Below are 473,422 nucleotides of genomic sequence, written 5' to 3' on the forward strand. Positions count from 1 at the left end.
AATCAATAATTCATCGTGAATATTCAGTCAATCAAGATTCGCTGCTACATTTCAACTAAAATCAGTGCCCACAAGTCTTTTGTTCTTATACAAATTAGTTGCTTATTCTGTGAGGTAAATGGCAGATGCTTTGCAAATCAAAGAGCCTCAATACTATAGACAAGATTTGGTACTTAACGATGTGAGAGGGTTTTTGTCTTTAGTTTCTGACTGAATGGCTTCACAAAAGCTTCCATCCTTCGCTGGGTTTTAAGTTGCAATGCTCTAATTTAATTCAGCTCCTAAGAATAGCCAAAGCAATTAATGTGCTCGTCTTTTTTTCTCCTTGCACTGCACAGCCCAACACAAGACCGTGGACGCCTAAGTCAAAGACTTAGAAGTAAAGTCTTTAGAAGTAAAGACTTTAGAAGTAAAGACTTCTTAAAGACCTGCGGTCTAGTCTATATAAATTCATAACTTGCAATATTTGATCAGACCAAAAAATGTTGTCGCGTGGAGTATGCTTTGTAATAGCCCAATTATTATTTTATGAAGAACAAATAGGCCTACAGTACGTCATATTTATATAGGATTTACTTAGGATAGTATGATATTATACTTTGTGGGGAACAATTTGTTATTAAAATAATCGGTAAAAATTGATGTTGTTTGGAAAAGTTGCCTTGCTCACGTGGCAGATCACTTTCAGGACACATAAGTAAATTCTGTAAAAAAGCAATTAACACTAAAACAATATTTCAGAATACAAAAAACAAAAACAACGAATAAAGCATTTTACGATATATATTTTTTATCTCATTAAAGTATTTGAATTGTGTTGACGATTAAACTTTTTTTTTTTTTTTTTTTTTTATACTGGTTTATATTTTTGGTAACTGTCATTTCGAGCCCAAGAACATCAGCTGATTCTCTTTTACTGCCATGATTTTATATTTACATGTTAACAATGAATTGTAGCGCTTTAGAAATGGAACGTTTATTGCAGTAATTGTATAATTGCTTCACTAATTGTTGTTAACAAGCCATAGAATACTTCAGTCACTACGGGATCTCCTAACTAAGCGTGCATGATAAAAGGCAGTTAGGGTTAATCAGTTACAGATGGAGAAAAGTGAAAGCACTTCCAAGCTTTTGATAAACATGCGCTTAACCTTTGTCGCAGTCTGTTATTATGCCAAACTCGAACACAGATTGTTCCTATCTTATTGTTTCTGACAAAGTGTAGAAAACGGTGAAACCTCTAAATAGAACACTTGGCAATAAAGTGATCTTCTAAGCGTTGTGTGTGTGCTATGCAAATATTCTTTCTTTCATTTGATCTGAAATGATGGACTTTTTTGGTAGCCTACAATTGACTAAATAAGATTATTTGCTTGTTGTAAAGTAACTGTGAACTGTACCACAGTGTGAGCGTGTGACTGACGTGTAAATCAGTGTCACAAAAGAGAGCTGATTTGCTCCGATTTCATACTGATTTGCGCCATTTTACGCTGTGAAAAGAGAAACACAGCAGCGTTTTTAACCAATTCTTTGGCCATTACAAACAACTGAATCTCAAATGCTTGTATACACAAACATGCATCTGTGAACTACATATCTTTTAGTTTGTTAGCCCAACATGTTTAATGTAAAACTTAAAAAAATACGGAACCAACTGGCTTTTTTACAATATAACTAGTTTTTTGTTGCTTGCATTGTGTATTTAACATACAAATTAAAAACGTTTAACATGTGCTCTTTGCAAAGTTTTATGCAATAGTGTGTCGTATTAAAAATGGTCGGATTCTTTGAAAGAGAACTTGCACAATAGACCTAGATATACAATAGACCTGAAAGATCAATCGCTATCATATACTTAGGCCTATATAAACTGTAGTGTTTTTCATTGCCTTCTAAAGGCTCTTGACTGGAGCTGCTGAAATGGTAATGTGATTCTATCAGTGTCACGTCATTTGTTTCCTCCTAAATACACCTATTGTATGGTGAAGCCGTCTCAAGCGAAAAAAAGTCTTAAAGCTATCAATGGACATTCATTCATCCTGTCGCGTGTCATGCGTTTGGGGGCACCCCTTGTCTTTCTTACTGCGCATGTGCAACATAGTATTTTGATCAAAGAAAAATTAAGAACCAAAATTTCATTGCTCCAATAATGTTTCTACATTTTTAATAAACAAAATAACCGAAAAGGTCGATTGAATTGTGAAATTAACACCAAGCTGTGCAGGCATTAAAAACTTTTTTTCACCTAACTGTTCACTTAACCACTTTTTAAAATTTGTTTTATGTGAAACTGTAGTTTTTCACACTGTGGAAACTGAAGTGGCTTTACTTAAATAGCTTCTTCATTTCTATTAAAACCCTGTAGCCTACGACATTCCCAAGGACAGGCCCTATTGACGGGTAAGTGTGGAAAATCAGGCAGATAGAGCCCTCAGACAGGAGGCGTTCCTCTGATTCTCCTCGCTTATTTCTTTGAAATGAGCATCTGTGAGAATTCTACTTCTTTTTGAGACCAGGTATGTTCTCAAGTCAAGCTTAAAACACGAAGAGCTGTGCTTGTAGCATGACCATTTGTATTCTACTGGCCAAATAATCATAGAACTGTTGGGCAGTTTTAGAAAAAGTTGCTTTGGTTTGTAGAATCTTGACATTTTAATTCAGCAAAGGTGAAGGTTCCCCTTCCTTATTGGCAGAAAATTGTCACGTTGTGAAGACACGGAAAAGATTTCCACGGTGCTGTCTGTCCCACATGGCGTGAAACTTGAAGAGAAAAGGATGAATAGTCGGAGCTAATTCCTCTACAGCTCGTCTGGTTATTTGTAACACTTCCCATTTTACGGTGCTTCTATACAAACTCTCTAAAAGCTACATTTTCACCCCACACGATGATGTTTTGGGCCAGCGCTTAATTGTTCATTTCTATCTAAACTAAAACACATTAAATATAAGATTAATCCCTCTTAGGGATAACACAATTAAGCGTTAGTCCAAGTATTGAAAAGCAACTGATTGCCATTTCAAACTAAATTAGGCTGGCATGTAAAAAAGTCTCTTGGCTTATTACTAATTATGACGCCATACGGACAAAAACACACAAAGTAATACTCACAAAACACACACAGTATTATTTAATTATGTTTCTTCTGATTATATAAATAAAAGTCTCGTGGTTTATAAAAGAGAGTAAAACCAAAATGACTCCTAAGCTCTTTTTTGAGAACAAAAGCACAGCCAGGAAAGCAACTTCTGATTGGATGTCCAGAAGAAACTAAATAGATGCTCTTTTTCGCACGTGTGGATGCACGTCTCAATGGATGTGAGCAGTCCATTGAGATGTTAAGTGAGCCTTTCTATATAAAGCAGGACACTAGGGGGAATTCCTTCACTCCAACTCAAGGAATTCTGATAATTCATCTGGGTATCTAAGCACATTGAGCATCTGAGGACAATGTCTGCAGCATCAGATAGTGTGGTAGCGGCAAAAACTCAATGCGTTAAAAAGGTGATTATGAGTATATTTTGTGTGGCAATAAATCGAAAAAATTCTTTATCGGTGTAGGCTATATTGTATTTGAAATCAAAGAAAACGATTTTGTATTTCAGGTGTCCAAACCACTGATGGAGAAGAAAAGAAGGGCACGTATCAATAAATGTTTGAATCAATTGAAAAGCCTCCTGGAAAGCGTCTGTTCCAACAATGTAAGAAATTTAAACGGATTTAATCTTCTATTCAAATTCTAACACGAAATGTCCATGTCCAAAAATCTAACTGATCTGTTTTTAATTTAACTTATTATTGCATTATTCAGATCCGCAAGCGAAAACTAGAAAAGGCTGACATTTTGGAACTAACGGTGAAACATCTGAGGCTGCAAAATAGCGAAAGAGGTGCGTGTACCCTTTATTATTATTATTATTATTATAAAAAAAAAAAGAAAAAAAAAGAATTTATTAATTTCCCAACATAATATAATAAGTGTATTATTGGGAAATCATAACTAAATATTGTTTTCTCTAAATACAGGAATGACCGCAGTTTGTGACTCTGCTGAATATCACGCTGGCTACAGAAGTTGTCTCGCCACTGTCAGACATTATCTTAACGCGTCAGAAACAGACAGGGATTCCCGTTCCACCATGCTGACACATCTCACGAACGGTCCTCGCTACACCAGAGTTCCTGATTCCAGTACCGCGGAAAGCGACCACGCGCCGATCCTTGCACCAACAAATACACTTCGGCGATCGCATGAAGTTGCACTTAAAACAGACGCTCCTTATCCCAACGTGCAGCAAACATCAGACAGAAATGTCTGCTTTATGGCGAAGAGGATTGAGATTTGTGATATTGACAAAATATCATTCGACGCACAGGTTGGGACCACTGGATCCAAGAAGCTCAAAACCATACACTCCAGTCTTAAAAATACAAAGGTTGATGAGTGCTGCAGTTTGAAACATAATTATTGGCGGCCTTGGTAAATATTAATAATTTCAAATGTCATTGTTTTAACACTTAGACTCTAGCTCTAATTTTTGCTTCTCGTGCACTGTATGTAGGTCTTATTTTAATGAATGACAAATGCCTATTTTAGTAGCTAATAAAAGACAAAAACAATGTGCGTATTTGTGAACAACATTATTTATAACTTATTGTTATAATTGTTTAGGCTATAACAAGTTTTCTTTTAATCTGCATGCCGCCCAAGAACATTTCCAAGCCTCGGAACACTAAAACCATCCACGTGCAATTTTTTTTAATGGCGAATTTTCACTCTTGAATAACGATAGGCTACTGCTCACTACTAAAGTACCAATACCATTATACAATGCATCGGTTTATACTATGGTTAACTGATATATTACATTAGAGGGGCAAGCTGGTCTCTTCCCGAATTTGTTTTTTTATGAATGACGTTACGAAGGAGATGGCGTAATAACTGCTGCTGAGATCGAATGGATGTCAAAGTTTTTACTCAATAAGAGAATGACATATTTAAAATGCACTGTGGTCATGATCAATTTTCATGACAAGTAGACTATAGCCTTTTTTAAATAGGTCGACCTCAAATTTATTCGGTTACCGAATAATTTCTTTAAACAAAAATAAGTCTGAAATGAACTTAAACATGAATAGCCTACCTAAAATAAAACAAATCGGAAATTTCTCTATTCCCCTAAATTGAGGGCTCTTCATTCTGAGCAACATTTTGGCTGTCCGTTATCAACCACCAAATGAGAAATAGGGGTCGTTGTGGCTGCAGTGAGAGTAAAAAGAAGATAGCTGAACTCCAAAAGATGAGGGAATAATTATCCCTCAGACGGTCCTCGGTCATTTCTGACCGAAACAGTTTCTGTTTTGAATTTCTAAAAATCACAGCTTCATCGGAATGTAATGAAACTTGGTGCCTTTTATGGCATTAGGTATGTGAATACAAAAAAAAAAATGAGGTCATGATCCGAGCATGCTAAGTGGTCGTAAAAAAAAAAATAGTGACGATTTTGGTCTTTCGGTCAAAAATGACCGACCCATAAAAAAAAAAAATTCTCCGAATTTTTGTGTGTACAATCTACAAATCGGCCTCAATCCTAAAAAAAAAGTACACCGCTGTAAAGGGGTGACACTCTACAACATCAAGAGTACAAAAAAGACACACCCACCCACACACACACACACATACACACATACACACACACTTTTATACACATAAACACCAATACATTTTGATTACAAAAAATCTGTTTTGAATTTTTAAAAATCACAGCTTCATCGGAATATTACGAAACTTGGTGACTTTTATGGCATTAGGTATGTGCACACACAAAAAAATTTAGGTCATGATTCGAGCATGCTAAGTGGTCGTAAAAAAAAATAGTCACACTTGTGGTCTTCGGTCAAAAATGACCCCCATAGGAAATGAATGGGAAATTGACAAAAAAAAAAAAAAAAAAGAACAAATTAAAAAAAATATATATATATTATTTTACATAAAGTGTTGTAATTGAATGAATTGCATTTTTTGTTACAAATTCTGTAAAAAACAAAAAGTAAATGTGTCCATAAACAGCTGGGGAATTCACATGCCTCTCCATAGAGAACTGTAGATGCCATCTAGTGGTTACACCATGGTTCTACGCTTTCTCTCCATACTCTCACCAGATGGTGCTAATCTGCTTCATTTTTTTGAAGGCCTAGACTCTATATTAAACTAAAATACTGCATAAATAAAAAAATACATATATTTATATATATTTTTTAATTAATTTCAATGGCAAAAATAGACCATAAATATTGCATAAATATTAATAAATTCAATAAAATGATCTCAAAATACAAAATTAAAAAGAATAAATATTATAGAACAAAAATAAATTGCATTGGTTTTACTGGGATGGAGGAAGTTTCATTTTTAGGCCTCCGGTCACTTCTGACTGGGAAGGCCCAGGGTGTGACTCCGAAACGAAGGCCGTCTGAGGGTTAAAAGTCACAAATGTTACAGTGATGCTACAACAATGCAGTGATGGGAGGTGCAGGCTTAGTCTGGCAAACTCTGTTGAAGTTGTGTGGCATGGCATAGAAGCATAAGATTTTCAATTTGCACTTCAATGAAAGAGAAGTGTTAGATTCATTTTCAGATAGACTATCTGCAGCCTGCAGCCCCACAGTGGGCCCAATTTATTAATTTATTTAAATATTCCCGTGAGTCACGCAATGAGCTGCTATGCAAAATTCACTTTTAAACCACTTGTACTTGACCAAACAAAGAATGTGGTTTATGTGGTGTGCTTTATATTTTAAATTAAATATTAAAATATTTCAACTGTAAAGAAAATGACTTCAACTTGGAATAATGTAAATCATGCTTTTATATTGAACTTCAAGATAAAACCCTCTTGAATGTATCAAGAGGAAAATCTCTGATTCCTGGGTCAGCTTCATACAAGACCAAAGAAAGAAAAGACAGAATTACTAATATTCGACTGGTCAAATGTGCAAACAGCATAAAGCATTTATTTTAATGCAGTGGTTCTTAATCCTGGTGACCCACCGCTCTTTGCACATTTTGTACGTCTTCCCTGTATATTTAAAGTGGTCATCGGATGCAAAATTCACTCTTATATGGTCTTTTCATGTGTCTTTGCGGTGTGTGGACACAACCACCTTAGGCTACAATGAAAAAATCCATTCACTTTTTTTTTAATCCTCAAAAAGTCTAAACACTCTTAATAATCAAACCTTTTGGACTTTCTGAGCAATATGATGCCATTTTGCTCATGCTCCGCCCACGACTGTCCCATATTAGCATATTTCCGTCCTCAGCCATTTGTATACTGTCCACCAAGGCAGCACTTTATGTATCTTGTATCCTCCATGGAAGAGAGAGGTGGGGAGAGCAGTTGCTCATTTAAAGAGACATGCACTGAAAAGGGTCGCTGTGAACAGAGCTGTTTTTGAGGAGGTAAAAAGGGTGCTGTTTTACACAACCATTGAGGAATTTCAAGTATGTTACAAATTTTACATGAAGACCCTAAAGAATCAAACCAACTTGTGGAAAATGGGTAGCCTATCCGATGACCTAACACGATTAGAAGAAAGCTCCATGAAGTCAATTTAGTGTAAGATAAGAGAGACATACAAAACTTGCGTTTATCATTTTCATTCTTTACAGCTTAGCTGTGGTAGTTCAAGCTGACTTCGTTACGTTTTTTTAATTCTAATAATTAAAATTATCCAATTATATAAAAGCAACAGTAAAACTTTGTTAATATAAAATTCAAATATACTTATCTTACCTTGATAGGGAGTTTATATCCCTTGGCACACAAGTGATGGTGTTCAAGTTGATCACTCAACCTTTGGATTACCAGTCTGACTCTCTAACCATTAGGCCACGAAAAGGTGGGTTTTGCAGATACACACATTCGTGGGTACACACTCATTTTGGTTCGTGGTGAAGGTGATGCAAGTTCTTTCCTTTTGAGGAAATTTTTTTGTTGATAATAAAAGAAATATGTCAAGGATCATGGATTATTATATAGCCTATTAAATTATTATATAATCATATAAAACAAATTATTTAAAAAATGTAATTATAATACAGTCTAATATATCTTGGGATCCTCAAATAAGCAATAATGCATGGGAAACCTATCTGGGGCCCACAACTTTAACAAAGCTGGTGCCCATATTGAGCCCATTAATACTTACTTACTTTGACTCCATGCTCAGATAACACCCATTTAACCCAGCATGTGGGGCTCACATGGGCATGTTGGCTGGGTGGTCAGGCAATGCCCATTTTTACAAGTTGACCTATAGCTGCTGAATGAAATGTCCAAGCTTAATGAAATGTGACACATAAAGAGGAAATTCTGAGCATGCACACCAATTTTCTTATTGGCGGTAAAATTCCGCCAATAAGGGGCACTACAACTACAAAAACATTTTAACTCTTTAACCGTATACGATTCAAGTTGACAATTGGTAGGCCTATGCATCTTTTTTAGGGGATGTCCTAAAATGTCCAATAATATGACTCGGATCCTTAAAAAAAAAAACACGGCCAATTAAATTTCAGTGGATAATAACATAAAATCTGAATAACCTACAGTTACAATCTACAAATATAGCTTCAAGCAGTAATAATCGGGGCCAAGCGCAAAGTCAAGTCAATTCAAGTAACCTTTATTTATATAGCGCTTTTTACAATACAGATTGTATCAAAGCAGCTTCACAGTGATACCATGAAAATAATACAACAAAGTTTGTTTCTAGAAGAAAATTGCGTCATCGTTCACCTTAAGTAAGGCAGATCAATAATACTGTTGAATATTAAATGTCCCCAACTAAGCAAGCCAAAAGCCAAGGCAACAGTGGCAAGGAACCAAAACTCCATCTGGTGACAGAATGGAGAAAAAATACCTTTGGAGAAGCTAGGCTCATTCGGGGCCAGTTCTCCTTTGGCCAATGAACGAACAGTGTATGATTATGATTCAGGCAGCATTACAGGTCAGAAGTCAGATTGGATCAGAACATTCAGAATATTTATCCAGTTCCATCTGGTTGGAAGTTGGAGTCATCACGCCGATATGGAGATGAGTTTGTTGAGGATCAGTGCCGATGGCTGTCGTGTCGATGAGGCCTTCACAGGGCTGATGAGGCTGGCACTTCAGGGATGCGTTGTGGATGGGTCCAGGCACAGGTCCACCATCTGATCTGTATACCGCCCGGATCCGGCTGACTTCAGTAAACCTCGGAATAAACAGAAAGACTAACATTAGTGTAGATGCCATTCTTCTTATGATGTAACGAGTACATCAGGTGTTATAGGAAGTGTCCCGGGTTCCAGATGACCTAATCTATGCAGCCTAATAATCATTTAACTGATTTGAATAATAGAAATGTATAATGTTCTATATGAATGCCAGGTAAAACAAATGCGTTTTTAGTCTAGATTTAAACTGACAGAGTGTGTCTGCTTCCCACACAATGTTAGGAAGACTGTTCCAAAGTTTAGGTGCTAAATAAGAGAAGGGTCTACTGCCTGCAGTTGATTTTGATATTCTAGGTATTATCAACTGGCCTATAATGCGTTAAGAGCTCGCTCAAGTACTGAGGAGCTAAACCATGTAGTACTTTGTAAGTAGTCAGCAATATTTTAAAATTTATACGTTTAATAGGGAGCCAATGCAGTGTTGACAGAACATGAACTAACTGTTCCGCATTTTTCATTGAAAGCATATGTCGTAATTTAGATATATTTTTAAGATGGAAGAATGCGGTTTTACAGATGCTAGAAACGTGGCTTTCAAATTAAAGATTGGTATCAAAGAGCTCACCCAGGGCACACCCATGTTCCTAACCGACGACGAAGACTTCGTCAATTTTTAGACAGTATTCTGGGTTAATACGTGCAGAGGTTTTTCGCCCAATAATTAGAAACTCTGTTTTTTCAGAATTAAGTAGTAGGAAATTACCAGTCATCCAAATTTTTATATCAGCTATGCATTCCGTTTATTTTGTGAATTGGTGCATTTCGTCGGGGCACCTAGTACTGAGCCTTGTGGTACTCCATACTGAAATTTTGATTGATATGACATCTCTTCATTTACTGCTACAAACAGATAACAGTCGGATACGTATGATTTGAACCATGCTAGTGGAATTCCACTAATGCCAACATAATTTTCAAGTCTATGGTCGATGGTATCAAATGCAGCACTAAGATCGAGTAACACTAATAGAGAGATACAACCACGATCGGATGATAAGAGCAAATCATTTGTGACTCTAATGAGAGCTGTCTCAGTACTATGATATGGTCTAAATCCTGACTGGAAATCCTCACAGATACAATTTCTTTCTAAAAAGGAACACAGTTGTGAGGATTCTGCCTTTTCTATTAATTTTGACAGAAAAGGTAGATTCGAGATCAGCCTGTAATTGACTAATTCTCTAGGATCAAGTTGCGTTTTTTTATAAGAGGTTTAATAATAGCCTGCTTGAAAGTTTTCGATGCATATCCTTTTTACAAAGATGAAATAATGATATTAAGAAGAGGATATATGACCTCTGGAAGCATCTCTTTCAATAGCTTAGTCGGTACAGGGTCTAACATACATGTTGTTGATTTAGATGGTTTAACGAGTTTAGACAATTCTTCCTCTCCTATAGCAATGAATGAATTAAATTTTTCCTCAGGGAGACTACAATGCACTGTCTGATGCGATACTGTAGTAGACGGTTGCATAGTTATTATTTTCTCTCTAATATTATCAATTTTGTACGTAAAGAAGTTCATAAAGTCATTACTGTTTGAAAACGTCCGGTGTTGAAGCTTTGTTTTTCGTTATTTTAGCCACTGTTTCGAATAAATACCTAGGGTTGTGTTTGTTTTCTTCTAAAAGTATTGAAAAATAAGCAAATCTAGCAATTTTTAAGGCCTGTCTGTACGCAATCGTGCTCTTTCTCCACGAAATGTGAAAAACTTCTTCCAGCTACTCTCCATTTTTCTGGCTGCTCTCTTTAGGGCCATTAGACTATTTCCTTTAATCTTCTTTGAGCGCAATGGGGCAACTGTGTCTGGGATGCTGATGAGATGAAACTTATTAGGAAGATTATTTATAAAGCAATCTTTAGTGACAGAAGTGATAGTTCTACCATATAACAGAGTGGGCTTTGCAACCTTGGCTAAATTAAGTATAAAAGATTAAATAATGATCTGAGATGTCATCGCTCTGCTGCAGAATTTCAAAGGCATCAACATTGATTCCATGTGACAATATTAGATCTAAAGTATGATTACGACAATGAGTGGGTCCTGATATGTGTTGTCTAACTCCAATAGAGTTCAGAATGTCTGTAAATGCTAATCCCAATGTGTCTTTTTCATTATCTACACTACATGGATATTAAAATCACCAACAATTAGGACTTTATCTGCAGCCAGTACTAACTCTGATAGAAAATCAGCAAATTCTTTGATAATGTCAAGTCAAGTCAAGTCATCTTCATTTATATAGCGCTTTTAACAATGTAGATTGTTTCAAAGCAGCTTTACAGAGATAAACGTATAATTTAAGGTAACAGAGATTGTTTTGGCTTTATAGCGGTTCTTTAATAAAGTTATTTCCCAGCTAAAGTTAGTTTTGATTGATTCGCTTCCGTCGCAACAATCATTTGTTATTAAATTAGGGGCCGCTAAGACGACACCATTCTCTCTACACAGACTTTAAACGCGAACCTGTGAGAAATGCTGATGGCGTTCACATGCACATTAAGAATTGGTTCTATAGTTATGTGCGTTTGAATATATGTGCGCAGGTTTGGAATTCCCTACAAACCAAGCCTAAACAAAGTACTGGTGTTTCCTTATAATTTTTGATACAGAATTTTATTTTATTTTATCAATTCGGGGTAGAGTTTCCCGAATTGAGTTTCCCGACGACGCTTTATCTGTAGAGTGGTAAAGGTATCCTCCATAGGGAGAGACTAGTTGGCACTTCAGCACTGCGTTGTCATCGGGTCCAGGCACAGGTCCTTCATCAGATCTGGATATGGCCTGGATCCGGCAGGCTGCGGGAAAACCTCGGGATAAACAAAAGACACTAAAATTAGCGTAGATGCCATTCTTCTTATGATGTAACGAGTACATCAGGATTTATGGGAAGTGTTCCCGGTTCCAGCTGACCTAATCTATGCAGCCTAACACTGAATTATAGAAGTCTATAGTGTATTATGTGAATGCTAGGTCAAAGAGATGTGTCTTTAGTCTAGCTTTGAACTGACAGAATGTCGGTATGGTGCCCTGGTGGCCTGTATACAGTAGCCAGCACAAATCTCAAACGTGATTTATCATTTACACTATATATTGTTACATTAAGCACCAACAATTCAAAAGAATTATATTTGAAACTAGACTTTTTAGTAATTTTAAAAATATTACAATAAATTACAGCAACACCTCCCCCTTTGCCTTTCAGACGAGGTTCATGTTTTTAACCATAATCTTGTGGGATGGACTCATTTAAAGTAATGTAATCGTTTGGTTTTAGCAAGGTTTCTGTCAAACACAGCACATCTAGGTTATAGTCAAGTCAAGTCACCTTCATTTATATAGTGCTTTTAACAATGTAGATTGTTCCAAAGCGGCTTTACAGAGATACAAGGATAGTTTAAAGTAACAGAGATTGTTTTGGCTTTATAGCAGTTCTTGAATAAAGTTACTTTCCAGCTAAAGTTAATTTGATTGATTCACTTCCGTCGCAACGATCATTAGTTATTAACTTAGGGGCCGCTAACACGACACTGTTTTAACAGGAAACTCTACACAGACTTTAAACGCGAAACCTGTGAGAACGCTGATGGTGTGCACATGCGTATTACGAGTTCAGTCTATTGGTATGCGCGTTTGAATATATGTGTCGCAGGTTTGTAATTCCCTACAAACCAAGTCTTAAAAAACTACTTGTCTGGCCTTAACATTTTGATACAGAATTTTATCACTTCAGGGTAGATACGCGAACCGAATTTTCCCGACAAAGCTTTATCTGTAGAGTGGTAAAGGGATCCTCAATAAGGAGAAACTAGTTGGCACTTTAGCACCCCGCTATGACATTGGGTCCAGGCACAGGTCCTTCATCAGATCTGGATACAGCCTGGATCCGGCAGGCTGTGGGAAAACCTCGGGATAAACAAAAACACTAAAATTAGCGTAGATGCTATTCTTCTTATGATGTAATGAGTACATCAGGATTTATGGGAAGTGTTCCCGGTTCCGGCTGACCTGATATATGCAGCCTAACATTGAGTTATAGAAGTCTATAATGTGTTATGTGTATGCTAGGTCAAAGAGATGTGTTTTTAGTCTAGCTTTGAACTGACAGAGTGTGTCTGCTTCCCGGACAATGGTAGGAAGACTGTTCCAAAGTTTTGGTGCTAAATAGGAGAAGGATCTACCGCCAGCAGTTGATTTTGATATTCTAGGTATTATCAACTGGCCGGAATTTTGAGATCGCAATAGACGTGAAGGACTATAATGCGTTAAGAGCTCGCTCAAGCACTGCAGAGCTAAACCATTTAGTGTTTTGTAAGTAAAAGTTTAAAATTTATACGATGTTTAATAGGGAGCCAATACAGTGTTGACAGAACAGGGCTAATATGGTCATACTTACTGGTTCTGGTTAGAACTCGAGCTGCTGCGTTTTGGACCAGCTGTAGTTTGTTTATTAAGCGTGCAGGGCAACCACCCAGTAGAGCATTACAATAATCTAGCCTTGAGGTCATGAACGCATGAACTAATTGTTCCGCATTTGTCAATGAGAGCATATGGCGTAATTTAGATATATTTTTAGATGGAAAAATGCGGTTTTACAGATACTAGACACGTGACTTTCAAATTAAAGATTGGTATCAAAGAGCACACCCAGGTTCCAAACCGACGACGAAGACTTAATAGAGCAGCCATCAAGTGTTAGACAGTATTCTAGGTTATTACGTGAGGAAGTTTTTTTTGTCCAATAATTAGAATCTCTGTTTTTTCAGAATTTAGTAGTAGGAAATTACTAGTCATCCAATTTTTTATATCAGCTATGCATTCTGTTAATTTTGTGAATTGGTAGTTTTCGTTAGGTTGTGAAGAAATATAGAGCTGAGTATCATCGGCATAACAGTGAAAGCTAATTCCATGCTTCCATACATCTCCTAATGGTAGCATGTACAGAGTGAACAGCAATGGTCCTAGTACTGAGCCTTGTGGTACGCCATACTGAACTTGTGATCGATAAGACATCTCTTCAATTACTGCTACAAACTGATAACGGTCAGATAAGTATGATTTAAACCATGCTAGTGCAATTCCACTAATGCCAACATAGTTTTCTAGTCTATTTAAAAGAATGTTGTGGTCAATGGTGTCAAATGCAGCACTAAGATCAAGTAACACTAATAGAGAGATACAACCACGATCGGATGATAAGAGCAAATCATTTGTGACTCTAATGAGAGCTGTCTCGGTACTATGGTACGGTCTAAATCCTGACTGAAAATCCTCGCAGATATCATTTCTTTCTAAAAAGGAACATAGTTGTGAAGATACTGCCTTTTCTAGTATCTTTGACAGAAAGGGTAGATTCGAGATCGGCCTGTAATTGACTAATTTTGTAGGATCAAGTTGCGTTATTTTAACAAGCAGGTTTAATCATAGCCAGCTTAAAGGTTTTTGGTACGTATCCTAGAGACAAAGATGAATTGATGATAGTAAGAAGAGGATCTATGACCTCTGGAGGCATCTCTTTCAGTAGCTTAGTTGGTATAGGGTCTAACATACATGTTGTCGGTTTAGACTGTAATCATATTAACAATAAGTGCTTTTGGAGTAAGGGATCGAATATTCAGCAAGTTTTATCATTTGCTCATTTGTCTGTTTTTTATTTGTTGAACATCAATTGAATTTGAACATCAATTGAATTTTTAGGAAGTTTTTTGTATTTCCTAATTCGGGGAACAGACACAGTCTCTATATGATGATATCTAGGTGAAAGAGTCTCTATGTGATGGGATTAATCTGACCTTTGTGACGTTAGACAGCTAGCAGACGGTCGGTTTAGCCAGTCTTTCTGCTTCCTGACCTGAGCCCCAATTCATTTTTGAGCTCTAAGACTATGTGCCATATTACTAGAGAGAAGAGCAGAACCATCCCAGGAGGGATGAATACCATCTCTTTTCAACAGGTCAGGTCTGCCCCAAAAACTTCTCCAATTGTCTATGAATTCTATATTATTTTTGCGGACACCACTTAGACAGCAAGCCATTGAGCGAGGAAAAAGTGGCGAGGCATAGCGTCGCACAGTGCCATCCGCGGCCTCTTGGGGCTCGGAGGAAGGGGAGTCAGTTCTTTCTTTTACAGTTTTATGGGTCAGCTCTTTCCTCGTGCATGTCCCTGAGCACCTGTGACTGATGGACTTGTGGAACGTCTCGGTTACGTATGTAACCCTCGTTCCCTGAAGGAGGGAATGGAGACGTTACGTCAGAGACTGACGAATGGGGATATCGCTAAAGAGCCCTATTGCCTTCGAGTTATTAGAAAATGTGCCAATGGTATGAAAATTCCATGGGTCTGCGGAATTTGCATCGCGAACTCCGCCCCACCGCGTGGGTATAAAAGGAGCCGCAAGTGCAATCTCGCATTATGTTACCTGCTAAGGAGCCGAGACTGTGTGCCCCGGCCATTTCAGCGGTACAGCGGCATGGGGACATAACGTCTCCGTTCCCTCCTTCCCTCCTTCACGAAGGACGAGCGTGTTCCCTCCTTCCCTCCTTCACGAAGGATGAGCGTTCCACGGCGGCCTGCTCTGACAGGGGTCTGGCAACAGAGGGGGATGATTTGCATAGCATGATTTGCATAGTGGTGAGGCATAGCATCACACGCTGCCATCCGCAGCCTCTTGGGGCTCGGAGGAAGGGGAGTCAGTTCTTTCTTTAACAGTTTTATGGGTCAGCTCTTCCCTCGTGCATGTCCCTGAGCACCTTCGCCTGATGGACTTGAAGGATGGCCATGGCATGCAGAGCGGAGGCGGCCTGCCCCGCAGCTCTATAGGCTTTGGCCACGAGAGTGGACGAAAACCTACAGGCCATGGAGGGGTGCTTTGGGTCACCACGCCAGGTGGAGGCACTCTGGGGACACAATTGCATCGCCACTGCGCGCTCCATCGGGGGGACCCCAGGTTACCCGTTGGCCGCCGTGCCATCGAGGGAAGAGAAGACGGAGGATGCTGCCAGAAGTCAACGGGGACTTCCACGACCTGGTGACCTCCTGATGCACTTCCGGGAAGAAAGGTTCTGGGAGCGGGTGCTGGCGGGAACCAATCATCCAGCCTTAAGCGCTCGGGTGAGGGCTGCAGGTGCCACTCCAACCTGATGCTTTCAGCTGCCCGGGCAAGCATGGCCATCAGCTCTGGATCCGACTCGGGCAACGCTGGCACTCCCAAGGTAGGCAACGCAGCCGAATCCTCATCTCCAGAAGAATCCAGCCTGCCTTGTGACGCTGCGAGCGACATGGAGTCATCTACCGGAGCCCCAAATGAAACACTGGGTCCCGAGAGGAACCAGGCACATCCGAAAGCTCCACGGCTTGCGATGTGCAGGGGGTGTGGCCCGAGGAAGATTCATCGGGTTGTTCCACATCGTAACCTTCAGATCACCCTGGCCACCAGCCAAAGAATACCCTCACAAGGAGGAGATAAATTGGGGTGTAGCAGAGGGGACTCTACCTCTACGGAGGTCATTGAGTCTCGATCTTAACACACAAAGATCATGTTCCTGCAATGAGAACATGACTCATCCACGAGCACTGTCTGAGCGTGATTAAAGCCTAAACATGCTAGACAACGCTCGTGACCGTCAGGTGGATGGATCATGCGCCCACATCCAGAAACACACGGGCGAGACATCTTTAAAAAGACGTGCCCGTGCAGCTCTTTTAGAAAAGAAAAACTTTCTTTCTGCCCAGGGGAGAAACACGAGCCGTATGCAAGTCACTGCCCAGACCAGCAGCAGGATTGTGAATCCGCTGAAACACGTCGTCACACCAACACCGACTGAAGAGAGAGATGCTCATTGCTTTAATGAAGGTGAAGATGAAGGTGAAGAGAAGCACATCAACACTTCGGCTCCGAAGCAGAAAGATAATGCAAGATTGCACTCGCGGCTCCTTTTATACCCACACGGTGGGGCGGAGTTCGCGATACAAATTCCGAAGACCCATGATATTTTCATACCATTGGCTCGTTTTATAATAATTTAAAGGTGATAGGGCTCTCTAGCGAAACCCCATTTGTCAGTCTCTGACGTAACTCGTAGTGACTGACTGAAAGGGAACTACATTTTTTACAGAAACATTTAAAGTTTGTGTGTCATCGCTCGGCCTATAAAAAAAAATGAGGCATAAGCCTACTACTGTAAACATCAGAAAATGAACACCATTTGCAGACATGTGTAATGTAGCAAAGAAATGTATTTAAAAATTATAAAGTAACGCACCTTTCTTCATTGAAATTAAGTCATCTTGCATGATAACATCTTAAACTCAGCATGGAGATACTGGAGGATGATCCTGTTTTAATCATTCTTCAGTTTATAATATATTGTGAATACAGATTGTCTTTAAAAAATAAACCTAACTTAAAATATATTCACTGTAGTAAAAAATTATGAAAACTCTGGTTTTACCTATAAAGTATCTACATGCTACTTGAATTTCAATTGTATTTTGAAAATATACATTTTTACACTCGTGGAACAGTTCTTAATCATGCCAAATGTATTTGGGTCTAACAATCTCAGTATCTGGACAATTTTATCAAATCATTGTTAAAATCATAAATTAGCACTGTCTCAAATTAATTTTAAAGGGGTCATATAATGCCATTTTTGTACAAGCTAATATGATTCTTTAGGGTCTAAATTAAAAGTTTGTAATATACTCTAATTAAAAATTCTCATTAGTATTGTAAGAAAACACTCATTTTACCTGGTCAAAAAGCTCTGTTTTCAGCAAGCCGTTTAAGTGCATGTCTCTTTAAATGATAATGAGTTTTGCTCACCCCGCCCCTCTGTTCTGTGCCTACACCGTTTGTAACACAATAACACAATAACCATAATGCATTACAAAATTTTGGCCTTGATTTTTGCTAGAAGAATAAAAAAAGTATTAGATTCTATTATTGATGTAACACAATCAGGTTTTATGCCTAAGAGGCATATCTCCAACAACATTAGATTAGTATTAGATTTAATTGACTATTCATATTTAATTTCAGATGACAGCTTCATATTTTTCTTAGACTTTTTCAAAGCTTTCGATACTGTCGAACATAATTTTCTTTATCATTCACTCAAGATCTTTGGCTTTGGTGATTTCTTTTGTGATGCAATCAAAACATTGTATAGTAATGCAAATGGCTCAATTAACCCTTGTGTGGTGTTCATATTTTTGTTACTCAGCCAGTGTTCGTGGGTCTGGTGGACCCGCTGCATTTTTGGGTTTTTAATTCAACACAATCAAAAATGTTATGTTAAAATACTCAACAGATGTTTACTTTATCCCAATTACAAGCAATATAAACAGCATATATGGTTAATATTTTCTCTTTACCTTTGTTAGATCACATTTAAGAATTGCAACCTCGTGTGGGAATGGCAGGAGTAGAAACACAAAACTCACTCTTGCACTCTTTCACACTTACACACAATCTCTCTCTCACACCCACGCACACACACACTCATGCACACACATACACACACACACACACAACACACACGCCCACAACACACACATAGACACACACAAAACACACACCCACACCCACACACACACACACACATACACATGCACACACACACACACACACACACACACACACACACACACACACACACACACACACACTTGGATATGTGGTGTGCGGTCACTCTCCATAGGCATAATGGTTTTTCTAATATACAAACTGTATAATCTATCCCCCTACACTAACCCTACCCCTAAACCTACCAATCACAGACAACTTTTGGCATTTTTTGAATTTCAAAAAACACCATTTAGTATGTTTTAGTATGAGGACACAGATGTCGCCATAAACCATGTTTACGTTGTAATACCCATGTCATTATACACATTTGTGTCCTCATAAACTATATACAAGAACATACACACACTAACAGCAGGCCCTGACAGGAGGAGGAAAGAGTAAAGGTACACAGGACCTACAATTTCCACACTTTTATTAGCCTCGGGTCCAGTGGACCCGAACATCCTGTGTGTAATATAAATGTGTAGGGGGGGTGTACAGTGTGTTTTCATTGAAAATGTGTTCTGATATACAGTATATTCCTCACAGAAAATGAGCCAAGGCCAATGAGTCTCAGTTTGAAAAAATAATTAATTGTATCATTTTTCTTTTGATAAAAAATGAAAACGGGTCCAACAGACCCAAACACCATACAAGGGTTAAGCTTAAAAATGGGTCCTCACCCAGATTTGAAATCAAACGTGGAATTCGACAGGGATGCCCTATTTCTCCCTATCTTTTTTTACTTGCAGCCCAACTTTTATGTGAACATATTAAAAATAGTAATTTGCAGGGCATTTCCATTGCTGGGAGGATGGTTATTATTAGTCAGTTGGCAGATGACACAACACTGTTTTTAAAAGACAGCTCCCAGGTTCCTCTTGCTATTGACATAATATAAGTCTTCAGTAAAGCCTCTGGTCTGTGTTTAAACCTTAAAAAATGTGAATTACTGGCTCTAAAAGATTGTGATGTTGAGTTAATTGCTAATATTCCTGTGAAAAGCTCTATTAATTATTTAGGTATTGTGATTGATAAAAATGAACCCCAAAGATGCAAGAATAACCTCACTCCTATTGTTGAAAAAATTAAGAAGAAATTTAACCTGTGGCTATTACGTGATTTATCTTTGAAAGGCAGGATTTTACTTTCGAAGGCAGAAGGAATATCAAGGGTAACATACGCTGCTCTATCTTTATATATAGATCAACAAATGTGTAAAACTATAGATAAAATCCTTTATGATTTTGTATGGAAAAATCGTAATCATTATCTGAAAAAGTCTGTTTTAATGAATGAGTATGATCAGAAACTTGATCAGTTTCATCATCTCAGCATCCCGGATAGCTTAGAAGAACTCAATACTGCAACAGAAACTTTTAACTCTCTCTTTTCCAGCACTTTAGACACAGTTGCTCCGTTGCGCTTAAAGAAGATTAAAGAAAATAGTCCAACGCCGTGGTACAACGAGCACACTCGGGCCCTTAAAAGAGCAGCCAGAAAAATGGAGCGCAACTGGAAGAAAACAAAACTAGAGGTATTTCGCATTTCATGGAAAGAGAGCTCGATTACTTAGAGAGGCCTAAAAGCTGCTAGATCTGCTTATTTTACAACCCTATTAGAAGAAAATAAACATAATCCTAGGTATTTATTTGAAACGGTGGCTAAACTAACGAAAAAGAAAGCTTCAAGCACCGAAGTTTCCAAGCAGCACAGCAGTAATGACTTTATGAACTTCTTCACTTATAAGATTGATAATATCAGGGAGAAAATTATAACTATGCAACCGTCTACTACAGTATCACATCAGGCAGTGCATTGTAGTCTCCCTGAGGAAAAATTTGATTCATTCGTTGCTATAGGAGAGGAAGAATTTACTAAACTCGTTAAATCATCTAAATCTACAACATGTATGTTAGACCCTATACCGACTAAGCTACTGAAAGAAATACTTCCAGAGGTCACAGATCCTCTTCTTAATATCATTAATTCATCTTTGTCTCTAGGATACGTACCAAAAACCTTTAAGCTGGCTACACTCTTAACCCGAATTAGTTGACTTTACTCGCAAATCGCGTGGAAACCCGTTGCCTTATACCACTTTAGTTTTTACACAAGCAGAAACTAAACATGTTGAGTTGTATTAACATGGAACCCTAACCTTTTACACAAGCTGAAACTAAACATGTTGAGTTGTATTAACATATAACCCTAACCTTTTACACAAGCTGAAACTAAACATGTTATGTTGTATTTACATTGTTTAGGATAATAGGTTTACTATTGGGTACCCAGCATGCATTGCAAGTGTCACCATTGTTGAGATTCATATACAATTCTGTTGGATTTCCTGCTGTAAAATCACAGGACTTTCATTATTGAAAACACAGACATTATGATATTAAGGTAAAGATCATATGAGGTGTTACTGACTTACTGTGCTAGGTGTTACTGATAACAACATCAATAGGCAGTTATAGTCAATTGATCACTTCACTCTTGGCTTTTTGCTATAACTATTGTGCTTTTTAAACTGACAGTTAAAGCAGCCAGAGAAAATATAATGTTTAAATATCAAAGGCAAGAGCCCAACTAAAGCCAACACCTTTCACCATCATGGTGACTACAAATGAAACAATAAATAATCAACATCTAAACCTCTGTTGATTCTCAACAAGATCTTTTGTAGACGTCTGACAGAAATAAAGTCAGTCTGTTTAGTAATAAGTTAAGCTGGTAATGTTCGACTCTTCGGTTCAAACTTTAAATGGCGCACTCTGCGTCTCTGCGCGCTGTCACCTGTTTAAATAGGCCATGCCCCTCCCTTACAGAAGCTTAACATAGCGAGTTATCTCAGCTTAACATGATTAGTGCAATGAATCTTTCAGCTAAATAGTACAAACAACTAATGTTTTTTAGTAATGATAGAAGGTTTTTACTAAACATAAAAGAATAAGTAATGATTACTCGTAAGTTTAATTAGAAACAAAATCTGGGTTTACAGTGTATGATTAAACCGCTTGTTAAAAAAACGCAACTTGATCCTACAGAATTAGTCAATTACAGGCCGATCTCGAATCTACCTTATCTGTCAAAGATATTATAAAAAGCAGTGTCTTCACAACTGTGTTCGTTTCTTGAAAGAAATGATATCTGCGAGGATTTCCAGTCCGGATTTAAACCATACCATAGTACTGAGACAGCTCTCATTAGAGTCACAAATGATTTGCTCTTATCATCCGATCGTGGTTGTGTCTCTCTATTAGTGTTACTCGATCTTAGTGCTGCATTTGACACTATCGACCACAACATTCTTTTTAAATAGACTCGAAAATTATGTTGGCATTAGTGGAATTGCACTAGCATGGTTTAAATCATACTTATCTGACCGTTATCAGTTTGTAGCAGTAAATGAAGAGATGTCTCATCGATCACAAGTTCAGTATGGCGTACCACAAGGCTCAGTACTAGGACCGCTGCTGTTCACTCTGTACATGCTACCATTAGGAGATATCATTAGGAAACATGGCATTAGTTTTCACTGTTATGCCGACGATACTCAGCTGTATATTTCTTCAAAACCAAACGAAACCTACCAATTCACAAAATTAACGGAATGTATAGATGATATAAAAAATTGGATGACTCGTAATTTCCTACTTCTAAATTCTGAAAAAAACAGAGATTCTAATTATTGGACAAAAAACTTCCACACGTAATAACCTAGAATACGTCTAACACTTGATGGCTGCTCTGTTAAGTCTTCGTTGTTGGTTAGGAACCTGGGTGTGCTCTTTGTGTCATGATTCTGCACTCGTGTCCTTGATTTTCTTTAGTCTTGAGGCAGAATCATGACAGACCCGTGTTTTATGTGCGAACACATGGCCTTTTGCTGGGCCATGTGCTTGTGTTGTCTCGTTCTCTTGCCCCGCCCCCTTGTTATCCTCGTTTTGTCTTTATTATTCAATCTGTGTCACCTGTTGTGTTAATCATTTGCTCCCTATTTAATCCCCTTGTGTTTGCTGTCCTGTGCTGGTTCATTGTTATTCATTGTATGATACCTACCGTGAGTTACCTGTTGAAAGTCTTGTCTAGTAAGAAGAGTTTGATCCTGTCTTTATTGTCTAGTTTATTGTCTAAGTCTAGTGTTGTCAGTCTAAATAGTCTATTCTGTCTTGTTTTGCCCCCTCGTGGGTTTTGTTTTCTGTTTTTGTCCCAATAAACCTTTTTGTGTAGTGCATACTGTCTGCGATTGGGTTCTCTACCTCCACCCTCATAACACTTTGATACCAATCTTTCATTTGAAAGTCATGTGTCTAGTATCTGTAAAACTGCATTTTTCCATCTTAAAAATATATCTAAATTACGCCATATGCTCTCAGTGACAAATGCGGAACAGTTAGTTCATGCGTTCATGACCTCAAGGCTAGATTATTGTAATGCTCTACTGGGTGGTTGTCCTGCACGCTTAAACAAACTACAGCTAGTTCAAAACGCAGCAGCTCGAGTTCTTACCAGAACCAGGAAGTATGACCATATTAGCCCGGTTCTGTCAAAACTGCACTGGCTCCCTATTAAACATCACATCAATTTTAAAATATTGCTGATCACTTACAAAGCACTAAATGGTTTAGCTCCGCAGTACTTGAGCGAGCTCTTAAAGCATTATAGTCCTTCACGTCTATTGCGATCTCAAAATTCCGGCCAGTTGATAATACCTAGAATATCAAAATCGACTGCTGGAGGTAGATCCTTCTCCTATTTAGCACCAAAACTTTGGAACAGTCTTCCTAACATTGTCCGGGAAGCAGACACACTCTGTCAGTTCAAAGCTAGACTAAAGACACATCTCTTTGACCTAGCATTCACATAATACATTATAGACTTCTATAATTCAGTGTTAGGCTGCATAAGGTCAGCTGGAACCGGGAACACTTCCCATAAATCCTGATGTACTCGTTACATAAGAAAAATGGCATCTACGCTAATTTTAGTGTCTTTTGTTTATCCCGAGGTTTTCCCGCAGCCTACCGGATCCAGGCCATATTCAGATCTGATGAAGGACCTGCGCCTGGACCCGATGACAACGCAGTGCTGAAGTGCCAACTAGTCTCTCCCTATGGAGGATCCCTTTACCACTCTACAGATAAAGCGTTGTCGGGAAACTCAATTCGCGTATCTACCCCGAATTGATAAAATAAAATAAAATTCTGTATCAAAAATTATAAGGAAACACCAGTACTTTGTTTAGGCTTGGTTTGTAGGGAATTCCAAACCTGTGCACATATATTCAAACGCACTTAACTATAGAACCAATTCTTAATGTGATCGCCATCAGCGTTTCTCACAGGTTCACGTTTAAAGTCTGTGTAGAGAGAATGGTGTCGTCTTAGCGGCCCCTAATTTAATAACAAATGATCGTTGCGACGGAAGCGAATCAATCAAAACTAACTTTAGCTGGAAAATAACTTTATTAAAGAACCGCTATAAAGCCAAAACAATCTCTGTTACCTTAAATTATACGTTTATCTCTGTAAAGCTGCTTTGAAACAATCTACATTGTTAAAAGTGCTATATAAATGAAGATGACTTGACTTGACTTGACTTGAGTACAGTAAAGGTGGCCTTAGTTTTCTCGACTTTACCACTTTAAATTACACATTCAAGATTAATTGGATTAAGCGATATTTAAAGTGCCCAACCAATCTATGGAATTTTATTCCCCATTTTGTCTTTTCTTCAATTGGTGGGCTCCAGTTCTTGTTGGTATGCTCCTATAATATTGAAAAAAATCCTCTTAAACTCTCTTCGTTTCATAAACAAATGCTACTGGCTTGGTCCCTAATTTACAAGCACAACTTCACTCCTCATAGGTTTTATATTTGGAACAACAGATATATTTTGTACAAAAACAAATCCATTTTCTTTCAACAGTGGTATGACAATAATATTTTGCTTGTAAATCAATTGTTTAACCAACGTGGTCAACTTTATAACTACTCTGAATTTATTCATCACTTTGGTATTCCTAGTTCACCAAAGGACTTCTCTATTGTCTTTGATGCGATACCTTCAGCTGTCATCTCACTTTTTAAAGGTGTTAATGGTCTTGTTGATCCCCCTACACTGGTGGATGTGAAGGACACAGCTGTTGGAGATATCTGTTTTACGCTGCAAACTAAAAATAAGTCAAGTCAAGTCAAGTCATCTTCATTTATATAGCGCTTTTAACAATGTAGATTGTTTCAAAGCAGCTTTACAGAGATAAGCGTATAATTTAAGGTAACAGAGATTGTTTCGGCTTTACAGCAGAGTTAAGTTATTTCCATCTAAAGTTAGTTTTGATTTATTTGCTTCCGTCGCAATGATCATTTGTTATTAAATTAGGGGCCGCTAAGACGACACCATTCCCTCTACACAGACTTTAAACGCGAACCTGTGAGAAACACTGATGGCGTTCACATGCGCATTTAGAATGGGTTCTATAGTTATGTGCGTTTGAATATATGCAGGTTTGGAATTCCCTACAAGCCAAGCCTAAACAAAGTACTTGTCTTTCCCTATAAATTTTGATAAAGAATTTTATTTTATTTTGTTGCTTTGGGGTAGGAACGCGAAACGGATTTTCCCGACAACGCCTTATCTGTAGAGTGGTAGTGGGATCCTCCATAGGGAGAGACTAGTTGGCACTTCAGCACTGCGTTGTCATCGGTCCAGGCGAAGGTCCTTCGTCAGATCTGGATACGGCCTGGATCCGGCAGGCTGCAGGAAAACCTCGGGATAAACACAGACACTAAAATTAGCGTAGATGCCATTCTTCTCATGATGTAACGAGTACATCAGGATTTTTGGGAAGTGTTCCCGGTTCTGGCTGACCTAATCTATGCAGCCTAACATTAAATTATAGAAGTCTATAATGTATTATGTGAAAGCTAGGTCAAAGAGATGTGTCTTTAATCTGGCTTTGAACTGACAGAGTGTGTCTGCTTCCCGGACAATGGTAGGAAGACTGTTCCAGAGTTTTGGTGCTAAATAGGAAAAGGATCTACCGCCAGCAGTCGATTTTGATATTCTAGGTATTATCAACTGGCCGGAATTTTGAGATCGCAATAGACGTGACGGACTATAATGCGTTAAGAGCTCGCTCAAGTACTGCGGAGCTAAACCATTTAGTGCTTTGTAAGTGATCAGCAATATTTTAAAATTGATGCGATGTTTAATAGGGAGCCAATGCAGTTTTGACAGAACCGGGCTAATATGGTCATACTTCCTGGTTCTGGTAAGAACTCGAGCTGCTGCGTTTTGAACCAGCTGTAGTTTGTTTATTAAGCGTGCAGGGCAACCACCCAGTAGAGCATTACAATAATCTAGCCTTGAGGTCATGAACGCATGAACTAATTGTTCCGCATTTGTCAATGAGAGCATATGGCGTAATTTAGATATATTTTTAAGATGGAAAAATGCAGTTTTACAGATACTAGACACGTGACTTTCAAATGAAAGATTGGTATCAAAGAGCACACCCAGGTTCCTAACCGACGACGAAGACTTAACAGAGCAGCCATCGAGTGTTAGACAGTATTCTAGATTATTACGTGAGGAAGTTTTTTGTCCAATAATTAGAAACTCTGTTTTTTCAGAATTTAGAAGTAGGAAATTACAAGTCATCCAATTTTTTATATCCGCTATGCATTCCGTTAATTTTGTGAATTGATAAGTTTCGTTAGGTTTTGAAGAAATATAGAGCTGAGTATCATCGGCATAACAGTGAAAGCTAATGCCATGTTTCCTAATGATATCTCCTAAGGGTAGCATGTACAGAGTGAACAGCAACGGTCCTAGTACTGAGCCTTGTGGTACGCCATACTGAACTTGTGATCGATGAGACATCTCTTCATTTACTGCTACAAACTGATAACGGTCAGATAAGTATGATTTAAACCATGCTAGTGCAATTCCACTAATGCCAACATAATGTTCTAATCTATTTAAAAGAACGTTGTGGTCAATGGTGTCAAATGCAGCACTAAGATCGAGTAACACTAATAGAGAGATACAACCACGATCGGATGATAAGAGCAAATCATTTGTGACTCTAACGAGAGCTGTCTCGGTACTATGGTACGGTCTAAATCCTGACTGGAAATCCTCGCAGATATCATTTCTTTCAAGAAAGGAACACAGTTGTGAGGATACTGCCTTTTCTAATATCTTTGACAGAAAAGGTAGATTCGAGATCGGCCTGTAATTGACTAATTCTGTAGGATCAAGTTGCGTTTTTTTAACAAGCGGTTTAATCATAGCCAGCTTAAAGTTTTTTGGTACGTATCCTAGAGACAAAGACGAATTAATGATATTAAGAAGAGGATCTATGACCTCTGGAAGTATTTCTTTCAGTAGCTTAGTCGGTATAGGGTCTAACATACATGTTGTAGATTTAGATGATTTAATGAGTTTAGTAAATTCTTCCTCTCCTATAGCAACGAATGAATCAAATTTTTCCTCAGAGAGACTACAATGCACTGCCTGATGCGATACTGTAGTAGACGGTTGCATAGTTATAATTTTGTCCCTGATATTATCAATCTTATAATTGAAGAAGTTCATAAAGTCATTACTGCTGTGTTGCTTGGAAACTTCTGGGCTTGAAGCCTTATTTTTCGTTAGTTTAGCCACCGTTTCAAATAAATACCTAGGATTATGTTTATTTTCTTCTAATAGGGTTGAAAAATAAGCAGATCTAGCAGCGTTTAAAGCCTCCCTGTAAGCAATAGAGCTCTCCTTCCATGAAATGCGAAATACCTCTAGTTTTGTTTTCTTCCAGTTGCGCTCCATTTTTCTAGCTGCTCTCTTAAGGGCCCGAGTGTGCTCATTGTACCACGGCGTTGGACTATTTTCTTTAATCTTCTTTAAGCGCAACGGAGCAACTGTGTCTAAAGTGCTGGAAAAGAGAGAGTTAAACGTTTCTGTTGTAATATCAAGTTCTTCTAAGCTATCTGAGATGCTGAGATGATGAAACTGATTAGGAAGATTATTAATAAAGCAATCTTTAGTAGCAGAAGTGATAGGTCTAACATATTTGTAACACGGAGTCGGCTTTGCAGCTTTGGCTAAATGAAGTTTACACGAGACTAGATAATGATCTGAGATGTCATCGCTCTGCTGCAGAATTTCAACGGCATCAACATCTATTCCGTGTGATAATATTAGATCTAGAGTATGATTACGACGATGAGTAGGTCCTGACACGTGTTGTCTAACTCCAATTGAATTTACAATGTCTTTAAATGCCAATCCCAATGCATCTTTTTCATTATCGATGTGTATATTAAAATCACCAACAATTAGTACTTTATCTGCAGTCAATATTAATTCTGATAGAAAGTCCGCAAATTCTTTGATAAAGTCAGTATGGTGCCCTGGTGGCCTGTATACAGTAGCCAACACAAATCTCAAACGTGATTTATCGTTTACACTATATATTTTTACATTAAGCACCAATGCTTCAAAAGAATTATATTTAAAACTTGATTTCTTAGTGGTTTTGAAACTATTACTATAAATTACAGCAACACCACCCCCTTTGCGTTTCAGACGAGGCTCATGTTTATAACAGTAATCGTGCGGGGTTGATTCATTTAAAGTAATGTAATAAGAATAAGGCAGTTCGTCAACTTTTTCAACAGGATATAAGGAGTACACCCGCTGCTGTATGTTATTGGTCCTCATATGTTGGAGAGATTTGCTGGGAAAAAGTTTGGCTTTTGCCACACAAGTTTTTTTTTAACCAACAAAGTCAAAGAGATCTCATTCAAAATACTTCACAGGTTTTACCCAACCAACCATTACCTGAAAAAAATGAAAAAAGACTTGAATATCAGCTGTACTTTTTGTGAAGAGCTAAGCAAAACTCTGATGCATTTATTTTGGTCTTGCCCACATACCAAAAAACTTTGGAGTAAAGGGTCTCAATATATTGTTGTCCATATTTACCGCCAATTTGCTTTGCGGTGGGAAAATGTATTGTTTGGTTTCACTCAACATGATAAAAATTTAGGGTCAGAGTATTATGTGGTAAATATGATTATTATTTTAACTAAATTTTATTTGCACAAGTCCAAATTCTTAAAAAAGAAACCAAGTTTTCTGGAGCTTGATGCTAACATTAAGCACTATGTTCTCTCAATATCTGAGTGTACAAACAAAAAAGCTGTTAAATCATATGACCTCTGTAAGCTTTACAAGATAAGTTATTTATTTATTTATTTTTTGTCTCTGTTTACGTTATACTTTGTTTTTGATAACCCCTTGTCCTCCCTGGCTTGTGACTTGTCTATAGACTTTTGATGTACAGAAGATGTTGTTTTCCTGCTGTATGTCCTATCTTTGAATAAAAGTTGAAAAAAAAAAACAATAACCATAACGCGTTGTTTATTATAAACGTGGGATTATGAATTATATTAAGAACGTCATACATAGAAAACATGCCGTAATGTACCTGAGTGTAAAAATAGCCGCATTCATAGTGAAGCCTGCAAGCGATTTGCAAAGATTAATATAAATATTAATATAAAGGTTAATAAAACGTTACACTCACTTGTTCTTCTGGAGGTGCAGCAGGAACACAAATAGTTGGTACCGATCCTTTTTTCAGGAGCAGCTTCTTAGCAAAACCAGCTTTATACTGACCCTCGTTTATAAAGCAGTCTGGTGTGTGAAATGATTCGCGCAAACATGAAAGCATTGACGTTGATCGTGGGGAAAATTCCCTTCGAAAACAAAACTCAGCCACTGCGTCTTCAGCGGTTTGGATTTAGGAACATCAAAATGACTGCTGTGTTCCTTATTACACCCAAGAACAGAACACCACAATCGCTTAGACGCCATTCAGCTCATAGACCGTGCTCTTCCAGCTATCAACAATGACCGCGCCGGTCCGCGCGTACTATGTACAGCTCGCTCACGAGCAAGGGCGGGTCTGTGTTGAAACGCTCCTTGTCAATCAACAATCGTGGGAACAGCTTGATTTGAGACGGGGGAAAACATATAAGAAGATTAAAAAAAAAACACTGGATGGATTTCTATCATTTTATGATGGTTGTGTACAGGCACTGCCAACACACATTTCAGTACAATCAACTTGTAAAAGTGCATGTACCATTATATGACCCCTTTAAAGACTAGATTTAGACTAGTCTGAAGACATTTTTTTTTTTTTTTTTTTTTTGCTAACATAGATATGATTATTAATTAATTTATTTATATGTGTGTGTAATATGTTTATTACTTAAAGGCACAATATGTAAGATTTTTGGATTAAATTGGATTATTACCACTCAAACAATGTTATATTTTAATTGTGTTGACTTGTGTACTTTCATTATCCCAAATGTCTCCAACAATATTTACATTCAGATAAATCAGCTATTTTGACCAGTGTAACGTCCCGTGTCATTGCGTAGCCTTTCAATTACATCATATCCGTGTTACCCTCGAGTACCAGTTTTACTTACGTAGAAACCATGGAAAAACCCAAGACATTTTAATATATAATCCCCCGATTTCACAAACAAGGCTTAATCATAGTCCCAGACTAAAATACACGTTTGAGCTGTTTTAACATAATTTTACTGATTTTAACATCATGAAAAATGTCAGTGTCATTGTTTTCTCAAGATGCATACCTGCAATGTTTTTTTCTATGGCACGTTTATAAAAGCTACTTAAATGTCCTAATTGAACTAAAGCCTAATCCTGGCTCAATCTAAACTCTGTGAAACCAAGCCTAAGTGTTTTATTAGACAGGTGAGCCACTGTTAGGATACCTTTATTAACTGAAAAACGAATCATTTGTTAAATAGCTCAACACGGTTAGTCTTATTGTGTTCTCCTTTTCTTTGATTTACTGCGAGTAACATGTTAGTACCCAAAAAGTAAATCAGACAACACTATTTTATCAAGTGGCTAAAATAGGATAATGAAAAAGAGATTTATTTGTAGTAACAGTAATACAGCATTTTCTCCATCATACAATGTTTTGAAATGAATTGCATTTAGCAAATCAAGTCATCCAGCTTTGATTAATTTTAATATCCATCTAGCTTATTGCAGTGTGCAACAAGTGTCTCATACCAGCCACCAAGCTAACGCAGACGACACAAGATGACACATCCCATGATTCCACTCTCACTCACTGTGTCATCAAGCTACACCTTTGTAATTGTTTTGAATAAGTGACCTCTAGAGGTGAAACTTACATACTGTGCCTTTAATGCTTTGGCAACATTGTGCTATTCTACACAGTCATGTCAGTAAAGCTAAATGAATTGAATTGAATTAGAGAGAGAGAGAGAGAGAGAGAGAGAGAGAGAGAGAGAGAGATTATTTCAACAACAAAACATCAGTAATCAAAAACACTTTGCCATAGGTGGAGATACAAATGTTTAAATCTGTTCAATTAAGAGAGTTGAACACTCAATGCATGTACACAACATGAGCCTTGTAGCCTTTGAAGTAGCTTTAAAGTTTCGTTATATTATATATTTTTTATATATAACATAAGCTGGTTTGAAACTGAAGTCTATTTGCATTCATATTCAAAACTATTTAAAATACCCACTGTGCTACTACAATAGTGATCATTCTCTCCATTAATTTAGGCTCAAATCTGTGGCTTGTTTAGGTTTCAGTGCTAGATATCATTCTAGATAACTGTGAAATATATCATATGTAAGTGGTTATAAAAAACAAGTCTTGATTTTAGTCAATGTATATTTTCCACTAGCAATCCTTTAGACACAATGATTTTAAAGTCATCCCAATGATGTCGTCAAAAGCCAATGAGAATTAATTTGTACAGCCATCCAGAGTATAGGAAGAGGAAGACTCTTATTAATGCCTTTAATGTATATTGGACTTTGAGGGGCAACCTGCAGTTTCCCACATGAAATTTAAGAATGTCCTAGTAGATCCCTAGCTGCCAAGGTATCAAGCACCATTTGATATTTCAACACCAATATATGGCTGTATGAAACGTACAAAAGTGCATGCTGGCAGCAAGCAATTGATTTTTAAAATATAATTAACAAAAACAAATCATTTAAAAAGCTGAAATATTGGGATAAGTGTAGAAAATGTGGTCATATACAACATAAAATAATACAACAAATATCCAATTCTGATTCAGTGGTTATGTCTACTATAAAAAAATCAAATAACACCAGCTTTCTTTCAAAAAGTCATTTTCTCCATGTGACAAGATTGTCACTTGTTTTGTAAAAGTGCATATCGATGCATGTTGGTGCAGGTTAAGGGTGTTTTTAAATAGTGTCACTTTTCATATCATACTTTGTTATGGGCTACCAGACAAATAAGACTATAATCATGAGAATAACAATGCATCGGAAATACATTTTCAATCATCACAAAGCACTTAACACAAACTTGTTAAAACATATCTGTGAAACATTTTTAGGCTATTGGCAAGCATGTCTGGATCTACAAAGAGAACCGTGTGCTTCAAAAATATGAATTCAAATGATATAACAAAATATATTTTTTCTTTACTTAAATATTAAAAACTAAAATATTAAAAACATGCCACATCACCAGAAACAACAAAAACACAGTTAAAGAGTCAGCTAAAAGCTCTGTGAGCTAAAGTGTTGTAAAGAAACACTATATAACTTCCAACCTTTTCCACAACCAAGTTGACCTTTGAGGTTTCATAAAATGCAGGAAATAAAATCTGAAATCAGAAATCTGCAAACTGTTTACTGAAACATTAATCCCCTCAAAAGTAATACAATGCTATATCGCTACAAAATTATCTGGATTATGGTCTACTGGGCACACATCTTTGAATGCACCTCTTCCCCTATGTTATAAAAGGACAAGGGCAGTTTGGCCAAAAAAAAAAATTTAGAAAAAAAAATTATGTTTTGTTTGGCTAATATTAGATGCCTAAACTTAGTATGCATCTATGCATCTTTAGACATGAATGCAATAATTTTTTAAAGTATTAGAATAAAGCATAAACTCCCAGGCCTACCCTATCTAGGCCTACACAAAGTGATGGAACATGCCCTTATTCCTTAGTCAAGAAAGGTAGTAATTTGACCAGAACACTAAATTATCGTTGAAACGTAAAAGCTGAAACCTGTCATATAAGATAGAGGGCCACAGTAAAAAGCTCACTTGTATGAACAGAAGCCCTTGTGATCATCTCACACTTCAAGTGTTGAGCTCAGGACTCTTATCTACTGTTCAGCTTCCCTTGGCTTGGAGGCGAACTGGCCCCACAGGGCCAAGCCCAAAACCCAGCCCTGTGTCAGTTAAAAAAAGAAAAACCAATGCTGTCCCTATGCCATTTTGAATCAACCACATCTCAAAAAGCCTACTTCCTAGATTACAAAAACATTCCACTTAGTAAAAGCTTTAATACTAACATATCAGGGACTATTTTTTATAATACTCATAAAACTGTTAGTTTGTGGATCCTATGGATTCAGAGTGAAAAGTGATATAGCCTGACGATGCAGATTGTGAACTTATAAAACTATTTGTGCTTTCTTTGCTTTCACCTTTAGACAGGCGTTTCTGGTCCACCCAAGCAGATGCATCTACCTGTCCTGTCCTAATACTTGAAGACGACTGATCCCCTGTCCGTCCACCCTGGGCCAACAGAACCAGCTCTGATGCACGCCTGGCATCACAACTATGCTCAAGGCATCCCTTAATGCTTGAGCCTTCGCCGGCTGCACCCCTGCCGTCGCTACCGTTCTTCGCCTTTCTTAGTGTATCCTGAGGGATCTCAGTTAGTGTGGCTCCTTTGCCATGGCCAGAGCAGCGTCTCAACGCTTGAGGCTCGTGCTCAAATTGCGTGAGCGGAAAATGTGGCAACAAGACGATGTGCTGCTCGAACGTCTGCGGGACAAGAGAGATCACAGAGGCTTGGTGAGGGCTCCTCATTGGACTAGCCAGTGGTGTCTCGTCGATGAAATTAATCACTTCATCGCGGCTAAAGCACTTGAAATCGTCCTCATAATGCTCGACTCGTGGAATCTGCTTGAGTGAATGCATGTCCTCTGATCGCCTCCTTTTGCGGTGAGGGTGGCTCTCCTCGTGGTAGGATACCGGGCTGCTCCGACGTCTCTCGTGGCGTGTCAAGCTGCACTGCGGGATGCCAATGATGTCCTCTGTGGAGCCCCAGCGATGCAGGTAAGACGGGATCTGACCGGTGGTCCACATGTCGGTTTCGTCGTGGGAGTATCTTCTTGTAGGGGGCACCTGGAGTAACACACAGACGAATGAAGCAGTACATTTCTAAAAGGACAATCCTACACATCTCTGCTTCCGGCTCAATCTAAAGACACAAAACATGTTCTCAATGCTTTTGCATATCTTATAAAGTAAAAATCAATGGAATTTTGTGAACTACGTATAATAGCAACACAGGCCTGCTTTCACTTTAAAGTACTAATAATTCATAGATTTGTACCTTTTAATAGGGATGTCCTTTAAAAATGTTTTGAGTACAAAATGAAGTAAATATTATTTTTAGTTTATAATCACTCATTCTTCAAATAGATACTCACATTCCACATTGTTCTGAGAACTACACAGGAAAGACATAAAATTAGTTTTTAGTATTCGAAAGAACTTTTAGAACATTATCCAAAGCATACAGCACAAGCCTAGCATGGAAGCAACTGTATTGGTTAATGAAGGAATGAGACTGCAGTTTACAAAAGAAGTCCTATGGATTATGAGGTCTTTACTATACTCTGGCCAGAAGAGGGAAGCAAAGCATCAAAGCAATGCCATTCAGTCTGTTCGTTTTTAAAAAAAATGTTTTAAATGATTTTGTAATAGCTCAGCGAGTAGATTTATTTAAAAATCAATGCTGATGATCTTAACTGTTTAAATATATTATCAATTAATGCACAACCTTAATTATGTATTATATCATGATACAGGATCAGCTATTATGAACACTTCAACATGTTTACATTTTGGCATTTTACATTTTTAAACCTTGATACTCAGCTGATTAAAATGATATGTCTATTTTGTAAAAGCTTGCCATTTTGCTTTAAATATACTGCCCACTAAAACATCATTTTGTCTCATATAAAGATAAAGATGGAATTACCTCACAATTCTTTGAGAGTGTTAAATATTGTTGTCTGAAAGCATTTATTGTTCTATAAGCCTAAATAGCTTGACAGCAAAAACAATAGCAGCTTGTACTTCCCAATTATTATGACATTCTGATAGTTGATGATGATGATGCAAAACACTGGTGAAATTGAAAAAGAACATTAATTCTGTAGTCTAATAGAACTAATAATGTTCTAGCATAGGCACATGATTTTGAGTTCTTTATCAATAAGCATCAGTGTTTTTTGCTGAACATCTCTGGAGCAATTCTAACACACACAATGTTTAATAAACTTTGAAGAGAACTTCAAAAGTTGATTCGTGCAATGTATATAGCAATAAAATCAGCAATGAAAAGCAGTCAAGCACTGCACATTGTCTAACAGAGCTTTGGGTAGTGTTTGGCGTATACATTTATGGCATATTCTCCACATTTAACCTCCAAAGTCCAATTTTTCATTCCAGTCAGGCATATTTTTAATAATTGGTTAATTATTTATACAGAGAGAACAATTTATAATATGTGAAACTGATAATCCAGGCCAATGAAAGTTACATGTGGAGGTTACATGTGAGGGTTTATGGGCAGTATGTGACATAATCATTTGAATGTAAAAAAGGTTAAAAGTTTGAAGTGAAGCATTGCACACCTCTAAAACATACTGGCAGTCTATAATATGAGTCTATAAGCCTTAATAGTACTATTTCCTTGTAGTGGTTCAATCATGATGGGTCTAGTCATAGTGGGTCATAATATTTACAGCGTGGGATTTTTACAACATGACACATGAAATTCAGACTAGTATTTGAAATTTGTTTTTTTTTTACTCATTTATATTTGCAATGACTTCAAGCTTTTAACTTTATAAACTGAAAAGGCATCAGTGGCAGTCATCACATGAGCCCTGCAACAGTAGGCCTAAACCAAGATACCACTGGGTGAAGAAAACAAAGTGTTTGTTAGATCATATTTTCCAAACAGTTCTCACACAAAACAAGTCTACAATTTCTTGACGTTTGAAAAGTCTAATAGGTAAGACAACGGGAATATAGTGACTATAAAGGTTTTGCAAATACTGAGGTGGAGGGCCATTGCAACATGCACATTTTTAATTAAAAATAAAGAAAAGATCAATTTGAAAACAAAATCAATGGAAATATACCTGCAAATAGTGCATTTTATCTTCCTGAAGCTCCCTCAATGGATAACCCTGGGAGCCCCCCCTTTCTAAGGTTGAGAATTCGTATTTGGCAATACGGTCTACCGTCATGATATCACCAGCGGAGCTATAGTCAAATGGTCTGTCAAATATTAAGTCCGGATGAATGCCTCCATCCTGGCTGTTTTCTGCAAACGCAGAAAGCATATATATCAGGATTAAAAATCATTGTGCTCAATATACACAGACAGACAGACAGACAGACAGACGAATGGGTAGGAAAAAAAATTCCCTTTTATAGATTTACGTGGTCCGCATTAGAATTGGAGGTCGTAAAAATGCTTTATTTTAAATCATTAGCATCCACTAAAGTGTCTTGTACTGAAAATCATGACTGACTGTTGCCATTTACCAATTAAAATTCCCTAAAATTTGTTTTGGTGCAAAAGATTCTACAAACAATTTTTCTTTTCATAACTTTAAAAGCAGTTGTAGAGCAATGTGAAATGCTGATCTTAAGGCAAAATGGGGGCACACAGCGGGATGACAAGATGAGATCAGCTATTAGCACAGGCAGCAGAGCATAGCATGCATTTGAGTGAGACACAAGTACAAGAAGCAACCCTTATACATACAACTGAGTTGTGTTACACAAGGCAAACCGTCTGAAAAGAAGCAGAGCACTTGTAAAATTAAGATCACAAAATCCATTTCTTGCACATATTCCAAACTTAGAAATGGTGCCAAATAGCAGGAAGGGTAATGAAATACAGAAAAGTCAGACACTTAACACCTACATTCAGCAATACATAATGACAGCTTCAGTTTACTAATAGTTTGTGATTAAGAATATTAATGATATAATTATCATGTGACCTCTAGCTATTTTTGATGGGAATCCAGATAAAATCTTCTTTTTACCGTTTTGCATTTGTTTTTACGTTTTAATATTTCCGGTATACATTTTTACAAGGTTAACATAGTTGCAAACAAAATACCATTTAGTATTTTCTTGGGTACAGAAAACTATGCAAATAGTAAATTAATATAGGATCTGAAAGGGTGTAAGAAGCTTCTTTCTGTCATTTTGTTTAATTAATTATTATTAAGTTTTTTTTTTATGATAGTGGTGGCTAATACAAAGCTACACATTTTATTTTACACTGTAAGAAATGCCAGGATTTAACAGGATTGAACTGAACATATTCATATTGAAATTCCCTTTCAAGGGAACTCGAGCTGCTTCGAAACGCTGAGGGAACACCCCGCGTGATAACGTCATGAAGCACGTATGGAATCAGTCCAATGGCGAGACGGAACGTAATAGGCGGGTGACGTCATCGATCAGGAAACTATAAAGCACCCATGAATCACAACAGTGCTAGCTTCTGTGCCTTCAGCAATGTATATAAAACTATAATATGGTGAACGAACAACATTATAGGAAATGTGTACATCCCTGCACTCGATATCTCACACCAACTATGTGTTGTTTGGTTGGGAGTGCAGCATGCCCAGTCAGCTCTAGAGGGAGCTGATTATAAGCATTGTGAGCGGCTACCATTAAGAACGCTGTGCTCCCGCCGATCGCTCTTCGAGGAGGACGGTTCGGTTCGCGCTCCCCGCGGCTTGGGTCCCGCTTCTGTCGAGGCAGAGTGGCAACTTCAGATGTGGAGTTCGCAAATGGATCTGACAGAGGGGTTTGAGATGGGCCCAGCCCTATCTCAGTCTTCACCTGTCAGATCCAGTGCCTCAGTTCAGGGTTTGGAAGCACGCTCTGTGGTTACTCACGCTCTGCGGTTACCTGGTTGTGCAACTATCCACGCTTGCCGTTTCTTCCCGACCTCCACAATGAGGTGTTGAAATCTTGGAAAAGACCGGTTTTGTACCGTGTATATAGTCCCCAGCTATCTACATATTCAAATATACATGGGTCCAAACAACACGGTTATGGGGCGATGCCCAGGGCTGAAGAGACGCTTGTGAGCCATCTCTCTCGAGTCTGCATTGTCCTTTAAAGCACCGGCATTACCCTTGGTGGGTAAAGCTTATTTGGCGGCAGGTCAGGCCGCGGTATGCCTGTACACAATGTCCATTCTGCAGGCATACCAGGCTGACCTACTAAAAGATATGAGTGAGAGTGAGGAGGTCAGCACTGATGTAATTCGTGAATTACGTCAGGCTGCAGATTTGTCTCTCCGTGCCACCAAGGAGATGGCCAAGTCAGTGGGCCATTCGATGGCAGCCCTGGTGGCCATGGAGAGACACCTATGGCTGAACCTCTCAGGAATGAAGGAGAGAGAAAAAACGTTCATTCTGGACGCCCCGCTTTCCCCTGCGGGCCTCTTCGGTGACTCAGCAAACACTGTTATCAAGAGGTTCCAAGAAGAAAAAAATTCCAGAAATTCCTGCCACTCCGCACTCATGTCTCAGGGGCTGCTGGGCGGGAGCAGCCCCGGCAGTCGAGTAACTCCTCACACCGGGCGCAGCAAAAGCAGAGTGTTGCGGCGCGGCGCTCTCAGGCGAAGTCTTCTAAGGGCAAGACGGATCTGAGGACCATTATTATTTCGAAGAGGGCTTTGTCTAAAAAGAAGTCCTGACGCCATCGGCCATCTACCCTCAGTCAGGTTTCTGAGGGTAGTCCCCACCGAGAGGAAACTGAGTTCACCGCATTACACGGTGCCCGTTCTCTCTCTGCGCCCTCAGGGGACCGTTCTGCCAACCCTGTCTTTATGCCGGGGTGTAGACGGTCCCAGCTAGCGTTTTCCCGAGGGGTGCTCGCTCCCTCTGAGGAGGGGCCTAGAGCAGTCAGACCAGTTGTTCCCTGCCGGTGCGCCGTTACAGGGCACTGTGTCCTGCTCAAAATACTCCAGAGGCCAGTCTCAAGAGACTGGTACCCTTGTAGATTTTCTGGCAGAGTGGAAAAGTCTTCCAAATATATCTCAGTGGGTCCTGCAGACGATCGAAAATGGTTACGCTATTCAGTTTAGGTCTCGTCCACCAGGATTCAGAGGGGTCCTGCCCACTCTACTGTTGGTAGCCCCATTTTGGCCGGCCCGAGTATGGTTTGTGGACCTAGTGTATCTCCTCGACGGCTCTCCTCTGGAGATTCCAATCAGGAGTGACCTACTCTCTCAGGCGAGTGGGACGATCCTTCACCCCCGCCCAGAACTGTGGAAACTGTGGGCTTGGCCTCTGAGGGGGCCCAGCTCATAAATTCAGGTCTCTCAACCGAGGTTGTTGAGACCATCCTCCACTCTAGAGCTCCGTCCACGAGGAAGTTATATGCCTTGAAGTGGAGATTATTCACTTCATGGTGTGGAGAATACCAGTTGGACCCAGTTAACTGCCCAGTGGATGCAGTGCTGGAGTTCCTGCAGGAGCGCTTCTCCGCAGGGTTATCCCCCTCCACACTGAAGGTGTATGTGGCGGCACTAGCTGGGAAGCTTACGGGTAGCAAATTTTAATTTGAAATGTAATATGCAAAATCACAATGCAATATGTAAAATGGCAATGCATTTCTGCATTTAAATTTTAATTTTCCAATACATTTGTGCAACGTTTGGTGCAAAATGAAAATGAAAATTCATTTATAAAATTTACATTTGCCATTTCATACACTAGTTTTAATATGTAAATTGAATACATATTTTAACGCTTTATAAGTTGCAAAATTAAAATGAAAATTTATTACAGAAATTATTAGATATGTTTAACATGTTCAAGCAAAAACTGTAGCAAAATTGTAATTTAAATGTTATTTTTTCTTAATTGCATTTACACTTACAGTTAAGACACTTGCGATTGCATTTCCATAAGTGTCCCACAATGAATGTAGCAAAATTCAATGCGCAATTTGAAAATGTATTCTGAGCCAATCACGTGCCCACCCCGCCCTGTCAATCACTGCATGAAGTTGACCCCGCCCCCAATCCAATGAAAACGTCGGCAAAATAGGCTCAATCGTTTTTGTTTGTGTGTGCTGCTTCTGTTTTTTAGATAGTAAAAGAATATTTATAGGTCATTCTGTCACCCAGCCCGCCACATGCTCCAAATAAAATAGTCTCGTTCGGTTTGTGCCGGATTTGTTTGTGCTGCTTCAGTTTTTGAAATATTAGACCGAATTACAGACGATGACGTCACCAGCCCCCCAACCTGCTCCACATTCACCAAAAATAGTCTCATATGTTTGTGCTAATTTGCGCCAATAACCGTTTATTTTGTGCTGCTTCGGTTTCTTAAATATTAAAATAATTTTTATTGGTCATTCTGAGGTCACTCAGCCCCCCTACCTGCTCCACATTCACCCAAAATAGTCTTGTTTGTTTGTGCGATCATTTGTGCCGGTTAAAGTTTCGTGTGCTGCTTCGTTGTTTAAAATATTAGACACTGAATTATAGACGATGACGTCACCAGCCCTCGTCCTGCTCCACATTCACCCAATAAAGGCTAGGTCGATGAATTTGACCCGTCAGATTCCGCGACCATGTAGGCCTACATATGTATTAATACCTTATCAATATGCTTTATAAAATGGAAAGGGACTCGCATGTCTGCCTCATATTTTATGATTATACAGCTTCATAAACAGAGATGGTCACACATTCGTCACTGTATTGAACATTACAGTCAGTTATAAATAAATAAAGAGCGGTCACATTTTTCGGTAGCTATTAATACCGAATACTTTGAATTAATTAATTAATTAATACGGAGCTTTGTCATATTATGTGATCTCAGAGTAATAGGCCTATGCATTTGTAAGAAAAAACTATAGGATCTCCAACATTATTGGGTATTACAGTTAATAGTAGGCTAATAAGAAAAAAGATAAGCATGTATCAGACAATGATAATATTTTATACGAAACGAAACCATCAACACAGTCCAGCATCAGACTACAGCAGCGCAGCATAATGTTGACATGGGTGTCGACGCTTGATAAGGCAGAACATTCTCCTAGACACACACGGTCCAACATCGTACTGGTTCTATCACCTGTCCTGCAGGCACGTAATAATCTTCGGAAATACTACCATTTCTCTGTTCACGCTCCACTTCATCTGCTAGTGAATTTAACGCTCGTATCAGCTCTGCCGCCGCCCTGTTTCGTTCCAACAACTCAAAATACGCACCATAGCCTATGTTTACCTGTTGCCGAGCCCCGCCTTCACGCAGTGATTGACAGGGCGGGACGGCAACGTGATAGGCTCAGGATGTATTTTCAAATTGCACATTGAATTTTGCTACATTCATTGTGGGACACTTAATGGAAATGCAATCGCAAGTGTCTTATATGTGAGTGTAAATGCAATTAAGAAAAAAATTATATTTAAATTACAATTTTACTACAGTTTTTGCTTGAACATGTTAAACATATCTAATCATTTCTGTAATACATTTTAATTTTAATTTGGCAACTTATAAAGCGTTAAAATATGTATTCAATTTACATATTAAAACTAGTGTATGAAATGGCAAATGTAAATTATATAATTGAATTTTCATTTTCATTTTGCACCAAACGTATGGGATTTTGCACAAATGTATGGGAAAATTAAAATTAAAATACAGAAATGCATTGCCATTTTACATATTGCATTGTGATTTTGCATATTACATTTCAAATTGAATATTGCTACCCATAAGCTTCCATAGCCTACCACATCCCTTTGAGTACAGTTTCACTGGGGAGACACCCATTGATAACACGTTTTCTTCATGGTACTTTGAGGCTAAGGCCAGCAGTCCGCACGAGGGGGCCGACATGGGACTTGACCGCTGTATTAGAAGGCCTCGCCCTAGCTCTTGGTTTCTCCCTCGAGCCTGGAATTCTTGCCTGGCATGGTAAATGCCTGGCATGCCTTCCTCCATCCTAGGCCAGGCTATATTCCTAAGGTGCTCTGCCCGGTGAGGGCCCTAGATGCTTATGACCATAGAGCTGCCCTGTGGAGGAAATCTGAACAGCTGTTTGTTTGTTTTGGGTAACTTTGGGTAACTCAGATGGTTCTGATGATTTGAGGAATGAGGTTCACCTGTGATGTTTTTGTTAAAAAAACAATCTTTTCGGTGTTTCACAGTACACACTGATGATGGCTTAGGCCGAAACTCGTCTGTGTGGACATGGCTACAATAAATGTATGAAATTATACCTTGAGAGTGCAGTTTTTCATCTTTATTTTTGTTTTGGGTCACCCAGGAAGGGGTGTCCTGCATCTAAGCAGAGGATGAGCAAGTGGGTGGTTGAGGCTATCTCACTTGCTTATGAGTCGGCTGGTCAGCCTTCACCTTTGGCTGTACGAGCTCACTCGACTAGGAGTATGGCTGCTTCTAAAGCTTTATTGTCAGGAGTTTCCCTACATGATGTTTGTGATGCCGCAGGCTGGTCCTCACTGCACACATTCGTTAGGTTCTATGATCTTGACTTCAGCTCCACTCCAGGGGCGCAGGTGCTTTCGTCCGAATGTGCGCTTTGACTTCACACAGACGGACATTTGCTCTTATGGCGACGTGGGTATTAGCGTTCCCGCAGCATTTCGACGCAGCTGGAGTTCCCTTGAAAGGGAATGTCTTGGTTATGTATGTAACACTAGTTCCCTGAAGAGGGAACGAGACGCTGCGTCGCCCTGCCATACTCCTGGCATGCCCGTGATTGACTTGCTTCAGCCTATCAGAAGCTAGCGCTGTTGTGATTCAGGGGTGCTTTATAGTTTCCTGGTCGATGATGTCACCTGCCTATGACGTTCCGTCTCGCCATTGGACTGATTCCATACGTGCTTCATGACGCGTTCCCACAGAGTTTCGACGCATCGTCTCATTCCTTCTTCAGGGAACTAGGGTTACATACGTAACCGAGACGTTCTCATCTAGCCAAGACAGAAGAGTGACAAGTAAAAAAACATTTGTTAAAACCCAGACAAGCTAGAATGTAAATAAGCTTATTGGCTGATTTTAAGTCAGGCAAAATATTCTTAGCATGAATACAAAGATTTTATTTTAGATCTCATATTAAATTCATAACTGTTTGTAGGCGGGTCTTTTACAACTGTCAAACAACTGCTGGAGATACATCTTTGAAAGGTGTGACATCATCACTCAACATATAAAACACAACAATGAAAAAAGATAATAAAGATAAAAAATAAGCTCTGAACATTACAAACCAAACCAAAAGAAACTGCTAAAAGTCAACCAAAAATAAGCAGCACAGATAAAAACAAGTATAAAAAGTTGCATCCCAAATGCACGTATACACTATGTTCTTAAGCACCATGTACTCAACCGTGTAGTGAATGAATTTTATATGGTTATTTTGTTATTCAACATCGAAGTCTGATAACACCTCCCCCTCTGCTACGTAATTAAAGCTGCAACATTTAAGTGCATGAAGTGTTCAACATTCCACACTTAGTTTTTTTGGTTAATTAAGTGCATCATCTGGGTATTTAAAGTTTACTTTTTCTATATGGAATTTTCAATGTGAACACACTATTCACACTATGTATACAACATAATGTCATAGATTAGTGCATAAATACGTGAATTGGGACACACCTAGAAAAAACCTAGAAGTACAATTGTAAAAACTTGGCTAATAAAGTACTTTAGATTTTACAAGAAATTTCTGAGAGTGCAGTTAGATACAAGTCCTACTGTGAAATTACAATGAAAGTAATACAATTATTATTACCTGGAATATACTTTTATTTCACTCTTAAATATTTGACAGTGTAATAACAATGCCTGTAGTCCTAAGCTTGTCACTACACCTGTAGTGTTTTGGCCAGTGGTACTGCAGGGGCAGTAAGTATTGAAATCATGCAAAAAAAGGTTGTAGCGTTGGTGAAATAATTACGTTGTAATTTTGGGCAGTCTTGCTTGATCTTCTCTAAATTTCCCTTTATTTTTTATTTATTTTTGTACTCCATTGCAATTCCCATTTGAAGCGAAACACATCACTGAGTCTTGGATTGACGCAATGGGGAATGCCATCAGCGTGACCGGTGTCTGAAAGCCAATTTTTCATTGGCTGATGACAGTCCGTGACATCATTAGTGGAGGCCCGGAAGTATAAGAGACACACATCATCAGTTTTTTTGTCTTCAGGAGTTTGTGTGAATAGTATGTGATTATGCAGATTATAAAAAATACTAGCGAACGTTTAAGGAAGTGTGTGCCTCTGTGTCCCAGGATTTTAACACCTGAAGACAAACACAATCTGTGCATTCTGTGCTTGGGTGAGGAGCATGTGCGTTCAGTGCTCAAGGGCTCTGAATGCACCTATTGTGAGAAGTTCACAATGTGGAAGCTCCGCTCATGCTTGGCCTTATTCTCAAGGGATGTAAGACAAAGGTCTGCACCTGGTGGCTCAGGCCCCACTGTAGCCGCGGCACAATGGCGGCTCAAGTTGTGGAGATTGTAGGTTGAGCTCGCAGAGGAATTCAAGAAATGCAGGTAATCGTTCCTCAGTTGCAGGATTGAGCAATCTGTTGGATCAGGATGAGCTTTAGTGTCGTTAGCGTCATCTGATTCAGCAGATAGCATTTTGCTGGCACCATCCAGCCAGGAGGAGCCGGATGTGGTTGAAGAGGACGAAGATAGCATTTGTACCTAGTGTGCCACACACATCCTGAAAAGTGAAGCCAAAACATTTGGTGACTTGCTGCAGTATAGGTCATAAACCCTGCCCTTTCCCTGTAATCAAATGTGACCCCGCCTGTGAAACCCCGGCTAAAGTCGCAGAATCGAATTATGAGTTAACGAGCGTCAAAGTAGTCATAGCCATAAAAATGACAAAAATAGGCCATGTGTGTTTATTGCTGTAAATGATAGATTATACCAATGGTTTTGAGATGCAATACTTACATTTTCATTTATAACATGATAAATACTGAAATTAATGATTTTATTGACACTGCGTTATACTTTTGCGCAAAAAAAAAACAAAAAAACGGACGTGGGCTTCCTAAACATTGATTTCAATCGTCTCTGGGTTTATTTCGCGCAACAACACTGCTGATTCTTATAGCATTCGGTTCAGGAACTTCTTTTCAATGTCTTTTTTATTAGAAAGAGTAAAAACGGAATTTAATATCAATCCGCGAGCGGTAATCAGGTCACAATGAAAAAAAAGGAGATGTAAGCCACATTTAGCCGCGTCAGCCGCGTTTAGATGTCTGAGGTGATTTTTTCTTGTCATAGCCAATATTTTAATAACTGCTTATTTGTTTTGTAGCTCAGTATTCTGCCAGTAATATTAAACTTATTTTAAGGACGTTTTTGGCCTGCTACGTGTTATTTGCTGGATGGTAATGCGTTGTTTTGACATCTGATATGGCGACACCGAAGCATGAGCAGGAACGGAAAATAGCTGCTTGCTATAGGCCTAAACAGCTTGCTTGATATTAATCTCGGTGGAATTGCCCCAAATTATGATTGAACTGGTTTTGTGTGTGAGTAAATGATGACAGAATTGTAGTTTTTGGGTAAATATCCCTTGAAATTTTTTACTCCAGATTTACTCAATGTTACACCGTGGGCCAGTAAGAGAATGATAAATGTTTATGTTATTTAATTGATATATTATTGACATTTTTTTCACTGATATTACATTTTACTAATAAAGTTATACATTAAATCATTCCACTGAATTGACATGGTAATTGTTGCTACGATCAAGCTCTTGTGGCACCCCCATTCGTTTCAATGTTTTTATGCTTTTAGCTTTTAGCTTTTTGGACATGCACATCATAATAAATAGACCTGTTTTACAAAACTTTAAGAATTGTTCCACCAATGTCTCGTATATCACTAAAAAGGGGAGAATCTCAGCTTTAATGTGTTATATGGCACAAATGCAGGATAACTATGGATCAAATGTGTTGCAGTTTTAACAAATAACCTCTTTTTAAATTGGAATTTCTCAAAAATATGATTTTCTGAGCCCGAATTTTAGCAAATCTTTGACATGGCCTTACTCAGTCAATAATAAAGATATCAAGGTTATATTTCCACAGAATGTTCTTTACATTGTGTAGGATGATTTTATGTAGAAAACATTGAATCACAAAAAAATGACTTTAGCTGGGTTTTCACAGGCAGGGTCACAAATGCAACGTGAGCCAAACTAAAAAATTCCAATTCCATTTCAAAAAATTTTTTTTCCAAAGAAGATTTCTGCTATTTTTTGGCTAGTTCTTATCAAGCTGAACTATGTTGAAGTGTTTGTTTTTCTAGCAAGTTATGTTTAGTTATTTGATGCTATGTAAACGGGGTGTAACGTCATGATTGGCAGCTGTACTTGCGATTGAGTCTATGGCAGCAGGTGTATGGGCAGGACCTTGATACCGCTGCTCCACCTCAAGAACACTACTGCATAGACTCTGGCTCCAAATGACGTAATCGACAATGACAGTTTCTGGGAAATTTTGAATTAATTTTTCTATAGTGGAAGGAAGTGGAAATATTATTCAACATTTTTACAATTTATGGTCTGTACTGAATCCTCTCAGCCTGCCAGCCCCGCAAATGGGGAATTGTTGGATGTTATGGCCCACGCCATTGCTAGATTGGCCAAAATTGTCCTTTCCCCATGAGCCTTACATTTCTTTCTGATCTCCACCTGGAAGTGGAGAAGTCTTGAAAGAAACCACATTCAGCCCGCCCTTTATCAGTTTCATCATTTGAATTATGCGAATGTGGAGGGATTGAGTGAGCATGGATATTTGAGGATGACACCTGTTGAAGAGATTCTTGCGAGCATTGAAGGCTCCTGCCCTCTTTGAAGGTTCCTGCCCTGCCATCTAACACCATATCTACACCGGAAGCGAGCAGAGCGGTGTGACGCTACAAAATACAATATAACTCATTATAATCAGTGATGTGGTCTACACTGGATATGGCACTGTGCGACGTGATGAATCCCAGACAGTAAACATATGCCTCGTTCTATTTATGACATACTCCAAGCAATTGCAGTACTTCTCATAGGAAGGAGAAATGGATTTGCAATGGTCACTTTGTCTTGTCCAATGTAGACAGCTTCTAGCTGTTGTGGTTGCTAAGCTTCAACGGTCTCGACCGGTGTAAACACGGCGTAAGCCGCTACAGACCACCTCACACTTGAATGGCAGGGCGTATGTGGAAGCAGGTCAGGACAGAGGGGCCATTTACACTATGGTCGTGTTACAGGCCTACCAGGCGGATCTGCTGAGAGAACTGTATCGGGGCAGGAGTTGTCTCCTGAAGCAGTCACTGAGCTGCGCCACACCATGGACTTCCTCCGAGCCACTAAACAAACAGCCGTCATGGAATGGCAACAATGGTGGTGATGGAGAGGCACTTGTGGTTAAACCTGGTGGACATCAAGGAGAAAGAAAATAACTTCTCGCCCTCTGAGCTTTTAGGCACATCTGTAGAGCTTGGCCACTCGTGCTCCTCCTCCCTTGACGCTAGGAGGAAGAGACAAGACTTGAGAAAGGTGATAAAAAAAGCGGTTCGGTAAGAAAGACAGAACCACTGAGGAGAAGTAACATCCCTCCTCCTCCTCCTCATCCTCCTCCCCGTTCCTCTCCCCAACCCCAATCTTAGGCTCCCTTTGATAGCTGCTTAGTCTCCTCTGAGCTAGATATCTCTATCTCCCTCTACTCTACCTCTACTTCAACTACTGATGTGTTTGTAAGTAGGGGTGAATATTCCTTGGAGGGTGGGTGTAGTCAGATACCTCTAGTTGACCTCATTAGAAGCTGGAGGGCATCCCTCCTTGTTATCAGTCACTTACTATGGCTAGCGCTAGTAATGAAAAAACAACCTCTGAGTTGGCTATGGCAGATCCTAGAAGGGTAGGTTTTGAGCTGCTTCCTACGAGTAATCTGGGTTTTTAAGCATGGTTTAACTCCCCTGTGGCTCCCGTGGGTTGAGCCTTGCTAGTGGAAAGCTGAGGCTCCCTTATGGAGGGGTAGAAACAGGGTCTAAAAATGCAAGTAAAAATTGGTGTAGGCGAGCATATGAAACGGTGTCAATCGCCATTTGGCGGGTAACATTTTTATGAATTCTAACAATGCAATGTTGTGAGAACATGAACGTGAACGCATGTTAACGTATGGAAATACTGAATTAAGCTCTGTTTAACGTCTTATTGCAATTGAACGGACAAATTGGTAATCATAGTTGTTTATGTCTTAATGGAACTTAAACATTTGAGAAAGATAATGCATGTGTATCATTATATTGGATCTGTGCATTCGGTCTTAACCCTCTGAGGTCGACAAACGCGCGGGCGCGTTTTGCTGGATTTTCTCCACATTGTAGCACTATAAACTTAAATTACTCCGTCATTTATGGTCATACAGAAAAAAGAAATATAAAAAAAGAATCTGTGATATTTCTCCTTTTGTATGTGTCCACTTACAATCAAATCAAAACATTGTGCTTTTGTAAAATAAAGAAAATAAACAGGGTTCTGCCTCTCCGTCGCGGTGAACTTTTTTTTCTTGAGCACGTCTATAAACTGAAACAAAACTCAGCGAATACTTGTCACACATTTATGAGCCATATACCTTTATAAACATTTAAGTGTGTACTTTTAAATGATCGGATTCAAAACGAAAACAAATATTCTCTGTTTAAGTAATTTGTATAAAACCAACAAGATGTCCAGCTTCTCAAACGCTTGCTCATTACAGTTAATTTGGCCATGCCCACTCGCGCAAAAGATATTCACATGCAAATCTCCACATGGAACGCGAACTTGCTCATTACCTCAACAACAAAACACTTCACTTCACTTTTCGTCGAGTTTGAAAGATGTGCCTGAGCTTACATTGGATTTAGGCTACCTCAGAAGAAGAAGAACGCGATTTGAAGACAAGAAAGATGTAAGGTAAGAAATTCTTACATATTAGTTTGTTATTGTTGCATAAATGTCACGTTGCAGTTGAACTATTGCTAGATATATGGGGAATATTATAATATTTAGACCCGTGTTTACTGTTACTGTGTTTGTGGATATCTGCTCAAATGTAGATATGTATATGGTAACCATAATGTTTTATATTTGAGCGCGATCGCGTTTGAATGTATCATATTTTGCAGCGCGATCGCGTTTGAATGTATCATATTTTGCAGCGCGATCGCGTTTGAATGTACTGTATCATATTTTGGATGAAAGCAAAACGCACCAAACGGCTTCATGTTTTTATTATTATCTCATTTCAAATCATCATAATGGATGGAAACATTTGAAGTAACATGATAATCAATATATTTTTCTCTAGCTTAGTTGTTACTGAAATCTTTTGGAAGATTTATACTGCTATAGGTTATTTATTGTTATTATTATTTTATCCTGCACTGCGCATATACCTTATGCCTACAAGGCACAACAAACCTGGTGTTCATTATATTATATATTGTTGGAAACATTTGTGTGTGTGTGTGTGTGTGTGTGTGTGTATTCTGTGAATTTTAAAAAGGAATTTTAAAAAGCAATTTTAACCAGAAAAATCTAATATTTATTTCCAAAATCGTGCAGGCCTTTCTCTTGATATCAGTATGTTCACCTTTTTTTTTTCAGGGCCCAGATGCCACTGAGGACTTCAACATGTACATGAGTCTCTGTACGTGAACATGGTAAAGTGAAAATCTTGGAAATGAAAGGTATGTACAATGTTTTTAGGAATGGCACAAAGGTCTCTGTCTTTGAAGTGCTTTTTTGGCATTTGTTGTGTATCTTTGGATTATGTTGTGTTGTAAATAAATCCAAACAATTTAAAAGCCATTCTTTTTTAAATCTCCTCATTTACAGTATTGTGCAAGGTTGCTCAGAATGACAGGGCCTGATAGCTCCTAATAGGGCCATTAGGGAGTGTCTTTGTCTTTCTCAGGTGTGAAAAGCTTTTTCACACAAAACACGTCGTAAAATTTTTAAATCAATATATTGTCTTATCTGAATGAGCAGTCAGGGTGATTTTCACATAGTTTTGGAGCAAATATTCTAGGCTACGTCATACAATTTTCAAAAGTCTTGTGAAGAAATAATCAGTATGGGTTTCATGACCTTATTTCAGTGAGAATTTTTTTTTGTATTTTCACAAACCACGCATAAATGTCATTATCTCAAAACAACAAACTTTTACACACATGCTGCTGATATATTATTGTAGCAGAGTTTGTGCTGAATACAGTGTAATTAGACTTTAGCCATGAAAACGTCACCAGTAACAGAAATAAGCACAAATGTCAGAGCATGTCAGAACACCTCCAGGGCCCAGAAAACACCTCAGACCCCAGAGGGTTAAAGTTTGTAAAACAAATCTTGCTCCATCCTTTATCATTACTCAAAGTAGTAAGAACAACAGACAATCTGCATTAATGGACACAATTTTAGGTAATAATATAAACAGTATAAAACACAAAACTATGTATTTTGAACACCCGGCAGAAAATATTTACATCAATAATTATTCTTACAGTTTGTGATTCAGAGGAGCTAGTTGGTCCAAATAAAGTGGGTACTGTCCCATCTTTAATGGATAAGCATTTTGTAAATCCCATTTAGACCTCACAAAGATTTGAGAAGCAATCGTCCAAAAGTTGTACTGCTTTCAATATCGCTGTGGTAATTTTAACCACTGACTATTCACATTCTCATCATTTGAAAGACAATTTGCTTTTGCAGAGTAGAAAACAGTGTCTTCTCAACATGTACACAACACCAGATATAGAGTGTGAGGGTCGGTCAAAGAAGATGTTGTTTGCGGGCCAAATGCAGGCATTATGAAAATGTATTACCCAGGGACAAAGTGGGATTTGAATTACTGACGACTCGTTTAGGTGGTTCAAAGTCAATTTTATTTTTTTGATAGACAATGACTTTCTTTATTGTGCACTTTCGGCTTCACCACTTTGCAGATCTTTTACATCCACAGACAGCTACATTACACATTACATGAAAGGTAATATTCGAAAAAGCATAAAAAGGGGCGCTTTAAAATGTTTAGATATAACAGCCTACAGCAGGCTTACTGAAGCATTTGCCTGTGACATAAATTAGAGTGAAGGAACTTTGCAGCAAAACTTGTACAGTGGCAGTTCTACAAAGGCATCTCTTAACAGGTATTCCAGTTATAGATTTATTTTTAAGTTTATGTTAGCTAAAACATACTAATGAGAGATTAAAACAATAATTTGAAATAATAGCCATCCATCTCAAAATGTAGGTCACATGATAAATCCAATGACTGTAATCATCATTGTAGTAGAATTGATTTTTTGACCCGAACATGGCAGTAATGAATGTAAAATGAATTAATCAATTAATAAGTTAATTGATAATTAATTGGAAAGACAAAACTTATAATTTGAAGGATAAAACTATCTTTACTTCCTTTCTCCACCCCCACTCTAACATCAGAGGCTGTGTTTGAATACCACTGAATAATTACAATTATACTACACATACTACTTCCTTTAATTTTCACTTGATTTATACAAGCAGAGCTCATTTGCTTATTCCCCAAAATCCAACGCACCTTGTCTGTAATTTTTTCGTTTTAGCATTTCAAGAATCCAAGAGTAAAGTTATGTGACAAGTATGTAATTCTAGAATTTACGAGAATTGATTGTTGCTTAGTACTGTGTATTGTCTTGACTCTGACTACAAAAAAAAGCACTGGTATAGTATAATGTAGGAAGTACAATATTATGCTATTTTGAATACAGCATTGTTTTCTCCTTGGAAAATGCTAAAAGAAGCTCAGTGGTCCTTACCTTCATCCACTTCATCGTTGGACATGATGGCAACACATTTCTCCCAGACCATCTTGACGTCTGCCCTGTAGCGGTCACAAGCCCACAGGAACATGGGAAGTAGAATTGATTGTGCTATGGAGCACCAGAGCACACATAGGACCATCCAGTTGTAAGAGCGGTCAAATTTCAGGCTGGCAAAGCTCACCACCTACAATGAAGCACTGCAATTATTATATGGTAAAAAGCAAAGAAAAATGGCATACAGACACATACAGTTCACCTAATGCATAACTTAACTGTGGCAGTGATACACATCACGGTCCCAATTTATATTAGGTGTCTTTAACTACTATGTACAAACCATAGACTGTAAAAAAATATGGACGTAGTGTCCGTGACATCAGCCGTAGGTTTCTGAAGAGATTGTGTCAACTAGCCTCTACCCTGTGAAGGCCTCATCGACACAACAGCCATCAGCAATGATCCTCAACAAACCCGTCTCCATACTTAACTCCATACCAAACTATTGTGCATTATTTTCCTGTTATCTCTGTAAAGCTGATTTGAAACAATCTGTATTGTGAAAAGCGCTATATGAATAAATGTGACTTGACTTGACTTGACTTGACTTGACTTGACTTGACTGAAGAGCATTTTTGAAGCCCAAAGTGGGCAGAGCTGGCCGTCACCATTTTGGCGGCTCAATTAATGTAATTAACAGATGTAATTAAATGCAGGTATTTTTAAATACATTAAAAGTACAATGTAAAGGTGAAGGTTGCCACTTGGTACTAACATTTAAATTAATTATTTGATACAATGCACGTATTGAGTACATACATGTTTTTACATTATACTTGTAATGTATTTAAAAAATACCTGCATTTAATTACATCTTTAATTAATTTCTGTTATCACATTCTGTTTGGGGTCATCAGTTGGGCACCTTCTTTCCTTAATGATATATGCCTGTGACACCTCCAGAGGGCTCAGTGGTGACATCTGGCGTCTCATGTGCGCCCCCCTTTGCTTTTACTTCCACTCTGTGCCTATGCTGTTATGGGGCCCAACCAATATTCTTCCTTTTAATCCAGAACCATCGACTCGACAGCCAAATTCGACCGTGCAAACCATTGCTTTCCAGCCACATTGTTCCACATCAACTGCTTTCTCAGCATACTTAAGGCTCTTATGTTCATAGGTATCCTCCACAGCATCCTCCCAGGGCACAGTATGATATACACAGTGTGAAGTGAGGAGGACCAAAGCACAAGGTCTGGTTTAAGATTGGTAGCTACAATTTCGGGTGGGAAGCAAAACCTCCGATTCAGGTCAGCTAAAAGCTTCCAATCCTGAGCTCCAACCAACTGCCCAGTATCTGGGGTCTTCACTTTGATCTCGCTTATCCCTTCCTCCACAAACTCCTTTACTGGAGCATGAAGACATAATGGAGGAGGTAATGCATTGGTCTGTTGGTCCGGAGGTAATGGGGGTCCGTCTAGAATCCAATGACGCTGCAAGATACTTCAGTAACTGGTTGTGCCTCCATGTATAATGGCCTTGAGCCAACTAAGATGTGCTTCAGGTTTGCTAGAGATGAGCAGAAGGGGCACATAGGATCTTCTTCGTACCATTGGCTAAGGTTCACTGGAGATGGCAGGACATCATAGGTGGCTCCTAACGGGAAGCTTATTTGAGATGCTTCCATGCTCCACAGCTCCTCCCAAGAGAAATGTCACCTCTCAAATCCCTACCATCTCATCCACTGCGTTAACTTTGCTTGAGAGGTAGATTTGCTTGAGATTGGTAGATCTCGTGGTTAAGGAGGTGCCCCGGCAAGAGCAAGCAACAAGTTTTTGCCACTGAGATAGAGTTGCCTTGTGCCAAAATAGTCTACTATATCCAAGGCTGAGGCCACCACTCCCTTGCTGCACATATCCAACGATGTCTCAGTGCTTTAGCCTGCATGGATCAAGGGATTCCATCAGTTTAATTTCCAGCCTAACTTGGGAGCATTTATACACCGGAAGATCCAAAATTCCATTTTCATTCAGGCCTATGTTGCTCATGCACCTGGGGAGGCTTAGCCATTTTTTAACAAATGAGCTGATCACCCTTTCCAGTTTTACAACTTTTGAGACTAAGACCTCGTGGATGGTCAGAGGCCACATCAGCTGTGGTAGGAGACCGAATTGGAAACACCAGAGCTTTAACCTGCCAGGGACCAAGGTCTTGTCAATACTCTCAAGGCCACTAATGGTGTCCCGCCTGAGCTGGTCTACTTGTTCTGTGTCCTTGAGAGTCGCATTTGTAAACCCTCTGGGGTCGACAAATGTATCTACTTTTATTTGCGCCGTCTCAGTCTCTTTGAAGTTCTTTCTGAAACGTGTTTCAAAAATGAGCTCAAACTCAGCGAATACTAGCCACACAGACATGAGATATATGTCTTTAGAAAGATTGAAGTGTCCACTTTTAAATGAAGTAAATTCATTTTAGTTTGGAAGAAGATGCCTTAGGGATTTAAAGCCTTGAATGTACCTCAGAAGAAGAATGCGATGCGATGTGAGGGTTGATCCAGAGGAGGATATTGTCAGAAAGTAATTTATTCCTACTTACATTAGTTAACATGTTATTGTTACATAAGCTTGTACACATTTTACTAGTTGAACTATTGCCAGACTAAATTGTGTAAAAATCGACTGAAATATGTTAAAATATGAAATAAGCTATATAGGCAGGTAGGTAGGTAGGTAGGCAACCTTTCATTGCAAAATGTGAGTATGACACAAGGATGTTTTTATGCTCTATAATATTAAACACAATATGATATAAAAGTAATGAGTGTTTACATGGAATGGAATTTAACCATTTGGGATCTGAAGTGGATTCTTATCACAGAATGAGGCAGACAATATATTATTTTGAAGTATTCTATACAGTAATTAATGCTATGTCAATTAGCATTGCATTATAAATATTCTTTATCTTATGAAAATACCCGAAATGGCTTGAAGAACACAGATAAACCATATATTGTCACCATCTTGTCACCATATTGTGTTTAATGTCAAAGCGTTTCTATCTTCTTTTTATTCAGCTACAGCAATAGCTGTATTAGGGATTTCCTGGAATGTCATAAGTCATATTACTTCTATGAGGCATATTTGGAGTTTCTGCGTGAGGGCGCCCTCCGGGTTCCAGTATGAATGAAACATACATAACATGTTTTTAGTGCTCAATAATGCTCACACCACTCTATTTTGGGTAAATATATATATATAAAAAATTAAGTAAACATATGATGATCCATATGTTTTCTCTACTGAAGTGTTCCTTTCTAATCATTTAATTACTGTATAGGCCCCCTGCATTTATCCCATAAAATAAAAGTTTCCGTAAAGTGAAATTATTCTTTCTGTTTGTTTCCATTCATCACATGTGTTCCTTTGTTCTAGTTTCCCACCACTCATCAGTCATGGACACTAACACTAATCATCACAGCTGTTCGTCTTTTAGTTAATCATCACTGTGTATTTAAGTTCCTGTCTGTGTTCTGTTCAGTGTCTGGTATTGTTTGTGTTGTTTGTTTGCACACTGTTTCGCATGTTGGCTGTCTATTTGTATTTATCTGTTAAACCTTGTGTTATCCTATCTTCATCTTCGTCTTCATTGGATCTAAGCATTACAATTTTACAATATATTATACTATGCTTATATTTTTATGTAGTACTAATAATAATCATAATAATTATTACAGAGACATGTTTCAGACACCGTCTCACGCGGAAGCATTCCCATAGCATTAACGCCATGACGCAGTGTGGAAGATCCATTTTGAAGGGCAACCAAGAGACATTTAGATACCAAACACAAGCCTGTTGTGTTCAAAATAAATATTGTGATCTAAACACATCACAACAAACTATCAAAAAGTAAATCTAACTTCTGCTCTTGTTTATAATTTGATGTACAAAATGTGTCAATTTACCGATTCTATGTCATGACTGCAAAACCATTTGAAAACCTAATATGTGTATTTATGAAAAAGATCCATAAAATGTATACATGTAGAATATGGGGGAGAGCTTTTTTCTTCTTCAAAAATAGGCTTTTATGACAGACTTTAGATATGTGAAGCTGTGAGAATTGTTGAATGGTAACGTCTCGGTTGCGTATGTAACCCTCATTTCCCTGAAGGAGGGAACGGAGACATTATGTCAGAGACTGACGAAATGGGGGTTTCGCTTAGAAGCCTATCACCTTCGAGTTCTACAAAACGAGCCAATGGCAAAACAATGCATAGCGCAAATTTGCATAGCGCAACTATGCATGGGTATAAAAGGAGCTGCGCAGCAATCTCGCATTATGTTATGCTGAGGAGCCAAGACTGAACTCCCAGCTGTTCCAGCGGTACAGCGAATGTGGCAGGGGGACGTAACGTCTCCGTTCCCTCCTTCAGGGAACGAGGGCTACATACGTAACCGAGACGTTTCCTTTCAGTTAGTCACTCCGAGTTATGTCAGAGACTGACGAAATGGGGACCCAATTCAATCACGCCACAGCGGCTGTCTTCCAGTACCCTGTGCAAGTTTGAGCTCCCTATTGTGAGACTAGTACGGACGAAGGGCTAGGCTTAACACAAGAATACCAAGGTACACTGGGTAGCATATCCCAGGTGGAATATGTAACAGCGCCTACCCGTAGGGAGGACTTAGAATACACATATGACCCGAGTACGGGATGCATATGGAGAACTCAGAGGTATCCAGCCAACAGGGTGGAAAGTTTCAACCTCCAGATGGCAAGAGGTATTGCCCAAGCGGGGAACCATGCACATAGAAGCACCTAGCAAATCACGAGGGCTGACCAACCAGGCATGCACTCTGGTGACGGCATTGACAGTGCAGGAGAAACTCAGGGTCTAAGGAGAACTCATCTGAGTGAAATAGCACACATATCCAGTCCATGGAGTAGAATGGCGCAGCAAGCGATGACACCGAGCAGGTCCTACTTACTGGCTAGTGGAAGCGAGAACATGAGAGGACACTGGCTCTACCCGGAGATTATAGAATCTCGCGAAAGTGTTGGGTGTCGCCCAGCCTGCAGCTCTACAGATGTATGTTAGCGAGGCACCATGCGCTAAAGCCCTGGAGGAAGCCACACTCCGGGTGGAGTGTGCCTTCACCCCTAGGGGCATGGTCGACCCTGCGTCTGGTAAGCCAAAATAATGGCGTCCACTATCCAGTGAGACTACCTTTGCTTGGAGAGAGCCTTTCCCTTCAGCTTCCCACCAAAACAGACAAAGAGCTGGTCTGAGGTCCTGAAACACTGCACTCTGTCTACGTAAGCACGGAGGGCACGTACTGGACAGAGCAGTGCCAAGGCTGGGTCTGCCTCCTCTGAGGGAAGCACTTGCAGGTTCACCACCTGAGCCCTGAAAGGAGTAGTGGGAACCTCGGGCACATATCCAGGCCGGGGTCTCAAGATCTGGCCCGAATTCTAGGCACGCTTCGTCAACCGAAAATGCCTGCAGGTCCCCTACCCTCTTGATGGAAGCCAAAGTGACCAGGAGCACTGTCTTCATAGACAGGAACTTAAGCTTGACTGATCGCAATGGCTCAAAGGGAGCTCTCTGCAGGCAGATAAAATCACTGTGAGGTGATTTAGTCTCCTCACCCCCCTAAGGAACCTGACGACCAGGTCATGCTGTCCTACCGCTTTCGACTCCACAAGGTCGTGGTGCGCAGAGATCGCAGCCACGTAAACCTTCATGGTGGAAGGAGACAGCCTATGTTCCAACCCTTCTTGAAGGACGGACCCGATCTGGCATTTCCTGGGATCTTCTTGGCGAGAAGAACACCAGGTGACGAAGAGGTTCCATTTCAGAGCATAGGCGTGTTTCATGAACAAGGCCACCTGAGGTGGTAGGGTACTCAAACCTGCCGTGTCCCGTCCAGAACCCACACATGCAGGTTCCACAGATCGGGACATGGGTGCCAGAGGGTGCCCTGTCTCTGAAAAAAGGAGGTCCTTCCTCAGAGAAATTGGCCAAGGAGGGGCTGTTGTGAGGAGCACCAGTCATCCACCCTGATCTTGCACAGGACCTATGCAAGAAGGCTCACTGGGGGAAACAAATATTAAACACACAGATCTCGGTCTGGGAATAAAACCAGCGGCAGTGGGAAGTGTCTGGGGAGGCAAACAGATTTTCCAGTGCGTCGCCGAAATGTTCCCAAATCACCTGAACCGTCTGGGGATAGAGTTTCCATTTCTCGGGAAGTGGCCGAAATCATGAGAGCTTGTCGGCTGCACGATTCAGCTCTCCCGGAATGTAAATGGCTCGAAGCGACCTCAGATGCTTCTGACTCCATAAGAGGAGATGGCGGCGAGTTGCGACATACGGCGGGAGCGAAGACCACCTTGCCGGTTGATGTACGCTACTGTCGCCTTGCTGCGGATTAGTATGTGTTGGTCCTTGAGCAACGTTCAAAAACGGTGCAGAGCCAAAGGTACTGCCAGCAACTCGAGGCAATTGACATGCCAAAGGCACTGGGGTCCTGACCAGGAGCCTGCGGCAGCATGTCCATTGCACATGGCACCCCAGCCCGTGGCAGAGGCATCTGTTGAGACAACAACATGCCTGCAATCTCATTCCAAGGGCACTCCGGCCCGTAGAAAGGAGAGGTTCGACCACGGGGTGAAGGTCTGACGGCAGGCCAGACAGAATAACTGGTAGTCAGAGCGGGACTCGGGACTCGATCGCGAAGGCAGTGCTGAAGAGGTCTCATATGAAGCAGTCCGAGCTGCGTGGCTGCCGCTGCGGATGCCATATGCCCCAGGAGCATCTGAAATAACTTCAGTGGAACCGCACTCTTGCGCTCGAATTGGCAAATCAGCAGTGACTGCGCGCGCGCTCGTAAGCTGTGCGTACATGGTGACCGAGTTGATTTCTATACCGAGAAAATAGATCCTCTGCACAGAGGAGAGTTTGCTCTTTTCCCAGTTGACCTGAAGGCCCAGACAGGCGAGGTGCCTGCACCAGGTCCCTGTGTTCGCAAACCTGCTCTCGAGAGTGAGCTAGAATCAGCCAGTCGTCGAGATAGTTCAGGATGCGAACCCCGTGTTGCCGAAGTGACACAAGGGCTGCCTCGACGACTTCCGGGAAGACGTGAGGAGACAGGGCTAGCCCGAATGGAAGTACCGTGTACTGATATGCCTGCCCCTCGAAAGCAAACCGTAGAAACGGTCTGTGTCAAGGAAGAATGAGATATGAAAGTACGTGTCCTTCAGGTTGATCGCTGCAAACCAATCCAAAGGACGAACACATTCGAAAATGCGTTTGGCTGTTAACATCTTGAATGGAAGCCTGTGAAAGGCTTGGTTCAAGATGCGCAGGTCCAGGATTGGCCGTAACCCACCGCTCTTCTTGGGTACAATGAAGTAGGGGCTGTAGAAGCTGGACTTCATCTCGGCTGGAGGGACGGTCTCGATCGCACCCTTCGCCAGTAGGGTGGCAACCTCCGCACGCATGACAGATCACCCTGGCCACCAGCCAAAGTATCCCCTCCCGCGGAGGTGATAGATTGGGATGTGGCAGAGGGGACTCTACCTCTTCGGAGTCTCGATCGCAACATTGCAATGGTCATGTTCCCACGATGAGAACATGACACATCCACGAACGCTGCCTGAGCGTGATTTAAGCCCAAACACACCAGGCAGCAATTGTGCCCATCAAAAGACAATACCTGTCTATCGCACCCAGAAAGACATGGGCGAGACATCTTTAAAAAGACGTGCCACGTGCAGCTCTTTTAGAGAGGAAAAAACTCAACAGTGTGTTGAAGCGGCCAGGGAAAAACACCCACACTGTTAGCAGATCACTGCACAGACCAGCAGCAGGTAATGTGATCTCGCTGGAACACGCCGTAACACCAACAGCACTGAAGAGTCGCTCGTCTCGTAGGTGAAGAACTCAGAAAGGCTTGCAGAGGAATGAAGAATGCTCTTGGCCCCGAAGCAAAAACATAATGCGAGATTGCCGCGCAGCTCCTTTTATACCCATATGGTGGGGCGGAGTTGCACTATGCAAATTCCGCAGACCCATGGCATTGTTTTGCCATTGGCTCGTTTTGTACAACTTGAAGGTGATAGGAGAGACTGACTGAAATGGAACAACAGATTCCAGGGAGTTTTCTAACTGACACATTTGAGGATTTCATGTAGTTTGTCAATAGTCCTCAAACAAGTCAATATCATTCATAAGTCAATTTAGAGCAACTCCTCAACTCATTAACCTATGCAAAGATAAATAACACTTGTACTCCACCAAAATCCATTGAATTTCCACTAAAGCCCTTCTTGAAAAGCATGTTTTTTTTTTTTAAATGAAAACAAACACTCACCAATATGGGGAATCCAGTTAGAAAATCGTATATGAAGACTATTCCACTGATCAGATAGGTGATCTGCAGCGATGTCTTAATGGGCTCTGAGCCATCAATGGATGAACGCCTTTTGCCCTGAGCATCCTCCACTACAATGGTGGGAACGTTAAATTTGTTCTTGTCCACGTGTTGGCCCATATGGATGGAAAAGGTCTGGAAGAGGGCAATTCCAATACAGATGACGCCCATCACCACACTCCCGCTGATCAGCAACAGGAAGCAGACACCAAAGCCCAAGCCAATCTCAGTCACAATGAAGCGACAGTTGTCGTGGGTGTAAAAGCGCTCTGTGGTATCATGCCAGCCCACAGCAGGCAAGGTGGACAGAATGAATGACACCATCCAGATGCCCATGACGGTATGTACAGCCTGCTTTTTGGTGTTACTCAACCTGGTAGAAGATAAAGGAGATTAAAGATTAAAAGTCTTAATGAAAGGTTAATATATCTGCAAAAACAGAATCACACATAGGCTATCTGAGGAAATTTTATTTTTAATAATACTATAATCGTTATATAATCGATATACTAGTTATATGTATAGTTATAAGTGGCTAATACATCTGGATTGCATCATTGAGCATAATAATTTTTAACTCTGTTTTTGCAACATCGCTATTAAAATGTGTGGTCTAGTTAATTTTACTGAGTATGGTTATAAACCGGGGTGAGTTGTAAATTATAACATCATCAATTAGAATCCAAATTCCTGATTGATAGAATCAAGTTCCGCCCTACTTATTTCTTTAGTTTCACTTAGAAATATGTCACATTACACTTTAGATCACAGTATTGATTATAAATCACTCTCTCTATTTTTGATTTAATTAAATAAGACTGAAATCTTTACTGAAAAAAAAAAAAAAAAAAAAAAAGATTTAAAAGTTAAAAGTGGAACACTAGTACATTTTTCATTGTGTCCTGTCAGCAAAGATGAATAAACTATATTTCAAACTCTATGTTTAGGCCTCCAATCATCTGGACTAGGGGTGTGCAGTGGAGCCAATATCTGTATATGTATCTTTATCTGTAACAATCTCCAAATTCTTCGTATCTATGTTGGATGTACGGATAAACCAGAAGTGGGCGGGGCTTTACCAGGAAGTGCGTACAATTACTTGAGAAGACCGTTATGTCTATGGTTTTACATCTGTTTTCTTCGTAGTTATCACTAAACAAATATGCCTTGTATAACAGATAAAATAATATGTTTTATTATGATTATAAAATGATGCCTATTTAAATAACTGTCGGAGCCGTTAGCCTCGTATAGGCAATGCTTTGAGTTGTGCTTTGGATGACCCGAGTTCGAGTCCCAGCTCGGGGACCTTTCGTGATTAACCCTTAGGGGTCGACAAATGCGCCGGCGCGTTTTGCTGGATCTTCTTCACTAGTAGCACAATAGACTTAAATCACTCCGTCCTTTATGGTCATACAGAAAAAAGAAATATGAAAAAATAATCTGTAAGATGTCTACTTTTGTATGTGTCCACTTACAATAGAAACAAAACATTGTGCTTTTGTAAAATAAAGAAAATAAACAGGGTGTGCTTTCTGCCTCTCCCTTTCCATGAATTTTTTTTCTTGAGCACGTCTATAAACTGAAACAAAACTCAGCGAATACTTGTCACACATATATGAGCGAATATATCTGTATATACATTTAAGTGTGTACTTTCAAATGATCTAATTCAAAACGAAAACAAATATTCTGTTTAAGAAATTTGTATGAAACCAACAAGATGCCCAGTTTCTCAAGCTAGCACTCATTAGCTCTAATTTGACCACACCCATGCGCGCAATAGAGATTCACATGTAAATCGTCCACGTGAAGGAACACAAACCTGTAAACGCCCTCATTACCTCAAAAACAAAGCACCAAACTTCATCATTCCTCTGATTTTCGTCGAGTTTGGAGGACACGCTGTGAGCTTACATTGGATTTACCTCAGACGAAGAAGAACGCAATTTAAAGATAAGAAAGATTTTAAGGTAAGAAATGTATTCTGAATTATATTAGTTAATGTTATTGTTGCATAAACTTCACATTGCAGTTGAACTGTTGCTAGACTAAAACGTATGAAATCGACGGAAACATGTTGAAATATGAACTATAGACAGGTAGGCAACCTTTAAAGGAGACATATCATGCTTTTAAATCGTTCCTTTTTACATATAAATCATACATTTGTAGTCTATATAAAGCGGAACTGCAATGCTTGGGTCTGAATTCCTCATTATTATAGCTCCACAGGCCCCTTTTCTACCCCTTTTCTGATGTGCGTCTGAGAGCAACTCGTTTTGGTGCGGTCTCTTTAAATACAATTGAGACAGTTCATACCCCGCCCCCTCTCCAGGTTGTAGAGGTCATAGATATCATATAAAGGCTAGATGGCTCAAGGCGGAGTCACTTCCGGCATCACCGGCGGCCATCTTAGGACAGGGCTCTGTGAATTAAGGTGAGTGAGCAGCACGCACACAAATCCTCTTATCTCGCTGAAATCTGGACGGATTTACAAACGGTTTGGTTTCTTACAAACGTTATTAACGTGGCTATAATTCTGAATGCTTAAACATTTTGAACATAATTATTCATATGTATGCAGTATAATAGCTACATCTCTGACGTTTATAACAAACCAAACCGTTTGAAAATCGGTAGAAAATTGAGCAAGTTATGGTTATTTAAAAGTACATGCACCATGTTATGAGTGAGCGAGCACCCTGTCGTAAGATGGCCGCCGTGTGCGGATGTCGAGCTCCATTGGCCAGCAGCGCGGACGAGCCATCTAGCCTTTATATGATATCTATGGTAGAGGTGACACTCGGTTCAACTCCACCCCGTTCGGCCATTTTTGTAGTTTGATAGCAGAGATACGATTATCTAGCGGCACAGAAACTTTTTATTCACATATTATTAACAAAATGTCAACAACGGAAGACTTGTCCAGCCAGCCTTACATGTTCGAGCCAGAGTCGGAGCCGGAGCGAGATGAAAATGAAGACGACGAACCTGCAGAACAACGTCTTCATATGGATGTATCGCAATGGTGTGTTACTGTATTTACACATGAAACTTTGGTCTTCCAACCTTTTACCACCGTGTCGATTTATTTTGATTAATATGTGCGAGGGACAGCGTCTAGTTTGGAGACGGTGAATTCTTGTTTACACTTTCGCCTGGCTCCGAAGAGAGAGAGAGAGAGAGAGAGCGCTCTCTCTCTCTCTCTCTCTCTCTCTCTCTCGTGCGCATGCGTGGGCGTTTGAGGAGTGAGTGCGGGAGTGTGCGGTGAGTGCGTGGAGCTTTCCCTCTGTACTCTTTGTTGTTTTGAAGTCACATAGTTTTTTGGTGTCTTTTTTCTTTTTCTTTCTTTTTTTTTTTCTCTCCTCTTTTCTCTTCATTGTGGGGTTATTTTAGTGTTTGCTAATCTGTGTTGGGGGTGCGGTTTGGGCCGCGTGCTACCTGTAAGGAAACATGGCGGCCTCAGGTGCATGGGTGTTGAATACACTCACGAGGCGTCATGCAGTGAAGGTGGCGTCGGCTGTGAGTGTAGAGGACTGTTGCTTGGCCATAGGAGAAATTGTTGGGCATGAGAGCATTCTGTCGGCATCAAAAATGAATAGTGCTACTGTCATTTTTTTTAAATGCAGTAGAAAAAGCAGATGAGTTAGTTGAGCGAGGAATTGTTGTCGATGGTTTGTTTATACATGTTCTTCCTCTTGCAATGCCGTCTAAAAAAGTTACGCTGTCAAATGTGCCTCCATTTATCAGCGATGAAGTGTTAATTCAGTCTCTTTCTCGTCATGGCAAATTAGTATCCCCGATCAAAAAAATCCCAATTGGAAGCGGATCCCCATTACTAAAGCATGTTGTTTCATTTAGACGATTTGTTTATATGATTGTGAGAGACGATGTTGAGCTGGATCTTACTTTTAAATATCGGATTGATGATTTGACGACTGGTCCTCCCGAGCCAGCGGGAGCTGCGGGGGGGTATGCTGAGTCGGATGCGTTAGTGATGGAGCAAACCGAGGACAGTTTAGTTGTGGAGGAACCGCTAAACATTCAGCCAGATGTAAGCGTAGAAAGAGAATCTGTCAATGAGAAACCAAATGAATTGGAGACTATACAGTCCGTTAAAGACCAAAATGTCCCGTTGGACGGTATTGGAAGGGAACAGACTGTAATAGGTGAAACAAGCATGAATACGGGCAGTGGTGAAGAGAGTTTGATATTTAAGGTGCCGCGTAAAAGAAAGAGCAGTGTAATTACCGGGGATTTAGGATTTGGCAAGAAAATGGACAAAATCGAAAGTGAAAGTCAGGGTGAGTCAGGGAGTGACAGTGAGTCGGACTGTAGTGTTTCGCTATCGCAAATTGAAAACATGAGTCGTTGTTATGAACTAGATGACATTAAACTGTTTCTTAAGTCAACTAAAAACAGAAGAGGAGTGAGAGTGGATGAATATGTTCCTGACTTAAAACAGTTCATTGAAAAGACACGGTATTTGATGGCTGAAGGTTCATTTACCAATAAAGAAATTTACAGATTGAAAAAACTAGTGAGAAAAATTAACACTGAATTGAGTGATGGTGCTGAAAAATAAGAATTTAGTGAAGCTAGCTGCTTTTTTCTTTTTCTTTTCCTTTTTACCTTTTATGGCTGAAATCAGTGTTGCATCTGTGAATGTAAATGGTGCAAGACATATTAGGAAAAGAGCAGTGATATATGAGGTATTTAAGGAAAAAAAACTAGATATTGTTTTTCTTCAAGAAACTCATAGTGATGTACATAATGTGACTGAGTGGACAAGAGAATGGGATGGAATCTCAATTTTAAGTCATAACACTGCTGTAAGTGGAGGGGTTGCTATATTATTTTCTAAAAGTTTTAAACCAGTTACTTATGATATTGATGAAATTATAAAAGGCAGGCTTTTGAAGGTTAAAGCCTTATTTGAAAATCATGTCTTCATATTTATTTGTGTCTATGCTCCAACTTCAGGAGTTGAAAGAATGTTGTTTTTAAATCAGCTTAATACAATCTTGCAAAATTGTAATAGTGAAGAGTGGTTATTTGTAGGAGGAGATTTTAATTGCACTGAGGGAGAACTTGACAGGAATCATATCGAACCCCACGAACCCTCACGTAAGAGAATTATTCAAGTGATTAAAACACATGAGTTGAGTGACATTTGAAGACATCTCAATGGCAATCAGAGACATTATACTTGGTCCCATAATCGGGATAATGTGTTATCTCTAGCAAGATTAGACAGGTTTTACACTTTTAAACATCAATGTGGTATTTTTAGTAAATGCTTTATTGTACCTGTAAGTTTCTCCGATCATAGTATGGTGTGTTGTAACTTTTTTTTTAATTCTATCAAACCAAAGAGTGCCTACTGGCATTTAAATTCTTCCCTGTTGTATGATAAGAATTTTGTGGATTCTTTTAAATATTTTTGGGTTAATTTTAGAGCCACAAAAAGTCACTTTCAATCCTTGAAACAGTGGTGGGATTATGGTAAAGCTCAGATTAAACAATTCTGTCAACAGCACACTCGAAACATCACTGTTCAGACGTTAAGAGATATGAAAACCTTGGAGACATCCATAATAAAGCTTCAAGAATCATTTGAAGTAACGGGGGAGAATAGATGCTTGGAAGCTCTTTCAATTAAAAAGACTCTGCTTAGTGATCTTTTAAGGGCAAGAGCACAAGGAGCTCTGGTTCGGTCCCGATTTCAGCAAATTGATCAGATGGATGCGCCGACTAAATTCTTTTTTAATTTAGAGCAAAAGAATGGTCAGAAAAGGTTAATCCATGCTTTGCGTTCTGAAGCTGGCTTTTTATTAACTGATCCCACTGATATTAGGAAGAGAGCTGTTTGTTTTTATGAAAAACTGTACAAAGGTGAATGTGACTCAGAGCCTGCTGTTGGTAGTGGTTTTCTGGAAAACCTGTCAGGGGTGTCCGAAGAAGACAACCAGAAACTCAGCAAGGCTTTGTGCCTAGAGGAATTGTATGAAGCCCTGATGGGTATGGAGTCGGGAAAGGCTCCTGGCATTGACGGTCTCCCTGTCGACTTTTATAAGTCATTCTGGACAGTGTTGGGGGAGGACTTGCTCGCAGTGCTCAATGAAAGTTTGACCGAAGGGCGGCTGCCTTTGAGCTGCCGCAGAGCAGTCCTTACACTTCTCCCAAAGAAAGGAGACTTGACAGAGATCAAAAATTGGCGGCCTGTGTCCCTTTTATGTACAGATTACAAACTACTCTCTAAATTATTGGCGAAAAGATTGTCAGTGGTGATGAGACAGATCATTCACCCGGACCAGAGCTATTGTGTATCTGGCAGGTCTATTTTCGATAACATTTCTTTATTGCGGGATTTTTTAGATGTCTCCAAGATATTTGATTTAGATTGTGCTCTAGTTTCTCTAGACCAAGAGAAGGCATTTGATCGTGTCGAGCATATTTACCTGTGGAAAACATTAGAATCATTTGGTTTTTGCCAAGATTTTGTGAATATGATAAAAGTACTATACACTGATGTTGAGAGTTTGCTGAAGGTTAACGGTGGTTTATGCACTCCTTTCAAGGTTGAAAGAGGGGTAAGACAAGGATGTTCCTTGTCAGGAATGCTCTATTCAATAGCCATAGAGCCGCTACTACAACAGATAAGGAGTAATCTGAGTGGGGTACAAATAGCTGGGTCTAATTGCACTGTTCATTTATCAGCTTATGCCGATGATCTGATTGTGATGGTTAAATGCCAAAGAGATATAGATATTTTAATGAAATTACTTGATGATTTCAAAGGTTTATCTTCTGCTAAGGTGAATTGGAAAAAAAGCGAAGCTGTGGTCTGTGGAAGATGGAGGAGAGGAAGGTTAAAATTCCCTGAAGGGTTACATTTGAACACAGAAGGTTTAAAGTACTTAGGAATTTTTTTAGGTAATGAGAGAATCATACAGAAAAATTGGGATGGTGTTATTGACAAACTTAAAGGTCGGTTGGCAAAGTGGAAGTGGTTAGCCCCAAAAATGTCTTACAAGTGGCGAATTTTAATTATTAATAATTTGGTTGCTTCATCCTTATGGCATAAGTTAGCTTGTATTGATCCACCTCAAAAAATTTTATCAGATGTTCAAGCCTTATTAGTAGATTTTTTTTGGGATAAGTTACACTGGGTCTCTCAGAGTGTTTTATATTTGCCTAAAGAGGAAGGTGGTCAGGGGTTAGTGAATTTGCAGAGCAGGACAGCAGCTTTTCGTCTGCAATTTATACAGAAACTTCTGTCTGGATCAACTCGTGTCAGCTGGAGAGCTACTGCCTGTGCTATTTTACAGAGTTTGGGTGGTTTTCAGCTGGACAGAGCTCTTTTTTTTGATGGACCCTTTAAAACTGGACCTTGCCAATGTCCCAGTGTTCTATCGCAACCTTTTTCGAGTCTGGAGTCTTTTTAATCATCAGAGGACATCATCTTCGGACTCTCTTTTTTGGTTGTTAAATGAGCCTATAATCCATGGAGGCCGATTGGACATTTCTTTCAGAGACCAAAAATTTCCTGGACTAAGTCATTTACTATGTAAATCTAAGACCACAACACTAGGTCGTTTGGTGAAGGTGGCTGGTCCCAATTTCATGAACACCGAGCAAGCTGCTTTACATCTTGGTTTTTTTTCCACTCGTAAAGTTGATGAATTATTGACAAAGTTGAGGTCTGTTTTATCAGCTGAGGAAAGGGAATCTCTAACAGACTTTCATACAGGGGCAAGGATTCCTAATGCTGAGGACTCCTTTCCAGATACTATTTTATTACCTAAACTAGATGATTGTATGGGGATTTTTTTAACATTGTGTTTAAATTTTCTTTCAAATAATGGAAAAAACTTGTACAAAGCTTGTGTTCTGGTTTTTAACAAGAAATTATTGAATAACAAGGTGGATACGCCATGGCGTTCTTTTTTAAAATTAGATGAGGAGGTTAAGCCCGAATGGAGAATATTGTATAAACCACCGTTAGAAAAAAGAGTTGGAGATATGCAGTGGAGAATTCTCCACGGTGCAATTGCAGTCAATGCCTTTATCTCTGTGTTAAACCCTGAAGTGAGTTCTGAGTGTCCTTTTTGTTTTAAGAGGGTCTTTCATGCTTTTATGGAGTGTTCCAGGTTAAGTCCTTTATTCAGTGTATTAAGGAGTATTTTTGCTTGTTTGGATGAAACCTTGTCAAATGAAAGTTTCATTTTAGGTGTTAAATATGTAAGGAAGAAATGTAATAGATGTCAATTACTGAATTTTATTGTGGGTCAAGCTAAATTAGCAGTGTACATGAGCAGAAAAAATATGATTGAACGGACAGTTGGACAGAATGTTGTTGTTTTGTTTTTTGCTCTTGTGAAAGCCAGAATTTTAATTGATTTTAATTTTTACAAGTCAGTAAATGATCTTGCTTGTTTTGAGATGAAATGGTGTGACAAAGGAGCAGTGTGCTCTGTTGTTGAAGGAGAAGTGGTCTTTGCACACTTCTTTTAATCATGTTTTATTGAATCCATTGGTTTATTGTTAATCTGTTTTTGTCTTTTGTAATAAAGAGTAATTTAAATTCTAAAAAAAAATTCTCTCTCTCTCTCTCTCTCTCTCTCTCTCTCTCTCTCTCTCTCTCTCTCTCTCTCTCTCTCTCTCTCTCTCTCTCTCTCTCTCTCTCTCTCTCTCTCTCTCTCCTCGTTCTTTCAGTTAAACATGCGCCCTGTCACAAGCGCGGCAGTTCATCTACATTCAACGGTATAATGAAGCGTGTGGGTTACTACATCCAACAACCGAACATTTTAACTTAGCCTCTCGTAACTTCTGCATCCTTTAGCTTGGACTACAAAATTGTAGCGAGAAATAAAAATGGCGGATTGCTCGAAGTGTTGAGCCGGTAGTCGATGTCCTTATTTGGCAGTTCCGCTGCAAATACTGTGACGTAATAGTTCAAAAAACGTCATAGAGAACAGAAAAATCGGAACAGGTTGAAAAATATGACCAAAACAGAATATAAAGATATCAACGAAGCACCTGAAGAGAATAATTTAAACTTTTCTGTACTTCTAAACACTCCAAATATACAACAAAATGCATTTAAGGGCTAAAAAAGTGGATTTAGCATGATATGTCCCCTTTAAATGATAAATAAATATACATGTATGACATGAGAATGTTTTTATGCTCTTTGATATACAACATAGAATGATACAAAAGTAGGCTAGTATGAGTGTCTACACTAACATGTATAGCACCAGGGCCGGTCCGCGGCATAGGCGGAATAGGCAAATGCTAGGGGCGCCACTCATCCATAGGGGCGCCAAAAGGAGTGAACGAGTGATTTTTTTTTTTTTTTTTTACTTTTTTTTTTTAAGTTATTTTTTAATAATACTATTTTAAAACCATCAGTTCGAAATACTACCAAATAAAGCAAATAAAAGTCCAGCACATCAATCTTCCCCCGCCCAGCAAGTGCTTGAAGTGTGTCAGAAACAGAGCGCGCGCGATCAGTTGTTGGTAATTTGTTGTGTAGCGTGCACGACGACGCATCCAATGTAGACAGCACTGCTTTTGTTTGAGGGCCCTTAACACACTCAGGTTCTCCTGTAGAAACAAGCCTGGCAGCTCGCGCCAGGTCTAGACACGGTGAAAGTTTCCTGATTGTGTCGGATGGCCGAATTTACATGACACGTTATAAATTAGCATTATAGTCTGTGATAGATACCGTGCCAAAAAGAAGAGAAGAGGATAAAAGGGGATAAAGACAGAGGTAAAGTGATGTAGTGAATTAACAGTTTATCTAATTGCATAGGAGTAAGATACTATAATTTAATGGCAGTTATTTTTACCTTAAACTTAATGTTAGCAGTTGTTCTGAGTTCTCCAGAGGCCCCAGACTGTGTTACATTTTGTAACAGTCATGTCAGTTTTAAGACGCATTTTTTATCACTTTTTTAAATTAATGTTTTACTCTACAGTTGTGCAGTTTTGGGGGGGATATATGGCATTTTTAAAATTTATTTGCCAAAATGAATAATGATATTTATTTAGGCTACAGGTTTATTAAAAATAGCAAAGTTCACATTAAATCTGTATTGTAAAACGCGCTATAAAAGTAATGGGGACATGACTTGAATGTAATATATATACATGTGTATATATATATATATATATATATATATATATATATATATATATATATATAGGCTAAATAACCATGAACACAATGACGGGTTGAAATAGGCTGTGATGCATGGGGCACCAGGTAAAATCTTGCCTAGGGCAGCAAATTGGTCAGGGCCGGCCCTGTATAGCACTAATAATGTATAGGCCAGTGTTTACTATGAAATACTGTGTTCGTGGATATCTGCTCAAACACAGATGTTTATTATAATATGGTAACAATGTTTCGAGGATCGACTCGATCGCTTCAGTAAATGTTCTCTGCATGCGCTGTGAGTCTGAGTCACTCGCACTGTGCATTTGAAAACCCTGAATTTCTTCCCCCCAAAAAATTGTTTTCTGTAATGTAAAAATTATTATTATATGCCTACAAGGCACAACAAACATCTCGGTTACGTATGTAACCCTCGTTCCCTGAAGGAGGGAACGAAGACATAGTCGACGTAACGACTGATTGGGATTTTTTTAGGGAGCCTGTCATCTTCGAGCGTTGTTAAAATGAGCCAATGCACACATTGGCGTGCGCGAATTGCATCACGCACGCCCGCCCCGCCGCGGGTATAAACACGGAAGCGGATGCACGCACCACTTGTTTTTCGCTGAGGAGCCGAGCGGAGCCCGGAGTCAGCGGTGGTGCAGCAATAGTGACAAGGGGACTATGTCTCCGTTCCCTCCTTCAGGGAACGAGGGTTACATACGTAACTGAGACGTTCCCTTTCAGTTGCTCACGTTCGACATAGTCGACGTAACGACTGATTGGGATCCTCTATTAAAACGCCACTAGTGCTGCCACCTCCCAGTGCCTAGACAAAAGCCTCCTAATCCTCCTGCATATTGAGGCAGTGATAGGACAGGGCTTAGGCCAGGGAAGCTGCTGTTCTGCAAGACCCACTCAGTAGACTTGGATAACACTGGGAAAGCGTGCTCTATCGATGGAAGAAGGGACACTACAGAAGCCACATCCAGCCCGAAGGGGGGGGGGGGGGGGGCATGTGGAAGATACACACATGAACTGGGCGAATTATCGGGCAGTACAACATATGGAATGTCACTGAGGTGGCTCCAGCCATAACAGGGGGGAGACTCACCCGTTTCAGGGACAGCAGGGGAAGCTCTGCCAAGGGAAAGACACGGGCTCGCCTCAGGGAGCCATACCGTGGAGAATACACATATGGGATCGCCATAGGAATCACAACATATGGACCCAGCCTAGCACAAGTTCCACCAGTGCATACGAGTGGTAGGCCTAGCATCGCACGCTCCGCCACGCAACTCGAGGCAATTGATGTACCAATGCAGTTGGGGGCCCGTCTAAATCCCTGACACTGCATGTCCGTTGTACGTGGCCCCCCAGTCGGTGTTGGAAGCATCTGTGGAGACCACAGCATGCCTGGACACTCCGGCCCGGAGAAACGAATGGTCTGACCACGGACTGAGGGTTTTGCGGCAGGCTGGGTTTATTTTCACATGGTGCGTGCCGTTGTGCCACACCCACCTCGGGACTCGGTCGTGAAGCCAGTGCTGAAGCGGTCTCATATGGAGCAAGCCGAGCGGCATTACTACGGCCACGGCTGCCATATGCCCCAGGAGCCTCTGAAAAAGTTTCAGTGGGACCACTGTTCTGCTCTTGACAGTATTCAGGCATGTCAGCACCGACTGGACACATTCCTCTGTGAGGTGTGCCATCTGTTGTACCGAGTCCAGCTCCATACCAAAAAAAGAGGTCCTCTGCACGGGGGCGAGTTTGCTCTTTTCCCAGTTGACCCGAAGACCCAACTGGCTGAAATTTTGGAGCAACAAATCCCTGTGTTCGCACAACTGTTCCCGAGACTGAGCCAGTCGTCGAGATAGTTGAGGACACGAATCCCACGCTCTCTCATGGGAGCAATTGCTGCCTCCGCGACCTTCGTAAAGACGCAGGGCGACAGGGCCAGCCCGAAGGGTAGGACTTTGTACTGATATGCTCGACCCTCGAACGCGAAACGCAGGAATGGCCTGTGTCGCGGCAGGATGGAGACATGAAAGTACGTGTCCTTCAGGTCGATCGCTGCAAACCAATCTCAGAGACAGATGCACTTGAAAATAAGTTTCTGCGTTAGCATCTTGAACGGAAGCTTGTGAAGGGCCTGATTCAAGAGTCGCAGGTCCAAGATTGGCCGTAACCCACCACCTTCCTTGGGTACAATGACGTACAGGCTGCAGAAGCCGGTCTTCATATCAGGTAGAGGAACTGGCTATATCGCATCCTTCGCCAGTAGGACTGTGATCTCTGCGCGCATGACAGGGGCACGTTTGCTCAACACCGAAGTGTAACGAACGCCGCTGAACTTGGGCGGATGCCGGGTGAACTGAATCGTTCAATGCAACACTTACCTGTCTCCACAGGTCGGCAGGGGGTTTGGGAGAAGGCGTAATTGGATCCTCAAACAGCACCCGGCTGCCGGCTGGCGACACAAGAGGGGACCGAGGGGGGCAAGGCTTTGCAGGGTCGCACACCACCAGTCTGACCCCTTTTGGGACCCAGGAACGGAGGAATTCACTCTTGTGATAATTCGGGAACCACTGGACTCCGTAGAGCCAGCGGCAGAACGGTAACCATCTGAAGAGCTCGTTCCCCCATCCCTGGGAGGCCTGTGTCAGGGACGTTTGGTTTTACACTTGCCACCTGGCTTGGCAGTGTCTGACACAGGCTGGGCGGCCTGCCTGCAGCTCGCTCTCCGCTGAGGCCTGGGTGAAGGCTGCTGCGGTGGCCTAGCAGAAGCGGAAGCAGTGGCAGGGGGACGCCCTCAGCGACGAGCAGGCAGAGCGGAGCTCACTCGTGAGTGACGGTCTAGGCTACCCTCGTGTATGTCCATGAGTGGTTTGGCCCGATAGATCTGTAGCAACGCCATGGCATGCAAAGAGGAGGCGGCTTGCCGACAGGCTCTTTAAGCTCTGTCCGTAAGAACAGACGAGAGCCCACAGGCCTGAGGGGGGAGACGAGGATCCCCCGTCCAGGATGCAGCAGCCTCCGGACACAGGTGTGCCGCGACAGACCGCTCCACTGGAGGGATAGCCTTGTAACCCTTCACCGCTCCTCCGTCAAGGGTAGTGAGGGGGGAAGAGCTCTCCAGGCAATTTCTGGCAGTAAAAGGTGCCGTCCACGACCTAGTAAGCTCTCCATGCACTTCGGGAAAGAAAGGTACTAGGGTGGCGGGCTGAGAACCAGCGCGGCTCGCCCAGAGAAACCAATCATCCAACCGAAACTGAGCGGGACACGGTGGAGGATTCCACTCGAGCCCGACAGCCTCTGTGGCCCGTTTCAGCATAGCTGACAACTGTGGATCTGGCTCGGGCAACATTACACTCCCCGAAGGGGATAACGCAGCCGAACCGTCATCTCCAAAGGTCAGCTCACCCTCCGATGTTGCAATCGGCATCCTGTCCTCTGGAGGGACCCTGAATGAGACGTCTGGTCGGTCCATTACAGAGGGACCAGCACGCTCAACAGGGGGCTCCACCGGCTGTGGTGTGATGGAGGAGTGAGGCCACAGGGAATGGTTACCGGGCGGAAACTCCATCACTGTTCTCCGATCACCCATCCTACACGGCACCCTGGGGTGGGGCGTGGTAACGGGGACTCCACCTTCGCGGACGAAGGCGAGTCTCGATCTCAACACCGAGACAGTCATATTCCCACAGAGGGAAAATGAGCCATCAACAAAAGCTGCTTCAGCGTATTATAAACCCAAACACGTGAAGCAACAATTGTGACCGTAAGAGGGGGACAGGGAACGACTGCATCCAGAAACCCACGGGCGGAATGACATCTTGAAAAAGACGCAAACGCACCCGTGTTGCTCTTTCAGGAAATGAAAAACCTCTCACCAATGCCGGAGCACACAGGGGAATAATTGCGGCAACACTGACAGGGATGGTGCAGCCTGTACCAGTGAAGCACTCACTCTCTTGGCCCTCAACCGGCCGTCAGACAAACAAACACAAACAGAAATGTGATGCTGTTAAAACAGCAGTTGAGAGCTCAGAAAGCTCACAACCACCGCTGCACTCGCACTGTAGAACCACCAGCACCGGGAGAGACTTCCTGAAGAAGCACCGACACACTCGCTCGTTGTAGTATAACAACACTCTTCAGAGACATCGACATGAAGACCAATCGGTTCCGAAGCGAAAGACAAGAGGTGCGTGCATCTGTTTCCGTGTTTATAACTGCGCGGCGGGGCGGGGAACGTGATGCAATTCATGCACGCCAATGTGTGCATTGGCTCATTTTAACAATGCTCGAAGATGACAGGCTCCCTAAAGCCTCTGTTATACTCCAGTTTGGACGCGTACACGACAACTGCGCACAGCTCGGACGCGGACTACTTGTATTTATACTTTCTGCCGAGGTCCGCTCGGTGAACGCGTTCAACGCATGCACAGTAGATCGGTCGGGACAGTATAATCGATAATATTTTTTAGATTTATAGTTTATATTTGCATTTATGTCAAAACCTAGACACTTTCGAACATCAAAATGACATTTATTAATATGTATTCGTGTCAAAATGACATATAAACATCTTTTCCTATTCTATTTTGCCTGGAAACGCTTCCAACACGCTTGCGTGAAAAATAGGCATTGGTTCTATTTCAAGCATGCGTTTTCCGTTTTTTTTCAAATTCGGCGTCCATGTTATTTCCATCTCTTTCGCGGTTTTGGCGTAATGAACGCGCGCCCTTTTGACCGCGCAGTCTAAAAAAATGGGAGGCACGCGGCTGTCCGCAAGGAGCCTCTGCACGCACCCCCGATGACGATTTTTACGTCACACGGACCCTCGCGCCCTCGCGGTCGCGGAAAGTATAACAGAGGCTTAAGCGTGATCCTAATCAGTCGTTACGTCGACTATGTCTAACAAGAGTGACTGAAAGGGAACCTGGTGTTTTTTATATATATATTTTGTGAATTTTAAATTGAAATATTAACCAGAAAAATCACAATTAGATTTTCTTCCCCAAATCGTGCAGCCTTGCTCCTGATATCAGCATGTTCACAGATTTTTACAGGGACCAGATGCCACCTATGAGTCCTGCTGACTTAATCATTCACACGAGACTCCGTACACAATCATGGTAAAATAAAAAAAGCAAACTCCTTGGAAATGAATGGGTATGTTAAATGGTAACTGTTGGAGAAAAGATGTCAAATATGCCATCACTCTCTCAGCCGTTAAATTAGAAACACCCTCACAGCAGCGCTAATTTTCTGCCAAGGTAATATGACACAAAGTAGCATTATAAATTATATATTAAAAAATTCTAGGGTCCATTCATTGCCCAATCTTAAGTCTCTTTTTGATCATGTGACATGATGACAATACTCCGGCAGCTAGGTTAAATGCAAAATCTGACTCATTAGCTGAGCAGACCTAAGCTAGTAGCCATGCCATTCAAACATAAAAGTGTTTGTAAGAAGAGACAGGATAGAAAAGAACAGGAGAAGTTTGCAAAGCTCCCAAAATTACATTCTTTTGGATCTTTTACCAATATTCTTATTTACCAATACCTGCCCAAGTCCCCTCTCAGCAGCAATGTTTGTACTTTGTTATCAGTTCAGCATGCTTCACCAACTACTCCGCTGCCCTCATGTAGCAGGTAGTCTAGCCTTAGGAGCAAGCTAGCTAATGTTGGTGTAAATAATAGTCAAGTCAAGTCAAGTCAAGTTTATTTATATAGCGCTTTTCACAATACAGATTGTATCAAAGCAGCTTCACAGTATTAAATTAATATAATACATCAATGTTTGTTTCTAGTGGAAAACGTCCACATTTGGTAATGCTGATCAATAGTATTGTTGATTGATTCATTAAATTAAATATCCCCAACTGAGCAAGCCAAAGGCAACAGTGGCAAGGAACCGAAAAAACTCCATCAGGTGACCTGATGGAGAAAAAAAAAAACCTTGGGAGAACCCAGGCTCAGTCGGGGGCCAGTTCTCCTCTGGCGTCTATGAACTAGAGGTCGGATTTAACTGTAAGATTAAAAGTATTATATGAATGCCTGGCAGAAGAGATGCGTCTTTTAATCTAGTTTTAAACTGGGAGAGCGAGTCTGAGCAACGAACAGTATCAGGAAGTCTATTCCAGAGTTTTGGAGCTAAATGTGAAAATGCTCTCCCTCCTTTGGTGGACCTAGATATCCTAGGTATGACCAAAAGCCTCGAATTTAGTGATCTTAAAGAGCGTGATGGATTATAGGGCGATAGAAGGTCCGTTAAATAGACTGGAGCTAAGCCGTTTAGGGCTTTATTAGTTTGTTTGTTTTTTTTCAATTATTATGGATACCACATAAGACCTGTCCAAGTGAGACCAACTTAGTCAAGTGTGCAGATATGTCACCATAGTGAGGAACCCAGTAGACATAGCTATCGATTTCAAAGTAACTGAAGCTTTTCTCGGATTTGAGAAAACGTCACATCTTCAAGTGAACTGGAAAACAAAATCCTAAACAGCATTACGAAAAATGGCCTTGATATTTCTAAATGTCGTGGGCAGGGATACAACAGAGTGGCCAATATGAGTGGCGTCTATGTGGGAGTGCAGGCCAGGATCAGGAAAAAAGAGCCACTTGCGACGTATGTACACTGTGCGGCACATTGCCTGATATGATGTATATGCTTTTTGCCCACAGTATTAACCCTCTGGGGACCAAAAACGCGCCCGCGCGTTTTGCTCGTTTTTTTTTTTTAGCAATGAAAATAAACACTAAATGCTCTGTTAATTTTGATCTTTCATTTTCGTGTAATACATCAATCGATCCTGTTCAGTGTCTATTTTTTTTCTGTATACTCACAATAAAAATAAAGTGTTTTGCTTTTTGACAAATAAAGAAAAATTAACATGATGCGATTTCTGCCTTCTCTCTGTCAGTAAACTCCCATTTGAAACGCGTTCGAAAATGATCTATAACTCCGCGAAAATTCAGTCAAACAGGCAAACAGACCCACGGGTATAAAGCTTGAGATCGCATCTTTTAAATGAAGTCATTTATATAAAAAACAAATATTCTCAGCTTCTGTAATCTGTATAAAAAGAGAGCGACTCCAGTCGACCTCATTACGAGATGATTCACAGTAATGTGACCACGCCCCGGAGAGCGCGTGCTATTCAAACGCAAATTCTGAGAACCATTTCAGAGCTGTGAAACGCCCACATCAGCTGTAAACAAAGCGCGTCGCGACTCCTCGCGAGTGAGACATTATAGCCTACCTTATGGAGAAACGATTCCTCAGAACAGTGCTGATGAGGAGCAATATCTCCTGAAATGAGGAGCAGATTCCGCTGAGGAGTGAGGTAGGCTATTTTCTTTTCTCACGTGTGGAATAACGTTATGGAATAACGTTAGTGTAGGCCTATGTAAACCGCAAAAAGATGAATCCCATTTCTATAATATGACTCGCCTTTCTGTGAGATGAATGAAGGGGACATATTTGTAAAGACTGTTTAGCTTAAATATGAATCGCGCGTCTGTGTGTAAAATAATAAACTGCTTTGCTATAGCCTACTGAGATGAGTAAAAATCGACTGGAATATGTTGAAATAAAATGTATTTGTATAAGCAACGTATTAAACTGCAAATTAGCATTTATATGCCCTAATATTTCATAAAAACAACATTACAGTCAGGCGAAGTATGAAAGACAACATTTTGTTGACTAGACTAGGGTACAGTTTTTAGGCTACTGTAGAATATACCGCCACATCAAAAAAGCTTTTGTTTAGCAATTTCTGCTCATATCTAACGTTATATATATATAATATATAATATATATATATATATATACTATTTTTGTCAAAAATAAAGTCATAGACTAAGATGTTAGATGTTCCAATGTTGGCTATATTCAATGAATACATATGATAAAATGTAGGCCTATAATCTTTTTTTTTTTTTTTTTTTTTTACAAAGAAAGAGTACACTTGAAATATTGTTGAAATTGTAATTATTGTTGTAATTGTAACATTTTTAATAAAATAGCAAAACATATTTACAAGAGAGATGTAAGCGAAATCTTAAATGGTCAATATAAGTCTTCTTCTAAATACATCTTTTGTCCTTGCATTGTGGCTCAGTCAGTGTCACACCTGAATGAATGGGCATTAGGCAGAGTCATTATGCAGAGTGGGTGGGACAAACTACTCCTCCTCCACGCCCTCCTCGCATAATGGTTTTCCAAGCAAAACCTGTTTTACACCATTTAAATCAATGTATTTTTTTTTTGTGAACGATAAAGCAAGACTATTTTCACATAATTTTGAAGCTAGAACTCAAAGGGACAACATCCATTAGTCAAAAGTCTTGTGGACACATATTTAATATGTGTTTTGTGGTCTTAATTCAGCAACTTTCATTTTTATTTTTTCCAATAACCACGCATAAACATTATTCTCTTAAAAATACAAACATCTACATACACGTTGCTCGCATATTATGGTAGCCCTGTTTGTGCTATATAGAGTGAATTTACACCTTAGCCATTAACATGTTTATAAATAACTGAAAAAACCACAAATGTCAAGGCATGTCAGAACATCTCAAGGGCCCCAAAAACACCTTGGTCCTCAGAGGGTTAATAGGTGGGCCATGCTCACTGGCATGATCGATTCCTCAGCTCACTCGGGTGTAACACTGTAGCGACTATGTCCAACCTGCTTCTCCTCTAGATACAAATCCATTGTTGCTATAAGGTACAGATATGTGGACATAATAAAAGCACTGACAAAAATATTTCTGACAAGGGATAAGAAGCAAGAGGGTTGTGAAGCAGCAAGAATAAAGAAAAAAAATTGAGAAATTCACTTTAATTTTTCAAATGGTTCTGGAGAAAGAAACTCTGCTGCACAATGCCATTCAGAGTTTGTCTGAGTATTGTGGCGCTTTTGACCAGGCAAAGATGACAGCACAGACACTCGCAGAATTTTGGAATCTCTGACAACTTTTGAAAATGTGAGAGTCAGGAGAATGAAACATCATTATGACGAGTTGTTTGTCGATGAGCGCCTGTCCAACGTAGAATGTTATTTCAGAGTCAACATTTTTCAATAATCAACCAGCTCTCTCAAAGATTCAGCACTATGCAAGCAACCTCTGGCATGTTTGAAGCCCTAGACCCCATGTATGTCAAGGCAAAATGTCTGTATGACCACTACAACAGGGACGTTGTACGTTTTACGCTTTACGTTTCCTGCACATCTACTGTCATCCAGGGCCTGTTTTAGAGCAGAAATTGCTCAGCAGTCCTAATCTACCAACTTGCCAAGATGATGATTGTGAATCATCACTCCATAACATCCACCTAGGGTGAGGTGTGCACTGCCCTGCTACTATTTGGAGTCGTCCTGGAGTCTAGACTGGTGTATGCAGGTGGGTGCAGACTCCAGGGTGATGCCAGACTACCAGGTGACCAGGGTGGAGCCGGCAGCTCAGGCGGCCATGGCGGAGACAACCCTTCACGCAGCCATGGCAAAGACAGCAGCTCAGGGGACCAGGACAAAGCCAGCATTGAGGGTATATGCCAATCCAATGTTCTCGATGTATTCCCTCAAGGAACATGTGGTGGCAGTAGATGGGAATCACCTGAAGAGTGGATCGTCCAGCCCCATCCAAAAGATGGATTTGAGGGTTGCCTCTTTCCAGGTGGAGGTACTCCTCTATGTAAGTCTCATTCTGGTGGTGGTCCTGGGAGCTGGCAAGAAGCAGATCAGCAGGGTCTAGGGGACTGAGGAGGATGCCCATATTGTTGTCTGTCGGTATAGGTCCGTTCTTCTATTACGGAATGAGACTCAGGCGACAGAGATAAATGCAAACAGGAAGTTTATTGACAACAACAGGGCTGGTGAACGGGAAGCAGGTGAGTGGGAAGTGCAATGCTGGATTGGACAGTGGTGTGCTGGCAGTGAAAGGAATGTGTCTTCTTAAAGGGATGGTGGTGGATTGATGGAGACGTGGAGAGATGAGATACAGGATCGCTGGAGACTTGGAGAATGCTGGAGACTTGGAGAACACTGGAGACTTGGAGAATGCTAGAGACTTGGAGAACCCTGGAGACTTGGAGAACGCTGGAGAAGTCAGGTAGCTCGTAGGAGGAAAGGTGAGTAGTCCTCCTTCCAACCAACGAACGAGACCAGACAGTGAACAGTGGTGAAGTGAGTCCTTAAGTAGTTGGAGTGATGAGTGTAAAGATGAGGTGCAGGTGTGTGTGATCAGGAATGACGTGCAGGGGCAAACAGAGGAGAGTGATGGAAAATGTTGTGCAGGATCCTGGCAGATCTGTAACAATTAAGGACATTGTCAAAGATTTTGCTCAGCGAAAGGCTTGTCGGACACGACTCAAATAGGTGAGTACACATGTTTTTTCAAAGGATTGAGTGTATCTTGTGGGGTGCCATGCCCCTTTAAAAGGTTGTTATATTTCGGGGTCAGGTCACCGCCGAGCAGCTGTTTCACAAAACTTTGGAACAGTCTTCCTAACATTGTCCGGGAAGCAGACACACTCTGTCAGTTCAAATCTAGATAAAAAAAAATCTCTTTGACCTAGCATACACATAACACATTATAGACTTCTATAATTCAATGTTAGGCTGCATAGATTAGGTCAGCCGGAAACAGGAACACTTCCCATAAATCCTGATGTACTTGTTACATCATAAGACGGATGGCGTCTACGCTAATATTAGTCTCTCTGTTTATCCCGAGGTTTACCGCAGTCCACGGAAGTGATAAATAATTCTGTATTATAAATGTTTTAGGCCAGACAAGTAGTTTGTTGAGGGTTGGTTTGTAAAGAAGGACTACATGCCTGTGCACATATATATTCAAATGCGCATACCTATGGACTAAACATGTGATTCGCATGTACACACCGTCTGCGTTTTTGCCGGAGCGCGTTGAGGGTTTTCTTTTAGAACGGTGTCGTGTTAGCGGCCCCTAAGTTAATAACTAATGATCTTTGCAACGGAAATGCAGAATGTCCTATAAATCAATCAAAACTAACTTTAGCTGGATAATTCGTCATTCGTCTTGCTGTTTCCGGGTCGAGTACGCTGTGCGCGTTTGTGCTGCTGCTTCGTATCCTGGATTGTTTGTACTGTTTGTCTGGTTCGGATATTTATTTCGGATATTTATTTCTTTTTCATCGGATCTCTGTATTTCTCTGTTTCTCACTATTGCTCCCTGACCTGGACTGTTGTCACTGCACTGACTACCTCTGCTGTCTGCAAGAAGTTGAGAACTCTATGCGGCTGTTTCGCGCCTGGTTGGATTACTCCATTTTTTCACTGTTTGAACTCTGAACTGAACTGTTGATAAGTTTGCCATCGTGCTACTGCGAGCTCTCTTCCCTGTTACATCTCTACCACACTCGGCTCCTCGGATGGGTGAGTTACCGCTCTCTCTGTCAGTTGCGCTGTTTGTTTACTGCTTACTATCTGGGTGCGTTGCCTCCTATTTAGTCAGCTGTTTTGGTGAAGTGATGTTCAGGTTTGGCTAACGTGGTTTTGCTTGTGATTGGGCTCTCACTTTCTCAGTATCAACATGCCTTGTGCAAAAACATTTTTTTCTTTTTTCCTCTCCCTCATTTTTTGTCTTACATCTGTGATGGATATTGAATATTCTCCATCTCAACTGAGGGCCTTTAACTACCGCCCGCGTCTTGATCCGGTGACGTATGAATACTGTCAGAGACTAGGGATTCTCCGTCGCCCAAGATACATACACCGTTCGCGGCGCACACTCATGAGTTCCTTTTGTTCAAAGCCTGATGCTCCTCCATGCATCTGGACCAACAATACACTATCATCCATACCTAGACAACTGCCTACCGGTCCCACCATTCAGCGCTCTCTGATCTATCTCACTGATAGCGATCAGCAACATACATCTAATTTGAATCTCTTGCATCATCACTTTGCACTTCTGAACTGCCGATCAATTTCGGACAAAGCCCCTTATCTCAATGAAATGATCACTGACAATAAACTTGACATTTTTCTTCTCACTGAAACTTGGCAAGTTCCTGAAGATTTTCTACAGTTAAATCTACTTACGCCAGATGGATATAAGTATCTGTCTAGACCGCGACTCCATGGTAAAGGGGGTGGTCTCGTTATCATCCATCGTGATAACCTCTGAATCAAGCAACTTGACTTTCATGACACCAATACATTTGAGTACATGGTTTTGAAGGCTGACTCTCTCATAATTATTTTGCTCTATCGACCTCCTAAGGTCCTGTCCAACTTCTTTTCTGAACTCAGTGAACTGTTGACCCTTGCCTGCTCATTGTCATTTCCCATTCTACTGCTTGGTGACTTTAATATTCATGTTGATGCTGTTTGCTCTAACACCAACCAGTTACTTTCTATCTTTGAATGTTTTAATCTGACTCAGCATGTTAATTTTCCTACTCATTCCCGTGGTCATACCCTTGATTTGATCTGTACATCAAGGGCCAATATCTCTTCCATCACTTCTACTGACACTGGTATTTCTGATCATAAATTTCTTGATTTTAGCTTCAGCCTGCCTATGCGTAAGAAATGTTCAACAACTGTTATATCCTACCGCAATCTCAAAGCTGTTGATACTGCATTATTTTGTACCTCCATTTCCTCTTCTAATCTCTCTGATGTCTTTGATACCTCTTCTCCCTCCCTGATATTATCTAACTATCACTCCATAATCTCAGATATCTTAGATAAGCATGCTCCTGTTAAGACTAGAATTGTCCCTTCCACACATTCGTCTCCTTGGTACACTCCTGAGCTCCGTATCTTAAAGGCCACTGGTAGACGGCTTGAGCGTTACTATAGGAAAACTGGCCTGATTGTTCACCATTTGGCTTTTACTGAACATGTCAAAAAGTACAAATCGGCCCTGAACCTGGCTCGTTCCAGTTTTGTATCTGCTACAATTAATAAATCAAGTAACAGGCCAAAAGCATTATTTAACACAATAAATAAACTTACCAAACCTCCATCTCATGTCGCTCTAGCTTCTGATGAACTTTGCACTTCATTCTTGACTTACTTGCTAGAAAAGACAGATGCCGTAAACCAGTGCCTCTTTAATGATGATGCTAATATTAGATATCTGCCGAATCAACCTGGCCAATCCCTGCCTCTCTTTTCTCTGACTACTCCTTCTTCTGTCTCTGAGTTGATCTTGAAATCCAACTCTTCATCTTGTCATCTTGACCCTGCTCCTACTACTCTTCTGAAACTTTGCCATTCAGCTATTTCTGCACCTATCTCTCACTTCATCAATGCCTCTCTTACCTCTACTTCATTCCCTCTGTCACTCAAAACTGCTGCTGTTACTCCTGTTCTCAAGAAACCCAACCTTGATCCCTCAGTTTTATCTAATTATCATCCTATTTCAAATCTACCCCTCATAGCTAAATTACTAGAAAGTACTGTTGCCTCCCAGCTTCAGTCTTTTCTAGTCAAAAATAATCTTTTTGATCCTTTTCAATCTGGTTTTCGCCCTCTACATAGTACTGAAACTGCACTAGTTAAGGTACTGAATGATCTGCTTCTCTCTGGTGACTCTGGTTCTCTGTCTATGCTCCTGCTGCTCGACCTCAGCTCTGCCTTCGATACTGTCTCCCATCAACTACTCATTTCTCGCCTTTCGGATGTGGGTATTTCTGGTGCCGCTCTTTCCTGGTTTTCTTCCTATCTCTCCGACAGACTGTTCTACATTTCACTTCAGGATTTTCGCTCACCTACTGTCCCCCTGAAGCAAGGTGTCTCTCAGGGATCCGTTCTTGGGCCATTATTATTCATAATCTATATAATATCTCTTGGTCAGATCCTCCGCCGCCATGGTTTTAATTATCATTTCTACGCTGACGACATTCAATTATATACTACCTGTACATCGATTTTATCTATCACAACTGACAAAATCTCCGCTTGTGTACATGAAATAAAAGATTGGCTTCATTTAAATTTTCTAAAACTTAACATGGACAAAACTGAGATTATTTTCACTGGACCTCCGTCACTCACTAATAAAATTCCTACCAACTTCACCTGTGAGATCGCTGGCTCTCATATCAAACCATCTAGTACTGTAAAAATCTTGGTGTAATTTTTGACTCCTCTCTATCTTTCCACTCTCACATTAATTCTATCACTAAATCAGCATTCTTTCATCTACGTCGTATCGCTCAGCTCCATCCCTTTATCAGTATCTCAGACGCTGAAACTGTCATCCATGCATTTGTCACATCACGTCTTGATTACTGCAATGCACTTTTCATTGGCCTATCTGCTAGCTCCATTTCCAAATTACAATACATTCAAAACTCTGCTGCCAGAATACTCACCCACACCAAGCGCTCTGCACATATTTCCCCAATTCTGCATGATCTTCACTGGCTTCCTGTGGCTTACCGTATCAAATTCAAAATTCTCCTTCTCACTTTTAAGTCTCTGCACGGCTCTGCTCACCCCTATCTCTGTAACCTGCTCCTCCCCTACACCCCGACTCGCACTTTACGATCATCTGATTCCAGCCTTCTCGTCGTCCCTCGGCATCGCCTTGCTTCAATAGGGGGAAGATCATTCAGTGTTGTTGCACCCAAAATGTGGAACTCTCTACCCCGATCACTCTGTTCTGTTAACACTATTTCTGAATTCAAATCCATGCTCAAAACTCACCTATTTTCTGAATGTCATAATTCGTAAGGTTTTTTTTTGTCTTTTTTTTTTTTTTTTCCAAAGTTATATCTGTTTGTATTCTGCTGGTTGCAGACCCAATCTACCCATTTTTCATTTACTGTACTGACACACTCATCTACCTACTGTTGTTTTGTGTGCTGTCTTTGTCATTTGCCTTTATTGTTGTTTGTTTATTGTAAAGCGTCCTTGAACCCTGGAAAGGCGCTATATAAATAAAACTTATTATTATTATTAAAATAACTTTATTCTAGAGCTGCTGTAAAGCCAAAACAATCTATGTTACTATAATTTCCTATTATCACTGTAAAGATGCTTTGAAACAATCTATATTGTTAAAAGTGCTATATAAATGAAGGTGCTGCTTTGCTGTCTTACTGCCGTGTGGTTTGCTTCTGTAAGCTCCGAATAGCTTTCCGTTTTGAATCTCTATTTACTATCATTCCTTGTTGTTTATATCGCTAAATATATTGTACTCATCAACCAGATATCTGATATTACCTAATTTTGTCTGTCACATTGATCTGACTTCGCTAGCATTAATCTAAATCAATATCGCTCGCAAAAACGCACTAGCCTTCCGCTAGCATGTTAATCTGTCATCCGTGTTTGTTTTTCGCGCCTTTTCGAGTCCATCAAACAACTGTGGTGAGTAGGATCAGTCAACAAACACGGTGAGTCATGTCTTCTCCTATTATTGTCACTTGCACTTCATGTCACATGTATAGTATAGCCTTCTCTGGCCTGTCAGGGCTTTACATGTGATAAATGCAGGGAGATAGTCAGGCTGACGGAGAAGATTTCAGAACTAGAGACATGCATCCAACCTTTAATCGAGGATAGTAAGAATGCAAGGGCTTTAGATACTGCTTTGGATGCGACTAGCTAATTAGTTTTATTATTATTATTTACTTATTATTAACAGTTCCGGCTGTAGAGCCCGTGCAGCAGGGCAACTGGGTGACCGTGAGATGCTGTAGTCACAGGAGAAAGCACCGCTCTTCTGTTCCGATAAAATATAAGCTTAAATATTATAATATATTCTTCTGTTACAAAATATAAGCTGCGAACACCGCCAAGCGAAATGGTGTCTTGCGCACCCAACGCTCATGACCGTCCACACCGCAACGACGTCATTTTTGCTGCACACACTTTTGCGCTCGTGCGGACGTGGCGAGTATAAACCTAGCTTTATATTTTGTAACAGCACGTGTGGCTCCGCATCCGAAGATGCACGACTTTGAGCCGAATCTGGCCAAGCATGTACATCTCACAGCACCGCCAGTTTGTGCGTCTTAAATTAGTTGCTTACATTTACAAAATGAGCCTATAGCAGACAAAAGCCATTTTAATAAAAATAAAGGTCCATGTTATATAAAATGTCCACGAAACTTAATGAAATGTTTAGTGAAATTAGAAAATATATAAGAGATCGTTAGTTTAGTTGTATAGCCTACATACATGTTTTTATATCCACATATTTTGTTATAATGTCACAAGTAATAATCCCACGGTTTACTGGATTTTACACAATTCTTTTTGTAGTGTGGTATTTGTGGTGATGTACTAAAATAAACATTGTCACGTGTGGACCTTTCTTCTTCTCACCGTTGATTCCTGATGGTTAAGAGGACAATTACTTGAGTCGCCCCCTGTCGTTTCACAGAATAGTACAACGGTGAACGCGTTTGTTACTGGGATTGTTGGGATTGCTCCTGTCTGCCTCGCTGCCTACTGTGAGTGTGTTTGCTTCGGTGCTGTAAGCTCCGTCTTAGCCTCGTATTTCCTTGTTTTGAACCATCATTTACTACAATTTCTAGTTGTTTATACTACTACTAAATACAGCTTACCCAACATCTCAGATTAACCTGACATCGCTAGCTTCCGTTACTACTAGCACAACACTCTAGTAATTCGCTAGCCTGTTAACGTGCCACCCGTGCGCTCAGTTATTTTTATTTATTTATTTTTCTCTCGTGCGCCCGCGCCTTTGAGTTCAGGTGAGTAAGAATCACTAAACAAACACGATGAGTAATGTCTTGTCCTATTATTGTCACCTGCACTTCATGTCACATGTTTAGCATAGCCTTCTCTGTTGGCAATATAGGATTTATATGTGATAAATGCAAGGAGGCAGTTAGGCTAACGGAGAAGATTTCAGAACTAGAGACACGCATCCAAACTTTAATTGAGGATAGTAAGAGTGCTAGAGCTTCAGATGCTTTGGATGCACCTAGCATAGTGAACTCTTTACATGATTCGGTTCCAGCTTAATTAGTGCCTGCGCAGCCAGGCAAATGGATGACAGTGAGGGATCGCTCTAGTCGCGGATCAAAAAACCACTCTTCCGTTCCGCCCTTTAGGGAAATCATTTCAAACAGGGTCCAGGGCGCCACTCAAATGACGCGAAGTGGGACGCACTTCGTGGACGCTGCGCAGCGCCCCCTAGACGATTTTTGGGGGGCCCCGTGACGCCCCTTCCCGAAAGGGGCCGTCCCCAAGGTCCCCTGAGAGGCGGTGCCAAGACTCTAGACCCCCCAGGGGCCATATGGGAGGGGCCAGAAGTTACCTCCCCAAAACCGCAGTTCGGGCATCTGCCACCAGGTGGCTCACCGACGTCCCACCCGCAGCCTATTCGACGGGCGTCGAATAAGTTGGGGGTGGGCGTCCACGGAGTGCCTAAACGTCCCCCTTACAGCCTATTCACCCTTACAGGCTCCGCGCCATTGGCCGAAGTCACGGGGTGGGCGGGGCCGTCCACGGAGAGCCTATTTGTCCCCTTACAGCCTAAACGAAGCCAGGGGGCGGGGATCGATCCCGGAAACGCCCTCTGTCCACGGACAGCCTAAACGTCCCCCTTGCAGCCTATTCACCCTTACAGGCTCCGCGCCATTGGCCGAAGTCACGGGGTGGGCGGGGCCGTCCACGGAGAGCCTAATTGTCCCCTTACAGCCTAGATGAAGCCAGGGGGCGGGGATCGATCCCGGAAACGCCCTCTGTCCACGGACAGCCTAAACGTCCCCCTTGCAGCCTATTCCCCGCCCCCGCGCCCCACGCCATTGGCCGAAGTCGCGGGGTGGGCGGGGACGTCCACGGAGAGCCTATTTGTCCCCTTCTAGCCTAAATGAAGCCAGAGGGCGGGGATCGATCCCGGAAACGCCCCCTGTCCACGGACAGCCTAAACGTCCCCCTTACAGCCTATTTCCCGCCCCACGCCATTGGCCGAAGTCGCGGGGTGGGCGGTGCCGTCCACGGAGAGCCTATTTGTCCCCTTCCAGCCTATAATCCATTCCTTTTGTCCACGAAGTGCCTATGGTGTCCCCTGACAGCCTATTCTTCATCGGTTTGTCCACGAAGTGCCTATGGTGTCCCCTGACAGCCTATTCTTCATCGGTTTGTCCACGAAGTGCCTATGGTGTCCCCTGACAGCCTATTCTTCATCGGTTTGTCCACAAAGTGCCTATGGTGTCCCCTGACAGCCTATTCTTCATCCCTTTGTCCACGAAGTGCCTATGGTGTCCCCTGACAGCCTATTCTTCATCGGTTTGTCCACGAAGTGCCTATGGTGTCCCCTGACAGCCTATTCTTCATCGTTTTGTCCACAAAGTGCCTATGGTGTCCCCTGACAGCCTATTCTTCATCCCTTTGTCCATGAAGTGCCTATTGTGTCCCCTGACAGCCTATTCTTCATCGGTTTGTCCACAAAGTGCCTATGATGTCCCCTAACAGCCTATTCTTCATCCCGAGGTCCACAAAGTGCCTACTGTGTCCCCTGACAGCCTATTCTTCATCGGTTTGTCTACGAAGTCCCTATGGTGTCCCCTGACAGCCTATTCTTCATCCCTTTGTCCACTAAGTGCATATGGTGTCCCCTGACAGCCTATTCTTCATCCCTTTGAATATTTTTTGTGGTCAAACCTACTGTACACCACTCAGGGGACACTGTACAACACACTGATGTACATTTCACCCATTAATTGTGCAAAATTTGCATAAAATCACACTGTCCACGGACAGCTCACAGGGGCCCTGTCAAATAGGTTGCAGGTGGGATGCCGTTTTTGACTTAGACATTTTCAGCATGTGAGTTTTAAGAAAGATACGTGTGAGTTTTAGGGTGATTGGCCACCTGTAACTAACTACAGTGCTTTTATGTGGTCAAACCTACTGTACACCACTCAGGGGACACTGCACAACACACTGATGTACATTTCACCCATTTATTGTGCAAAATTTGCATAAAATCACACTGTCCACGGACAGCTCACAGGGGCCCTGTCAAATAGGTTGCAGGTGGGATGCTGTTTTTGACTTAGACATTTTCAGCATGTGAGTTTTAGGGAAGATACGTGTGAGTTTTAGGGTGATTGGCCACCTGTAACTAAATACAGTGCTTTTATGTGGTCAAACCTACTGTACACCACTCAGGGGACACAACGCAACACAATGATGTACATTTCACCCATTAATTGTGCAAAATTTGCATAAAATCACACTGTCCACGGACAGCTCACAGGGGCCCTGTCAAATAGGTTGCAGGTGGGATGCCGTTTTTGACTTAGACATTTTCAGCATGTGAGTTTTAAGAAAGATACGTGTGAGTTTTAGGGTGATTGGCCACCTGTAACTAACTACAGTGCTTTTATGTGGTCAAACCTACTGTACACCACTCAGGGGACACTGTACAACACACTGGTGTACATTTCACCCATTAATTGTGCAAAATTTGCATAAAAACACACTGTCCACGGACAGCTCACAGGGGCCCTGTCAAATAGGTTGCAGGTGGGATGCTGTTTTTGACCGGGCATAACTCCAAAACCAAGCCGACTTAGGGCTCCATACTCTGGGGTCATGGGGGGCCCAGGGGTACCTCCCCACACCCGGAGTTTGGAGCTCAAAGTCGGCGTGCTTTCCGAGATACACCCGGTCAAAGTTCCACAGGAAGTTGCCATATCTCTGGAACGGAGCCGACTTGGGGCTCCATACTCTGGGGTCATGGGGGGCCCAATGGTACCTCCCCATGCCCAGAGTGTGGAGCTCTAATTCGGCTTGGTTCCCAAGATACACCCGGTCAAAGTCCCATCTTTGACCGGGCATAACTCCAAAACCAAGCCGACTTGGGGCTCCATACTCCCGGCTTGAGGGGGGCACATGGGTACCTCCCCACACCCGGAGTTTGGAGCTCAAAGTCGGCGTGCTTTCCGAGATACACCCGGTCAAAGCTGGACAGGAAGTGGCCGTATCTCGGAACTGGAAGGTCCCAGGAGCTGGGGACGGTGGGGTCAGAAGGGGCCCTAAGGGCCCTCCTCACGCCCGGAGTTTGGAGCTCCAACTCGGCTTAAATCCCAAGATACACCCGGTTATACATAAGGGACTTTTAGACAAAATGGTAGATATCTCGAAAAGGACGTGTCCCAGCGGTTCGTCCTTTGGGGTGGTGAGGGGCCCCTAGGGGCCCTCTAAGACCCCAGAGTCCCGAGCCTCTGGGACCCTTCCTTCTGAAGTGCACCCTTTCCTGTTGGGCCCCGTATCTCGGACCGTGGGGGCGCTAGAGCCTCGGGCTAGGGCCCGTCGGAGAGGGCCCCTCGGGGACCTACTTTGACCCGAGTTTGGTGTCGCTAGGCGGCCGGGTCCCCGAGTTATGGCCGTTCAAAGTTCCGAGCCCACCTGCAACTTATTCGACGGAGCCCCTGTACGCTGTCCGTGGACATTGCATTAAAAAGGTCATATTTCATAAATAAAGTGGTTACTTGTGGTCAAATCTACTGTACACCACTCAGGGGACACTGTACAACACACTGATGTACATTTCACCCATTAATTGTGCAAAATTTGCATAAAAACACACTGTCCACGGACAGCCTAAATGGGCCCTGTCAAATAAGTTGCCGGTGGGATGTTTTGAAGTCCCATCTGTAACTTATTTGACAGGGCACCTGTAGGCTCCCCGTGGACATTGCATTAAAAGGGTCATATTTCATAAATAAAGTGGTTACTTGTGGTCAAACCTACTGTACACCACTCAGGGGACACTGTACAACACACTGATGTACATTTCACCCATTAATTGTGCAAAATTTGCATAAAATCACACTGTCCACGGACAGCTCACAGGGGCCCTGTCAAATAGGTTGCAGGTGGGATGTTTTGAAGTCCCATCTGTAACTTTTTCGACAGGGCACCTGTAGGCTCCCCGTGGACATTGCATTAAAAGGGTCATATTTCATAAATAAAGTGCTTACTTGTGGTCAAACCTACTGTACACCACTCAGGGGACACTGTACAACACACTGGTGTACATTTCACCCATTAATTGTGCAAAATTTGCATAAAAACACACTGTCCACGGACAGCTCACAGGGGCCCTGTCAAATAGGTTGCAGGTGGGATGCCGTTTTTGACTTAGACATTTTCAGCATGTGAGTTTTAAGAAAGATACGTGTGAGTTTTAGGGTGATTGGCCACCTGTAACTAACTACAGTGCTTTTATGTGGTCAAACCTACTGTACACCACTCAGGGGACACTGTACAACACACTAGTGTACATTTCACCCATTAATTGTGCAAAATTTGAATAAAATTACACTGTCCATGGACAGCTCACAGGGGCCCTGTCAAATAGGTTGCAGGTGGGATGCTGTTTTTGACCGGGTGTATCTCCAGACACAAGCCGACTTGGAGCTCCATACTCCCGGCTTGAGGGGGGCACATGGGTACCTCCCCACACCCGGAGTTTGGAGCTCAAAGTCGGCGTGCTTTCCGAGATACACCCGGTCAAAGTTCCACAGGAAGTTGCCATATCTCTGGAACGGAGCCGACTTGGGGCTCCATACTCTGGGGTTATTGGGGGCCCAATGGTACCTCCCCATGCCCAGAGTGTGGAGCTCTAATTCAGCTTGGTTTCCAAGATACACCCGGTCAAAGTCCCATCTTTGACCGGGCATAACTCCAAAACCAAGCCGACTTGGGGCTCCATACTCCCGGCTTGAGGGGGGCACATGGGTACCTCCCCACACCCGGAGTTTGGAGCTCAAAGTCGGCGTGCTTTCCGAGATACACCCGGTCAAAGCTGGACCGGAAGTGGCCGTATCTCGGAACTGGAAGGTCCCAGGAGCTGGGGACGGTGGGGTCAGAAGGGGCCCTAAGGGCCCTCCTCACGCCCGGAGTTTGGAGCTCCAACTCGGCTTAACTCCCAAGATACACCCGGTTATACATAAGGGACTTTTAGACAAAATGGTCGATATCTCAAAAAGGGCGTGTCCCAGCAGTTCGTCCTTTGGGGTGGTGAGGGGCCCCTAGGGGCCCTCTCAGACCCCAGAGTCCCGGGCCGCTGGGACTCATCCTTCTCAAGTGCACCCTTTCCTGCAGGGCCCCGTATCTCGGACCGTGGGGGCGCTAGAGCCTCGGGCTAGGGCCCGTTGGAGAGGGACCCTCGGGACCCTACTTTGACCCGAGTTTGGTGTCGCTAGGCGGCCGGGTCCCCGAGTTATGGCCGTTCAAAGTTCGGAGCCCACCTGTAACTTATTCGACGGAGGCCCTGTGCGCTGTCCGTGGACATTGCATTAAAAGGGTCATATTTCATAAATAAAGTGCTTACTTGTGGTCAAACCTACTGTACACCACTCAGGGGACACTGTACAACACACTGATGTACATTTCACCCATTAATTGTGCAAAATTTGCATAAAAACACACTGTCCACGGACAGCCTAAAGGGGCCCTGTCAAATAAGTTGCCGGTGGGATGTTTTGAAGTCCCATCTGTAACTTATTCGACAGGGCACCTGTAGGCTCCCCGTGGACATTGCATTAAAAGGGTCATATTTCATAAATAAAGTGGTTACTTGTGGTCAAACCTACTGTACACCACTCAGGGGACACTGTACAACACACTGATGTACATTTCACCCATTAATTGTGCAAAATTTGCATAAAATCACACTGTCCACGGACAGCTCACAGGGGCCCTGTCAAATAGGTTGCAGGTGGGATGTTTTGAAGTCCCATCTGTAACTTATTCGACAGGGCACCTGTAGGCTCCCCGTGGACATTGCATTAAAAGGGTCATATTTCATAAATAAAGTGATTATTTGTGGTCAAACCTACTGTACACCACTCAGGGGACACTGTACAACACACTGATGTACATTTCACCCATTAATTGTGCAAAATTTGCATAAAATCACACTGTCCACGGACAGCTCACAGGGGCCCTGTCAAATAGGTTGCAGGTGGGATGTTTTGAAGTCCCATCTGTAACTTATTCGACAGGGCACCTGTAGGCTCCCCGTGGACATTGCATTAAAAGGGTCATATTTCATAAATAAAGTGGTTACTTGTGGTCAGACCTACTGTACACCACTCAGGGGACACTGTACAACACACTGGTGTACATTTCACCCATTAATTGTGCAAAATTTGCATAAAAACACACTGTCCACGGACAGCTCACAGGGGCCCTGTCAAATAGGTTGCAGGTGGGATGCTGTTTTTGACCGGGCATAACTCCAAAACCAAGCCGACTTGGGGCTCCATACTCTGGGGTCATGGGGGGCCCAGGGGTACCTCCCCACACCGGGAGTTTGGAGCTCAAAGTCGGCGTGCTTTCCGAGATACACCCGGTCAAAGTTCCACAGGAAGTAGCCGTATCTCGGGAACGGAGCTGACTTGGGGCCCCATACTCGGGGGTCATGGGGGGCCCACTGGTACCTCCCCATGCCCAGAGTGTGGAGCTCTAATTCGGCTTGGTTCCCAAGATACACCCGGTCAAAGTCCCATCTTTGACCGGGCATAACTCCAAAACCATACACCACTCAGGGGACACTGTACAACACACTAATGTACATTTCACCCATTAATTGTGCAAAATTTGCATAAAATCACACTGTCCACGGACAGCTCTCAGGGGCCCTGTCAAATAAGTTGCCGGTGGGATGTTTTGAAGTCCCATCTGTAACTTATTCGACAGGGCACCTGTAGGCTGTCCGTGGACAATGTAATAATGGATCATAGTTCATAATTACAGTGCTTTTATGAGGTACAATTTCACGTGCTGGCCATCTGGGTTCACCACCAACTGAAATTTTTTTTGAGTCCCTGCGACCTTTTGACCCCAGTTTTCCAGACGTCCCACCTGCAACTTATTCGACATAGGCTGTTGGTGTCCAATTGGGCCAATTAAGCACGAAAATAGGTCGAAGGGACACGGAACTTCACACACCGTCCCAGGGGCCCGTGACGAGGCCCCCAAGTCAGTTTCGGGTCGATCGGACCATTCTGTCCGTTGTCCACGAATCACCTACGAAAATGAATGGTATAAGTTACACGTGTACAAAGGTCCCGTCCGGCACCCGGAGCTTCGAGGGGCCCCAAACTTCACGTGCCGGTCGTCTGGGGGCCCCACGACAGCATATCAATAGGAAGGGCGTCTAGAACACAGGGGACATATTTTTGGTGTGCTTTGTCAAAAATTCTCAATAGGCCCTCTTTCTCACATAGACCTACAGACCCTCTTGAATGGGCAAATTGAAAAATAGGGAGGAGAATGTTTTTCTGCCAAAAAATAGACATATGACTAACATAGGACCCCGGGGGCCCCCGGATTACCACCGTACAAAATTTGGAGCCCCTGCGACCTTTTGACCCCAGTTTTCCAGACGTCCCACCTGCAACTTATTCGACATAGGCTGTTGGTGTCCAATTGGGCCAATTAAGCACGAAAATAGGTCGAAGGGACACGGAACTTCACACACCGTCCCAGGGGCCCGTGACGAGGCCCCCAAGTCAGTTTCGGGACGACAGTGCCGAACCCTGACTTAACCCTAAGCCTAACTGTAGTCCCATCTGTAACTTATTTGACATAGGCTGTTGGTGTCCAATTGGGCCAATTAAGCACGAAAATAGGTCAAAGGGACACGGAACTTCACACACCGTCCCAGGGGCCGGTGACGAGACGCCCAAGTCAGTTTCGGGTCGATCGGACCATTCTGTCCGTTGTCCACGAATCACCTACGAAAATGAATGGTATAAGTTACACGTGTACACAGGTCCCGTCCGGCACCCGGAGCTTCGAGGGGCCCCAAACTTCACGTGCCGGTCGTCTGGGGGCCCCACGACAGCATATCAATAGGAAGGGCGTCTAGAACACAGGGGACATATTTTTGGTGTGCTTTGTCAAAAATTCTCAATAGGCCCTCTTTCTCACATAGACCTACAGACCCTCTTGAATGGGCAAATTGAAAAATAGGGAGGAGAATGTTTTTCTGCCAAAAAATAGACATATGACTAATATAGGACCCCGGGGGCCCCCGGATTACCACCGTACAAAATTTGGAGCCCCTGCGACCTTTTGACCCCAGTTTTCCAGATGTCCCACCTGCAACTTATTCGACATAGGCTGTTGGTGTCCAATTGGGCCAATTAAGCACGAAAACAGGTCGAAGGGACACGGAACTTCACACACCGTCCCAGGGGCCCGTGACGAGGCCCCCAAGTCAGTTTCGGGACGACAGTGCCGAACCCTGACTTAACCCTAACCCTAACTGTAGTCCCATCTGTAACTTATTTACAGGTTTGTACACGAAGTGCCTACGGTGTCCCCTGACAGCCTATTCTTCATCCCTTTGTCCACGAAGTGCCTATTGTGTCCCCTGACAGCCTATTCTTCATCCCTTTGTCCACGAAGTGCTTATGGTGTCCCCTGGCAGCCTATTCTTCATCGGTTTGTACACGAAGTGCCTACGGTGTCCCCTGACAGCCTATTATTCACCGATTTGTCCACGAAGTGCCTATGGTGTCCCCTGACAGCCTATAATTCATTCCTTTCGTCCACGAAGTGCCTATTGTGTCCCCTAACAGCCTATTCTTCATTGGTTTGTCCACGAAGTGCCTATGGTGTCCCCTAACAGCCTATTCTTCATCCCTAGGTCCACAAAGTGCCTACTGTGTCCCCTGACAGCCTATTCTTCATCGGTTTGTCCACGAAGTGCATATGGTGTCCCCTGACAGCCTATTCTTCATCCCTTTGTCCACAAAGTGCCTATAGTGTCCCCTGACAGCCTATTCTTCATCCCTTTGTCCACGAAGTGCCTATTGTGTCCCTGACAGCCTATTCTTCATCGGTTTGTCCACGAAGTGCCTATGGTGTCCCCTGGCAGCCTATTCTTCATCCCTTTGTCCACTAAGTGCCTATGGTGTCCCCTGACAGCCTATTCTTCATCCCTTTGAATATTTTTTGTGGTCAAACCTACTGTACACCAATCAGGGGACACAACGCAACACAATGATGTACATTTCACCCATTAATTGTGCAAAATTTGCATAAAATCACACTGTCCACGGACAGCTCACAGGGGCCCTGTGAGGGCGTCATCTCCTCGACGGCCCTCCCTTGGAGATCAAACTGACGTCAAACTGACGTCATCAGAAATAGAACGCCATTCCAGACCGGAAGTAACTTTTCAGATTTTGATCTTTACCATGGCAAACAATTTTTTTTCTGTGTATTAACTTGCTCGGATTAATTGTTCACCACAAGACTAGTAATATGCGCTAACAAAGTAAATAGGGTCAATTTTGATTTCATGTCGACTTTAAACAACTCTCGACAACAATTTGCTTTGACCTCCATATGAAAAACATTGCAGATAACATAATTGAAGGAAGGATTTTACTATTTCTTAACTTGCATGAATATCTAATTGTGGCAAGGGGGGCATGGTCTAGCGAAGTCTGTGTCAGGAGAGAGGATCGGGAGACAGGTGCGGCGTAAGTGGGTCAAGTGCAAATGACAAACACCTGTGTCTTGTTTCAGTGATTGGCGTGGAGAAACCGCATATAAGCGACGGGGAGATATCATTCGAGAGAGAGTCAACTGGGAGACCTATGGGTGAGCGCTCGTGAAGCAGCACGTGAAGCAGCATGGAGAAAAGACTGTGATGAGAGAGAGAGAGAGAGCGCCGAGTGAGGGAGCGCGAGACATCTTGATTAACCCTTTGTGGACTGAGTTTATGTTGCAGCGCTGTGTGCGCACCTTTTCTTTGTACTTTTATTTTGTTTTTGCAATAAAACCCACAGTCTCCCAAGCCGACCCTGTCCTCTTCCTTCCCTACATATTGAACCGTACTACACTAATTTTATTTAGATATTTACATTGGCATAATTGAATGGAATATGATTCATACTTCCGGTTTCAGGCTTAAGCCTAGTCCCAGACTATGCATGTTTGAGCCTTTTTACTGAAAGCAAATTGCTCTGACATATAATATGTTTCTGCCATTGTTTTGTCTCAAGATGCACACTTGTAAAGTTTCACACTGGACCTCCTTCAGGTAGTCTCGGGTTCGGGTCCACATGACAGCTTTCATGTTAGCAATTTTGTTTTATGTGAACTGTGCCCCGTTTTGAACTAAACTGCCAGTGTGAAAGAACCCTAAGACACATTAATAAAAGGTACTTAAATGCCCTAATTCAACTAAGGTCTAATCCTGGCTTAATCTAAACTTTGTCTGTGAAACCAGGTCAGTGTTCTATCAGTTTTATTTATCTTATAAACTCCAAGGTAATTTTAAGTTTACTTCTGGTTTCATTCAATACACATAGATTACCTACATTTTCAAAGCACAAAGAAAAAAAAAAAATAGGTAGGCATTTTCAAAATTTAAGAATTTAGCACTGTAAATGAAAATTAAAATCCAATTCTTGTGTCAACAAAGGTCAGGTCAAGTTTCTTTCACTTACCTATAATTGACAGGCCAGCGAACCATCCACATGCGGTGGTAGGACAGGGAGGTGACTGAGAAACAAGTGACAAGGGTAAGGGTGTAGAATGTGGAGACAAAGACCTTGCAGAGTCCTTCGTTCCACTCATAGTTGGAGTGTTGTCGGCGTAGCTGAATGACACAGTACATGGTGATGGGGATGCCCATGTTGAGAATATGCGTGCCAGCCAGTGTGCAGATGAGGAATTCCAGTGGCTTCCACTTCTTCTGCTTGGCGCTCACACTCAGGATTCCCCAGGCATTGGCCAGGATGGACACTCCCGAGCAGACCAGCCAGGCCAGTGCATTAGTGCTGATGACCTCATCGTTCATGATGGAGCAGCCTGCTGGTGAGAGCTGGTGGGGGGAGGAATGGTGAAAGGTATGGGAGCAGCCGCTGGCATAGGCAGGTGCCAGGCCCGAACAGGCATTCCTACAGGGACGGGCAGTCCTTCCTCTGGATGTGCTGAGAAGATAGGGCAAGGGGCATAGCAGCGTGAAGAGGCACTGGGGTCAGGCAGAGAAGGAGAACGTGCACTGAGAGCCAGTCCAGTGCTGTAACAATCCTACAAAAGAAAAGACAAGACAGGTCTTGAAAAGACAAACAAGACAAGAATGGAGGGAAAGAAGAGACAGAGAAGATGGAGGCATTCAATTGAACTAGATTTAGGCTTTCTACACCTATTGACCAATAATTTACTATGACTTTTCCAGTCATTCATGGTTTTTACAATTCTTTCATAGAGATTGCTGGGACAGATAACATTTGTATTTTAGTAACCCAGTGGTTCTCAATTCCAGTCCTGGCGACCCACCTTTATGCACATTATGAAAACTTAAAAATGCTGCTTTCAGGGGATGCATAACAAGGTAGAAATCTACCCAATCAGTATGAGCAGAGGCCTATAAATCATCTATGTTCCTCGATAGTTTTTTCTGCATCCCTCCTCCACCCCGTCTCCTCACAAGGACATACACTTGATCTAGTGTAATCGCATGGTTTTTCCCTCTGTGACCTTGAGGTGTGTGAAAATGGTTTGTCTGATCATAAGACTGTTATGTTTACTGTTCCTTGTGTATCTCATGATTCTAATCCTATTACATATGCTCGCCGGTCTCTGCTAATTGCTTATACCACCAGAAATGCCTTTTCATTAGCGTTCTGCGAAGCCACTGCTGTTTTAGTCATTTCAAACCCATTTCTGGCACTTATCTTCAAGAAATAGCTTAAGCCTTCGGGATATTCTATTTATATTATTTCTCCATTTCCTTAAACTTTTTTTTATGTAGTTGGTCCGCATCTCCTGATAAATAGCTGTTTAGAAACTGGTATTGTACCTGATTTTTTTAAAACATGCAACAGTCTACCTCTTGCTTAAAAAAACAGAACCTAGACCCCACAGTGTTAGCCAATTTTAGACCCATCTCCAATTTGTCTTTTATTACAAGTATTCTGGAGAAAACAATCCTCCAACAATTGCAAAATTTTTAGCTGATAATATGATTTTTCAGTCTGATTTTAGAAAACATCACTCTACTGAGACCATACTTTTGAAGGTTTTAAATTAATTCCTAGTTAAGTTCTGTAATGAAACTCTAGATGGCACAGGCTAATAGGTCCTTAACTCAAATGCTTGCAATCATATCATTCTCTATAGGGCAGAGCTGATTGGCTCCAGCTGTATCAGTAGCCAAGGAGCTTGCGTACTCAACCTTCACATACTTATTTAGCTTTTGCCTTAGCAGTGCAACGTGCTTTCAGAAACCCTTCACCTTCCCCAGCTCCACCTGTATATATCTGCTACGGGTAATTCATGTATGCTATATTGTGCAGCAGCAGCATGTCTTACTTGCTCACAGCAGCGTGTCATGTACGTATTGGCAGTAGGAAGTCCCGTACTTGCTCTGCAGCAGCAGTAATAACAGCAGCAGCATAGCAGATCTATTTGGCAAAGACCAAGACCACATTGTCATACCCATTACCATGCCAAATACTCTGAGAGTTGTCATGACAGAACTTGTGCTCTTAGATTTAAATGCTGTATTCGATGCAGTAGACCACACTGTTATTACCTGCCTGGAGTACTGTCCAAGCATTAAAGGTAGTTCCCTGGATCTTATTTTACAAACAGAAGTTTCTTAGTTAACATTGGAGATCACTTTACTAGTGATGCTCTTTTATCTTGTGGGGTTCCCCCGGAGATTAATTTTGGCTCCCATTCCTTTTTCTTTATACATGCTTCCACTTGGATCTATATCTATAAAATATGGGCGGTCATTGCATTGTTATGCTGTTGACACCCAAATGTATTTGCCTTTAAAACAAAATTTGGATGGTCTGGACACTCTCATGGCCTGTTAGACAGATTTAAAGGCCTGGTTGTCTCTAAACTTCTTGAATTTCAATGATAGTAAAACAGAAATGATTGTATTCGGACCTTCAGATCCACTTAATGCTCCCAAATTAAACCTTGGTGGGCTGTCTTCTTGTGTGAAACCATGGGTTAAAAATGGGTGTTGTTTTTGTTGAATCTCTGAAATTTGATAAGCAGATAAACTCGGTGGTCTTTTTCAGCTTCGAATGTTAACAAATGTAAAGTCATTTCTTTCATTTGAAAACTTCAAAAACTCCCCCTGGGGAAAAACAAGACAGACATCTGACAGGAACAGGAAACACGAGGGAACATAGACAACGAACCAGCACAGGACTGCAAACACAGGGAGACTAAATAGGGAAGCAAACAAAAGAGGGTAACGAGGAAAGCAAGATGGGAGGGGCTAGACAATTGACAGGAGAGCACATGGCACAAGGAAATACATGACAAGCCATGTGCTCACAACAAACCAGACTATACACAAACACATGACAAACCGGGAGTGTCAGAGCTCTGTCACCAAACCAAGATATAAACCAGACAGAAGTGACAAAACCCTGACAAATGTCTTACCATTTGATCATCCACCAATGGAGTAGTTTTCAAATATTGGAATGCAAAAGAGGAATAAACATTAATGATCTAATTTATTCTGTAATCATCCATCTCAAATGGCAAGACACCACACGAAATGATATTGGTGAGGATCAGATTCAATTGAACAAACTAATAATATATGTTATTCACAGCTTTTTCCTTTTCCTTGCCCTTACCAAATCTGATAAGCACCAATCCATCTGCTTTTGTTGTGTCAACACAGAAGCAGCAAGCAATAATGACAACTGAGATTTTTTTTTTTTTTTTTTTTGCTGTTTGTTTTTGCCAAAAGATGCCTGTGACAAAACCAATATCATGCCAAAGTTAATGTATTATGAAGGGTAGAGTGGATTAAACATAAGGGGCTTTCACACCTTTCACACCAGTTCTAGAAACTTAGTTATAGGAACCAGCCACCAGGGTGGTTCCCAGAGAACTTAATGTTCCCCTAGGGCCATTTTGTGAAACTCTTAAGTGACATAAGCTGCAGTTGTTGTTGTGACTTTTATTTTGACGGCGCAGTGGACCTTATTTTGACGGTGCTGTGAACGCCAGAGCACACAGCGCTCCCATTCTTCTTTAGTTTACAATCTGTTTAACAGTCCTGTCTAATACGTTATTAGATAGAACTGTTATACAAAGAAAGTAGACTGTATATGGAAAAGTATTAGCATTATATAGTATCGTGCTGTTGATGTCCAATGTCGCTAGCTGAGCAGAAATACATAATTATGTTTCGCTTGGTCCCCTCAAAGTTGCATTGGATTTTCTCTTTAGCGTAAAGGTTAAGAGGGTCCATCTATCATTGTTTTCCATGTTCGTAGAGTTTGTGAAGTATATATATAGACTATAGCCGCTTTCCGACCAAGTAGTTACAGGAACTTAGTTCTAGGAACTGTCCACTTCTAAACAGTTCTAAGAACTACTCTCCCCCAAACTCGGTTTTGCTGTTTGCGTTCGCACTGGCCAAGTGGCCATAGGAACTGGTAGGAGGGGTAAGGGAGTGACGCAAGCACGGTGACTTTTATTTTGACGGAGCGACGGACCTTTATTTTGGCAGCGCTGAGAACGCCAGAGCAAACAATGCTCGCATTCTCTGTGTTTATTAGTTAGCGATCTGTCTAACAGTACTGTTTAATATGTTATTAGATAGAACTGTTATAGAAAGTAGACAGTATATGAAAAAAAGGTTATTAGCCTATACCGTGTGATTGATGTCCAGTGTTGCTAGCTGGGCAGATAAACATAATCATGTTTGGCTTGGTCCCCTCAAAGTTGCGTTGGATTTTCTCTTCAGCATAAAGGTTTAGAGACCCATTTTTCACTGTTTTCCATGTTTGTATAGTTAGTTTATGGAGTAAATATATAGGCTATAATCTGTGTGTTTACATTCTAGCTGTTTTAAAAATGGCGTGTGCTGGTTCCGCGTGCGTTCGGTCAATCAGCGAACACTAATGTCACGGGTAGTTCCTATAGTGCTGGTTTAGACCCTACTCTGAAGTAGGACCTAAATTAGTTTCTCCAAATGGAGTTCCTAGAACTAAAATCGTTCCTAGTTCCTGCGGTGCGAACACGCCGACATCCGGGTACTTTAGCCAATAGTTCTAGGAACTGTGAAAAGGTTCCTCCGTTCGGAAATAACTGTTCCGTGATAACCCATTCAGTGAGATTTTTGGATAACACTGGGAAAGCATGTGTACCGTCCAAGGACCACACATGGAGTGTCGGACGCGGGTGCCATAGGGTGCCCTGTCTCTGAGTCAGAAGGTCCTTCCTCAGAGGAATGAGCCAGGGAGGGGCTGTCACAGGGCTATGGGATGAGTTCTGGGCCAATAGGGAGCCACCAGAAGGACCTGCTCCTCTTCCTCCCTGACTTTGCACAGGGTCTGTGCAAGTAGGCTCACTGGGGAGAACGCATATTTGCGAAGGCCCCGGGGCCAGCTGTGTGCCAGTGCGTCTGTGCCGAGTGTTCCCTCGGTCAGGGAGTAAAACAGCTGGCAATGGGAGGTCACTGAGGAGGCAAACGGGTCTTCCTGAGTCTCCCTGAACTCTCTCCAGATCAGCTGAACCACCTGGGGGTGGAGTCGCCATTCTCCCGGGAGCACAGCTTGTGATAGCTCGTCGGCCACAAGGTTGAGCACCCCGGGGACATACATGGCCCGAAGCGACCTCAGATGCTTCTGACTCCAGAGGAGGAGATGGCGGGCAAGTTGCGACATGCGACGGGAGCATAGAACACCTTGCCGGTTGATGTACGCAACGGTTGCAGTGTTGTCCGTACGGACCAGCACATCCCTGCCCAGTAGCGGCCTCTTTAAGCGGCTCAGAGCGAGATGAACTGCAAGCAACTCGAGGCAGTTGATGTGCCAATGCAGTTGGGGGACCGTCCACACCCCGAACACTGCATGCCCGTTGTACGTGGCACCCCAGCTGATGGCAGAGGCATCTGTAAATACCACAGCATGCATGGACACCTGTTCCAAGGGCACTCCTGCCCGCAGGAATGAGGGGTCTGACCAGCGGCTGAAGGTCTGGCGGCACACTGGTGTGATTGTCACCCGGTGAGTGCCGCGATGCCATGCTCATCTCGGGACTCGGTCGCTGATGCAGTCTCATATGGAGCATTCCGAGCGGAGTTACTGCTGCTGTTGCTGCCATATGCCCGAGGAGCCTCTGAAAGAACTTCAGTGGGACCGCCGTTCAGCCTTTGAACGTATTCAAGCAGTTCAGCACCGACCAAGCGTGTTCCTTTGTGAGGCGCACTGTCTGTGCGACCGAATCCAACTCCATACCAAGGGATCCTCTACACGGGGGAGAGTTTGCTCTTTTCCCAGTTGACCTGAAGACCCAACTGGCTGAGGTGCCTGAGCACGAGGTCCCTGTGTTCACATTACTGATCTCGAGAGTGTGCTAAAATGAGCCAGTCGTCGAGATAGTTGAGGATGCGAACACCCTGTTCTCTCATGGGAACAAGGGTCCCCTCTGTGACTTTCGTGAAGACACAGGGAGACAGGGACAGCCCGAAGGGCAGGACCTGTACTGATATGCTCGACCCTCGAATGCAAAGTGCAGAAATGGCCTGTGTCGAGGGAGAATCGAGACATGAAAGTATGCGTCCTTCAGGTCGATCGCTGCAAACCAATCTCGGGGACGGATGCATTCAAAAATGCGCTTTTGCGTGAGCATTTTGAACGGTAGCTTGTGAAGGCTCTGATTCAAAACTCGCAGGTCCAAGATCGGTCATAACCTACCGCTTTTCTTGGGTACAATGAAGTAGGGGCTGTAGTACCTTTACCTCATATCGGCTGGAGGGACCAGCGTCCCCGCTCACAAGACAAAGGCATCGGCTGCTCTCACTGTAGTGGAGTGGATGACACGAAACTTGGGGGGATGCCGGGCACACTGAATCACATAGCCGAGCCTGATTGTCCGAACGAGCCAGCGGGACGGCAGGGCCGTATTAAGACAGTGTGGTGCCCCACTATACCTCAAAGCCCCCCCCCCCCCCCCCCCTTTATATAACAACTGCAAAACCACTCAATTGACATCTGTCCATTTTGGATTTAGATTCATTTTCTGTAGCCGTTAAAAAAAATTACACATTTGCGCGTACTTGTTGTGGACCAACTCAACTCTGACAGATTGGGGAGGGGGGGGGGGGGAGTGATAGTGGTCATGTAATCTTTATTTATTTATAATTTATTATTATTATTATTATTGTTAAATTAGTGTTCATAAACGAGTTATGTATGGTCTTTCAAGAATTTCAAGTTAATAATATACAATTTACGAAAAATATTTTTAAAGCTTGTGTCATGTGGTGCCCCCCTAGTGGTTGTGAATGGTTGGTGCCCCTGGGCACTGGCCCAAGTGCCCTTATGGATAATCCGGCTCTGCGGGACGGACTGGGGAGCTCTAACCAGGCTCGCAAAGAACGTACAAGCGGGACCAGAGGGACCGCACTCATACCCGCAGTGGGGCAGGGACACGGCTTGGGAGGCTCTCTCTCAGAGGCAGCTCGTCGCGGGGTCTGAGTGTGCTGTGCAACACTTACCTGGCTCCACAGGGCAGGGGGCGCAGGAGAAGGCTTGGTTGCGTTCTTGAACTGCACTGCAGCCCGCTGGCGATAGAAGAGGCGGATGAGAGTGGTTGCCCTCTTCAGACCCAGAGATAGAGGAACTGCTCTTTTTTTTTTTTGGAGAATGGGAACCACTGTGATTCCAGTGACGGAACAGAATTTTGACTCAAAAGATTTGTTGCCCGGCAGCTCCAGCCATCTCCGGGTCACCCGTCTCAGGGGTGATTGTTTCACCGACCACTTATCAGCGACTGAGGTGGTGTCATCCTCCTGTGGCTGACACAGTAGAGCAGGCTGTCAGGCTTTTTTTGCAGGGATTGATACCCTTGGCGACGAGTAGACTGAGGGGCGGCCGACGTGGCACTCTGGTGGTACGTAGGGGGAAGCGATTAAGTCTGCTGCTGACTGCGGAGAACTGCTGGGCCAGTCCTCAACAGTGTCACCGAAAAGGCCACCTTGTGAGATGGGAGCATCGAGAAAGCGTAGACGACCTCTCACACCTCTTCAAGGACAGGGGTGCTTCTGGACCACCAAGGTGGACATTGTCTGACTGAAGGCCTGCGCTGTGACTTGATCATGGTCAGTCGACAAGCGCAGCTCCACCCCCGGCTCAGAACTACCCTCGTGTAATAAGAGTGCCTTGGCCTCACATGGAAAGCATGGCTATCAGCTCTGAATCTGATTCAGCATAAGTACATACACTATTACAGTGGGAACTCAGTATTGTCCTCATTTCCAGAGCGAAACAGCCCCTCTTTCCGATGCTGCAATCGACATCTGCCCTCAGCTGGAGCCCTAAATAAAACACTAGGTTCCCCAATTTACTTTATTTTTTTGAAGGACCAGCAATCCCATCCAGAAGCTGCACAGCTTGTGACGCGCTAGAGGGGGAGGGGCCCTAAGGGGCTGGTTCCCTAAACGAGAAGCCCTCAGCTCTCAGATCACCCAAGCTATTCTATTGAAGTAGACCTCTCCTGGTGGCCACCAGTGAGGGCACTACAATGGAGAATAGAAAAGGGGACCACACACCCAGAGTGCAGAGTGAGCGCTAGGTTGCCGTGACAACCCGCGCTGCAACCCGGAAGCTCGATGATACACGGCACGCTAAGGAGCGAGAGACCCGTCCGGGTTTTGCCCGGCGGAAGCTCTCGCTGATCTCCACGGTCTCCCAGAGTGTCGAACAGACCTGCAGCTGTGCTTTTACACACAAGCAGCGGCTGGCCAACAACAGAGGGGACTCAAGCTTTCCGGAGAAAAAAAGAGTCGACCAGCATGCCGACGTGCTCATGTTCCTATGCGAAAACATGAACCACCCACGAACACAGTCTCACATGTTTCCCAGGCATGCGAGACAGTGATCGTGGCCATCAGTGTGGACAGGAAACTAACGCATCCAGAAACACACAGGTGGAATGTCATCTTTAGAAAGACGCAACTCACACCCATGTAAGCTCTTTTAGGAGACTCGCTCTCTCTTGGTGCTGAAGCACACAGGGGAAAAGATCGCGGCAACACTGACAGGGAATGTGCAGCCTGTAGACAGTGTGCACTCACTCTCATTGAAGGCGCAGCTCTTACCAGCTGTAATAACAGCTTTTTAGCGCTCACTGAATGCACCGTCACACCAACTCCAATGAGGAGAAAGCGTCTTCCTTAAGAACTGGCTCTTTTAGATAATACTGCTTGCAGATTAGAGACAGAACAAACAAACTTCTCGGCTCCTCAGCGAAAAGCTGAAGATGCGATGCACCTGCTGCTCATTATATGCGCATGCCGCAATGCAGCGCAGCTGATGCAATTATCGCATGTCAATGTGCATTCGCTCGTTTTAGTTACACTGGAAGTAGATTGGCCTCTCTAGTGAGATTCCTATTCGTCGGTCCCTGACGTGGCGTCGAGAGACCGACTGAAGAGGAACTGTTCATTCTGTGTGAGTACAACAGTTGCAACAGTCCATTGTTTAGCAACAGTTAATTGCAATTAATTAGAGCAGTCAGTGTAGGTATGATGGCAATTTGTGTCATTACAATCCTGCAATGCCATCTGAGACCTGGTCAAGTGAAAGTTCATTGTTGTTGTTTTTATTGGCTGGATAACAGATAAGTGAGGGCTGAGTGTAGTTGATCGACATTGGTACCCAATAATTTATATTTGGGGCCCTATCTTGCACCCAGCGCAATTGACTTTGTACACTGACACATGTATCATTCCTATTTTGCACCCGACGCACAGCGGACTTCTCCTTCCACAGACGCACGTTGGTAAATTAGGGAATGAACTTGCGCTTCCGGGGGCGGTTCAGCGAAAAGAGGAAATGTTCTCTGGTGCTATTTGCAGTTCCAGAAAACAATTCTGCCACAGACCAGGAAAAACCTAGTCTAAAGTCAGTGGCGCGGTATTCAGATACTATTTTAAGGCCGCATGCTTGTCCAATAGTGTAGCATGTGCACAACGCGCATTCACTTTGCTTCTCTCATCTACACAGAAGCAGCAGCTGCAATTTTTGCAAACCATACATAACTACAAGGAAAAATATTCCACATGAGGGAAATCATTGTGGTGTCCATGAAGATGTGAAAAAATAGTAAAATAATAATTGCAAAAAAGTGCAATAATTGAAAGTGAATGTCTAATAAGTTAATGTCCAAAAAGAATTATAATAAATTAAATTAAAAATTTCTCTTTCCTTCTGCCCTAAATGGCTGTATAGTTCACTTATTGGCACGTGCCAGCCCTGCATATGGCTTGTGCGATTTGTCCCTGAGATGCGGGTGTAGAACCACCATGTGTATTGTCCGTCATTATCTGTCTTGTTGCCATACACTCTGAGACAGCTGGTCTTGAAAACATGGCAGACAATGGTTCCGTTGTCTCAATAGTCTTTGAGCTACCTTAACTTCTCTCTCAGCCTTAAATCTATCCTCAGCTCAGTCCCATTAAGGGTTAGTTCACAGAATAATGAAAATTATCCTAGGTGTATATGACTTTCTACTTTCAGCCAAGCACAATCGGAGTTATAATAAAAAATATCCTGGCTCTTCCAAGCTTTATAATGGGAGTGAATTGAGCCTGAGTTTTTAAAGCTCTAAAAAGCGCATCCATCCTTAAAAAAGTAATCCATATGGCTTGAAAGCAATGAGTTTCTGTAAGAAAAAAAAAAAAAATTTGTAACTTTATAAGCTATAATGCGAGTCTAATATTGTAAAATATATATTTTCGATAATATAAAAAATGTTTAGTACAGTACATTTGCTTGGGGGGGGGGGGAGTTCGGCTGTTAAGGATTTAAAATAAAGAACATTTCAAACAACTGGCAATCTATCCAGGCCCACCAAATTCTGCCCAGGAGCATAGACATAAATATGTAGTAACACAACTCTAAGAAGCCAGGACATAAACAAGACTTGCCTCAGTCAATGTCAAAGTACACGAGTCAACTATCCAAAAGAGACCGCACAGCTTTGCCCTAAATGTTAGATAATTATGGAATTATGGAATTATTATCTGCCGTCAAAGCAGAATACAATGCAGATGCAAAGATGGAGGCTATAGTGGAGCGGCTAAGTGCTTATGTTTTGCAGAATCGTTCAGTTTATGATACAAGCGTGAAAATTGGCATGAGCAGTCTCCATGGGTCACTTGACAAGAAAATTGTCCGAGCCACTTGAAATTTCAAGATGGCCACCACCTTAGTGGAGCAATTAGGCTTAAGAAATCATTTAGTTGGTGATACAAGCATGAAAATTGCCATGAGCCTAATTGCTCCACTAAGGTGGTGGCCATCTTGAAAAGTGGCCGCCATCTTGAAATTTCAAGTAGCTGTGAGTGGCTTATTGTCTAGTGACCATCAGAGACTGCTCATGCCAATTTTCATGTTTGTATCACCAAATAAACCACTATATCACTTAACTGCTCCACTAAGGTGTCGGCCATCTTGAAAAATGGCCACCATCTTGAAATTTCAAGTAGCTGTGGGTGGCTTATTTTCTAGTGACCATCAGAGACTGCTCATGCCAATTTTCATGCTTGTATCACGAAATAAACCACTATATCACTTAACTGCTCCACTACTACTAGAACAGTCTTCTATGAAGAGACTAAATAAAAGTAAAGCACTACAAGAAAGGAAAGTTTAAATAAATGTATTGTTTTGTTTTGTTTTATTTCTCTGCACTCTCACTGTACATCATTTATTTTTATGGCAAATAATTGTTGTAATTGTTTAAACTAAAGGCACTTTCTCCTGAATTGCAAAACTCTATAATTAAATAATGCAGATAATCAAGGCCGTGATCTAGTGGCTCCAACATTGCACTTATGCTAAAGTGGGTGGGAAGACATTGAAAATAATTTGTCTATCCTGCATTCCCACCTTCTCCGATTCTTTCTTGTCTTTTACTATGCCTTTAAGTTAATGTGGAAAAGGGGCCAATAAGACATTACAGAAGAAAGAAATCATTCAGTGGTACGTTTTCCAAAAGCATCTTTAGCCAACAACAGTCGCAAGTTCTGTTGAACTCTGTTGGTAATGGCGGAAATGAAAACTTTAGCGTAAGTTCTGCTGGGAAGACTCAATTGTTACGTCACTTATTACCTTCTTATCTATCCATCCAATCGTGTTCTAATATTTGTAGTATAAAAGATCGGAACTTACACAAGTCTGAGTTCGCAGATGCTGACGCTTTCATTCACCTCCATCCTCCCCACCACCACCACCAGGATGGTTCCTTCCCCTCCATCCTCCCCACCACCACCAGCATGGTCCCTTCCCCTCCATCCTCCCCACCACCACCAGGATGGTCCCTTCCCATACCTCCCAGGGGGTCGGCTGCGCCCCTGCCTTCGTCTCCAGGCAGGAAATGCAGATTCCGTACCCTCAGATTAAGAGCTACGGACGGGGCCTACGCCAAAGAACTTTATATCATAATATTTGCTTGCTGGGCTGTTAATAAATATATATTTGTTACGGTATTTTGCCACCCGAGTCTTTCTGGTAAACTGGCGACCATAGTTGCTTTTGGGAAACACACCCCAGACTGACTTGGCTACAAAATGATTTATCAAAGGTCAATGCACCTTGAACTGAAAATAGGGGCTTGACAAGTACTAGCAGTTGCAGTTATTGTCAATACTTCATGCTAGCATTTGACAGTGTCTTTAGGAAAAAGTTTGCTGATTAAGACATTAAAGTGACAGAGAATAGTGCTGCATGGCTTTCATTCCAAATGTATCTATCTGATGTTTAATAATTGACCACTATAACAAGATGAAAAGGAACATCAGCGGGCACCTGACACTGCACCCAATTTAAAACAAAGAATCCAACCATATGCACAAAACATTCTTGCGCCTCTTCTGGTCGTCGGGTTGCCAAGGTATTGTATTTGTTTTGTGTTGATTTTTGTGAATTACAAATACAAACACCAAAAATCATTGTTACAGTGTAGGATAGGATAAAAGGATAGTTCACTCAAAATTTTTAATTGTGTTGTCATTTATTCCCCCTCATGTGGTTCCAAACCTATATGACTTGAGCACAAAATAAGATATTTTGATGAATGATGGTAACCTAACAGCACTGGTTACCATCGACTTCCATTGTATGGTTATTTCTCAAAATATCTTCTTTTGTGTTCCAAAAGAATTTTAATGTTTTGTGTGAACTATCCCTTCATGTCAGTCAGGGGCGGAGCTAGACTCTCAGTACAGTGGGGGCGGAGCTTTATCACGGGGCCCTCTGCTACCAAGTCATTTTCAAATTAAAACCGTTAAAAAAAAACGTAAAATATCTGATGAATGCATATGTAATAACATGTCACTTGTTGAGCCAAGTAAGCTTATATGTTAAATAAAACACGAAGAAAAGCCACATTTTTTGACAAGTTTGTATTGACGAACAAAGAAAACAGTTTGCCAGTCAAGTAAAAATGTTTCAGCACCACGGACAGATTCTGCACATTCAGATGCTCCCAATAGCCTACTGTAACGGAGCTGCCAACATTGTAAACTCCGAACCCGTGCATGAGATAGCCTATTCAAAGCTACGGGATTTCTTCATACGTTTGCGATATAACGAAATTTTAATTTTAATTACAATGGTCATGTTTGTGCTTTTTGATTAGGCCTATTTATTATGTGCAACATTTAAATTAATATTCAGAAACGGGTAAAGTTACTTCTACCGTTTGTTTTTACCAATTCACAAAATTAACAGAATGCATAGCTGATATAAAAAATTGGATGACTCGTAATTTCCTACTTCTAAATTCGGAAAAAACAGAGATTCTAATTATTGGACAAAAAACGTCCTCACGTAATAACCTAGAATACCGTCTAACACTTGATGGCTGCTCTGTCAAGTCTTTGTCGTCGGTTAGGAACCTGGGTGTGCTCTTTGATACCAATCTTTCATTTGAAAGTCATGTGTCTAGTATCTGTAAAACTGCATTTTTCCATCTTAAAAATATATCTAAATTACTCCATATGCTCTCAGTGACAAATTCGGAACAGTTAGTTCATGCGTTCATGACCTCAAGGCTAGATTATTATAATGCTCTACTGGGTGGTTGTCCTGCACGCTTAATAAATGAACTACAGCTAGATCAAAACGCAGCAGCTCGAGTTCTTACCAGAACCTGGAAGTATGACCATATTAGCCCGGTTCTGTCAAAACTGCACTGGCTCCCTATTAAACATCGCATCAATTTTAAAATATTGCTGATCACTTACAAAGCATTAAATGGTTTAGCTCCGCAGTACTTGAGCATTATTAACAATAATAATAAGTCACCCGTTCACCGGTCATTTTCCTCAGCTGTAGGCAAAGGCAAGTTTCAAATCAGTGCTTCTCCTGGGAGACTAGCGCTAAATTAGCCTATAGTTTAGCGCCATCTACTGTTTTAGAGGAGGAAGTTGCTCAACTGCATTTGTGAGAAAATCTGCCTGGACGCATTTGTGAGAAAATCTGCCAGGACGCATTTGTGAGAAAATCTGCCAGGACGCATTTGTGAGAAAATCTGCCTGGACGCATTTGTGAGAAAATCTGCCTGCACGCATTTGTGAGAAAATCTGCCTGGACGTAGCCTATTTGTGAGAAAATCTGCCTGCACGCATTTGTGAGAAAATCTGCCTGGACGTATTTGTGAGAAAATCTGCCTGCACGCATTTGTGACCTTTTGTGCTTGCACATTGCTTTCTGTTTGTTTGCGAGTCGAGATTTCCTTTGCAAAGCGGATCGAGTTTGTTTGCGAGTCGAGTTTTCCTTTGCGAAGTAGATTGAGTTTGTTTGCAAAATGCTGGATTTGTTTGTTAAATTATGGCACATATTTCGCTCCATACGTTGTGGACTGCGAAGTAGACTTCACAGGGTATTCCGCCATCTTAAGTGAGATTCTAATCCGAAGGGTGCGAACATGTTCAGCTCGAAGGGCACTGCACACGGCATAGGGAATAAGGGAACATCGATACATCACTTCACAGGAAGTGGAGAGCGAAGATCACCCAACTGTCATTCCGCGCACCACGTCATCACCAGTCAGAACGGTCATAACTAACGATGGAGGAGTTTACGTATGTGTGTAAGTATTCATACATTTCACCATTGTTATACAAATGACAGTATTTTTAACGGTTATTGTTGCGAATATTACATATACTATTTTTGATGATTATAATTTACCTCAGTGAATGCAGCCAGCTTAGCTAGTTTGTGAAGTAAAGTGATTTTATTTTAGGTAGTTGTAAAATAGTGCAATATAATTGTAAATATGTAATAAATATGAATTTAGTCCTATATATATTTATGTTATATCATAATCTGCGCGACTCCGTCGTTGACTTTCTTTGATGACATTTGCAGGGCGTTTCAAATGAGCGGGTATTGTCAGTGAAGTCCACTTCAACTGATATACCGTGCTCAGGGAGTAGGGGAGCAGTGAACATTGCGTATGGACCCTGTCAAATGGAACGCACATTAGATGTGTAAAAACAAGTGGAAAGCGCGAGGGCGCCGCTGTCTCCTTTCCACAAACGCTTGTTCTCCTGTGGCGTCTGTCGTTGCTATGCAACCGTGAACTGCGCTCTCCATGATGACAAGAGCTGTGTCTGAAATCGCTCCCTATCCACTATATAGTGCACTATTTAGGGTGTCGGCCATTTTGTAGTGGTGTCCGAATTCTGAGTGAACGACATCATTCCCTACATTCTTCACTACTTTTACCCACAATCCTCTCTGAATTCAAGTGTACATAGGATGTAGTACACTTGCTGAGACACTATTTCCCACAATCCAACACAATAAGGCGATAGAGCGCGAATGAAAAATAAACAAAAATGTCACCATGGCAACGGTGCACGCGAGTTAGAAAACAATCATTTATAAGACCAGATGCCTGGTCATTTATTTATATATACCGTTATATCTATATTTGAATAAACAAATGTTGTGTAGTGTTTTGTTCTCTTTTATTTTCACATATAAATGTAAAAAGTAAATAAATATGACAAGCAAGTGTTTTTATTATCTTTTTTTTTTTTATCAAATAACGCAATAAACGTGAAAAATACATACATACAATTGTTACATACAATTCATACAGCCAAAAAAAGGAAATATTAAAGATGGGTAGGTAATGTTTATGACAAATTGTCTGAGCTCTCTGGCGCGTGATAATTATGTCAGCGTCCGAATTCTTTGCTGATGTAGTGCACTCAACTGCCATTCACTATACGGGATTAGTGAACGAGTGAGCGGTTTCAGACACAGCTAAGGAAGTATCAGCAAAAGATTAATAGATTTCAAGCCCTTGCATTAGCTTTACTACTAGATATATGTATGGAGATGGAAAATAATAAGGCGCCCTGTACAGCTATGATCAGCTGTTCGGCCGAGCATTCAATGTTGTTACGCTGCAAGCTGATGGTTCGTTGCTGCCGCGCTCTATCACTCACACACCATAAAGAGCAAATTGTTTTTTAATGTTTCAATTTCGTGATTAAAATGACATAATTTGGAAGCGGATCATTTCTTCACAAACAGCTCATTATGACTCAATGTTAGAATGCTGCACCTACACTCGATAGTGTGAATAAGATCAGCGCAACGCAGACCACTGCATTGACAGGGTAAAACATATGATCTGTCTACGGCCAGGGCTCAGCGGAAGACAGAAAATGCCGGTCCAGCGCTGATTGAGGAATTAAATTCAAAAATAAAAGACAGTTTTACATCTTTTTTCTCGCATTCTCGCATTTTTTCTCGCATCTCGCATCTATCCACTACCTGCTAACGTTAGTGCACTGCACCCGAGCAAGCACACTTTGCAGTTCCTCCGGAAATGCATTTTTCTAGTTATTATTATTATTATTAAATTGGATGGGCTATCTCTGCTATTCTGAATTAACAGGATAGTTAAAGGGATACTTCACCTCTGGAAAGATGAATGTGTATTTAAAATAGGTCATTCATGTAGAAGAAATGTGAAGAAATTTTTTAATTTGGAGCTTTCTAGACTGAGAAAAGACAGAAAATGTATTTTTGGCTTATGTGGATGAAAGACAACAACTCCCAGAATGCACTTGCTTCGCTGCCCTAGGAGGCCACTCCCAAGCCACGCCTACCGGTAAGAGAGCGTAGTTGAAAACAACAAGGCTAGGCTACTATTGAGTCTCCGTGACGAGTCTGCCTGGGATTTCGAGATCGCCCAAAATGTCCGGGATTCGGCTTTTGCGTTCTACAGTCGCCATTCATCATGTTTACTGTGGCGAGCAGGACGAGGCTGACGGCCGCGGGAGAACGGCGCGAGGCCGGTGGCGTCATTACTGAGACGCGCCGGTCTCGTATCTCTCACGGAGGAGCGGGAATTTTCTTAGCAATGGTAAAACGCACTTCAACCGATCACTTGTTTAGCGTTCATGGTTAAACACTACATTCAGATTCACCAATCGGAATGAATTCAGTTAGATTGAAACAAAAGGTGTGCATGTAAACAATGAATGGCGACTGCAGAAAGCAGAAAGCAAATCCCGAATCCCGGACATTTTGAACGATCTCGCCCGCCGGACAAGTCCGGGAAAAAGAGGATGGTAACCCATTCAGCTTTATCCTACTACTCAGCTTTCTCCACAGAACAAGAGCCTGCTAGCTTAGCTTCCAAAGAAAGACGGCTGACACTGTGTGTACATTCTGTGAGTGAGATCCCACCCTCTATGGGCAGGTTGAAAACATGCGCGACAGCCCCTACTACTGGCTGTAGTCTTTAGCCTCTGGCCAGAAAATCCTCCGATGACGCAATATGACGATTTTTGCGTCATCGGAGGATTTTTTCCAGACAAAAAATACATAAATCTCTTGTCTCAGGGGGATATGAGGGTGGAAAGCATGGTAATTCGAAAATACTACAGGTTTTCTACTAATACAAAGCTTAATGCTAAATCCTGAAGTATCCCTTTAATTTTTTTCTTCTGCAGAACAAATTGTATAAAAACGAATAGCATACGAATAATAATAATAATAATAATAATAAAAATCTTATAAAGATCAAGAAATCCAGAAAAAACGTCAGTAGGGGTTCAGCGAAAAAACTACTTCCTGCTGCCAGCTGCCGATGACACCCGGAAGCCCTGCCATATTAGGATGGACCTGCCATTTCGTGGCAGCCAATCAGTATCGTCCAAAGTAGTAGCAACCAATCACACACATGTAACTGGAAGTCAAGCGACAGCGGCCAATGGTCAACGGTGGCGCCGGCGATAACCATAAAACATGGTAAATCATGTTAAACCATACTAGAACATTTTAAAACTTTTTCAAACTTTCTGGCTAGGCTTTTTCAAGCCAACTTAAAGTTTGTCTACGAACTTTACCATCTAGTTCAGGATTGTGGTCTATCATTCTGCTTTCAGAACAACAAATACAAAGCCTGTTTCAACAGTTACAGCTGCTTCATTAAACAAAGACAAGCATGTATTAAACTAGTACTACAAATGTAAAACTGAACTTAAATGATAGCAAAATATGATTTTAAATAAAGGTAATCGATGAGACAAAGTTCTTTTTTATATACAATTACAAAAACAAACAAAAAAACAACTACAACAAATTATTTAGCCTTTGCTGCTTCAAAGAAAAAGAATGCCTTTTTGAATTCACCTTATAGGACTACAATAAAACGAGGTTGATGGCGAAGTAAATCGCTCTGTATCTGCTGCTCACTCGCATTCGTTTCTAGTTGGCATGAACGCGTTTCGTCAACAGTTCATGTTTAAATAAGGCCAGATTGTTGACAATAGCCGCTTTTCCACCGAAATTACCCGGAACAATTTGTCCCAGGAACTTTTTTCCCAGGAACCTTTTTTGCCCCAGACCGGTTGCTTTCTGCGTTTACACCGCGGTCTAAAGTACCGGGAAGGTAAACTGCGCGCAACTGCTCCTCCCAGTCTGCGACGGACAGTAATCAGTTTTGAGCGCCACATTTATAAGTATGGAGGAGATTCAAACTGTGCTGCAGTTATTGGTTTACTAACGAGGTAATTAACATAACAAAATAGACGAGCACTGATACTAAAGCGTGTTCAGAAAGCTCGTATGCGTATAAAATTAGACAAGGTATGTTGTGAGATGACTGGGACGAACGCGCAAAAATTTCCTTTCGCGCAAATACGCTTAAAAAAAGCCTGAACCCCGTCTATCAATCATAAATAGTGACAGTCTTGTAAATAGTTGTTTGTTACCAACCTCAAAGCGCTATTTCAATCCTGTTATAGTAAATTTGTAACATGGTTTGCCTTGCAATAGATGACAATGTGTAAACATAATGACTTAATATTAAAAGCTGTGGCAGAAAAGAGACGAGCACTGATAAAGCGTGTTCAGAGCTCGTAATGCTAACGTTAGATATAAAATTGTATGTTATCAGCTATTGCGGACATTGGCCGTGAGATGGCTGTGACGAACGCGCAGAAAGTTTCCTCTTCCACAAATACCCAAATAATAAAGCCTGAAACTCGTCGCCAGTCCCCCAGTTTTTTTTATTAAATTCCATATTTGCAGACAGACAACTTTACTGCATGAAACCACTTTTTAAAAGGGAGGTTAAAAATAAAGAAAATGCTGCGTGGAGTCATCCAACCAAAATGCGGCGTGAACACAACCAATCAGCTTGTGCAGCGCACAAGTCCCACCCCTGAAAGTTCCTGAACTTTGAAAAAGTACTACCTCGTGAGCAGGGACTATCGGAGGGGGAAATATTTACCCGGAACTTCATTTAGACCCTGGTTCCTGCGGTGTAAACACATCGAGTACCAGCCCAAAGTTCCTAGTTCCTGGGGAAAGTTCCTGCGGTGGAAACGCGGCTAATCATACACACTGCTCAAACATTCAAAAACTACAAAACCAGTTGAAACAACTGGATTGAACACTCCAATTTTTTTTTTTTTTTATGAAAAACCTTTAAATACATTAGCTATAATATTTATAATTTAATTAATATAGGGCCTATTTGGACAGAGATTTATCCTGAAAGGAATTTTGCCTTTGCCTGTTCTCATTATTTAGTTTAATAAATGGGAAAATTTAATAAATATACAATATGATTACATAGGCATTTTTTTCTGAATAGATTTCATTATTTAACAAACATGTACACTGTTACATTATATTTATACACGTACAAATTCATATTTCAAGTGTAGCTTATTGTTTTTGTTTTTTTTGTTTTTTTTGTATTAGGCTATGTCTATGATCTTCGTTACTGGATTTATATTTGATAAACCTTTTTTAATCAAATAATATAAAATAATTACTAATAGAATTATTTTATTTAAATAAGTACTAAAATTTTATATTGATATAATAACTTATTTGCCTGGCTAAAAGCGGCATCCACCTCCGACTTCCGGTTATTAGCGGCAGCTGACGTCAGCTGCCAGTGGCAACTACTTTCTGCTGCCGATTTTTCGCTGAACCCCTTCTCAAAAATGTTTAACAAAATTACGAAAATAAGGATAAATTATGTTTGACAGGGAACACATCTCAAGGTCGCATGCACAGACTCATGTTCCAGTTGGAGCAGTCATCACCGAACAACAGGCAAATAAAATATTAAGCTAATTAAAGTTAGAAAAGTTCAGTGAGTGATTTTCTTTTTCTTTTGTTCTTTGATCAGCATTAATGGTAGCAGCGAGTATATGCTGTCAGTGCACTGATTCAATAGACATAGGCTTACTGTTTTTCTTTCTCAACCATTTAAGACAAAAAAAACGACTGTTTACGGGGATATTTGAACTTGAAAAAAGGTTGAATTTCCGTGGTTGAAACAACAATTCCTCTGATGCTATAAATGAACTAGAAGGATAGGCTAATTGTGAGATATAAATGTGTATGTGTCACTATATGAGAGGTGGCTCTTTTCGTGCTTTGTGAGTGCGCAGCACAGAAAACAGCGGGCATGCAGACGTGTTCTCTCACATTTAGCGCTTAAAGAATGCTATCAAGAAGAACACCGTTCCTGTCCAGTGACGCAAGATCGGCGGCATTTCAGGGGCCCCTAATTGCCACGGGGCCCTGGGGCGGCCGCACCCAAGCACCCGCGCTATCTCCGATACTGATGTCAGTATGGTCCTGTGGAATCTGAGGAATATTTCCAGCATCTTGTTGAATCTATTACATAAAGAATTAGGGCAGTTCAGAAGGCAAAAGAAGGGGGTCCGACCCAGTAATAGCAAGGTGTACCTAATAAAGTGGCTTTTGTGTGTGTGTGTGTGTGTGTGTGTGTGTGTGTGTGTGTGTGTGTGTGTGTGTGTGTATTTAAAGCAATCAAACTCTAGTAAAACTAGTAAAAAATTTAGCAATTACCTATTATTTTCAACTTATGAAATTTGCACTATACTACTGACTATATTTGCACAATAAACTTGCACTATATTACTCTATCCTACAAAAACAATTAATATTCAAGTTACATTTATTTCACATTACCATTATTTAGTTTGTTCTCCCTGTTTCCACCATAGAATACAAATCCAGAGGTCACTAGAACCTATTCAGCTCCAAGTCTGGGTCCATCTCTATATCCCACTCCCATTTCATCTGTGTTGTTGAGCGAGAACTGCAAACTACAGCCTCAGCCAGACACTTTACTGCCCTCTAACTGCATCAACTTCAAACACTACAAACTAATCATTACAACCACAATGTAATCACTATCCAATATTTAAAAAATGAACAGAATAATTTAATTTATTCATTGAGCATACAACTTGTATTCAATTAAAACATACAAATTATGTAACAAGATAATATTGAGCATTTGTACATTCTTTGTAATGCCAGAGGAGGATGGGCTCCCCTAGATGGATCTGGAATGGATCCTCTCCAGATTTTTTTCCCCCTCCACACCCTATAAATATTAGACAAATAAATATTTTTTCTTTCTCACAGTTGCCTTTAGCTTGTTCACTGTGGGATTTCAGACATTAAAGTACATCTCTGTAAAGCCCTGAAACAAGTAGACTGAAAAGTGTAAAAAAAAAGAAAGAAAGAAAAAAAAAAAAAACTTTACACCTGTAACAATCACCAGTGAGAGTGCCCAGGATAACCATCAGAGGGCACTCCAACCCGTACAATCAACACACATCCACAAACTACATTTCCCATAATCCTTTGCCCAGACTAATCAGCCATGATCACATTCATCTGTATGTCTTTACCTTGTTTAGCTCACCCCATATAAGCCTAGTTTTCACATTCATTCCCTGCAAAGTCTTGTTTAGTGTTTCTACTGCAATTTCAATTGTGTTTGTATCCTGTTTCTCCCGTGTCCTGGTTCTCTTGATTCTCTGCCTGTTCCCTTGGATTTCCCTTTTTGCCTGTGCCCCTGTGCCCCTGTTATTGTTTGGACTGATTACCCGGTCTTGACCGGGTGTTTTTGACCTCTTGCCTGTTTCCTGGATTACGTCTTTGGATTACCCTCTGTTCAATAAAACTGCATTTGGATCCTCAACCTTCTTGTCTCAGAGCAGTACATGACAATAACAGTAATACAATCTCTTTATTATTAATAATAATAATAATTATTATTAATTATTCAATTAAACTTTATTTTAAAGTGACGTAGCTACTTACTCAAATAAGTACTGAGTAATGTTAATTAACTACATATTCTTACTATAGAGTCACGGTTAGGGTTTGTTTTTGAGTTATTTGTAATTGTGCATTATTTACTGTTATTACTATAGTATGTACACACTTAAAATAAAGTGTTATTAAGTATTATTGTCTGAATCATGAAATAACAGACGTCGAGTGTTAATAATTGTAACTCAAATAACGTTTATAAAACGAATCCTGTCTGAGTAGTGCTGTAATCTTGATCCTTACAGTGACATTTGTTGGCACGTCTATTTTACTGAAATATTTTAACATGCAGCTCACATTTACCAGTTTGGATCAAGAACCAATAACATTCCAGTCATTTTCTAAGATTCTATTCAAATAGCAGTTTCAGTGTGTTTAACAAGCAAAATTAACTGAGGTACTCTTGTTAGACAACATGAAAGCACACAGAACAACTGAAATGAAGGCTGTATGGGTGTTGTATAAGAGGGTGGAATTAGATTAGATGTCCTCCCACTCCCTATGCATGAGTAATGCACTATGTAGGAAATCAGATCTAAATTCAAAACATAATTCTTCATTCGTGCTAATCTTCACTTACATCAGCCTGTCCCTCAACCTAATCACAAACTATAACCAATAAAATTCCAACAGAACAAGTCACCTCCTTTCCCATTTTGGACAAAAACAGATAAAATAACATTTAATTCAGTTTAAACTCCCCATCTAGTCCTAAACAAAGCATAATGGAAACTGGACATCCCCCGCAGAATGACCAAACAAAAGACAGATCAACATATAACTAAAGTTCAGTTTTACAGTGTATAATTGATTGCATGCAATGAAAATATGCTGATACAAATACAAATACAGTGAGGAAAATAAGTATTTGAACACCCTGCTATTTTGCAAGTTCTCCCACTTGGAAATCATGGAGGGGTCTGAAATTGTCATCGTAGGTGCATGTCCACTGTGAGAGACATAATCTAAAAATAAAAAAAATCCAGAAATCTCAATATATGATTTTTTAACTATTTATTTGTATGATGAATGATACTCAAAATTCTGAATAAATTATTTTTTATAGTATATTCAAATAGAAAACTATTATTTTAAGTTGTAATAATATTTCACAATATTACTTTTTTTTCTGTATTTTTGATCAAATAAACACAGCCTTGATAAGCATTAGAGACTTCTTTCAAAAATATAAAAAAATCGTAATGTTTCCAAACTTTTGACCTGTACTCTATGTATGTATGTATGTATGTATGTATATGTATATGTATATATTATGTTTAACATGTGATAGTCATTTTAAAATTTATTTACTGCCAAGACTGGTCTGACCAAATCATCAAGCATAATGTGTGAGTTTATATTATCATGTGAAGAGAGACGTGATGCTGAACCACATCTACACCAAGCTAAGCAATATTACTGATTAGCAGGATGCAGAGGTGGACAGTAACGAAGTACATTTACTTGAGTACTGTACTTAAGTACACTTTTTGAGTATCTGTACTTTACTTGAGTTTTAAAGCAGGTTGGATTTTTTGCAGACCACTTGATTCAAATGTGCATGAATGGATACACACAGATGTGTACTTATTTTGTTGGGGTGGTAGGAGTGTTAAAAAAAAAGGACAATGATTATGGCTATGTTTTTTGTCAATTCAGTTGTTTAATTTCTATAGGTTTTATAACGTTCTAAAAGCTCTTCATTCCACAGATACTACTAACTGGTAGGTGTATTTAATAGATTGCTTCAGAGACATAAGGTACTGTAAGTATTAGCCTACATCCAACAATGCAACAATAATAAAACAATTCATTGTCATTTACTTTTTACTTTTGATACTTAAGTTCTTTTAAAAATTAGTACTTCTGTACATTTACTTAAGTAAAAATCGGTCTTTACAACTTTTACTTGTAACAGTAATATTTGACCAGTAGTATCTGTACTTTGACTCACCTCTGGTAGGATGTTTTTAGAATAGAAGAATAGCATTTATATAGCGCTTTCATATGTACTACTGTACACCCAAAGTGCTTTACAATCATATCAGGAGATCTCTCCTCAACCACCACCAGTGTGCAGCATCCACTTGGATGATGCGACGGCAGCCACAGTACAACAGTGCCAGTGTGCTCATCACACACCAGCTATAGGTGGAGAGGAGAGAGAGTGATAGAGTCAATTTGTAGCGGATTGACTGGGTTTTTGCTGGGGTGCCAACTTACAAGTCAACTTATAAGTAAAATTTAAATTTCAAAGTCAATCATACAAAGGATTCAACATGTTACCATTCAACCAATGAATCCTATTGAACATTAGACAATTTCCCAGATAACAATAAACAAATTTGCATTGCATGATTGTTTTATATTCATACTACTCTTCTGCTTTACACACACACACACAAAAAAAACAATTTCAATTAAACATTTGATAAGAAAATAATTCGCAACAACAAAAATATATAAAAATATATAAATTCTTGTGGTGTTAAATCAATTTCGCTAATACAATTTATCAACATGATGTAATCAAACATCGCAGAGATCGGCGACGCGGGTGCTTTCAAATGTGAGTAAACACGGTTCCTTGTGTTAAAATTGCATTGATCTACTGTAAACTGCTGAATTGTTGAAGGTGTAAAGATGTTACACAGTATAGTATAGTTGTGATTTTGCTGTAAAATCACGTTTTATTATGTATAACGTTAGCTAACAGGGGAGCTCCAGTAAGGACACGTAAGTTACGTCTCTAACGTGGATTTACATAAACCATATACATCTTAAAGACGCTTATTTTAAATGTCTATTTACATCTGACAGGAAAATCTTCAGTAAGTATTGCAGAAGAGCACATCACAACATGAAATAAACATCTGAGTGATGAATGTGTGCTATTATGTAGAACAAATCTATAAAGTAATAAACATAAGTTATCTATTTTATTTGTCCATTACTGTTGATAAATTGAGGAACATTTATGTTGGATAAAAAGTTAAAACAACCTCAACATGTAATTGTAGTGTTGAGCTCATAAATCTCAGAGGTAACGTAAATCTTGTCTGGATGTTACAGGGACAGATGAACAGATGTGTGTTTATCCGGTGGAGAGTGGCTCATGAAGGCTTTGAGTGAGTATACTACAGAAATGAATAACAACTATTTAAATCTTAAGTTGTAGTTTATTTTAATTATCGTAATTTCAAACAGAGCTATTACAGCACTTTTCTGATTCTTGATTTCTGTGCATTTGCTGCAGATCTTTTGTGGTGGAGCAGGACCTGCAAGGAAAGATGATGGCGGCATTTGTGAAAAGCGTTTTGTCTTCTAAATAATACTGAAATCAAATGACATTGTGCGGTTAAAATGACTGCTTTTGTGTTATGTTTGTGCATTTTTGTAGGATCTGAAATGTCAGCAGGCTGGTGTGAGCACTGAGGATGAGGAGCCAAGAGCTGAATCCTGGAGATGGTGCCATGGATGAGTCCCTCCATCACTCCACCGGTCCTTACGAGACCCTCCACTCCACCGGTCCTTACGAGACCCACCATCACTCCACCTGCCCTTATTGCCTCAGATTGTGAAGCACAACACATCACGCAACAACCTCAGGCACGAAGGCACGGCTCACCTCGGGCGGTCAGCTGATTCATCAGAATAAAGCCACAGAATGGGAACTGCTGTGTTGAGATGGCAGAAGGATGTGGGGTTCAGCGCCTGTAGCCTACATACATAATTGTAGTTTGAATAAAGCTTTGTTTCCTGTGTTGACTTGCATTTGTTTATTGTGCGATGGTGACTTTCATTCATTCTTTTACTAATTTATTCATATTTCTCGTTGTCAGTAAATAAAATATAATTATTTAATTCATGCTTTATTTAATTGTTTGAATGAAAATGTAGTTCACTATATACACATCTAGAGTGTATTCAATCATGCATAACTATGTCATATGACATATGTAACGATAACCAGCTGGAGTGCCCTCAAGAGCCACCAGAGGGCGCTCCACAATAGACTAGGATCACTTCCTCATAGACTACATTTCCCATAACTCACTGCCCGGACTCATCAGCACTCATCATCTCATTCACCTGTGTCTTATCATCTTGTTTCACTCACACCATAAATACCTGGTTTTCACATTCACTCAGAGCGAAGTCTTGTTTTACTGTTACTACATTTCTGAGCGTTATTTACCCGTGTGTGATTCTTGTTTTGCTGACCTTGGACTGTTTCACCATTTCCTGATCGTTTCTCTGCCTGGCCTGACTCGGATTGTTTATTGGACTCTGATTATTGCTGCCTGCCCTGACCTCTGCCTGTTATTTGGATATTCTCTGTGTTTCCTCCTTTGATCTGTTCGCTGTTGATGACCCTGCCTGTACGACTACTCCGTAAATAAACTGCATTTGGATCTTCACCTTCGAGTCTCGGAGTCGTTTCGTAACAGAAGACTTCGCCACACCCAGATCCAGCAGCTATGACCTCCAGGAATCCAGCAGTACGGATCTCGCCTGATCTTCCCAGCATGAGCCGGGAGTTCGGTGGACAGAACGCGGCCTTGGCCCTGGATAGCCTCGATCTGTTCCAGTACACCTTGGGGTTTGTTCCTCTCGCTGCCTCTTGCTCTCTGGGTGACGAGGCAATTAAGTTGTGTTACCGGCTGGGGGCTAAGGAGGTCGACCCGAGGGAGCTCCCCGATCTCTCCGGTCTGGATTGGAGAGAGGCACTCTCCAGATGTCTGGAGAGCTTCCTTCCGTGGCACACCATGTCACCGTCTGCACTTCACGCCAGTCCAGCCGAGCCTGCACTTCACGCCAGTCCAGCCGAGCCCGCACTTCACGCCAAATCTGCCGAAGCCAAGGCAGTATGCGTCATGCCCGCCGCCACTGAGACTGAGAGCGTCATGCCCGCCGCGCCTGAGACAGCAAGCGACATGCAACAACAAAAATATATAAAAATATATAAATTCTTGTGGTGTTAATTCAATTTCGCTAATACAATTTATCAACATGATGTAATCAAACATCGCAGAGATCGGCGACGCGGGTGCTTTCAAATGTGAGTAAACACGGTTCCTTGTGTTAAAATTGCATTGATCTACTGTAAACTGCTGAATTGTTGAAGGTGTAAAGATGTTACACAGTATAGTATAGTTGTGATTTTGCTGTAAAATCACGTTTTATTATGTATAACGTTAGCTAACAGGGGAGCTCCAGTAAGGACACGTAAGTTACGTCTCTAACGTGGATTTACATAAACCATATACATCTTAAAGACGCTTATTTTAAATGTCTATTTACATCTGACAGGAAAATCTTCAGTAAGTATTGCAGAAGAGCACATCACAACATGAAATAAACATCTGAGTGATGAATGTGTGCTATTATGTAGAACAAATCTATAAAGTAATAAACATAAGTTATCTATTTTATTTGTCCATTACTGTTGATAAATTGAGGAACATTTATGTTGGATAAAAAGTTAAAACAACCTCAACATGTAATTGTAGTGTTGAGCTCATAAATCTCAGAGGTAACGTAAACCTTGTCTGGATGTTACAGGGACAGATGAACAGATGTGTGTTCACGCCAAATCTGCCGAAGCCAAGGCAGTATGCGTCATGCCCGCCGCCACTGAGACTGAGAGCGTCATGCCCGCCGCGCCTGAGACAGCAAGCGACATGCCCGCCAAGCTAGAGCCTTCACCGCTGGTCTCGTCCAGCACAGAGCCCTCTTCACCGCTGGTCCTGTCCAGCCCAGAGCCCTCTTCGCCGCTGGTCCTGTCCAGCTCAGAGCCCTCTTCATCGCTGGTCCTGTCCAGCTCAGAGTCCTCTTCGCCGCTGGTCCTACCCAGCTCAAAGCCCTCGCCGCCGCTGGTCCCGTCAAGCTTAGAGCGCGCTGATCCTGATCTAGAGACTGAGCTTCACGTCACTTCTGCCAACCCAGAGACTGAGCTTCACATCACTTCTGCCGATCCAGAGACTGAGCTTCACGTCACTTCTGCCGATCCAGAGACTGAGCTTCATGTCACGTCAGCCGATCCAGAGACTGAGCTTCACGTCACGTCTGCCCGTCAAGAGTCTCGTCCCGCCGAGACTGAATCTGTTCCTGAGCCTGAATCTGATCCTGATACTGAGCCTGAATCTGTTCCTCTTCCTCTTTCTGCACCTGTGTCTTTGGACAAGATGGCCGACTCCACGCCTGTGTCTTTGGACAAGATGGCCGACTCCACGCCTGTGTCTTCGGACAAGATGGCCGACTCCACGCCTGTGTCTTCGGACAAGATGGCCGACTCCACGCCTGTGTCTTCGGACAAGATGGCCGACTCCACGCCTGTGTCTTCGGACAAGATGGCCGACTCCACGCCTGTGTCTTCGGACAAGATGGCCGACTCCACGCCTGTGTCTTCGGACAAGATGGCCGACTCCACGCCTGTGTCTTCGGACAAGATGGCCGACTCCACGCCTGTGTCTTCGGACAAGATGGCCGACTCCACGCCTGTGTCTTCGGACAAGATGGCCGACTCCACGCCTGTGTCTTCGGACAAGATGGCCGACTCCACGCCTGTGTCTTCGGACAAGATGGCCGACTCCACGCCTGTGTCTTCGGACAAGATGGCCGACTCCACGCCTGTGTCTTCGGACAAGATGGCCGACTCCACGCCTGTGTCTTCGGACAAGATGGCCGACTCCACGCCTGTGTCTTCGGACAAGATGGCCGACTCCACGCCTGTGTCTTCGGACAAGATGGCCGACTCCACGCCTGTGTCTTCGGACAAGATGGCCGACTCCACGCCTGTGTCTTCGGACAAGATGGCCGACTCCACGCCTGTGTCTTTGGACAAGATGGCCGACTCCACGCCTGTGTCTTCGGACAAGATGGCCACCGCATCCTCTGAGCCCGTTCCTGTTCCTGTCCCTGAGCCGGTGTCTGTTCCTGTGCCATGGTCGCCTCCCTGGCCGCCTGAAGGGTCGTCTCCGCCCTGGCCGCCTGCACAGCCTGCTCCGCCCTGGCCGCCTGCACAGCCTGCTCCGCCCTGGCCGCCTGCACTGCCTGCTCCGCCCTGGTCGCCTGCTCCGTCCTGGCCTCCAGTATTACCGCAGTCTCAAGGTCCTCTTCCGCTCCACGGACCTGGCCCTCCATCCCGCCCCCGGATCCGCCTCCGGGCCACCTCCCACCTGGACAGTTTTGGAGCGTCTGGAAGCCGCTCGTTGGGGAGGGGCTATGTAACGATAACCAGCTGGAGTGCCCTCGAGAGCCACCAGAGGGCGCTCCACAATAGACTAGGATCACCTCCTCAAACTACATTTCCCATAACTCACTGCCTGGACTCATCAGCACTCATCTCATTCACCTGTGTCTTATCATCTTGTTTCACTCACACCATAAATACCTGGTTTTCACATTCACTCAGAGCGAAGTCTTGTTTTACTGTTACTACATTTCTGAGCGTTATTTACCCGTGTGTGATTCTTGTTTTGCTGACCTTGGACTGTTTCACCGTTTCCTGATCGTTTCTCTGCCTGGCCTGACTCGGATTGTTTATTGGACTCTGATTATTGCTGCCTGCCTTGACCTCTGCCTGTTATTTGGATATTCTCTGTGTTTCCTCCTTTGATCTGTTCGCTGTTGATGACCCTGCCTGTACGACTACTCTGTAAATAAACTGCATTTGGATCTTCACCTTCGAGTCTCGGAGCCGTTTCGTAACAACATACATTACAATTTGTTTGTTTTATTGAATTATATCATTTTCAGTAAAAAGTAATATAATTAAGTATTGGTCAGCATTTATCATTGTTATTGTATGTTTTGGGGTGGGATAGCAATGCAATTCATTCTGGGATAATATTAATTTTTAATATTAATGATACTTACATTTTTCGAGTATAAAATCAACAGTTTTCTCCAAAGCCGAATCTTCACACAGCTGCCCTTTGTGCAGACATTACAAGCATAATATGAGATTTTTTACACAGAAAAAAACCTACAAGGTTGAATATCTTAATATACATTTTCTTAAATTCATTATAATACATTTAAAAAATGCATTTTTTGTTATTTATAGGCCTAGGCCTGAGGGATGAAACGAGAGTTAAATTCAACAAGAAAAAGAGGAAAACAAAGCAGTTAGCCACTTTTGCTTGTGGATGAAAATGTTTGGATATAAAATAAAGAAATTAACAACATATTCAAGAGATGACAATTTTGGGATTTCGTAATAAAAATAGGCTAAATAATATCGTTAAAAATAAAACAGTGGGTCACATTAGTAGGGTTAAATATAAGAACTTAAATCAACCCTAAATGTAATCACAAAATAAATGGGCAGCAGTTTCTTCAAAAAGACCACAAAATGAGCAAGTTTAATCAATATCAAGATATTTACAGATAGATATTTAAGCGTGTGTCGTTCAAATCTTTTAAGTTGTTGCGCATGTGATAACGCGTCGTACGTCACATAACGTCAACATGGCAGATGTCCGGTTCGCATTCATACTCAACGAGATCTGGCTATAAAGTACCTACTCTTTTAGCGCTCGTTAAGTACTTATTGAAATTAAGTACCTACTCATTGAGTATGCGGTTTCGGACGCAGCCAGTCTCATTTCAGCGATTCCATGACTCAGTTCAACAATTCCATGACTCAGTTCAACGATTCCATGACTCAGTTCAACGATTCATTCAACAGTTCAAAACATTCAGGATCTCTCACTGTTCAACGATTCAGTGACTCAATTCAACTTCAGTGACTCAACCCCCTACTGGCCTCATTAACACCTCCTCCAGCAGCAACCTGGTTTTTCTCATGAGGTCTCCCATCTAGGTACTAACCAGGCTCAACCCTGCTTAGCTTCAGTGGGCAACCACTCTTGGGCTATAGGGTGATATGGCTGCTGGCACATATTTATATTTCCAGAAAGCTCCCCAAGATTGTAACACATTTGTGCACATGTTAGTATTTGTGGCTATTGTTATTCCCAGTTCCAATGAAAACTTTACAAGGAATACACTCATAAATTAAAAACTGACACTCATCATTAAAACACAAAATGAGATGTTAAACAGAATGTCCAAGCTGTTTTTTTTTTTTCATACAAGTAAAGTGGATGGTTCAAACTGCCAAGCTCCAAAATGGACTAAAAAGCACCAAAGCACCATAATGACATGTACACTATATTCTAAGTTTCCTGAAACCTAATGATGTGAGGAAGAAAGCTGTTATTCATTTACCATACTGTAGCCCACAATTCTCATTTTCCAGTTGCATATACAGTACACACAAGAATGCCATTTGCCATTAACAACATTCAATCCGGCACATCAAATGCATTTGACGTAGTGGCGTATTTAAACTAAACACAAGCATGAATGAGATTGTAGAGCTGCAGCAGAAGGGAAGATTATCAGTGAATAATGTCATGGAAAAGAGTGACATCTCCTTTTGTGTAAAAATATGGGATTAGAATGACATACAGTAAGGGTGAGAAAATGGTCATTGAATTTTTATTTTGGGGTGAACCACTGAAACTGTGTCTGACTTGTAACGGTGGCACGCCCTTGCAAAAGGATTTTTAAATTAATTCGGGCGCCAGGTAGAATTAAGGTCTACCACACATAATAATTTATACCAGGATAGCTCGTAAGCCACCAGTTACACAAAAACAAATTGTATAAGCAATAACCTTCTTCACAAAACATCCCACATGAAAGATTTAGTGTAAATATTTATATTATTCTTTTACAAAAAAAAAAAAAAAAAACATTTCTCACAACAGAGGTTACAATAACGAATCACAATGTCTTTGATGTAGGTCGAGTGTTGTAGGCTCGTAGTAATCAATAGTCCATGATTTGCAAAATATAACTCAAGATATCACATTTACACTCATATGCAAAATCGTCCCGCTCAAAAATAATCATACAAAACAGGAACAAAAGAAAAGCGCTCGCTCTGAGCGTATCTTGAAAGAGTTAGAATGAGTAATTGTGAATGTTCGTTTGTGTGTGTGTGTGTGTGTGTGTGTGTGTGTGTGTGTGTGTGTGTGTGTGTGTGTGTGTGTGTGACGTTATGTGCGTTTATCACTGACGTGAATGCACAACGCCACAGAGGAGACTTTCGGGCTCGAGTGGAATGGATTTGGAGTGAGTACCTGAGGTAAGGCTTTAAAACAGGCAACGCTCGGCAGCTGGTGTCTGAAGGTTTGTTCCAAAAATGCGGCGATTAAATCCCTTTTGGCTCGTTCCCTCTGTTGACTGTAGGCTCCCAACTCGAAACAGTGTGCGTTTGGTAAAGTTCCACGTTTGGACTTGACTTGACTCATTAGCGTTACTAGTAATGTTCACTTCCACGCAGATCTTTAGTAGCAGACGAAAGATTCATGCAGTGAATGAAGAGAACCGTGAGCTATGACTGTCTGCCGTCAGTCCCCTGCTGTCTTTACGTTTACCGTCCCCCTCTCCATTTCCTTACCGCTTCCTTTTCATACCCTCTGCTCATCCTTTGTCTGTCTCCTGATTGGTCACTTCAGTTCATTCATGTGATCGTAATTAAAAGGTGTGGGTTCGACACGAAATTGTCACAGACTGTTCAAAATTCTATGCCAGTTGCCAACAATGGCAAGTCATACTGGTCTTATTGTAAAGGAGCAACAAAACATGTCTGCTGGAGTATAAAAGGTCTGCAGTGGAAACACTTCACACATAATTGCTGTGTTAAGCAAGTTTCCAAAACATAATTAAAGAGAGAATGTCTGACAATGAGCAGGCCTGTGAGCAGAGCCGAGGGTACACCAGGCATCACTTGCTTCGCTGTATAACAGAAACTTGTGGGAGATTTTTGTAAATTAATTTGCAGCATTCTAGTAAGAAACTATTCAGCACAGCCTTAAGTGTTTTTACTAGAGCCCGACCGATATGGATTTTTGGGCGCCGATGCCGATACCGATAAAAAAAAGCCAGATACCGATATATCGGCCGATATTATTTATGTGTATATTATAATACAGTAGCAATATTATTTATGTGTATTATAGTACAGTAAGTTTGGACACACTTTACAATTGGTGTGTACAAACTTTTGATGGGTACTAGAGCCCGACCGATAAAGGATTTTGAAGGCCGATACCGGTACAAATATTTGTTGGTTTTAAAATCCGATATTCCGATATATCGGACGATATTTTTTATTTTTTTTCAGAAACGCGCAACAAAACATTAACAAATTTCCCTAACATTAGTTATTTGTAGTTATTTATGAGTTTTAACTAAAATAATATAATGCATTTTAAAAAGAAACTTGTTTCTTTTGCCACAACAGAACAGAGGAACATCAAAATATATTAAAGTTCTGATAAATAAAATGTATAAAAATACAAACTTAAGATTTTTTTTTAAGACTAAACGTTTAGTCCTTTGAACAAAAACAACAATTTCACATTCAAATTGACAACAAATTCAAATTGTCATAATTTACTCTCTCAAGTTGTTTTTTTCTTCTGTTGTAAATAAGTTATTTGGATGAATGTGGGTAACCAAACAGTTGATGTACCCCAGTGACTTCCAGTATATTTTTCTCCTTTGGAAGTCAATGGGGACCAGCTACTGTTTGGTTACCCACATTCTTCAAACTATTAATATTAGAAAAATATTAGAAGGAAATTAATACAGTTGGAACAACATTAGAGTGCCTGTAAATAATGAGATCATTTTTATTATTGGGTGAACTATCCCTTTAAGGACAAGCGGCAATGCGTTTACAATTGCTACTGTCTCTTTAAGAGCTGAGCACGACACGTCTAATGTACACGCATTTGACAAGCAGATTTTCTCTCAATTTTGCCTTCACTTTAGACAACCGACTTTATGTAAATCTTGTGTGTATTTAACAGTATTAGCACAATAATACTCGAAAGATAACTTAGTCCAGTATCCAGGCGCTGGTAGAAAGGCTTTTAGTGCATGTGAGCTTCACATGTACGCGCTGAGAAACGCACACGTTAGAACAGCGCATCAGCATTTAAAATTAAATGTTTAACCGACAAAGTATTAAAGCACATGCACATTATGAACTTTTGTGAACTGCAGTGTTAACATTTTATGTGAATATAGCCTACGTAGCGTTGTTCCGCTTCACTCTCGGCTTATTTAACCGCAGCAAAACTGGACATGAGTCACGAATTTTGTCATCCTTATTTGAGTTAAGAGAACTGATAGGGATGTTCTTTTAATTGTTATTCAAGCAATGTATGTCTCGTGAGTCGTGACCAACTCACCATGAACACACTTCACCGATGATCTCACTCGCGGTTCTCTCTGCCCGACTCTGGCTGGATCAGCAGGTTGCAGAATGTGTGGCGCGTTATACACGAGTGTTGCCAACAGGGACGGTGTAGAGTGCCCTCTGGTGGACAAACTATACAACGCCAACACTCATAACATGGTTGAAGGGTGTTTCGTCCGTTTTTATTTTATTTTTGAAATATTCATTTATCGGCCGTTATAAATGCCGATACCGATAGTTTTGAAAATGCCTAATATCGGCCGATAATATCGGCCTGCCGATATATCGGTCGGGCTCTAGTTTTTACTATTGTTTGAACACTCTTTCAGTGACATTTCTATTTCATATTTTGCTATTAATTTAGAGGAACAGCATCGCACTGCTTATAATGTTATGGCAGTTGAATGTTGAATTGCATGGCAAGTAAGGGATTTAGTGAAATGCTGCTTGCTAAACTCCAAATAGCAAAGACACAAAGTGGCAAGAATATCTTTAGAAATACCATATAAAATATATGAATTTTTGCATTGCTTATTCATAAAATGTGGTCTGATCATAATTTATGTCACAATTATAGACAAAAACAATCAACTATTACACAATAAATTGCACTTTTCACATTTGATGTAATACATTGAGTAATCATTCACAGTGCAGGGTGGATAAAGTAAGTGAAACCTTTAATTTAACTTGTAGATCTTTAACAAAAGATCAAACAATTTATTAATATTTCTGGGCTGTCTTATAGCAAAGGCCTCTTTAGGTTATGGCACATCATCTCATTTGGCCTAATCAAGACTCAGGAAAACGTACTCGGTTACCTAATGTAACCTCGGTTCTCTCTAGAAGAGGGAACGAGTATTGCGTAAGTTTAGCTTACGCTACGGGAAAGTCTTCTTTCTTCGAGATCTGAAGCCAAAAATTATCCTTAATTTTGTATTCATTGTCAACGCAGTGCGGCAGCCGGCAGACCATGGCAAGCTGTATAAGCGTGCTCATTGGCTGCCCGGCGGCAACTGCTTAAGCCTACCAGTGAGCCCTGCGTGACGTATTGCGTAAGTTTAGCTTACGCTACGGGAACCCCTTGTCAACGCTGTGTGCGCCGAGCATCAGTGCATGAGCATCAGTGCATGAGTCCCAGGGGAACCGGGGAAAAACACATGCTAGAACAGGTGGCCAGTCGGAGAGACGGGCCAACACATGTAATAAGCACTTCATATAAGATAGAGCGGCACTGCCGGTCTATATGTAAATTCATGCGATGTGGCCCGCAGCGCGGGCCAGAATAATACATAAGCACATTATAGGGGAAAATAGAGCGGTCTCGCCGGTCTATGTATAGAGAGAATAATCCCCAGCACAACCGAGTGAAGAATAGGCGGCCAGCAGCGCGGGCCCGCACTAATACACGTGCGCATAAGGGGGCAAAAAAATCAGAGCGGCCCAGCCGGTCTGTGTACAAAAGGCTCTTCCCTTGGTGTCATTACCAGAAATAGGGCAGAACATACATATCACTTATACTGATAACAGTTTGGCCTGCAAAGCGGGAACTTCCAGGTTATAAAACCTCACGAATGTAGATGGGGAGGCCCAGCCCGCCGCCATGCAAATATCGTGAATAGAAATCCCACTGGACCAAGCCCACGACGAGGCCATGCCTCTAGTGGAGTGGGCTCTGATGCCCATAGGGCACTGCAGGTGTTTGGAGGCGTAAGCTGCTGCGATCGCGTCCACTATCCACCTGGACAAACTCTGTTTCGAGGCGGCGAGACCCTTGGTGTGTCCACCAAACTAAACAAAGAGCTGCTCAGAACGCCAAAAGGCGGCGGAGCGCGTGATGTAAACCCTCAGCGCCCTGACGGGGCATAGGAGGTTATCACCGTCCTCGCTATCGGGTACTGGCAGAGCCGACAGGGAGATGATTTGCGCCCTAAAGGGAGTACCAATCGCTTTTGGGAATGTAACCGTGTCTCGGTTTGAGGATGACTTTAGAGTCATTAGGTCCGAACTCAAGACACGCGGCGCTAACAGACAGCGCGTGTAGATCCCCCACGCGTTTTACTGAAGACAGAGCTATCAGAAAAACGGTTTTGAACGAGAGGTATTTCAGATCCACGGATTTGAGCGGTTCAAAGTGAAAAGCCTTCAGGGCCTCCAGAACCAAGGACAGATCCCAAATAGGAACCGAGGGGGGCCGCGGGGGATTCATCCGTCTAGCTCCTCTGAGGAAGCGGATGATAAGCTCGTCTCTTCCTATTGCACGGCCGCGCGTCGTCTCTGCGAACGCTGCGATAGCTGCAACATATACTTTGAGCGTGGAGGGGTACCTGCCCTTGTCCAACAGCTCTTGTAGGAAGGAGAGCACCCGTGGGACCCCACATGTACGTGGATCCAGGCACTTAGTAGCGCACCATTCGGAGAACACAGACCATTTAGACGCATAGAGCCTTCTTGTGGCAGGGGCTCTAGACTGCGTGATCGTGTTTATGACTCCTTCTGGCAGATCAACGGGTATCCGTTGATTAACCATGCATGCAGAGACCAGCGCTCTGGATGGGGATGCCAGATTGATCCACCGGCTTAGAGGAGATCCTTTCTCAGCGGGATCGGCCATGGGGCTAAGTGCGACAGCCTCACTAGTTCTGGGTACCAGATTTGGTTCTCCCACCGCGGGGCTATTTAGGAGCACTGGGTGGCGCGTTTCCCTGATCCTCTTGATGACCTGTGGTAACAGGGAGATCGGAGGGAAAGCATACAGCGGGAGGCTGGGCCAGGTCTGGGACAGCGCGTCCTCGCTTTTCGAGAAGAACATCGGGCAGTGGTTGTCTTTTGACGCAAAGAGGTCGACTTTCGCCCTGCCGAATATGTGCCAGAGTGACTGGACTGTCTGAGGGTGCAGAGACCATTCTCCCGGGGGAATGTTGTCTCTGGACAGTCTGTCTGGGCCGACGTTCAGGTGACCCGGCATGTGCGCAGCTCTCAGCGAGCGCAACGAGTGATGAGCCCACACGAGAAGGCGTTCTGTCAGCTTGCAGAGGTTCCTGGATCTGACACCGCCCTGTCTGTTCACATAGGACACCACGGACATGTTGTCCGAACGGACTAGCACGTGGTGATCCCGTATGAGTGGGAGGAAGCGCTTGAGCGCGTTCTCGACCGCTATCATCTCCAAACAGTTTATGTGGAGGCATTTCTCCTGGTCTGACCACAGGCCAAAGACCGGTTTGCCCTCGAAAAGAGCGCCCCAACCTAAGTTGGATGCGTCCGTCGAGATAACTTTGCGGTGCGAGACGGCTCCCATTGTCACTCCCCGCTGGTACCAGTCGGCCGCTAACCAGGGCTTCAGTGCTGAAACGCAGCTCTGAGTCACTCTGATTCGAATGCTGCCGGAGGCCCAGGCTCTGTGAGGCACTTGGGCGTTCAACCAGCGTTGCAACGGGCGCATATGCAGTAGACCCAGCTGAAGCACTGCTGCAGCTGAAGCCATACATCCCAGCATCCTCTGAAATGTCTTGAGAGGTGCAGTGCTGCCCGACTGGAAAGACGCGGCCAGGTGTCGGATACAGCGCGCGCGCTGTGTCGACAGGCGGGCCGTCATTGCCACAGAGTCCAGTTCCATACCCAGGAAGGAGGTTGACTGACTGGGCACTAATGAGCTCTTGGTCCAGTTGACCGTGAGACCCAGGCTTTCCAAGTGGCTGAGAAGCACTGTTCTGTGAGCGATAAGCTCTTCCTCTGACTGTGCTAGAATGAGCCAATCGTCCAGATAGTTCAGAATTCGCATTCCCTGACCCCTCAGGGGAGCGAGAGCCGTGTCCATGCACTTTGTGAATGTACGGGGTGCTAAAGACAGGCCGAACGGCAGGACGGTGTATTGATATACCTGACCGTCGAAGGCGAATCTCAAGAATGGCCTGTGACGGGGTTTTGTCTGGATCTGAAAGTAAGCATCCTTCAGATCGAGGGAAATAAACCAGTCTCTCGGGCGAATCTGCGCGAGGATCTGCCTGGTTGTGAGCGTTTTGAACAGTCTTCTCATAAGAGCTTTGTTCAAATGTCTCAGATCTAAAATTGGTCTGAGAGCTCCATCCTTCTTTGGAACGAGGAAATAACGGCTGTAAAAGCCTGACTCGCTCAGAGAAGGGGAAACCGGTTCTATAGCCCCTTGCACAGAAGTGTCGCTATTTCTGCTCGAAGTAGATGTGCTACTTCCCCATTCACTCTCGTCTCGGTTCGCGCTAGAAAGCGCGGGGGGGGCGGCGAGCGAACTGCAGAGTATAGCCATTTTTTACTGTGCTCAGCACCCATTCTGACGCGTCTGGAATAGCTTCCCACGCTTTCGCGTGTGCCGCCAGGGGCAGAATGGCCTCCGGGCTCTGATTGCCGCGTGCTCGAGAGCTAGATATGGAGGCGCGGGCGCAGCGCGCGCGCTCTCGGAGCTTAGATACGACGGATCGCACACAGTGATAGCTGGCCGTTTTACACACAGTGTCCCGGTGGCTTTGGACGGGGAACGTATAGTGTGAGGCGCGACGCGCAAGGGAGGCGTCAGGGGCGAAATGTTCGTTAGTATGTGTAAGCGCTCGAGGGCGGGCACATGACTTACATTTAAAACATGACCGGTCGTAAGAGGTTGTGTGACAGAGCGGGCAGTGAGTAGGTGTGGGCACGGTGAGGTGGACACGTGACCTACTTTATGAGAGTGGGCTCTGTGAGAGACACAGGATTTATAGTGCTTGTGTGCAGGGGTGAACACGGAAACGTGGGCACATTCACTGCATTTGAAACACATGCGGCGTGAGCCGTGCAACCAGACATTATGCTCATTTGAGATTTCTCTGGGTCGCCGTGAGAACGGTGGTTGCGCGCAGGCGAGCGGGTAGATATACCGGCTCGTTGGCTGCGAGGTGAACATCTGCAGTAGCCGTGGCAACGGGGACTGACAGAGCGTGAAGTTTTGACGGTGGTCCAGCCGCAGCGGGACTTAACAGTCTTTTCTTCCCTCGTGTTTAGACGCTCATTAATACTCGAGCACCATGAGTAGGAGTGGTGCGAGATGCGGGTTCGCTTTCAGTATGTAAGAAAAACTGGCCGCGAGCTCGGAGAAGCGAACAGCATAAATTTTTAACTGCCGCGAGAGCCGGGATCGAACTCGGGTCTCTAACGCGAAAGCCTATGATTCTGCCACTGGACCACGGGGAGAACACATTAGCTTTCGGTCAGCGCGAGCATATAAAAGAGAGCGTCTCTCTCTGCGATCATGTTTGTTTGCAGGCGTGCGTGTATAAAAACAGGCTCGTTTACTGCAATAGTAATGTTTCCAGCCGCCTGAACTTAAGAGGGGACTGAGAAATGTGTGAGAATTTGCGGTTTGTCCAGCCACAGCGGGACTAAAACACTCTCTCCTCTTTTCGCCGGTGAGTGAGGCGCGAGCGCTGAACGTTGCTTGTGACCGTCCGCTCTGTCATCCCTTGTGAACGGCGCAATCTGCGCGGCCCAACAAGAGGGAGAGAGAGTTCGCTTTCTGTATGTAAGAAAAGCTGGCCGCGAGCTGGAGAAGCGAACAGCATACATTTTTTTATCTGCCGCGAGAGCCTAAGATTCCGCCACTGAATGACGCGCGAGGATGGAGTAGCTTTCTTGTAACGTAAAGAGAGCTCCAAGACCGTCCGCTTCTGCCATCCCTTGTGAGCGGCGCAGTTTGCGCGGCTTGAACAGAGGGAGAGGAAGCTCGCTCCGAGACCGTCCGCTTCTGCCATCCCTTGTGAGCGGCGCAGTAGCGCGGCTCGAACAGAGGGAGGGTGTCTATCTCATTCACCTCATCCCCTGACGCGGCGGCGGCGGCGCGGGCGAGAGCCGACGGTTGAGCGGCCGGGAGGGGGGGCGGAGAGGGCGAGAGAGAAGCTCGAGGGAGAGGTTCCGGCGAGCTCCTCAGTCACATCAGTCTCCGGTGGTCTCTGCGAGCGGGGCTTCTTCTTGCGCGGCCCGGCAGGGACAGGCGGAGCGACAGCTTGGTCGAAAGCCCGCAGGGTCGACATTGAAAGTTCTTCGCACACGGGGAAGCCGCCCGTAGAGAGTGCGGTGGCGGCGTGCTCGCGGCCCAGGCAGAGAGCGCAGAAGAGGTGGCAGTCTCCGTTGCTGAGCGGGGCGCGGCACGAGCCGCAGGAAAAACGAGGCATTTTGACAAAAACGCCTCATGCTCTTTTAGAACAGTGAGAGAAAGTGTGTGTCGCAGGGCGAACACACACAGCAGTAATAAAAGGATATGTCGCCGGATAGCGTAGCAGGCACGGATGGCTGAAGGCGGCGAAGGCGGCCGGCTTCTTCAGGCGCTGTCCTAAGCTTGCTGGTCGCTGGTTTCAACGGCGGCGGCTCTCAAGATCCAGCGATCTCGCTGAAGACAAGAAAATCAGATATTCAGCCTACGAGCCCTTGCTTATATGCACACTGGCCACACCCATCTTGACGGTTAGAAGGGTGTGGAGGGCGCGAAGCAGGGCTCACTGGTAGGCTTAAGCAGTTGCCGCCGGGCAGCCAATGAGCATGCTTATACAGCTTGCCATGGTCTGCCGGCTGCCGCACTGCGTTGACAATGAATACAAAATTAAGGATAATTTTTGGCTTCAGATCTCGAAGAAAGAAGACTTTCCCGTAGCATAAGCTAAACTTACGCAATACGAGAGAACCTCTCGTAAGAGAACATGTATTTTCTTCTTTTTCAGACATTTTTAGTTGATTACCTTTTGTGCTTTGGGTCATTGTTGTATTGTTGCATATCATGAACTGCAGTCCAGACATTCTCCTTCAAAAAGTCTTGATACACTTTTGAATTCATTGTTCCATCAATGATTGCAAAGTATCTAGGCCCTGAGGCAGCAAACTAGTGGCAAATCATGATGCTTCTTTCACTATACTTCACAGCTGAGATGAGATTTTGGAGTTGGTTTGCAGTGCCCCTTTTCCTTTAAACCTGTGGTCAGGAACAAAATCATTGGAACGAAACCGTAGCCAAGGCGACATCTAGTGTATATATCTATACCCGCCCGCGCCCTCAGATCATTTGGACGCGGCTGTGTTCAAGAGATAACAACGATATAAATACTGTTTCGTTTTCTCACACAAACCGCTCGTTTCGTGTCTTAGGCCGTCAATGTGTACTTACGATGGGGAATTGTTTAATTTGGACGATGGGGAATTGTTTTAATTTGGACTTTGTGCATGCTCTTTGAGACCGTGACCATAGACCTGCATGAAATGACTAACAGACAAGAACGGTTTGACCTAAAAATATCAAAATTGAAACTACTGCGGAAAAAAAGACACCTACATCTTGGATGCCCTTCAGGTAAGCTAAAACATACCAAAATTTAATTTCAAAGTGAACTATCCCTTTAAGACTGTCCCTGTAGCTCCCAAAATGAATAGAAAATCGAATACACAAATAGCTTACATTATGCTTGACTGTATTTGTTTCAGCATCTCAGAGCAGCTTGGTTCATTTACTATGCATCAAGCCTCTCTAAGATGCTGAAACACTGTATCATGAGTTGGACACGTGTAAATACCTCGCTTCACTCTGAAACCAGCAGCACATATATTTATTTGCCGGCAAACCACCTGTAACGATGCGGTTGAAACATAGGAGGAAGCAGGATCCACATGCAGCAGTAGTCTTTTATTAAATAAACTCAAAACTTGACAAATTCAGACTCAGACTAGGGAACAGGACTCTGGAACAACCGACAACCAACAACCGACTGAACTAGACACAGGGCTTAAATACACAGGCAAACAAGCTAAACAAGATAACAAGGGGGCGTGGCTAATTAGAAACACCTGGGAAGACTAAAACAAGAAAACCTACAAAGGACAAAACATGGCACAGGAGTCAGGACAGGAAATGACAAAAGGTCCACACAAGACAAGGGGAACACAAGACAGGAATTATGACACCACCAAAATAAAAGCTGGATTTTTTAACATTTGAAAATGAAGAAATTAAGATGTAAATAGTAGTTCTGTCATGACAACTCTCAGAGAGTTTGGCATGGTAATGAATATGACAATGTTAATGTGTTTGGTCTTGGCGGAATAGATCTGCTACGCTGCTGCTGTTATTGCAGCTGCTGCAGAGCAACTACGGAACTTCCCACTGCCAAAACACACAAAATGCTGCTATGAGCAAGCAAGACATGCTGCTTTTGTACAAACATACATGAATCACCCCTGTAGCAGATCTATGCAGGTGGAGCTGGGGAAGGTGGGTTACAAACTGCAACAGCAAACAATTTGAATGTTGAGCAGCAAGCTCATTGGATACTCATCCAGCGAGAACCAATTTATATTAAGTGTCTTTTACTGTCTCTATAAAATGTGGTCTGATCTTAATTTATGTCTCTTATGTTTCTTACAAACGGTTTCCAGAAGGTCTGTTTTCACTTTTGCACAGCGGTTTCCTATCAACCTGAGTGGATTGCGTTTGTTGCTCCATATAGCTTTGTTTTTAATCTCTATTCTCTATATTTCCTTGTTTATATTGCTCAATATAATTGAATCATCACAATATATCTGACATTATCTAATATTGTCTGTCACATTAATCTGACACTGCTAGCTTTAATCTAAATCGCTACACAACGCGTTAGCATTATGCTGGCCAATTATATAAAATCGCGCATTCTTGTGCCTTTGACGAGTCCATCAAACAACCGTGGTGAGTTGGATCAGTCAACAAACATGGTGAGTCATGTCATCTTCTCTTGTTATTGTCACTTGCACTGCCTGCCACATGAATAGTGTAGCCTTCTCTGTCAGCGGTGAGGGCTTCACTTGTGATAAATGCAGGGAGATAGTCAGGCTGACGGAGAGGATTTCAGAATTAGAGACACGCATCCAAAATTCAATTGAGGATAGTAAGAAAACAAGGGCTTTAGATACTGCTTTGGATGCGACTAGCTTAGTGAACTCTGTACATTGTTCGGTTCCGGCTGTAGAGCCTGTGCAGCAGGGCAACTGGGTTACTGTGAGACGGCATAGTCGTGGGACAAAACACAGTTGTTCAGTTCAGATTAGAACATCAAACAGGTTCTCCCCACTCAGTGCTGAAAGTGCCCTAGTGATTGGCGATTCTATTACACGGAAAATGAAAATAGAGACACCAGCCACCATAGTCATATGTTTGCCGGAAGCCAGAGTGCCTGACATCAAAGCAAATTTTTGCACTTGCTAATGATAATCGGAAATTCTCTAAAATTATTATTCACATCAGCATTAATGATGTCCGACTTCGCCAGTTGAAGATCACTAAAATCAAGATTAAAGAGGTGTGTGAACTCACAAGTACGATGTCAGACACAGTAATATACTCTGGCCCCCTTCCTGTTCGCCGGAGTGATGAGATACTTCACAGACTATCCTCACTCAATGGCTGGTGTCCACAGAATAAAAGGGTTCATACAGATGAACAAATGATAAAGCTTGGGTTGCTGAATATACGATCCCTTTCTTCAAAAGCACTTATTGTAAATTATATGATTACAGATCATAACCTAGATGTGCTGTGTTTGACAGACACCTGGCTAAAATTAGACGATTACTTTAAATAAGTCCACCCCCCAAGATTACTGTTATAAACACGAGCCTCTTCTGGAAGGTAAAGGGATTTACCTGCTGTAAATTTAAAATTAAAATGACTGCTGTAATTTATAGAAATATCTTCAGTATTACTAGGTCTATGTCTAGTTTCAAATATAATTCTTTTGAAGGGATGGTGCTTTTTTGTAATGCTATCTAAGTGATAAATCCTGCTTTACATTTGTGCTGGCTACTGTATACAGGCCACCAGGGAACCATACAGATTTTCTATCAGAGTTAGTACTGGCTGCAGATAAAAATTAAAGCTGCAGATAACGTTAAAGTCCTAATTGTTGGTGATTTTAATATCCATGTTGATAATGAAAAAGATGCTTTGGGATTGGGTATTTAGACATTCTGAACTCTATTGGAGTTAGACAACACGTGTCAGGACCCACTCATTGTAGTAATCATACTTTAGATCTAATATTGTCACATGGAATCAATGTTGATGCCATTGAAATTCTGCAGCAGAGCGATGACATCTCAGATCATTATCTAGTCTTTTGTATAGTCCATTTAGCCAAGGCTGCAAAACCGACTCCCAGTTACAAATATAGAACTATCACTTCAACCACTAAAGATTGCTTTATAAATAATCTTCCTAATCAGTTTAATCTCCTCAGCATACCATATAGCTTAGAAGAACTTGATGTTGTAACAGAAACAATTGACTCTCTCTTTTTCAGCACTTTAGACACAGTTGTTTCATTGCGCTTAAAGAAGATTAAAGAAAATAATCTAATGCTGTGATACAACGAGCACATTCAAACCCTTAAGAGAGCTGCCAGAAAAATGGAGGTTTTCCGCATTTCGTGGAAAGACAGCAATATTTTATACAGAAAGGCCTTAAATACTGCTAGATCTGCTTATTTTTTGACCCTCTTATAAGTAAGCAAACACAACTCTAGGTATTTATTTGATACAGTGGCTAAATTAACAAGAAATAAAGCTTTAACCCCAAACATTTCAAAACAGCACAGCAGTAATGACTTTAACTTCTTTGCTTGCAAGATTGATAATATTAGAAAGAAAATTATAACTGTGCAACTGTCTACTCCAGTATCGCATCAGACAGTGCATTGTAGTGTCCCTGAGGAACAATTCCATTCATTCATTGCTATAGGAGAGGAAGAATTGTCTAAACTCATCTAAATCAACAACATGTATGTTAGGCCCTACTAACTAAGCTACTGAAAGTGATGCTTCCAGAGGTCATAGATCCTCTTCATCGGTATCCTCTTCTTGGGTATCGGTATCAGTTTCAAAGCCCGTTTTCAAAAATTTGCACTTTGGAACCTCAAAGTTTGCATTCTCAGGCCACCAAAACGCTGTTGTCGTCTAAATGAACAGCCAGAAGGCATAAAAAGTTTTCTGTTTCAGTTGATTACGGTGTTGTGTAAACGTACCTTAAGTTAATAACTAATGTTTTTTACAATGGAAATGAATCAATTCAAAACTTACTTAAGCTAGACAATGACTTTCTTTTAGACCTGCTGTACAGCTAAAACAATCTTTGTTGCATTTATTTCCTATTGTCACTGTAAAGCTGCTTTGAAACAATCTGCATTGTAAAAATCGCTATATAAATGACTTGACTTGACAATTATAGACAAACACAATACAATAAATACTGTAAAATACTGTAAAAATACTGTAATTAACTATTAAATACTGCAAAAAAAATTAACAATGTGTTGTTAATACTGTATGTACTAACATTTAAATGAATAATTAATTTCATACAATGCGATTATTGCATACATACATGTTTGTACCTTGTACTTATATTTAATATATATATATATATATATATATATATATATATATATATATATTTGCATGTAATTAAAGCTGCATATCTGTAATTACTGAATCCCACCTCAATAGAAGCAAGTGTTTTGCAATACAACAAGAACACAATAAGTACATTGTCTCTAACAAATACTATTTTTTTAATGTAAGTATATAGTTAAAGACACCTATATAAAGTATGACCCATTTTTTAAAGTTATGGTAGTTTTATAATTTACAGTATTTTAGAACTACACAACAGTACTTGCTAATTCATTTTGATGAACGATTATGAAAGAAGCGTGAACAGGCTCAGTTGATTTGAAATCTTCTACAAACTACAGAACTACATTTACTTGGTAGTAACAAAGCTACAATATATTAGGACATATTTTTACCTTTAGCTGTCAATGAAAGGTATGAGATGTTAATTAAACACATTTTTCTGCCTGTTAAAAGGACAGGAAGTCTTTGATCACTTTAATTAATATTACACGCATTGTGTCTGTAAACTGAGGTGAAGGTTCAAGATTCAACTGCCAGCACTACTTTCTAAATTCATCTGAGCTTGCATCCTTGGCATTACATGACAGTTTCTGGACTAGCTTGTCTCATTGTCAGACATCCTGTGCCCTATTGCCATATGGGAAAAGTAAAGAAAAATTAACAAAAGCACGCACATCAGTCTCAAAAGGGTGCTCGACTAAAAAACCAACAAGTAAATAATAAAGTATAAAGTCGGCAACACCTAAGCTCCAAAATTATCAAAAATATTTATTTTCAAGACAACTATCGCATAACGTATGACCAGTCTGATGAAGAGCCTGCGTGCTCGAAACGTAACATACGTTATGCGATAGTTGTCTTGAAAATAAATATTTTTGATAATTTTGGAGCTTAGGTGTTGCCAACTTTATACTTTATTATTTACATATGGGAAAAGTACAAATAACATTATCTTAAATTCTGTAGCCTACCCTTGTGACAAAGAAGTATGAAGGACTAAAAATGACAGAACGAAAAATAAATAAATAAATAAATAAAAGTAGAAATAAATAAATAAATGCAGAAATAATAGTAAAAATAAATACATTTTGGTAATATAAATGGCTATTTCTGTATTTTTACATGTATTTATTTATGTATTTATACATTTATTTATATATTTATGTATTTATATATTTATTTATTTATATATTTATATATGTATTTATTTATACATTTATTTATTCCTACATTTATTTATTTCTGTATTTCCACATTTCTACATTTATTTATTTCTGTATTTCCACATTTCTACATTTATTTATTTCTGTATTTCCACATTTCTACATTTATTTTTCCCTGCGCTTGTATGCTAATTGACCAATGGCTAAGCCACGCCCCCAAACGCGATGAGCCAATCACAGTACGCATAGCTAACCCACTTGGACATTCTCTGCTTCCTCGTCCATTGCAATGCATTGCGGTTATCAGTTTTCATTCGTTTTTATGTTTTTTCTTGTCATTTTAGCTTTTAAACAGCGTGTGTGTTTGATTTTGGTTGGGTGACAGTTGTAGGTTACAGTTTGACAAGAGTTTACACTTTAGCTTAAATTTTAAAAGAGCACTTATTATGGAAATAACGTTAACACTTTACAATAAGGTTCATTAGTTAACATTAGTTAATGTATTAACTAACAAGAACTAACAATGAGCAATACATTTGTTACAGTATTTATTAATCTTTGTTAGTATTAGGTAAAATAAAAAAATAAAAAATAAATACAGCTGTTCATTGTTTGTTCATGTTCATGTTCACAGTGCATTAAAGGTGCATTGTGTAAAATGTAGGAGGATCTGTTGACAGAAATGCAATATCATATACATAACTATGTTTTCAGTGGTGTATAAAGACCTTACATAATGAACCATTATGTTTTTATTATCTTAGATCATTTCTATCTACATACACCAAGGGTCCCCTTACATTGAAATAGCCATTTTGCGCCGACATGTTTCTACAGTCGCCCCAAAAATGGACAAACGCGTTTCGTCATTATGTTGTTCTTCATATAAAACACTGACACAATGATGAACAAGTAACAAAAATATTTGCAATGACATATCATTTAACTGAATAATCAAGTAAAGCTAATTTCTTAATTTATCTTTGTAAAGAAACCTAATTGCTTAAAGGAGAACTCCGGTCAATTTTAACATTGAGCTCAAAAGTAGTCGATTGCCGAGTTCACGCGCGTGATCATAGGTATTAAACCTATGCGTGTGAACTCTGCAATCGACTACTTTGGACTTCAACCGAAAAACAGGATGTAAACAAAGGTATTTGCGCTGGCTTAAATAACATCATTTTTATACATTTCTTTCACATCTACTGCAGTCAGACTCACTCGTGTTCACTCAGAAGGAATCACTCACATTTTCTGTGCACTTGTAATGACACATCAAGGATGTTAAGAGGCTAAAAGCAGGTTTAGTACTTGCCCCATTGAAGTCAACAGGGTGCAAATTTTAAAAATAGAATAACTCGGTGTAGGCAACACCGATTTTTGTCGTTGTTCTCTGTATTGACAGCACTCCAAATGTACAAAAAAATCAATGTTAAAATTGACCGGAGTTCTCCTTTAACTGGCTACCCTCTGCTGTCGTAGTACCCCAGAGTGCAGTCTGGACGATGGGGCGGGGCGACACTTTTAGTTAGGCGACACTTTTAGCCCACACCCAATTTAATTGGTTTATAATACCGCAATCTTATTGGTGTAGACGATTCAGGTCTGAGCATGCACATTCCTTTAAGTACGATTTTATGAATGATTTGGCCGTATTAAAGAAATATTAAATGCTAACTTTAATCGTAGGCTATATGTTGTCGGTTTACCATGGTAATTTTAGTTAAGATCTATTGGCTAATGTTTTATTGTACTTAAGAAACAGAATGGATGAAGTTATTGTTTAAAAACGAACGCAGGCCTACTTCAAGGAGATGTTTTACAAACTCGGGATTTTACCCAAAGGATGATAATTCACTGTAAGAATGTAAAAGCAGCTGATTTTAATTTTTAAAGCACGACCGTTTTTTGTTGTCATTTTTTTAACGAGATGTTGTCCAATACGTGCGTTAGGCTACAGTGCAAATAAAATGTTTAATGGCAAACTCACGTTTCTTTGTTAATAAAATGCGGGCCTGTTGGTTCTGTAAAATCCCTATGTTATAGTTTTAAAGATTCATGTTTTCTATAAGTGTCGACCGTAGGCTACAATTCGACTATCTGTTACTGTGACATCAGGCCATTGGGTTTTGTGCGTTGGCTACAATAGAATTAAAACCGTAGTGCTGAAATGTGAAAATAAATAAATAAATAAATATGTATTTACTAAAACAGATTTATTATATCGATCTGGGCTTGTATACTATTTGGTAGGCTATAGCCTATTATTGTCTTCTTAGGCCTATTTGTCACTGTGGTTTTGCTTTAAAATAAAATAAAACAAACTTTCGGATTTATACGATGTTTTACTGAAATACAGTGAATTATCATAATTTGTGTAAAATCCCGAGTTTGTGTTTATTTACTGATCCTAATGGAAAAACGAAGAAGCATTTACGAATGATTTGAAATTCCGAAACCCTGCATGACATGCGGAAAAATATTGTCTAGCCTATATCAGCCTATAGAAATGATCTCTCCTTTGATAGCCTATATGCCAGTAATTTCATGCTGTCATGATCATTGCTCGCTAAAAGTGGCACTGACTTATCTGCAGGGTAAATTAATAAATATAAGAGTAGGCTATCTAAATTTCAAACAGTAATTTATCAGCAACATATTTCGTGATATTGCCTAGCCCTAAAACTGCTCAATATTAGCCTAAAGCTTACAATATGATTTTTTGTAAAGCTGCTTTGAGACGATGTGAATTGAGCGCTATACGAATACATTTTGACAGTAACTTCATCTAACTTGATTCGTAAATTCAGCAAAATATTATCCAATTGATCATTAGGCTACTGAAATCGGAAATCCCCATGGTTATCATCACTTAATATTTCTGTAGTATGGCCAAACAGCGTCGTAGTCGTAGATCATTCATAAACTCCTACCATAGACTCGTACATAAAGGAATGCGCATGCTCATGCCTCAAACGGCTACGCCAATTAGATTGCTGTATTATAAACCAATAAAATCGGGTGTGGGCGGAGCGACACGTGTCGCCCCGCCTAAAAGTGTCGCCCCGCCCCATCGTCCAGACTGCACTCTGGGGTTACTCCTGCTGTCTCAGACGACATGTTTTCCTGTCGGCCACCATAACTTCTGTTGGTTGCAATTCGCAACCTCACCAATAGATGCCGCTAAAATTACACAGTACACCTTTAATTAATGTTAACAAATACAACCTTTGATTTTAATAACGTATTAGTAAATGTTGAAATTAATATTAACTAAGATTAATAAATAAGATTAATTAACTAAGATTAACCATTATGTTTTTATTATCTTAGACCATTTCTATCTACATACACCAAGGGTCCCCTTACATTGAAATAGCCATTTTGCGCCGACATGTTTCTACAGTCGCCCCAAAAAATGTTGTGTCCTATGGTCATTTCGGGTGAACGGAAGTGAACGGAGTGAACGCAGGCGCACGTTGGCTGCCGCTGCTCCAGATAGATATTGCTGTTTTACGCTTTTACTCAGCTGTAGCGGCTGTTTTATTGTTTTATTGTCAAAGTTGCAATAATAACCAGAGTTTGCCTACATCGGAAACGTTGTTTCTGGAGCTGTTTGACTGTTGGCTCGGTTTGTCGCACAGACAGATCTGTGTCGCAGAGTGGGAATATGAAGATCACTAAATTGTTTTCCTGGATCGCATTCGTCTGGTTTATCATTTCTTCTGGCTTTCGCCCTGTGATTTTAATTAATCAATACACGGCGGATGGACTGTTTCAACTGCGCTTTTGTCTCTGCGAGCCACATCCTGCTCTACACTTTCATCGGGACATTGCATATCAACCACGACGTAAATACATACTTTGGGGTTCCCGACGAGGTTACATATCTGATACTTCAAGAGCAATACCATCTCTCTGGTCTTCCAACCCTCGTCCCTCAAAGAAATATCCACGGGCCACGGACCACTGTACAGTGTGTTAGCAAAGCTACCCAGATCAGCTGACACTAAAGCCGGTAAGAATGATCTTACTTTTTGGATTATGGAATATTCGATCGCTGTCAAACAAAGGTCCTGTTGTGTATGATTTGCTCTCGGATCGTAAGTTTGACTTTCTCTGTCTGACTGAGACGTGGCAACAAAGTAATGACTTCTCCCAACTCAATCATTCTACTCCCCCGGGCTATGTTTACATCTGCAAACCCCGTGCATCGGGCCGTGGTGGGGGGTTAGCAATATTACATAATGATAAATGGAAAGTTTCAGAAATATCTATGCCAGAATACACCTCATTTGAATCTACTACATTGCAAATTACTGGGTCAATTCCTACGATTCTCACTACTGTTTATCGCCCTCCTAAGACCAACTCTGCTTTTCTACATGAACTCTCTGCGTTTTTAACCTTTCTTTCTTCATTGTCTCCTAATGTGATTCTGCTTGGGGACTTTAATATTCATATTGATAATACTGGAAGTGTATCTACAAGGGATTTTTTATCATGTCTTGATGGCTTTGGCTTACAACAATTTATTAATTCACCTACCCTTGTTAAAAGGTCATACACTGGATCTTGTGTGTTGTTCAGGTGTAACTCCTCATAATTGTACTACTTCTGATCTGTCCATTTCAGATCATATGCTGGTGTCGTTTAATGTTCAGTTACCTGTTTTTAAGCATAATCTACGTCGTTCTATCTCATTCCGGAACATAAAAAACATTGATGTTGCGTTTTTTGCTGAAGGATTTTCCAACCTTTGTAGCAATGTTCAATATTCCACCCCAGACGACCTGGTTCTACATTACAATACTGGATTGCAAACGATTTTAGATGTCTGTGCTCCATTAAAAACCAGGTCGGTTTCATTTGTCAACTCTGCTCCTTGGTTTACTCCAGAACTACGCATGTTAAACGTTAAAGGTCGACGCCTGGAGCGATTATATGTCAAGACTGGACTTGTGGTGCATAAAGAACTGTATTCTGAGCATATGAAAAACTATAAGGTTGCCCTTACTACAGCTAAAACTGATTACTTTGCCAGTGTGATTAGTTCTGGTGAAGGGAACACAAGAACCCTTTTTTCTGTGGTAAATAATATTTTAAAACCACCTGATTCTTTTCCTTCACATCTATACTCTGCTGATCTCTGTGAAAGTTTTTTGTTTTTTTCATAATGAAAATTGAAAACATTCATCAACAAATGTCTGTGACAAAGCTTGATAGCTGTCAATTTAACCCTTGTTCTGATCAACCTCTTAATTCTATGCTTTCCTCTTTTGAACTTCCAACCATCGAGGAAGTAATCAATACTATTAATAAGAGTAAATCTACCACATGTCAGTTGGACCCTATTCCAACGTACTTGGTTAAAGCCTGCTTGTCTTCTCTATCTTCTTTAATTACGGAAATCATACACTCTTCACTTACTTCTGGAACTGTTCCATCTCAATTGAAAACTGCTGTGATAATTCCTTTACTTAAAAAACCGGGAGCTGATTCAAGTAACTTTGATAATTTTCGTTCCGTCCCAACTCTTCCTTTCCTTTCTAAAATTTTGGAAAGGTGTGTTGCAGCTCAAGTCCAGAATCATCTGTCTCATAATGGTTTGTACGAGCAATTTCAATCTGGGTTTCGTCCTTACCATAGTGTTGAGACTGCACTAGTTAAGATCTCCAATGACTTATTGTTAGCTGCTGACTCTGGACTTTTATCTATACTAATTCTGCTTGATCTAAGTGCACCATTTGATACTATATCACACAGCATTATGTTGCACAGATTGGAGTCTATTGGAATTATTGGTACCCCTTTGACTTGGTTTCAATCATACTTTACGGCCCGTACTCAATTTGTACAGTTGAAGCAGTTCTGCTCAAAGACTTCATATGTCAATACAGGTGTCCCGCAGGGCTCAGTATTGGGTCCTCTTTTATTTATCATTTATCTTTTATCCCTTGGTAATATTTTTAGGAAGTTTGGCATTCAATTCCACCTATATGCTGATGACACCCAACTTTATCTGTCCTCTAAACCTTCCGCTAATTTTCCTCCATCTGTCCTCTCAGATTGTTTGGCGGAGATTAAAGAATGGTTTACTTCAAATTTTCTTAAACTTAACACCAGTAAAACAGAAATTCTTCTAGTTGGCTTAAAAAACAATTTGTCGAAATCTACATGTTCATCTGTGAAAATTGACAATTTACCAGTCTCTATATCGAAACAAGTTAAAAGTTTGGGGGTCATTTTGGACAGTACTCTCTCATTTGAAGCACATATAAACAGTGTCATTTGCTCTGCTTATTTTCATATACGCAATATCAATCGACTTCGTCCGGCTCTCTCAGTAAAGAGCACGGCAATTCTAGTCCATGCTCTAGTTACGTCCCGTATTGATTTTTGCAACAGTCTTTTATTTTTGATTGCCTTCAAAGGTACTCAACAAACTCCAACTAGTACAGAACTCGGCTGCCCGAATCATCAGCAGAACTCCCCTAGCTGAACACATTACTCCCGTACTACAACACTTGCACTGGCTCCCGGTAAAATATCGTACTAATTTTAAAATTCTTCTTCTTACTTACAAAGCACTCAATAACCTTGCCCCTTCATACTTATTAGACCTTCTTCATATCTATACTCCCTCTCGGACTTTAAGATCGTCTTCTTCACTCACACTTGTTCTCCCTAGAACTCACACTACTTCTATGGGGTCCCGAGCTTTTAGTCATGCAGCTCCTTATTTATGGAACCTGCTGCCACAGGATGTGCGAAACAGTGAAAGTCTTCATGTTTTTAAATCTCACCTTAAGACCCATCTTTTCCGGCAGGCTTTTATGTGAATATTTTTATATTTTAATACTGGTATCCAAGGTTTAATAATGAGTATTTGATTATTATTGATTGTTTTATTGTGTTTGTAAGGTGTCCTTGAGTGTCATGTAAGGCGCCTATAAATAAAATGTATTATTATTATTATTAAATGCTGAAGAAGTATTGTTAATTCATAGTTCATGTTAACAAAGGTAGTTAACTAATTTTAACTAATGAACCTTATTGTAAAGTGTTACCAAAATAACATACTTTTAAAGAATGAACTGAGTTGAAAAACAGCTTGAGAATAATATCTCACATAGTATTACATTTTCCTTAGGCATTTAGTGTCGACAACATGTTAGTTCGCTTGAGAAAAGAACTCTAGAGAGAAGCATAATGCACTATATTAGTGTCACAATTATGTTCTGTCTTGTCTCCACCTGTTCTCGTTAGTCTCTATGGTTCCCAATCAGTTAAGTCTTGTCAGCTGTTCCTTGTTTAGTCTGCTTGTGTTTTTATACTCCCTGTTCTAGTTATTGTTTGTGAACATGATGTTTCTGTTAACACGCTGTTACATTAAATCTTATTATCGTCTGAAACTTCCGTCGTAGGTCTGTTTCATCTGCCAAGCTGTAAAAATTAGCCTATTCATTATATTTACTTAATTTGTTAGTAATATCTTGATTATTTAATGTATGTTTAAAGAAATTTGACATCAAATTTATTTAAACACATACACATTTGTAAAAAAAAAAAAAAAAAAAAAACGGTTTAAAAAAGAAGCAAGAAGCAAAAAATGTTTAGTTTACTTCCCCCTGATGTACCGAACGCGTACCGAACCGTGACTTCAATACCGAGGTACATACCGAACCGTCATCTTTGTGTACCATTACATCCCTAATATATATATATATATATATATATATATATATATATATATGAAGAGTTCAAAATTAATTTTCATTGCCATTTAAGTGAAATTACTGAATTTAAATATACGAGCTTGATAAAACTGATCATTCTAGAAGAAATTTTCAGATGGCACTTAGAGGCTTTTGCATCTGAACACTTCATACATATATATATATATATATATATATATGTGCAAAAACTACCCTTGCCTATAAAGACTGATAGGCAGATGATGGCAAAACGCATCCATTTAGAATAAGCTGATGACAATATGTTTACACACGTTTATAATCTTAATGCCATTTGAGACATCTTAATTGTAAACTCTAAATTGTTACACATAACGTGTTTGTGTTTTTGTACATTGTAGAAGAAATGACAGACTGTCACCGATCGTTTCAGTGCAAATGAAGCAGATCAATAAACGACATTTGCAGTAATGAATAGTTGACTGCAGTCGTGTAGGTGTTTAGCCTATGATGCTGTCAGTAATGTGGGCGATAATATGTCACATAATGTTGAACTGTGTTAAATCAAGCCACAATATTTTCTCTCTTCAACTCACAGCAGAACCTATCCACTTCCTCTATCGAAAGAACCATTAAATGTTAAACCACGTTAAATGTTGTTGTTAAACCCATCCATTAAAAAAGCCTTGTGCATTTAATCAAACGTGCAAACATACTCCGTTCAAATATGTTCAATAATAAAATCACTGACATTTCTACAAGACTGTAGCCTAGTATAACTGGAAAGAAAACGTTACCCACCTTATATCCGTCGATATCTCCAGATTTAAATGTATCGTTGCGTCAGTGTCAACCTTTATTTCCTCAGTTGCGGTGTGCGCTATTTTATTCCATACAAGCGAACATTACGAATGGCACGTCAGAAACGGAAACATTAAGTCTAAATGTGGCGGTAACCGTTGAAGAAACACCACCATTTACACATCCAGAGGTGAACAGAAGATGAATTAATGGAGGAGAGCTATGAAACAACAATGGTTGCCCGTAATCGCGTCGTTGTCATTGAAGTCTTGCTGGAGGAGGATGAATGAGCATCAGATGATGGGAGGTTGATATCAGATCTCTCTCTCTCTCTCTCTCTCTCTCTCTCTCTCTCTCTCTCTCTCTCTCTCTCTCTCTCTCTCTCTCTCTCTCTCTCTCTCTCACCAGATGATGTTCACAAATCTGTAGGCTACTTTCAGCGCACAGCGGTTTTCTGATACAGACAACTTTTATTTAAGTTAGGTGAAATATGTCCAGGTCACATTTCATCCCTTTTTATCACATTTTTAGTCGTGAGACATGATTGTTTTATTGGCTATATATTGCCTTTTCCTTATTCTTAGCTATTTTATACGTAAAATAAAGTAAATATAAATCAAAATAAAATAACATTACGGTATTTTAATGTAGGCCTAAATATTTTTTGTGGAATGGTATTTTTCACTGGCCATTGATTTGTGTGTGTGTGTGTGTGTGTGTTTGGAAAAGGACTCAATGCCAACAAAATCACAGATGCCATGCAGGGACATAATTGAATGACAACTACTTGGTAAACAAATAAATATACATTAATTTGAGGGAAAATTATTTTATCATGTGAAAAGTATTGTCTGGTACAACTATTAATTATAGCCTACAGTTATAGCTTCATTATGCAAAAATATCTGACACTGCATCCTGGAATCCTGCCACTTACCAGTCACAAAACCAAATAGAGCTGTAAAATAATGAACGATAGTCTAATTCATGTCTCATGTGAGAACAGCGAACAGTGATCATCCTGTTGTTTTTCGAATTTCATTGACATTATCACACCGTTACATAGTATGCTTGGGGAAGATTTCCTTCTTCATGATTTGCTTAATGTACGAACAGACCTTCCCTTGAGGCTACTTTAGCGCCCAGTGATAAAAATAAGAAGTCCAATTCAATGAACCAACCAGGGACAAATAATAAAAAAATAATTTATATGCATCATCTCATAATCAACAGAAAGAACATTCATCCATTTTCCAAAATGCTTGAATGGTCGGGGGATATTGGAGCCAGCAGGGAAACACCTTGGACAGATCGCCAGTCCATCACAGTAGTACTAGTCAAAAATACTCCACGTGTCTCTGATGTTTTGAGAAATGTCAACAGTCTTTATGGATATGTGAATTTCACTATCACAAAAAAAGTGCACCTTGCCTTAAGGTGCTTTATGATTATTTCCATCTGTGGCAATTCCTGTGACACCACTCTTTCTTTCATCCATCAGATCGCTTTTATTAAGGATTTGATTAAAAAAAATGTTTGATTCCAACCTAATGTAAATATCTTTAATTATAATTAGGTGATCAGTAAAACTTACCCTTTGTGGTATAAGAAAGTTACAAAGGTTTGCAAAAAACATGAGGGTAAGTGAATGATATCAAAATTTTAATTTGTGAGTGAACAATCCCTTTAAATATTTTTGTACAGTGCTGTGAAAGATACAGTTTTCAAGATTGTTTGTGTTCAATGTGCTACAAATACATAAAATGATATTCTTTGTGTTCTTACAACTCCACATCTAATCTAAATAATAACAACAATAAAAACACTGCTGATCAAACATTGTGATTTTGAAGTAGCCTACAGTATATTGGTATGAGGGTTAAGACACATTTTTTTGTCTGACTGTTGACCTAGGCTACAATGTGAAAGAATGGGATGCTATATGGAATGTATCAGCAGAAACATCAGCATTGTATTGCATAAACATATACATATGTAATTACAATGCACATTTACATATATAGGTTTACATTGTATAAAATAGAATTTAGTATTGCTCTATTGGACATTTCAAGGTATTTTTATATGGATACATCCAAGCTGTTTACTTAAAGGGATAGTTCACCAAAAAAAAAAAAAAAAAAAAAAATTGTGTCATTTACTCACCCTCAAGTGGTTCCAAACCTGTATGGATTTCTTTCTTCTGCTGAACACAAAATATATTTTGAAGAATGTTGGTAACCAAACAGTTGATGTAGCCCATTGACTTCCATAGTACTTTTTCCCCATACTATGGAAGTCAATGGGGTACATCAACTGTTTGGTTACCCATATCTTTCAAAATATCTTGTGTGTTCAGCAGAAGAAAACAACCCATTCAGGTTTGGAACCACTTGAGGGTGAGTAAATGATGACAGAATTTACATTTTTGGGTGAACTATCCCTTTAAAGGGACACTCCACGCATTTGCATTAAGCTTTGCATTGTTAGAAACCCAGTCATACTATTGAATGGTCGTGCAACACTCTCTCATTTTCCCCTGAGACGGGAGAAATCCGTTATTTACCTCTTACACTTCCTCCTACAATGACGCAAAAATCGTCATTTTGCGTCATTGTAGGAGGAAGTGAAAGAGGGGGGGATTTCTGTTGAGACTACAAACACTCATTCCTCATCTTTCCCAGGGGGCGGGACCCGCTCACGCTACAGACCTATTACAGATCAGTGGGTGGGACTTTACTCTCTGAAACTGAAAGCAATATCCTCCATCTTGTTTGAAGCTAAGCTAACAGGCACTGTGGAGACAGATGTAAAGTTATGACAATAGCGGAGGAGAGTGCTCAATATGATATAGAAGAAGAGGATTTCGGAAGTCTGATGCTTGAATCAGGTGTTTGTGGCTACCTTTACAAGCCGCATTATAGCGAAGAGCAGCCGAGGCAGAAGACCTGCCTGTCGCGGACGAGGAGCCCGGACTGGATCGAGTTAGGGCGGACTGGTGGCGCCGGTGATCTCACTATGCAACTACGAACCGCTACGAACACAGAGAGTCCGTCTGCGGCAAAGAATTTCAACGATGACAATTTCTCCTGGACGAAATCTCTGAATCAGACGAGGACACGGATGTTTGTGTTGTGAACTATATCCTAGTTTCGCACCGCATATGTTCTGACTGAACATCCAGGTACCATGCAATAATTCACCTTTTCGAAAGAAATACAAACGAGGAGTAATGCACTAATGAGTTCGCCAATTAACTAGACATTTTGTGTGAAATGAATTTCAAGCTCTGGTGGTAGCTAGCCTTGTAGACGGAAGAGTGATTTCTCTTATAGGCAGATATGTGCTTTCTGGATTAGTGGGAGTGGCTTGCGGAGCTGTGCAATGTGGTGCATTGTGGGAGTTGTTGTCTTTCATACAAATGCGTCCTGAAGTTATTTTTTGTCTTTCCTCGGTCACGAAGGCACCAAATTCAAAATTTATTTTACATTTCGACTACATATATGACCCACTTTAAATAAAAAACAATGTTCAAATGGGTGGAATGCCCCTTTAAGTTACTCGTATTACTATTCTGTTTATGAAGTAAATGAACTAACCTTTTTTTGCTATCAAGAATAATTTTCTGTTTACTTAAGCTAGACTGACTTCTGTTTGAGCACATTAATATTTTCTACACAGCTAGCCCAGCAAAGCTTTTATATAAATAAGTTGTTTCTTACCACACATGAAATATTCATTTGATTCCAGGGAAATAAAAGGCAGGGGCCTGACATTCCACCGAATGTCAATAATGAGAGAAGCAGAGATATAAGGAATAAACAGGAAATTATTACAGTGCCTCCCGTTTTTTTTTCTGCATGGAGCCAGATGACCTGGAAGTAAAATATGACAGCAAACATTCCAGCCTACTCATTCACCCTAGCCTCAGGCACAGTCGCTCCTCTTCTGCTCGGCTTCTTGGAGCTCTGGGAATATCTCCAGAACTTCAACATCAGAGCAGACAGCAGTGCTCCTACCTGCTTATCTACTTACCAAGAAATTAAGCTGGATTCCTTGCCCTCACTGATGTTGGCACAAGCCATTAAAATGTAGTCTGTGATCAAAGAGTGTTAAATGTCTTTTTCAGACATCACATTTCATTCATCCTAAACACATCAATGTGCTAAAGTAGGCAAATACACTAGTTAAATTTAAAATACTACATAGCAACACCCTGGCATATTGCTGGAAACATTTGCAATAGAAAGTATCACTCACATTTTGTTCAGAAAATGTAAATGTATTGACTAAAGTTAAATACAATCATTTACAGAATAATTTTAATTTTGTGGATAAGAGAGGTTTACATTTGTAACAACAGCAAAACTGCAAACAGAGGGATTATCTAATCAAACAAAAAATTTAATAATATTAAAAATGTATTCAACTATACATGAATAGTAACCCCATGCCATTGTCTTAAAGTAAGACACATGATATAATATCATATTAAGAGCTATTTAATATTACAAACTAAGATAACACAATTTGTTTTTTGCTATAGAACCAAATGATATCACTCACTAACGTCACATGGTGCATTTTCCCAGCTAAAATGAATTCCTTGTTCATCCCTATGTCTTTCCATCTACTCCCATGAGAACAGTTCAACCCAGAATAAATATAGCCACTTTCCCTACTTTGGACTAAATTTGGCATGACTAGAAGAAAGAATTATGATAAGCTTAAATACATTTTTATATGAATATGTCCTAACATTAGCTGTTTACTTGGGTTCCTTGGAGAACTATGAAGTATATTCCATTAATGACTGAATAAACCCCCTCCAGATTATGCAAAACAGTAAATCATTAGCTTATGGCACAATACATGGTAATCAAATGAATCTAGATATACTGTAAACAAATATGACAACAAGCATAAATTCAGTCCACTCCCATATAAAAAAAGTAATAAATGACATACTGTATGTGTTACAATCTGCTGATCAGCAAACATGATGGAGAGTTAAATATTCAATCTTTAATAGCAAATCCAAAATAACACGCAGGAGAATACAGGAACAAGAATGATAAAGCACTAACCAAACATACGTTAACACAAAACAAAACACTGAGAATTAAGGGCTTAAAGGGCCCCCTGAAATCAAAATGATTTTTTTTTAGCTTTTAGTATATTAATATGATAGCCTAAAGGTTATGAATAAGCTGGTGTTCCAAAACAATGACAAAATTAGCATTTAGGAGATATAAGCATTCAAAACGTACAGTCTCTCACTTCCGCTAAAATGGATCACAGATTTTTATGACATCATCGCTGACTTTAGCTTCACATCACATCTTCTGTCCAATCAAATGCTCTCTAGAATCTAAAGCGTCCCGCCCCCTATGCTATAAATACCACCTGGTCAAAGCGACTGTTGGAGATGAGTGTTCGATTGCTCAAACCCTCAAGTTTTATTCCATTTTCCAACTGTACGTTGGTTAAGAATGAAATAGCTAAAATGTATTCACACCTCTACTATTAAATCCAACATATCAACAGCGTTCGGATTCGCTTCCATGGTGCTGTCAAGTACGACTTGCAGTCTGTGAGGTAAACTAAACACTATTGGCTATTTGAAAAGGGGGAGGAGCCATTCAATATGTCCTGCCTTAGCTTCCTGTTTCAGTGGAAATTGTCAACGCATCATACAAAGCTGCGCGATCCAAGGCACTTCAGTGGGCCTTTAAATACACAAGGAGAGGAAATGAGGAAACTAAATGAACAACAGGTGAACGTATTCAGTAACCAAGGGAACAAACTGGCACACACTAGGAAACTAGTGGTAATTATGCATGTTAATGCATGTTAAGATCATATATGTTAACAATATAATTATGTCTAATTTATATATGCAAGTTTATTTAAACAACATATATGCAAACATTCGGTATATGCTTGGATAGGATTTTTATTTTATTTTAGGATTTATTTTGGAAACCATACACCCATAATAAGGAGCATGGTTTTATACCATGATAGGCCTACTACAGTTAAACTCTGGATTGTACGCAATTAGGGCAATAACAAAGCATAATTTTAGCATAAAAAACAGCTATGAAGCCTGAGTCCCATGAATAAAATGTTTTATGAACTTTTTAATATATTTTAATTTAAATAAAATAAATATAATGAGATCTTGATGAAAAATAAATATCAGTGTACATAAATTAGGTGTAAACTCATTACATATGTTATTGTTAAAGGGATAGTTCACCCCAAAATGTCATCATTTACTCACCCTAATTTCATTCCAAACCTATATGACTTTTTTTCTGTGGAACATAAAAGAAAATAATTTGAGAATGTTTGTCCATGCAATAGAAGCCAAGAGTAACCAAAATGGTTTGGTTACCAACATTCTTCAAAATATCTTCTTTTGTGTTTCACAGAAGAGATACATTTATTCCAGTTTGTAAAGACACAAGGTTGAGTAAATGATGACAGAATTTAATAGCAGTAAATTTACTTTACGGCATCTAAAGCTCGGAATCAGTGCTTTACTGTCAAGTGCATTTCTATGTGACAAAAATTAAATATTACATTTTTAACCTGCATTCACAGTAAATGCAATAACATTTATCATTATTTGTTTCTGTCCTATTTAATTTAATAATTCCAATTTAAGGCCCTAACCCCAGGAAAATATTCATGGGTGAACTCATGGGCCGGGTGGGCTGGATTTGTCCCTGGATTTGTAGTGCACTACAACACTGTGGGAATAAATGTCCATAACTTGTATTAAAAGATATGTAACAGATATATGAAACAATATGTTTAATATATTTGTATAATTTAGCAATTCATATACATAATATAATATATTATGAGACAGACATTATGAACATATGTAATGTATTTTACATATAGATGTTTTCAAGATTCTGTCACTTCAGTTTTGTCCTTGGTTTGGTGACAGAGCTCTGACACTCCTATTGTCTTGTCTTCATGTGAGCATGTGGTTTCGAGTTCGCTTGGGCCATACTCCCTTCTGTCCGTGTTAGTAGCTTAGTACGGAGCCGGGGAAGTCACCTGTAGAAGAAAAAAAAAAGAAGAAGAAAAACAAAAAAAACACCGGCAAATCTTTGGCCACAGTTAGCAATTCGTCCCCTCAGTTTATAAACCGTACTCACAGATTCTTAAACTGTTCCCTCGGTTTAAGAAATCGCGCCCACAGATTTATAAACCGTACCCACGAATTTCCAACCCGCACACTCAGATTTGTAAGCCGTACCTTCGGTTTTTTAACCCGTACGTACCCACAAATTCAATAAGGACATAGTATGTACATGGGGAACAGGACTGTAAAATAAATGGTAGTCCTGTTTCGCATGAACATACTATGTACTTATTGTAGTAGTGACACTAACTAGATACTAACCCAGAACATACCCCTAACATTTTATTTTATAGTGTCCTTGTTACATGTTACATGTAGTTTCTATAGTAATTACTATAAATTATGCATTTATAATTATGCAATAACATGCTACCTAATCCTAACCCTATAGTAATTACATGTAGTTAATTAATATTACTCAGTACTTAAATGTTACACTGTAACAAGGAAACCTTAAAATAAAGTGTGACCCTCAGTACTTTTGTGGGTAAGTACACTGTAAGTACATTGAAAGTGCAAATACTGTAAAATAAAGTGCAACCAAATAAAGTGCTACCGAACTTTGTTTCTAGCCCTTACGGTTCAAAAGTTGTTAGCATAAACTTAAGTGAAACTTTGGACAGTTGGTGGCGCTAGAGGGATTGAGTTGGGCTGCCATAGACTAAAAAGAAGAATAAGAAGAAGACTATCACACCTTTAGTGCTTGGCCCCTAATAATAATAATGATGATGATCATAGGTGCCAAATTATGTTTCTGCCTGTGGGTGCCCATGTTCCATACAATTAATTCTAGGCTACTTGTTTGAGTTAATTTCTCAATGGTACTGTCTTTTTCTCCGTGTGATGGTGTGCTTGATTGATTAATTACACAAAAGTTATTTGTGTCTTGCGAAAGCAAATACATTACCAACCAAAAAAATATTTATATATTTCAGTGTTGTCGCGAGTTGCACTCTCGCTGATATACCTGATGATTTTGCAGTTAATTACTTAAAATGCAATTTATTATCGTGCAAAAAACAGAAAGCACAAGCTTTTGTCTCAGGCTGTTATGTTGTAATGTTAAACATAATGGTAAAATTGTGTGTATTATGACCTGCCGAGACCCGATGTGAGATCCACCAATCAGAGAGGCTCCCGAACCTCAATCGACTTTTTGATTAGTTGGAGAATATTTCATGTTTTTGGCCAGGATAGGTGCTAATGATTATTATTAATAATAAATCCCAAGGTGTTGAAGAATGAATGGAGTCTTATGCTCCTTGGCTGACTGAAGATTGTCATGGCTTGATGTATTTTAAATTGATGTTTGCCAAAAGTCTAGTAAAAGCACTGGGGTAAAATGCATTTTGTATTGAAAGTCCTCCAACCCCTGCTGTCTGCTCTCTAATCACTCTCGCGTTACTTTAATGTCATACACTGATCTTTCTGTGCAGCGTCGCTTCAAGTTGAACACACCTATGGCTGTGTGTTTGTGGTGAGTATTTAAACTGTCCTCCTTTGGCATTGCAATGACAGGTGTGTGTCAATTTAATTTAAGTTCCCATCATTGTGTTCAATTCATTGTTAATTGTGTTCACCTGTTTAATTTTCCAAACCTACAATAAAACTCCCGCTCCTGGGTTCAACTGCATATTTGTGACTGTGTGCTCTTGATCCGGAGAAATTAAAATAAAAATAACCCAAAAAATAGTACTTGTACTTGTACCAACTGCTGATTGTAGTCTTTTTAACAAAATGAAAGTCATGTGTGTCGTATTAAAGAATAAACAAACAGTTTCTATAATCAGCAATTTACTGATCTATCTGTCTGTCTGTCAAACTTAAAAGCAATTTTATCATACAAATCTGTCAATCCAGCATTATGGATAGATATTTCACAGCAAATCAGATGCTGCATTATTAGTCTTTTATTAGTGCATAATACACTTATGCAGGTTTCACAAATAACTCCTTACAATAAAACATATTTCAATCCACTTAAGATACACAAAGTATACACAAAGTGCTTTGGTAAACGCAGCCAATAGTTAATTAAACCTATATTTTTCTTTCTATTAGGTGAACTGCATTTGGAATAAGAGAGGTTCTTGATATAGTAAGTTGTACGTTGATGATCTATAATGCCAGAATTTTCTTCTACAACACAATATGGTGTTTGTGTTGTTAAAGTCATTGATGACACTCCTTATCTGCGAGTCTCTTTGCCTTGTTCTGCAGGTAGCGCGCTTTCCCTTCTTCAAACCGCTTCTGCTCCTCTTCACCTTCCAACTGCAAGAAAATAAATGACATATTTTACACCCAGTTGAATACTGTTTGATACTGTGATAAGCTGGAAACGCTTCAATTTTAAAGGTCATACACATATAATGGAAAACCACTAAAGTGTTGAGAACATTATCAGAATATTTTAACACAAACACACAAAGACACTTCCACATTTTTTGCTTCCCCACTTGAGCATGGAATGTCTGTCAACTGCAGTGAATGTTTGCAGATGTGAGTTATTGTAAAGTACACACACAACTACACAATTAATTACTTAAATTAAAGCACAAGACAACTTTAATGATGGAAACATGTCAAAAGATTGTCTTGGAATGTAGCATTACCTAATTGTTACTGGGTGTACGGAAACTGTAAAAAAATCAATATAAAAATCTCATGCTATATCTAGTTAGTCCCCATATCATGATTTTTTTGAATATCTATCACCACCAAATATCTGGCATAATTGTTCTAAATGTGATGAAAGTGGTTTGAAATGTAATCAGAATTTAACTAACTGTTGGTAATTATTGTCAATTGTCTTTACAATTTTTTTATATTATGATGAATCAAAATGTCTACTGTAGTAACTGTACATTAGTTAATATAAACTAGCAATGTATAAGCTAGTATAGAATTTGTTAATCTTATTGTTAATCTCAACATTTACTCATATTTTTTTAAATTAAAATTTGTATTAGTTTACTGTGAACTAACATGAACAAGCAATGCACAATAGTATTTTTATAAACAGATTAATAATGCTGAGAAAATATAATGCTTATTTTTGAGTTTATTTTGAGTGCTAGCTCCATTATTAAATGAGCGAATTCGCCAATTTCTTGGAGATCTAAAACAAGACAATGGATGTTTGTTTTTTGGACCACAGCTTCATCATGGACAAACAACAATATTGTGTGAGAGAGCAGGATGTCAGTTGACGTTAGGCTTCAACTTGCAGCTGCACACTACACCATGGCTATTCTTATCATTGGCTATAGGTCACCAGCTAGTCATGCGCGGCAGTGGCAGATGGCGGCCAACCTTAGGGAACAAACTGTGCAATGACTGAAGCAGCCTGGCTGATGAGGGCATGTGCACAAATGAGGATCAGAGATGTAGAATGCATATCCACAGCAATGTTATATAAGCACAAGCAAAGCTCATACACTATACTTCACAGGGGTACTGATGTTGAGGCTCAGAAAAGTTCATTTTATGGTGACCCAGTTTAATGGAGAACATGAATTATTGCATTTTTTTTCAAGTGGCATGCAGTTGATCGATTGAGGCTGTGCCTTTGTAACGGTCACCAGCTGGAAGTGCCCTTGAGAGCCACCAGAGGGCACTTCACATAAGACTATTATCACTCACAAACTACATTTCCCATAACTCACTGCCCGGACTCATCATCACTTATCACTGATCACATTCACCTGTACCTCATTCACTGATTGCATCCACCTGTGTCTCATCATCCTGTTAGTCTCAGTCTATTTATACCATGTTCATTCATTCACTCACGGCGAAGTCTTGTTTAAGTGTTACACTGCAATTCCGAGCGTTTTCCCTGGTTTCTTGTCTTTTGGTTTATTTGGATTTCTTGCCCCGTTCCCTGGATTACTCTTTTGCCTCTGGTCCCTGCCTGTTTTGTTTGTTTCTTTGTTGGTTTGTTTGGACTGCCTACCTGTGTTTTGACCTTTTGCCTGTACACTGGATTACGCCTCTGGATTACCCACAATAAAACTGCATTTGGATCTTAACCCTCGTGTCTCGGAGCAGTTTCGTAACAGCCTTACAGTGATTTTACCATGGCTAAAGGGTGTTATGCAGGACAGAACAGGGTAAAAAGGATGAACTATTATTAGTTCATTAATGGCAATTTGAAAAAAGACACCAATATTCAAGAAATAGTTACATTACTTAACAATAACTATTGGAATAAACAATTCTTCCACAATGTCATATTGTTAATTAGTGTAAACTGAGGATGTTTTTAGTTGCCAAGCAACGTGCATCTCACTGCATTCATACAGAATGTGTCGTCATAAAGGTGTATTTATCACCATTTTACAAAAGTTTTAAACATGGCTCATCCAACCAGTGGGAACTATCCTTTTCATAATTCCTCTTGAATCACTGTAAATTCATCAGTGAAGGTGTGAACAACAAAAACATGGAAATTCTGAGAATGGTTAAAAGGGTTAATAAATGTGACTACATTAATATAGATTTTTTGTTGTTTTTCAAATTGCTTCTCAACCAATAAGGTTCTCTATTCACAATGTAGAGTCAGAAGATGCTTATCACAATATAATCCCCAACAGGGTGATCAGGACCCCAATGCAAAGCTACTTAAAACAATTTAAGCTTACTTTTACATTATGTAGACAAATGTTATAAAGATTAGATGCCTGGGACACTGGTCAATTCATTACAGAAATATACTGTATTTGACTCTTGATTGGCTGACAAAAATGAAATATTTCATAAAGCTGTGTATATTTAATGAAATAGTATAATTCTATAATTAATGAAACTTGCCTCTTGCAACAAAAGCAAAACAAAAAAGCACTTCCTGTTATTTCTGTCTGAAAACAACATCATGTGACCTTGAAGGAAGTCCTGGCTGGGTCAGTGACTGTCCTGTTGCTCAGGGCTTGTGATGAGGCCAAGAAAAGACACGGGGCCATGGCAGCAGTGCTTGTCTTGAACAAATTAAATTAAGCTGGAGGGAAGCTCAGTGCTGCAGTCACACAGAGAGTGACTGGCAGAAGACCAGAGTGATTGCTTCAGCAGAAACCACCAGAGTGTGAAACATCATACAATTTAGTGTTAAAGAAAAAAAAAAAAAAAACAGTTGAAGTTAAATGGAAACTGCAAATGGAAATACCGGTAGCCCTATATGTGTAAGAGACTGGAATTGTTGTCAAGTATAGGCCTCTACACAAATAGATGAATGCAGATACTTCCAGATATGAAAGCTTGAGTTCACATGTCACTGCCTTCTATGTGTCAGAAAATATACAGCAACACATGTCATGTAATGTCATGGTTAATTTTATTTTTAACCCTTAAGGATGTTAATTAAACTTTTGAAATGATTACAGCTAGCTACCTAACAGAAGGTATACTACTGTAGCTACCTATTGACCTCCTTAAGAACTGCCAAAGTATCAGAAAAAAACACATTATATACAGTGCTATGCATAAGTTTAGACACCCATGCTAAAGTTGACTAAAAAGAGGAATAAAAAATCATCTTTTGGAAATTGAACTTAATGCCTTAATTAAAAAAAAAATAGGAAAAATCCAACCTTTAAGGACACCAATTTTCTTTGTGAATGAATAATGTATCGTAAATAAATAAATGTTCTTCCTTAAAATACAGGGTGCATAAGTCTGGACACCCCTATGTTAAATTCCCATAGAGGCAGGCAGATTTTTATTTTTAAAGGCCAGTTACTTCATGGATCCAGGATACTATGCATCCTGATAAAGTTCCCTTGGCCTTTGGAATTAAAATAGCCCCACATCATCACATAGCCTTCACCATACCTAGAGATTGGCATGGTTTTATTTCAGTTAGCCTAATAGCTGGTTTGATTTGCATTGAGAGATGATCTCATAGAAAGTACTCCATGCCAATCTCTAGTATGGTGAAGGCTATGTGATGATGTGGGGCTATTTTAATTCCAAAGGCCAAGGGAACTTTATCAGGATGCATAGTATCATGCATGTGGTCTGGCACAGGGTCTTTCTTGCAGCAGTCCCCGAGCTCTTTTCACTTCTTAATTACACAAATCTAAAGCATATTGGCTAAAACAACTGAAGCAAAGTGGCATCTTTATGCAATCAAGAAGGCAATTAATTGCCTGCTAATGTACCGGCTTTCTATGCAGAAGTTATGGTATCATATTTGTGCTATTATCTCAGCAAGCAATTGTGACATTTAAAAGTACATTATTGGCCATCAAGATAAGAGATAAAAAGTGAACAAATGCCTCCATCATGTGTGCTTTTATTAAATTAACAAAATAATTGAAATTAGATTATGATACAGAATCTTGGGAAATCACAGAATAAAATTAACTTTTTGTGAAGCCCTTGTGAAGCTTTTTGTTTTAGTTTCCCTATTAAAAAAATCTTCCTTCCAAAGTTTAAAGTGACTCAATTATGCTATTTTAAGGTTCCTATTTTTTTTCGGAGGTCTCCTACAACAGGTTTACATGCATAAAAGGTCAAAAAACACTTTCATATTCTCATAATATACATTGCACATCATCGCATTTTTTAATGATTCTCAAACAACTCGTCATATTCAATCTCTCTAAATCCATCAATTCCATGCGCCTACTCTGCTCTGATTGGCCAGATGCCCCAGTCTGTTGTGATTGGTCTACCGTTTACAGCGCGTCCAAAACAAAATGCTCATTACTCCGGAGGCTTCCTCAGTCCTCAGCGATTGTACACACAATCATCAAGACAGTAATGATGGCATTGATTTTACCATATCAATCCGAGCACTAGTCCGTTGATGAAACATTGGAAGAACTATTATAATTACTATTATAATTCATAAAAACACACATTAACTATCCACCTAATACCAAATAGATACAAAGATATATGATATAAATGATCCAATTTTTATATTTAAAATGATAATGATAAAATGATAGTACCAGTCTTTTCTGTTAACCTAGTGTCAAGAACTTGCTCAATAGGACAATAGTGATATCTAATGGATTGCTCCTTGTGGAGATTGAAAATTTAACCTTTCAGTTTCCAGCCATGTGATGCGCTTATAAACATTATGTTGTCTCCCATATAAAAAACAAAAAAAAAAAACTAAGCAGCTGCCATTGGAACAAACAGTATTTCAATTGTAGGCTATTATGCAATTCATAGTGCATACTGTTCCAAAGTCAATTTAAGACTAGGAAGAAAAATAGGAAGGAACAAAAAAATCAACTGGAGACATCAGCTGGTCCATAAATGGTCTGTTGAGGCTTGGGTGAATGCTGTGAGATCTTGTGTGTAGGATTTTTTTGCCACAAGCAAGCTACAGCTAGCTTCTTTTCATGAAGAGGACAGTCTTTCTCACAGTGCACTTTTCGCAAAGACAGCAACCTGGGGCTAAGGGCACAATAGTGACAGGTTCTCTCAGTAATTCTTCATTTGACAGGTTGCTGATATCTTGAATTGAACCTGTGACATTTTTAGTGCGTATTTACTGTTGGTCTATTTACATAAGTACTACCCAGGCAGCTCCAATAGACCGGGAGTACACTATCAGTTAGCGTTCAACTCAATGGCAGTTACTTGGCTAGCGCCAAGAAGTACGCAACCTGAAGACTGCTGTGTTTGCTTTTTGAGCCAATCAGCCAATAGCTCATAGCTACAAAACATTTTGGAATCACAGGAACATTATATCGTATACTAACCATACTGATGGTTAGTGGGTGAGCTGAGTGAAGAAAAAGCATTTTATGAACAAGATCTCTATCTCTAAAGAAAAAGGTCATTGGTAAAACATTTACTAATATATATTGCAATGTAATTGTTGTGATTTACAAAAAAATAAAATAATTTTGCCACAATAAATGTCATTAATTGAGAAATATGACCTTAGTCTATACAATAGTATAGCTACCACTGCCTTAAAGAAGGAGTGTAGTGTAATGTTAAGGCATTAAAATACAAAAAAGAAATGGCTATTCTGTTTAATGGGAACTAATGGGCATCATTTTCTTAAAGGGGTCATAAATTGACAAATCAAATTTTCCTTTTGACATACTGTATAAGAGGTCATTGTGCTATAAAACACTCACAACTCCAAAGTTCAAAAACATCTTTTATTGAAAGCACGCTGCAAAACAATGTGTTTTCTACTTCTGGTTTTATTATCAGTACATCAGCACAAGGCTGACTGTATAGACACAGATCAACACTTCTTTGACTCCGACTCACCCAGTAGTATTACAACTAATATTGAAATTGTGATAAATTGGTAACACTTTACAATAAGGTTTCATTTGCTAACATTAGATAACTACATTAGTTAGAAACTGATTAATTATTACTAATCAGTATGAACTAGGAATGAAAAATAAGTATAAAGCATGTATTAATCTTAGTTAATGTTATTTTTAACATCATTAAATAATTAATTAGTAATACATCATTAAAATCAAAAGTTAATATCATCTGTTAATATCATTTAATGGACCCCAGCTAACATGAAATAACAATTAACAGTTGTATTTTTTTATTAACTAACATAAACAAAGAATAATACTGTAACAAATGTTTTGCTCGTTGTTAGTTAATGATAGTTAATACATTATCTTATTGTAAAGTGTTATTAAATTATATTTTGTTAACACTAAAACAACATTAAGGATTTTGTAATATTTTTCTTTATATTTAGATCGATTTTGTTACATGTGTAATTTGTATTATATCATGTGATTTTAGCTAGTTTTTGTTTTGTAACTTGACAAAGACAAAGTAAACCTTTACACTTCAGGCTATGGTTTCATGCATCAAATCCTTTGTGCAAGGCCCCTGTGGAAATGGCAAAGAACAGAAAATGGCCTGGATCGCCAATACATATAGGGCCCTATTTTAACGATCTGAAACGCAAGTGTCAAAGCGCAAAGCGCAAGTAACTTTGTGGGCGGGTCTAGGCGCTGTTGCTATTTTCCCGGCGGGATAAACGACTCTTGCGCCAGGCGCAAATCTAAAATGGGTTGGTCTGAAGTAGCTTCATTATTCATAGGTGTGGTTTGGGCGTAACGTGAAATAAACCAATCAGAGCGTCATCTCACATTCCCTTTAAGAGCAGACGCGCTTGTTCTAAAGCGGATTCCTATTATAACGGCGGATTTGCCAGGCGCGCGCCAGGATCGGTTCACAGCCAAGGAGAGCAACGCTCCCGTCAGGGACGTTGGGGATGGAGAAACCCACCCAAATTAACTTAGGTTAAAAAGGCGTATGATAATTTGGGTAAATGTGTAAGCTAGATGTATGCTTTTATAATAAATTGTCTATCTATCTATCTATCTATCTATCTATCTATCTATCTATCTATCTTTCGTAAAAATGTATGATTTGCAAAAATGAAAACTGCTGCTTCTGTGTAGATGAGAGAATCAAAGTGTATGCGCGTTGTGCACACGCTACATTGATTATGGCCAAGCATGCGCCCTTAAAATAGCATATGAATAACATGCGCAACGCGCCACTGACTTTAAACTATTTTTTTTCTGGTTAGTGGTGCAACTGTTTTCTAAACCTGCAAAATAGCATGAAGGAACGTTTGCGCCTGAACACGCCTCCTTTTTTGCGCTGAACCGCCCAGGGAGCGCAAGTTCATTCCCTAGTTTAGCGACGTGCTTCTGGGGAGGGAAAAACGCGCTTTGCGCGGGTGCAAAATAGGAATGCTACATGCGTCGGTGTACAAAGTCAATTGCGCTGGGTGCAAGATAGGGCCCATAAAGCGATTAAAGAACACTCCCTTTATTACTGGAGCTGTCAATCACTCAGTTCTGTGCGAGTTCTGCTCTCTTGCCAAAAATGTTGTTAGAATCACTGAAACCATGTACACTGCATAATGGATCTCATGTTTACATTTTATTAGTTATAGAGCATTCACGTGGAACTGTGAACTTGTGCTGAACAAAACACTGCCAATTGTACAGTAACATAACAATTTCCATGGTTAGTTAATTGCAGCAACTGTAATCATATGGCTTTTTAACAGTTTCACATGTTAAATGCAAATATTATGCAAAGATACCCAATCATAGCAGGCATTTACATTGAAACCTTAAAGGAGATATGTGCCTTTAAATGGAGTGTTCAAACCAGAGATTCAAAAACAGCCATTTATGTCTAAATTTTGACTGCATTATATGAGGACCTCAGGGAACATTATAAAAAAATTGCAGTTCATGACCCCTTTAAAACCAATATTTCATTGAAATAAGCTATTTGGGAACAAGACCGATAAGACTTCTATTAGAAAAAAATGCATTTTGTACTTCAAAATGTCAAACTCAACAGACAATCACATAATTTTTAAAGTGCTTGCAAAGCAACAATTTATTGACTTTCCAATAAAATGTTTTTTTTTTCCTACTCAAATTTCTGTAATTAAGCCAGATATATCGACTCAATTTAAACCTTTCAGACAAATTGCAGATTGCAGTGTGCTTCCTATTTTAGATCCATTTGAAATATTCCAGATTAAATTTTAAAAAATTGTCATTCAAAATCTAAATCTCTTACATCTTTAACCAACTTAGCAGTGATTTTCATCCACAAACAATAGACAACAAGGCATCTGTTGTGTTCATAACAATGGCAAAGTGGCTCTGATTCAGCCTAGAACCAAAATGTGCCCTAAACTTTAACATTCTATTGATGCCTAATCAGGTCCTAATCAAGTCATTTCACTATAGTCTGCTGATAATTCAGCTGTAAAGAAGAGCTTTCTATAAGTAGCTCTATGATCCACAATGTCTCAATTAACCTTTTGTTCTGTGACCTTTGAAGCTACTCCCAGGATGCATTTCCATGTTAGTGTAGGAAAGCACACTATATGGACATTCTCTTTGGAAATATATCTCAGGGCTGAGACAGTTTTAAAATATCACATATTGTAAATGTACTCGGTCTGAAGTATTCATTGATTTTAAAATGGTAGGTTTTAGGGTTCAGGATATATGCCAGAACACCCAGGAAATCTTGGTCCCGCCATCTGCCAAGAATTATTCAAGGAATATGTTAGTTCACCTAAAAATGAAATTATTCTGTTGCCATTTCAAAAATGTTATGCAAAATGTTTGTGCTGCTTTTTTCCATAGCACAATAGAATATGATGACCTGAGGCTATCAAGCTTCAAAAAGAACATTGCACTATGGTCCTACTTAATATTAAGTGTCTTTAACTATGGACTAACATTTAAATTATTCATTTGATAGAATGCACTTAATCTATAAATACATTGATAATTACACTGTTGACCCTTCCCTTACAACTAAACAACCATACCACCAAACCTGTTCCTAACCTTACCTTACCATATTCTACCCCAATAGCAGCAAAAGTGTTTTGAAATACAACATTAAAACAATAAGTAATTTGTACCTAGTCTCATGTACAAACTCCATCGCAGCTTTCATTGGCCAAGAGGACGTCTGCCTAACATGTTGTCACGATGCGGTTGAGACAAGGAGGAAGCAGGATCCAAATGCAGCACACTTTATTCCATAAACTCCAGGAGGGCCAGGCCCATGGAGCGGAAGAGGACCTGGAGACTGCGGCAGACGGGAGGCCAGGGCAGAGCAGGAAGTGCAGCGACCAGGGAGGAGCAGGCAGAGCAGTTCAGTTCAGAAGATGAACTTTCAGAAGACCGTGTAAGACCATGTTCGGAAGTTCAGAAGACCATGGTGGCGCGGCCTCCATGGTCCCATCGCGGGACCTACTGCCCCCCCCCCCCCCCCCAAATTTTCTTGGGGGCAGCTACGGGGTCATAGGCTGGAACAGGCACCGGCTCAGGAACAGACACCGGCTCAGGAACAGACACCGGCTCAGGAACAGACACCGTGGCAGCGGCCATCTCTGCTGAGGGCTCAGGTTCAGGCGTGGAGGCGGCCATCTCTGCTGAGGGCTCAGGTTCAGGCGTGGCAGTGGCCATCTCTGCTGAGGGCTCAGGTTCAGGCGTGTTGGCGGCCATCTTGTCCGAAGACACTGGCTCGGCGGCGGCCATCTTGTCCAGAGACACTAGCCGTTTCTCAATGTCAAGGAAGGATCCTCGGAAGCCAGAATTTCGAGGATGCTACGTCATCGACATCCGTCAAAGGACTGTTCCAATGTCGAGGATCCTCGGAATTTCAACCAAGGACTAAGTCCTTCGTTCGAAAAATATCCCATATACAGGAAAGGATGCATATGTGTAGCCTTCGCGCTCTCAAATCACCCACAATCCTATGCGCGCAGCTTTGCTATCTTTTTCAAAAAAATTCTAAATGTCGGACGTTAACGGAGTCGGAGCGTTAACGGGGCAATATGCTTTCAAATGTAAGTATATTTTACGTTACCAAACATCTGTTTTAAAAAATAATTACATCCAATGTTATGGGTCAAATTGACCCGCACTGTTTAAACACACTTGACAGTCAAAGAATCAATATGATTAAAAAGGAGTTTATTGATTTAAAAACGATTATATTGCCTGAGTGAACAGAACTGCGTCCATAGCAACGCTCTGTTTTTCATTTTCACTGACGTAATGACGCAATGACGTGCACTTGCTAGCCTGTTCCAGAGCCGTTGAAAAACGTGTTCTCCGAATGCTAAAGAGGAGCCTCGCCTAGCCTCTGAAGGAGGTGACTTGGAAGGACCAGTCCTGCCAAGGAAGTATCCTTGACATTGAGAAACACCTACTGGCTTGGTGGCGGCCATCTTGTCCTGAGACACTGGCTCGGCGGCGGCCATCTTGTCCGGAGACACTGGCTCAGCGGCGGCCATCTTGTCCGGAGACACTGGCTCGGCGGCAGACATGGCATGAAGAGACTCAGACTTGGCAGGCTTGACGTGAAGAGACTCAGACTTGGCAGGCATGACGTGAAGAGACTCAGACTTGGCAGGCATGACGCGAAGAGACTCAGACTTGGCAAACGTGACGTGAACAGTCTCTGGATCGGCAGACGTGACGTGAACAGTCTCTGGCTCGGCAGGACTGACGTGAAGCTCTGGCTCGGCAGGACTGACGTGAAGCTCTGGCTCGGCAGGACTGACGTGGAGCTCAGGCTCGGCAGGAAGATACTCAGGAGCATAGGGGGACTATTGCTACGCAATACGAAGTGACCGTTCTCGAAAGGGAACGGAGAATCACCAAACAACTAGGCCTACACATTAAGCGTGGACGACGCCGAACAAAGAACTGAGAAAACAAAAGGTTTATATACACAGGGAAGGTAATCAATGAAACATGGAACATGTGTAAGACAGGAAAAAAACAGGACATGATTGTTACAATATATAAGAGCACTGGTGGAGGGGGAGGTTTTTAGCAAATAAACTCAATTTCGGTCTGTTCAAGGCTATAATTTAAAGCCAGGTCAAGTCACATTTATTTATAGAGCACTTTTTACAATACAGATTGTTTCAAAGCAGCTTTTACAGAGATAGCAGGAAAATAATGCAAAAAAGTTTGTTTCCAGAAGAAAATAGCATCACAGTACAGCTTAAGTAAGTTCAGTTATGTTTCATTTTTGTTTTTTAAAAAAAAAGTTATTTAGTTAATTTATATATATATATATATATTTGAGATATATATATATGAGATTTCAAAACATCTCCCTTTGTGTTCCACAGAAGAAAGAATGTCATAAAGGTTTGGAACAACATGCATGTGTCAGAATGCTCCAGCTATTTCTTTGGTACTTATTGCAAAATCAATCTATATTCAATTCAAGTGTTTTGAGTCTATCTAATAAAAAATGCATTTTTATTGGCTCCTTTCCTGCGTCTATTGCCACATACACTGTATGCAAAGCTTATGTAGACAATTTGTATTTCAGGAAATTTTATCAGTACATTTTCACCCTAATTATTAAGAAAAGATGTAAGATAGATAAGAAATTTACTCGAAGTTTAATGTAATAAGTAATCTTGTATTTCTGTTTGTATTCATGTTTGATGTGTGATATCACGCTTTTAACCTCTTATTGCACACACATCACGAGCTGTTTCTAAAAATAAACAGCTATCCCAGTGGTTGCTAGGGTAACTCAACTTGTTTTGTTTGGCATGGACCAGCTGAGTGTTTGTCAAAAGCATTAATGGGTCCAGAAAGTCTATGTGTCTATACACTGCAAAAATCATTTTTGTAATCAGTATTTTTGTCATGTTTTTGAGTAAAAAAAAAAAAAAATTAAACCAAGGCTACTTAAAACAAGATACATTTACATAGATGCAAAATTGTGTAATATGGGCTACTAAGACTTGTCTTATTAGAAAATATCTATATAATTATATTTCTCTTACATAGATTTAACAAACTTTAGTGAGGTTTATGCTAATTTCATGATATATTTTTCTTAAAGCATGTCTCATTATTTGACATATTTTGCATTTTTACATACTTCTCATGTAAATTCAACTTATTTTAAGATTATTTAGATATGGTTACTGGAAAAAAAAGCACTGTTCATGCTGTTCTTAAAAGAACATGATGTTTTCATTCATCTTGTCTCTCTCTGCAATGTTTCCTGAGAGGACCCTGTCATATTGCTGGCTCTAAAAGGGCAAACCTCTGAATGTCTGGGTGATCATTGTGTGTAGTCCCAGCATCCCATGATCCCCCACGTTTCTGTGCTTTCATTCCCAGTGCTGTTCACCCCTCCCCCAGCCCATAACTCCCCTCCACCAAGAGCTAAAACTGGAATCCTAAAAATAGTCATGAAATGTCTCTCACAGAAGGAAGAAAAAACACCTGAAGTCTGAAATAGCAGAAATAGTCTGTCAATATACTATTTATATTCTGAAACACAAGAGCGAGGAGCCACACTATGATTGATGCAGTTTTCATTTGCTTTTCTATTTATGGAATAGAAACCTAATCTAAAATGATAACTATTTATGGTTAAGTTGTTAAAGCATAAAAAAAAAAAAAAAAAACAACATTATCTAATTCTCTGCATATGAGATAATTAAACAATCACTATTTGTATATAGCCTTTTGATATATTAATGTAGAGACTAAAATTTATAAACTAATAGTTTGCAAATGATTTGCAAGGACTTTATTACTGTACAATTATTATAAAGTGTTACCGAAGCGTTTGGAATTCTATATAATATTACAAAATGTTAAACACAGGTGACCATAACATTCACACAAGTAACATAGCTGACCAAACACATTACATACTTATGAGCACTAATTGTTTTGTGAAGAATTTAATTTAATGTGAAGAATAAATATTTTTTTAGGTTGATGCCAGATGTATCCCTAAATATTAGAGGTGGGCATAGATTAATTTTTTTAATCTAGATTAATCTAGATTAATTTTGAAATTAATCTAGATTAAAATGGCTCATTTGAATTCTGACGAAGGCATTCAGAATATGTGTGCTACCCAAATAATGACTATAAAAGTAAGTCTTTGAGAACGGTTTTCTCAAGCCAGGTGGCGCATTAGACCAGGGGCTCATCTCCTGTTTCCAAAATGCATCACAAACTGCTTGAGAAAGCTGTTCTACTCATAGACTTTAAAAGGTTACTACTGTACTGTTACCGTCCGTAGGCAACATTAGGTAGGCCTATGTTATTATCAACTACTATAGGCTATCAATTAGGGATGGGCGATATGGCCTAAAATCCATATTGTGATATACATTGCAGCCTCTTGCGATAACGATATATATTATAATAAAACCATTTCAGAACAGGTTACACAGACCCTGCTAAACAACTGCTAAATGTTTTTTGTTTTTTTTAAAGGGTGTATGTAGTTTTGAGAACATATATTGTGCAAAACTGTAAGTATACAACATAATTTTGCAGATAAATAAAATGTAAGTACACTAGCTGCAGAGACTTAAGTAGGTCTAATGTTTATTATGGCTTGGAGCTTATGAAACCCCAAATTTAAAATTAGAATATTGTCTAACTGATGTCTTTTCAGTTAAAAAGAAACACAACAACGATTCTTAAAATCGGGCGCAGACAGAGATTATGTGCTACACCACTAAGATATATTGGGAATAATACGCGTGCGCTGGTATTCAGTGATATCATGTTTCGTTTTGAATTTGAGGTGGTAGATCGCGCGATAAGAGTCTCGCGTTAACGCAGCACGTTAACGCCGATAACGGCCCACCACTACTAAATATAGAAACAATCTTTATTGTATAGTTATACTTTAAACATTGCAGCTAAGTTATAAACTTAAGTAATATTTTGTAAAAGTTTGTGTGATCTGTGACTATGACCAACAGTGTTTAGCTGGCACTTGATGGGTAACATTGTTGAAATTTTAATTTATGGTAATACTACAATAAGGTTTCATTAGTTAACATAAGTTAACTACATAGGCGTCGATTTCGGGGGGGACAGGGGGGGACGTGTACCCACCAGATTTCGTCATGAGTCATTTTGTACCCACCACTTTTAACTTCCGTCCATATTAATTTGACTTTTGGTTCGATTTTTTTTTTTTACCGTTTTCAGTGGTTGTGAGGAGCAATATGAGAGAGAAATTTGGTAATCATTGTCTGACCCAACAAAAAAACATAATATTAATTTTATTTTATTTTCCATGTTGCATTTATGAGGGAAAAAACAACGTGTCAGTTTACGGTTACGGACGTGAGCGCTCTGAAAGCGGCACTAAAAGACTGCTTTAAAACTTTCACAGAGACCTCAAACAGAACAGCTGCCTTTCTTTAAAGTGAATTTCGTTTTGTATTAATTATATCTTAATTTTAATCAATGTTTCATGAACCAGTTGCCTGGATTTAATATATAGCTAAAAAGTAAATATAGCAGAATCATAGGTGACGCATTGCTGCCAAATACATATTATTTTTTCACCTCAATTATGTCTAATAACGAGATCTTATGTCGTTTTAAAATAACGATACATTTTAATTGTTTATTAATGAACTAGTCTTTTCTAAATCAGTGTAGGCTGCCTGCATGCATATCTCCACATCTCCGCTGTAATGTAGTCTAGATGCGCCTTTCATACGGACAGGATTACATAATCAGATGGTAGCTACCGTATTTGCTTTCGATTGGATTATTTTCGTTGGTGGACATTTTTTTATTAACTTTACAGTTATAGTTCTCATGTCTGTGAGGCTTGTCTATACACTGTTTGTCAGTTCATTTTTGAGGCGCGCTCCAATTCACAGAGATCATGAAAGCGCGCCCTGTTCGTTTTCTTTTATTTTACAAAGGCACACCGTTTTCTTGTTGTTGTGAGTTTACACAAATAAAAGTAGTTGCGACTGATGTATTATTATTTTCTGTATGACCAGAAATGGAGTATTTTAAGTTTATTTCCACTGTTGATAGGAAAATGCGAGTGATGGCACCGGCGCCTCCATCCATTTCATAGTGCGCGCTCCACACTCCGCACAAACACTTGGATATGCGCTTCATAATAGCAAACATTTATCTAGGTTAACGTTAGAGCGAGCGGCCATGCCAGACGAATAATCCTCTTCATGTTTAACTAATCAAATTCTGTTGCATTTTATTGCGCCAGTTTGAAAAGGGCGGCTGAAACACTTAGCCTATACAGATAAACGCCAAACGCTGGTGTTTTTCTTTAAACAAATTCGTTTAGGCTTTAAAATAAATATTGTTTATGGGCTAATTAATGGCACAATAATTTGTTTATTTTATTGGCTAATTGTATTTTTCATTTTTGTTTTGCATCGAATACCATTGAATATTTTCATTGAATGCATTGAATATTTGCTGTGCACTGCTATGCCATCCTCCCATAGAAAGACACGTTAAGAGCCACCTATTTTTTATAATAAAGGGTTTCTATGGAAGGAAAACGCTCACTGTAAAAAATTTCTAACCCTCCCAAATCAAAAATTTCAAGTGACCGATAACATCTAAATTTTTCAATTGGCCCAAGTGAAATTCTTGTTGCAATAGTCTGTTAACATTGGCTCAATGAGAAATAATACGTCAGACTAATTGTTTTTTTACAGTGCTTAATGTATAATTAAATGCATTGCGTTCATATTCTTTATCACTGAAGCTTTTTCTTTATTATAAGGGTGTATTATTACATTAAAAAAGGACTGTTTATAAGGTGACAATCCGTTATACATCTTGAAGATTTTTGTATTGTATTGTATCTTCTGTTATAAAGACGAAGATTGACATTTCGTTAATTAAACAAAATAAGAACACAATGTTGTAAAAAAAATAAACAACTTAGGCTATGTTCTGTTAGATGTGTTTTGACTACTTTTTGTTTAATTTTATCTCTAGGTAATGAAGATATAGCCTATTAACAAAAATAAATCTTATTAGGCCTATATAATATATCATATAAAAAAACTTATATATAAAATATAAAAAAGCCTATATAAAATATATTTTCAAAAAGGGCCTCATTGATTAATTTTGCTTGATTGGGGGCTGCTACTATTTGCTTAAGCTTTTTGAACGTGTGATAAAGGCGCGATAAGCTGTCAATTTCATGTGGATAAAGGCATATTTTGTACATGACTACATGTCCTTATAAGGGCAAAAAAAGATGTCGTTTTAACGACATAACATCTCGTTATTACGAGAAAAGATGTCGTTAAAACGACATAAGATCTCGTTATTATGACATAATTGGGGGGGGGGAAATAATATGTATGTGGCAGCAATGTGTCACCGTAGATTCACGACATGGAGGCGTCGGCGAGTGAACTGGAGTTCGTCTCATAAATGAACCGAAACTCGCAACTCAGCATATAATGCACATTCACATTCACATTCACAGCGTATTTAGACACATTTAGACGCATTCATAATCATAACTTTTACGAAGTGGACGAGTGGAGCGGAATATTCAGAAATGCGCTCTCCACTCACGAGCTCTGATCGGAACAAACCCGAACCTCACTGTCTGCTGAACTTGCGCAGAAAATCAAAATAAAACCAGCTTTTTAAAATGGTTTTTAAAACTAAACACTATTTTAGCACAAATTATGAGCTTATTGGCGATTTTTTTTTATAATTATTGACTAAATTAGAATATAGTAAAAGGTTTTTTTTGTTTTGTTTTTTGAAACTTTTGGGTGGGCCTGTTGAAATGTGGGGCCGTGCCTGAGCTACAGGACATCGTCTTTCAAAACAACCTGCGCGAAAGAGAAAAAAATGAATGCGTCATTGTACCCAGCACTTCTGAAAATGCACTTCCGAATGCGTCTCTGTCCCCAGCACATTTCAAACCAAACTGACGCCCATGGTTAACTACTTTTTCATTTATTAATCTAAGTTAATTTCAACATTTACTAATATATTATCAAAATGTCACAGGGTGACGATTAAGCGGAACTGTTCCTCTCCATTCTTGTTTCCGGTGGGAGCGAGTTTAATGTAACGGAGCTTGCTAATGAGGGAATGAGTGGCAGCTGGGCGATGAGCAGAGATTGAGCCATGAGGGATATGGATTTGTGAGGGGGATTATAAAAGGATCCGGTTGATGTGCAGCGGGGCGAAGAAACTTTGGAGCGAAATCTTTGGGGTCGATGCAGACTGGAGGAAATCTTTTGTTGTTGATCTGCTGATCATGTCGAGCAGTACACGAGAGGGCAGATCGTTAAAGGACGGGAAAGACTGTATGTAAAGAAGGAAGAGCTGGAGAGCAGCGGTATGATTGAACTGTGTTATTTCATCGAACAGACAAGTGTTATCTGCCAGTCCTATTAGGAAGATAATGCCTGTAGTGCCCGCTACCCGCCATGATTTGGTGAAGCCGCCCCGGCGTTCAGTGAGTTCTGTTTTGAAGCCTTTCAATGTCAGTTGTGTTTCCATAGTCAACCACCTACACAGCTTGGATGTACAGTTTGTCAGTTGAGCGGAGAGAGTCAGCTGGGACCACGAGAAGAGACCTTATTCACTGTGAGTTGATGTGAGTTGCAGTGCCTAATGTGAAGTGAACACGTGTGATCATTTGGAGTGACTGAATTGTGCACTGGTGTGGAAACTGTAATTTTATGTCTGCCCGTTCCCCAGTTGACTACTCGTGGGTTTCGAAGGTCAAACTGAAATTAATTAACTGCTGTGTGTTGAGCATATGCTGTACAGGAATGCAGCTCCATCCTGTCTGAGTTGAAGAGGATTTATGAGAGATCTATGCATCGTTGTTCTGTGGTAAGAAGACCCAGTTGTTGACTGTTGAATCCTGTACTCACCACTGTTGTTCTGTGAACATAGAGAAACTGCCCTCTGCCATTGAATGCTGTCACTACTGTCCTGTGGAAAGAAGACCCAGCTGTTGACTGTTGAAACCTGTACTCACCGCTGTGGTTCTGTGAACATAGAGAAATTGCCCTCTGCCATTGCATGCTGCCATCACTGCTCCGTGGTAAGAAGATCCAGTTGTTGATTGTCAAATCCTGTACTCACCATGGTTGTTCTGTGAACATAGAGAAACTGTCCTCTGCCATTGAATGCTGCCATCACTGCTCTGTGGTAAGAAGATCCAGTTGTTGATTGTCAAATCCTGTACTCACCATGGTTGTTCTGTGAACATAGAGAAACTGCCCTTTGCCATTGAATGCTGCCACTACTGTCCTGTGGGAAGAAGACCCAGCTGTTGACTGTTGAAACCTGTACTCACCACTGTGGTTCTGTGAACATGGAGAAACTGCCCTCTGCCATTGAATGCTGCCATCACTGCTCTGTGGTAAGAAGACTCAGTTGTTGATTGTCAAATCCTGTACTCACCACGGTTGTTCTGTGAACGTAGAGAAATCGTCCTCTGTCAGTGGAGGCGGCCATCACTGTTCTGTGGGGAAGTTACTGTCCGTCACTGTATTTCAACTGCCGCCGGCTTGTGGAAGGGGAGTGGCCCCCAGCTAGCAGGTGCGTCCCGTGGAGGGAACGAGAGAGCTCCCCGGTTGCCATCTACGACGGACTATTGTACTGCGTCAGATGATCCCCTGCCTGATCCTCCCCCATATCCTAAAAAGAGGTGACACTCAAATGATTGATGCTGTCCTGTGAGAAGAGTAACCCCTTCCCTTGTTGTCAATTTCCTACCAGTGCCTGCCGCAACACCTACCTCCGGCTGAAGAGGAATTGCTGTGCGAATCCGTACTAGTGTCCGCTCTACTATCAGGGGTGTCCCACGGAGGGAGAGCGAGAGAGCCCCCGGTTGCCATCTACGACGGACTACTACACTGCGTCGGATGATCCCCTGCCCTATCCTCCCCCCTATCCCAAAAAGAGGTGACACTCAAATGATTGATGCTGTCCTGTGAGAAGAGTAACCCCTTCCCTTGTTGTCAATTTCCTGCCAGTGCCTGTTCCATTACTTCCCTTTGGCCGAAGAGGAGTTGCTGTGTGAATCCTTACCTGTGTCTGTTCCATTACTTACTTCCGGCCGAAGAGGAACTGTTGTTTGAACCCTTACCGGTGTCTGCTCCATTGTTTGCTTCTGTCTGTCCGAAGAGGGATCGTTGTGCGAACTCCCCACGCAACCTGGTAGAAGAGAGAGGAGGATCAGTCGGTGGATTTTAGTTTGAGATTGGACTTATTTTAACTAAATAAAATACAAGTTTTTGATATTAATTATCTTGTCTGGTCTGTTAGTGTCTCTGGGTAACTCCTCGAGGTGGTACGTTGTGAAGGGGAGGGAAGGCCACCCCGGCCTGTGACAAAAATCTAAAGTTGTATTTCTAAACATTAGTTAATGCACTGCAAAATAACATGAAAAAACTATAAACGGCTGTATTTTTATTAACTAACATTAACAAAGATTAATAAATACTGTAACAAATGTATTGCTCATTGTTAGTTCATGTTAGTTAATGCGATAACTAATGTTAACAAATGAGACCTTATTGTAAAGTGTTACCTAATTTATTTTGACATGTCATTTCAGCATTAGGCATTGTATGGTCAACCATGACTTTTTAAATAATTTACATAGCCTAGTTCGATCTAAAATTTGAACCTTTCTTATTAAACTTATTTTATTAAAATTGTGTAGAACACAACCTATAGTAATTGACTTTATATTACTGTACTGCTACTGTGTGCTAATAACTATTATTTATCTTGAGATAAATGAGTGGTTGATATTTTAGTGTAGCAAAAAAAAAGTAAAAACTTGATCATTGTTATTTAGAAATTAATAAATAAATAATGCAGACGTTAACGTTTTATGGGCTTTATTAAAATTCAACAATTTGTATATTTTTCAAACATTTTGAATGATTATTTAAAGCTAATTAAGAAAAAAATAATAAAAAGAAAAGATGAACTGATTATATTTTTTGGTAATTGACATCAAATGAACACCCAAATTATAGAATCACAGTGCTGGTTCTGAGCTCAATGTGCACAAGCAACTGCACAGTGTGGCTATAATGAGTTTTCTGTAGGGAGCTGAGAATGCCAACACCTATGGAGCTTACCATCTGTCACTACCATATCGAAGGCGTCTCGGCATGCCTACTTACAGCCAAAATGATGATTGATTGGCCTTCTTTTCAAGAATAAATATCTGTCTGAGGCCAATCTTATGTAAATGCCTTATTTGTTGTATAAGCCATGTGCTCAAGAGGGTCTTGGGGCACACAATTTTGCATATCATTTGCAGTTAATTACATGACCCAAAATATTTATTAGATAGCCTAATGACTGATTTTTGTGTCAATTAAATTACACACCATGTAATGCATAAGGAAAATTCCTTATTGCTTATTTGGGTTAACCCTAAACTTCAGCAAAGTCTTTTTGGACAGTGCGGGTGCACTGTGATCAGACTTATAATCTTCACCTGACAAAAAAAAAAAAAAAAACATAAATTTGCCCTGAAGGAGGTTTGAGATTTATTGACCTCAAAACAATTGGAAACGACCTAGGCAAGGTGGGGGTTTGGACAGCATCAGCATAAATCTTTGGTAATAATTTATTGGAATAAATACATTCAAGTATCTTGTAATTATCTTTGAAGACCAGCATTTCATTATGACTCCTTACAGCCAAATACAGCATGTAGTTGTTAGGGAAAACTTTTGTCCAAAATAGGCTTAAAATGTTATTTAGAATTCTGCCAGCAAATGTCTTTTAATCTAGTGAGACAGATTCGCGACTTAACTGGCGAGATATAGAAACATCAGAGAGAATACACAGTGTGATGGTAAAGAAGAGCTGACCTGAAATCTCCCATGAGAAATATATGGCCATAGCTGGTTTGTTTTAAATGGGTATACATTTTATTTTCCCCCTGAAGTCCACCAACATATTTCACACCAAGCCCCATTGTCTCCTGTTGGCAGATATTGTAACTCATCACCTGGCTGCAAAATACACCTTTTCACCATTGCTGGCCATTAAAAATATTTTTGTATTCTGGCAAAATAATTTTGTTGCAAGCAACATTTAAATAAATAATTAATATTGTGGTGAACAGCACATTCCAGGGCCCAGTTTATGACCGGTCCCCTCTCTGTCCATAACAGTGAACAAAGGTTTGCTACATTTTGATTGGATCTTGGTGGACTAACACAAACAAACTGTCCAACGCCATCAGATAAAGCTGCTAGGATAACAGCCAGACACCTCTTAGATGGCAAGAAGACGACTTCTATCAAGCCCGAGAAGGACATGACTTCTCATTGGTCCACATGCAGTTTCTGCCCTTCAACCATCTGGAGACTAATTCCTAAGGTCTTGGTCTGTGACTGCCATAAAAATTCCTCAGGACCTCCAGATGCAGCAGTAGTGGTATTTGTTTATAATATTGACAAAGGTATTCTGGTGGTGGTTTGGAAAGTGATAAATGCATCGATAAAACTTTAAAAACTTTTAACTGTGTGCTTTATGCAAAGGAGTTCCACAGGGGAAAAAAGGGTGGGCTAAACTGTGTGTGCCCCCTCTGATGCCAGCAGCCAATCACAGCACTGGAATGGAGAAGTGCCAAATTGCAATCTCCGCCTCCTCCAAAGTTCTGGGTCTCTATCCTGTAAGGTCTCCGGAACTTCCGGTGGATGCAGATGTGGGCAATTTTGCAGATGTGGGCAAAATGACGACCGAAATTGTTCAAATGAGAGAAGAATTGAAAGGTATACGCTCCGATCTGCGCGAGGCCCAGGATAATGTTAAAGAAACTGAGCAAAGAATAAATAATCTGGAAGAATGGGAAGACGCTACCACAGTGCTGTTGAAAAAGCTGGTGAAAGAGCAAAAGGAAATGTCTGAAAAAATAGAATATTTGGAAAACAAATCAAGACAAAGTAATATCCGTATATATGGAATCCAAGAAGGACTAGAAGCAAATGATATAATTGGCTTCGTTACAATGCTACTCACAGAAAAGCTGGATATTCCACCTGACATGATCCAGATCGTTGCAGCGCACCGTTCACTGGCACAGAGACCTGCTAGGGATGCAGCGCCCAGGTCTTTGGTGGTTCGTTTCATGCAATGGAATACAAGGCAAGGTTATTATAGTTTTGCTTTTTTAAATAAGTTTTTATTTTAATATCGTTTTCAATTTTGCTTTAAATTTAAGTTTAGTTTTAGTTAGTTTCATTAATGGTTTTGTTAGTTTTAGTTTAGTTTTTATTTTGCAAACACATTTCTATTTAGTTTTTATTTTATTTAGTTTCAGTTTTAGTTTTAGTAATTATAGTTTAGAAGAGCAAACAGAACACTTCCAGGGTAGACCAAAGCGAGACGCATAATTTCAGCAAAGTTTAATGTTTGCCGAGATTACAGTTAACTCTTGTGCAGACATCTTAATAATAAAAATAAAAATAATGGTTTGAGATTGAACAAAGCACCAAATAAATGGACAAGAAAAAAACGATGAAAAATACAGACAAACTAATTCATATTAAAGATGAAATCTTGTTAAACATAGTTTACTTTTTTCAGAGTGACACTAGAACATAAAACAAAAAACAGCTAAATTAATCTGACAACCTGCTGTGAAGCCAGTGTGATTAAATAATGAAGTATCCATGCAGTGTGTGAGTGTGTGTGAGAGAGAGAGAGAGAGAGAGAGAGAGAGAGAGAGAGTGTGTGTGTGTGTGTATGTGTTTGTGTTTGTCTGCTTGTGTGTGTGTGTGTGTGTGTGTGTGTGTGTTTAGTGTCCCGAGACATGTCTCCACATGGATAACAATATTATTAGCAGAAAATCTTTTGTAAAAACAAAGATAACAACAGCACCTTTCAGCTTGTCAACCTTCATGAAAGCATGACATCACCACATTAAAGGTATTTTTGTGCTTGACGGACTAGTTTTGCTGTTGCACCCGCGTCTCGCAAATGAAAGGACATTCTAAAAAATGCTTCGCTCAAGTTAAAAGAAGTTCAACTTGTGTCTCATTACCTTGAGTTATTATTTCCCATTCCACTACCACGGACGCATCCTTTATGAACAGCCGCTTAGGACTAGCGATGTGTTCGCTGGTCCTTCATTGAGCGCGTCACAGGACAGCGGTTAATCGCCTCAGCAACTTCACGCGTGTGAAGCGCCATTTACAGGCATTTCCCTAAACAGCCACTGGTCAGACTTTCCACCAAAGTAAAGAGCTTATTAAATACGAAAACGATTATTTATTTTTGCTAATAATTATTTTATTTCAGTTAGTTTTTCAGTAACTGTTGTTAGTTTCGTTTAGTTTTAGTTTTTCATTTATTATGAATTTCTAATTTTATTTCAGTTTACGAAAATGTTTTTTGACCAATAGTTTTAGTCTTAGTTTCAGTTTTCGTTTACGAACATAACCTTGATACAAGGCAACGAGTTTTACAAGCGGCTTGGTCAAAAAAAGAGATACGGATTGGAGAGAACCGCATCTATTTCTCTCAAGACTTTCCAAGTAAGATACAAAAGGAACGAAGCCGATACTCTCAGCTGAGGAAAGTTTTGAAAGAGAAAAACGTCAAATCTCACATAACATATCCGTCAAAACTGAGAGTCTTTATTGATGGAAATGCAGTGACCTACAGCACACTTGAAGAAGCAGATTCGGATCTACGGAGTAAGGGTATACTGCAAAGTGGAGAAGAGACTGAGCCCCAGTCGCGCCGAGCCACCGTGCCACCGCGCGCAGAACATACACCGACCCGGAGTAGGTATCGTGGGAGCGCACGAGGAGCAGAAGCGGAGACAGAATAAGATACTTAAGGTATGGAGATATGAAAAACTTAAAAACTGATGGACAAAAACTCTTTTGGACAAAATTATTACAAATAGATTTCTTAGTGACAATGTACGTCGAACCCTCAATGTTATCGATTTTGCTAGAAAAACAAAACAACAAATGATAGTTCTTACATTGGATGCGGAAAAAGCATCTTGGCCTTTTCTGTTTGCAGTCTTGAACAAATTTGGCTTTCACAAGAAATTTATTAATTTAATGATGGGAATGTATAATGATTCTGCAGCCAGAGTGAAAGCCATTGGTTCGCTATCGAAACCCTTTCAAATAAAAAGAGGAGTAAAACAGGGCGATCCGCTCTCTCCACAGATTTATGCCTTATGCATTGAGCCATTGGCGGAATGCATAAGGACAAGTATGTGTATAAAGGGCATTAAGATACAAGATGAAGAACATAAATTGGCATTATATGCGGACGATGTCATTATATTTTTAACTGATATATATAAATCATTACCGGCACTTCTGGAGGAAATTGGGAAATATGGGGCTATTTCAGGTTATAAATTAAACTCAGCTAAAACTGAAGCCATGGAAATAGGATGCAATCTCCAAACAGAATTTAAGAAAAAGTTTAAGTTGAAATGGGATCAGAACAAAATAAAATATTTAGGTATTACAATTCCCAGAGAAATTGATAAACTGTACACATGTAACTATAAAGTTCTGGAGAACTCCTTAAGGCAGGATCTTGCACGTTGGAAAATCTTGCCACTCACAATTTTTGAAAAAAATAGGAATTATAAAAATGAATGTACTGCCACGCTTTCTTTTTCTTTTCCAGAATCTTTCTCTGTACTTAACAAGCTCATGCTTTAAGGAGTGGGAAAGAATGCTAGGAAAGTTTATATGGGATGAAAAGAAACCAAGGGTAAAACTTAAATTTTTACAACAAAACAGGGAACAAGGTGGGTTGGGCCTACCAAATTTGAGTCTTTATTATCATGCAGCCCAAGTCAAAAGCATTTTAGTTTTGATGAATAATAAAATGAACCCTAAATGGAAATCTATTGAGAACAAATTGGTAGACTCACCCACCTCCCTAATTTTCTCAGGGCAAACTGCAGAAAGGGTCAAACATTTGAATTACTCTATTTATAATACATGGAAAAGCTGGAAAAGATTATGTAAAATTATGAAAATAAAATCAACTGATATGGTTTGCCTGAGGGAAATTAGTCAAGACCCAGACTTCACTCCAAATCGTATGGATGAGACTTTCAGGATATGGGAAACTAAGGGACTTACAAGATTCCATAAAATGTTCAAGGATCATGCAGTTGAAACATTTGAAAATCTATCTAAGAACTATAGCCTTTCAAGTAACCATTTTTTTAGATATCTCCAAGTAAGGAGCTATATAATAACAAATATACAGTCTTTCCAAGATCTTAGTCCTATCGTGGAGCATATCTTGAAAGTCTACGAAAAGTCGAGCTTTAAAAATGTAATGGGACAAATTTATAACATTTTAAATAATAATAACGATAATCAAATTAATAACATTTTGAAATCTTGGGAGAAAGACATTGGAATAACAGTGACTGAGGAGGAGTGGAGTCAGGCATGTAAAAATGTTTTCTGCTATGTTAAGTCTCCCTATTGGCAGGAATATGCGTGGAAACTATTGGTTAGATTTTTTAGAACACCACTGAAAATTAGTAAATATACAAATCAAACACAATATTGTTGGAGAGAGTGTGGTGAATGTAATGTTGACCTGGCTCATGTCCTCTACAGATGTTCAAAAATCCAGCCATATTGGGTTAATGTGTTAGAATTAATGAAGCAACTCTGTGTGTTAATGACTTTGTTATATTGTCTGTTTTGAAAGTATGTAAATAATATAGTCCTTAAATTTAATTATTATTATTATTTTTTTTGTTTATTTTTGTATGGTATTTGATTTTCTGATATTGGGTTTTATTTGTGTTACGTAACAGAGGTCTTTTATTTTGACGTTCGCCCGCGTGAGCGGATATAATGCGCATATGGTCCAAACATTTCAGTATGGAACGAGACCCAAACGTACATGGTTGTGGTGTCAAAGGTTTACGGTTTGCAAGGAGTTTAAAAGGATTTAGCTCCTGGTTTAAATGGAGAACAAGGTACGGTTGTAGACTTCCTGTTATCTTTATCTTTTTGTTTTGTTTTGATTTATTTTCTTTGTATTAAGATTAATTGTTGGTTGTTTTGTATAATGTTTAGGCATGTTTAAGTCATTAATCTTTAATTATGTGGTTTTGATGTATGTTTATTTCAAGGTTTATTCATTTTGGTATTTTGTTTTCTTTTGTACAAGCTTTTACGTTGATTCTCAACGAGTCAATGGTGTCCAACGGTGATCGTATGTGATGACGGACATTCAAATAAAGTGTGTGAGAATCATCAGTCGAAGAGTCCAACCTTTTTTAAACCAGGCAGCTACAGTAAAAGCTTGCCATCATCAAACCGCTGTACTGCTTCAAGGAACGCCATGGTTGATGGAGGAACTTTAATGTCGGCGCGCTCGTCGTGGACTAGGTGATTGACTGTTTTCTATATGGATCAAGTTTCAAGTGAAGTTCAAGAGGACGGCTCTACAAACCTACGGGCAGCAGTTGGAACGATTTAATGAACTGATTAAAGGGAAGTGAACTGTTCCAAATTGTTTGGTGGATCGCAGTGAGTACCAAAGACAAAGATATGAAATGAACTCTGAAGAGAAATCTTTTCTCATTTATCGTGTCTGATTTAAAGGGTGAATGAACATTGCCGCGTGTAGATCGTCTATTAATGGACTAAAGGACTAAAGTGTATCAAACGAGTTTCACTTTTAAGGGTTATGTGTCAGCACATGTGGCTAAAGTGAACTTGCTGAACATATTTTAACAAATTGATTTGAATTTTATATGTGAATAATGTTATGTAATTTGGTGAACTGAAAATGTCAAAATCAGATGCAGGTGCAAAGGAGGCAGATAGGCAAACTGATAGCCATCATGTAGAAACTCAAAGTGAGAGTACACGCCATTCAAAGCGTACGCATGTCCCTACTGAAAAAATGTTAGCGTATCAGCAAGAAGAGCTATCAAAGAAGGAGAAAAAGATTGTATCTTTATATAATCAATGGAAAATAGAAGCTCGTAGTGCACGTGAGCATCTTAAATCAGACGCACTAGGGACTCAATTAGCTATTTTGATTGATACTTTGGAGGCGGCCAAAAACAAAGTTCTGAGTGCTTACAAAGACTTTAGAGAGCGTGTATTCACCTGCTATTGAAATGAGGAGAAAAATGGATGCTTGTGAAGCAGTTACAGCTGACATCATTAAAATCATTTATGAAAGAATAACAGGTTTGGATGGAGATTTTGATGGTGAAAGGGAGAGAAGTCGTCTTCGTACCTTATTAGACCATCAATATGCCCATTCAATCTTTGGTTCAACGGTTTCACGAGTTAGTCAGAAAACTAGTAATTACTCTAGTCATCGCTCTGTTGTATCAAGCTTAGAAGCCAAACGTGTAGACGCTGCGGCAGAAGTGGCAGCTAAGCAAGCTGCATATAATGTTTTGCTAGAAGAATCAAAGCAAAAAGAAAAGATAAAGCAGTTAGAAGAACAACATAAAAGGACTCTTGACGTCGAGTTGAAGGAACTAGAACAGATTCAAGCGCAAAAGGATCTGAAAGCAGCTCAAGCTAAACTAGAAGTCTATAATCAAGAGGTTGAGAAAGAAAAGACTAACTTGTCCAAAGATTGTAGCAGCATAAACGGATCAGAATCAGATTTCTCTCAAACAAATGTGAAAAGGCAAGAAACGTTTCAAAGGGTGTGTCATGAAACTAAAAGGGAGAGAGTTAAAGCATCAGCAACTGATATACCTCTTCTTGTTCAAGCATTTCAAGATGGCCTGACCATGAGTAAGTTGCCGGTGCCAGAGCCTCCTGTTTTTGTTGGTGACCCCATTCATTTCATTGAGTTTAAGCAATCCTTTACTGCACTTATTGACAAGAAAACTGTCTCTCCTGCTGATAAGATGTTTTACCTCAAGAAGTATGTGAGTGGTCCTGCTAGGAAAGCTTTGGAAGGAACATTCTTCAGAACAGATGATGAAGCCTATAAAGATGCGTGGAGCAGACTGAACGATCGTTACGGCCAACCATTTGTGATACAAAAAGCGTTCAGAGAAAAGCTGGCAAGCTGGCCTAAAATTCATCAAAAGGATGCCATTGGTCTTCAAACCTTCTCTGACTTTTTAAATACATGCCAAGGTGCCATGCCACATGTCAAAGGCCTTCAAATTTTAAATGACTACCAAGAAAATCAGAAACTTGTATTGAAATTACCCGATTGGGCAATTGGCAGATGGAATCGTCAAGTCACACAATCTCTTTCTGGAGATCACGAGTATCCCACTTTTAAAGAATTTGCTGCTTTTGTGTCTACTGAAGCAGAGATTGCTTGCAACCCAGTTACCTCATTTCATGCCCTTCATGTTGTAGAACCTGTCACTGAAAGGGCAAATCTGAAAACAACTACAAGAAACAGAGTTAGAGTTTTCACTACTCACGCAAACATCGAGAGTCAAAAAGCTGTCAAACCAGTGAATAAAATGTTGTGTATGCTTTGCCAGAAAGATAACCATCAACTTGACAATTGTTTCAGCTTTCTCAGTAAACCATTGGAGGAGCGACGGAAATTTATCCAAGAGAAGAGGCTTTGCTATGGATGCTTGAAGTATGGTCACAGTGCAAAGGAGTGTCGTTGTCGTCTCATTTGTAATACCTGTAAAAGGAAGCATCCAACTAGTTTACACAACGACAACTTTGTGAAAGTGGTAAAGACTTTATCTTCTGCAGTTCAGACTCAAAGTGACCCTGATGGTACAATGAATGCAGTGACGTTGAGTGTAAACGCGGAAGAGCGAAATACTTATACTTCAATGATTGTACCTGTCTGGGTATCTGTAAAACAAAATCCAAGTTGTGAGAAACTGATATATGCACTTCTGGACTCTCAGAGTGATACTACGTTTATTGACAGAGAAGTGTGCGATGCTCTACAGGCAACAACGTTTCCAGTAAAATTGAAGCTTACCACCATGCTTGGAAAAGATACCATCCTGCAGAGTGAGAGAGTATCAGGACTCCAAGTGAGAGCATACGAATCTGGTAATTATATTGATTTACCACCTGCTTACACCAAAGACTGCATACCAGCTAATCGTAGCCATATTCCAACTTGTGAAGTCGCTAAAAACTGGAATCATCTCACCGTCATTGCGGACAGGATACCTCCATTGCAGAACTGTGATGTTGCTCTCTTAATAGGTTACAATTGCTCCAGGTCAATGATCCCCAGAGAAGTAATAGTGGGAGGAGATGATGAACCCTACGCCATTCGGACAGACTTAGGATGGAGCATAGTAGGTTGTTCTTCACCACACCTTGATCTACCTGAAATCAGTAGATTGTGTCACCGCATTGCGGTTAAGGAGCTCCCTTCTATCACGCCAGGTGATGTCATTCGTGTCCTTGAGAGTGATTTTAAAGATACTGAAGAAGAGAGTGCAAAGGTTTCCCAGGACGATGTCCTTTTTCTCGAAAAATTAAAGGAAGGTATACAGATGAATGTTCATGGCCATTACCAAATGCCACTTCCTTTTAAAGTGAGGCCTAACTTGCCAAACAATAAACAAGGTGTCATTATCAGACTCAACCATCTTAAAAGAAAGATGACTAAAGATGAGATGTATAAAAAACGTTATAATGAATTCATGAATGAAATCTTGCAGAGAGGAGATGCGGAGGAAGTACGTGACAGCGGCAAGGAGGGAGAAACCTGGTACATACCGCACCATGGTGTCTTCCATCCAAAAAAGGCAGATAAATTGCGGGTAGTGTTTGATTGCTCTGCCAGGTATAGGGGGTATTCTTTAAATGATTTTCTGCTTCAAGGTCCCGACCTGATAAACAGTCTAAATGGCATCTTGATTCGATTTCGTCAACATCCCGTTGCACTCATGTGTGATGTAGAGAAAATGTACCACCAGTTTCATGTCGACGAATCTGATAGAGACTTCCTGCGCTTCCTATGGTGGAAAGATGGCGATCTCAACCAGCCCGCAAGTGAGTTTCACATGAAGGTTCACCTTTTTGGTGCCACCTCATCCTCAGGGTGTGCGAATTATGGCTTGAAACATCTTGCAACTGAAAACAGCGAGTTGTATCCACTAGGTTCACAGTTTGTGAGAAGAAATTTCTATGTGGATGATGGAGTGATCAGTGTGGAGAATGCTGAAGAAGCTGTTAAAGTTGCAGATGAGGCACGGCAGCTTTGTGCTATAGGTGGCCTACGGCTCCACAAATTTGTGTCAAACAGTAAAGTAGTGCTGGAAAGCATTCCCATCTCAGAAAGAATCTCTGATGTGAAGAATGTTGATCTTTCATTTGATGAGTTACCCCTGGAAAGAACTCTTGGCATACAATGGGAAAGAGAATCGGACTGTTTTAAGTTTAAAGTTCAGTTAAAGGATCAACCTGTTACTCGACGTGGCATCTTGTCTACTGTTGCTTCCGTTTATGATCCTTTGGGACTTATTGCACCTGTGCTGTTGAGTGGAAAAGGAATACTGCAGGATGTATGCAAGCGTGGCAGTGGATGGGATGACCCTCTATCAAATGGACTGAATCTAAGGTGGGAGCGATGGAGACAAGATTTAAACCATCTGCAGAAAATAGATGTACCACGAACATATGCACCCTCTAGTTTCGGAAGAGCTATTCAAATTGAATTGCACCACTTTTCTGATGCTTGTGTCCATGGATATGGTCAATGTTCATATTTGAGACTTAAAAATGAGGATGGAGATATTCACTGTGCACTGGTTGTCGGGAAATCAAGAGTTGCACCTCTTAAAGTTACAACAATCCCCAGATTAGAGTTAACAGCTGCTGTTGTTTCTGTTAAAGTGAGCAGTATGCTTAAGAGAGAACTGGACTATGCTGTTGTCAAGGAGACATTCTGGACAGACTCCAAAGTAGTATTGGGATATATAAGTAATGAGGCACGCAGATTTCACACTTTTGTTGCCAATCGAGTGCAAAGAATACATCTCAGTACGACTCCCCAGCAGTGGAAATATGTTCCAACAGAGGAAAACCCTGCTGATCATGCATCCAGAGGTTTAACAGTGAAGGAGTTACTCACCTCAAACTGGTTCACTGGTCCTAAGTTCTTGTGGGATGAAGAAATGTCTGTACCAGAAGAACATGTTCCTGAACTTCTGCTTGGAGATCCAGAGGTAAAAATATGTTGTACTTTGAATACTGATTGCACAAGGAATCTGAGCTTGATAGACCTTCTTTCAAAGTTTTCTTCCTGGTCAAAAGCAATCAGAGCTGTAGCTCGTCTTTTAAGGAGAGCTAACAAAGACAAATCTAATCATCTCAGTACTATGCTTGAGCGTCAAAAGGCAGAACTTCACATAATCCAATGTCTGCAAGATACTTCCTACAAGGATGATCTGAAAGTGATTAAGAGTGGAAGAAATATCTCATCTCGGAGTGCATTGTACTCTCTTGACCCTTTCATGGATAAAGATGGTTTACTCAGGGTGGGAGGTAGACTTTGCCGCTCAACCTTTCCAGATTCTGTGAAACATCCTATAATAATTCCAAGAAATCATCAGATCACAGAAATGATTGTTGCTCACTTTCACAACAAAGTTGCGCACCAAGGCAAAGGATTTACTGTAAATGAGATAAGATCTAATGGCTTTTGGATACCAGGAATCAACAAGATTGTGACATCCTGTATTAGGAGTTGTATAATTTGCAGAAAGTACAGGCGACCAGTAGAAGAACAGAAAATGGCGGATTTCCCCATGGAGAGAGTGGTTCCATCGCCTCCGTTTACGTATACTGGCATGGATTGCTTTGGCCCGTTTCTTATCCAGCAGGGCAGAAGTGTTCATAAACGGTATGGTCTTCTCTTTACTTGTTTCAGTTCCCGTGCTGTACACATTGAGATGCTCACTGATATGACAACGGATTCTTTCATCAATGCTCTACGTTGTTTTATTGCCATGAGAGGCACTGTGCAGCAGTTAAGGTCCGATCAAGGAAGTAACTTTGTGGGAGCAAAAAATGAGTTAAAGAATGCACTTGAGGAAATGGATGTGGAAAGAGTGAAAATCTTCTTATCAGAGAAGCAGTGCGACTTTATCATGAATGCACCGCATGCAAGTCATGCTGGCGGCGTGTGGGAACGTCAAATTAGAACAATCAGATCTGTGTTAAATGCTACTCTTGCACTTCATCCGGGAAGGTTAAATGACTCCTCCTTACGAGCTTTTTTGTATGAAGCAATGGCTATTGTGAATAATAGGCCGCTCACTGTTGATTGCCTGACTGATCCTCAAAGTCTAGCACCAATCACTCCAAATCATCTGCTTACGTTAAAATCGACTACTGCTTTGCCTCCACCAGGAAATTTCGTTAGGGAGGATGTATTTGCACGGAAAAGATGGAGACATGTGCAGTATTTGGCGGAACAATTTTGGAGTCGCTGGCGCAAAGAGTATCTTGTGAATATAGCTGCCCGACAAAAGTGGAATGTGTCTAAGAGAAATCTTCAAGTTGATGATCTTGTTATCGTCAAAGAAGAGGAAATGCCTAGAAACTAATGGAGGCTTGGCAGAATAATAGAAATTATTTCTAGTGACGACGGGCTTGTAAGAAGAGCCAAGATTTGTCTAGGTGACCCAAAGCTTAATGCAAAAGGCAAGCGTGTTAACAAACCATCCATAGTTGAAAGACCAGTGCAAAAATTAATTTTACTAATGGAGGGACATTAGTGTTCTTCATTCGAAAGTTTCTCATTGAGAGGTCAATGAGTATCATTTTAATGTCTTAACTCATGGTTTAGAATTTTTAATGTTGGTTTGAGGTTAAATTGTAAAAAAAAAAAAAAAAAAAAAAAAAAAGGAGGAAAAAAGTATAAAAACAAAAAAAAATGTAAAAAAAAAAAAAAAAAAAGGGATAAAGGGAAATTACTCGTGCCTGTACATTTTGGTGTGAGATTTGCACTCATAATTTGGTGGGAGTGTTAATGACTTTGTTATATTGTCTGTTTTGAAAGTATGTAAATAATATAGTCCTTAAATTTAATTATTATTATTATTTTTTTTGTTTATTTTTGTATGGTATTTGATTTTCTGATATTGGGTTTTATTTGTGTTACGTAACAGAGGTCTTTTATTTTGACGTTCGCCCGCGTGAGCGGATATAATGCGCATATGGTCCAAACATTTCAGTATGGAACGAGACCCAAACGTACATGGTTGTGGTGTCAAAGGTTTACGGTTTGCAAGGAGTTTAAAAGGATTTAGCTCCTGGTTTAAATGGAGAACAAGGTACGGTTGTAGACTTCCTGTTATCTTTATCTTTTTGTTTTGTTTTGATTTATTTTCTTTGTATTAAGATTAATTGTTGGTTGTTTTGTATAATGTTTAGGCATGTTTAAGTCATTAATCTTTAATTATGTGGTTTTGATGTATGTTTATTTCAAGGTTTATTCATTTTGGTATTTTGTTTTCTTTTGTACAAGCTTTTACGTTGATTCTCAACGAGTCAATGGTGTCCAACGGTGATCGTATGTGATGACGGACATTCAAATAAAGTGTGTGAGAATCATCAGTCGAAGAGTCCAACCTTTTTTAAACCAGGCAGCTACACTGTGGTCAAAATATTAATTTCGAACAACTACAAGTCATGCTGGGCATACAGCCGAAAGGCTTAAACAAAGAAAATTATTATATCTTCTGGGTGTTGAGAGTTACTGCTATTAAACAAATAACTCGATGTTGGAAAAAAACTGAGCCACCCAGGTTGGATAAATGGATTGAGGCTGTAGAAAACCTGTATGAAAACGAAATGATAACGCATAAGATGAGAGGCAAAACTAAGTTATTTAAGATGAGATGGTTAGCATATGCTAACCAAATGCATTGAAAGACAAAAAACAAGTATGGATTTGGATTGTGTAAGAGGAGGCATGGATGTAATCTCTGCGATATATGATACAGCTATATGGAAATTTGTATGTCTGTATGTAAATATGTATGGAGATGTATGTATGCACGCATGTGTACGCAAATACGTATGTATATACAGTATGAATATATGGGTGTATATATGATGTATGTCTGGGTTACTTATGTATGTATATGTATATATGTGTGCGTGAAGCGTGGGTATGTATGTGTGTATGTATACGTTTCCTTCTGTTAATTACTTATATATATATATATTTTTTTTTTTTTTATGTTTTCTTGATTTTATTTTATTTTTTATTCACTGGGGTGGAAAGGTGGGAAAAGGAAAGGAAAAAAGAAAAGGGGGGAAAAATATATTGTGCTTACTTTGACATGTTAATTGAATGATCGCAATATGAATAATGTCACAATAAAAAAGTATATCCTGTAAGGGGAGAGATCTAAACAGAAACGTTGCACTGTTTTGAGTCTGCGGCCCGTTACAGAGAAGGCAGCAACAGATACAAGTCAACAGATACAGCAACAGAGTCTCGGTTCTGCAAAGGTGACATAACAGATAAACCGACTCCGGTTTGTCCAGAGGGCAACAACAGATTCCATGAGATAGGTCTACAGCTTGTGAGGCAAAAACAGATACAACCACGTTCTCAGCCTCCAGTCTGTGAGGAAAGAGACATTAACAGACACTATGTTCAGAATCTTTGTCCAGCAAGACAATAACAGATGCAGCTTGTTCCAAGCCTCCATGCCAGAGAGACTTTTTACAGTAGAGGTAATATAGCTGATGATAGTTAATAACAAATATTTATTTTATTTGTTTGATGCATAATAAGGGTTGTGATGGAATTTTTAAATTAATCATTACAAACATTTCTTTTCCTTGCAGGATTAACATTTATATGCTTTTGAAACCTAAATGTCCACAAACCTTGGGCCAAAGTCAGTGTGTGTCTGAATCATATCTGAATATAACAAAAGAGGAAATGAAACTAGACAGTTGTCTAAATATATAAACTCATGACTTAAGGTGAAGTAATCAAGATATCCAGATTTGCTTTCACCTAGTAATAGAAGGGTTTGCTGAATTCTACATATGAAGAACCAATAGAAATATGATGTAATGAATCATGTCACCTTTACCATGCTCCTATTCTATAAAAACTCTTTTATAAATACTCTTTTTGCTGGTAGCATTCTCTCTGAAATTGGTCTGAGATCCTCCTGGCCAATTAAAGCATATTCAAAGGCAGTGTCTGAAGTCTGTCTAGTTTATGCTGCGCACCAAGTTAGAGGAGTACTAAAGACCTCATTCCCGAGTGATAGTGTTCAAAAAGGTTGAGATGTCAACCGACTCGATGCCAGTTGTCGACTGTAGACGCAGTGCTAGAGCATAAATATTATTAAGTGTCGACTGGAGACGACCCAGGTAAACTTAAAGGGGTCATAGACTGGATTATTTTATTATTTTATGTTTCCTTGGGTGCCCTTATAATGTTAGTTTGATTTTAACATAAAAATTGTCATAATTTATAAATAAAAGGCATTTTTCCAAGCCTGATTTTAGCCTCTAATTTGAACGCTCTGTTTTAAGGGGCGTGTCTGCTGAGAGACTTCAGTGTAAACGCCCACTGCTGTGATTGGCTGACATGTTTGCATATGAAATAGCTAGTATTACATGTGGAACTAACTCTAAAACTTTTACAACGTTTTTACTGTAACAGCTATCGAGATTAAGGAATCGTGAAAAGTATTGATCATAATGATCTATTCCCATCACATGAAAGGTTGCAGTGATGAGCATTGAGCAGATGACAGACAGTCTGTCGATCGCATATGAAATTACACCTCTGGCAGAATCTCCCGTTTATCGCAAAAAAATGTTTTACGCTCATATGAGCTGGTTTTTCAGGCAATTCAAAAAAGGAATATTTCGCAAAACTGCAATGGAAACAGTTTTTGCACATTTACAGTCACCTGACTTAGAAGGCATGGTGTGTTTGGACAGAATACGAGATGGAGTTCTTTATTAAATTCATAAAAGACAAAAGAATCACAGAAATACTGGATTCTAAACCTCACAGAGATTCAATAAAAGCCGTTTTTGGAATAACAAGAAAGTTTTGAGTTTTGAAACTTACAGGGTATTTTTAACAAACTCTTAACTGTCAAAGTTAAGAATTTTTGAACATTTAAATTCTCATTCTATGACCCCTTTAAAAGATCTACCACAGGTTATTCACCTTATTTTTTGTGCCATTCATCCATGACCATCACCTCATGTTGCAGCATGATAATGCATGGACCCATGTTACAAGGATCTGTACACAATTCCTGGAAGCTGAAAACATCCCAGTTCTTGCATGGCCAGCATACTCACCGGACATGTCACCCATTGAGCATGTCTGGGATGCTCTGGATCGGCGTATATGACAGCGTGTTCCAGGTCAAGCAACATCAAGCAACTTCGCACAGCCTTTGAATAGGAGTGGACCAACATTCCACAGGCCACAATCAACAACCTTTTTTTCCCCCCGGACCCCCCAAATATATATATATATTTTTAAAGTAGACAAAAGGATTCGCACACAATGAACAAGGCAAAAAAGTGCTGTAATGTGCAAAGAGCAAAATATTTTTGAGATTAACTCTTCATCAGTGACATATAACTGCAGATTTGTCTATTTTTGTGTATACTATGCACAATTTTTGTATGAATAGAAAACTGATCAACTAATAATAAAAATATATTTGGCAAAATGTGCACTGGCATACAGTGGAGAACACTGTGCTATATTCCACACTGCACTGCGATCAACTTTACTTTCAATTTCCATCAGCAGTCTTTTTCTTGCTCAAAAGACATTTTAAATATAAATTTGGATTAATAATGTCAATCACACTTTAGATTAGGTCCAATTCTCACTATTAACTACGCCTATTGTACATGAGCTCTGAATTACTCACCTTCAGTGGTGGCACAGGAAGGGGCTTGTTGTCTTTGTCCAGTGAGATATAGGTGAAAAAGGCTGTGACAGCCCTATATTTTCCCTTCTCAGCCTCCACCAGATAGTCAGCATCAACAAAAACCTCAATCTCCATTGACTTATTACTGGTGAAGGTCATTCGCCCGGAAACAGTAATGACACAGCCTGCAGGGGTCACATAATGTCAGGTTTTAAATCAATTCATCATTATATGATAGCATATTCATTCTAAGACAAAAGTACTGTATGTGTCTACAGAATTAAACAGTCTGCTGATGTTGAAATCTTCAAGGGAATACTAAGTGTTACAGCATGCAGGAAAGTACACTCACCTAAAGGATTATTAGGAACACCTGTTCAATTTCTCATTAATGCAATTATCTAATCAACCAATCACATGGCAGTTGCTTCAATGCATTTAGGGGTGAGGTCCTGGTCAAGACAATCTCCTGAACTCCAAACTGAATGTCAGAATGGGAAAGAAAGGTGATTTAAGCAATTTTGAGCGTGGCATGGTTGTTGGTGCCAGACGGGCCGGTCTGAGTATTTCACAGTCTGCTCAGTTACTGGGATTTTCACGCACAACCATTTCTAGGGTTTACAAAGAATGGTGTGAAAAGGGAAAAACATCCAGTATGCGGCAGTCCTGTGGGTGAAAATGCCTTGTTGATGCTAGAGGTCAGAGGAGAATGGGCCGACTGATTCAAGCTGATAGAAGAGCAACTTTGACTGAAATAACCACTCGTTACAACCGAGGTATGCAGCAAAGCATTTGTGAAGCCACACCACGCACAACCTTGAGGCGGATGGGCTACAACAGCAGAAGACCCCACCGGGTACCACTCATCTCCACTACAAATAGGAAAAAAAGGCTACAATTTGCACAAGCTCACCAAAATTGGACAGTTGAAGACTGGAAAAATGTTGCCTGGTCTGATGAGTCTCGATTTCTGTTGAGACATTCAGATGGTAGAGTCAGAATTTGGCGTAAAGGGCAATTCCGCGCAAAACTGTCACATCCATAACACCAACACAATGCCATGGTATTTAGCTGGCGTTATGGATGTGACATTTTTGCGTGGAATTGCCCTAAACAGAATGAGAACATGGATCCATCATGCCTTGTTACCACTGTGCAGGCTGGTGGTGGTGGTGTAATGGTGTGGGGGATGTTTTCTTGGCACACTTTAGGCCCCTTACTGCCAATTGGGCATCGTTTAAATGCCACGGCCTACCTGAGCATTGTTTCTGACCAAGTCCATCCCTTTATGACCACCATGTACCCATCCTCTGATGGCTACTTCCAGCAGGATAATGCACCATGTCACAAAGCTCGAATCATTTCAAATTGGTTTCTTGAACATGACAATGAGTTCACTGTACTAAAATGGCCCCTACAGTCACCAGATCTCAACCCAATAGAGCATCTTTGGGATGTGGTGGAACGGGAGCTTCATGCCCTGGATGTGCATCCCACAAATCTCCATCAACTGCAAGATGCTATCCTATCAATATGGGCCAACATTTCTAAAGAATGCTTTCAGCACCTTGTTGAATCAATGCCACGTAGAATTAAGGCAGTTCTGAAGGCGAAAGGGGGTCAAACACAGTATTAGTATGGTGTTCCTAATAATCCTTTAGGTGAGTGTATATGTACTATACTAAAATATATGTACACACTAATCTAATAACTATATAATAATTCTATAAAAATGTAGTTTATTGATTTCAATGTAACAATTTTCTTATTATAATAAATTAAGGATTACATAAACAGTGGGGTGGTGAAAATCAGTGTGTGTAATTGTGTTCAATGTGGAGTCAACTACAAAAAATGCCATTTGTAAGTTGACGTCTTGAAGAGGGCAAACACTGTGGCACTATCAAAACATTGCTATTTTTTTTGTTTTTTTGTTAGTGGTCTGATATGTCACCGAAGAAATTAACCAATAGCGTAAGCTGTTAACCAGTTTGTCCAAATAATGGCAAACCCCTATTTGGTATCATAAAATATTAGAGTAGCAGAAGGCTTTCCATTTCTGAAAAGACAACATAGTAAAATAATTCTGGTCACAATGATTTGAGAGACCTTTTGGAATTTTTGCGATAGCTGTAGATTTTCGTTTTCATCACCTGTAAATATTGTTGTCAAGTCGGTACTGTAATTTAAAAAAAATGTGACGATACCAGCATTTCCCTCTAGCATTTTGAGCGCTGTTGAACAGATTCTTAAACATTCTTAAACAAATTTGTCACATTTTTATTATTTCAGTACCGACTCCAAGTCGGTAATATTGACAACACTACCTGTACATTTTCATTTATTTGGTCGATGCTTTTTATGAAAAACGACTCACAGTGTATTCTAGTTACAGCATACAATATACATTTGATCAGTACTCTGTGTTCTATATCAGTTGAGCTGCATGAACCACGGCACAACATATTTTAGCATTGTAGGTAGTATCTGTGGATGATAAGAGTGTTTGGGAAACCTGTATGAAAATAGTAATGATTTTTGCAAACATATTTGGTGCTGCTAGTGGCGTAGACATTACACAATTCCTTGGTACAAACTGCTTTATGTTGCATTTTAAAAAAAAGTTGGATATATAAATTGTGCATAATATTTCTTCTCATTTTCAACCATATACAGGCCTTTCAATGCCTGTAATTTGGTTAACATTACATGGTCTGCACAGGCCCAAAATTTCCTGATTTATTGGTCAACCTCTATTAATGTAGACTGGGACATATTTTCCTATTTTCCAAGTTTCCAAACTTGAATAGTTTTGATCATGGTTTTTGAGAATGAGGGCATGTCATTCAACCTGTCCATATGACAGATAATTTGCACCTGTATACACCAAAACATTTTTGTTGAATTTTATTATTTACATTTAGAATTATTGTCCGTTCTGTCTGAACATATCAGAATGAGCTCTGGCAACCACTGCCATAATGCACTGTGCAGTGTATACACTTTAATTGTAACTTTATGTAAAGCTCATAGCTAACACATAATACAGATGAAAAGATTCTAGTCGGCATGGAGAATGAGAGAATTAATAAGGCTGTATGAATTTGCAGAAGGTTGTTTCTTTATGTATGTGGTTGGGGGTAACCACCTGCTTCCCCCTCCAGCTTTATCTGACGCCTCTGATCTTATCTGTCAAGATTTTTTCAGAGCATAACTTGCTCCCTTATATTTTTTCATTTCACTTGTCCTCTCTGTTAAACATAGCCCAAGAATGGACAGACCTCATTATGCCTTATACACCACATTCCCTTAATGATTCTGGGGGGAAAAAGCTTAAATTAACCTTTACACATTTAATGGAGCCCTGTGTAGGTGCAGAATGGCTTAATAAGAACTCGGAACCCTGATTTGCTAGGTACAGTGTAGAAAAGTGGATGTTGCACTTTTAATAAGCCTTCATGGTAACTTGTAATTTAAAGCAAAGCTGAGCAAGAGAGAATGGTTGAAATTGTTAGGTCCATTTCCATGTATAATCTCTATTTCCATGGAAACGGAGCCTGGGGGCAGATATATTATTTTGTTCTGTCATTCCTTTACTGTCTTTCCATTCAATTCATCTGGTCACTTAGGACAAACGAACAGTAGGCCTATAGAATTCGCTAGGTATATTTCCAGATAGCACAATTGATTGTGAATCAGTTTCACTTGCTTTGGTGCAAATGAAAGTGACAACAGGTGCATTGGAGAGGGAATAGCAAGACAACCCCCAAAAAAGGGAATTTATTTAGCAGGTGGTGGCCATAGACAATTGTTCTTCTTGAAAGTTTTGTCTTTAGTTTTGTGTTTTGCTAGGGTCCTTGTCACTGTCTGTAGCATAAGGCAGTACCTGCAAATCAATTAGGTTGCAGAGGCAGTCCTGTTCCTCCAGTATGGCACATCCATACGTGACATTGCAAGGAGGTTTAGTGTGTCTCCCAGCACAATTTTGGGAGAGCACAAAAGAGCATGGAGGAGATACAGGAGACAGGCAGTTACGCGAGGAGAGCTGGACAGGGATGTAGAAGGGCAACAATCCAGCAGCAGGACCGGTATCTGCTCCTTTGTGCGAGGAGGAACAGGAGGAGCACTGCCAGATCCCTACAAAATGACCTCAAGCAGGTAACTGGTATGCATGTTTCTGACCAAACTGTCAGAAACAGACTTCATGAGGGTGGTATGAGGACCCGACGTCCTCTAGTGGGAGCTGGTCTCACAGCTCAGCACTGTGCAGTTCGATTGGCATTTGCCAGAGAACACCAGAATTGGCACTGGGCACATATGAATGTGACGTGAAAGAGTCTGGAGATGCCTTGGGGAACGTTATGCTGCATGCAAAATCATCCAGCATGACCGGTTTGGTGGTGGGTCAGTAATGATCTGGGGAGGAATATCGTTGGAGGGTCGCTTAGACCTCTGCGTGCTATCCAATGGTTCCCTTACTGCTTTTAGGTACCGGGATGAAATTCTCAGAGCCATTGTCAAGTCAAGTCACCTTTATTAATATATCGCTTTTTACAATACAGATTGTATCAAAGCAGCTTCACATTGATAACATGAAAATAATACAACAAAGTTTGTTTCTAGAAGAACCTTATGTCAGACCTTATGCTGGTGCAGTGGGGCCTGGGTTACTCCTAGTGAATGATAATGTGGCTAGAGTGTGTAGACAGGTTTTAGATGACGAAGGAATTGATGCCATTAACTGGCCCTCACGTTTCCCAGACCTAAATCCAATTGAGAACCTCTAGGACATTATGTATCGGAGAATCCGAAGCCACCAAGTAGCACGACAGACTGATGCCCTGATCCAGGTGTGGGAGGAGATCCCCCTGGACATCGGCATGTGGCATCGCTGCACACCCTAACTCTCTAAACCCCACAATAGTCAAATAACCATGGGGTGCAGATGCCTGACTCACATAGTTCATGAAAAAATAGCCAGAGGGAACATAGCTTCCTCAAAGCGTTCACAATAAGGGAAATCAGCTCCCTTGAGAGACGATCTAGCATGCTCCGATACCAAGCAGATGACACATAAATCGTATTTATCATCCCTTGTAAGGGCATGGCGGAACACACAGCTTGCAATGTTTACTGGATGCCATTTCTTAAAGGGCCCCTATTATGCTATATCATAATATATCATATCATAATATACATTTGCACATCACCAGATTTTCAATGATTCTCAAACGACTCGTCAAATGAATCAATCTCTCTAAATCCCTCCTTTCCACAAGCTACTCTGCTCTGATTGGCCAGACAGCTCAGTCTGTTGTGATTGGTTTACCGTGTACAGCGCGTCGAAAACAAAAACGCCTATTGCCATAACAACGTCAGCTCTGTGTGTTCTGGTCCTGAGGCTTCCTACACTGTAAACTAAACACAGTAACAAACAATGACGTTGTTTTTACCATATCACTGCGAGCACGAGTCTGATGATGAAAGATTCATTGGAAGAACAAGTTATTCAACCCGAACCTCCATCGCAAGGAGATACGTTTCTAAGTGATACACTAACGTCACTCAGTTTGAGGTACATGAGATGTTGCAACTGTAATTCCTCAGCATCAGCATTATCAAGTGCATGTCCATCAACTAATTATTAAGTTGGCTTGGAAAAGCCAACTTACTGATATTGTACTTAAACTTATTATTATTATTATTATTATTATTATTCTGAGCCAAATTTTAGACTGCATCTCCTCCTAGACCGTTAAAGCTACGACCACCAAACTCGGGTCATACCTTCATACTGTTTTGACTTGGTGTGCTATATCTTCTGCCACTAAAGATTGCTTTATTAATAATCTTCCTGATCAGTTTCATCATCTTAGCATCCCGGATAGCTTAGAAGAACTAGATATTGCAACAGAAACTTTTAACTCTCTCTTTTCCAGCACTTTAGACACAGTTGCTCCGTTGCGCTTAAAGAAGATTAAAGAAAATAGTCCAACGCCGTGGTACAACGAGCACACTCGGGCCCTTAAGAGAGCAGCCAGAAAAATGGAGCGCAACTGGAAGAAAACAAAACTAGAGGTATTTCGCATTTCATGGAAGGAGAGCTCGATTGCTTACAGAGAGGCTTTAAAAGCTGCTAGATCTGCTTATTTTTCAACCCTATTAGAAGAAAATAAACATAATCCTAGGTATTTATTTGAAACGGTGGCTAAACTAATGAAAAATAAAGCTTCAAGCACCGAAGTTTCCAAGCAACACAGCAGTAATGATTTTATGAATTTCTTCACTTATAAGATTGATAATATCAGGGACAAAATTATAACTATGCAACCGTCTACTACAGTATCGCATCAGGCAGTGCATTGTAGTCTCCCTGAGGAAAAATTTGATTCATTCGTTGCTATAGGAGAGGAAGAATTTACTAAACTCGTTAAATCATCTAAATCTACAACATGTATGTTAGACCCTATACCAACTAAGCTACTGAAAGAGATGCTTCCAGAGGTCCTAGATCCTCTTCTTAATATCATTAATTCATCTTTGTCTCTAGGATACGTACCAAAAACCTTTAAGCTGGCTATGATTAAACCGCTTGTTAAAAAAACGCAACTTGATCCTACAGAATTAGTCAATTACAGGCCGATCTCGAATCTACCTTTTCTGTCAAAGATATTAGAAAAGGCAGTATCCTCACAACTGTGTTCCTTTCTTGAAAGAAATGATATCTGCGAGGATTTCCAGTCCGGATTTAGACCGTACCATAGTACTGAGACAGCTCTCGTTAGAGTCACAAATGATTTGCTCTTATCATCCGATCGTGGTTGTGTCTCGCTATTAGTGTTACTCGATCTTAGTGCTGCATTTGACACCATTGACCACAACGTTCTTTTAAATAGATTAGAACATTATGTTGGCATTACGGGAAATGCACTAGCATGGTTTAAATCATACTTATCTGACCGTTATCAGTTTGTAGCAATAAATGATGAGATGTCTCATCGATCACAAGTTCAGTATGGCGTACCACAAGGCTTAGTACAAGGACCGCTGCTGTTCACTCTGTACATGCTACCATTAGGAGATATCATTAGGAAACATGGCATTAGCTTTCACTGTTATGCCAATGATACTCAGCTCTATATTTCTTCAAAACCTAACGAAACTTATCAATTCACAAAATTAACGGAATGCATAGCGGATATAAAAAATTGGACGACTCGTAATTTCCTACTTCTAAATTCTGAAAAAACAGAGTTTCTAATTATTGGACAAAAAACTTCCTCACGTAATAACCTAGAATACTGTCTAACACTTGATGGCTGCTCTGTTAAGTCTTCGTCGTCGGTTAGGAACCTGGGTGTGCTCTTTGATACCAATCTTTCATTTCAAAGTCACGTGTCTAGTATCTGTAAAACTGCATTTTTCCATCTTAAAAATATATCTAAATTACGCCATATGCTCTCATTGACAAATGCGGAACAATTAGTTCATGCGTTCATGACCTCAAGGCTAGATTATTGTAATGCCCTACTGGGTGGTTGCCCTGCACGCTTAATAAACAAACTACAGCTGGTCCAAAACGCAGCAGCTCGAGTTCTTACCAGAACCAGGAAGTATGACCATATTAGCCCAGTTCTGTCAAAACTGCATTGGCTCCCTATTAAACATCGCATAAATTTTAAAATATTGCTGATCACTTACAAAGCACTAAATGGTTTAGCTCCGCAGTACTTGAGCGAGCTCTTAACGCATTATAGTCCGTCACGTCTATTGCGATCTCAAAATTCCGGCCAGTTACTAATACCGAGAATATCAAAATCGACTGCTGGCGGTAGATCCTTTTCCTATTTAGCACCAAAACTCTGGAACAGTCTTCCTACCATTGTCCGGGAAGCAGACACACTGTCAGTTCAAAGCCAGATTAAAGACACATCTCTTTGACCTAGCTTTCACATAATACATTATAGACTTCTATAATTTAATGTTAGGCTGCATATATTAGGTCAGCCGGAACCGGGAACACTTCCCAAAAATCCTGATGTACTCGTTACATCATGAGAAGAATGGCATCTACGCTAATTTTAGTGTCTGTGTTTATCCCGAGGTTTTCCTGCAGCCTGCCGGATCCAGGCCGTATCCAGATCTGACGAAGGACCTTCGCCTGGACCGATGACAACGCAGTGCTGAAGTGCCAACTAGTCTCTCCCTATGGAGGATCCCACTACCACTATACAGATAAGGCGTTGTCGGGAAAATTTGTTTCGCGTTCCTACCCCAAAGCAACAAAATAAAATAAAATTCTTTATCAACATTTATAAGGAAAGACAAGTACTTTGTTTAGGCTTGGCTTGTAGGGAATTCCAAACCTGCGTATATTCAAACGCACATAACTATAGAACCCATTCTAAATACGCATGTGAACGCCATCAGCGTTTCTCACAGGTTCGCGTTTAAAGTCTGTGTAGAGGGTATGGTGTCGTCTTAGCGGCCCCTAATTTAATAACAAATGATCGTTGCGACGGAAGCAAATCAATCAAAACTAACTTTAGATGGAAATAACTTAACTCTGCTATAAAGCCAAAACAATCTCTGTTACCTTAAATTATACGCTTATCTCTGTAAAGCTGCTTTGAAGCAATCTACATTGTTAAAAGCGCTATATAAATGAAGATGACTTGACTAGACTTTTCAGACAGATTTGAGTTTCAGTTTTCTTAAAAATTAATATTAAATACCATAAAAATCCCATAGACTTACATTGCAGACTGTTCTAATTGAGCCAAGGCTACGGTGGCCCATTAGTGCACAACCCAAAACCTCAAATCTAAACTGAAGCCCTAGAGACTCAACTACTACTAGACTCATTAAACTACTATCTTCAAACTATTTTTTATCTATCTATCTAATCCATCTTTCTTTCTTTCTTTCTTTCTTTCTTTCTTTCTTTCTTTCTAACTAATACATCTTTATTTCTTTCTAACTAATCCATCTTTCTTTCTTTTGTTTTTCTCTATTCTTTCTTTTTTTCTTCATTTCTAACTATTCTTTCTTTTTTACTTTTCTTTCTTTTCTTTATTTTTAACCTTTCTTTCTTTCTAACTAATCTTTCTTTCTAACTAATCTTTCTTTCTTTCAAACTGATCTTTCTTTCTTTCTAACTAATCAATCTTTCTTTCTTTCTAACTAATCTTTCTTTCTTTTTCAAACTGATCTTTCTTTCTTTCTTTCTAACTAATCTATATATTTTTTTCTTTCTAACTAATCTATCTTTCTTTCCTTCTATCTAATATATCTTTCTTTTCTTCTAACTAATATATCTTTCTTTCTAACTAATCTATCTTTCTTTCTTTCTAACTAATCTATCTATCTTTCTTTAACTAATCCATCTTTCTTTTTATTCTTTCTAACTAATCTATCTTTCTTTCTTACTAATCTATCTATCTTTCTAACTAATCTATCTTTCTTTCCTTCTAACAAATCTATCTATCTTTCTTCTAACTAATCTATCTTTCTTTTCTTCTAACTAATATATATTTCTTTTCTTCTAACTAATATATCTTTCTTTCTTTCTAACTAATCTATCTTTCTTTCTTTCTTTCTAACTAATCCATCTTTCTTTCTTTCTTTCTTTCTTTCTTTCTTTCTTTCTAACTACTCTATCTTTTTTACTTTTCTTTCTTTCTTTCTTTTTTCAAACTAATCTTTCTTTATTTCTAACTAATCTTTCTTTATTTCTTTATTTTTTTAAAACTAATCTTTATGTATTTCTAATCTCTTTCTTTCAAACTTATCTATAAATCCATCTATCTTTCTTTCTCTTTCTTTCTTTCTTTCTTTCTTTCTAAATATTCTTTCTGTTTTACTTTTCTTCCTTTCTAACTATTCTCTTTTTTTACTTTTCTTTGTTTCTTTTTAACTTCTCTTTCTTTCTTTTTTAATTTTCTTTCTTTCTTTCTTTTTTAATTTTCTTTCTTTCTAACTATTCTTTTTACTTTACTTTCTTTTTAACTTTTCTTTCTTTGTTTCTTTCTAACTATTCTTTTTTTACTTTACTTTCTTTTCAACTTTTCTTTCTTTCTAACTAATCTTTCGATCTCTTTCTTTTTTCAAACGAATCTTTCTTTCTTTCTAACTAATCTTTCTTTTTCAAACCAATCTTTCTTTCTTTCTAACTAATTAATCTTTCTTTCAAACTAATCTTTCTTTCATTCTTTCTTTCTTACTAATCTTTCTTTCTTTCTAACTAATCTTTCTTTCATTCTTTTTTCAAACTAATTTCTTTCTTTCTAACTAATCTTTCTCTTTCTTTTTTTTCAAACTAATCTTTCTTTCTAACTAACTAATCTTTATTTATTTCTTTCTAACTTTTCTTTCTTTCTAACCAATTTATCTTTCTCTCTTTCTTTCTAACCAATCTTTCTAACCAATCTATTTCTTTCTTTCTAACTAATCTTTCTTTCTAACTATTCTTTCTTTTTTAACTGATATTTCTATCTTTCTTTCTTTCTAACTAATCTTTCTCTTTCTTTCTTTTTTCAAACTAATCTTTCTTTCTAACTAATCTTTCTTTTTTCTTTCTAACTAACTAATCTTTCTTTCTTTCTAACTAATCTTTCTTTCATTTTTTTCAAACTAATCTCTTTCTAACTAACTAACTAACTAACTAACTAACTATATTTCTTCTTCAAACTAATCTTTCTTTCTAACTAACTTTCTTCTTCAAACTAATCTTTCTTTCATTTTTTTCAAACTAATCTTTCTTTCTAACTAATCTTTCTTTCTATTTTCTTTTTAACTAGTCTTTCTTTCTAACCTATCTTTCTTTCTTTCTTTCTTTCTTTCTAACTAATCTTTCTTTCTAACTAATCTTTTTCTTTCTTTTTTCAAACTAATCTTTATTTCTTTCTAACTAATCTTTCTTTTTTCTTTCTAACTACTCTTTTTTCAAACTAATCTTTCTTTCTTTCTAACTAACTATTCTTTATTTCTTTTTTCTTTTAACTAATCTTTCTTTCTTTCTAACCAATTTCTTTCTTTCTTTCTTTCTTTATAACTAATCTTTCTTTCATTCTTTTTTCAAACTAATCTTTCTTTCTAACTATCTTTCTTCTTCAAACTAATCTTTCTTTCATTCTGTTTCAAACTAATCTTTCTTTCTAACTAATCTTTCTTTTTTCTTTTTAACTAATCTTTCTTTCTTTCTAACCAATCTTTCTTTCTTTCTTTCTTTCTTTCTAACTATTCTTTCTTTTTTAACTAATATTTCTTTCTTTCTTTCTAATATTTCTTTCTTTCTAACCAATCTATCTTTCTCTCTTTCTTTCTAACCAATCTTTCTTTCTTTCTAACCAATCTATCTTTTTCTTTCTAACTATTCTTTATTTTTAACTGACATTTATATCTTTCTTTCTTTTTTCTTTCTTTCTAACTAATCTTTCTTTTTTACAAACTAATCTTTCTTTCTAACTAATCTTTTTTTCAAACTAATCTTTCTTTCTTTCTAACTAACTAATCTTTCTTTCATTCTTTTTTCAAACTAATCTTTCTTTCATTCTTTTTCAAACTAATCTTTCTTTCTTTCTTTCTTTCTTTCTAACCTATCTATCTTTCTTTCTTTCTAACTATTCTTTCTTTTTTAAATAATATTTCTTTCTTTCTAACTAATCTTTCTTTCTTTTTTCAAACTAATCTTTCTTTCTAACTAATCTTTCTTTCTTTCTAACTAATCTTTTCTTTCTAACTATTCTTTTTAAACTAATATTTCCATCTTTCTTTCTTTCTTTCTAACTAATCTTTCTTTCTTTTTTACAAACTGTTTTTTTTCTTTCTAACTAATCTTTCTTTTTTCAAACTAATCTTTCTTTCTAACTAATCTTTCTTTCATTCTTTTTTTCTAACTAATCTTTCTTTCATTCTTTTTTCAAACTAATCTTTCTTTCTAACTACCTAATCTTTCTTTCTAACTAATCTTTCTTTCATTCTTTTTTCAAACTAATCTTTCTTTCTAACTACCTAATCTTTCTTTCTAACTACCTAATCTTTCTTTCAAACTATCTTTCTTCTTCAAACTAATCTTTCTTTCATTCTGTTTCAAACTAATCTTTCTTTCTAACTAACTAATCTTTCTTTCTTTTTAACTAATCTTTCTTTCTTTCTAACAATCTTTCTTTCTAACCAATCTTTCTTTCTTTCTTTCTTTCTAACTATTCTTTCTTTTTAACTAATATTTCTTTCTTTCTTTCTAATATTTCTTTCTTTCTAACCAATTTATCTTTCTCTCTTTCTTTCTAACCAATCTCTTTCTTTCTAACCAATCTATCTTTTTCTTTCTAACTATTCTTTATTTTTTAACTGACATTTATATCTTTCTTTCTTCTTTCTTTCTAACTAATCTTTCTTTTTTACAAACTAATCTTTCTTTCTTTTTAACTAATCTTTCTTTCTTTCTTTCTTTTTTCAAACTAATCTTTCTTTCTAACTAATCTTTCTTTCATTCTTTTTGTCTAACTAATCTTTCTTTCATTCTTTTTTCAAACTAATCTTTCTAACTACCTAATCTTTCTTTCTAACTAATCTTTCTTTCATTCTTTTTCAAACTAATCTTTCTTTCTAACTACCTAATCTTTCTTTCAAACTAATCTTTCTTTCTAACTATCTTTCTTCTTCAAACTAATCTTTCTTTCATTCTGTTTCAAACTAATCTTTCTTTCTAACTAACTAATCTTTCTTTCTTTTTTCTTTTTAACTAATCTTTCTTTCTTTCTAACAATCTTTCTTTCTAACCAATCTTTCTTTCTTTCTTTCTTTCTAACTATTCTTTCTTTTTAACTAATATTTCTTTCTTTCTTTCTAATATTTATTTCTTTCTAACCAATTTATCTTTCTCTCTTTCTTTCTAACCAATCTCTTTCTTTCTAACCAATCTATCTTTTTCTTTCTAACCATTCTTTATTTTTTAACTGACATTTATATCTTTCTTTCTTTTTTCTTTCTTTCTAACTAATCTTTCTTTTTTACAAACTAATCTTTCTTTCTTTTTAACTAATCTTTCTTTCTTTCTTTCTTTTTTCAAACTAATCTTTCTTTCTAACTAATCTTTTTTTTCAAACTAATCTTTCTTTCTTTCATTCTTTTTCAAACTAATCTTTCTTTCTTTTTTTTTCTTTTTAACTAATCTTTCTTTCTTTCTAACCAATCTATCTATCTATCTTTCTTTCTAACTATTCTTTCTTTTTTAACTAATATTTCTTTCTTTCTAACTAATCTTTCTTTCTTTTTTCAAACTAATCTTTCTTTTTAACTAATATTTCTTTCTTTCTAACTAATCATTTCTTTCTAACTATTCTTTTTAAACTAATATTTCCATCTTCCTTTCTTTCTAACTAATCTTTCTTTCTTTTTTACAAACTGTTTTTTTTCTTTCTGACTAATCTTTCTTTTTTCTAACTAATCTTTTTCATTATTTTTTTAACTAATCTTTCTTTCATTCTTTTTTCAAACTAATCTTTCTTTCTAACTACCTAATCTTTCTTTCTAACTAATCTTTCTTTCATTCTTTTTTTCAAACTAATCTTTCTTTCTAACTAACTAATCTTTCTTTCTTTTTTCAATCTAATCTTTCTTTCTTTCTTTATAACTAAACTTTCTTTCTTTTTAACCAATCTATCTATCTATCTATCTATCTATCTATCTATCTATCTATCTTTCTTTCTTTCTAATTAATCTTTCTTTCTATCTTCCTTTCTTTCTAACTAAACTAAAATTTCTTTTTTCAAACTAAAATTTCTTTCTTTTTTCAAACTAATATTTTTCTTTTTTCAAACTAATATTTCTTTCTTTCTTTCTAACTAAACTTTCTTTCTAACCAATCTTTCTTTCTTTCTTTCTTTCTTTCTTTCTTTCTTTCTTACTAATCTCTATTTCTTTCTTCCTAATATTTCTTTACTAGAAACATGGTAAATCATGTTAAACCATGCTAGAACAGTTTAAAACTTTTTCAAACTTTCTGGCTAGGCTTTTTCAAGCCAACTTAAAGTTTGTCTACGAACTTTACCATCTAGTTTTACTTGTACTATTTTATTTACAGAGTATTTTTCTAATATATTGCGGTGAACACGTGGAAACTGTATCAATAACTGTCCATGTAAGTTATGCAATACATTAGCCGAGCTCTAGCGTGAATGACAACATAAACATTGGTAAAACAAATCTTGCTCCATGCTTAATCTTTCCTCAAACTAGTGAGAACGACAGACAATCTGCATCAATAGACATAGTTTTAGGTAATAGTGGCCCACAGCTGATTAGCAGAAGTATTTCAGTTAGACAGTAATAATGTGAGTTAGCCAGTTAGCAGGAGACCTACACAATATAAAACTCAAAGCTAAGTATTTTGAGCACCATCTTTCAAGAGCAAGCGGTTTGTGAATCCAGCATTGAACTCCGAGATTTGAGAAGAAGTCATCAGTAAAACAAAGGGAACACAGCAAAAGTTTAGGATTATACTGCTGTGATATTGTGGTAAAGATGAACTTTAACCACTGATTCTTCACATGCTCGTCCTTGGGCAGTGAAAAAAAAACTGGCTTTACCTTCACATTATAGAGCACAGCGCCATCTTCTCGACATGATGCTGTCCAGTATCCACAGGAATCAGCTGCAGGTTTGAGGTTCAAGTTTCCCCTGGTGTCTGCGCGCGCAATAAGTGGGCGGGCAATATGCTAATGTTTCGTCTTGACATCACGACAAAACGGCTTATGACTCGTTTGAAAAACAATTCATTTCATTGACTAAGAGCCGACTCTTACTTTTGAAAGACAATAACTTTATATAAGGTGCACTTTCAGATTTAAAACTTTGAAGGATGTTTTCATTCACTTAGAGCTATGTTACACACTACATGAAAGGTCATTTTCAAAAATCCATAATAGGGGCCCTTTAAACTGAGCACAAACTAAGGTGGTAGACTAGGGTTGTGCCGACTAGGGAGAGCCACCATCGTGATGCCACGCCCCCCACCCTGTCAGACCAGCCCAGTCTCACGGCAGTTCGTTTTCGTGTGTACACCAGTGGTTGGGAACCTATGGCTCGTGTGGCTCGCAAGGTCTCTCACCCTTTACCAACAAACGATAAAAAAAATGAAGACGTGTGTGTTCAGTGCTGTTCGCGAGTGTCACGAGTCACCACAGTAATCAACCAAACGCTTACGTTTCTGTGGTAACCTAACAGTTACAGCTCCTGCACTGGGATTCAAGCAGAACAGCTTGTTTAAGGTGATGGCGAAATTCATTTTAAAACAGCAATGAAAATGTAAAAGTAGGCTTTATAAACTTTAATATATCCTTTTATTGAAACGGGTGCTTTGCTGTGCAAAGAGAAACATTTCACCCGTTGGCCACTGGTACTTTCACTTTTGCCGCAGAGACCTTTATGTCATAAATGTATCGTATTGTTGATAATCCGCACAGATTTCAGTTGACGATTATGTAAAGTTCATAACAAAACATTAATGAGAAAGAAAAGAGCAGGATGTGCTATTGAAAAGAAATATTAAAAGCACGATAAGTCGCGAAAGAGAACTGAATTCTACTGACAGGATGGTGCGTGCGCGCTCCGAGCGCAACATGGTCAAGTAGTCTTTGTCTTCGGTTGCGCGCCTGAACGGCCAAATAAACATAGAAATATTTCAAAATGCCAAGCCGAGTATTCCCGTGGCGTAAACACAGTAGATGTAAGTAGCTACAATGTGCACTATCCCTGTCTCTTCGTGATCGTCAGCACCCCCCCCCCGACGATATCATCGTCCATCGCGATGTTTTACTGTAAACATCGTCAACTGCCAATTTAGGGGACATCGCCCAACCCTATGGTAGACAAAGTCTTTTTTTTTCCTAACTCCTAACAAACTCAAATACTTTCCATAAACAAACAAATGGCTTCCTGAAGACAAAGAAGCTGGTGACGTGCATTTTAGTGACAAGCATCTATTTATGGTCTTGGTGACGCACTTACGCTACGTCACCTCACCATGCTGTCAGCCAATAGAATTGGTGTGTTTCCACACATGCTTCAGACACTGGCTAAAATAGATGCGTTACCATAGAGTTAAGGGGGTCACACACCGCACGAGAAGCGCAGCTCCGCGTCTAGGACAACTCGAGGTATCGCACACCGGATGCGCACTTTCTCAGTTTATGGCCAGCAATATTATGTTAAAGGACATTATGAAATTAAGATAATGCCTGTTCTATGTTATGATTGTATTGTACAATTAAATACAATCGTTGCTGAGTCTGCAGTCTGAACGCTTTACCTCAGGATGTACATTAACTGAATTAATTGAGAATCTCACCTGAAAATCCGATAATTTTCATCCACGCATCTGATTTCTGAAAATGAATGTAAAACTAAATGTATCTTGCAGCACAGGGTGAAGTCAGTATACATTAACCACGATTTGAGACAAATATAATGTAAATTTAGTATAAAACGATGTAAATGGTGCTCTGTGGCGCGGAAGGATTTTGAACAAGGTCCTGAGCCGTAGCTGAAAATGATATATGAATGAAATATTTGGACTAAATAAATTGTGTAAAATAAATGTTCCTATGATTTCAGCACTATTGTCAATATCTTTATATTTAACATTAAATTATATTTATAATCTCTGTCCTGTCAACAGGATTGTGAATTTAAGCCCATCTAAAAACACTGTAAAAAATGTGTTTGTAGCTCCCAAGGTTAATTTGAGGTTGTAATGTCAGTGACCACAGTGGAAATCTGGGATTTTTTATTATATGTTTTGTCTACCAGAGAATTTAAAATGCTTGCATGTGGCTGTCTCAGTATACAAAGAGAAGGCTATGAATAGCCCCACTTATGACGTTTATATAAGGGTGCCAGGAAAATTATAAAACAAGTTTAAAGCATGCCACAAAGCTGACCTAACCACTACAGCCATTGAAGTCATTAAACCATTCAAGTTTGACTTAACTTGAGTTCAGTGATTCCAGGAAGGGATGCTAATGTTTGAAATAGAGAAACCAGGACATCTGGAAAGAATCAACCTTGTGTATCACTAAAGACAGTCAACATGCATTCCCTTACAAAGCATAAACAGAAAAGCGTATCCCAGTCACACAAACCACCATCCTCATCCAGCCAGCAAAAAATAAGAGAAAGAAAATTAAAAATGAGAATATATGCTTCAAAATTTCTCCTTTTGTGTTCCACAGAAAAAAATATCAGAATACCATTTGTGGAAAGACATGAAGAGTGAGTAAATGGCAGAATTTTACTCCATCAACAGGTAAGACTGCTGTTACTGCCACCAGACTAAACTCATTGTTCACTGTCTTTCTGAGAGAAATATCACTTACTCTACCATTTCCTTTTCCAGAGTAATATGTAGACTCCGATCTTTCAGACTGTGGTATCAAATCATTGCTCTAAATGGTTTAGCTCCCCAGTACTTGAGCGAGCTCTTAACACATTATAGTCCTTCACATCTATTGCGATCTCAAAATTCTGGCCAGTTGACAATACCTAGAATATCAAAATCGACTGCTGGTGGTAGATCCTTTTCCTATTTAGAACCAAAACTTTGGAACAATCTTCCTAACATTGTCCGGGAAGCAGACACACTCTGTCAGTTCAAAAATAGACTAAAAACACATCTCTTTGGCCTAGCATACACATAACACCTTATAGACTTCTATAATTCAGTGTTAGGCTGCATAGTTTAGGTCAGCCGGAACCGGGAACACTCCCTATAAATCCTGATGTACTTGTTACATCATAAGAAGGATGGCGTCTACGCTAATATTAGTCTCTCTGTTTATCCGAGGTTTACTGCAGTCCACCGGATCCAGGCCGTATCCAGATCTGATGAAGGACCTGCGCCTGGACATGATGACAATGTAGTCCTGAAGTGTCAACCAGTCCCTCCCCTGTTTACTGAAGTCAGCCGGACCCGGCCGTATACAGATCAGACGGTAGACCTGCACCTGGACCCATCCATGACGCATCCCTGAAGTGCCAGCCTCATCAGCCCTGTGAAGGCCTCATCGACACGACAGCCATCGGCACTGATCCTCAACAAACTCGGCGTGATGACGACTTCCAACCAGATGGAACTGGATAAATATTCTGAATGTTCTGATCCAATCTGACTTCTGACCTGTAATGCTGCCTGGATCATAATCATACATTGTTTGCTCGTTGGCCAGAGGAGAACTGGCCCCCGACTGAGCCTGTTTTTTTTTCTCCATTCTGTCACCTGATGGGAGTTTTGGTTCCTTGCCACTGTTGCCTTGGCTTTTGGCTTGCTTAGTTGTGGACATTTAATATTCAACAATATTATTGATCTGCCTTACTTAAGGTGGACGATGACGGAATTTTCTTCTAGAAACAAACTTTGTTGTATTATTTTCATGTTATCACTGTGAAGCTGCTTTGATGCAATCTGTATTGTAAAAAGCGCTATATAAATAAAGGTGACTTGTCTTGACTAACTTCACATCGCAGCCTGTTCATTATCAAAATAAAACAGTCAACCAAGCATATAAAAAGTTATTCTGCTTAATTTAATTAGTCTGTTGTACAATATAAAGGCAGTGCCGGTCAGTCATCACCTAGGCCTACTTGCTGTTATTCAAAACATGTCCCTACTGTGAATATGCTGATTTAGCCTATACATGTATATTGGGAATCGACTGAAATATGAAGCCTTCTTTATATTAATAGTTAGCATCCAAATGTTACATTGCAAATATGGAAACTTTGGACCGAATGAGAGATGCGCGAACTCAATGTCAGTACGTTTCAGTTTCGATTCAAATAAATTATTTTAGGCTTGGCATTTAAAATAGGCTAAATGTTGTTTGTAATAAAAGGGCACAATATAGACTACTTTTATATCGTTCTGATCATGTCGACTGATTGGGATCACACTAGGAATTCGGTCAACTTCGAGTATTGTAAAAAAGAGCCAATGGACATTGGCGTGCGTGAATCGCATCACACATCCTGCCCCACAGCGCGGGTATAAATACGGAGGTGGATGCACGCACCTGTTGTTCTTCGCTTCGGAGCCAATCGGATCTTTTGATGTCTCTGAAGAGTGTTGTTCTACAACGAGCGAGTGTGTTGGTGTTCTTCTGGAAGACTCTCCCAGTGCTGGTGTTGACAGCAAGTGCAGCGGTGATAGCGAGCTACGGAAGCTCTCAACTGCTGTTTTAACAGCTTTTCTTTTAAGAGTGTTTTGTTGACGGCCGGTTGAGGGTGGAAGTAGTGAGTGCTTCACTGTAAAGTGTTGCCTCGGTTGTTCCCCTGTGTGCTCCGGCACTGGTGACGGGTCCCATTTCCTGAAAGAGCAACATGGGTGTGTTTGCGTCTTTTTCGAGGAACCTGCTGGTCCCTCTGTAGTGGACCGACCAGCCATTTCATTCGGGGCCCCTCCAGAGGACAGGATGTCCATCGCAGCATCAGAGGGAGAGCTCTGCTCTGGAGATGACGACTCGGCTCCGTTGCCTCCCTCTGGGAGAGCAGAGCTGCCCGAGCCAGATCCTGAGATGACAGCTATGCTGAAGAGGGCCGCCGAGGCGGTAGGGCTCGTCTGGAATTCTCCACCGTGTCCTGAACCATCTCGGTTGGATGATTGGTTTCTCGGGGCGGGCCGGGCTGGTTCTCATGAGGAGAACTATGTGCATGAGGAGCTGACTATGTTGTGGACGGCACCTTTCTCTGCCAGAAACTGCCTTAGTAGTTCCTCCTCCCTCACTACTCTTGATGGAGGTGCAGCTAAGGGTTACAAGGCTATCCCTCCAGTGGAGCGGTCTGTCACGATGCAACTGTGTCCAGTGACTGCTACCCCATGGAAGGACTATCCTCATCTCCCCTCTAAGGCCGGTAAGTTTTCATCCGTCCTTACGGGAAAAGCTTACAAAGCCTGTGGGCAAGCTGCATCTTCCCTGCATGCTATGGCATTGCTTCGAGGGTAGCTCAGACCATAAGCTCATGGGTGAGCTCCGCACTGCAAACGACTTTGCCCTCCGGGGTACGAAGGGTGCAGCTCGTGCGATTGGTCTGGCGATATCCACGTTGGTGGTCCAAGAGCGCCATCTCTGGCTCAATCTGGCAGATATGAGGAAAGCGGACAAGGTTCAGTTCCTGGACTCCCCAATTTCTCAGGTTGGGCTATTCGGCAACGCGGTGGAGAACTTTTCCCAACAGTTCTCTGCTGTCCAAAAGCAGACTGAGGCCATCCGGCACATCCTGCCACGGTGGCCCGCTGCTGCCTCCACCCATCCGCCCGGGGCAGATCCTACGCCTGCTCATCGCCGAGGGCCCATCTGCCTCCACCTCTACTCCTGCTGAGTCATCGCAGCAGCCTCCACCCAGATCTTAGCGTGGACCGGGTCGCAGACGGGGCGCACCGCCCGCTCCAGGCATTGCCAAGCCAGGTGGTAAGCACAAGCGCTCCTGAAGCGGGCCGCTCAAGGATGGAGTAGAGAGCTCTTGGAGATGGTCACCGATCCACTGGATCCGGTGGAGGACAGGGAGGAGGTTTTTTTTGTGTATGTCTGTTCCGCCGCTGGCTCCCATAAAAGCGGCTCCTACATTTTCAAAGAAAGAGCAATTTCCTCTGTTCCTGAGTCCATAGAGTTTTAGACTGTTGGTGTGCGACCCTGTACAGCCTTGCAACCTTCAGCTACCTCTTGCTTCGCCAGCCGACAGTTGGGTGCGGTTCGAGGACCCGGTTTCACCTTCTCACGCACTCCCTGAGGTCATCTAGAAGACAGGTAAGAGTCACAATACACACTCAGACCCTGTCTCGGACCTCCTTCGGGCCTTTCGAGCTGGGTCCCCGTTTGTTGCCTGAAGTCTGTGGTATCCGTGGTTCCTCTGCATCGCTCAGTGGTAGCACTACATGATGCTCCTGGCTGATCCAGCAGTTCCCCTGTTCCAACAGACTCGGCTTCATTAGCTGGCATTGAGTGCGTTCGAGGACCCGGTCACGCCTTCTCAAGCACTCTCTGCCGCTACCTAGAGACAGCTGTTAATCACTCAGACCCTGCTTTCTGCCGCCTTCGGGCCTTCCGAGCTGGGTCCCTGTTCTCTAGCCCCCTGCCTCACCCTGAGTACGTCTCTGATACCTTGGGCCACCTGTGTTGGTCCGTTTTAGCACTGGAAGGTGCTCCCGACCGACTCAGCCGGTTCTTGTATCATCAGACTCGGCTAAGACGATTCAGTTCGGCCGGCACCTGCCCATGTGCAGCACTATTTGTTACACATCAGTATTCCAAATTGTGTCTGCCATGTGTGCGGTCATCGCTTCCTACTGGCAAAGGTTGCGATCGAGCCGTTCCTCCAGCCGATATGAAGATAGGCTTCTAAGTGAGACCTGTTCTTCATTGTACTCAAACTATAGTGAGTTAGACCATCAGGGATCTGTGTGCTTGATTCGGGCCATTTTTCAAGCCTCCGTTCAAGTTACTACATAGTAAGCATTACTAATGCTCATCGCCGTGAATTGTCTGCAGCGTGGGTCCTGAAGGACGCATACTTCAGATATCCTCCGCAAACATGGGCCATCCTGTGTCTTGCGTTGAGGGGTCAGAGTCTCAGTCTGAAGTCCCTCCCTTCGAGTGCTACATAGCCAGTTGAGTCTTCAGGTCAACTGGAGAAGAAAAACTCGTGCACGGACTGAGGAGCTTTTTTCCAGTTTGGAGGTGGACTTGGTTTACACGTTTCTCAACTGGAATGTGTCCGATCGGTGCTTAGAAGTGAGAAAGGGTCCCACTGAATAACCTTCAGAGGCTCCAGGGGCATATGGTACACGCAGCCGCATATAACTTGTTTCCTCTATATGATGACCGCTTCAGCACTGACTTCATGACCAAGTGCCTAGGTGGCCGTGGCAGAGCAAGCACGCTCTGTGTGATAACAACACCTGGTATGCTGCCAAACTCTCAGCAGTGTTCAGACCTTTTTTTTCTCTTGGCTAATCGATCCTAGAACAAGTGTCTACTAAACACTAGCTCAGGGGCCACGTATAACGGGCATGCAGTAAGATGGGCTTGGGCATACCTCACACTGCATTGGCATTCAATTGCCTCAGTTGTTAGCAGTTTCCTTGCTTGATGCCGCTGCTCAGCAAGATGCACTGCCCAGTACAGTGACCGTTGCTCATACGCTTCGCTCGCATATCACAACTCACCTGCCACCTCCTCCTATGGAGTCAGAAGCTTCTGAGGTCGCTTCTTCCACCTAAAATTCCGGCCTGCTCAATCGCGCCACCCAGGTGGCCTCATGACAGCCTGTTGCCGAAGAGAGTGGAGACTCCATCCCCAGGTGGTCCAGTTGTCTTCTGGGCCGCATATTTACATCTGTTGCCGCTCTGATCTTGTCCCCTTGCCAGTTGTTTACTCCCTTAAAAACGGAGACACTGGCTTACAGCTGACGCCAGGGCCTATGCAGAATGCGTTAATTCCCCAGTGAGAAGGAGAAGGTTCTTTTAGTTGCCCTGTAATGGCCCAACTAGGACCTCGTTCCCCAGACAGCCTTCCTGACTCATTCGTCTGAGACTTCTCAGGGATGGGGCACCGTTGGCACCCGCACTGAACCTGAGAAATCCAGGATCCGTTGTGGTGGTTCAGCTATCTACCTCTAAAAGAACGTAGACACTATCACTTCTGCGAGAGCTCCCTCTAGAAAAATTAAGCTTGCTTACGATCTGAAGAAGAACCTGTTTGTTGTTGGTGTTCTTCTCAAACCCCCGAGAGTGTTTGATCACTTCTGTGCTTCCTTCCTGCAGAAGATGGGTCGGAGTGTGGCTGTTCTGCTCCACCATCAAAATTATATATTAATGCACATCATGATGCAGCAGAGATACAGGAAATACGACTTGATCATCAGGTTCCTGAGCGGTGCAAGGAGATGAATCTTCCTTGCGCCCCCCTCTATACCTTCTTGAGATCTATCTCCAGTTCTACTGTACTTTGAGACCTCCCCGGAGCACTGCAGGCAGTTGAGTTAAAAACCCTTAGTTCTCCTGCTTGCTTGCTCTATCAAGAAGGTAGGGGGCCTGCACACATTTTCGGTCAACGAATCGTGCCTGGATTCGGGCCGGCTAACTCTCACTATTATGACACCCCGGCCTGGATATGTGCCCAAGGTTCCTACCTCTCCCTTAACAGGGGACCAGGTGGTGAGCCTGCAAGCACTGCCCTGGAGGAGGCAGACCCAGCCCTGACTTTTCTCTGTTCCTCCCACCTTGCGGTTATTCAGGACACAATGCAAAGTCTCAGGACCTCTCCAGCTCTCGTCTGTTTTGGAAACCAGCAGAAGGGAGGCGGTTTCCATGCAGAGGTTGGCCCACTAAAAAATTACTGTTTGCCATCATCTTGGTGAGTTTTTCCTAAGATGCACCGTGCCCACCGGGGTAGTGAGATCCTCCAAAAAGAGAGTGTAGCTCCTTCCTGGGTGTTGACACGAGTCCAGATTAACCAGATTAACTGACAGATTAACCCTCTGGGGTCTGGGGTGTTTTTGGGGTCCTTGAGATGTTCTGACATGCCCTGACATTTGTGCTTTTTTCAGTTGCTTATAAACATATTAATGGCAAAAAAAAATTACACACTATTTAGCACAAACAGGACTACCATAATATGTGAGCAACAAGAATGTACATGTCTGCATTTTTGAGAGAATAATGTTTATGCGTGGTTATTGAAAAAACTAAAAACTAAAGTTTCTGAAATAAGGCCACAAAACACATACTAAATATGTGGCAATAAGACTTTTGACTAATGGATTTCATCGCCTAGTGTTTTTTCTTCAAAATGATATGAAAATCATCCTGCCTAATCATCCACAAAAAAACGATACATTGATTTTAGTTTTGTGAAACACTTTTAGTTTGGAAAGCCAATATGCGGATGGGGCGTAAACGCTCCAACAGCATCATGCATATGTAGTAGTTCACACCTGGTGAGACTACGTCCCTGCATACTTAATGAGCCATTCATTCAGGTGACGTGTCACCTATAGCTAACTTAAATATACAAGCTTCATAAAAATGATCATTCTAGGAGAAAATTTCAGATGGCATTTAGAGGCTTTTGCATCTGAACTCTTCATATATACACACACACATATATATATGCATGCACATACATACTTTATAATCTTTTCTAAACTAGTCAACGTCTTTCAAAACTAAAGTATACATTTTATCATACGTATTTCAAAGTAAAGGATTCATTAGTTAGTTGATGACTTTATTTTTGACAAAACACATACAGTATATATTCCTCATCTCAGTATAGCAATAGAGTTTGCTAAAAGCTGTTCATTCAATACAGCAGTATTTGAAAATCGATCATATTTTGTAAAATTACATTTATATTTGCATTTATGTCAAAACCTAGACACTTTTAAACATCAAAAGGACATTTATTAATATGTATTCGTGTCAAAATGACAAATAAACAGATTTTCCTATTCAATTTTGCATGGAAACGCTTCCAAGACGCTTGCGTGTCACGTGAAAAATAGGCGTCGGTTCTATTTCTAGAATGCACGCGTTTTCCACGCGGCTCGTGCCGCGCCTGAGACGCGCGTCTCACACAGGCAGTATGCAAACTCTAAACTGTTAACATGGATGGGAGCCGAAATAAAAACGGACACGCCACGCAGCTGAGACGCTTACGCCACGCATCCAGTGTTTCACCGGCCTTATCCAGCGGATGTGGGCGTTTCACAGGTTTGTATGGATCGCCTCACATTTGCGTTTGAATAGCGCGGTCTCCGTAGGCGGAGTCACATTAAAACTTAATTAGCTGAGATGAGAACGACTGACATCTCTCTATTTACATACATATTATATAAACTGTGAATATTTGTTTTTTATAAAAAATACTTCATTTGAAAGAAGATAATTCAAGCTTCATGCCTGTGTGACTGTATGCCTGTTTGACTGAGTATTCGCTGAGTTACAGTTCATTTTCGGACGCGTTTCAGAATTGACTTCACTGACGGAGAGTAGGCAGAACTCGCATCATGTTTATTTTTCTTTATTTGGCGAAAAGCACAACACTTTGTTTTTATTATGAGCATACACAAAAAAAATACACACTAAACAGGATCGATTGATGTATAACACAAGCATATAAGATAAAAATTAATATTTTTTTTTTTTAAATTTTTTGCACTCATACGAAAAAAAACGAGCCTATCGCGCCGGCGCGATAGCCGACCTCAGGGGGTTAAGAGCTGTGGGCTGGGCGACACCAGCACATTCGCTAGGAAATTAGCCTATGTGTCGAGCCAGTTGCTTTCCGTGGGCTTCCTTCTCACAAAGCCAGCTTCACCTTAGCCTGGTTTGCAGTGTCGGCTTGCTGCGCCATTCTCATCCTATGGATTGGATAAGTGCGCCTTTTTTGCTCCAGTTGAGTTCCATCTTCCGAACCTTGTTGAGTTACTCCTCACCCCTTTGGTGTTGGACTTGGCGGAGCGTCCGATGCTAGACCTATCACTTGTATGCTTGTGTAACTTGTGTTAGGTGGGGTCCATATAGACCTGTCACGATTATTAAATAATCGTTTGATCGCGATTAATTGGTCTAATCGTGGTCATTACAGATGATCATTATTATTGCCCACTATTAGAAGACACAAGGGGGCCCTGTAGTACCTGCAGCACTCTACTTCTACCGGTCTCCCTCTGAACTCATTACGCTGAGCAATTGACCGTTCGCAAAGACCCGCCCCCCTTAGTTACTGTCGCTATGTCCGACAAGTTACGCCGTTCTCACGCCACACCATGTTCTCACGCAGTGAAAAATACATCGCGGAGCAGAGAGGAGACTGACAACACGCTAATGTTAATCCAAAGAGTATAGAGGCTTCTATACTCTTTGGTTAATCTACTAACTATCCTGACTGCTTTGTCGGACAAAATGACGGATGGCGAAGTATGATTGGTCAGATCACCTGTCAATCAAGCTCCCTGCAAAGGGTCAATTAAGCACATTACGTTCAAATGATATTGCCCTGTTGATTTCTCCATCATTTTGAGTTAGAGCAGCCCAGTTATTCAACAAAGATGGATTTAGTTTCGAAGCCGAAAACGACAATGCCAATCTGGGCACATTTTGGTCATAGTTTATATTTGTGATTCATTGTTTCTGTTATTTACAGAATTTTCAAATTTGTAAAATATATTTATATTTTACTTTAGTTTGGAATGAGATATTGAGAGTCCTTTTTGTGTTATGGTAACTTTATGGTGATTGTTTCTATTATTTATACTTTCATATACATTTACATTGTTTCTGACAATGTACACATTTCTGAAAGATACATATTTTTCATTGAAAAAATTACTTTAATATTTAAAGGCTTTAAGTGTATTAATGTGTTATTGCAAGTGACAACTTACAAGGGATTCAATTAAATAATCACAACAATTTGTATGACAATTAATCGACAAAGCCCTAAAACAGGCAATTAATCGTCAAAGCCCTAAAACAGACAATTAATCGTCATAATCGCAATTATTTATTGGACAATTAATCGTCAGCCAAATTTCATAATCGTGACAGCCCTAGTTGTGATCCCTACGGCGATCCCGTATTCTTCCACGGTTTGACTCCCGGCGGCGAGCCCGTGTCCTCCCTTGGCAGAGCCTGACCGGTTGCGTCTCACCCCTGTTATCGGCTGGAGCCACCTCAGTGACATGCCATATGTTGTACTGCCCGCTAAGTTCGCTCAGTCCATATGTGTATTCTACACATGATACCTCCTTCGGGTAGGATGTGGCTTCCGCAGTGTATGGTTTCCAACGAAAGGTATGCTTTTCCAGTGGTCCAGTGGAACAGCAGTGACTTTCCTGGCCTAAGCCCTGTCCTACTGTATATCCTCCTCAATATGCGGGAGGATCAGGAGGCTTTTGTCTAGGCACTGGAAGGTGGCAGCACTAGTGGCGTTTTAATAGGATCCCAATCAGTCGACACGTTGACTACGTCGAACATGAGCGACTGAAAAGGAACGTCTCGGTTACGTATGTAACCCTCGTTCCCTGAAGGAGGGAATGGAGATGTATTCCCCTACCCACTATTGCTGTACCACCGCTGACCGGGTTCCGCTCGGCTCCTCAGCGAAAAACAACTGTCGCGTGCATCCACTTCCGTATTTATACCCGCGCTGTGGGGCGGGACATGTGATGCGATTCATCATTTTTTTTTTCTAGATAATGTGATGAGCGTGCATGTTTCTCTCTCCTCATGACCCGGTGTGACTTGTACACTTACACTCAGGTGCATGCAACTTATTTTCTGGCAAATACGGTCAGTCAAAAAATGTTGCTGTATTATTACAAAATGCATAGAGTGGAGACCATTTGGGCAACAAAAAAAAACATATTGTGTTCATTATCCCCACCCACATTAATTTTGGGCTTAAAGGGTCATAAAACCCTAAACCAAATTTTCTGAGATTTTAACAGAGGTATGTGTGTTGAACACCATTGAAGACAATGTTAGCATCTGTTAGATTTAATAGTAGGGGAAAATGGTTAAATTTGAGTTTTTTTCCGCTATTTTCATCTTCCAGGTTTAAAATCTTCATCGTGTCGGCAGAGCACAATAGTACTCTGATGACTCATCGGTGTCTCATAATTATTCATGACTGAGTTTTCTTATCCAATGAGAAGACACTTGCTCTTAATTATTCATGACACCACGTGGAACTTTCCGATGACAGACATGTCAAACTATGATATCACGTAGTAGATGAGAGAGGTAATGATGGGACGCGCGTTTGTTTTCGTTGTGCAAAAGTTCCAGTGCATCTTTCCTCGCAATGCTACCAGGGCTAGACTCCGGCCATCAACCACGGACACATCTAAACTGTGTGTGTGTAGCAACCACTCAATGGGAGAATGGTGGACTTCGGACTTGTACACCAATGCAGGTTTCGTCTTGTGAGTGGCGGTCCCGAGGACTTTTCTATCGCTTCAGAGGTGTGTGTGTGTGTGTGTCTAAAATGTAACCCTGACCATTTTACTTGCCTTTTGTTAAATAATCACTCGTTATTAAAATGTAGATATTTCGATAATACCTCAATTGTATGGAACGTATGTTTAATTTGTGCAAATTTCTATGTCACTGTCCATCTTTATTATGTGGGTTTAGGGCGCGCGTAGATCTAAGTTAGGCTATGTACGGAAGGTTTTTTTTTTTAAGCGGATTTTTATTTATTTTCAAATATATGCATTTATAGTGTGTATAGAAACAATTTATATTTTATAATGACATAATTATACATATACATGTGCATTTATATGTTTTAAATAATATTATGATTACTGTAGGCTAATATATGTAGCAGGGCATTTAGTTACTTTTGAAAGGACAAAAATAAGGTGTCCGTGTATTTCATTAGACTTTAACTTTGCCAGCTATAAAAAAATCTAGCATTTCCTCACGTTTTACCACTGATTTTTAGTGACAGTCGATATGCATGGGCCACTGGCGATGACAGTATCCCCCCCTCCCCTCTCCCCTGCCATGCCACACCACACCCACTCCCCTCCCTTCTTCTCACAGCCACCACACCCAATTAAGTTCCATTTTTCAAAAAGATTTGTGAGCTAGACTTGAGCTGAAAGAGGGGGGTGTCATGACCCTTTAATCACTGTTATTATTAGAGGGTCCTTTATTTAGTTGTAGACAAATTCACTTATGGCTAACTCATGTAAGAGAAATATAGGCTAGGCTATTATAAGTGTTTATTTATGTACCTCGTATCTCCCGAACACTAGCCATTAGTCTACTTCTTTGGTCTATTTTGTTTAGCTGGCCAACTCTCAAAATCTGTGTGGAAAAGCTGCAGGTCGCACTGGACAGCGCGGAGAAAACGCACAATGACTTAGCTTTGGAAGTGTAGTTGGCAGACAAAATAACACACTATTTTGTTTGACATCAACTGATACTCAATATTAATGAAATAAATAAATGTAATGTCAGAGAATGCACAAAGCGCATCCTTTTGAGATATAAATTATAATAAATTGTAATAAAAAAAAAAAAACACAAGGCCTACATCATAAAACTCAGAAGATTATGTATTTTAATATCTCTGATAGTCAGTCTGAATGACAGTTCATGCGTGAACGTTAGGCCTATTATATACCCAAGTCAATGCATTATTCTTTCCTTTTTGTATTAGAGTTTAAAATATTTAATTTACTACTATTTATATTGATTTATATATATATACAGTGAGGAAAATAAGCATTTGAACACCCTGCTATTTTGCAAGTTCTCCCACTTAGAAATCATGGAGGGGTCTGAAATTGTCATCGTAGGTGCATGTCCACTGTGAGAGACATAATCTAAAAAAAAAAATCCAGAAATCACAATGTATGATTTTTTAACTATTTATTTGTATGATACAGCTGCAAATAAGTATTTGAACACCTGAGAAAATCAATGTTAATATTTGGTACAGTAGCCTTTGTTTGCAATTACAGAGGTCAAACGTTTCCTGTAGTTTTTCACCAGGTTTGCACACACTGCAGGAGGGATTTTGGCCCACTCCTCCACACAGATCTTCTCTAGATCAGTCAGGTTTCTGGGCTGTCGCTGAGAAACACAGAGTTTGAGCTCCCTCCAAAGATTCTCTATTGGGTTTAGGTCTGGAGACTGGCTAGGCCACGCCAGAACCTTGATATGCTTCTTACAGAGCCACTCCTTGGTTATCCTGGCTGTGTGCTTCGGGTCATTGTCATGTTGGAAGACCCAGCCTCGACCCATCTTCAATGCTCTAACTGAGGGAAGGAGGTTGTTCCCCAAAATCTCGTAATACATGGCCCCGCTCATCCTCTCCTTAATACAGTGCAGTCGCCCTGTCCCATGTGCAGAAAAACACCCCCAAAGCATGATGCTACCACCCCCATGCTTCACAGAAGGGATGGTGTTCTTGGGATGGTACTCATCATTCTTCTTCCTCCAAACACGTTTAGTGGAATTATGACCAAAAAGTTCTATTTTGGTCTCATCTGACCACATGACTTTCTCCCATGACTCCTCTGGATCATCCAAATGGTCATTGGCAAACTTAAGACAGGCCTTGACATGTGCTGGTTTAAGCAGGGGAACCTTCCGTGCCATGCATGATTTCAAACCATGACGTCTTAGTGTATTACCAACAGTAACCTTGGAAACGGTGGTCCCAGCTCATTTCAGGTCATTGACCAGCTCCTCCCGTGTAGTTCTGGGCTGATTTCTCACCTTTCTTAGGATCATTGAGACCCCACGAGGTGAGATCTTGCATGGAGCCCCAGTCCGAGGGAGATTGACAGTCATGTTTAGCTTCTTCCATTTTCTAATGATTGCTCCAACAGTGGACCTTTTTTCACCAAGCTGCTTGGCAATTTCCCCGTAGCCCTTTCCAGCCTTGTGGAGGTGTACAATTTTGTCTCTAGTGTCTTTGGACAGCTCTTTGGTCTTGGCCATGTTAGTAGTTGGATTCTTACTGAATGTATGGGGTGGACAGGTGTCTTTATGCAGCTAACGACCTCAAACAGGTGCATCTAATTTAGGATAATAAATGGAGAGGAGGTGGACATTTTAAAGGCAGACTAACAGGTCTTGGAGGGTCAGAATTCTAGCTGATAGACAGGTGTTCAAATACTTATTTGCAGCTGTATCATACAAATAAATAGTTAAAAAATCATATATTGTGATTTCTGGATTTTTTTTGTTTTAGATTATGTCTCTCACAGTGGACATGCACCTACGATGACAATTTCAGACCCCTCCATGATTTCCAAGTGGGAGAACTTGCAAAATAGCAGGGTGTTCAAATACTTATTTTCCTCACTGTATATATATGTATATATATGTATATATATATATACAGTACAGGCCAAAAGTTTGGACACATTACTATTTTTAATGTTTTTGAAAGAAGTTTCTTCTGCTCATCAAGCCTGCATTTATTTGATCAAAAATACAGAAAAAAATGTAATATTGTGATATATTATTACAATTTAAAATAATTGGTTTTCAATTTATTATACCTCAAATTATCATTTATTTCGGTGATGCAAAGCTGAATTTTCAGGATCATTACTCCAGTCTTCAGTGTCACATGTGACATCCAGTCAATCACATGATCCTTTAGAAATCATTCTAATGTTCTGATTTATTATGAGTGTTGGAAACAGTTCTGCTGCCTAATATATTTGATGAATAAAAGGTTAAAAAGAACTGCATTTATTCAAAATAATAAAAAATTGTTTTTAATATAAATCTTCTTTATTATCACTTTTTATCAATTTAACACATCCTTGCTGAATAAAATTATTGATTTATTTAAAAAAAAAAGAAAGAAAAAAATTACTGACCCCAAATTACTGTCCAGTAGTGTATATTGTTGTTATAAAAGATTTCTATCTTGAAAACATTTGCTTCTTTTTTTTTCTTTTCTTTTTTCTTTTTTTTTTTTTTATTCATCAAAGTATCCTAAAAAAGTATCACAGGTTATGAAAAAATATTAAGCAGCAGAACTGTTTCCAACTTTGATAATGAATCATCATATTAGAATGATTTCTAAAGGATCATTTGATAGACTGGAGTAATGATCCTGAAAATTCAGCTTTGCATCACCGAAATAAATGATAATTTAAAGTATAATAAATTGAAAACCAATTATTTTAAATTGTAATAATATATCACAATATTACATTTTTTTCTGTATTTTTGATAAAATAAATGCAGGCTTGATGAGCAGAAGAAACTTCTTTCAAAAACATTAAAAATAGTAATGTGTCCAAACTTTTGGCCTGTACTGTATATATATATATTTTTTTTTTTTTTTTTTTTTTTTTTTTACTTACTTACTTACTGGGTGACCATGCAGGGTATGACAGCCGTCATTTAGCCTACCCTGCCATACCCAGCTGATGCAAAGCGTAGGTGAATTTATATCTACACAGAAGAAAGCCCTGTCTAGGCTCTTACCGGGTTGTGTCGAGCCATTGGTTAGTTTGATGAGAAAAAGATGATGAGAAAAAGTTGAAATGTAGCCTATATACTATATACATTGTCCTGGTTGCAATAAACGTGCAACTGCAGCAGCGGAGGACTATTATTAGAATAACTCTAGTAACTCTAATATTCAAGCAGTTTTCTAATTTTTCTACTATTAATACTATATTATTATAATATAATATTATTATAAGCTCCATATAATTCTATGTTACATAAAGTACAGTACACAACTTGTGTAATTATACTACTGAATGTTGTCAGCACTTTACTCAAAGAATGATAACATTACAAAACAAATGTTCTAAAAATCTGTCCTAACAGTAAACAATAAATCCCAGTTGCCATATTATGCTGATATATTGCTCTAATGTTATGTTCTATTCACTCAAAAATTTAGAATTTCTGAAAGTGCAACAGAATGCCACTTAAAAAAAAAAAAAAAAAGGATGTTTCGAAGAAAGTATGTTCCGGACATCAGGCAAAGAATACCCACATCGGACTTGGAATGCAATAAGATCTAATAGAGTAATGTGCAGCAGTATAATTAATACATTTGTAGTAATTATCTCAAAAGTGATGTCTGGCCTAAAAATGTTCCACTGATGTCTGTGAAAAGGGGATGCACTCGTTATATATAAATATATATATAGACCCTTTCCAAAAAATTAGAATATCATGGAAAAGTTTATTTATTTCCGTAATTCCATTCAAAACGTTAAACTTCCATAGATTATAGATTCAGAGCCCACAACTTAAACGATTTCAAGTTGTTTATTTGTACATAATTTGGGCTTCCAGCTCATAAAACCCACGAAAACAGGATTTCCAAAAATTAGAATATTACATGAAATCACACAGTAATTACACAGTGATACCATGGTCATTGAACCAGGTTTTGGTTATTTTGGCAGTGTGGGCAGGTGCAAATCCTGTAATCACAGACGGACTCGATGATGGTGAGATCATACCGGCTGTTGTCAGACTCCTTGTGCATACAGAAATCTCACTGGATTATTACAATTAATGGCAAAAAGAATGTTTGGAAATGTAAACTGATATTTCCTACTGACACACTACAGCAAAAGATATAAATAACTGACTTAAAACCATTTTTTTGGGGGGGGGGGGGGGGGGGGGATATTAACATGCCTAAGACTTTTGCACGGTACTATATATATACATATATATATATATATATACATATACACTCACCTAAAGGATTATTAGGAACACCATACTAATACTGTGTTTGACCCCCTTTCGCCTTCAGAACTGCCTTAATTCTACGTGGCATTGATTCAACAAGGTGCTGAAAGCATTCTTTAGAAATGTTGGCCCATATTGATAGGATGGCATCTTGCAGTTGATGGAGATTTGTGGGATGCACATCCAGGGCACAAAGCTCCCGTTCCACCACATCCCAATCAGTGGTGTAGTCTAGTTTTTTGTAGTGAGTATACTCTATAACACCACTCCCCCCCCCCCCGGCCGCCGCATACTCACCCATCCCAGAGCGTCACCCCATAAGCACCACCACACTCACTAATGCATACAGTATGCATCGACATGCAATTGAGAGCATTATGAAATACTAAGTGTTATCAACATGTCAATTTATTATAAGCAACACAAGACTTTAACAACCAATGACATTTACAGCTGGGGAGACTGGACTGATTTTCTACTGTTTAGTGTTAATCACCATCTAACTCAGTCAGTTAAGAGCTACCTTTAGCCTTAGATGTTATATGAATATGGTCCCTGAAGCACAGGTTTTATCAGTTGACAATTTTCAACAATTTAAAAAAAAAAAAAACATTATAGGCACAAATACAAATTTACTTTTACAAATGGTGTTTTTAAAAAAAATGTTATTTTAAAATACATTTTACTGTGCAATTTCTATCTAATTAATTTGAGTTAGACCGAACTTTTATTTTGGTGGGTTGTAGTCATTTGAGTTTCTGTGTGTTTTAATAAACTATTATTATTATTATTATTATTATTATTATTATTAAGCCTGAAGTATACTCTGTGCAATAGTAATATATTTCTGTTATAATTTCTTCAAGTTATACAGAACTTTTATTTTGACAGGTTGTCGTAAAGACATAACAGTTTCTGTGTGTATATGAAACGAATAAATGACGATAGTTTTATCAAATGAAATGGTGAAATTCCGATCAAGTGACTCTCATAGCAGCTCTGCGATGAAATGCACATGTGTAGCTTACATCATGTCTCAATACAGTAAAACGCTGAAAACACCACGAGCGTGAGTCACGCGTGCTTCTGTGTGTGTGTGTGTGTGTGTGTGTGTGTGTGTGTAGTGGAGCACACACTGAGCGCTCATTCCCAGAGACGCGTAGAACAATTGCAGTCTCTTTTAGCTTTAATATTCATAGACACTAGTCCATATCGAGATTTGATTCATTCTACAGCAGCTACTTTTGATTTATTCATTCAAAAATAGCCAAATTCCGTGACGTTCTGCTTTATAGCAGTTCCATTTGTGACTGGATTCCTCGATTCGATCCGTCGCTTCGCAAACACAGACGGGGTGAATTTATGAATGAAAGTGTGAAAGTTCTGACACAAAACGAAGTTGATACGTATCCTCACGCTTTTTTTAAGTGGGTATACGCAAATCCTTGGCCTTTTCTAGTGGGTATACGGCGTATACCTGCGTATCACGTAGACTACACCACTGATCCCAATGATGCTCTATTGGGTTGAGATCTGGTGACTGTGGGGGCCATTTTAGTACAGTGAACTCATTGTCATGTTCAAGAAACCAATTTGAAATGATTCAAGCTTTGTGACATGGTGCATTATCCTGCTGGAAGTAGCCATCAGAGATGGGTACATGGTGGTTATAAAGGGATGGACATGGTCAGAAACAATGCTCAGGTAGGCCGTGGCATTTAAACGATGTCCAATTGGCACTAAGGGGCCTAAAGTGTGCCAAGAAAACATCCCCCACACCATTACACCACCACCACCAGCCTGCACAGTGGTAACAAGGCATGATGGATCCATGTTCTCATTCTGTTTACGCCAAATTCTGACTTTGTAGTCTCTTTTTCCTATTTGTAGTGGAGATGAGTGGTACCCGGTGGGGTCTTCTGTTGTTGTAGCCCATCCGCCTCAAGGTTGTGCGTGTTGTGGCTTCACAAATGCTTTACTGCATACCTCGGTTGTAACGAGTGGTTATTTCAGTCAAAGTTGCTCTTCTATCAGCCTGAATCAGTCGGCCCATTCTCCTCTGACCTCTAGCATCAACAAGGCATTTTCGCCCACAGGACTGCCGCATACTGGATGTTTTTCCCTTTTCACACCATTCTTTGTAAACCCTAGAAATGGTTGTGCGTGAAAATCCCAGTAACTGAGCAGATTGTGAAATACTCAGACCGGCCCGTCTGGCACCAACAACCATGCCACGCTCAAAATTGCTTAAATCACCTTTCTTTCCCATTCTGACATTCAGTTTGGAGTTCAGGAGATTGTCTTGACCACACCCCTAAATGCATTAAAGCAACTGCCATGTGATTGGTTGATTAGATAATTGCATTAATGAGAAATTGTGTTCCTAATAATCCTTTAGGAGAGTGTATATATATGACTGACTGCTTACTGATAGCGCATATATATATATATATATATATATTTATTTATACCATGGGCTGTTTAAATACTCGATTCTGATTGGCTGGAAGGTGTGCAGTAAAACCGTTTAATGCACAGGTAGTTCCAGTCAGTTTGATTACAGTTCGAAATTAATCCGCTACATTGGTAACCATAGTAACACAGATACACTTGCAAGCAGAGTGAGAGACGCATATGAAAACATTTAGGTAGGCTTAAGCAACGAGGGGACTGTAGCTGCTAGACTTTAAAGAAGAGATCGACGCACACATGTAACGTTAACTCGTGCACGCATCTCTCTCTCTCTCTCTCTCTCTCTCTCTCTGTTCCTTCTCCTTCAGTTCTCTGTCTCTCTCTTTTAATAATGAATTTAAATAAATGTGAATTCATTCAAATAAAAGCAATCCGATGGCTCTACTTTATTTAAAGCGGACGGAGTGCAAGAACTGACGAGCCTAAACTTAAGAAATAACCGTCATTTTTACACGTCTGTTAAAAAATTACACTGTAAACATCAGTTACAGCTTTAACTTATTTTTAACTTGGCAAATAACCAAGGTATAAGCGGGATAATCCACGGCTAGCCATGCATTAAAGAATTTTAATGCACTTCGTAGAGGCAACCACCCTCCGCTTCGCGTCGGGTGGTTCTTCGCCTCTACGTCGTGCATTAAAATTCTTTAATGCATGGCTAGCCGTGGATTATCCCTTACATATATGACTGACTGCTTACTGATAGCGCATATATATATATATATATATATATATAACGAGCGCATCCCCTTTTTACAGACATCAGTGGAAAATTTGTAGAGTATATATATATATATTAAGGGTGTCACGATTCTCCAAATCCTCGATTCGATTACATTTTCGATTCTAAAGTCACGGTTCGATTCAATTCTCGATTTGTTTGATTGTAAAAAAAAAATCGCATCACAATAAGTGTATTGTGATTGTCACTAACATTTTAGTAACTAAACTGAATTTTATTAGGTTTAGTGACAACATGTTACAATGTTTACATGGTACAATTTGTGGTAAGCTACGCTTTTTTATTTCAATTCAATTATTGTGATTTGATTTAATATTGACTCATTTGGATAAATATTAGGTAGGCTACACAAGATAGGCGTTAATTTGTCTCAAAAACAAAACAAAAATACAACTCACCTAATGCTGTAAACATACAGAGAGCCCTATCAGCTGGTAGTAGGCTATTATTTAAGGTTAAAAATAATTAAATATAATGCATTTTTTTATTATAATAACAACTTTATTTAATGATATAAGTAAAAAATATAATATGTAATATACAGGGTGGGCCATTTATATGGATACACCGTAATAACATGGGAATGGTTGGTGATATTAAAGTCCTGTTTGTGGCACATTAGTATATGTGAGGGGGCAAACTCCTCAAGATGGCTGGTGACCATGGTGGCCATTTAGAAGTCGGCCATCTTGGATACAACTTTTGTTTTTTCAATAGGAAGAGGGCCATGTGACACATCAAACTTATTGGTAATGTCACAAGAAAAACAATGGTGTGCTTGGTTTCAACGTAACTATTCGTTCATGAGTTATTTACAAGTTTCTGACCACTTATAAAATGTGTTCAATGTGCTGCCCATTGTGTTGGATTGTCAATGCAACCCTGTTCTCCCACTCTTCACACACTGATAGCAACACCGCAGGAGAAATGCCAGCACAGGCATCCAGCATCCGTAGTTTCAGGTGCTGCACATCTCGTATCTTCACACCATAGACAATTGCCTTCAGATGACCCCAAAGATCCACTTTCCAGGAAACTGTTCATCTAGGAGTTTTTCCCTGAGTCGTTCCCTGAGTTTTTCCAGCAAGATGGTGCACCACCACATTATGGGTGCCAGGTCCGAGCATTCCTAGATGAACAGTTTCCTGGAAAGTGGATTGGTCGTCGTGGGCCAGTTGAATGGCCCCCAAGGTCTCCCGATCTGACCCCCTTAGACTTTTATCTTTGGGGTCATCTGAAGGCAATTGTCTATGGTGTGAAGATACGAGATGTGCAGCACCTGAAACTACGGATACTGGATGCCTGTGCTGGTATTTCTCCTGCAGTGATGCTATCAGTGTGTGAAGAGTGGGAGAACAGGGTTGCATTGACAATCCAACACAATGGGCAGCACATTGAAAACATTTTATAAGTGGTCAGAAACTTGTAAATAACTCATGAACGAATAAAGTTACGTTGAAACCAAGCACACCATTGTTTTTCTTGTGACATTACCAATAAGTTTGATGTGTCACATGGCCCTCTTCCTATTGAAAAAACAAAAGTTGTATCCAAGATGGCCGACTTCTAAATGGCCACCATGGTCACCACCCATCTTGAGGAGTTTGCCCCCTCACATATACTAATGTGCCACAAACAGGACTTTAATATCACCAACCATTCCCATGTTATTACGGTGTATCCATATAAATGGCCCACCCTGTAGAACACATATTTAGCAAAATACTCTCTATAGCTATTTTTTTTTTCTTGCCAACTACATGCTATACTATAGCCTATATTATGGTCATTAAATGGCTTTCCTGAGGTAAATGTGACATAATTGTTCTCCAGCTATGTTATTGACCTCTTCACGCTGATGAAAAACACTGATTGATCGATATTATGTATGAGGAATATACATTTCGGTAAGTTGTAGTTGTAGTATCTTTCAACAGTGTTCGTGTTTTTTTTACTATTAGCTAGATGATCGGTTCACGTGCGCTAGGGATCTGTCACTTAACATTTATAAGCGGCAAAACGGTATTTATTGTTTGAATTTCGTAATAAAATTGACAGAATCTGAGAGCTGAGATTTTTTTATATCATAAAGTAACCTACTCTAGTCTGTCGGTCTCCGTGTCCTCTTTGCTTCGCGATTTTCCTGTGCGTGAGTGCGTGTGAAAAGTGTCAATTGCGTGTGTATCACGGTGAATGCGTGAGAGTTGGCAGCTCTGGCAGCACTTCAACACGTGTTTTTTTTTTTTTTTTTTTTTGCTTGGCAAGCCGAGCTGACGTGACAGGGGGCGTGACAGCATCGACGATTCCATTTTTTGATTCGATAATCGAGATTGAGCATTAATTTCGATCGATTTCGTGACACCCTTTCTGACCATGTCCATCCCTTTATGACCACCATGTACCCATCCTCTGATGGCTACTTCCAGCAGGATAATGCACCATGTCACAAAGCTCGAATCATTTCAAATTGGTTTCTTGAACATGACAATGAGTTTACTGTACTAAAATGGCCCCCACAGTCACCAGATCTCAACCCAATAGAGCATCTTTGGGATGTGGTGGAACGGGAGCTTCGTGCCCTGGATGTGCATCCCACAAATCTCCATCAACTGCAAGATGCTATCCTATCAATATGGGCCAACATTTCTAAAGAATGCTTTCAGCACCTTGTTGAATCAATGCCACGTAGAATTAAGGCAGTTCTGAAGGCGAAAGGGGGTCAAACACAGTATCAGTATGGTGTTCCTAATAATCCTTTAGGTGAGTGTAAATATATATATTAGGGGTGTAACGATACGCGTATTCGTATCGAACCGTTCGGTACGAGGCTTTCGGTTCGGTTTTCGGTACGCATTACGTACCGAACGGTTCGTGGACAATTTTTTCTGCCGACCAAAATTACATTATTTCAAATGAAGGCGCGTCGCGGGTGGCAAGCGCGCTCATAGAGGCTGCCGCGACCACAACATCAACTGGCAAATGCAATGTAAGGAACGAAACTGAGCTACTCTTATTGTGTTTGTGTGGACCGTTTATCAGTTTTGACCTGTGAAGCGGGACTCGCGAGCCCTATGCGCGAGCCTGATCAAGCAACACCACACAGCGCTAAGAGATCCAGACCAGTAAAGGAAATGCTTTTTGAATTCGCCACTGAAGTAATAACATCGCTGCGAGATCTAGTGAGAAACATGCACATTTCTCTGTTATTAACGGATCAAACTGCGCTGACGTGGAAACCAGGAAACATCGTGCCATGAATGAACTGGCCGGTGTCCACAGATCAGCAACATTCACCGCGGAATGGATTTGCTGTAGTAACACTAACTGCAAGGTATGGAAGTTTGTCAGGAATAGTGGGCTATAATGCTTTCAAGTAACATTACGTCGGTTTTATTTTGACATTATGAATACAATTGCTGCCCTCAAATGTTAATCTGAACTAAAATAAACCTTTGTTTATAACTAGTCTACTAGCCTACTACAATATTACATTTCATTTTGCCCAAGGAGCTGTTTTGTTTTATATGCTCATAAGAAGAGTCAAGTATAGCTCCATTATTGCTCAGTAAAAAAAGCACCAAAAAAATTAAAAAATCATACTTTATGATGTTAGTTTCATTAAATAAATTAATAATAATAAAAAAATAATTCAAGGAAATTTCTCTGGCAATGCTGTATGGAAAACGTACCGAACCGAACCGTACCGAACCGTGACACAAGTGTATCGTATCGAACCGAACCGTGAATTTTGTGAACCGTTACACCCCTAATATATATATATATATATATATATATATATATATATATATATGTCAGCAGTCAGGACGCTGATGGTCTTGATGCTTTAAACATGCTACTGGTAGTCAGCTTTACTGGAGTCTGACTGTTGATCCAGTCAGAAACTCTGCACCTCGGGTGGTCACACTGGCAATCACTGACAGGTTAGAGTCAATGTCTCGAAGGTAGTTACAAATGTCATGTCTTCCTGCAGGATTTGGTGTGAATATTTTCTAGCCAGCATGTTGAGGTCTCTGGGGGCCAAACCATGCTCTGTTGCAGGGATTGTCTGAAGGGACCCCCTTCTCTCTGTCGTTGCTGGGGTTCTCGGCACTGTCTGATGTTGTGTGTTTTTTTAGAGAGCTCTGGTTCTCTCCTTTGTTTCTCAGTACAAGGCAGAGGGAATTTGCTCTGGTGGAGAGGTGCGCTGGAGTTTTTTTTCTTTTTCTTTTTTGCTGTATGTAAGAGTGTGTCAATTCTAATTGGACAATGTCAAAGCTGTTTTTAGTGTTGTCCAGCTGCTGGGTCAGAGCTCTGATTCCAGCTCTAAATGTTCATAGGTTGGCTTTTGGCTCTAGAGTCTCTTTCTTTTGGTTCCACATAGGCTGTTTTGAACAGTGACTTTGTGTGAAAAAATTCTTGTTCAGGGTCTTCTTTGACTGCTTTTTCCAGCTCCTCTCAATGTTTAACAGCTGTCAGAGCATCTTGAAATCTGGTAATTTATCCTGTAACTCTGTTCTGCCAGAGTCTTTATGTCTGTCCTGTGCCTTCACTTGCTAGTCTACATAGCTTTGAGTGGGGGTCAGATTCTGTTACTCGTGGTTTCAATCTGTTTATCTCCTGGCTCAGGCTTACAAGGGTGTGGGCCAAGGAGAGGATGGTGTTAGTCAGCTCCCTATGGTCATAGTTCTGGCTCAGGCTGGGTATCAGGAGTCCACGTATGTCCTTATCTTGTTGTTCCCTTCTCTGGTGTTGTAAGCTGTTGACAGCCTTGGGTTGGAGGGTGCCCATCACAATAACTTGCCAGGTCTCAAGGTCTTTCATCTGGATGGTCGGTTTGAACATCTGAGACAAACTGGCACACTTATGGTGAGAAGAAAGGGCAAAAGGCCAATGCAAGTTCGTACTGAGGTGGTAAGCTAACTGTGCAGTGTACGGCTATATGGCTGACTGATGTCTACAGCTAGTGTGGCAGGGTGCTAAAGTTTGAGTAAGATTGTTGACAGGCCATAAGCAGTAGTCAGCTAACGACTGGAGCTGTACATGCTGTTAAACTACTCAAAACACTGATGGTTCTTCACAGGTTTGGTCAATATGAGATTGATAAAAAAAAAATATCTAAACAAAACAAATCAGAAGGGAATAAAGGAAACAATAGTGTTTTCCCTATTTAGTTTATTCTAAGCGATATGATTAAGCAAAGTAATGTAATATGCAATATGATCATAAAGTACTGTAATATGATAATAAACCAATGGAGAATGTTAGCTAAAGGAGTAGTTCACTTTAAAATGAAAATTACCCCATGATTAACTTACCCTCAAGCCATCCTAAGTGTATATGACTTTCTTCTTTCAGAGTTATATTTAAAAAAATCCTGGCTCTTCCAAGCTTGATGGCTCCGGGGGGTTAATAAAGGCCTTCTGAAGCAAAGCGATGAGTTTGTGTAAGAAAAATATTCATATTTAAAACTTTATAAGGTAAAATAACAGCTTCCGGTCAAATGAACATACGGATTCGACTTAAAGGGATAGTTCACTTTGAAATTAAATTTTGGTATGTTTTAGCTTACCTCAAGGGCATCCAAGATGTAGGTGTCTTTGTTTCCGCAGTAGTTTCAATTTTGATATTTTTAGGTCAAACCGTTCTTGTCTGTCAGTCGTATAATGCAGGTCTATGGTCACTATCTGAAAGAGCATGCACAGAGAAGTCCAAATTAAACAATTCCCCATCGTAAGTACACATTGATGGCCTAAGACACGAAACGAGCGGTTTGTGTGAGAAAACGAACAGTATTTATATCGGTTTTACCTCTTGTACACAACCACATCCAAGTGATCTGAGGGCACGTGCGCTTCCGGTGCTTTCTTCTTCTTGTTTTTTTTTTTTACAGCGGATCGCAAAAAAATATGTGCATTTCCGCCACCTATCTCAGAAATCGACCATTGCCACTTTCCTATACTTCTTTAACCTATCAACCGACATAAATTCCCCTTATTTATCCGCATGAGGCTTAATAGAATTTAATCCGGCGCTGCGTGTTCAGCTCCTCCGTCCACTCTCAGCCCCCATGACAGGAAAAAAATAAACACGTCCAAGCGCCAAAGAGATCTGAGGGTGCGCGCTCTTCCTGGTGTGTGACGTGTGCGCGCTGCGCAAGCGCCGGAAAGCGCCGGAATTAAATTAGGTTCTTTTTTTCCTGTCATGGGGGGGAAATGGTCATTTTTCCGCAGCGCCGGATGAAATTTTATGAAGCCTCTCTGCGGGTAAATAAGGGGAATTTATGTCGGTTGATAGGTTAAAGAAGTATAGGAAAGTGGCAATGGTCCATTTCTGAGATAGGTGGCGGTAATGCACATATTTGTTTGCGATCCGCCGTAAAAAAAAAAAGAAGAAGAAAGCGCCGGAAGCGCGCGTGATCACTTGGATGTGGTTGTGTACAAGAGGTAAAAACGATATAAATACTGTTCGTTTTCTCACACAAACCGCTCGTTTCGTGTCTTAGGCCATCAATGTGTACTTACGATGGGGAATTGTTTAATTTGGACTTATCTGTGCATGCTCTTTCAGATAGTGACTATAGACCTGCATTATACGACTGACAGACAAGAACGGTTTGACCTAAAAATATCAAAATTGAAACTACTGTGGAAACAAAGACACCTACATCTTGGATGCCCTTGAGGTAAGCTAAAACATACCAAAATTTAATTTCAAAGTGAACTATCGCCCACTGTCGCGAATTTGCAACAAACCCCTTCCATTCAGACTGCAGGCGAGATAGCGTGTGTTTTCCCCCAATGCCTGTTTGTGCACATTCGATACATACCTAGGAACATTTTGCACGCACTGGTCTCTCGTAGGAGCGGTCGGAGTGGGAACTACATCCGGTTCACCGAAGCTAATATTTTGGTTTGCAAAATCCGCATATCAAGGGCGCAAATGTGGAGAAATTGCCCAAAATGAGTTAAGTTGTGCTAAGATAAAAATATGTACCAGCTTATTGATTGCTTCTATAGCTATGTTATTCATATAGACTTTATGTGACGAATATTTTTTACGTACTTTGTAGATTTCTGTTTGTAGCAAATTTGCGACATTGGTCCATAACGGCTGGATTGGGCTAATGGCTACATATTATAATAATGCTGTATTTAGATGGTTTCAGCCCAAAAAAAATATTTTTTTTTTTTTTCACAAAAAATAGCATGTTAGGATATAACACTATAAGAATATATAATGTATGCACTGGAGAAACAAGGAAAGAGTTAAACAGAGTGTAACATGGAATGTATAAAAACTACTGTCAATGTTAGGGAGTAGGAGAGTGTTTTTCTTGCTGTTGTCAAGATTCATTAATTTGTCAATTAAAGTTTATAAGTTCTAACAACTTTGTGCCATGAATAAAATCTACATACCTGAGATGGGAAAATGTGTTTTATTAATTTTACCATTTTGTAAAAAAAATTACCCTAAATGCCTGTTGTCGCAAATTTGCAACATACCAAAATTTCTATTTATTTGTTGTGCAAAAGTGAAATTGATAATCTCAACATTATTTACCATCTACTTAAAGGCAAAAACACACATCATTTTTTTTATTTATATACAGCTATATAAATTCAGGCGTTAAGGGGTTAAGTCTAAGCACAACTAATGCGAGTAATGCAACGTACTGCTGATATTTACGCTACGCCATGAAGCACTACGCTACTTCTGATGTCATAAGTTGCGCTTTAGGCACAAGTAGACTGTGTATGGCAATTTGGCCAGAAGCTAGAATATTACTTTGTAACATGTTCAATTTTAATATTTTTCTTACACAAACTCATCGTTTTGAGGTTTAGAGCTCAAACATGAATTGGGGCTCAGGTCAGGAAGCAGACAGACTGGCTAAACCGACCGTGTGCCAGCCGTCTCATGTCACCAAGGTCAGATAAATCCCATCACATAGAGACTCTTTCACCTAGATATCATCATATAGAGACTGTCTGTTCCCCGAATTAGGACATACAAAAAACTTCCAAACCCATCTAAGGGTAAAAATTTAATTGATGTTCAACAAATAAAGAACAGATAAAATACAAATGAGCAAATTACAAAGCCTGGGTGGGTTACACTTATTGTTAATGATATGATTACAGACTATCTGTACGTACACACCGCTGCCGACTTGAGCTTCCAAAGTTACCGGAAGTCATTCATTTTCAATGGAAGCTGGCTTCTCTCAGCTGCAAGGAGCGTCAAATCCATCGGCGTCGCATTTTGGGCGTTTTGAGCGACCAGATCGTCAATCAGAAAGTTGAAAGTAGCTCAACTTTATGGTAATGAGCTATGACGCGGTTCAGCAGCAAGCAGCGGCAAAATGCCAGCAACCAATCGGAATATAGACGCTGGCTGATTACGGAGAAACATACTATGTAAACTTTTGTTCCTACCAAAACATTAGTTCCGAGAAAATGGAGGAGAAGCTGATCATCGCCGTTGCTGGGTTTCCTATCATTCTCGGATTAATTGCACAATTTAACCATCATAGAGTGAAAGTTTATCATTTGCATGCATTTTTAAGTCCTGTCAGTTTAACAGGGCGTGCTTGACAGTGCACATATAAGAACGAGCAGAGAGAGAGAGAGAGAGCCCCGGCCGCACGCACGCACTCACTAATAATAATAATAATAATAGCTTTTTTTTTTTTTTTTCGACCAAATGTGACCAAAACGGTTACAAAAATGCTGTCATTATAAAAGGTTTCTAGTGTCAATGTACTGCTGTATTTTCTGTTTACATTTCATGGTGTGACACTTCTCTTCTCCCATGATCGTACATAGAATGCTGCTACGTCAGAGCGGCCAAAGCGTCAACAAGCTTCCCTGTACTTTTTGACAAGCGTCCTTGACAGGGCAGCCAGAGCTTCTTTGCAGCTCAAGTCGGCGGCGGTGTGTACGTACAGTATAACCTAGATGTGCTGTGTTCGACAGAAACCCGGCTAAAACCAAACGATTACATGACTTTAAATGAGTCCATACCGAAAAATTACTGTTATAAACATGAACCTCATCTGAAAGGCAAAGGGGCACGGGTGTTGCTGTAATTCATAGTAATATTTTCAGAATTACTGAGAAGTCTAGTTTCAAATATAATTATTTTGAAGTGTTGGTGCTTAATGTAACAATATATAGTGTAAATGATAAATCACGTTTGAGATTTGTGCTGGCTACTGTATACAGGCCACCAGGAGTTTCTATCAGAGTTAGTACTGACTGCAGATAAAGTCCTAATTGTTGGTGATTTTAATATACATGTATAACGAAAAAGATGCATTGGGATTGGCAATTAAAGACATTCATAACTCTATTGGAGTTAGACAACATGTGTCAGGACCCACTCATTGTCATAATCATACTCTAGATTTAATATTATCACACGGAATAAATGTTGATGCCGTTGAAATTCTGCAGCAGAGCGATGACATGTCAGATCATTATCTAGTCTCGTGTAAACTTCATTTAGCCAAGGCTGCAAAGCCGACTCCATGTTACAAATATGTTAGACATATCACTTCTGCCACTAAAGATTGCTTTATTAATAATCTTCCTGATCAGTTTCATCATCTCAGCATCCCAGATAGCTTAGAAGAACCTGATATTGTGGCAGAAACTTTTAACTCTCTCTTTTCCAGCACTTTAGACACAGGTGCTCCGTTGCGCTAAAAGAAGATTAAAGAAAATAGTCCAACGCCGTGGTACAATGAGCACATTCAGGCCCTTAAGAGAGCAGCCAGAAAAATGGAGCAAAACTGGAAGAAAACAAAACTAGAGGTATTTCGCATTTCATGGTAAGAGAGCTCGATTGCATACAGAGGCCTTAAAAACTATTAGATTGATAATATCACAATTATAATTATGCAACCGTCTACTACAGTATCGCATCAAGGAGAGCATTGTAGTCTCCCTAAGGAAAAAATCGATTCATTCATTACTATAGGAGAGGAAGGATTTTCTAAACTCGTTAAATCATCTAAATCGACAAAATATATGTTAGACCCTATACCGACTAAGCTACTGAAAGAGATGCTTCCAGAGGTCATAGATACTGTTCTTAATATCATTAATTCATCTTTGTCATTAGGATACGTACCAAAAACTTTTAAGCTGGCTATGATTAAACCACTTGTTAAAAAAACACAACTTGATCCTACAAAATTAGTCAATTACAGGCCAATCTCAAATCTACCTTTTCTGTCAAAGATACTAGAAAAGGCTGTATCTTCACAACTATGTTCCTTTTGAGAAAGAAATGATATCTGCAAGGATTTTCAATCAGGATTTAGACCGCACCATAGTACTGAGACAGCTCTCATTAGAGTCACAAATGATTTGCTCTTATCATCCGATCGTGGTTGTATCTCTCAATTAGTGTTACTCAATCTTAGTGCTGCATTTAACACTATCGACCACAACATTCTTTTAAATAGACTCGAAAATTATGTTGGCATTAGCAGAATTGCATTAGCATGGTTTAAATCATACTTATCTGACCATTATCAGTTTGTAGCAGTAAATTAAGAGATGTCTTATCGATCACAAATTCAGTATGGTGTACCACAAGGCTCAGTACTAAGACCGTTGCTGTTCACTCTGTACATGCTACCCTTGGGAGATATCATTAGGAAGCATGGCATTAGTTTTCTCTGTTATGCTGATGATACGCAGCTCTCTATTTCTTCACACCCTGACGAAACTTACCAATTCTCAAAATAAAAAAACGAATGACTTGCAACTTCCTACTACTTAATTCTGAAAAAACAGAGATTCTAATTACTGGACAAAAAACTGCCTCACATAATAATCTAGAATACTGGCTAACACTTGATGGCTGCTCTGTCAAGTCTTTGTTGTCGGTTAGGAACCTAGGTGTGCTCTTTGATACCAATCTTTCATTTTAAAGTCACTTCAAGTGAAAGTCAGTGTCTAGCATCTGTAAAACCGCATTTTTTTTATCTTAAAAATATATCTAAATTACGTCATATGCTCTCAATGAAAAATGCAGAACAATTAGTTCATGCGTTCATGACATCAAGGCTAGATTATTGTAATGCTATTATGGGCGGTTGCACTGCACGTTTAATAAACAAACTACAGCTGGTCCAAAACGCAGCAGCTAGAAAGTATGACCATATTAGTGTGGTTCTGTCAACACTGCATTGGCTCCCTATTAAACATTGTATAAATTTTAAAATATTGCTGATCACTTACAAAGCACTAAATGGTTTAGCTCCCAAGTACTTGAGCGAGCTCTTAACACATTATAGTCCTTCACATCTATTGCGATCTCAAAATTCCGGCCAGTTGACAATACCTAGAATATCAAAATCGACTGCTGGCGGTAGATCCTTTTCCTATTTAGCACCAAAACTTTGGAACAATCTTCCTAACATTGTCCGGGAAGCAGACACACTCTGTCAGTTCAAATCTAGACTAAAAACACATCTCTTTGGCCTAGCATACAATAACACATTATAGACTTCTATGATTCAATGTTAGGCTGCATAGTTTAGGTCAGCCGGAACCGGGAACACTCCCCATAAATCCTGATGTACTGTACTTGTTACATCATAAGAAGGATGGTGTCTACGCTAATATTAGTCTCTCTGTTTATCCGAGGTTTACTGCAGTCCACCGGATCCAGGCTGTATCCAGATCTGATGAAGGACCTGCGCCTGGACACGATGACAACGCAGTCCTGAAGTGTCAACCAGTCCCTCCCCTGTTTACTGAAGTCAGCCGGTTCCTGGCCGGATCCAGATCAGATGGTGGACCTGCACCTGGACCCATCCATGACGCATCCCTGAAGTCCCAGCCTCATCAGCCCTGTGAAGGCCTCATCGACACGACAGCCATCGGCACTAGTGAGCATCACTATCACATCAGCATCACACGTGCACACGGAACACATGTAGAAAACTTTGTGAATTACGTCCGTTCAGACCGCAAGCGCGTATTTTTTTCCGGCGTGCATGTTAATCAATGAGTGCATTCATTCACAACGGGAGCAGGAGCAGCGCGTGAGCGTCAAGCAGGAGCGTCGCGAGCAGTGAAGCGCGTGTTTCGGCGCCGAGTCTATTTGCTGCACTGCTCACGCTCAATTAAAGGGAAAGTACACTTTTGATGGACAAAATAGCCTAAATAGGGTTTCACAAAAAAAGTGCCCAAAATGCACAGAATTTGCGTGTTTTAACAAGAACTGGAGTATGTCAGAAAAGAAAACGAAGACTAATATTTATAGAAAATGTACCCATTTAAACTTGTTTTATTATTCAGTTTGTACAAGTGATTGCAATAGGCCTGTGTGTGTGTGCTTTGAGAAATATCTTTATACTGCAAGGCTATATTTATTTTATTTTTTATTTATATATTATTTTTTTATTGCCATTCCCTGTTTTCATACAGACGTTTAGTTTGCTAAATACATATATAAAAAAATTATTGGATATTGAATGTGAAAAGGAAATGGTTCTTCCATAACACTGCACTTTAAATGTGTGTGAATTACCCACACCTGGAGTAATTTATATAGTTCTATTTTATAGCGTTTTTCTGTTCCAAAAAAATATGTACTATGCAAATTGTAAAATGTTCTATTACAGAAAAGATATAAAAAAAATATTTGTGTGTGCTGTAAAGTGGTTAGAAAAAATGAAATCGGAAACGGCTAAAATCGGTATTGGCAGGTCAAACTTAATGAAAAATCGGAAATCGGAATCGGCTCAGAAAATTGTAATCGGTGCATCTTTAATCGGCACTGATCCTCAACAAACTCGTCTCCATACCGGCATGATGACTCCGACTTCCAACCAGATGGAACTGGATAAATATTCTGAATGTTCTGATCCAATCTGACTTCTGACCTGTAATGCTGCCTGGATCATAATCATACACTGTTCGCTCGTTGGCCAGAGGAGAACTGGCCCCCGACTGAGCCTGGGTTCTCCCAAGGTTTTTTTCTCCATTCTGTCACCTGATGGAGTTTTGGTTCCTTGCCACTGTTGCCTTGGCTTTTGGCTTGCTTAGTTGGGGACATTTAATATTCAACAATATTATTGATCTGCCTTACTTAAGGTGGACGATGACGGAATTTTCTTCTAGAAACAAACTTTGTTGTATTATTTTCATGTTATCACTGTGAAGCTGCTTTGATGCAATCTGTATTGTAAAAAGCGCTATATAAATAAAGGTGACTTGACTTTGCTTTAGAAGGCCTTTATTTACCCAGCAATGCAGCGGCAGGCGCGACGCAAGTGTTTTTTTGCTAGTTTCAGCCTGACGCAGTTATCATTTTCACATCCTGCGCCACGTTGTTTAAATAGCAAATGCATTTGCGCCTATTTGTGCGCCCATGGGTTCAGGTTTATTGTTGGTGCGTTGCTATTTTGAGGCAACTGAAATAGACTGTAATAGCAATATTTCTTTTTATTGTTTAAAGAACGCGTTAGTAATGTGCACCTATAGGCGGGTCCACAACACGCGTACACTCTGCTTATTACACACAGGGACACACAGCAGCACTAGGGCTGAAACTATTTATCGAGTTACTCGATTAACTCGATTACAAAAATTACTTGAGGCAAAAACTCTGCCTCGAAGCCTCGTTAAATTCCTATGACGCGCAGGGATCTGATTGTTTCACACGGACCGTTGTTCAATGTTCAGGAAGCACACCATAGCGCGTAATACATTTTGAATTTAGTTGGCGCTATGGCGGAGAGTAAAGATGTCCATAAACGGCAGAGAATGTCTAAAGTTTGGGATCGCTTCCTTTCAGCGTCGCTGAAACAAGGTATCGTAGCCTAAGCCTATACATTGATGTTCACTGATTTTAATCCCATACTGTAGGCTATTTGTAGCGATGTCATGATGCGGTTTGACTAGATATGATGTTTAGCTTTGATGTTTTTAAGTAGTAAACGTATTCACGTTCAAATGCAAGAGAGTATAGCCTAAAAAAAAGAACCCCTTCACACACACACACGCATGCACCCTCGTCTCTCTCACGCGCCAGTCAGACCAATTGCAGCAATGCATCACATATGCTTAAACTTTTATGTAGCCACGCAACAATAATTTCAGCATGCATTCACTGTATACACCGGGACGTGATGGATGAACAAATATTGTATTGCAGTCTTTGCGAGACCTTGTTTGTAGGCTACTAGGCCTATGTCACGTCTGACAAATAGTTACAGACAACAACAAAAAATTAAACTCCCCAGCCTGCTTCTCCAAATCCACTCGTACTTTTGGGGAAGACATAATCGGCTACCAAAGTAAATGAGCATATTGAGCATTAATTTTCAATTAACAAAAAAATATAATACTACAAAACGTGCTAATATACAGATGGTACTCAACCAGAATGCCTATTACTGCCGCGCCAGCCACCGCAGCAAAACTACCGCGGCAAAAATAAACCAGTCGCATTTCAAAGTCATTCGCGAAATGACCGCCAGGTGGCGCAAAGGGATATTGTGCAAAACAGCAGCAATTGCTGCATTTTTTTTCAATTGCCTTAAATGGGGTTAATGTCAATTTACAGTAAGGATGAAATACTACAACTATGGTAAACAGAATAGAACATTTTATAAGGCCAGAAAAATAGAATAACAAATTAAAAATAGAGACGATAACAATATAACCTGTATTTCATATTGTAGGCCTAGACGTCGGTGGGCGACAAGCCTATTCCCCGGTAGGGTTGCAAAATTCTGGGAATTTTCAAAGATGGAAACTAATGGGAATTAATGGGAATTTAAGGGAATTAACAGGAATTTATGGGAATAAACGGGAATAAACTGGGAATTTTCAAAGTTGAGGGTTGGCTCTTCATAGGGAACTTAAATATAATTGAGGAAAGTATATTTTAGCATAATCTTGTCTAAAACAAAAAGATGCCATTCAAATACACTTGAATATCCATGCCATTCCTCAATCACACCATAGCACACTGCTTAATGAATGGCTATTGAGACCACACCCCCTACTGGCACTGTGCATGCCTCCATCACATGTACAGAAGCCCAAAGCACAAGACTATTGAAGGCACACATTTGAGCCTGTGGACTAAACAAAGTGAAGTAAGTTTGATGATATTATGGGGAAATATTTTTATTAAATGTTTAAATTGCAAATATCACATACAAATGTATTCATCTAGTAGATAGCAAGCTGATAAGTTAGATGCTAAATAAGCTAGCATAACTTTATTTACCACATAAGTAGGGCTGGGCGGTATGACGGTATATATCGTTACCGCGGAAGAAAATGTCAACCGTGACAGATTTTTTTATTCCGTGTATACCGCGACATGTAAATAAGTAGGCGTGGTTAACTCACGTGCAGCGTGCGCGAGACTGAGACACTGATATTTGTCAAAGAAACATGAAGAATGACCAAGAGGATCCACAAAAGGAATTAGCCTACGTTTTCAAAATTAATGTGATATTTTCGGGGGGGAAGGCGCAGAAGTCAACTACAGCAGTGCAGCACACTGAAAGTTTAGAGAGACGCACATGCTCGCAACGGGGCTTACTTGACAACAAGTTCATATATCAGTATTCTAACGAATAGAAATAACCTTAAATAATGTATCTATCCGTCTCTTATGTGTACAGTTACTTTCAGAGTGGACGCGCAAGCGGTTGCCGTGGTAATGAATATTTCCAAAATTCCCCAGCTTAACTTCCCATGGAAATTTACCGGAAACTTTCCGGAAATTTACCGGAAATTTTCCGCCCCTTTGCAACCCTATTCCCCGGGGAGCAGTGTGATAAAACACACACACAAAAACAAATTTAATACCAAAAATAACAAACAAAAGTAAATTATGTGTAATGAAGCTGATTATTTGTACTATTCTATTGAGGAATGAGACGAATGTAGAGCGCTTCTCGGCTCGCTCGTGTGAGCGAACACACATTGGAACGTTTGGGCATTTCGCAACGAGCAAATTCATGGCCGAGTGGTAGAACTTACGATCATTTAGATGACACGGGTTCAAATCCCGAACCAACTTGGACTATTGTAATTTTTATATTAGCCTATTAATGCATTTTATAGCCTATTATTTATGCAGAGAGCTTTGTCTAGTTCTAAAACTCACCATAGTTATACCATAATTTTTTGCTTATATATATATAATAAAATTACCATGCATTTCCACTTTACACTAAGGAACAAATATTATGCAATGACTTTACATCTGTAGCCTATAATAATTCCAATCGTAATTTCAAAAGCAGTTCTGTTATATATATAGGCTATATATATATATATATATATATATATATATATAGCTACTTCACCAATAAACCATATCAAATATATAAAATAAAGATGCAACAGGCGCGTTTAAACGACAAACAATAAAATCAGAACCAGTATTCTGTTACGTTCATGGTTCCAGTGGCCGTCATGCATGCACGGCTTTTCAAAATGTCACAAAGCGTTTTGAGATTGTTTTGAATGAAATATTGAAGTTTTTAGGCTATAATTAAGTGTTTTGGCACACCACGACGAGTGGCACTATGCATTGTTCTAAAGTCGGGTTTTATTCTGGCATGTTGAATTAGTGTAATTTTTTAGACTTTTTTAGACAAAAGTTTGTCTGTCGTCTCTGTCTCCGGGAACTGCGCATCACAAAAATTAACCGACAGCCACTTGCCTCAGCTCAGTCACGATACTCAGTCTACTCAAACATGTTTAGCGATCATGTGAGCGCTTCCCAATGACGAAAGGACGAGGAAAGGGTGAAAATCTCGATCTAATTAAATCTAGGCTAAATCGCCCTGAATTAAATTGTAAAAACAGATCAAATAAATGTATTTGTCAATGTTGCGATATTGTTTCATTTAAGTTAATAATTATTCTATAAATGTTATTTAGTTTAACAGCAGCACGAAGCACTGTGGTTCGAGATTTATTAAAAAAATAAAAAATAAAAATAAAAACTTTATTCACAAATCGCACCCTGGTTGTAAGGATTCAAAGATCCCTGTGGAATTTAAATATCGAGTTGAACATTTTGTTCATGACAACAAATGAACATGCGTTTGAAGATTGTATTTAGTTTTGCTTGGAAAAAGCTGGCCCAAACTGAAGTTGCGTTTTAATTCTTCAATTATTGAAATAATTAAATATTTAGTAATAAACATATGACAGAAATATGACTACATATAGCCTAAATGATTTAATTCCTTCATATCAACACTTGAATAGCCTATTGCTAATGTCTAGAATAGCGATTTAAGTGTGAATTGCAAACTCTTTGTTTTGTTTTGCAAACTGAGATAGCCTGTGGGGGGTTTGGAGAAGGCAGTTGCTTTATCGTGGGGGTGCAGGATGAACCCGAATAGGTGTTAATATTCCGTCTTTCATATGGAGAGTGAGTTCATTTCGACAGAGTGAGGGAGGCAAAAGAAACTTACTAAAAAGAGATCCAGCGCGAGAGAGAGGCAAAGAAAACCGCCTGTTCTTAATTTATGTTGCTTTGAACTATTTTCGTTTTGTACTGTTTTAATTTTTTAACTTAGCTGCAATTTCGTTGGCAGTACACATGTAAAATGTCGCAAGAATTTTGTTTCTTATTTTGCATCGCAAAGGGAATAAACTCTAAACTCGATGCAACCCTGTTTAAATAAATAAACTGTCCCGAAACTTTATTTAAACCTTGAAATGTGCTCTTTTGGGGGTGTTCTTTTACTTTTTACTAAGTAAAGTAGGCTACTATTTTTTTGTGTGTGAAAGCAATAGCCTACTGTAGGCTATTGAAATTATTTTTCTGATTTGTTCGATCTGTTTTGAAAAATGTCTTCCGTTGCTATTGCCGGGTATCAATGTCAGTCATCTCAGTTTTGTGATTGATTCACAAAACAAAATTTTGGCAGATTAAAGACGAGCTTCATCATCTTCATTTTCTGGTGCGATCGGCTGACAATTTTCCTTCATACGGTTTGTCGTCTGTGCAGCGGCTCAAATGGATAAATAGCAAATGTATGTTGTAATGTACAATTGATAATTAAACAAAACGCTTAACTTTAATAAACAGTTATTTAAGCATCAAGAACGGTAAAACATAAACGCTGTCGGCTAGGCTACTCTGAGATTCGATCTTGGATCGGTTGAAGCTCCGCGAGGCTCATGTTGTTGCGTTGACCACCACTCTCCCTCTGGGGTCCTTCGTTTAACAGTCACACTTGGGACCTTCGGGTCCAAATGGACCCGGAGGGCGGGATTAATATATATATAAAAAAATCTTAATATTTTTTTTTTTACTTGTTTTTTATAATATTTTTTCTTTTCTTTTTTGGTGTTTTGAGATAATTTTATGATTTATAATTAATATTTATGCAATAATTATGACCCATTTTTTCCCATTGAATATAATAGAAATTTTTTATATATATATAATTTTTATTTTATTTTTATTAAAGCTGTATTTCATTTTAGAGTCAAGCCTAGGCCTCATGAAAGCAATTTTTGAAATGAGATGGGCGCCAACTGGTGGACACACTGAGCATTTTTATCACGCAATAGCACATTTTTACCACTAGTGGATTTACAGCTCTCTGTAGAAAGGCTTGCGAATTCTAGTGATTTTTGCCTGAACAGATTTAGTCTGTTTTGCACTCTTGATGTTTTAGAGATTCACCCCTTCACTGTTGAGTCCTTTTTTGAGTCCTTGGCTGATTTGTAGATTGTATGCACAAAAAAACTCTGTTTTCATATTTTTGACAATTTCCCATTCATTTCCTATGGGAGTCATTTTTGACCAAAGAGCAGAAGTGTGATGACCACTTAGCATGCTTGGATCATGACCTCAATATTTTTTGTGTGTTCACATACCTAATACCATAAAAGTCACATAGTTTCGTAACATTCCGATGAAGCTGTGATTTTTAAAAATTCAAAACAGATTTTTGTAATCTGAATTTATTAGTGTGTATGTGTATAAAAGTGTGTTTGTGTGTGTGTGTGTGTGTGTGTGTGGATGTGTCTGTTTTGCACTCTTGATGTTTTAGAGATTCACCCCTTCACTGTTGAGTCCTTTTTTTCTGCATCCTGGCTGATTTGTAGATTGTATGCGCAAAAAAACCTCTGTGTTTTCATATTTTTGACAATTTCCCATTCATTTCCTATGGGGGTCATTTTTGACCAAAGAGCAGAAGTGTGATGACCACTTAGCATGCTTGGATCATGACCTCAATATTTTTTGTGTGTTCACATACCTAATACCATAAAAGTCACCTAGTTTCGTAACATTCCGATGAAGCTGTGATTTTTAAAAATTCAAAACAGATTTTTGTAATCTGAATTTATTAGTGTGTATGTGTATAAAAGTGTGTTTGTGTGTGTGTGTGTGTGTGTGGATGTGTCTGTTTTGCACTCTTGATGTTTTATAGATTCACCCCTTCACTGTTGTGTGCTTTTTTTCTGGATCGTGGCTGATTTGTAGATTGTACGCACAAAAAAACTCAGTATTGTCACATTTTTGCCAATTTCCCATTCATTTCCTATGGCGGGTCCATTTGGACCCGAAGGTCCTGAGTGTGACTATTTTTTTTACAACCACTTAGACTATTCAAATCCTGTCCCCAATTTTTTTGGGTGTTCATATACCAAGTACCAACAAAGTCACCAAATTTCGGATCATTCCGATGAAGCTATGATTTTTTACATTTTTTTATTTAAAGGCTTCGGGTCCATTTGGACCCGAAGGACCCCAGAGGGTTAAGATAACGTCTTATGGTCGTACAAAGCCTCATTGATGTAGCCTAATATTTTTCTATTGCAACGTTTTATGTTGAAAATGTTTTCATTATTAAATTTATTCAATTCAATTTCAGTAATTTCAGTATTGTGATTATGAATTCGTTAGAGAGAATAAACTGACACTTTGCAAAGTCTGTGATTGTTGCGCCTAATTTATGTTGCTTTGAACTATTTTCTTTTTGTACCGTTTTAATTGATTAACTTGGCTGCAATTTCTTTGGCAATACAAATTTAAAATGTTGCAAGAATAAGATTCCGTGTTTCTTATTTTGCATCGCAAAGGGAATAAACTCTAAACTTGATGCAACCGTGTTTTAAATAAATAAACTGTCCCGACAGTTTATTTATACCTTGAAATATTCGATGGGGTTTCAAACTTAATTAATTTAGTGTTCTTACATTTTAATTTTTTTATTGAAAGCAATACTGTATTGAAAGTCTTCTCTTTTTTTCAATCTGTTTTGAAAAATGTCTTCCGTTGCTATGGCCGGGTATCACTGTCAGTCATCTCAATTTCGTGAATGATTCACAAAACAATAATTTAGCAGATTAAAGACGAGCTTCATAATCTTCATTTTCTGGTGCGATCGGCTGACAATCTTCCTTCATAAGTTTTGTCGTCTGTGCAGAGGCTCTACTGGAATGTAGAAAATGTAGGCTATGTTGTTGTGTAGCCTACAATCCATAATTAAACAAAATGCTTGACTTTAATAAACAGTTACATATTTAAGCATCAAGAATGGTAAAACGTACACGCTTATCGGCTACACTAAGATCCGATCTCGGATCGCTTGAAGCTCCGCGAGGCTCATGTTGTTGCGTTGACCACAGAGCTATCGTCTGAATGCTGTAAAGATAACGTCTTATGGTCGTGCAAAGCCTCATTGATGTAGCCTGATATTTTTCTATTGCAATGTTTTATGTTGAAAATGTTTTCATTATTAAATTTATTCAATTCAATTTCAGTATTGTGATTATGAATTCGTTAAATGTTTCATTTGAATTGATCTGCTACCAACTTTCAATCGCTCTCAATGAGCCGCGGCGCGGCGGCAGATTACGCAATAGAGATAATAAACTGACACTTTGCAAGGTCTGTGATTGTAGCGCCTCTTAGCGGTAAGAGGTTGCAAATACACACCCGCAATTTACTGGTTGAGTACCATCTGTACTTCAACTAGCCTAAGTGAAAAACAAAATGCTGTTCTTTTTCTATTTAACAAAATGCATATTTGCAATAAAACATTCCCCTTTTCAAAGCTACACTTATTTTTTTTATAAATTGTATACATTGTGTACCTGTTTGGCTTGATATTTTATATTCATTTCATTTATTTTTGTTCTCAGGTGGGTAATTTGCAGAAGGTGCAATCCTTTTTTTGTAATGTTATATTAAGAAGACAAAACTAAGGCCAAATGGCCTTTACTATTCAAGTTTGTATTCATAGTTTTACATGTTATACATGTTTTACAGTAAGTTGACTTAACTGTATTGTTATATAATTGTTGGCACTGGCACTTATAAACACTAAATGGGTAAAAATTGCAATAAATAGGCTTAGTTTTGGAGCCAAATGTTGGAGTTGGAATAAATACCTGTTTTTTTGGTTGTTTTTTTTTTTTTAAATAAAAGCCAAATGCTTGATCATTTTACAGCCACATCATTTTCGTAATGCATTATTTGTTTTGGTTGTTTAAAAACACACAAAAAAAATCAGATTAATTGAGTCCTAGATTAATCGATTACAAAAAGAATCGATAGCTGCAGCCCTAAGCAGCACACAAACATGTCAAATATTAAAAATAAAAGGATTACAATGTAAAAGATTATAATTGTGTACATAAAGATATGGTGGAATCTGGCTTGTCCCGTAGATGGTCTGCTTGCACGCTTTACCCTTGCAGATCCGTTTTCTCTCTGGAGACGCGTTTAGATAGTGGAAACACTATCAAACTCCGTCATGTAAATAGAGAATCCGCCAAGGCGCGACGCAACTGGTTTTTAAAGGGAATGGGAAATGAGACTCTGATTAGTTTATTGCACGTAAAGCCCAAAACACACCCATTACTCATTAAGAGAATAGGGACAACCCTTTTAGACCATGTGCCTGGCGCACCGACCATTTTTCCCGTCGTTGAACTAGCAAAAGTGGATTCGGACACGCCCTAAGTGCAGTTGTCAGAAGTATCAGCTGCCAGCAGTAACTTTTTTTTTACCTTTCCTTTACTGGGATCATAAAGAAAATCAGATGTCTGTGAGAATCTGAAACCATGTACCAATAATATTCTCTGTTACAATGTAAAGAGGCAATAAATGCATTTTTTTAATTACCTTTCTTGATCTTACGATGGAAGTTAATGGCATCCACAGATGCCGTCACAATGTTGGTCTTGCAATGACGGGCAGCAACAATCCCTGCAACCTCATCCATGAGCTTCATTGTCACACCTGAGGATGGCAGATATGAAGATGATACAATCAGTTATCTACAAAAAAAAAAAAAGGTCATGACCACAGTTGGACTGCCTGACTCATATTCACTAGAATCACAGTGTTGCGGTGATATTTAAATAGGTGAAATGCTATAATTTAAGGATAAAAGAGAACTAACAGCATACTATCTGCATATAACAGCAGCAGAGACATAAAAGCTAATGCAAGCTAATAGTCAAGAGTAGAGCCCTGCACGGGCCTCAAATTTAGGCCCGAGCCCGGCCCTGGCCCGAGACGCTCAGGCCCTAGCCCGACCCGTGTCCGACAGCTCATCAGAATTATCAGCCCGAGTCCGACCCGAGCCGTTTTTTTTTTTTTTTTTTTTTTTTTTTTCATTACACAGCGGCAGCCTGCCCTATTTGCAGCCATTAAAATAGCTCAGTTTTGTTAGTTATGTTTCTTTGTTAGTTATGTAAATTAATGTTTCTTTTCATTTCTTTATTAGGTTAATTTAGACAAATGTTTGGAGCATTTTTTTTTTTAAATGACGACCAAGCAAACCGAGCCGACAGCGAGTAAAACATGTTTGATCAATTGAGCCTCTCAAATCAATGCTATAATACTTTACTTGTCTACAATAAAATCAATAGATATAAAAAACTTCAAGCATATCACACAGACAGTTAGTTTAATAAATGTTTATTTATTAAACCACAGTGAGTCAATTTTTATTTATTTTTTTGAAATACTGAGGCAGGCTCAGGCTGCTCGCAACAGCGCTTGCAAACGAAATGAGCAATAGCCTATAAACAAATTAAATTAAATAAATTAAAAACAAACTTGCAGATTATCTTACCTCAAAAATGCACCACAGAACATGGCCATTATTTTTTTCCAGTGGTTTCCAACAGTTAAACGAAAACAAAGTCCAATCAAACGAAAAACATCAGAGGTTTCCAACAGTTAAACGAAAATAAAGTCCAATCAAACGAAAAGTTAGAACAGTCTCTAACAGAGCATCGTGGAGAAAAAGAATAGCTAAGCATCCACAGTGGAAGGTTTTAACCCAGTCCTCCTTTCTTCTATCACAAATTTTTCTCACGCACGCGATTTTTCTCTTAATATTCTCCATTATTTGCACATGAGGTGAATCGTGGGTCGCGCTGACGGGAAACCTTCTGTGTGCGTGCGTGAGACAGACTGTCATGTCAGTCATATGTCAGTGTAATTTTAAGATTAGCTGATGGCTATAATGGCCAGTATTTAAAACACGTTTTAAGTGCAGGGCACGTCCAGTTCCCGCGCGCGAGCAGAGAGATTCGCGCTCGGCACATTATATTCCGTGTGCGAGCAGAGAGATTCGCGCTCGCGCATTATATTAATGTAGCCTACTTTCACGCTACAATAATGCGCTCTCGACATTTGACAGGAAAATAACGCCATAAGTTATGAGGTTACGAAATTTCTTTCTATGTTTGTTTTTCTATCGTCAACGTCAACTTCTCATATTTTTTTTTAATTAATGTCTAAAAATATAAAAAGCAGGATAACCCAAAAAAGGCCCGAGGCCCGGCCCGCATTTTTACTATGACGTGAAAATTGGCCCGAAGCCCGGCCCTAGGGGCGTAAAAAAGTCGGGGCCCGTCGGGCTCGGGCTGAAATGCAGGGCTCTAGTCAAGAGTCCATTTTATTATCCTCCTCCATAATTTTGCTGATATGGCATTGCATGGCAGATATTCAATCTGAACATACTCATTTTGCGGTGAAATGTAAATCTTAAGAATTCAATTACATAAAGCACAAACAATACAGCACACTACTGCTTAGTAAGCGCTGTAATTATAATCATATAACATTTCACAGAACACAGCTGGGACAAAGTTCAGTCCTTTATGAATTATACATCTCTCTAGGCAGAACAGGTCACCATCAGTCTCAGGAGAACCAGGCCACTGAATCACAATACCTGTCTAACTTGGAAAATTCACTATTTCAGTGTCTAAAACCATTCCAACAGGTTTGTGTGAGGAACATACAGTATAAAAGTTGATAAGTTGATATTCTCTAATAATCTTTAGATTAGCCTGAACTCTAAACTCTCATTTGGGTTGCATTTAGATCGAGATCATTGTCGATTCACAATGGCCCATTTGACGTCATTGACACCACTGATAGGCTACCAAACGCCACTGGTTCTTACAAGTGTAATAGCTGAACGTGACATGCAAGTCTGAATGTGCAGAGTGGGGGATAAGATTTGAGAGCTGCAGTAGCAAATGAGGATAATCAGTGAATGATGAAATTCTAGGTTTTCCCCACACAAAGCTATCAGATGGCTTCACAAGATTCAATGTAGCACACACATTGTATGGACAATTTGAGAGCTTTTGAGAGCTTGACAGACCCACTGTGAACTGGAATCGGAAGGAAAACAGCTGTGTGAAGATTCTACAGAATTCCTAGTTATGTTCCACAAGAAAAAACATACAGTCTAAGGAATGACATGAGTGAATAATGCCAGAATGTTCATTTTTGGCTGAACTGTTGCTTTAAAATCACTAGCTATGTTTACATGGTAGTATTTATATGTACGCTAAATAAAGTTATTGGGTTGATCTGCGCGTTTTTAAAGTCAAAAGCTTTTTGACATGCGCACACAGCACGAATAAACAGAGATATTAGACAGACACTGTCCATCCATCCATCCATCTTCTACCGCTTATCCGGGACCGGGTCGCGGGGGCAGCAGTCTAAGCAGGGATGCCCAGACTTCCCTCTCCCTAGACACTTCCTCCAGCTCTTCCGGGGGGACACCGAGGCGTTCCCAGGCCAGCCGGGAGACATAGTCTCTCCAGCGTGTCCTAGGTCTTCCCCGGGGTCTCCTCCCGGTGGGACATGCCCGGAACACCTTCCCGGGAAGGCGTCCAGGAGGCATCCGGAAAAGATGCCCGAGCCACCTCAACTGACCCCTCTCGATGTGGAGGAGCAGCGGCTCTACTCTGAGCTCCTCCCGAGTGACCGAGCTTCTCACCCTATCTCTAAGGGATCGCCCAGCCACCCTGCGGAGAAAGCTCATTTCGGCCGCTTGTATCCGGGATCTTGTCCTTTCGGTCATGACCCACAGCTCATGACCATAGGTGAGAGTAGGAACGTAGATTGACCGGTAAATCGAGAGCTTTGCCTTGCGGCTCAGCTCCTTCTTCACCACGACAGACCGGTACAGGGACCGCATTACTGCAGAAGCTGCACCGATCCGCCTGTCAATCTCCCGGTCCAATCCTTCCCTCACTCGTGAACAAGACCCCAAGATACTTGAACTCCTCCATTTGAGGCAGGAGCTCTCCACCAACCTGAAGCGGGCAAACCACCCTTTTCCGACTGAGAACCATGGCCTCGGATTTGGAGGTGCTGATTCTCATCCCAGCCGCTTCACACTAGGCTGCGAACCGTCCCAGTGCATGCTGGAGGTCCTGGTTTGATGAGGCCAGCACGACAACATCATCCGCAAAGAGCAGAGATGAAATCGTGTGGTCCCCAAACCTGACCCCCTCCGGCCCCTGGCTGCGCCTAGAAATTCTGTCCATAAAAATTATGAACAGAACCGGCGACAAAGGGCAGCCCTGCCGGAGTCCAACATGCACCGGGAACAAGTCTGACTTACTGCCGGCAATGCGAACCAAGCTCCTGCTCCGGTCGTACAGGGACCGGATAGCCCTTAGCAAAGGGCCCCGAACCCCATACTCCCAGAGCACCCTCCACAAGATGCCGCGAGGGACACAGTCGAATGCCTTCTCCAAATCCACAAAGCACATGTGGATTGGTTGGGCAAACTCCCATGAGCCCTCTAGCACCCTGTAGAGGGTATAGAGCTGGTCCAGTGTTCCACGACCGGGACGAAAACCACACTGTTCCTCCTGAATCCGAGGTTCTACTATCGGCCGGATTCTCCTCTCCAGTACCCTGGCATAGACTTTCCCAGGGAGGCTGAGAAGTGTGATCCCCCTATAGTTGGAGCACACTTTCCGGTCCCCCTTCTTGAAAAGAGGGACCACCACCCCGGTCTGCCAGTCCAAAGGCACTGTCCCCGACCGCCACGCAATGCTGCAGAGGCGTGTCAGCCAAGACAGCCCCACAACATCCAGAGACTTGAGGTACTCAGGGCGGATCTCATCCACCCCCGGTGCCTTGCCACCGAGGAGTTTCTTGACTACCTCGGTGACTTCAGCTTGGGTGATGGACGAGTCCGCCTCCGAGCCCTCAGCCTCTGCTTCCTCAATGGAAGACGTGACGGCGGGATTGAGGAGATCCTCTAAGTATTCCTTCCACCGTCCGGTGATATCCCCAGTCGAGGTCAACAGCTGCCCACCTCCACTGTAAACAGCGTTGGTAGGGCGCTGCTTCCCCCTCCTGAGGCGCCGGACGGTTTGCCAGAATCTCTTCGAGGCCGACCGATAGTCCTTCTCCATGGCCTCACCGAACTCCTCCCAGGCCCGAGTTTTTGCCTCCACAACCACCCGGGCTGCAGTCCACTTGGCCTGTCGGTACCCATCAGCTGCCTCAGGAGTCCCACAAGCCAGCCAGGCCCGATAGGACTCCTTCTTCAGCTTGACGGCATCCCTTACTTCCGGTGTCCACCACCGGGTTCGGGGATTGCCGCCTCGACAGGCACCGGAGACCTTACGGCCACAGCTCCGAGTGGCCGCGTTGACAATGGAGGTGGAGAACATGGTCCACTCGGACTCAATATCGCCAGACTCCCTCGGGATCTGGTCGAAGCTCTGCCGGAGGTGGGAGTTGAAGATCTCTCTGACAGGAGATTCGGCCAAACGTTCCCAACAGACCCTCACAGTACGTTTGGGTCTGCCGAGTCTGTCCAGCTTCCTCCCCCGCCATTGGATCCAACTCACCACCAGGTGGTGATCAGTTGACAGCTCCGCCCCTCTCTTCACCCGAGTGTCCAAGACATACGGCCGGAGGTCGGATGAAACGACCACAAAGTCGATAATCGACCTCCGGCCTAGGGTGTCCTGGTGCCATGTGCACTGATGGACACCCTTATGCTTGAACATGGTGTTCGTTATGGACAAGCTGTAACTAGCACAGAAGTCCAATAACAGAACACCACTCGGGTTCAGATCAGGGGGGCCGTTCCTCCCAATCACGCCCCTCCAGGTGTCACTGTCGCTGCCCACGTGGGCGTTGAAGTCCCCCAGTAGAACGACGGAGTCCCCAGTCGGAGCACTTTCCAGCACCCCTCCCAGAGACTCCAAGAAGGCCGGGTACTCTACACTGCCGTTCGGCCCGTAGGCACAAATGACAGTGAGAGACCTATCCCCGACCTGAAGGCACAGGGAAGCGACCCTCTCGTTCACCGGGGTGAACTCCAACACATGGCGGCTGAGCTGGGGGGCTATAAGCAAACCCACACCAGCCCGCCGCCTCTCACCATGGGCAACTCCAGAGTGGTGAAGAGTCCCATCCTCTCTCGAGGAGTGTGGTTCCAGAGCCCAAGCCGTGCGTAGAGGTGATCCCAACTATCTCTAGTCGGAATCTCTGAACCTCACGCACAACCTCAGGCTCCTTCCCCGCCAGAGAGGTGACGTTCCATGTCCCTAGAGCTAGATTCCGCGTCCAGGGATCGGGTTGTCTAGGCCCCCGCCTTCGACTGCCGCCCGATCCACTTAGCACCGGCCCCTTACGGTCCCTCCTGCAGGTGGTGGGTCCACGGGAGGGTGGCCCCACGTCGCTCCTTCGGGCTGAGCCCGGCCGGACCCCATGGGGGGAGGCCCGACCACCAGGCGCTCGCATACGAGCCCCAACCCCGGGCCTGGCTCCAGGGTGGGGCCCCGGCTGCGCCATACCGGGCGACGTCACGGTCCTCGTTTTTTTTTTTTTTGCATCATAAGGGTTTTTGAACCGCTCTTAGTCTGACCCGTCACCTAGGACCTGTTTGCCTTGGGAGACCCTACCAGGGGCATATAGCCCCAGACAACATAGCTCCTAGGATCATTCGGGTACTCAAACCCCTCCACCACGGTAAGGTGGCAGTTCAAGGAGGAGATTAGACAGACACTGTGTAATAACAAAACCTGAACTGGTAAGGTAATAACTTGTAAGGAATAAGGTAATAATCCAACATTCAAATAAGCAAAAATGACTACATAGAACATAAAAATATTGGGTAGAACACTCCATTTTATATGAGACTGAACTATTTTACATACGTTTTAGTACTGAATGAAATACCAACATTTATATACAACATTTATCCTGCAACAGTAAATGGATTTTTACAACACTCATGTTGCAAAGGAAATTACAAGTGCTGTCTTAAAATTTGGCTAAATCTTACAATGAATTCATCAATTAATATGCCTCTTTTTCCAAAAGCATTTTTGTGTCAGGACTGTCAATGATGCCTAAATACTGCTGAGGTAGGCAGCTTCCAAGATTTTGTAATAGAGCTAATATGTCTTTTACTAACTGCTGAGGAGTATGAACAGTCAGTCATTGAAGTCATTAGTGTGAATATTGTTAAGTTCAGGAAATATATGGAAGATGCTGCTGCTGCTGCCCAGCTTTGAGAAATCTGACCTGATATAATTCAAATGAACAGAGATAAATGCAAGCAGAATGCATATAATATAAGGCCTTTAACGGCCATTTCCATTGTTGCAGGACCTGATACAAAAGGGTCACCATCATGGAAAACATGATTTTCCTTGGTCTTTTGAAATAAGGAGTTCAGTGTGCTATGTAGGCATGAAGGATGTGCCATCACAACCGCGCAACCAATAGATGTCTCAGATAGCAAGGTGACATTGATACAATGCTGAGTTTTCACCCAAACCATCATTCTGGTTAAGATTAACATTTCAGTGTTTAAAGTATATGCAATTATATCTCTGTGGAATGGTAGTAGGTGTTAACCAATTATTGGGGAGTTTTCAAACCATGATGGGCATTTTCAACGCTTTACCCGATTTGTCTAATCCAGAGGGGGCTTGGTTTAGGCGTGGGACTTTGGGTAAAGTACCTCTTACCTGTAGTGGAAGAGCCTCTTCTCAATATTATTAACTCGTCTTTATCCTTAGGTCATGTTCCAAGAATATTCAAGTTGGCAGTTATAAAACCTCTTATTAAGAAACCACAATTAGATCATAATAACCTAGCAAATTACAGACCCATTTCAAATCTTCCATTTATGTCTAAAATACTAGAAAAAGTTGTGTCCGCTCAACTGTGCTCTTTCTTGCAAGAAAATGATATCTATGAAAAGTTTCAGTCTGGATTCAGGCCGCACCATAGCACAGAAACTGCGCTCGTTAAAATCACAAATGATTTACTTTTAGCTTCTGACCAAGGCTGTATCTCAATACTAGTTTTACTTGATCTTAGTGCTGCGTTCGATACTATAGATCACACAATACTCTTAGACCGACTACAAAACTACACTGGTGTTCAGGGACAGGCATTAAGCTGGTTCAGATCATACTTATCAGACCGTTACCATTTTGTCTGCGTAAATGGGGAAAAATCGAAGATAACGTCAGTAAACTACGGTGTACCGCAAGGATCTGTGTTAGGCCCTCTGCTATTCTCAATATATATGCTGCCACTTGGTAATATTATAAGAAAACATGGAATTAATTTCCACTGTTATGCTGATGACACTCAATTATATATTTCATCACGACCAGATGAAAACGCTAAATTATCTAAATTAACAGAGTGTGTTAAAGATATAAAATACTGGATGACATGTAATTTTCTGCTATTAAATTCAGATAAAACGGAGGTATTACTTATTAGTCCAAAAAACTGCCCACAAAACCTCTTACAATACAACTTTAATTTAGAAGGGTGTCCTGTTACTTTATCCTCTACAGTAAAAGACCTGGGTGTTATATTAGACCGCAACTTGTCTTTTGAAAATCATATTTCATATGTTACAAGAACAGCCTTTTTCCACCTTAGAAACATTGCTAAGCTACGTAACATGCTATCTGTTTCTGATGCAGAAAAGTTAGTTCATGCATTCATGACCTCGAGACTAGATTACTGTAATGCTTTATTAGCTGGTTGTCCTGCATCCTCAATAAACAAGCTACAGTTAGTCCAAAATGCCGCCGCTAGAGTTCTTACTAGATCAAGAAAATACGATCATATAACACCAATTCTGTCGTCTCTACATTGGTTACCTATAAAGTTCCGTATCAATTACAAAGTATTGCTACTGACCTATAAAGCCCTAAATGGTTTAGCTCCCGTGTATTTAACGGAACTTCTATCGCCCTACAATCCATCGCGCTCTTTAAGATCACTAAATTCGAGGCTTCTGGTCATTCCTAGGATATCTAAGTCCACTAAAGGAGGGAGAGCGTTTTCACATTTAGCTCCTAAACTCTGGAATGGCCTTCCTGATATTGTTCGAGGCTCAGACTCGCTGTCCCAGTTTAAAACTAGATTAAAGACGCATCTCTTCAGCCAGGCATTCACATAATACTTACATTTTATACTACAGTTGAATCAGATTGAATGCATTAATATTGCGAACAGCAGCTACGCTAATTATTTCCCATATGCTTTTCTGTTGTTATCTCGGGACGCTAGTCCCGAGGTAAATACAGATCGTCAGCTCCAGTTTGTATCCAGCCTCTCATGGAAACTACAGATTCTCCAACACCCGTGCAGAGACGACTCGGCGCCTGTGAAGAGACGACTCGACGCTGGCTATGTTTATGCCCTAAATCAATACATGATTAACTAACTGTATTTCTCAATGTACATTTCTGAAATGCACTTTCTGTAAAGCTGCTTTGAAACAATATGTATTGTGAAAAGCGCTATACAAATAAATTTGAATTTGAATTTGAATTTGAATTTAAAGTGGTTGAAAAATATCAATTGTAATAACAGGTGAATTGTGCAAAAGGCCACTTAATGATGTGCTACCCTATTGGGGACTTTTATTATAAAAGTACGTAGCGCGAGCGACCGGAAGAGAGAAACGGCATATTGCATCAGCCGCTGCAAGCGATTGGGTTTGCTGTGTTCACGAGCCCTGAAGACGTGCATCAAAGTTATTATCAGCCTCAGATTGGATGTATCTTGTGTTTGTGTGCATCCTATAAAAGTGAGTTCTGTTAATCCTACTATGTTTCACTGATTTATACTCGTTATCAGTTATAACTAGGGGTGTAACAGTTCACAAAATTCATGGTTCGGTTCGAGACGACGCAGTGGTGTCACGGTTCGGTACGTTTTTGATACAGCAAAAAGGAAGAAATGCCAAAAATGTCCTTCATTTTATTTTTAAATAAGTGTGAGTTTTCCTACATCTTGAAACTTTTAGTTTTAAAAATGGGGGTAATCTTTGAAGGATGAACAAATAATGTTTTGGTCATCACATTTAAATGTTATTTTTTGTATATATATTGACAATATCTGAGTTTTGAAGTGCTGGAAAAAGATGTGTGACGTACTTGAAAGCATTTTACTATTCCTGCCAAACTTCCATGGTTACAGTTAGTGTTAATACATTAAATCCATGGTGAATGTTGCTGATTTGTGGACTTAAAGCCTTTAACTAGATCATTCATGGCACAATGTTTCTCCTGGTTTCCACGTCAGCGCTGTTTGATCTAATAGAGATCTACGGTTAATAACAGAGAAATTTTAATGTTTCTCACCAGATCTCGCAGCAGTGTTATTTATTCATTGGCAAATTCAAATGCTTTCTTTACTGGATCTCTTAGCGCTGTGTAGTAACAGTGTGTTGCTTGATAAAGATCGGCTTGCGCTGCACTGAAATCGGTCCAAACTGCACAAAATAATAAGTGGTGCAGTGTCGTTCCTTTTTCATTACGTTTGCCCTTTGATATTGGGCAACATTGTGGTGGTCACACCAGCGTGACTGCTAACAAAATTTTGGTCGCACCGGCAGGAAAAATGGTTTAACGAATCGTTCGGTTTGTAATGCATACCGAACCGAAAGCCTCGTACCAAACGGTTCAATACGAATACATGTATCGTTACAGCCCTAGTTATGACGTATGAAGTAATGTTACATGAAGATGCTAATTCACCCGTGCTAGTTCTAATCACTTATCTGTCAGAGTACAATTTTAATAGTTATAATGTTTATATTGTTTAATGATTCAGGTTGATAAATAATGATAGTAAATGCGATGGAAGATGTTATTTTGAATAATGTGGGTGACAATGTAAGTGAATATGCTGTTTGATATATCATGTTTTTATGCCTCATTATGTTATTGTATGAGGGGAGCAGCCTATAGTTGTATGTAAATTATGGTAATATATTATGATGTTTCTGTTATTAGAGTACAGCAGAGAAACCACACACATACTTAACCACAATCATACCATCCAAGTCTACGGCAGCTGATCAGTACACTTATGCACCCAGTACACTTATGAGCCAAACCCACTCTGGTTAAGGCAGGACTCACTGACCGTACCTCAGGTTTCTCCTCTGAATGTGCTCAAACTGCTCATGCATTATATCATTCATATCAAACCTTGCATGCTTATCTACAGTCCTCCCAAGGTTTAAACTATGCTAAAGAGATTTATTCCTTCTGGATGCCGCAAAGGAAGCCACATCGACTCTAACACCTAAGCCCATGTAAAGGCTGACTCCTCCCTCTTGAGGCACACCAGTGATAACAAATCAGTTAAAATGAATACTTTACTCTGTTATGACAGACATACCTGATTCACTGCAATCTAATACTAGCCCCTAACAGCTTCAGGTAGCCCTTCGCTACATTTGTGGTCCTTCGAGCCAGATCACAGCTGTGCCGAGTGTAAGACTGGAAAAACTGGAAGAACTGGTTGGGGAACGACCACTCCTCAAGTAGACAAAGGACCTTGCTGAAAATTAACATTTGAACTCCCCCTTGTGCACTATTGAGACGAAAGTCTCACCTCCGAGTCATCCTAATCTACATTACATTTCTTCCCTTACCCTTTCTCTCTCTCATGCAAAGATCACCTGAATTCACCCAAGAATATATATAGTTTAATGTGAATGATTATCATCGAGTATTATACATGTTTAGTATCATTTGAAATGTCTCAGGGTGACTGGTACAAATGTCTCATTTCCAAATAAGTAAAACAAAAGGTAATAAGGTTTTTAAGAGTTTAGAGATAACTGGCACATAAGGAGGGTTGGTCTCTAGGCAAATGGTCTCATACCCCCAAAAGGTGTAACCTCTGAATGCAAATTTCCATTGTTAGCACATGTTTCCACGTGAAAGAGGTTCTGTCTATATAATGAAATGCAGCAAAAAGCTTTTGGCCTTTTTGTAACTCAAGTTGGCCCATGATGCTAAGAGTGACCAAAACTCTTAGCATCATGTATTTTAATGTTAGGTTCACATCTTTTCTCTTTATTCTAGAGCATTCGATGTTACTGTATTGTTTATCCTTGAGCTGATTATGAAATTGGCATGATACATTTACCTAACATTAAAGTTAAAAAGAAAAAATTACCTCTGAGTTAAAAAGAATAGTCAAACATTCGCTCACTTTTAATGATGCACGGATATCATTTAAACCTTTTCATTTATGGAGTCAGATGAAATAACGAAAAAATACATGAAAATGAATTGAAAAATTGAGAAAATGTATTGCATTTAATCAAAAATACTTTGCCACGAGAAAAGACAGTAACACATAGATACCTTCCCCGCTGGTCGGATGCCGGACTTCGGGCCGATCGAGTGCAAGTTTACAGGTGGTGACCTAGGCTCCGTGATCTCGCAACACAGGCGAGCAACATCCTTTCCAGCAAAGTATTGGGATTTTGGTAAGTCAATTCTTTTTGCCCTTTTAGAAGTATTGAGGGATAAACAGACACATCCTATATATACACATTTATAGAATGGGTCGGAATACCCAGTCAGATGGACACCGAAAAAGTCTGATAAAACTTGAGAATTAGACACAAACACACGGCAGGGACATTCAACAGAGTAATGAAGCATTGTGGGCCCCACCCACTCTGCCCAAACGTCAGTTAAGAGATCTATCCTATTTGAGGTCAGTGCAACCAAAAAGACGTGGCCCACCACATGCCAGTCCTGCACCACACATGCCTAGAGGCGAAGAGTGGAGCTCACAGCCTCGTGTGAAGTGGAGTAGGCCCCCCAAAGCACAGGACGATTTTGACCCCTAGCTCTGAGGAGACACAACGACACAAGCCTAGGATGGCCATAGTGTTGTCAAAAGTACCGACTTCGGTACCAAGCCTGCTAACAAACACTCCCGTGTGTATCTGTGTAAGCGCTCAGTGAAGAGCGTCATTGAAGTATATTTACATGTTTTTGAAGCGCTGATCATTGTAGCCAATCACAGACATATCTGATGAGGGCGTGAGCACAATGTGCAATCAGAGGTGTTTACGATTCTGCTCAAAAGCGCTCAAAGCGTCGCATTTTTAAAACCTGGTACCAAAGTCGGTACTTTTGACAACACTAGATGGTCACATAGCCCTTTGCCCTACACTGAGGAGGGAGCAGAGCCGAGCGGGCTACACAGAGAGAGCATGCAGTACAGTTCCACCTCACCTTATGAAGCTAGAAGGGAATTGTTAGTTAACAACCTCAGTCAGGGAGCAAGTAGCAGTGCAGCAGGATCAGTCCTTGGAACAATGGCCAATGCCACCCCTTCCTTTACCGGACGACTCGTTAACCCTAGAGGTTAACTGTTCGATTGCTTGGCACTGATCGATTGCTCCTGTCTACCCTGCTGCCGCTACCCTGCCTGCTGCTGCTGCGTTGCATTAGTTTGTGTCTGTAAGCTTACTATCATTCCTTGTTATTTATACTGCAAAATATAACTTAATCAACATCACACATTAACCTGACATCGCTAGCTTCAATCTAAATCTTTATTGCTAGAACAACACGCTAGTAATTCGCTAGCCTGTTAGCGTGCCATCCGTGCGCTCTTTATTTATTTATTTATTTATTCTCTAGCGCGCTCGTGCCTTCCGTGCGCTCTTTATTTATTTTTATTTTTTTTCTTGCGCGCCTTTTACGAGTTCATCAAAAAACTGTGGTGAATATCAGTCAACAAACACGGTGAGTCATGTCATCTCCTCTTATTGTCACCTGCACCTCATGTAACATGTATAGCAAAGCCTTCTCTGTCAGCACAGGATTTACATGTGATAAATGCAGGGAGATAGTAAAGCTGACGGGGAAGATTTCAGACATAGAGACACGCATCCAAACTAGATACTGAAATTAGATACTGCTTTGGATGCGACTAGCTTAGTGAACTCTGTACACTGTTCGGTTCCAGCTGAAGTAGAGCCCAAGCAGCAGGGCAATTGGGTGACGGTGAGACGCTGTAGTCGCGGGACAAAACACCACTCTTCTGTTCCGATTACAACATCAAACAGATTCTCCCCACTCAGTGAAACACCCACTGAGAATCCTGTTGATTGTGCCCTAGTTATTGGCGATTCTATTACATGGAACGTGAAAATAGAGACACCAGCCACCATAGTCATATGTTTGCCGGGAGCCAGAGCGCCTGACATCAAAGCAAATTTAAAAGTGCTGGCTAATGCTAATCGTAAATTCTCTAAGATTATTATTCACGTCGGCACTAATGATGTTAGACTCTGCCAGTCGGAGATCACAAAAATGAACATTAAAGAGGTGTCATTAAAGACTTGCAAGTACGATGTCAGACACTGTAATTCGCTCTGGCCCCCTTCCTATTCGCAGGAGTGATGAGATAGTTAGTAGATTGTATTCACTTAATGGCTGGCTGTCTAATTGGTGTCTGCGTAATAACATAGAATTCATAGACAATTGCAAAAGTTTTTGGGGCAGACCTGACCTGTTGAAAAGAGATGGTATTCATCCCTCCTGGGATGGTGCTGCTCTTCTCTCTAGTAATATGGCACATTGTCTTAGAGCTCAAACATTACAATCTGGGGCTCAGGTCAGGAAGCAGACAGACTGGCTTAAACGACCGTCTGCTAGCTGTCTCACGTCACCAAGGTCACATAAATCCCATCACATAGAGCCTCTTTCACCTAGATATCATCATATAGAGACTGTGTCTGTTCCCCGAATTAGGACATACAAAAAACTCCTAAACCCATTCAAGGGTAAAAATTTAATTGATGTTCAACAAATAAAAAACAGATATAATACGGATGAACAAATGATAAAGCTCGGGTTGCTGAAATATACTATCCCTTACTTCAAAAGCACTTATTGTTAATGATATGATTACAGACTATAACCTAGAGTTATAAACATGAACCTCGTCTGAAAGGCAAAAGGGGAGGTGTTGCTGTAATTTATATATCTTCAGAATTACTGAGAAGTCTTGTTTTAAATATAATTCTTTTGAAGTGTTGTTGCTAAATGTAACACTATCTAGTGCAAATGATAAATCACGTTTAACATTTGTGCTGGCTACTGTATACAGGCCACCAGGGCACCATACAGACTTTATCAAAGAATTGGGGATGTCCCGATACCACTTTTTGCAGAACGAGTCCGATACCGATACTTTGATTTTTGGTACGCGCCGATACCGATACCGTAACCGACACCTGAATTTACACTGCATTTTTAATTTTTAAATGTATTAGTAGATAAACCAAAAGAATAGAAATCATATTAGTTGGCTTAATTTGTTCATCAAATATATATTTCTTTCAGTTATTTTCATGCTTAAGTAAGCCTGCTAAAATGCATTGTATGAGCTTCTGTTACTGTCACTGTTCATTCTATTGCTCAATCATATTTTATCTTTCATTTAATAGCCACAGCAATATTTAGAGCTGCTTCAGCAGGGCTCAGTGCTGAGGATTGGGTCAGCGGTTCAAATGTTTGTCAAAACCAGTGAAATATCAATTATTTAATCCAATTTTGATCCTACAACAAAAACTACCAGCCTAATTAATGTGAATTTAAAACAAGCAGTCAGTAACAAAATAAGAACAAACAATCGAATTACAAATAGGACAAATAAATACAATAGAACAAAGAAAGACAAATTAAATAAACAGTGTTTTTAGAGTTTTTCGGGTAGCTCTAACAGGTACAGAAATTTCAAAAAAGTAATCAAATGTGAAAAAAGCATATTCATTACTGTATAAATTATATATAGATGGATATTTTTGAAAAGTTGAAAAGGGTAGCCTATTTAGTCAAGAGCAGTGAGTATTTATTTGTCCTTTGTTTGATTAACATTAAAACACAGAACCAGGTTTATTAGACTGCTGCCCCTTTAAGACCGAACGCACCGACCGCATTTGAACATGCTACGTTCATTTGAGATATAACCGACTTTGTTTACTATAGGAATAGGATACTCGCCAAGACGTGCGTTATTACACAATTTTGTGTGAATTCGTCCGTACAAGCGCAAGATGTGAAAGACAATTTAATTCAGTATTCGCACGCTGAGACGCTGCTTTGGATGTTTGCGTTCATGAAACTTCTTGACCTGCACACGTCCTGTAATAATGTAGGGAACCACTCGTTATACTTAAATCAGGTAACAGTTCATGTTTTACTTTACTTACATATACGATTTAGTTTTCATCCAAATAACATGTGCTGAGTGAACGATCAGCAAATCAAGAGCAACAGAAGTGCGCTCGCTCGCTCTCTCTCTCTCGCTCTCTCTCTCGTCAGTTAACGTTAAAGGAGAACTCCGGTCAATTTTAACATTGAGCTCATTTTTTTGTACATTTGGAGTGCTGTCAATACAGAGAACAACGACAAAAATCGGTGTTGCCTACACCGTGTTATCCTCTTTTTAAAATTTGCACCCTGTTGACTTCAATGGGGCAAGTTTTAAACCTGCTTTTAGCCTCTTAACATCCTTGATGTGTCATTACAAGTGCACAGGTCATTTGAGTGATTCCTTCGGGGTGAACGCGGGTCAATCTGACTGCAGTAGATGTGAAAGATATGAATAAAAATGATGTTTATTCAGCCAGCGCACATACCTGTATTTACATCCTGTTTTCGGTCGAAGTCCATAGTAATCGATTGTCGAGTTCACGCGCATTGGTTTAGTACCTATGATCACGCGCGTGAGCTCGACAATCGATTACAATGGACTTCGACTGAAAACAGGATGTAAATACAGGTATGTGCGCTGGCTGAATAAACATAATTTTTCTCTGTATTGACAGCACTCCAAATGTACAAAAAAATGAGCTCAATGTTAAAATTGACCGGAGTTCTCCTTTAATAATAAGCTACCTGATGCCTCGTTTTATTTTCTTTGCCATTGACATCCGACTGAACAAACTTTCCACTGATGTCTGTTTAAAGGGATGTGCTCGACCAGCTCGCGTGTCTATGCCTCACAGTTCACCTCCACAAAGCACTCGCGGCGGCCAGTTTCGTTTTGCAAAATGTACGTGGTATCGGTGCGTGGTATCGGCAAATTTTTATGAGTACGAGTACGAGTATATGAGGACAGTATCGGCCCGATCCCCGATGCCAGTATCGGTATCGGGCCATCCCTACAAAGAATTTGCTGATTTTCTATCAGAGTTAGTACTGGCTGCAGATAAAGTCCTAATTGTTGGTGATTTTAATATACATGTAGATAACGAAAAAGATGCATTGGGATTGGCATTTAAAGACATTCTGAACTCTATTGGAGTTAGACAACACGTGTCAGGACCTACTCCTTCTAGGTATCATACTCTGGATCTAATATTATCACATGGAATAGATGTTGATGACGTTGAAATTCTGCAGCAGAGCGATGACATCTCAGATCATTATTTAGTCTTGTGTAAACTTCAATTAGCCAAGGCTGCAAAATCGACTCCGTGCTACAAATATGTTAGACCTATCACTTCTGCCACTAAAGATTGCTTTATCAATAATCTTCCTGATCAGTTTCATCATCTTAGCATCCCAGATAGCTTAGAAGAACTAGATATTGCGACAGAAACTCTTAACTCTCTCTTTTCCAGCACTTTAGACACAGTTGCTCCTTTGCGCTTAAAGAAGATTAAAGAAAATAGTCCAACGCCGTGGTACAACGAGCACACTCAGGCCCTTAAGAGAGCAGCCAGAAAAATGGAGCGCAACTGGAAGAAAACAAAACTAGAGATATTTCGCATTTAATGGAAAGACAGTTTGATTGCATACAGAAAGGCCTTAAAAGCTGCTAGATCTGCTTATTTTTCAAACCTGTTAGAAGAAAATAAACAAAACCCTAGGTATTTATTTGAAATTGTGGCTAAACTAACGAAAAATAAATCTTCAACCCCAGAAGTTTCTAAGCAGCACAGCAGTAATGACTTTATGAACTTCTTTACTAACAAGATTGATATGATAATATCAGGGAGAAAATTATAACTATGCAACTGTCTACTACAGTATCGCATCAGGGAGTGCATTGTAGTCTCTTTGAAGAAAAATTTGATTCATTCGTTGCTATAGGAGAGGAAGAATTTACTAAACTCGTTAAATCATCTAAATCGACAACATGTATGTTAGACCCTATACCGACTAAGCTACTGAAAGAGATGCTTCCAGAGGTCATAGATCCTCAACTTAATATCATTAATTAATCTTTGTCAATAGGATATGTACCAAAAACTTAAGCTGGCTATGATTAAACCGCTTGTTAAAAAAAACGCAAATTGATCCTACAGAATTAGTCAATTACAGGCCGATCTCGAATCTACCTTTTCTGTCAAAGATACTAGAAAAGGCAGTATCCTCACAACTATGTTCCTTTCTAGAATGAAATGGTTTCTGCGATGATTTCCAGTCAGGATTTAGACCGTACCATAGTACCGAGACTGCTCTCATCAGAGTCACAAATGATTTGCTCCTATCATCCGATCGTGGTTGTATCTCGCTATTAGTGTTACTCGATCTTAGTGCTGCATTTGACACTATCGACATTCTTTTAAATAGACTCGAAAAATATGTTGGCATTAGTGGAATTGCACTAGCATGGTTTAAATCATACTTATCTGACCGTTATCAGTTTGTAGCAGTAAATGAAGAGATGTCTTATCAATCACAAGTTCAGTATGGCGTACCACAAGGCTCAGTACTAGGACCACTGCTGTTCACTCTGTATATGCTACCATTAGGAGATATCATTAGGAAGCATGGCATTAGTTTTCACTGTTATGCTGATGATACTCAGCTCTATATTTCTTCACGCCCAGACAAAATTGACCAATTCACAAAATTAACGGAATGCATAACTGATATAAGAAACTGGATGACTAGTAATTTCCTACTACTAAATTCTTAAAAAACAGATTCTAATTATTGGACAAAAAACGTCCACACGTAATAATCTAGAATACTGTCTAACACTTGATGGCTGCTCTGTTAAGTCTTCGTCGTCGGTTAGGAACCTGGGTGTGCTCTTTGATACCAATCTTTAATTTAAAAGTCACGTGTCTCGTATCTGTAAAACCGCATTTTTCCATCTTAAAAATATATCTAAATGACGCCATATGCTCTCATTGAAAAATGCGGAACAATTAGTTCATGCGTTCATGACCTCAAGGCTAGATTATTGTAGTGCTCTACTGGGTGGTTGCCCTGCACGCTTAATAAACAAACTACAGCTGGTCCAAAACGCAGCAGCTCGAGTTCTTACCAGAACCAGAAAGTATGACCATATTAGCCCGGTTCTGTCAACACTGCATTGGCTCCCTATTAAACATCGCATACATTTTTAAATATTGCTGATTACTTACAAAGCACTAAATGGTTTAGCTCCCCAGTACTTGAGCGAGCTCTTAACGCATTATAGTCCTTCACGTCTATTGCGATCTCAAAATTCCGGCCAGTTAATAATACCTAGAATATCAAAATCGACTGCTGGCAGTAGATCCTTCTCCTATTTAGCACCAAAACTTTGGAACGGTCTTCCTAACATTGTCCGGGAAGCAGACACACTCTGTCAGTTTAAAGCTAGACTAAAAACACATCTCTTTGACCTAGCATACACATAACACATTATAGACTTCTATAATTCCATATTAGGCTGCATAGATTAGGTCAGCTGGAACCGGGAACACTTCCCATAAATCCTGATGTACTCGTTACATCATAAGAAGAATGGCATCTACGCTAATTTGAGTGTCTTTGCTTATCCCGAGGTTTTCCCGCAGCCTGCCGGATCCAGGCCGTATCCAGATCTGACGAAGGACCTTCGCCTGGACCCAATGTCAACACAGTGCTGAAGTGCCAACTAGTCTCTCCCTATGGAGGATCCCTTTACCACTCTACAGATAAAGCGTTGTCGGGAAAATTCGTTTCACGTACCTACCCCGAAGTGACAAAATAAAATAAAATTCTGTATAAAAATTTATAAGGAAAGACCAGTACTTTGTTTAGGCTTGGTCTGTAGGGAATTCCAAACCTGCGCACATATATTAAAATGCACATAACTATAGAACCAATTCTTAATGCGCATGTGAAAGCCATCAGCGTTTATCACAGGTTCGCTTTTAAAGTCTGTGTAGAGAGAATGGTGTCGTCTTAGCGGCCCCTAATTTAATAACAAATGATCGTTGCGACGGAAGCGAGTCAATCAAAACTAACTTTAGCTGGAAAATAACTTTATTAAAGAACCACTATAAAGCCAAAACAGTCTCTATTACCTTAAATTATATGTTTATCTCTGTAAAGCTGCTTTGAAACAATCTACATTGTTAAAAGCGCTAGGCTATATAAATGAGGATGACTAGAGGAAGAGGAGTATGACGAGGGACTGCCCCCTCCACAATGGCCTTCGTCTGATTACCCTCCAATGTCTGCGGCTGTCGAGGAGCAGCAAGTGGTCATCGTCATAGACCGAATGATGAGTGAGCTACAGCTCATGAGGGACAGTGTAACGTCCAGCATCACAGCCAACACTCGTCCACATTTTACCTCTCGGAGCCTGAACCCCCCTCAGCCTAGACGAGGTCCTCAACAGTATGAAGTCCGATCCCACACCCCAATACCAAAACCCTACTTTTGTTCTTTTGTTCTTTTGATCTTCACTTCCTGCTCAGCTACTGTTCGGACGCTCTTGCTTACTGCTCCGCGCTTTGCTCTATCGCTTTTACATTTTATCTCCTATTTTTTTATATTTTATTTCCTTTATTTTATTTCCTTTTATCAACTAATTTTAACTTCAGCAAATCAGCACAGTGCTCATACGACAAAGTTTGGATTACTACAAAAATTGAGAATTCTTTTACCCGACCAGCTTACATTCCGGGAAAAGAAAACACAACTGCCTCAAGGATAAGAGAAAATGCCTCTTCTGGAATCTACTTGCTGCACCAACTGCCACAGACTTTTACAAAGGATTGCAGTTCTTGAAACAAAGTTACTTACGGGACCACCAAACCAGACGGAGCACACAACAGAGCTTCGTCATGGACACCCTCAGCATACCGGTGAGTCCCATGAAACTAGTGCTCCTCCACAGGTAGAGAAACAAGCCGATCGACTTACAAATCGATGGCACAAACAGGGAGCGAGACCCAAAGGCACTCGAGACATCAGATTGTCACGAGCAACACATATTGCCGCAGTAGCATCCTCTACCCCAGATACAGCTCTGACAAGGATTGAAAACACTGGTCTCCTACCACCGCCTATACATCTTGAGAACAGATTTGAAGTACTAAGGAATGTAAATGAAGAATCCCCAAACATGATGAATGTGATAACACATGAACACAGACTGAATGGGTCAGTAGCTAACACTGATGCTAACTGGCGCTCAAGGTCGAGCAGACAGCGGCACTCAGCTCAGAGCGCAGCCGAACCCAGGACTCTGATAGTGGGGGACTCCATAATCAGAAACATTAGCAGCAGGGATACAACTACGTGCTGCCTTCCACAAGCAACAACTTCTGATGTAAACAGGGAACTTCAGAACATTCTGATGAAACATAAGACTGCAAATCGACTTATCATTCATGTGGGGAAGAATGATATTCATAAAGAGCAGTCAGAACTCCTTAAAGGAGAACTCCGGTCAATTTTAACATTGAGCTCATTTTTTTGTACATTTGGAGTGCTGTCAATACAGAGAACAACGACAAAAATCGGTGTTGCCTACACCGAGTTATTCTATTTTTAAAATTTGCACCCTGTTGACTTCAATGGGGCAAGTACTAAACCTGCTTTTAGCCTCTTAACATCCTTGATGTGTCATTACAAGTGCACAGAAAATGTGAGTGATTCCTTCTGAGTGAACACGAGTGAGTCTGACTGCAGTAGATGTGAAAGAAATGTATAAAAATGATGTTATTTAAGCCAGCGCAAATACCTTTGTTTACATCCTGTTTTTCGGTTGAAGTCCAAAGTAGTCGATTGCAGAGTTCACACGCATAGGTTTAATACCTATGATCACGCGCGTGAACTCGGCAATCGACTACTTTGGACTTCAACCGAAAAACAGGATGTAAACAAAGGTATTTGCGCTGTCTTAAATAACATCATTTTTATACACATCTTTCACATCTACTGCAGTCAGACTCACTCGTGTTCACTCAGAAGGAATCACTCACATTTTCTGTGCACTTGTAATGACACATCAAGGATGTTAAGAGGCTAAAAGCAGGTTTAGTACTTGCCCCATTGAAGTCAACAGGGTGCAAATTTTAAAAATAGAATAACTCGGTGTAGGCAACACCGATTTTTGTCGTTGTTCTCTGTATTGACAGCACTCCAAATGTACAAAAAAATGAGCTCAATGTTAAAATTGACCGGAGTTCTCCTTTAAGAAGGATTTCCATGAACTTTTTGAAACACTTAAAAGACTGTAAGTTCAAACATTCATCAGTGGACCTCTCCCAGCAAGAGGAACAAACAGGTTTTCACGGTTACTTGGGCTTAATACGTGGCTGCAAAAAACCTGCAATATAAAAGCAGTGAACTTCATTGACAATTTCAATCTTTTCTGGAGTCAGAGACAACTGTTTCATCGGGATGGCCATCACCCAAACAAACTTGGTTCAAGAGTGTTAAAGGACAATATCTACTTCTCCCTCAATCATCCTTCTGCAGTGTGTGCCAATCCACTCAATCTGAACGGCACACACACACCTGGCACACACCTGGACACAGTATGAATGACCACGGGACTTCACTTCAGCAGCAAAATGGACATGATAACACCACTCCGCCACAACAACCTCTGCTCACGGACACAATCTCAGCTGAACCCTGCCCACAGAGCTCACCACAGACAGACATATCAGAACTGCTTGAAGATTCAACACCCAAGGACGACTTCCTGGAAAACAGCCAGGGAAGCCAGGACAGCATATTACAGCCTCCGATAACACCAGAGCAACAGCCCCTTTCACCAGACACGTTAACCCTCTCCCCAGCATCGCCACTTCTGTGCTTCTCACAGAAAATGGAAGAACTGGTGCATGCTGGAACCAGACTATCCCACTCTTTTGCTGCAAGCCCCCAGATACCAACCAAAAAAAGACAGGCACCATTACCACCAAAGCCTGCGGGCCCAGCTCGCCCTCCCCCTCCTGTGAGAGCTCTTCGGCCTCTGCCACAACGCCAGGGCCCACACCCTCCTCCATCTGCTCGAGGTGAACCAAAAACAACTGATACCAGCTCTCAGTGATATGTGTCGGGTCCCCGTTTTGATAACAGTAACTTTCTCAAATGTTTACAGAACAAACGGGAACCCAGTGTGCCTGTATCTTTCTCTATTGCTGTTGTATTACAAGATAGAAAGTCTAAGGCTTTCAATAGCCGTACAGCAAACCTAACTAATCTGGTGCCTATTACACGTCAAACTAAGATTGATGTGGGGAAAAGTAAGTCTGTTAAGATAGCACTCTTTAACATCCGCTCACTTAAAAATAAATCACTTCTAGTCAACGACTTAACCACAAACAACCTGGATTTTATGCTTCTAAATGAAACATGGCTAGAAGAAAGCTGCAGTGCAACAGTCCTCAATGAAGCAGCCCCTCCTAACTTTACTTTTATGAGTGTCTGCAGAGCTGTTAAGAGAGGTGGGGGTCTAGCTGCTCTTTTTAAAGATATCTATCAATGTAAGCAAATATCATTTGGGAATTACTTGTCTTTCGAATATCTGGGTATTGTGTTAAAAGGTGCTCCATGCATTTTACTTATCATTATTTACAGGCCTCCAAAATACTCTCCAGCCTTTGCTGAGGACTTTACAGAACTATTATTATCAACAATTACATCAGAGTTTGACTGTTTTGCCATTGCTGGAGATTTTAACATCCACATAGATAGTGCAGAAAACAACATGGCTAAAGAAATCAAAAGTGTTTTAAAAACTTTTGATCTGACTCAGCATGTACATGGACCCACACTCAATCGTGGACACACTCTAGATTTACTTATCAGTAAGGGTCTAAACATTTCATCGATTGTTATTAAGGATGTAGCACTGTCTGATCATTTCTGTATTTTCTTTGATATATTGATCTCTCCTGCCATTGAAGCTAAATCTGTGTCTGTCAAGAAGAGATGCTTAAATGAGAACACCAGTGTACTATTTAGGAAGGCTATATCCTTAACACCAAGTATATCTGCTGACTCTGTTGATTTTCTCCTTGATTCTTTTAACTCAAAAGTTAAAAGTGTAATTGATGATATTGCTCCTGTGAAAGTCAGGAAGAAGAATGGCAGACAAAAAGCACCTTGGAGAAACTCAACAGCAGTGCAAAATATGAAAAGACAATGCAGAAAAGCAGAGCGCATGTGGCGGAAGACAAAACTTGTAGTCCATTATAACATCTACAAAGACAGCATCCATGCTTTTAATATGGAACTAGGCAAAGCTAGACAGACTTTCTTCTCAAATATTATAAACAGTAATTTAAACAACACACACACTCTTTTTGCTACTGTAGAGAGACTGACAAACCCCCCAAGCCAGATTCCCAGTGAAATGCTCTCAGACAACAAGTGCAGTGAGTTTGCTTCTTTCTTCTCTGAGAAAATCAATAATATCAGAAAGGTGATCAGCACATCCTTGAGTTGCCCTGGGGTCAGACAGATCAAACCGCCTGAGAAAGTAGTTACTATGTCTGATTTCAAAGAAATTGATGGCAAAATTTTGGAAGAAACCGTACAGCACCTTAACCCCCTGAGGTCGGCTATCGCGCCGGCGCAATAGGCTCGTTTTTTTCCGTATGAGTGCAAAAAAAAAAAAAAAAAAAAAATTAAATTTTTTTTTATCTTATATGCTTGTGTTATACATCAATCGATCCTGTTTAGTGTGTATTTTTTTTGTGTATGCTCATAATAAAAACAAAGTGTTGTGCTTTTCGCCAAATAAAGAAAAATAAACATGATGCGAGTTCTGCCTACTCTCCGTCAGTGAAGTCAATTCTGAAACGCGTCCGAAAATGAACTGTAACTCAGCGAATACTCAGTCAAACAGGCATACAGTCACACAGGCATGAAGCTTTAATTCTCTTCTTTCAAATGAAGTAATTTTTATAAAAAACAAATATTCACAGTTTATATAATATGTATGTAAAGAGAGAGATGTCAGTCGTTCTCATCTCAGCTAATTAAGTTTTAATGTGACTCCGCCTACGGAGACCGCGCTATTCAAACGCAAATGTGAGGCGATCCATACAAACCTGTGAAACGCCCACATCCGCTGGATAAGGCCGGTGAAACACTGGATGCGTGGCGTAAGCGTCTCAGCTGCGTGGCGTGTCCGTTTTTATTTCGGCTCCCATGTTAACAGTTTAGAGTTTGCACACTGCCTGTGTGAAACGCGCGTCTCAGGCGCGGCACGAGCCGCGTGGAAAACGCGTGCATTCTAGAAATAGAACCGACGCCTATTTTTCACGCGACACGCAAGCGTCTTGGAAGCGTTTCCATGCAAAATTGAATAGGAAAATCTGTTTATTTGTCATTTTGACACGAATACATATTAATAAATGTCCTTTTGATGTTTAAAAGTGTCTAGGTTTTGACATAAATGCAAATATAAATGTAATTTTACAAAATATGATCGATTTTCAAATACTGCTGTATTGAATGAACAGCTTTTAGCAAACTCTATTGCTATACTGAGATGAGGAATATATACTGTATGTGTTTTGTCAAAAATAAAGTCATCAACTAACTAATGAATCCTTTACTTTGAAACACGTATGATAAAATGTATACTTTAGTTTTGAAAGACGTTGACTAGTTTAGAAAAGATTATAAAGTATGTATGTGCATGCATATATATATGTGTGTGTGTATATATGAAGAGTTCAGATGCAAAAGCCTCTAAATGCCATCTGAAATTTTCTCCTAGAATGATCATTTTTTATGAAGCTTGTATATTTAAGTTAGCTATAGGTGACACCTGAATGAATGGCTCATTAAGTATGCAGGGACGTAGTCTCACCAGGTGTGAACTACTAAATATGCATGATGCTGTTGGAGCGTTTACGCCCCATCCGCATATTGGCTTTCCAAACTAAAAGTGTTTCACAAAACTAAAATCAATGTATCGTTTTTTTGTGAATGATTAGGCAGGATGATTTTCATATCATTTTGAAGAAAAAACACTAGGCGATGAAATCCATTAGTCAAAAGTCTTATTGCCACATATTTAGTATGTGTTTTGTGGCCTTATTTCAGAAACTTTAATTTTTAGTTTTTTCAATAACCATGCATAAACATTATTCTCTCAAAAATGAAAACATGTACATACATGTGGCTCACATAGTATGGAAGTCCTGTTTGTGCTATATAGAGAGAATTTACACCTTTGCCATTAATATGTTTATAAGCAACTGAAAAAAGCACAAATGTCAGGGCATGTCAGAACATCTCAAGGACCCCAAAAACACCCCAGACCCCAGAGGGTTAAAACATCAACCTGCGCTCTTGACACACTTCCCACATCATTTTTCAAAAGTGTGTTTAACAGTTTAGAAGCAGATCTCCTAGAAGTGGTAAATGCCTCACTTCTCTCTGGGAGTTTTCCAAACTCCCTGAAAACTGCTGTTGTCAAGCCCCTCCTGAAAAAGAGCAATCTGGATAAGACCATATTAAGCAACTATAGGCCGATCTCAAATCTTTCTTTCATAAGCAAGACCATTGAAAAAGTTGTCTTCAATCAGCTGAACAAATTCTTATGCTCGAATGGATACTTTGACAATTTTCAATCTGGTTTCCGACCGCACCACAGCACAGAGACAGCGCTCATAAAGATAATAAACGATATTCGCTTAAATACTGATTCAGGCAAATTATCAGTGCTGGTACTACTCGACCTCAGTGCTGCATTTGACACTGTCGATCATAACATACTTCTTGACAGGCTGGAAAACTGGGTGGGGCTTTCTGGGATAGTCCTAAAATGGTTCAGGTCATACTTAGATGGGAGAGGTTATTATGTGAGTATAGGAGATCATAAGTCTGAGTGGACATCCATGACATGCGGAGTCCCTCAAGGCTCAATTCTTGCGCCACTCCTGTTCAACCTGTATATGCTCCCAAGTAGCCAAATAATGAGAAAGAACCAAATTGCTTACCACAGCTATGCAGACGACACACAGATCTACTTAGCCCTATCGCCTAACGATTACAGCCCCATTGACTCCCTGTGCCAATGCATTGACGAAGTCAACAGTTGGATGTGTCAAAACTTTCTTCAGTTAAACAAAGACAAAACTGAAGTCATTGCGTTTGGAAACAAAGATGAAGTTCTCAAGGTGAACGCATACCTTCACTCTAGGGGTCAAACAACTAAAAATCAAGTCAGGAATCTTGGTGTGACACTAGAGTCAGACCTTAGTTTCAGTAGTCATGTCAAAGCAATAACTAAATCAGCATACTATCATCTGAAAAATATTGCAAGAATTAGATGCTTGTTTCCAGACAAGACTTAGAGAAACTTGTTCATGCTTTCATCACCAGCAGGGTGGATTATTGTAACGGACTCCTCACTGGCCTTCCCAAAAAGACCATAAGACAGTTGCAGCTCATACAGAACGCTGCCGCCAGGATTCTGAGCAGAACTAGAAAATATGAACATATCACACCAGTCCTCAGGTCTTTACACTGGCTCCCAGTTAAATTTAGGATTGATTTTAAAGTATTATTACTGGTATATAAATCATTCAATGGCCTAGGACCTCAATACATTGCAGATATGCTCACTGAATATAAACCCAACAGATCACTCAGATCACTAGGATCATATCAGCTAGAAATACCAAGGGTTCACTCTAAGCATGGTGAATCTGCTTTTAGCTATTATGCCAGCCGCAGCTGGAACCAGCTTCCAGAGGAGATCAGATGTGCTCCTACTGTAGTCACATTCAAATCCAGACACTTCTGTTTAACTATGCATTTACTGAATGAGCACTGTGCCAATGTTCGTCCGACTGTTTGTACTGTACTGTATTTTATTTTATTTTTTTCTAAACTGTTTTAATTATTCTTATTTCTTTTTATTATTTTAATTTCTTCTATGTAAAGCACTTTGAATTGCCATTGTGTATGAAATGTGCTATATAAATAAACTTGCCTTGCCTTGCCTTGCCTTACTTGCCAATCTCATGTCAACAGCCCAGTATGTATCACACCGAAGCGGGATCCTCAACTCAGTACCGAGCCAGGCTTGATGCGAGCCAACCATATCCTGCCCGAGGCAGACAGTTCTTGCCAGTATCAGCGACTCTGGGAGGAGTACAGGGGGCTAGCGCCGAAAATTCCTCCCTTTGTCCAATAGCAATGGAGTTCTCTAGGCTGAAACTAGCCTTAGTAAACCTGCTACCCGTTGAAACTACAGAGCTTTTCAAGTATCAGATTCTTGTGGATCATGTGAAACTTGAAGAGGCCTGTCTCATCGTCACCTCCATTATTAATATTAACTCGACCAGGCCTTACACAGACACCATGGCAGCCTTGACCGAGAAGTTCGGCCAGCCGCACCATGTAGCTTTGCAGAGGATCGCTGCAGTTATGGATTTGCGAAATCCAACATCTAAGCCCTGCAGAGTCTTTTGGATCTGAGGAGTTGCAGCGGGTTACCATTGACAAATTTGGTGAGGGATATACCTAAGGAGCTCCTACGGAAACATAGGACTGCCCATTGTTGTGTTAGGGAGCAGGACAAGAGAGGCGGTATCAGTCAGCTTATCTGAAGAGCCACCACACTACCTCTGCCGCATGTGTTACTCTGCAATCCTCACTCCTTGCGGAACAAGATGGATGAGCTGTGCATACAAGCTATGAGTATCGTGAGTCTGGATTGATGTTTTTTACAGAAACGTAGCAGTGCGATGGTGTACCACACAGTTTAAGTATGTCGGTAGTATATCATGGGAACACAGCCCTTTTGTGCTGATGTCATTCTAATGATACATTAGAATGACCTTTGTAATGACCCTTAGATTATTCCAAGATTATTCCAAGGGTCATTAGATCAAAAAAATCTTAGAATGCCCCATTTTCCAGGGAATATTAGATGACATAACTAATATGGCTGTAAAATATATTTTCATCAAAGCATCATAACTAAATACAGCCAAAAGCTGTGAGAGAGTTAAGTATTGGAAACTTAGGAAAAACCCTAAAAAATGGATTAGTTTCATAAGAGGGTCAAGTCAGTTCACCTTTATTTATTTAGCGCTTTAGTTTAGTTTAGTTAAACAGATAGCTTCAAATGATCTCAAAATGATTCAATGATGCAAACAGTTAATTCTGGCTGTTAAGCAGCTCTAAGAGAAAATAGTATCATTGTTTACCTGAGGTCAATTCCGTTGTAAAGATAATCAATTATTAAATTAGTTCATTTCATCTACAAAGCAGTTCTGCAGAAAAACAGTGATGCAGTCATCAACAGCAGCTCAGTTCAGATCTACAGAATAGCGTCAGTGCTATGGAAGTAAAATAATGTCAAATGTTTTTGAAACAAAAAGCCTGTTGAATTGCACTACTTGAAAAAAAATAGGCATTGCATTAACCATGCTTGCATTTTAATGCATTGTATTTTTAGGGCTTGCATTTTTATGGCCTGAAATTCAACATGGTTGAATATTTAAGCTGTTAATATTTCAATTAAAAACATTTCAAACACATTTTCATTATTAAAAATTCAATAATCCATATTCACCTTTCATATTTCACTTCCAAAATATTAAAACGGTTTAAAAATACAACCTATAATATTCAACAGGCAATTTTCGGTCCATTTTATTTCGCTTTGCAAATTCGCTTCCTCAAATTCAGTGGTTCAAATTCGACAGTAAATTCAAAGGAACTGCAGGAAAAGCAGTAGATTACCGAGATACTCTCCATCTGCTGTTAGTCAACCTCACCAGCAGGTGGTGCAAAAGCGCTTGTTGTTGACGAAGACAGAGCAACAGTTAGAGCAAGCCATTCATTCATAAAATGAAAATGATTATCTGTGTCAGTATATATGCTGAAAGAATGATAAAGACACAAAAGCTGTGTTTATGTTTCATTCAATAACTTCATTGTTACTTTCCCGGTGTAGCCTACAGGTCATCAGCTTTCTCTACCTACATGAACAGGATTATAATCGGTTTCCGTCAATACCTCATACTCAAGGATTCCCCTTCCGTCGGGACAAAACGCTTAACGTAGCTTATGGACTAATACAGTGATATGAAAGACCAAACTCGCACCTTATTGGGGATGTAGGCTGTAGGCCACTGTATAGGCTAGATGGACTAAGAATATGAACGTAACGCGCAAAGTTTCATGCAGAGCGTTTCGTGATGTACTGGCATAAAATCAACACTTGATCAATACTAACACTTTCTCTTCTCTTTTCTATCTCTCTCTCTCTCTATATATATAGTATAGTATAGTAGGCTATGCCTACGTGTATTGCATTAGCTTAAACTGGGAAGAGTCATAGCACTTGCATATTGTTGTCCTCCTATTGTTAGTTTAACTGTAAATCACTTTGGATAAAAGCGTCTGCTAAATAAATGACTAAATGTAGCCTAATAAATGTAAAATTGGCTTGACATTGGACATTCGCACATTTAGGGACCGTCTCAAAAGTTGCATACAACATTGGCATTTCTAACTTCAATAGCAAACTTTAATTTATTTGAATAAATATCAAAAATCCAAAGGGTGCGCAGTATGCCTGACACTACATGAACACTTTACAGTTGGTTTTATGACTGTAAGTCGTTCTAGAAAATGCTATTGAAGTTAGAAACGTGTATACCAAAGTCGTAAACACTTTAGAGACGGTCCCTAAATGTGCGAATGTCCAACGTCAAGCCAACTTTATGCCAATGTATCACTGGGAAACGCTCATCATTAAACTTTGCGCGTTATTCTGAGTCCATCTGCTTGCCTGCGAGTTTGGTCTTTTATATCACTGTAATTAGTCCATTAAGCTACGTTAAGCGTTATGTCCAGCAGGGGAATCCTTAACTATTGAGGGAAACCCTAATAGCTTGCATGCAGCACATCTACACAATATAAAGTTAAGACCACTAAACAACCAAGAGAAATACATGTCAACCTCAAAAATGTAACATTGGATCTGTATATCCGCATCGGGGAATAACATTATATTCTTGTTCACGGTAGAGAAAGATGCTTGTAGGCTACACAGGGAAAGTAACCGTGAAGACACTGAATTTAACATAAAACCGCCGTCATAATAATCACAAATACACTTACATTGCTGTAAATGAGTTTTATGAATGAATGACTTGCTCTAACTGTTGCTGGTCTTCGTCACAACACGCACTTTTGCACCACCTGCTGGTGAGGTTGACTAACAGCAGATGGAGAGTATCTCGGTAATCTACTGCTTTTCCTGCAGTTCCATTGAATTTACTGTCGAATTTGAACCACTGAATTTGAGGAAGCGAATTTGCAAAGCGAAATAAAATGGACCGAAAATTGCCTGTTGAATATTATAGGTTGTATTTTTAAATAGTTTGAATATTTTTGAAGTGAAATATGAAAGGTGAATATGGATTATTGAATTTTTAATAATGTTTGAAATGTTTTTAATTGAAATATTCACAGCTTAAATATTCAACCATGTTGAATTTCAGGCCATAAAAATGCAAGCCCTAAAAATACAATGCATTAAAATGCAAGCATGGTTAATGCAATGCCTATTTTTTTTTCAAGTAGTGCAATTCAACAGGCTTTTTGTTTCAAAAACATTTGGCATTATTTTACTTCCATACAGTGCAATCAAATCAATAATATTGTTGAATATTTAAAGGGCCAGCAGATAGCACAGATATAGAACAGAATGACACTCCTATATTTCTATACCGAGATTACTTCTAATTCACAGAGTCATGCGTGTTTTGTAAGCTCCCTTGATACTATACAGGCAGAGACTTGACTACTTGAGATCACTGTTTTAGCAATGGACCCTGAGGACTTTCATCTCCAAGTGAGATTCCTCCAATTTACACTTGGCACTGAAAGCAAACTCCACCCCCCAAAACTCTCTCTTGACAATTTGTGGCAAAGCTTCTTCCCAACTCTCAGCTAGTGAGAAATCACCATCTCTGGATATGCAGTGGTGTAAAAATATGGCAGAAGCATGAAATGGCTGTGTCATAAAAGGAGCCCTGTCTACCCTGAGTTGCAAACAATGGCCAACAAGCATGGTCTTTCTAGTGAACCTGGTTGACCAGAAAAGTAATTAAAAAGAGCGCTGGGACTTATTCTGGGACATCAGCATCTATTTCACAATATATGCAGGTTGGTACAGTCATTTTAGGCTCTGTTTCCACCTGTATTAAGATGTATTTTCGGTGGTTTGATCACAAGTGGTCAGCCAAGAGACACTGCTGTTTTCACATGTTATTACCATGTTTCAAATGCATCTCCAGATTTGGATTTAGCTGAGAACCTCACTTATTATTATGTTACACCCTAATACACCACGGCACTTCCACAGGAGGCCAAGTGTCGCAAGTAAACACTGGAGAATCAAAAGATAAGTAGGGCAAAGAACAAACTCATGTAATTACTGTTTGTTTGTTTGTTTGTTTGATGCATTTATGGCTTTTCTCTATTCTGTTGTTTTCATGGTCTAGTACATCAGGCAAAACACCTAACCCAAATAAAACCAAAATGACCAAAGAATTACCATAAATACAAGCATTTCAATTTTTATTTCAGTATCATAAGGATAACTCTTCAATATTATGAACAGTGAGACTGTGCATTACACCTATTTAAATTCAAGAATGCTCCCTCTATCCGTCTCCATCTGCCTTTGGTAAGGTGAAATGAAAGTCAAGCTGACTCACTCTCATGATGGGCAGAGAGTTTTCGCCATTGCAGTTGAATTATGAAAGCGACATTTGAACCATGCTTTTCTTTTTTCCTGGAGTTATTTATAAGCCTCCATTATTGTCAGTCAAAATGATTTCTATTGGCTGCTTTGAATAGACAAATGCATCTAAACTTGGTGGAACAGTAAATAATTTGGTGAAGTGATCTGAGTAATTTAGAATATCTCAACCACTGGTTTTTCATCAAGACCCAGATATTACATTGAGTGACGACCCAACACACATCTCTTGTACAAAAATAAATAAATAAATAAATAAATAAATAAATACAAAAGAAACACTGACATTTATAATATTATCATTGATTATATAGCCTAGATTCAACAACCTGCTACAATGTCAACATAGTATTGACTAAATAGGGACATTGAACATCATATTTTGACATGATTTATTTTCAAACATCAATTAATATAGCCTGACTATTATGTTGGCATGTTGTCTAATATGACAGAACAAAAAAAAAGTTTTACCCTTTTCATTATTTTGATATTCTAAAATTACATGAATTGTTGCACTTTGTTATTTGCATTTACTATTTTTATGACCTACCAGCTAAGAAACACTGATTTGTAGCCCATTTAGTCTTTCAAAAAAGCAACTTGTCAATGGGACACTTTTATACTTGCAAAAGCAAATATCGTTCTGTTTGAAAATGGACATAGTGGCAAGCAAACCCAGGGCAGCAAACCTAAGGGTGCTTTAGGCTACGTTTACACGGAAACGATCTGAAGAGAAAACGCAAAAGTGATCACTTTTTATTCTGCGTTTAGACGAGCGTTATGGGGGGGAAATCTGCGTGCATACGGTGACGCAAAAGTGTGTGAAATTCAATGTAGTATGCACTCCAGGCGGCTAGGTGGCAATGTGAAGCACTGATCGGTGCCTTCACTGTCTAGCAGACTTTTGCGTTTTTACCGTTTAGACGGAAACGCGACGGTGGAGCGTTTTTAAGATTTCCACTCTGGAGGGTGGTTTCACTTTTTTGCGTTTTTAAGCCCCAAAAACGCCGTCGCCGTCTAAACGAAAGGCACATCTGATAAAATATTTTTACGTTTTCACCCGCGAGCGTTCTCGTGTAAACAGGGCCTTAGATGCACAATCAAAGAATGATGTAAGGTTCTGGGCACTCAATGGAAAAACAACAATTAGAAAGCCAATCCCAGAGGAGCCCAGTTTGCTGCTAGCAAGCAGGTCAATTATTAGATTTCTTGTGACGATTACCCAAAATGTCTCCCCTCTACAGGCTGAGCCTAGAGCCACAGTGATAGATGACTAAATATTCAGAGCAACAGTGATAGATGACTAAATATTCCTCTTCAGCTTAGCTCTCTGGATGTTCTGGGTTTTTTTTTTTTTGTTTGTTTTTTTGTCTCTTTCTCTCCACTCTATACCAGGGGTGCCCAATCCTGCTCCTGCCGATCAACTGTCCTGCACAGTTCATCTCCAACCCTAATCAAACACACCTGAAGCAAGCAATTAAGGTCTTCAGGATCACTTGAAAATTAAAGGCAGGTGTGTTTGATTAGGGTTGGAGATGAACTGTGCAGGACAGTCGATCGGCAGAAGCAGGATTGGGCACCCCTGCTCTATACCAACAGCATATTAAAAAAAAATCCACAAGCTCTTTATTTCAAAGTATTACAGCCTCTCTCTTTTTCTTTTAAACACAATGGTACAATAAAAAAAAACTGCTTCGTAATTGTTACCATAGAAATGCTTTCTGGGATATTTTAGAACATCCTCAAAAGTCTGGAGAGAAAAAAAAAAATCCCTGTATATTTGTACATTGTATGAGTACTTTCAGCTGCTCTAGAGTCAGCAAGGTAGCTTGCGTGAACAGCATTACTGAATTTAATGCCTTTGTGAGTCATAGTGAATTTACTTGTGGATGTTGAACATCCTGTAATAGCTGTCAAAAACTTGACCTACAAAAAATTACTTTAGATAGGAGACTACAAACTAATAAAAAAAAAAGTAATTATGTAGCATATTCAATAGTTGACCCAAAAATCTATTACTCACTCGTGTCTTTTCAAATCCATAAGCTCTGAATTATTTTCTATAAATCACAAGTCAAGTTAAGTCAAGTCACCTTCATTTATATAGCGCTTTTAATCATATTGATTGTTTCAAAGCGGCTTTACAGTGATAATAGAAAATTAAAGTAACAGAGATTGTTTTGGCTTTACAGCAGCTCGAGAATAAAGTTATTGACCAGCTAAAGTTAGTTTTTGATTGATTCACTTCCATTGCAAAGATCATTAAATATTAACTTAGGGGCCGCTTACACGCCACGGTTTTAACTGAAAACAGAACACTTTTAATGTGTTCTGGCCATCCATTCATTCAACAGTGTTTGGTGGCTCAAGAACGCAAACTTTGAAATTTTGAAACTTTGAAACTTCAAAAACGAGAATCTGTGCAAACGGTGACAACATGCACATGCACATGCATATTATGTGTTTAGTCTATAGGTATACAAAAGCAGAACTTCTTGAAGAATCTTCATGTAACTTCAGTACAATAGTTTTACAAACTATAAACTGGCATGGGAAAAGAGCTGGGAGAATATTCTTCAAAGTTTTTCCTTTTGTGTTCCACAGAAAACATTGGTATGACATGAGGGTGACTAAATGATGTCTGAATGATCAACAAGCTTATATTTTTTGCACATAGGTACAATGTACATAGAAGTGTGTAATTTGAGTTGTAAAGTTGACTGGGTGGATGAACTTCTACCTCTGTAATTATTTTCAGTAATTTATTTGCATCAGTCTTGCAATGTTTATGGTTTTGCAAACACTTATGCATATTTTAAACATTAATTTGCAGTGCTGCAAGCTTGCCTGCTGGGCTTTCATTTTAAGTGCATCACATTTTCCATTCAGATAACGAATTGTTGAATTGCTGTTGAATTGCATTTAAACCAAAATATTACTTTAAAGTGCCCCTATTGTGCCATTTTTAAGGTTCCTAATATTGTTTTAGGAGTCTCCTACTACATGATTACATTCATGCAAGGTCAAAAAACACTTGTTTTCTCATATTATACATTTAATATCTTAAATATTCTTAAAGGGGTCATATAATGGTACATGCACTTTTACAAGTTGGTTGTACTGAAATGTGCGTTGGCAGTGCCTGTACACAACCATCATAAAATGATAAAAATCCATCCAGTGTTTTTTTTTTAAATCTTCTTATATGTTTTCCCCTCTCTCAAATCAAGCCGTTCGACCTTGTGACGTCACACGGTCGGACACCCCTCCCACCATTGTTGATTGACAGCAGCGTTTTAACACAGACCCGCCCTGAGTGAGCTGTCATCATAGTCCGCATTGTTGATATGCTGGAGCAGAATGCCGTCTAATCGATTGTGGTGTTCTGTTCTTGGGTGCAATAAGGAACACAGCAGTCATTTTGATGTTCCTAAATCCGAACCGCTGAAGACGCAGTGGCTGAGTTTTGTTTTCGAAAGGAATATTCCCCACGATCAATGTCAATGCTTTCATGTTTGAGCGAATCATTTCACCAGACTGCTTTATGAACGAGAACATTGAAAAAGGTATTAGCTCCTGTCTGAGTATGTGTTGTTTATGTGCCTAATGACTGTCATAGGCCCCATTTACATTGCATGGTTCAAGTGACCCAATTCCGATTTTGTCCTCTCATGTGGCACAGATCGGATATGACCGGTGAACGTGTAAGCAGGAAAAAAACGCATGGATTCCGATTTTCTCAGATCGGATTCAGGCCTCATTCATATGTGGTAATAAATCGGATATGAATCGGATATGTGCATTTGCGTCTGCCATGTAAGCAGACAAATCGGATATTCCCCAGTAAATGCGAGTCGTACATCATTAAAAAAGTGACGTCAACTCAGGTGGACACCAACTGCGATCACATGACTTATTAGCCTAATGGTGCGATGGAGGTCGAAGGCTCAACAGTGGAGTAATTTTTTCTACACCTTATGAGAGCAATGTTTTGCTGATTTTTGAAAATAGTGCGGAAAGCAAAACACTGGATAATTAGAGATGCGCGGATGAGCTCCAACGTCACCCGAATCCGTAGCCAAAAACAAATCATCCACCCGCCACCCACCCGCACCAATATTTTTCTCTGATTTAAGTATCCGCACCCGATGGTCAAAGTTATTATTCTTATGTGTTGTTACGCGTGAGGATAAATGGATGATCATTACCTTCAACAGCGGACTCGAGGCGACGGTTGATGCGCGCATCTCTAATGGTAACATAATACACTGAATGAGCGCTGATTTTAAATGAACATTTCTTTAAAACAAAATTTATTTGACAGAATTTCATTTTCTTAATGGCATAAACAGGCTTTACTCCCTTGAAACTTAAACTGGAATGAAACATACTCATATTTTAGAGAATGTAGTTAATATTTTCGTTAATAATGATTTCTATCCACCCGCGACCCACCCGAAATTAATCAGAATGTTATTTTTATTAGCATACTTGTCCCGCCCGATCCGCGGATTATCCACAGAGCCCCCGCGGATATAACCGTGATCCGCTCATCACTATAATAATTTTGTCTGCTTCTGCATCCATTGCATATCGAGCTGTTTTACTTCATTTTCCGGGTCAGAACGTCTACATTTGGTTGTTTTGGCAGTGTATAGTGTAAATGCAAATATTGGATACGGGACACTTTGAAAAGATGATGTAAGCGGGTCATCAAAAAAATTGGATATAGTCAGCAAATCAGAATTGGGCATCAAGACCTGCAGTGTAAATGCAGCCATAGTCTCACAGACTGGTTATTTTTTAAACAGATCAGTAAAATCCTGACAGTTGTACCTAACACTGCATAGATAACATTACGCATCACTGACAAGCCTACATTTACCGAAAAAAAGTTTTTCATGACCATTTGCTGTAACATCAATCTGTCAATGAACTAACGTATACATCAGTAAACACATAGCGTTCGTATCTCACTACTCTACCCTGCCAGTACATACAAAGATAGATCAAAGTGACATTACGTTAACCAACCATTCAGAAACGTCCTGTTTCCCGACTCTGGTTCAAATTGAAACGGTTGCACAGTGTCCTTTGAGACTCCCGCTGCCATTCTTCAAAATATACCCTCAACTGTTGTCAAGGCAACACTTGTGGCAAAACGGCCACAGAACAGAGGGGCGGGGTGAGCAAAGCTCATTATCATTTAAAGACACATGCACTTAAACGGCGTGCTGAAAACAGAGCTGTTTTTGACCAGGTAAAATTAGTGTTTTCTTACAATACTAATGAGAATTTTTAATTAAAGTATATTACAAACTTTTAATTTAGACCCTAAAGAATCATATTAGCTTGTACAAAAATGGCATTATATGACCCTTTTAAACGATTTGTTCGAAGCAGTTCGATAGTTCAGTCTTTCTAAACCCCTCTTTTCTGTGAACCTACTTTGCTCTGATTGGTCAGATGGCCCAGGCTGTTGTGATTGGTTTACCTCTTACAACGAGTTTCGGAAATGCAACACCCATTGCCAAAACTGAATTACAGCTCCGGAGGCTTATCTCAATTCTCAAGAGATTGTATAGGCTACAATGTATGGACAAAAACATGGCATCTTTTTAGCTCGAGTCCAACGATGAAACATGTGAAGTAATCGATCAACCAGACACTCAATCGCAAGCACGACTGGAGCAGGATGTTGAAAACCTCTGCTGTCCAGCCTAAACAAACTTTGTTGCATTATATTCCTGTTATCACTGTAAAGCTACTTTGAAACAATCTGTATTGTAAAAAGTGCTATATAAATAAAGGTGGCTTGACTTGTACACAGAAAAAAAATGAAAAATGGCTATATCACTGTTTAACACTGTTTTTTAGACGGTAGTGGGAACTACAACAGCAGAACTACAACGCAAGTTAGCCGGAGACCTACAGGTGCAATGGGTGTACACAAGATACCATATAAAACTAGGTATTTTTAACAATCAATAGAAAATATAAACATCAATTATTAGTCATACTTGTGATTCTGAGGAGTAAGCTCGTCCAAATAAACTGGGTACTGCCCTCTCTTTTAAGTGCAAACGTTTTACGAATCCAGCATTGAACTCCCAGAGATTTGAGAAGCAGTCGTCAGTAAAATTACGGGATCACAACAAAAGATTGCGATTATACTGTTGAGTAGTTGAAAAATTTCATTTTAACCACTGATCCTTTGCACCTTTTTCATTCGTAAGTAAAAATAAAACAAATTTACTTTCACGGTGTAGGACACACCGTCTTCGACATGATGTCTTCACACTACAAAGCTACAGTGTTTGTGGGCGAGGCAAGATGTTCACAGTTGGACAACGTAAAACGTAGGCGGGCATTATACAAATGTATTTTCTAGTGACATAGAACCGTAACGCAGTGCGATTCGAAAAATGACTCATTTTGATGGTTCAGATTTGATTCTTTCTTTTGGGAGACAATAACTTTATTTATTGTGCACTTTCGACTCTACAACTTTGCAGACCGTTTACATTCACAGGCAGCTATATTACACACTGTATGAAAGGTAATATTCTAAAAACCATAATAGGGGCACTTTAACATATTTTTATTCATTTAATATATGGTAAAGACTCAGCTGGGTTTACTCACACAAAACTCCCATTGTCTTACTACAGAAACAACAGTGATATATTGGCACAAAGCCTTTATTTATGAGTAACATACACAGATATAAACACTCACACTTGATCTGTGATGGATGTAACCTGTCTGCACTCTATAATCATTCCTGCTGGAGCTCGGCTGGAGGAAATCCAGATGCATTCATGCACCCATCTGTTAGTTTTATCGATGCCTTCTCTCCTCAAATGTACACACTCAATCTCTGTCCATTAATACACATACTCAAGTCCCCAAGCACACTCTCTCAGAAGACACATTGCAAAGGCCTCTAGAATTCAGCTTGCAGCTCTTTTAGTCTGTGTTATTCTGTGATCTCATATGGTCTCCCCATGTGAACAGCCACTAGGCCAAAACTTCAACTCATTTGCATGGATCTGAAGATCTGGCTTTTAAACTAATGTTAAGACTTAATCTTGCTTTATACAACATTAAACATTTATACTGCATGTAGCTCAATGTGGTGCATCACATCCTACACCACCTCAATAAAAAAAAAAAAAAAAAAAATAATAATAAATAAGCAGTTTTACTAATTAATAATTTGTGCCTATTTACTATGTGATATTATTTTTAAGATAATTAGGACAAACACTATATAATAGATTTTATCCAATGGGATATGGGTTGTGATTTGGAAAGTTGAACATTTGAGGCAATAATATTATTGGTGAATATACATGTTTTCCCTGTCTGCATAGCCTTGGCTATGTCAGAAAATAAGAAAAGTTTGTTTGAGAGGTGGAAAACAAGTAGTATTAATTTAATTTGATCTTAATATATACCATCTAATAATATGTTAAAAGACTTGTTTTGTACACATGTTCACCATGAAATTGTGCATGGTTGACATGGTGCTGATTAATTCTTTTTGCTGTAAGAGTCCAGTACAATTTTACTTTAAACATGATTTAAATATTATCTAATATACTATATAAAATGTTCAGTCTTTCCATCATTACCAAACTTTTTTGTCATCTGAACCCATTTACATTTAACTTGTGCAGATGTGTCTTAGTGAGACCTGTGTACAGTGGGCATGTAGGATGACAGATTCAGATTCCAAACCTTTAAAAGATGAGAAAACATGATCCCACGCATAATGCCTACACAGGATAGCTATTCATAGCAATCTGTCACATAGCTAAGTTATATGAGCTCTGAATTTTTAAAATCCCCTCTCAGCCTCCACATATTTCACTCTCAAGAACTAAAGCGCATCTCACCGAATTGACGTTTAATTTGAAAACTTTTGTTTAAAGCACCATCCACTCTCTTTGTGTACTTGAGCTAAACATGACAAGTAGAAAGTGTCCTTATATAGGAAGTTAGAACAGCTCATTCTAAATGAAAAAGCTGACATCATTTACTAACCTTTGTGTTCCAAACCAATTATTTTTTATTTATTTTTTTTTTTTTTTGTGGAACACTGCAATGTTAGGCAAAATGACCAAGCTGCTTGTTTTCATACAATAAAAGTAATTGCTCAAAAATGATCAACAAAGCATAATAAAAGTGGTCTCACTTTAGCTTTATGAGGAACACATAAGTTGATATTTATTGAAAACTTTGAACTCCGCACTAGGTTTTACTCCAATCAGAACTGAATGCATAATGCACTTTTGTATTGCGATTCAGTTCCTGATTTTTAGTTGAATATTAATTGAGGTAGCAACAGGAAGTAGAACTGCAATTAAGAAAAAAAATTAATTAGAAAACTTTTGACTTGACAGCCTTGTTTGAAAGTTTAAAAAGTCGTGAGGGTTTTATAGCCTTGCTGGCAGAGACTATTAATGGACAAATGTTTCTTCATGCAAATACTTATTGAATTTCTTTGAATTATAATTCAGTAAATTTCACTGACTCTTATTTCACATTCCATTTCAACTTTCCGTGTGTTGTGGTAAATTCAAATTTGACTTCATAAATTGGAAGGTGGCCTGAATTTTGTCAAAACCAGTTCCCTTTCGAAAGGGAACTCACACTGCGTCGATGACGCTATGGGGAACGCCCTCCACGTGAACCGGTGTCTGAAAAGCTATACAATCACGCCAATCAAGATTGACCGGCGACAGCATATGACGTCACTACTAGTGCGACCCAGAAGTATAAAAGGGGCGCCTAGAGAACATGACAATCTTTTCGTCTTCAGGGATTGTTTTGTCTGATTTGAAATTACCTGAAAAAAGTAAGAAACAATTATGGCAAGTGATAAGCGTTTCAAGAAGTGTGTGGATCCGTGTCTCAGGTATCTGACACCAGATGACACACACAAATTGTGCGTTTACTGTTTGGGCGAAGAGCACGCACGATCAGGTCTTGAGAGACCTGATTGTGCAGAATGTGAGAGTTTTCCACTAAGAAAACTCCGCTCTTGTCTGGCCCTCTTCTCGAGGGAAGAGGGACAGGCATTTGGGCCCATCTGCTGAGGCACAGCAGAGACTCGGATCATGGGGTTCCCAGATGGAGCTCGCTGATGAGTTTGAGAGAGGTGTTTCTCTCTCACGCCCGTCAGAAGCTCGCGAGGGTGAGCTGCTGTAACAGGATGTGTTATCTCTTACATCCTCTGATCCAGCAGCATGTACTCTGCTGGAACCTAGCCCAAGAGAGCAGGAGATGGGTGAAGAAGAGGTACTACCTGAACCCCTTACAGCCTCCCTGCTCCACGTATGATGAGCTGTTGGGTGTTATGGAGCACGCTTCAGCTGCCATGGGAACGAGTGAAGGAAGAAATCATTCGCGGCAGGCTGGATGAACGGTTCCTTTCTGGCCATAATTCCCCAGCTCGTGAGCCTTCAATTCCTTTCTGATCTGCATACTGAGATCAAGAAGGCATGGAAGAACCCATATTCTGCACTCATCCATTGCCAACAGTGAACATGGGTTTGTGTCAATGCCCCTAACCGACGAGACGTTTGCGAACAATCTCGCCGCTGGAGAGGCATTAGCACTGAAAGCTCCGGCCCTTCCTGCCAAGCCACTCAAGATGACATCTCGCTTGAATGACAGGGCATATGCGGCAGCAGGTCAGGCTGGGGCTGCTTTACACACGATGTCTGTGTTACAAGCATACCAAGCCGACCTGCTGAAGGATTTGGATCAGGATTAGGGTCTCTCCCCTGACGCAGTGGACAAGCTGCGCCGCACCACGGATCTGGCTATTCGGGCCACCAGACAAACCTCTGCCTCGATTGGAAGGTCAATGGCGGCAATGGTGGCCACGGAGAGACATCTGTGGCTGAACCTGGCTGACATCAGGCTGACCTCCAAGGTGAAGGCTGCATTTAAATCATGCATTCCACTGCGGTTGGCTTCATCTCATAGAGAAATCTCTAGTGAGGCCACCGTGCACGGGAGCTTCAAACATATTATGTTCAGCATGAGATGGCTTCCTCCCATTTGGGTGGTTTTCTTCTTAAGCCAACGCTTTGTATAAAGCTCCAGATAGACCAACCAAGCGTTGGCCCTCTTCGGGCCACCTGGATAGCCACCTTGCATTTGTATAGCAGGTCTATACAAGTATATCGGCAATTTTTAACTATATAAGTATATATATATATATACACACATATATACATACACACCACAATTAAATATATTTTGAAATAAAATAATTTACATTTACATTTATGCATTTGGCAGACGCTTTTATCCAAAGTGACTTACATTGCATTTCAAGGTACACATGTTACGTTCTTATCAGTTCTTGCTTTCCCTGGAAATTGAACCCATGACCTTGGCGTTGCCAACGCTCTACTGTTTGAGCTACAGGAAAGCTACAATAATAATGATAATTAAAGCTGCAAGCAGCATTTAGCGGGGTTCAAGCATTTAGGGTCTCTAAGCACATAAAGCAGTTTAGTGAGTTGTCTGAGTTTTTGTTTAGGATTTACAGGCTTTTGAGTGTTTTTTGCCATACCCATTTTCTAAATGATCCTGTTATGGCTACCCAATGGGTAAAGTTAAAGTTTTTTATATAATTAATAATCTAGAGCTTCCAGAGAATTGTACTGCACTGGTATATTTCCGATCGGGCGAAAAACCTAGGACTAGTTCGCAAAAGTAGGTTTTTAACATAATCGCAAGTATTTAATGAACAAATTGATTGACAGCAGTAGTTCTTGAGGCAAAGTTGTTCAGTATGAGGAGATCTATCAAATGATATGCATCACGTGATTACATAGCCGTAAAACCTGTTAGCGTCAACTAGTGGCTGATTTTTCAAAATTCTTACAGACCTCTAGGGCCACGAAGTCGAACATGCCCACCGAGTTTCGTTCTGATCGGCCTCCGTTAAGAGCAAACTAACAGCTTTGAATTAAAATGGTGAGTTTATCCTGTTGTAAACATCAACCATGCCTGTTGACAGTTCTCTTTTGTGGGAAGGGAATGAAAAGTTCTCAAATCCACAGCACAGCCTCAGACATAACATTTATATCCATGATCTGCCATTTTCACTATTGTCCTTGCTTGCTTCTTCACAATACCTGCAGATCTTCTGATGATTCGGCTGTGCAGGTCCACATTAACACTGCCTGGCCTAGAACATGGACTGGAAAATGCAAATTTGGGGGGTATAAATATTAATGATCCTGACTCCAACGTCACAGTCGGTGTTATGGTGGGATTCACTCATTTTTCAGCGGTCTTTTGCAAACAGGAGATTTACACAAGAAGGAGGAAACAATGGTGTTTGAGGCTCACGGTATGTCAGTTCCATGTCCAGAACTCTTATCATTCAACTATGCCAAGATAAATACAGTTTTCAATTGTATGGCACCTTTAAAATAGATGATTAGTAATATAATGCTTACTTGGAGTCTGAAATGGCTTTAACAAAAGAAGAAAAATATTCTTAGATTTCTGTTCATTCTAATCATGTACAAATAAAGTAGCACAGTAAGATTACATTTATTTGAATGCATTAGTGAGTGTGTGATTGTGCTGTGTGTGCAGCGTGTCAATACTAAAAGTGAAGATGTAGTTGATATCTTTGGTGATAATATCTGTAGTAATCATAAAAAAAACAATTAAGAAATAAAGAATTAAAATTACAAATAATATTCTATTAAGATATGAGTTACAATAACATGATTTGCTATAGTAATAATATCAATAATATATGCACAATACACACAGATTAGACTATCAGGTCTGTGTTTTACAAAAACATTAGTATTGCAGCCAATGTGAGTCTGTGGGATTTATAAACAGACAAAATATGATTTGAAATGTTATTTTAATGATTTTATTAAGTTTAAACAATATTTCAAATGGAAAAAAATGAAAAATAATATTTTAGTGAGCAGAATGAACCAATGAGTGTTCTTCTTCTGGTGGTTAAAATGTAAATGAAAACAATAATACTTAAACAATAATACTTGATACACTAACCATGCTTGAACACACACATTTTGTTGTAGATGTAGATATTTAAAATAAAAGATAGGTAACAAAATGATAATTGCAAATCTCCTCTGTATAACACCATTTTCAGATTTCAAATTAATCACTGAGAGGCAGAATTGTTCAAACTGAGAGCTCAGTAAAAATGAAGTGATAAACTTTGACAAAACATGACTGTGTTATAATAGGTGATTTTCATGCAAGTAATTTTATATAGTCCAAAAACTAATGCAAAAGCACAGATGAAAATATTTTATTAAGTAGAATGTCCTGCAGAGGGCAGTAGAAGACCACTAATTGACTCACTTTCATTTGAAAGACTTTTTTTATCCACCAGTAAAACAAAGCAGTTTCTCCATGTTCTTTCCATTAAGCATGCTTACACACACAGACACACACACACAAACACAAACACATCCACACACACACACACACACACACACAAAGACAAATAAGTTTTCAATGTTTTTAGGATGTGATATTGTGAAAATATCTTCATCTCCTCATCTTGAACAACTTTGCCTCAAGAATCACTAATGTCAATCAAACCGTTCATAATCATAATAAAAAAAATAAAATATATACAAATATCATAATAAAAAAAAAACATCATAATAAAAAAGATTGCTTCTTAAAGCATTTGTTTATTTCCCAATACTGAAGCGAATTAAAAGATCATGCGTAATCCTGCTGCTCCCTCTAGTGGACAACAGTGGTATTATAGCTTACATTTTACAGTTGAAGTGTTTGAATGAATGAATGGGAATTTGTTTTTTTACTTATATCTCAGGAACCAAAAGGCGAAAAATTCTGAAACTCAGAGCATAGATAGTGCTTGAGGAGCCCTGTTGAATGAGACCATCAAGGTGTTTTTGGGCGATTGGGGCTGGGAGTTAAGACTGTTATAAGGCATATCTGTTCGGGCTATTATCTCTGGAATGCCCAGGGCAAATAACACCACATTTGAATCGAAGCTAGCCAAGGACGCGCCCTTTCCAACGAGCTCTCACACAATGTTCGGGGTGGTCTGGGTCGGGAGTAATGGCCGTTCAAAATCGGGGGTCCCGCGGATTCGCGATGCGCGGGGGGCGCGCTCCCGAGGCCCGCGACGACACGTTTCGATCAAGAGCCCGGAGAGGTCCTCACCATCAAAATTTGAGCGCGCAACGACTTTCCGTTTTCGAGTTATGAATGAATTTGTATTCGGGGGCGTGGCTTAAATGCTGTTACTTTCGTTTCATTTCATTCATTTACTTTCGTCCATTTCCATATCTCAGTGTAACACAATTGTCAATAGTAATACTCAGTAGATGAGTTTTGACAAAATGTGATTGTAAATGTTAAAATAATGATTTTATAAAGTCTAAATATGAATTTTATAACAATATTAGGGAGTAGTATGATGAAATGACAGCAGGGGGCAGTAAAATACCACTTATTGGCTTAATATGTCATTATATTCATATAAAATCACCTTTTGAAGAAGTTAAACTTTTTTTCTGATAATTATTGATCTAGAGAGTTCAGAGAATTGTGCTGCACTGGTTTTGAACATTATGATATGAACATTATATGATGATAGAAGACACCATTTACAGCAAATACAGGCAATTTACCATAGGAAATATATGGTTTTAAAGCCTTTTAACAGTTATAGCGCCAACTATGGTCCGATCTTCATAAAATTTTCCATGCTTCTTTAGCAGGTTATGACACATATGCTCATCATTTTTTGTGAAGTTCTTAGTTTTCATTTAGGATTTATAGGCTTTTGAGTGCATTTTACCACGCCCATTTTATAAATGACCCTATTACAGCAATCCAAATGCAAAAGTTCAACTTTTTTTTGATAATTATTGACCTAGAGAGTCCATAGAATTGTCCTAGCCTGGTCTGGTTCCGATCGGGCGAAAAACCTAGGACTAGTTCGCAAAAGTAGGTTTTTAACATATTCATGAATATTTAATGAACGGTTTGATTGACAGCAATGGTTCTAGAGGCAAAGTTGTTCAGCATGAGCATATCTATCATATGATATGCATTTTGTGACGATAAGTGTAACAGCACGTGATTACAGAGCCATAAAACTCGTTAGCGCCAACTAGTGGCCGATTTCTTTCAAAACTCTTACAGACCTCTAGGGCCATGAGTTGAACATGCCCATCGAGTTTTGTTCCGATCGGCCTCCATTAACCTTGTCTAATAGGTGCTCAAATTTCATTGGTCGATGGCGGCCATGTTTTTTGAGATACGCAAATGTCCTCATAGATATACATGACAGCTTGGACCAAGACACTGCATACCAATTTTCAAGTCAATCGGACTAACGGTCAGGTGGTTACAGCCTGATTTATGTTTTTTTCATGTTATAGCGCCACCATGTGGCCAATCGCCGCAATCTTTTTACTATGACCTCAGATTGACCTCTTACACAGTTGTACCGAGTTTGGTGAATATACCTCATTTATTTCTGGAGTTATAGCCATTTTAGTAAAATAGGCTCCGCCTTCTTCAAACATTTTGGCGCCCCTTAGCGACCGTCAATCGAAATTTCAACTTTTTTTCGATAATTATTGATATTCTGACTCCAGAGAACATTTCTGCACTGGTTTGGTTCCGATCGGACACAAAACCAGGGACTAGTTCGCAAAAGTAGGTTTTGGACATAATTCAAAATGGCGGAAAATTTGCATACCGGAAATGAAATCCTTGAGGCCTTTTTTGTTCGGCTTGACCCAAGGATTCCAATGATATAAGACACTTGAGTCTGTGACAAACGGTTAATGAGATTTAAGCAAAAATATGATTTTTTTTTGTTTTTTGCACTGTAGCGCCACCTATGGGCCAATCGGGGTCATATTTTGATAACCTCTCCTCGATTTTTGTACTACCATCTGGCAAAGTTTCAAGTCTCTAGCACTTACGGTTTGGGCTGCACGATGCGTTTTACGGCAGAAGAAAAATAATAATAATAAAAATCAGTACAATTACAATAGGGTTTCAGCACTTCGTGCTTGAACCCCTAATAATAATTAAAGCTGCAAGCAGCATTTATCGGGGTTCAAGCATTTAAGGCCTTTAAGCACATAAGCATTTAAGACATTAAGATTTATTTAGAAAGCTTTTAACCACTGAAATAATAGATGGTAAAGTCAATTTACAGCCAATACAGGCAATTTACCATAGGAAATATATGGTTTTCAAAGCTTTTTAACAGTTATAGCGCCACCTATCATCCGATCTACATGAAATTTTGCATGCTTGTTTAGAATGATATGACACATATTCCCACCAATTTTTGTGAAGTTCTGAGTTTTCATTTATGATTTATAGGCTTTTTAGTGCATTTAGCCACACCAATTTTCTTTATGACCCTATTACAGCCATGCGCAAAATGCAAAAGGTCAACCTTTTTTTGATAATTATTGATCTAGAGAGTCCATATAATTGCCCTAGACTGGTCTGGTTCCGATCGGGCGAAAAACCTAGGACTAGTTCGCAAAAGTAGGTTTTAAACATATTCGCAAATAATTAATGAACGGTTTGATTGACAGCAATAGTTCTTGAGGCAAAGTTGTTCAGTATGAGCAGATCTATCAAATGATATGAATTTTGTGACGATAAGTGCAACACCACGTGATAACAGAGCCATAAAACTCGTTAGCGCCAACTAGTGGCCGATTTCTTTCAAAATTTCTTACAGACCTCTAGGGCCATGACTTGAACATGCCCATCGAGTTTCAACCCGATCGGCCTCCATTAACCTTGTCTAATAGGTGCTCAAACTTCATTGGCCAATGGCGGCCATGTTTTTTGAGATACACCAATGTCCTCATAGACATACATGACACCTTGGGCCAAGACACTGCATACCAATTTTCAAGTCAATCGGACTAACGGTCAGGTGGTTATAGCCTTTTATATGTTTTTTTCATGTTATAGCGCCACCATGTAGCCAATCGCCGCAATCTTTTTACTGTGACCTCAGAGTGACCTCTTACACACCTGTACCGAGTTTGGTGATTATACCTCATTTAGTTCCGGAGTTATAGCCATTTTAGTAAAATAGGCTCCTCCCACAACATACATTGTGGCGCCCCTTAGCGTCCGTGAATCGAAATTTCAACTTTTTTTCAATAATTATTGATATTCAGACTCCAGAGAACATTTCTGCACTGGTTTGGTTCCGATCAGGCAAAAAACCTAGGACTAGTTCGCAAAAGTAGGTTTTTGACAAAATTCAAAATGGCGGAAAAATGTGCATACCGGAAATAAAATCGGAGATATACATTTTGTTCGTCAGGGATCCAGCTTTCCAATGATATAAGACACTTGAGCCTATGACATACGGTCTAGGAGTTATGAGCAGTTTCACGCTTTTGGTCGCTATAGCGCCACCTATGGGCCAATCGGGGTCATACTTTGATAACCTCTCCTCGATTTTTGTACTACCATCTGGCAAAGTTTCAAAGTTCCAGCTCTTACGGTTTGGGCTGCACGATGCATTTTACGGCAGAATAATAATAATTAAAGCTGCAAGCAGCATTTATCGGGGTTCAAGCAATTAAGGCCTTTAAGGCCTTAAAGCAAAAAAGCATCAAAAGTTATTAAGTTTTATTTAGCAAGCATGTAACCACTGACATCATAGATGGAAAAGATCATGTTCTAGCATGATTTATCATGATATACCACATTCTAAAATGATTTACCATAGTTCATCATGATTTATCATGGTTTACCATGATTTACCCTGTTCTAGCATAGTTTACCATGATTTACCATGTTCTAGCATGATATACCACGTTCTAGAATTATTTACCAGGATTCTTACATGATCTACCTTGATACACCACATTCTACTATTATTTACTATGACTTACCATGTTTCTAGCGTGATTTACCATGATTTACCACATTACTAGCAATTATGTGAAGTGTCAGTGCAAATGAAGTGATAAACACTGACAAAATATGATTGTGTTATAATAGTTATTGTTATACAAGTGAATCCAAAAGCACATGTGAAAAGACTTCATTAACTCTTCCGAGTCGCCGATCACGCCGGCGTGATCAAATCACATGACAGGTTTAAGACGTTGAATTATAAAAACAAAGTCACGTTGAGCGCTGCCGTCCACTTCTGTCGAAAGTGCTGGCTTGAAACTCTATTCTACTTTTTGTTTTGTGTTGCTAGACCAAGTAAAAACGGAGATATGATCATTTAAACTTTATATAAAAAAAATATTGAAAATATTGACGCATTCGTAAAAGAACGCACGATGGGATGCGACAGGCGTTGCATTTATTCCAATAACTTCGTCGGTTTTTGTCATAAAACAAAACGGAGAAAAATGTGTGAATCTGCTGACTCTGCTCTTCATGCTGCACATTTTACGGAGTGGAGGAGAAGAACTGTGCAAAGAAGCGAAATTGAAAGGCGCCGACGGGATATTGACGGAATAGACAGAAAGACAGAGATTGTTATTGCTAGTTTTTGGAAGAGTTTGAGTAGATTTTGAGAGTAGTTTTAGGAGTAGTGTAGATAGTTTAGGTATTTTTTGTGGAAGGAAAATTTTTGGTTGAACAAGCCCTCGACTTGTTCTACCAACTGGACGATGTTGTTTACAGTTCATCGACGGAATCAGAAAGTGGCGATGATGAGATTGACGACTCGGCTTTTGTGGTTCACAACGAGGGGTGAGACAAACTTTTAGCTTATTGTATATTATATTATCTGTGTGTGTGTGTGTGTGTGTGTGTCTCTGTCTGTCTGTATGTCTGTCTGTGTGCGTGTGTGCGTGTGTGTGTGTGTGTGTGTGTGTGTGTGTGTGTGTGTGTGTGTGTGTGTGTGTGTGTGTGTCTGTCTGTCTGTCTGTCCGTGTGTGTTTCTGTGTGTGTGTGTGTCTGTCTGTCTGTCTGTGTGTGTGTGTGTGTGTGTGTGTGTGTGTGTGTGTGTGTGTGTGTGTGGTTGTGTGAACAAGAATTTCATTGCCAATGACTGCTTCACTGTAATTGTTGTGCATATGTGCCAATGAGCATCTTGAACTTTGATGTACAATCTTTAATCTTTTTGCGTGTGTCTTGACATGTACAGAGATGATGAGCAGCCTGGGTCATCTACCACTTCGACAACAAGCAGACAGAGGCCTACAAAGAGATGGGGTGGAAGGAAGAGTCAAACCAGATCAAGATCTCCAGCAAAGTCAGGACAGCCACACCACAGCTCTGAGCCCTGGAAAACCGAGAGTGATCCTGATATTGATTTTGTATTCATTTTACCTTTTGTATGGTATATTTGCACTTTTTAGGAACACCTCTTACTCAAGCTCATGAAAGCCCTGTAATGTAGCTGTCTGTGTAATTGTACGTTGTGTTTTGTAGAGTTTCTAAGCAAAAAAGAAAAGAAAAAAACCCTATTGCCACACCTGCTTTTTGCTGTATATAGTTTGATTTTATCTCAATTTTACCTTTTTTATGTTGTATTTGCACTATTTGGGAACCCTCATACTCTGGGAATGCAAGGCCTTAAATATAGCTCTCTGTATAATTGTGTGCATGAACTGTTTTAAAAAGTGGCAAAGCTAAAAAGAAAAAAAAAAAAAAGCCCATGGCTACACCTGCTTTTTTTTGTAAATCATATTTTTTTTTGTATATAGCTTGATTATATCTGAATTGTACCTGTATATGTTGACATTTACAACTTGTGTTAACATTTTAAACCTTTTAAAATGCTTCATTGAGCATGTTTGTGTTTTTTTGTAGTAAAAAACTATAATTTTTCTATTCGGATTTTGTGTTTTTTGTGTGATTTTGGGTCCAGTATGTTGATAAAGTACATCAAAGTGAAAAACTAATTGTCTGTTCATATAGGTGATGTTGTGCTGTGTAAAAAGTACTCAAAAACGGCCAAAATAGCCCAAGACTCCGAAGAGTTAATAAGTAGAATGGCCAGTAGAAGACCACTTATTGGCTCACTTTCACTTTAAACTTAATGATTTGCACCAGTTTTCTGCACTAAATCAAACCAGTTTTTCCATGTTAACTCAATAATGCATGCTTACACACACACACACACACACACACACACACACACACACAAATATGTTTTTTGGATATGTTATTGAGAAAATATATTTATTTGTCTATAGGCATTTCTTTGTGATCTAATAATATAAAACTATGTTACCAGTATAGGGCTGTAACGATTCCTCGATTATAGTAAAGTACTCGATTTAAAAAAATCCTTGATTGCAATTTACCCCTCGAGTAATTGGCAAAATACCGAAAGTGGTGCATTCCACAGACGAGAATCCAACAACCGCAGAATTACAGTTTTCTAGGACAACGCGATATTTAAAACCATTTACAGTCATAATATAGCATAGTGCCATTGTGAAATCACAAAGGCTGTGATTCAGTTAAATAAATATATCCTCTGTTTTTTGTTTGTTTGTTTTTTTCACAGAGAAGACGCTTCAATTACTAGCCTGACTTCGTCATACTCATATTCTAGTCAGAATGTGAGTCTGATACTGCTCCATAGAGATTTGATTATGGGGCGTGTCTCAACCGAACCAGGAAAAAAAAAACTGCACTCAATTGGATAGACCTACAACCAATCAGAGCAACGGAGTAAATGACGCATGTTCTTCATTCATATTTTCAACCAACAAAATGTCGCGGCTCTCTGTTCCTCTTTTAAAATGAATGCGCTGTGGATATCTTCTGTAACAGACGCGATGGCGGAATCTACACATGATGTTTCATAAACAAAGTTCGGGAGGAGCATGTACAAATAATCAATCCAATATCAACTTGTCATCAAACAATACCATGTCTAAAGTTACCCTATCAGCATGAGGAAGCATATTCACTCTGTCAACTTACCTAACACTCCTTGACAGGTTTTCAGCATCCCTCCACCACCCCGAATCCTCACTCTTGTCTTGTTCTCTCACAACCAGGAATACGGGGGGAGTATGGCTACCGAGCCCACAGCCCTCTCCTCGGACAGCACGTCATATACGCATTTATTCTATCTGACTTATTTGTGTGAACTCGTGAAATCTTATATACGCATTTATTCTATCTGACTTATTTGTAAATGTGAACTCGTGAAATCTCAATTATCCAGCTGCAGTCGTCTTTGTTGTAAACTAATTCAAATCAAGCGCTCTTTGGTGACGTAGGTGATTACGTAACCGCAGATCATCTGTCCATCATCGATTAAAGCCCGCCCTGGCAATTTGATTGGCTCGGCCTTTTGGGAGCCGGGCATAATTACTCCTCAACGGATCGAGTCCAGACCGAACTTCCCGACCAAAAAATATTGTGGGCGGGGTTCGGGCTGGCACCCAGGCTATTCAATTACATGAGTGCAGATTAGCCTAACGTTACATGTTAAAATTACCTCAGCTCCGTCCACAGTAAACGCTGCTCCAAGCAAACTCAGTCTCTGCAGTGCTGTTTGTTTAGGTTTCCAATAACGTGCAAATATGGGAACGCAAGTCGGACGCAGTTTGTGTTTCATAGTTGCACTGTTATCATTTGTGGAGCACATCTGGGTTTCTCAAACTGCTGTTCATCGTGATTTCAAAATAAAAGTTTAAACATTGCGATTTCAAAATATAAGTTATCTTGCTCTGAGTTTGCATGTTTTGATGTGCACATGTTCTCGTTCAAGAAATTACAGTGACTGTAGCATTTCTATCGTACAAAAGTGGCCAAATATTAAAGGTTAAGTTGACATTTGAATTAATTGTTTGGACAATATTAAACAAGGATTTGATAATGCCAGGCTTAGTGTAACAACAACCAGGCCGCTGGCGCCCTCTGCAGGCATTTGTTATTTATGTACATAAGTTATGTTTATATTAGTTTATATAATTCATTTTACATGGGTATATTTTAACAGTGTTCTTCAATAAAACCAATATAATTACTTACTTTGATACTTTACTTGAACCAATTATTGTTGCTTGTTATTATATATTTGTATTTTAAGTCATTTTAAAGGCTGTTGTTAACTTGAATCTATTTTTTACCACAATTTTTTTTATCCGATTACTTGAATAGAATACTCGATTACTAAAATAATCGAAAGCTACAGCCCTATCATAATAAAAAGATTGCTTTTTAAAGCATTTGTTTGTTTCCCAATACTGAAAGCTAATGAAAAGGTAATGTGCAATTCTGCTGCTCCCTCAAGTGGACAAAAGTGGTATTATAGCTTGCATTTTACAATTGAAGTGTTTGAATGAATGAGTGAATGAATGGGAATTTGGTTTTTCAATTATATCTCGGTAACCAGAACGCGAAAAATTCTGAAACTCAGAGCATAGATAGTGCTCGAGTAGCCCTCGACGGAGGCCCACGGAGGCCCGCGACGACACGTTTCGATCAAGAGCCTGGAGAGGACCTTACCATCAAAATTTGAACGTGCAACGACTTTCCGTTTTCGAGTTATTAGTGAATTTGTATTCGGGGGCGTGGCTTAAATGCCGTTTTACTTTCGTTTCATTTCATTCATTTACTTTCGTCCATTTCCATATCTCAGTGTGACACAATTGTCAAGTAATACTCCAATAGATGAGTTTTGACAAAATATGACTGAAAATGTTAAAATAATGATTTTATAAAGTCTAAATATGAATTATATGACAATATTAGGGAGCAGTATGATGAAATGGCAGCAGGGGGCAGTAAAATACCACTATTGGCTTAATGACATGTTATATCATTTTTACCTTTTTAACTGTTATAGAGGCAAATTTTGTCTGATCTGTCTGAAATTTTTCATGCTTATTAAGAGTCATGAACATTATTATATGAAAATTATATGATCATAGATAGGAATAGGAATTTTTCATAGGAAAAGACCATTCACAGCCAATACAGGCAATTTACCATAGGAAATATATGGTTTTAAAGCGTTTTAACAGTTATAGCGCCACCTTTGGTCCGATCTCCATACAAATGTCCAGGCTTCTTTAGCATGTTATGACAAATATGCATATCAATTTTTGTGAAGTTCTGTGTTTTCGTTTAGGATTTATAGGCTTTTGAGTGCATTTTGCCACGCCCATTTTCTTTATAACCCAATATACCCATGCGAAAAATGCAAAAGTTCAACTTTTTTTTGATAATTATTTATCTAGAGAGTCCATAGAATTGTCTTAGACTCGTTTGGTTCCGATCGGGCGAAAAACCTAGGACTAGTTCGCAAAAGTAGGTTTTTAACATAATTACGAATATTTATTGAACGGTTTGATTGACAGCAATGGTTCTTGAGGCAAAGTTGTTCTCCATGAGAAGGTCTATCAAATGATATGCATATTGTGTGGATATTTGTAACACCACGTGATTACGGAGCTGTAAAACTCGTTAGCGCCAACTAGTGGCCGATTTCTTTCAAAATTCTTACAGACCTCTAGGGCCATGAGTCGAACATGCCTACCGAGTTTTGTTCCGATCAGCCTCCGTTAACCTTGTCTAATAGGTGCTCAAACTTCATTGGCCGATGGCGGCCATGTTTTTTGAGATATGCCAATGTCCTCATAGACATACATGGCACCTTGGACCAAGACACTGCATACCAATTTTCAAGTAAATCGGACTAACGGTCAGGTCGTCATAGCCCTTTTCATGTTTTTTTCATGTTATAGCGCCACCTAGTGTTCAATCGTCGCGATTTTTTTACTGTGACCCAAGATTGAACTCCTACACATGTGGACCGAGTTTGGTGAAGATACCTCATTTACATCTTGAGTTATAGCCCTTTTAGTAAAATAGGCTCCTCCCACAACATTAGTTTTGCGCCCCCTAGCGACCGTGAATCGAAATTTCAACTTTTTTCGATAATTATTGATATTCAGACTCCAGAGAACATTTCTGCACTGGTTTGGTTCCGATCGGACGAAAAACCTAGGACTAGTTCGCAAAAGTAGGTTTTTGACAAAATTCAAAATGGAGGAAAAATTTGCATACCGGAAATGAAATCGGAGATATACGTTTTGTTCTTCAGGGTTCCAGCTTTCCAATGATATAAGACACTTGAGTCTACGACATGGTCTAGGAGTTATGAGCAGTTTCGCGCTTTTAGTCGCTATAGCGCCACCTATGGGCCAATCGGAGTCATACTCTCTGAACCTCTCCTCGATTTTTGTACTACCATTTGGCAAAGTTTCAAGTCTCCAGCACTTACAGTTTAGGCTGCACGATGCGTTTTACGGCAGAAGAAAAATAATAATAAAAATCAGGACAATTACAATAGGGTTTCGACAATTACAATAGGGTTTCAGCACTTCGTGCTTGAACCCCTAATAAGAAAAATCAGTACAATTACAATAGGGTTTCAGCACTTCGTGCTTGAACCCCTAATAATAAAAATCAGTACAATTACAATAGGGTTTCAGCACTTCGTGCTTGAACCCCTAATAATAAAAATCAGTACAATTACAATAGGGTTTCAGCACTTCGTGCTTGAACCCCTAATAAAAATCAGTACAATTACAATAGGGTTTCAGCACTTCGTGCTTGAACCCCTAATAAACAAGGCTCAAACATCCATTTCGTAACAGACGTGTTTATATGAGTGTTTATTTTTTTTATTTTACACTAAATCCTGTAAAGCATTGAAATAAACATCAGTAAATAATATGAACTTAATATAATAAAGTTAAATATTTTAAATATATTAAATTTATATTTCCGCATAAAATGACGCATCATATAGCCTAAGCCCTACCGCTCTGCGCTTTGAGAGGGAAGTGGGACATGAGCAGGAAAGAGACCATTCTCTTTTCTAATATCTTCATGTTTTCTACTTGCTGTAAAAGGTCTGAAGAGCGAATTTTATCTTTCACAAGGGAAAGACATTTAAGATATGTTTGATTTTGCACTGCCAGAAAAAGCAAACTAAAATCACCCGCGCATCTGAAACGGGCTTTACAAATAAACTTGAAGTGCCTTACCAAGTATAACAAGCACAAACTGTGTTAAAAAGAATTTGACGTGCAAGTAAAAAGGTAGACTATCTTTCCTACAGTGTTTTTTCTACTTTACCACAGTAAAGAATGCGAATATAATAGGCCAACTTAAAATCGAACCAAAGGAAGAAGCGTTTATAATCCGTGGGCGAAAATGGGTGAGACGTGAGTGAAAATTGATTTGGGAAAAGAAACAAGAGATTCCATGTCCAGTGGAATAACTAATGGAATATAGTTAAATTCGCTGATAATCGTGTGACCAGATCACAAAACAGAATACAAAGCTTAAATTTATGGGCTCATGCACAACTCTCATAAATCCAAATGTTTCCATGGCTGCGATGTAACATTTAATTGCTAACCTATTATTTATTTTGTAAACAAAGCTTTGTGTTTCACTTGTGTCATAATATTCATGTAAAACAGCATTCACGTACAAAAAAATGTGTTTTGGCGGACCACTGCCAGTGCTACTCAGCCACTGTGGTGGTGCTTTACAAACGTAAAGCTGGTGGTGCGGTTGTCAAGTTTACTGGCACAGCCCTAGTCGCCGGTCAATTTCAATTGCCGTGACTGGACAGTTTTTTAGACACCGGTTCACGTGGAAGGGCGTTCCCCATAACATCATCGACGCAGTGTCTCGTTCCCTGTTTTCAGGGAACAGAGGTTACAGTCATAACCTAGACATTCTACAGTAGCTCACAAATTTCATTGATATTCACTCATATGGCATTGGTTTTTAGATTTGTATGTGTGAAAGTATTATAAAGAGATTCGTGAGTTATGATGTAATGAATAACTTTTTTAGTACATTTCAGTTTGTTCCTCCCACAAAGCTATCGTGACTTTAAAAGATTTGGAATATAGAGCACGAGTCGTACGGATAAATTATCGCCCAGTTATGATGTTTTTGTCATTTCTTGAGCAGTACAGCTGTGCCTACTAAAAACCGTTTTGGTATGGGGAAAAACAGCCTAAATATTTTTCAAAATCTCCTCTTTTGTGTTTCAAAGGGGAAAAACAGCAACAACAGCATACAGGTTTGGAACAACATGAGGATGGGATGACAGGTTTTTAATTTCTGAATTAACTTAATTTAGAAGCACAGGAAAGGAGAGAGAGTGAAAGAAATCAAATGCATCTTGACAAAATACAATTAATTATTTATTATTTATTTATTTATTGATATTAATTTGAATGCCAGAAAAGTTATGAATGAGAAACATACTATGAGAAGGAAATGAGATGAAGGGGAAAGGACAGTTCCATTTCAAAGAGGGAAATCACAGCTGTCATATTGCTTTGTGTCGTGAAACAGAGGTTGCCAAGGGTCAGGCGTAAACCCAAGGACCCCCCCCCCCCCCCCCAGACACCCCCCACCCCCCAGGCTGCCTCTGATCCTTTAGAAACCCATTCAGGATATTCAGTAGCTTTGGTCTGCTTTCATCATGCACAATGGGGAAACGCAGACGTGGAAACAGACGGTGAAGGCAGAGAGCAAGTGTGTGCGCATGTGTATAAGCCAAACGTCCTTGCATAGAGACACAGCTGTGAGAGAGAGCTTGGGGGGAAATTAGTTATTTTATTTTCTGTTGCACTGGTCTGCTCATGGGACTGATTGAACTGTCTTTCAATCTAAAAAAAAACAAAAAAAAAAAAACAACATACCTAAACCAACAAGTCTATATATCAACAATATCAAAGTTGTGCCAATGAACTACATTAAAAATTATTACTGATTATTATTTTACCATTTATTATGGTGTTTTTTTATTATATTGATGCAATTTAATAAAAAGAGGGTACTTTGTCCCGAAATCACAAACAAACATAAAATATATTTTGGCTAAAGAAAATGAAGCCTGTTTTTGTACCATTAAAGGGGTGGTATAATGCCCTTTCACAAGATGTAAAATAAGTGTTTGATACCCCCAGAGTGTGTATGTGAAGTTTTAGCTCAGAATACCCAACAGATATTTTTATATAGCATGTTAAAATCGCACTGTTTTTGTGTATGTCCCTTTAAATGCAAATGAGCTGCTGCTCCCGGCAAAGAAGGCAGAGCTTCAACAGCTTGTGTCCTTTTACCTCACACAGACATGCACTGAAAATTTCAAAAACTTTTAGCCTTTTATGTTCAAACCGTCAGACAATGAATTTATTAGCTTATGTTTAGTTATCTTCTAGTCATTGAATAGCATATTCTGTCATGATAATCTATAAATCGCGTTCCCGGGGGCGGGGTTTATGTAAATTTTAGGGTTGGTGATGTCACTAACCCAGGAGGAATGTCGTGTAGTCCCTACCAGCCGTTTATTGTAGTCCTTAAAAACCAATTTCTTTTAAAGAATAATATCTCCCTTTGCTTTGAACTTTGAGCGTTGTAACTTTGCAGATTTTGTTTATGCTTAAACGGCAACATTACACACTAACTAAAGTTAGAAAAGTGAAATCATAATCAACCACCCCTTTAAGATATTTTGAATTGTGAAATTGTCTTGACAGTTCAGCACATTTTCTCTCCAATTCACATTACTGTTGTGCATTTTACTTTTACATTTGTTTGTAATAGAGCGCTGCAGTGAACACATGATTTTTGTAGGCCAAGCCGGAAATTAGCATCACCCTGGTTCCCTCAAAAAAATCCCAATATTTTCATAAAAAGTATTAGATTATTGGATTATTGCAGGAAAAAAATATCTGTTACCAACAAAAGTTTATGATTCTTATACGTTTTGTTCATTACAATAATCTTCACAAACGAACACAACTTTTATGAATTTTGAAGCCTAAATACAAATCGCCAGCAGCAAAATGCAAAGTGTAGGCTATAAACTATATGGTCGCATGATATTATGGCGTAGCAATCACTAAAGTTCAGACAACTCTTTCAGTCTTTACTTAAAAAAACATTCGGTTACACTTTATTTTAAGGTGTCATTGTTACAGTGTAATTATATATTTAAGTACTGAGAAATATTAAGCAACTACATGTACTTACTATAGGGTTAGGGTAGGATTAGGGTTTGGTTGAGGGTTAGTTGCATGTAATTATGCATAATTTACTGTCAAGTCAAGTCAAGTCATCTTCATTTATATAGCGCTTTTAACAATGTAGATTGTTTCAAAGCAGCTTTACAGAGATAAACGTATAATTTAAGGTAACAGAGAATGTTTTGGCTTTATAGCGGTTCTTTAATAAAGAGTTATTTTACAGCTAAAGTTAGTTTTGATTGATTCGCTTCCGTCGCAACGATCATTTGTTATTAAATTAGGGGCCGCCAAGAAGACACCATTCTCTCTACACAAACTTTAAACGCGATCCTGTGAGAAACGCTGATGGCGTTCACATGCGCATTAAGAATTGGTTCTATAGTTATGTGCATGGTAAGTACTGTTTCCTGTTATTACTATGGTAAGTACATGTAACATATGTAACAAGGACACCGTGAATATTAGAATGTTTAGGCCAGTGTTTACTGTAAAAAATTGTGCTTGTGAATATCTGCTTAAATGTAGATGTTTATAATGTGCTAAACAATAAATGCTTCATAGAGTAAATGGTCTCTGCAAGTGCTAAGTTTGAGTCACTTAAGATGTGCATTTGAAAAGCAAAACACATCAAACATTACATGTTTTTACTCCAAACTCACTTCATAACATCAGTCGAGTATTTGAAATAACTAGGGGTGTGACGAGATCTCATTACACAATATTTATGTGATTAATATCCTGCCATGATTCAAAACTGAAAATAAAGTTGTTCGAAAACTCAAAATCTTACAAAAAAAAGTTGTGCAAAATCGAAAAATAAGATTTGCAAGCTTGCAAAATGTAAAAAAATAAAAATATCTCTGCAAACATTGTTGTTTTTGAGATTTCCTTCTTCAGAACTGCAACATTTTTTTTACGATGTTGCGCAAACAATTTTTCAGAGTTTCAAATTTGTCAGTGTTCTCCCACTGTATTAGTTTGTTTTCCAGGTTTGAAACCTTGTAAATGGTGATCTGAAAACTGGTGTGCGAATGTGTGAAAAAAGATTTGAAACTCTGAAAACACAGTTTTGCAGGCTTGCAAAGTGGTAAAAAAAATAAAATCTCTGCAAACATAAATTTGTTTTTGAGTTTTCCTTCTTCAGAAGTGCAACACTCTTTTTTACGGTGTTGTGCAATCATTTTTTCAGAGTTTCGAATTTGTCACAGTTCTCCCAGTGTTTAGTTTGTTTTCCAGATTTGAAACCTTGTAAATGGTGATCTGAAAACTGGTGTGCGAATAGGTGAAAAAAAGTTTTGAAACTCTGAAAACTGAGGTTCGAAAGGGCAAAACTTAGTACATTTGCACTCCTATTGCAGACTATTTTTTCAGAGCTGAGTTTACAACACCCACTTTGCAGAGATACGCCCACACAGTTGTGAGCTTGCGACTCACGTGATTTGTGGCAGCGTTGTCACGCAGCTCTGCTCTGAAACTCTGAAACTCAGACTGAGCAAAAATGAAGCTTCGCAACCTCACAACTTAAAAAAAAAAGCCTGGAGGGAGGGCCTTCTGCTCTTGGCCAATACTTTGCTGTCTGCTGACGTACAGTCCAATCACAAGTCGTATTTACTGGAAAGGTGGGATTGACCGACTGCTCCACCAATGACTAAAGTGCACAGGATACGCAAACAGGATGCACGGCGGGCCGGAAGGTCCAAAAATAGGACTAATGATTTGTCGTAGGAAGTCACTATACTAGTATAGCCCCTAGCTACTCACTTTCCCACTGATATGCCAGTGGTGGATCTGTATACGTACTCTCCTCACACAGCGAGTGACTCACTCTCCTCAGCGAGCGACTCACTTTCCTCACACAGCGAGCGACTCACTCTCCTCAGCAAGCGACTCCCTTTCCTCACACAGCGAGCGACTCACTCTCCTCACACAGCGAGCGACTCACTTTCCTCACACAGCGAGCTACTCACTCTCCTCACACAGCGAGCGACTCACTTTCCTCACGCAGCGAGCGACTCACTCTCCTCACACAGCGAGCGACTCACTTTCCTCACGCAGCGAGCTACTCAGTCATGTACATTGGCCTAATATTATGTAAGACTGAAAATACTGGTCGAGGCCCGATCTATGGACCTCCCCCATGCGGCCTCACTTCCTCTCGGTAAACAACTAGGAACTCACACAAGAACATGGTCTAATGTGAATATTTAACATTGACTGTTATGTTTTTGGTGTCATTTGAAATGTCTCAAAGTGAGTGGTACAGATATCTCATATCCAGATAGATAAAATAAAAGGAAATAAGGTTTAGAGAAGTTTAGAGAAAACTGATTTAGAGATAAGGCCAGATAAGGCAACCCCCCTTTCGTTGAATAGAAGCCATTTGAGGGTGGTCTCCCCCATCCCCCATGTCACCTGGTCAAGAGAGAATAAAGGAAGGTGTGCTCCCTCTCTCTGGGCTCTTCTTTGCTGGACACGAAAGGAATAGGTCTCTGTCTCTCTCTCTCTCTCTCTCTCTCTCTCTCTCGCGCTCTCTCGCTCTCTCGCTCTCTCCTTTCTCAGGTACAAGCTGGGTAAGATTCTTTGGTGTAACCAATGTATAACCATGTTCTAGATATTTGAATTGATTGTGGAATTGATCTCTGATATCTGAAATATTAAATTGTTACATGTGATTATTCTAACTGATTTTGACATTGTTCATTTAATGGTTAAAAGGAATAGTCAAACATTCGCTCACTTTTAGTGAGGCACAGATATTATTAAAACCTTTCATTTATGGAGTCAGATGAATTAACGAGTAAATACATATGATTAATGTATTACAAATTTAACCAACCACTACTTTGCATGAGTGAGGACAGAACACGTGATACCTTCCCCGTGTATTGACGAACCGGCAATTGGCCCAATATAACAGGCCTTACAATTACAATAAAATCTCTACCCTTTCAAGTACTGTATTGGTGCAATAACTAACTACTTCAGTAAAGTGTTAAATTTTTGTGTTGTAAAAGTCATTTATTCTGAACCAATAATCTTAAATTGATTCTCATTGCATTTTTTTTTTACATTTATAAAGGCAATTTCCCTCTAACTGTCATCTTTCAAGTCAAATTCTATACATTTTAAGTCACTATATTGCTTTTACCAATCAAATTGACTAGTATCAAAAAAAAAAAAATTCCCACTGCAGAGAAAACAGAATCTGCATCAGAGGTGGCATTTATAAAAAGTTTAATATGCAAACTTGTTTAATATGCAAACATGTTTAATATTCCTCGCTGAGGAAAGTGAGTCGCTCGCTGTGTGAGGAAAGTGAGTCTCCCAATACCCATCTCTGGACTTTTTAGTTGTGGCTATGGTCTCTGTTTGCACTTTGAATATTGAGAGAGTACTGTAACATCTGAAGAACGACAGGCAAGGGAGGCTCTGTTTCTGTAACTTTTTGTCAGAACGCAAGAACAACTGTACACAAACGCACCAGCCTAATGCCGAGTTCACACTGCACGATTTTCAACGTAGTCGGGTAAAGGCCCTTGCACACTGAGCCCGAAATTCGAAATTTACGCACGTTAAAAAATAAATACGACCTCACGTTATGTCAATCACGCTTGCATACTGCCTCCGAAACTTTCGTCCGTCATAAAAAAATTCGGAATACGAATACGAAAATTTCAGACTCAGTGTGCAAGGGCCCTCGACACTGTTCTTTTCACACTGCATGACTATCTGGCCTGGGGTAACATTCAGTTGTTGGTGTGTTCACACTGCACGATGGATTGGCGACAGGGGGTTTCACACTGCATGACTTTACAAAAGAAAAAAATCGCAGACAACTTCTGTCTGGTCCGCAAACTACGTTTCACCACCAAACATGCGCGAGAAGTAATAAGGAAATAACGCAAGATCACGCATGCGTGAGACCGGAGTTCTCGTACGAGACTGAAATTGTTATTAAAAATGATAGCCTACAAGAAGATTGCGATCCAAATTGCCTGTGAGCTGATTTGCAGCGAAAAGGAGAAAAATAAACAGTTTATGCAGGAGGAAATGGTTGGGAAGACGAGGGGAGCAAGCGTGTTCTGCAAAGAGAGTTGGGGTAAATAAATAATGTTGCAATGTGCTGCTGTTGCTGCTGGTCAAGCAAATGTTTGTGCTTTGTTTCTGTTTGATATAATTGTAAATATATCTATTAAAATACTGATATTCTGGTCTATAACTCCTCCCCGAACTCCCCGCTGCCCTGTATCTTGCTCTCTCATTGGCTGTAGGTCATCGCCGATGTAGTTTTCAGTCAGAACACTTTCACACAGCAGGATTGACTCGTCTGAGATTCTCTCAGATCGCATCTTTGATCATTCACACTGCGTGATTGTCACTCGCGTGAACGAGCACCGATTTGCCTATGATTTCGGCCATTTGTCAGCGATCGAAAATCGGGCCTAAAATCGTGTGAACTCGGCATAACTCAATCGCTCGTTTCTCTCTACCCGGCCTTCCGAACTCACCGGATTAACCCTATAACTAAATATATGCAAAATAAAACAGCAATTTCACAACAATTATAAAGAGTCTGTGCTCTACAGTACTTTGATTATGGTTGCACCTACACTTATTTTTTGCACTTAATAAGACTAAGAGAAAACTGTTATTTATTTTTCTTAATACTGTTTTTATTGCTGTGATCAATTTGTGGAAATTAATTTAATTAGGAGGTCACACACGGCCTCAATCAGAAGTTCTGAAAACTCATAAATGTACAGTAAGGTCTTAAGTGACTCATGTTAAATCATACAGGAGAAAAGCCAGTCAGTTTAGTTTGTGGCAAAACCTGTTACAGTGCTTGTATATTGTTGTCTTTCAATGGATTTGATAATTCATTCTCATAAAGTAGAACTGAAATGCACCTGCAGACTATTTTTCCAGTCATGAATTTTGTCATTGAGGATTTCTATAAAATATTGTGCAAAAATCTTGTCTCGTCTCGTTCTCGTGAACCCAATCTCGTGTCTCATCTCGTCTTGTGAGATAAGTGTCTCGTCACACCCCTAGAAATAACCTTTCCATTTGGGATCTGAAGTGGCTTCTAATCACAGAATGAGGCAGACAGTATATTATTTGAGTATTCTATATTAAAAATGAATGCTATGTCGATTAGCATTGCATCATAAATATACTTTATCCTTATGAAAATACCAGAGACCACAAATAAACCATATATTGTCGCCTTCGTGCATTTATTGTCTTCATATTCAATATGTCAATGCGTTTCTATCTTTTTATTCAGTTACAGTGATAGCTGTATTAGGGATTTCCTGGAATGTCATATTACTTCTGTGAGGCATATTTGGACTTTCTGCGCAAGGGCGCCCACCGGCTACCAGTATGAATCAAACATACATTGAATGTGTTTATAGAGCTCAATAGTGCTCACACCACCCTATTTTGGGTCAAAACTATGGAAACATTTGAAGTAAACATATGACAATCCATATATTTTTCTCTAGTGTAGTGTACTGAAGTGTTCCTTTCTAATGATTTATAGATATTGGCCGCCTGCATTTTTCCCACAAAAATAAATTTTCTGTAAAGCTGTATTATTATTATTATTATTATTATTTTATGCAGCCCCACAAGTAGGCACGCCAAACCTGGTGTTGTTCATATTTTTTGTGAATTTTAAATCACAATTTTAAAAAGGAAAAGAAAAATCACAATTAGTCATTTTCTGTAGTATGCATTATTAGTATGGTGTTTACTGAGTTTGATAATATAATTTATTTCTTTTAATATCAGTCTAATGCATTAAGCCATGTTAGCGTTTCAGAGCGTCCTGAGGACGCAGGTTTCGTGACATCATCGTGTACAATAGAAGTCTCATTTCATTGGCTAGGCACCAACCAATAAAATGGCTCCTTTGAACACCCCCGCTCCCTCCCCCCTTTCTCTCTCGCCGCCACTGAGTTGCAAGTGCACAAGTTAGTTTTGCACCTAATATATCGCCAAAATAGTAGCAAAAGTCAAGGCGCGAAATTTGAACTTGCAGTGACAGATTTGAGAAGTTGCAAGTGCCTAATTGAGGGTGTACTGCAAATGTGAATGTAAGAATAAATGCAAATATATATTACAAGTTTGTGTCTGTCATTGTATTTCTGTGAATGGCATTTTACACATTTGTGACTACTTGTCTGCAGCTTCAAATTCAGAATACAGGTTTGTGATTATTGTCTGCGAGAGCAAATTTCAACATTCAACTTCAGATTTTCATTTTATAGGTTTTCACATTGGAGCTGTGAGTGTAAATGTTCTCGTACAAGTACAAATATTTATTGTACAAGTTCTCAAATTCACATCTACGTGCCCTCAAGTTTTGCTAATCTTTTCCCTTCATAGGTTGAGCCGGTCAGTACCTGGATGGGAGACCTCCTGGGAAAACTAGGTTGCTGCTGGAAGAGGTGTTACTGAGGCCAGTAGGGGGTGCTCACCCTGTGGTCCGTGTGCGTTCTAACGCCCCAGTATAGTGACGGGGACACTAGACTGTCAAAGAGCACAGTCCTTTGGATGAGATGTTAAACCAAGGTCCTGACTCTGTGGTCATTAAAAATCCCAGGATGTTCTTCGGAAAAAGAGTAGGGGTTTAATCCCGGCATCTGGGCCAAATTTGCCCATTGACCTCTGTCCATCATGGCCTCCTAATTATCCCCATATATATACTGATTGGCTCTATCACTCTGTCTCCTCTCCACCAATAAGCTGGTGTGTGGTGGGCATTCTGGCGCAGTTCTGCACATTGGTAGTGGTTGAGTAGATCCCCCCTTCCATATGTAAAAGCGCTTTGAGTACCTAGAAAAGCGCTATATAAATGTAACGCATTATTATAATTTTTTTTATTATCAGCAAGCTTCTACATGAATATGGCAAAATAAAACACTGACTACTGAAGGCAATTTTCATGGCTAAAGAAAAGCAAACACCTTGGATATGACAGGTATGATGAACAGGAACTGTTTCAGCAATGGCACAAAGGTGTGTGACTGTTCAAGTCTATGTGTTTATATCAGTGTGCTCAATAATGTGCCTTTTTGTCCTTCTTTATGTATTTTTGAATTATGTTGTGTTGTAAATAAAATACAAACAATCAATAAGCTATTTTTTTTTTTTTTTTTTTTTTTTTAAATCTCCTCACATTCTTTCTCCTAGTCCTATTCAGCTGACAGGGCCATTAAGGGAGGGGGCTTTGTCTTCCCAGGTGTGAAACCATACATTTTCATGATCATTCACACATCCCTGCATACCAGCTTTCTGACACAAAACATTTCTTAAAATTTTTAAATCAATATATTGTGTTTTATGATAATGAGTGGGCAGGATGATTTTCACATGGTTTTGAAAAAAAAGTGCTAGGCTACAAGATCCAGTTCTCAAAAGTCTTGTGAACAAATATTCAGTATGGGTTATATGGCCTTTTATTTTCACAAACCACGCATAAACGTACTTTTCTCAAAACTACAACCTTTTACATACATACAAAGTTTGTGCTGAATACAGAGTAATCAGACTTTAGCCATGAAAATGTTATAAGTAACAGAAATAAGCACAAATGTTAGGGCATGTCAGAACACTTCCAGGGCTCAGAAAACACCTCAGACCCCAGAGGGTTGATGTTAATCAAACAAGAAAAGACTTTAGTAGATTTAGTAGGATTAAGTATATTTAATGTATATAGTGAAGACTATGCATTTTTTTTTACATTTGATTACTGTCTGTTGATAAAGACAGTTCTGTTTTTCATTTTTATTATTTATTTCACAGGAATTCTATATTTGTTAAGCTCTAAACTGATTATCACCTGTTGCTTGCCAATAAATAAAGAGTTGTCAATTCATGATACTTTCTCATCTCTTATTTTTTTTTTATACTTTATACAAGTTTTTTGGATTTTAGTATGAATATGTTAGCCTTACTGTAATCTATAAGCTAGTGTGCTCCAAAACAATTACAAAATTTGCATTTAGAAGATATAAGCATTAAAACCTTGCTGTCTCTCACTTCCAACAATTTGGATTAGGGCTGGGCAATATGGCAAAAAAATCATATCTCGGTATTTGTGGGTTAAATGACGATATACGATATATATCTTGGTACTTTCTACATTTTTCTATTTGTATAAAGAAAATCTGTAATTATTAAAAAAAAAAAAATTATTTCACATCCTACCCAATGATATCCTACAAACAATGTTGATATTGACAGATATGGAAACAAATATAGTGAATGTAATGTAGGCTATGCAATATATTATGTGCATAAAGGTGGTTAAAATCACATTACATTCTAACATTGTAACATTACAATCTAAAAACAAAAATAATACTTTTGTTTTAAAATTGACTAAAGGCTAAACTAAAAATGAAAATAAAAACAAAAGCACAAACTAATTATATTAGCCTGCATTTGATTACTCCATTATAATGGTCACTTTCATAAAAATATACTTACTTGTAGGTTTAAGATTACACATGGCACATTTATTGTCTCCAACAACAAATATTTTAGCAATATGTATATTTTAGTCAGAATTATTGTGCTACAATTCTATTGTGCTCCCTCTGTTTGGTGCGCATGCGCGCGGTGGTGCTCATTCACAGAAGCTTGAATTTTATTTATCTGTCAGTCAGCAACAGTAGTATCTGTCAGAGCATCTGACAGGGCAAGCTGCTTTAAACTTGTTAATTACATCTTCCCAGTTATTTTGAAGCCCTTAATAGAAGCTTGTGTCATGTTTAGGATAAATTGTACTATGTACTTTCACTGCAGCAGCTCACAATGCATCCTCCGCTATTTGTCAGAAGTTCTCGTATCAAACTACTGTATCGATATAAACGGTATTGCCACATTCCATATAGTTTCTAAAAAATATATCGATAAATTATACAAACTTGATATACCGCCCAGCCCTAATTTGGATCAATGATTTGGATGACATTACACTGCACTTCAGATTCTCATTAGATTTTCTGTCCAATCAGATGCTCTCTAGGATCTAAAGCATCCCGCCCCCTACACTATAAATAGACAATGAAGCTGTGCTTAACCCTCTGGGGACCAAAAACGCGCCGGCGCGTTTTGCTCGTTTTTTTTTTTAGCAATGAAAAATAAACACAAAATGCTCTGTTAATTTTGATCTTTAATTTTCGTGTTATACATCAATCGATCCTGTTCAGTTTCTATTTTTTTTCTGTATACTCACAATAAAAATAAAGTGTTTTGCTTTTTGACAAATAAAGAAACTTTAACATGATGCGATTTCTGCCTTCTCTCTGTCAGTAAACTCCCATTTGAAACGCGTTCGAAAATGATCTATAACTCCGCGAAAATTCAGTCAAACAGGCAAACAGACCCAGGGGCATAAAGCTTGAGATCGCATCTGTTAAATGAAGTCATTTATATAAAAAACAAATATTATCAGCTTCTGTAATCTGTATAAAAAGAGAGCGATTCCAGTCGAGCTCATTACGAGCTCATTGACTTTAATTCGTTCACGCCTACTCACGGAGCGCGCTATTCACAAGATAATGTGCTAAGCCATCTATGCAAAACAGGTAAACGCCCCCAAGCAAATGCATTAAACGCTTCAAGTTTCATCATTTCGTCACCTGCGCGTTGGGAAGATGACACGGTACACCGGTGCGGAAGCCCTTCAGTTCGTCCTGGATACTAGCGACGAAGAGTCCAGATTTTCATCAGAAGAGGAGCGCGACTACTCTGATGACGACCGTTTGTATTTTGAAGAGCGACTTGATGCAGCCGTGGATAGAATTTCGGATGAGTAAGTATTTATTCTTACTTGCATTAGTTGACAAGCTATTCAAAACATGAGCTTACATATTATACTGGGTGGACTTGCCATCCAGAGTATTGACATTTGATATCTACCTATATTCAACACGATCTAATGAAAGTGCATATCTATACCATGAATTTAATATCTCGTACCATTTCAACGTCAAAAATGTTTTGTTTTGTTTTTTTGTGTACATATGCTACACCCCTTGGTTAGGAAATTTGTATTTGTATGTGTAGCCTAAATGATATGTTTAGATCATTATGTATGAAAGATAGAATTTAGAAATTATTTTAGAAAGTAGGCCTAGTAGGTGTTTAGATTATATTTTGACTATATAAATGCTGCCTCATTATCATTAACGATGCATGCTCGCAAATATCAGTTGTAAATGTGTGTAAATGTGCTGAAATGTGTAAATATACCCAGTTAATGAAGTGCACAAATGTGTTAGGCTAATGTTTGCGGTGTGCCTCTCCGGTAATGGCCCATTGACACGCATATAGGCTTATTGCACGCGTCTAAAATTATTTACATCAGTTATTCATTATAGACTAATGCTACTATAGTTATATTTATGTAATAATATTCTTCAACTTTTTTAAAAGGAATGTAGCTTCATCACTACCTCCGCCTGCAACTCGGAGTGCGCTTAGCAACACAGTCAGAAATCAGAAAGAGTAAGTACATATTTACCCACTATTTTACAGATGTTAGTTCAATTTTGTTTATACTTAGTGTTAATAATATGAGCCTGTATGACTTTATTATTTATTTTTGGAGATTGGTTGATGTTACATATGTTTTGTAACTTTTTTTAAAAGGAATGTAGCTTGTTCACTCTCGCCTTCCACTGCAACGAGGACACGCAGCAACAAAAATCAAAAAGAGTAAGTACATATTTACCTACTATTTTACAGATGTAAGACCTGCCTTTTACTTTTGTTTATTTATCGCTATAGCCGACTGATTATTTATTTTGGTCACATTTGATTTGCTTAGAGCTCGCATCAACGGGGCATAAGCATTTACTGTGAGATACCTGCCTTTACTTTTGTTTTTACAAAATTACAATAAAACAGATTGAAAAACAAAACATTTGAATCTCCTCATTCTTTGTTCAGGCTGCCTCACCTGATGGCCCATTAGCACTTCTAGGAGCGTCTATGTCACACCCCTGGTCTGAATCTCATTAATATTGATGACCCATTACCACTCCCACGCATAAACCTCTTCTGACAAAAAAACTGTTTTACAATGTTTAAATCAATGTAGTGTTTTATGTTTTATAATTAGGCAGGATGATTTTCACATACTTTTGAAGCTAGAACTCAAAGGGACAACATCAATTAGTCAAAAGTCTTGTGGACACATATTTAATATGTGTTTTGTGTTCTTAAATCAGCAACTTTCATTTTATTTTTTTCCAATAACCACGCATAAACATTATTCTCTTAAAAATACAAACATCTACATACACGTTGCTCGCATATTATGGTAGCCCTGTTTGTGCTATATAGAGTGAATTTACACCTTTGCCATTAACATGTTTATAAATAACTGAAAAAAGCACAAATATCAAGGCATGTCAGAACATCTCAAGGACCCCAAAAACAGCTTGGTCCCCAGAGGGTTAAATCGGTCACTCTACAAACATTTACTATTTCGAAAAAAAAAATTATATACAGTGAGGAAAATAAGTATTTGAACACCCTGCTATTTTGCAAGTTCTCCCACTTAGAAATCATGGAGGGGTCTGAAATTGTCATCGTAGGTGCATGTCCACTGTGAGAGACATAATCAAAAAAAAAAAATCCAGAAATCACAATGTATGATTTTTTAACTATTTATTTGTATGATACAGCTGCAAATAAGTATTTGAACACCTGAGAAAATCAATGTTAATATTTGGTACAGTAGCCTTTGTTTGCAATTACAGAAGTCAAACCCTGTAGTTTTTCACCAGGTTTGCACACACTGCAGGAGGGATTTTGGCCCACTCCTCCAAACAGATCTTCTCTAGATCAGTCAGGTTTCTGGGCTGTCGCTGAGAAACACGGAGTTTGAGCTCCCTCCAAAGATTCTCTATTGGGTTTAGGTCTGGAGACTGGCTAGGCCACGCCATAACCTTGATATGCTTCTTACAGAGCCACTACTTGGTTATCCTGGCTGTGTGCTTCGGGTCATTGTCATGTTGGAAGACCCAGCCTCGACCCATCTTCAATGCTCTAACTGAGGGAAGGAGGTTGTTCCCCAAAATCTCGCAATACATGGCCCCCGCTCATCCTCTCCTTAATACAGTGCAGTCGCCCTGTCCCATGTGCAGAAAAACACCCCCAAAGCATGATGCTACCACCCCCATGCTTCACAGTAGAGATGGTGTTCTTGGGATGGTACTCATCATTCTTCTTCCTCCAAACACGTTTGGTGGAATTTAGGCCTGGGCGAAAAATCGATTGAATGAATTAATTCGAATTTTTTGTTGCGGGCGATTAAAAAAAAAGTAAATCGAGTTTTTGTGTAATGATCATTTTGGTCGCATATATGCTCCTGAAATTTAATCTGTGCGACCTAAAAATATATTTGGGAGCATTTGTGCGAGTGCAAATAATGGTTGTGGTGCGACTTGTTTTCATTTCTCTAAAACAAAACGTTTGCAAATTACTTCACAGTGTGTACCTTATGTGCACTGATATATCAGCACGAGAGAGAGCCCCGGTCGCGCACGGGCACTCTCACGTCTTCAAACAACACGAGCGCTATCTTGCTCTCTCTCCCTCCCTCGCGCATATTAATCAAAATCAATTGACACGATAGAAAAAGGGCGGAAGACCGAAGTTTCACGTGAAGCATTCGGAGATTTTTTTTTCTCCTGAATTACAGCGGAGTGTGAATTGTGCTAAAAATTCAACTGCCGGGATCACACAAGGCTACCCTACACGTCCACATGACACGTCCGATTCTTCTTCTTTTTATTTGGTGTTTATTGGCGGTTGGCAACCGACATGTCCGATTCGCGAACTAATGACTCATTTGAACCGATTCACTTGAATGAATGGTTAAAACAACTGATCTGTCCAACACTGAACTCACGAGACGTCTGAATCGGTGTATAACAAATCGGTAACACTTTACAATAATATTCCATTTATTAAATTCTAGTTAACTACATTAGTTAACATGTACTATTAATAAACTGTACTTTGTTAATTTGTTAACCATTGTTAATGTTAATTTCAACATTTAGGCTAGGCTACTAATAGCCTACATTAGGCTATTGAAGTGTTTTTTCTTTCTTTTATTTGTTAACATAGCTAATGCACTGTGAAGTAACATGAACGAATAATAAACAGCTGTATTTTATTAACTAAGATTAACAAAGATTAATACAGCATATTAATAGCAATAAAGTGCCAAGCAAAAAATGCAGGGACAGGTGTGTGGCAAACAAATCAGGTTCATCAGGTTTGATTATTAAGGCTTTTAATCGGCAGGATGCTGCTGGTCGTTTCGCTCTACTGGCAGAGCTAATTATATGTCAAATAACACCGCATACACCATCGCCAAAGAAGAGCTTGCCTTCACTAAATTTAAACCTATGTTGCAGCTCATGGAAAAAGAACGGAATTGCGATTAACATGACGTATGCAAATGACAAATCATGTGCCATTATCATCGGGTTGAGATGATATAGAGCCAGAGGACTAAATTTCAAATCTTGGCCACAGGATGTGTCTGTAAAGCCCCAGTGAAATTAAATCTGTTCATATATAATTTGTAGTTGTGGTGCTCCTTAAATTTTGGTGGGTGCTCCAAACTTTTTGAAGTTGGGAGCACCAGTGCTACCAAGTAAAAAAGTCAATTTCGAGCCCTGCATCCAGCCGAATATGAAAAATGCCAGTCTCTCCGAGACGAACAAAACCGCAGTGACCAACAAACCTTAGCTAAAAAACAGCTAACTGTATTGCTTTAAATTTAAATACAGCTAAAATTTGCTTTAAGTTGTCTGCCGTTTGTACTTATTGCTTTCCTTAATAAGTAGGGGGGAAAATCGGAAAAAAATCGGAAATCGAATTAAAAAAAATAAAATCGGAGATTTTATTTTGAGGGCCATATCGCCCAGCCCTAGTGGAATTATGACCAAAAAGTTCTATTTTGGTCTCATCTGACCACATGACTTTCTCCCATGACTCCTCTGGATCATCCAAATGGTCATTGGCAAACTTAAGACGGGCCTTGACATGTGCTGGTTTAAGCAGGGGAACCTTCCGTGCCATGCATGATTTCAAACCATGACGTCTTAGTGTATTACCAACAGTAACCTTGGAAACGGTGGTCCCAGCTCTTTTCAGGTCATTGACCAGCTCCTCCCGTGTAGTTCTGGGCTGATTTCTCACCTTTCTTAGGATCATTGAGACCCCACGAGGTGAGATCTTGCATGGAGCCCCAGTCCGAGGGAGATTGACAGTCATGTTTAGCTTCTTCCATTTTCTAATGATTGCTCCAACAGTGGACCTTTTTTCACCAAGCTGCTTGGCAATTTCCCCGTAGCCCTTTCCAGCCTTGTGGAGGTGTACAATTTTGTCTCTAGTGTCTTTGGACAGCTCTTTGGTCTTGGCCATGTTAGTAGTTGGATTCTTACTGATTGTATGGGGTGGACAGGTGTCTTTATGCAGCTAACGACCTCAAACAGGTGCATCTAATTTAGGATAATAAATGGAGTGGAGGTGGACATTTTAAAGGCAGACTAACAGGTCTTTGAGGGTCAGAATTCTAGCTGATAGACAGGTGTTCAAATACTTATTTGCAGCTGTATCATACAAATAAATAGTTAAAAAATCATATATTGTGATTTCTGGATTTTTTTTTTTTTTAGATTATGTGACAATTTCAGACCCCTCCATGATTTCCAAGTGGGAGAACTTGCAAAATAGCAGGGTGTTCAAATACTTATTTTCCTCACTGTATATATATATATATATATATATATATATATATATATATATATATATATATATATATATATTTATATTTATATATATATATATATATATATATTTATATTTATATATATATATATATATATATATATATATATATATATATATATTAGGGCTGTCACGATGTTGGATTTTTCACACCACGGTTATTGTGGCCAAAAGATTTCACGATATCGATATATCGCGATATCTATAGAATCTTTTATTTTTACTCAGTTTTTCTTTTTTACCCAACAAACATAAGGATACTGATAAACACAAGGCACATGCATTACTTCTTGTATACTCAATCTATGGCAAATTTTTGTGAAAGAAGACAAGCATGTGAAGTTTATCTGGTTTCAAACTGAAGCGAAACACTGTCTGAATGTTTCCTGAAGAACTGAAAAGCTCTTAAACCTGTTGCGCTGGCGCCAAGTCATGCAGATAGCAGATTTGAACCAAAAAAATCAAGTGCAAATACAAATGCAAAAATAAGATGAGTAAAGAAATGGGATATATGATCACAGAAACAGTTAACAGGTTAATGTCACTTTTCCCATTCCATGACTAGTAAAATAATCGCAATTTACTTTCTGTAAAATTGCGAAATCCGCAGAGTGATGTACACGGAGATGGGTAAAAAGGTTGGTGGCTACACATTCTGCAGATTGGGTTTAAGGGGATCGCACACAAGGACGAGAAGCGCCGCGACGCGTCTAGGACAACTCGAAGTATCGCACACCGGATGCGCACTTTCTCAGTTTATGGCCAGCAATATTACGTTTAAGGACATTATGAAATGAAGATAATGTCTGTCTGTACTATGTTATGACTGTACTGTACAATTAAATACAATAGTTGCTGAGTCTGCAATCTGAACACTTTACCTCAGAGCAGCCGTTAATTGAATGAATTGAGAATCTCACCTGAATATGGTTGCGGCCGGATTTTGAGCCGTTGCTGGGCGCAGTTGCTGGGCGTCGCGGACAGATGCACACCGCCGGTGTGTGTACACTCATAGAGAATAATGCGTTTGAATTTTAAAGACGTGCGCTTCTCGTCCGGTGTGCGACCCCCTTTAAGGAGATGTTTTCTTTAGGAGATGTTGTGAGCTTAATTTTTTCGGGTGTGGACAGAGTGTTTCACTCTCTCGCTCAGACGACATTCTTCTCAGATTAGCTGCGCGGGCACGTGCTGCGTCGTCGTCTTATTTGATAGGTGTCAGCGGGTGCAATACAGCCACCTGAGAGGTCAACCAGGAACTGGTGCTGGAGTATTTACATGTCATGTAATCATTAGAGTCCTGGTCATTTTAAACATTGTGGTTATCGCCAATACCGGTATATTGTCACACTCTAAATTAACACGATATCGATATTGCATGCTTTGAATATCACGATTATCGTCAACACCGGTATATTGCGACACCCCTAATATATATATATATATATATATACACACTTATTAGGAACACCTGTTCAATTTCTCATTAATGCAATTATCTAATCAACCAATCACATGGCAGTTGCTTCAATGCATTTAGGGGTGTGGTCCTGGTCAAGACAATCTCCTGAACTCCAAACTGAATGTCAGAATGGGAAAGAAAGGTGATTTAAGCAATTTTGAGCGTGGCATGGTTGTTGGTGCCAGACGGGCCGGTCTGAGTATTTCACAATCTGCTCAGTTACTGGGATTTTCACGCACAACCATTTCTAAGGTTTACAAAGAATGGTGTGAAAAGGGAAAAACATCCAGTATGCGGCAGTCCTGTGGGCGAAAATGCCTTGTTGATGCTAGAGGTCAGAGGACAATGGGCCGACTGATTCAAGCTGATAGAAGAGCAACTTTGACTGAAATAACCACTCGTTACAACCGAGGTATGCAGCAAAGCATTTGTGAAGCCACAACACGCACAACCTTGAGGCGGATGGGCTACAACAGCAGAAGACCCCACCGGGTACCACTCATCTCCACTACAAATAGGAAAAAGAGACTACAAAGTCAGAATTTGGCGTAAACAGAATGAGAACATGGATCCATCATGCCTTGTTAACACTGTGCAGGCTGGTGGTGGTGGTGTAATGGTGTGGGGGATGTTTTCTTGGCACACTTTAGGCCCCTTAGTGCCAATTGGGCATCGTTTAAATGCCACGGCCTACCTGAGCATTGTTTCTGACCATGTCCATCCCTTTATGACCACCATGTACCCATCCTCTGATGGCTACTTCCAGCAGGATAATGCACCATGTCACAAAGCTTGAATCATTTCAAATTGGTTTCTTGAACATGACAATGAGTTCACTGTACTAAAATGGCCCCCACAGTCACCAGATTAGAGGTCTTCACGGGTCCAAAAATTCATGCCCGAACCCGAAAGAGACCCGTAATCTGCTACAACGAACCGACCCGGACCCGTCTATTATTTCAAAAGCTGGACCCGGACCCGTGCAGATCCGAGAAATGCCTAACCGGACCCGACCTGGACCCGTCTATTATTTGAAAGCTGGACCCGAAACTGCCGGGAAGACACAGACCCGACTGGACCCGATTGTCACATATTCCACCTTAAACTGCTATTACAAGTCAATAAACCTGTTGCGAAAAATACAACTTTTTGTCTTACCTAATTTAAGGAGCCGTAGTAGCGTAGTAGTCTCCTCTCCTTTCCTTGTAACGTTACCTGACTGGCTGTGATCATGCATTACAATCCTCCGACAAGAAAGTTATCCATGTCATTCCTCTCGTTATTCCAAGTCCAAGATTAACCCACTCATTATTTCAGCTTCAAAAGTCCACTTGATGTCACGGTGACAGATGACAAATGCAACTTTGCACATGTAACTTACATTCTGACTCGAGTTAACTCGCATAATAACTTTGATTGTTTGCCCTTTTTAACTATAATAACGATTGCTCGTTCAGTGCCATGGCAGCTGACGTTACTTATTTGCTATCATTTCCGTGCTCTCTGCTCTGCATCGAGTCTGAATCTGACCGCTAAAACTTTAAGATTAAACAAGACGGTTAATTTATATTGTAAAATCTAAAGCGTGGTTTGGCGGTCCCTCACTGAAGCTCTGGTAACTGGTTGCCATAGAAACATGACACGCGCTTGAGACTGCACATGCACGCTAGCTGGATCAACCTAAAATATGCTTTTTAACACCATTTATTTTGAGTGTCCTAATTTTACAAGTTGCAAGTTACAAAAAAACACAAGCAGTGTCTAATCACGACCGGGTTTTCTCCGAGTCTGATCTGATGACTCCGATCGCACGGGTATTACACACAATGTTAAACAGACCCGGGACCCGAAGTAATAGATTCGGACCCGACACGGACCCGGCTGATCATTTAAAATATAGACCCGAACCCGTACGGGTCCCGGGCCGGGTCCCGGGTCGACGGGTCTCGGGTTCACTGTGAAGACCTCTACACCAGATCTCAACCCAATAGAGCATCTTTGGGATGTGGTGGAACGGGAGCTTCGTGCCCTGGATGTGCATCCCACAAATCTTCATCAACTGCAAGATGCTATCCTATCAATATGGGCCAACATTTCTAAAGAATGCTTTCAGCACCTTGTTGAATCAATGCCACGTAGAATTAAGGCAGTTCTGAAGGCGAAAGGGGGTCAAACACAGTATTAGTATGGTGTTCCTAATAATCCTTTAGGTGAGTGTATATATATATATATATATATATATATATATATATATATATATATATATATATATATATATATATATATATATATATATATATATATATAATAGTTAAAGTCCCTATTTTTGGCAGATGTAAAGTCCCTTTCACACCAAAAGTGAAATGATCATTTAAATTTTCAGACCAAAAGTGAAACGATCCTTCGATGATCCTGCGCACACAACACTTCTGCACCTTACTCGCAATTTCTCTCAACATGGGGACAAGCGAGGTTTAAGTCAATAAATGGGAAAACAAAGTAACTTGAGTTGCTTATTTGAACAAGTAACAAATATTTTATTGTAAATTTGAAATGAATGCATTACTTTACTAGTTACTTGGGAAAAGTAATCTGATTACCATATTGATACAGTAAAGAAACGGAAGAGATGGAACAACAAACAAACAACTGGAGGCAGCAACAACAACTGATGCTTACATTGACAAGACTGTGTGTGGAGGTTAGGAACAACTCTAGTTTTAGTACTAGTATTAGTGCCGGACAGCAACAGACACTAGACAAAGAAAAAAACATTCTACTGTGCATGCATCAACCGCACAATATCAAATGGAGCATATTTTTAACTGTTATGTTTGGCTATAAGCATATACTGAGAGTAGGGCTGGGGGCGATAAATCGATAATTATCAAGATATAATTTTTCTCAATAAAACCATAAATAAAGAGTTCGATAAATGTTCGATATAATATTTATGAGCCACAACTAGTGGAAACGAAACGGTGCAACTCATTTGAACCGCACGCCACAAGGACCATTTATTCGCTCGGCTCAAAGATCAAACGGCAGCGCAACGTGAGCTTACTGAAGCAGATGCATTTACTGGCTGATCGGTCTCAATTAATTTACTAAAACTCAAACCGCCATTTAAATTTTACCATATAAAAATGAGGTTGTTTAAATTTTTACAGATTTAAAAACAGTTACTAAATTTACATATGCATCCCAACTCAAGCTACTGTCAAATGTGCATTTCTAAAAGACAAAACATGTAATATCATTAATATTGCAGCCTGCACTGCAAACTGTGCTGAGATACATGCCATCAAAGTCAGGCAACACAAACCTGTATCATGACTAGAAACAATATCACTCAATTCTCAATTCAATTCTGCACATGCAGAAACTAAGAAATACATTTTCCCCACCCCTAGTTCATATACTTTGGGCTGACTAATCTTAACACTGAAAAAAAAAAACTGCACGCATCTCCTTTAAGATGTTATAGCCAAGTGTGTTGAATTGCATATAACCCTATCCAAAACTAAATCAAAATCGTTTTAATTGCACTGTTAACAAGCAATAAACATTTAAACGCATTTAGAGCCTACGATAGGTTTCACTTGCTTATTGCCTGACCTTCATTTAACTCACACTTTATAACTCAAATCACTTTATTATCTCATTTTATCATCTTACATCAAAATTAAACTGCCGCCCCTGGAGTCAACTCTTCTGTCCTTTTCCTTTTCATCCTCAAAAACGTCATTAGCCAGGAACAGCAGGGAAAAGATTAGTGCAGGAGACGATAAGAACAGACATTTGCTGTTGATGGATCCAGCTCAGCCAGGAGGCATTTCAGTGTTTTCTATCCTGGACGTTCCTTGTTAGCAGAATAATAAGTTGTGTAATTGAGCCATTCGTTATCCCTGATGTTTTTACTGGTGCGCAAACTTGCACAGTCACTTTGTAGAAGTTTGGAGGTTGGAGGTTTGCTACATGCACAGTTCAAAATAGGAAGAAGACTAGTGTTTTTAAGTGTAACTTGAGGATACACATAGGGTTAGGGTTATTTAAAATTTTATGAACTTTAGTGCTTGTTGGTTAGGTTAAATCAGTTTTAACAAGCTGAGAACAGCAAACAACCTTGGAATTGTTTAAGCCAAACTCCTGGTAAAATATGAAAAAAAAATGTTTGTTGTGACAATCCTTTTGTCACAGCACTGTTTTGTGCAGATGTGCGGCCGGAGCGCGTTAAGGGTTTTCCTGTTAGAACGGTGTTGTGTTAGCGGCCCCTAAGCTAATAACTAATGATCTTCGCAACGGAAGTGAATCAATCAATAAAAACTAACTTTAGCTGGACAAAAATTTTATCCTAGAGCTGTTGTAAAGCCTAAACAATCTGTTTACGGTAATTTCCTATTATCACTGTAAAGCTGCTTTGAAATAATCCATATTGTTAAAAGCGCTATATAAATGAAGGTGACTTGACAATCCAATATTGGAAAGAGGAGCCCAGGACCAAAAGAGCAGGTTCCAGCTAGGAAAAGTCATCAATTATGAGTATTTTCAACCTGCTCACCCTCCAAATGTGGAACCACCCACAGCTCTAGCCAATGATGGCCTAATGGAGGTCACCATAAATCTGGGAACTCTGCTTCACTCAAGTTTGAATGGTCCTGAATAAAGACTCGCTCCAGGATGAGGTGCTGAAGCACAAAATAGCATAGAGAGAAACCGGCTGAAGAGTAAACAGACAGTTAACCTTGAACCTTCTTGGAAATGGAAGATGCAATTAATGCCTTGCTGACTAATCATGCCAAAAAGAGGAAGGAGCTAAGTGCACAGCAAAATCTCCAGTGTTGAAATCCTGGTGTTAAGGACTCTTAGAGTAAAGAGTTAATTTTCTGGTGTTGAATTTCAAGGGATTAACACTGCTAGTGTAAACCGCACCCTCTGGCTGGTGAAAATACGTAGAGTTACTAAATTTGACCTGAAACTTTTTTCACAGACGCCATTTTCTTTGACTCGCGATGCAAGGCATACGAGGAGGGAAAACGCAGATATTAAGTGTTTTATCGCATTTATATATGCATTTTATTACATTATATTGTTTTATTACAATATTTATGTGCTGTGAACGGCTAAACCGTTCTCAGAAAGGCATTTTCGTTGACGCGCGATGCGGAGCAGACCAGGATGAGGTTGCTTTTAAACAGAGAAACGATGAAAGTAAGTGTTTTATCTAATTTACAATATGTATTTTATAATATATTGATTTATAGAGAAATTTAAATGCTCTGCGTGCTTAAACGAGCTGAAACCTTTCTCAAAGGAGACATCTTTGACTCAATACGGAGCTGACGACGAGAAGGTTTGCTTGTAACATTAACGTTAACAGGGAAAACACCGAAAGTAAGGGTTTTTAACCTAATTTACAACATGTATTTCATGGCATTATATTGTTTTATAACGATATTTATGTGATGTGCGTGCCTAAACCTTTCTCACAGACTAACGTTTATGCCCTGCATCTTCTTTGACTCGTGACGCAGTGCAGACATGGAGTTTGCTTTTAACGGTGAAAACACAGAGTAAGTGTTTTAACTCATTTACAATACGTATTTTATAATGTTATTTTGTTTTATGATAATATTTGTGATGTGCAAATATCATAATGTATTTATCCTCAAACTATCTTTTACTCTCGTTTGCCAGCACACCTATCTTAACTGAAACCTAACGTTAACTGAAAAACAAATTTTCTTAGAATGTGTAAGTAATTCTTTAAGATTAAATGTTTATGAAAATGTATTTATCAGATTCAATTTTGGTTGATGTTTGGATTCTTTCATGTTTAAATGTATTGATTTTGCTATTTGTTTTTGCTAGGAACATTTCCATGCTGCACCAAGTGGCTAAGGCTAACCAGGCTTGGTCTTTAATACTCAACAATATTATTGACTCAACTGCACTGGCACTATTGGATGAGAGTTGAACTGAGCTGAATGATGACATCATCTGGATTTTCTGCATCAGCTGTTTTATAGCTGAATTTAACTAATTTCATAATTAAATTGAGCTGAATCAACACTGAACTGACTTCAGTTGAACAATGAACAATTTTTAGAGCTGCTTTAAAACAGAATTAATTCTGTTTGGATCATTGATCATCATTTTCCTGTTTATCACTGTAAAGCTGCTTTGAAACAATTAGTTTTTTTTTGTTATAACCTCTATTATGTTGACATTATTTGGCATTAAATTATCGTTAGGTTTTGACAAGATTTTAGAAAGATGGCATTACCTACAACAGGTACTCAAAACAATGGCTAAATAGCTAATTGGAGAACATTATTTTCTCTGTCCTTATAGCTAGGTGACCTACGTCATGTTAGCTTTAAAGGAAAGTTGTTTTAGAGATGGAGCAAGCAAGTTATTGTCAATAATGACATGTTGTTTCTTCGTGATTCACCTATGCATTTTATAAATAATGTGCACCGGTGAATCATACATAGTACTGTGGTAAATAAAACAGAATAAAAACTGATTTCATGTTAACTTTAAAGGGATACTCCACCGTTTTTTCATATTAAACTATGTTATTCCCTTAACTAAGACGAGTTGATACATACCTCTCTCGTCTCAGTGCGTGCACTAAATCACTCTGTCTTGCGGCGAAACTTTGTTAGCCCAGTTCATTCAATATGGGCCAAGCAGAGAAGCTACCAAACATCTCCACGTTTTCCCTATTTAAATACAGTTACTCGCGTAGTGTAACTCGACCTAGGACAGTGACACAAAACAAAACATTGCGCTTTTCTAAGCGTGTAAAATGGATAACTATATTGTATGGCGGAATACCATAGCAAGTGCTTGGAAGCACTTCGACTTCGGCGCAGTAATATCTTCACTAGAGGGAGCGGGGGCCGGTGAGAGGATTTTTCACGAGTGAAGATATTACTGCGCCGAAGTCGAAGTGCTTCCAAGCACTTGCTATGGTATTCCGCCATACAATATAGTTATCCATTTTAAATAGGGAAAACGTGGAGGTGTTTGGTAGCTTCTCTGCTTGGCCCATATTGAATGAACTGGGCTAACAAAGTTTCGCCGCAAGACAGAGCGATTTAGTGCACGCACTGAGACGAGAGAGGCATGTATCAACTCGTCTTAGTTAAGGGAATAACATAGTTTAATATGAAAAAACGGTGGAGTATCCCTTTAAAGGCAAAATATGTGGATTAGAGCACTCATTTGGCATTGAAGGTATTAAAGGTCTGCATAAAGTATGAATTAATCTTTAGCTTTTTCAGAAGACTCCTTTGAGCATTTGGTATGGTGAGCTCTTAAACTGTTTTCTAGATCAACATGCAAATAATTTTCTCCTAGATTAGACAATTACCATTGTCCTTAAAAACAAGCAATAGAGCTATTGCTTTAGGTTTAATATCTCATTTACACGTGGAAAGAGGCTTCAGGACTGGTTTTTGTGTTTTCATTTTCACCTCATTGTGGAAACTCAGAGCCCAGAACTGTATTGTTTCCCCTTATTTCTACACAAATGTGATTTCTTTTCAAAGCGCTTGGTTTTTGCATCAATTTTGTGTCTTAAGAAAATATTATTACCTTATTGTAACATCCAAAAACTGCTTAAAGGCTGTACAGACTAGAACCTGGTGAGGGTCAGATTTTACAGATAACATGAGATAATGTGCATAAACATAAGAAATAATCATAGCTTTGTTACTATTTGGTCTAACTAGATGTTTTGTGTTTCATAACACTCATTTTGAATTTGTCCAGTCAAATTACTTTACAAAAGTACTTTCTTTCATCTTCACAACACAAATGAGGATATTTTTAATGAAATCGGAGAGCTTCCTGTCCCTCCAATGACAGTCCACGCAAATACCACGTTCAAGCCCCAGAAAGGTGTAAAGGTACATCATGTTGATTAAAGTACTCCATGCGACTCCAGTGGTTTAACATACATTTTATTAAACTACGCAAGTGCTGTGTTTGCAGCAACAAAACATTTACCACTTAATTTATAAAATATTAATTTCCAACATGCGTTGTTAAGTGAGAGTGCAGCAAAACTCTTACTGGTTTGGACCAACATAAGGGTGAATAATTAATGACAAAATTTACATTTTTGGATGAATTAAGTCTTTAATTTACTTGGAAATCAGTAAATTCAAGTCTTAATCTAACCAAAATAGTTTATTGTTTGGGTCACGAAAGTCTAAGATGATTGAACTTTTTCCACCATAAACTTGCTGTATTTATAAAACACAAATAGTATTAATTGTAAATGGTCTGGTTTTGTGTTGTCTAGGGAACCAGCACAACAGGATTTTGAGAAAGTTGGATCTGCACAGCCTTTCCTGCTCTGTGAAACAACTATGCACTGAACTTTACTGTTAGCAACTGGACACAACTGATCCACTCATATCCTGCAACTGTTTTTCATCTGTTGAATGTTGTTGCTGTACTGTTGCAAAGTCGAAGGTATTGACTCAACTTCACTGACACAGGACTTACATTCACTGACATGGGACTTGAAGTATTAGATAGACCATTTGATGAGCAGCTTTCACATAATTCTGATGACAGAAATGGCTATATTTGCCTTCATTTATTTTAAAAGTTAGCCTATGATGTAAAGGGACTTGTTCGTTAATAAAAACTAGTTTGTTAAAACAACTGTTTGCATTTTGCCTTTATTTTTAACTTTACAATGAACAGAATTCTACTATGATCCCAGACTAAGGTTACATTTTAACTTTCTGGATTGTTTTGATGTGCATTCAATGTTATCAATAGGTTAAATGCTTTGCTTTTATTTCTGAAAAGCTATGATGACGCAATCTACCCGCGAGGAACACCCGGCTGCAACGCATCATATTCGTCGTCATCTTAAGTAAACACGGCTGAAAGTGAAAGCTGGTGAAAAAGATCGGTTCAACATCCATTTTTTGGACTTGGTTCGAATTTAAGCCGTCCGACGAGCAGCAGCAAACTATATAGACAGAGTGTGTGGGGTAACAGTTCGGTTAACACACGATGATGTTAACAAACATGATATCACTGAATACCAGCGCGCGCGTATTATTCCCAATATATCTTAGTGGTGTAGCACATAATCTCTGTCTGCGCCCAATTTTAAGAATCGTTGTTGTGTTTCTTTTTAACTGAAAAGACATCAGTTAGACAATATTCTAATTTTAAATTTGGGGATTCGTAAGCTCCAAGCCATAATAAACATTAGACCTACTTAAGTCTCTGCAGCTAGTGTACTTAAATTTTATTTATCTGCAAAATTATGTTGTATACTTACAGTTTTGCACAATATATGTTCTCAAAACTACATACACCCTTTAAAAAAAAATAAAAAAAAACATTTAGCAGTTGTTTAGCAGGGTCTGTGTAACCTGTTCTGAAATGGTTTTATTATAATATATATCGTTATCGCAAGAGGCTGCAATGTATATCACAATATGGATTTTAGGCCATATCGCCCATCCTTAATTGATAGCCTATAGTAGTTGATAATAACATAGGCCTACCTAATGTTGCCTACGGATGGTAACAGTACAGTAGTAACCTTTTACAGTCTATGAGTAGAACAGCTTTCTCAAGCAGTTTGTGATGCATTTTGGAAACAGGAGATGAGCCCCTGGTCTAATGCGCCACCTGGCTTGAGAAACCCGTTCTCAAAGACTTACTTTTATAGTCATTATTTGGGTACACACAGTATATATATAACATATGAGCAGAAATTGCTAAACAAAAGCTTATTTGATGTGGCAGTATATTCTACAGTAAAAACTGTACCCAAATCTAGTCAACAAAATGTTGTCTTTCATATTTCGCCTGACTTTAACGTTGTTTTTATGAAATATTAGGGCATATAAATGTTAATTTGCAGTTTAATACGTTGCTTATACAAATAGCCTACATTTTATTTCAACATATTTCAGTCGATTTTTACTCATCTCAGTATAGCAAAACAGTTTGCAAAAACATCATCATTCATTCACACAGAAACGCGAGTGTGCGAGCTGTGGTAAACAGCGCGCATCTCTGCTGTTCATTCATTCACACAGAAACGCGAATCACTTGAGAAGGGAAAAAAACTTACTACAGTATTCCTTAGCTCAGTCGGATCCTTGCTCCTCAAAATACCCGCACTTCTGAGGTACATTTTCCATTATTATTATTCCTCACAGCGCTGCGAGACGGTGTAAACAAGTAGGCTACAATGATCTGATTAAACTTGTGTTTTCTCGAGCTGATATGGGGGCGTTCACAGTTTGCGTGGATTGCCTCAGCCATTTGCGTTTGAATAGCGCGCGCTCTCCGTGGGCGGAGTCACATTACAAGTAATTAGATGAGATGAGAATGACTGACATCTCGCTCTTTTCTTACAGATTACATGAACTGAGAATATTTGTTTTTTATATAAATTACTTCATTTAAAAGAAGAGAATTCAAGCTTCATGCCTGTGTGTCTGTATGCCTGATTGACTGAGTATTCGCTGAGTTATTGATAATTTCGGACGCGTTTCAGAATGGACTACACTGACAAAAGAGAAGGCAGAACTCGCTTCGTGTTTATTTTTCTTTATTTGGCAAAAAGCACAACACTTTGTTTTTATTGTGAGTATACACAAAAATAATACACATTTAACAGAATCGATTGATGTATGAAACTTGTTTGTAAAATCAAAGTCAAAAGAGTATTTCGGGTCTCAATTCAACTGATAAGGAAAAAAGCGAGCAGATCACGCCGGCGTGATTGCCGACCTCAGAGGGTTAAATGTTAACTATTTAGAGAGTTGCTGCAACTCTGTCATAGTGTTAAATATTTAACACTTTGAAAAGTGTAGTTTTAACTCAATCTAGTGTGGACCAATATAGACACTTTTAAAGTGTTGAATTTAACTCTATAGGTGTTGAATTAGCACTGCTGATTTTGCTGTGTGCCCTTAGGGATATCAGTTAAGACCATGTGTCAAGTCATGTCCAAAACCAGAGGAATCCTAGACCCAGGGCGGGTCCTCACTAAGCAGACTCCAGAGGATGTTGTGGAACCCTACCTAGAGGTATTTGAGAGGACCGCAACTGGCCTGAAGAAGATTGGGGTGCCCTGTTGGCACCTTTTTTGATGGGGGAAGTAGGAAAGGACTGCCCAGTGTATGAGCGTTACTGGCCTCTAGTCAACTGAAAACCCTCTCAAAGGCCTAAAAGTCAAGTGAAGGAAAGCATCAAGAAAGCACCAGTCCCCTCCAGGGCCAGGAATGAGTCTGTGATCCAAGAAAAAGTAGTGGTAAATGGCCACTCTGAAAATGAAGCAGAGAATCCCTCCACCAGCAAAGACTTCTGAGTTCCCCCAAGCAGAAGTGATGAAAGTGACCAGCCAGGGCAGACTGGCACAGCTCAGCTACAAGACCCTAACCTCGAACAGGCTTGGAGATGCATCAACGTTGTTGACGACCAATTACTGGAGGGGGTAATTAAACTAACCTATCCCCATTTTGTTGTTAAAAAAATACCTTACAGGTCATTAAGATTGAAGACGAGGTTGTTGAACAGCTGCTGGTACCTAAGCCCTATATTTCTAGAGTAGTGTACTTGGCTCATTTGCACCTTCTGGGTACCCACCTGGGAACAGAGAAGACATATGAACGCATACTGAGGAGGTTTTACTGGCCAGGGGTGAAGCGAGGAGTTGAAGATTCCTGTGTGCAACAGTGTGCAACCTGCCAGAAGACCAGTCCAAAGGTAATCTATAGCAACCCATTGATTCCTGTACCCATTATCGAGATTTCCTTCCAAAGAACTGCTATCGACACCTTGGGTAACATTTTGGTTATACTGGATCACAGCACCCGGTATTCAGACGCAATACCCCTACGGGCAGCAACTGTTAAAGTGGTGGCCAGAGAGATATTCCAGCTTTTTAGCCAAGTAGGCATTGCAGAGGAGATTCTAACAGACCAGGGTAACTATTTCATGCCCAACGTTCTGAAAGAGATGTGTAAACTGTTAAAGGCGAGCCAGATTTGTACCTTTGTTTATCAGCCACAAAAAGAGGGGTTGGTTGAGAGGTTTAATCAGACCTTAAAGCAAATGTTGAAGAAACTGATTGAGGTGGATTGGAAAAACTGTGATTAGTTGCTGCCCTATGTGTTATTTTACATTAGGGAAGTACCACAGAGCTCTAAAGGATTTTGGCTATTTAAACTTTTCTCTGTACGAAGGGCCAGAGGTGTGATGGATACTGATAAAGAGGTCAGGGAGAACCAACCGTCACCACATTACTCTAGGGTGGAACATGTGGAGCAGATGCACCAATTGGTCTCTACCCACGGGTGCAAGTTTCTCACCAAGTGGCATGGTCCGTATGAAGTGGTTGAAAGAGTTGGTCCAGTGAAGTATAAGGTAAGGCAGCTTTGCCAGCGCCAGATCCTATCATGTGAAATTACTCAAGAAGTGGTATGACCCAGAACGATCTGCTCTCCACCCTCTCATCCCAAGTCCTTTCCCAAGTGCCTATGGAAGTGGAGATGGGACTACAAAACCAAAAGCAAGAACTTCGGGAGTTAGTAAGACAATATTCAGATGTATACTTAGATGTAAAGTTCGAAAGGACCTAGGTACAGACTCCCCAAGGATGAGGTACTGAAGCACTGGGTGGCCTAGAGGGAAACCGGCTGAAGAGTAAAAAGACAGAGTTAACCTTGCAATTTTGTCTTTAACAACTTAGTCTTTCTTCTGTTCTGTTTTCCCCCTTTAAGGTGGTCTAGCGTTGAAACAGACATGGGTAACAAAGCCACAACAGATACCCCAGAACGGGAAGAACGTCTCGGTTGCGTATGCAACCCTCATTCCCTGAAGGAGGGAACGGAGACGTAGTCAAAGTCGACTGAATAGGATCACGCTTAGGGAGCCTGTCATCTTCGAGTGTTGTTAAAACGAGCCAATGCACACATTGGCCTGGGAGCTTTGCATCCACGATCCGCCCCGCAGCGCGGATATAAATACGGAAGTGGACGCTATGGAAGCGACATCCAGCCCACAGGGAGGTAACATGTGGAGGATACGCATATGGACTGGGCGAATTATCGGGCAGTACAACATATGGAATATCACTGAGGTGACTCCAGCCTATAACTGACGGGAGACTCAACTGACAATGACGGTAGAGGAAACACTGCCAGGGGAAAGACACGGCTCGCTTCAGGGAGCCGTACCGTGGAGAATACACATATGGGATCGCCGTAGGGATCACAACATATGGACCCAGCCTAGCACAAGTTCCACCAGTGCATTCAAGTGGTAGGCCTAGCATCGGACGCTCTGCCACGTCTGATGCCGATGGAGTGTGGAGGAGCTCGACAGGGTTCGGCTAGAGGGGAACTCAACTGAAACAAGAATGGTGCACGTATCCAGTCCAAAGGAGGGAAATGGCGCAGCAAGCCGACACATCGAGCGGGGCTTACGGTGTTCACTGGCTTCTATGCGAAGAGAGCACACAGGAAGCAACCGGCTTGTCACATAGGCTATAGAATCTAGCGAACGTGTTAGGTGTCGCCCAGCCCACAGCTCTACAAACATCTGTTAGCGAGGCACCCTGCGCCAATGCCCAGGAAGCGGCTACACTCCAAGTGGAATGAGCTCGCAGTCCCAGGGGACAAGGTGCATATTGGGACTCATACGCCAAGATGATGACATCCACTCATCCACTAAGAGTGGGCCAACCTCTGCTTGGAGACAGCCTTTCCCTTCTGCTGGCCTCCGTAACAGACGAAGAGCTGATCTGAGGTCCTGAGGCTTTGCGTTCTGTCCACATATAACTGCAAGGAGCGGACGGGACAGAGAAAAGCCAGGGCTGGGTCTGCCTCCTCAGGGGGCAGCACTTGCAGGTTTACCACCTGGTCCCTAAAGGAAGTGGTAGGAACCTTGGGCACATATCCAGGCCGGGTTTTCAGGATAGCGTGAGAGTTAGCCGGCCCGAATTCCAGGCAGATTCGTCGACCGAAAATGCAAGCAGGTCCCCTTCCCTCTTGATGGAGGCCAAAGCAAGCAGGAGAACTGTTTTTAAAGACAGGACTTTTAACTCAGCTGCCTGCAGTGGCTCAAAGGGAGGTCTTTGCAGTGCGGTCAGCACCAGAGACAAGTAACAAGAGGGTATAGAGGGGGCGCGAGGTGGATTCAGTCTACTCGCTCCCCTCAGGAACCTGACGATCAGGTTGTGCTTTCCCACGGATCTCCCATTCACTACATGATGTGCGGCAATAGAGGCAACATACACTTTGAGGGTGGAGGGAGACAGCCCTCGCTCCAACCCATCTTGCAGGAAAGAAAGCACGGCGCCGATCGAACACCTTCGGGGGTCTTCTCGGTGAGAAAAACACCACTCAACAAACAGGTTCCACTTCAGAGCGTAAGCATGCCTCATAAAGGGTGCTCTCACAGAAGTGATGGTGTCTACAACTGATTGTGGTAGGTCACCTAGAACCTCTGCATCCCGTCCAGGGACCAGACATGGAGTTTCCAGAGGTCTGGACACGGGTGCCATACGCATACTTGCGGAGACCCCGGGGCCAGCTGTGAGCCAGCGCATCCGTGCCAAGGGTCCCCTTGGTCAGGGAGTAAAACAACTGGCAATGGGACGAGTCTGGAAAGGCAAACAGATCTATCTGTGCGGCCCCGAAGTGACACAGCTGGACCGCCACAGGCTGTCGCCCACCTAGGGACTCGGTCGTGAAGCCAGTGCTGAAGCGCTCTCATATGGAGCAAACCGAGTGGCGTTACTGCGGCTGCCATATGCCCCAGGAGCCAGGAGAAAAGTTTCAGTGGGACCACTGTTCTGCTCTTGATAGTATTCAGGCAGTTCAGCACCGACCGGACACGTTCCTCTGTGAGGCATGCCGTCTGTTGGACCGAGTCCAGCTCCATACCGAGAAAAGAGATCCTCTGCACGGGGACGAGTTTGCTATTTTCCCAGTTGACCTGAAGACCCAACTGGCTGATATGTTGGAGCCATATGTTGGAGATATATGAAGTCCCTGTGTTTGCACAACTGTTCCCAAGACTGAGCTAGTATCAGCCAGTCGTCGAGATAGTTGAGGACAGGAACGCCATGCTCTCTCATGGGCCAGGGCCAGCCCAAAGGGTAGGACTTTGTACTGATATGCTTGACCTGAACGCAAAGCGCAGGAATGGCCTGTGTCGCGGCAGGATGGAGACATGAAAGTACGCGTCCTTCAGGTCGATCGCTGCGAACCAATCTCGGGGACGAATGCACTCTCCAGGCTTCCACAACCCGGGCCAGGGGGACCAAGGGCACCACAGACGTACCCAGGGTGGGGCAGCGAGGTGGAGGACAGGGACCTGGCTCGGAAGGCCCGGGGGCGGCCCAGGGGTGGCCCGAAGCAAGGTCTGAGTGTGCGATGCAACACTTACCTGTCTCCACGGGTCGGCCGGGGGTGCATGAGAAGGCGTAGTCGGGTCCTCGAACCGCATCCAGCAGCCGGCTGGCGACACAAGTGGGGACTGAGGAGTGCAAGGCTTTACAGGACCCACTGCCTGGCCTACAAGGCCTCGCTGCCTGCTGTGAGTGTGTTTGTTTGCTTCGGTGCTGTAAACTCCGTCTTAGCCTTGTATTTCTTTGTTTTGAACCATCATTTACTACCATTTTTAGTTGTTTATACTACTACATTATACCCAACATCTCAGATTAACCTGACATCGCTAGCTTCTGTTATTAGTACTACTAGCACAAAACGCACCTTTGAGTTCATAAAAAGCTCAGGTGAGTAAGAATCAGTCAACAAACACGGTGAGTAATGTCTTGTCCTGTTATTGTCACCTGCACTTCATGTCACATGTTTAGCATAGCCTTCTCTGTCGGCAATATAGGATTTATATGTGATAAATGTAAGGACACAGTTAGGTTGACAGAGAAGATTTCAGAATTAGAAACACGCATCCAAACTTTAATTGAGGATAGTAAGAGTGCTAGTGCTTTAGATGTTTTGGATGCGCATAGCATAGTGAACTTTTTACATGAGTCGGTTCCGGCTGAAGTAGAGCCTGTGCCCCAGGCAAATGGGTGACAGTGAGGGATCGCTCTAGTCGCGGATCTAAAAACCACTCTTCCGTTCCGATTACCATAAAACATAAAAATGAAACACCCACTGAGAATGATTGTGCCCTAGTTATTGGCGATTCTATTACACGGAACGTGAAAATAGAGACACCAGCCACCATAGTCACATGTTTGCCGGGAGCCAGAGCGCCTGACATCAAAGCAAATTTAAAAGTGCTGGCTAATCGTAAATTCTCTAAGATCATTATTCATGTCGGCACTAATGATGTTCGACTCCGCCAGTCGGAGATCACCAAAATTAATATTAAAGAGGTGTGTGAACTTGCAAGTACGATGTCAAGGACTGTAATTTGCTCTGGCCCCCTTCCTGTTCGCAGGAGTGATGAGATAGTTAGTAGATTGTGTTCGCTTAACGGTTGGCTGTCTAAGTGGTGTCCGCTTAATAATACAGAATTCATAGACAATTGGAAAAGTTTTTGGGGCAAACCTGACCTGTTGAAAAGAGATGGTATTCATCCCTCCTGGGATGGTGCTGCTCTTCTCTCTAGTAATATGGCTCATAGTCTTAGAGCTCAAACATGACAATCTGGGGCTCAGGTCAGGAAGCAGACAGACTGGCTTAACCGACCGTCTGCTAGCGGCCTCGCGTCACCAAGGTCAGATAAATCCCATCACATAGAGCCTCTTTCACCTAGCTATCATCATACAGATGTGGCCTTTAAAAATGCGCGTCTCAGAGAGAAGAATGCTGCGAGCACTTCCGAAATTCTGCGGGATCGTGCAGAAGGGGGATTAGATGTTGGACGCAGGAAATAATAAAACCTGTAGATGGCAGTCGAGTTTCATGTGGCCATACTGAGTTGACGAAGTATGACGAATACAATGTTTTCTTTTGCCAGTTACATAAACAGTCACATATTCTTCATAAAAATCTGACTCAAACGCGCATCATTTGTCTTATTTTTTTTTTCTGTGTACTTACAGTAGAAGAGACGTGATGTAGGCTATGATAACTGAGTCTTATAACACAATAATTTGCGAAGACCTTTGAAGAGACCGAGATCATTTGCGCATTATCATTATCTAATTTTACATTTAGTTCATTTTTGCATCTTAACGTTTTAAATAGTTTTAACATGGTTGTAATGCGCTTTTCTGCATTACTGTACAGTACTTTTTATATTATCATGTTTCCCTTATAGGCGTCGATTTCGGTGGGGACGGTGGGTATGCACCCACCAGATTTCGTCATGAGTCATTTTGTACCCACCACTTTTAACTTCAGTCCATAATAATTTGACTTTGGGTTCTATTGACCGTTTTCAGTGGTTATGAGGAGCTTAATTAATTTAACCTGAGATGTGCGTTATATCGCCTTTTGATCATTCTTTGTGTTGCCGATTTTTGACACAGTTTCATTATATGTTCATAATAATTTGATTCATAATTATGTCATTTTTTTCTAAAAGTAAAAAAAAACTAAAAGATTTTCTAAAAGCAATATTCTAAAGAGATACAAAGACAGTGTACGCCACCAGATTTCGTCATGAGTCATTTTGTACCCACTACTTTTAACTTCCGTTGACCGTTTTCAGTGGTTATGAGGAGCAATATGAGAGAAAATTTTTTTGTAATCATTGTCTGACACAACAAAAAAAAAAATATAATATTCATTTTATTTTAATTTTCGTGTTCGCATTTATGAGGGGAAAAAACAACGTGTCAGTTTACGGTTATGGACGTGAGCGCTCTAAAAGCGGCACTAAAAGACTGCTTTAAAACTTTCACAGAGACCTCAAACAGAACAGCTGCCTTTCTTTAAATTGAATTTCGTTTTGTATTAATTATATCTTAATTTTAATCAGTGTTTCGTGAACCATTTGCCTGGATTTAAGAAGTAAATATAGCAGACAATCACGACATTGGAGGCCCCGGCGATATCTCATAAATGAACCGAAACTCAGCGTGTAATGAACATTCACATTTACAGTGTATTTAGACACATTTAGACGCATTCACAATCATTACTTTTACCGGTTCTTTGTGGCAAGCTTTATGCGCGCGGTCGTGCGCAGTGCGGCTATATTACGTAAACACTCATGATCCATATAAGTAGGCTAATTAAATTAATATAAAGGGGCGATTTGTCCATGAATTACTTAAATGAACAACTAGCCTAGTATACTAGTCGACTAGAAAAAAAAAAAAAAAAAAAACCTTTTAGTCGAAAGCAGCCCTTATTCCACATATTTTCAAACCAGGCAACATGACATCTGTGTTGAGCGAGCGACCGGAATGAATAGCGGAGCGGAATATTCAGAAATGCGCTCTCCACTCACGAGCTCTGATCGGAACAAACCCGAACCTCACTGTCTGCTGAACTTGCAGAATCATCAAAATATAATATTTTCTAAAGAATAATTTTAAAACTTTATTGGTGGTAGTTGAGAAGAATTCCTCTTTCCATATCTAAATCATTTCGAGTGCAATATAAATGTACATTACTGTTATTCTTATTATATAAGAATAATACGTGTTTTTTACAACATTTTTAACATAATAGAGAATATAAGTTTAGCGTGTTGTGTGTATTTCCTAATTATAAGCTTTTGGTGAAATTGCAACAAAACTAAAAGAGTAAAAGTGCATAAAAACATAAAAACATGGCGTCGTCTCAAGAAATATCTGCGTACACACGAAACCACTGAAACCGATTTTAAAACGATGTAGCCTAGTAGGCTATACATACCAGACCAGGCACTGTAATTCTGCCACAGTATACTAAAAACGTAGAAGACTTAAAGCATGCGCATAAACCTTGCGCGCTATACAACAATAATATTAGGCACAGTAGCTTCTTTTTTTCTTTTCTTTTTTTATCAAGAACTTTGTTGAACAATATGAACAACCATAAATGGTCTGGTACAAAATATGAGTCACGATATTCGATAGTTAACGGATGCATAAAGCTTGCCACAAAGAACTGGCAAAAGTAATCATGTGTCAAGTATAGCAAGGAGACATTTTAATTGTTTACTAATAATCTAGTGTTTTATGTGTCAGTCAAAGATGTTGACAATGCTGACTCGTCATCTTCGCAGATATTGTGAACGTGCCTATAGAGAGAAATGCACACTTACATAAGAGAGTTGTCTGTTTCTTTTCATTTTGAATTGTTTTGTTTAAAAGTGGACATTTCAAGCTTTCTAGATACATTTCTGAGTTTCGGTTCATTTATGAGACGAGCTCAGTTCACGAGCAATGCAAGTTATATCGCGTCGGTGCCTCCATTTCCTGATTAAATAGTCTTAAATGCGTCTTCGTGGACAGAAACCAATATAATCTTCCTGATTTAATCACGTAAAACATAAGTCTAAACACAAGCACCACTCTTCTGAATGATGGTAACCACAAACCTCCAAGAGTTTGTAAACCAATTGTTTGTAAAACATATTTAATACTTACAAATTAAAAAAAAATAAAAAAAAATTGTTTTGCAGTGTATAGGCTAAATAAAACGACATTAAGAAAGTTATTTCCAAAATGTAATTAATTGCACAGTCGTTGTTTTAGCTGCTTGTTTTAGCTGCTAACAATTGCACAGAGTCAAGGAAGTACAACCACCCACCCCCCAGGTCTGCCGATTCAACCCCCAATGCTAATCGATCTCCTCTCAGGGAATCAAAAGAAAACCGGTTTTTCCAGTTTTCACCAGCGTGTGGTTGGGGTTTTAATCCCTTGCAGTTCCTTTGTTTAAATGCTATAAGCAAATCTACATACGCTTTAAGTTATTTCAAATTAATGTTTATAGCTTAATTTGTTGATATCGCGTAACTTAATTTGACATATGTTGATATAACCAACTGACATTGTAGATTCCATTGCATGCCAGGAAGAGGCTTATGCTTTGTTTTAAGTAATGAGCATTTACTATAATATAGCCGCACTCAATCGCACGACCGCACGCATAAAGCTTGCCACAAAGAACCGGTAAAAGTAATGATTATGAATGCGTCTAAATGTGTCTAAATACACTGTAAATGTGAATGTTCATTACACGCTGAGTTTCGGTTCATTTATGAGATATCGCCGGGGCCTCCAATGTCGTGATTGTCTGCTATATTTACTTCTTAAATCTAGGCAATTGGTTCACGAAATATTGATTAAAATTAAGACATAATTAATACAAAACGAAATTCAATTTAAAGAAAGGCAGCTGTTCTGTTTGAGGTCTCTGTGAAAGTTTTAAAGCAGTCTTTTTGTGCCGCTTTTAGAGCGCTCACGTCCATAACCGTAAACTGACACGTTGTTTTTTCCCTCATAAATGCGAACACGAAAACTAAAATAAAATGAATATTATATATATATTTTTTTGTTTGTGTCAGACAATGATTACAAAATTTTTCTCTCATATTGCTCCTCATAACCAAAACGGTCAACGGAAGTTAAAAGTAGTGGGTACAAAATGACTCATGACGAAATCTGGTGGGTACACGTACACTGTCTTTGTATCTCTTTAGAATATTGCTTTTAGAAAAACTTTTATTTTTTTTACTTTTAGAAAAAAATGACATAATTATGAATCAAATTATTATGAACAAGTAATGAAACTGTGTCAAAATTCGACAACACAAAGAATGATCCAAAAGCGATAAAACGCACATCTCAGGTTAAATTAATTATAAAAAACAGGGAACATTTTGTAAAAGCAAAACTGAACAAAATGCATAATTAAAATAATTGTATTAGGCTATGTGTTACCGAATATTTAATACCACTTCCCCATAATGTTGTAATTATTTTTTTAAAACAACATCTGTCAAACTGTCAATCAGATACCTCTTATCTGGTCATTTTTATTTTATTTTAGAAGTCATAACTGTTGATCACCCTTTATATGGATTTTGTGAATTTGAATATTTAGAATATTTACAAACTGTCGGCAAGACCTCAAGCCAACCCCGGACATTCTGAGACTAACGTGGAAAAATCTTTATGCTTAATGCATTAAGACAGTTTAATTAAAATATTTATTAATAATTTAATGGCAAATCAGATGCGCCCAACGTATGCTACGCGTTGTGCTGCGACATTACCTCACAAGAAATATCTGCCCAAGAACAATCACACAAGAAATATCTGCACGAATTAAGAATCTGGGTAAGTCGCATTATTTAAGCCTTGCATTATAGGATGATTTTGTGTATATATATAAAAAAATACTGCTGGGTTTTTACAGGCAGAGCCACGTGCATTATGCTCACACTAAATTCTCTGTTGCGCTTAGTATAAATGCGCATTGCATGCACAATCATCTTAATAGTTGTACAAAAAAGTTATGCGCTGGCAAGAACGTCACTTTGCTGTTTTAATAAAAGCAATGTTAAATATTCTGCATGCACTCATCTCCTGGAAACCACAGCAATGACAAAGCATATAAAAATTCGTAAACGTTGTCCAATACCCCTTCTTGTCTTAATGAACCTTTTGCATTTACAAATATTTTCAAATGTCTGTATAATACAGTAGCCTACTGTAAATATTTGTGTCTATTACTATTTATAATTTATATTTTATTGTGGATGTTTTCTCACAATCATGACGTAATGTGAAGTAAAATAAAAAATCTAATGTAAAGTTGTTTTTTATGCGCCACCTGGTGGATATTCTGTGAAGCGAAACACATTGAGGGATTTTTTTAAGTAGGCCCCCCCGAAGCACTTGCAGAATTCTGCGAGACTCTACGAGACGAATTGACGAATGCCGCGGGAGAAAACGCGCGTTTTTAAAGGCCAGATCTGTATAGAGACTGTGTCTGTTCCCCGAACTTGGAAATCCAAAAAACGTTTAAACCCATCTAAGGTTAAAAATTTAATTGATGTTCAACAAATAAAAAACAGCTATAATACAGATGAGCAAATGCTAAAGCTTGGGTTGCTGAATATTCGATCGCTTACTTCAAAAGCACTCGTTGTTAATGATATGATTTCAGATAATAACCTAGATGTGTTGTGTTTGACAGAAACCTGGCTAAAACCAAACGATTACATTACTTTAAATGAATCAACCCCGCAAGATTACTGTTATAAACATGAGCCTCGTCTGAAATGCAAAGGGGGTGGTGTTGCTGTAATTTATAGTAATAGTTTCAAAACCACTAAGAAATCAAGTTTTAAATATAATTCTTTTGAAGCATTGGTGCTTAATGTAAAAATATATACTGTAAACGATAAATCACGTTTGAGATTTGTGCTGGCTACTGTATACAGGCCACCAGGGCACCATACAGATTTTATCAAATAATTTGCGGACTTTCTATCAGAATTAATATTGACTGCAGATAAAGTACTAATTGTTGGTGATTTTAATATACACATCGATAATGAAAAAGATGCATTGGGATTGGCATTTAAAGACATTGTAAATTCAATTGGAGTTAGACAACACGTGTCAGGACCTACTCATCGTCGTAATCATACTCTAGATCTAATATTATCACATGGAATAGATGTTGATGCCGTTGAAATTCTGCAGCAGAGCGATGACATCTCAGATCATTACCTAGTCTCGTGTAATTTGCATTTAGCCAAGGCTGCAAAGCCGACTCCGTGTTTCAAATATGTGAGACCTTTCACTTCTGCCACTAAAGATTGCTTTATTAATAATCTTCCTGATCAGTTTCATCATCTCAGCATCCCGGATAGCTTAGAAGAACTAGATATTACAACAGAAACGTTTAACTCTCTCTTTTCCAGCACTTTAGACACAGTTGCTCCGTTGCGCTTAAAGAAGATTAAAGAAAATAGTCCAACGCCGTGGTACAACGAGCACACTCAGGCCCTTAAGAGAGCAGCCAGAAAAATGGAGCGCAACTGGAAGAAAACAAAACTAGAGGTATTTCGCATTTCATGGAAGGAGAGCTCAATTACTTACAGAGAGGCTTTAAAAGCTGCTAGATCTGCTTATTTTTCAACCCTATTAGAAGAAAATAAACATAATCCTAGGTATTTATTTGAAACTGTGGCTAAACTAACGAAAAATAAAGCTTCAAGCCCAGAAGTTTCCAAGCAACACAGCAGTAATGATTTTATGAACTTCTTCACTTATAAGATTGATAATATCAGGGAGAAAATTATAACTATGCAACCGTCTACTACAGTATCGCATCAGGCAGTGCATTGTAGTCTCCCTGAGGAAAAATTTGATTCATTCGTTGCTATAGGAGAGGAAGAATTTACTAAACTCATTAAATCATCTAAATCGACAACATGTATGTTAGACCCTATACCAACTAAGCTACTGAAAGAGATGCTTCCAGAGGTCATAGATCCTCTTCTTAATATCATTAATTCATCTTTGTCTCTAGGATACGTACCAAAAAACTTTAAGCTGGCTATGATTAAACCGCTTGTTAAAAAAACGCAACTTGATCCTACAGAATTAGTCAATTACAGGCCGATCTCGAATCTACCTTTTCTGTCAAAGATATTAGAAAAGGCAGTATCCTCACAACTGTGTTCCTTTCTTGAAAGAAATGATATCTGCGAGGATTTCCAGTCCGGATTTAGACCGTACCATAGTACCGAGACAGCTCTCGTTAGAGTCACAAATGATTTGCTCTTATCATCCGATCGTGGTTGTATCTCGCTATTAGTGTTACTCAATCTTAGTGCTGCATTTGACACCATTGACCACAACGTTCTTTTAAATAGATTAGAACATTATGTTGGCATTACGGGAAATGCACTAGCATGGTTTAAATCATACTTATCTGACCGTTATCAGTTTGTAGCAGTAAATGATGAGATGTCTCATCGATCACAAGTTCAGTATGGCGTACCACAAGGCTCAGTACTAGGACCGCTGCTGTTCACTCTGTACATGCTACCATTAGGAGATATCATTAGGAAACATGGAATTAGCTTTCACTGTTATGCTGACGATACTCAGCTGTATATTTCTTCAAAACCTAACGAAATGTATCAATTCACAAAATTAACGGAATGCATAGCGGATATAAAAAATTGGATGACTCGTAATTTCCTACTTCTAAATTCTGAAAAAACAGAGTTTCTAATTATTGGACAAAAAACGTCCTCACGTAATAACCTAGAATACTGTCTAACACTCGATGGCTGCTCTGTTAAGTCTTCGTCGTCGGTTAGGAACCTGGGTGTGCTCTTTGATACCAATCTTTCATTTGAAAGTCACGTGTCTAGTATCTGTAAAACTGCATTTTTCCATCTTAAAAATATATCTAAATTACGCCATATGCTCTCATTGACAAATGCGGAACAATTAGTTCATGCGTTCATGACCTCAAGGCTAGATTATTGTAATGCTCTACTGGGTGGTTGCCCTGCACGCTTAATAAACAAACTACAGCTGGTTCAAAACGCAGCAGCTCGAGTTCTTACCAGAACCAGGAAGTATGACCATATTAGCCCAGTTCTGTCAAAACTGCATTGGCTCCCTATTAAACATCGCATAAATTTTAAAATATTGCTGATTACTTACAAAGCACTAAATGGTTTAGCTCCGCAGTACTTGAGCATTATAGTCCGTCACGTCTATTGCGATCTCAAAATCCCGGCCAGTTACTAATACCTAGAATATCAAAATCGACTGCTGGCGGTAGATCCTTTTCTTATTTAGCACCAAAACTCTGGAACAGTCTTCCTACCATTGTCCGGGAAGCAGACACACTCTGTCAGTTCAAAGCCAGATTAAAGACACATCTCTTTGACCTAGCATTCACATAATACATTATAGACTTCTATAATTTAATGTTAGGCTGCATAGATTAGGTCATAGATTACGCACATAGGCTAACTATAGAACCCATTCTAAATGCGCATGTGAACGCCATCAGTGTTTCTCACAGGTTCACGTTTAAAGTCTGTCTAGAGGGAATGGTGTCGTCTTAGCGGCCCCTAATTTAATAACAAATGATCGTTGTGACGGAAGCAAATCAATCAAAACTAACTTTAGATGGAAAATAACTTAACTCCGCTATAAAGCCAAAACAATCTCTGTTAACTTAAATTATACGCTTATCTCTGTAAAGCTGCTTTGAAACAATCTACATTGTTAAAAGCGCTATATAAATGAAGATGACTTGACTTGACTTGACCAGGAACGGAGGAATTTGCTCTTTTGACAATTTGGGTACTGCTGGATTCTGGAGAGCCAGCGGCGGAACGGTAACCATCTGAAGAGCTCGTCCCCCTGGTGGAATGTGTCAGGGACGTTTGGTCTTACTTTTGCCACCTGGCTTGGCAGTGTCTAACAAGCTGGGAGGCCTGCCTGCGGCTGGCTCTGCGCTGAGGCCTCGTGACAAGCAGGCGGAGGTACTGCCACCGGCGGCGGGGTGCCGGGGCAGGATGTGCTGGATGGCCTCCGTCTCCGTCTGCACTCACAGGCCTGAGAGGGGAGACGAGGATCCTCCATCCAAGATGCAGCGGCCGCCGGACACAGGTGTGCCGCGACAGACCACTCCACTGGAGGGATACCCTCATAACCCTTCACCGCTCCTCCGTCAAGGGTAGTGAGGGGGAGGAGCTATCCAGGCAGTTTCTGGCAGTAAAAGGTGCCGTCCACGATGTAGTAAGCTCTCCATGCAGTTCAGGAAAGAAAGGCACTGGGGTGTGGGCTAAGAACCAGCACGGCCCGCCCCGAGAAACCAATTATCCAACCGAGACTGAGCGGGACACGGTGGAGGGTTCCACTCGAGCCCGACAGCCTTGATGGCCCGTTTCAGCATAGCTGACAGCTGAGGATCTGGCTAGGGCAACTGAGTCTTCATCTCCAGAGCTGAGCTAACCCTCCGATGCTTCAATCGGCATCCTGTCATCTGGAGGGACCCCGAAATAAACGTCTGGTCGGTCCATTACAGAGAGACCAGCGTGCTCAACGGGGGACACCACCGGCTGCGGTGTGATGGAGGTGTGAGGACCCCACAGGGAATGGTTACCAGGCGGGAATTCCATCACTATCCTCCGATCACCCATCCCACATGGCACCCTAGGGTGGGGAGTGGTAATGGGGACTGCACCTTCGCAGACGAAGGCGAGTCTTGATCTCAACACCAAGACAGTCATATTCCCGCAATGGAAACATGAACCATCCACAAAAGCTGCTTCAATTGTGCAACAATTGTGACCATCAGAGGGAGACAGGGAATGACCGCATCCAGAAACGCACGGGTGGAATGACATCTTGAAAAAGACGCAGATGCACCTGTGTTGCTCTTTCAGGAAATGAAAAAACCCTCACCAGTGCCGGAGCACACAGGGGAATGATCGCGGCAACACTGACAGGGATGGTGCAGCCTGTACCAGTGAAGCACTCACTCTCTTCGCCCTCAACCGGCCGTCAGACAAACAAACACAAACAGAAATGTGATGCTGTTAAAACAGCAGTTGAGAGCTCAGAAAGCTCGCGACCACCGCTGCACTCACGCTGTAGAACCACCAGCACCGGGAGAGACTTCCTGAAGAAGCACCGACATACTCGCTCATTGTAATATAACAACACTCGAAAACCGATCGGCTCCGAAGCGAAAGACAAGTGGTGCGTGCATCCACTTCCGTATTTATACCCGCGCTGTGGGGCGGAGCGTGGATGCAAAGCTTGCACGCCAATATGTGTATTGGCTCGTTTTAACAATACTCGAAGATGACAGGCTCCCTAAGCGTGATCCTATTCAGTCGACTACATCTAACGTGAACGACTGAAAGGGAACCTAAGTTCCAGTTTAAATTGTTATGTTCTTGGCTAAATAAAAGAATTTCTGCAATTTTTTGCTGTTTTGTGGCAGAGCCCCACCAAAATATTCATCCAAAACATTGATCTCTAAATAAACTGAATCAATTAATAAATTTTAAATGTGTTCAGCATTCTGCAACAAATATTTTTTTTCGGATTTTCTAGACTATTTTAAGTCATAAAATGAGCAGGGTATATTAAAATTGAACATATGGCTTCAGCAGGCATGTATTATGATACCAAGCGGGGCAGCGGTTCTCTGAACCCTTACTAACTCTACAGTGCTCCACAAATTTTCCAATGTAAATCTGTGGTAAAAAATGGAACTGCAGTGCGCTCTAATTGAGAGCCATTGGGGCAGATTTCAGACTGCCCCACTTATTTATTTAAACATTATCTTATGTAAACCTTGCTACAGACCAAGACGTTATCAATCTGCTTCAGCTATGTGTATATTAGTCTGCATCAGGTAAGTAACTAGTTGGCATGTCTGTTCTTCCTATGTGGAGCAACATATCAAATTAATGAAAGTATAAATCCTTTAGTTTAATTCTGCTCATGTGAATAGTTTGGTTGTGTTTGTTTTATGTTTGAGAATAGATATGACTCTTTCTCACTTGAATTCCTCTGCAACTAGTAATATTCTAAAGTAACTCTCAGAGGCAACAAACACTACATTAAGGCAATTCTAACATAGCATTCTCATGTGCCGTGACTCGTGTGTGCTTAAAGCCTGTCAATCAACATTAGAGCACCACCCTCAGGCTCAAAAACGCAACCTCTGCCAAAAGTGTTCGGTTAGAATATAAAGCTTATAAAATGTTTATGATAAACTAGCACCTAGACCTAGAATCTGCCCTACCTAAATTGCAATGTAGTCAAAACACCTTTTGGGAGTTGCTTTATTGAAAAATACTTACTGACTAGGGACATGTCACATCTCACAATATGATAGAGTTTTAACTATTGCAAGATCTGTTTTTGCATTGCTAAAATGAGCATTTACATATAATTATAATAACAGCACATTTGCATTGAGTATGAACAGGCAAGCACAGCACTCATTTCTAGATATTAGGCATTTTCAAAACTATCGGTATCGGCATTTATAACGGCCGATAAATGAATATTTCAAAAATAAAATAAAAACGGACAAAACACCCTTCAACCATGTTATGAGTGTTGGCGTTGTATTATAACTGCTTCCTTAACCTCACAAAGGAATGAGCTATAAATCTGATTTTTTTATAGGGTGGGATTCACTAACTATATGTTGTTTTAATGTACACACTAGAAATGTTTATTACCAATCTTTGGCAAATCTGTGACATGCAGCAAACAATAAATAAATACTTTTCATTCATTGCATCCTTGTTATCTTTCAAACCCTTTCTGGACACACAAAATATCTTACATGTTTTTCCACTCAAGAACCAGCAACATATAAATGAAAGTCTTATGTTTTAGATTGATGGTAACGACAAGGATGACAAGGACCAGGATAATGATGTAAAAAGTTCATTGACCACTCTACAGAAATCAATGTTCATGAAAGCTCAAGTCCAAAAACACAAATCCCAAATCTTCCCAGTGCCAACCTTAGTGTTGATACAAAATCTCATATGTGGTACAATTCAGCTTCAGGTTCCACAACAGTAAGGGTGTAATCCAGTTTCAGGATCCGCAGCATTAAGCCACATGGCCTCTCAACTCACTTCACAACGTTTCAGACAAGAGTCCAAACAGGCATGTGCGACAGAAAGATACATCCCACAGAATGTGAAGTCCTTCTACAAAAAAATAATCACATTAAGAAAACAACTATTCATACATCAACATAAGAAAATAAACAATGCTTACTTCCGATTGAGCATCAAACTCTCAGTTTCCCAATCAGGACTAGTGCTTGTCTGGCTTCGTAAGCCATGCTTACTCCTCCATTACAAATCTACTACTTCTACTCTCTACACCCATTTTATACCTGAGAGTATTACTCCTTGTTGCCCCCTCAAGGTGTGTAGTATAATTACAATACAAAAAAAAACATGTAAACAGGTTTGACTGTTACATATGCACCCCCTCACTTTAAGACTTGATATATCCATGGCAAGGTTTTATATTCTGCACATGGTAAGTATCTATCGTTTCAGGGCCAGTAAGCAAAGAAACAGAGTAATTGACTGGGCCTAAACATTTAATTATTCTGGCTGGTCCCTTCCACCTACCAGACAACTTAGCCATGAAACCCTCCTCTGCTCTGGACAATGGATGAGCGCGTACCCAAACTACATCTCCAACTTGATACTGATTTTGGTTGCGGCGCAGATTGTAATATCGCTGTTGTTTGTTTTGTGCTTTTTCTACATTCTCTTTTACTAGACGGAGGAGGTGATGATGTCTGTCAAGCACTGGATAGATGGAACTATTTGGATCGGGCATCTTGTGGAGTTGAATTGCTCTTTCTACTGGACCTTTTAAGTTTCGACCTAAGGCAATCTGTGCTGGGGAATAGCCGGTACTCTCCTGCCAAGCAGTATTTATTGCAAACCGGAATTCAGGCAACCATTGGTCCCAATGTCGATGCTGTTCTTCTACATAAGATGCCATCATTGTCTTCAAGGTTCGGTTGATGCGTTCAGTGAGGTTGGTTTGTGGATGATAGGCGGTTGTGAGCTTTTGGACAACTCCCCATTGCTTGCATACTTGGCTAAGTAATTTAGAAGTAAACTGAGCCCCTCTGTCAGAAACAAGATAGGCAGGAGTGCCCCATCTTGTAAAAATCTCCTCTATCAAAATCTGGGCAATTCGTGGGGCCTTGGCCTGCCTCAATGGGAACAACTCCACCCATTTAGAGCAATAGTCGACCACGACCAAAAGGTGTTCATTCTGCCTAACACTCTTTGGAAATGGTCCCATGAGGTCGACTCCAATCATATGACCTGGTTCGACAATGGGTGTGGATTGAAGGTAACCAGATAATTTGCTCAAGGATGGTTTGTATTGTTGGCAAGTGATACATTCTTTGCAATGCTTCCATACGTCAGATCTTACACTCGGCCAGTATACCATGTCTAGTAGTCTGAGTAGTGTTTTAAGTCTGCCCAAGTGTCCACTCAAAGGACTGTCATGAGCATAATGCAGAAATTCTTTGCGTAAATCTGAGGGAATGATGAGTTGTAGTTTCTGACCTATTTGTCTGTCTGGCGTGCTTCGGAACAAAAGACCATTTTCAATCATGTAATGTACACGAGAAATGTCTTGGGCCGTCTGTGATTTTACCTTTAAGACAAGCTCTTGAATCTCTGGGTCCATTTGCTGTGCTGCCGAGATATTAGATAAGTCCACTGGTAGGTTGGTTGGTAGGTTGCTGGATTTTGAAACTCTTACTACTGCAATAATGTCTGAGGATAGTTGTTCTGGTGACCTGGATAACACATCAGGCACTACGTTGCAATGACCCTTACGATATTTAACTGTAAAGTCATAACCCTGCAACCGTATTGTCCAACGAGTTAATCGCGATGAAGGCTTAGGATGTTGAAATACCCAAGTGAGTGCAGTGTGATCGGTAATGACCTCAAATGTCCTTCCTTCTAGATATGGTCTCCATTTTTCAACTGCCCAGATGACTGCTAAACACTCCTTTTCAGATACTGAATATGACTTCTCTGCTCCTCTGAGGAGTCGGGATGCATATGAAATGACTCTTTCACCATCCTCCATCTCTTGGGTAAGTACTGCACCCAGTCCCATCTCGCTTGCATCCGTTTGCACCCGAAATGGTTTATTGAAGTCTGGTGGTAAGAGAACTGGTGCTTGAGTCAAGTCCTGTTTTATGATGTTGAAAGCTCTTTGGCATTCTTCTTCCCAAATCCAGGTGGATTTTTTTTGCTTGAGGGCATGTAAAGGTGCTGCTTTTGTTGAGAAATGTGGAATGAAACGATGATACCATCCAGCTAACCCTAAGAATCGCTGTACATCTTTGAGAGACTGTGGAGTGGGAAAATTATTGATGGCTGAGACTTTGTTGTGATCCGTCTTGACTCCCTCTGCTGAGATTATGTGACCCAGGCAAGTGATGTTGCGTTGCATGAAGTTATATTTTCCTAGGTTAAGTGTAAGTCCAGCATTGTGCAAACAATGAAATACCTGAGTGAGGTCGTTGATGTGTTCCTCTTCGTTTTTGGAGTACACAACTACATCATCTATATATACCAGACAACACTTGCCTTTGAGGGCTCTTAACACTGTCTCCATAAGTCTCTGAAATGAGGCCGCTGAGTTTTTGAGGCCAAAAGGTAAACGCAAGAATTCAAATAAGCCTGCTGATGTCACAAATGCTGTTTTCTGTATGCTATCCTCTTCCATCTCAAGTTGCCAATAGCCGCTTTTGAGATCCAGTGTACTGAAGATAGTAGCTCCATGGAAAGACTCCAATATTTCCTGAATTTGTGGCATGGGGTATGCATCAAGATGTGTTTTGGCATTTAAGCCTCTATAATCAATGCACAACCTGCAACTTCCATCCTTTTTGGGTACAACCACGACAGGAGATGCCCATGGTGAAACAGAGGGTCGTATGATATTTTTATTCAACAGTTCCTGAATTTCATCATCAACAAATTTCTGTTTCTCCATAGAAAGTCTGTATGCCCTTTTTCTGACTGGCAATTCATCAGTGGTTATAATTCGATGTTTGACCATGCTAGAATGTCCAATCTCTTTTGAGCATACAGTAGGCCAGTCAATCAACAGATGTTCCAATTTTTCCTTGTATATTGGTGTGGTCTCTGCTTTACCTATTAGTCTTTGTATAGATTCAAACACTGTGTCATCAATGGGAAGTGTGGGTACGGCCAAGTAGAAATAGACTGACGAAGAAGAATCTTGCGTCACAAATGGGAAAAACTGGTTTGCTTCCTGGCTGCTTCCAGATGGTAAGCCATATTGGGATTTACTGAAGTCCAGCACAATCCCAGAATGCAACAAGAAATCCATTCCTAAAATGACTGGCACTGTTAAATCTCTGTCTTTCAAAATAAACAGTGTCAAAGTAAATTTTTTCCCCTGCATTTTACATTGCCATGTCACCTTTCCAGTAGCTGCTTGCTTTTGCCCATTGGCCAACATAAATGTTTGACCCTTGCTTGGCTGACTTGGTTCACCCTGATTCAGTTGTTTCCAGACTGATTCTTGAATTAGAGACAATGAACTACCTGTGTCCACCATGGCTGAAAAAAACCTATCACGTAAGATTATAGGTATATTGACCGTCTTAGTTACAGTTTGATGTTGCATTTCGACGGACTGCACCACTCGAGTACTTGCTGGCATTTTTCTTTTTTGCTCCTCAGAATTTACTTGGTTCCAATATTTTTTGGCTTCATCAAAATCACGTTCTATTTGTGTTCCAATTCTAACCAGCTCGCCAACATTTATCACAGTACCTCTTAACAAACTAGCCAGGCGGGGATTGCAGTTACGTAATATGGCCAGTACAATGTCTTTCTCTGACATATTCTCCCTCCATCTTAAACAAAGAGCACGATAATGAAATGCGAAATCTCTTATGCTCTCCTTGGGCCCTTGCTTTCTTTCCACCAGCCGTCTTGACGCCACATCTTCATAATCTTCGCTAAGAAAAGATTGTAGGAAGATATCCTTGAATTGCCCCCAACTATTTACTTTCCTTCTCTCAGCTTGCCACCAGTCTTTAGCAGTTTCCTTAAGCACCGTATTAAGAGAAGCCAAGATTTCCTGATCGCTCAGTGGTCTAACTGCAAAGTACTCCTCACAACGTTCAATGAACAGAATAGGATCCTCATCTAGCTTATTACTGAAACAGGGAAAGTCTAATTTGACCGGTGGATTGTAGGGCATTAACATCGTTTTCTCTTGACTTGTTAAAGAGCTTTGCTGAACTCCATAGGTGTGATTTTGACTTTGCCCAGAATCATGAGCACCACAACAAATTTGAGATGTTACAGGTGTGGATACTGGAATTTGTGATTTGAACTTGGCTTCAAGCTGCACATCCCTTCTTTTCAGACAATCTATCATTGATTGACCAAGTTCCTTTACCGACATTTCCCCAACTTTCTTGATTCTCTCACATTCACGCTCCATTCGATACATCAAACGATCTTCCATCCCTTTACATTTGTTCTGGAATTCCTCTTGTGAAATACAGCCACTCATGTTCTTTACACATTCATCAACTCGTTCTTCCAACACATTGAATCTATCAGTGAGCTGTTCGATGAGGTTGGTGAATGAATCAGAAAAGGTCTCTCTCTCTGTTGCAGGTGGTGGAGGTGGTGGAAAACCAAAATCAGAGGCATCAACTATGCTGTCTTCACTTTCATTTTCAGAATCAATGTAAAGATCACTAAAGGTATTTATTAAATCTCTGACGGGTTCTCTGGGAGTGGTGAATGTATCAGATGAAAAATCCACCTCTGGCACGCACTCATCCTTATCCAGCACTGTTTGACTTGCCATATTATTATCTCCTGTTTTCCAAAATAGTTAGTGTCCCTGTTCGGGCGCCATTATATAACTGCTTCCTTAACCTCACAAAGGAATGAGCTATAAATCTGATTTTTTTATAGGGTGGGATTCACTAACTATATGTTGTTTTAATGTACACACTAGAAATGTTTATTACCAATCTTTGGCAAATCTGTGACATGCAGCAAACAATAAATAAATAATTTTCATTCATTGCATCCTTGTTATCTTTCAAACCCTTTCTGGACACACAAAATATCTTACATGTTTTTCCACTCAAGAACCAGCAACATATAAATGAAAGTCTTATGTTTTAGATTGATGGTAACGACAAGGATGACAAGGACCAGGATAATGATGTAAAAAGTTCATTGACCACTCTACAGAAATCAATGTTCATGAAAGCTCAAGTCCAAAAACACAAATCCCAAATCTTCCCAGTGCCAACCTTAGTGTTGATACAAAATCTCATATGTGGTACAATTCAGCTTCAGGTTCCACAACAGTAAGGGTGTAATCCAGTTTCAGGATCCGCAGCATTAAGCCACATGGCCTCTCAACTCACTTCACAACGTTTCAGACAAGAGTCCAAACAGGCATGTGCGACAGAAAGATACATCCCACAGAATGTGAAGTCCTTCTACAAAAAAATAATCACATTAAGAAAACAACTATTCATACATCAACATAAGAAAATAAACAATGCTTACTTCCGATTGAGCATCAAACTCTCAGTTTCCCAATCAGGACTAGTGCTTGTCTGGCTTCGTAAGCCATGCTTACTCCTCCATTACAAATCTACTACTTCTACTCTCTACACCCATTTTATACCTGAGAGTATTACTCCTTGTTGCCCCCTCAAGGTGTGTAGTATAATTACAATACAAAAAAAAAACATGTAAACAGGTTTGACTGTTACAGTATAGTTTGTCCACCAGAGGGCACTCTACACCGTCCCTGTTGGCAACACTCGTGTATAATGCGCCACACATTCTGCAACCTGCTGATCCAGCCAGAGTCGGGCAGAGAGAACCGCGAGTGAGATCATCGGTGAAGTGTGTTCATGGTGAGTTGGTAACGACTCACGAGACATGCATTGCTTGAATAACAATTAAAAGAACATCCCTATCAGTTCTCTCAACTCAAATAAGGATGACAAAATTCGTGACTCATGGCCAGTTTTGCTGCGGTTAAATAAGCCGAGAGTGACGCCCGTTTCACACATACTCCGTGTGCAGTGCATATGCGGTGCGTGTTGCAGTGCGTATGCAGTGCAGGAGCAGCACGCGCAATAGTGCTTTCACATATGCTGCGTTTGCAGTGCGTAACTGATCCGCTGTTGTAGGCTATACCACAAATTGATTTGTGACAAATACATACTCACTATTTGTATTTCAAATACAGAAGTTATCAGCAACTTTTATTTAAAAAAAGGTTTTTGTCAGCATTGCGATTCTCTTTGTACACATATAGGCTACACTGTTTAATAGACGTAGCCTATTCACGTTTTAACACAATTTAAACAACATATTATTAAATGCATTACTTCTATATAATTATATATTAAGTTGCTCAAGCAAGTGGTAAAAATATTTTACCATGTAGGCTACTTATATTAAAATCGCATAGCCTACATTTTAAATTAAAACTTAAAATTGACGAAAACAGCAGACTCATACCCTTGCCTTTCTTTTGCATAATTTAAATCTTTATACAATAAATCTTGCATGTCACAAAGAACTTGTTTTTCCACCTCCACGAATGAGACGAGTGTTGTTCATTATGTTGTCTTGTTGAGGTAAATTGTAGCTTTCCTTGCTTTACCCCGGTCTTAAAGTGAAAAATATATAGCCTATATATATATTTAAATACATTTATGTTGAGATTACTACATTTTATTTAATTAATCGCATTTATGGTGAAATTGCTACATTTTCAGTTTTTCCTTGATTTACCCCGGTCTTGACGTCTCAGCATTGCGATTATCTTTGTACGCATACACTCTTTAACAGACGTATTCACGTTTAAACACAATTTAAACAACGTCAGCCTATATTATTCAATGCATTCTACTTATATTAATTTGCTCAAGCAAGTGGGCAAATATTTAACCATGTAGCCTACTTATATTAAATCGCAAACATTTTAAATTAAAACTTAAAATTGACAAAAACAGCCGATCGACTCTCATGCCTTTTCTTTTTCATTTAAATTTTACAATAAATCTTGCATATCACAAAGAACTTGTTTTTCCACCTCCACGAATGAGACAAGTTTTGTTCATTATGTCACCTTGTTGAGGTAAATTGTAGCTTTCCTTGCTTTACCCCGGTCTTAAAGTGAAAAATATATAGCCTATATATATATTTAAATACATTTATGTTGAGATTGCTACATTTTATTTAATTAATCGCATTTATGGTGAAATTGCTACATTTTCAGTTCAATCTGTGTTCATTTTGACCACGAAACATGCGCTGTCACTTTAATTCAGCGCGTGCAGCACAGCAAAAATAGACTCGGTGCGGAAACGATCTCTGCACTGCTGTACACGCACCGCAACTGGAACGGATCGACGGACTGCAACCGCGTGCAGTGTGAAAGCTCTAACCTGTTAACATGGGTACGGAAAAAAATACGCACCGCATACGCACTGCAAACGGAGTATGTGTGAAACGGGCGTGAAGCGGAACAACGCGACGTAGGCTATATTCACATAAAATGTTAACACTGCAGTTCACAAAAGTTCATAATGTGCATGTGCTTTAATGCTTTGTCGGTTAAACATTTAATTTTAAATGCTGATGCGCTGTTCTAACGTGTGCGTTTCTCAGCGCGTACATGTGAAGCTCACATGCACTAAAAGCCTTTCTACCAGCGCCTGGATACTGGACTAAGTTATCTTTCGAGTATTATTGTGCTAATACTGTTAAATACACACAAGATTTACATAAACAAAGTCGGTTGTCTAAAGTGAAGGCAAAATTGAGAGAAAATCTGCTTGTCAAATGCGTGTACATTAGACGTGTCGTGCTCAGCTCTTAAAGAGACAGTAGCAATTGTAAACACATTGCCGCTTGTCCTTAAAGGGATAGTTCACCCAATAATAAAAATGATCTCATTATTTACAGGAACTCTAATGTTGTTCCAACTGTATTAATTTCCTTCTAATATTTTTCTAATATTAATAGTTTGAAGAATGTGGGTAACCAAACAGTAGCTGGTCCCCATTGACTTCCAAAGGAGAAAAATATACTATGGAAGTCACTGGGGTACATCAACTGTTTGGTTACCCACATTCATCCAAATAACTTATTTTCAACAGAAGAAAAAAACAACTTGAGAGAGTAAATTATGACAATTTGAATTTGTTGTCAATTTGAATGTGAAATTGTTGTTTTTGTTCAAAGGACTAAACGTTTAGTCTTAAAAAAAAATCTTAAGTTTGTATTTTTATACATTTTATTTATCAGAACTTTAATATATTTTGATGTTCCTCTGTTCTGTTGTGACGATAAAAGAAACAAGTTTCTTTTTAAAATGCATTATCAAATTATTTTAGTTAAAACTCATAAATAACTACAAATAACTAATGTTAGGGAAATTTGTTAATGTTTTGTTGCGCGTTTCTGAAAAAAAATAATAATAAATCGTCCGATATATCTGAATATCGGATTTTAAAACCAACAAATATTTGTACCGGTATCGGCCTTCAAAATCCTTTATCGGTCGGGCTCTAGTACCCATCAAAAGTTTGTACACACCAATTGTAAAGTGTGTCCAAACTTACTGTACTATAATACACATAAATAATATTGCTACTGTATTATAATATACACATAAATAATATCGGCCGATATATCGGTATCTGGCTTTTTTTTATCGGTATCGGCATCGGCGCCCAAAAATCCATATCGGTCGGGCTCTACTCATTTCTTAGTCATCCAACAGTTTTCCATGGCAGAGTCTCAGAGAACCAGATTCATGATGATAAAGGGATATCTTCCCATAAAATATAAATGGAAAAGAGGGTGGATTATGGCTACAGTGATAGGTGACGCATAGATGACCTGGAATAAGCTGGAAATTTCTATGTCAGCTGGTTATATCTTGTTATGATTATGTGTGGCTTTTTCTCAATTTTAAAAATGCAAAGAATTGACTTGAGTTCTTGTGGAGACCGGTCTTGCTATGCTACCTTGAAAGAACGAACTCGGAAGGACACAGAACGCATCTTTGTGAGAACTGAAATGTGCTGTGATCTTGTTGCTGACTGTCCACCCAAAAATGAAAATGCTATCATCAGTTACTCACCCACGTCATTCCAAATACTTCTGTTCATCATTGAAACACAAATGAAGATAGTTTTTTAATGAAATCTGAGATTTCTGTCCGTCCATTGAAAGTGTATTCACACTAAACTCTGACACTTCAAAACGTTCATGAAAAGATCGTAAAAGAAATCCAAATGAATCTAACGGTTTAATCAGTCTTCTTAAAGGATTAGTTCATTTTTAAAAAAACTTTTGCTGATAATTTACTCACCCCCATGTCATCCAAGATGTCCATGTCTTTCTTTCTTCAGTTGAAAAAAGAAATTAAGGTTTGATGAAAACATGCCAGGATTTTCCCCCATATAATGGACTCCAATGGGACCCAAACGGTTCAAGGTCCAAATGACAGTTTCAGTGCAGCTTCAAAGGGCTTTAAACGATACCAGACGATGAATAAGGGTCTTATCTAGCGAAACGATCGGTCATTTAAAAAATAAATAAAAAAGTTTAAGTTTTATAAGCACAAATGCTCGCCTTGCTCTGTTCTGTGATGCGCGTTCGTGACGTCACGTAATACGCAATTACGTTGAAAAGGTCACGTTTGACGTGTTTACAAATGTGCGGAAGGAGGACCATATACACATATTCAAATGTATTTGTGTCAGTTTATCATTTAAAATGCCCATTTCGTGTGCGTATCCTGGGTGCTTTAATATTAAAAAGTCTAAAAGAAAATTTTCTTCAGGACAGAAATTTTTCAAGCGTGACCTTTTCAACGTAATTGCGTATTACGTGACGTCACTTTAATTTCTTTTCGACTAAAGAAAAAAAGACATGGACATCTTGGATGACATGGGGGTGAGTAAATTATCAGCAAAAGTTTTTTTAAAAGTGAACTAATCCTTTAAGAGACACAATCACTTTATATGATTAACAGATTTAATTTAGGCTGTTATTCATTGATCAGTGAACATACATGGAGTACTTAAATTTGATAAATGGAAGCTCAAGCATGCTTGAGCAAGAACCAATGAGGTTCATTCTTGTGTGTCACACCAGCATGTTTAAGCTTCTGAAAGATCCAATGAGGTTTGTAATTGATGACAGAATTTTTATTTGTGGATGAACTATCCCTTTAAGTAGTGTGACAGCACCACCCAATGCACAATAAATAACACATAACAGATAACACCACAAACAAATGTCATAACCAACTAAAATATTTACATTATTTTCATATAATTTTATCTTTTTATTTTACCACATGTAAATGTGTAAATGAGTATGTATATTTAATGTGTATATTTCATGTTTTGTCAAAAAAGATTATTTTTAATAAGCCGATAAAATGTACTGCAGGCTTTCTCCAGGTCATTATTTATTATATTATTTAATAGAATTCTGTGATTACTAAAACTTCTCTCAAGTCTGCATTCGACACATCATCAATATCAAAACACATTCAGGTACTTTCATGCATCAATTCAAAAACAAAACAAAACAAAAAAACCTAGGAGCTCGCTCATGCAAAACTTGCAGCCGCAATGCTAGCGTTGTGAATGGTTTTCAGGGTGTTGCTGTGCAGTTGCTAATGTGTTTACGAGTGGTTGTTGGTGTGGTGTGGATGCTAGTGTGTTCTGGGATAGTGGTTATGGTCTACTTCCAAGATTGTATGATATCCATGTCACTAGCAAGGGCGTTTTCTTGCTTTATTATAAAATATGATTTATTTTTTGTTGCATAAAACATACCTAAAATATCACTATTTAACAGTTACACTAGCAAATAAAATATCAGAGGAATGTAATGTCTCTTATGCCTCCATGGAGATCATTGTTTTCTCAGTGAGCTCTTATAAACCATGTCATGAATTTGAGAGGGAACTGCTAGACACAGAAAATAGTCAGTCTCCATTGCAACTGGCTGATTATCCTAACAATGCAATAATGCCTGCCTATTATACTCACAGTCAGTCCACAAATCAATCTCAATGGGTCAAACTGGCAGAAATGAACTAATTACAAAGTAAACACTTCACCCACTCACTTTCAGCCTCATCTGAATCAAAGGAACTTGAATTACTGATCTGTGATTGATGTAGTTTTTAGTTAGCACTCAGTTCTCTCATTTACAGACGTCCTCCCATTTCTTGTTCTGCTTTCCCTTTCTCACATTATTGATGCACCACTAGTCTTACTTTTATCCTCCCTTTCTTCTTATTCTTACAAACGTGATAAATACACTGTGTGTGTGTGTGTGTGTGTGTGTGTGTGTGTGTGTGTGTGTGTGTGTGTGTGTGTGTGTGTGTGTGTGTGTGTGCATATAGCATACCAGTTTTAAAACCTCAATTGTTGGGCTTGAGCTTAGTGTGCAAAAAAAATGCAATAAATTAAATTAAATTAAATTAAATTAAAATTTCTGGTAGGACACATTGTAAAGATATAAAATTAAGGTTTAGATTTAACTGTATGAGTAAAATTTTCCCTGTTACAGCATTTACATGGACTGTGCTGCTGAAGTTCTTGTGTTTATGTAACTCATTCAGGTCAGTGAGTTGACTTCTTGTCATGCATGTATAAATGGGGCAGTGGTGGTTACAGCTAACCCTCTACATTGCAAGTAAATGCGACTAAATTTTGTTCTAGGCTTCTAAATAATGTTTGCCACTGGCTAAAAAAATTTCAATTTCACTCACAAGTGACTGTGTTAGAGGACAGGAACACGTTTAGAGCATATATTTTCACTGCGTATTGTATCATATGACCGCCTACACTAGAACACTCTGATTGAGTGTTAGTGATGGGTCGCTCATAAATGATTTGTTCATTTAGAATTACTTTTTTTTCCCTCACATGCAAAGAGAGAGAAAGCGAGAGAGTCTTACATACACATAGAATGACGCGCTAAATGAAAATGCCATTCTTTTTTGTTTTGTTTTTTATTATTATTAGTCTGAATAATCTATTAGATACAGGGTTTTTCCTGCATAGAGAATTATGAGGCGGCCGCCTCCGTCAAATTTCGTGCCGCCTCCGGCTCTCGACAACAAAACTCGGACAGACAGTCATGGTCAGATACACTTTTTCCACCGTGACGGTTCTGTTGCGGTTACCGCTTGTGTCCATTCTCAAGCCGTGGGGCGTAAACGCTCCAACAGCATCATGCATATTTAGTAGTTCACACCTGGTGAGACTACGTCCCATAGTGCTGCTGCTGCGCGCAGTAATAAAAACATTCCATTCCAATTAATCGAGGGTGGATGACAGATAAATAATTTTGTGTTGAGTTTAATAAAGACACGGAACTCTCATCACGGTAAAACGCAATGAACGTGCGTCACTCTACTTTCGTTTTCAACAACGTAATTCTCTTCATGGAAAACCAATCAAGGAAAACATATCAGGAGGACGCTTGCCTGGGACCATATAGCCTACTTTGTCCGGGACACGTGTGTTTTTTTCTTTCTTTCTTTTTTGAAGGGAAAAATGAGAGAGAATTGTAGCCCATCCGGACAAATGCCCTGATTAAAAAAAAAATTAATATAAAAATATTCCGAATCACCGAAAACGTGAGGATGATTCTGTTTTATTTAATTTAATGCAAGTGGCGATTGATAGCCTATATAGTTGATAATAATATATACCTACCTAATGTACTGACGGTAACAAAGTTGCGCTGTTGAGGCTCGTGCTGTTATTTATAACATATAGTTAAGAAACAATATATAGCCTAGGCTACACACGATCAGAGTGATGTTTTCCTGAATGCCATCAAGATTGAAACCGAGACTGATTTCATAACAGTTCAATAAACAAATAGTTAAAATTAAGTCACTTACATTTGAGACGCAATGACTGTTTTTGTTCTGTTTCTGCTGCGAAAATAGTTCCAAACAAAGATCACAGCAGAACCATAGCGAATCTCACAGCAACACTCAGCCATGTTTCATTACTGAATGATTCAGCGTTTTGAACGAATCGGTTGAGTCAAAGATTCAATTACCTATTCATAAACTGCCTCATTCTGAATGAATCAGCCTTTTGAACGAATCGTTTGAATGAATGACTCAATGACTCGCTCATTAAGACGGTCGCCTGCCGCCTCCTACTGGCGGTTTAGTTTCAAAGTATCTTTCTTTTCAACATTCCTTATTTGTATATTCAAAAATATTTAAAATAATCTAATTTAATACAGTTATACTTTTTCAATGTAAATTATTTAATTTGATTGGAAACAGCCTAATGTCTTATTATTTTAATTGAATACATTTATCAAATTTAATTTGTCAAATTCAATATATCAAATTTAATATATTGGAGCAAACATTTAATAAAATAAAACCTTATAAAGGTACAAAAAATTATTCTGTTTTCAAACAGTGATGTAATGAAACATTGACAATTTAAGTTTGAAGGGAGTAAAGCCTCTGTTTAGGCTATTAAGGAAATGTAATTTTGCCAAAAGAAGAACTTTTATTTTAAATAAATGTTCATTTTTAATTAGCCAACTTCAGTGTGATATGTTACCATATTATCATGCTTAACACTGAAAATTTGAATAATTGTAATGTGATCAGATGCAGATATCTAAATCAAAGATTATAGGTGGTTTGCGGGTGGATTTTTTTATTTTTAACAGTGGATTTGGGTGACTCAAAGTGCACCAGATTAATTAATTTATCTTTAAAATGTACAAAAATTTCTTCCGGGGGGGGCATGCCCCCGGACCCCCATAGAGGTACCAACCTCCACCCACAAAAATAATGCCGAAAACACATTAGGCTATATGATGATCTATGAAAAATAACATTTAATTACCTTATTATTAAAATACATTATTAGGATTTTACCACCTCCGCCTCATTTTGAGCCAGGAAAAACCCTGAGATATATTAGTTTACAGACACAATGCATGACCAATAGTTTCTTAAGCATTGCCATTAGTCAATAATTTTCCAAGTTCTGTTAAATATGACACATATGCATTTGTAAATTTTCATTCATACATGGTTCTGATGGTTGCCAAGTTTTAGTTACTACCAGACCACTCTCGGATTTAAAAAAGATTACAGATTTCTAACTGAAATAGAACCTCACAAGTGACCGATTTGAAATTCTTGTCATGGGAAGCAACTTTACCAAGGGTCACCCATACATGGCAGACAAATAGCGCACCAGAGACTTCACTTATATTCACAGTAGATAACAACAGTCTAATGTTAGCATGTTTCTAAGATGACTCTAAACACTTTTGTCAGAACTATTTAAAACCATTTCAATAGAAATAATAAGGTGTAATAATCATAAAAGTGTTATTAAATTGATTACCTCCATGTACAAAGCCATGCAGCGTGCAGTCAGATGGGCCAACGAGGTGGATCAGACTTGACTGACTAAATGCAACAGTGTAGGGCTCTAAGGAAAAAGAGAAAATGGAGTAAAAACAATAAAATACAAACATATTAATATAATTTAATATAAAGATCTGCAAAAAAAATCATTACCTGAGACATTAAATAAATACATACATACATACAGTACCAGTCAAAAGTTTGGAAACATTACTATTTTTTTTAATGTTTTTGAAAGAAGTCTCTTATGCTCATCAAGCCTGCAGTTAAAAAAAAACAAAAAAACAAAAAAAACAGTAATATTATGAAATATTATTACAATTTAAGATAATGGTTCTCTTTTTTAATATATTTTAAAATGTAATTTATTTTTGTGATGCAAAGCTGAATTTTCATCAGCAAGTACTCCAGTCTTTGGTGTCTTATGATCCTTCAGAAATCATTCTAATATGATGATTTGATACTCAGTTATTATCAATGATGGAAACAGTTGTGCTGTTTAATATATTTTTTTGGAATACTTTTTTCAGGATTCATTGATGAGTAAAACGTTAACAGCATTTATTCATAAAAACAGCATTTTTTTCAAACTAAAAACATTTCTAACAATATAAATCGTTACCATCACCTTTTATCAATTTAACGCATCCTTGTTGAATTAAAGTACTAATTTCTTTTAAAAAAAAAAAGTTATTGTTCCCAAACTTTTGAACGGTAGTGTATATTGTTACAAAAGATTTATATTCTAAATAAATACAGTTCTTTTTAACTTTTTATTCATCAAATAATCCTGAAAAAAGTATCTCAGGTTATAAAAAAATATTAAGCAGCACAACTGTTTCCAACATTGATCATAAATCAGCATATTAGAATGATTTCTGAAGGATCATAAGACACCAAAGACTGGAGTACTTGCTGATGAAAATTCAGCTTTGCATCACAAAAATAAACTAGAAAAAAAAGTTTGTTGAGACAAACTTTAAGTTGGCTTGAGAAAGCCGGACCAGAGAGTTTGAAGAAGTTTAAAGTAGTTTGAAGTTTAAAGTACTTTAAAGTTTGACAGATAGATTAGTTCGAAAGAAAGAATAGTTAGAAAAAAAGAAACACATTAATTAGAAAGGAAAAGAAAGATTGGTTTGATGTATAGATAGATTAGTTAGAAATAAAGAAAGAAAGATTAGTTAGTTGGAAAGATAGATAGTATAGTTAGAAAGAAAAAGATAGATAAGTTAGTTAGAGAGATAGATAGATTAGTTAGGAAGAAAGAAAGAAAGATTGTTAAGTTAGTTAGAAAGATAGATTAGTAAAAAATAAAGAAAGATTGATAAGTTAGTTAGAAAGATAGATAGATAAGTAAGAAAGAAAGAACGAAAGAAAGAAAGAAAGATAGATAAGTTAGTTAGTTAGAAAGATAGATTAGTAAGAAAGAAAGATAAGTTAGTTAGAAAGATAGATAGATTAGTTAGATAGATAGATAGATAGATAGATAGATAGATAGATAGATAGATAGATAGATAGATAGATAGATAGATAGATAGATAGATAGATAGATAGATAGATAGATAGATAGATAGATAGATAGATAGATAGATAGATAGATTAGTAAGAAAGAAAGATAGATAAGTTAGTTAGAAAGATAGATAGATTAGTAAGAAAGAAAGAAAGATAGATAAATTAGTTAGAAAGATAGATAGATTAGTAAGAAAGAAAGATAGATAAGTTAGTTAGTTAGAAAGATAGATAGATTAGTAAGAAAGAAAGAAAGAAAGATGGATAAGTTAGAAAGATAGATTAGTTAAAAAGAGAAAGTTAGATAAGTTAAAAAGAAAGAAAGAAAGATAGATATATTAGTTAAAAAGAAAGCAAGAAAGATAGATAGATTAGTTAAAAAGAAAAAAGAAAGATAGATAGATAAGTTAGTTAGAAAGATAGATAGATTAGTAAGAAAGAAAGATAGATAGATAGATAGATAGATAGATAGATAGATAGATAGATAGATAGATAGATAGATAGATAGATAGATAGATAGATAGATAGATAGATAGATAGATAGATAGATAGATAGATAGATAAATAGATAGATAGATAGATAGATTAGTAAGAAAGAAAGATAGATAAGTTAGTTAGAAAGATAGATAGATTAGTTAGTTAGAAAGATGGATTAGTTAAAAAGAAAGAAAGAAAGATAAGTTAGAAAGATAGATTAGTTAAAAAGAAAGAAAGATAGATTAGTTAGTTAGAAGATAGATAGATTAATAAGAAAGAAAGATAGATAAGTTAGTTAGTTAGAAAGATAGATAGATTAGTAAGAAAGAAAGAGAGATTAGTTAGTTAGAAAGATAGATTAGTTAAAAAGAAAGAAAGAAAGATAGATAAGTTAGTTATAAAGATAGATAGATAAAGAAAGAAAGATAGATAGATAAAGAAAGAAAGATAGATAAGTTAGTTAGAAAGATAGATAGATTAGTTAAAAAGAAAGATAGATTAGTAAAAAAGAAAGAAAGATAGATAAATTAGTTAGAAAGATAGATAGATAGATTAGTAAGAAAGAAAGATAGATAAGTTAGTTAGTTAGAAAGATAGATAGATTAGTAAGAAAGAAAGATAGATAAGTTTGTTAGTTAGAAAGATAGATAGATTAGTCAGAAAGAAAGAAAGATAGATTAGTTAGTTAGAAAGATAGATAGATTAGTAAGAAAGAAAGAAATAAAGAAATATAAGTTAGTTAGAAAGATAGATAGATTAGTTAGAAAGAAAGAAAGATAGATAAGGTAGTTAGAAAGATAGATAGATAGATTAGTAAGAAAGAAAGATAGATAAGTTAGTTAGTTAGAAAGATAGATAGATTAGTCAGAAAGAAAGAAAGATAGATAAATTAGAAAGATAGATAGATTAGTTAAAAAGAAAGAAAGATAGATTAGTTAAAAAGAAAGAAAAAATATAGATAAGTTAGTTAGTTAGAAAGATAGATAGATTAGTAAGAAGGAAAGAAAGATAAGTTAGTTAGAAAGATAGATTAGTTAAAAAGAAAGAAAGAAAGATAGATAAGTTAGTTAGAAAGATAGATAGATTAGTAAAAAATAAAGAAAGATAGATAAGTTAGTTAGAAAGATGGATAGACTAGTAAGAAAGAAAGCAAGATAAGTTAGTTAGAAATATAGATAGATAGATAGATAGATAGATAGATAGATAGATAGATAGATAGATAGATAGATAGATAGATAGATAGATAGATAGATAGATAGATAGATAGATAGATAGATAGATAGATAGATAGATAGTTAATTGAGTCTAAGGCTTCATGGAGTTTAGATTTGAGTTTTTGGCTTGTACACTAATGGGCCACCGTAGTCTTGGCTCAGTTTGAGCACTCTGCAATGTTAGTCTATGGGGGTTTTATGATTTTTAATATTAATTTTTAAGAAAACTGAAAGTCAAATCAGTCTGAAAAGATATAGCAACTCGAGTCAGAACAGTATGAAGGTCTGACCCGAGTTTGGAGTTTGTAGAGTTAAAGCTCTAGGAGGAGTTAGTGTCTAAATTTTTTGGGTCAGAAGAATAAGAATAACTAGATTAAAAAGTTCATCGAGACAAACTTTAAGTTGGCTTGAGAAAGTTTGGACCGGAAAGTTTGAAGTTTAAAGTAGTTTGAAGATTAAAGTAGTTTGAAGTTTAATTTAGTTTAAAGTTTAAAGAAGTTTGAAGTTTAATTTAGTTTAAAGTTTAAAGAAGTTTGAAGTTTAATTTAATTTAAAGTTTAAAGTAGTTTGAAGTTTAATTTAGTTTAAAGTTTAAAGTAGTTTGAAATAGTTTAGTTTACAGTTTAAAGTAGTTTAAAGTTTATAGTTTAAAGTTTAAATTAGTTTGAAGTTTAAAGTAGTTTAAAGTTTGAAGTAGTTTAAAGTTAAAAAGTTGCTAGGGTGTTTCTAGTGGGTTGCTAAGGTGTTTTGGGTGGTTGCTAGGTGGTAGCTTGGGTATTCTGGATGGTTGCTAGGCGGTTGCTAAGGTATTTTGGGTGGTTGCTAGGGTGTTCTGGGTGGTTGCTAGGCAGTTGCTAGGGTGCTAGGGTGTTGCTAGGCAGTTGCTATGGTGTTGCTAGGCGGTTGCTAGGGTATTCTGGGTGGTTGCTAGGCGGTTGCTAGGGTATTCTGGGTGGTTGCTATGGTGTTGTTAGGCAGTTGCTAGGGTGTTCTGGGTGGTTGCTATGGTGTTGCTAGGCGGTTGCTAGGGTACTCTGGGTGGTTGCTAGGCGGTTGCTAGGGTATTCTGGGTGGTTGCTATGGTGTTGCTAGGCGATTGCTAGGGTGTTCTGGGTGGTTGCTATGGTGTTGCTAGGCGGTTGCTAGGGTGTTCTGGGTGGTTGCTATGGTGTTGCTAGGGGGTTGCTAGGCGGTTGCTAGGGTGTTCTGGGTCGTTGCTAGGCGGTTGCTAGGGTGTTCTGGGTGGTTGCTATGGTTTTGCTAGGCGGTTGCTAGGGTGTTCTGGTGGTTGCTATGGTGTTGCTAGGGGGTTGTTAGGTGGTTGCTGGGGTGTTCTGGGTGGTTGCTAGGCGGTTGCTAGGGTATTCTGGGTGGTTGCTATGGTGTTGCTAGGTGGTTGCTAGGGTGTTCTGGTGGTTGCTATGGTGTTGCTAGGGGGTTGCTAGGCGGTTGCTAGGGTGTTCTGGGTGGTTGCTATGGTGTTGCTAGGCGCTTGCTAGGGTATTCTGGGTGGTTGCTATGGTGTTGCTAGGCGGTTGCTAGGGTGTTCTGGGTGGTTGCTATGGTGTTGCTAGGCGGTTGCTAGGGTGTTCTGGGTGGTTGCTAGGCGGTTGCTAGGGTGTTCTGGGTGGTTGCTATGGTGTTGCTAGGCGGTTGCTAGGGTATTCTGGGTGGTTGCTAGGGTGTTGCTAGGCGGTTGCTAGGGTGTTCTAGGTGGTTGCTATGTTGTTGCTAGGTGGTTGCTAGAGTATTCTGGGTGGTTGCTAGGCGGTTGCTAGGGTGTTCTGAGTGGTTGCTAGGGTGTTGCTAGGCGGTTGCTAAGGTATTCTGGGTGGTTGCTGGGTGGTTGCTATGCGGTTGCTAGGGTGTTCTGGGTGGTTGCTAGGCGGTTGCTAGGGTATTCTGGATGGTTGCTATGGTATTGCTAGGCTGTTGCTAGGGTGTTCTGGTGGTTGCTATGGTGTTGCTAGGCGGTTGCTAAGGTATTCAGGGCGGTTGATATGGTGTTACTAGGTGGCTGGTAGTTGTCGCAGATGATTACTATGGAGTTTTTATAGAGTTCTTAGCATGATCTTGGCATGATTTAACACTTAACTAATCACTATTAGCATGTAGCTATTCACTGCTAGCATGTGTAGCATGTTGGAAGTGCTGTTTGCTAGCATGAGTCAAAAGAGCCAAACCTCATCTCTATACGATGTTCTGATACAGAGATATAGGTCTTACAAAACGGTTGCTAGGGTACTCGAGTTTGGTTGCTATGGAGTTGCTTGGGAGCTGGAAGCTTTAAACTTAAGAAGTTTAAAGTGGTTTGAAGTTTAAAGTAGTTTAAAGTAGTTTGAAGTTTATGACAGATAGATAAATAAGTTGGATAGATAGATAGACACACACACACACACACACACACACACTCACTCGCTCACACACTCAGACACACACACTCAGAGTTTAGAGTTTATAAGTGTATAAATTGATGAGTTTATAAGTGTAAGAGTTTTTGAGTTTAGAGTTTATAAGTTTAAATGAGTTTAAGAGTTCAGAGTTTATAAGTTTAAATGAGTTTAAGAGTTCAGAGTTTATTAATTTATGAGTTTAAGAGTTCATAAGTCTATGAATTCATGAGTTTATAAGTTAATTAGTTTATAAGTGTTTATAGTTTAGAGTTCATTAGTTTAAATGAGTCTCAATACGCTGATTTCACGCAGCCGCCATTTTGAAATCGAAAGTGAGGCTCCGGTGGGAAAAACCCCGGAAGTAAAGATAAACAACAATGCCTTTGGACTACCAACCTGAAGCTGCTGCCGCGATTTACACTTTTGGATGTTAATATCCAATATAGGATAGTTAATTCCTGCTTCTTTTTTTACTTTCTGAATTATATAAAAAAAATATTTTATTTATAAATGAATTTCGCTGTATATAGTCTAAAGTATTAAAGAAATGTATGTACAGTTTTAGAATTGACACAACATCATTAAACACAACAATACGCCACCGCATTCAAGACTCTCCTATGATTAAAGGCGACACTTCCGGTTTTCTTCCCACCGGAGCCTCGCTTTCGATTTCAAAATAACGGCTGCGTGAAATCAGCGTATGGCTCATATAGTATATAGAACAGCAGTTTGGTTTAGTCTTCAAGGTGTTTAGATTTAAATTTTTGTCGGTTGGTGAGTTTGAATCTAAATTTGAATTTTTTAGAACTCCCCATTGTAAGTCAATGGGAGTTTTTCCGAGTTTTGATCGTCATTTGTAGGAAAACCGTAAGTCCGATCAGTCTGAAATAGGGCTGCACGATATTGGAAAAAAAATTACATTGCGATATTTTTTTCCCAACGATATATATCGCGATATTGCGAGCCATCAATCCAGGCTAAAGTCAATAATTACCATTCCATGTTATTAATAATTTCACTAATAAGCAAGCTTCATTACAAGTAACAAAAAGGCCACTTAATATTTTATTCCAGAAACATATTTCTCTCAGAATTCGGTGAACGTTCTACGCAGGACCTAACGTTCTTCGGGTTCTAGGACCTGAAAAATTATGTTTTCTGTGCTGATTCAGTGACGCGTTCATGTAAACGGCACCTAGACCCAGCAAAAGTAATGATTAATAATATGTAAAATATTACAATGAGACATTTTAATTGTTTATTAATAAACAAGTGTTTTCTGTAAAGATGAATATAGAATATATATATATATAAAGATGAAGATATATATTTTTTTTTTTTTTTAGGTGTGTGAGGCGAGTATTCTAGCCTACCTTTTACGCTGAGTTTCGTTTCATGGATCATAGCTTAATCTCCAGTTCAGGCGCTAGCTGCTATATTTAATTTTTATATATTAAATCCAGGAAATTGGATGATGAAATACTGATTAAAATTAAGATACAATTAATACAAAACGAAATTCGTTTTAAAGAAAGGCTTTGTGCTTTCTGTTTGAGGTCTCTGTGAAAGTTTTAAAGCAGTCTTTTAGAGCCGCTTTCATAACGGTCGCGTCCATAATGTCACGTAGCCTAACATTGTTTTTTCCTCATAAATGCGAACACGAAAAATAAACGAATTTTTTAAAAAGACAACTTTTTTTGCGGCAGATCCTCTTCGTCGCGCATTTTTGAATGTTGGCTGTGAGCGCGGTGAGCTGCGGCACAGCGAACCAATCACTGTGCAGGCACGCAGAACGCGTATGTCACCCCAGCAAAAAGCCATACAACAAACTCGTGTTTACGGTGTGCTAACCTGGTGCTACCGTACTCTTAATATACTATGGGTACTACTAACGTTACCCTTCACATCGCATGTTCCGGCGATGTGACTATCGCTCATTCGCACATCGCGATGTCGATGTTAAAACAGAATATCGTTCAGCCCTAGTCTGAAAAGATATAGCACACCTGGCCAGATCAGTTTGAGTGTCTGAGCCGAGTTTGGAGTATGTAGAGTTAAAGCTCTAGGAGGAGATAGAGTATAACATTTTAGTAAGAAGAAGAATAATAATATTAAGTTTAAATAGGATTTCAGTAAGTTGGCTCTCTCAAGCCAACTTAATAATAAGTTTAAATAGGATTTCAGTAAGTTGGCTTTCTCAAGCCAACTTAATTACATTTTAAAGTATATTAAAAAAGAGAACCATTATTTTAAATTGTAATAATATTTCATAATATTACTGTTTTTTTTTTTGTTTTGTTTTTTAACTGCAGGCTTGATGAGCATAAGAGACTTCTTTCAAAAACATTACAAATTGTAATGTTTCCAAACTTTTGACTGGTACTGTACATACAGTACATACTGTACATACATACATACATACATACATACAGTACATACATACGCCTGGATGTATTATTTGACTATTAACTTCATAGTTCTTTGGAAATAAAATGTATACATACCCTTTGTCTGTCTATCTGTGCAGCATCAGAGCAAAATAGCATAAAATTATGTGAAAATGAGACTCTATTCATAAAACTAAAATATTAAACATGCTAAGGAATTATTATGTTTGTTGGACATGTACTATAGAGACACCATGTTTTTGAATATACAGACAATAGTACCATTTAAAGTACCATAGTACAATCTTATTCTAATCATTCAATATTATGGAACCAAAGTACCATTGTATTACCACCTGATACTATTACTGTACCAACGAGGTGGATCAGACTTGACTGACTAAATGCAACAGTGTAGGGCTCTAAGGAAAAAGAGCCCTACACTGCCAGTGCTTTTTGCAAGATACATGTTTCACATCTGCTAAATATTCACCCAGATGTGGTCAATCCATGTGATCACTAACACATCAAAAACATGAGTTCAATGAGGATAAGGATGTGTAATGACATGAAGGAGGAAGTGTTACCTGGAAGAGAGACAGTCATGATGATCTCACCATTCCTCTCTTTGGTCTCTAATCGCTCTAATTTCTGAGCCTCATATCTCTTTTTTCCTGCTTCCTCCTGCTCTGAGCTGGAGTACTGCAATGGACAAAAAAATGTCAGCTCAGCAGACAGATTGACAAGTAACTAATTTGTAAAAAGAAAGAAAGTCAACAAGATTGACAAATGTTGTTGAATATAAGCTAAATTATTTGGCAAAATAACATTTGAGTAATGTCTAATTGTAAATTCTTAAGTAAACTACCAGAGAACTTTGATATAAACTACTTGTACTTGAAAATATGTGAATATTAGTAACAATAATAAAATATAGATAAATCTTGAAATTTGAATCGATACAATCTGTATGTCCTAATGTCACTCCTTAGAGAAGATACAATGGGTCTCATCACTAATAATTGTGTGGATTATTTCGTATTTGTATGCACAGAACTTCTCACAAAAAATCACTGCCTAATTCACAACACATGCGTATGCACATGAATTTGTTCTTATCCTCATTCTAATGTTAGTGAATTTGGAGGATTCTAAATGTGACCACGTGCACATGGTTATGAACCATCTCCATATTAGGGCTTTCTGCACAACCTTTCCTTTACAGCCTTTCGTCGCTCTCTGCAGACGCGCTCTCGCCAGATCCTCGAGCAATTCAAGTGAGCCATTCTCAAAACCAGTGCAAACACAATAAACATTTCATACAGACACATATTACAGACTTCTGATTAGCCAGCTGTACATATGCATATATCTTCTGCTTTATTCAGAGAAACCTTGCAGCTGAAGATATAACACAGCTTTTCTTACTCTTTTGCTGTATAAGATTAAATTAAATTGTATTATTTTATAATATAATATAATATAATTATAGTAGTGTTAAGATGATATATATATTTTTTAACATGATTATAAGGCTGCACAGAGTAAGTGCTTTTTGCATACGTGTGGTTTCAGTTGTTCCTATATATTTTTTTATAAATTTAGAATAAATTTTAGTACAAAAGTTTTTGGTGGATTCATTTGTTCATGAAAACGTTATTACACAGATTTCACGCACAAATTTTTGCGTACGCATTAGGGCTGCACAATATATTGAAATTATCAAAATATCGCAAATGTATCACGATATGCATATCGCAATATGCATATCGCAACAGCTTGCAATAACTGGGGTCATGAACAAAAGACAAAGAGAAAATCACTCACTGCTCTTGACTGAATAACTTTTGTAGCTTTAATAAGAATCAGTAGTCTATATATTTAATTCATACAGTGAAAACTAAGCAGTGTTTATTTTTACATTTGATTATTCAGTTTCTGCTGTTAAATAAACCTAATGTAGGCCTACCTGAAACCCTAAACCCTGTGGTTTACACTGATGTTAAAATAACACTTATGCTACAGTAAAACACTGCTGTTCACTTTCAGAAGTTGTAGAGATGTTTTCTTGTCACAAAAAGAATGTGAAACACGTATGTATGTTATATAATTTTAAATATATTTTAAAGATAATTTAAGTTTATTTTACACACATTATCGTATTGCATATCTACGGTGACGCATTGCTGCCACATACATATTATTTTTTCCCCTCAATTATGTCGTAATAACGAGATTGTATTTCGTTAAAACGACATATCTTCTCGTAATAACGAGATCTTATGTCGTTTTAACAACATCTTTTCTCGTAATAACGAGATCTTATGTCGTTAAAACGACATCTTTTTCTTGTAATAACGAGATCTTATGTCGTTAAAACGACATTTTTTTCTCATAATAACGAGATGTTATGTCGTTAAAAATACATATTTTCTTGGCCTTATAAGGACATGTGTATTCATGTACAAAATATGCCTTTATCCACATAAAACTGATAGCCTATCACGCCTTTATGACACTTCTACGTTCAAAAAGCTTAAGCAAATAGTAGCAGCCCCCAATCAGGCAAAATTAATCAATGAGGCCCTTTTTTTTAAATATATTTTATATAGGCCTATAAGGTTTTTTTTATATAATATATTATATATAAGATTTATTTTTGTTAATAGGCTATATCTTCATTACCTAGATATATAATTAAACAAAAAGTAGTCAAAACACATCTCGCAGAAGTTGTTTATTTTTTACAACATTGTGTTCTTGTTTTAACATTTTGTTTAATTAACGAAATGTCAATCTTCGTCTTTATAACAGAAGATACAATACAATACAAAAATCTTCAAGATACAGCCATACAATCTTCACATGTATAACGGATTGTCAACTTAAACAGTCCTTTGTGTGGTGGAGTAAGCAATGCTATATAGAAATATATGGTCAGTATCTTAATTTAAACTATTTTATTATTTTATTAATTCATTAACTAATTATGCAAACTCAACTAATTTAATGTAAAGAGCTGGAAACTAATTACTAATTAAATAATGTCAAATATTAAATGTAGGCCATTGATTAGAGTTGCCATAGACTAAAGATTTTTCTAGACTAGTAGTCATTCATTTAAGCAACTAGGACTAATCACACGTTTATATTCAATCCTGGGTGCATATATAGCCTATATTCCGCACTCAAGCGCATGCATAAAACTTGCCGCAAAGCACCGGCAAAAGTAAGCTAATGATAATAAATGTGTCTGAAAAAATTAACGAAGCATTTTAATTGTTTATTAATTAACTAGTCTTTTCTAAATCAGTGTAGGCTGCCTGCAAACATATCTCCATACATCTGCGCTGTAATTTAGCCTAGATGCGCCTTTCATACGGACAGGATTACATAATCAGATGGTAACGTATGTATTTGCTTCCGATTGGATTTTTTTCGTTGGTGGACATTTTTTTTATTTAGCTTTATATAGATAGCTATATTTCTCATGTCTGTGAAGCTTGTCCACTGTTTTTCAGTTCATTTTTGAGACGCGCTCCAATTCACAAAGATCATGAAAGCTAGCCCTGTTCGTTTTATTTTATTTTACAAAAGCACAACGTTTTCTTGTTCTTGTGAGTTTACACAAATAAAAGTAGTAGTTGTGACTGATGTATTATTCTTTTCTGTATGACCAGAAATGATGGAGTATTTTAAGTTGTTTCCATTGTTGATAGGAAAATGCGAGTTATGGCACCGGAGCCTCCATGTCAAGCAGTGCGCGCTCCACACTCCGCACAAACACTTGGATATGCGCTTAATAATAGCGAACATTTATATAGGTTAACGTTAGAGCGAGCGGCCATGCCAGACGAATAATCCTCTTCATTTTTAACAAATCAAATTCTGTTGCATTTTATTGCGCCAGTTTGAAAAGGGTGGCTGAAACACTTAGCCTATACAGATAAACGCCCAACACTGGTGTTTTTCTTTAAATAAATTAGTTTAGGCTTTAAAATAAATATTGTTTGTGGGCTAATTAATGCCACAATAATTTGTTTATTTTATTGGCTACTTATATTTTTCATTTTTGTTTTGCATTGAATACCATTTAAAGGATTTGCTGCACCGCAATGCCATCCTCCCATAGAAAGACACGTTAAGAGCCACCTTTATTTTCTTTATAATAAAGGGTTTCTAAACGCTTAACGTATAATTAAATGCATTGCGTTCATATTCTGGGCTCATCTGCTTTTCTGTAGCATAGTATGGTTTATTAATAAGGTGTGTACAGCATTTGATCTTTATCACTGAAGTAGCCTATTAAGCCACATTAAGCTTTTTCTTTATTATAAGGGTTTTCTATGGGAGGAAAACGCTTAGCCTAATGTGCAATTAAACGCAATGTTCGTATTCTGGGCTCATCTGCTATTAATAAGGTGTGTACAGAATTTGATCTTTTAACATGAATGTCCATTGGGGGCTGCTATTTCTTCAGCTTTTTGAACGTAGATGTATGATAAAGACATGATTGGCTATCAATTTTATGTGGATAAAAGCATATTTTGTACATGATTACACATGTCCTTATAAGGCCAAGAAAATATGTCGTTTTAATGACATAGCATCTCGTTATTATGAGAAAAAGATGTCGTTTTAACGACATAAGATCTCGTTATTACGAGAAAAGATGTCATTAAAACGACATAACATCTCGTTATTACGACATAATTGAGGGGGAAAAATAATATGCATGTGGCAGCAATGCGTCACCGTACATATCGAATATTGCATTTTTCTTCAATATTGTGCAGCCCAAGTACGCATGCTTAGTGAACGAGACCCAATGTGTTTACTGATGTACAGACTCCTACCTCAACAGGAGGAACTTCAATGATTTTGGCCACATTTTGAAGGGAGAGTGGGACATACCACAGCGTTGCCTTGTTGGTCACTTTTTTGGCACCTATGAAAATGCAAAAAAATAATATCAGCATTATCAGAAGTGAATATGAACTCAAAAATCTCTTCAAACTCAGTGCATTTATGACATAAAGAGTGATGTAAAGTAAAACAAAGTATAGTAATTGCAAACAGGGCCATCGCTAGAGGGGCAAAAGATGGTGACAAGTCTAGGGGCCCCCGGCTTTCAGGGGGTCCTGCGATTTCAACCAAAGGGGGCCCTAGGAGACCCTAGTTATAGTAATTGTAACAAGTTTGTTGCATTTGAGGTTCTCCAAAAAGCACAGGAGCTGCAGAGAATTTTTTTTAAAAGGTCAAAAAGTTACCGCCAAAAAATATACTAGTAAACATTTCCAATAGCCAGAAAAGACCATATCTTCCAAAAAACTCTTAGGGACGTGATACTAAGTTTCTGGTGTTGTCATGGAGACTTCAGCATCTCATAGTGAAGCTGGTTTGCTCTCTAAAGAGCAACTGAGGTTATTTTGGGTAGGCTGTGTTTATTAGACACGAGAGAGATTTGAGAGAGGAAAACTATGTGCTTGAGCGGATAAGTACACAATTAAGGCCGTCACAGAGAATGGCAAACCTTGAATTAATGAAACCATCAATGAGTGTGATAATGACACACCAAACATAAGGAAATTCTGGATTTAATTAGCATTCTAAAATCTTGAGATTTTTAAGGTTTGGTTTCCTTCAAAGCATGCTATATGGGAAAAGTAATCCTTGCATATATGCAACTAATAATTTACATTTTAAGAGAACAGAATTAAAATTAACAATAATTTGCAAAACTGAAGATGACTTTTTAGGAATATACATTGCATTGTATTTATGCATAACCCCCCTCTTGAGAGATCCTCTCAAGTTAGATAGTAAATGTTGAAATGATAGTAGTACTAAGATTCATAATCATTTTGTTTTCTAAGTAATGCCTGGATGCTATAGAAACTATTTAAAAATGTAAACTCTTAGTGGCATGGGGCAGTAGACTGTCCATTTTGATACCCAATTTTGACAAACGTTGCAAGGTTACAATACAGAGACTAATATGGCGGATAAATAAAAGCTGTTTCTTCTACATTTTATGAACACAAAACAAATTATTTAAGACTGAACATAACAGTACCAATTCAGCAGAAACAGGAGGATTAATTCTGACAGACTGCTTTTGGGAATATCATTTGCATTTTACACACTGTTGAAGTCAACCAGACAAGCCGGTTGCTATGACAACAATGCAGGGATTCTGCGGCTACCATGGCAAGAGAATGGCTTCTCTAATTGGTTTCCACAGCAGCTTGTCTAATGGTTTTACACAGCAGGATATTTACATGTTCTCTACAAGCAAAGAATCATGGGCAAAAAATAGCTCTCTCACTGGACAGATGAAGTCAGATACCATAGTATAAGTATATCATTTATTAATTTTGAATAATATTTTCTTACAGTAAAAATGTAAAATGTAGATTTACTATCAGCAACTCAACTGCTTTATACTCAGAAATGTTCTGAAATAGGTAGAATTTAAAAATGTTTCTAAAATGTACAATGTACAACAGGATAAAATAGGCACATTCAGTCCTGGAATGCCACTGTCCTGGAGAGTTAAGCTCCAACCCTGATCCAAAAAAAAAAAAAAAAAGCCTTTAGCTTTCTAGTAATACAGAAGACACTGATTAGCTTGTTCAGGTGTGCATGATATGGTTGGAGGAAGCTAAACTCTGCAGACCGAAGTTGCCCATCCTTGATGTAGAATCTAAAATTTTAATTGTAAATATATTTTCAATTTTCACCTCATGATTTACAAAGTTTTAAATATCTGGTGCAGGGTAACATCTAGGTCTAGTATACTACAGAGAAAAAAAATATATATAATATAATATAATATAATATAATATAATATAATATAATATAATATAATATAATATAATATAATATAATATAATATAAAAATATTAATCCCCAGCTTCAGAGTAGTGACTGTAGAGAGTAGTGTAGCTACCTACAGTAAAGTAGCTTAGGTTACACCAATGAAAGACATTTTTAAGGTATAGCTTTTTTAAGGAAATAGCTTTTACAGTGTACTATAGCTCTAGTCAAACTCGGACTCAACAATTATCTGACAAATTTGTCTCTTAGCAACAAACATTATTCCATCTAACAACTTTTTGAAGAATGGTGGTTTTATATGCTGATTTACACTGCTAATTCAACTTTATTTTATCTAATTACTAATATGTACATTTCCTTTGTACAGACTGTGCTGACTATAGATAACAAAAAAGTCTGCAGAGAGTAATCTAATAAATGTTTTTTTAGTGACTTACGTCTACCAGAGTAGTTTGGTCTTGATTACGATCTTAGATTTTCCATTGCTGCCAGCCAACATTTTAATCACTGGTTTCAGTATGGAGCCATTGGTCAGATACAAGAGAAAATACGTTGTGCAGTACAAGTGCGTACAGAACCTTGAGTGATTGCAGGTGTGCTGTACAATTTGTTTGGAGATGGAGTAGCTTTTAAAGGGGTGGTATAATGCCCTTTTCACAAGATGTAAAATATGTCTTTGACGTCCCCAGAATGTGTATGTGAAGTTTTAGCTCAAAATACCCCACAGATACTTTTATATAAAAAGTTAAAGTTGTCACTTTTTGAAGGTGAGCAAAAATGCACCGTTTTGTGTCTGTTCCTTTAAATGCAAATGAGCTGCTGCTCCCGGCACAGGGGGCGGAGCTACAACAGCTTGTGTCCTTTTACCTCACACACACATGCCCTGAAAATTTCAAAAACTTTTTAGCCTTTTATGTTGAAACCGGAGCCAGATGATGTCAACAGAGTCAATGATGGAGAGACTCAAGAAGTGACAACATGTAGAAGCAACAGGACATTTCTGATTGGTTAGTTGATGAATTTATGTAGCTGATGTGTACTTATCTTCTAGTCATTGATTAGCATATTCTGTCTTGATAATCTATAAATCGTGTCCAGGGGTTTATTTAAATTCTAGGGTTGGTGATGTCATTAACCCGGGAGGAAGCTCGTGTAGTCCCTACCAGCCATTTGTTGTAGTCCTTAAAACGCAATTTCTTTAAAAGCAAATATCTCCCTTTGCTTTGAACTTTGAGCATTGTAACTTTGCAGTTGTTGTTTATGCTCAAACAGCAACATTACACACTAAATAAAGTTAGAAAAGTAAAATCATAATCAACCACCCCTTTAAAGGTTCTGCCAACCCACATTCAGTATACCCACTGTTTTTTGCAGTATACCCTTTTGCAGTATACCCACCCACCTATTGAACTTTTGCAGTATACCCACCCACCTATTGAACTTTTCACAAGTTTAATTTGGATTTGAATCTACATTAACTATTAAATTATATTTTTAACTGAGGACAGGTGGTTTATGTCTATTATACATTTGATTAAATGAGGTGATAAACGGGTATATTCTGTTACAGTTTCTGTATCAGTTTTCCTACGCCACAATGTTTATTTGATATAAAAAAGACTGGGATATTATGACTTTTTACTTTAATGAATATTTCATTAGGGTTGGTTTATTAAGTAAATTTCTGCATTGGAACTTTGGCACAATTGCGGACAATATCAAGCTACATCATATTTATACAAAGATGTAATTAAGTCTTACTTAAGTGGTTCAAAAACACTCTTCAGTTCAAATGATTGCATTTAATACAGATATAAACTATAATACATTTCACTTAATTGCAATTAACATGAAATTAAGTGTCCGGAAACATTACATTCAGTTTAACTTATAAGTAGTCGTTTTAAAAGTATGCTAAACTTGTACAAGGAATACGTAGCTTTGCAATGTTAAAAAATGTCAATTTAAACGTACATCAGTCTAATTACTAAATGATTGTTCATTTGACAAATTTATAGTTAAAGATACACATCTGCAAGAAGTAAGCTAAATCTAGCAAACCCCTCATCTGGGGACATTGTCAATTGGAAATGCAATTCATAAATGTGTAATATATATTTTAATTATAAAAACATAAAAGGATTAGGGGGGTCTTTTAGGGGTATGTATGGTTTGTGTTGGAATTAGAAGTATTTATATTTAGCTTCATACATTTATAATAAGCTTCATTTATAATTAAAAGTGGGAGAATATAAAACATACAGTGTATAATCAAAGTCTACGGTATGTCCTTATTTAGATAAGTAGGTAAATGTGTTTGTTTAATAGAGAGAGTGATGGACTGAGAGCAAATGTGTTCATTTTAATGTGATTTTGCATTTGTATAAACACGTGTGTAGATGGCTGCCCTGCCGATGCAATCATCACGGCCCCTGCATTCCGAGTCTGGAGACCCCTAAGGAGTGTGAGCGAGACGAGGCTGACAAGATTGGCCCTGACTCTCTCTGTGTGTGTGTGTGTGTGTGTGTGTGTGTGTGTGTGTGTGTGTGTGTGTGTGTGTGTGTGTGTGTGTGTGTGTGTGTGTGTGTGTGTGTGTGTGTGTGTGTGTGTGTGTGTGTGTGTGTGTGTGTGTGTGTGTGGTGTAACCCAAGAGAAGGAGTCATGTGATGGCCTAGCCTGAGTTCACACATGTATATAAACAGACACAAACCCAGCCTTTGAATGTGTGTCAGACCAGGAAACAAAGGTTTATGGAAAGATTGTTTGCCAGAACATTGCCTCTTTGCTGTATATTGATGCCGTGTAAAGGATATGCAATGCTGAAGACAATGTTATGAATGGAATGTATGGGAAAAAGAGAGTTACATTGAGAGCTAGAAATAATACTGTCGACACCATCTATGATGATAGTTACTGTTGCTATTATGCACTTAGGTGGCAGCAGTTCATTGTTAACCATGTTAATGAAGCCAGCCAATAATAGAGCAAAGAGTGTATGAACGAGGGCATAAAGGGGAAACGATTTCCAGGCCACTGTTCATTTACATTCTTGGATGCATGCATGCATATTTATTGACAAGCAAAACAACTTTAATATGTTTTTGTCTGTCTATACATGCAGGTACTGCTGTTTTCGGTGGGCAAAGGGCAAAGTTTTTTCTATATTCTGTTTAAATTCTAGAGGAAGACACTGTGTTTACAGAGTAGACTGCTTTCCTATGCAGGTATCGCTCTGCAACTGCCGCCTGTGTTGGTGACACGTGACGTTAACTTAACATGACAGAAGCACATAAAGTATGCCCCCATTCCACTCGGTTCTCTGCGGCTCAGCACGAGCCTTTAAAGGGGCAGCACTGAGACAGCCTGAGAACACTCCACAGAGCCGCCTTAACACAACACGCTAAGGACAATGACTGATTAACATGTACAGAGTTTGAAAATGAAACACTGATTGTGTGGACTGCTTCTTACATTGGGTAAATTATGGAATATAGCCATTACTTGTCAAGGAATAATGTAGCAGTCATTTAAGAGTAACTTTAACAGCATCACTTCACTTAAAGCCTCTGTATACACTGCATTATATATAGGTCTTAATGCAAGCAAGCTTAAGCAAGCTTAATGTGAGTTTGCTGTACGTATCCGGGTAAGGTTGAATAAAGTAGTAACACTTCACTGAATATTCATAACACTTTAACCCATTATGCCTTTACACATTGTAATGCATTATATCTTTTAAAAAATAATTGTAATGACAGTTATAATACATTATAATACTTTTTTTTATCACAGCACAATGCCACAGATGTCGCAAGTTTTGAGGGAGTGTGCAATTGGCATGCTGACGGCAGGAATGTCCACCAGAGCTGTTGCCTGTGAATTGAATGTTCATTTCTCTACCATAAGCCATCTCTCCAAAGGCGTTTCAGAGAATTTGGCAGTACATCCAACCGGCCTCACAACCGCAGATCACCTGCAACCACACCAGCCCAGGACCTCCACATCCAGCATCTTCACCTCCAAGATCGTCTGAGACCAGCCACTCGGACAGCTGCTGCAACAATCGGTTTGCATAACCAAAGAATTTCTGCACAAACTGTCAGAAACCGTTTCAGGGAAGCTCATCTGCATGCTCGTCGTCCTCATCTGGGTATGTTATGGACAATGAACACAGGTGCATTTTATTGATGGCATTTTGAATGCACAGAGATACCGTGACGAGATCCTGAGGCCCATTGTTGTGCCATTCATCCACGACCATCACCTCATGTTGCAGCATGATAATGCATGGCCCCATGTTGCAAGGATCTGTACACAATTCCTGGAAACTGAAAACATCCCAGTTCTTGCATGGCCAGCATACTCACCGGACATGTCACCCATTGAGCTGGTTTGGGATGCTCGGGATGGGCGTATACGACATACAATATATTATATATATATATATATATATATATATATATATATATATATATATATATATATATATATATATATATATATATATATATATACCCCTCCTTGAATTGCCACCTTACCGTGGTGGAGGGGTTTGAGTACCCGAAGGACCCTAGGAGCTATGTTGTCTGGGGCTATATGCCCCTGGTAGGGTCTCCCAAGGCAAACAGGTCCTAGGTGACGGGTCAGACTAAGAGTGGTTCAGAAACCCCTTATGATGAAGATAAATCCAAGCACCGTGACGTCGCCCGGCATGGCGCAGCTGGGGCCCCACCCTGGAGCCAGGCCCGGGGTTGGGGCTCGTATGCGAGTGCCTGGTGGCCGGGCCTCCCCCCATGGGATCTGGCCGGGCTCAGCCCGAAAGAGCGACGTGGGGCCGCCCTCTCGCTGGCTCACCACCTACAGGGCCGGTGCGTAGTGGATCGGGCGGCAGTCGAAGGCGGGGACCTCGACAACCCGATCCCTGGACACGGAAACTAGCTCTAGGGACCTCTCCTCTCTGGCGGGGAAGGAGCCTGAGATTGTGCGGGAGGTTGAGAGGTACCGACTAGAGATAGTCGGGATCACCTCCACGCACGGCTTGGGCTCTGGAACCACACTCCTTGAGAGAGTATGGACTCTTTACCACTCTGGAGTTGCCCATGGTGAGAGGCGGCGGGCTGGTGTGGGTTTGCTTATAGCCCCCCAGCTCAGCCGCCATGTGTTGGAGTTCACCCCGGTGAACGAGAGGGTCGCTTCCCTTTACCTTCGGGTCGGGGATAGGTCTCTCACTGTCGTGTGCGCCTATGGGCCAAACTGCAGTGTAGAGTACCCAGCCTTCTTGGGGTCTCTGGGAGGGGTGCTGGAAAGTGCTCCAACCGGGGACTCCGTCGTTCTACTGGGGGACTTCAACGCCCACGTGGGCAGAGACAGTGACACATGGAGGGGGGTGATTGGGAGGAACGGCCCCCCTGATCTGAACCCGAGTGGTGTTCTGTTATTGGACTTCTGTGCTAGTTACAGCTTGTCCATAATGAACACCATGTTCAAGCATAAGGGTGTCCATCAGTTCACATGGCACCAGGACACCCTAGGGCGGAGGTCAATGATCGACTTTGTGGCCGTTTCATCTGACCTCCGGCCGTATGTCTTGGACACTCGGGTGAAGAGAGGGGCGGAGCAGTCAACTGATTACCACCTCGTGGAGAGTTGGATCCGATGGCGGGGGAGGAAGCTGGACAGACTCGGCAGACCCAAACGTACTGTGAGGGTCTGTTGGGAACGTTTGGCCGAATCCCCTGTCAGAGAGATATTTAACTTCCACCTCCGGCAGAGCTTCGACCAGATCCCGAGGGAGACTGGAGATATGGAGTCTGAGAGGACCATGTTCTCCACCTCCATTGTCGACGCGGCCACTCGGAGCTGTGGCCGTAAGGTCTCCGGTGCCTGTCGAGGCGGCAATCCCCGAACTCGGTGGTGGACACCGGAAGTAAGGGATGCCGTGAAGCTGAAGGAGTCCTATCGGGCCTGGCTGGCTTGTGGGACTCCTGAGGCAGCTGACGGGTACCGGCAGGCCAAGCGGACTGCAGCCCGGGTGGTAGTGGAGGCAAAAAATCTGGCCTGGGAGGAGTTCAGTGAGGCCATGGAGAAGGACTACCGGTCGGCCTCGAAGAGATTCTGGCAAACCGTCCGGCGCCTCAGGAGGGGGAAGCAGTGCCCTACCAATGCTGTTTTCAGTGGAGGTGGGCAGCTGTTGACCTCGACTGGGGATGTCATCGGACGGTGGAAGGAATACTTTGAGGATCTCCTCAATCCCACCATCACGTCTTCCATTGAGGAAGCAGAGGCTGAGGGCTCGGAGGTGGACTCGTCCATCACACAAGCTGAAGTCACCGAGGTAGTCAAGAAACTCCTCGGTGGCAAGGCACCGGGGGTGGCACCGGGGGCTCCAACTATAGGGGGATCACACTTCTCAGCCTCCCCGGGAAAGTCTATGCCATGGTACTGGAGAGGAGAACACGGCCGATAGTAGAACCTCGGATCTAGGAGGAACAGTGCGCTTTTCGTGAGTTTGCCCAACCAATCCACATGTGCTTTGTGGACTTGGAGAAGGCATTCGACTGTGTCCCTCGCGGCATCCTGTGGAGGGTGCTCTGGGAGTATGGGGTCCGGGGCCCTTTGCTAAGGGCTATCTGGTCCCTGTACGACCGGAGCAGGAGCTTGGTTCGCATTGCCGGCAGTAAGTCAGACTTGTTCCCGGTGCATGTTGGTCTCCGGCAGGGCTGCCCTTTGTCGCCGGTTCTGTTCATAATTTTTATGGACAGAATTTCTAGGTGCAGCCAGGGGCCGGAGGGTGTCAGGTTTGGGGACCACATGATCTCATCTCTGCTCTTTGCGGATGATGTTGTCATGCTGGCCCCATCAGACCAGGACCTTCAGCATGCACTGGGACAGTTTGCAGCCGAGTGTGAAGCGGCTGGGATGAGAATCAGCGCCTCCAAATCCGAGGCCATGGTTCTCAGTCGGAAAAGTGTGGCTTGCCCACTTCAGGTTGGTGGAGAGTTCCTGCCTCAAGTGGAGGAGTTTAAGTATCTTGGGGTCTTGTTCACGAGTGAGGGAAGGATGGAACGGGAGATTGGCTGACGGATCGGTGCAGCTTCTCCAGTAATGCAGTCGATGTACCGGTACATGCAGTCTAGTCGGTACACAGCCTGCATAAAGTAGCTGAGGCTTTTCACGAGCCGTTGTGACTTCCGTATAAATGTGATGTCAGAACTACTCAGTCACTGCCTTCAGTCACCACCCCGAGCACTGCCCACCGTCAGGAAACTACATCATTGCACAGGCTTCCGTACAACATTAATATAAGAGAACAGTGGCTCATGTTTATTTGTTCAGAAACGCCACAGCAATTTAGTTCGACCTTAAACGTCTGTTCTGCATATTTCACAAGTGACTGCTTCGTCAATCAGGCACAGTTCAATGCCAGTTTTTCAAAGAAGCTACTCCTCAAAGATGCTGCAGTCCCTACAGTTCATAGTTTTACAAGTTTACCATGGGCGTCAATTGCAGCATATGTTCTCGTGTTCTGTGTGCATCTTTGCACATTTACCACAAGTACACCTTTTACAGAAAAAAGTAACATTGAAAAAGAAATTGTAGCATGTCAACTTACTGTATCAGTAGGAAAGCAATAGTTAAATCGCTTACTGCATTCAGTGTCTGTCTGCTAACGTTACATTATAAAGCAGTTATGTGTTTCAAAATCAGTGTATAACTAGCTATCAACATACATATTTTGGAGATTTAAATCGAATTTGACAAAAAAAAAAGTCTGAGTTTGTTTACAGACAGTTTAAATTAGCGTTAACGTTAAATCTGCGTACAGCATTGATGTAATGGTAATTATAATACTCTTACAATAACACCGAAAGTACGTTATTATATATGTACAAATCCGGCTCGAACATATAAGGCCGGATAACATTTCCCTCAGCAAAGTCCATCATTACAGGTGTTTTATTTACCTTACTTGTGAGCATCACCAAGCCACAGCAGGCTACAGCATGCATGACCCTAGTTACCTGTGGTTGGCCTGGCCGTGCGTCACTCAGAAAACAACAGGCCAATCAGAAGAGAGGCTCATGAATATTAATTACAAAAGGCAAAATCGGCCTGTTCTTAGCAGAGTTCCTGAGAAAGGAGCTGTAAAAAATATATTGGGATGGTTGTTGGTACTCATACCGCAAATATATATTCTTAAGGACATCAAAACCTAAAATAAAACTTCAGAAAGGTATACAATATGTGACCTTTAAGTGAAGCATCAGCTTCAGCATTACCCATGTGACGCATTGCTGGTCAGCTGAGCCTTGAAAAGTGGAGCTCAAAGTTAAAAATAATTAAAACCTTGTTTCATTACATCTATCTTATAATGAATCAGCGTTTTTGAATGTGTTCGTTGAACGAACGGTCTAATGACTCACTCAAAGACAGACCGTTGCCGTAACAATGTGCGTGCTGAGTGACAGCCTTTCAGTGCGCAGAGTTGTTTAGTCAATGTTTAGTTTCGGTTACATTGGTTACTGAAAATGTCCTAATTTTTGTGCATGCTGACCTCATACCAGAGTTCCCACATGGGACCTAGCAGTGGTTCCCGAAGGGCTGGTCGGGGCCCCTTCGAACCTCTGGAGTCGGCTGAGACCAAGAGCCCTCCCTCAAGGTAGCTTTTTTATTAGCCATTACTTCTCTGAGGAGAGTAGGAGACCTTCAGGTGCTCTCTATGTCTGATGGGTGCCTGGAGTTTGCTGGAGTGTGCCTGGAGAGGCCATCTTGCATCCCAGGCCGGGCTATGTGCCTAAAGTGCCATCTAATGTGGCACAGCCTACGGTTCTGCAGGCTTTTCATCCTCCACCTTAAGTGACGGCGGATGAAGAAAGACTTCATTTGCTCTGCCCTGTCAGAGCTCTCAAGTTCATGTCCAGAGGTCTTCTTCATGGCGGAAGTCAGACCAGTTGCTGGTGTGCTTCAGGTAGCCCAAGAAGGGGCTTCCCGCAACCAAACAGACCATCAGTAACTGGGTTGTTCAGGCTATCTCTATGGCCTATCAGGTGGGCAGCTTGCCTTCACCTTTGGACATGAGGGCTCATTCAACCAGAGGCATGGTGTCCTCTAGAGCCCTCCTTTCAGGGACCCCGATCCAAGAAGTGTGCGATGCAGCAGGATGGGCCACCCCTCATACTTTTATCAGATTCTATAGCCTGGACATTCCTTCTACTCCAGGCACTCTAGTGCTCTCGTCCTAAGTGTGCCTATGCGCAGCTTCACACTGGGACATGCAGGGCTCGTTGTGGCATAGTGGGTACTCGTTCCCCAAAGTGTCGTAGTCGACGCAGTTCGAGTTCCCTCACTGCGTCCCTCCGCCACGCCTTCCCCTGCCTGGGAGCGACTTGCTTCATCGCAGAAGCTAACTCTTTTGTGTGCTGGCGTCCCTCTGTAGCTTCCGTGTATGCCGTCACGTTACGTCATGATGCAGCACCAATCAGGATTGGATTAGTTTCATTCATACTTCAGATGCGTTACGCTAAGGGCGTTTCCCAAAGTGTCGTAGTCGACGCAGTGTCTCGTACGACACAGTCGTAACCCAAGACGGTTTCCTTGTCCTTTAGCCCTCAGCCTTATCTTTTATATTTAGAGTGTTTGTTTCATTGTATTGTTCAGAGTCCTGCACGGGTCCGATTTTGTAAACCCGCACCCGCCCGTACCCGCAGTGCTTAAAACCGCATCCGACCCGTTTTCCGACAGCAGCACTAATTAAAATCTGCACCCGACCCGACCCGCTTAAAATAGAACCGCTACCCGACCCGCACCCGAAATAAAATCAGTTTAGACTATCACATTATAGACACAATTACAAAAATGTTTATTGCCAGGTCATACAGAAGTTATTACAGGACAATTAACACAAGGACAACTTCAACCGAAGCTGTCAAAAGGCCGGTACATGAAGAACATGACTAACGTTACCACAAAACTGAGTAGCTTTATAACATTTTACCAATCGAACAGATGCGGCTACAACACTATATCTGCCACGCAATTTGTCTAGCCTAGGCTACATCTGACAATTTTGGGTTCAAACACGCCCTGCACACCACACATACTTAACAGTGTTAAATTTGAAAAATACTGTTCGATAGAACTGCTTTGTTACTACAGTTATCTGCGTGCTTCCTCAGTGATGAAGTTCCACATTTGCGGCTATCCAACACGAAAATGCATGCAGCAAAGCCTTTCACAATATTTTCTTCAGATAACTCCAAATTTCTCCCACACACTGGACTTTATTTTTGATGACGTATTGTCGACAACTTTACAATCTCCACTAGCTATTCTTTTCTTCAACTCCTCAGCATCCATCTCGACGACTGCAAGCAGATCACGCGCGCGCCGTTATGAGGAATTTTTAAAAGTGAAAGTAACTTATACGTTATAGATTCCTGGGAGGGCGTGGCGCGTGCGGGCACAAATAAGCTGATGTGGATTTTAAATGATTTTATCAACTTGAAATACAGGCATATTTTAGATGTGTTCCTAAAAATATGCATATATTTTTACGTTTGCATGTGATTGTTTTAAACCCGTGTTTAGACCCGTGTTTCCCCCGTGTCCGACCTGACCCGCACCCGTATCCGACACAGTTGGATATTTCTCACCCGTTTGAGCAAAATTTGCGGGTCACCCGTCGGGACTCTAGTATTGTTTGTTATTTTCTATGTTGATATATTATTGTTGATTAACTGTGATTCCTTTTTCGTGTGAAACAATATTTTATGGTACGCTCACTATTAATTTGAATGTGATTTGAATTAATAAAGAACCTTTTTGTACAGTATTCATGTCTCTGTTCCTTACTAGTGCATAGAACCTGTGTGCCTTAAATTAGAATTTAGTTTCAGTCATTTTCTGTGAGATGTCAGAGTGGCGTAGTCAGTTCTCTTAAAGCTGTATTTTTCTATTCCTAGTTGTTGGGCCTTAGCACCCTCCCTACGTTGGCCCCTGCTACAATTGCAAGTGATCAAATGTGGCGACTCCTAAGCGGAGGGAGCCCAGAGGTGTCTTGTTTGTAGCGGCTTCCGCAGTCACTTCCTCCACTACTACTAACTGGGTACTTCGCCCACGCCAAGCTGGATCACTTTTTGCCACGACAACCCTGTTGCTGTGGTAACAACATGTGTCTTGGGGATAGTGCCTTTCTTTTAGCCGTACAAGTTTCTTCTTCTCTTATAATGTTTTTTTTTCTTTGATACACTATCTGTCAAATAAATACATTTCAAGGTGATCAGGTCGGTTTTCTATTATAAAGCACCATATTTCTCTATATGTGTCTAAAGTTCACATTAGCATCACATTATATTCAGATTAGTTAAAGTGTTTATTGAGCTATAGCTCCCTCTTGAGATGAGGTCAGAGAAAGACAAATTATCTAGAATCAGCTTTTGCAATATTTGTTTCAATAAACAGTGATAAACTATGTAACTCACATGAATAAGGCAAAGCACCTCGTGTTTCCAACAGTAGGGTGTTTGGCTCCTTTGAAATGAGCTATAAATTGCTACTTTCGCGGTCAACATGAAATTGCATTTGCAGCTCATTTTACTAATATAATGAGATATTCTGGGCTGACTGTTGTTTGGCAGTGTCTCAAACCACACTGAACTTTGACACAGGTCTCTTGAATAATAAAAGATAACCTTTAACCCAGAAAAATGTACACGATGGCAAAACACCTATTTTAACTAGCTTCAATGGAATCGCAAATATTCATGCAAGCTTGATGCCATCTTTAGATTAATTAAGTCCATGTACAATGCTGATACATACAGTTATCACATTTTATCAAAATTCCTAGCATTTTGTGTTAGTATCTATTATGGTTTTAAGGTTTTTAGTCTTGCATTCTTGTTTAGTTTAATCGATTGTAATTTATGTTACACTAACTGTAATTGTGAGGACTACATCCTTATTATTTAAAAAAAAAAAAATCATAAATATATAAAAAAAAAATAGCCAGAGGTTGACATTACAGCTGCTTAAAAAGAACAATGTTTTCATAACACCTCAAAGCTACAGTGTTTACACTTTTCTTAATTATTAAATGAGTAGGTGTGAAGATGGATCATGTCAGGTTTTGTGTCAATCATATTTAATGGCACGATTTTGGTTTGATTATGCAAAAACTGTGAATGAGCTAAGAGAGCTGTGGCGCAGGGGAACGTTTTTATTGAAAAACAACTTTGTGTGGTTCACACATAAGTCAATAACATAATTTCTAAAGACTTGAAATATAGTGCATTTACTATATGGAAAACTATCATGAGTTTTTTTTTGTTGTTGTTGTGTTTCTGTTATTTTAAGAGCTTGACAGCCTTTGTTCACTATATGCTATCAATGTATGGAACATAAACATACATTTTGTTCCACAACAGGAGCGTCAGTAAAATGACAGAACATTCATTTTTGTGTGAAATATTTAAGCAATCCTTTATGACCTTTCACTGACCTGTGACTATGTTCTCTGAGAGAACATTGATCTGCACCTCGACTGAGTGTTTGGAGGTGTAGGTAATCTCAGCACTGACATGGGCTACTTCACCGATGAACATTGGGTACAGGAAGTCTGTGCGCTCCACCCGGGCCAAAGCTGCTAAACAATGATCCTATTTGACAAAGGAAATTGTCATTTATTTGCACTTTACTAACAGGATACTACAACTCAGTACTACAACATTTGAACTGTGTGTGTACATTGTGCTACATAGATGTAGTGCCCTCTACTGGCTACAGCAGACAATGGCCATTTTTTAGCAAAGGCTTGATTTAAAGGAGTAGTTCACTTAAAAACTAAATTTCTGTCATTATTTACTAATGAATTTATTTCTTCTGCTGAACAGAAAAGAAGATATTTTGAAGAGTGTCGGTAACCAAACAGTTGATGGACCCCATTGACTTCCATAGTACTTTTTTTCCCTACTATGGAAGTCAATGTGGTCCATCAACTGTCTGGTTACCGACACTCTTCAACATATCTTCCTTTGTGTTCAGCAGAAGAGAGAAATTCATACAGTTTTGAAACAACTTGAGGGTGAGTAAATGATGAAAGAATTTTCGTTTTTAAGTGAACTATTCCTTAAGGTGAAAGAAAAAAATATTTATCACATTTTATAGATTTTTAAAGATTTAAGTATATATTTAAGCATTTATACTAAAATTATGTAAAATACTTTACTATGTAAATAATTTTTTTTTTTTCACATTACAGTAATGAGAAAGATATTGTTTTGCATTAATGTAATGAGAATCTGTGCAGTAAAAGGCAAATAAAAAAATTGAATGGTCTTAAAATGTCCATAGCTGATATGGAAGCAAAATATGACTACTCATATCTTGAGAGGCTTTGTGAGTTTCACCGATCACTTGTCAAAATCAGAATGTCCATCAGTTACATCTTTACCATGCTCATCTGTTCTAGAAAAGCACAAAATACATCACACTTTATAAAAAAAATAGTGGTTCCAATGTTGAACTGTAAGACTAAAGGGTATCAGGAAGAGGAACTCACCCCGTTTTGAGAATTGCAGTGGCGTGTGCTAATGATGCAACCTGCTTCCTCAATCATCTTCAGGATAGTGCCACCATGAACATTACCAACAATGTTGGCATCATCAGGACGCATGATCCTGAAAGATTTATAAAAAATGTTGTTTTAAAAACCTTTACATATAATTTCTAGGCTTCATAGAGATTTATTTATTGATGTCCAAATTCAGTATTGACCTATAGACCAACATGTAGATGTATATTTTGAATAAATTACTGTAACAATTCAAGTGCTCACAATATTATTAAATGACATTATCTTTTTATATATCTTCTGCTGCACACATGTACAGTATTTATTTATTGATGTCCAAATTCAGTATTGACCTATAGACCAACATGTAGATGTATACCTTTGAATAAATTACTGTAACAATTCAAGTGCTCACAATATTATTAAATTACATTATCTTTTTATATATCTTCTGCTGCACACATGTACAGTAAACAGGAGGGAACTTTGAAATAGCCTACATAGGCCTAGATCAGACTCAATCAGTCAGAGACTCAATCCCCAGGCTTCAAGACTCTAATGATTCATACAGTATATGATTACAAGCATTACTATAGTAAATAATTGTATGTATATAAGTTCCCAGCCCTATTGTCAAGCCGTATTGAAACGTTTTGCTGTTTACATTACTCATTTTCTGTGTTTGCGCCTTCCAAACAGTTTGTCAGTTGGAGATGCAACATTTGATCCTATATATTTTATATATTCTTAGAGGGATTATATATTTTCAACTACTCTAAAAATGGACTGTCACATACAGTAGGAGGTCTATTGGTGTCATCATAAAAGACATACATAATAAAAAGCATTCAAGTACAAATGACACAACAAATGACAACATACAGTGAAACAAAAACAGACATTATAACATCAACAACCAGTTTGGGGAGAAATTCTGCCAAGTCATATTATACCAAAACATACCCTATCATATTAAACTTCTTATAAACCTCCATGAAACAACAAAAGTTATGAAAAGTTCACTTAATTGTTTTGTTGAACATAAAAATCCATGTCAAACACAATATTACAAACACACAAAGCTGAAAATCTGGAAGAACATGAGGGTGTCTATGTCTGGATTAATATGAAAAAATGTGTGCTTAGAAGAGTATGATGATGTGTCTGTAAGTCAACTCTACCTGCTGAGCTCATAAAGAGAAGCCATGACTTAAAAGTTAGACGAGAGAGTCTTGAGAAGTTCCCAACACAACAGTGACTTTCAGCGATAGTAACATCCTTTCTTTCATTTCCTCCATCACATCAACTCATTCATGACATCATCTCCACACTGACTCAGACTCCACCCACCACCTTCATTCAAATTCTGTGCGTCCTCAATCAGTTTACTAGAAATGACACATTCACAGTTTTGTCCTGAATATTACAGTACAAGGCTCTAGAACACACTAGACGTTAACTAAAATGAAAAAAAACTATTATATTAGTTCTAAACCTGTTACCCAAAATTGTTGACACTGTTGTAAAATAAACACAATGACACATTCTATAATTATGTGCAAAGCTACTACATTGTTTAGCAACAGCAGACAGTATACACTTACGCTAATAAAATATATTACTTGGTACAAAAATTATTTATTCAGATTTTTATTCATAATAATTACTAATAATTGTTTATTAAACATCTGTGTCTTGTTTTGCTAATGCCTGTTGTATAAAAGTAATAAATACAAATCATTGTATTAAGTGTTTTTGCCATAGGTAAAAGGATTAAATGTTAAAAAGTGTTATGTTTCAATAGCACTTGACAGACATGAAAAATAGAAAAAAAAAATAGAAATCCAAAATAGAGTTCTCAAGTTATGAAGTATTTTTCAAGTTCTTTACACACATGAACAAATACTACCATGATGGAAAAATGTACAATTTTTACCATTTTTTTTTTACAATTTAGTTAATGTCATTATTTTTGTTCGCATTAAAGTAAAAAGGTGCTTAACTGTCATTAGAGTGTCACAATGTAAAAATATAATTAAATAAATATAAAGGTGTAACAATTGGCTTCCTTTTCTTTAGGAAAAATATTATTATTTTTTGATTTTGGGGATAGATGTGATCCGAATACATTCTTGACAGGTAACGGGTAACCCAATAAGAGAGCAGACATGGAAAATGTAGTGAAAAGGACCCGCTTTGAATCTTTTGCTTACTACAATATTTAATGTGGTCATGCCAACCATCTAAACAACAGGTACAGGATTTCCCAAAGTAACCACAAGAACGAGAAAGTTCCGATTTCTGTCGACTGATTGATCAAACCACAGTTTATCATTAACAGGAAAATTTTTATCTCTTGTTCCTTCACCCATTGATTACACTCAACTTTACCAGAAACGTTGCAGTTTGGATATTGAGAACTTGCACAAATGTAATGAAAAGTATTGAAGTATCAAGGATTTAGTTATTTTGGTGTCATGCTGTTGTGTCTATGCCATACTGTCAACTGTCTTAACTATATTCGTCACATCGCACTCAAAAACTTTTTTGCATTCAGTTTGCATTGCTTTAGTTCACTAAAATAGCTCAAAAGAGACATGTAATTTGGTTCAATTTGTTTTTCCCCATCACTGATACTTTGTGTCTTGTGAAACAAAAAGCACAACAGCAAATTTCCTACCTTGGAATATGAGGATAATGACAAAAGCGTCTGATCTCTCTCAGAACCAAAATGCCAGGCTCAATAAAATGTAGCATATTGCCTTTTTTACACAGTAACAAAATGACCTGATTTGTTAAGCACTAACAAAATGGATCTAACCACACTAAGTGATTCACCCTGGCTGCTAAGTAAATTTGGTCACCTCTGAGTAAATGTGGTATCTGCGCAACATTTGCATGTGAATATAATGTGTTTGGTTATGCTGACTCTGTGTTAAAGCAAAATGCAATGTGAAGGAAAAACTACATTATAACTATATAAACCATATGTCACACACAATTATGATGATTTACTCTGTAAACTTAGTAATAAGGAAATATAAATTAAAATACATATTTTTAGGAACACAATACAAAAGGGGGTTGGGAGTAAACCATGTGTTTAAGGGTTAGTTCACCCAAAAATAAAAATAAAATTGTTATCAATTACTCACTCTGATGTCGCTCCAAACCCGTGAGACTTTTGTTCATTTTCAGAACACAAATGAACGTATTTATAATAAAATTTGAGAGATTTCTGTCCCTGCATTGACAGTCCACGCAACTACCAATTTGACGGCTCAAAAAGTTCATAAAGAGATCATAAAACCAATCCATATGAATTGAGCGGATGAATCGAAATTGTTGGAAGAGACACGATTGCTTTATATGATAAACAAATTGAATTTAGACCTCTATTCACATACAAACTTTCATGAATGCACACATCAGGGGCCTCTATGAAACCGGTTTAGGTGGTTAGCCAGGAGTGTTTCAGTTTAGTTTGCGGCTCCTACCCGGGCACCATGAAACTGGCTCATCTTCTATCAGCATACATCGCCATAGTATAACTTGCGCTTCATGTCTAACCTGCTCCGAGGCAGGTTATGTTCTAGGTGAGAGATCTCAAACCGAAATTGGACCAATCAGCTGTGAGTAAAGTGAAACGTCTGACACAATAAAGTCACTCCCCCAGTTTCTCTTGCTGCAAATTAAAGGTCACTACATAGTAAAAGATTTTTAAATACGAAATAGTCTGGCTTTTAGCGATGATTATTTATTATAATTATAATTATTTTATATGATTTATTATTTATATAACTATTATACCCCTTATCCATTAGCCTACACATGATCGATTTTAGTTTAATAATTATTTAACTTTTAGTTTAAATGAACAAAATTATATACAGATAATGTGTAATATAAATTAGATTTGGAATTGATAGATAAAGCTTTTAAATGACTAGCTACATGTGAGCTTACATGTTCTCAAGTCTCTGTATACATAGGCCAGGAAAGGGCAACTTCGGTCCCGGAGGGCCACTGTCCTGCAGAGTTTATCTCCAGTCCTAATCAAACACACCTGAGCAAGCTAATTAGTGTCTTCCAGATTATGAAAAAGCTACAGGCAGCTGAGTTTTTTATCAAGGTTGGAGCTAAACTCTGCTGTACTGTAGTCCTCCAGGGCCGAAGTTGCCCCTCCCTGACCTAGGCTATATATATTGTCAACTATACAAACTAACTTTCACTTGCACTAGCTACATTTACATGTACACTTTTTCGTTCAATCTACATGGATACTTTTTCTTTCAATCGGAATAAAATCATTCCGATTGATGAATCCGAACAGTGATCACATGAACGAAAATAAAGTGATCTGGTTGATGTGCGTGTTTATATGTCACAAGCTTCTAATCAGAATTGATTTTTTGGCATTCGCACACATGTGAGAGTTTCCAAAAGAGTTTCCCGCTGTTTGTGCATACTATTCTACATTGCTTTTCTTTGTTTTAAAGAGCAGACTTAATACGTATCTATTTCGGATCCTTATTAGGAGACAACAAGCTCATGAACCATTATGCCGGGCTCAGGCTGCTTATATTGATCAAACAGTAAAAACACCCCATCCCACGCCCAAAACAAAGCATCTGTGGATGAGAGTCAAGGACTGGTGGGATGTTGTTCTGCTCCACTTCACAGACGATGAGTGGTAGGAGAATTTTAGAATAACATGACAGTAATTTATGACATTTTATTTAAAAAACAACAACAGCTGGTTCCATGCGTCATACGTCATTATGCCATTTCTACGTCATTTCACATGCGCAGTCCTTTCCAGTTTTGGTTTTCAGTCCGATCAAGTGTTTACATGCTCTCGATCGGATTAGAAAGGACATAAACCACCCCTTTCAATCTGATCGAAATTTCATTTGGAACGAGCTCAATCGGATCAATTAAGGTGTTTACATGAAGGCTTTTCAGTACAATTGAGCCACAAATCCGATTACAATCAAATTAATAGTGTCCATGTAAATGCAGCCAAGCAAGATATTTTCTTCATGCTGTGTAAATTAATTTATGTACATCATATTCTTTAATCTCTTCATCTTCAGCAGAAGAGAAAAAATTATTTTGATGATTCTCTCGTGAGAAGTGAATCTCAATTTTTCTGTTTCAAAGCATGTGATTGGGCTGTTCGCTACTGATGTCACACTTTCATGTGCACGCGCTCCATGACCTCAGGATCAAACTAAGCCTGAGTTGACAGAGAACGTTGATGATCAGTGTTATGGTACAAACAAAGCATGACTGAATTGGTTTGGTTTTGTCAACTTTTGTCTGGTTTTGAAACTCATCCTGTATGTTTGTTCAACTACCATTAATGGTATAGAGCCCAGTTATGGTAAACAGAAAGTCAAGCATGTTCAACTGACGTGTGCGAGAACCAAAGAGGTTCATTCTCGTGTTACACAGCACATTTGAGCATCCGTAAGAACCAATGACATTTGTACGCATCACTCAAGTGCGCTTGAACTTCTGTTTATGTTTGTTGATCAATGTTTATATGTGAGTAAAAACCTAAATTCAATCTGTTCATCATATAGGCCTAAAGCGAATGTCTCTTAAGATATTTTGGACTAAACTGCTCAAGATAGTTGTATGGACTGTCAAAGGAGGTTTTGTGTAGAAGTCTGTATCCCCTACATTTCCTATGGACTGTCTAATCCTAAACATACCTGTAACATTCCTACTTAAACATATGGGGAACAGGGGAAACAGACTTCGACATAAGAGAGGGACAGATGAAAATAAGTCTTATGGGTTTGGAACGACACAAGGGTGTCATTGAAGACCTATTTTTCAATTTTGGGTGAATTTATCCTTTAATGCACCAGTATACTGAAACATCCGGCCATAGAAGTCTATAAAAGGTTCTCGTCGTTAAATGCATCCACAAGCAAAAACTATTTACACTGACAATAGAGGAAGGACAAAACTTGCTTATTGCTAATGCACTCTGAAAATACAAAATTATCCTTGAGTCTAAGCTTTCTTTCACCACATAAGCATAAGGGAAAACATTGGTAGTTCAAATGATTAATCAAACTTTTCAATTTACAAGAACTATTCGGAATAACTATTTGAGTCAGATTTGACGAAGAGGAAACGTTAAAAATAATTACTGGTCAAAATATCTTATATCCTGAATAGCTGTACAATTGTACTATGCGAAACTTAACAATTCAATGACTATTAAAGTAGCAGTGTCATTGTTACTGTCCAGACCACTGCTGCAACACTAGTTGTTGTTGTTGTCGTCACATGATACCTGTTCATTTTCTCAGCGTTGATCAGGATTAACCAATCACAGTCGTTTGGATTATGTTATAGAGATTACCAACGCGGATTTTCATCTAGGTTTGGAATAAACAGAATTATACGATTATACGTTTTAGCATTAGCACGTTTCCAGTATGAAAAGAAAACTACCGGAGAACAAACCTCGATGTAGAATTCGGCTTTCTGGCCCCCCAGGTTTGTTTCCACATGTGCTGGAGTTGTTTGTGTCTCATAGCACAATTAGCTAGTAACATGTAGATTAGCAAATTCACACAAACTGCCGCTTATGCGAGCGTGACAAGTGACAACAATTGCCGACACACCGTCAAAATCTCATAAAATTTGCACATGGTTGCAGGCTGTACCACTTAAAAGCACGAGAGGGCAGTCGCGCTTGAGCATCGAATGACAAGAGAAGTATATTCTGTCACCGCGCTATCGGCTATCACAGACAGGCTTTTTTTTACATTTAATCCTGATTACTGAAACAAAGGGATAAACACATGAGCACCAACATTTATGCTATGAAAATATCACGCATAACAGCCCTTTCGATTTCGTTTCTACTTTCTATTCACCAGTTTACTTCTCGATCCGCTTCTAACATCATAGCATATAACTATTATCATAGCTTAATCTAATTTGCCACGCTATTTAAGTCCCGTATATCTCTTGAATATAATTTTTCTTTCTTGACCACCTAGATAACCTTGTGCTTCAGTCAGGGCTCTACGTCAGCATCACTGTTGAGGTCATCGCATGCGACATACTCGGTTCCCGGCATGAACGGTGTGAGAAAAAAATGCTCCAGCATCCGAAACTTGTTTTCAGTCATGTTCAATAAACAAAAGTAACGTCCACGTATTTCGTTCACTGTAAAACGTGTTAGTGATCTCCGAAAAGGAGATCTTATTCTATTTGTGGGTCAGGCGGATTATTGGGCCGCTTTATCGGACGTAAAATTGAGATCCATTCATTGACCACTAAAGGTTAGAGCTATAAAAAAGCGTCTTACCTGCATATCTGGATGGACGGTGTCGCCTGTGCATTTGAAATAGACATTATGAGCTTGCGTCGAGGCTCGTCTTTAACCCCGATTCCGTGTGTCGTAATGAAACAGACTGAGTCAGGCGGAGCGAGAGCTGCAGGTTTGAAGGGTAAATCGATTGGCCAGCTTCTTCCACTGCAGTGGTAGCCTATAAGACATGATGAAAATCAAACTGTTGTTGATCGGCGCGAATCGTTTATCGATTCATAAACTGTTTTAGAAAGTTTACTTTCGTTTAGCGGAGGTTACACGTGTGGAGATAGGATAGCTTAAACTGTCCATTTGTTGTTCTCTATAAAGCAAAGAAACGTTTTTATATTAGCCTAAAAAAAATCAACCGTTTATGGATTCTAGACTTTAGGTTTACCAACATGTTTATAAATGTTTTAAATGAGTATCAATAGTAAAGGTTTTACACATGCTCGTTTCTTTTTTCATTTTTTTTTTCATAGTTGAACTATGAAAAATGGTTTACACCGAAAGGTGGCAGCAGAGACCAGGTTTTCCTGCGAGCGTTCATAAAGAGGACGCTGTCAAACAGCTGTCACTGATTGTTTGCATTTCTTTATTAAGCCAACCCGATCTGCAATTTATACGCGAATGAGTTTTTACGTGCATATGATACGCATTGAAAACCCCTTGGGTAGGATTAGTGGTGTGGGGTAGGCTACACGTGCGTATTACACGCCATAAAGTGCGTATCATATGCACTTAAAAACTGCGTATCCTATGCACTTAAAAACTCATTTTCGCGTATAAACTGCACGAAATACAATGCGTGCTAGAGATGCATTTCATGATCAGGGCAGGCTGAGTTAGCAGACGCTTTTTCGTACCTCATGGTTCATTCAATGTATAAGCATAATGGTTTTATCAGTAGGCCTAATCTCTGATATTCCATGTGATTATACACATTGTCTTCATTTGCGCGCCCAAATCATGTCATTGTTATTTTTGATAGTGAGTCCGTGCTTCTCCTTTGTGGACTAGCTCTTGTTCAGAAAGAATGATGCAAGGGAAACCAGCTGTGTATGCCGCAATTTTTATTATAAAGTGTATAGCACAACACATACATGTATAAACAAGTAGTCTAAATGCATAGCACATCCCCCAAAAAAGAGATTTCAGTGAACAGCACAGAGTGCTTACAATTAAATAATCCGCACCAACTCAGGATACTGAAGTTTGAGGTGCAAATCTTTTACAGTTAATAACCCTTGGGGTTTTACAAGCCGTTTTCAAGAGCCACCGACGATTTAACCCGCAATTTGCGAATAAATCTATAACCACGTTATGTACAGGGTCAAGCGCAGGATCTTTATGAAAACAAAACTATTTGAACAGGTCTGTTCCATTACTATACACTGGACTGGGTAAAAACAAGTATACAATACTTATATGTTATTTGATCACTATTCATCAAGTAGCCTAATTTTTAAAAGAGACATAGGTTTCAGATATGTAGCCTACAATTCTGAAAGGCTTGTATTATAAGATCATAACAGTCATTTGTATGGTAGCCTAGATCTACCAAGGTCTCCAGACTTCGGCTTCGGTGATCAGTGGCACAGGCTGTTGACTGCGAAATTGAATATCAGCGTTGCAGCGTTTTTTGGGGTTTACGATTCTTGAGCTGCTAGATTTCAAATTCAGAAGTTTTTGCTGGATTTGTGACATCATTTTGGAGCTCTGTGCACAGCAGTTCTGGCAGGCAGGTGTCTTGGGCATCGTCGAACGCTGGATGAACTCGTTGACGCGATGGCGCGTTTCTGTGTCGAGGTTGGTTTGCGGTAGGCGAGCTGAAACGCGCTGAATGCAGGTTGTGTACCCCTCTTTAAAACTAACGGTACCATCTGTAAGCAAACAATAAATAGGCATACAGTTTAGTTTACTTTGAAACTATTTTATATCAGACGAACATAATATGAGTTGAAATGGAAAAGATAGCCAATCTGAAGAAAACTGACCTTTAGACGGAGTGGACTGAATATCAGTCAGGAATCGAACGGTCATCTCCAAAATATCAGCTTTCTCCAGTTTAGAATAACGGCAATTCTGAAATAGAGAACAGGCAACGGTAAGAAAAAACGTAACACATCAGCACTTCACGTTGAAAACAGACTATCCAAATATAATGTGTTTAGCATGCGTAAACAAAACTTACATCTTTGCCTGTGAGCGGGAGAATGAGCGCTTTTAATCGGTCGAGGCTCTCGTTGATGCGCGCTCGTCGTTTCTTTTCCAGTAAGGGTTTTAAGGTTTTTCTCAGTTCGTTTGCCTTCTTTCTCATGGCCACGGTGCGGGGCGCATAAGACAGAGCAGATACAGCAGTGGCGTTGGGAGTCATGTTGAGGTTGCTGTGGGAAGATCGTATGCTGGATTGAGGACCCGCGCGGGGTTTATATTCCTGACCGGCGCGTCATGGGAACGCCCCCACGCCTCAGACAACTCCTCTGGTCAAATAACTTTAGACTGTAGAACAAAAGGACGCGTCTGTAGCGTGTATAAATGATATTCCACTCTTAATCTCAGTTTGAAAATCAATATAAACCAACATAATGGTTTATATCCGATACCCTGCTGTAATTAAAATTTTGCTCGTTCCCCCATCGTGTTATATTTAGACTGAGACATTTGACATGTTTGCTATTATATATTTAAACTACCTTAGTTTATTTATATTTATTATTTGACTAATTTATCCAAACTTTCAACATATGTTAATGCGTCTTTCATACGCGTCTTTTTCACTGTTGGACGGAATAAAAGCCTGAAACTGTTTAGGAACAATTCGTATCTATTCTTTAACGTTATATCTTATTGACAATACTTTTTTCTATTGTTCTTTCACATAGATGCTTGCGAAGAAAACATGTTAATGAGAAGAAGAGGGAAGCTGGTGACGCGTAAGGACACGAGATTGGGATCCAGTTTAGGGCGGGATAAGCATTCATAATTTAAATAAAACAGACAGATTCCCAAGCCACGCCGTTTTAACGTAACATCTGTCTGTAAATTGTGATAAACAAAAGCTTTTCTCTCTCTCTCTCTCTTATGATGACGTGGGTCTTACACCTATAGCTATACCGCTGGCGTTCATAGGGAGGGGTTGAGCGCACGCGTCCCCCAGCAGACCGCTAAGTTGCTATGCAAAGCAATATGTGATCACTTCATCCAACAAACATTGATTTGGAGTATAGTGCTTGTCCTCAAGCATATAATCCAAGTAAATTTGTTTGTTTTAAATTATAGGACGTGGACTATGCCAAAAGCAATGTTTGCGTACGCACGCCTATGTTATACTTTCCTTTAGACTATTTTTATCTGCATGAAAACCAAAAAGACGTTTAACCCATGATCGGCAATATTTTCAGCTAGGTGACCTTGGAGCCCCATGGGATCCACGCGTCCTGCACGCGTCATGTAGAGGTCTCCAGATGGCCTCCCCTCAACCAACTCCCCTTTTAATGATGGTGTAACTTGTGCCCCTCATCTTTCTAAAGTTCCAGTCTTTCGTTGTTTTCTAAAAGCATTTTTGGCGTCGTTGGCCCATCTGCATGCTGCAGTCAATGGTTTTGGATTACAAATGATCAAACAAAAGAGAAGCGTTATTCGTTTATTTTGCGCGCAGACATGTCGCTGTTTTTTTCCATATCCTTTTCGGTGAATATGAAAAGCGCCATTCATAGGCTATTCTTCTGCTTGATACGCGTCTTGTAGCATAATTTATACCAGATGTAGCCATTTTATTATATTAAAACTGACGCAGAACGTGTTCAAAATACGACTAGGCTACATTTAAAGGAAAAAAAGAAACGGGGGCTGCGAAACCTACCCATGTCAACAGATTGGATCTTTATTTAAGCTAGTGATATGCAGTTTCAGTAGTGTGACATTTGTTTTATTTTAGTTATTGTTTTATTCTCTTTACACGTGTAGGTAGGCTATGTGTTTGTAATAATAAAATGAACACAAGGGAGCGTCAGAGTTGCGATGTCTCTTTTGGTAATCAGTAGTGCCCTGCACGCGCCCCGTTCCCCCAAGGGGCCTTTAGGGAACGTGTCAGCCAATGTTTCACTTAAGATGCGTTCAGTTACAACTCTTTTTGTTCCTTTTTTGTATTTTAGCGTGGGTGCCCCATCTGTGGCATCATAGCGTACACTCACACAGAGACCTTTTGTCTGAACTTATTCCAGTACGTGGGAACAAGGTAGTTTTAAGGAGCAAAATCCAGTAAGATGAGTTGCACAAGCTGCACAAAACCCCATGTCGAAAACCATTTGAATATACGAGTGGGGGAGGTTACAAATGACAGTTAACGGTATTAGCATGTTAAGACACTCTTCTTATTTGTTAGTTGGTCTGTGTCAGATTGTCTGTCATAAATCTGAAGATAAATGCTCACTGAAATAGTGTAGTATGTTGCCTTATTCAGAAGAATATATACATATGCTGTTCACATTTGAATGCTGCTTTTATATTGAAAAATATGTTTAGGCTACTCATTAGAATTGGGTTATATGGTTGTGCTCTATTTCAATTCAACATAGCCTTTTTTACAATGTCATACTAATCCTATACTTGTTCTTTAGGGACACATTCATGTATGTGGACAACCTCTTCTGATAAATGGTTTTCAGTATTTAGTTTCTCTTTTTAGGACAAATCTTAATGCTATAGCTTACCCAACACACTCTCGCTCCCAACAAGCATCCATATGTGACGAGTTGCGAGTGAGAACATGTTGCAACATCATAGAAAGACATTATAGAAAATTGTGATTTTTCAACTTTCAGTCTGGTTCAAACTTGTTAAAAACAAGTTTCAGAGAGTGCATAATTCGGTAACACTTTATTTTACAGATGCACTGTAAAGAGGTTGCTGTAAATTTTACAGTAACTTACTGGCAGCTGGATGCCAGTAATTTACTGTAAAATGTTTAGAGTATTATTACTGTATTTTCACTTACAGTATACTGTACCATTTACTGTACTTGCATTTACAGTAGTATTACTGTATTTTCGCTTACAGTATACTGTACCATTTACTGTACTTGCATTTACAGTATTATTACTGTATTTTCACTTACAGTATACTGTACCATTTACTGTACTTGCATTTACAGTATTATTACCATATTTTCATTTACAGTATTAGTATTGAGTTTATTATTTTTTTTAATTTTCATCATTTAAATTATTATTTTTTAAATGTATGTTTACCCCACCCCCCAAAAAATCACAATAACTCACAAACATTTGTCCTCATAAAAATGTTGAACATTTTGTTTTAGCGTGCAGCCCCGGACATCTAAGGGCATCACAGACCTGTTATTGCTCCATCTCGCGTGGCTGAACGCAACTTGTCCCTCTAAGAAGTTGGACGCCGACCGCTCGGGGCCGCGTAACTAGTTAGCATGCCGGAGTCTCGTTCGTTATCGGAATGAACCAGACAAATCGCTCCACCAACTAAGAACGGCCATGCACCACCACCCACAGAATCGAGAAAGAGCTATCAATCTGTCAATCCTTTCCGTGTCCGGGCCGGGTGAGCTTTCCCGTGTTGAGTCAAATTAAGCCGCAGGCTCCACTCCTGGTGGTGCCCTTCCGTCAATTCCTTTAAGTTTCAGCTTTGCAACCATACTCCCCCCGGAACCCAAAGACTCGTGGTTTCCCGCACGCTGCCCGGCGGGTCATGGGAATAACGCCGCCGGATCGCGGGTCGGCATCGTTTACGGTCGGAACTACGACGGTATCTGCACTGTAAAAAATTATCGTAATTTTAACGGTAAAAGACTGTAAAAATGCTACAGTGAAAAACTGTTAAAGGAGAACTCCGGTCAATTTTAACATTGAGCTCATTTTATTGTACATTTGGAGTGCTGTCAGTACAGAGAACAACGACAAAAATCGGTGTTGCCTACACCGAGTTATTCTATTTTTAAAATTTGCACCCTGTTGACTTCAATGGGGCAAGTACTAAACCTGCTTTTAGCCTCTTAACATCCTTGATGTGTCATTACAAGTGCACAGAAAATGTGATTCCTTCAGAGTGAACACGAGTGAGTCTGACTGCAGTAGATGTGAAAGATAAGTATAAAAATTATGTTATTTAAGCCAGCGCAAATACCTTTGTTTACATCCTGTTTTTCGGTTGAAGTCCAAAGTAGTCGATTGCCGAGTTCACGCGCATGATCATAGGTATTAAACCTATGCGTGTGAACTCTGCAATCGACTACTTTGGACTTCACCCGAAAAACAGGATGTAAACAGGTATTTGCGCTGGCTTAAATAACATCATTTTTATGATGCTAAGCTAAGTGCTATCAAAGTGTCGCCGCGCGCCCAAGGCCGCATTAATGCACGGGCTTACCTGGGCTGAAGCGGCGCGAAAGAGGCATTACGGTGCGTGTCCACTACGCTGGCAAAAGTCCGCTCAGTGCCGCTGGCAACGCTGTAACGTCTCCGCTTTGGGGTGTGTCTGTTGCGAGTGTGTTTAATCTAAGTTTTTTTCAACACACGGACAATAATCATCAGCGATGGACGCGATTACATTTAGAAATAGCTTTGTTTCCAAATGTGCCAAGCAATGATCCTTTCAATTTTATAAACTTTTATAAACCCAGCCAATATAATCACAATAATGAACACATCCAAAATAAAATCTTTAACATGTATATAACAACTGCAAAGCGACTAATTTGTAAACAAAATGATTTACGCACTAAATCCAGCATAAACTCACTGAGACTGTCGACAGTTTCTTTTCCATGCATCATTTTATTATATCCATGTTTGTGGTTAGTTACAGTAAATCATATAAAACAGTGAAATCGCCCTCGAACTCTTCTGTCTTGCCTGCACTGCACTCCAGACGGTGATGGGAGCTGAGCTCCACTGAAAGGCTTCTTTCCTATTGGTTGTCACTCGCGAAAATCGCTTCTCATTTGCATAAAGTTGAAATTTAGTTAGCTGTGTGTGGATGTTAAATAAAGTGTCTTGTGTTTATGTGCTCAGTGATGATGTTAATAATAATATTAAAATTGAAAACAATATTAAAAAACTCACTGTTGTAGGTCTCGAAAGAAATTAATGCATTCTGTGATGTAGATTACCTAGATATTACACTTTTTTAAAATGAGACTCTATAAATCGAGGGGATGGGGGGCCTACAAAACCTCTCAGCCCCGGGGCCTAACATTAGGTTAAGGCGGCTCTTAGAGCGATTGAGTGCACGCACTGAAACGAGAGAGGTATGTATCAACTCGTCTTAGTTAAGGGAATAACATAGTTTAATATGAAAAAATGGTGGAGTATCCCTTTAAGAAAAAAATACACGTTTGTCTAGAGTGTGTTTACACAGCACAGTGGAATTTGGAAAACATGTCCTGTGTGAAAGGCCCCTTAGGCTGCAACTGGAATCAGGAACACTTCCCATAACTTCCCAGAGGAATGACATCTATGCTTATATTGGGTATGTCTGTCTGTCTCTTCCTTATCCCAAGGTTACCATAGTCAGCTAGATCCAGACCAGATGGTGGACCTGCATCCAGGAAATGCCAGCAAAGACCCCGACAACAGGCACGTCCTTGGCACAAATCCCTATGGTCAGCTAAGAACGTGTCATGCCGGGACACTTTTTTATTTTTTATTTTTAACCCTAAAACAGGCAAATAACCCTGGGAGTCACATAGTTTTTATTGTCTTTTTGGGGGCATAAGAAAGATTTTTTCATCAAATCCTTTTATCATTTATCACAGCCTGGTCTGTCTTGAGTATGCTGGTCACATGATTTGCTTCAAGTTTTTTGTGATAAATTAGTCAGCCTGACCTAAATCCAACATGGCTACCGGTGGTGCAGGACATTCAGATTTTGAGGAAAATAAATATATATTAAACTTACTTTTCTTCTGGAAAAATAATAATAATACTGCTAACATTAATTGTGAACATTGTCTTAAGGTGCTGAAGAAGAAAATTAATTAATATGTTGTTCATGTTGTTATTTAGCAAGTTTTGAAATATATGTGACTCCTGAGTCACGTTGCCTGTTTAGGGTATAAAAAAGGGATTAACTCAAATTTTGACCATCTTTGCATTTTGAGTTTTTAATTCACTATATTACAATTAAATCCTAATCTAATCATGACAAACTATATATCGATGGAAAGGTCTAAGACTCCTAAATAGATATTTTAGCACTGTTTTTTGTTACAAATTATGTAGGAACAGTAATAGATGAATTTATGACAAGAGTGCACCTCAAAAAATCTACATCATAACATGAGTTCTGGCGTTTGTCACAAAAAGTCGACGCACACACTTTTAATAATTTAAACTTTGGTTTTCATGCTTAAAGTTCATATTAAAACATATAATCTAGTATTTAGTATTCAAAAAATGATAAAATAATATTATCCTCTAAAAAGTATAATAAATATATATTATCCTCTAAAATATAATATTATCTTTTTTATCGCCTTTTTTATTACATCACATATTTTAGTAGTTATCATAAATTAGGTATCATTTGAAAGATTACAAACTCAGAATTCATCCTGTGAAAACCATTTTGAAATTGGACTTTGCATTACCATAGAAACGGTACTCTAAATTATTTTATCTGGCTCTACCTCTTTTGGGCGTAATCATGTTTCATAATTTATGTAGATGACCACTAGCAGTGTTTTATTATGATTATCCTGTTTTATACTTTTATCTCATGTGACTTTTATATTCACATCACAATGTCTGCATTGGGACTTATCTCTCCACGCTCACGCTCGTTCAATAAAAACACAAGAAGGCACGTTACAAGACGATGCATGTTTAGAGCCAGAGATTGGAAAATATTACTGTAAACTTCAACTAAAGTGGTCTTTGAAGTGTTATACCACTCAGTGCTTGATTTGTTTTGGCAGTAATAATTTGAGAATAATTTATGAAGTTGCTAGCTAGCTCTCCAACGTCCAAGTTAAAGGTAGGGTAGGTAATCCTGTTCAGAAACATTTTTTTTTATACTGGGTGAAATGGTCCTTCCATTCTGATAGTAGTCAATACATTATGTGTTCAGAAAAAGGAATGAAAAAAATCTGACCTCTGTAGCAGCTGTAGGACAGTAAAAACTCTGACCAATCACTGCCATTCGGTGCGAATGTAAAGAACCAATCAGATGCCTTCATGTCTCGTGCCCGAGCACCACTGCGTGCACAGCCCTGCGTGCACTCATCACATGTCACCGTTCCCGGAAATATTCAGCTCACTACACCGAGTAAGCAGGAGTTTGCGGCACAATGGCTGAGAAAATGCAGCAAAAAGTACCAATGCCAGCTTTGCTACTTTGCTAAACTACTTCCTCGGACCCTGCCCGCACTCTTGAACGACCTCCTCTGCTTCGCCCTCGACCCCGGAGTGGACCTGTCCTCGAACCGACGATGCGGTACTTGTCACCGGAGTGTAACGTTAGTCCTCATCGGAGTCAACAATGTTTTCATCATGGAAACTCTTACATGCAAAACACCGTATATGTTATGACTCTTACACGAAATTCACCTTCATCACAGTTTAACTGATGGTAATGGAAAAACGTGTATCAATGCAACCTAGCTTTGCCTTATAAATTTATAGCTCGTTAAATATACCTCGTTACCGAATCAAACAAAATATATTTTTAACTTTACCAGTAACTTATCGATATGCTAGCTTGATAGTGAGTACTAAAAGCCATCATATTTGTTTATATTCATAGTGATAAAGTTAGGTATTTTATTACATGTGATTCTGACATGATGTCACTGCATGCACTGCGCTCCTTCCTCTCCACTCGTCTCAGGTAAATAAATGCATCTTCAGCTGAGCCTGAGCGTTTGGCGTCGCGCGTTCATGTGTTTTGGGGCGTGGCTTTGGAAGGAGCTCAGAAGGGAGGGGGTGGAGTGAATGGAAATAATGAGCTGTGTTTACAACAGTCGTGAGAGGTCTACAGACACTCGATTTTTATACTTTCTTTTTCAGAGTACTTACATTTTAATTATGTATTGGTATATAAAGACAGTTTAAACAAATTTGGAAGGTTTTTTTTTTAGAAAAATCCTACCTACCCTAGCTTTAAGTTAATGGCGACAACCTTCCCTGGATCACCACTCTCTAGCACCCTTTGATATGCAGAGCGAGGTATGTGGTTCATTGTAATGTACTATTTCATATGAATTCATTTCATACGTTCATGTAAATGGTAATGAGATTCATTTCATATAATGGTTGTTGCCTGCTATGCTGTTATCAATGTGATGCTAGCTTGCTAAAGTGCATTTGTCAAAGGATTATTTTGTATCTGGCTAAATTGCCTTTGTTATTTTCCTTTAAGTTTTCACGGTGTTGGTTCTATGCACACTCGTCTGAATTAAAGTACACCCGTATGGAAACACTCCCAAGCCTGTTTATTCCAAGTTGAAGGGCTGCTACAGTGAAAACGTGTTGCTTGATGTGGAGTGAAACTCAACTCGACGTTAGAAGGTGAAGGATTCAAATTTAAGAATCTATTTCAGATATGCTTCCTTACATAACATCACGGTGAAGAATACTGATTTTAGCATTTGAGGTTTTAATTTAGATAGTATATAAACTGAGAAAGTGATTATTGAGTTTACAGCAAGATATTCCTGCCCGACCTGTTTTTCCTTTGTAAGTTAAATGAGTCAGATCACGGAGACACTAACCTATTGTCTTTAATGGCTCTTGGAGCAAGAGCCACAGTCCAGACGTTGAATCGTTTGGCTGATTGGATTACATATGCATTTGAGTGGTTATGCTGATTAAATTGAGACTGCCGGTCTGGGGCGGGTTCCTTAACCTGTATACTCATTTACATGCTTTGTTTGAATTTGTCTCCACCTTCAAAAGTCCCTCCTCCTAAAATGCCTATAAGACACCATGTAAATTTATATACTTTAGATCATGTTGGAAGTACTGCAGCCACGTACAGCGGAGTTCTCAATAAAGAATAACTTCTGTTGAACGCGATCCCAACTGTCTCCTGGTCTCTGCTTCGATGAAAGAAAACTTTACAACAAAGGACTGCCATCCGCCATTCTGTGTACAAGACTGCCACCTTCTGTTCAAACGCCCTCACTTCAACCGGCACCCAGGCAAGATCGGTCTATTTCGTTTATGCTGATTGCTGCATAAAATCACAGGGACTCTTTGATTGCGAACAGTGATATTTATGTAATGGACTGAAGTCACCTTTATAAACAATATACTGTACATGCTTATTGCTCTGATTTAATCATACATTTGAAAGGTGAATTTAAAGATACAGAAGGGTAATTTCATTTTAAAAAAACTATTGAACTAATTGAACCTGTTAAGTGTAAATTCATTCATGGGTAAATCTGTATGATAGCATTCATTGCTAAGCTGTTTGTGTGTTAGCCTACATTTTTTGTTGATGATAATCGCCCAGTGCATGTTTGATATTAAGTATCTGTTGAGTTATTAAGCTATATTTCAGTAATTAAACTATAGTTCAGTAGTTCAATATAACCAAACAGCAACACAACTTCAAGAAAATGTCACTTAATGGAGAAGAAGTAGCTAGCACACATGACCCACCCATGAAAACGGATAACCCACAGCCAGTCAGGTCTAGTTCACATGAAAGAACATTTACAGAAAAGGGATTAGAGATGCACAAACAGGAAGCCATTAAACACAAGAAAGAATTCATGAGAGCTTATGGCTCCTGGAAAGAGGTGGCAGGAAAGGTTAGGACCGGACTAAAATCATTCTGTTCTCAAGATGAACTAAATAAAATCAGAGAAGAAATCCAAATTCGACACAATGCAGTAAGTGAATGTTATGAGCCCATTCAACGCAACCACAATGCCACCCCAGACATTGTACCAAAAATGGATGCTTGTATAGCACTCACTGCAGAGATCAGCGAAATAATAGAGATGCGGCTAGAAGCTGTAGATGAGGTCTTCAATCCAGAACTTGAGAAACTACGAGTGAGGATGGCACTTAAGAAGGATGAGTATGGATCTATCTTCGGACACACAAAGACAGATACTGTACTCTCCCTAGCAGAAAATTCAATCCACTCACAGGGCTCAAGCAAACATGTAGATGCGGGAGCAGAACTCGCAGCTCAACAAGAAAGGGTTAAAGCAGTGTATCAAATACAAGCTCAAGAAGAAGTTCTTAGCAAGTTAGAAGAAGAGAAGCAGCTAGTTCTTAAAAGGTTGGAAGATGAAAAGCAAGTAGCTCTTAAAAGGATAGAGGCAAACATGCGTCAGGAAAAGAAAAGACTACAGCAAATTCAAGCAGAGTCAGAATTAAGAATAGCAGAGGCTAGAGTAAACGCATACAAGAGCCTTGAACATGACTCCAGAGACTGGCTAAAAGAGACTGATCTCACAGTTGAATTCAAAGGCCAGCTTAATCCAAAGGCCAACGCATACCAGCCTCCACAAGCACACGCCAATGCGCTAGCATCTCCTGAGAAAGATGGCCTTAGCCAAGCACTCATTAACTCACTCAGTATGAATCGCCTGCCTGCTCCTGAGCCACAAAAGTTCTCTGGCGAAGCCCTAAAGTATGTAGACTGGAAGATGTCCTTCATGGCCCTCATAGACCACCAGCCTCTCCCAGCTCATGAAAAAATGTTCTATTTAAAAAACTATCTGAGTGGAGAAGCACGTAAAGCTGTAGAGGGATTCTTCTATAGAAACTCAGAAGAAGCATATCAGGGGGCTTTAAAGGTCCTGGAAGAAAGGTACGGAAACCACTTCATTGTGCAAAAGGCCTTTAGAGACAAGCTCATGAAATGGCCCAAGGTTGGTACCAGTGATCCTGCTGCACTTCAAGAGTTTGCTGACTTCCTGCAAGGATGCGTTGAAGCGATGCCTCATGTGAAAGGATTGGCCATCTTGGACGACTGTGAAGAGAACCACAAGTTGCTGAAGAAATTACCAGACTGGATCACACGAAGATGGAGCAGAGTCATCACGGAAAGGTTCGACGAATCCAGGGATTACACAAGCTTTTCCTGTTTCACAAGGTTCATCCAGAAGGAGGCTCGGATAGCCTGTAACCCTGTTGCCTCTCCACTTCTGATCAAGGCCACAGATGACAGGCAGCCCAAGAGAGCTAGAGCACTTCACACAAACACTAAAAGGAACAATCACACGGAAAAGGTTGAGAAAGTGTTCAGCACCAAGTCAAAGCCACCTTGTCCTATCTGCAAAGATGAGATGCACGGCGTCGTAAAGTGCCCTACCTTTGCAGAAAAATCTCTGGAAGATAAGAAGGCCTTCATACGGGAAAACAATTTGTGCTACGGATGTTTGAGAAAGGGACATAACAGTAAGGATTGCAAAACGCGACACTCTTGTGGCATATGCAGCAGACGTCACCCCACCTGTCTACATGAAGAGAGAGAGAACCGATCTGTGGAAGCAAAGGAGAAACAGTCCACTTCCACAGACAAAGGCACTAGTCAGGAGGAGATCAAAGTGACGTCCTATGCAGTGACGCAGCGCGTCTTTGCCACATCAAGCATCGTCCCTGTTTTCATGTCAAATGTGCAAATGAACCACAGAAAAAAGTTATAACGTATGCTCTTCTGGATACGCAGAGTGATTCGACATTCATCTTGGAAGACCTACTCGAAGAGCTGAACGTGGAGACTAAACCAGTGCAGCTCAAACTGAGCACCATGACAACTGTTGACACACCCATAGCAAGCAAAAGTGTCTACGGTCTACAAGTTTGAGGACTGCAGTCTGAAAAAACAGATTCAGCTACGCCAAGCCTACACTCGTGGCTTCATCCTGGTCGACAAGTCCTACATCCCGACTTCCAAAACAGCGCTGCTCTGGCCTCATCTAAAGCATCTAGCAAACAAACTTCCACTGCTGAAGGACTGTGAGGTGGGACTGTTAATTGGAAGTGATTGCCCGTTGGCATTAGCCCCCCAGGAAGTCGTCACAGGAGGCGAAAATGATCCATTCGCCCAGAGAACGGAACTCGGCTGGAGCATCGTAGGCTCATCCAATCCACATCTGGATCGCCAGGGAAATCAGAGGTTCGTCCATCGAGTGACAGTGAAGGAAATACCAGCGCCATCAACCACTGACGTGCTGAAGGTCTTGGAATCAGACTTCAATGAAAGGAAGTATGCAGACAAAGACAAGTATGTGTCACAAGACGACGTTCGCTTCATTCAGCTCCTGAGTGACAACATAACTCAAAGGAAAGATGGACACTATGAAATGCCCCTCCCTTTCAAGAGCACAGAGCCTCCTCTGTTACCAGACAAAAAGAAGCTGGCAACAGTTCGACTGCAGCACCTAAAGAAAAGATTGAAAAATAACGAGCGGTATAAAGAACAGTACAAGGCCTTCATGAAAGACATGATAAAGAAAGGCGACGCAGAGCCAGCCTCTCCTGCGACAGGACAGCAGACTACGTGGTACATACAACACCATGGGGTGTTCCACCCCAAGAAGCCAGAGAAGCTAAGGGTCGTCTTTGACTGTTCAGCGAAGTTCCGTGGTGTCTCACTAAATGATACACCACTAACAGGTCCTGACCTGATCAACTCTCTCCTTGGAGTGCTCTGTCGTTTCAGGAAAGAGGCTGTAGCCATCATATGCGACATCGAGAAAATGTTCCATCAGTTTTACGTTTCTCCTGAACTACGGAACTACTTACGGTTTCTCTGGTGGGAGGATGGAGACCTCGAAGCAGAGCCTCAAGAGTATCAAATGGCTGTCCACCTATTCGGCACTGCTTCGTCACCCAGATGTGCCAACTTTGGTCTGAGGTACTTGGCACGTCAACACAAGGAAGAGTATCCATCAGCGTCAGCCTTCGTTGAAAAGAACTTCTACGTCGATGATGGGCTCATCAGCGTCCCCTCCGTAGAAGAAGCAAAGGAGTTGCTGAAGCACGAGAGTTGTGCAAGAGAGGAGGTTTGCGTCTACACAAGTTCAACTCAAACGAAAGGTCAGTTCTGGACTCTGTGGACCCAACTGAGAGAGCAGTCACATCTGAACCCCTCAATCTGGACCTAAATGCAGCTCCAGCAGAACGTGCTCTCGGTATCCAGTGGTCCCTTGAACATGACACCTTCAGCTTCAATGTAAACCCACAGACCAGGCCCTCCACACGTCGCGGCATCCTATCCGTCATTGCTTCTTTGTACGATCCAGTCGGATTCGTGGCTCCGTTTATCTTAACCGGAAAGTGCATCCTCCAGGAGCTGTGCCGTCGAGGCATTGGATGGGATGACCCACTTCCCGAAGACTTAAGTCCACGGTGGGACAGATGGAAGAGCGACCTACAAAGGCTGAAGGAAGTCTCAATACCGAGATGCTACCAACCACAAGGCTTCTGCAAAACTGTCACGAGGGAACTACACCACTTCTCGGATGCCAGCAATATAGGATATGGCTCGTGTTCCTATCTGAGAAGCAAGAATGAAGATGGTGAAGTTCACTGCAGCCTCGTGATGGCAAAGGCTAGAGTTGTGCCTACAAAACTCACAAGCATTCCAAGATTGGAACTTTCAGCAGCAGTGGTCGCTGCAAGATCAAGTGTCATGCTGAGAAACGAGCTTGAAATGCCGATCCATGCAGAATTTTTCTGGACTGACTCCCAAGTTGTCCTGGCTTATATCAACAATGAAGCAAGAAGGTTCCATGTCTTCGTTGCCAATCGTATGCAAATGATCAGAGAACACACCAGCCCCAGCCAGTGGCACTACATAGACACAACAGAAAACCCTGCTGACCATGCGTCGAGAGGTCTCAATGCAGTAGACATCTCCTCAACAAACTGGCTACCAGGACCCAAGTTCCTGTGGGAACAAGAAATACATCCAGAATCTCACCTCACTCCTGAGTTGCTTGTTGGTGATCCTGAGGTCAGGTCAATGCAGGCGTTTACTACTAAAGTTGAACCTTCCAAGTCAGACATTCTTACCCGTCTAAATTGATTCTCCTCCTGGTCAAAACTCCTGAAAGTAATTGCAAGAATCAAGAGGCTGAATTCAAAGCAAACCCATCCTGGCAAACCTGTGAGTGTGGAAGAACGCAAGAGAGCTGCCGAATCAGTAATCAGGCTTGCACAAGAAGAAGCATTCTCCCAAGAGATGAAGATACTTCAAAGGGGAAAAAGTCTTCAAAACTCCAGCCCTCTGTTTCGCTTGGATCCCATCTTAGAAGGAGGAGCACTTTCTGTCGGTGGGAGACTAGATCAGTCATCCTTAAGCCTAGAAGTCAAACACCCTTTGATTCTACCCAAGGGAGGACATATTACCAAGCTGATCTTGACCCACTGCCACGAGAGGATCTGTCATCAAGGACGGAATCAAACTCTAACAGAACTTCGAGCCAATGGGTTTTGGGTCATCGGTGGAAGTAAGTCAGTTGCTAAGCTGATACACAGATGTGTGAAGTGCAGAAGACTCAGACGGCCTGCAGAAGAACAACGCATGGCAGAGCTTCCTAAGGAGTGTGTAGAAGTCTCTGCTCCCTTCACATACTGCGGCATCGATTGCTTCGGCCCATTCATCACTAAGAAAGCCCGCAAAGAGCAAAAGCGCTATGGCTTAATCTTCACTTGCCTTGCCTTTCGATCTGTTCACATTGAGATGCTTGAGGACTTATCCACAGATGCATTTATCAACGCCTTAAGATGCTTCATCAGTCTCAGAGGAGCCGTTCGTCAACTCCATTGCGATCAAGGAACCAATTTTGTGGGAGCTAAAAATGAGTTCAAAGAAGCACTGAAGCAATGTGACACCAAAACAATCGAGAGCTTCCTCGCAGAAAGGCAATGTGAGTTCATCTTCAATGCTCCCTCAGCAAGTCACGCTGGTGGCGTCTGGGAGCGCCAGATTCGGACTGTCCGTAATGTCCTAAATGCCACACTCTGTCAATACTCAGGCAGACTCGACGACTCTTCCCTTCGAACTCTGTTCTATGAAGCAATGGCCATTGTGAACAGCCGTCCGTTAACCGTAAACGGGGTAAATGATCCTACCTCGCTCGAGCCATTAACTCCAAACCATCTCATACTGATGAATTTCAAGATTGCCCTTCCACCGCCTGGCAAATTTGAGAAGGAGGATGTCTATGCAACTAAAAGGTAGCGAAGAGTCCAGTACCTCGTCGAACAGTTCTGGAGCCGGTGGAAGAGAGAATATCTCAGGAACATCTCCACACGCCAAAAGTGGCATACGACTCGACGCAACCTTAAGGTAGATGACTTAGTCATTATAAAGGAAGACACCCCTAGAAATCAGTGGCACCTGGGACGAGTGGTTGAAACCACAAAGGAGAGCGATGGACTAGTGCGTCGCATCAAGGTGTTAGTAGGAGAAATGACATCAGTGAAACAAGATCGGCCTACCAAACCTTTGATTATAGAAAGGCCCATTCAGAAACTAGTTCTCCTCCTCGAGAGTGAGTGATCTGTCTAGTTGTCTACACCTTTATCCCCGTATGACATAGGCTACTCTCTCTTAGTTAAGTAGTACTCACCTGCACATATCTAGAAACACTGATACAGACATAGGACTCAAGTATGAGCCGTTCAGCCAGGTTGATCCTTGTCTTCACTCTTCATAACATGAGTGGTGAGAGTGTAGATGACCACTAGCAGTGTTTTATTATGATTATCCTGTTTTATACTTTTATCTCATGTGACTTTTATTTTGACATCACGCTGTCTGCATGGGGACTAATCTCTCCACGCTCACGCTCACGCTCGTTCAATAAAAACACAAGAAGGCACGAGAAGGCACATTACAAGACGATGCATGTTTAGAGCCAGAGATTGGAAAATATTACTGTAACCTTCAACTAAAGTGTTCTTTGAAGTGTTATACCACTCAGTGCTTGATTTGTTTTGGCAGTAATAATTTGAGAATAATTTATGAAGTTGCTAGCTAGCTCTCCAACGTCCAAGTTAAGTTAATGGCGACAGGCTTCCCTGGATCACCACTCTCTAGCACCCTTTGATATGCGGAGCGAGGTATGTGGTTCATTGTAATGTACTATTTCATATGAATTCATTTCATACGTTCATGTAAATGGTAATGAGATTAATTTCATATAATGGTTGTTGCCTGCTATGCTGTTATCAATGTGATGCTAGCTTGCTAAAGTGCATTTGTCAAAGGATTATTTTGTATCTGGCTAAATTGCCTTTATTTTTCTTTAAGTTTTCACGGTGTTGGTTCTATGGTTCAATTAATTAAAGATGGCGCCGGTGTACTTGGCACGCCGTCTCTCGCTCTGCGAGTTTGTCCTTGTTGTATTCGTGATTATATCTTTTTATGTGATAAACTCCTCTGCTTTGATCACCTATGACCGGCAAATGCTTTTGGATATTAAATTATCAATGGACGGAGCAAGCGTTTGTGCGCAGAAAGGTTTTGGCTTTGATTACTTGCCACCTGGGCGCTCGCTCCCGTTCCACCTGTGTCGACCGCTGAGCGCTTACAGACGTCGCAGGAAACGCGGACGGCGAGGTGGCTTCGCGGTGAAGGTGAAGGCGAGTTTTACTTCCTCTAATGTGACCCACTCTCATTTCCTCAAACTACCATTTGAACGGGAAGAAAGGTGGTCTCTCACCGGGCGCCCTTCTGAATCTTCGTATAAATGGATTTTACCGGTGCGTCCATGTGACGGAGCCATATCATCATACTATCGGATCCCTCGGCTTTGCAGACGGAACGCGAACCTGCAGAATCTCCGACAAGTTCGCTGCGAATCAACCCTAGAGGAGGTATCCACTGAATTAACATTGGCAGTGATGAATGTGCGTTCGTTATCAAATAAGACATTTATTTTAAATAACTTTTTTACTGAACGCAACTTAGACTTTTTATTATTGTCTGAGACGTGGCTAATTCCTGACGATTTAAGCCCATTCACGGATCTGTTACCTCAGGACTGTGGCTTTCTTAATACTCCACGCATCACAAGTCGTGGTGGAGGCCTGGCATCTATTTTTAAAAACAGTTTCTCGTGTCAGCTATTATCTGCCGGCACTTTTCTAAGCTTTGAACTGCAGTTGTTTCTGACTAATCAAGTTGTATGTGCTGTAATATATCGACCGCCTGCATACAACAAGGATTTTATTTGTGAGTTTACTGATTTTTTAAGTGAAATTGTACTGAAATATGATAAATTGCTACTAGTGGGTGATTTTAACATACATGTGTGTTGTCCTACAAAGCCACTGGTAAGAGATTTTTTGAATGTAATCGATTCTTTTAATCTTATACAACACGTGCATAAACCCACTCATGTTCAAGGTCATATTTTAGACCTAGTTTTGACTTATGGTTTATCTATTGCTGATGTTGAAATATCAGATCAAGCTTTCTCTGACCATAAGTCAATTATTTTTAAGATGTTGACACCACGTAAAGTTGAAAAACCCAGAGCTCAAAGCCAACTACGACGGGCTTTAAATGCTGGAGCAATAGAGCAATTTAAAGATCAATTTCTTGAAATTAACCCTTTTTATTTTATGGATAGTTTTTCTCTTAATGTGGACTCCTCACTTGAGGTGCTATATTCTGTTTGTTTATCTCTCTTGGACTCAGTAGCCCCACTTCATGTCAAAAAGTGCAAATTTAGATCAGAGCCCTGGCTGAATGATGTGACTCGTGGGTTGAGGATAACCTGTAGAAAATTTGAACGAAAATGGAAAAAAGATAAGTTACAGGTATCTTTTCAAATGCTACGGGAGTCTCAAGATAACTATCAGAATACCGTAAAGATGGCTAAGAGGAATTACTTTGCAGAAGTAATTACAAATAATAGTAGTAAGCCGCAAGTTTTATTCAATATAGTAAATTCTGTTTTTAATCCAAAATCAGATGTGCTACTCCATCTGCCACCCATTACTTGTGAGACTTTTTTGGATTATTTTGTCCGAAAGATCTCTGACATTAAAACCACAATCAAACCTAGTTTGTTTGATCCTTCTGTTGTTCGGCCACCATTTGTTACATTTGACCATTTTGAAATGATCTCCTTGCAGTCACTAGCTGAGGTAATCAAACAGTCAATAATAACTGACTGTTCATTAGACATTATTCCAGCTAAATTGATAAAGGAAGCATTTGATGTTCTTGGCCATAGTATTTTAGTCATTATAAACAATAGTCTTTTAACTGGAGTTGTTCCTAAACACTTTAAATACGCTCTTGTTCAGCCCCTTTTGAAAAAAACTCATTTGGACCCTGCTGTCGTATCAAACTACCGGCCAATCTCGAAGTTACCTTTTTTGTCCAAGGTTTTGGAGAAGGTCGTTTTGTATCAAATTAATAGCTTTTTGATTCAGAACGATATCTTTGAAGTTTTTCAGTCAGGTTTTAGGGCTTTTCACAGTACTGAGTCTGCCTTGATCAGGGTTTTAAATGACTTATTGACTGCAGTCGACTCAGGGTCTTCAGCAGTTCTTGTTTTATTAGACCTTAGCGCTGCGTTTGATACCATTGACCACAACATTCTACTCTCACGTCTAGAAAATGCAGCAGGAATTCAAGGTACAGCGCTTGCATGGTTTAAGTCTTTTCTTTTAAACAGAACCTTTTCGGTAAATATTGGTCGAGATAGTTCACAACCTGCCTCTCTGCTTAGTGGGGTTCCACAGGGGTCCATTCTTGGTCCAATTTTGTTTTCCTTGTATCTGCTACCCCTTGGGTCAATTTTTAGCAAACATGGAATACCCTTTCACTTTTATGCAGATGATATGCAAATTTATCTCCCTCTGAAAAAAAACAGTAAAAATCAAATAGAGTTGTTGCGAAATTGTTTACATGACATTAAGTCATGGTTATCTTTAAATTTTTTAAAATTAAATGAAGAGAAAACTGAAGTTGTGTGGTTTGGAGTTCCAAATACTCTTGATGATCTGGGTGATTTAGCTCCCTTTTGTAAGCCATTAGTCCGAAATTTAGGTGTTCTTTTCGACAGTGATCTCAGGTTTGAGAGACAGATTTATTCTGTCGTTAAGTCTTGTTTCTATCATTTGTAATTATTAGCGAAAGTGAAACCATTTCTGTCTACTCGTGATCTTGAAAAGCTCATTCATGCATTTATATTTACAAGACTAGATTATTGCAATGCGTTATATGTCGGCATAAATAAAACACTGATTAATCGCTTACAATTAGTTCAAAACGCCGCCGCGAGACTTTTGACGGGTACTCGTAAGCGAGACCACATTACCCCAGTATTGAGCTCTTTAAATTGGTTACCAATTGACTATAGAATCAATTTTAAAATGTTAATCTTTGTTCATAAATCACTGCATGGTATGGCTCCATTGTATCTGGTAAATCTTATTAAGAAATACGAACCCAAACGGTCCTTGAGGTCCCAGCTGACCAGCTGGTTTTAACGACTCCCAGAACAAAGCGGAGAAGTGGAGATCGAGCTTTTGTAGCGATAGCTCCAAAACTGTGGAATGATCTACCCCTTTCTATCAGACTGGAACGTACTTTTACTGTTTTTAAACGCTTAAGGAATACCTCCTAGCTCTAGCATTCAATGGGGTATAGTTACATTTGTAGGTTTATCAAACTGAGGGGTTTATTTAATTTCATTTTTATTTTTTGTGGTGTTAATGATGTATGTTGTTATGATTGTTTATGTGTTTGTACAGCACTTTGTTCAATGACAAGTTGTGTAAAAGTGCTTAATAAATAAATAAAAGAAGAAAAGAAGAATATGCACACTCGTCTGAATTAAAGTGCACCCGTATGGAAACACTCCCAAGCCTGTTTATTCCAAGTTGAAGGGCTGCTACAATTTATGATCAAAACCTTTTCTAATCTTGACAAAATATTGTCAGAAAGGTCTGAGTCTCAAGGTTTGATATTTTGTGACAGAAGTGATATTTGGACAGAAATGTATTAATTTGTTACAGCAGAATGCATACAATTAAATTCAATGGAATGTATGTCACCCGGTGGCTATTTTTGGTATTACGCCTAAACAAAATCTCATGGGAACTTCAAGTTTTGTGATATCAACTTCAAATTTGGAACACAACTTGGTTAGATATATGGCTTTGATTTTATATTAATTTTAGAGTAAAAAATATTTAGTAAAATATATATTTTATATAAAAGAATATTAAGTACAGTATATTTGATTTACTGTAAATTTAAAATTCCATAACTTTTTCATACTTTCATTTTTTTTAAGTGCTTTCACTTCATCAATAATCTGCTGAGTGTTTTCTTTAAAACAAGACCAAACTTAGGTCTATACCCAAAAGCATTCTTGAATTACAACCATTTAAGTTTGAATAGTGCATTTTAATGTCCATTCTCAAAAAGGTGGGTGAGAGTTAAGGGGTTAAAGTACCATTTTTATGGTAACGCAAGGTCCGATTTCAAAACGGTTTTCACAGGCTGAATCTTGAGTTCGTAAGCTTTCGAATGATGGGCCAGTAACAGTTAACAGATTAACGACTTGGTCCTTTTTTTTATACCCTAATCAGGCAATGTGAACTGGGAGTCACAACTCATGAAACCCAAAATATATCAAATATTTCAAAAATTCTTTTGGATATGTTTTACTTAAGTCCAGATGATATAAAAAATGACATGAAATGATTTTTTGCTTATCATTTTCCACTCTTGCCTGTTTAAGGGTTAACAAGAACATTCATTTTGCATACGACCATTGACAAGCCAATCGTCCACGGTAGCTCTACTACTTCAACCTGCTGGACAGACTACAACTCTTACATTCCACCTAATGTCGGAGTGTCATATCCTAAACTCTTAAAGCACAAGGAGCTAGAGACAATTTTTTTTTTAAATATCAATCCACAAATCTGAATTGTGATGCAGCGGGTAATCATAAATCACACTATGTTCAGCCCCCTGACAGAGCCTGGTTTTTCCCCATGGTTATTTTCTCCATTTTTGTCACCTGGTGGAGTTTGGGTTCCTTACTACTGTCTCCTTTGGCTTGCTTAGTTGGGGTTTAAAATACACTGAATATTCAGAAATGTTACCAAATTGACTACAGTGACACTATCAAATGAGAACTCAGTTGAGTGGAATGATGACACTATTGTCTTCTGTAGAGATCAAATTCGTTTAATAATTGCCAACATCAAACTGCTGACACAAGCTGAATAACGACACTATTGTCTTCCGAAGAGCTGCTAATAGCTGAATTTAACTTGTTTCATAAATGATTAACTTTACAAAGTTATTGAATTGAACTGAACTGAACTGAACTGAACAAACACTGAACTGACTTCAGCTGAATAATGACACTATACATTTGTAGTTCTGGAAAAGCCCTAGAGTGGCAAGCTCTGTAAATGTCCAAACATTTTTCAGAATTGAAATCACAATGGAAGTGACCTGTGGAGAGGTTGAGCTAGGAGTTCATCAACCATAGTATCAACATTAAGACTAGATGGAATTCTTTGTACATATGCACAGTAGAGATGTGGTAAATAAAGTTCAGTGACAGCAGTACAGTTCACTGTTCAACAGTAAACATTTGCTTCATGTCTGTATGTAATATTTTAGGAGGGAGGGGGAGAAAATTCCTCATTTACGAACTTTACAATGAACATGTATTTTCATTAGTGTATTTGTGTGTCTATTGATGAATATGTTATCAAATCAACAGAAAGCACACCTGTAGTTTTTAGCATTTACATTTAACAAATGCATTACCAGAAAAGAAAATTCAGTGCTTCATTATACAGTAAAGTTGAACTGTTTGGCTTAGGTAATAGTGTGTTTAGTTGACTGTGGTTATTGTTTTGAGAGCAATTACATTAAGCAGCAAAGGGGAAGATTTTCATTAAATAATGCTTTATTTTTCACACAAAGCTTTCTGATAACTTCCAAAGACCATACTGCAATAACAGCACACAAGTTGTGGGGCAATGAGAACATTTTACAAAATATCTATTTTTGGAACAGCATGAGGGGGAGTAAATTATGATGTAATTTTAATTTTTGAGGTAAATATTCCAAAAGACAAGCTGAGCAAGTGTTTTCTGGTTTCCTGATACAGTTATCTGTGCTCTGTATTTTGTAAGTAGCCTAACTTTGTTCAATTAAAACATCTTCAAAAGGTCATGAATGTGATGATGTGTAAATGTACATGTAGCTATTGCCCAAGAATATGCATTGTTTGCAGTCCATTGACTAAGTTGTCATAGTTATGTTGTCATATGTTGCCTTAGATGGGACTTGAACCGAAGACCTTCTGGCTGTGAAGCAACAGTGCTACAATGCACCCCAATTACTTTTTGTAAAGAGCAATTCAACTTGATATTTCCTGACTCATCATGAAGACACTGTAGCACCTGGGTCCTGTATTTTTCTGGTAAAACTAGCTGTTGTCTCTCTTTCCCGCTGGTACTTGTCGTAATTCGGTACAAGAGGTTGTCTTCAAACCCTGTTGCCGTAAGAGTTTCAATGGGGTTAGAACTTTTTGTAGTGGTAAGTATATGCTCTTTCTCCCCTTCCTGCTTCACCTGTCCAATGATGGGGTCTTGCTCTTGTACTAGTCTCAATTCAGAATTGGACATCTGCTTCTTGTGTCCCATTTCCAACTGTACTGGACAAACATACACAGAGGGAATGACTTCTGGAGTAGCACCCAACTGATCCACCAGCCTATTACATGATTCATGGTGAGTATCAACAAGCTGGCAGATGGCCCTAACTCCTGATCTTGGTAAGTCCACCCATTCTTGCGATAGGTCAGTGTGTGAGGGATAGCGAGACTGTACATCCGTATCAATGTTGTGACGCCCTGGTTTGCACTGAAGGCTAAAGTCATATGTGGCTAAGGCCGCCAGCCACCGATGTCCAGTAGCACTTAGCTTAGCAGTGGTCAGAACGTAGGTCAGGGGGTTGTTATCCGTCCTAACTTTGAACTTTGCTCCGTACAGGTAATCGTGGAATTTATCCACAACGGCCCACTTGAATGCCAGGAATTCCAACTAATGAATGGGATAGTTGTGTTCAGCAGCACTCAGTTTACAGCTGGCATAGGCGACAGGTCTCAGTCCATCTGGGTGTTCCTGATTTAACACGGCACCTAAACCACTCAGGCTTGCGTCGACATGTAGGACATAGGGCTTAGCTGAATCTGTATAGGCCAGTACTAGAGCATGTGTAAGGCAATAGATAATGTTATGAAAGGCCTCTGTTCACTTTTGGTCCCAGCGCTCACCAAACGGCTTTGACTCATGGTAGTACTTGCCTTTCTGTACAGCTTTGTATTGACTTTTGACTGGGGGATAACCTTTGGTCAAATCAGTCAGTGGTCTCACGATGGCGGAGTAGTTCTTAATAAAACGGCAGTAGAACCCACAAAAACCCAGAAAGGACCTCAGGGACTTCAAATCATGCGGCATCTTCCAGTGAGACACGGCTTTCACCTTCTCAGGATCAGCAGCTATCCCGTCAGTAGATACAATATGTCCCACATATTTGACTTGTGGCTGTCAAAACTGGCACTTGTCTATAGAGACTTTGAGCCCATATTCTTCCAGCCGATCCAACACTTTCAGCAGCCTTTCCTCATGCTCTTCTAATGTACGGCCGAAGACAATGAGGTCGTCCAGATAAACAATGACCTGGAGAAGATGCATATCTCCAACAGCTCTCTCCATTAGCCGCTGAAATGTGGCGGGAGCCCCTGTGATCCCCTGTGGCAAACGCTCAAACTGGTAAAAACTCAGAGGACAGATAAATGCAGTTTTTTCCTTGTCCTCATCAGCCATCTCAATCTGGTAGTAACCACTACGCAAGTCTAAGACAGAGAACCATTTACTTCCAGACAGACAGTCATCTATTCTGGGAGTGGTGTATAGGTCAGGAATGGTTCTGGAATTCAAAGTGTGGTAGTCTATGCACATATGTGGTGGTTACAAAAGTATATAAGCATTTGTAAATAAATAAGTAAATAGTAGTAAATATGTTATATGTAAGAGAGATGGATGACAAGAGAATTTATTCCTTAAATGTGTTTATTTCGTTGATTAATGTTCCCTGCTCAATCGTTCTACGATTTGATTGCTTTCACCTTTGGGGAGTGTTCGCCTGCTTGGGGAGGGGGTGGGGCACGCGCGCGCTGCTCAAACAATACAGACTCTGATAAGTGAAGCAGCAGCAGCTCCGTGTCCTGTATTAATTTATACACATATCTCCCCTCATCAGGTATGAATTACATAAAAGCAATGAGAGTATGTTTTTTGACATGTAAGAGTTTAAGAAATGTTAACTACGTTGTTTAAAGTGTTTAAGTTTACTGTTATGACGGACATGTAAAAGTTCGCTTCAAGTCATGTCTGTGTGCTGCGTCACGCGTGCTAGTTACACATTTTCATGCTAGTGATGGAGACCATGCGGTCTCAGAGAAAATACGCAATATTAGAGTAAAGTCCACAAATAACATGTGTTTTGGTGAAATAATACAATGAGTAAGTTGTAAGTGCCAAATAACTGTGAAAATGAGTGTCTGTACTAAAAAGTGTATCAGAAAGAATAATTCTGGCAAACATGAACACATTTTTAGGATTTATTCACATGGAAAATGTCATAAATGTTATCAGTGAATATTTCATAGTACATAATGCTTAATCTGTAGACACAGCAGTAAAGGGAAAATACTGTATGTACTGTATATGTAATTCTGTTCTATATTTTGTGATTACTATTGAAGTGATGCACTGTCATTGATTGAGAAAGAATAATTCTATTCTATAAGAGTGATTGAACTGTTTTACATTGTATAAAAAAACAATACAGACTCTGATAAGTGAAGCAGCAGCAGCTCCGTGTCCTGTATTAATTTATACACATATCTCCCCTCATCAGGCGGTGAGGGTACTACACATACAGTACAGATGGTTCGATTTTTCTTTCGTGCAATAACTATTGGCGAGGCATAAGGACTCCTGGATTCGATTATGATGCCTGCAGCCAACAGGTCTTTTATGTGCCGCCTCACGTCATCAATGTCTGCAGGTGCAACACATCTGGATCGTTCCCTAAATGGTCAGCTGTCACTCAGTCTGATATTATGTTTCCCTCCATCTCTCCCCCCTCTCCAAGTAAAAAATAACCAATCACCAATAAAGTCAAGTCAAGTCACATTTATTTATATAGCACTTTTTACAATACAGATTGTTTCAGTTTGTTTTCAATACAGATTGTTTCTTTTTACAATACAGAAAGTTCCTGTATAGTTTAGCGTAACTCTTAAAGGGGCAGTACATAGATATATTGTCTGGGTTCTGTCACTTCTGTCTAGTTTATATCTTGGTTTGGTGACAGAGCTCTGACACACCCAGTTTGTCATGTGCTTGTGTTATAGTCCTGTTTGTTATGAGCACATGGCTTGTCATGTGTTTTCTTGTGCCATGTGCTCTCCTGTTTATTATCTAGCCCCTCCCATCTTGTTATCTGATTATTGATTCATTTGCCCCACCTGCTTTCCTTGTTACCCTCTTTTGTTTACTTCCCTATTTAGTCTCCCTGTGTTTGCAGTACTCTGCTGGTTTGTCACATTTATGTATCCTTGTATTCCTGTTTCCTGCCATAGTTCTGTTGTATCTTGATGCCTGTCCTGTTTTCTCCCATGGGGAGTTTTTGTTTGTATTTTGTTTCATTTTTATTATTAATTAAAGACCCTTCATTCCTGCACTTGAATCCTTGCTTCACTATTACTTCCATCCGTGACATATATCAAATGAACACACAGACACTATTATGATAGGCTACTATCTGAATCATAAAACCTTATAAATACCTATTTAATCAGTAAATAGCTGTTAACATGCTTAATAATAACCCTCACTGGGTTACATGTATTTACGCAGTCTCTCTATATTATGATATCTAGGTAACAGAGACTCTGTTTGGGATTTATCTGACTTCTGTGATGTGAGACAGCTAGCAGACAGTCAGTTTAGCCAGTCTTTCTGCTTCCTGACCTGGGCCCCAGTTAGTCAACCACCCTAGGAGGGATGAAGACTATCTCTTTTTTAACAGGTCAGGGCTGGATTTCCCGAAACCTTCTTAACGCTATGCCGTTCTTAAGTTACCTTAAGCTGTACCTTATCGTTAATACGTGTTTCCCGAAACGTTCTTAGTTAAGTATACCTTCTGTAAGGTATTCGTTCAGAAGGTTGGTCTGGACCACTCTTAGCTTTACCTTATTACTGTTGACCGTCTATACGAATATAATTCTGAAGTTGTAATAGCCTACACCCAGTGTTCAATTAGGCTAATTCAAGTGTTTTCACGCAAAGAATAAAATTGTCATTACACTGATTGTTGTTAGCTTTTTACAGTGCTATGCATAAGTTTAGACACCCATGCTAAAGTTGACTAAAAAGAGGAATAAAAAATCATCTTTTGGAAATTGAACTTAATGCCTTAATTAAAAAAATTAGGAAAAATCCAACCTTTAAGGACACCAATTTTCTTTGTGAATGAATAATGTATCGTAAATAAATAAATGTTCTTCCTTAAAATACAGGGTGCATAAGTCTGGACACCCCTATGTTAAATTCCCATAGAGGCAGGCAGATTTTTATTTTTAAAGGCCAGTTACTTCATGGATCCAGGATACTATGCATCCTGATAAAGTTCCCTTGGCCTTTGGAATTAAAGGAGAACTCGGCAACTCTAACGAACTCTAGTCACTTCTTCACTGATTTTCCCTTTTGTTGTCGCATGTTTTCCCCACGAGCTCCCCCTACAGATGTGGGGGGGGCGTATATGTCACAACACGGTCGTAAAAAACTCACTTGCGGCGGCCTCCTCCCCCTCTCTACCGCTGCTCATGTGCGTTTGTTTTGATCGGAGCAAGCCAACTGTATCGTGTGGAGCCATGTCTACCGAGGTGGGTAATCTGGTAATACATCATACATGCGTGTGTGTTTATGTTGAATTGCCGTAAAGCGATTCGTGTTTCGCGCTCGTTCTCGTTCTCGCTTCTCGCGAGACTTCCAATTTCTATTTTGCCGGGACGGTAGTCCCCAAGTTGCAAGGTTGGTTTTCCGCCTGGGAACGCTGGGGGGAGCGGGGAAAGTCACCAATATCACCAGAACAGGTTGTTTAACCATCCAAATGATTTCTAGACAGTTTTATTAAGTTAAAAAAGTTACCAAGTTCTCCTTTAAAATAACCCCATATCATCACATAGCCTTCACCATACCTAGAGATTGGCATGGAGTACTTTCCATAAGATCATCTCTCAATGCAAATCAAACCAGCTATTAGGCTAACTGAAATAAAACCATGCCAATCTCTAGGTATGGTGAAGGCTATGTGATGATATGGGGCTATTTTAATTCCAAAGGCCAAGGGAACTTTATCAGGATGCATAGTATCCTGGATCCATGAAGTAACTGGCCTTTAAAAAAAAAAATCTGCCTGCCTCTATGGGAATTTAACATAGGGGTGTCCAAACTTATGCACCCTGTATTTTAAGGAAGAACATTTATTTATTTACGATACATTATTCATTCACAAAGAAAATTGGTGTCCTTAAAGGTTGGATTTTTCCTAATTTTTTAAATTAAGGCATTAAGTTCAATTTCCAAAAGATGATTTTTTATTCCTCTTTTTAGTCAACTTTAGCATGGGTGTCTAAACTTATGCATAGCACTGTAATTATATTATCCAATGGTCCATCTGCTGGCAAACCATTAGGCAGTAAAGGCTTAGGAGTCGATTTAAAAGGAATGGTTGTGGTGGGGAATTTGCTCAAACTATATCAGCGAGACAGCAAATAGTTGTTCTAAAAAACGGCACCGTCCGCGGGACTATTTCAAAGGCCAGTGAAAGCATACTGTCAGTTAAGCCGTATTCGGACGGTAATTGTTTCTAATGGGGTCGTTCGGCCTTTTCAACATTTACAGGGGTTAGTCTGTGATTTTTATTGCCGTCCGAATCCAAAATGTCAGTGTTTTTCTCCCCCCACCCGTGTAAAAATCCCCGGCGAAATTACCTACTGTTTTACTCAAACAAAAAGGAGAAAGAAGAAAGCAGGTAAACAGTTGTAATGGGCCGTTATTGTGGCAGCAATATATGATACAATTTTAAAAAATGTAGGCTAGGCTATTATAGTTATAATGATATTAAAAATGATAAGAAAAAATGATATTTTTTATAATATCCCATTAATCCTAATAAATGCAATTTCCACTATTTCTGAAGTGCTTCTTTTATAAAGAACACCGCTTTCTCACATAACGCAGTGAAGCAGCTCTTACATGAGTGAATAATTGATTCTCGAGCCATCGATTTCAACAAATTCAGCACCATTACCACGGACAGCACCTGGTAACATCGCACGTTAGAAGGTATATCTTAAGCAACTTCCTTAGGTATGGTTCGGGGAGCACGCCTAGAAATTGTATAGCTACCTTTAGTTAAGTTATACCTTAAGAGTCTTTGTAGCGCGCTAAGAGACAACGTTATCGGGAAATCCAGCCCAGGTAACATGCCAAGAAATGGTATACCTTTAGTTAAGTTGAGGAGGGGGTAATAATTTGACAGGGAGTTAAAATTAGGTACAAAACAGGAGCCAAACAATTTACAGGGCTCGTTAAACTAGTTCCATCCCAAATTGTATCTAAAGATGTGTGACTCTAAGGCCGTGTGTCCACCAAAGCGTTTTTAGCCAGCTGAAAACACTAGACGCTCTGCTGAAAATGCCTAGCTGTGGGCGCTTGAGAGTGTTTTGGCAGCGCAGCGTTTTTTCAGTTGAGACACTTCGTTGCTATGATACAGAATATCCGCAGCACAGTTTACTTGTAACTGAGTTCGCAGATAATTTGTTTCATACTAAAAAAATGTTTTTCATTAATTTTGTTTGGTTAGCTCTGCTGGTTGATGTCGTTGTACAGAAAGAATGTTGTGACAGTTGGTCGGTGTGGTATTTGTCCCGCCCCTCCTCCACTGTGATTGGACGGCTGGGTAAAAAGTGACAGTGATGTACAGTAAAAACGCGACACTCCCATTGAAAACAATTGAAAAAACACGCCAGCCGCGTGGAAAAACGGTTTGGTGGACACACGGCCTAATCCTTAAATATTCTCTGTCAGCCTAACAATTGCCCTACATTCATCACATGAGAATCCCTCACCACTGACAGAGAAGGCTGCACTTAATAATAACAATAATAATAATTTGTTGGGGGGGGGGGGGATCTCCTCAACCACCACCAATGTGCAGCATCCACCTAGATGATGCGACGGCAGCCATATTGCGCCAGAACGCCCACCACACACCAGCTTACTGGTGGAGAGGAGACAGAGTGATAAAGCCAATTAGACTTAACATGTGGCAAGCAGTGCAAGTAAAGAAGATGCCATGATTCACCATGTTTGTTGATTGATTCTGACTAACCACAGTTGTTTGATGGACTCATAAAAGATTGAGTGCAATTGAGAAAAGAGATGGTAAGCACACACAAGTTAACAGGCTAGCAAAATGCTAACTTGTTTTGCTAGGGATAGCGTTTTACATTAAAAGCTACAGGTGTCAGATTAACGTGTAAGATAATATGGCAATGATTAAGTTATATTTAGCAGTTTAAAGACAAAGAATGATAGTAAGAAAGAGATAAAAAAAAATGTTGCTGGTCAGAACACTTTCGATGGTGCCCCTGCAGAAAGTGGTCAGGATGGATGGACTGAGGTGGGCCCTCTTCAGCCGTCGCAGGAAGTGCAGACGCTGGTGTGCCTTTTTGATGAGGGAGGAGGTGTGCAGATCCCAGGACAGGTTGTCAGCCACGTGAACCCCCAGGAACTTTGTGTTTTTTACGATCTCCACAGCAGTCCCATTGATGTGGATCGGTGCGTGCACAGGCTGATTTCTCCTGAAGTCAATCACCATCTCCTTGGTTTTCTCAACGTTCAGGACTAAGTTGTTTGGGGAGCCAGTGCTCAGTGAGATGATGGTGGATGTGTTATTGCCTGCTCGCACAAACTGAGGCCTGTCTGTGAGAAAATCCAATATCCAGTTACACAGAGGAGAACTTATGCCCAGTGCGTCTGAGCCCAGCTTGTTGACCAGATGCTGGGGGATTATGGTGTTAAATGCCGAGCTAAAATCAACAAACAACATCCGCACGAGAGTTCTTGTTCTCCAGGTGTTCCAAGCTAAAGTGTAGTGTGGTGGATATGGCATCCCCAGTAGAGCGGTTTGAGCGGTAGGCAAACTGAAATGGGTGAAGGTGAAGGGGGGAGGGCAGATGAGATGTGGTCCTTTTACTAGTCTCTCGAAGCACTTGATTATTATGGAAGTGAGTGCTACGGGCCGGTAGTCATTCAGACTATTGATGGTGTGTTTCTTTGGAACTGGAATGATGGCTGAGGTTTTGTAGCATGAAGGCACAACAGCTTGACTCAGGGAGATGTTGAATATGTCCGTGAGGACATGAGACAGTTGGAATACACACTCCCTAAGCAAGCAGCCCGGTATCATGTCTGGACCAGCAGCTTTCCGCGGGTCAATTTTCTTCAGCACCCGGTGGACATCTGCTGGATCCAGTCTGAGCACCTGGTCTCTTTCCTGTAGGATGGTTTTCCTCGCTGGTGTGGTATTCTGTGCTTCAAACCTACCGAAGTAATTGTTGAGGCTGTTGAGGAAATCCATGCTGTCGTCACAGTACTGGGGGGCAGTCCTATAGTCCATGACAGCCTGGATTCCCTGCCACAGTTTCCTGGTGTCTCTGTGGTCATTAAAGTGACCCTGGATTTTTTTGTCCATGTGCCCTCTTTGCCAATCTGATTGCTTTGTTCAGATTGGCTCTTGCAGACCTGAGAGCATTGACATCCCCAGATTTGAAGGCAGAGTTCCGGGCTTTAAGCAGGGCTTGGACCTCTGTCGTCATCCATGGTTTCTGGTTTGCCTGGACTGTAATGTTTTTTGTGACACAGACATCATCCATGCACTTGAGTATGTATCCTGATACAACATCAGCATACTCCTCGATGTCTGTGGTATGGCCTTTGGTAGCAGCATCTCTGAAGACAGACCAGTCAGTGCATTCAAAGCAGTCCTGCAGAGCTGACATGGCTCCTTCTGGCCAAACTCTCAGATGGTCAGATGAGCCAAGATGGGGGCAGAGTGATGCTTTGAATGCTCCCTTAATATTTGTGTAAACATGATCTAGTGTGTTAGTTTCCCTCGTTGCAAAGTCCACATGTTGGTAAAAGTGAGGGAGGACTTTTTTCATGTTTGCCTGATTGAAGTCCCCAGCAACTATGAGTACTCCCTCTGGATGTATAGTTTGCAGCTCGTTTATGGAATGAGACAAAGTTTTTAGGGCTGCTTGAGTATCTGCACACTGTAAAACCCAACAAGTTAAGCTAACTCATTTCATTTGAGGAAACCAATTGCCTCAATTCAATTAAGTTTATAAAAACAATAGTTATGAGTACTCTGAACTTATTTTAATCGAGTCCACTAAAACAGTAATATTTCTTAATACACAATTAAACTTTACACTGCATTTAAATACTTTATATAGCTGAAACTTCACTTTATTGAGTAAAAACAGTGAAATGACAAACTTTAAATGAACTCAGAGCACTTGCAGTTACTGTTAGCACACAATGTCACACACAAAGTCAAATTCAATAAGTTAAGCTAACTTATTACATTTGAGGACACCGATTGCCTTAATTCTTTTAATTTTAAAAACCAATAGTTATGAGTACTCTGCAATTATTTCAGTTGAGTATACTAAAAGTAGATATACATTGCAGTCAAGAAATTAAGTGATTAAGTGATTATTGAGCATTAGTGATTAACACCTGCTATTAACAAGCAGAATCAATGAAGGAAAGAGAAACAAAAGAACTACAACTGACTTCCAACCACCACAACCTTAGATGAAATCAACTCAAGATAAAAGACGTTTAAATCTCTAAAGATCTCAGGAGAGGAGGATTAAACCACTACACAAACAGCATTACCAGCTTCACTTATTACTAAACAGTTTGACTTTTGTCATGCGTCTACAGAAGTTGTTATTGAGAATGAACTGAGGGTTAGATGCTAATGATTTATTGAGTTTCATTTAAAGACACCATGATAGTGATTCGTGTTTGCTTTAGTTGGGCTCTTGACCCTTGACTTTATAACACCAGTTTTTCCTCTGGCTGCTGTAACTGAGTGTTTATAAAACACATTTGTTATGGCACATACGCCAAAAGAAAAAAGAGCATGTGGTTGTGTTTAGATGATAAAAATCATCATTTAGTGACTTGATTCTCTGATCTTTTCCAGAGCCTAATATCTGATTAGACAGGTGATGTATTACTTGTATTATTAATTAGAACTGATTCTGCTGTAAGGCCCATTGTTGTGACAATCAGATTTTAAAAACCTCTATGGTATCATGCTGACTTACACAGTAATCAAGAATCAGCATATGAATCTCAACAATGGTGACCATTAAAAAATGATTTATGCCGCAATGCATGCTGGGAGCCATTGATAAGTTTTGTATTATGCTAGTACCCAGCATGCATTGCAGCATGAATCATTTTTTAATGGTCACCATTATTGAGATTCATATGCTGATTCTTGATGTCTGTGTGAGTCTTAGTAATGCAATACCTTTTCTGTGAAACTGTTTGTGCACAACTATTTGTAAAATCCTTCATATTATCTGATGGTCACAACATGGCTAGCTCTTATGCTGTAGAATCACAGTTTTGAGTAAAACTAATATGTTGCCCTTTTAATCAGAGATCAGACTCTGAATGAAATCAGTGAATCAAGTCACTAAATGATGATTGTCATCATTAATCCTTCACCATCAACACCCGATCAGACATTTCCTTGCCTTTTGTGCCATAACAAATATGTTTTATAAACACTCAATTATAGCAGCCAAAGAAAATCTTAAGTGCAAAAGTCAAGGGTCAAGAGCCCAACTAAAGCAAACGCTGATCTCCATCATGGTGACCTTAAATGAAACTCAAATCATCAACTTCTAAACCTTTGTTAATTCTAATAAGAACTTCTGTAGACGAATGGCAGTAATAAAGTCAAAGTGGTTAATAATAAGTGAAGCTTGTAATGCTGTTCGTGGAGTTGTTTAATCCTCCTCTGCTGAGTTCTTGAGATATTTAATGTATTCTTTTATCTCCAGTTAATTTTGCTGTGGCTGGAAGTCAGTTGTAGTTCTTGTGTTTCTCTTTCCTTCAGTGATTCTGCTTGTTAACAGCAGGTGCTCATCACTAATGCTCAATCATCACTTAATTAATCACTTAATTATACAATTATCATTCTGGGATCTAGAAATGTTCTATAATTCATTCAGTTTGAGTTCTGTTTCAGTCATTCAAGTTTCGGTAATATTTGAGTGCTGTGAACTCAATTTTATTTAGTAAATATTACTGTTAGGTTTTACAGTGCATCGGGAGGTATATAGAGACCAATAATAATTATGACAGAGAACTCCCTTGGAAGATAGAAGGGGCGACATTTAACTGTTAAAAATTCAATGTCCGCGGAGCAATGAGAGTGGATCCCATTTGTGTTTGTGAACCATCTGTTATTGATATAGATGCACACCCCGCCACCTTTAGATTTTCCACTGAGGGCTCCACTTCTATCCACACGGAAAGTAGTTAGCCCCTCCATGCTAATGGCATTCTCTGTAACTGTGTCATTTAACCAGGTCTCAGTGAAAATCAGAGCACAACAATCGCTCACTTCCCGTTTTGTTGCTAGGTCCAGTCTGATATTGTCCAATTTGTTCTCCAATGAGCGGACGTTAGCCAGCAGGATTGATGGTAAAGGCGTTCTGCATGGGTTAGCTCTGAGCTTAACACTAGCTCCTCCGCGCTTACCCCACTTCTGCCTCTTCTCCACTTCCTCTGATGGCGGGTAGCGCTGGAGCGAGGAGTCCGTGTTGTGCAGGCCTCTCGCGAAGAACATAACAGTCCAAGCGTCTTGAGTGAATCCGCAGTGTTATGATCGATAGTTCCTACTTTACCAGCATTAACAGTAGATCATGCCGATCATACGCCAGTCTCCTCTCGCTTCGTCGTTCAGCAGTCGGATCTCGGTCGGTGTTTTTAAAAATTGTATCTATATTTTTGCCATGAGCCATTGCAGCCGCTGCCGACATGGCCGCCGCCATCACACACATCACCCAGAACTACACACAGAACTACAATAGCAAAACACTCAGCAGCGAGGCAGATTGGAACCGCAATGCCACGGCAAATTCACCCATTTCAACAGGGAGTTTAGTGTCATTTCTCTGGATTTAGCTTTTGTTTTTGACCTCTTCCCAAAGATAATTAGGAGTCATAATGGTTAACAGCCTGAAAATGAAATAGTTGGCATAGGCTACAAACCATTTCTTTAAAGCAGCACTATGCAGTTTTTTTAGCTTAATTTGAACAGCTTCGGAGTCATTGGAATGGTTATACTGTATGACATTTTTCGGGTTGAATGGTGGTCGTCTCGCACCCCCCGAGCGCCTGTGAGCCGAAAAACCACACTTGCAACTTTTGAGTCGGCCCGAGCATATGTGTCATAACATGGTGAAGAAGCATGCAGAGTTTCATGGAGATCGGACCATAGGTGGTGCTATAACTGGCAAAAAGCTTCCATTCTTATTAGGGGTTCAAGCATGAAATGCTGAAACCCTATTGTAATTGTAAGGATTCGTAAAACGCATCGTGCAGGCCAAACCGTAAGGCCTAGAGACTTGAAACCTGGCCAGATGGTAGGGCCTCAATTTGGGGACAACCTATCAGAGTATGACCCCGATTGACCCATAGGTGGCGCTACAGCAACCAAAAGTACAAAGTCGCTCATAACTCTTAGACCGTTTGACCCAGACTCAAGTGTTTTACACCACTGTGATCCCTGGCTCAAGGCGGACAGAATGGCTATCTCCAATCTCCGATTTAGGCAGCAAAAATTTTCTGCTATGTCCAATTTTGTCCAAAACCTACTTTTGCGAACTAGTCCCTGGTTTTTGGCCCGATCGGAACCAAACCAGTCTAGAACAATTCTCTGGACTCTCTAGATCAGTAATTATCAAAAAAAGTTGAACTTTTGCATTTTTTGTATGGCTATAATTGGGTCATAAAGAAAATGGGCGTGGCAAAATGCACTCAAAAGCCTATAAATCCTAAACGAAAATTGGTGAACATATGTGCCATAACATTCTAAACAAGCATGCAAAATTTCATGTAGATCGGACCATAGGTGGCGCTATAACTGTTAAAAAGCTTTGAAAACCATATATTTCCTATATGGTAAATTGCCTGTATTGGCTGTAAATTGACTTTTCCATCTATTATTTCAGTGGTTAAAAGCTTTCTAAATAAAACTTAATGTCTTAAATGCTTATGTGCTTAAAGGCCTTAAATGCTTGAACCCCGATAAATGCTGCTTGCAGCTTTAATTCACCTTATGTTTCTTATGTTACACTACATCCTTATGCATCGCTTTCCCAAATCACGGAAGTGACCTCGACATCCGGGTTAGCAGTAGCATGAGCCATCAGGCAAGTGTTATTTAAATAAACTCCTGATGTACTTACAAACTTTCCAATGCCTCGTTTTATGAGTACAGAACCTATTTGTACTACTGTAGAAGTTTGGTACCATTCTGGGCATTATTTGTGGGGTAATTTATGAGATACATCCTTGGATCCGTTAGCGCCTGCACTAAGCCATTCGGCTGATATCTCTAAATAAGCTCTAACTTGAATAATGTTCGACCAAGGGAAAAAAGGCTTTTGGGGGGGGGGTGTTTGGCTCGAGGTCATGGTGCAAAGGACCCTAGGTTTATTTTTACTTCGAACCATCCTTTTAATATTCCACAATATTATTGATCTGCCTGCATTGACACCATTATGAGAACTGAACTGAACTGGATGTTTTCTCCAGAGCGGCTATATATATGTAAATTAAAGGCACACTATGCATTTTTCCGTTTTTGTCAAACAGCAACCCCTAGAGTCGCTGTGGAGTACTTGTATTTAATGTTACTGTCGTAAATACCACTCACGCAGAGCAGTCTCTGCACTCACGACCTGATCCTCTGCCCCCTGTATACCAGTACCTGTTCAGTAGGATGGAAGCGTCGGACATCGAGCAGGCACAGATAGCCTCCGAAGATGTCTACAGACGAGGTAATGTTTCACGATTTCATACAAATATGCCAGCTAAAGTTTGCATAAGCACAGTGCACATGCCATACGAAACATGAACCAGACAAAGGACTACGTGATAAATACACATCACAACACCTGAGTTCAGCTGGTAAACTTGCTTGTGAGGCGAGCTGGGCAATAAAACATAACGCAAAAACACGTAAGAGAAACAAGTGTTTGTTATCAAGTCTGCTAATAGCTCTGCTAATCGACAGCTAGCTAGATATCTGTAAATTAGTGGACTGGTCTTATTATCAACAATGGATGAATGAACAACTTCGTAAAAAATGACATACAACAAGCATGCGCAACAACATACAACATAGAACGCAAGGAAGTTTACACATAAGAGATTTACTTACTAGTCCATCAACAAGAACGCCAGGTCAGCATCGCTGTTGCATCCTTTGCTGATTTTTAGCTCTCGCTGAGTGAAAGCCTGACCGAGTGGGATTCTTGTGTCTCACTTTCTCGTTTTCTTTTCCTTGACTCTTCCGACCGTGTTTTCTTTATTGCCTCTGACATGATTCACGTCTGAAATGCGTGCTAGTGTCTTCCATAGAGGCTGCTTCATATGTTGTTGATGTATGTGATGTAGTGCCATAAAGCAAGTCGTGATTCTCGCGAGATTTGTCAGGATGCCACCTCTCAAACTTGCATTGCTGGTTTTTCCAGCGGCGTCCCCCACCTGCTTTGCTATCGGGATGATTCGCCCTACTACGAGTTTGTTTACCATCGAAATGATTTCGAAGCTGTTATATTAAGGTACAAATCTTGCATAGTGTGCCTTTAACTAAATTAATAACTTTTTTTTACAACAAAAATTAACCATCACTGAACTTAGTTAAATTGGACTATGATGCTCGTTTCTTCTAGAACTGCTGTACAGCCTAAACCAACTCTGTTGCATTATTTTCCTGTTATCCTGTCTTCCTGCTGCTTTGAAACAATCTGTATTGGAAAAAAATCGCTATTTAAATAAAGGTGACGACCAAGTTCAGGAGCAATTTCAATTTACAAAGAGATTAATTAGATTAATACATAATGTAATGGTGATTTATATTTCTTTATTTAGATCCTCACATTAATGCAATTATTTCTTCATGTATAAAGGGATGGTGAACGTTTATCTAAATTATTAATTTATGCTTTCATTATTTTGAGTATTCAAAACAATTAGCTTTTACATATTATTTGTTCTCAATTTTTTTCTCAAATCTTTCTCTAAAACATGAAAAAAGGTTTATCTTAAGCATATGGATAAACCTTTTTCCATGTTTTTGAGTACTGGCAGGTTGTGCGATGCAGTTTGCAAATAAATTCAACCCTCCTCCAAGCTTGTGACATGATGCTGTGCACTGGGACTAGACATCCTTACCAAAATTGTCTGAACTATGAACTCATTGTTCTCTTTCATTCAACCCAAGCATTTCAGTAAGACAACCCCCTCTCTCAAGAGGATTAGCAACTACTTGCCATATGCAACAATAAGCATCCCTCCCCCCACCCAGGCCATTCCTTCATTTTGAACATATAAAAAAACTATCTATTGAAATACTATGCACTGTAATAAGTGATATCCTTATCAGTGTTTTACTTGATTTAACCAATACAAATGAATTTTTTTTAGTGTAATTTATTGTATTTAGTTTGATTCAGCAATATTAAATAATATTTTGACTAATGGGTGTTCTGCTAGTGTTACTGCTGTTGTTTAGTTGGTTACTATAGTGAAGCCAAAAGAGTCCACTTCTTTATTATTCTCTGCAGGTCTCTGGATATTGCTTGGGTCACGCCATTAATAAAAGTCTATGAGATTTTGATTGCTCAGTTTTGTTGTCCAACACATGACATTAATCAGTCTAACAACTTGTCAACAAGCCGGACCACTGTCCAAAGTTTTCTTCAGTTTTCTGACAACTGTCACAAATCAACTGTCACAAATTCTGTTGTTTTCTGACAACTGTCATCAGTCTTGCCTGTGGAACAAGCAAAGTGGGATGATTTATAGGCTTATGTTTAAAACTTAGGGTTAGGTGGTTATTCAAATCTTTAAAAATGAGCAACAATATTTATGATGCTTGCCCAAGCATACATTCATACAGTCATAACCAGAATCTAGCCTACTCTATGTTGAAAGTTTTGTTACTCAATGTCAGTTCTGATTCATGGATGTACATAAAAACTTTGACAAACAGTGGTCTTTATTAGTGCTTTATTTACTGCTGTTAATGATTTGAACAAAACCCTGAAACTATTAATTAAACTGACTGGTCCATTTGGGCTATGGCTCAAGACATGGTTGAAATCATTCAGTTTCATTTATTTATCTAATCTAGATTTCCCCGGGTGGACAATAACACATACAACCCCAATTCCAGAAAAGTTGGGACATTTCATAAAAGGCAATACAATTAAGAATCTGTCATTTGTTATGTCTCTTGAACCTTTATTTGATTGACAAAAGTACAAAGAAAAAATTGTCAATGTTTTCACTGGCCAAACGAATTGTATTTTGTAAATATGAAAATACTCCAAAAAAAAAGTTGGGACAGAGGCAAAATAAAAGTGAAAAGATTACAGAATATTCAAGTTAAAATGTTTTGAAACAGTCCACAATAAGCAGGTGAATTGGTAGTTGGTGAGGGTGTCATGATTAAGTATAAAATGAACATCCACCAAAGGCTCAACCTTTGCAATCAAAGATGGGTAATAATGGCTCACCACTTTGTGCCAAATGTCATGAGAGAATTATCAAACAATTCAAAAATCACATTTCTCAATGCAAGATTGCAAAGTATTTAGGTCTTTCACCATTTACCATACATAACATTGTGAAAAGATTCAGGGAATCAAAAGAAATATCAGTCTGTGTAGGGCAAGGCAGGAAACCTCTGTTGAATGTGTGTGATCTTCTAGCCCTCAGATGGCATTGCATGAGAAACTATCATGCTACTGTGTTAAATATGCACTTAAGAAAAAGGGTCCTAAACAGTACCAAATTAGGGTTATTTGGCTTGTAACAATAGCAGCTTTTTTTTCTTTTTTTTTTACAATGTATTTTGCTCTTATTTTTTGTTGTATTTTTTGTCATGCATGTTTATCTTCTTTTAATCTTGTGGTTCTGTAAAGCACTTTGGTCAGCCTAGTGACTGTTGTAAATGTGCTATATAAATAAAATTTAGCTTGTACTATCTGTTTGGTCTTATATATTTAGTTGCCTCTATTTGGGCTTTGCATTTTAAAAAAAAACAGCATGTTGTGTCAATTATGTACATTTATTTTTTATTGGCATGGCAGATTGACAGTGCTCTATCAACAGTTGTTAGTTGTTGAGTACATTAATAAATAACAATTGACAATTGAACATGATATAGATGTAATGAAGACCAAGTTCCAGTGAAATATCTTTACAATCCCACATGATGTCTTTCCGTCCTTCATTATGTGTGTATATTCTGAGTGGCAGTTTCTCTGTGCAGATGATGAGGTTATGATATGTGATAGCATCTGAAATACAACTGAGTTTAGAGTTACACTGAACAAAATTATAAATGCAACCATTTGTTTTTGCCCCCATACCATGGGTTCGGGCAAAATTCTGAGCCTGGAGCCCTCCCCCGGACAGCACACCAAATATGCATAATCTTTACTCAGTTTAATATGATATAAGTGTGAACCCGTGGATCTGTCTAAATCTGTGTTAGTGAGCACTTCTCCTTTGCCGAGATAATCCATCCACCTCACAGGTGTGGCATATCAAGATGCTGATTAGACAGCATGATTATTTCACAGGTGTGCCTTAAGCTGGCCACAATAAAAGGCCACTCTAAAATGTGCAGTTTTATCACACAGCACAATGCCACAGATGTCGCAAGTTTTGAGGGAGTGTGCAATTGGCATGCTGACTGCAGGAATGTCCACCAGAGCTGTTGCCCGTGAATTGAATGTTCATTTCTCTACCATAAGCCGTCTTCAAAGGCGTTTCAGAGAATTTGGCAGTACATCCAACCGGCCTCACAACCGCAGATCACGTGTAACCACACCAGCCCACATCCAGCATCTTCATCTCCAAGATCGTCTGAGACCAGCCACCCGGACAGCTGCTTCAACAATTGGTTTGCATAACCAAAGAATTTCTGCACAAACTGTCAGAAACCATCTTAGGGAAGCTCATCTGCATGCTCGTCGTCCTCAACGGGGTGTCGACCTGACTGCAGTTTGTCGTCGTAACTGACTTGAGAGGGCAAATGCTCACATTCGATGGCGTCTGGCACTTTGGAGAAGTGTGTTCTCTTCACGGATGAATCCTGGTTTTCGCTGTAAAGGGCAGATGGCAGACAGTGTGTATGGCGTCGTGTGGGTGAGCGGTTTGCTGATGTCAACGTTGTGGATCGAGTGGCCCATGGTGGCGGTGGGGTTATGGGCAGGCATATGTTATGGACAACGAACACAGGTGCATTTTATTGATGGCATTTTGAATGCACAGAGATACCGTGACGAGATCCTGAGGCCCATTGTTGTGCCATTCATCCATGACAATCACCTCATGTTGCAGCATGATAATGCACAGCCCCATATTGCAAGGATCTGTACTCAATTCCTGGAAGCTGAAAACATCCCAGTTCTTGCATGGCCAGCATACTCACCGGATATGTCACCCATTGAGCATGTTTGGAATTGAGCATGTTTGGAATCTGGATTGGCATATATGACAGCGTGTTCCAGGTCCTGCCAATATCCAGCAACTTCACACAGCCATTGAAGAGGAGTTCACCAACATTCCACAGGCCACAATCAACAACCTGATCAACTCTATGCGAAGGAGATGTATTGCACTGCGTGAGGCAAATGGTGGTCACACCAGTTACTGACTGGTTTTCGGAATTCGGAATGGTTATTTCGGCAAAGGAGAAGTGCTCACTAACACAGATTTAGACAGATTTGTGAACAATATTTGAGAGAAACAGGCCTTTTGTGTACATAGAAAAAGTCTTAGATCTTGAAAGTCTTAGTCTTAGAGCGTTTATAATTTTGTTCATGTACATTGTGTCACTTCCATTTGATTATGTAAAAACAATTATGTTCATGAAGGCCAAAATTAGCAAAAATGGACAATATGAGCCCTGTTAAAAGGAAAAGGTGATATAAAGCCATGGGATGGCTTTAATGTTTTTTGTGACTGGGTATGTTTAGGCATAAAGTAATAATTTAAAAAAAAATCTAACAATATGGATCATAAATTCCATATCTCTGTTACTTTGTGGAGAAGAGAAGATGAGTATCCTTAACTGAACAGAGCTGCTCACACTTACATGTTCAGTAGCCTAAACTAAAAAGAGAAAAATACATGTAAGAAACCAGTTACAAGTTTTAAAGTTAGAATTTTTAGACATTTTAAGAAAGAAATAATTCACCTGTTGAGAGTATGTTGACAGTATGTGTAGTTGTATAGCTGAGCTCCAGAAAATCAGTAATGAGGTCCCAAACAGCAACATAGTGTCGACCCAGATCTGGCCCACATCTGGTACGCGCATCCACACCAGATGTGGCCCGGATCTATGTTGCTGTCTGGGGTGGCTTTGCTCAGATTTAAAAAACAAAAAGGCGGGAATAAAGAACCCTGAACTCTAACACAAAGAACCATTTCAGCATATAAAGAGTTCTTCAGAACGATACGGTTCTAAATAGAACTGTTACTATGTTTTAAGAACCTTTAAAGAACTCAATACTTTGGAAAATCATTGTCACTCAACACAGTCTGCCACTGCATCAAGAAATGCAACTTGAATCTCTGTTATGCAAAAAGAAGGATAAATCAATCTATGCAGAGATGCTGCTGAATTCTCTGGGCCCGAGCTTATCTCAGATGATCCAAAAGACAATGGAAATGTGTGCTGCGGTCAGATTAGTCCACGTTTCAGCATGTTTTTGGGAAAAACTCTCAGTCCCAAAGATGCAGGGACCAACCAGACTTTCATCAGCGACAGGTGCAAAAGCAAACATCTGTCATGGGGATGCATTAATGCAAACGGTATGGGTGACATGCATGTGGGTGAAGGTACCATTGACATGGATAAGAAGCCTATTGGGATTATATACTGCCATCAAGATGACATCTTTCCTGGGAAACTGCAAGACAATGACAAGCCTCATTCTGCACGTGCAACAACAGAGTGATTTCTTAGGCACTCTACAACAGTGGACATGTTTACTGGCCTGCCTGCAGTCCAGATCTGTCTCTATTGAAAATGTGTAGCCCATCATGGCCACTCTCTTTCTGTTGAGATCTGTCAAACGTTAACATGATAATTACGCATGATAATTAAAATTTCGTAACGCGTTTAATAATTAATTAAAATAATGCAAATAAATTTCTGAAGCACATGTAATTGCACTATTAATGTAATTTAGCTACATCATGCAGGTGATCTTGAAGTCGGGAGTTTTTAGAGCATTTATGACAATTCTAGTTTATTCTAACTCTTTAACCATTTCGCTTCTCGGTTTGCAATCAGATCATTTTAAGCTGCTAAACTCCGGGAAATTTTTGAGTCCAATGATCCAGTAAAAAAATAAAAACAGGCTGATTACATCTCTGCATCATTCTTCCTTGAGGCAGCCACATTAAGCGTTTTCTTAGGCCTAATGATTTTCTATAGGAGGGAGGAAAACTTAACGTGTAATTAAACGCGTTGCGTTCATATTCTGGGCTCATCTGATTTTTTGTACATAGTATGGTTTATTAATAGGATGTTTACTGAGTTTGGTATTTTAATATCACTGTCTTATTACATTAAGCCACAGCGTTTTTCACGTTTAGCGTTTTAAAATGTCCCCGAAGTCGATGCGAACCAGGAGGAAGATTTGAGTTTAGGCGGTTATTGAATTTAGTTCTCTTCATATTTCATATTTTTTTAGGTTTTGTTCATATAATAATCGGAGTTGTATTTTGATAGTTGCCTGTTCAGGCACTAAAGTCGTGTTTAGTGGCCATCGCTGTTACTGCGAGGGGGAAAAACATGGTGTTGAACATAAAAAGTGACATCTGTTCATCTGTTCTCTTCTTACAGTAAATAAATAAATGCATAACAGCCTATATGCTCATCCTGTACGTTTGTAAATTAAAAATAAAATGTGATTAATTAAAATGTGTATTAAAAGTATAGGCCTATTTAAAACATGATAATTAAAATGACGGGATAATAATAGATTATTTACAACACTGCAAAAAGAGATGTGTCAAAAAACAACACATGTGACTGTGTAGATAGTACGGAAGCCCTGTACGGAAGCCATGATGTAGTGTCACAAGATTGTTATAACTAACAGCACATAAATAAATTAGATGCACACCATCCATATACTCATAAACTTGATCAGATCAGCACATCATCAAGAAACATCTGATCATATTTTCTCTCACCATAACAAATGTATTTTTATTAAAATACAGTTAAAGCAGCCAAATAAAAACTAAAAGAAGAGTAAAGGGTCAAGAGCTCAAATAAAGGAGCCATTAATCATGATTCTGGTGACTTCAAATAAAATTCAGTGAAACATCAACATCTAAACCTCAGTTAATTCTCAATAAGAGCTTGTCTATGTAGATTCATGATGTCTAAACCATCCAAATGTTCAAACAAACTCTTTATTAAACGTCACTGGACTACATAAACACAAGTTAACAATACGTTTCAGTTTTCATCCAAACACTCAGTTGTAAAAACACAGGAAGTAACTCTGGCAAATACACACCGACTACAGTCCATTGTGACACATATCTGACACAAGTTGTGTAACTATAACACATTAGTGTGTAAAAAGTTTCAACACACTTCTGTGTAAGAGGAATAACACATTAGTTGTGTTAAAGGTAATACAAAATGTGTAGTCCTTAGAAACACAGAGATGTGTTAAGAATCGACACAGGTTGTGTGTTAAATTTGACACAGCATGTGTTGTCCCTGAGCACACACACTAATGTGTTAAAATCTACACAACATGTGTTGTCCCTGAGCACACACACTACATGTGTTAAAATCTACACAACATGTGTTGTCCCTGAGCACACACACTGCATGTGTTAAAATCTACACAACATGTGTTGTCCCTGAGCACACTCACTACATGTGTTAAAATCTACACAACATGTGTTGTCCCTGAGCACACACACTACGTGTGTTAAAATCTACACAACATGTGTCATTTTTAACATCTCTTTTTACAGGTTGTGTTGTTTTCAACTCATCATTTTGAGTGCCGACACTCACCATCACTGTGAATGGTATGCAGTGTTTGCTATGTTCTCAAACAAACAGGCCAGTGTAAATACAAGTTATTTATATACAATATTTTGTCAGTTGCTACATTTTAATTAAATTCAAAGTGCAAACTCTGTTAACTGTTATCTCTTCATGAACTTTTGTCAAAAGCAGCATTATCAATTAGGGGTTGAAGTGTGAATAACTGAATAATGTCCAGTACAGTGAGTCTGTCCAGTCATTGAGCTTGAAACATTGTCTTGTACTTTGTGTGCACATGCATTCTGTACTCGACTATTGATTAAACGGTTAATATTGTTGCACCTGGCCCTTTCGCTTTATTTTTTAAAAATGACACAATTTGTGTGTTAAAATGACTTACACATTGTGTTAAATTTGACACAACATGTGTTGTCCCTGAGCACACTCACTACATGTGTTAAAACTGACACAACATGTGTCATTTTTAACACATCTCTTTTTAGAGTGAACCTTTCAAAGTGACAGACAATTTAGGTAGCCTATCTAAAATTATCCATGCAGCCTGATCTCATGAAATGCGTCTGACGCATTTCATGAGATCGGGTTGATGTAGTAGTACAGAGCTCCGTCAACTGTCCCGAGCATATTTCACCCTATCCCTGCATTTTATTGTTTGCACAGAGGACTCATTTCGGTACTATGTGGAAGTGGCTGTGTGAGAAAGCCGCGTCTCAGCGCAAGGTTAGGCCTACTGCTTTCACCTCCTCTTGCACTTGAACGAAAAATTCCCACAAAATTATTAGTGAAAACAGCATCATATAACCACATTTGATGAAGCGGGTTGTGAGAAAGAGGGGGAGATCAACTAAATAATATTCTTTAAATTATGTGGCCTGTTAAACTCTGCATGCGAATTCCAATGTCGCCTATCTTTAATTTGGCCTAAATTAAACAGGTAGGTAAATATCTCCAGAGATTCTGTTGAATGAAGCTGTTTGTGCCATATCATAAATGTTACTTTACTTGATACTGAAGAAAATAATGTTTGGAGGAAACATGAATTGTTTAATGTTATTTGAGTCATAAAATGTTTTATATTTAATAAATCTGAAAGGTAATTGAAAAAAAAAAAATACCTTCCGAAGTCACCCCTGTAACAGATGCTAAATCGACGATTGTTTATATTGTTTCCCAGTTTTCTTACCCAGATCAGTGCGTATAGGCTTATGTGTGCCTATTTATTAACGAACTAGTTTTGCTATTTATGTGTTCGACATTTTTGTCATTTAACATATTTTTTTCTTTCGTCTACAACGTGCAGTTGCTTTATCCTTCCAGTAGACATTTTGAAGAAAAAAACAAGATTTCAAGAATTTCAAAGCAAAATGATTTTATTCTTCTGTTGCTTCACAATGTTTAACATTTTTGTGATTATGTTTCCTTCAGGGACATTCTTTTTGCCAATAGTAATTAACACACAGTGTTTACAACTTCTTTGCACAGAAATGAAATTAAGTCAATTGTGCAAACCTCATAAATACATTTTAACCCTTGGGGTTTACAATTCTGTTGTTTACAACGCATAATATTTAAACCCCAACGAGGATTGCATAACGTTATGCTCATAGAATACAACTACTTCCATGATCTGTGCCAGCTGGCTCTCTTTCATTTACAAAGTAGCCATATTTTAGGTAATAAATACTTAAAATCCTTACATGTAATCTCAATAACAGGCTTTACATTTCTCAAGCTTATTACGACAAATAAATAATATACAAAGTTAATAATACACAATTTCCCTGAAGCCTCCTGTTGCGTGTTTGGTCACCACGGTCTCCACATGTCCACTGCCTGTGGCGCAGGCTGAACTTGGCTGGGTGCTGACGCGTTGCTGATGGAGTGGTTCTCCATTGTAGAGCTGTTGTTCCTCAAGCTCACAAGTCTCTGGTGCATTTGTGAAATCATTCTGGAGTTCTGGCCACAGCAGTTCTCGCAGGACGATGCCGCAGACACCATCGAGTGCTGAATGAACTCGTTGACGCGCTGAGATGTTTCTGTTCCTAGGTTTGACTGAGGCAGCATCACAGAGATGCGCTGCAAACAGGCTTTATAACCCTCTTTATAGCTGTCTGTTTGACCTTTGCGGGGAAAAAAATAAAATCATTAAATATACTTGGCCCATTTCAAATAACTCAGATATCAATTAAATGCTGAGAATGGTGTAAACAAAAGTAAATCACTATAGATCACTCACCTTTAGCTGATGAGGAAGGCAGATCTTTGAGAAACCGGACAGTCATTTCGAGAATGTCAGCTTTCTCGAGCTTTGAATAACGTGAAGTCTACAAATTGAAAATGATTCGACACATTAGGATATTGTTCAGACATGACGAGCACTTGGATGTGTGGCAAGTAATACCATGCAAGCTTCAAAGTTAAGATACTTACGTCTTTGCCGACCAGAGGGAGTATTAGTGTTTTTAAGTGATTGAGGCTCTCGTTAATGCGAGCCCGCCTCCTCTTTTCCATCAATGGCTTGAGAGTCTGAAAAAAAGAAAGAAATCGGTTAATGTAAGTGTGAGTTTTTAGTGACTACAAGGTCTATCGTTAAAATGGTTCAGGGGTGTTCATTAAAAGGAACTCAAAATCGTCCTCACCTTTCTCAATTCATGTGCCTCTTTTCTCTGAGCTACAGTCATTCGAGTACCGATTGAGTGGGAATGAGCTTCGGTAATAATGTTTGGAGTCATGATTTGATCTGTTGGTGTCTCTAAGAGAGAAGAGTAGAGTTTTGTGGTCAGGGTGGGCGAGAGGGGTCTTTTATAGGGCTCTTTGGCGTGGAGGGAGGGCTTCTATTCCATTGTGCCTTCGGTTTGACGCAGATGGGGATGCTGGATGAGATCTGATCTGACTGTCCCGAAAGTTACCATCTGTTGATTGATGTTAGCTTCATCCAAACCACTGGTATTCGCATTCGCATATCGCATTCGCATGCTTATAAACTATATAGCCTACAAGCCAAATTCGTATGTAATTCACAATAAAACGTGGAGATTAAAACAATTTACAAAATACAAGTTCGTTTTCTAGATCGCATTCTGGTTTAATGTTTACTGCAAAACAAACTATAGCCTACAAAATACATTTAAAGTTTATTTGTTTAATCTCATTTTGACTTGGCATTGCTCTATTAAAATTTGTGCTGTAAGATATTTGTTTCACAAAGAAATCCGCCATGTATTGGCCTATAGGCCTACTGATAAATAATACAGGGCATGATGCACGCAATAATTAACCAAGCCACGCTATAGTTAACATCTGCTTACGTTCGGACCATGTTGCATAAGTTCTTATTACTCTAATGTCATAAAGCAATACGTTGGCAAGTAGACTACATTTAAGTCAATATTGAGCTAATTCAAGAGTAGTGAGGTTTGCAATACAACATAGTTAAAAAAATGTAAAAAAAAAACAAACAAAACACCAATAGCCTATATAAAAAAGGACACTTATATATTTGTTATATGCCTTATGGGTTTATAAATAAGGTTTTATTCATAGAACAGCTTTTGCATGTTTTCCTCCCTAAACATTTCTTTCTGGTTTATTTCTGGTTTATTTACCAGTGGCCATACATTTTAGCTGTTCAGGGGTTTATATTAAAGGCCTTACTTCATATTTCAAATCAGTGGTGATCTCACGCGCCTGACACGCGCCGTTACTATGTAACAGATGGATGTCTGTTCCTCCAATCCCAACAAAGCGCGCCACTAGTTTGAATCCCAACTCCCTTGAGTAAAGACTGCCAAACTCTTTAGTCACCTGTTTGCTATATTACTACCCTATCACGTTGCTGCATTTATGGCGTGTCTTTCCAATCTATTGGCGTCTGTGTCTGAGCCATATGACCGAATATGACAATAAAGCTTCACGGGGTGACACGAAGAGAAGGTTTTTTCCCCCCTTCTTCTTCTTTTTTTCTTTGTTGGGGGCTGAGGGAAGTAGGGAATAGGGTGACACGCATACAAAATTATGATTATATAGGCCTACCACCATCAAAAATGTATCTCGACAGCTTGTGCCTTGTTTTGGTGTGTTGTCTGCGATATAACAGTCAAACTGATTGGTGAAACTTAAAGTCTAGCACAATCTCGAACATGTCTTTATTTGTATTGCTTTTATTTATTTATTTATTTATTGGCTACACATTATGAAAGCGATAAGAGCAAAAACTATTATTTGTGGGTTGAAGACCTTTTGAATGTTCCATCAGAGGCAGGCACGCGTCACTCCAAGAGCGCATCAATTAACCTTCAATGTACTTGTTGGCTTGTACTGGTCTTGTCCGTTTGAGTCGTCTTTAAAGCTGAATAAATTGAATAAACAGACCATATATATATATATATATATATATATATATATATATATATATATATATATATATATATATATATATATATATATATATATGTACCAGAGGGTAAAAACTGAACTCATACAGCAGCAGATCGAGTATCTTTTTAATGCGGGACAGTCGAGTTCAATCATTAATAGCAGTATTTTCAAATATTAGATACTAAAATCACTGGTGAGTCAAATGGCCATTTTACATTTAATTACATTACATTTTCTGTTTGAATGCATCAAGAGCCATCGAGATGGTCACACTTTATTGATGGTTTATTTAAAGACGAATTTTAGTGCTTATATTTATGTTTTTGCGCAATCTCTTAAATCTTAATTTACACTAATTCAAATATGTCGTGGTTAACGACCTAACTTGGGGAAAAAAAAAAAAAAATTCTCTATTGCTTAAAACGAATTAACAGTGTACTATAGCTTGCTTTGGAAAGATAAAGAAATGAGTTTTATGCGTATAGAAAGTAACAAATTTAGAAATATTCATAAGGAAGATTTAAACCATTTTAGTAATGACTAATATGATGAATAGCTGAAAGTTAAGATTCAAGTAAAAAAAATATGATGGTGATTTGAAATCCTCTTATAGCTCAGATGATTGCGGTCTCATTTATGTATATACAATCTTAAATCTATAAAATAGGAATATGAAAACACCTTGAGCAGTAAAATGCTAAATGCCTATCGATCTTTGTTAATAAAACATCGTTTAGAAATGTACTTTATGAAGTGTATTGCATCATGTTAAAATGGCCACAAAGCTTTATGGTTTAATGCATACATTTTTGAATGCAACCAGTCATCAGCAAAGGTCATTTAGATAAAACAGTTATATTAAGATATATTTCAAATGCTACAAAATAAAGTTAGCAAGTATCAGCTGACCCTAGGGTATTTGTGATGTAGGCTGTCCTACTAAATACGCTTATTAAATTTATGGTGACTTTCCTTCTTTTGTGTGTCCTGCTTTTCTTCATTTATTTAAAGTGCATGCTGCTTATAATGATATATAAGTTTGTAATATATAAGTTCATAAACAGGTGAAGATAGATATTTAATCAAAAAGCACGGCATCAAGTAATAATAAATACTGTATGATGTTTGATAATAAAATCAAACCTCCAAATAATCACTTCTAAATGATCCTTACAGATAAACATGTTAGAAAATGAAAAGTAGCTACAAAACATTACAGAATCAACTTAAAAAAAGCTTTATGTTCAGGAACATGTGGATTAAATCATATACATATATTATTTATTTCACTTGAAAAACAAGCAAACGCTGCAGAGCGACATGAAAGAAAGCCCAAATAAAGTATGCTTCCCAAGCCAAAACCAACGCTGCCTGCAAACAGCTGTTGACACGCAATATTGCATAGACTTACTAGCAATCACTACATAATTTGTGTTGTTTGGAACCTAAAACCAAATAAGTTAATGTGGACCGGATGAGCAGACATGTGGTGTTTCGCAAAGCTACGCGTCTCTCTCAGCATCACGCTGAGAATCCAGACCAAGTATATGTTTGTCTGTGCGTGTGTATGTTGTCGTTTTGATCGCATATTGCATAAAAAACTAAATAGACTATTAGTAAAATTGTTAAAATCACGGGTGAGTCCTTTTACATTTTAATGGAGCACTCATTGAGATCGCACAGGTTTATTTCCTCTTAAATCATGGACAAATCTTAATGCTCAACGTTATGTTTCTGAGTATGAATAAAATCTTAATGCACTCTGGTTCAAATAACCTACTTCGTGCTTCTTACGACCTAGCTTGTAAAAAGTAGAATGTGCTACATTGACAACCCAATTTATCAAAACTAATAAACAGTCTGAAATGTATTTCAGCAGTGTTTGCAATCATCAGAACCCAGACAAAAGCTGAAAGATAAACATGCGCGTCCATGCGTCAGCCAAACAATTAGGCTATTCGTATGTGAATATCAACCCAAATATCGCAAACCCCATCAATAACATATCTTAGCAAACAACATCAAGTCTTAATTCAAATACCCAAGCCAAAAGCCAAGCCAAATGAATGCACATCTGGTGATGTAACTTTTCACACAAAGACTTGTTTTCCCCTATAATGATTCGCCCATATAGTGCATGATTTTGTGACGTAGCAGTAGACTATGTAAAAAAGCTTCCCCATTGTAATACTTTGAGTGAGAACTGCATCAGCACATAGCTTACAGCACGGTAGATGTGAGAAGCGTGGTTTTTTAGCAACTTCCTCAGCCCCTAAAGAAAAGACAGGGAAAAACAACGAAAAGACGCGTTTTCCTTGTAAATGTGGGGAGTCTAGGGTCCCCGCTCGCGCAAGGCACGAGAATGGCACGAGCCATGGGGACAAAAGACCAGATGGCTGTGCAATTATAATGAATTATAGATAGGCTACGAAAGGGCTTGTTTGTTATCTAATTTACATTATGGATCATATGTACAATTTTATTATTTTATTTTTGATAGCAATGTCATATCACTTATATGTAAGCTATCTAGTGCAATTATACGAATAGCTGCTAAAATTGTACATAGTGTTTGCGTAAAGTATCGAATTGTTCAGTTTTCGCGCTAGACACTACACGAGTTTGATAGCATGGCTATGGCGACCTCAGAAAGGGCGGACATCCTCCACGCCCACAAAGCGCGTGCCTGCTCTTCATTTGCGAGCAGGCTCTCCGCGTAAATGGGCGCTAAATACAAGCACACGATTGAGCTTTAACATTACGCTTTCATCCAGAGGCTTCCGCAAAACCTGCAATAATGTGCTCGCGTTTGAAAGCAGGTAAGTAACAGTATGGGTAAGTGGTTCTTTTTTTCAAAGCAATGCCAGTTTAGTTGATATGAAAGAAATCTGGCAAATAGACTACTGCAGTATACTTTAGCTACTATTTGTGTTAATTGTCAGATTAGTTAACTGTAAAATGCTTTGTCACATAACATATTGTGTTTACGCGTAAATGATTTATCTTAAATGAACTGATTTTAGTAAAACAATAATAGCTTAAAGGCTACTTTGACTTGAGTTTCGTTGATGTAATATTTGCAGAAGCTGTATTCATTTAAGAGTCAGGTAATGTTTTGCCTTGATGTAACAACTGCATGTTTTCCTATACAAATAGGCTACTAAAACAGCTTCTTATTCTGACAAAGAAGCCATGATGACCAACCACTGTATACAGTCTCATTACTATAATTGTTACTGTACACGTTGTAGCTATATAATGTTGTTGTTAAATACCACCTTTAAAGTATGAGATTTCAATGATCATTGTAATGTCAAATCGTAAGCAAAACGTATATAATCTCTTTTTGATTCATATAAACAAAAACTGTCTTTTGTGGCATGTTTCTTGTGAGATTATGGCATTCATATCGCAATCAATCTAAAAATATATATTTAAATGGGCTTACCTTTATTCTTTACATTGAAAACATTCGATTTACCGTCACGTTCCACTCTGATGATCGAACAGTGTTGTATGCAAATGTTATCAGGGTCATGCACGATATTATAATATCATTAGTACATTATTAAATATCATAAAGAATGACGCTCAAACAGTGACTTGGTTTTTAAAAAATTCTACATTATTTTAAACTGTAATTAAGATAAACGATCATAAATGTCAGATTGAACGTTTCGCAAAAATAACTTGCTATCTATTCTAAATGCATTACCATAAAACTCGTCAGATATTGATGACGTTAAAAAAAATTATACATGCATGCAGCAATTGCCAGCACCTTGAGTTTGGTGTTCTAACTGAATCTTTGGATTTCAATAAAATTTTCAACACAGCAAAATTAGTCATTTTTACTATATGCAGTGTTCTTAGGCTGGTTCCTACATGAGATAACACAAAATTACTTGCAAGTACCGTTATTACGAGTACTTTTCATGCAATGTAGGCAAAATTCTGTACACAAATCTGTGTACAGTAAATATATACTTTAAATATATATACTTATACTAAAATATACTAAATATACTAAATATTTTAAAATATATAATATTTATATAATATTATATTATATACATATTATAGTATAAGTTTATATAATATAAACTTATACTAAAATATATACTTAAATATATACCTAAAATATATATACTGTACTTTAGGCTGCATAATCTTAAATAAAATAAAATAAAACTAAAATAAATCTTGCCTAGACTATATTGTTTTATTAAAATCCACCATGATGCGCTGTACCAACGTTAAATTCAAAGAAAGTAAATAAATAGACATAATATTACATCTATGGAGGAAATGTTCAAATGCATTTGCAGGCTGATGCAAAAACATGTTATTCACTTTCGGTCACGCATGAAAACTATAGCGCTCTAATAATGAACGCCTTGTCTTCCCACAACTCCAGAGTATGTTTCCACTGTCCCTGAAGCTAACCACTGCACCTAATTTGAGAAAATTAAGCATTGCAGACTGCAACAATGTTTAAATTCTTACTCAAAAGCTATTGGCCACAAATATTGTGTATTCTAACATTTATTTTAACATCATGTATTCTATTGTAATAAACATTTACCACAATAACCACCAAAGTTGGCATATTGGCTATTATATTGTAGCCTATAATTAATATCTCCCTCAAACAATGTAAGAAGAATAAGTTGTTTATTTTATTTAGTTTTTTTAATGGCAGAGATAGCAAATCACTTGCAATTATGGTAAGCCTTCGCATTTAGGCCTACTAAGACCAGACTACATAGTTCCTACTAAAAGGTCTGCTAATTAAATATGTGTATACCTCCTTATAAATAAAAAAATACCCCAGAAGTGATCTACATCTGACAAAACCTCATTTGAGGAAATCTGGTGATGTTAGCCTATTTAAACTGTAAAATAACAGTATCCTAGATTAAAAACACCAGAAATCTATAGTACTGTATGTCCCCATTTAGGTAAGTATACTTATATTCATACGTGTGTGTGATCTGGGTTATCCCTGTGGGGACAAAATGTCCCCACAAGAATGACATTTTTGACCTTGTGGGGACAATTGCTTTGGTCCCCATGATGAAAACAGCTTATAAATTCTGTTATTGTTTTTTAAATGTTTAAATGCAGAATGTTTTCTGTGAGGGCTGTGTTTGGGGTTAGAGTTTGGGAATAGAATATACAGTATGTCTACGGAAAGTCCCCATAAAACATGAATTCAAGGGCGTAGATTTGGTTTGAACATTGGGGGGGTTGAAGTTTGGGTCTGCATATTTTTCATGTGATCATGGTATAAATATTGGGGGGGTTGTAATGCATAGATTTAAATATTGGGGGGGTTATCTCCCCCCCAACCCCCCCACAAATTACGCCCCTGCATGAATTACACACATATTACACTGGTATTACAAGTAAACTTGGTTTATGAGGAATTTTCCTGAGTCTTCGTAATTAAAATGGCTTAAAATCAAACTAAACAATGTTTTATTAATGTAAAAATGCATAAAGTTTTCTGTGATGGGTTAGGGGTATGGTCATTTTAGGGGGATATAATGTACAGTTTGTACAATATAATAACTGTCCTCACAATGGTGTGTGTGTGTGTGTGTGTGTGTGTGGGTGCGTGGGTGCGTGGGTACGTGCGTGCGTACGCGCGTGCGCAGAGAGATTGCGAAATAAACATACTTTACCACCTGGCCTCTGAGTCTTTATTGCGAACATGAACATCATATCAAATAAACATGCACACAAAATAAAGTACTTTTCTATCTTCTGTGTTGTCTTCTTTCATTTAAATCTCTGCTTAATTGTTTCCATTATATTTTACTGTATTAGCTACTAACATAAAGCTAATCTTAAATCTTGTCTTTGCACTTCTGCAATCTCTGTAAAATGTTTTGTCAGTAAGAAAACCTTCATGTGGCAGAATTAAGTGAAATTTACTTCTGTTAAAAAATATATTAAAAAAAAAAAAAAAATATATATATATATATATATATATATATATATATATATAAACATTTGATATGACACGCAGAATCAACCTTACTCCATACAACAATTATGGTAATTTTGAGAGGAATTGTTGAAATAGATAACAGTTGCATATAGGCCTGTTTAACATCAATTCAAACAATAGGGGCATATGCTATAAACACAAACTCAAAGTCTTCTATACACGCAGTCTTTCTTACAGCCTGAGCCTGTGCTAATGAATGGCACGTGCAGGTGTGGCAGATGGCCCACAGTGTGGAACATGGTGTGAAGGAACGGCAAATAAACAACTTGCGTAGGAATTTTGAGATAGGATAGAAAATTGAACTACCAAAATATATACTTTAGGCTGCAAAATCTTAAATAAAATAAAATAAAACAAAACAAAAATAAAATAAATCATATAGCCTAAGCTATATTGTTTTATTAAAATCCACCATGATGAGCTGTGCCAACGTTAAAATCAAAGGAAGTAAATAAATAGACAAAAAAATAAATAAAAATAAACAAACAAATATTGTGTGTATTGAAATGCAATGCATGCAACATGTCCTACATGCATTGCATTTCAATCATATAGCCTATCCTTCATATAAAAACGGGGATTAGTATGAATCAGAGTGTAATTTATGTGAAACATGTTAATGTGGCTCGAAGTGCAGATTGTCCATACCAAAGCTACAGTGTCTAGTTTTCCTACTCTTCATGGATAAGGTTAAAAACTGTCCTAGAACAGTCCCATGCGGGACCGGCAGCAGATGGCCAATACAATAGAGTTTCGGTTGGCCTAATTGGAGGGAAATTTGAATAACTGTCACACGCTCGACGCGTGCAGTTTATATTCCACTTTTTTCCATGCTCCCACGCCCTCTGCCTTTCAGAAAGTGACCGTTAGATTATCTATTTGAATTGTAGGACAACTTGGTAGCCTATTTTCACACGAGTAATTTGTGAGGAATTTGAATAGCTATCCGTTTGAGGAAGAGAAGACAAAGCTCATTTAACGGTTGACGTGACCTAAATTTTTTGACACAAAGATGTTCACAACATGATGCTAAATGAAAGTGAATCAGTAGGCTAAACCAGGGTCAAAGGAACACCACCTTTAAAATATGCACTTAATTGTGACAAGTATAGAACCTACTAGCTAAAACAACTGGGTAGCTACACTGAAAATGTTACAAAATTATAGCTTTAAATGTGTTTAATGTCAAAGTTTATTGTTTTTTTCCCCCAACATAAATACATTACAAATTTTAAATCAAGTATTAACAGCTTAGTAAGCATAGCAGGTTACTACTTATATACAGTGTTCTGTTGGAAAGTTAATATACACGATAATTTACAAAGATAAGTTTGGTTAAATGCATTTTAAATATATAATTATGACATTTTAAATATTTAATGAAATCCGAGTTGCCTACCTCATGTAAGGTAAATGCAACTGTGTTAGATATTATATATATATACTCTTTGTAAGCACTGCTCAACAATAAACAATCACTCAACCAAAGATCTAAGCTGTCCTGTGAGACATGTTGCGCACAGCCCCTGAGGGATTATCCATTAATAAGCCTGGCTCGTGCGTCTCTGTATAGTTAAATAGATGAGGATGGCACGCGCCAGGCACGAGACTGACGCCAAATGGGAGATGGCAGCATAAATCACGCGCCAGCTCCAACAATTGATGTCCAGCATATGGAGACTGAGTGTGGGGTGTTGTGTTTCGATTAAAAAGAAGTAGGCTGGAGCGCTAGACGTAGGCCTCTACTCACGAAATAGCCTAGTTAATTTGTTATTTTTTCTTAATTTTCCAAAAATAAAATCAATAAAAATGTTGTAAATTAACGAGAGCCTCAAACTTCTAGTAAATCCAATGGGGGCAAATTCAATTATCTCAAGTATTTTAAGAGTTTATCGGAAGCAAGGAACACCAAGTAGCCTAAACACTAAAGCATTTTAGTCCTATTCGAGAATGAAAAAATAAATAAGTGGTGGACTGCCCTAGACGATGTGCATCTACGTGATAGACCAGATGCATGAGAGATATAAGAAAGATGTCCTTAAGAACAATGTGCATTTACAAAAGTTTAGAATAAGGAAAATCAGTCAATATATTATTGGAGATATAAATAGAAACATTTACTTATTTAATTGTCATGGCACAAAAAAATAAAAAATAAAATAAAAATAAAAAAGGGGGCCAGCTGTGGGCCATGAAATCATCTAATTTTACAGAATGTAGGCTATACATTATATTTGATGTAGTTCTTATTAATAAGTTTTATTACACATGTTAAAGGTGACTTTAATGTACAATATTAAATCAGGCCTATGATGCGTTTTGACAAGTTTAAATCAAATAGCAGAATCACAGTCAAATAGATTCTTCTGAAAGGTACCAATATTATAAATTACATATTTAGGCATACATATTGAAAGTAGGTCATAATGAATTAATTATGAATATCACCACTGACACCACATAATTAAGATTTGATTCCCCCCAAAATAGCCTAAATAAACAGGGATGTTTAAAAGGCTACATTTAACACAAGGGTTTGTTAAAAATCAATCAAATAAACATCATGAATAATTATAATTTGTCAATTATAATAATATTCCGAACAACTGACTGTTTTTTTCCCACCCAATTCTGATGAGAACATAGTTACCTTTAGAATGTCGCAGCTTCACTATTCAGTGACTCACGATTGTAGATCAACTGTTCACATAAATCTCACAAACATTGATGTTCAGACGAATTGCTAAGAATACTTTTTCAAGACACTGCAACAGTTTTACCCTTAGGCCATGATGTTTAAGCCAACATGTGACCTATAGCCTAAGATTTGAGTGGACAAGTGCTAAATGAGTAGGCCTACATGCACACCGTTAACTTCGAATTAAGTGACCAACCAAATAAGCACAAACCCACGTGTCTGGAGAACCCAAAATCCATATATTTAATTATTTTTGGCCACACATTTCGTGATCATGAAAATAATGAGCGAGCGAATTGTAAAGAACACGTAGGCCTAGCTAACGTTATCAGGTCTCCACGACAATACAATAACGTGATATGGGAACAAAATAATTCTAAAATGTAAAAGAAAATAGGCTGTTTTATATTGCTGACATTTTGGCTGCCGCTGTACAACAAATATTGTGCGAGCCTGCCATCTGTTGGTAAGGCCTTTGAGGTAATCCTAGCCTATCACTCGGTTGCATCTGCCCGTTCCAAATTAGATGTGAACATAGGCTAATATCGAATACATATAAACTATGAATGAGTATATGTTAGAGTTTGCAATCTACATTTTTTTTATTGAATACTTA

At 39.5% G+C, this 473,422-nt stretch overlaps 5 protein-coding genes across 14 annotated transcripts; 1 reads left to right on the top strand and 4 right to left on the bottom strand.

The window, feature by feature from the left end:
- The first annotated feature begins 3,361 nt into the window (after positions 1–3,361).
- On the top strand, positions 3,362–4,591 carry her3 (hairy-related 3). The gene is made up of 4 exons (XM_079896837.1): positions 3,362–3,502; positions 3,604–3,699; positions 3,810–3,888; positions 4,025–4,591. The coding sequence occupies exons 1-4, from the start codon at positions 3,449–3,451 to the stop codon at positions 4,480–4,482; spliced, it is 687 nt and encodes a 228-aa protein (XP_079752963.1). The 5' UTR covers positions 3,362–3,448; the 3' UTR covers positions 4,483–4,591.
- A 27,562-nt stretch (positions 4,592–32,153) lies between these two features.
- Positions 32,154–153,948, bottom strand: gpr153 (G protein-coupled receptor 153). 3 transcript variants are annotated; one of them, XM_079896179.1, is made up of 7 exons: positions 153,620–153,948; positions 98,037–98,622; positions 60,320–60,752; positions 51,936–52,125; positions 36,803–36,832; positions 34,443–34,462; positions 32,154–34,134 (listed from the first exon to the last, which is right to left on the bottom strand). In XM_079896179.1, the coding sequence occupies exons 2-7, from the start codon at positions 98,387–98,389 to the stop codon at positions 33,331–33,333; spliced, it is 1,830 nt and encodes a 609-aa protein (XP_079752305.1). In that variant the 5' UTR covers positions 98,390–98,622; positions 153,620–153,948; the 3' UTR covers positions 32,154–33,330. The 3 variants fall into 3 exon arrangements, with proteins under 3 accessions (XP_079752305.1, XP_079752306.1, XP_079752304.1); XM_079896180.1 differs by lacking the exon at positions 36,803–36,832; XM_079896178.1 differs by lacking the exons at positions 34,443–34,462; positions 36,803–36,832 and adding an exon at positions 36,171–36,355.
- An 8,616-nt stretch (positions 153,949–162,564) lies between these two features.
- On the bottom strand, positions 162,565–413,503 carry acot7 (acyl-CoA thioesterase 7). 8 transcript variants are annotated; one of them, XM_079896423.1, is made up of 10 exons: positions 412,327–412,542; positions 412,154–412,238; positions 405,829–405,946; positions 404,770–404,926; positions 390,287–390,378; positions 386,018–386,132; positions 377,425–377,511; positions 258,629–258,745; positions 199,998–200,182; positions 162,565–163,055 (listed from the first exon to the last, which is right to left on the bottom strand). In XM_079896423.1, the coding sequence occupies exons 2-10, from the start codon at positions 412,159–412,161 to the stop codon at positions 162,957–162,959; spliced, it is 978 nt and encodes a 325-aa protein (XP_079752549.1). In that variant the 5' UTR covers positions 412,162–412,238; positions 412,327–412,542; the 3' UTR covers positions 162,565–162,956. The 8 variants fall into 8 exon arrangements, with proteins under 8 accessions (XP_079752549.1, XP_079752545.1, XP_079752544.1 ...); XM_079896424.1 differs by lacking the exons at positions 412,154–412,238; positions 412,327–412,542 and adding exons at positions 385,548–385,562; positions 413,180–413,357 and having other exon boundaries at positions 162,649–163,055; XM_079896417.1 differs by lacking the exon at positions 412,154–412,238 and adding an exon at positions 385,548–385,562 and having other exon boundaries at positions 162,649–163,055.
- Positions 413,504–414,239: 736 nt separating this feature from the next.
- hes2.2 (hes family bHLH transcription factor 2, tandem duplicate 2) lies at positions 414,240–415,580 on the bottom strand. Its single transcript, XM_079897143.1, has 3 exons — positions 415,377–415,580; positions 415,180–415,267; positions 414,240–415,065 (listed from the first exon to the last, which is right to left on the bottom strand). The coding sequence occupies exons 1-3, from the start codon at positions 415,557–415,559 to the stop codon at positions 414,740–414,742; spliced, it is 597 nt and encodes a 198-aa protein (XP_079753269.1). The 5' UTR covers positions 415,560–415,580; the 3' UTR covers positions 414,240–414,739.
- A 45,927-nt stretch (positions 415,581–461,507) lies between these two features.
- hes2.1 (hes family bHLH transcription factor 2, tandem duplicate 1) lies at positions 461,508–462,455 on the bottom strand. Its single transcript, XM_079897144.1, has 4 exons — positions 462,355–462,455; positions 462,146–462,241; positions 461,952–462,039; positions 461,508–461,835 (listed from the first exon to the last, which is right to left on the bottom strand). Exons 1-4 carry the CDS (start codon positions 462,445–462,447, stop codon positions 461,522–461,524), a joined length of 591 nt encoding a protein of 196 aa, XP_079753270.1. The 5' UTR covers positions 462,448–462,455; the 3' UTR covers positions 461,508–461,521.
- Positions 462,456–473,422: the final 10,967 nt, after the last annotated feature.

The sequence above is a fragment of the Squalius cephalus genome (assembly GCF_949319135.1).
Source record: "Squalius cephalus genome assembly, chromosome: 16".
Classification (NCBI taxonomy): Eukaryota; Metazoa; Chordata; class Actinopteri; order Cypriniformes; family Leuciscidae; genus Squalius; species Squalius cephalus.

Excerpts from the sequence above, each read along its gene's own strand:
- her3 (XM_079896837.1), top strand. The coding sequence starts at position 3,449 with ATGTCTGCAGCATCAGATAGTGTGGTAGCGGCAAAAACTCAATGCGTT. Across the intron at positions 3,700-3,809 it reads AAAGCGTCTGTTCCAACAAT|ATCCGCAAGCGAAAACTAGA; the intron begins GTAAGAAATTTA and ends TGCATTATTCAG. Across the intron at positions 3,889-4,024 it reads GCTGCAAAATAGCGAAAGAG|GAATGACCGCAGTTTGTGAC; the intron begins GTGCGTGTACCC and ends CTCTAAATACAG.
- gpr153 (XM_079896178.1), bottom strand. The coding sequence starts at position 98,389 with ATGAACGATGAGGTCATCAGCACTAATGCACTGGCCTGGCTGGTCTGC. Across the intron at positions 60,753-98,036 it reads CGCTGGCCTGTCAATTATAG|GTTGAGTAACACCAAAAAGC; the intron begins GTAAGTGAAAGA and ends ATCTTCTACCAG. Across the intron at positions 34,135-36,170 it reads ATAAAATGCACTATTTGCAG|GTGCCCCCTACAAGAAGATA; the intron begins GTATATTTCCAT and ends GTGTTACTCCAG.
- acot7 (XM_079896417.1), bottom strand. The coding sequence starts at position 412,418 with ATGTTACTAGCTAATTGTGCTATGAGACACAAACAACTCCAGCACATG. Across the intron at positions 404,927-405,828 it reads ACTGCAATTCTCAAAACGGG|GATCATTGTTTAGCAGCTTT; the intron begins GTGAGTTCCTCT and ends TTTGTCAAATAG. Across the intron at positions 200,183-258,628 it reads CCATCGTAAGATCAAGAAAG|GCTGTGTCATTACTGTTTCC; the intron begins GTAATTAAAAAA and ends TGACCCCTGCAG.
- hes2.2 (XM_079897143.1), bottom strand. The coding sequence starts at position 415,559 with ATGACTCCCAACGCCACTGCTGTATCTGCTCTGTCTTATGCGCCCCGC. Across the intron at positions 415,268-415,376 it reads TCCCGCTCACAGGCAAAGAT|AATTGCCGTTATTCTAAACT; the intron begins GTAAGTTTTGTT and ends TCTCTATTTCAG. Across the intron at positions 415,066-415,179 it reads TCAGTCCACTCCGTCTAAAG|ATGGTACCGTTAGTTTTAAA; the intron begins GTCAGTTTTCTT and ends GTTTGCTTACAG.
- hes2.1 (XM_079897144.1), bottom strand. The coding sequence starts at position 462,447 with ATGACTCCAAACATTATTACCGAAGCTCATTCCCACTCAATCGGTACT. Across the intron at positions 462,040-462,145 it reads TCCCTCTGGTCGGCAAAGAC|ACTTCACGTTATTCAAAGCT; the intron begins GTAAGTATCTTA and ends TTCAATTTGTAG. Across the intron at positions 461,836-461,951 it reads GCCTTCCTCATCAGCTAAAG|GTCAAACAGACAGCTATAAA; the intron begins GTGAGTGATCTA and ends TTCCCCGCAAAG.